General features: G+C 42.8%; 6 protein-coding genes across 15 annotated transcripts; 2 read left to right on the top strand and 4 right to left on the bottom strand.

Annotated features, from left to right (window-relative positions):
- Window positions 1-6,404: 6,404 nt before the first annotated feature.
- CHD6 (chromodomain helicase DNA binding protein 6) lies at window positions 6,405-167,367 on the bottom strand. 4 transcript variants are annotated; one of them, XM_066625300.1, is made up of 39 exons: window positions 167,291-167,367; window positions 119,398-119,523; window positions 115,841-115,896; window positions 91,096-91,613; window positions 77,259-77,406; window positions 75,485-75,634; window positions 74,317-74,382; window positions 72,627-72,685; window positions 72,031-72,148; window positions 69,160-69,246; window positions 67,304-67,438; window positions 59,953-60,074; window positions 59,016-59,259; window positions 56,401-56,577; window positions 55,610-55,753; window positions 54,664-54,919; window positions 53,972-54,182; window positions 52,138-52,333; window positions 51,525-51,689; window positions 48,569-48,748; window positions 47,106-47,216; window positions 42,677-42,879; window positions 42,052-42,251; window positions 39,208-39,367; window positions 38,423-38,512; window positions 34,132-34,235; window positions 31,821-31,950; window positions 31,212-31,272; window positions 29,317-29,371; window positions 25,951-26,170; window positions 24,733-24,941; window positions 21,595-23,202; window positions 21,092-21,240; window positions 19,649-19,855; window positions 16,683-17,129; window positions 14,491-14,673; window positions 14,287-14,406; window positions 13,032-13,136; window positions 6,405-11,822 (listed from the first exon to the last, which is right to left on the bottom strand). In XM_066625300.1, exons 3-39 carry the CDS (start codon window positions 115,871-115,873, stop codon window positions 10,926-10,928), a joined length of 8,268 nt encoding a protein of 2,755 aa, XP_066481397.1. In that variant the 5' UTR covers window positions 115,874-115,896; window positions 119,398-119,523; window positions 167,291-167,367; the 3' UTR covers window positions 6,405-10,925. The 4 variants fall into 4 exon arrangements, with proteins under 4 accessions (XP_066481397.1, XP_066481399.1, XP_066481398.1 ...); XM_066625302.1 differs by having other exon boundaries at window positions 13,038-13,136; XM_066625301.1 differs by lacking the exon at window positions 167,291-167,367 and adding an exon at window positions 133,694-133,791.
- Window positions 167,368-221,201: 53,834 nt separating this feature from the next.
- RALGAPB (Ral GTPase activating protein non-catalytic subunit beta) lies at window positions 221,202-304,529 on the bottom strand. 3 transcript variants are annotated; one of them, XR_010794294.1, is made up of 31 exons: window positions 304,419-304,529; window positions 286,879-287,088; window positions 282,789-282,994; window positions 281,420-281,583; window positions 278,754-278,940; window positions 278,001-278,132; window positions 275,988-276,166; window positions 270,488-270,633; window positions 270,158-270,374; window positions 262,340-262,541; window positions 260,462-260,629; window positions 258,848-258,962; window positions 258,387-258,534; window positions 255,621-255,685; window positions 255,053-255,185; window positions 249,493-249,626; window positions 248,422-248,604; window positions 245,937-246,088; window positions 245,316-245,503; window positions 244,526-244,632; window positions 242,576-242,728; window positions 241,792-242,001; window positions 240,305-240,463; window positions 238,688-238,853; window positions 231,258-231,380; window positions 230,410-230,546; window positions 229,780-229,888; window positions 229,510-229,588; window positions 228,349-228,497; window positions 226,617-227,075; window positions 221,202-224,024 (listed from the first exon to the last, which is right to left on the bottom strand). XR_010794294.1 is itself a non-coding variant. In XM_066623453.1 (30 exons), the coding sequence occupies exons 2-30, from the start codon at window positions 287,056-287,058 to the stop codon at window positions 226,882-226,884; spliced, it is 4,485 nt and encodes a 1,494-aa protein (XP_066479550.1). In that variant the 5' UTR covers window positions 287,059-287,088; window positions 304,419-304,529; the 3' UTR covers window positions 221,202-226,881. The 3 variants fall into 3 exon arrangements, 2 of the variants coding, with proteins under 2 accessions (XP_066479550.1, XP_066479551.1); XM_066623453.1 differs by having other exon boundaries at window positions 221,202-227,075; XM_066623454.1 differs by having other exon boundaries at window positions 221,202-227,075; window positions 249,493-249,614.
- Window positions 304,530-326,451: 21,922 nt separating this feature from the next.
- On the top strand, window positions 326,452-387,894 carry NDRG3 (NDRG family member 3). Of its 3 annotated transcripts, none has more exons than XM_066623408.1 (17): window positions 326,452-326,511; window positions 349,565-349,671; window positions 350,751-350,786; window positions 372,897-373,002; window positions 373,198-373,318; window positions 373,896-373,958; window positions 374,263-374,323; window positions 374,786-374,872; window positions 375,840-375,896; window positions 376,701-376,804; window positions 377,615-377,680; window positions 378,702-378,753; window positions 379,920-379,967; window positions 380,948-380,983; window positions 381,083-381,134; window positions 382,735-382,773; window positions 385,214-387,894. In XM_066623408.1, exons 2-17 carry the CDS (start codon window positions 349,615-349,617, stop codon window positions 385,390-385,392), a joined length of 1,164 nt encoding a protein of 387 aa, XP_066479505.1. In that variant the 5' UTR covers window positions 326,452-326,511; window positions 349,565-349,614; the 3' UTR covers window positions 385,393-387,894. The 3 variants fall into 3 exon arrangements, with proteins under 3 accessions (XP_066479505.1, XP_066479507.1, XP_066479506.1); XM_066623409.1 differs by having other exon boundaries at window positions 326,470-326,511; window positions 349,568-349,671; XM_066623410.1 differs by lacking the exon at window positions 382,735-382,773.
- Window positions 387,895-391,748: 3,854 nt separating this feature from the next.
- On the top strand, window positions 391,749-403,142 carry SLA2 (Src like adaptor 2). Its single transcript, XM_066625974.1, has 9 exons — window positions 391,749-391,858; window positions 392,040-392,087; window positions 395,099-395,242; window positions 396,925-397,021; window positions 397,374-397,460; window positions 397,605-397,708; window positions 398,572-398,721; window positions 401,730-401,862; window positions 402,698-403,142. Exons 3-9 carry the CDS (start codon window positions 395,164-395,166, stop codon window positions 402,843-402,845), a joined length of 798 nt encoding a protein of 265 aa, XP_066482071.1. The 5' UTR covers window positions 391,749-391,858; window positions 392,040-392,087; window positions 395,099-395,163; the 3' UTR covers window positions 402,846-403,142.
- A 3,167-nt stretch (window positions 403,143-406,309) lies between these two features.
- PHF20 (PHD finger protein 20) lies at window positions 406,310-468,166 on the bottom strand. 3 transcript variants are annotated; one of them, XM_066625323.1, is made up of 19 exons: window positions 468,057-468,127; window positions 455,022-455,094; window positions 446,924-447,034; window positions 438,808-438,979; window positions 437,492-437,576; window positions 429,422-429,501; window positions 428,192-428,576; window positions 427,649-427,756; window positions 426,570-426,743; window positions 425,642-425,812; window positions 424,624-424,896; window positions 422,494-422,589; window positions 422,013-422,177; window positions 419,393-419,568; window positions 414,914-415,049; window positions 413,174-413,369; window positions 410,505-410,904; window positions 409,272-409,455; window positions 406,310-408,147 (listed from the first exon to the last, which is right to left on the bottom strand). In XM_066625323.1, the coding sequence occupies exons 3-19, from the start codon at window positions 447,004-447,006 to the stop codon at window positions 408,005-408,007; spliced, it is 3,027 nt and encodes a 1,008-aa protein (XP_066481420.1). In that variant the 5' UTR covers window positions 447,007-447,034; window positions 455,022-455,094; window positions 468,057-468,127; the 3' UTR covers window positions 406,310-408,004. The 3 variants fall into 3 exon arrangements, with proteins under 3 accessions (XP_066481420.1, XP_066481422.1, XP_066481421.1); XM_066625325.1 differs by lacking the exon at window positions 455,022-455,094 and having other exon boundaries at window positions 468,057-468,166; XM_066625324.1 differs by lacking the exon at window positions 455,022-455,094 and having other exon boundaries at window positions 414,950-415,049; window positions 468,057-468,139.
- A 14,518-nt stretch (window positions 468,167-482,684) lies between these two features.
- On the bottom strand, window positions 482,685-569,997 carry LOC136649086 (rho GTPase-activating protein 39-like). Its single transcript, XM_066625500.1, has 10 exons — window positions 569,924-569,997; window positions 512,880-513,278; window positions 499,673-500,987; window positions 494,930-495,482; window positions 493,365-493,454; window positions 489,355-489,428; window positions 488,445-488,644; window positions 487,407-487,498; window positions 486,805-486,974; window positions 482,685-486,449 (listed from the first exon to the last, which is right to left on the bottom strand). Exons 1-10 carry the CDS (start codon window positions 569,935-569,937, stop codon window positions 486,255-486,257), a joined length of 3,102 nt encoding a protein of 1,033 aa, XP_066481597.1. The 5' UTR covers window positions 569,938-569,997; the 3' UTR covers window positions 482,685-486,254.
- Window positions 569,998-576,716: the final 6,719 nt, after the last annotated feature.

Raw genomic sequence — 576,716 nt, 5'->3', positions numbered from 1 at the left:
TGCATCTGGAGGGTGTTCTGAGGGCCGGAGAGGCTGAGTGAATGAGCCTACTCATTCATTTATGCATTCATCTAAGTTTCATCTCTAATTTATTTATTTAAATTTTATATTTAAAACTTTTTCTGGCCCTCAGCACTGTGCCAGATATTTGATGCAGCCCGCTGGCCAAAAAGTTTGGAGACCCCTGCTCTTCTCCATTGCCTGAAGCAATTTCCCAAATCTGCCACAGTGGTTTTACTGATTTCTGGTGGGTCCCTAGAGCCTCCGATGAAAACAGGGTAATGGAAAGATCAAATAACTAATTGCCTCAAGCCTTGAGGCTATTCAAAAATCTGATAGCTGCTAACTGCTCTGCAAACAGTTGAGCTCCTGCAGTTTGCAAGGAGCTGATAGGGAGATAAATATTTGAACCTCTTTTTTAATGTGTTTTTCCCACTTCCCTCAATGATAGGTAGTAGGGGCAGGTGAAGGCCGGGTCAAATAGTAACAGCCCAGTCCTGTGCTCCCAATGCCCAGAACTTCAGTGGCATCGAGAAAGGTTGCTGCTGTATCCTGCACACTACACAGGCAGTGCCAACAGCTCCTCGGAAGAAGAGGATTTTCATTCCTTTCTCCCAGGTAAGCCAAGGGGCTACTCAATTTTATGTTAACCCAAGAGTCAGCAAAGAATTTTGAGCCTCCATGTCAGGCCACCTCCCTCTCACCCCACTTCCTCCCTGCCCTTCCTCCCACCCTCCCTCCACTTACCTCTCCATCACCCAGCGGTCCACACAACCACCAAGCGCTCACTTGCCCAGCATCAGCCAGCAGTGGGCTCACACCAGTGCTAGGACCTGCAAATGTGCCTTCTGGCATGTTTGTGACAGTGCATGCTGGCAGTGAGCCAATGTGCAAAGTTTAGGATTGGGCCCCAAGTCCCTCAAGCCCTAAGGTTATTCATTAGGGCTGTTTCATTATGAGAAATAGATCTAGTTTTTTTTTTTTAAAAATAGATAAGTAAAATATTAACTTGTAAATAAATAAATAAATCTTATTTTCTTCTAAATCAACTTTTTTTTTCAATCTTGTAAAGCTATGTGGGTCCCAATAGAAAAAGTGAGTTCCCAAACTGCGGGGCGGGACCCAGTGGTGGGTCAATGGGGCTTACTCCCAGGAAACTGTGGATAGGATTGCAGCCTGAGAGCCCCATCCTATACCTGTCTACTCAGAAGTAAGCCCCACTGTAGCCAGTGGGGCTTACTCCCAGGAAAGCGTGCAGCCGAAAGCGTGCGGCAAACAAAGTGCAGGAGAGCAGCGCGTGGCCGACGTGTCCGGACTCGCTCAGCGGGCAGAGAAGGCGCAGGGGAGGCTCTGTCTGCGGGGGGGGGGGGAGCGCCCAGGCGATGGTTCCCCCCAGGCAGGCCCAGCCCCGCTCCTCCACCTCATGACGGGGTCTCCCACACGACGAACGGCTACCACAGCGCCTCAGCCCAGCAGCTGCCCGCCGCACCACCCACCGCCTGACAGGCAGGCAGGCAGCCGGCCGGCCGGCCGGCCGGGCCCCCACCTCCAAGCTGTAGGTCCCTCGCAGGGCGGTGAAGTCCCGAAGGGCCTCCGCGGCGCTGCCGGCGTCCAAGTTGAGCTCCTGACAGAGGCGGTCGAGGGCGTCCTCCTCCCCCGACATGACGGCTCCCACCCACGGCCCTCCGCACCGCACCCCTGCCCCGCCGGGCCCACAATCCCTTGCGCCGCCCAGCGCGCCAAAACTGCCTCAGACGCCTTGGGTGGGCCGGAGCCGCACCTCCGCCCCGCCCTAAGGGCGCCTCCCCGGCGGCAGAGCGGGGCTTTCCCCGCCTCCCTGAGGGGGCTCTGCACGCGCAGCCACCCGCTGGATCGGGCCCAGGGCCGGCCAGTCCAGCCTCCTTCAGCCCACAGTGCCCTCCAGCTGCCTCAGGGGACACACAAGGCTCAGAGACCTGCACCCTGGTGCCCTCCTTCGCACCTGGCGTGCTGGGGGAGCCCACCCCCAGCCAGTGGCAAGGGGTTCCACAGGGCCATCTGGACGCTGCCACTGGCACCTCTGCAGCCATGAGGGGGAAGAAGGGAAGCGCCCTTCTGCATCAGGCCCATCCAGTCCAGCCTCCTGCATCTCACAGTGGCCCACCAGGTGGCTCAGGGGGCAGACAAGCCACCAGAGACCTGCATCCTGGTGCCTCCCTTGCACCTGGCATTCTGAGGGGGCCCACTTCTAAAATCAGGATGCCATGTACCCATCATGGCTTGTAACCTGTGAGAGACTTTTCCTCCAGAAATCTGTTCAATCCCCATTTAAAGACATCCAGGCCAGATGCCATCACCGCATCCTGTGGCAAGGAGTTCCACAGACTTCCCAGTGAGATCCTCTGCACCCACTCAGACATAACAGGCACTTTTTCAAGTGGGTGCTCCTTTTTTTTTAGCAGGGGGAGAGTAACTGGCCCACCTCACCCCAGCACTGTCTGTTCTAGTGGCTGTCTGCTGGTATTCATTTGCATCTTTTTAGATTGTGAGCCCTTTTGGGACAGGGAGCCATTTAGTTATTTGATTTTTCTCTGTAAACCGCTTTGTGAACTTTTAGTTGAAAAGCAGTATATAAATACTGTTAATAATAATAATAAGAAGAACCTAAGCCCTGCTGGATCAGGCCAAAGGGGACCCATCTAGTCCAGCTTCCAACACCGCATAGTGGCCCACCAGATGCCTCTGGGGGAACTCAAGACAACAGGACACCTGCATCCTGGTGTCCTCTATTGCACCTAGCTTTCTGAGGGAGCCTACTTCTAGAACCAAAAAGCGCACATATGCATCACAGCTTGTAACCTGTGATAGACTTCCTCCAGAAATCTGTCCCATCCTCTTTTCAAGGCATCTAGGCCAGATACCATGGGCATATCCAGTGGCAAAGGGTTCCACTCATGAATTACATGCTGGCTAAAGAAATGTTTTCTTTTGTCTGTCTAATCCTCCCAAAACTGTTTTACTGGATGTCCCCTGGTTCTGGGATTGTGTGAGGGAAAAGAACATCCCCCTCTCCACTTTATCCATCCTCTGCATGTGCCTCCCCCCCAGTCGTCCCCACTGAATTCCTTTTTTGCAACTGGTTTTCAGACACCCAGGTTCAGACATGTAGAGACAGAACCCACCCCCAAACAGCTTCAACCAAGGGGAGCTGAGTTGTTAGCCTGCCATTCTGTACCTTGGGAGTGAAAGCCCCATCTATGCCTGTCTACTGAGAAGTAAGTCCCATTATAGTTAATTGATCTTACTCTCAGGAAAGTGTGAATAGGATTGCAGCCTCAGTCTCATTAAACTCCATTGTGGACTTACTTCTGAGTAGATGTACCAAAGATTGCATAATGGGTTGTGTAACTTCTGGAGGTAGTTACTTCTGGTGGTACTTTGAATAAGTGGACCATAAGAAGTGGTACGTCGAATGACAAACTTTGAGAAACACTGGCCTACACTTTTAACCATTGTATAGAAGAAGGAATTTTGGCAAGTGTAGCTCAACATGTAAAGGTTTTAAAAGCTGCAGCTGCCAAAATTCTCTCTTAAAGAATCTATGTCCTCCTTTGTGTCTGGCCACCCTTGTTGGGAAAATTTGGGTTATCCAAGAATAGATGGGCATGTGAGAAAGGTGGAATGACAAGAACTGCACTAAGGCAAGGTGAACAATAGATTGAATCTAATATACTGCACTGTTTATGTGCTTTTTTCTATGCTAAAGTTCTTAAATCTTTTCTAGGCAAAAAATTTTTCAATCTTTGATCTTCCAGATAGAATCTCGAAAGATGGTCTCAGCTACGCTAGCTACAAGCTATCATCTGTATTAACATAAGAACAGCCCCACTGGATCAGGCCATAGGCCCATCTAGTCCAGCTTCCTGTATCTCACAGTGGCCCACCAAATGCCCCAGGGAGCACACCAGAACAAGAGACCTCCATCCTGGTGCCCTCCCTTGCATCTGGCATCCTGACATTCTGATATTACCTTCCCTTCCGCAGCTGCCCAGGATGAAGCTGTAGAACAGGCAAGCAGACTCACAACAGAGTGGAGCAGCTCAAAAACGGAGGAGCCTTGGTAAAAGGCTGGATCAAAAGCTGGATCTCGGGCTCTTTCTTTCAAGATGTAAAGTATTTCAGCTCTTTCAGATGTAAGATCTGCCATTTGACCACCCCTTAGGCTGGCCATGAAGGCCTTTTATAGGCCTTGCAAGGCCTTCTTGCTGGACCTGAGAAACTTAGGACACAATCCTATCCAATTTATCAGTGCTGGTGCAGTTGTGCCAGTGTGGTGCATGCTGCATCCTGTGGTGGAGGGGCAGTCACTGGGGCCTTCTCAAGGTATGGAAACATTTGTTCCCATACTATAGGGCTGCATTGTGGCTACACTGAAGCTGGAAAATTGAATACGATTGGGTCCTTAGTCTTCAATCAGGTCTGGAACGGAATGACAGTTACTGTTATTACATGAACTCTTAAACTCTTTCCTAACACCCTGTTCTAATGCATTAAGATATCTGAGAGCTGTTAGAGCTATCCTTAACAAACCTCAGTCTCCAGTGACTTATTTACAAATCGCTTTGGGTGCTCAAATAACTTCAGTTGTATTATTGTGTTATTAAATATGAACAGGAGTATGTATAACTTTAACACTACCTTTGCATGACATTGTCAGAATTAAATAGCTGAAGTAAATGAGTGAATCCCAATTAAAATCCAGATGCCTTTTGCCAGAATTTGTGTTCCTTTTTATTTTCCCCATTAGGGCAAGACTTCAATTAAGAGAAAGAAGTCTCCTTCATTGCTCTTTATAGCTTCTCTAATTCTGTTCGTTAGCCATGCTGGCACTCTCCTGGACTTAGCTGAGTTCTTCCTCCTGTAACTTACAACTACATGGCAGGCAGAAATTCAAAGAAATCTAATTGCAAACTTAGGTGTGCTTACTCAGAAATAAGTCCTATCAAGTTCAAACTGTCATTAGTGTATTGTACTGCCATTAGTGCTGCAATCCTGTGCACATTTGCCTGGAAGAAAACATCTCTGAAAGCACTTTGGAACTGAACTTTGCCCCTGCTAATTGGGTAAGAGGCATTTTTTCAAGTGGGTGCTCCTTTTTTTAGCAGGGGGAGAATAACTGGCCCATCTCACCCCAGCAGTGTCTGTTCTAGTGGCTGTCTGCTGGTATTCTTTTGCATTTTTTTAGATTGTGAGCCCTTTTGGGACAGGGAGCCATTTAGTTATTTGATTTTTCTCTGTAAACCGCTTTGTGAACTTTTAGTTGAAAAGCAGTATATAAATACTGTTAATAATAATAATAATAATAATAATAATAATAATAATAATAAATATGGATATCCCATTTTGGACCATACAATTCAGTCCTCCATATCTGCAGATTTGACCCACCATGGGTCCCGACCAGGAAGGATATGACTGGAGAAGTTTATTTGCATCCAGGAGGTAGTCTAAGGCACAAGGAGGCCGTGCACAGAAGGCCTTAAACCAACTTCTGGTTTTTGTGAAAACCAGAAGTTGGTTTCTAAGGCCTTCTGAGGCCTTGGGATGTTGCATTAGGCCTCCTCACACCTCAGACCACCCCTGAACCTGGGTATCAGCCTGAATAGCAGATTTAATTATTGGTGGTTTTCAGAATCTGTGAGGGCTTTGAGAACAGAACCATGCAGATGCCAAGGTCCGCCTAGTCATATAATCAGAAAAAACTCACATACTTACCTGGCAGTAAGTGCCATTAAAAACACTCTGAGACTAACTTCTGAGTAAACATGCCTGCATTATTTTTCAGTAGAGTGTGCTGTGTTTTCCATGCCTCAGGATATCCTCCTGCCCTCTACAGTCTCCAATGTGAAGATGACATTCTGTCCTATTATTTGCAGTGAAGCACTGACCTGCTGGGGAAGTATTCAAAGTGTTGAATCACTGATTTCACAACAAATGTGTACCAAACGTTTGAAGGTACTGAAGCTTGACTAACTTACTATGGGCCAAATGTCAGGAAGATTGAAAAAGCCACTTCATCATTGCAAACAAAAGCATGTTCAGGTTTGAAAGTGCTACACTTTGCTCATTTATCTACATATTGGGGCCAAATTTGGGGAAATAGCAGATCCTGAAAATCTGTATCCTATTTAGGATGATTGGGTAAATGGTGTAGACTTATACAGTCAACTCAGGCTGCTCTCTATGTGGCAGGCAGCAGCCATATTGAGGGCAAGGAAGAAAGATCTAAACATAGTCAACCCTTCAAAAGGACATGTGGTATGTTATAAAGCCAGTAAAATTGTCCATAGAAAACAATGACACTAATGGCAAATTAGTTATAAAGTACTTTATGGATTTTCTTCAAAACAACAAAAGAATGCACTTCAACACGAACTTAAGAGACCAATTCTATCCAACTTTCCAGCACTGATGCAGCCATGTCAACAGATTGTATGCTGCATCATGAGGTGGGGGAGAGCATTCAGAGGCCTCCTCAAGGTAAGAGAACATTTATTCACTTATCTTGGGGTTGCACTGTGGCTGCATCGGTGGTGGAAACTTGGATAGGATTGGGCCCTTAGATTTTTGAGAATAATTTCAAGGACAAAAACCCAAAGGAAACAATTATCTTTAACAAAAAAAAAAAGTTGAATATTTTTGTTATTCAGGATTCAGATAAAATTTTAAATTGCTGTTTCTCCCTTATTTCTCAAATGGATTTGTTATGCTTTTGAAAATGGTGACAGAGACTTTCTGTTTGTCCATTTTGCCTTAACAACATAGGTATGCCAGTGCCTATCTAATCTTTCTGCTGATGTGACAAGATGACAATGATACAGTTCCTGACTTGCAAAACTAGTATTCAGAGACTTCAACCCTCTCCACACTGGGAAACTTCAGAATCTGCCTCCTCAGTCCCGAGTGTGGTCTCAAAGAGCAATGCTCTCTTACTTCCTAAGAAAGAATTACCACATAAAGGGAATCCAACATAGAAAAGGTTATCCATATTCACAATTATAAACAAGTTGATTGAAGAATTATTACTACAGTGATTTCTGGAAAACGAAAAGTTTTACAATATATTTTATCCTGAAACTGAATTTTCTGAAAGACTTTGGCTTAAGCCATTTCTGCCCAATGTTGCATATATGCAACAGGGACCAAATGTATATGGGCTGGGCAAAAATGGGTTAAGCAGAACTCTCTCTATAATATCATATTCATCTGCCATTCATTTTTAGACTGTGCTATATTTAACAGTTCCAGGATTTGAATTGTTATATCCTGGTTAATCTCCCTGTAGGGCTTTTCCACCTTCTTTTTTTCCTCCAAAATGACAACTTTCTCACAATCATTTATAGGCACCACTTCTGAGTTCCAATCACTGCCACTCAGAAATAGCAGCTGTGCAAAGGAGGGTCAGCTGCCTCCACAACTTTATACTGCACTCTTCTTCTCCAAACCGCCCCTCTTTTAAAGAGTCAGGCAGTGGTACATAACTGCTTTGGCCATCTCCACTTCTAGCACAATCAGGCCAGGTGGGATAGAGTCTGATGGTCACTATGCCAGCAAGGTCAATTTTCACCAGCTATACTGTGACACACTACTAGTGGTACTACTTTGATTTGAAAAACACTGTTCTGTTGCATGCTGTGATTAACTGAAAAGCTTGCAGTTTTCTCACTGATGTATAAATTTTTCTCATTCTTAAGAGAATAGTAGTAAATTTATTTAAGAAATATTATATAGGCATTTTTGGTCATTAGAAAATTTTTTCTTTGCTATCCAAACAGCACAACAGTGATTCCCAAGTGACAAAACTTAGACTGTTCTTGAGCAGTGGTTATCAGAAACCTAACTTAAGAATTTATTGGCACCCTTCAACATGACACAGTTTTTGAACAGCAATGTTCAGAATCGCAACAGATGACACCTCTACATATTTTACTCACATTAATGAAATGAGCTGTGCAGATTAAAGAATTATCTCTGGTACTGAAAGATCTGCATGAATTCCTAGAATTTTTTTTTTTTTAACAGCAAACTCTTGACAAGTGACTGTCCTCAAGGAGGGCGCATCTCTGTGTAGCTGGGGATCTTTCATCACACTGGTCCTAAACAATATGGAACATTGTACAATATTTGAAAGTATTGCCTAGTATAAGGGATGGCTTGTAACAGTGCTGTAGTGCAGCTACTTGAAACGCATGTAAGTACCCTGTGTAGACCTAGTCCTGATGCATGTTTTATACAACAAGGACTACTTAGATTAGATGAGCAGTATTATGACAGAAAAGTATGCTGGAGGTCAAGACAGTGTTCGTGCTGAGAAATAGGTATATCATCATGTTCTGTTTCAAATCAAGCAAAACAATCAGAGATAGATATTCCAGAAAAAGTATAACCATCTTTAGTGAGACTCTGCCAAAGGTTGATTTTTTTAAAAAGCATGACATAGGCACTAAATTAAAAAAAAATTAAAAATCTTACTTTTAAATCTACTTAACCATTTTTACAAGCACAGTTTATTTTAATAGCAATTTGATGAAGCATCTATGTTTGTGTGTGTGTTCATGAAATAAGTAGGAAAACTGGCATTATTTGTTCTTGAAGATGATTATGGTAAAAAGTAGCCATTTATACCTTTCACTGTAAATAAACCAGAATAGGTCCATCACTGCAAAAGGAACACACATTAAAAGTCAAAGAGAAGCCTACACACTCAGACACACACATTAAATAAGAAAGAACAAGGTATATAGAACATGCTGACAAACTAAAAAAAGTTCAGTCTCAACCCTGTTCCTTGATCATTGTTTACATTACAAATAGACTCTGGAGAGAAATTTGCATTCATTCACAGTAAGGCTTTCAAGATATATGAAGTTTTATAGCATTTGTATTTTAAGGATTTAGGGCAAGTACATGTTTTCTACTAAATAAAAAGTTAGTACTTAAAAGGTTCAAAAATATACCAAGTGATTTTTTTTTACATAAATAAATTATATTGATTTTGGATTTAACAGCTGAAAAGACCTCTCTGCTTCCACTGGAGGCAAAACTGAACAAAATGTTAGTTAAACAGAGATAGCAGCATTTCTAAGAAATCTGTCAATAGTGATACATTATCTGTGCTACAGCGTGCTATTAAATAGGTCCTATGTCATTCATTTTTTTTTGTAATATCATAACCAATTGTATAAATTGCTGAGACTGATTCCAACCCAGTAAACCAAGAATAAATTCACTGCACTTAATTTTAGTTCATGAGTAACAGACTTCTTTGAGATGCTAATTTTAACATGTACATACTTTTAATCCCAATTGTATAAAAGACAATGAAAAAGCATCATAAATAAATAATGCAAACTGAAATAGTTATGTCAAAACATTTGGACCATCTGATAAATTAGCAAAAACTGTAACAGAAAAAAGTAAAAAATACAGTAAATTATGACAAACCAAATGTGAAACAGTACTAGCGTACACTCCCAAGCCCCTCTAACGGTCTGCCATTTAAACATCGCACCAAGAAGTGTTTTTTTTCTTCAAGTCTCAAACCATGAGCTGTATATTAAAACAAGCCCAAGTGAAAGAAAAGTGACATAGGAGTGGGGGAAAAGAGGACTTAATTGCCTGTGGAGGGTGTTTCAACACACTGAACTTTGGAAACTTGTTCATGTTTTTAAAAAGAGTTTCATTAAAAACACAAAATGTGTCTCTGAGATGTTGGGAAATATCATTCAACAGTGCAAGGGATCAAGAGGAATGGAAAGAAGAAGCAAAAATGTTTTCTTCACAGTCTAATGCTTAGAAATGGAGAATAAACTCAAGCTCTGAAACTGTCAACAGTCCTTGTCAAAGGCCATCTAAAATGGAAAGCCCCACACTACAGTATTTTAAAATTCTGTTTTCAAAAATAACATTTCTCAGGGAAGGAGAATTATGAAAACTCCAATCCAATTTTCACAAAAGAAAATTAAAGCGAGTGGTCTGTTGTTCATGGGGAAAAAACATTTTTCAAGGTCTTTGTGAGAAATGAATAGCAAAATGAAAAAGCAACTGGTGGTCATTGATCTATCAAGTCCCTCCCCTACAGCTGCAAAAACAAAAATGAAAAAGCAAGATGTGCGTCAATTTCTCAGCAGAAGGCCAGAAATGGCCTTCTAAGAATGAGAGAAAGGGCAACTGAAATGCACCTTAACATAAAACAAGATTTGGTTTTAGAAATATAAAAGTTCAGGTAATCTTTTCACTTACAGCAGTTTGTTTTCCAAAACTTTGTAGTGTGAACAGGAGAAAATTATATATCTACCATTAATGCCTTTTTTTAAAAAAGAAATGAATATATGCATTTTCAATCATTAGTTATATAGTTCTGTCTATACTACTATTCTAGTAACCATGATAAAATAGGGAAATACTTTAAATCAAAAAATACACATTAGCACTTACTATAACTGTGCTTTTTACCTCAAAATACAAGATTCTTTTTAAATTCAGTGTCATTGTAAAAACATCTACCTTTTCCTGTGTTTGTGTTTCTAACAAGAGAGAAGCACGTTCTTTTTCTATTTTTTGTTTTTGAACAAGCAAGCAGTTTTGGGGATGACCAAATACTTATTTACTACTGTTTGGGGGAAGACAGAGGGGTAACGATGAAGAGCTGAACAAGAATTCTGTGCCTTCCATACTCATCACAGAACACCGCTTATCTCTCTGGCAGGACCCTGCAACTATGAACATGTCACCATAGTTTTCTAACCAGGAATTAGGTAGATAATATTAGGCATAGAAACACAGGTTTTTATGAAGGTGACGTGGGGACAGAGAGCAGTAACAAATATTTATGGGATGAGAAACTTACAAGCCACAATATTTTTTTTCAGAAAGAAACAAAAGTTCTAATTGGGATCTTTAATTTCCTTTAACTCCTCCACCTCCTCTGCTGGTACATCATGTTCATTCTCTGCTGAAACAGATGGTGTTTGTTCTGTACAGTTTTGATTGTTTGCAAGTTCCTTGCCAGCCAGTAAGAGAGTTTCTGGTTCTGGATTTGCTAATTCCCCTTTAGGTTTCTTTCTCTTCCGCTTCTGGCTTTCTAGGTTTGTTGCCTCTGAGTGTCTGGCTTGCTGAAGGCCTGGCAATGCCATGCCAATACCAGGTGAAAGAAACATTGAGGGATAGATAAGTCCAGATGACATTCCTGGAATAAGAAATGGGTTAAAAGCTACAGGACTACTTGTAGTTATTGCAGGTTCTGACTGATCAGAAAATGAACTGGGACCCGACTTGTCTTCAGAAAGAGTTTCTGTTTTTGCACTCTGGTCATTCTGTTTGTTTTCAGCATCCTTTTCTGCATGTGATGTACCACTTTTAGTTGTGCTTGCTAATGAAGTTGGAGCGGTTGAAGTACAAGTAGTTGTCATTGATGGATTGAGAAGTCCTCCAACACCAAACATTTGTGGTACAGCAGTCATGCCTGGCAGCATCATTGGTAACATGCTCAGAGTGCTTTTGACATCCTCACCAGCAGGCACTGCTGCAAATCCAGCAGGAAACCCAACCAGCCCAGTTAAAGGAATGCCTTGCATGTTTCTCATATTTTGAAGTCCTACTAAATCCATTCCAGCAATAAGTCCATTCATGAATAATGGTCCCATTCCAGAAGATGCATCTGCTACTATGCCAGGAGCTTTAAAAAGTTCACTTCTTGGCCTCCTTCCTCTCCGTCGAGGCCCAGCATCTCGGAGTACAGGCTCAGTGAGAATACGATTAAACTTGCTTTCTGGTAAAAAACCCTGAAAATAAACAGAAACAAAACAAAAATTCCAAACATTACTTGTGTAATTTTAGGTACTGTATATAAATATGAATATTTAAAAAAGAATGTAGACAACCCCATCAATAGGATATTATTAATGTAAACATACAAACAGCCCTCCCTACTCTCCCATCAGAATTTTGTATGAACACCTGTTCCTGGACTTCATAGATAAAATTACTGAAACAATTAAAATATGTCTTGCTTTGTGCCCTTTAACAGATTAATACTGGTACTGTTTATCCTATTTTAAGATTACATCTTATTATCCCTAGCTACTAAATGTATATAAAAAGATCTTACATTGGAAGTGCTAATAACTGTCAAGGGCCTCGGTCCTAAGGAAAAGGTTACAGCCTTAACCAGATGTTTGGTGACAAGCATTTCTGGCCACTGCAATGATTAAAAAATCTAAGTACAATGATTATATACCACAGCTCAAAGCACAAATTATTTGGAAAGAGTGAATCCTATGAAGAGGGGTGGCACCAAGTTTGACCAGGTCAGCCAGTAGCCAAGAGCACACCCTCATTAAAGAATTCACCCAGCCAAGCCAACTTCTGAACTGACAATACCAGGTGTTATTGGTAGTATTCAATGCTCCATCAAGGAGTGGGCTGGGATGCCACAGGAGGGAACAGTGGGGGGTTTTGTCCCAGGGCCCCAGCAACTTAGCACTGCCTATGAATTAAGAGGCTCTTTATTTCCCTTGAAACTGATAAATTAGTGATTACAAAGGCATCTGGACACATTTTGAATGACATTTGGTCTTGTTGTTAGCAATGTGGAATCTCAGTATAGAAACCAGCTTTGCCTATTTAATCATATTTATTCAATGTTCTAGTCTCTTTTAAAGCTTAATGCAGGCCACTATTTTGAGTACCTTACCTACTTCTTTTATAAATATCCCAAGATTCATAAAATTCATATCTACGTTTTCCAGAATTTATTTAAAGAATTTATTTAAATATTTTCTCATCCTTTATACCTTTATACCTTATTGACATACACATACAGTGTGCTCTCATGCAACCTCTATCTCTAGCTAAATGAAAACGTAGCAGTCCTATTGGTACATGTACTAAATGTTTTGCTAACCAACTCAGGACAAATTCATTGTAAAGGGAGAAGAAAATAAAGATGACATGATAGAGATTTCTCCAAAATGTACTGAACGTTAACTTACTGAAACCTTAACAATGTCAGACCAGTCTGCTGCAACAGCATACTCCACATTCGCATCCAGCCACCTTGGTAACTCCTTCAGTGCTGGTGCCATGGCTCCCCCTAACTATAAAACACAGTAAAAGGGATGGCTTCAGCTACAGAAAAAGTTATGCAAAAATATAAAAGCAATATATGATTTAACATCTACCCTAAACAAAGAGCAGGTACAACTGAGTCCTCTCATTCTGCAAATTATTGCTGCTCAAAATTTTATCTTCATACTAAAAGGACTAAAAACTCAAGTTTTAAAAAAGAGAAGAAGGGAATTTAGCAAATTAAAATACTTTTCAGGCTATTATTTAATTTTAAGATTAAATGATTAAACTTAATATTTACTGATTCAGTTAAGACTCCTTTTCTTTTTTTGAACTCTTTTGTTTTCATGTTTTCTGAAAACTTATTTATTCTTGCCTTGGAAACCTTAAAAATGCAAGAACCTGAGGTTGATCAAAAAGTAGCACTCCTAATCACCAGAGCTACAGGGGCAGGGCTGAGGTTTAAGAGCAGTTTTGACATTCTGGAGATAATCTAAAAGTACCTTTCTTGCTCTCAATTACATTAGCAGTATTTGTTTGCCTTCAGCATGTAAAATAATTATAAACTCACTCTATAGCCTACCCCTCCTCTTAAGGTAAGACAAGAGAAACTTTGTGCCTGAGAATAGGAGTCTTGTGATTGAGATACAGAATAAAGATGCTGGACATTTCTGGCTTTCCTAGTTTTCTTTAATGTCTTCTATGTTGCACCTACCTCATGGTGCTTTTCTTCAAGATATGTTCCAAGAATAGCTGGTGTAGTCTCATCCTGCTGGCATCCCCTTGTTGAATACTCACTTCCCTCACAATGTCTCTGGTGATGATTGTAAAAATGCTACATGGTCCATTGCCTTCTTCCCACCCAGCAGATTTACAGGGATGAAAGAATGCAGCTTGTCATGTGATATCAGACATCAGACATACTGCAGACTTTTTTGTTTGGAGTAAATCTGCTAGCAGAAAATGTGCCCAGATTTAGCCTCCTATTTTAATAGCAGGCTCTAGCTTTTCACTGCCAGCAGATCTACTTGGGAGTGCCGTACTTATGCCCAAGTAATTCCTGAGCTATTTTTTTCATGTGGGCAGTCCAAACATGCAAAAAGCACATTGCCTTACTTTGGGAAGGAAAGATAAACTTGAACAAGATTGCAGAAAAGTGCTGTAAATGCTTCTGCTTACCCGCCGTCCTGTACCCTTATGGACCACAGGCACTCGCTCCTCTCCTGTGAGAGAATTTATGTCCAATTTGCTAGGATCCTTACAGCGCTGCCTCCTTTGTTTAGGCTTCTCTGAAAAATTCTGAAAGTCATAATAGAGAGAATATAAGTGGGAATTGCTTCTGCGTGAACACACACAAGATTGGAATGCAAGATTTACACTTACTGTGCCAAAGCCAGGGATTTCAAGAGTGTAATCAGACTGCTGTCTCAGCCAGTCCAGAAGACTCTTGTTTGGAATAATCTTCTCTGCCTGGGCATTACTGACTGGAACTGTCTGGTGAGTTGAGGTAGTGAGGGCTGGTCCATCAGGGTTAGGATTAGTTGATACAGTCTGAGTTTGATCTTCCTGAATAATGTGATGGGAAAAGGGAAAGAAAATACTTCTATTGAGATGCAGAAACTGCATTCTATTTTCTGTCCAGCCATAGAAAAGATCCTTGCCAAATCCAGTCTTTTTATAAGGATGATCAACTTCTTTAACCTTGGGGACCAGATCATCCTTGGCAAAACTGCTTAGGGACCAGACATACAACATCAGTTACCATCATGCCACTGCTGGGTGAAGAAGTGGGTGTGCGATCGCTTTCCCGAGGGTGCTTGTTGAGTCAGAAATGGCCCCTCATATGATGGTTTACTGCAGATGGCATAATGCTTCTGACTTGATGGGTGCTCCATGTGAAGTGGAAAAAGCTGCCCCAAGGCCTCTGCATCATTGCAGAGGATCAAAAGAGTGCTTTCCATACTATGGGTACCACTCAAAGTGCTGCTTCTGACTTGCGACACTGCCCTGTGAAAAATGGAAGGATGCTACATATGCCTCTGTGCTACTATACAGTAGTATAAGGATGTCCACTTGTTTCATGCTAGGACGTATAAGTCTATTACAAAATTCCTCGGGCATCATAACCACCTTTTCTGCAGGAGAATAGTCTAAAGAATTTTGTTGTCCTCACCTTCAAGAGGATCAGGGCAGCTTAAATTTCCATGACCTGCATAAGAAAAGTCTTTCTGCATTCCTTCTGGTGGGGATAACTGATGTGACTGGAATATGGGTTGCACCTTAGAACACTTCCGGATGCAACTGGAAGGCAGTTCAACCAGAAAGAAGTTTCAAACACTTACTGGCTCAGTGAGATGTAGCTGTGCTGCTGTTCTAAATAATAAAATTGACCCTACTATTGATAGAAGTGAAGATATTGTGAAGATAGAAGTGATAGATATTGATAGAAGTGAAGATTTATCATGGTTGTGGTATTCGCAGCATAACCTTTTTTGTACTGCAGTTATTTGAATTCTTTTTTGTATTGAATTAAGCATTAAGTTCTCTTTCAATTTACACACACACGCATTTACTAAAACACATTTTCTATAAGCCTGCAAAGTTGTGAGACATGAAATTTTTGAAAGATTTCCACAATTTTAACCCCCATTTTAAGTCTAAGTTTGGGCAGGAGGTCTGGTCTAGAGGGTAGAGCCCTCTAGAGGGTCGAGCCTCCATTTGCCTGAAGATTAACATCCACAAGGTCGCCAGTTCGAGGCCACTGGCACCTTGCGACCTTGAAGCAGCTGGCAAGCTGCAGCTGAGCTGTTCCATCTGCTCGGAGCGTGGGAGGATGGAGGCCAGAATGTTAAACCAGATCGGAGTGTAACACCTTGAATGTGGTGGTTCTTGAAAGAGAGAACCTTCTTTCAATTTGTAAAAATCCCTGCGTGGATTTAATAAGCCTGCCTGTGTAAACTGCCTTGAATAAAGTCTTGAATAAAGACCAAGAAAGGCGGTATATAAATACTGTATATTATTATATTATTATTATTAAATGCTGGTGCAGATACCATATTTTGAATGGTTTCACATTTGTTTTTCCATCTGTGAATTAACATATGATGCAGTCAGAAGATTGCAATAGCCATTTCTATTACTAGAAAACAACAACATGGCATTTTTCTGACCACAGTAGCAGCTGCTATAATCTGTGGGTCTTCACATCAGATGGTAATTCACTGAAAACTCAATTTCACCATCTGAGAAACAAACAGGAAATCATTCAAAAAACAACATCTGCACTGGCAGACGTGGTAGTATTTACACAGTCAGAAAAAAGCAGTCTGACTACTTCACAGACAGGCTGTGATTGTTCTCTTCAAGGCATGATCCAGGAAAAGCTTGATAGTGAAATGATGGTGAAATGTTTTGTTTTGCTGTTTTATCCTTTTTCAAATTTTGTCACTTAGCCTGAGTCCTAGAGACGAGTAACTAAAATATCCATAAATAAATATTCAATTCGGACACTGCACCAGGTAACAGTTCTCCAAAGGAAGACCAGAGTGCAAATGGGGGTGAAGATTATTACTCACCAGCAGCCCTGTCTGGAGACTTCTTTCTTTCAATAATATGAGATCTATCCCTTCCACATTTTTTCTTCTGCCTCGCCTCCTCCTCATGGCAGCATCATCTCTTCGGAGACTCCCATTGACGATCTGTCCTGTGACAGGATGAATTAACCCTGCCTGAAGTATACCGGATAAGTCCATGCCAAGGGTGCCTTGCAAAGCATTCACTGTCCCTAACTTAGGTATGCTTGTGCCCAAAGAGAAAGGAGAGCTACTTGCTGAGGAGCCATCAGGAACTCTTGTGAGATCCACTGTTGTGTCCCGCCAGCCATTCAAAACAATTGAAGGATGGGGGTGGGCTGCAACAAGCTGTTCAAGGTTACGCTGCTTGGCATCTCTTTCCATCTCAAATTCATATGGTCGCCGCTGCTTGTGTTCATCTTTGACAAAGGTGGGAGCCAGGAAACCTTCCTGTGTTGTAATACCAAGATCAGAAATCAGCTCACAGCTATGACAATTGCAGCCAGTTATAACTGAGAACCAAACTAGATGTGATACTCCACATTTTTTTTCCCAAGAGCACAGACTGGTGCAGGACCACTCCCGCAAACTATACTGAGGTTGCGGTATAGAAGTTTTTAAATCCTTTAACCCAGAACCATTTTCCTAATCTGCATTCTAGCCCCCCTTCCTGCAACTCTTGACCCTCTAAGACAGTGGTTCTCAAACATTTCAGCACTGGGACGCACTTTTTAGAATGAAAATCTGTTGGGACCCTCTGGAAGTGATATCATTAATCTAGAAGTAATGTCATGGCTGGAAGTGACATCATCAAGCAGGAAAATTTTTAACACTGCCATATGAAAATCAAATCAATTCACGAAATAAGGAAGTAAGAAAAGTTTACAATAAGTTTTAAACTGTATTTAAAACAAAGAACCACCCTCCTAATGCCCCCAAGCAGTTGATGATCTGTTTAAAAAAATTCCTCCAACATCCCAAAGACTATACTCTTATCCACACTTACCCAGGAGTAAGACCCATTGACTATAATTGCTAAAAGCATATACATAGTAGCCTGTTAAAGTACAGATCTGTAATATTTCCCTATATGCAGTCACATACCATGATAGCATCAGTTTAATTATAATATATTAAAAGTTAAATACCCATTGAAATGAATGGGAACCCACTTGAAATTGATCCACGACCCACCTAGTGAGTCCCAAACCACTGTTGGAAAAATGCTGCTCTAAGGGAAAAATGCAGGCACTAAATTAATGGGGGGGGGGGGGGGGAAATCAGCCAGGGCCACCTTTAGGCCAATTTGGTCAAACTGGGCCCCAGTCCTAAGGGGGGGGGCCTGCACTAGCTTGCAAAGCACACGTGTTTCGCCCTGTTCCAGAGCCAACCTTGAGGTAATTTGGCCAAATCAGATCCCACACCTGAAAGTTTCACGCTGGGGCAGTGAGCAGAGTGCCTGTAGCCAACACCTCACTCTGTAGCTGATGCTCTGGCATGGAATCTTCCATGCTGAGGTGTCACAAGGCAAGCATAGCACACGGAGTCTTGCTGCTGGATGGTCCTCTTGCCTGCCCTCGGGTCGGACTGGCTTGAAATTCCTCCCCCAAGCTGTTGGCAATGATATTATCATGTCACCACCACCTACTTCCAGGTGCCATATTTTATATGGGTCACCATCAGCCCCTGACTCATTTTTGCCACTTGTTCTGATGAGTAGGTGGACCACGGGGAGAGGGGGTTGGGAGCCCCACAAAAATGTTTCACATTGGGCCCTGTAGCTCCTAAGTCTGGCCCTAAGATCAGCTTTTATCTTTGGAAAAAGTTGCAGAAAATTGAGATTACAATCATAGACATGTCTACTCAGAAGTAACTTCTACTGAACTCAGTGGGGCCTTCTCTCAAGTAAGTGTGTACAACACTGCAGTTTCAGTCAAGGATCTTCCAACATCACATCTAGTTATTTGATTTTTCTCTGTAAACCGCTTTGTGAACTTTTAGTTGAAAAGCGGTATATAAATACTGTTAATAATAATAATTAATAATCTAGTCTGACACTGAGGCTGCAATCCTAACCACACTTCCCTAAACCCCATTGAACAAAATAGGACTTCCTTCTGAGTAGACATGGTCTGGATTGCACCCTGAGTTTATTAATATTCTGCCATGGCTTCTATTTCCAGTACCCTATTATTATTATTATTATTATTATTATTATTATTAACAGTATTTATATACCACTTTTCAACTAAAAGTTCACAAAGCGGTTTACAGAGAAAAATCAAGTAACTAATGGCTCCCTGTCCCAAAAGGGCTCACAATCTAAAAAGATGCAAATGAATACCAGCAGACAGCCACTAGAACAGACAGTGCTGGGGACAACTTTGAACAGTTGAATCTTAAACACTGTAACCTCTGAACCAGCAACACTGCCCTTTTTCCTGCTAAAAGTTCTAAGAAGATCCACTTGGACAAAGCACTTACCTGACCCAAAGCAATGGTGTCTTTCAGGGCTAATACAAATGCTCCCAAAAGGGAGAAGGCACAGTGGACTCTATGCATTCATATATTAGAAACACATTTCTGGGGGCTTTGTTGAAAATATGTCTCCTACCGAATTAGCCAAAGTAATAAACTATTGAAACAGTCCTAAGATTTCTCTTCAGCAAAGGGCTTAGTATGGCTTCTGACAAAAAGCCAGAATTCACTGCAGCATATATCAGAAAAAGAGTGGTATATGGAGATATTTAAGGACAAATTAGCATATGCTAATTTGCAGGAGATGCATACCATACCATGCAGGAGATGGCTAATTATGAGCAGGAGGTTGAAATATTATACACATTTCTTTATTTAATTATTTCCCCATTATTTAATTTATATCCCATGCCTTTCTACAATACTTGCACTCAAGGCAGCATTAACATTGGACAAAGCATCTACACAAGCAGCTGTCCCCATCAGCTCACCTTTTGGATCTGTGCAGCTATCACTCCATTGCTGAAGTTGGTCTCTGAGGCTTCTGGCTCAGTGTAGCTGTTCCGATTGCTGGTATTGCTGGCTAACACTGGAGTAGGTGTTGTGTTTTGTATTTCAAATGGCTGGCTGGAAGAAGGCCACTTGCCCTTTAAGATGGCATGGCAAATGTTGTCTATGCGGTTAATAATTACTCGATCCTGCCAAAGAACCAGATACGCTTCACTGAGTTGCATAGGTTGGCAGCCTCTCACATTATAATCCCTAGGAGAACCACAGCTAGTAAACTAGTTTCACTTCAGGAATCTCTTTTGGAGGAAGACAATAGAGAGGTTGTATGAGTTTACCCCACCTGGAAGAATTTTTTTTATAGGGTCTTAAGCCTGTGCATATTAAGGTATAGACATAGGTCACCCCTGTAAAGAGGCTTCATATGATACCATGTCCAGCTCTCAACCAAGAAAATACTTGATGCTCCTATACAAATATATATAGTTAGCGCCCCTCACCCCGCTAACTCTACTACTTTATTTTTGAGGCCTCCTTTGAAAGCAAGTTTGCATACATACAAACAAAAGAGGAAGCAGAAAGAGAGACCTATGCACCCTGTTCTCCCATCACAACTGCACTTGCTCCTTTCTCCCGTCATAACTCAAAGCTGCTCAGTAGGGTTAATTCTCCACAGCAGTATTCAGTGATGGGTGGTAATAATCACAGTGGTGTTCTGCAGCCTAGGATGTTGAAAGAAATCAACTAGAGAGGATCAAGTCTCTTTCTAGAATAAGGGAAAGGGACTCTTTCTCAATAAGAGAAAAGAAAGCAACTAAAATGTCCTTGTCAATGCTGCTGAAATGCTGTTTGACTTCAGGGTCAGCAAAAGAGATCGGTTACCACAGGAGATGCTTTTTTCAGAGACATAGGGCACAATCCTAACCAGGTCTACTCAGAAGTAAGTCCTATTTTGTTCAATGGGGCTTACTCTCAGGAAAGTGTGTTTAGGATTGCAGCCATAGTCTAACAGCAACTATATAACTGAGAGCACATCTTTCAGAGGAGAAAAAACTTTGCATGTATAGTTGAACTAAAGCCCATCATATATTCAAATGCTATAAAGCACTAAGTGTTCAGGGCCTAAGAAAGCTATGGTGGTTAACACCAATGTCTGACAAAATATGAGAATATAACACACGAAGCATAAGAGGAGAGCACTCAACTCAGAGAAGTTTACCAGAGCTGCTTCTAAAACATCACCAGAAACAAGTCTTTCCCTCAGTGACAGAAACATATATTCACTTCACGCAATACATTTTCAAAGAAATTAAGAAACTTGCCAGGGTTTATATGTGTGTCTTTAAAAACAACATGATAAGTGTATCTCAGTCTCAGCAACATTGACCTAAAGCCCTTATTCATGCATACTTAAGCTACCAAGCCACCTTAGGCCACTCTGAGAAAGAGTAGAGTGTCTTCTCCTGCAAAAGCTGAGCTATGGTAGGTGCCCGGACATCTTGAAGTTCATCAATCTCTCCAGGCACAGCAAATGTGGAGCTCTTGCTCTCATCTTCCGAAAACTTCTCAAAACAATCTAGATAGAATAGTAAACAGCAGATTTTGCCATTAGTTAAGGATCCAAATTATTATTCTTTTCAGTCTCTTCTGGGGCACTGAATGACACTCCCCCCACCCCCAAACAAATAATATGACAGAGCTGTTAAATGTTCCTTGGTTAACCAACACTTAGTAATGCTTACCATGGGTTATCCCATTGTAGTGAACCACAAAAGCCATTGGTAGAGGTGTTTCTTTCTGGTGAGTAAGATTAGAGTCTTACTGAACACAACAGGCTGAGTAAAGTAAATAACACTGTTTTCAGACACCTCTAGGCATTAGGATATACAAGAATGCTCACCATCAGAAAAAAGTCCAAACAATACTCTACCTTGATTTTGACTGGTTTCTTCCCTCTTCTCGAGATCTTGACTCTCACACTCTTCTTCCTCTCTTTTTATTTCATTTCCACAAAGGGGCTGAACAGCAGGACTGTCCCTCTTCCCTTCAGTATCATCTCCCCAGGGATCCACATCCATGCAAACAGGATGCGACTTAAGAAGCTCCATCTGAATTGCTGAAGCCTGGCCATGTACAGAGTGGTGGTGGTGGTGGCAGACCTGGATCTCCTGCAAAGCTGGGATGTGCTCCTCAAGACTCTCGCATTCAGCCTGATCATCCTCCCCAGCCCCTGTCTCACTATCACATTTGGATGCTGCCTGTTCACTTGAGACAGATTCAACCAGTTCCTTATTTCTTTCCTCCATAAACTCATCCAGAGTACTGAGAATACAGGAACTATGTTTCTGCCCCTCTTGCACACTGGCCTTGGTTTCATCACCAGTTGGGACCTTTAAGCAGCCTCTCAAATCTTCCACTGTGTCAGCTGTTGTCTCCAAATGATCCTCCTCCTCCTCTTCTTCCTCCTCCTCCTCTTCTTCACTGTGGCTCTGACTCTGCACTGATTTCTCTTCCAAGCCCTTCTCATGCAACAAGCCCACAAACCTTTTCTCAGGATGGACATTTATATCAAAGTTATGAAGACTAGGGCCATACATTCCTATGCTTAGTACCCCTTCCATGCCATCTCTTTCAAATGGTACTGATCCTGGGCTATTATACTGATTGTCCACATGCTGAAGGGCATCACAGGGTTCTACAGTAAAGCTCTCTGAGGGCTTTGTCTCCTTGGCTGAAGTCTCCTGGGATGCATTCTGACCCTCCATTTGGTCACTGCCCAACTGCAATTGATCCAGGTAGGAGGGCTCTCTTGTGGTGTCAGCATCGCAGCTAGACAGGTCTTCATCCCCATCTATTTTGCCCTCTGCCATTTTGATAGTATTGCTGCTGACATCTGTGCAGCTGGGGCTATCACGAGCAAGAGAACTATGCTCACTGTTGCAGGCTTTCTCATCATACATCATGCACATCAGAGAATCAGGCAAAGAGCTCTCATCATAATTAATGGAAATCATGCCCCGGACTTTAGACATAAAGTTTTCACAGCTACCATCCTGAGAGATACTTTCTGTCCGTGAAAGACCATCACCTGTACTTGCTAGTTTCATGCAGTTCTCGGTTTCTGTCTCTGCAGATTCATGTTTTCTTTCCATTGGATTGTACAAAGGGGAGCAATACAGTTTAGAGTTTGCCTGATGATGACAACACACGTTTTCTGCACCAAGGACCCCCATCCTTTTGTGTTGAGCATAATTTCTGTAGGCATCCAGAAATGATAACTGGGGGTCATTCATGATGTAATAGTCTGTGCGATTCAGCCCATGTTTAGCCATACCAATCAGCAGATCTCTGTCATGCTTACCACACTCCCACCACACAGGAAGGTACAGGCTTGGACGGCAAAGTTTAAGCCGTTCGTGTAGCTGTGGACACCTCAACACTTGCTCACGAACTTTCCTTAGGAGCTCGATTCGGTACAGTGTCCTTGCAGCACGCTCCTCTGTGATTGGCTCTACATAGATACTAGGATCTGCTGGGCCTACAGATAGGGAAAAGGATAGAGAACAGATAAAATCACAGAGTGACACTGGAACAGAAAAACTTGTGAACTTTTTTAAACCCATACTGCCTATGGGTTTTTATTGAAATGTTGCTACCGTTTGATATGTTTTAAAGGTTTTAAAAGTATGTTTTTGATTTTAAATCTTTTTAAAATTTATTTTTTGAAAGTGTATGTTTTAAACTGATATCTTGTTAATTTTGTATTTTAGTTCAATTTTATTTACTGTAAGCTTCCTTGAGCTTTTGGACAGGCAGGGCACAAATGTTTTAAATAAATAAATAAAAATAGTTTGACTGCATGTAAATTACAAGTGTTAGGATACCCAAGTCATAGTTACTTGGCAGCTGGTCTTGCTCCTTGTTTAGTGTTATCTACAAGTGTCTTCAAAAAGAAGCTTAAGAAATGCCTCTGGAAATATAGAGTTTTTCCAGAGATGTCCTTGTGTTAGTAGACAGCTTTTAGTGTGCAGTGGTTTGACAATATCCCTGCCATCAATATAGATAAATGGAAAACCAGTGTAAATTGCAGATCCAAGAGCCTGTAGTTTGGCTATGCCACATTTAATAACATAAATATTATTTATTTAATAAAAATAAAAGGGCCTCAGTGATAACAAATCCCATTCAGTTGCAGAATTTTTGATTGGAGTTGAAACCCAGCAAACAGCCAGCAAGAGAGCAGAGTTGCTAGGTATGCACTTCTCCTTCTGTACCCTAATTAACCAACTGCTGACTTTGTCCCTCATGCTAGGGGTAATGTGTCAAGAGACTTAAAGTCTCCCCCCCCCCCAACATTTCCTTCTAAACTTGTGACTTTGATCAGTGCAGCATGTATGACAGTTAATAACCATTTTTAAATATAAATAATAGTCCCTTGGAACATGGCTATCTAAGGGCTCAATCCTATCCAAATTTCCAGCACCGATGCAGCCATGCCAACAGGGCATGCACTGCATCCTGCAGTGGGATAATAATAATAATACATGTGTATCTTCTTCTTACCTATGAACAGACAGTCTTAAACATGTACATTACCAACTGTTGGCTGGCTTTTTTGCCAGAAAGAAAAACAGCATCTAGACCAGAATACTGTTTTAATTTAAAATCCTTTACTGGCACAATACAAAAGATTAATGTGTTTCTTATAATTCATTAACTTGTGATATTACATTAATATTTTTAGGTTGTGTAAAAACATTAACACTTGAACATGCATAATCTGAACCAATTTGATGTCATCATACAAAGTGATGTTTTGTGATGGTATGAAGTGTTTGGCAATGGAACAGTCTGCCTCAGAAAGTGGTAATACTCTCACTGCAGGAGGTCATTAAGCAAAGGTTGGATAGCTATCTACTGGGAATGCAGACAGCCTGCATTTGTAGAGGGTAGGACTCAACTATCTCAATGTTCCAACTCCATGATTTTACGTGTGGAACTACACAAATAAATTAAGAGGTTATACCCATCATCTTAGAACTTAAAAGTTTACAGTCCTTCCACTCACCATCTTCTTTCCAGTGAGGCAAGCGACAGACATTCCTGCACATTGCAACAAAGCTGTAGAAATATTTTTCTAGACTCTCATCAGTTTTCTTCTCCAAACGAGAAATGGATCGGAATTGGGTCCAGTCAAAGATTTTCTTCTCTGGATCATAAACCACACCAAATGAAGAAACAGTACGGTAGAAATCTGCTTGTTCTCTTCTGGTCCATCTGCAGAATGCATGAGAAACACACCATATAACCAAGTTCATGAAATTTGCCATTCTTCCAATTTACAGTGTATCCACAATTTTGCATCAGTTCTGATGAGTCTACATGTTTTTGTCTATTTTAATATTCATATATAATCAATTTTAAAAAATCTAACAGTGCTGGAAGCAGTTTCATGCTGATGGTTACAAGGAACAGAGCACTCTCCTGTGAACTGAGACAGTTCCTCAAGACTTACTAATGTCTCTCTATCCTAACTTATCTGAACCTCATCCCCAGTAAGCCAGTGGTTGGTCTCTTCCCCAGAAATGAAGAAGAGCACTTGGTACTTCTTCATAGTGACAGTGTATAATGGAAATCATAGCTCATGGTTCAACCCCTCTCAAAGTAGTAAGAGAGCAGAATATAGTCTTTTCCCTGTGAAATAATGGTTACTATCTTAAAGTTCTTTGACTTTCTTTTGACTTTGCACACCCTACAATAGCAGTCTCCAAACTGCAAGCCCCTGCATCCAGAAATTACCAGTCCTTGCACAGCAGTGGGTGTCCATTCCACTCTGCGGCCCCCAGGTTTTGTTGCTAATCTTCTCAGAAACTTGTGCCAGCCAGTTACTTGTGCTGCCCATCGCCCTAGCAGTCTCTGTGCCCTGATTTCTGGGCAGAAGCAGCTACCCAGCCCAAATTTCTGAGAAGATCAGCAGTGAAACATGGGGGCTGCAGTGTGGAATGGAAAACCATTGCCATGCTATGCCTGGACCAGTAATTTCGGGGTGCTGGATTCGGCCCATGGGACACACTTTGAAGGCTACTGCTCTACAAGATAGGCTCCTTCTCAGTCTGTGAAAAGAGAATACTTCCTGACCAGCAGGACCATATTTTGTGTGTGTGCCTGTGTTATGCCTGAATCTTGAGTCAGAATGCATATGAATTTCATAATATATATAAAGGACCTAACAGTGACTCCCAAAGATGTTTAGGTATGCCATTCACAACCCGCTACTTTCCATTACCTTTTCTGCATTTCCTTGGTCACAGGATCTATCTCACTGGCTCTTCTTAGCATCTCCTCTTGCAGCCAATAGCCATGGTTACAAGGCCCCATGATTTCAGGCCTCAGTGGCAGTTCTTTACGGTTGCACCGTTGGTAAACAGTGACAAGACGCCGCAGTCTGGCTGTGAGGGCAGATGACACAGGCCAGCTGGATTTGTCTGAGTCGGAGCCATCCTGGGCTTCAAACATCAACAAGGTAATTAGTACTTAACACAACCCTGCAGAGTTCTTGCACAGACTTCTACTGATTCATTAAATACTTCATCCCAACTATAAATATATGAACAAAATATCCAGTCCATCACTCCTCCATACTGTGGATGGGACAGGCATCTAGCAACCGTAGTTGCTGTAGTTCTTGTAGTTCAGAATCCATTCACTTATAATAAATAATAATAATAATAATAATAAACTTTATTTGTATCCCGCCCTTCTCCCTGAAAGGGACCCAGGGCGGCTTACAACATGTAAAAACAATTTTAAAAAGCATGATTTAACACAGATAAAAACATATTAAAAACACATTAACAGAGGCCATAAAAACAGTAGTCAGAATAAAGTCAGAATAAAAAGAGCATAAAACAGCAAATCATAGAGGAATCCAGCCTGTCAAAAAGAAACTAAAAGATGTATAAAAGTGTTAAAAAGGCCATGGAATCAGAAGGCTTGTTTAAAGAGCAGGGTCTTCAGGCCTCGCCGAAAAAACTCAAGAGAGGGAGCCATTCTCAAGTCAAGGGGAAGGGAGTTCCACAACATTGGTGCCACTACTAAGGTTATTGTATTTGTTTTGTATTATTCTGCTTTGCTTCATTTTCCTTTCCAACTCTGGAATGTTGCCATTTTCCATTCATATGGTTTTATGGGAGTGATAGAAACAAGAGGTGAGCTCCACAAAAAGGGTAGAGCAAGGCTTTTTTCTGTGGAGGCTTCAGTGCTGCAGAACACTGAAGGAGGCTAAACAAAGTTGCTCTTAGGTTCTTAGGTAGTTAAGAAAGCTGTGCAAAGCCTTTGTATTACAATAGGCCTTCAGCAACTTATGTGAGATTTAATGACAGGTTTTATTATTGTATTTTACAGAAAGTTGTTTAAATATTTTTTTACAATGACACTGACAAGTTTTTACTTGTCTTACGCCATTTCTGAGTTGTTTGGAAGAAAAACACAATAAAAAACTTTTATAACAAAATGAATTGCTAAGGAATGCTGTCATTCAGAAGATTTGCACCTGAGATTACAGGTTGTGCCTTGTTATCCACTGCGGTTCTGTTCTGGAATCCCCAGAAGATTAAAAAAAATCAGTGAATACCAAATTAGTGGAAAAACAGCTTTAAAGACCCACATCCAGGTTTCTTGCCCCTCCAGAATGCATTGGTGTAGACCGGGGTAGGCAACCTTAAACACTCAAAGAGCTATTTGGACCCATTTTCCGGAGAAAAGAAAACCTCGGGAGCCACAAAACCCTTTTGACATCTAAAATGAAGATAACACTACATATATAGATTTTTTTTAACCTTTATGCTATGTATAAAAAAACTATAGTGTGTTGTATTTTTGAAGTCAGTCCCAGTAGAGGCAGTGGGGCTTCCTCCCAGGGAAGTGTGGAGAGGACTGCAGCCTCAGAGCCCCTCCTCTGCCAGTCTACTCAGAAGTCAGTCCCATTAGAGGCAGTGGGGCTTCCTCCCAGGAAAGTGTGGACAGGCCTGCAGCCTCAGAGCCTCAGGCAGAGGAAAAGAGACCACCCCCCCAAAAAAATAGCATCCATCCAAAAAAGGGGAAGACAGAGGTGGAGATCACCCGCTCAGCAGCACCACGACCACCACCACCAGCAGCAGCACAGAGGAGCCAGGCGACTGAGAGAGACCCACAGCAGAGGCGCTTCATCCCACCAGCTGCTGCCCAGGCGAGAGGCGCTGTCCATGCCTCCGGGGGTAGACCTGCCCCCAATCAGCCCAGCAGCGTCTCTCTCCCCGTGGCTTCTTCTCTCCCCTCCCAGGGCCTCCCCGCCCCAGATCAGCGGTGTGGGGTTGCCTTCCAGCGCCCCTTTCTCTGCAGGTGGAGCGGGCGCCTACAGAGACGATCGGGAAAGCGCAGGGTCCTTGCGCAGCCGACCCCTGCTGGGGAGAGGGCAATGGGATGGGAGGAAGTTTGCAGCAGTGGGCTCAATGAAGGGAGCGGGCGCCATTCATCGGGCTCAGGTCCTTCCCTGGAGAACGCAGGTCCCTTGCGGGGGAGGGGCAGTAGGGGGAGGTCCTCAGCACCCGGACTCCGGAGCCACAGCAGACAGCTGAAAGAGCCGTGGGTTGCCAACCCCTGGTATAGACGTTATACTGCATTCAGCCACTATATAGTATGAATAATGGAATCTAGTGGAATGAAATCATAATTATTTAACAGTACGAAGGTAGGAAATTGGATTTTGGTGCTTTTTTTCCTTGTTACAAGGTATTTAATGGTGGACCTCAGTATCAGTGGTAAATCAAATAAGTGGAAACCGAGGTCCCACCTGTGTTTATAAGTTACAAAGAACCTGTTGGAAAGATTTTCAGATTCTTTTCACTGACGCAATGCCAAACAGTCACAGACCTTTTAAAAGGGTTTGGAGGCTTTATTTCTACAATAGTAAGTGAATTACACAAGCCAATTGATTCAGTTTGGATACAAATGTTCACTCTAGTTTCCCATCCTGTTTCTCAAAGAACCACATCCAGAAAACCACATTAAATAAAGTGAGATAAACAAGTTACCCATGTGACACTATGTCATTTCCACCTCCTTATTGGGCCTATTATGACAGGTTTGGTACATGGTCCCGGCTCTAATTAGGCGGTCATAGTGCCCTGCATCCCAAAATATTCCTGGCCCACAACTTTAGTTATACAACAGTCATTCTCTTGGCTCCAATTTCAGTTATTTTTCTCAAACTAGAGAAGATAATTTAAACATTTCTCCCTATCAAACCTAAACACTAAAGTAAAGTTCTTATCATTGACATTTTAAGAATATATTCTGATATATATTTTCTAGAAAATAATGCTTTAGGAACACACACTATATTCCCAAGTTAGCATAAGCTGCTCATTCTAGCCAACAACTTTAATGCCACCATATTTCCTGGGGTTCCAGCATCTGGTTTGAAGATATGTGAGGCAGTACCCTGGCTGACATTAAGTAGTTCTGTGCTAGGCCGACACCTCAATGGGAGACTGTATGGAAACCCCAGGTGCATCTCTCTCAAGTTCCAGCATGGAAGAACAGCAGGACATAAATGCAATCAACACAAAAGCCATGCAAACATTGCCTAGAACTTCCAGATACTCAGCCTCACCTGCCACACTGTCATCTTTCTTTACAGTGACTTCACCAGAGCAATCAGAAGTCTCCTGTGGAAAAACACATCCACTTCAACAGAACTTATTTAACCACTGGGTTGTGGGACAAAAGCTAAAAAGAAAAGTGTATCATCAACCATGGCTGAATATGTTGGCTCATTTCTACAGATCCTTGAAGTATGTAGTAAGGCAATTATTCCAGAACAGTGGTTCTCAAACTTTTTATAGCTCAGGACCCACTTTTTAGAATGACAATCTGACCCGGACCCACTGAAAGTGATGTAATGGCCAGAAGTAACATCATCAAGCAAATTAAAATAAATAAATAAATGTAAATAATTAAAGTGCAACAAATAAGGGGAGATGATATGGGGAAGCCAACCCTGTTCCACCAAGTGAATTATCTCTGTAGCTTGCCTACAATAACCTCAAATCCCCCTCCCCAAAAGTCAGTAAGATTTTTAGTCCAAGCCAATGCCCAGTTCAAATTGAGTTCTTATATTTAAACCAGTTTAGTGTGATTTGGGATGAAAAGTTCTAAATCCAGTATGCTTTTTGGCTGGGCTGGATTGATATTCAAAGCTTCACTCCAGCATTAAAACCCCAGAGTAATAAGGAAATTCAGCTCCACCAGGGGAGAGAAGCGTTTGGACTATTAGGACCCAACTCGCTTTACAAGCGTAAAAAAGAAAAAAAAATCATCTTTCTAGCTCAAGTCTCTGTTTTTATCCTTTTTTGGGTGGGGGGGCTGCCTTCTGGAGCATTTGTTGAGCTACACTTTCATCAGATTGGGATCATTCTGGTAGCTTTGCATTCACCTTTGCCTGACCTTCAACATCAGCCAAGGCACATTTGCTTACTCATGAGTAAACACAACCACGAAGCTTAGTTTAGCTTTCCATAGGGCTCAAAACATTCGTCAGCTTGGAGGGAGGGACTTCCTTCTCTGGTGTTTTTTGGAGGCTGTGTTCATCATATCCAGATGCTCTGGTGGCTTTGAATTCTTCTCAACCTGCCCTTTGCAATGAACCAAGGCATGTTTGCCTAATCATGAGTAAACACACTATATGGCTCAGTTTCACTTTCCATAGGGTTCCATGCATTTGCCTTCCCAGCTATCAGCTAAAATCACTACCCACCAACAATCAGGATCCTCAGTTTGAGAACCCCATTCTAGAATATTGTTTACAGTTATGGGTGCTGTAGTTTAAGCAGGATATTGAGAACACGGAGCAAGGGGAGAGCAAATAGGATGGTGAGGAGGCTGAAGACCATGCCCTATGAGAATAGGATGAAGGAATCTGGCATGTTTGGAGAAGAAACAATTAGGAGGTAACATAATAACAATTTATAAATAACTGAAGGCGGAAGATGGAGCAATTTGTTCTTGATTGTGCCAAAGTGTAGAAGCCAGATAAATGGGTTTAAATTACAAGAGAGATTTCAATTAAATGCCAGGAAGAATTTCCTGATGGCACATACTGTTCAGCAGTGGTACAGTCCACCTCAGAAGGTGGTAGACTCTCCATTGTTGGAGGTCTTTAAGCAGAGGCTAAACAACAATCTATCAGTGATATTATCATTCAGACAGCCTGCACTGGCAGCATGTTGGACTTAATGATCTTGTAGGTCCTTTCCAACTCTATGATTCTAAGACTAGTCTACATTTCCTTCACCATTACAAGCAACACAGCACTAAATGAACTGCTATGAACCTACCTGAGAAACACTTTTTATGGTAAAGGTGATCCAAAGTCTAAATTTTGTAAGGTGTGAAACTGTGAAAGGTGATAGTTGTTGGTTATGTAGCTCCAAGCACACCACATAAACTGAGGCTGGAAAATGCATAGAATGAGCAGTCCACTTGCTGCCTCTGGCAAATCACACATACCTCCTGTTTCTGTAGCCCTTCCAGCTTGTCTGTACTGCTCTCTTCTTTATCTAGATTCCCTCTAAATAAAATAACAAAACAGGGATTGAGTCTGTAGAGATTTCTCAACATATGGCCAGAAATTAATTCCTTTACCAGACAAGCAGAGCTTGCTATACAACCCAAGCCATTAGGAAGATGATTCTCTATAACAGGGAATCTGACAGTCTAAGCCGTTTAATGCACAATCACCAATGGGTATACTGCTTTCTCCGTCTTCTGAGGACTCAAAGTTCTGTGAGAACCCAAAATATAACCTGGTTTTCAAACAACATGGATGTGACTTCCCTCGGATGTATGGGAAAGTATGTATGATACACACCTACTGTAAGCTACTGAAAGAACTTGCTCCAGGAGTTCTTTTGATGTATTTCATACAAGCCCAGCCTTCCTCATCTACCAGTTTGCAGCATCACCCAGAACAGCGAATGCATTTCTAATCACCAAGTCCCTCTGAGTTCTGCTTTCACACTGACATTGCCACCTAGATAGTCACTAATACTGTCCTTGAGGTGTGTCTTGTGCTTCTGACAAATAAGTCTGCAGATGAACTGGCTTACACAGGCTTACCTTTCTGGAGCATCCTGCACTCCATCAGCGACACTCTGCTCCACCGACAGCAGCATCTCATCCGGCATGCCTACCTTCTCAAGAAAGCATAGGGCTGGGTCAGCTCGCATAGCATTGTACCGTTCATAACCTGTCAAGACCCATGAGAAAAAATTGAGGATATTCCTCTGAGCACATTCAGACAACTCCTATTCCTTCAATGTCCTGTCGTAAACATAGGGGGGTTTGGGTGCTCAGGGTTCTTGGTTTTCGAACCTTAAAGCCCTCAAGGCCCCTTGCCCAGTAGTACTGTCACCACCCTGTACATTCCAGTGCCTCAGTTCAGGGACACTGAGACCCTCTAGGCTTAATTCTATCCCTTGCAGGCACTGAGCTTTTTCTCCAATTAGAGCTTCAGTCCCCACTAGACTGTGAGGTTACTAGACCTCAATGAGCACTTGGTAGCCTGCTGAACGGCTAGGCAGGATTCTGAACCTTTGTCCCCAACAGGCAATGAAACAACTTAGTAAAAGATATTTTAGTTTATTAAGTACATAAAGTTACACACTCTACAATAAGGCAGCAAATGCTAGAGGCATAAACATCTAGGAAACATATCAGCAATAAAATAATAAAGCTAGCTGGCTATCTCTATTAATACCTATCTCTAACCTGGGTCAGTTACTCTTGTAGATCTCTTAGCTCCAGGGCTACCTATGAGGCCAGGTGCCCATGATGGACAATGGAGCTCAAATGCGTGCAGGATGTTGCACCCAAAAACTCTGTCCAAGAAGGAACCCCTCACATCCCCTGGGCACTCATTATTATACTTCTGACGCTAATAGTACTGAGGTGACTTCGTACTTATTTAGACAGTCCAATCAGAACCCCTGAGGAACAGAACCTTCTTGAAGTTGGCCTAGTTGCTAACCCCTCATACTTCTTATCCCCCCCAACTGGAGATCCACAGCTGCACTCCATCACTCTTGATAAGGCGCCTCTCTGTCTGCTAAGGTGCTAAACATTCCAATGCGTTGTAATTCTTGTTATCTGTCCTTTCTGGCTAGCAAAGGAGGGACAACAAATCTTTTTGTTTATTTACTCACTTTCCTGCAGCTGGGAACTGCTAGCAACTTCTCAGTTACACTGTCTTAGTTTGGTTCAGGTTTCTACTGCCAACCTAGGCCTAACACGTACTTATTCGTGACATGTCCACATAAACAGTAGAAATAGCAGAAGGTATGATAGTCCTGCCTACATAACTAAGTGCTGTAGCTGAGTAAACTAACAATATTATTGCAGATGAACAGTGTGAGTGACCAATCAAGGAGAAATCTTGCTTGTTGAGCCCTCCTTTGGTTTTTTCTTGCATTGCAAGAAATCTTGCTAATAACATATTTAGCACTAGCACAGGCTTGCACCTGTATCTGCAAGGGTTCCATTCCAGCATCCCCCACGGTTACCTAAAACCACAGATGCCTACCCCACCATCCCCTGGAGCCAAGGGGATCAGAGCTTCACTTGTCTCTGGGGGGTCCTCTGAGTTCGGCAGGGAAAATAACTCAACTTCCGGTTTCATGGAGAAAATAGAAGTGATGTTTTAAATGCCTAAGAAGGCATTGGGAGGTCCAGGAAAGCCCCGGGGGATTCCTCCGGGCCTCCCAATGCCTTATTAGGCATTTTAAATGTCACTTCCAGTTTCTCCATGAAACCGGAAGTTGTGTTATTTTTCCTGCTGAGCTCAGAGAACCCTTTGAAGGTGAAGGGAGAGGAGCTTGCCTCTGGAGGAAGCAAGCATGGGGGGGCGTGTGCGTGAGGGTCTGGACCTAATCTGCGGATAACTGAATCTGCAGATACAGGATCCGTGGATATGGGGGCCCCCTCTGTAGTCCTCTCCTAATGCTTTGTAGAATGTACAAAGCATTTCATATGTATTATCTTGATGCTGTCTTTACAACAAATCTGTTACAATAATTATTATTATCCCACATAGCAGCTGGGGAGCATAAGCAATGAAGTGGCAGAGGTGAGAGTCGAACTGGGGAAGTCCTGATTCATAGTTCAGTCTTGTAACCACTATGCTTCCTCTTCCCATGTCATCCCAATACAGGTTACAGAATTCAGGTTTTCTTGGTGCAGAATTTAGATTTTTTTAAAGCGTACAGTCCTCCTTATCTTTTTCATAACTAGGAAGAGGAAAAGATCCACTAAGGAATAAAATACTGTGAAATGAAGTGTAATCTCCCAAATTCTGTCTAGTTCCCCACTTCAGGCAAAGCCTAACACAGCTGGAATGTCTATTGACACTCTACCCCATATGCAAGGAAAATACCATGTTTGAAAACTCCAATAAGGAGGGATTTATCTGCCTCTGCATTCCACCAATCCACAGGGATCTCCACATAATCAATGTCTGGCAGCAGGACATCCAGATCTCTAGAAGGTAGAGGGGAAAGACGTAGGTTACATTCTTCAGGCTTCTGTATAGGTTCAGGCATTCCTCTCATGCACAAAACTCAATATAGCATCTTTTTAGACATCCAGGGTGCACTTGTTGGCAGCTTTCTCCAAAATCAGCACTATCACCACAGAATTGTTGTGCTTACCTAAGCATTGCCACATGCTGTACTATGTGTAAAGGGAAGGCAGTCTATTCACAAAGCAAATCCTAAAAAAGTGGGGGGGGGGGAATGGCTCTCTAATCTCTATTCTGCCTTGGGATACACGCATATTGCTCATCACAGTGCTGCTCTGGCATCCTGAGAAACCTGAGGAAAATTATTTCCACTATATTTTAAAAAGCAATGTCAACTGCATTTCTACACAGTTCAGCAGAATGAGATTACAGCTCCAACACAACATTTGTGATCAAGAAAGCCAATTTGGATTTCAAAGCAGAGTTTTAGGTTACAAACTACAGTTTCAAAGATGAACTACTCAGACTGTAGCATAGGCTCCCATTTGATTTATTCATAGCAGAGGGCACAGGCCTCTGAAGTAGTAGGTGAAATGAAGCAGCACAAATCTAAGCATCTGTCAACATATGCATTTATCTGTATACAGTAGAGAGGGCCTTAGTGGCAGTTCTGCAAGGGGCAAAAGATTTAGCTCTTGGGTCAGGAGTCATATTTTTTCTACCACCCGGCACATTGCAGAATGACCTGTGAAATTTAGCGGAGATTCACTTGCCATAGCACTACAATCTAGTTCTGCAAGTTTTGTTTCAAGTGGCAAACTAGGCAAAGCTCTTCCAGTTTTTACTCCAAATAGGCAAAACTCTTCAGCTGCCTTGCACTATGAAGATTAATTTTTAATTTCTCCTCACTGACCTTCTATTTTCACCTAGTCAACTTGACACTAGCTAGGAATGTCCATCCCCTCCCCCCCGCTCTGTGAATCTTATGTGCTCCAGTGAAGGACTGAAGACAGTAGTTCCTGTAAATAATATTAACATATTTTGTCCTTTGCAAATGCTGTGGCTCTATGAGAACGTTCCAAAACCTGTACAGTGTTGGGGGTTTGAACTTAGGAGAGTCAACTAATGCTGATGGAGACACATACAATGTCAATCAACAACTGTTTAAAGAATAATGAACTTTTCAATAGCCCTTCCTAATGAACTGCCCTTTAATTTGGCTTGCAGCCTGGAACTCCTCTGTTCTATGTACCTGAATCTTAGGAACTGAAATTAAGTAGAAGCATCCCCACGAATCCACAGGTTCCATATCCGTGGTTTCACTTCTCTATAGTTCTCAAATTGCTCTCCATCACGCTCATGATTCACCCCTCTTAGTTTGCAAACATTTTGCAAATGGAAGCTTTTTCTTCCTTTTGCTTTGGACAGGAAGTAGACAGTGAAAACCTAGACTCATAGTTGGCAAAGCAATGGTTCCCAAACTTTTTAGCACTGGGACCCACTTTTAAAAATGACACTCTATTGGGACACACCTAGGTTTATGAGACTAAAAAAATTTTCACTTTACTAACCGTTCAAGTCTCTGCATTTTTACTATGGGAGGGGCTGCCTTCTGGAGCTTTTGTTGAGCTCCACGTTCATCAGAATGAGACCATCCTGGTGGCCTTGCATTCTATTTCACTTGGTTTTTTATAAGAGTCAAAGCACAATTACTTACTCAAGAGCAAATAAGCATATGTTGCTCTGTTTCGGCTTTCATAGGGCTCAATACATTTTCCTTATCAGCCTGTCAGTTTCGCGACCCACAGTTTGGGAACTACTGTGCTAGAGGAACGCTACAGGAGGCAATAGTGAGAACACTAACAGGAAGTCCTCTGCTGTTCACTTTCTGTTAGCATTCTCACTATCACCTCCAGTAGTGTTCCTCTACCAGTTATGAGTCTAGGTTCTCGCTATCTACTTCCTGTTTCAAAGTGAAAGAAAAAGTTCCCTTTTGCAGTTTATTCAAACAAAGGAGGTGAGTCATGAGCATGACTTGGAGGAGGGGATTTGAACAGGGTTTGAAAAGGGGATTCAAATAGGATTTGAAATGTACTATGTTCAGTACATTTGAAATGCAGGGACGTGTGGAGGGGTGTGACAGGTGAGGCAGAACCACCTCAGCATAGTCTATGGAAAAGTACCGCAGCTGCCCTACCTGTTTACACCTGAGGAGGCTCTCTTTACACCTGAGAAAGCTAGTGTAAGGAGAGCCTCCTCGGGTGTAAGCAGGCATGGTAGCTGCAGTGCTTTTCTATGGACTATGGTGGAGTGGTTCTGTCTCACCTGCCACACCCGCACTGCACATCCCTGTGGAAATGTCTTGTGACTGATTCCAAATACTGATGGTAATGCATATGTGTGAAAAGATTTTCTACTACAGAAAGTTAATTATTTATAACTTTAAATATTGCTTTTACAGTTGAAGCCTCTATATTTTGGCTTCTTCTAAGTATACAGTGGTACCTCGCATAACGAATGCCCCGCGCAGCGAAAAATCTGCAGAACGAAAGCATTGTGCGAAGTTTGGTAACTCGCAAAATGAATTTTTATGACTTATGCTTCGCATAACGAATTTTTGTTTTGGTTTGTCTTAAGGGGGGATCTTCATGTCACTTTATGATCCCATCCACCCTAGTAAGGGGCGGATCTTCATGTCACTTTATGATCCCATCCACCCTAGTAAGGGGCGGATCTTCATGTCACTGTATGATCCCATCCACCCTAGTAAGGGGAGGATCTTCATGTCAGTTTATGTAAGTAAATCCCATTGTGCTTGCTCCCAGGAAAGTGTGCACAGGATTACAGCCTTCAAACTCCCCACTCAGCATCCCCCCATCGCTCATTCACCCTCTCACTGCCCCATTTCTTTCATGTTTCCCCCCATGATCACGGCAAAAGCAAGCAATTGAGTGCAGCTGCTCTGTCCTCCCCAGCTTAGAGCACAATCCTGTGTGTGTCTCCTCAGAAGAAATTCCCATTGTGCTTACTCCCAGGAAAGTGTGCACAGGATTACAGCCTTCAAGCTCCCCACTCAGCATCCCCCCCCCCGTTTTTGAAATCCTCTGTACAGTATGTATGCCTTTAAAGAGCACTTAATAAACACTTTGTAAACCAAATTTGACTTTGTTCTGACTTTTCTTGCCCATAGGAACGCATTAATTAAATTTCAATGCATTCCTATGGGAAAACGCGCTTCGCAAAACGAAAAACTCGCATAACGAAAGGAGTCGCGGAACGGATTAATTTCATTATGTGAGGCACCACTGTACTTAGAAATAAATGTTTTGCACAGTGGAACGTAACAGAGGAACTGAAAAAGTGTTAATTCAATTGTTATTGTACTCATTTTATCACATCCAAGTATGTGGAGGATTCAGTTATGCTACTGAGGTTTGTTTATTATTCAGCTCCTGATAAAGATGTTGTAAAATCATTCAGTGATCTGTGAACTACCACTGAGTTTGGCCTATCTGAATTCTGTGGACTTTGACATCTATTTGTTACTTGACAGGAATCAAGTCACAAAATTTTATATGAAAACTTTAAAAAAACTTTCTAGTAGCTATCCCTTTGTACTAAGGGCCCAATCCTATTCAATTTTCCAACACCGATTCAGCTGAAATGCACTCCAAGGTAAGGGAACAAATTTTCCCTTACTTTGAGGAGGCCTCCATGACTGCCCCACTACTGGATACAGCGCAAGCACCATTGACATGACTGCTGCATCAGCACTGGAAAGTTGGACAGGATTTGGACCTAAGGTACAAAAATTCAAATGCTCTAATTTTGTGCCTTATTTCTATCATTGTTGCCAGGTTAGCTCTTCGGTTGGCTACTGAAGTATCACAATTCATGGACCTTCTTTCTAGTCATGTTGTGTTTATTGTCACTAGTCCAGCTGTGCTTATTGTCACTCTCATCTGCATATAATTTTAAAACCACAAATAATTTACAAAAAACAGAACCAATCTCTTCAAATGTAATTTACAACAGGGTATTAATTCCCAGAGTTGTACACCTCCCTGCTGAGCATAAAATACATGTGTATACACACAGGAGTGTGTGAATCCAAAACACCACCTGTGTGTGTGTCCTATACTGTGACTGTAACAAACAAGTGCAGGGGGTTTATAATGCAAAATTCCAGATGGCTGATATAACATACTTGGCAGGTGTTCCTTCAAAGGCTTTATCAGCTGCCTCCCCCAGTACTTCAGCTTTCAAGTAGTAGAGCATCCGCACCCGCAACAGTACCCTATCAAATGAAAAAACAGCAGATGAAATGGAACGCAAACTTGAGCTTCCACCACATTGCCTGATTCCAGATCCACAAAGAATCTGCAGCTCTACAGTATGTGCTGGTATGTTTTCTGGCAATGGAAACTGCTATAATTGCCTGAACAGCACTGCAGGAGTCAAACCCAACTAGACGAGAACCAGCTGACCACTACTAGACGATTATGCAAACCACTACTAGACGAGAACCCTCCAGAATGCATGTTGGTGAATGGGCAGCAGGGATTAAGTGACACCTCATTCTCTTAGCTCCTGTTCTACCACAAAATCCACCAGCATACATTATACAGCATTTAAAAGAACAGGTACACCAGTAAAACCAACCCACACCAACTCAATTAACTGGGCATTTCCCAATATATGTGCATAAAAAGATAATGCACATAAGATAAGAATGTATGTGAAGGAGCAGATGATGTTGCAAGCAACAAAACCACACAAAACATAAAGTAGAAATTCCACAGAAATCCCAGGCTTGCAAAAACTGGATAGTTAGAACAAAGGCATGCTCTCTTGCTCTCTCCATATTGACAACCCAGTATCATCAGCTGCATTACACTGTGGCATGCATTAGAGAGGACAACTGTATGAGCAACTGTTCATAGCACAATGGAATGCATTCTGGAGTTCCCTGGCCAGACCCCATTCACTCACTTGTTGCAATGTTGCTTTAAGTGCTTTTTGTAGCTGTCATCATGGAGGACAATCTCAGGATTGCAGGTGGTTAGCCAGTCTGCATTCTTGATTTCAGGAAGCAACATCTGGTTCTTAGTCTTCTTCCCCTTCCTCCCTCTTGGCACTGGGGCTGATAAGCCTGTAACAGACAAGGGGCAGCATATGAGCAGCACCTCAGGATCAAGAAAGGTCTGCATATTTGTACTTTAACCAAGGAAGCTCAATAAGCCAGTAGGGCATGGAGGTGACAAATCCTTCTTTTAATTGTCCATCCCATACAAAAAACAGATCAGAAAATAGTACAGTTATTCATCTCAGGTCCCATACCTATATTAGGCAGTTTGAGTGCAAGAAGGCAGCTAAAGTCAGGCTCCTGGGTACTTCTAAAGGCTCCCATCATGCAACACATCATAGCCTGTTTTGAAAGAGCCAATTAACTCCAACATAATCTGATAAAGATAGCTCTTTCTGAATTCTAAAACGTATATATTATTATGATTGTTGCTATTATACTGCTTTTCTGTGCATAAATACTCAAAGTGGCTAACGTCACAGCAATACAACACATAAAATAAACTTGCAAAACCAAACTACCAACAAGATTACAATATTAAAAAAACAAAATGTACAGGCAACGCAGTCTTTAAAAGCAGAAGAATCAAAAAATAAAAACTGTTGAAATAAACATGTTTTCTGCAAACACCTAACAACACAGAATGAGGAGCCTGGCATAGTTCAACAGGGAAGAGATTCCAGAGTCTTGAGACCACCACAAAAAGGTCTCATCTCTTATCACCTGACTTCTCATCAAACAGAAATAAGAGTACAAGCCCCAATGCTAATCTTAAACTCAAGGTAGTCCTTGAGGCAACCTGATCCTATGCTGTTTAGGGCTTTACAACCTGAAACCAGAACTTTAAGCTGAGCTTGGAAACAAAAAGGTAACTGATGGTGGCAATGTGAGCTGCACTGGGGTGCAGCTTGCTGGCAGTAAGAGGAAAATGCTTAGCCGGGCAATTAGGTAGTGGAATCCATGGCTCCACTATCAGCACAGCAATCAGGACACATGGCTTTGCTGGCCAACTGACTGTGCAGATGCACCAATCAGTCAGGCACCAGCCCAGCATCTGGTGATGTCTCCAGCAGTCACACATGCCCATCTATAAGACGGATGGGGGAAAGAGGTGCAGCTGACCCCAGGGAAGTAGGACTGGTCTTGGCCCTATAAAACCTATAAAAGATTTTATTAAGAGCAGACCGCAGGGGCAAGAGGGAGCGAAGGATGTGGAAGAATGGAAAACAAGAGAAAAGCCAGAAGGATCCAGGAAGAGGGAAGGAGAGAAAAGCCAGGAGGAGAGAAGAGTGAGAAATGAAAGGTGAGAGAATCCCTTCTGGGCCACAGAAGAAGGTAAGGGCACATGACACCCAAGTCCAGTCTAAGAAGACACAGGGGCCATGGTCCCAGAAGAGTAGGAAGGCCACAAGGAGCCCAGAAACGGACTGGTAGCAAGCCCCCAGATAGGGACTGAGGGTGTTGCTGTCAATAGCCCCTCCCAAGCTGCCAGCCCTTGGACAGGGACATGATAGGCTATATACGGATCCTGAGCCCCTTCCCTAGAGGGACTATGCAAAAGGAGACTTAAGGACATCCAGAGAGCATAAAGGCCAAACTGAAGCAAAAAGGGTGGAGATAAAAACCAAGGGGTAGGGTGAACCTCTCTCCTTTTTGTGTTGTCTTGCCACTGGGCTCAGTAAACAAAATTGCACCACTCTGGTTATGTCTGGTCTGATATGTCAGTGAGCTTCACAAGTCACTTGGAGATTGAGTTCCCTCTGTGGAAGGAGGTGGTGGAGATGTCAATCAGACACAAGACTAGAGCTATGTAATGTTGGCAACCTTCAGTCTCGAAAGACTATGGTATCGCACTCTGAAAGGTGGTTCTGGAACAGCGTCTAGTGTGGCTGAAAAGGCCAATTCGGGAGTGACAATCCCTTCCACACTGGGAGCAAGTGCAATCTGTCCCTGGTATGTCTCCCTGGCTATGGGCCTTCCTTCTTTGCCTCTTAGCCTCAGACTGTTGGCCAAGTGTCTCTTCAAACTGGGAAAGGCCATGCTGCACAGCCTGCTTCCAAGCGCTCAAGCGCTCCAAGCGCTCCAAGTCTGCCTATGGCCGCTCAGAGGCCAGGGTTTCCCACTTGTTGAGGTCCACTCCTAAGGCCTTCAGATCCCTCTTGCAGATGTCCTTGTATCGCAAGACTAGAGCTATATGCTGTGATCATCAGGCACCAGATAACTACTGTTTCAGAAATGCTTTTAAAGATACCCCCCACATAAAATGTATTGTAGTAACTTACCAAGGAAGTTACATTTTTGTTGCTATTGTATTGTGACTGCTGTATATTTTATTGTTGCTTTCAGCCCTTGTAAGCCACCCTGAACATTTCTTTGAAATGAAAAGGGTATACATTTGTAAAAATCAATTAATACATGAAATTAGGGTGTGGCTGACTGATGACAGCTCATTTTTTTTCTAGCAGAGACTATAACTACCAAATCAATCAAAGCTGGTGAAATACATTCTTAGCCATCGCCCCAGCAGGACCCCACTATTCTTACGAGTTGATGTGTGAGCTTCTCCACAGTGAGAAGCCTCAGTCTTTGTGCAACAGTTGGTTTATCAATACTATTTTTCCATGCTTTCTTGACAGTTGCATTTGTCGGACAGTAAAGCTACTTGACCCATGTTTGATTTAATGATTACTTTAACAGCGTGCACTACAGAAGCTGATTAAAAACAGAACAACAAAACAAGTCTGTGGTACCTGAATGGTTCTGCAGGGCCTGATTTTGTCCATCCTTTGTGGGAGTAATCAAATCCCAGATAAAACTCTTAATCTTCTCATCTCCCTTATAATGTTTGACACAGTAGACCAGGAGTGCCCGGCAAATCATTTCCATATCCTTCTCGTTGAGATGCCATTTAAACCGGCCATGAGTCAGGATGTCTTTCCAGCGCCCCCAGCTTGAAAAACAAAGATGTACAGTACACCCTTGTTTTAATGGACTTCAGTTTAACAGACTTTGGAAACAGATATTTTCTGCTTAATTATAAACCAGTCATATATATTTTACACATGCATTTCAATGCATTCAACATTAACAAACTTGCAATATTAACTGAACCCCTTCCCCCATTAGTCCATTACATTGAAGGCTCATTGCATCATAAATAGAAATAATGCTTTTTGAAATTTGTCTAGCACTTTCACAATCTACAGTTAACCAGGAGTTTAACCAATAATGGCTGACCAGCCACAGGAAAAGGAAAAGAAACTCACAAACAGGAAAACCAAGAAATGAAAATGAAAAGAGCACTTGCAGAAATAGCAGCCATCCCAAGGCAATACCAGGTTAAACTCCCAAGGTAAGCTTAGCAAAGAGATGCACCCAAATATAAGCAGGTTCTTCTCCACGCGGAAACACTCTGCCCGCAAGTAGCGACGTGTTTTTTCATTGAGACGCCTGGAACGCGTAGGTCGCTCATCAGAGTCACTATCTAGCTCAGAGAATTCCATCAGCTCATCTTCCTCAAAGGAATTGTAGTGTTTGGTCTGCTTTCGGACACGGGGTCTATCAATCACTAGGCTCTCCTGCAAGAGGAAAAAAACAGAGATAACTCCTTGTGTCTGTACCCTATCTGAGTACATTTTTAAGTCCTATGAACAACATCAAATGATTTTAGAATCATTTTAGAAGAAAATATTGGTGTATTTGGATGTATAGTATGTCCTACATGACTCCTTCAAGTAACTTTGGCTTTTCTCAATTACGTTAATTTGGGGAGAAAAGGAGTCTGGATGGATTTCTTCCTCTTGAGCTATGGCATGCTCCTCCATGGACTAGGAGACGGGAGGCCATTTCTTACATCAGGGATTTACCACCCACTCCAAATGAGTGCTCCCTTTTTCACAGGGTGGAACCAAACCTCAATGGCATTACACATGCTATGCATGTAAGTCCTAGAAAAACCCCTGCCGGAAACTCTGGAGACCCACAACCTGTCAATGCAATACTAAGCAAGCTGGACCAATCATCTGAATCAACATAAGGAAGCTTCACATGCTCATAAGTAACACCCTAATACTCATGCCTCTGGTGGCCCTACCTGGGAACAGCGGTCAACACACACACACACTGTCCCCTCCATATTAGAACAGAAGAGATTTTTCAGCACTGTTAGTTTGTTCTTCTATAGACAAGGATCAAATATGTGATCATTATTTAACATTCAGATTTTACCTATTGCTTACATGACATGTTACTTATTTTTCAGAATTACCTGTTTTTTGCTTCAAAAAGTTAATTTTACATAGGATTTTGATTTGATCTCAAGGTACGTTTTGTTCATATGTGAAAGCTGATTTATGAATTGTACATCATTTATATGTTGCATATACCTCCCAGCATAATGTCTTTTTCCAGTGGCTGCTCACTGGCATCTCTTGTGTCTTTTTTAGAGCACATGTGCTCTTTTAGAACAGGTAACCACCTATACATAAATAGCTTTGATAGCTCTTTTCTTGGAAAGCAGTATATAATAATATCCATCTGACTATCTGCATTGAGAGATTTTTAAAAAATTGATTAAAAGCATTCACATTTGATCTGACATCAGAATATGTAATGTATCTGTTTTCAAAAAAAAAATATTTAAAGAGGCAAGAGGGGAACACAATCTTAATGTGGCCCTGAGCAGGGATAAGTCACTTGTTCGGACTCCCAAGTGTCACAAATATGTCATAAAGCATGTCTGCAGCTACTCGGGAGCAGGATGGGCCTGCACGGATGCGTGCTGGCCCAGCACAGCTGAAGCCAGAACACTGAGTTTTTGCCAGCCCAGGCAGACCGGCACAGGGGCTGGGAGAGGGCAGAGGGAAGAAGGAACGGAGGTGGGGAGGGGGCGTTTCAGGGCAAGGAGAGGGTGGCCCAAGGGCCGATCAGGCCTGGGAGGGGAGTGGGGCTGGATGTGGTGGTACCGGTTGGATCCCAATCCCCATCCCAAGTGGCATTACCTGGGCAGATTTGCACCTGCAAAATCGCAGGTGCAGATTCGAGTAGTCTCATAGGGCCTATGGCGTTGCTCGGGGTAAGGGGACTAAAATCACCTTACTCTGAGTTGCACCCTGGGCTGCACCAAACCTGCGCTGGATACAGTGCAAGCCAGTCAGCTTGCCTGTTCCAGTGCAGGTTAGAACTGAGCCCCAAGAGTCAAGTTAAAATGGATTGTATGGACACTACCGGCAGTTAACATCCAGATAGGTCTTTATGATAGAAAAGGGGCTAAAAATTGTTCCTGAAAAGCAACAGACTGAAAATCAGACCTCCAAAACCATTGAGTAAATACTAATACACCTCTCTCTAGAATTTCTAATTTCACATCTGAAATGAGCATAAGTTGATAACTTGTTTTCAAAATAATTGGCTACACAAAAAATGGAGCCTGTGCCCCACTTTCCTGTTTTTCAGACTGATTTTCAATTCTCCCCATCCAATGTCTTATTTGTATATTTGAACCTCACTGTTACAGCAGGAAAGCAGAAGAAAAATTCTTTGTGATTCGTTGCCTAGCAATCTTCCCTGTGCTGCGACCTAACCCCCCCCCCCACATCTGCCAGGGCTGCTGCTGCCCTAGCTGGAGTTTCAGAAGGCAGGACCCCCCTAGGGTATATGCTGAGGCAGACACTACAGCTGACAGCTTCTTCCAGAGGAAGCTGAAACTGAGCGATCCAGCTGTTTGACTGAGCCAGCAGGCATGGTAGCTGAGCTCTAGAGTCCACATATGGTTGCTTTTTCTTCCAGGTAGATCAACAGTTCCCCTCCCCTCCTTCCCCCTCAAAATATGCTGTCATCATATTATTTGCTTTCAATGTTCCTAGCTAGAAATGCGGCAGCTGGAGCAGGCCAATGTCCAACTGCCAGTGGCTCTCATATTTCAGCCTTGGGGAGGGTCTTTTGCCTTTAAGGCCAGCAGCTGAATCATAAGCAAGAACAGAGGGAAAGAAAAGAGAGACAGCATCCTCTCAGGACAGTCTTGCCTGTGGCAGAATTTAGATTGGAAGGTTGGAAATAATTTCAGTTGACAGAATTCATACTAATATCAGAAGAGGACAATACATGGCTATTGGAATGCCAAAATGTAAAGGCTGAATCACAGTCTGCCTTTCTCACTAGCCCTGTACAAAGGGACTGGTTCCTTTCATCCTTGACTTCTATTAAAAAGGCAGCTGTTGTCTTTGGGTTAAAGACACAAAATGCTGACTACCAATGTTAAAAATACATGGCATTACTTTAGTCACGGTTAATTCATTTAAAACAAAACCTGAAAGCAGCACTATTTTCATCCCAAAGTGTTGAACGTCTGCTATAAATGTAACAACATTTAAAAGAAATATAATCTCACTTCAATAATGAGATTTCCCTCTGATGCCTGCTGTTTGCATTGGCCTGTGCTGATTTTTCACTTTGAAAAAGCAACGTTGAGGAAATCAGAAGTGTGTGTGTGTGATTTTTTTTTTAAAGAAAAAGACTTAATTATATGCTTGAGTCTCACATTCCCAGAATGTTGGCTGATTTGATTTCACAGCACAGAATATTTAAATTGCTAAGAGTGGGAGCAGAGGATAAATTGCATCTGATGCTCAATTTAGAGATTGGTTTCAAATGGAAACAAGTACTGAATGATCAGCTGTTATAAAAACCATGCTAGCTTCAATTTCAAAATGTTAATGATACTTCAATCCCTGTGTTTTGTTTTGAGATGTATCTTTTTAAAGCAGCAACATTTACTTGATTAAAAAATTCTTTTTTCCTGTAGATATTTAAGTAAGAATGTCCTATCCTACACTGACCAGGGGTGTGTATGAGCGTTTAGTAAAACTTGTCTTCCATATTGTATTGCAGAGAACTGCTATAGACCACAATCCTAGCAAATTTACTTGGATGTAGATTCAGTGGGGCTTACTTGTGAGAAAAAAAAGTTTATAATTGGGTACTACACATACATTCATCCCAGGTTAAACTGCTACATATGGCCAATATGAGAAAGCACATATGGCACATATTTGAGACAGGGGGAGTAGAAGCAAATGCAAATTCATCCATTTAAAATAAATAGGAAAGCTGAATCTGAAGCACCATGGACACTGTGGACAACCACAGGATAACTTGTAAAGATAGAGCGAAGTTGGCTTCAGTGAACAGTCTGGAAGCACCTGATGTAGCAGTACTGCTAAAGTTAAGCAGGGGTGGACTTGATCAATTTCTTAGATGGGAGCCCACTGAAATCCCCATATTAAAAATACAATAAATATTTTTGGAAAGTCAGAGTGACACTAGATACAATATGCAAAGAGAACAAGTTTAATTTTGGTGACTCCATCAAAACAGAATGCTGAAATGGCTTAAATATATAGGAAGAGTGACTCCTTCCTCAGTCAGATTCTAATCAAGCTCATAGTTCTGTCAACCCACTTCTGGGGTCAAGCTATGTTTAGGAGTCATATCTAAACATATGTCAGCAGTACTGGTTGCACTGCCCAGCCCTTAAGTCGAAGACTAAAGCAAGAATCTAAAGAATCAGAAAACCCTTTTAGGAAGTGAGTTCAAAAGAAGGACATCAAGACTCAATTTCTGAGAAGAGATTCCCCCATTTCATGTGAACTGCATCCAAGCACTACATTCCAGAATAGTCCAATAGGGGCCTAAAATCTGAATACAACCCTGAACACAAAAGTTAACAGAGTGTGCTGCAAACTTGTGTGAATGTGTGTGCCCACGTATGCATAGTGTTCCAGGCTATTAACATCATCATCATTACCTTCTCACTCTTTGCGTCTGTGTCCAGTTCTGCTATTTTTGCCCATTTCTGCCAGAAGTTGGGATCATCCAATGAAATGTCAGTTCTATTTCCAGAAGCAACAAAACTGGCCTAGGAGTGAAATGAAAGTTAGCAATCTGCACCTGACGCAACAGTGGAACAAAGCAGCTGCACATCATACACAGTGCTATAATAGCTCATCTAAACTAACAGAAACAATACAAGGGTCGTCACAGAATTTATTTGAATTAGACCACTGGTCTTTTGCTCTCAAGAACACACTATTGCAGTGGTTCTCACACATTTAGCACCGGGATCCATTTTTTTAGAACAAGAATCTGTCAGGACCCACCGGAAGTGATGTTATGACCAGAAGTGACATCATCAAGAAGGAAAATTTTTAACAATCCTAGGCTGCAATCTTATCCACACTTACCCAGGAGTAAGTCCCATTTACTATCATTGTTAAAAGAATATACATAGTAGCCTGTTAAACATACAGGTCTGTAACATTTCCCCAAATACACTCACATACCATGGCAGCATCAAGTCTAATATATTCAAAATAAAATACTGAAATGAATGGGGACCCACCTGAAATTGGCTTGCAAATTGGCTTGCGACCCACCTAGTGGGTCCCAACCCACAGTTTGAGAAACACTGCAGTATTGAGTCTGGGAGGTCCTAGAATAGCAATACCCAAAACAGGTCACAAAAGACACTGAGTGGAGCTCAAAGTGGGTTTTGTCGGGAATTATATGACAAACCATATATTTAGCCATTATGTTGGTTTGCTGGCCAATCTGGATTTTCGAATGCAAAGCACATTAAAATCATGAGCACTGGGAACTGGTGACATAAAAATTAGCAGAAAGAGACAAGAACCCCAAGTCCTGGTCCCCTGATACTCTGTTGGCATTAATTTTTACCATGGAGTATGAGACTAGCCAGTGCAGGCAAGTACTTTTCCGAGGGAGAGTTCTTGTACAAAGATCTCATTAGTAGAGAGACAGCAGGGAGCATGGCTTGAGCTGAGGAAGCTCCTGTGTAAAGCCTTGGCTAGACAGAAAATGAAATGACTGATTCATTTAGCTGTTCTGCTGTACCAGAACAAAGGATTGTTCTCCCCACTGTCCAACTGCAATTCTGATTCATAACATTATCCTTCTAAATCTACTGCGCAACTTAAGTGGCCATGACTGGAATCACAGGAAGAAGGTAGGATTCTAACTATTATAGAAATTTGAATTCAGGACACAATGGGAGTATGAAAGCAATAAAAATTTAAACCTTTGCAAAAAATAAATGCCTAGAGGGACAAGAAAACAACAGAGGATGGAAATGACTGGAGACACTCACTTTCTAATTCTATTCAAAGGCATGTTCGTCACTGATAAGCAAAAACAGAATTTGTCATGATGAGAGCCCAATTTCCTCCCAGCCAGAAGACAAAGCACACCAACCTTGGAGAAAGTGGAGCCTTTTCCTTCAGTCTGGATAGTGATTGTCTGGGTTCTGCGCTGCAAAATTTGGTCAATATCTTCTTCACAGAACTTGGAACCCTCATCTTCTTCATCCATCAGAGCCCCATAAGCTCCCTTTCTCAACAAGTCCTCAACTTCCATCTTGGAGAGCTGCTGCACCTGCCAGCAACAGAGAAAACAAGTTTGACTTTGTCAAAACTGGGAGACTGGGCAGCAAAATGGCAGATGCATTTCAATGTAAGTAAGTGTAAAGTCATGCACATTGGAGCAAAGAATCAAAACTTTACATATAGGCTAATGGGTTCTGAGCTGTCTGAGACAGATCAGGAGAGAGATCTTGGGGTGCTGGTGGACAGTTCGATGAAAGTGTCGACCCAATGTGCGGTGGCAGTGAAGAGGGCTAATTCCATGCTTGGGATCATTAGGAAAGGCATTGAGAATATATTGGCAACCTTCAGTCTCGAAAGACTATGGTATCGCGCTCTGAAAGGTGGTTCTGGCACAGCGTCTAGTGTGGCTGAAAAGGCCAATCCGGGAGTGACAATCCCTTCCACACCGGGAGCAAGTGCAGTCTGTCCCTGGTCTGTCTCCCTGGCTATGGGCCTTCCTTCTTTGCCTCTTAGCCTCAGACTGTTGGCAAAGTGTCTCTTCAAACTGGGAAAGGCCATGCTGCACAGCCTGCCTCCAAGCGGGCCGCTCAGAGGCCAGGGTTTCCCACTTGTTGAGGTCCATCCCTAAGGCCTTCAGATCCCTCTTGCAGATGTCCTTGTATCGCAGCTGTGGTCTACCTGTAGGGCGCTTTCCTTGCACGAGTTCTCCATAGAGGAGATCCTTTGGGATCCGGCCATCATCCATTCTCACGACATGACCAAGCCAACGCAGGCGTCTCTGTTTCAGCAGTGAATACATGCTAGGGATTCCAGCACGTTCCAGGACTGTGTTGTTTGGAACTTTGTCCTGCCAGGTGATGCCGAGGATGCGTCGGAGGCAGCGCATGTGGAAAGCGCTCAGTTTCCTCTCCTGTTGTGGGCGAAGAGTCCATGACTCGCTGCAGTACAGAAGTGTACTCAGGACGCAAGCTCTGTAGACCTGGATCTTGGTATGTTCCGTCAGCTTCTTGTTGGACCAGACTCTCTTTGTGAGTCTGGAAAACGTGGTAGCTGCTTTACCGATGCGCCTGTTTAGCTCGGCATCGAGAGAATGAGTGTCGGAGATCGTTGAGCCAAGGTACACAAAGTCATGGACAACCTCCAGTTCATGCTCAGAGATTGTAATGCAGGGAGGTGAGTCCACATCCTGAACCATGACCTGTGTTTTCTTCAGGCTGATTGTCAGTCCAAAATCTTGGCAGGCCTTGCTAAAACGATCCATGAGCTGCTGGAGATCTTTGGCAGAGTGGGTAGTGACAGCTGCATCGTCGGCAAAGAGGAAGTCACGCAGACATTTCAGCTGGACTTTGGATTTTGCTCTCAGTCTGGAGAGGTTGAAGAGCTTTCCGTCTGATCTGGTCCGGAGATAGATGCCTTCTGTTGCAGTTCCAAAGGCCTGCTTCAGCAGGACAGCGAAGAAAATCCCAAACAAGGTTGGTGCAAGAACACAGCCCTGCTTCACTCCGCTTCGGATGTCAAAAGGGTCTGATGTGGAGCCATCGAAGACAACAGTGCCCTTCATGTCCTTGTGGAAGGATCTGATGATGCTGAGGAGCCTGGGTGGACATCCAATCTTGGGGAGAATCTTGAAGAGGCCGTCTCTGCTGACCAGGTCGAAAGCCTTTGTGAGATCTATGAAGGCTATAAAGAGTGGCTGTCGTTGTTCCCTGCATTTCTCCTGCAGTTGTCTAAGGGAGAATACCATATCAGTGGTGGACCTGTTGGCTCGGAATCCACACTGCGATTCTGGATAGACGCTCTCTGCAAGTACCTGGAGCCTCTTTAGTACAACTCGGGCAAACAGCTTTCCTACAACGCTAAGGAGAGAGATGCAGCGGTAGTTGTTGCAGTCACCCCTGTCACCTTTGTTCTTGTACAGCGTGATGATGTTTGCATCCCTCATGTCTTGAGGTACTCCACCTCAATTGAGAATTGAGAATAAGACATTGAGGCATTGAGAATAAGACAGCTAATATTGTAATGCCATTGTACAAATTGATGGTAAGGCCACACCTGGAGTATTGCGTCCAGTTCTGGTCGCCGCATCTCAGAAAGGATACAGTGGAGATGGAAAAGGTGCAAAAGAGAGCAACCAAAATGATTACTGGGCTGGGGCACATTCCCTATGAGGAAAGGCTAAAATATTTGGGCCTCTTCAGTGCAGAAAAGAGGCGCCTGAGGGGAAACATGATTGAGACATACAAAATCATGCAGGGGATGGTCAGAATGGATAGAGAGATGCTCTTTTCCCTCTCACATAACACCAGAACCAGGGGACATCCATGAAAGTTGAGTGTTGGGAGTTAGGACAGACAGAAGAAAATATTTCTTTACCCAGCGTGTAATTAGTTTGTGGAACTTGCCATAGGATGTAGTGATGGCATCTTGCCTGGATGCCTTTAAGAGGGGATTGGACAAATTTCTGGAGGAAACGTTCATTACGGGTTACAAGTCATAGTAGTATGTGCAAGCTCTTGGTTTTAGAGGCAAGCTGCCTCTGATTGCCAGATGCAGGGGAGGGCACCAGGACGCAGGTTGTGTCTGTTGTCTTGTGTGCTCCCTCAGGCATTTGGTGGGCCACTGTGAGATACAGGAAGCTGGACTAGATGTGCCCTTGGCCTGATCCAGCAGGGCTCTTCTTATGTCCTTATGACTTTAGGACACACAGGAAAAAGAGAGTCACACTGGCATGTTCTAAAAGCAGGGTGCCAGGGAAATCTATGGAGAGGAAGAGGAATGAAAATTAGCACAGATCTCAATTTCCTGGCTCTTTAAGGCCCCCTTACCCCATTGTTGCTGCCCTTGCGGTTGATGTCTTGCAGCACCGCTTTGTCCAAGCCAAGCTTCAAGCTGGCCTTGTCAAACATCTCCCGCTCATAGGAATTCCTGGTGATGAGGCGATAGACCTTCACTGCTTTGCTTTGTCCTATCCGATGGCAGCGAGCCTGAGCCTGTAGGAGAAAAAAAAGAAATCACTTGAAATAGAACTGGTAAAAGGGCAAGGAGGAGGTCAAGCTTTCTCCAAGGAGAGCTCTCCCCATCACCACCGTAACCCTAAGCCTCTTAGGATTCTCTACATTAAGCCTGCTAATGAAGGCCTAACTGTTAAGGCACTTAAATGCTGGCACAAAAGGATTACATGGAAAAAAACCAAAATATTTAAAAGCACAGAAAACTAAAAATGCATGTACAACTGAAGAAGGTGTCAATAATCTACTTATGGTGCAGGGGGAGGAACTTGTTTGAGGTTCATGCTTCAAACATAGCTGCTTTCTATGCAGCTAGATCTTCATTTCACTGTTCATTAGCTTACCATGCAGTCTGTACTTCCACAGCCTGCATGAAGTCTCAGCTTTAGCTTGGACCTTCTGGTCCCATTCCACGGTTACTAGCAGTTACCTGCAGGTCATTTTGTGGATTCCAGTCTGAGTCAAAGATGATGCAGGTATCAGCAGCAGTAAGATTGATGCCCAGTCCTCCTGCCCGTGTACACAGCAGAAATACAAAGCGGTCGGAATCTGGCTTGCAGAAGCGGTCAATGGCAGCCTGGCGTAAATTTCCACGCACCCGTCCATCAATGCGCTCATAGGTGTACCTTAATAAACAGGAGAATATGAGTCACATTGGGAACAACAGAGAAAAAGCAGCAGCACTAGGGCTTCCTGCCTCCAATTATGGGGGAGCTAGCATAGTATACTCCTTGACCTTTGTTCAGAGTAAGAGTCATAAGGTGCCCTGGTTCAAATATCAGTCCAGCTATGAACTCACGGTGGCCTTAGGTATACTAACATCCCTCAGTCCTCTGTTTGTAATATGGAGATTAATTCTGGTCTACCTTACACAGCTGTCATAAGGAATATTGAAATAGCACATCCTCAAAGCATTTCACATGGGCTATTAAGTATTGTAGAATTGTATTTATTTACTTCATTTATACCCTGCTACCCTCCCCAAAGGGACCCAAGGCAGCTTACAACAATAATTAACTCAGTATTATCACTGTTATAGGCCAGAGACAGAAATAGGAGAAAGGAAAAGCCAATGCTCCTCTCTGAAGTCCTGGAGGAGGCCTGCAAAACTGGCTTCACTCAAGTAAGATTTGTACAGAACCTCATCTCCTTCCCAAAGCACCCTCCATTTTCTTTTGGAACACTGGGTGGTGCTGTAATGACAGAATGATATGATCTCACAGACTCTGAAAAATGGTCATGAGTTGAAGAGCACAGATTCCAAGAAAATTAGCATATTGACAAAAAAGTTGTGTTTTTTTAAAAAGTATGCCATTCTGTTTAGCCTGTAAACAGATGTGCCTAAATTGGATGACTTTGCTCTTTAAGTGGCATGGTACTTATTCTCCAAAGCCATAATCTGTCTGTCTCTCTGTCTCTCTCTCTAACTTCCAAAAAGCAGCCCTACAATTAGATCACCATTTTTAAAAGCTGGGAAATATGCTATAAGTTCATCATACCTTCAGGTAGAAATCCTGTGTAAGTTTGAAAAAGATAGCAAATTCTTAAGTTCCCAAATTAGATTTCAAGACAGCTACCAACCTAATGCCTAGGACTTCCCAGTCTCACCACCAGGCCTTACGTTACCTGTTAATACCACTTCTAGTAGCCTTTGTCTCATCTCAGTCACAGGTCAGAATGAAATTCTATCTAGATGGTAGCCACAGGAATGCTGCCTGGGATTGTACTGGGGAGGACTTTTTAAGGATAGTCTACATAGAGGGGAAGGTGTAGAATCAGAAGGAGTAATAAACTGCAACAGTGAAGGTTGCTGAAACCATCTATAATCACAGCGAGCAAGCAACTGTCTGAATCACAGAATAACCTGGGAATTACGATGATGTTTCTCAAGTCTCAGCAGGCACTGCTGCACAGTAGTGGATCTGGGTAGACTGTGACTCATGTGCAGAAAGCAGAATTGATGCAAGGCAACTGAGATACAAGAGCATCAAGGGTTTGGAATGTGTGCTTTGTTTCACACCACAGCTCTCTAAAGGATAAGGGGGAAAGGCAGGAAAGAGGGTGCACGTAAGGAAAGAACCTATGCGGAAAGAGAAAGATAAGAAGTGAATGAGAAAGAGAGAAGGGCAAAGGGCAAGAAGAAAAAGGTATATATGCATGCACAGGAATATGAGAGAACAGCCTAACAATGAAGCATGAGCTGGAAGAATAACATAGACCTAGGTGATGCACCCTGTGGGTGTGAGCTACTGGGTTATACTGACCGCCTCTGGATGAGATAATCCTCCAGGATATCAAGGCAGCGCACCATCTGGGAGAAGATCAGCACTTTGTGCCCACCCGCAATCAGCTTCGGCAACAGCTTATCAATCAGAACCAGCTTGCCTGCTGCCTGGATCATTGCCTGCAGTTGGAAGTCAGAAGCATCTGGGCTATGCGTTTTACGGAAATCCTCCAGGATTTTCTCCTCCGCCCCTGGAGGAGAAAAAACAAGAAAAAAATCATAAGTGGCTCAAACTGTATAAGCAACACTCAAAAGCAGTTCTGCTATACTGCAATTCCAGCAGACAGCTCAGGGTGATTCCTTATTGCCTCCTAAGACTCTTTATAAAGGAAATGCTAGCAGAGTACAGGGGACACAGACACACACACACAAACCCCCCACCTTCGAGTCATCAGTATCTGGTCCTGCTGGCACCTATAGCCACTGACTAACAGCAGTGTGTTAGGAGTGCAGTGCTGCCGAGTTGTACTGACATAATAAAGTCAAACACCCGTGGCATCAATATCCCAAGGAAACCCACTTCTTCTCAAAGGAAGAGGCAGTGGAAACCCTTCCACTGAGAAGAGCCCCCTTCACAACTGAAGGGCAAAGAGGATGTTAACATAGTGCAAATCACTTCTTTATCACAGAGCCGAGCATGCTGAAGTACCCAGTTTCAACTTTACCCCTTACCATTGATGAGGTAGGGGTGGTTGCAGCACTTGCGCAGCTCCATCATGGTGTTGATGAGATTGGGCATGTTGTGCTGATTAGCACCCTTGGACAGGAAAGTAAAATTCTTTTCCAGGATGGCCCGGTAGTATTTTTTCTGGATGTTGGTCAGCTCAACCTCGATGATAGTCTCCTGTTTGGGTGCCAAATTCTTCTCCACATCATCCTTCAGCCGTCGCAACATCATAGGTTTCAAGAGGGACTGGAGCTTCTTGACCTTCCAGGACAAGAAAAAGAAAGGTCAATATCATTGCCTGTAGTCTCAGCTCAGATGGTACAAGTCGCACAGAAAGGCTCACACAATATTCACATTGTGCATACTGGTGAAAGGAGAAACTGCCCAGAATGAAGATTTACAAATGTTATGTTGGGAAACAGTCATCTTACTGCCCTGATTGTTTCCATCTTTAGCCAGTCTCAGGCTGGTGCACATATATGGGCAACAAGTATGCAAAGAAGTCTGTAAGAAAAAAATTGTATGAATGCCTAGCGAGTGTGTATGCAAAATGTCTGTAGAGCTAAATGATATGTTCATCAGTCACACTTCTTACATAGGTGTGGGAGAGTAAAAAAATGCAAACAGCAACAAATATAAAACAGTTGAGAGTGATGCTCTGGAGACTTCTTGGGTACATGGAAAGCAGTTTCTTAACATGCGGCAATGACAGCTGCAGCAATGTGCACATGAAGGATGTGAAGTTCTAATCAAAGGGGATATTCTCTGTGCATGTGGGTCAGTTTCTGCTTCATCACGTTTTGTTTTGTTCACAAAATACCTACTATTTTGAAGATCTTGATCCAGGACACTACCGATGCTTATCTCTAAAGTCAACTTTTATTTGACTTTTATTTTTAAGCATTTTGTAGTATTGAGCAGAGCCTCAACCTTGAAAACCTTTCCGTATACCTGCTCCTCTGTCTTGAGATCCCCAAACTCCTCCAAAAAGGCTGTCTCAGATGGGAACTGTTGAGGCTCCAAAAAGTTCAGCAGACTGAAGAGTTCCTCCACTGAGTTCTGCAGGGGTGTCCCAGTCAACAGCACTTTGTGTTCCTGTTCACCATGGATGTAGAGGGGGGGGGGAGAGAGAGAGAAGACTACAGGTCACTCTGTTGCTCAAAGTATCTAGTGTCAGCTTCCGATAGGTTGTTCACCCATTTTTACACCCAGTACTTGGTTTGCCCAAACCACTGCCATCTGAGGGATGTACAAGCATACTCTGCCAAGCCAGATGGCTCTGAGGCATCTTCCTACAGGAAATATCTCAACATTTCAGGCAGCTTGCTGTAAATGGCACTCTGAAGCAACAAAATTGGATTGATGGTTTCATCAAGATTCTGTGGCTCTCCTAAGGGTTTCCTATTTGAAAAACAGTATAGACAAAAGCTATCCTGTCATTGCCTCTAGTATGCATGCAGGGGAAGCAGCACAAAGGTAGCAGGTCACTATAAGAACATCTTCCTTCTTTGGTGTCTCTGCAAACTGTGAAACAAAGAAGCACAGACTTTTATGGCACACCAGAAACATTACAGCATGTACTGCTCCAGCAGAATGGTGTCTGAGCCCAGCACCAAAAATGAATGTATACTCTCTCACACACACTCACACACACACAAATCAGCATCCTTCATATATTCCTGCTGTTGCAGTTTCAAACTCCCACAGGGCTCAAAAGAGCAACACAATCAGAAAATTCTCACCAGAGACATGAGCTTCAGTCCTTCAAGTAGTTTGCAGTTCCTGTTTTTGAGTCGATGGGCTTCATCTATGACCACACAACGCCACTGAATCTTCTTCAGCTCTGGGCAGTCAGCTAAAATCATCTCAAAGGTAGTGATGACTACATGGAATTTGAAGAGTCCTGGAATAGGACTGCCCTAAGGATACCAACACAAGAGGTGAGTATTTAGCCCCCCCCCCCCCCAGAGAGGGAGTTAGGGCAAATAAGTTAGGATTAGATTCTTAGGCCACAATCCTAACCCATTTTCCAACACTGACATAAGGGCAATGCAGCTCCAAGGTAAGGGAACAAACATTCCCTTACTTTGAGGAGGCCTCCGTGAATGCCACGCAACTGCAGAAAGAATGCAGCACATGTCCCACTGGCACAGCTATGCCAGTGCTGGAAAGTGGGTTAGGATTGCGCACTTAAGCTCTCACAAAGCACCTGGAGCCTGAAAGACAAAGAAAGCAAAAGAAAATCTGTGCAAATTTCTACTGCATCATAATACCTCTAAGTAAATCTGACTGAGTGCAATGTGATTTATTCCCACATAAGTGTGCACAGATTGCATCTATAAACACTCAAAAGACCTTAACAGTCCCAGTGTCTCTTGGTTACGAGCAGATTGGTTTCCCATCCCACCCCTGGGTCTAGGTTCCTGAAACCATGGGAATGGGGGGGTCCTCCTCCACCCGCTATGGGGACAATTCCTCCTCAAGGGGGTTGTGCTACACATGGTAAGTCATGCTACAACTGAACAGGCTGTAGACAAAGGTGAGTCTACAGGTGGAGTCTGGTAGGTTCCTCTATATCTCTCCCACTTTTGTCTATCTTTGTGGTCACAGTTTATGTAGAGACACTACACACACACAAAACACTGGGGTGGGGGTCTGTAGGGGTGCCTAACAGCCCAGTTCACTTCCTGCTTCATGCACAGGGTAGGATTCCCTAATGCTGATTCCACCCAACTGGGAGCCAGGGGGTGCCTATGTTTCCTGCCCTGGAGGAGATAAGACTGATTGCATCTCAGTGCTCTTGGAGGGCTACAGTCTGTTGTGGAACCACCAGGTCCTCCTCTCTTCTCTTTTCTGGCTAGGTCTTGAGGGTCCCTCTCCCTCTGAGGGCTGATGTCCTTGGTGCTTCCTTCTTGGTCTCCTCGATCTGACTTCTGCCCTCCCCCTCTCTCTCTCTTGTTCCATCTCTTCATTTTCCTCTGTCCTTCTCCCAGTGTTCATCTCCATTCCTCTAATATCCTCCTTTTTTCTCTCCTCTGCCCTCTCTCACCCTACTTGCTTCATTTGTCTCTCTCTTCCTGCTTACCATGTAACAGCTGATTCCAGTTGCCCAGTAGCTCTTTGTAGGCTAAAGTGCCAGCTGCTGGAGCCTCACTAGTCTCCACATTCGTAGTCTCAAGTTGGCAATGACCTCACCACTGAGCACCATAGCAGGCAGCTTTTATTGGGACTCTGCACTGTTCCTGTTTGCGCAGCTGGTGCACGAGTCACAGCTCACAGTTCCCCAAAGGTCCAAAGCACTTTCTTTGGAAAAGACCCATAAACCACTACGCCCCACTCAACTTGCAGCATCCTAGGCAGTTCTGGAGGCCACATGAAAGTTAAATGGACAATAGCAAGAATCCTAGTGGGGCTCTCTCATGAATATGTATGTTAGGCCTAGGTTAGCATGTGGAGCCTGAACCAAACTAAGTCAGTAACGGAGAAGTGGCTAGCAGTTCCCAGCCGCAAGAATGTGAGTAAATAAAAAAGAATTACAACTCCTTGGAATGTTTAACACCTTAGTAGACAGAGAGGCACCTGATCAAGCGGAATGGAATGCAGCTATGGATCTCCAGTTGGGAGGGGTAAGAACTAGGAGGGCTAGCAACCAGGCCAACTTTAAGAAGGTTCTGTCCTCAAAAGTTTCTGATTGGACAGTCTAAATAAGTATGAAGTCACCTCAGCACTATTAGCATAAGAAGTATAATAATGAGCGCCCCAAGGGGTGTGCGGGTTCCTTCTTGGACAGAGTTTTGGGTGCAACATCCTGCACGCTTGGAGCTCCATTGTCCACCATGGGCACCTGGCCTCATAGGTAGCCTGGAGCTAAAAGATCTACAAGAGAAGCTGACCCAGGTGAGCGATAGGGACTAATAGAGATAGCCAGCTAGCTTTAATATTTTATTGCTGATATGTTTCCTAGATGTTTATGCCTCTAGCATTTGCTGCCTTACTGTAACTTTATGTAACCTTATGTACTTAATAAGCTAAAATCTCTTTTACTGTTTCATTGCCTGTTGGGGACAAAAGGTTCAGAATCCTGCCTAGCCGTTCAGCAAGCTACCAAGTGCACATTGAGGTCTAGTAACTTGAGGACTGAAGTTCTAATTGGAGAAAGAGTTCAGTGCCTGCAAGGCATAGAATTAAGCCTAGAGGGTCTCAGTGTTCCTGGACTGAGGCACTGGCACATACAGGGTGGTGGCAGTACTACTGAGCAGAGGGGCCTTGAGGGCTTTAGGGTTCGAGAACCAAGAACTCTGAGCACCCCAAACCCCCTAAGTTTACGACAGGCTCAAAACCTGAGAGTGTCACAGACCTGTGCATCCCGGTACACCATCTCATACTGCTGAATCATCTGGCGGCTTATCTGGCTGCCATGGTACACAATGGCATTCATCTCTGTCCATGTGCGGAACTCCCGTTCCCAGTTTGTGATGGTGGAGAGTGGAGCGATAATAAGAAATGGACCCGGTAGACCCATTAGGTAAATCTCAGAGAGAAATGTAATGGACTGGATTGTCTTCCCCAGACCCATTTCATCAGCCAGAATGCAGTTCTTCCTACAGAAAGATCACACACGAGATTACAAATCCTAGGACATGCTCCATTGGCCAAGACCTACTGCATACTATTCCTGACTTTAACATTGACACAATAGGCTACCTAGTCATATCCCATTGCCCATATGACCTCCTCATCTACTTGCTCTGAAATAGGCCTCTCTATGCTAAGGGTCGGAAGAGGGCAAAAAAAATAAGCCCTCATTATTCAATGATTTTTTTTTTTGCTTTTCATCAGTCATCTGACTGAAGATGATGACTTACATGCAAAAGTATTACATTGTTTTTCAATAAGTGCAGATGATCCAAAGTATCCACTTGCCTAATTTGTGCCCTACCCAGAGACTAGTACAATTCACAAAATCTTCTGGAATCCAAGCATACAGTTGTCCATTTCTGCATCCCGCATCAGCAAGCACTGACAGTAAACAGCCATAGGTTTATGAAATGACAACAAGAGTGAACACACTGCTGGGTGAACCTCCCATGTGGCATGTTTCCAGGTTTCCCATTATTAACACAGATCATAGGCACAGGTATACCAACCACTCTGCTTGTGTCCACAAAGGCAAATCATACATCTTCCAAATCTAGCTAAACTCCCATGGTCTCCGGAATTGGTAACACTGCCAATAGCTCTTAGAGTTTCTTATTACATCCACTGTTGCTGCCCCTTTGTCATCTGCAACTCACCTGTTGTACCAATTAAAGAGCAGCCAATTCATTCCCTCTAACTGGTACTCCCGTAGTTCGTTGTTGTTCTTATAATCCCGAGACTTCACAAGTTTTTGCCAGGACTCAGAGGCAGGGCGCTCCTGGAGGGAAAAAAGAGAGAAATATAATGACTGGTACAAAGACTAAACTTCCCCTGATTTGGATGAATAAGGTATTTCCAAACGTGACTGGCAACCATTAACTAGCTGCTCAGTATGGCTTCTTCACATTCCATAGTTAGTTAGCGGGGTGTGTGGCTACAGCATAACTGCTGGGTATTCCCAGATTCACCAGACTGAAAAGGAACAGAAGATAACCAAACTCTCATACATGTAGTGTTCTGATGGCATGACACTTTCCTGCAGTCGCAAAAATGCAACACACTGAAGCACAAGGCCTGGCTGCTGCCACAAGCAGCCAGCTCCATATACTGGTGGTGTCCAGGTAACTGTTGCACACGTAAGTGTGTGCAAGGGCATGAGTGTGCCAGGGGTGAGCAGAAAAGGGTGGTGGTGAGGAGGAAGGCAGGACCTCTCTTGCTGAGGGAGAGTCAGCATGGCTTCTGTAAGGGTAAGTCTTGCCTCACGAACCTTATAGAATTCTTTGAAAAGGTCAACAGGCATGTGGATGCGGGAGAACCCGTGGACATTATATATCTGGACTTTCAGAAGGCGTTTGACACGGTCCCTCACCAAAGGCTACTGAAAAAAAAAAACTCCACAGTCAGGGAATTAGAGGACAGGTCCTCTCGTGGATTGAGAACTGGTTGGAGGCCAGGAAGCAGAGAGTGGGTGTCAATGGGCAATTTTCACAGTGGAGAGAGGTGAAAAGCGGTGTGCCCCAAGGATCTGTCCTGGGACCGGTGCTTTTCAACCTCTTCATAAATGACCTGGAGACAGGGTTGAGCAGTGAAGTGGCTAAGTTTGCAGACGACACCAAACTTTTCCGAGTGGTAAAGACCAGAAGTGATTGTGAGGAGCTCCAGAAGGATCTCTCCAGACTGGCAGAATGGGCAGCAAAATGGCAGATGTGCTTCAATGTCAGTAAGTGTAAAGTCATGCACATTGGGGCAAAAAATCAAAACTTTAGATATAGGCTGATGGGTTCTGAGCTGTCTGTGACAGATCAGGAGAGAGATCTTGGGGTGGTGGTGGACAGGTCGATGAAAGTGTCGACCCAATGTGCAGCGGCAGTGAAGAAGGCCAATTCTATGCTTGGGATCATTAGGAAGGGTATTGAGAACAAAATGGCTAGTATTATAATGCCGTTGTACAAATCTATGGTAAGGCCACACCTGGAGTATTGTGTCCAGTTCTGGTCGCCGCATCTCAAAAAAGACATAGTGGAAATGGAAAAGGTGCAAAAGAGAGCGACTAAAATGATTACGGGGCTGGGGCACCTTCCTTATGAGGAAAGGCTACGGCGTTTGGGCCTCTTCAGCCTAGAAAAGAGACGCTTGAGGGGGGACATGATTGAGACATACAAAATTATGCAGGGGATGGACAGAGTGGATAGGGAGATGCTCTTTACACTCTCACATAATACCAGAACCAGGGGACATCCACTAAAATTGAGTGTTGGGCGGGTTAGGACAGACAAAAGAAAATATTTCTTTACTCAGCGCGTGGTCGGTCTATGGAACTCCTTGCCACAGGATGTGGTGCTGGCATCTAGCCTAGACGCCTTTAAAAGGGGATTGGACGAGTTTCTGGAGGAAAAATCCATTATGGGGTACAAGCCATGATGAGTATGCGCAACCTCCTGATTTTAGGAATGGGTTAAGTCAGAATGCCAGATGCAAGGGAGGGCACCAGGATGAGGTCTCTTGTTATCTGGTGTGCTCCCTGGGGCATTTGGTGGGCCGCTGTGAGATACAGGAAGCTGGACTAGATGGGCCTATGGCCTGATCCAGTGGGGCTGTTCTTATGTTCTTATGACCAGGAAGGAGGCTGGTGCAGCAGTGTCTGCAGTATCCAAACCCCCATCCTAGACTCAGCCTTCACAGCTCTGTGCAGACTTGCACCAGTTATAAAGCTGGAGCGAGTCCACATAGACCCAGTGACCCAGCACAAGCTTACCCTTGGGCAAGGGAACAAAAGTTCCCTAACCCTGAGGAGGCGTCCAGTGGCCGAAAAGCTCCCATGAGATTCAGCAGGCACTGCATTGGCACTGCTGCATCATCACACAGGGAGTTAGTTAAGACTGTGATGTAAGGCTCCTCCAGGGCAGCCCACTGCCCATGACAATAAAGGTAATATACTCTGGTTCATCAAAGCAAGTGGAAAAGTAAGGTGGCACAGTAAACAGTAATGCAAGAGTCTTTGACCACAATATCAGACGTGACTTCAGTTCTGGCACTATGTCGTAAACTTGGGGGGTTTGGGGTGCTCTGAGTTCTTGGTTCTCGAACCCTAAAGCCCTTAAGGCCCCTCTGCTTAGTAGTACTGCCACCACCCTGTATGAGCCAGTGCCTCAGTCCAGGGACACTGAGACCCTCTAGGCTTAATTCTATCCCTTGAAGGCAGTGAGCTTTTTCTCCAATTAGAGCTTCAGTCCTCAAGTTACTAGACCTCAATGTGCACTTGGTAGCTTGCTGAACGGCTAGGCAGGATTCTAAACCATTGTCCCCAACAGACAATGAAACAACTTAGTAAAAGATATTTTAGTTTATTAAGTACGTACATAAGGTTACTTAAGGTTACAATAAGGCAGCAAATGCTAGAGGCATAAACATCTAGGAAACATATCAGAAATAAAATAATAAAGCTAGCTGGCTATCTCTATTAATACCTATCTCTAACCTGGGTCAGTTACTCTTGTAGATCTTTTAGCTCCAGGGCTACCTATGAGGCCAGGTGCCCATGATGGACAGTGGAGCTCACATGCGTGCAGGATGTTGCACCCAAAAACTCTGTCCAAGAAGGAAAGCAAGCACCCCCTGGGCACTCATTATTATACTTCTTATGCTAATAGTACTGAGGTGACTTCATACTTATTTAGACTGTCCAATCAGAAACTTTTGAGGACAGAACCTTCTTAAAGTTGGCCTGGTTGCTAGCCCTCCTAGTTCTTACCCCTCCCAACTACAGATCCATAGCTGCACTCCATCAGGCACCTCTCTGTCTACGGAGGTGCTAAACATTCCAATGGGTTGTAATTCTTGTTATCTGTCCTTTCTGGCCAGCAAAGGAGAGACAACAATCCTTTTGTTTATTTACTCACATTCTTGCAGCTAGGAACTGTTAGTAACTCCTCAGTTACACTGCCTTAGGGTGGTTCAGGCTTCTACTGCCAACCTAGGGCTAACATGTACATATTCATGACACATTAAAAAAAGGGAAATTAGAAACTGAAGGTGAATATTTTGAATGCTAGAAATACACTAGTAGTAGTAGTAGTAGTAGTAGTAGTAGTAGTAGTAGTAATAAAATTAATTAAGACAAGAGAGAGAATGGCAGCACAGAAGCTCCAAAGTGGTCCAGTCAAAGTAGCATTTCACCTGGACATTTAAAATAAAACATTGAAAACTGCAAGGTGTATTCATCCATATCTGTGAAAGTAATGAGATAAATCAGAAAACCAATCTACTGAACAGTCTTGCACTCAAAATGGCCAGAGGATCTCAAACAACAATTCTAGACAGGATCTTACAATCTAAAATTATAATCACAGCTGCCAAACATACCCTGAAATTTTCAATTTTTATTCTAGATGTCTACGTTAAATGCTAATTTCAATGGACTATATAACTATTTTAACTCTGAAAACAAAGCACACATTAGAGTACTGTTTTATTCCAAGTGTCCACAGTGAAACACTTGAAAAAGAAACAGGAGTAATTTTACTTAGAAGCACCAGTCTCAATATGTTGAAAGTATGCAGTTGGCCACTTAACTTATGCGAAGTCAGCACACCTGTACCTGAGGTAAATAAAGACTTCTAAAAATAACAACACTTGCTTCAACATTTGTAAGGTTTGCTCATTAGAAATGTTTCAGGATACAAAGGTCAGACAAGTTCTCCTCTGGCATATAGACCAATATGGAAAACGAAAGACAAAGTGGAATCTCCAGAGAGTACCATGAAATAGGTAAAAGTAAGAGGTCAGGTTATCAAGTTGAAACCCACTCAGTACTTCTATCGTGTTGTTCATGTTGCCTGGAGTATCTGCAAACTATTGGCACACTTGAGATATGAACAAACAGCACAAAAACTAGCCCTCTTCAACAGCCTTTTAATGCAAAGGTGAAACAAGACAATCATCTTGACAAATTTGTTAAGTGTGAAAGCAAACAGTTGTCAATTAATCTTATAGATTTGGGGATTACAGTGTGCCCTCTGCCCAATAAGAAAATAAGAACAGCCCCACTGGATCAGGCCATAGGCCCATCTAGTTCAGCTTCCTGTATCTCACAGCAGCCCACCAAATGCCCCAGGGAGCACACCAGATAACAAGAGACCTGCATCCTGGTGCCCTCCCTTGCATCTGGCATTCTGACATAGCCCATTTCTAAAATCAGGAGGTTGCACATACACGTCATGGCTTGTAACCCGTGGAGGATTTTTCTTCCAGAAACTTGTCCAATTCCGTTTTAAAGGCATCCAGGCCAGATGCTGTCACCACATCCTGCAACAAGGAGTTCCACAGACCAACTACACACTGAGTAAAGAAATGTTTTCTTTTGTCTGTCCTAACTCTCCCAACAATCAATTTTAGTGGATGTCCCCTGGTTCTGGTGTTATGTAAGAGTGTAAAGAGCATCTCTCGATCCACTTTATCCTTCCCGTGCATAATTTTGTATGTCTCAATCATGTCCCCCCTCAGGCGTCTCTTTTCCAGGCTGAAGAGGCCCAAACGCCGTAGCCTTTCCTCATAAGGAAGGTGATTCTGTCCAGTGATCATCTTTGTCACTCTCTTTTGCACCTTTTCCATTTCCACTATATCCTTTTTGAGATGTGGCGACCAGAACTGGACACAATACTCCAGGTGTGGCCTTACCATCAATTTGCACAACGGCATTATAATATTAGCCGTTTTGTTCTCAATACCTTTTCTAATCTAAGCATAGAATTGGCCTTCTTTACTGCTGCCGCACATTGGGTCGACAACTTTCATCGACCTGTCCACCACCACCCCAAGATCTCTCTCCTGATCTGTCACAGACAGCTCGGAACCCATCAGCCTACAACAATGATGCTGAAACGATGATAGCATCAAAACTATTATGGTTACTGAGGCTGATAGAAATGTGGTAACTGTGAGAGTATATAGACCTCCTTGACCAGCTGATCACTGTTGCACAATACTGTGTTCATGTACATATGCTTATTCCCAGTAAGAGAACCATGCAAACAGATATGTAAAACAGTAGAATGCTACAGGAAAGCCTTCAAGACACATGCCACAGCCTCTTCTTGCTTATAAAACTGGGTGCAATTCCAGTTCTGCACCCTAACACAAGGCAAAAATTCACACACACACCCCAAAATCTAGAAGAATTAAAGTTGGGCAAATGGAATAATGTTTTCAGATTCCTCCAAGAATGATAAAAGGCTGCAGGAGAGACTTTTCTCATAATGTACGTGAATGACTGAAAGTTTAGACATATAGAGGCACTACCTCTATATGAGAACAGACAAGCCTGTGGAAGTAAAATTTGACTTAGCAACTCTTTCTCCTATATTGCCACAGCTAGACAACACCCTTTCAGAGTCTGTCATAAGGTTCTGAAATGGAAAGGAAAGGTGTGAATCTGGTGGCCATGGCTTGGGACTGGAAACTAGAAGAAGGTAGCACACAAGCAGCCACAACACTCAAAGGCCCAACAATCAGAACACTCTCTGGCTACATACAATTGAATGAATGAATAAACCTTTATTAGGCATAGATACATGCAATTGTAATTCTGGATGTGAATGAAAAGCAGGTCAATCGAGAGGGGAAAAAAACCCTCCAAGTTTGGCAGAATCATAAAATCATGGGGTTCCCCTTAAAAACCTGATGGTAGTGGGACATCTGGGAAGATGAACCAACCTGCCCAAGTGAACTGAGATCAGGCAAATGAAAGAGTAAAATAAAAGAAGTTTATTAAAAGAATAAAAACACCAAAACAGATAGAAATATGCAAGAAAACAAGGGAATCAAGCAACAGGATATCCAGTGAAAGGGCTGGGAAAAGGGTTGGCGTGGAGATTAAAGGGCAAGCTGAAAATGAAGTATAAACCTAACGTATCTTTCTGGGCACATTTCCTCCCCTATGTACTCATTCCCATCTACCAGACTGGTTCTTATACCCCACAAAAGACCAGGGGGGTTAGGAGGACCCTCACCTAGGCAGCTGTTGCTAGGTGAGGGCAAAAGTGGAATGAGGATGCAGAAGGGTCTGCCAAAGAGACCTGCTAAATTTAACTGGAAGACTTGAGCACTGGCTTACTTTTTTTTCAGGAAGCATGCAAGTTGCAGCCTTGTCACCATGGATATTGATTGCCCTCTAATTATCTCTGCATTGCCCTCTTGCTCTCCTCTGGGCTTCTCCTGTGCTTGAACAGCCCTGACCCCTGAGTGACCACAAATAAGGTAAAGAGATGATTTACACTATCTATGGTAGTTACTTGGGGTCATCTGAGTTGACTTTCCTGCTCTGGGAGAATCTGGTGGGCTTTTTCGACTAAGAAGATGGCTCAAAAGTCAAGTTTTTTATTTACTGGTCAGTTGGGGACAAGGGCAAACAATGGCCCAGGAATGGGAGCTATTCTCAAATGACTCTGCAGCCCTTTCAGGATGCTGACCCACTCCAGAAGCCTCCTTGGGGAATAGGAACATCAAAAGAGGTAATATCTGTTTTATCAAATCAGGGGATATCAAGGATTTTCACCAAAGCAGGAATGAACTGCATGCCTACAGCACAGATCGTTCTGGATGACTCAAGCCACATCCTACAAAGATTAAAGAAAAAAAAGCACCTGGGGCAAAAATATTAAAATCAGTAGATCTCTTGCACAGTGAGAAAATGTAGAAAGAAAACTCACCCACTTTGTCTCCCTGCCAAAAAATTTTTATTGGTTCACTGATACAAATACATCCATACGTGATCCCAACCTGAGTTGTGGATTTCCATGAGAAAATAGTATTGCTTTGCCATGATAAAACACTGGAAAGTGTTTACATACGAACTGTTTCAAAGGGTAGGGAACAGGCTAAAAGGGGGAGTGTACATGGCCAGACAACATTATATGGAACACCAACAGGTTGGCCACTCTGTAAAAAACCATGTACTGTAATAGGTGCAGCTCTGTTCATGAAAACATGTCTGGAAACACTTATTCTTACCAAAGATTTGATCCCTGGTAGGATTTGCAGAGACTCAAACTCTTTGATCTTCCCCGGATCAACATCTTCCTCCAACTCCCAAGTGCTTTCCTCATAAGGCAACGAACACCACTTCACCAGGTAATGAGTCACCTCCTACAACCCAAGAGAAACAAAGGAGAGTCAGCAAAAATTCAGAAAACAAGTGAGAAAGATCAAATGACAACATTCCTTGAGGAATCCTATTGTACACAAGCCAAAGAACAGGGTAAACCTCGGCATCATCATTCAGCAAATGGACAAACACCAAAATGTGATACAAAGACAAGAGCACTCAGCATCCCTAAGTGGAAAGGAATGCTGTGTGTGGGCACAAGTGCATAGTAAGGCTAATCGGGTTTAGATGAAAGGTTGAATGATACAACTGTATTGTCATGAAAATTTTCCTGAGACAGAAATGGGGCATTGCTTAAAACACACATGTACCTTAGTTTGGGATGGGCAGAAGGTAGACAGTGATTCACTGGTGGGCGATAAGGTAACTGCTGATTGCTGAGATTCTTGCAAAGAATGTTAGACTAGACGGACTTCAATCAAATCCAGCAAATTCTTATTAAGAATTCTTAAATATTTAATAAAACTAAGTATTTCAGAATACTTAAAACCCAATTTGTTATAACTTTTAAGTATGAAGAGATTCTTAGCAGGCACTTTTAATTTAGGATTTAAAACACAGTGAGACCCTTTGGGAACTCTACAGAACTCCCTGCTAACATCTTTTGTTAAACAATTACCTTGTATTGCTTAACAGGCCAATTCGCCAGCCCATTCCAGTGCGGGTTAGGATTGGACCGCCTGTCAATCAAGGGGCAGGGGATGGGAAGGGGATAGAAAGACAGATAGGAGATATCTTTGGGCACATACTTCTTCCTATCTCTACTTCAACAAGGAGGAAAAGGCAGCAAAGTGATTTCTGTTGCAAAAACCAGGCATAATGTGGACCTTACACAAATACCATTATTTTTTGCAGCATTAGGCACAATCCTAACCAACTTTCCAGCACTGAGGTAAGGGCAATGCAACTCCAAGGCGAGGGAATAATCATTGCCTTACCTTGAGGAGGCCTTTATGACTGCCCCCCAACTGCAGGATGCAGCACATGCCCCACTGGCACAGATATGCCTGTGCTGGAAAGTTGGTTAGGATTGTACCCATAGTCATATAACAGATTGTACAGAAGTGCCACCTGCATCCCACAACACACTGCATACCTCCCTTTAGGGGAGGATGGAAGATGTTTGGGCATCAGCTCAAAAGATGCCCCTCTATGGAACCACCATTTATTTACACATTGGCGGCTAGAGGAAGAGAGAGATAAATGCATAATGTTCCCAATGAATGCAACAGGTATATAAAAGAATTCTAAAACTTTGCTGAGCCATGCTCATGTAAGAATGCCAAGAAAAACAAGTGAAGTCCTCAAGCTTCTTTTCTGTCCATCTAATCTGACTAATCTTGAGACCCAATTCCGAGTCACATAAACACATCAAGAACAATTTGTAAAGAACTCAGTTTCTTCATCTTTAGCAGGAGAAAAATTACACATGACCTGCAGGGAATCAATGCTGGGCTCAGGCAAGTTACGCAATTCATTTCACATTTCTGGCATGGGCTTGCTGAGTCAGCAGGACAGACCGCACAGACTTCTGCAATTACCATGCTGTAACACTCTTGGCAACTCACAGACAGATGGTGGGGAAAACCCCATATTACTGCACTTTGCTTACAAGCTCCCTCTGTTTCGCACTCTATGGTCATCCATGAAAACAGAGGAACTTGGGAACCATGAACTGCAAAACACGGCAAATAACATCTACCTCCCCAGTGTCAGAGTCCTTCGTGTGAGCCACCTCCAAGACTCTATCAACTTCCACATAGTCTGGGTTGAACAGATCTTCTTCAGGCTGCCGAAATAGGTAACAAAATAACAGAAATACATCAAGATAGGCCACAACTGGACAGGATAATGCAAGGCTAAGAACAGTAGCTTCTGGTGCAATTAACCCAAGACACTGTCAGAGGATATTGGCATATGAAAACAACATAGACTGGAAGAGGCAGGAGTTCATCCTCCTGCAGTAGCCAAAAGGAAAGCATTAGAGATTCAGGGGGCAACACTGCCTTTACATCAGAACCCTATTTTAAACTGAGCAAGGACTGAAGATCCATTCAATCTGGCAGAACCCACTAAGTTATTCCATACAAACGGAGACAAAGACCAAAGTTTCTTCAACAGCCTCTTCCCCAATGTTTCTGATGGAAACAACATGGGCTTTGGCAAAATTCTTATGTCACTCAGCTGCTATCTCTAATGAACCAAGACAGCAAACGGTTGAGGGGCATAAAGGGAGAATTCTGCCAAACCTCTCTTACCATTCATCTTGGGAAGTAAAAGAGCCCTTTGCTTGTGTCCTGGATAGGGATGTGAAAGGTGGGGGGAGGGGTGGCATTTCCCTAATTTTTTCCCAAAGAATTAAAAAAAACACATAAAAAATTTAAAAAAATTTCTTCCCCCCCCCCCCCAATTATTCTATCTTCCTTTGTTTTCTTGGGCCTTCTGGTCACTGAAATGTATAGAAATTCAGGTATAGAAACTCGGGTATAGAAACTAAAGGCTTTCAAATTAGGGGCTATGGTAGAGACTAAATGGAAAGCCCCCTAGACTAAATGGAAAGCAGAGCCAAATGGAGTTATCTAGCCATCATTCTGCCATCTTGGATTGGGGGAAAAATCACATTCAACCACTATCATCCCAATTCCACAATATGCCTAAACAATGATGCCTAAACATCACCATGTAAAATGTTAGCATACTACTAAAGCCAACTGGAGAATGGCATATTTTCTGGAACAGAGATCAGCAGCCAAGATGGTGTTCCAAAAGACATTCTGGTTATCTTGGTTTCTAGAGATCTGTTAACAGGCAAGACACTATCACACAAAGCTCGCATCCCTGCTCTGCCCTGACCCAAATGCAAGAACTTGGAATGTTTACCAAAGTGAACTACCACCATTCATCTCTATGTGCATGCAGGTTGCTAGCACATGGCCTCAGCACTGTGGTTGAAAATGGTTATTTTAGAGTCTAGATAGAAGGAAATGATGACACATTTACCACCTGAAACATTTCATGCTCGTGTAAAGAACCTGTTCAGAAAAAGGACTGTAAACTTCCAAGATTTATAGAAGTCAGAAGGTAATTTCAATTTCCTAGTGCCCTGATGCATGGAAAAAGCATGCAGGACAGAAAGCATGGAAAAGATAAATCTGATCGTAGAGAGATACAGTCATAGTATACTTTATGTTAAAGTGATACTGCTCTGCCTACAAATATTATACACGTGAATATATGGGTAAAAGTAAGAAGAGGTTTAATGGAAACCTGTTCACTCTTGGAATCCTCTCCATGACTGTTGGCCACGATGGTAAGGCCACGCCTGGAGTATTGTGTCCAGATCTGGTCGCTGCATCTCAAAAAAGACATAGTGGAAATGGAAAAGGTGCAAAAGAGAGCAACTAAGATGATTACTGGGCTGGGGCACCTTTCTTATGAGGAAAGGCTACGGCGTTTGGGTCTTTTCAGCCTAGAAAAGAGGCGTCTGAGGGGGGACATGATCGAGACATACAAAATTATGCAGGGGATGGACAGAGTGGATAGGGAGATGCTCTTTACACTCTCACATAACACCAGAACCAGAGGACATCTACTAAAATTCAGTGTTGGGAGAGTTAGAACAGACAAAAGAAAATATTTATTTACTCTGCATGTGGTTGGTCTGTGGAACTCCTTGCCACAGGATGTGGTGACGGCACAGATGCCAGATGCAAGGGAGGGCACCAGAATGAGGTCTCTTGTTATCTGGTATGCTCCCTGGGGCATTTGGTGGGCCGCTGTGGGATACAGGAAGTCCAGGGATACAGGAAGCTGGACCAGATCCAGACTAGATGGGCCTATGGCCTGATCCAGTGGGGCTGTTCTTATGTTCTACTTCAGAGGACTGCAGAGCCCTCTCTATGTGCATGCGGGTTAGAAATCTGAGTCCTGAAAAGTGTCCCCAGATAGTTACAAAGTGATGCACCACATATTCAAAGTGCTAAGCCGACTTTTAAAGTCCTATACAGTTAGGGACAAGAGTATTTAAGGGACAACCTCCTCCTGTATAACACTACCCAAAGTCTTAGGTTATCTGAGAGGGCCCTTCTGATGATGCTGCCACTAGCACAGGTGAGGAGGCGGCAGCCAGACATAGGGCCTTCTCGATAGTGGCTTCTTGCTTATGGAATTCCCTCCCTCTGGGATTCAGAAGGGGTGTTTCTTCTGCTTTCAACTCCCATTTCTTCTGCTTTAAAAAAAAAGCGCAGACGACGGGCAGAAGACGGGCTCATATTCTGCCCAGGGGTGTGACTGTATCGCTGCGAGAGGACATCCCGCACCTCCCCTTTGAGTTCCTGGTGCCTCCCTAAAGAGCAGCACCTCACAGTTTGAATAACACTGGTATTAAGGATATTCTGTTTTAATGTTTTAGCACTGTTTTAATCTTTTACCTTATATTGTTTTTTATTGTTGTAAGCCACCTTGGGTGCACCAATGTGTGGCAGAAAGGCAGGGTAGAAATTAATTAACTGATTAATTAATTAAATATTCTGAGGAAGGAAAATGTCAGGCAAGAGGCTAGTTCACTGCTCACCTCAGTGAAAATGTGCTTCATCTGGGCCTGCTTATTGCGGAAGCGTTTTATCTTCTGAGAAATACGTGGGTCTTTCTCCAGCTCCTCCATGGTGGCCCATTTACAGTGCAAATAAGAACTGCAAATTAACAGAGAATACAAATAAGAACACTAAGAGAACAGATCCTGCCTCTAAAACGATACAGCAAAGAAGACCCAGGACATCATCAAAACCAGAGTCTTGAAAGATACGAAACCTGAGGAAAGGAAGGGGACAGTACTGAGTGGCAGGTGGAGAATTTATAGAAAGTGGCCAGATTTTTTTTCTAACAGACATGACCCACAGAGATGGAAAGGGAAATTCAGACCAAACTACAAGCAGGAAAGGAGGTTGCATGTTTCAAGCATTCCATCCAAAGGGATGGCTGAGAGGAGCAAAGTCAGATCCTGGCGCAGAGGGCAGTGATGGCAGGGACTGAAGCGGTTGCAATAAACTAATAGTGGCTTCCTAAATAGGAAAATACACTTAAACTTGGGATAAATGGAATAATCAGTGTGTTCTGTGCAGCCAACACACAACAGCAACATGTTCATAATGAAAATCATGTTATACGTACAAATTGCGATATTTTACGTAGAACTCCTCCTGTTCATAAGTTGCTCCTCCAGGGTAGGTCTGGAACAACACCAAGTGCTCAGTAAGCATCATTTGCATAAAGAACAGGACAGGTGCTTGGCCAGGCCCATGCTGAATACTGACTAGCCAGAGTGCTCTCATCTGAACCAAGCTCTAATCTAACCTAGCAAAATATGAGAAACACATTGGAACAGACACATAAAGCTTCTTCCTTTATGGCAGGCTGCAGGGACAATGCTGGAACCCAGCTGATATAAAAAGCAAAGGTGGATGAAGTGAAGAAACCATAAGGGGAAGGCAACAAATGCTGTTCCCACACCCAGTTGGCAGCAGAACCTCAAGGCTTTCAATAATTCTGAACAAGAGAAGAAGCAATGTTAGCATACAGAATACACTAAACATCTTGCATGTGCAGCAGGAGGGGGACTTCATAGCGTAAAGGGACTCCCTACTACTGACCAGGCCACACAGCACAGTCAATGGAAAGAATCAATCACTATTAACCCCAGAAAATGCAGGCATGCAGAACAACCATTCTCACAACTTCTGTAAGAAATGGGCTATGGCAACATTCTGAAGATTGTCTTCAAACACACTTCGATATCACAGAGTGAGCAAATCAGCTCCAAATAACCCCATGACCCAAAAAGAACAAGAATCCTGCAAAACCCCACCAACTCCTAACCATGAAGAAATCGTGTAATTCCTTTGACAAATCTATGTCATTCCAAAGATCACTGCACCAACATTTAAAACTTCTGAGCTGAGCTCCACAAGTAGGCTGTTGGTTTCAAGATAATAAGTGATAAATGGTAGTCGGGGGGGGGGGCCTTTATCAATATAATAGTGGTGGTCTAATAATAATAAAAAATAATAGGGGAAGTCTAACTATTTTGAAAACTGGATATATTAAAAATTGCAGGTCTTGCAGAAAGAATCACCATGGTAACATCCACTGAACTATAGGAGTTCATACCATAGTTTCCTGAAATGCAGAATACAGTCATGCACCACTTAATGACAGAGATGCGGACCAGCACTCTGTTGACAAGTGGGGCTTGACATTATGCGAAGCCTCCAAAAGGCAAGGGGATCCATGCTCCCCTCGCCTCTGGAGGCTCAGAATGCCTGTTTCAGGGGCAAAGACACAACTTCCATTTTCCCGGGAAACCAGAAGTCACAGGTTTTCAGCTGAAATAGCCAGTCTGAGCTGTGCAGTGGAAGCACATGGATGCATGCTGCCTCTGTAAGGCTCAGAAAAGCCTCCAGAGGTGAGGAGAGCATAGCTCCCCTCGGCATTGCAGGCTATGGGGGAGTGAACCAGGATCAGCAGCGGCCATCAAATATGCGGGCTGTCACTGATTGGAACATCGCTAAGCAATGCACGACTACATATCCATGTAACCCCTGTGATGCACTTGTTCCTCTTCCATTTCAGACTGTATTATTAATAATAATTGCTCCAATAGGATACTGTTCACCCCCATGCACTCTTTTCTCCTCAGCTGCTTCTACCCCAACTACTAGTACCAAACATCTGTTCAGGGCCAATACCATGCTAGGTAGCACACAGGAACAACACAGCCTTTGTGCAGAGGATTTCATTTGATGCAGGCAAAGTCCCTCAAATGGGATTGGTTGCCACTTTCAAGACAGAGCAATCCACTCACCTCCTTCTGCACCATCCTGGAGGCAAGGATTCTCTCAATGATGTTGGCATCATCCTCAGGAGGTTCCTGTAGGATCCAAAATAGGAACAAAAGAAGTCTGCTATCCTTAACCAGCAGCTCAGAGTTATACATATTAAAGGAGCAAATTCAATGTTTCAAGTTTTCAAACCCAGTTCAAGGCCTTCCATGAAATTAATAGATTAGGACAACTTTAAAACAGTATTTCTCGAAGTTTGCTCCTACGAGCTCTAGGGCTTGAGATCCTTCCAGGAACTCCACAAGCACATTATAAGCGGCTGCCACCTGCCTGGTTTGCTCATCTCTCCCTCTTGCCTTTCCTGTTCATGGCCCTCATTCCCCTCCTGTTTTGGCACTTCACTGGTTTTCAGCACTGGGTTCAGCACTGCGCTACACTGCACATATGCTGGCAGTTCTGGAGTTCCCGAGACATAGCGTATGTGACAGCCTTACACTTTTAGAAGTGTAAGGGACTCCGGAGATCAAAAAGTTTGAGAACTGCTGCTCAAGTTTAATTCTGCCCTACCCTGGGGGAAGGGGGTGAAAGAATATGGGACTATCAATGTTCCATTTTAAATATTCATCCAAGATCACAGAAACAAAAACCATCTTAGGATCTTAGGCCCGCTTCATACCTTATGCAGCTGCAGTTTTGGTCCCTATGCATATGCAAGGAGCTATACCCTACACATGCTTCCTAAAGTATATGTCTGGATAGTGTGCAAGCACACAGAGTATACATCCACAGTTTTGCACTACAAAGCACAGAAGAGGGGTCAGTTAAGTGGCTGAGTGTAACCATTTCTTCTCTCAGACTCTCACTTAGAATCACCCACACAGAGCGGATTTTAAAATCACAGAAAGAGCTAACACTGCAATGCTATACAGTATCAGGTACACCCAAGGAAAACACTCCTCTGAGAACTATCAGTGGAGCACCTCACTTCCACATGAAAGTTGAGCTTGTAAAACCTCACTGATTGGGCCAGTACTCCAGTGCATATGCAACTCTTCTCACAAACCTACTGAACATTGTTCACACATGTCATATTGTTATTGCATTTCTATTCCAGATAGGTAAGTGACTTTTTTTTTTTTGCAATATAAATACAAAAAAGAAAACTCTTTTTCCCCAATGGTCCAGCCATACCTCTGCCTGCCAGGCCAAAGTAGATGCAGAGAGTGCAGAAGCCCGGCCAGCTCCCAATACAGCTATTGTTTCACCATCGTCATCCACCACTTTGAAATCCAGGTCTTCATTGTACTTTCTGCGCTTCACCTGGCGTCCAGAGCGGCGCTTCTGTGCATCAAACACAAGCCCAGATGTGGATACAGAAACGCATACAGGATTTCCTGACACAGATCCCGGATTGGTTCAGCTACTATAGGGTTCAGCACTTGGTCAATACTCTCCCACCCCTCGCAAGACTGGTCACAACTGGGGACAGAACAAAGCAACACTTTGAATGATACAGGCAAATTCCTAGCCAATTCTTTTCATAATTTTGAGCACTCCACACCCAAGAAAAATTGCCAGCTGAAGTTAAACCCTGTGGTCCTGGATGCTATCAGACAGAATCTTATGCTTCGTGCATAAGATCCCAACATCCTGAATAATGCAACATGAACACTAATATCAAACCAACGTGACTGAAGCTACGGTTGCTCAAGTCATAGGGCAGCATAGGAGGATGACCCCGGGGCTAAGTACACCCTTGAATAGTAAAGTATGCCTACTCCTCCCCATCCTAGTTCTTTCCTCCATATACCATCAAATCCTCATTATAAGCCTCATAATGATTCAACTCTGCATCTGCTTCTAGCATTCTTCACCAACCTCACAGAAAGTGCTGGGGTGGGATGAAGTGAAAGCAAATGTCCACCCTACTAACTGCCTGCCCACTCTCTTTGAATTAAAAATACAGAATGCAGAACACATTTTCTGTTTGGGAAGATGTCTACACTACACAACACAGCTCACCCTTCCAGCATCTATCTCGTCTCTTCTTTGTTCACCCTTTTTCTGGCAACCATTGTTCTCTTCACACTGCAAATACTCTCCAAGCATATTCCTTGTTCATTTCACAAAACTCTTTCAACCAGTTCACTCCTAATTCATGCCTTGACCTAGCAGTTTTAGAACCTGCTCCACAAACACATGCACTCAGTAAGAATAACACCCATCCCTCTGGCGTTATCTGCATCACCATTCACCTACCAACTGCACCAATGGAAAGAGGAGAAAAGTTGGGTGGGGTTGCTGCTCAAACGAAGGGCTATAGCCTGGGTCAGAGGGTGTGCTTTGCATGCAGGTAGTCCTAGGATCAATCCCTTTGGCATCTCCAGGTTCAGCTCCATTCTGAATCTTAGAGAGCCACAGCCACTCAATGTAGTCAACTCCATGAACTAATGGTGCATCTCAGTATACAGTCAGTACATACGTTCATACTATCTATGATTCTGAGAACTTGCCCAGAGAGTGATATTAGGTGGGGGGTGCTGGAAGAGGGATATGCATGCAGTATATAAACCCCCATAGCCCACATGTACTAGGGTTGCTTCATGACACTTGACCTCTTGTCCAACTACACCATGGAACAATAGCAAACTGAAGATCCGAACAGACCATGCAGGGCATATGAAAGGGGTCACACAGTGCAAAGAAAAAATAAGATTCTTGCATTTTGAATCCGATAGCTTCCTGCATGTCTGGTTTTGTGCACCAGCTGGCATCCAGATGCATCTTTTGGTATTCCCAATATATACAACTCATTATAAAAAAAAAAAAGGAAAAGCAGGAGCACTTATGGAACAGCAACTGGCTGTACAGCAGGAGAACCTACCCATCAACTCACACTAACAATCACTGTCATTCTTCAACAAAGAACATCCCATACCCATAAAGCTTGGAGATTCCAGCATACCTGACTGTCAGCCAATTCAGCAAACTCCTCAGGACTCTGCCCAGACAAAGAGAGGAGGCTTTGATCTAGCTCTAAGCTTTCCACTGAAGTGTCATTTTTCCTCTTCCCCTTTTTCTTCTTCTCAACAGGAGTTGGTCCTTGCTCGGTGCTGCAGGTACAAATTGGTAAGTAAAATATTGCCTTCAGACTATCACAGGAGTAGTCACAGCATGCAACTTTGTGATTGGTGTTTCTGCCCAAAATGCCATCCTAAAAATTCACTCTTTTAAAGTACCATGGCCAGGATTTGAAAGGAGCAAAGGAAGAGGAAGGCCTAAAGCTGGTGCTAGCAAATAGCAACGTAGACCAAGAGTCTTCTTGAAGGGCAAAGAAACTTCATATGAATTATTCTGAAACTTGGAACCACCAACTGAAGAATACATGTGAATGAGTTGATTCAACTGGGGTAAGAGAATAAGACACATGCCCCTCAGAATGACCCTTAGCCCAATGTGTTTTAACTATTTCCACACAATAAACAGCTACTTTCAAGCCCCAGGTTTAGGCCTGCCTTTGGACAGCTCTCTTCTTCCTACAGACCCTTCTGTTTCCAAAAAAGTAATCTAGGAAGGGGAGGGCAAAAATGCAATAAACAAACAAAAACATTTAGCATGCAACAGCTTCACTTGTGTAGTCTCCTTCCTTTCATTCAGCAAGGTAATGCTGAGTTATTGTGAACTCCCAACGTTAAAAGTCATCACTGTAAACACAAAACAATGCATGTAGTTCTAATACAACCATACCAAATACACTTGGAAACCACTTTTTTCCCTTCTTTAGGAAAAGAGCTACTGGAGAACTCAATTTTGTTTTTCCTTCACAAATACCAGTGACAGTTATTTATGCTTTAAAAACAAGAGTAGGAGCTCTATAGTAATGTGACTACAGAAGCTGGAACTTTTACAAAAGCACCAAGATATGAGATTTATCTTTTCCCAAAATAAGAAAGAGCAAATTTGAGTATAGAGGCCAAGATACAAAGTAGATGGCATGGCACATATTTGAGCTATGAGACAGAGAAGACATGATGAGGCTTTATAATGATACAAGCTTCTCCGTGCATCCAAAGGGCAGCCAGATCATGAAGCTCCATCTGCAGACTTCTGGACTACAGTTCCCGCTAGTTCTGCCTGAGCCCCAATTGTGTACAGTCCGCAGAGAGCACTGGGATGGTAAAGAAAATCACAGTGAGGCAGCCTGGATTTAACTTCTACCCAAAGTCAAATCTGGGTCAATATTCTAATCAGAGATGACCAGCTGGCAGCCTGAAGCACGTTTATTCCTTTCCCAGCAGTCTACATAAAATGCATAAAAAGAGGCTCCAGGTACTTGCAGAGAGCGTCTATCCAGAATCGCAGTGTGGATTCCGAGCCAACAGGTCCACCACTGATATGGTATTCTCCCTTAGACAACTGCAGGAGAAATGCAGGGAACAACGACAGCCACTCTTTATAGCCTTCATAGATCTCACAAAGGCTTTCGACCTGGTCAGCAGAGACGGCCTCTTCAAGATTCTCCCCAAGATTGGATGTCCACCCAGGCTCCTCAGCATCATCAGATCCTTCCACAAGGACATGAAGGGCACTGTTGTCTTCGATGGCTCCACATCAGACCCTTTTGACATCCAAAGCGGAGTGAAGCAGGGCTGTGTTCTTGCACCAACCTTGTTTGGGATTTTCTTCGCTGTCCTGCTGAAGCAGGCCTTTGGAACTGCAACAGAAGGCATCTATCTCCGGACCAGATCAGACGGAAAGCTCTTCAACCTCTCCAGACTGAGAGCAAAATCTAAAGTCCAGCTGAAATGTCTGCGTGACTTCCTCTTTGCCGACGATGCAGCTGTCACTACCCACTCTGCCAAAGATCTCCAGCAGCTCATGGATCGTTTTAGCAAGGCCTGCCAAGATTTTGGACTGACAATCAGCCTGAAGAAAACACAGGTCATGGTTCAGGATGTGGACTCACCTCCCTGCATTACAATCTCTGAGCATGAACTGGAGGTTGTCCATGACTTTGTGTACCTTGGCTCAACGATCTCCGACACTCATTCTCTCGATGCCGAGCTAAACAGGCGCATCGGTAAAGCAGCTACCACGTTTTCCAGACTCACAAAGAGAGTCTGGTCCAACAAGAAGCTGACGGAACATACCAAGATCCAGGTCTACAGAGCTTGCGTCCTGAGTACACTTCTGTACTGCAGCGAGTCATGGACTCTTCGCCCACAACAGGAGAGGAAACTGAGCGCTTTCCACATGCGCTGCCTCCGACGCATCCTCGGCATCACCTGGCAGGACAAAGTTCCAAACAACACAGTCCTGGAACGTGCTGGAATCCCTAGCATGTATTCACTGCTGAAACAGAGACGCCTGCGTTGGCTTGGTCATGTCGTGAGAATGGATGATGGCCGGATCCCAAAGGATCTCCTCTATGGAGAACTCGTGCAAGGAAAGCGCCCTACAGGTAGACCACAGCTGCGATACAAGGACATCTGCAAGAGGGACCTGAAGGCCTTAGGGATGGACCTCAACAAGTGGGAAACCCTGGCCTCTGAGCGGCCCGCTTGGAGGCAGGCTGTGCAGCATGGCCTTTCCCAGTTTGAAGAGACACTTTGCCAACAGTCTGAGGCTAAGAGGCAAAGAAGGAAGGCCCATAGCCAGGGAGACAGACCAGGGACAGACTGCACTTGCTCCCGGTGTGGAAGGGATTGTCACTCCCGGATTGGCCTTTTCAGCCACACTAGACGCTGTGCCAGAACCACCTTTCAGAGCGCGATACCATAGTCTTTCGAGACTGAAGGTTGCCAATACATACATAAAATGCTTATCTAGTTATGGTAAAAATTATGTCCACAGTTGCATTCATAGGGTACACTGTTTCCAACACTATGAAAAACAGAGGCATTCAAAATTTTAATACAGAATTTCCTTTTGGAGTTTTTTGTAATATGCCAACCAAAAGCTAAAATAAAAATGAATCAATTTATTAACTAAAAATAAAAGAAATGCAATACCATGCATATTTCATATACATGCTTTAATATTACTCTCTCATGCATAGGACCCCTGCCATTCTCATTCTGGAGGGAATCCTTTGGGAAGCACATCTGATCCTCAGTTTCCCACTAAAGAAGACTACTTCATTCATTCAAACATATGTGCTCCAAAGGTATATATATGGAGCCTGTTGGGGGGAAGGTCTGTGTTATAAAATATGCTTCCAACCCCTATCCCAAAGACTGTGGAAAAACAACACATTAGAACACAAGGTCATCCCTAATCTTATTCATGAAGCTTGCTAAGCATAGTGACCATACTCGAAATGGACTAATGACTCTTTGTCTTTCCAAGCACCTCAGACCAATCTGGAACCTGTCATTTCAAGGGCAAATTTTCTGCCTAAGTCTTTGATGCTATAGCTTGACAATAATTATTTCATATCCTTGATTCATGTTTGTCAAAAAACCTAGCACCACAATCCGTCTCACTTGATCTAGCTTACCTCCCAAGCAACCAAGGAGGAAAAAGAGCCTACAGAGGAAAAGAGCACAGACATTTCAATTCTACTGCAGAAAAAAAGAGGAAACAAAGATTCAATGCAAATGCAGCACTTAAAACCTACTTTGCTTTCATTATCCACAGCTAAGAATTAGATCTCAATATCTAAATCATGATTAAGAACTGGCTGCAAACCAGGATGTGAACCATGGTTTCAAGTAGATTTGCATTAGCCATGGTTAAGGGTGCAATCCTTACCAACTTTCCAGCACTGACATAGCTGTGCCAATGTAGCGTGTACTGCATCCTGCAATGGGAGGCAGTCAAGGGGTGCCTCCTCAAGGTAAGGGCATATTTGTTACCTTATCTTGAGCCTGCATTGCAGCTAGGTCAGTGCTGGAATATTGATTAGAATTGCGCCCATAGTGTTACACCTGCTCCAAGTTAACCACACTTTAGGTAGTTTCTCACCTCTCCAGCCTTTCTACTGATAAGAATATCTCATTGCTATCTCCCTACACGCACTTCCAGAAGCACAGCTTAACTCAGAAACCTAAACCATAGTTTTACTGAACTTTTGAGTTTGTAATTAGCGTGAAAGGTAACAAATAATGGTAACTACTAACAAAATACAGAGCAAGTGAAAATGATGTTTCTCATTGAACCCATGTTCAAAATGATGGAAACATACACACTTTAATTACAAGTGATCCCCCTCTTCAGGTTTCAATGGACAAAGAAAGAAAAAGTAAACAAGGAGAAGGAGAGGTTGGGAAAGGATGATGATATTACATGGCAGGTGGGTGGCCTAACACACTTGGGTGTTCTTGAAACAAAGTGAATCTGAGTTGAACAAGAGCTATGCAAATTGGATTACAAACAGTCTGTATGGTACTAACTGGAGAGATCACTCTCCCCCCCAGAGCAAGATAGAGAAAGATGATAGCTACACATTTTCAGCAAGCTGTAGCGAAAAATAACTCAAGCAAGAAACTACAAATAAACTCAATTGTGTAGTCTTCCTGTCACATTTCTAGAAGGATGGAAGTGTTCTAGTTGGGTTAGAATAGATAGTCTTTATCAAATGATCCATATAACTGGTTTTAATCCGCACATTCTACTCTTGGTTTATTTCATTTCCCCCCACTTTCCTTTAAAGAACTCATAGTGGGTGTTTCCCCCTCCCTCTCATTTAATTCCTGGGTACACTTTTTCTCAAACCAGTCCCTGAGTATTTCACTTATTGCACTGTTTTATTCAGAACATCAGATCCCGCACTGTGGAACTCACAGTCCAGTCCTAAAGGCAGCAGCGCTGCGGCAGCCACCGGAGGTCTCATCAGGGAAGGGGACTTTTGTCTCCTTTCCCTGGGGAAAGCCCCAAGCCCCTCAAATGAGGTTTCTTAAGTCTGCACCAGCTATTTTGCCAGTGCAGACTTGAGAGACTCCGTGTCAGGCTTTCTGGCCCAACACAGAATTCAGCATCCAGTGGAGCTTTACCACCCTCCGACTCTGGTTCCTCCCCATGTCCCACTCTCACTCCACCGTCCCTCACTGTGGAACACTCCCCCCTGCCTCACTGCTGCCCAGAAGGTAAGCCCTCATTTACCTAGCTCTTGGTGGCATATGGGCAACAGTGGGTCGGTGCTGACAATGCAGGCATGCCTTATGGCACGTTTGCAACATCCAGCGCTGGCCCAGCTCAGGATTTCGCCCTTACCTATATTACTGTGGCATGAAAAATAATCCGTATTGATACACACACACAAACACACACAGAGGCTAAAGTTTAAGTTAATAAGACTTGGAACCACTTCACACATTATAGGCACAGCAAATGCAAGTTTTCCACTGTGGGAGACTGGTGTGTATGTGATGCACTTGCTTTCAAATAACTGTTGAATGCATATATACATTTTCACGCATACATGTAAGAAACAACACACAACATAGACTCTCAAGAAATACAAGAAATTCACCCCAATACTATAATAATAACCTTCACTTGTAGCAATTTTGGGAGTTTCATATCAGCAAACTTCCATACGTTTAAGAACTGACAAGGGTCTGCACCAAGTGCCTCAACCATTAGAGGTTCATCTGTGGCAATAAGGAGCAAAGTACTCCCTGTCATAGTCCTCACCTGGGGCATCCCTTTCCTCCACTGTACTTCAACCCAACATCTTTCCAACCGGTTTCATGCATCCCCCAGAGCACTATCTCCTTGCTGAAGCTAAGCAGGTCTAGGTCTAGCCAATGCCTGGATGGGCGACCACGTGAGAAACCCACATACACCATTTTTGAGTTCCATCTTGCAAGAAATGTCAAAAATAAATTAAACAGAAAAATAAAATCTGACTGAATTTGCTTCTGTCTATAAAAGTCACTTTAAAAGAGTCCTTGTATTCTCCAGCAATAGACTATCACTGTACAGTCTTTAATCATTCACCGGGTCACCACTGGCAACCTTGAATTTACCTTGTCAGCAAGTGGGTGTCAAAGGGCATTTGTCTTTTTTTAAAGAACATTTTTCACTGTGCCTCTGCTGTAAGCACTAATAACTGTCCTGACAGCTGGCTCATTTCAGTTGCCATTTTCTTTAGAATATGCCAGAAGGTGGACCTATTATAGCAGGCAACCAAGACATTTTGCAAGCAGGTAGGTTTGGGAAACCTAAGACAAGGATAGACTACCTTCACTGCTGTTTGGAAGATGCCCATTACAAAGACATAGGCCCAAGTATATTATATTAACAATTCTAAACAACAGCCTTCTGCAAACCCTGGAACCTTGGTAGGTAATCAGGACCATGTCTCTCTCTCTCTCTCTCTCTCTCTCACTCACACACACACACACACACACACACACACACCCCACTCCCTGCAGTGTGCCTTTCCCACCTTCAGGCCCACTTGCTATCTTCACATTGGACATCATATTGTGTTTGGAGTGCTATGCTATAGGCCTAAACTGCACAACTTTTTGTGCAGATTTTGGGCTGAACCAATTTTTCAGATTTTTCAATGAACAGATTGTACAGCTTCAGCTCACAGTCACTGGGTTCTACATACACAGACCCCAATGTAAGTGTGATGCTCAAAGGGCAAATGTCAGGTAGTTCCAGGGATGGGGAGACTCAATGTGACTCTGATTCCCCCATGATGTGTTAGACTGAACAGCTGCAGAAGACTGTTGAAAATCAAAAGTTGCAATTCCATTTAAAAACAGTTAGGTTTGATTGACAGAACCAAGCTGAGTGTCTGTAATTATATTTCCTTTTCCTTTAATCTCTTCTTTATCTGAGATCAACCGGAGGCACATAAGCTTCAATGAGATTCACTTAGGAAGCTATATTCACAGGGGACATTTAAATAGTTTTCTAAATCCATGGAGTTGACTGAAAGCCCTGAAGTAAGAACATAAGAACATAAGAACATAAGAACAGCCCCACTGGATCAGGCCATAGGCCCATCTAGTCCAGCTTCCTGTATCTCACAGCGGCCCACCAAATGCCCCAGGGAGCACACCAGATAACAAGAGACCTCATCCTGGTGCCCTCCTTTGCATCTGGCATTCTGACATAACCCATTTCTAAAATCAGGAGGTTGCGCATACACATCATGGCTTGTACCCCGTAATGGATTTTTCCTCCAGAAACTCGTCCAATCCCCTTTTAAAGGCGTCTAGGCTAGACGCCAGCACCACATCCTGTGGCAAGGAGTTCCACAGACCGACCACACGCTGAGTAAAGAAATATTTTCTTTTGTCTGTCCTAACCCGCCCAACACTCAATTTTAGTGGATGTCCCCTGGTTCTGGTATTATGTGAGAGTGTAAAGAGCATCTCCCTATCCACTCTGTCCATCCCCTGCATAATTTTGTATGTCTCAATCATGTCCCCCCTCAAGCGTCTCTTTTCTAGGCTGAAGAGGCCCAAACGCCGTAGCCTTTCCTCATAAGGAAGGTGCCCCAGCCCCGTAATCATCTTAGTCGCTCTCTTTTGCACCTTTTCCATTTCCACTATGTCTTTTTTGAGATGCGGCGACCAGAACTGGACACAATACTCCAGGTGTGGCCTTACCATCGATTTGTACAACGGCATTATAATACTAACCGTTTTGTTCTCAATACCCTTCCTAATGATCCCAAGCATAGAATTGGCCTTCTTCACTGCCGCCGCACATTGTGTCGACACTTTCATCGACCTGTCCACCACCACCCCAAGATCTCTCTCCTGATCTGTCACAGACAGCTCAGAACCCATCAGCCTATATCTAAAGTTTTGATTTTTTGCCCCAATGTGCATGACTTTACACTTACTGACATTGAAGCGCATCTGCCATTTTGCTGCCCATTCTGCCAGTCTGGAGAGATCCTTCTGGAGCTCCTCACAATCACTTCTGGTCTTTACCACTCGGTAAAGTTTGGTGTCGTCTGCAAACTTAGCCACTTCACTGCTCAACCCTGTCTCCAGGTCATTTATGAAGAGGTTGAAAAGCACCGGTCCCAGGACAGATCCTTGGGGCACACCGCTTTTCACCTCTCTCCATTGTGAAAATTGCCCATTGACACCCACTCTCTGCTTCCTGGCCTCCAACCAGTTCTCAATCCACGAGAGGACCTGTCCTCTGATTCCCTGACTGTGGAGTTTTTTCAGTAGCCTTTGGTGAGGGACCGTGTCAAACGCCTTCTGAAAGTCCAGATATATAATGTCCACGGGTTCTCCCGCATCCACATGCCTGTTGACCTTTTCAAAGAATTCTATAAGGTTTGTGAGGCAAGACTTACCCTTACAGAAGCCATGCTGACTCTCCCTCAGCAAGGCCTGTTTGTCTATGTGTTTTGAGATCCTATCTTTGATGAGGCATTCCACCATCTTACCCGGTATGGATGTTAGGCTGACCGGCCTATAGTTTCCCGGGTCCCCCCTCTTTCCCTTTTTAAAAATAGGTGTGACATTTGCTATCCTCCAATCTTCTGGCACTGTGGCCGTTTTGAGGGACAAGTTGCATACCTTAGTCAAGAGATCTGCAACTTCATTCTTCAATTCCTTAATAACCCTTGGGTGTATGCCATCAGGGCCCGGTGACTTATTGATCTTTAATTTATCAATGAGGTCTGAAACATCTTCTCTTTTAACCTCTATCTGACTTAACTCCTCGGTCAGGAGGGGCCGTTCGGGCAGCGGTATCTGCCCGAGGTCTTCTGCCGTGAAGACAGATGCAAAGAACTCATTTAATTTCTCTGCCATCTCTAAGTCTCCTTTTATCTCCCCTTTCCCTCCCTCACTATCCAGAGGGCCAACCGCTTCTCTGGCGGGTTTCCTGCTTCTAACATATTTGAAGAAGCTTTTATTATTCCCCTTAATGTTGCTGGCCATGCGTTCCTCATAGTCTCGCTTGGCCTCCCCTATCACCTTCTTACATTTCTTTTGCCACAGTTTATGTTCCTTTTTATTCTCTTCATCAGGGCAAGACTTCCATTTACGGAAGGAAGCTTCCTTGCCCTTCACAGCCTCTCTAACTTGGCTGGTTAGCCATGCGGGCACTCTCCTGGATTTAGTGGAACCCTTCTTTCTTTGCGGTATACACCTCTGCTGGGCCTCTATTACTGTTGTTTTAAGCAGCCTCCATGCATTCTGGAGAGACTGGACTCTTTTTACCCTCCCTTTCAACCTCCTTCTAACCAGCCTCCTCATTTGAGGAGTACCTAAGCAAAGCAAGAGGAATGCACATATTGACAAGCCCAAGTCTCCTGCAAATGCAAGATTGGCATTTGTTCAGCCTCCACCAGCAGCAAACTAGATAGTGTCCAGCTACAGGCAGTCAAAGCCCAATTCACTACACTATTTCCCACATTCAAGTAAGCAGGCTTCCAATAAAGGTATTTTCCCACATAATCTAGAATACAGCTGCATTACGTGTTAAATTATGAAGGGGCTTACTGTGGAATCCTATGCATGTAAACTCAGAAGCAAGTACTACTGAGTGCAATGGGACATTTTCTATGTATGTTTATTCAATAGTAAATTCCACTTTGTTCCATGAAGTTAATTCTCAGATAAGTATGCAAAGGTGTAAGCTTTGGCAGGGCATCAAAGACAGCCAGCAGACAGAACTGCCCTGCCAACTGGCATGGTGAAAGTGTGCATGGCCCCACCAGACAACTGGGCAGCAGGTCACATGACCACACCAATCTACTAGATGACAGCACGCCTGGACTCACCCGGTGCTGATGCCAACCAGTGACAGTACCAGCTGCTGTCCAAGTAGGCTAACGAGCCACAGCTGGTGACAGGGGGGCTGGGACTGGCCCTGGCTCTATAAAGGGCTCTCCTGGCAAAGGGGAGGAGAAGCCAGGCTGGGAAGGCACGGAAAGGTAATAAAGACAGGAGAGTCAGAAAGGAATGAATGGCAAGACAAGAAATAAAGGGCAGAAGGGAATAACATAAGGACCAGCAGAGGATCAAGTTACTCAGGAGGAGACCAACCCAGGAGGAGACCAAGCCAGGGGGTTGTACTGCCAGGGCTCCAGAAGAGTGAGAGGAAGAGAAGGAAACAGGATACCAGGGACATGAAAGTAGCCTGTCTGTAGGCTGTCAGCCAGAGGTCACATATGAGTGGTTTCAGTCTGGCCATACTGTTGACTACACAGGGAAGAGCCCAAAGCAACCCCATCTAGGGAAATAGCACCCATCCTTTGGAAGGATCTGACAGACCTAGTTACCCAGCAGTTGGCTTGAGGGCTGAGGTACCCTGTGAGGCCCTATCTTGGATTGCACTATTGGGTGCCTTTGTTTGGTAGGAGGACCTCTACCAAAGGACATAGTACATACAAAACCAACCACCTAGGTCAAAGACAAGACTAGAGTTAACCTAGGGAAGAGAGCCAACCCTTCCCTTCTTTCTGGTGCCTATTGTTGAGCCCAAAAAACAAGTTCTAACACACTGCTTTGTGGCTGGACCATTATGTCAGTAAACTTTAGGAGCTCCCTGAGAACAGAGCTTCCTTATTGGGAGGAGGAGGTGGAGATGACAAAAGAATTGCAGGCTTAATGTACTTGCAGTGCATTCATCTGAAAAAGGCACCCAAAGGCTCCAGAAAATGTTATATTTGTTCAGTTTCACAGATCTAGTACATGCTGAGCTGGAAAGAAGAGACAAAGTACCAATTCAGGCAAAAGCAGCAGGAAAACATTCCAAGAAGCCAAAGATTTTTTTCTTCTTCGTATATCCAATGTGTTTCAAGTGAATAGCTCTTTAACAAACTATGAATTATCATCATTATTATGAATTATTAACATCATTATTTGTTTTAAATTGCACAATTGTAAGCTTCTTTGAGACAGAGAACCATCTTCTTATTCTTTTGCTATGCAAACTACTTTGAGAATTTTGTAGTTGTAAAGTGTTATAAATAAATAATATTTTGTTTTTATAAATGAAACTAAAGTAATGAGTTATCTTTGTCAGTTTCAAACCATAAAACCACTTGATCTTCTTGCCCCTATTTCATGGGAAATTGCTGTTAGCTGGGGGGTTGTACAAAAACGGACAGTGGTCAAATAACTTTCTAGGGCAGATGTAACCAACTTACATGCCTGCACTGAAACAGAAGCTCTGGCAATACACTGGTGCTAGTGCTTTTGCTTTAATAGTAAGTCCCCAGACATTGACTTCACAGTCTCAATTAACAACTGTTCTGTTCATGAATGTTGAAGCTAGCTGTGATTAGAAATAATTTAGAGGAGATTATGCCACTATTAGCAGTCACTTAGAGAATTTGCAGCAATTGCTCCATTTGCATGAATGTTTTACTCTGCTGCTTAGGAAGGAACTATTCTTATCTACATCCTTCTGACAAGATGTTGTAAAGGGGTCAATGAACCTATACAAGGTCTTTGAGGGTTGAGCCAACAAGAATGACCGATCTGTCAAGAGCCAAGTTGCCCATTGGTTTCTTGTCCTGGAAGCAGTACAGTGCATACTGGTCATATCCAGAATCATCCTTTACAAACTTTGGCTGAGTTGCCAACTGTAGTCCTGTCTGAAGATGACCTCCAGTTATCCATGCACTGGTTACATCCAAATTGCATTACTGTAATACACTCTAGGTGGACTGTCTTTGAAGACAGTTTGGAAACTTCAGATGGTCCAGAATGCAGAAGCCAGAAAACTCTCTGAGAGGAGCCAAAGAGAGCACATTATTTCAGGTCCTCTGGTTGTCAATACACTTTTGGGCCAATTAAAAGTACTAGTTTTGGTCTAAACAGCTCTAAATGGGGTCCAGTTATCAAAGACAGCCTACTCCAATATGAACCTGCTGTTCGTTAAGGTATCTGGAGGGCTTTTAGGTCCACCATTAACAGATATTTGGCAGGCCTCCAGGAGAGAAAATGCTTTCACAGGGTTGGCTTCCCATCTGCAGAATGCCGTCATAAAGATTGGCTCCCTCCATGACAAATCCCAGGTGAAACCATGTTGTTAGAGAAGACATTTTTGACTTGATTTTTTAAGGGTTACAAAATAAAAATTTGATAAATCAATACATAAAACTCCATTAGGTGCTTTCAGACACTTCTATTTCCATTGCAGGATGTGACAACTGGCACGGTTCCACACGGATTGCTTCTTTCCAACTCAGTGGTAATTTCTGTTTACATTCCGTGGTGAAATCTTCATGCAATTGTCTTATACAAGGGTCTCACACATTGGGATCCTGTCCACCTTGGAACAGCAAAAATCTAATTGCTGGCCCATGAAGAAATACATTGAACACTTTCTGAAGTAGGATGTGCATGGATCTTACTATGGACTGAATGTAAAAATCATGACCCACAAGTACAATCAGTACAGATTGCTCAGATAGGAGAAGATTCTTCATTTACTTATGTGATACAAAGAAACAACCAAAAATACTAGCCAGGACAAATACTGCTTGCTGGGAAGTGTAACCTTTGACCAGGATTTTTCAAGCAGACAAGTTTCAGCTATGCCATGTTCATACAACTCTGTAAAGTTACTCGTCAAATCAAATGGGAAAAGAGCTAGAAAGGAACATTATCTACACATATCATTCATTAAAAGACTTGCTCAAAGGAATCAGTTAAAGATACTAGTTTGGGCAGCAATAGAAAGAATTCTGGGGCATACATCACTATCTAATGGAGTACAGCAGCAGCAGATCACATACACAATCAAATGTTCACACATTTTAATGAGCTCTAATTCATATATACTTCATTGTAGAAATCCTGCAACACTTGAACATCTAAGGGAAGCGGTTGAAGAGATGTGTGAAACCATCCCAGCACACATATAGATGGAGGTCTGCAGATTCCTTAGTCAACAATGTGAGTGTGTTGACACCAATGGGGACCGTTTTGAGCACTTGGTCTAATTCAGTAATTCATATATTAATTAAACGGGTCATGCAACTGCTTCTGTGTACACCATGTGTATGTGAATTATAGCATAATACAATTTGACATTATAAAGCATGCGAACATTTCCTTGAGGATCGCATTAAGTCCTTGCAGGGGAGGGGGGAAGACAGGGAGGGATCCCCAGGATCATGTCGCTAAGGGGGCTGCAGGGACTGGCATTTACTCACCAGTTCCTGCAGCAACCTGTGGCGGTGTGGGGATTCCTGCGCAAGCATCTGCAGGGTTCCCCGCAGCTTAAAGAGTGAAAGTGCAGCGATCGCGCCCCACTTCTGGTTTTGCAGAGGTGGAGCATGATCGCTGCGCTTTCACTTTTTAAGCTGCGGGGAGCCCTGCAGACGCTCGCACAGGGATACCCGCACCCGATAGGCTGCTGCAGGGACCGGTGAGTAAATACCAGTCCCTGCAGTCCTCTTACCAACGCGATCCTGGGCACTAAGTCACTGCCTCCCCCCTGCTCCCGCCCCTTAAGGGGAAAGTGGCCAGAGCTCTCTGGCTGGAGTGTTGCGACACCCCAGTTTGAAAAGCCCTGCCCTATAGTTTTGGCAGTTTATGGGAAATAACCTTTATTTTAGACAGGCCATCTTTCCCAATACTAAAGCAGATAACTGGATTCTGTTCTTGACCCTACTGCTGGTACACAATAGAATTTGTACCAATTTATCCAAAAGTACACTACAGAAAGCTCCACTCAATGCCTCTCCAACAAAGGTTCTGCTCTGTGAAAAAAAAAAAAAATCTAGCCATAATAACCTGTTCCCAGTAAAGAACTCCAACGCCTGGGACAAAGTTAAGTAGCTTCACAAGAGAAGAAAAATGGCAGCCTGGCAAACAAGCAAACAGTCAGGCGCACTGAGCAATACCAACCTGGACTTCTTGGGCTTTGCTTTGGGGGGAGACTCAGAGTTGCTCTTCTTCTCTTTAGGCTCCTTTGGGATTTTGGGCTCCCGAGGCTTCCTGGGTTTCTTGGCCCCCTCCTGTTTGGGCTCCTTGGTCTTTTTGGGCTCCTTGGGCTTTTTGGGTTCTTTTGGTTCCTTAGGCTCTCTCTTCCTCTTTGGTTTTGCTTCTCGCTCAACACCCAGTTCCTGCAGCCCCAGTTCTTTTTTCTTCCGTTTCTTCTTCACCCCAGTGCCCCCACCCCCATCAACCTGAATCCCATTATGGGACATTACCATGTTCTGCAAAATTTCATCAGATACCTCGTCAGGTACCACATCCTGCTGGTCCTTCTGGGACAGACTCACATCGGTCAAATCAGAGATTGTCACCAGGTCATGCAAATCTTCCTGATCTGTGCTGCTGGCAAAGGGGGACTGTGGCTTGCATTCGAAGGTAATGGAGGCATCAGACATTGGGGAATGACTCAACACTTTCAAATTCGGAAGCTATAAAAAGAAAACATAAAGGGATATCATCACATATGCACATGTGCCTAGCTGTCGACAATTCCACCTTCACAATGTATTCTATAAAGGCAAAATGAGCATCAGCTTGCATGACTTTGAATGGCAGCTGGTGTACAATTATCATTTGGACAAAGGTACCCTCTTAACAACTCCACAATTGCCTGCAATGTTACCTGCAATGTTACTTTTTTAACTCTTAAGATTTTTGTTTGTGCCTGAAATAGTGTATCCCTCAAAATGTATGCATGAGAGTGCCAGTATCTGCAGCTGCTTCAAGATCTTGCATTCGGGAACTGATAAATGTGGCGGCTTCTAGATAGGTGTAAGCCAAGCAAAAGAGATTCTCACATATTAAATAGCACCTGCATTTTCCACCGCAGAAGTCACCTAGAACAAATGACATGCAAAGTAGCCTTCGGAAAGCTTTACACAGACTTGGAAGAATAAAGTTTATAATGAAAGATCAAGAGTCTCTCTCAAAACACACCTGCTGCTGAACTGTCAAATTCATACCCTTCAACCTGCTGCAATACTGGCCAGAGGGTATGACTGACAGAGTTGAAGTGGTTTCCCAGCGTTGCTACATGCAAGAGACATAAGTAGCAAGACTTGCAAGAAAATTTTGATACAGTCCACATCCTGGCAGGAGGGACAGTTGTTTGCATCATTGTTCTATCACCATTGCATTGCAACTGGTTAAGTCAATTTCCAAAAAGTCTGAGAGTTTAGTCACAGGGGCATTAGCCACACTCATTTTCCATTCACTGTTTACCATAGATACACGCCTATAAGGTGATAAATTTTTGCCAAAAAATCCAGCGCAGACCATTTCCTTGTCCTATCTGCAGGTCACTCAGGGGTTCAGGGCAGTTCAAGGGTGTTGTGGCAGCCAGGAGAAGCCCAGAGGAGTGGCAGACATGAGCTCACCCTATGGAATATCATGCTCCAGCTGGCCATGCTTTACCTCTTCCAACAGCTCCCTCCTGCAGTGAGATGTTTTGCTATTAGCCAGCACATGACTTGGCAGGCAGGCTGCCCCTGGATCTTAAAACTTACTATCTACAAAACTCAGTACAAGCTCATCTATAAACTCAGCAGATCAAAAAAATTACCCTTGCTTCCTCTCTCCTTCCTGCCTCCATGTTGCTCCATTACACAGAAGGGGGGAATGGCACACAGTACTGCAAAAGTACATTGTTAATGTCTTCAAAAACTGTGGCATCGTTCAGATTCTTTCCCCTCTTTCAGTCAGGCTGCAGACATGCTGCAGCTCTTCCTCACAAGCAGCTTTCCCTAAGATCCCCCCCCCCCACTTATCCAAGGGTCATGGAACAGTCCATGATTTTTTGTTGAACACCTGCCCTCGCCTTATCTTTGAGATAACCTCATAGTACTTCAATGGATAGAGGTGTGATTTTTCGGTGTTAAAGAATTAAAAACATAACACATAACAACACTTTCCGCACTTCTCGTTTTTGTCAAAAAATTAAATCTGTGAAAAAATAAAAATGGAAAAGTCACATCTCTATCAATGGGTCATATAAAAAATTTCTTAAGATTGTGGCTCATGCAATTGATGGTGACCTAATAACATTATTTCTTGACTCCCCCCCCCCAAAAAAAATCCACCCACCTCCATGATAACTATCAAAACAAGTGATTAGAGTTACTTTAATTACAATCAATTCTGATTAACACATAAGGAGATGCAAAACTAATTAAAACAGTTAAGGTACATCAGGAATATTTCTTTACTTGTATTTAGCTTTGATCAGTTTTCTAATTTGTTCTGCTTATATGCTGGGCAGCCCAATACTATTCTGCGCTGGAAGAGACAGGCCAGCTGGCCTGCACTGTATCCAGTGCAAGGTTGTGGCTGGCTGCAGCACAAACCAGGGAAAGGGGTATTGATTCCCCTTTGGGTAACACAGCAGTTAGCCAAATGTGGCTACTCAGATCTGCACCACCCAAACAGCCTATGCAGATCTGAGCAGTCCAGCTCTAGGTCGGGCCACCCAGGAGAGGGTTAAGATCCGGCCTAAGTGCTGGATCCTGACCCCCTCCTGGGCCCAGTCCACCCCTAGGCCCACCTGCCACCCACCCTTCCCCCACCCCGGAATGCCCCCAGACTGCCCTCCCCAGACCCCCATGCTGGCCCAGACAGGTTGGTCCATCTTACAGCACTTTTGCAACACCTCTGGGCTGGCACAAGGGACTTACACCAGCCCAAGCGAGCCTTTGGATTGAGCCCTAAATGGATTTATCTATTTTGACATACATCCCTAGAGACCATACTTCTACTTTGTTTACACAAGCATTGAAACATATAGATCTTGAACCAGAGGCCTTGGGGTGGGAGACTATTTGTTTATTAAAACAATATGCATCAATCAATAACTAAAACAAAAACAAAAGTGAGAATAACCAACTGAGAGCTAAAACCAATAACTGACAGCAATAAATGAAACTAGACATCAATGCAACTCAAACATCTGTCTGAACAAAAATTAAAGTCTGAAGGTAAAAACTTACAATTATGGTAAAAACTAACAATGAGGGAACTAAATGGGTCTCAAGAGGAGAGGTGAACAAAAATGTCCTGTCACATGCATTCTTCATACAAACTTCAGAGAGGGGGAACATGGAGTAAAGGATCATGCAGGCAGATTTACATAGGGAGAATCTCCCAAAAGAGAGTTAAACCACTTTCTTTCTCACTGTATCACACCCTTAGTTCAAAAGATAATCCTTTTCTCTTATCTATGGAGCTTCACCATCATCTGTCTCTGGCTCCTACTGACTCTGGCTACCAACAAATCATCCCATATCACATTCCTACTCATGCCTCAGTCTGTGGATATTGGATCTACCTGCTGTGACTTTTCCCTGCTTCTATAGTTCCTGTATCTTGGCTGGCTCCTTCCCTGTGGCTCCTCTGACGCTCTAGTACTTGTAGCTTCACATCACCTAAAAAAGAACCCGATTCATTTTTTATTATATTAATATATGTTAACAAAATTTCTCAGAGCCTTTGTGGATCATGCCTTAGAGTTTGTTCTCATAAGACAGCAACACAAATATCTCCTGCCACTTTCCACCACTTTTGTCCTCAAACCCATCACTGCAGACATTCCCAAATGAGGATAAATGTATTCTAAAGAGGCTCTTGCTGGGGGAATGGAAGAGGTAGGAAGACTATGTGGGCTCTGCTATCTCCATCCACAAACAACCATTTACTACACAGAGCTCACCACTTGTAAACATATCATATGCAGACCCATGTGATTCTGGTTGCACATTTGCAATCAGGAATTAACATAGGGATGTTAAAAAAAGAACATATATAGCAGGTGCTCTAGACCCACTTCATATGGTTATTTAAACTCTGCATTAACGTAAGTAACAGAAGTCAGAAGATAATTCTATAAGCATTCCAAGTTAGGCAAGGACAGCCTTAGGTTTTTCAGGAGCCTATAAAAAGTCACCATGGTCAAGAACTAGTGCCCATGCACACGAGTTAGGAAGAAATGAAAAGGAGAAAGAGTTGCAAAAGACACTTCTGGAATTATTCTCTTGAAGGGTTAAAATTGACAAACGAACTGGATATCCAAATGCATTTTAATAGGAAAGATTCAGAGGTGAAAAGTTAGGTGCCAATGTTTAATGAATCTTTCTGAAAAATCCATGCAAATTATCGATTTTAACAAAACATTTTTCAAATGCTGCATTCTTCCATGGGAATATCACCAAAAACATTTCCATGGAAGAAAACATTAAACAAAAGAAGCTTTGAATGCACTTCACTGCAGCAAGTTACACCTGCCAATTTCTGGAAAAAGAAAGGTGGCTCCTTGCATAGCTCTCCGCTAGGTTTGAATAGTGCTTCTCTGCTATGTAGTAAGATCCTCAGAATACATGCCATAGCATCTAGCCTCTCAGACAGGCAAAGAACACCAATACAGGTTCCAAATAAACAAAATAAACAGAGATACAACCCCAAATGATCAGACTAATGTCTGCCACAATGTCGCCCCATTCATACACATTACGTACTCTTAATGAAAAGAGAAATAATTTTGTTTCAAAAAGTCAGTGTCACAAAAACATAATCACAACATGAAAGCTTCCAGAAATCACATTGGTTCATTGGAAAAACATCCACAAGTCAAATTCTGCCATTAACCATGCTGATGATAACAATGAGATTAAGGGCCTGATCCTAAAGACGCTCAACGCCAGCACTGGGTGTTGCAAATGTGCCATAAGGCACTTCTGTGGCACCTAGAGAGGAGGGGCACAGGTACTGTGCCAGCACCAGTTGGCTCTGAGCTTCAGTGCCTTGTGGAGGGCCAGCCGGCACCCCAGCAGCACTGGCTGGTCGTATTTTCAGAGTAGGGGGAGAAACAGGGTGGGGGAGGGCAAGGTGAGGGGAGGAACCGGGATATTAGGGGTGGGACCAGTGGAGCTCTGCTTCGCCATATCCTGAAATTCGTGTTAGACCACGTGTTGGCAAAATAGGCAGCGCAGACTTGAAAAGCCCCATTGCGGGTCTAGAGGCTTTCACTGGGAGAAAGCAACAAAAGTCCCCTTCCCAAGGAGACTCCTGGTGGCTTCCTGGAACCCACTGAATAAAGCAGCTACTTTGGCGCTGCTGCTCCAGCAGGTGCTGGGAAGTTTAGGATTAGGCTGCCCCTCACTAACAGCCAAATCTAAACCAATTTCCCTTGTGCCAATGTAACAGCTCCAGTTCCACTATATCCCATGGGGGAATTTCAGATGCCGAAGGTCTCCTCAAGATAAGGGAACAATGGGCTTGCTTCCAAGTGAACATGCACTGGATTGTTCTGTAAGAGTGAAATCACCTTCCACTAGTTAAACTGGCACCTTATAAATTTTTTTTTAGTTTTGAGGGTATTTCCACATGATCTTAGGTATTGACATCACTTGTTAACCCATTTATTCCTATGAATCCAGACGAGGTCCTCTCACAGAGGTTGCCTTAATTATTTTTTGTAATGGTGATTTGTGTCCATTTTTAGAGCTTCTAGCCCCAATGCAGCACTGCACTTAAAAGTGTGATCTGACAAGTACCACTATATCCCTGGGCATGGAGGCATGTTATTTTTTTACATACTTGGTGACAATGGAACCCAGTTTCACTCCACTGCCTGCCTGCCCCTCTACCAGTGATATACCTAGCGCCACCAGTACTCAGGGCAGACTAATCCCACTGCCCTTTTCTTGGCTACTTCAAAGTCACAGACAGACCTGGTCTCCATCTTGAGATACCAGATGGGAGGCCAGGTCTACCCCTAATTTGAAGCAGCAGGTAGACCTGGCCTCTGCCTCAAGATCCCCCTGGGGGAGGCCAGATCTATCTGGTATTCAAATGCTGTATAGATCAGACCTCCACCTAGAGATTCCCCATAGAGGCAGCGAGGTCCACAAATGCTATCTAGACATTTGACAGGACAGACAGGCGAGCATGCACCCAGGGAAGATCACCCCCCTGCCCTTGGTACAATACTGCCTTCCACCAATACCTTCATCACCACTGCCACCCCACTCTCTAAAGGAACTTACACAGGAAGTATTATCAGCTTCACCTCTGTACAGTCTGCCCCCCCTTTGAGTTATTTTTGTTCTTGGCAGCAGAGATACACCTTCATGCCTTTTTAAAACAAAACAAAACTTTAGATCAGTGATAAGTAATGTGGAATTACTTTACTTCTTTTGCAATAGTGACTCTTCCTCCTCCCACCTCATTTCCTGGTTGTGAGGAATGAATACAAAAGATCACAACTACCGAAGCATATTTCACAATTTATCTAATGATTGATGACATGCAAGGTACTTCCAAACCTTTGCACACCTGGCTGGAGACTTCTAAAAACATGCAGAGGCTCTGCCAACACTTTAAAGGTGGTAGATTTCACTGAAACATTTTAATATACTTTCCCAGCCTCTCTTTCCTCTCTCACTCCTGCCCTGGGCTTAGAAAAGAAATTAACAATGGTGGCAGCATGAGAACAGGTCAGACAGGTGAAATAGTCCTTGATGCCATTGTTACTGCTGTAGTTCCTAAAGGATGGCGATTCCATCTTTAGAAGGATAGATGAGTGTTGGGGATGCAGAGAGATGAGAGACCATAAGATATGTAAGAATTCCCTCTTTCTTGTAGACACCCATTACCAATGGGGGGGGCAGAGGTTAAAGATGGGTTGACATTCTTTTGCAGGGCAATAATAAAAGCCCAGTCATGGCTTCCCTTCTTGGCAGCTGTGCAAAAGTTTCTTCAGGAGCCTCCTATATGCAGCACACATCCAAGTTCAGATGTGAGCAGCACACATACAAGTTCCTTTTTTATTTTTTATGAGGATAAAAAATGTTTAGAGGACACTTGGTTAGACAGCGTGGGGGGACCACTCTGGTTGAGGTAGCAAATGCTGGATAATAAATTGTATGCCATTTCAGTCAGAAACTAGTGCATGGGAAGGTAGAAAGGTGTAGCGTCAGCAGGTAAGAGCTGGTGTAGTGAAGCGGCTAAGAGTTGAATCTTATGCGTTCCCCCCACCACCGATGTAGCAACACCAAACTGACGAATGCTGCATCCATAGTGGGAGGGGACAGGCCAGGAGGCTTCAGCGGGGAAAGGAGTTTGTAAAATCCCCTTACACTCATGTAAGCCTCCCAATCCGCGATGGGTCTCCTCGAACCTGCACTGGAAAGTCCAAGAAGAGAAATGGGGCAGGGAGGCTGCTGCCGGAAGGGATAAGATTAATTGAGAGCCACCCGCAACAGATCCTCCTCCTCCCATGGCTTCCCAAACCCCATTATGCCTCCATTCCCGCCCGGTTTTGCCTACTCCCCGCCTTCATTCTGCTCTCCCAACTTCCCCCCCCCCATCCTACCTCCTCCAGCGAGTGGCAATTCCCTCTCTGGCAGGGGTGGAAAGGTGCAGGCCTTCCCACCAGCGCTCCCAAGAGCATGCTGACTCACATGCTGTCAGAGCACCTTGTGTGACAGGCACTGGCTGCTTTATGGCAGTCAGCGCCATCAGGCGGCATGGGGAGGACTGGGCTGTAAGAGATTAAGTGATTGAGCTGCAAATCAGGAGTTTCCCCAATTCAAATTTCACCTCTGCAATTAACTCTTAGGCAAAGCACTCGTTCTCTGTCTTAACTCCGCAGCTGCAAGAAGGGGAGGTAACATGTACTTAGCTAACAGGGTTGTTGTAAGGGTAACATCAAATTAACCATCTGAGTGTGCACTATGCACAAGCAGAAAGCATTAGTAAAGCAAAGTATTAGTAAAGACAAGAATTTTTAAAAATCAAGTGAATTTTTAAAAAATCAACTCCAGAAAAAGAGAAGAAAATACATGTGTGGTACTTTGAATGCCTGAAATATATCCTTTACATGGATACTAAACAGAATTACACATTACTATAATAGCAGAGAGAAAACTCTCTTTTTATTGTCTTTTGTGATAAATCACCGTGTTTGTGACACAAAGCTCTGTGATGTCCAGTGAATCACCAAAGTGTGCCCTTCTATATACACAAACGGTCATAAATATATCCAATGCCATATAAAACAAAAATCAAGTTTCTTGGCTGTCATCTAGTAATTACATTTTGTGCTGAGTTATGACAGATATCAGTTTCAGATATAAACTGTATTTTGCAGCCTGTTTATTATTACAGAGTGAGAAAAGTGGTCATCCCTGTTTGAACATTCAGATTTTATAAAGATATTGTCAAGCACTACCAATAAAGAAAAGATTTAGAAGTGACAAGTGTTCAAGCAAACGCAGATGAAAATGTTTAAAGATTTTCTCCCCAACAAGGTGCTCAATTTTACAATATATCATTTCAAGGAGATGAAATCTGGAGGAAAATAGAAATAAACATTATAACAAACAAAAATGATTGAAATATAAATGAATGAAGTAACATGAAAAACAAACAGTGAGGTGATTCAGATGCAAAAAGTTTTAAAACTTGCAGCACATGTTAACTGACAGTTATGCAGCAGTTATGCAGAAATATGGATTTGCATACAATTATTTCCCAATAATCAATGAAAATGCAAACTGTACTGTACTAGTACATCATTGTTTCCAATTCATAGCTGATAACATGGACATCAGCACTGCAAACACTGGTGATCAGGTAATATGTGTTGCTGATGTATTCACTCTTCTTTAGCATGCTAAAAAAAATTCAGGGGAATTACAAAAAATTACAACTGCTTCCATCTGAACGTTTCAGGAATATGCAGGGGCTACCAGTGGGCTTTCATACAGACAGAAACAGTGCACAAAACATGACCCTGTCTGCTGCTATTGCTTCTCCATTCTGCTTCTGCTGCTCCTTTGGTACCAGCTGCAATCATATCACAGCTCCCACAAGCTTCAGTACAAAGGTTACTATGTGCAAAGTAGCCTGTAGTAATGAGAACTACCGCAGGATTCAGTGACAAGATCCACTCTATTACAGCCATGCACGAAACAGCAGAAACACTCTCTTTTTTACTTGTGCTGTTTCTATAGTCTTAAAAATACTGGAACAAGTTGGTTGGTGCCCTGGTTCTAGATGTGGGAAACCTGTGGTGCTTCCAGACTAAGGGCCCAATCCTATCCAATTTTCCAGCACTGGTGCAGTCGCAATGTAGCCCCAAGGTAAAGGAACAAATATTCCCATACCTCAAAAAGGCCTCTGTGACTGCTGCCCCACCACAAGGTGCAGTGCATGCCCCACTGGCACAGCTGCACCAGCACTGGAAAACTGAATAGGATTAGGCCCTAAACCGGTGTTATTCAAACTGTGAGGCGCGACTCCCTGGGGAAGTGCCACAAACACACAAGGGAGGCACAGGTTGTCCTCTCGCAGCGACACAGTCACACCACCGTTCCTGGGCAGAGCCCCTCCGTCTTCTGCACTTTTTTTTAAAGCAGAAGAAACAGGGGGTTGCTTAGCTGCTCCCTCCGAGAGGGACTGCAAGAGTGGCTGCTGCTGCCCGCCCTCTTCTCCCTCCTCTCTGAGACTGCCGCCTTCTGTGTCCTCTTCAACTCCAACCCTCCAGCTGAGTATGCTCAGTTTGCAGTCCTTGCTCTTGCTGACCGTCAGAAAGAAACCCTCATTGATCCTTGTCTAGTTGGTTCCTAGTTCCCAGCCTGGGATCGCTTCTCATCAAAGTGAAATCTCTCTTCTCAACCCCCCCTCTTCCACTCCCCCCTTTCTATCTCCAAACCTTCCCGCTTTCCTCCCCCTCCCCAAATAAAACGCTTCCTATTTTACCAGTCACCAGAGCTCTTAAAGTTGTTTCCATCCAGTTGGCAAAGGGGGGGGGGGGGAGACAAGCACACACTTTACTTGGCCAAGAGAAGAAAAAGGGAACAGTTTTTAAAGTGATTTACTCATCTTGTTGTTTGACTGAAGAGGAGAGGCTGTATTTTTAAAGTGATGAATCTTGCTATTTGAAGGGAATACTTATCAGCAATTGATGAAGTGATTGCCAGCCCAATCCTATCCACTTTCTTGGGAGTAAGCCCCATTGACTCTAATGGGACTTACTTCTGAGTAGACATGCATAGGATTGAGCTGTGCATCTTCTTATTCATCTAGATCAGGGGTACCCAAACCTCAGCCCGGGGGCCACTTGTGGCCCTCGGAGGCTCCCAATTAGGCCCTCGGGGAGCCCCCCAGTCTCCAATGAGCCTCTGGCCCTCCAGAGACTTGCTGGAGCCCGTGCTGGCCCGACGCAACTGTTCTCAGCAAGACTGTTTGACCTCTCACCTGAGCTGTGGGATGCGGGCCCTCTCCACTACTTGCTGTTCCATGTCTGTGATGCGCAGTGGCAGTGAAGGAAAGACTGGCCTTGCTTTGTGCAAGGCTTTTTATAGGCCTTGAGCGATTGCAAGATCTTCATTCATTCACATAAGTTCCATCTCTAATATATTCATTTATGTAAATTTATTCAAATTTTAAATGGTAAATTAAATCTTTTTTTCCCCGGCCCCTGACACAGTGTCAGAGAGATGATGTAGCCCTCCTGCCAAAATGTTTGGACACCCCTGAGCTAGATGAACTACTTGGCTCTAGTTGGATGAACTAGTTGGTTCATCTAGCATAGAAGACAAATCAGCCTCCTAACCAAACCCTTATCAGCTCTGATATATTTTCATGGTTTATTTTTGTTTTCCCCAGCTGCTGGAAAAATTTAATTACATTAAATTAATAAAGGGTTCAATCCTATCCAAGGGGAATGGGAGAAATGACTAGTTGGATTGGGGTCCACAGGGCATGTGTGTGTGTGTAATGTTGGTCAGACTGGTTGTTCACAAACTTCATTTGATAAAACAATTCTATTGGTATGCTTACAAAGTTAAAAAAAAAAAAAAAAGAGTCCTACTGGACCAGACAAAATCTACCTATTCTAGCAACCTGTCTCCAACAGTGATCAGCAGCTGATCATTTATAAAGCATGTATATTGCTGTGTATTAACATTTTTAATATCTGCATTTAATTAATGATATGATTAATATAATTAATATTAATATAGTAAATATTTCTGGCCACTTCCTGCTTAATGATGTCACTTCCAGCCCTCAGGAACATGATGGGGAGTCAGGGCCAACAGCCACGGGGGTCAAGGGAGCCACGGGCCAGAAAAGTTTTGAGTACCACTGCCCTAAGCCTTTATGTGCAATCTCCTGGCATGCTACTCTTTGGAGTGGAAAATGAGCCCATCTCACATGAGCGAGCTCAAGAATGGGCTTGTCCAACCTTGGAACAGATGGGCACCAAAGCTGGAGAACCACAAACATTTATATTTTCTAGTACCAACTACAGGATCTAACTACATTAACATCTAAACTTCTCTTGAAACATACATCTACTCCATGTCTGTCTAAGGCATTCAAAATATTAATGTACACACAGCACCCTTTTCTTACCTCCCTGTTTTTTACTCTTAATCTTCTGGGGGACTTGATATCAGCTTCAAATATTCTGTCTGTCACTATTCTGCATCTCTGGAACCAACACACTAATAACTCACTGGATGCAGATGGCAGCCAAAAATTCAGCTCTTGAATTCAAAAACAACTTACTGCTGTGCCACTAAGGAGCTGGCATGCCCCCAGGGATAGACTAGGTCTTCCCAGCTTCTTCTTTTAAATTATGCATAACTAAGATATTTGGTTCTATTAAAGCAGTGACCCAGCACTTAAAGCTGGCTCTTAAATTCAAGAACAGAATTCATATACTGAACAGTAAAATCAAAACACACACTCCTTCCCACACACATGCGTTCCTGGTATAGACAAAAGAACGGGAAACTCAGTTGGCATCACAGTATGTGCAACACTGCTTTCTGAAAATTGTCCTGGTTCAGGCACTTGCATCCCAAAGAAAAGTGCTGGGAATTCAAGTATACCTACAGCACAATGGAGGAAGAAAAGCAGATCTGCTGCCCACCAGGAGCTGCTGTGAACACAGTAAGAGAGCTGCAGTTTAAAGGCAAACTGTCAAGGTTAGTAGGCCTCAAAAATGTGACCTACTTTTTTGCTGTTTGCATGTCTATTCAGAGTTCATGGTGCTCTTTAAGCACATTCAGAAAACACTTTAAAGAGGTCACTAACATTTAGTTAACCCACTGCCCATAATGGACTCCTCAGCTCCAAACCTGCAACACATCACCTATAAAAGCCTTTACAAAAGCAGTCTGTATGCAGTCCGTTTCTATCACTATGAAACACTAAAATAAACAACAAAGTCAGGTTTTTTCCATTCTAATACAGAGATTTATCTGATAGCGAAGCCAATATAAATGTAATGCTCCTGCTGTACATACTAAAGGAGAAGAAAGCACCTCAATTCTGCTATTTGTGTGATAAGTTATATGCTTTTTAAAGCAAAGAAATTAATTTCTGGGACCAGAATATAAGGAAGGTAATAGCCACATTAACAGCCAGTATTTTGCAGCAATTGCAGAGATAAACTGCTGTCCAGTTTAGAAAGCAGTTTCCCTCTTCAGCAATGACGCACAACAATTGCTGGGATTCTTACTTTTGCAGCAGTTCCAAAAAAAGCTGCCACAATCATGTGTAACCATTTATGTGGCTCACACACTACTTCTTCCATGCGAGTTTTGAGCAACAGAAATATCAAAGTCTACATACAAAAGATTCAGTAGCACCACGCATATGAACCAGTTGGATCACAGGGTCCCAACCTATGGTCTGTGAGACCCTGAAAAGTGGTCCACAAGATTTTAGGAGAAGTGGTCCATGAGATTTCAGGAAAAAATTGTCTTCTATCACTACTACCTGAAGTGTCTATTGCAGCTGTGGGGGGTCCGTTCTCTGCACTTTCTTGGTAGTCCATGGGGGGAGAGTGCTCATCTGGAAGATGCTTCCTCATGGACCACCAGAGAGAGTGGAGAATGGACTGCCCACAGCCGCAGATGGCAACAAAACCTTCTCTATAAAATGTCTAACAAATCTCTAATAAATCTCTATTTATTACAAACTGAATTGTATTTTTTGAGTACAGTGGGGTGGGGGGTTGCATGTGGTCCATGCCAATTCCAATTTTTGTCTCAGTGGTCCACCGACCCCTAAAAGTTGGGAAACACTGCATTAGATGGATGACCAGCTAAGTTCTTCTCGGTCCGCACTGGAAGAAGCCCACACATTTACTCTTAAGACACACAGGGCGCAACCCAAACCTTCACTGGAGCAGGCAATCCAGGAGGCTTGCATTGCATCCAACGCAAGTGCGTTGGCTGCAGCAGCTCAGCAAGGGGAACCTCTTCCCCTTACCCCTGGTAAGGGCTGCTTGCCCCAATGGGTCTCCTCAGACCTACACCAGCTCTGGAGGTGGCGCAAGTCCGAGGAGAGCGGAGCTGCTTGAAGCCACTCCGTTCTCCCCAGGGACAGGGTTTGGATCCAGCATAACTGCCGAGTTCCAGCCCCGCCCCCGGCTCCCCATGCACCCGCCCCCAGGGCTGCCCATTGCCAGCCCTCCCCTGCCCAGAAACGCCTCCCTCCCGCCTTCTCCACGCCTACCTTCATCGCTTGTGTTGGTGTGGGCACACTGGCAAAGTGGTGGCGAGGAAGCCGCCACAGAGGTTTCTGCTGACCTCTATGCGTCAGCGCATCTAGATGAGCCGACTCAGCTTCCTCTCATGGAGGTGCAAGCGTGGAGGCATGTTTGCGACCCTCCCGGGACACCTATGCCAGCCTAAGTGTTGGTTAGGATTGCACCCTATCAAGAGAACTATAGTCTGCCATCAGAGTCATCTTCCAATAACATAAAATTTACTATGTACAGAAGTAGAAGGTAGAACAATTATTTATCATAATTTAAGAAAATGCTTTTTGGTACAGTTCCTTTAAAATATGAAGGAAAGCTTTAACTGCACCATTTGGGATATGAAGATCTTCCCTGCTCTTATCCCTACATGTGCAAGTCTCCATTCTAATTTCAATGAATACTGTACATCTTACTCATGCATAGTTTCTTCACTCCACTATCACCACATTCTGTTTTAACTAGAGGGATGCAAAGAATCAGTTGCCTTTTTTGTCACTATACATTTACATGTCTTACATTCCTGTAGCTCAATTCTCTCTAACCTCTAGTGTGTGCACAACAGTTTAACCACATTTCACAAGTAACTTCAACAGCTCCTCGGGAATTACAGGCCTTTTGCTCCTCCATAAACCTGCTTTCCCAGTTCTACTAGTAATGACCACCTCACTGCCTTCCCTTTCAAATGTGCTTGCATGGCCTATTTCAGTTTTCAAAACTGTGCATGCAAACATTCCTGACTAAACTTTAGCATGTACAAGTGATCCAAAAACCAGCACTCATGACCAGGAGGGTAGGGCTTGGCTCACTTCTGATACATCTAGAGCCACTCCAAAGGCATCCTGCTCTCTTATTTCTGCGATTTTCAACCTTTTTCATCTCATGGCCACTGACAAGGCTAAAAGAAACACACCATCAGTTTTTTTTTGACAATTGACAAGACACACTGCATTGCCAGCAGGGGACTCACACCCACCAATATCCTACTAATAAATCACCCTCCCCCAAACTCCTGCAGAACATCAATGTGCACAGCATAGTGGTTGAATATTACTGCCTTATTTACTCTTCACCTGTGCTGTTGATGCCCTTCAAGGTATTGGGAGTATAGATGATCTTGGGTTGGACTTAAGACCCTTTTGAACCCAAGATTCTCTTACTGGTACAGGCACTACTATTTGAATTCTGATTTGTTTCCTTCTCTGAGGTGTCTGTTTTCTGTTTTGAGAGGTATGAATGATAACCTCTACTAACTAGGCAAAAGAGGCACTTTTGAAAGTGTTGGTTATCCTAAAGAGCAACTGTCTGCATTCACCCAGCAGAGAGTCTTTTTCCAGCAGCTGTTCACTGGTGCCTCCTCTGCATTTATTGTTTTTGGTGTGAACCCCTTTGCGACAGGGGACCATTTTTAAAAAATTTCTTTTGCTATGCAAACCACTTTATGAGCTCTTTTTGTTGAAAAGCAGTTTATAAATATTTTATAATAATAGCAACAGGAAAGAAAAAATTCTGCACCAAGAAAAGCTGAATTCTGACTTGTACAAATTATACAAACATGCATTTTGTGCATAATTTATTCTGCTTCTGTACAACTTGGAAGAGGGCAACAAAAGTATTATACAAGGCAGCCAATCTTCACACAAAATGATTTAAAAAAATAAAGCTGAAAATTTAAAGTCTCTGATGACTGTGCCCAGTGCCAGCTTCCATGCTTATGGGTACATAACTTCAGAATGCGCATATCCCTTATTATAAGATTCACAGATTACGAAGTCAGATACATGGAGAGGGAAAGAAAAGAAACACCAGACCTTCTTCAGAATTTGTCCCGTATGGCGTTGGGGTCCACTATTCTGGGGTCCACCGGCTTGGCCTGGGTGTAGGGGGTGATTTTTCATGTCACCATGCAACGTGTCAAGCTAGCACTGCTTCGGTCAGCCCTTTGGTCATTTGCCATTGACCTCCAACTGAATGCACTTTTGTGCCAGTTTATTGTCATAGGCACACAGAATGTGGCCGTACCATCAAAGCCAAGCTTCTCTCATCTTGTCAGCAATTGGAGCGACGCCATATCACTGCCGGATGTCGTCGTTGCGAACGTGGTCAAAGCAATTAATACCACTAATCTAGTGCAGCATCTTTGTCTCCGTGATACTAAGGCAACATTCAGTTTCTTTTGGCGCTGGTCAACATTCAGCTCTGTAGACTGCGACCGGACGAATGTCCATCCAATAGATCTTCAATTTAAGATGGTCACAGATCTTGTCTCTGAGGATACCATCATCATGTGCCACTTCATCCAGGCTGTGTTTACTCGCATGGTGGTCTCGTGACTCAGGCTGCCATCAGAAGTGACCAAGTGCTTAACTTCATGTGTTCATACCCTCCACAATATAGAAGGACACTTTTTCTGCAGTCCAATCCCAACCACATTTACACAGAGATCTATGAATTCTAATTGGATTTATTTCCAACTGAATGTACTCAGGATTGCAACTTTAGTAGGCTGGCTGCAGTGCGGGCTCACTTCCACTCAATTTAACTGCCAGAGACGAAATAACATCTCCCTGATTCAGGTGCATCATTCCAAAAAGAACAAATGGTTGGCAACCTTCAGTCTCGAAAGACTATGGTAGAAGCCTACAGCACCCAGTATTCCCAGGCGGTCTCCCATCCAAGTACTAACCAGGCCTGACCCTGCTTAGCTTCCAAGATCAGACAAGATCAGGCATCTGCACATATCCTTCTTTTCCTTCTCAGCTGGTGCCAACCTCAATAGTACCCAGCACCCTGCCAGTGATGCTACATAAATATTAAAATGGTAGAGCAGTAGTAGAGAAAAGTCAGAATTTACTTTTATTTGGGTAATTTTTATCCCACCTTTCTATGTAAGATATCAGGCAGTTTACAGAAAAATTTAAAACCACTTGCAACCCCATTTAAAATAGCAACAGAAATAGTAGCAAAACAAATGTAAAAATCTAACTATTCAGCAGCATCAATATCCTCAGAAACATTTAAAATTATTAAGCTGCTAAATGGCAATAAAAACCAGAACCTTTAAATGTCAGAGGAAACAAAAACTACTTTTTCATGGTGCAAGTAATTCAACAATACAAATAAGGGAGGGAGTCCCATAACCAGGGATAGGCACTCATGACTCGCAGATTGACTTGAGTTGAGGTTTCCAAGATTTGGAACTCGGGTCAGTCACGTCACTGACTTGTGACTCGGAGCTCTGCCTGGAAAAAAGCCATGACTCATATAGATTCAAGTCACAAAGACTTGTCATTTTGGGCCCACAACTCAACTTCATGAGTGTGGGTTCTTGCATACTATTTTTTTCACCACGGTGTCACCCCAAAAGACCTTGTGGGCAATCCAGAAGCCGGCATCCAAACCAGCGCAAGCAGCAGATTTGGTGGGAGGAGGGTAGCTTGGCTCCAGAAGGTAGGGGCTGCAGGAGGCTGGGAGGAGGAACCAAAAGAAGGCAGGAGCCGCCAGGACATGGGGTGGAACAGACTCTCTTGTCTGTCTCAAAAGGAACAGACAACAGATTGGCTAAACAGGTGGCCTGATTTTTTTCTCTCAATGAGGAAGGGGAGGAGGAGGAGTACAATGGACGGGGCAGGGCAGTCTTGCGATAGGAAAATGGCTGGATATTCCATGGAGGGGGTGCCGTAAACAAAAGGGGGTTTGGGGTGCTTAGGGTTCTTGGTTTTCAAACCCTGAATCCCTCAAGGCCCTTTGCTCAATAGTACTGCCACCACCCTGTATGTGCCAGTGCCTCGGTCCAGGAACACTGAGACCCTCAAGGCTTAATTCTATCCTAATCTTTCTCTAATTAAGCTTCAGTCCTCAAGTTACTAGACCTCAATGAGCACTTGGTAGCTTGCTGAACGGCTAGGCAGGATTCTGAACCATTGTCCCCAACAGACAATGAAACAGCTTAGTAAAAGATATTTTAGTTTATTAAGTAAGAACATAAGAACATAAGAACAGCCCCACTGGATCAGGCCATAGGCCCATCTAGTCCAGCTTCCTGTATCTCACAGCGGCCCACTAAATGCCCCAGGGAGCACACCAGATAACAAGAGACCTCATCCTGGTGCCCTCCCCTACATCTGGCATTCTGACTTAACCCATTCCTAAAATCAGGAGGTTGCGCATACACATCATGGCTTGTACCCCATAATGGATTTTTCCTCCAGAAACTTGTCCAATCCCCTTTTAAAGGCGTCTAGGCTAGACGCCAGCACCACATCCTGTGGCAAGGAGTTCCACAGACCGACCACACGCTGAGTAAAGAAATATTTTCTTTTGTCTGTCCTAACCCACCCAACACTCAATTTTAGTGGATGTCCCCTGGTTCTGGTATTATGTGAGAGTGTAAAGAGCATCTCCCTATCCACTCTGTCCATTCCCTGCATAATTTTGTATGTCTCAATCATGTTCCCCCTCAGGCGTCCTGAAGAGGCCCAAACGCCTTAACCTTTCCTCATAAGGAAGGTGCCCCAGCCCCGTAATCATCTTAGTCGCTCTCTTTTGCACCTTTTCCATTTCCACTATGTCTTTTTTGAGATGCGGCGACCAGAACTGGACACAATACTCCAGGTGTGGCCTTACCATCGATTTGTACAACGGCATTATAATACTAGCCGTTTTGTTCTCAATACTCTTCCTAATGATCCCAAGCATAGAATTGGCCTTCTTCACTGCCGCCGCACATTGGGTCGACACTTTCATCGACCTGTCCACCACCACCCCAAGATCTCTCTCCTGATCTATCACAGACAGCTCACAACCCATCAGCCTATATCTAAAGTTTTGATTTTTTGCCCCAATGTGCATGACTTTACACTTACTGACATTGAAGCGCATCTGCCATTATGCTGCCCATTCTGCCAGTCTGGAGAGATCCTTCTGGAGCTCCTCACAATCACTTCTGGTCTTTACCACTCAGAAAAGTTTGGTGTCGTCTGCAAACTTAGCCACTTCACTGCTCAACCCTGTCTCCAGGTCATTTATGAAGAGGCTGAAAAGCACCGGTCCCAGGACAGATCCTTGGGGCACACCGCTTTTCACCTCTCTCCATTGTGAAAATTGCCTACTGACACCCACTCTCTGCTTCCTGGCCTCCAACCAGTTCTCAATCCACGAGAGGACCTGTCCTCTAATTCCCTGATTGTGGAGTTTTTTCAGTAGCCTTTGGTGAGGGACCGTGTCAAACGCCTTCTGAAAGTCCAGATATATAATGTCCACGGGTTCTCCCGCATCCACATGCCTGTTGACCTTTTCAAAGAATTCTATAAGGTTCGTGAGGCAAGACATACCCTTACAGAAGCCATGCTGACTCTCCCTCAGCAAGGCCTGTTCGTCTATGTGTTTTGAGATCCTATCTTTGATGAGGCATTCCACCATCTTACCCGGTATGGATGTTAGGCTGACACACTCTACTCTACAATAAGGCAGCAAATGGTAGAGGCATAAACGTCTAGGAAACATATCAGTAATAAAATAATAAAGCTAGCTGGCTATCTCTATTAAATAATAATAATAATAATAATAATAATAATAATAATAATAATAATAATTATACAGGTATTTATATACCGCTTTTCTTGGTCCTCAGATTTCTCCTTGGACTTTATTCAAGGCGGTTTACATGGACAGGCTGTTCTAAATCCCCGTAGGGATTTTTACAATCAAAGAAATGTTCTATCTTTCAAGAACAACAACATTCAGGTGTTCTTTCTGATCTGGTTTCACATTCTGGCCTCCATCCTCCCACGCTCAGAGCAGATGGAATAACTTGGCTCAGCTTGTCAGCTGCTTCAAGGTCGCACGGTGCCGGTGGCCTCGAACTGGCGACCTGCAGATGTTATCTTCAGGCAAACGGAGGCTCTACCCTCTAGACCAGACCTCCTGCCCAGGTAATACTAGTATTACCAGGTAATACCCAGTATTACCAGGTAATACCCAGTATTAATACCTATCTCTCACCTGGGTCAGTTACTCTTGTAGATCTCTTAGCTTCAGGGCTACCTATGAGGCCAGGTGCCCATGATGGACAATGGAGCTCACACGCGGGCAGGAAGTTGCACCCAAAACTCTGTTCAAGAAGGGCCAACCCACACCCCCTGGGCACTCATTATTATACTTCTTATGCTAATAGTAATGAGGTGACTTCATACTTACTAGCCTGTCCAATCAGAACCCTTGAGGAACAGAACCTTCTCGAAGTTGGCCTGGTTGCTAACTCCTCATAGTTCTTTACCCCTCCCAACTGGAGATCCACAGCTGCACTCAATCACGCTTGATAAGGCGCCTCTCTGTCTGCTAAGGTGTTAAACATTCCAATGGGTTGTAATTCTTGTTATCTGTCCTTTCTGGCCAGCAAAGGAGAGACAACAATCCATTTGTTTACTTACTCACATTCCTGCAGCTAGGAACTGCTAGCAACTTCTCTGTTACACTGTCTTAGTTTGGTTCAGGCTTCACATGCTAACCTAGGCCTACCATGTACTTATTCATGACAGGGGGCTAAGGAGGTGGACAAAGCAGGGGGAGGTGTTTCCTTGCAATTTCTATCGCAAGAGTCTGGAACACCTTCCAGATTAATGGCTCACTTGAAGTGAAGGACTTTAACACACTGCTGAGGGCAGGTGGGATGGGAATAAAAGGACAGTGTTCAATGAGAACTCCAACACACAAACAGGCTAGCACCTCTATTTTTCCTGTGGAGCTGCACCTAACTTGCAACTTGACTCACTTTCTGAAAAAGAATTTATTCGAGTCAAAATGTCTTTAAAAAAGGCTCAGGAAAGTTGTGACAGCCACTCATTATGACTCATGAGCAAGTCAAGTCAACTAGGCAAATGTGACTCAACTCGTGACTCAGTACTGTGATTCCAGCACATCCGTGCCCATAACTGAGGTGCCACTACAGAAAAGTCCAGCTCTGTACTTACCTAACGGGGAAACACTTAGAGTGGGGCTTCTAATGACGGCACTTCTTTCTCTCTTTTCAAGCTCCCAAATTTCTGGATTTATAGAATGACAGCTGGGGAGAATTCAAAGGTCACCCGCAACTGAATATTTACAGTTTTATTCTAAATGAGCCAAAGCAAAACAGAGTGAACATTTGGAGCTTCATAATCCTGAGCCCTACCCACCGTGTTAGCCTGTTCAGCTTCTAAAATCCATATAAGGCTTCTGCACTAGCCCCAAATGTTGGAAAAATGTTCGGTCTCAGAGAAATAATCAGTTTTGCTATATTGTGTGCACTCCTCTCCCTCCCTCCCCCCAACTCCCACCCTCTGCTACACCCAGAGTTTTCAGGTTAGTCAACAACTATGGAAAAACTAGTGGGACAAGAATGGCCCTTTGCTTATCTGAAGGGAAAAGAAAAATAAATGCTTTCAAGGGGCTTTGATATTCTGAGGGTTGTATGGGGGCCAATCTCTAGCACAAAATGCTTGAAATCCATTCAGATGTTTCCCACACCAAATTGAGAAGATTCAGTGAAGCATCCCTTTCACAAAAGACAAATGAAAAAAAAGACAAGCTGGCTTCCCACCTAGACTTATTATGGAGGAAATATATTGGGTCGGAGGGCATTTTGGTTGCTGCAGGTTGTGAAAAAGAATCAGTCACTCTTCCCCTCTTTATAAGACAATCCTTAACACTTCTGATACTTGTGCTTTCTCCTTCCAGGGCACACACCTTCAGTTTGCAGAAGAGGTGATATATTTCACAGCCTATCAACAATACATGGACCAAACCACCTTACCAGAAATGATTAATAAAGAGAAGAGGGTGATGCAAAGGCAGTTCTAGTCAAAACTCCAAAGACATTTCACTTCTCTTCCCTTATGGATAAAATAAAAGCAGACTTCAAGGTAAAAGCATAAATCTTGCTCTCCCAGCTCCAAAAGGAGGAACAGGCCCTGAGCAATAACCTATAATCTTCAAGGTTGGAGGAACTCTCAGAACTAGGCAAACGTATGCAGTGGTGTTGCTGCACACATAAAAAAATACCGTGGCTTCTGATTCCCTAGTCTCTCAGGTGTACATATTTGGTGAGTATCACAAGCGTATCAAAAGCCACAGCAGACACTGCACAGACAAGGAGATGGGGTCATTTTTGAACTATCTTTAATTTTCTACTTTATAATCAATGTAGTTTAAATAAATTCACATATTACAAAAGCCACAATGTGGTGGCCTTTTTTGAAATATGAGAGAAATGTATAGTTTATTAAATTCTAAGCTAGGTTAGACTCTAATATATCAAAGAAACAAAAACTGAAGCTTTCGCCAAGTGTGAATTTATTTTAGAATGTTATATGCAAGAATACCCATAGTTAAGAACTAGAGTTTAGTAAAAATTCCCTTACTTCAAGAATGGTTTAGATCAGTGGTTCTCAAATCTTAAGAACATAAGAACAGCCCCACTGGATCAGGCAATAGGCCCATCTAGTCCAGCTTCCTGTATCTCACAGCAGCCCACCAAATGCCCCAGGGAGCACACCAGATAACAAGAGACCTCATCCTGGTGTCCTCCCTTGCATCTGGCATTCTGACATAGCCCACCTCCAAAATCAGGAGGTTGCGCACACACATCATGACTTGTACCCCGTAATGGATTTTTCCTCCAGAAACTTGTCCAATCCCCTTTTAAAGGCATCCAGGCCAGTCGCCATCACCTGTGGCAAGGAGTTCCACAGACCAACCACACACTGAGTAAAGAAATATTTTCTTTTGTCTGTCCTAACTCTCCCAACACACAATTTTAGTGGATGTCCCCTGGTTCTGGTGTTATGTGAGAGTGTAAAGAGCATCTCCCTATCCACTCTGTCCATCCCCTGCATAATTTTGTACGTCTCAATCATGTCCCCCCTGAGGCGCCTCTTTTCTAGGCTGAAGAGGCCCAAACGCCGTAGCCTTTCCTCATAAGGAAGGTGCCCCAGCCCCGCAATCATCTTAGTCGCTCTCTTTTGCACCTTTTCCATTTCCACTATGTCTTTTTTGAGATGCAGCGACCAGAACTGGACACAATACTCCAGGTGTGGCCTTACCATAGATTTGTACAACAGCATTATAATATTAGCCGTTTTGTTCTCAATACCCTTCCTAATGATCCCAAGCATAGAATTGGCCTTCTTCACTGCCGCCGCACATTGGGTCGACACTTTCATCGACCTGTCCACCACCACCCCAAGATCTCTCTCCTGATCTGTCACAGACAGCTCACAACCCATCAGCCTATATGTGAAGTTTTGATTTTTTGCCCCAATGTGCATGACTTTACACTTACTGACATTGAAGCGCATCTGCCATTTTGTTGCCCATTCTGCCAGTCTGGAGCGATCCTTCTGGAGCTCCTCACAATCATTTCTGGTCTTCACCACTCGGAAAAGTTTGGTGTTGTCTGCAAACTTTGCAACCTCACTGCTCAACCCTGTCTCCAGGTCATTTATGAAGAGGTTGAAAAGCACCGGTCCCAGGACAGATCCTTGGGGCACACCGCTTTTCACTTCTCTCCATTGTGAAAATTGCCCATTGACACCCACTCTCTGTTTCCTGGCCTTCAGCCAGTTCTCAATCCATGAGAGGACCTGTCCTCTAATTCCCTGGCTGTGGAGTTTTTTTCAGTAGCCTTTGGTGAGGGACCGTGTCAAACGCCTTCTGAAAGTCCAGATATATAATGTCCACGGGTTCTCCCGCATCCACATACCTGTTGTCCTTATCAAAGAATTCTATAAGGTTTGTGAGGCAAGACTTACCCTTACAGAAGCCACAACTTTTGCACAGGGACCCACTTTTTAGAATGAGAATCTGTTGAGACCCACCAGAAGTGATGTCATGAAAAGAAGTGACATCATCAAACATGAAAACTTTTAACAATCCTAGGCTGCAATCCTGCCCACACTTACCCAGGAGTAAGTTCCATGGACTCTCATTGTTAAAAGCATATATATATATATAAAGTACAGATCTATAACAATTCCCCAAATGCAGTCACATACCATGGTGGCATTAATATATTAAAAATAGAATATTGAAATGAACGGGGACCCAACTGAAATTGGTTCGTGAACCACGTAGTTGGTCCCGACCCATAGTTTGAGAAACACTGGTTTAGATAAATATTCATTATTCATAACTATAACAGTGATTATTTGCAGTAGATCCAGAAATCTACTGTGGTCATAGCCACTTTTGCTCAAGAGTGAAATTACATCATTTTTCTAGAGCAATAAAAAATTTAAACAGCATAATGTTAGAATACGTATACTCATTTTGCTATAACAAATGTAATAGAGGGTAATCAGTTGTTTTGACAGCCTATTAGCAAATATTTATACCATGAATACAATTAGAATATTTAACTTACGATAGATACTTCTTCCACTTATTAGAAGTGGTTCCACTCTCAGGATTCATGATGTATAAAATTAAATTACTGACCTAGAAACATATCTGATGTAATGGTCATGCTTAACATATATTTGTGTAGTAACAGTAATTTCTTGTACATATTTGCAATATTTTGTACATTTAAAAATCATATCAATGTATAACAGTTGTTGCTGGATTAATCAGGGATATTTTTAAAGTCAATTTTAAAGGTCTTTAATGAAGTAATAAAGGTTGCAGCTCTACCAATAACCCTTATAGCCCTCAGCCTCACCTACTGCACAGGACTGTTGTGAAGACAAAAGAAGGAGAGGAACTATGTACACCACCCTGAGCTTCTTGGAGGAAGGCAGTATAAAAAATGTGATAAACAATATTTTCTGGTCAAGAGAAAGCTTTATGCCACTCCCCATGAACCCTCTTCAATAACGGTTTATCTAGTGCTAACTCTACTCAGATTTAAACACCATGGGAAGTAATGGTGGGATTAGAGTTAACAAAACATTCATACAAGGAGGTTTAGCGAAAAAAACACTGTTCAAGTAACGACTATCAAGTTCACTACTGGGCAAAATAGAGCCCATTCTTCTCAAATCTAACTGAAGACAACAGAACTAGACTGCCTAACAGCACTTAGAGGAGCTGTGCCACACACTGACTTGCTAAAAAAGAGAAATTACCAACCTGTTTTTCTTTCTTCTGTATTTTCATTATCATCAATTTTGGGATTTATATCACTTCTGCAAAAACAGAAGAAAAAAGGCTTACAGTAAAAATGCAAAAGAAAGTGCATGTTTGGCTTGGGGAACATTAATGCAATGCCCTTCCTGAGAAGCTCTGTTCATACGAAAAGCATTTTAAAATTATCCCATAAGGAAGAGCCTCCCGAGTCTAATTAACAAAGTCCTGCATCACTTAAAAAACTGAGAGCCCAATCCTGAGTACTGCACACTGGCTTACCACCGGTGCACCCTTTCACAAACATGCCATAAGGTACCTTTGTGGGGCTTAGAGATGACCCAGCACCAGAGCTAGCCCAGCATGAACTCACGCTGGACTAGCACTGGTGGAAAGCCAGTGCTCTGCCGCTCGGCAGTCACCCAAATCACGGGGCGGCAGAGAGGTAGGTGGAGGCATCGGGGGTGAGGAGGAGGCATTCTGGGGCAGAGGAAGTGGGGGGGGAGGCATGCCGGTGGAGAGAGGGGCGGTCCAACACAGAACTGTTTGATTCTGTGATAGCTCCAGAGCTGCCGCAGAATTGAGTAGCCCCATTTTGGGGGCTACTTTACTTATCCGGGGGAAGGGGCCAAATGTCCCTTTTCCCCGAGGAGCTGGCGGTAGCTGCCTGGTTGTGCTCAGGATTCTTTTGAATAGACTCAGATAACCATTTAGATATTAGTCATTTGACTTGGTCTATAAACCGCTTTGTGAACTTTCTGTCTATAAATACTGTAAATAATAACATAAACATCAACCAGGAGTCATGTGTTAGCAGATTAAACATAAGCACATAGTACTTGGAACCACAAAGAGGTGATCATCTGTAGCTGACCATATAGCTATGCTACCATGAAGGTATATGGAGCAGAAAGGTGGGAAACTAATATTTTTATAACACATAACGAAAACCAAATCCCCTGCTTTTCATTTTCCCAGCTCTATGAACAACTGAGTCCACCCTCAACTGCTAAATCTATTGGTAAAGAAGCCAACAAAATATACAGTGAAACACAAATGAAAACAATCAAACTCCTCCCAACAACTTTAACTGGAAAACACCTTGCACACATGAGGCTGGATTATAGTTACTGTATTGTACTTATATATTGCCCTCCCTTTTAGAAAGCTTGAAGCAGCAAAGTGAACTCCCATCCATGTCCTACTATGCTTTGGTATTGCTACAGAATCAGGTGCCCCCCAAGAACCTTACCTCTAAGAAAAACTAACGACTACAGCTGAGCAGACAAACAATAGAAAGAAGGTATTTTGACATGCAGTTAAAGAGATGAGTGCTGGATAGGCTTGCATGTATTACTTATTAGACAAGACTTTCAATAAAGATAACGTTTTTAAAACAAGAGCTAAGAAGGCCGAATAAAAGATTTCCCAAGGATTTCCCATATCAATGAAGTTTTAGGAATTAATTCACAATTAGCTTTGTTGCTTGTCATCACCCTTCAAAATGTAACACTTTCAGGTATTGCAGATATAATTGTTTGATTCATATTTACTCAAGAGTACAATGCTGTACCTTTTAACAGCATTCTTGGCATAAAAGTATCCCTGTTCATACACACACCACCATTCTGACTACCCATGGGTTAAATATAAATAAACATCCATGTCAGCTAGCAATGCTAGGTAGTTACAGTAAGTACCACTAAACGGAAATGCACTAAAGCCCTCCAAGTGCAATTCCACTAGGCCCCTGTACACCTAGAGTCCTAGAGTGAGACTATCACCATCTTGTATTTTTTTCTCAGGTACAATTAGGCACTCCAAAATCTTTCAATACTTTCAAACTTGTCCAAACTTCTCCCAAAGGTACAAAGCAACAAAAACTGTAATAAAAACCTGTTGGCTCTAAACCAGCAGACTCCAAACTGGAGACCACTGAGTGCTGGGAAAGGTGTCCCCAGCACAACCAGTGCTTACCGTTCCACCAGGGAGCCATCTTTCCCAGCCACTGATCTCCCCCAAACTGTACCCTGGCCAGCTCTGAAATCCAGGCACAGTGGCTGCAGGGGTGACAGAACCTGGAAGCAGTGGACTGGAGTGCAGTTCAGGGGAGATCAGCAGTGGGGAAAGATGATTCCCCCACAGAATAGTAAGTACTGTTCACACAGGGGAGGAATTAGGCAGGCTGCTGGATTTGGCCTATGGGCTAGAGCAGGGGTCTTCAAACCCCGGCCCAGGGGCCAGATGCGGCCCGTGGAGAGCCTCTATCTGGCCCACGGTCAGCCTCTGATCCCCTGAGAGCCTCTGACCCAGTCTACCAAGCAACTGTGGGGTGGGGGAATGGGGGTCCATTTACGTGTGTGTTTTGTATCCTGGGCTGTGCTGGTGCTTCAAGAAATCCTGGACATTTGGGCCCATTCATAAGAACATAAGAACAGCCCCACTGGATCAGGCCATAGGCCCATCTAGTCCAGCTTCCTGTATCTCACAATGGCCCACCAAATGCCCCAGGGAGCACACCAGATAACAAGAGATCTGCATCATTCATTCATTCATTCATTCATTCATTCAAGTTCCATCTCTAATGTATTTATTTAAATTTTATATTTAGTTTTTTTCCAGCCCTCGACACTGTGCCAGATATTTGATGTGGCCCTTCTGCCAAAAGTTTAGAGACCCCTGGGCTAGAGTCTGGACAGTCCTGTTGTAGGCCAAGAGAGCATCAGGTTCAAAAGCCTCTACTAAAAGGCTGAAACTTCCATGGAGCAACTCCTTCTTCCCTTCTTGGGCTTGAGAGAAGTCTCCTGGAAAATTTCACACCTTACCTTACCATCCTATTCAGGCTTGCAAACAATATCACAAATCCTGAGAGCTTCCTGGTCTTAAGATAAACAGAACCAATTTGGGTTACAGAAGAGAATGCCACTGGAACCAGGCTTTCCATCACCAACTCCATGGAAAACTCAACCACAGCCCTGTGTTAATCAAGGCACAATTCTCAAGAATAATTAAGCACACCAAGTCACATCCTTCCCAAGGTGCAGAACAACAGGGATCAGTCATCTCCACCCAGGGGGGACAATAAAAAACCATCAAGAAGCATCTTTGAACAAAACAGGTCTGAGATTATCTCATCCCACAACAGACTTTAAGTTGAACACTATAAAAAGTCTGCCCACGACCCCCAATGCATGTATTTCTCCTTCCACCTAACATGTCTGACAGTTGCCCACTGGTGTGTCTAAGGTGTACGGCACTGCAATTTCACCTGGCAAACCAAGAATCTCTGTGCCAAAGACCCTGGATATGTAAGTAACTTCTTGGTCTCTTTTCCTGGCCCCCCTTTTTCCTTTCCATCCCATGTTTCCCCTCTGAATTAGGCAAGCTGCAGCTCAGCATCTGTTGTGCACCCATTCATCTTCCCCCACCCCCGCAAAAAAGCTCTCAGTTCCTTGCCTGACTGTGAGAGTTTAAAAGCAATAGCTGGTCTTTGGCTCGCTCTACTGGAAATCCTAGTGGCTTCTTCCTACCTTTCTATACCTACACGAAGAAAATGCACTAACCTTCTCCAGGAACAATACATTGCCTTCTATAAGGAGCAGAGGAACAAGGGAGCTTGTTAAATTGGAAGGGAGGAAGAAAAGGTGCACATTCTGGAGTCAAGGCTTCACCATTTTCATTTCAGTATCCTGGAAAGGAAAGAGGGCACACCAGAAAGAGAAACAGTCAGTACAGCCACACAATTAGAAATAAATATATATTTATTGAACAAATCACTTCAACATAGGGGAAGCACCTTAATACTCTTTTTTTTAGTTATACTGTCCTCTGAACAGCTTAAGTGGCCTCTGAGCTATGACATCTACAATGAAATATGCAATACAAAAATGTGGGCCGCTTCCCACTGTGTAAAACACTGTGCAAAAGGACAGAAATGCCCAACACAGCCAACGAATGACCTGGTTCCAGATTCTACACCCAGAAATACTAGAAATACTATGCGACGTTTTGCTTTGGACACTGAAAAGTGAAGTTAGATCTCCAAGCCACATCTTAAGCAGTCAACAGCACAGAAACAAAGAGGTGTTGACAAAGTACTCTGTATTGTATTTATAAGCCTTGCACAGACCAAGCAAACAGTCACCAACTGTCAGTTAACCACACCTAAGGTTCAACAGATACCGTAGCACAAGAAGAGGCAACTAGAAGGCCAGGTTCTCTGAGGTGAAATGAGATCACACTTAATATCCCAAGCAACCCCCATCTCACCCTGGGTTACAGAGCAATACATTTCATCCATAAGGTTTAGCCTTGGGATCAGGCTCTCTGACTCTGGGGCGTTATTACTGTCTTCTGAACTCCATACCTTAGAAGGGGAAAAACCAAACTACTTCACTTCATTCACTTCAATTTCTCTGGAGCAGAGACAAGATTATCTCAGCTTCCAGAAATAAATGCAATCATGCAGCCTCCCCATTTTGTAAAATTCAGTTTATACAAGGCTGCAGGGGCAATCCAGGCTCCACAGGATGGCATCTGCCCAGAACCTCTGTAGGACCCAGCAAAGTCAATTTAGTTTTATACAGAAGTCTTATCGCTTATTTGAAAATCTTAGATACTCCAATTTGTTGTTTCTATTGGGTAAAAGTAGGTATGGACTCAGTGGTACTGACTAGCAGTTCACGTATACCATTACCAATATTAAAATTACAAGAGCCCTGTCTTAGCCACTGAGTTTTAATACTGTAAAGCACGGTTGTTAATTCCTTCCCATTATCAAATAGTAGATGGAGCACCAAGATAAAATAGTTCCATTACAAATAAGATAAAATGCAAAGCCAGCCATTCATTTGTTGGTTACTGATTCCTGTGTGTGTGCGTGCCTGCTTAAATGAGTGTGCGTACCTACCATATTAAAAGTTCACAGAGGTTTAGAATACATGTAACAGCAACACAGCAAAGTCTCACAATATATAAAGCCAATATATAGCAATAGTGTATATGGCGCTAATTTGCAACAGGGGTGCCACAAAGCACAGAGGCTGTTGTCACACAGAGAAAAATTGATTAACAATGTATGAATAAGTTAAAGAGAGGTATCAAACATAAGGCCCATGGGCTGGATGCGGTGCATTAATGACATCATTTCCTGCTTAATGACATCACTTCCAGCCTGCAGCAGGCACCATAAATGCTATTCAGCCCACTACATTAAATGAGTTTTGACACCCCTGAGTTAAAGTACCTCATTAACTCAAAGTATCCACGCATAGAGGAAGTTATCCCATACCTCCACATGACTCAGTGCTCTGGTCTTGCCTTCTTCCAATTAGTTTCTTCTGGGTCATGGTAATTTTGCCACATCAATGCAAGCTAGATAGTGCTGAAATGCTTACCAAAGAGGCATGACCAGAACTGCAACACACGCAGCAAGACAAAGAAAGGGTTTCCTTGAAGGACACAGTTTTTACACTTACACACACTAAAAATAAATGTGTGTGTCTCCAGTGTCAGTTTGGGGTGGGGGGAAGGAATGTCGCAAACTTTTGGGAAACATGATTCTGTGGGGCAGGTGATTCCTTCAGGAAAACAGAGAGGAACTCAAAACAGCATCAAAAAATGTAGCCTAAAACCAGAGCCTTCATGCCATTTCCTCCCACAGGATAAGCCCAACTTTTCCCCATCTTTGCAATGCAACTGACTGACATGCACACTAGCACCTTACTAATCAAACATCAGTCCTGTTCCTCCCCACAATGCTCAGAAGAGCAAATTAGCCATTTAAAATTGTAAGTACTATTTGCAAGTTTATGCAAATAAAAGTTCAACAATTAAATAAAACCCTTCTTAAAACACACATACAAATATATCTTTTAGAATTTGAAAGACTGCATCAGGGAGCAATGTTCATAACACTGCAAGTACGAGCCAATCAGTATTGTGCACAGCCAATTACTGCTACAGACTCATAGAACCAGTTTACCCTGAGCTTAGGTCTGGACAGAAATTGCACATTTGCACAGACCATCATAAGTGCACTTTCATAGCAGCAGCATCACTCAAGTATCATTTTGTTTGTATATAGTGCGTATGGATGTAGCTACCACAATACCTTCTTTACAGAACAAGAGCTTAAATCCCTAATATATATTATTATTTTTCTCTATCTTATCAGTACAGGTACACTTTGATTATCCACAGGGGTTCTGTTCCATGGATGCCAAAACCCATGGATAATCAAATTTGCAAGTCTTGGCACTTCAGATGCTCCGAACGCATCCAGATTTGTGCTCTAGTTATTTCTGGATAACTGCCTGAGGGCCGGAAGGCCTAAAATTGTCACAGTTTTCTGCTAAAAGCCGGAAGTGACCATTTAGACCTTGTGTGCCCTTACAAACCTTCTGAGGGCCAGGGAGGCCATGCTGCTTAATGTTGTGTTCAGAGGGTCCAAGTCTGGCCATATTCACAGGTTCGGAAATCCACGGATAGGGAGGCACAGCCTCTACTCCCAGTTTAATTCTGTACATATCTCCTGATTTCCTATATGGGGGGCCCCGATATCCGCGGATTCATTTATCAGCAGATCGGGTCCAGGCCCCCAGCACGTACACCCCCATGTGCACCCCCTCCAGAGATGAGGGGAGATCTGCTCCCACTCTTCTCTGGAGGGGCCTCTGAGCTCAGCAGAGGCCATCCTGGCTTCCCCAGGGCTCCTAATGCCTTATAAAAAAAAAGTCACTTCTGGTTTCTCCATGAAACCAGAAATTGGATGTTTGTTTTTTTTAAAAACCTACAGAGCTCAGTCTGAGCTTGGCAGAAGCCCCTCCTCTGCTTCTCAAGTCTGTGTCAGCAAAATAGCTAGTGCAGACTTGAGTAGCCCCACTGCAGGGCCTGGGGCTTTCATCAGCGGAAGGAGACATGTTCTACGTCTGGGGCACATGCGGCATGTGTGGAGCACATGCGGCAATGATGCATGTCTGGGGCACCTCCCTTATGAGGAAAGGCTACAGCATTTGGGCCTCTTCAGTCTAGAAAAGAGGCGCCTGAGCGGGGACATGATTGAGACATACGAAATCATGCAGGGGATGGACAGAGTGGATAGAGAAGCGCAACAGTTTGTACACATACAACCGCCTCGCACAACACCAGAACCAGGGGACATCCACGAAAGTTGAGTGTTGGGAGAGTTAGGACAGACAGAAGAAAATATTTCTTTACCAGCATGTAATTAGTCTGTGGAACTCTTTGCTTCAAGTAGTAGTTATGGCATCTTGCCTAGATGCCTTTAAGAGGGAATTGGACAAATTTCTGGAGGAGAAGTTCATTATGGGTTACAAGTCATAGTAGGTATGTGCAAGCTCTTGGTTTTAGAGCCAAGCTGCCTCTGATTGCCAGATGCAGGGGAGGGCACAAGGACTAAGGTTGTGTCTGTTGTCTTGTGTGCTCCCTGGGGCATTTGGTGGGCCTCTGTGAGATATAGGAAGCTGGACTAGATGAGCCTTTGGCCTGATCCAGCAGGGCTCTTCTTATGAGACAGAAGTACATCAGTAGTCATTTTGGTACCACTGCAACCAGCAGCACCCAGGAGGATAGGATTGGGCTGCCCAGGGGCTTAGATATATGGAGATAAACCGAACCTAAGCTCAAAACCCTCTTGGTTGCCTTGAGCCACAACAATAACAGAACCTCTAAGTGCTCTCTTTGCCTTGTTTTTAAACCTGTTGTATTTTGCTTGTAAAAACCTTTTCAAATGTTGAAAAATAAAGTTTTGTGAAGTCAAACACATACCAATATATTCATTTTAAAGAGTAACACTGCAAGCAAAATAGTTTGAAATTATTCCACATGGAATGTATCTAACCTGTATTAAAACTTGTTCAAAATGTCTGAGGGCCAAATCCTACCCAACTTTCTAGCACTGATGCAACCATGCCAATGGAACATGTGCTACATCCTGTGGGGGGGGGGGGCAATCACAGAGGTCTCCTCAAGATAAGGGAGCATTTGTTCCCTTACTTTGGGGCTGCACTGCAGCTGCATCACCACTGGAAAATTGGATAGGACTGGACCCTGAATCAGTTACTGAATAACTGTTTAAATTTAGCATCTGAAATGGAACTAAATCAAGGAGTTAGAAAATAATGATGAACCTGAACCACGACTGATCCTCGTCTCTTCATCTATTAAACATTCACAGACTAGATGCTTGCTTTAATCTCAAATGAGGCAACCCAATTGTCAAAATGAGCTTATGATTTACTTAAGGAGAGAAGCAAATTCTCAACAGTACATCACATAAATGCTGTGACTATTTTATTTTATTACCATGATTAAAAGTGGGCAAATTTTATACTTCTCTCAAGGAGTTTTTGCTATTGTTAAATAAAACTATAAGTTTTCTTGCCAGCTAAGATGAAAAATCAGAAAGACAACATACAGCAATACAAAGCTATATTAATCACAGCTGGAAACAAACACTTCCTAACAAACAGAGCTATCACACTGGACAACTGAATCACCATTAAGATTGTTCTAGGTAGGCACCCTGAGAAGCATTTACCTGTTGCTCTGAGATCTATTTTCTTAAGCAAAACACATTCCTCCAACAAGGCTGAAGCAAAATCAAGCTCCAGTTATGCATTCTTTCCATCTATGTCCTATTGGGAATTTTCAGAAGTACATAACACATACAGGACAAAATTACTGAATCTACAAAATCCACTTCAATCTACTTCTACTGATAGAACAGACACTATCAATGCTGGCTGCGATCTACACAGTGATGGACAGAAATGCAAGGACCGCTGATGTTCCATTGTGCAGCTGCAGCTCAGTATTTATGGAAGGGTCAACAGCAGTTTCCCTTGAAAGTCTATAAGGTCTCTTATGTATTTCTCAGCCAGGAAGCAATGAAGAATTTTTCAGTCAAGCTCAAAGAGGCCAGCTCTGCACAAACTAAGCAAGCAAGAAGATGCACAAATAACTTCTGCATTCCAGCTAAAATTCCAATCATGCTACACCATTTGGTTTGTTTCTATGTGTGCATGAGTGCAGTATTGCATATTTGCATCACAGTGAACATCTCAGCATTTGCTCATCTGAGATTTGTATAAGAAAAGATGGAGATTTAGGTACAATGTATCTTTTTGTCTGTGGCACCTTCTGTCAGGGGAATGACATAGGAGCCCGAGAGTCCTGGGTTGGGATCCAGTTGAGTGAGTAACCATAGGCCCCAGAGTCCTCTTCAGGAACAAAAAGAAGGGAATATGTACACACAATATCAACCTCTAAGGCTGCAATCCTATCCACACTTTCCTGGAAGTAAGTCACCTTGAACACAATAGGACTTACTGCAAACACTCACCTATAAGTCAATCCCACAGATAAGTCGAGGGCAGGTTTTGAGCCAACAATCATGGAATTTTCTATGACCCTTGGATAAGTCGAGGGTTAAACTTAGAGGGGTGTCTGACTATAGTTTTGTCTGATTTTACCCCAGGCCAGATCCTGAAAAATAACCTACCACTAATTGTTATCTAAGAACTGTAGACTCTAATTTATTAAAAACATAGTAAAAGATCATAAGATACATTTTTATTCTTTTTAAATTCTGGTCTTCATCACCTTTTTGTTAACACTATCAGAGTAAGTGCACTGTAAGCAACATATCAGTAGAACAGTGGTTCCCAACCTGGTATTCATGTACTCCCAGGGACACTCAACAGGACCTTTAGGGGTACTTGAAAAAGAATGAAATAACTTCTTACTCAAGTCCCTCAGGGCTAGATTTGGGAAGAAAGGCTTGGCTCAAATATTATTCAAATTCATTCCTAAAATATGCAACTTAATGGTGATCCCTCGCTGGTTCCTTGCATATTTCGGCAAAATCGTACAAACTGCCTACTCTCCAGAGTGGAGACTACTGTGTGCCAGAAAGCCTTCCCCGGAGTGGACAGCACTTGCTGGGGAGCATCCACAAAGCCCCTCTGTGCCTTCCCAGTCTTTGCACCGGCCAGCCACTTCCAGCTTTTGACACCCCAGCAGGCCCGGGCAGACGCAGCTGGCTGAATGAAAACTGGGGGTGCACAGAGGGGCTTTACAGATGTTTCCCTGCAGTATAGTAAGTGTCATTCATGGGGGGGAGGGCTTAGGCAGGGTGCTGGATCTGGCCCATGGGGCTGGAGTCTGGAGAGTCCTGTGCTAAGACATGAGAGAAGTCAACAGTGTGTTTGAAGTGGAGGGGTAGGGCATACATACAGTTCTAAAAGTATCTGAAAATGTTTCAGGTGATTCCTTTCCGCTGTTTTTAATACAAAAGTTTGACATGAATTTGTATTGCAGTGTTATCTGGTATTGGATTTTAGCAACGTTTTATTCCTATTTTTGCTGACTGTCATGCTGCAATTACACAAAAGGCACAATAAAAACCCATGAAATAAATAAAGAAAAGCAAACCATTGTTCCCGACTTGCAGCAAGCTACTTCTGTAAAGCAAACCACTATTACTAACTGGGAGAAAACAAATTGTTTTATTGTGGAGTGAGCACTGAGAAGTAGTGAGGCTGGTTATTATTGGTTATTCTGCATAACCAAAGGCTGCAACCCTAAAACAGGAGGCCAATCCTATGCTAACCTGGCACAACATGGTGTAGCAATGTTGAAACAGCCACTGCTGTAAGCTGTGGGACCAGGGCAGTTGCAGGAGGACTCCATGGGATAAGAAAACATCAGTTCCCTTACCCCATGTAAAATTCCAGCGGCCCCAATCGATCTACTCAGATCTGTGCCAGGTCCTGAGCTGGCACAGAACCAAGAAGACCCATGTCAGGCTCCCATGGCTCAGGAGCGGTGACAGGATTTTGTGGCAGCCTCTGCCACTGTCCCCACCCTCCGCCCAGGCCTGCCTTCCCTCTGCCCGGTTTTGCCCCCTCTCCACCTTCCTTCTGTCTAGAGGGGAACTCACTAGCCAGTGTTCCTTTTCTGCATCCATCCAGCAGAGAGGCCCAGAGCCAACTGGTGTGGGCCTCTCCACCAGAGTTGGTGTCTTCTGGTGGCAGTAGCAAAGTGCCTTGTGGCACTTTTGCGACACCCACCGCCGACACTAGGGCTACAGTGCCAGGGGTGGGTGTCACAAAAGTGCCATAAGGCACTTTGCCGCTGCCACCGGGAGATACACAGCGCCAGTGGAGAAGCCCACACCAGTTGGCACAGGGTCTCTAGTGGACATCAGTGGGCACCATAGGACTAGACACTCAGTAGGGAACTAGTTCCTTTGGACTCAATGGGACTTACTTCTAAGTAAACACACTTAGATTCTGTGCTGTTAAAGTACCTGCTACTTGCCTCAAGACAAAGTCTTCAGTTCCTATGAGAAGATTCAGATACCTATTTCCTTGCCCACTGTCTCAATATACGGTGATTCTGAAAGTCATTTGTTAATGAACTGTGTGTAATTTAAACTTATCAAATGAGGTGCCTTCATTGTTTTGTTCTCATTACAAAAAGAAAAAGAAACAGGGATTTTTACATTGTCCACAATGCAGCATAGCTTCAAACACACGTGGCACAAGTGTGCCTCAGTGTCCAATTTGGGGAAGTCTCTTTCAAGTTCTACCAAGCCAGAATCTGAAAGAAAGGAGAAAGTAGAGGAGGAGGAGGATGAGACTGAACTCTTATTTGTATAGCACTATCAGTGTGCCCTTTTCAGAGTAGCATTAAAAAGACAGGCCACCCTACCCTGAAGAGTATACAATCTAACACTCAACACAGTGGAGGAAGACATAGGAATGGATAATTGGAGGAAGATTTTATTTTTTCCCCACTTCAATCACATGTACAGATTGATTCTCGGTATTCACAAAGATTCCATTCCCAGAACTCAAGTGGATGGCAAAAATCGCATTAAAGCAAATCCACTGTGACTGGTTGTAAACTTGCATCACAATTGTACTCTGTTTGGAAAACTGCTTTGCACATAAATAGGTTTGATACTCCAGAAACAGAAGGGTTTGAACAAGGGGAAAAGGTCATAGGAAACCCATAGGAAACCCTCCAGGAGGTGCCCTCCTTTAAGTAAAAAAAAAAGCCCCGAGCAGTAGCACAATCCTGGGGATCTCATCACTGCCTTCACATCTCCCTGGCCAAGTAAGTCTGGAGACTTACTCCAGAGGAATTAGAAAACCACTTGATTAAGCAGTCACACCCACTTTGGTTTCTCTCCAGGGAAAGTTAAAATTCAGAAACATGCACTAGCTAAATAGCATCTATGTCATCACTAGTCAACAAATACCTGGTCAATTAATCAAAGCATTTAGAACACTAGATTTGTTAGAACTGTAACAAAGTGAGAGGCCAAACCTAAATATACCAAAAATAACAACACTCAGTGAACTGAGTTCACTGAAGTAAGAGTAAGAGGTAGGCAATTGATATTTTCTGGGGATTTTTCTTCCTGAAGAAAACAACAGATTTCCCTCCCTCATTCAAAATTTCCAGATGTTTTCCATGTCTAGTCTACACTCATAGGCACTGTCCTCAAGGAAAGTTCTGCAGCTATAGTAACTCTGCCCCAAAGAACATCTGGCAGTAAGAGAAATTAAAAATAATCCTATGAGGAAGAAGAATTGCCACCAGGCAGTGAGGTGAAATTTGGAAGCCAGGAATTCTCAGACAGCGTAATCATCTGTAAAAGATATATTCTGTTGAACTTCATAAGGCAGAAGACGGCAGCCAAAAGAGAGAGAATGAACCCCTCAGGCGTACTCATGACTAGCCATCTGCAGTAGAGATGCACAAAGCTGACCAGTACACAACATACCAGTACAAATGCAACAGCCCAGAAGGGCAGGAGGACTCTTGGTTATGCCATTCTTTTGCAGTCTGAGAGGACATAGGTAATTCCTGTGATTTTGAACAGTGGTTCCCAAACTTTGGGTCAGGACCCACCAGTGAGAACATCAACCCTGCTGGATCAGGCCACAGGCCCATCTAGTCCAGCTTCCTGTATCTCACAGTGGCCCACCAAATGCCACAAGAGCACACAAGACAACAAGAGACCTGCATCCTGGTACCCTCCCTTGCATTAGGCATTCTGACATAGTCCATTTCTAAAAATGGGGTTGCCACCTGATTGTTGGTGGGTTGCAAAACTGACAAGCTAATAGCTAATAAGAAAAATGTATTGAGCCCTATGGAAAATGAATCTCACAAGTAGGCGAATGATCCTTTGCTCTTATTGAAGGCCAGGTGAAGGAAAATGCAAGGCTACCAGAATGGTCCCGATCTGATGTACATGGAGCTCAACAAACTGTCCAGAAAATGAATAGTATAGCAAAAAGGATTTTAAGAGGCTTTAGTGGCTGGTAAAGTGAATTTTTTTAGTCTACTGAAGCTAGGTGGATCTCTGTGGACCAAGTGTGGGCAAACCCCAGCCTGGGGTCTATTTGCAGCCTTCAGGGACCCCCAATCCAGCCTGCAGAGAGCTCCCAGACTCCAATGAGCCCATCAGACTGTTGGAGCCTGTGCTGGTCCACAACTACTTATGTCTCCATGTGTTTCTGGCTTGGTCTGGGTTGGTCCATATGTTTACACTGCGCAAGTGGTATGTGACAAACAGTTCATAGCTCTCCTGTGGTTCTACATGCCTGCATTACTGTTCTCATGTGTATTATAAATAAGCTCAGCAAAATTCATTCATATAATTTCCGTCTCTAATGTTTTCATTTATGTAAATTTATTCAACTTTTAAATATAAATTATTTTTCCCCTGGCCCCCCAATATAGTGTCAGAGAGATGATATGGCCCTCCTGCCAAAATGTCATTTTAAAAAGTGGGTCCTGATGCTAAAATGTTTGGGAACCACTGATTTAGAACAATCTCATATTATTTCCCAGGGCATGAGGAGTGAGGAAGTGTGACCCCTATCCTTCCCATGACAAGACCTTTGGCACTTGATTAGGAAAGAGGTCTGGAAGAACCACAATTCACTCTTCCCTTAAAAGGTTGTTTAAGATAACACATACATGAAATAACCTGCCAATCACACTGCCAGAGTACTGTATATCAGTGTTTCTCAAACAGTGGGTCAAGACCCACTAGGTGGGTTCACGAGCCAATTTCAAGTGGGTCCCCATTCATTTCAATATTTTATTTTTCATATATTAGACCTGATGCTACCAGGTCTAATATGACTGTATTTGGGGAAATGTTACAGACCTGTACTTTTAACAAGTTACTATATATATTCTTTTAACGATAGTAAATGGGAATTACTCCTGGATAAGCGTGGGTAGGATTGCAGCCTAGGATTGCAAAAAATGTTCCTGCTTGATGACATCACTTCCAGTCACGACATCACTTCCGGTGTGTCCTGACAGATTCTCCATCTAAAAAGTGGGCCCTGGTGCTTAATGTGTGAGAACCCCTGCTATATATGAATACTGGCTGCTAAGAAGCCAGTTTGAAAGGGCCGTTTTGCTTCTAGGCATCCCAGGGACATCTTCACAGTGGTTGGCCAATGCAGGAAATAGGATTCTGGGTTACATGAACCTTGGTCTGACCCAACAGGACTCTCCTTATGCCCTTAGGGGCCACCTGGAGCTAAGGACAGCAAGGATTTTCTGTCATTACTTATCTAAAATCTGTATTCTCAAGTACCACAGAAAACTAAACCCTTACAATGATGTACGTTAACTATAAATATCACAGGTGTAAATATCTTTAAAAGAGAGAAATGCTACCTTTGCACACACATTGAAAGATACTTTGCTTAGCCTTGCCTTCAAAGTGGAACATCCAGCAGCACAACTCTTTGGATACTTTTCTGTTTGACATAGAAGAGTTTTACTTTTTTTGACATTTGTGCATCTATTGACTGGCTGGAAAATGCAGAAGTCCTTGGCTTCTCAAACAGTACAAGTGCTTTTGTTATCATCTGGCTTTTTTCACTTATTGTCCAGATCCTTTTCAACAATTATTTTGCCATGGTTTTAGCTCCCATGTCCTAGGTGCCACTATGCCAAAAATCCAAATATCCACATCTCACTGTACATCTGCAATGTTTCCAATTAACACAACTGTTGGACTTGCAATGTTAGACACTTCCTTAAGGGGCCAGCTGATGAATGCCTGGTGACTTTTTTAGCTCTCTTGTCAGGGATTTAAAAAAATGCTCTGAAGGCTTAAACCAGAAGGATAAAAATATTAAAAAGTTATTTTTAATCTCTAGATTTTGAAAACCAATGTCTTCCTTTTGGGGCTCTGACTCATAATATTTGCAGTTGTTCTGCAATGGCCAAGGTAAACAGCCAGATGCTCAGCCTACCCTCTCACTCCTTTTACACATATACACACACACACCAGAAAATATTCGATCAGATCCAGCCCAAATAACATACAATTCAGTTTTACACAGAGCCTGACATTTGGTTCACTGTGCCTGGTATCATCTACTTTCACTTGCAGAAGATACCAGAATCTCAGCAGAAGTTTTTCCCAGCCCTGCTATCTGAAATCCTTTGTTGATACCTATACACACATCCCAGTGATGCCATGGATGGAATGAGACCTTCTGCATGCAAAGCATGCAAGTGTTATGACATTTCCCTAGTTAGCCAGATGTGTGAATGGTTTGTACAAATACAGTAATGTTTCCCACCAGTGGTGTAACTAGCCCTTCTAGTACCTGGGGCTGTGTCTGTCGATGCCCCTCCCCGAAATGTCTGATCTGGACGCAACTGTGGTGACACCAATTACTTTAGGGTCACAGGCAATCAGAGCGATTGAGCACCTTTCTGAGTGGTCAACTGTTTTTTTCATGGGAAATAAAAGCAAAAAAAAAGCAGTCAGCTGCTCAGAACAGCTTGCAACTGCTCCAAGAGCCCACGAGTGGGATGCAGGAGAAAGTACTGTATTGTGGAGATAAGTAGGCTTTTTGACACACCTCAAGGTGTGGAACCTGGGGCCCTGTACCCCCCTTAGCTTCACCACTGTTTCCCACACACTTCAGGTCATCTCCAAAACTTAGTGGGCTTAAACAGTCCTAAATGATGCTTGAAAAAGCAACAGAATATGTGTAAAGCAGTAAAAAAACACTGGAATAAAATAGCAATAGCAGCAATAGCTGCACAGACAGCCCTTGCCGTGGACATCCCACACAATATCCTGCTCTTTGCCTATTTCTGATTAGGTCACCTTAAAAACACTCACAAGAGCTTTAAAACCTACTTTTACAAGCTGCTAAATTGGTTGTGTCCATAAAACTGTTGACTTTGCTTTATGGCAGCAATCTTAATGCCAGTTCATGGGTTTGCAGACGCTTTGCCATCCAATCAACAGCTGGCACCATTCATTCTTGACTGCAAGAGATCATACTTATTTCCCATCAAGAGTCAAACTACCCTCTCAAATAAAGCACCAATGGGAGTCAGTATTCAACTGCACCCGTGACTTCTTTCTCAGAAACTCTTCCAAAAGTTAGGAAATACTAGCATTCAGTCAAAATCCAATCTCCCTAAGTGACCAGAAAAGTAAAAATATCACAGACAGCAGCTTTTGGGATGCAGCAAAGAATCCATCACTAACAGCCACCAAACCGGGAATGCTCAGAAGCTTTCAGAGGTTGTAAAACGTGACCTCTCCACTTCTGAAAGACACAAGTCACTGCAAGCAGATTGCACAAATTCTCCAGTATATGTACTGGCTTCTTTTTGTCTTTGGCACACAAATAAACGAGCTGACATTGACCTATAGCAGGGGTGTCCAAAGTTTTTGGCAGGAGGGCCACATCAGCTCTCTGACACTGTGTCGGGGGCCGGGGGAAAAAAGAATTAATTTACATATAAAATTTGAATAAATTTACATAAGTTTACATAAATGAATATATTAAAGATGAACTTATATGAATGAATGAAGGTCTTGCAATAGCTCAATGCCTATAAAAGGCCTTGTACAAAGCAAAGCTGGCCTTTCCTTTGCTGCCGCTGCTGCGTCACAAATATGAAAGAGCAAGCAGTGGAGGGAGCTCTCATCCCACAGCTCACACAAGAGGTCAAACAGTCGCCCTCACGCTGAGAGAAGTTGTGTCGGGCCAGTGCGGGCTTCAACAAATCTCCAGAGGGCCAGAGGCTCATTGGAGACTGGGGGCTCCCTGAGGGCCGCATTGAGAGACCTCGAGGGCCACAAGTGGCCCCCGGGCCGGGGTTTGGGCACCCCTGACCTATAGTCCTAACTGTTCAGGTCCTGCCTATCTGATACTGCCACCCCCTGCCCCCAATATGGTCTATCAGAATGGGATTTGTTCACACTCCACAGAGACTCTTACAAGTTTTCACTGGGTTCTTCTTCAAGTACAAATCTCTACGTCCAAGTTTATTTTCCCACTTGGCTAAAATCAACTTTATGATAATTAAATGAATGCAAAGCTAAACTTTACTGCTTTCATTTTGGTTTCGTTTTAGGTAATTTTTTTTTAATTTTGGACAGCCTCAAATTTTAGAACAGGATTTACAGCCCAATCCTAAACTGCCTGATGCCCAGAGGAGCAGCGGCACCAAAATGGCTACTGCTGCATCCTATGGGCATTGTGACAGCCACAGGATGTCTCCTCGGGGGTAGGGGACATTCATCCCCTTCCCCCGAGTAAGAGTGCAGGCCCCGCAATGGGTCTCCTCCTGTCTGCACCAGCTATCTTGCCAGCGCAGACTCGTGGAGCTCCGTGTTGGGTTTTTCAGCCCAACATGGAGCGCAGGATCTAGTGGAGACCTCCTCTGCTGGTCCCAACCCCCCTCCCAGTCCTGATCCTCCCCTCCCTCTGCTCTGTTCTGCCCACTTCCCACCTCCCCCACCCCAAAAGGTCTTACCTCCAGCCAGCACTACAGGAGCGGTGGTCAGCAATCCCTGCCACACTGGGGTTCTGCGCCAACTGGCACTGGCGTTAAATACTCCCAGGGTGCCATAAACGTGCTTTACAACACATTTAAAATACCCAGTGCCAACAGTACGCTTGTATCACCAATGATGAAGAGCTCAGGATTAGGCTCTAAGGAAGAAGAGAGTTGTGAACAGATGAACTATTTCCAGTGCAGGTTCCGTTCCATCCAGCCTTTTATTTTCATTCATTTCACATTTTCCTCCACTGCTATCATCTTATTTGTTCAATTCTATACACAAACCAAGTCACTAACAGCACAGTTCTACATATTTTTACTAAGAAGTAAATCCCACTGCATTTAATGGGGTTTACTCTCAGATAAGAGTGTACAGAATTGAAGTGTTAGTAAGCCAATGACACCCTCCACTAACATACTTTAGGTGGCATCCTGAGCCCCCATTTCCCCTTTACGTTGTCTCCAACAGGTCATCTACTTATACTGTACATTCCATATTGATGAACAAAAGTTACGGTTGCTTGCAGTACTTGGACTGACTGCAATGTTACAACATTATTCAATGAAATCCACATGCAATCACTTCCATGACAAATACGGGGTGGGACGGACACATCCAAGAATCCCATATCTGCTGAATCACTTATCCATGGACTGGGTCAGCAGCTCCCCCCCCCCCACAAGTCCCCCAGCAGCTTGGAGGTAAGGAGACCAGAGCTGATACTAACAAGGCAAAACAGGAGAACACGAATCCAAAAGTAAGTCAGCCCACTCATGCACAGACTCTAATGAAGTGCTTCAATATCTCACTTTTTTTACTTCTCACAATGGAAGTAACTTAATGGCTATTCAAAGATTACGAGTATAACACTAGATGTGCCCTTCATTGCCATGCCAACATCAATGCATACTAGAACTGCAGTCAGTCAGTTACATCACTTGTGTATTTTAATGTTGCAACCCTAATAGTGGGACAAAGTCATGCAGCAACCATTTAAATTCTGGTTTAGACCTTACAAGCCCAGGACCAGCCTTCCCAAACAAGAAAAGATGAAGAACTGTGGCTACATGTTCATAAGAACAACATGCAAAAAAAATTGTTATATGCAACTAAAATGCTTCCAATCAGACTATTTTTGGTTGGATAAAGCACACGACTCTGATCCTGTTTTATCTGAAATGGCTAACTGTTCATTCCAAGGTGCTTGTCCTTACCTTTTAAAGTCATAAATGTCTTGAGGACTGGGTGCTTGAAGGAGTATCTCCTCCTATATACTGCTCCGCATACTTTCCGCTCAACACCTGAGCTTTCCATGTTTCCTCACCAACTAAAATGCAACAGCCTTTTTGAATGACAAAGGGCACTATCCTAACCAGGTCTACTCAGAAGTAAGTCCTATTGTGTTTAATGGAGCTTACTCTCAGGAAAGTGTGGTTAGGATGGCAGCCAAAGTCTTTTTAGCTGTGACACCCAAGTTCTATAAATCTGCCTGGCCCCATAATGACTTATATTTCATTACTTGGCAATCTGAGTGTGTCTTTGCAGTGGTTGACTGTGGATTTTCAGTGTGTCTTCCCAGTTGCCCTTTTTTAATTGGTTCCTTATTTCAGATATTAAATTGTTGGTATTTTTGTTGCTGCTGGGTTCCCCCCCCCTTCTCACTGTTCTATTGTTTTAAGTCTTGTTATATTTATCACTAGCTGTTCCAATTGTGTTGCAAGAAGGCAGCCGATACATTTCTAAAAATTAGATAACATTTTAAAGTAACAAGTTACACATTTACATATGGTATTTAGGGCTTACAAGGTATTTTCAATGCAACCCTCAGTGTGAGAAAAACTGCCCCACATTATTCAAATTGCTTTCTATATGCAAAAGAGAAGGTTAGGACAGGCAAAGTACCAGTGCTTGCAGCTGTAGCTGTGACAGAAGAGATTTTGGAGGACAAGGGGGCTCTTAATTAAGATAAAGAACTAGAAGCATCACCACCTGTCCTGGTGCTTTCATCGAATGCCCTTCTCCAATTCCTCAAAGTTAGCAGAGATGCACAGAGCATCTCTTAACTGTGCAGAAAGCCAGCCTTATCAGCTTTTGTTCGTAGCTAGGGCTCCTCTATTGGACACATCTTGGCAAGGAAAGCAGCAAGGTATCTGTGGTGCAGGCCAGTGGGAACTCCAACAACAACATTCCTGTGGTCTGAAGGGGAGTGGGAGGCAGGGAGGGATTCTCTGTGAAAGATGCAGCCAGCCATGCCATGCAGTTCTACAGAGGAATGTCTCCTCCCCTTGCCTGGAATTTGCTAAAACGCTTGAAAGGAGAGAGGGACAGGTGTGTTTTGTGGTACTGACAGAGATAACTCAGCAGTTCCAAATAAGAAGAAAATAAACCTTCCCCCCCCCCCCCCCAGTCTTCTGCAGCAAGTTCTGTTTACGTCTGTGCTGCAGCTGCTGAGCTCTCATGCGAGGGGTGTGTGTGTTTGCTGTGGGAAGCCAAGCTGAAACTCTAGTACGGCAAAGCAGGAAAACAGCTCGGCTGTATTCTCACTTCACTGCCTCAGGAATAGAAGAGATACAAAGCCTAGCAGGCAGGCTCAGGATGCGATCCAGGGCTTCTAGGAAGTCAACCAGCCTTGTGTTCTCTGCAGTCCCTTCATCCACACCCTACCTCTCCTTCACGACTGGGAAACAAAGAGGGATATATGGCTATTTGTGCCAACTCAAAACAAAACAGCAGCTTAATGGCGGGGGTAGGAAAGAAGCATGCGCACAGAAATGCTAGTCCAGGGGAAATAAGACTGGAGCAGGCATCTGCATGTACACTGCATTTTAAAATTTAATTGTAATCCATCAATACTATAAATTTTGCCCAAAGAAAAGCCAAATGTTGCAAAATCGTAAAAATTATACAAATTTAACTGTTTAAGGCCCAACCAACAATCCTAACCAACATTCCAACACTGACATAGTGGTGCTGCTTTATACTCAGAAATCATGAGTGCTTTATCATTATCATCTGCAGTGAGCTCCAAAGCAGGGTCAGTGCAGCTAACTCCAACCAACACATCCACTGGACAAGCTCACGCAAGTCTAGCACTACATGGACCTAACTTCCAACCAACGCTGGTTCAGACCATCGGCAATTTGTTCACAGAGATATCCATTACAAAGGATCTGGTACTCTATGCATCCCTTTTATTTGTTTATGGCTCTTATTTATGACTTTCTGTTTACCCTTGTGAACGTATACCACAGTTAGCCTGTTCTCTAAGAGGGATTTTAGATGCTGGCTTTTGGTCAGAGAAGAGCCTTATGGGTGAACTGGGCATCTTGGGATATTTCCATATTGTGAGCTGGGCATATTGGTATCACTGACATAGTGGTGCTAATGGGACATGTGTTGCATCCTGCAGTTGGGTGGCACTCACAGAGCCCTCCTCAAAGGGAATGTTTGTTCCCTTACCTCAGAGCTGCATTGCCCTTATGTTGGTGCTGGAAAGTGGGTTAGGACTGCGCCCTAAGTTAGGTAAATAAAGCAAATTTGCTTTTAAAAAAAAAACTCATCTAGCCATTCATGAAAAGGGGCAAGAAGTTACACAGGGAACACTAAAGTTCCACCCCCTGATCATAGGAAATCATCTTCAGTTTTAGAATGCATGGCACGCACACTTTCAGGCCAATCTCTGCACCATATAGGGGCTGGAAAATTGCACATTCTACACTTTTTCTGTGCTGGTGTGCAATACACACAGTTCTGGGCTGGAGAAGAATTGGGTCTGCCTGTAACTTTGTTTTACTTATTAGAAGATTGATAAGCAACCAAGAAAAGAGAAATATAATTTTTTAAAACCACAATAAAAAAGGCAATTAAAAAAAACCAACACAAACCACCAGCACCAAACAGAACAACCAAAATAATGCAATGACAACTTTCCTGAATCATGCCAGCAGGCCTCAGACCCTGCAAAAGTGATAACTGAAGAAGATCAGGTGTGCTGGAGGTGGGAGCAAGACAAACACTTTGGAAGACAGTCATTAGGAGAAGAAAAAGAAGTACTGAAATAGGGAGGGTTTCATCTCTATGTGTATGTATTAAATGTCATTTCATTGCCTGCCCTAAGCTAAAGAAATAGGCTGCAAGTATCAATCAATAAAGCAAACAAACAAGCACTTGTATTTACAGGATTTGTCCTCTCCATTGTCAATACAGGAGACTTTTAACTTTTAAATATGGAACTTTTAACATTATCAGTCATGATACATCACCTTCCTTGCACTAGAAAAGAGAGCACCGCATGTTTAAATGTGCACCAGACTGAAGTAAACACTTAACCTCTCTACATGCATTTAGTCACAGGGCAGCCTGCATGGACAACCAATTGAAAACTGGATGGAGAGACTTTAGTCATGTGACCCACCAGTCACCTGTTAAGGCAGGGCTTCTTAAACTAGGGCATCATGAAGCCCCCGCCTGAGGACCCTGGACTCTGCCCCCTTAAGGGGCAGGAGCAGGGGGAAGCAGCTATGCAATCCCCAGGATCAAGTCACTCCACAGGGCTCCCCAGTCTTCAAAAAGTGAAAGCAGAGTGATCATGCTCCACTTCCAGTTTTGCTGAGGTGGGCGTGAACACTCCATTTTCACTTTGGGAAGGCTGGGGAGCCTTGCAGACAGTTGCGCAGGGCTCCCCACACCCCCAACAGGCTGCAGCAGGGACTCATAAGTGTATGCCAGTCCCTGCATCCCTTTTAGTGACATGATCCTGGGGATCGCATTGCAGCCTTCCCCCCCCCCGCCCCCATTGATATTTCAGAGGAATGACACAGCTCATTTCAGCATCAACAATACACTTTCTCAAAGAAAATCCATTCCCACATCTTCAGGAGCACCAAACACATAGTTCAACTCTTCATCAAGCCACATTTTCCTTAATTTATTGTTGGTTCCACCTGGGCTCAGACAGACAATCTTGCAATCTACTAGAGTCAATGCACAGCTTAACAAGCTGTAAATAGGACCCTGGTAAGCAGATGGACACTGAGAAGGAAAAGTTAACATGCGTTATAAGCAAGGTGTGGGTGGGGAAAAGAGCTTGCTCTGCCCAACTCAGCCAACAGAGGCAAGGCAAGGCAAGGCATCTAGAACAGCGTGACTAGTCCCTCCTAGTCAGAAGTTCTCTTGATCATCACTGTGTTTGCCTTCTCTCAATTTCTTTACTTGCATCTCAGACATACTGGAAACAAGTATAAAAACCTGCAGAACTAGGTAATATCTAAGAAAAGAAACTAGAACACAACCTCTATACATGACACAAAAAATTTCTACTCTGTTTCACTCAGAGGACTTATATACACATTTTACAAGTAGAGGAACACCACAGAACCCTTAGGACAGTGAACCTTTTGGGCTTGGCGTGCAAAAAAACTGGAAAATGCCTACCTCGATTCTGCTGCCATGTCACCCCCCCCAAACAAAAAGAGACAATTCTTTACTGAAACAATTCTTTACATATTCATTTATTTTTAAAAACTACAGTCCAGTCATGTGTGGTGCTATGTATTATATAAGGAAACATCAAATAATTACAAAAATGAAATATGAGTAAAACAAACTCAGTTGCTGGGTGTTGATGAATGTTGGCATGTCACCCAAAACATCATGGTGTGTCACCTTTGATATGCATGTTATAGGTTTACCATTACTGTCTTTGGAGATGCCAAAACTCTAACTTCTGGAGGTCAACAACACGCAGAACCACCAGGAATGTAAATGTGGGATAAATATAAAATTAACAAATCAGGTCCTTCACCATCAACCATATCAAAAGCTACCAAGAGATCTAAAGTCATCAGTAGGGCACTTTTACCATTACTGATTTAAAGGCAGATACTTGAGAACTGCATACCCTGCCTTTCCAATCAAAGAAAGCTCAAGATAGCTTACATAAAAACATAAAAGTAAAAGCAACATAATAAGTTACCATTTACTCAACATCAAAAATTAAATTAACTGAACAAGGTTGCATTCCCCCTGAAGGATCAAGTTCATGCTCTGGGAATGCTCCTGGTACTTATTAGTTGATTTAATTTTTGACGTTTTAGTTGGTTTAGGGACCAACTCTGTCCAACTTTCCAGCACTGATGCAGCTGTGCCAATGAGGTGTGTGCTGCATCCTGCAGTGGGGAGGCAGTCACAGGGCCCTCTTCAAGTAAAGGGAATGTTTGTTCCCTTGCCTCATGAGTCCATTGCAGTTGCATCAGTGCAGCAAAGTTTGATAGGATTGGGCCCTTAATTTTTAACGTTGAATATAACATAATGCTATTAGATTGTTTCTGATACAGAAAACCAGCTTTATTTCTATTTGAAACTGGCTGGTCTCTTAACCAGCAGCACCTCTGTCTTGTCCAGTATGCAAACCTACAAACACTTATCTGGCAGTAAATTCCATTGAACACAATGAGACATCAGCATGAAACAGTTAACGCCAAATCTTTGAACCATCTCTCCTAAAAGTTTCACACAGGTGCTAAAATTGTATATAGAATGGAACAGAACACAACCCCATGAAACTGCACATTGTGAACAAAAGCCACAATTGCAAAGAGACATCCCCCAGCACCATACCCCTGGAACATACCTCAAGGAAAGACTGAAGCCACCATAAAAATTATGCCTCCAAATCCACCCTGACCAGGCACCCCAGAAGGATACAATGGTTGATGGTATTAAATACCAATACCACTGAATATAACCAAAGTTTCAGATATCATCTCAATGCATGCCCAGTTCAATATCTAAGCCAACACAGAAGCAGAAAATGCATAACATAAAGGTGTGCATTAAGTAGTAGAAAACACACTATTGCAGTGTTTCTCGAACTGTGGGTCTGGACCCACTTTATGCTGCCATGGTATGTGATTGCATTTGGGGAAATGTTACAGACCTGTACTTTTAACAAGTTACTATGTATATTATTTTAACAACAATACTTAAATGGGACTTACTCCTGGGTAAGTGTGGACAGGATTGCAGCCTAGGATTGTTAACAATTTTCCTGCTTGATGAACTGGAAGCTGCAGTGCTTTTCATTTTAAAAAAAGGAATAAGTTGAACTCATGAGATGCATAATATTTTAGTAACAATTAGCAAGTAGTGTAGCACTATCTGTGTGTGTGTGTGTGTATAGACCTGTGCGTGTACATAGAATGCTAGAGTTTGGTTTGGTATATTAATTATTATTATTATTATTATTATTAATAAACAGTATTTATATACCACTTTTCAACAAAAAAAGTTCACAAACAGGTTTACAGAAAAAAAACAAATATGGGGGCCTCCATATTCGAGGATCCCGTATATCCTCGTAAGGATTCATGTATCCATTGATCAAGTCAACCCCCTAGCAGGCAATCCCACACAAACCCCTTCCTGAGAGGGGTTCCCTTCCTCCAGAGGGCCTCTGAGGTCAGCAAAGGCAAAGGACATCCATCCCACCTCACCCCAGCACTGTCTGTTCTAGTGGCTGCCTGCTGGTATTCATTTTGCATCTTTTTAGATTGTGAGCCCTTTTGGGACAGGGAGCCATTTAGTTATTTGATTTTTCTCTGTAAACCGCTTTGTGAACTTTTAGTTGAAAAGCGGTATATAAATACTGTTAATAATAATAATAATCCCCAGTCTCAGCTGAGCTCAGACCGAGCTCCAACTGAGCTCCCCTTGTTCCCCTTGCCTGTGGAGGGGAGGTGGAGAAACCAGAAGTGACATTCTTAATGCCTTAAAGGTCCCAGAGGCCCCTCCAGAGGTGAGGGAAGCAGAGTTTCCCTCACTTCTGGAAGGGGGTTAGCCCCCTGGGACCATGGGGACAGGCGGTCACCAATATTTACAGTTTCAGCTATCCTTGGGGGTTCTGTGGTTAAGGAAGCACACCTATAACTAAATGGCTCCCTGTCCTAAAAGGGTTCACACCAGCAAACAGCCAATCGAAAAAACCTTGTGCTGGGGCAAAAAGGGACAGTTACTCTCCCACCCACCCACTAAATAAGATCAGCACCACTTGAAAATGTGATTCTTGCCCAGTTAGCAGGGGATTACTGAGAAAGGTACATGTAAGCCAATTTCTTGTGATCCTTAATTCTTTACTGCATGTATTATAGACACATTCATTATCTGAGCTTCTTCCTTAGAAATATTAATTTCCATGGACCTATATATTATATAGTATACTGTATAATATAGATGCCATGATAGTCTTTCCTGCAAAAACAAAATTATAACTTTCATGTGTAGTTCACCACAATTACGTTTTCTGCACAAATACTCCCCACATCCCATGTTTTCAGAGAGGCAAAGGAAGTTGTCATAACTTGTAATTCTGAAGCCTTAACTTCTAGCAACACACAATTGACTCAGAGTGCAGAAAAAGAGATCCATTATCAGATACTACAAATATTTCCCACTGTAATTTAAATGAAAGTTTCAAGAACGCATGCTTTGTTTTGGAAGATACCAAACAGTATTTCATGTGCTGATTATAGTTTTCATTTCTAAAAGCCGATTTCGAATATGCAAACAATGAATATAATTACTTTTTAAAATTAAATATCCAAATTTTTTCATTGGGCAAAGAGAAGAACTTTCTTTTTTGCTTTCAGTATTTTTCTTCTCTCTCAAAAGAGTTTACATACCAAACAGGATGTCTGAGCAGCCCAATTTGCAAGGGAACTTTAAATACGTTGGAGTTTGGTGCACGGGTGATCAATGGCTTTGAAGAAGAAGAAAATAAAAGAGTCCAGCAGCTTGCTTTGTTGCAGTGGGAGAACGGTTACACTGAGCTTTATCACTAGGGAGCAAGCCAAAGAAGTCAGGAAGTACCAGCTCCACTCGTGCTTCCTAGGGATTGACAGGGGTAAAAAGAAAAAATGGACTAGATAAGTTCTGCCTTGAGCTAAGAACTGACAAGGAGCATGCTAACTCTTTGCATGCTAACTCCTCTGCAGAAGCACATGTGGCCTCTGGGACACCAAGTGTCTCAGGAACAAAGTGCCAGGTAAGGCACAGCGAGTTTAGCCTCAGTGCGAAGAGAGGGAGAAGGTAAGTGGACCTCTGAGTTTTTGGAGAAAGAGAGGGAGGACTCTGAGTTGTGAAGAGGAGAGGAGGAGGACAATGAGAAGGAGAAGGTAAGTGTACTCTTTCTAACTCTTTGTCTTTCTAACTCTTTGTCTTTCTAACTCTTGTCTTCTAACCTTAAATCAACATTGAAATTTAGCTTACCTTTAGCTTAGCTTTACCTAAGCTTTACCTAAGTTAGCACCTAATCTAACCAGAGGGAGGGAGTTTATGGGCCAGCAAGTTGGGGCACAGGAGCTAGGTGAGGGCAATAAAAACATATACGTGAGTGAGTACATAGGTTGACTCTGAGCAGGAGCAGAGTCCTACTCATGAGTAAGGGCCCAAGGTACAGGCACTTGGAAAAGTAAACAAAACATAGGAGGATAAAGTAGAAAGCAAGTTTTTCTACTTTTTTTAAATTAACCCTATACTTAACCCAAGTTAAACTTAATCCAAGTTAGAACATAATCTAAAGGTTCAGTAAATTGGGACACAAGATCTAGGTGAGAGCAATAAATAAATAAATAAATAATTTAAATAAAGGTGCACACTTAATAAAAGCAGGAGGTATAATTTAGATAGGAAGCTAGAGCCCAAACTAGACAAAGAAGAGGGTAATAGGAGGAGAAAGTACACTTGGTGTCTATTTTATAAACAGGTCAAAACAGGATTTAAACCTTTAGTGTGTAAATTCTGCCAAGCCCAAAAAACTCTTAAACCGGTGCAGTTTAAACTCAAATAAAAAGCAGCTTGAGATTAAAAAACAGTCCAGCCTAAGAGAACTGAATTAGGAGGGTAAGAACCTAGGAAGGGCCAGCCAGCCAGGGCAATTTAGTGTAGTCACTGTCCTTTAGGTCATAGTCATTGACCTTTAGGAGTTGATAAGAGCCCCATTAGGTAAATCCAAGCACCCCATTCAGGAGCCTGCAGAGTAGATTAAGCCCATCAGCAGCCTTTTGTCTTCCTGATCTTTTGTAATTTCACCTGGGAAGAGATCAGCCCCCTTTCAATCAGCAAGGAGAGAGAGAGGAGGAGCCAGCTAGGAGTATAAAGATAGGACCTGCCACCTCATGAGACTCTCTGCAGAAGTGCACATGGCCTCTGGGAACCCAGTACCTTGGGAACAAAGTGCCAGGTAAGGCACCGTGAGTTTAGCCTCAGTGCGAGTTCAGCAGCAGGGCGAGGAGGCCAGGGCCCCAGACACTGTCCTACTCTTTCCTTGAGAAGAGGGCAGCAAACCAGTGAAGGGTTTTTAAGTACCCCTAAACAAAAAAACTATGCAGTCAGACAGCCAGCAGCAGGGTGGGGGCTATCCAGTGTTTTGCATCAAGTGCCACATGTATATGCCCCTGGGGCATAAGTCACGGGTATGTCCTCAGTGCAAGGAGCTCCAGGGACTCAGGGAACGCGTGCGCTCCCTTGAAGCCTTGGTGGCCAACCTGGAGAAGCAGAGGCAGGCAGAGAAGGACCGTGGGGAGACTTCCGGGGATGATCAGGCTTCGTTCCAACCTTAGGCATGCAGCTCCTCAGCTGCCCGGGTGGGAAGTTTCAGGTGGGAAGTCTCAGGGCTGCAGAGGAGGGAAACAATCCCCTGGGGGAGGACCACTTCTCCAGGGGACAGGCCCATATCCGAACGCACTCAGGATACCCCTCAGCGGGAGGGGGGTCAGGGGCTTCTTCCAGTGGGGGATTCGATTATTAGAAACAGAGAGGGGGGTTTGCGACGGATGTGAGGACCGCATGGCGACTTGCCTGCCTGGTGCGAAGGTTGCGGACATCACTTCTCATCTAGACAGGCTGGTATACAGTGCTGGGGAGGAGGTAGCGGTTGTGGTGCATGTCGGCACCAACGATGTGGGCAAGTGTAGCCGGGAGGTCCTGGAGGCCAAATTTAGGCTATTAGGTAGGAAGTTGAAAGCCAGGACCTCAAAGGTAGCGTTCTCTGAAGTGCTACCTGTTCCACGCGCAGGGCCAGCTAGGCAGGCGGAGATCAGGGGTCTCAATGCGTGGATGAGATGGTGGTGTAGGGAGGAGGGGTTTAGATTTGTAAGGTACTGGGGAACGTTTTGGGACTAGCGGATCCTGTACAAGAGGGACGGGCTTCATTTGAACCAGAATGGAACCAGACTGCTGGCGCATAACATTAAAAGGCGGCAGAGCAGCTTTTAAACTGATCCCTGGGGGAAAGCCGACAGGAGCCGAGGGGCATCCGGTTTGGGGCTCCTCATCCCTATGGGATGAGGATGGAGAGGTTAGAGAACAACAAGGTAAAGGCAAAGTAGAAGAAATTGGGAATGGTAGCATGATAGGATGTGACAGACGGTTTGGCACAGTGAGAAGATGCGGGGACAAAGGAGCTAATAAGCAGCCCATCCTGGGGCATTGTCACCGAGGCCCACCCCGGGTGGCCAGGAGTTCCCTGGGAGCAGAGGTCTCCCCTCTGGAGGCGAAGCCTACTCGGGAGTAAGCCCCAAGTGTCAGCAGGACTGGGGGCCCATGCAGGGCACCTACATGGGAGTAGGGACAGGGAACAACTGGGAGCAGGAAGACACGTGGCCAGGAAGGGTGAGGCTAGGCCAACCTGAGGTAAGCCTCATAAGGGAGCTGGAGGAGGAGGAGAGAGGTCACTCATCTTCAGAGGGGTGGAAGGCCAGAGGGAAGCCAGAGGGAAAGGGTAACCCCGGCCAAGGGGAAAGGAGAGAGGCCTCCATAGGGAGGGGGCTGCGGTCAGCTCTAGAGAGAGGAGGCTGGGGCAGAGACCTCCCTGAACCAGGGTCGGCCCAGACCCAGAGGGCGTACCCTGGAGAGACGTGGTTGTCGAGATGGGCGTTCGGCGCCATCTACAACCCAGGGGGACTAACTGACAAGGGAGCCAGCACCAAGGTACCGTGGGTCCTCCCAAGGCCAGCCAGCCTGACCCCGGCCAGCTGGGGCAGTGCCCTCCAGAACCCGGGTGCAGGGCTGAGGGACTCAGGCTGGGAGGCCTGGACTACAATCTCCAAAGAGCCGGAAGGACTGGGGCCTGAGCTGCTCCGACGACGATGACACAAGTCAGCCTAGACTGAGGTGGGCCGTGAAGTAATGAGCCACATGAATGTAAAGAGGTTGACTCAATTAAACCGTCTGTGTAAAGCTACCCTACCTGCTTCCTGTCCATTAATTCACCGCTGACCACTGCGCCTCGACCAGGTAAGCCCCTCGCGCTCGGTACCGACCCCAGGGCAGCAGCCTCCTCCCACCATGGACGTTACAGGCATTCTGTATACAAATGCTTTTATGTAAATGCCCGAAGTCTCCAAGCAAAGATGGGAGAACTGGAATGTCTGGTGACTAGGGAAAACATTGACATAGTGGCCATAACAGAAACCTGATGGAATGCGGAAAATCAGTGGGATACCGCAATCCCGCGCTATAAACTCTACAGGAGGCTCAGGCAGGGGCGTGTTGGAGGTGGGGTGGCCGTTTATGTTAAGGAAGGGATAGAATCCAGCAAAGTAGAGATTGAAGGTGGGTCCGACTCCACCGTAGAATCTCTGTGGGTTAAATTACCAGGCCTCAGGAGCAATGTAATCCTGGGGGCATACTATCGTCCTCCAGACCAGAAACCGGAAGGGGACCTTGAAATGAGGAAACAGATCAGGGAGGTGACAAGGAGGGACAGGGTTGTAATCATGGGGGACTTCAATTATCCTCATATTGACTGGATCAATTTGTGTTCTGGCCACAAAAAGGAGACCGGATTCCTTGACATGCTAAATGACTGTGCCTTAGAGCAGCTAGTCATGGAGCCCACCAGAGGACAGGTGACTCTGGATTTAATATCGTGCGGTACTCAGGACTTGGTTAGAAATGTCAATATTACGGAGCCGTTGGGGAACAGTGATCATGTTGTGATCCGTTTCAACATGCATGTCGGGGGAAGAATACTGGGCAAATCTCTAACAAAAACCCTTGACTTCCAACGAGCGGACTTCCCTCAAATGAGGAGGCTGGTTAGAAGACGTTGAAAGGGAAAGTAAAAAGAGTCCAATCTCTCCAGAGTGCATGGAGGCTGCTTAAAACAAGAGTTATAGAGGCCCAGCGGAAGTGTATACCGCAAAGGAAGAAGGGCTCCACTAAGTCCAGGAGGCTGCCCGCATGGCTAACCAGCCAAGTTAGAGAGGCCGTAAGGGGCAAGGACACTTCCTTCCATAAATGGAAGTCTTGCCCTAATGAGGAGAATAAAAAGGAACATAAATTGTGGCAAAAGAAATGTAAGAAGGTGATACGGGAGGCCAAGAGAGACTATGAGGAACACATGGCCAGCAACATTAAGAGGAATAATAAAAGCTTCTTCAAATACGAGTACGTTAGAAGCAGGAAACCTGCCAGAGAAGCAGTTGGTCCTCTGGGTGGTGAGGGAGGGAAAGGGGAGATAAAAGGAGACTTAGAGATGGCAGAGAAATTAAATGAGTTCTTTGCATCTGTCTTCACGACAGAAGACCTCGGGCAGATACCGCTGCCCAAACGGCCCCTTCTGACCAAGGAATTAAGTTGAATAGAGGTTCAAAGAGAAGATGTATCAGACCTCATTGATAAATTAAAGATCAATAAGTCACCAGGCCCTGATGGCAACCACCCAAGAGTTATTAAGGAATTGAAGAATGAAGTTGCTGATCTCTTGACTAAAATATGCAACTTGTCCCTAAAAACGGCCACGGTGCCAGAGGACTGGAGGATAGCAAATGTCATACCAATCTTTAAAAAGGGAAAGTGGGGGGACCCGGGAAACTATAGGCCGGTCAGCCTAACATCTATACTGGGGAAGATGGTGGAATGCCTCATCAAAGATAGAATCTCAAAACACAGAGATGAACAGGCCTTGCTGAGGGAAAATCAGCATGGCTTCTGTAAGGGTAAGTCTTGCCTCACAAACCTTTTAGAATTCTTGAACCCGTGGACATTATATATCTGGACTGACAGAAGGTATTCGACATGGTCCCTCACCAAAGGCTACTGAAAAAACTCCACAGTCAGGGAATTAGAGGTCAGGTCCTCTCCTGGACTGAGACCTCATTGAAGACCAGGAAACAGAGAGTGGGTGTCAATGGGAAATTTTCACAATGGAGAGAGGTGAAAAGCGGTGTGCCCCAAGGATCTGTCCTGGGACCGGTGCTTTTCAACCTCTTCATAAATGACCTGGAGACAGGGCTGAGAAGTGAAGTGGCTAAGTTTGCAGACGACACCAAACTTTTCCGAGTGGTGAAGACCAGAAGTGATTGTGAGGAGCTCCAGAAGGATCTCTCCAAACTGCCAGAATGGGCAACAAAATGGCAGATGCGTTTAAATGTAAGTAAGTGTAAAATCATGCACATTGGGGCAAAAAAATCAAAACTTCACATATAGACTAATGGGTTGTGAGCTGTCTGTGACAGATCAGGAGAGAGATCTTGGGATAGTGGTGGACAGGTCGACGAAAGTGACGACCCAATGTGCAGCGGCAGTAAAGAAGGCCAATTCTATGCTTGGGATCATTAGAAAAGGTATTGAGAACAAAACGGCTAATATTATAATGCCGTTGTACAAATCGATGTTAAGGCCACACTTGGAGTATTGTGTCCAGTTCTGGTCGCCACATCTCAAAAAAGACATAGTGGAAATGGGAAAGCTGCAAAAGAGAGCGACTAAGATTATTACTGGGCTGGGGCCCGTATGAGGAAAGGCTATGGCGTTTGGGCCTCTTCAGCCTAGAAAAGAGATGCCTGTGGGAGGACATGATTGAGACATACAAAATGATGCATGGGAAGGATAAAGTGGATACAGAGATGCTCTTTACACTCACATAACACCAGAACCAGGGGACATCCACTAAAATTGAGTGTTAGGAGGATTAGGACAGACAAAAGAAATTATTTCTTTACTCAGCGTGTCGTCAGTCTGTGGAACTCCTTGCCGCAGGATGTGGTGACGGCATCTGGCCTGGAAGCCTTTAAAAGGGGATTGGACAAGTTTCTGGAGGAAAAATCCATTATGGGTTACAAGCCATGATGTGTATGTGCAACCTCCTGATTTTAGAAATGGGCTATGTCAGAATGCCAATGCAAGGGAAGACACCAGGATGCAGGTCTCTTGTTATCTGGTGTGTTCCCTGGGGCATTTGGTGGGCCACTGTGAGATACAGGAAGCTGGACTAGATGGGCCTATGGCCTGATTCGGTGGGGCTGTTCTTCTGTTCTTATGTTTGCAGAAGCAAATGAAAATCCTCAGGGCAAAAGAAGCAAGCTACACAGTGACTTCGTAGCCTGCAGTTACAATCAGATAGAAGTGCTAGAATACAAGCTTTTGTTATACCTGTGCTTTATTTGTTGGTCACACTTGATCTTGATATCATCTACCACCCATCTGCTTGGTTAGTTTAATTTTATTCAGTTAAGCTTGTTTAACTTCATTTACTTGTCTTTATGACTTTGAGGGAGTTGCAAACTCAAGGCCTAACCTGACTGGGACCTCAACATACAATACACTTTCTGTCCCATTTCATAGGATACTTCAACTTGAATACCTATACAACTGGAATGATGGCCTATTGCATCCTTCCCCTAGAAACAAGAAGTTTCTTCCCATAAGGCCTAATAAACCATTTCAGAAGCATGGAAAAATATCTTAAGGATTACTTATGAGCTATAATTCCCCAATCCACTCTGTGAAGAAGATGATAAACCAGAAACCAGTAAATGTCCCCTAAACACCCAAGAATGAGGATGAGATTATGCCGGACAACATTTATATATAAAATGTATTAAATAGCCTATGTGGCACTTGAGCTAAGATAACAAAACATGGCTCTGATTTTCTCCCATACTCAAGAGGGAGCCCATCAAACCAAAGGGCACTGCTTAACCCAATGATTTTCAGCATTTTTCATCTCACAGCACACTGATAAGGTGCTAACACTGCCAAGGCTACCATCTGTTTTTTTGACAATTGACAAGGCACATTGTGCTGCTGGTGGGAGGGTACTAATATCCTCAGTGGCCCTACTAATAAATGACACCCCCCCCCCAAACGACCACTCCCAGCACACCAATGTGCCACAGAACACTGGTTTAAAATTGTTGGCTTAACAGATATTTCCAGCCCAGGATTTTCCCAGGGATGTTCAACTTCATTCAATATTCCTTCCTCAACACCTTCTGCAGTGGGGAGCAGTCAAGTATGAAGCAATTTTCCTCTTAACTGAATTTAGCCTTTACACCAGCTAGGAAAGAGCCATGCTCCAAACACCGGTTCATGGGCCCGAGGCGGCCTCGTCCTGTGTGGATCGCCATTCCCAGAAGAGGAAAACACATGCTGCAACCCAACAACCAAGTACAGTGGTGCCTTGCATAACGAAATTAATCCTTTCCACGAGTCCTTTCGTTATGCGAGTTTTTCGTTTTGCGAAGCGCGTTTTCCCATAGGAATGCATTGAAATTTAATTAATGCATTCCTATGGGCAAGAAAAGTCAGAACAAAGTCAAATTTGGTTTACAAAGTGTTTATTAAGTGCTCTTTAAAGGCATGCATACTGTACAGAGGATTTCAAAAATGGGGGGATGCTGAGTGGGGAGCTTGAAGGCTGTAATCCTGCACACACTTTCCTGGGAGTAAGCACAATGGGACTTACTTCTGAGGAGACACGCACAGGATTGTGCTCTAAGCTGGGGAGGACAGAGCAGCTGCACTCAATTGCTTGCTTTTGCCGTGATCAGGGGGGGAACGTGAAGGAAATGGGGCAGTGAGAGGGTGAATGAGCGATGGGGGGATGCTGAGTGGGGAGTTTGAAGGCTGTAATCCTGTGCACACTTTCCTGGGAGTAAGCACAATGGGATTTACTTACATAGACATGAAGATCCTCCCCTTACTAGGGTGAACAGGATCATAAAGTGACATGATGATCCGCCCCTTACTAGGGTGAACGGGATCATAAAGTGACATGACGATCCGCCCCTTACTAGGGTGGACGGGATCATAAAGTGACATGACGATCCGCCCCTTACTAGGGTGAACAGGATCATAAAGCGACATGACAATCCGCCCCTTACTAGGGTGGATGGGATCATAAAGTGACATGAAGATCCGCCCCTTGCTAGGGTGGATGGGATCATAAAGTGGCATGAAGATCCGCCCCTTGCTAGGGTGAACGGGATCATAAAAGGACATGAAGATCCCCCCCTTAAGACAAACCAAAACAAAACAAAAATTCGTTATGCGAAGCATAAGTCATAAAAATTCGTTGTGCGAGTTACCAAACTTCGCACAACTCTTTCGTTCTGCGGGTTTTTCGCTGCGCAGGGCATTCGTTATGCGAGGTACCACTGTACTGAGAAAGGAGGTTTGACTGGGGGGAAAAACATTTTATTATGTATAGTATACTGGGAAAGTGTTCCAGTAAGTCTCAAACCAAGAAACTGCAGCACTTCTAGGTGGTCAATAGGCTATAATGATCATTTCCTTTCCCAGCAACTGCTGCCCCCACTTTTCGCTTTGAAGTAGCAGCAGTTCCTCTAAGAAAAGCTACCTATGCTGAAAGTATAGACCATCAACTTTTCCAGAAAATGTTGCATGTTTAAAGTCTGAATTATAACACTTGGGGAAAACAATATTCTGTAATCCTCCCCATGAGTCGCATAAGCCACATCACCGCCTCTCTCCAAAAAGCGGACAGAGCCTTAATGATTTGAAATTTCCACAGTGCATCTCTGCACTACAACGAGGGATGGTGATTTTTTTCCTAGAGGTCCTCTAAGGTATGACTGCCTCAGAGTCTCAACCAACATCAGACTGACCAAACCTGCAAGGAAAAGCAGCAGGAGCAACCCCATGAGGTACAACTCTCTTCATAGTTCCAGCAGGCTGCACATTATTTCCAAGCAGGACTGCAGGATCCATTCTGATGTAAATGGATCACACAACACTGAATACTTTACGCAGTGCGAGACAGTTGAATTTGATGCAATCCATGAAAGTGTGAAAAATCAAGCATGTGATTCAGCTTTTGCTTTAAAGCCACAACCCTTCAATATGTGACAACCTGATCTATATTTATGAAGATTGACCTTGAAATCTAGTTAGAGATGTTTTCCTCTACCTCCCAAGTACCATATAAAGAAGAAACAAAACAACCTGCATTAGTCCATAGTCATTAAAGTTTGATGAGGGCTCATTGACTCAGCACATTTTTAAACATTAGGCAAGTGATGTAACACATTACAGCAGTGGTTCTCAAACTTTTAGCACTGGGATCCACTTTTTGGAATGAAAATCTGTCGGGACCCACCAGAAGTGATGTCATGATCAGAAGTGAAAAGCAGGAAAATTATTAACAATCCTAGGCTGCAATCTTACCCACACTTACCCAGGAGTAAGTTCCATTGACTATCATTGTTAAAAGCATATACATAGCAGCCTGTTAATAGCATAGATCTGTAACATTTCCCTAAATGCAGTCACATCAACTCTAATATATTAAAAATAAAATACTGAAATGAATGGAGTCCTGAACTGAAATTGGGTCCTGACCCACAGTTTGAGAAACACTGCATTACAGTATGTTTCAGATTTTACATTGATTGGCATAGTTTTAATTTTCAACAGATTTCTTTTGTTTAAAAATGTATTCAACATTAAAGAAAATTAGAGATTCAATTCATGCGTACAGTATATGTTGTCTAATCTGAAAGAAAAGGAGAAAGACATCTCTGGAGAAATTCCAAGATTTATCTTGGATTAATCCACCCCCATCTCCACCCCAAAAACCCTTGAATTCATAAGCACACAAGCATCACCGGATTATATCCAAAGAAGAACCTGACAGCCAAAACTACAGAGGTGGATGTTGAATTTTATCTGAAAACAACTGTCTTATCATCCTATTCAAGGACTTAAATCTGTGTTGCAAGTTATAAAGAACAGCCAATCCAAATTCATACAGACAGCAGGCACTGGAAACAAGTTCCTGATGTGAAAATAACTGCTAGAATTATAGGCATAGTAAACTATATAGTGCACAATGATAGACTTAACATGCAGTGGATACAGTAGTATGGAATGATAGATGTAAACATGTATAGCAGAGTTACATGAACATTTCTTCAGTTAACAGTAAGACAGTAGTAGAAATGAACTTACATTGTTCTGAGTGAACTACGTTCAAAGTATTCTATTCTGGAACAACTGTTACAGGTCCAGCACTAACTTAACACTGGCTCCAAACAAACCATGCTTAGCAAATCAGAAGCCATTCTCAGGAATCCATACACGCAGTGTTTCTTAAAACTGTTGGTCGGGACCTACTAGGTGGGTCCAGAGCCAGTTTCAGGTGGGTCCCCATTCATTTCAATATTTTATTTTTAATATATTAGACTTGATGCTACCATGGTATGTGACTGCATTTGGGGAAATGTTACACATATGTACTTTTAACAGGCTACTATGTATAGGTGTACGCCACTTAACAATGGGGATATGTTCACCGATCCCTGTTATGTGATTAGGTCATTAAGTGAACATTCAGTCCATTCTATTGCCTTTGCTGTGTAAACAGAAACTCCCTGCCAGACACTAGCTGGCTGCACAGGCTACTAGAGATAGATTGCCTTTTCTTTGCATTAAAAGCTTCTCTGTTGTGTAAACAGACACTCTGCTGCAGCCTATGGGAGATGTGACTGCCTCATTAAGAGCATCTTTATTGTGCATATATGTGGTCCATCGTTAAGCTGCACACACCTGTATATGCTTTTAATAGTGATAGTAAATGGGACTTACTCCTGGGTAAGTGTGGTTAGGATTGTGGCCTAGGACTGAAAATTTTCCCGTTTGATGATGTTACTTGTTGCTGTGACATCACTTCTGGTGGGGCCTGACAGATTCTCATTCTAAAAAGTGGGTCCTGGTGCTAAATGTTTGAGAGCCACTGCTCTATACAACCCTGTTTCTCTTTAGAACAAAACCTCCAACACCACCCTTAGTTGAAGTTAAACAGTCAAAAATACCAATGTAACCATGGTTAATAAGACTAATAAATGGCTATCTTGAATGGCTTTTAATTCCTTTTATATTTATAATCCCAATGTGTTCTATCAATTTTGAATCTTTAGGAAACATTTAAACATTAGGAAACATTTAAATTAAGCATTATGATATTTCTACATATTTCTACATTCTATCAAACACTTTTTTGTAAATTCATCTGAAGATTCATTGTCGGAAAGATATTGCTATGGTTTCCCTCTGTCACTGATCTCTCCACCTTCATCCTATGCACATGTTGCATTTTCTCTCTAATTTCATTTTTGCAAGTTCTAGTGTGAGAGAACTGCCAGATGTTCATGATGTTTTGGAGATTATCAGTTATTGAATTAAGCTTTCATTTTACACATTAAAATGCAATAGTGAAAGTGGCTGCAGAAATGAATGAAAATTAACCACATACATGAGTGCTCCTGTGCAACTCCCAATCATTTTAACAAGACTTGTACTGGAGATATTCCAGGTTGATTATTTCAGTTCTTGATATATCAGTACTTTGTAATAAAATCACAAAGATTCTCCAGATTTGTATCCAATTACCTTAATAACATGTTTCATTAACTCAGCTTTTAACTATTGTTCAACAACATATTCCCTACATTAGTAACAGAACTCTTCAAACTCCAACAGGACCTTCTACACATGACACAATAAATTTACTATTACTATTATTATTATTTAGGGCCATTAAGAAATGTCTCTTGAGTCTTGAAGTTTTTGTTGCAAAAAGGATTTTCCCCTGTGCCACACTGGCCAATAATTCTACAGAATTTCCACCTTCCTCTGTATTGTAAAGAAAGCCTCATATTTTATCTGAAAAGTTTCAAATAATCACATGAATCCTTTCAGAATGCAGGCTCAGGATCATACTTTCAATATATCTCATATACAACCAAAACTCCCTGTACAAAGAAATCTAGCACATCAGGGAGACAACTAGGCTAACCTTATCATAACATGCTAGCTTTCTATGCACATAAAGTTCTTCAGAGAGGAATATTCAATCATGGAATCTCCTCTTTGCATTCTTAAACATTAAAACCCCGGGAGTGCCATATATTGTGAAAATGCAGACCAGTACTTCCTTGCTTCCACCTCCTTTAGCTATTTTTTAAAATTCTGTTTCTGCAGCCACCTCCGCACTTTGTTTAACCCTGCTGTCCGTTTCTGGGCATGGGGTCTAGTATAGTTTCACTATACTAGTGCACATGCTTTGCATGCAGAAGGTCTTGTTCAAACCTGACATCTCCAGTCAGTAGGGCTGGAAAAGGCCTTGGAGAATCATTGCCAGTTGAAGTTCATATCTATTCCAGTAGTTTTATCTGACTCAGTATAAGGCCATTTCATATATCCATATTTTAGATCAAAGGTTCTCCAATGCCGAAACTTTAAGCCTCCCCAAGGCCAAAATAAAACTGTCAGTACTAACTCTTGCCATCCCAAAAGAAAATGGAATGAACAGAGCCTTGTGATCACACAACCTGCCTTAGAAGATTCCAAAGGCAAAACTGCACAGAAAAAAAGAGCCTTCCTGCCCTTCAGGTGTAGCCCTGATTACAAAAATTAGAAATTCCAGATTTAGAAACAATGACATATTCAGGCTTCTCTTAATCTACCTTTAGCTAAGGTCTAAACTGCCCATCAAAATTTTCTTCATCACCAAGGGCTAAAAACTCTATTCAAAAAGTAACTGGCTTTCTCAGATCTCATATACAGTGGACCCTCAGGATCCATGGGGGATCCATTCCAGGACTCACCCACCCTCATGGATACCGAATCTCGCTTATTATGAAATCTGCGAAGAGGGGTTAGTTACATTCCTGGGGGCCGCACCTCCCTCTCTGGAAGTCATGCACAGCTTCCCAGCTTCCTAGGAAGGCCTCCTGAATACAACCTGAGAACCTGCAGCTAGAGGGCCTTACAGCATCTCCCAGACACGACCAGAAGTCACCAGCAAGAAACAGGAGTGCCTTTCAGTTGTGTCCAGGAGGTGTTCTGAGACCCTCCAGCCACAGGCTCAGCATCCACATGTACTCAAATCCACATATGCCAAGCCCACGGATAAGACTGGCCCACTGTATAAATGGAACAGTGTCTGCAAGTCAGTCCATGTTTTCCAATCATAGGTCTACAGCTCCTACACAAAAAAATGCACTTTCATTGCATCAAAACTACACATACACATTACATACCAAAAGCACTGTAAGTCTAATGAGAGGGTTCTCATGTTCTTCTGGGATGATATTCAATCAGGGCTGTGAATTTAGACTGTATCATTGCTGACCCACCCCTTTCATAGGTTATCATTTTTTGGTCAGAGTGTTTCCATGCAGCTGTTAATATTTCAGATGAAAAATACTGGAGTGGAGTGCTGAAGCCATCTGCCTAAGGGAAAAAAGTTTTCTTCTGGGTTCAGCACAAATGGAACTATCCTCCACTAAAACTCCAAGAATGTATGCTGAAGGTCACAACAACAAACATATGGCCCAACTATATATACTCCTGTTGCTGAGGCCACACAGTAGTTGGCATCCTTCAGTCTCGGAAGACTATGGTGTCACGCTCTGAATGGTGGTTCTGGAACAGAGTGTCCTCTCCAGTGCGTGAAGCCTGGGTAAAGTAGGTATGGAGGATAGGCTGTTACCCATGCAGCAAATCCCCCCTCTCCACGTCGCTGAAATTGTCCAATGGAAAGGCAGAGGCCAATACGGTTGGTTCCAGCGGCGTCGCAGGAGTTGCCAGAACATGACTGTGTTCAGCCATGAACTGCCTCAGGGACTCCGGCTCCGGATTTTGCCTCGAGGTTGACTCCTGAAGCCTTTTCCATAACTGGATGTAGCCACAAGGCAGTGGAGGTTTGGGATCAGAGTTTTCCTTCTCTCAGATGAGCTGCCTTCCCAGGCTGACGAGTCCCATCTACCCGGTGGCTGTTTAGTCGCCTCTTACAACAAGTACAGCCAAACTGAGGGCCTATTCTTATCCCCAGCCCCCAGGGGAATGAGGCCACACAAACACTGGCTAATGTAGGTAGAGCATCCTGGGCCTAATGACACAACCTTGCCAAAGAACTGAACCTCTGAAAATTTAGACTCCATTTGGTTGGGATTCATCAGCTCTTCAACCTCTCTAGACTGAGAGCAAAGTCCAAAGTCCAGCTGAAATGTCTGTGTGACTTCCTCTTTGCCGACGATGCAGCTGTCACTACCCACTCTGCCAAACATCTCCAGCAGCTCATGGATCGTTTTAGCAAGGCCTGCCAAGATTTTGGACTAACGATCAGCCTTAAGAAAACACAGGTCATGTAGACTAACCTCCCTGCATCATAATCTCTGTGCATGAACTGGAGGTTGTCCATGACTTTGTGTACCTTGGCTCAACGATCTCCAACACTCTTTCTTTCAATACCGAGATAAACAAACGCATCAGTAAAGCAGCTACCACGTTTTCCAGACTCACAAAGAGAGTCTGGTCCAACAAGAAGCTGACAGAACATACCAAGATCCAGGTCTACGGAGCTTGCGTCCTGAGTACACTTCTGTACTGCAGCGAGTCATGGACTCTTCGCTCACAACAGGAGAGGAAACTGAATGCTTTCCACATGCGCTGCCTCCGACACATCCTCAGCATCACCTGGCAGGACAAAGTTCCAAACAACACAGTCCTGGAACGAGCTGGAATCCCTAGCATGTATGCACTGCTGAAACAGAGACGCCTGCATTGGCTCGGTCATGTCGTGAGAAAGGATGATGGCCGGATCCCAAAGGATCTCCTCTATGGAGAACTTGTGCAAGGAAAGCGCCCTACAGGTTGACCACAGCTGCGATACAAGGACATCTGCAAGAGGGATCTGAAGGCCTTAGGAGTGGACCTCAACAGGTGGGAAACCCTGGCCTCTGAGCGGCCTGCTTGGAGGCAGGCTGTGCAGCATGGCCTTTCCCAGTTTGAAGAGACACTTGGCCAACAGGCTGAGGCTAAGAGGCAAAGAAAGAAAGCCCACAGCCAGGGAGACAGACCAGGGACACACTACACTTGCTCCCAGTGTGGAAGGGATTGTCACTCCCGAATCGGCCTTTTCAGCCACACTAGACGCTGTTCCAGAACCACCATTCAGAGCGCGATACCATAGTCTTTCGAGACTGAAGGTTGCCAACAGTGAGTGATGGGGGGGGGTAAGTTTCCAACTATTGGTTTTGGGGTTCTGGTTTAAATTCAACTAAGTGGCCTGAAGTTCCCTTACCTTAAGGAAGCCTCCATGCCTGCCCACCTCCACTGTAGGGAAAAGTGGACGCCCCACTGGCATGGCTGCATTGGCGCTGGAAAGACTGGGCCCACAGTATCACACCACAAACCATAGATGAGGGCATTAAAAAAAAATCAGAAATAGCTTATTTCCTCCTAACTTTTCTGAATATTTAACAGTCATCTCTCTACATACTTGTTCTTAACTATAGGAACCCTAAAATCTAAGGCTCAAACTACACATTATGGAAGAAGATCAAAAGTCTAGATCTGCCCCAATCACATACAAAGTGAGGTTTGCAAAGGTCTGATTTTTAGAGCAGTAGAGGCACATGAGTGAGGGAAGCTGAACCCTACGTGCACTTACACCTGCAAAGCCACTTTGTCTCCCCAACCCTACCATCCTTTTGCTTTTTTTCCCAGTCAAGCTCATTTCCACTATTACGGCTTAGCTGAGAAGAAAAAGGAGAAATACTGCAGGAAGAGAAGTTGTGAAGGGAAGAAGGCTCAACACCCCCTCAAACACATCTTTTGTTTAAGAAGCAGAATCCCACCCTCTGGTTATTGGAAAAGACAAATGGGTCTGCCAACATCGTATCTAGACTGGCCCTTGACAGCCTGTATAAAGGGAATCCTCTCAGTGAGGTCTAATTATTTGTAATGTGTTTGGCTGGAGTGGACCCAGCCATGAAGTCAGGTGAACCAGTTTCCTCAGACTATAGACTGGAAGTGGAAGCAAGCTGGCAGGGGGTGCCTGTACCACATACACATTTTCCACTTCTCCAAGCAACTCCAACCAGCTGCTCACACATTTTACAAGAAGCAGTGGCAGAACTGTAGGTGCCACATGAGAACAGGAGGGCTTACCTCCTCACAAACAGCCTGCCACTTCTTCTAAATTGACTGATGGAGAAAATCCTGGAGCACATAAGGAGGAAGAAGAATCAGACTAGTTTAAACACAGCAAGATGAGTGCATGATAGTGAAAGTGCATGCTGGTGGGAGGTAGGAGTGGTTGGCAGAATTTGAGGGTAGATTCAGACTGTGGGCTGTCTTGAAATACCCTGATTCATACAAAACACATATGCCTCACAATAAACATTGCCCCTGATTCTACAAGCTTTGCAGTTGTCCTTGAAAAGAAGTTTACATTCTCAAGCAGCCTCCCTAATAAAGCAAGATAGGTCTAAGAAAAACATTTTGGTTTGCATTATCCATTTATACTTTGTTATGACTTCTCTAAAGATACAAAGGGAAAGTCAGAAATGTTATAAGCACGGTTTGGAAAAAATGAATCAGAAAATTGTTCAAACTGAAGTAAGAAATTCAGGTTTTTGTTTCTTATTAAAGTATTTAATTGCATGATGGTAGAAGGAAGAAAACACTCCTTTACACTCCTTAGAGTGTAAATTTGCCAACATACTAGAACAAAATCCACAAGAGAGCTATTAAAACCTACATCAAACAAAGGAGAACAGAGGCAATTGGTTAATAAATGGCTCACACCAGAATCAGACCAGTTTAAACTTGATTAATCACAGTTGTATCCCTAAAGAGCTTGCAGGGTTCTCTCATTGTGCATGGGGGTTCTCTCATTGTATCCTTACAGCAATCCTCTGAGGTAGGTGCAGGGAAGAGATGCGACAAATGAAAATCGTTGTTAAAGTAGCTTTCAGAAAGCAACTATTTGTGATTTTATTTGAGTGCATTAGAAACCTAGCATAATTCTATGCATATTTACACAGAAGGCTTATTTATTTCAATGGGACAACTAGTAGATACACACAGGATTGTGACCACAGCACATGAAGAATCAACAAAAGTTTCCATGTTTGATTACAGACAGCAGACATCTTTGGTTCTGACTTTGAAAAGAACTTTTTTTTTCTTTGAAACATCAGCAAATTCATTTGTGTATGAGAACTGAGATTTAATCCTATTACTAACTGTTTCTTTGAAGTGCAAACAAGTGAGAGCCCAATCCTGGGCTCAGTGCCACGGCTTCGTGCCGCTGTGCACTGTTGCAAACGTGCTATAAGGCGCATTTGCGAGCCTCACTGCCGGGCTACCACCCGTGCTAGCCCAGCGCCAGCCGGTACTGGGCTAGCACCAGGCTAGCACAGGGCGGTCGCCCAGTCTCTGCTGCTTGGCGGTCTCATGGACCGTGAGCCACGGCACAGTAAGCAGGGGTGGGGAGGGGGGGAGGCATTACAGGGAGGGGGGAGCCCAGCAGGGGGCGGAGAGAGGGTGGGGGAGGCGTAGCAGGGAGGGGGGCGGGCGGGAGGTGTGCCAGGGGAGGGAGGGAGGCAGGTCCATGGAGCTCCACTCCATCGGTAACCTGGGGCGCACAGGATCTGGCAGCAGCCATTCTCAGAGCCGCCAAGGCTGGGCACCCCGGGTGGCTCAGGATTGGGCTGCCCATGAGCTATCATACTACTAGAAATTGGGTCCCTTTTCTTACTGTATCTAATAAAAGTATTTGTATAGTCCCCACTAAACAACTTAGAAGCACACACAGTAAACATGCAATACTGAACTACAGAATATATCGTATATAGCAACATTTCTAAAACTGTAGATCAGGACTCACTAGCTGGGTCACAAGCCAATTTCAGGTGAGTCCACATTCATTTCAATGTGTATTTTATTTTTAATATATTAGGGTCGATGTTACCATAGTATGTGACTGCATTTGGAGAAACTTTACACATCTTAACTTTTAACAGTCTACTATGTATCGGCTTTTAATAATAACAGTCAATAGGGCTTATCCCTGGGTAAGTGTGGATAGAATTGCAACCAGTGGGATGTTTGGGGAATTTTCTTTAAACAGATCAGCAACTGCTTGGGGAGAGTTAAGAGGGTTCTTCTTTAAATACATACACTGATGGTCCATCCTCATTGGCAATCTTTCCAATGTGGCCCACACTTGCCCACACTTGCTCCATGTTTCCTGGTCTAGTGCAACTGCTGTCCAGTATGGCAGTCCCTTGAAAAAGATATGACCTGAAAAAGATATCTGACCAGCGAGTAGCCAGTCGGCCAAGGGTTCTTCTTTATTTTAAATAAATTTTTAAAATTTATATTTATTGTATATAAATCATCCTCCGATGCATCCTCCGATGCATCCTCGGCATCACCTGGCAGGACAAAGTTCCAAACAACACAGTCCTGGAACGAGCTGGAATCCCTAGCATGTATGCACTGCTGAAACAGAGACACCTGCGTTGGCTCGGTCATGTCGTGAGAATGGATGATGGCCGGATCCCAAACGATCTCCTCTATGGAGAACTCATGTAAGGAAAGTGCCCTACAGGTTGACCACAGCTGCGATACAAGGACATCTGCAAGAGGGATCTGAAGGCCTTAGGAGTGGACCTCAACAGGTGGGAAACCCTGGCCTCTGAGCGGCCCGCTCAGAGGCAGGCTGTGCAGCATGGCCTTTCCCAGTTTGAAGAGACACTTTGCCAACAGTCTGAGGCTAAGAGGCAAAGAAGGAAGGCCCATAGCCAGGGAGACAGACCAGGGACAGACTGCACTTGCTCCCGGTGTGGAAGGGATTGTCACTCCCGAATCGGCCTTTTCAGCCACACTAGACGCTGTTCCAGAACCACCATTCAGAGCGCGATGCCACAGTCTTTCGAGACTGAAGGTTGCCAACATGATATTTATTGTAATTTAATTACTTACTTAACTAGTTAATTTGATTTGATTTAGTCATATGGTATGGGTGTGTAAAAAAATTTTCTGCTTAATGATCTCACTTCCGGCCATGACATCACTTTCAGGTTAATGACATCACTTCTGGTGGGTTCCAACAGACTGTCACTCTAAAAAGTGGGTCCTGGTACTAAAAAGTTTGAGAACAACTGGTATATAGCTTTGTATCCAAGAAAGCCATTGTGGGCCCTGTTTTGTATTACCCTTGTATTACCCTTTAAGGGCCACTTTACACAATCAGCAAAATTAAGAGGCAAAAGTTTTTCAAGACTGTATCACTTCAGACTGCCAGCAGGAAAGAGGGCATTTTTAAAATCTCCCCCACAAAGAAAACTTTCTACACAAATTAAAACTAGCTTATCAGCCTACATGCCATTTTAAGGTTTGCAGATAATTTTTTTGAGAGGAAAATCCAAACATGAAGTGTCCCCACCAGCAGCCTGAAATAGTAGCAACCATTAAAAATGTACCTCTCAATTTTGCAAACTGACCCTAAGCAGGCAGTGCTTCAGACACTACCGTAAGCTTTCAGCTGACTCCAGGGAAATCTGCAAAAGCTCAGCCCTATTCCTAGACACACCTATTTGTACAAAAAAGAAAATCTACCAGCTCCAAACCTTCTGTAACACTATTTCAATAGTTGTGACTTTTTTATTTGACTATTGTTTCCATAGTTAAGTTTTACATATGCTGAAAAGCAGCTCTTGTAGAAGTTCACATTTGTAATGAAACCAGCAATTGATTAATTAAGCTGGAATGCACCAAAGACCAAATTTCCAAAGCTAAATGTAAGTTCTGCTAATCAACAACTGGCATGAAGTGCTTTCTGGGGAAAATGTTCAAGTATTGAGAAGTTAGAGTTAAACAAATTAAAATGAGTTTTGTAGCAAAATCCCACTCCAAGAATTTGCATTTTTCTGTCACCAACCATCACAGTAGCTCATTATTTTAAACACATCTAAGAAACAACATCCCATAGAGATTAGCTGATTTACAAGAGGTCCCACCAGGGACTATACAGACTGGATCTCACCAGGGAGGGCAAGAAACAGGTTGCTAAATTCCTATTTTGTCTCAAAAGGCACAAGCTCAGCTTCCTCTGATATCAGCATATGCTTATGAACCATGCCACCCAACAACAATGCTCAGTAAGAAGTTATAATAACTGATGCAGTTCAATTTTGTGGCCTTAGCCTAGTCAAAATGACAATAGGATAATAAAAGGATACAGGCAATGCCCAGTGACAAATTATGTCTGCAATTCTATGCATGCTTGTCTAGGATTAAGCCCCACTGGACACAAACATGTTCAGGATAGCAACGCACATCAGTCATTGAAATAAATGATCATCATTTCCAAATGAATTAGTCCAAGAGTATAAATTGCAAGAAAATAACACATCTTATCATTAAAGGAAGGAAATCTTTTGCAAAAACTATTGCAGATAACCTAAAACCTGTTACAGAATTGACATGATAATCCTGAACATTTAATTCAACGTATCGATGTGGAACACGAGAACAACATATTTGCAATGCTACCAAATCATCAGAGTTTATAAGATTACACTAGAGCAGGGGTCTCCAAACCCCGGCCTGGGGGCCAAATACGGCCCGCAACGAGCCTCTATCTGGCCCATGGCCAGCCTCTTGTCCCCTGAAAGCCTCTGGTCCACTCGACTGAACATGACCAGAGCTGACTGCATCTGGAGGGTATTCTGAGGGCCAGAGAGGCTGAGCGAACAAGCCCACTCATTCATTTATTCATTCATCTAGTCCCATCTCTAATTTATTTATTTAAATTTTATATTTAAATTTTTTCCGGCCCTCAGCACTGTGCCAGATATTTCATGCAGCTCTCTGGCCAAAAAGTTTGGAGACCCCTGCACTAGAGGAATAAGTGTTCTCCTTCCAAAGCACCTTTTTTGTCTCAACAAAAACCTCACTGAAGCAGTAAATCATTGTTTGGTCTAACCCACTTCAGACTATAGCTGGGGAGAGTTCATATGCTTGAATATTTCACCATACAAAAAAATTATCCCTTCACTCAGAAAACCAGACATCAGGGAGAAGGGTTCTATCCAAGTCCAGACACAGGTTTACTACCACAATGAGAACAAGGCCTAAGGATAGTAATCAAACTATAGGTCAGGAAAAATCTTCATTATAGGCTGGCAAATATTATTTTAGTACATATGGTGATGGAGGGTCCTAGCAACAGAAGGCAACTGGCCTTGTCCAACATGTTATCTACAGTATCTTATGTGCTAAATATCACTACAGAATTAACACAAAAAAAATATCAAATGCCTCAAACTTTATTTAAAGTTTAGAACAATTGTTAGAAAAGTAAATCAATACAAAGGAAACACTCAGTACAGAATAAAAATGGCCTCACTATCCAGCAACGACATGCAATTTATTTTCCTCCTCTCGTTACATACATTTGTGAGCAGGCAGTTTTCCTTCCGATTCCTTATAATGTTTAGACCAAGAAGTTTATTGATCAATACTAAGAAATCCATTCCGATTACCAGTAACAGTCACTGGTACAAGACGTAAAGAATTCCCCAAAGAAGTCATCAAAATGATGAAGATTAAGGGGTGTATAATGCAACTACGGGTTCACAGGCAGACAGCAGCAACAGAGTGAATGAGATGTGACTCTAATGTGACTTGCCATGCCTGTTCTATTGTGACAACCACTGCAAAGTCACAAAAGATCTGTGTCTGCTCTGCACACAGCAAGAGAGGTGGAACAGATCAGCCGGCAGTGAGGACAGTTGTCCACAGCTGCTTACACAGAGCAGAAAGCCTTGTCCATTAATTGCTTTCATTAGCAGCTTTTATTTATGTTTTCTAATTAATTCAGGGTTAGAAGATGCCCTTGCTTGCCCTAGGTCAAGAAGCCCTGGGAGATGATATTCTAGATATTAAACAATGAGTTGTTTTTCTAACTGCAACACAAGACTATGGCATGAATTGACATTTTGCTGAAACGGGGGGGGGGGGGGCATACAAAAACATCACCAGAATCATAGCTGTTTTAGCATCATTTTAACACAACTGATGTCAGAATGGAACCACAGTAAGTTTTGGTCTTTTCAAAATTTCTAGTATCTTCCTGTGTTACAGAGCACTACTAGCAACCTGGATCTGTCATCATTCGTTGACATACACAGGTACTAGTTCAAATTCCACAAAGAATCTCAAAAGGTTTTTGAGAGACCACTGAACTATGGTTTCTGCTCAGATGTATACATCATAGTGCTACATCCACACTTTGCAAGTTAGTAGTCCACAGGGTCAGCGTGTTCAGTACACCGTTCAAGTTTCATTTGATGCCGTTCAGACTAACATGTCATGCTGCATGTCATTTTAGTAAATGGACTGAGGAATACTCAAAGAATATGTCTCATAATCACAAGATACAGTATTGCACTGTGGGGGTTACCCAGTCACATAAGATGGGAGCTCAGCTTTTTTTTTCCACTCTGGGAAGTCTCAGGAGCGTCACAGTGCCCCCACTTGATAGACTGACTTTTTAAAATCGACAAAAATATTTACAAGCCCAACACAAAATATCACTAGCTCCAGGCGTCGTAATTTTCCAAAGACAGTCATCCTGTTGGCGAGCAGCACACAAAACAATGAAAGGAGGAGGAGTGGAGAGATGGAATTGGGTTTCCAACTCTCTGTATGGATGCTAATTTCTCTCTCTCTCTCTCTCACTCTCTCTCTCTCTAGCAGCCCCCAAATTGCACCAAACTTGGTCATGGTTGCAGGAATGCACACATGACTCATGGACGTAGTTGTGTGGCTGGATCTGCTAAAAAGAGGCAGGTGGGCTGAACTGATTTGCTTCTTGGTGGCTTTTTTTTTCTTCCTTGGGGGTAGAGGTGGGAGGAAGCACACTGCAGTGCATGGGACTACTAGAGGGACCCAGAGGAGTCTTGGATTGGGGTTGGTTGGAAGGGGGGAATCCTGCTCATCATCACCACCCATGCAAAACAGTGGGCAGGCATGGAGAACTTCTGGGGGGGATGAGAGGGTCAGGAGCAGAAGCTGCCACCATCACATCCATTGCACAGAGGAGGAGGAGCTGCAGCTGGGCTTCCCCCCCTCCAGAGCCTTGGGGGGGGGGAAGCTTTTCGAAGCCAGAGCAGGGGATCTGAGGGGCATCCCTGCTTTGCTCCACATGGGCATCTTCCTTTTCCTCCTTGTGCTGGGGGGGGGGAAGTTTTGGCTCCCCTGCCTCTGGTCCCTTTCCTGGGTTTCCTACTCCGCCACCCCAGGCAAGAGACCTGTGGGCAAGACCCAGGGGGCCACCCCAGGCAAGACCCACCTGCTTGGCTCCACATGGGCATCCTCCCCACCTTCACCTCCTCCTTGTGCTTGAAGGGGGGGAGCTCTGCACAGCCAGGCCAAGGGGCTGAGGGGCATCCCTGCTTGGCTCAACCATCCTCTCCACTTTTACCTCCTTCTCCTCCTCCTGCTTGAAAGGAGGGAGCTTTGCACAGCCAGGGCAGGGGACCTGAGGGGCATCCCTGCTTGACTCCACATGGGCATCCAACCCACCTTCACCTCCTCGTGCTTGAAGGGGGGGAGCTTTGCACAGCCAGGCCAAGGGGCTAAGGGGCATCCCTGCTTGGCTCAACCACCCTCCCCACTTTCACCTCCTCATCCTCCTCCTGCTTGAAGGGAGGGAGCTTTGCACATCCAGGGCACGGACCTGAGGGGCATCCCTGCTTGGCTTCACATGGGCATCCTCCTCATCCCCTGCTCCTTGTGCTTTGGAGGGGGGAGCTTTGTCTCCCCTGCCTCTGGTCCCTCTGCTGGGTTTTCTACTCTGCCAACCCAGGGCAGAGTACCCATGCCCCCAAGGTACCTGAGAGGCATCCTCCCCACCTTCACCTCCTCCTCCTCATGCTTGAAGGGGGGAGCTTTGCACAGCCAAGGCAGGGGAGCTGAGGGGCATCCTCCTCATCCCCTGCTCCTCCTCATCCCCTGCTCCTTGTGCTTGAGGTGGGGGAGCTTCGCCTCCCTTCTTCTGGACTGCCACTCCAGGCAGGGGACCTGAGGGGCTGGACTCCACATGGGCATCCTCCCCCCTCCTCCTCCTCTCAACTCTGCGCAAGGGCATCATCACCACCTGCACCACCCCCTCCCAGGTCTGCTCCCAAGGACAGACCCTGCCTCCCCCTCCCCCTCAGCAGCCATGACAGTGTCTGAGGGGGGGCTCAGCCCTTGGTGGGCGAGCCCCCTCCCCGCTCAGCCTGGGCCGCCTGCCTGGCAGGCCAGCCACCGGCTCCTTGGCCACGGTGCCTTCCCTGCCCTGCCCCAGGAGCGCGGAGCCCATTCATAGGCTGCCCCCCCCGGTCGGCCGGCCAGCCACAGCCCCCCCCCGCCCGCGCCCCCCCCCCCGGAGCGCCCCTGGAAAAGTTCAGAGCGCAACTTACCTAAAATGGCTCCTGCAGCAGCCAAAATACAAACAGCTATTATTTGGTGAAGTTTAGACCCAGACACCCTGCGAGCGCACCCTAGCCTGGCCCGGGCCCGCCCCCGTGCCGCAGCCACTGGCCGCCCGCAGCCCCCCGGCGCCTGCCATTGGAGGGGACGCCCGTCAGCCACGCGCGCGGCCCCGCACCAAGCTTGGCTGCAGCGCAGCTCATTGCAAGCTCCATTGTGCTCCTGCTTTGCATCGATGTGATCGCTGCCGGGATTGGCTGGGGCAGGGACTGCGCCCCCCCCGCCCCGCGCTCCCCAGCGCTGCCCTGCGCCTCCCGGCTCTGCAGCAGCCGCTGCCCCCCTCCTGACTCCCCCGCCCTGCCGCCCGCTGCGAAGGCCGTGCAACTTTCCAGGGGGTTTGCAAGGGCGAGGGGGGTTTGCTCCCCATTGCATCCTCCAATCAAGGGGGCTTTTACTTGCTTCCACCAGCATTAAAAGGGGGGGGGTGTGCTGGCTCTTTGCATTCCACGTCTTTGCAAGCTTTTCATTTCCCGGATGTGAGATTTCCTGCATATCAGCCACAGGGTCTGGAGGTGCAGTGAGCAGCCTCTGCATGCGTGTCCGCAAAGCAGCAGAGATGGCATCTTCCTGGGAGGGGGGGTCAAGTTTCCTTGCTGGATGAGGTCCAGGGTGGCAGCTCCCAGCACCTCTTCCCCCCTCCCCATCTCTGTTCACTCATGGCTGCAATGAGAGTTTGCAACACACACACTAAACCAGCGTGACCAGCTGTCCTCTTTCCCCAGGACGTGTCCTCCTTTTTGGCCTCCTGTGCTGGAAAAGAACTTCAGTGTCCTCCTTTTCCCACTGAGCAGGCTGCTTGGAATGAATAAATTATATGTAATATAGGGTGCAATCCTAATCCCTTAAGGGCCCAACCCTATCCAACTTTCCAGCACCGGTGCAGCCACAATGCAGCCCCAAGGTAAGGGAACAAAATACCTTGAGGAGGCCTCTGTCACTGCACGTCCAACACAGGAAGCAGTGCATACCCCATTGGCACAGCAGCACCAGCACTGGAAAATTGGATAGGATTGGGTCCTGAGTCAGTGCTTTCCAGCACTAACCTAAGGACAATGCAGCTCCGAGGGAAGGGAACAAACATTCCCTTACTTTGAGGAGGCCTCCGGGAGTGACACCCAACTGCAGGATGCAGCACACGTCCCATTGGCACCGCTAAACCAGTGCTGGAAAGCACTGACATAAGGGGTTAGGATTACGCCCATAGTCTTAAATGTAATAATAAGTAACATGGTGTTTAAATCAACCACATGAAATCAATACATGAGTGTTTTTAGCTTTTATTTTGTCATGTCCTACATTTCTCCTGGATGTCCTACATTTTGGGGTGGCTTGTCCTCTTTTGAAGTTATGACATCTGGTCATCCTGTACTAGATCCCTCTATTTTGCTCTGCTGATTTTAATATTTTAATCGGTGCTGTGCAAAGGTGTGCAATTAAAACACTGCTTGAATAGCATTCCTATGGAATATTCCTGTGTTTCTCAAACTGTGGGTCAGGACCCACTATGTGGTTCGTGAGCCAATTTAAGGTGGGCCGCCATTCATTTCAATATTTTATTTTTAGTATGTTAGACTTGATGCTACCAAGGTATGTGACTGCATCTGGGGAAATGTTAGAGATCTGTTCTTTTAACAGGGTATTGCAGCCATTTTCAACCACTGTGCCATGGCACACTGATGTGCCACAAGTGGTCCACAGGTGTGCCGCAGGAATTTGGGGGAAGATCATTTATTAATAGGGCCAATGGGAGATGTGAGCCCCCCACTGGCAGCATGGTGTGCCTTGTCAATGGTCCAAAAACTGATAGTGTGCTTTGACCATTTTAGTGCCTTGTCAGTGTGCTGTGAGATGTAAAAGGTTGAAAATCACTGGGCTATTATGTGTATGATAGTAAATGGGACTTACTCCAGGGTAGGATTGCAGCCTAGGATTGTTAAAAATTTTCCTGCTTAATGATGTCACTTGCAGTCATAATATCACTTCCAGTGGGTCCTCACAGATTCTCAATCTAAAAGTGGGTCCCAGTGCTAAAAGTGTGAGAACCACTGGAATATTCATTTAATGCCTGGGTAAGAAACATTGACAGGAGACTTTTTTTTCCCACCTCATGCCAGTTATGTTGGGTTGTATTTTTGTTTTGGTGCGCAGACTGTGTTTGGTGTTGCTCTTTGAAAAATACAACCAGAGTGCTAGAGTGAAAATGGCATAGAATCTATGCCATTGATCCACACCAAACATCTGTATGTAGCAAAGCAGCCATGGGATAACTTCACCACATGCCTGGTTCACACAGGTCAACCTGCATGGAACACGTGGGCCACTCCACCTAGATTAGTGTGCTGTGCCATGCTAAATGTGGGTGAACTTACCACCGAGGGGATCTGGTGAAGCAATCACACCACTGTTTCACCATGTGCCAAACCAGAGGGGGGATATTGCTCAGGGGTAGAATGCCAGATCATGAACTTTACAAGCAGGAAGTTCCAGGTTTAGTCCTTGACATTTTCAGTTAAAAAGAAAATTAGATAGCAGGACTGGGGAAATCTTGAGACCTTGGAGCAGAGCCAGCCCCAAACCTCCCAATGCCTGAGACAATGGTCACATGTTGCCCTCCCATCTGGCAATGTGCCTACCTCTGTGCCTCCCAGTCCACAGATTGGAAAGAGAACAGAGTGGAAGCATTTATCTCTAGCCCACCACTCTCCTGCTCTCCTCCACACTTCCTCTTCTGATGCATCCCCCACTTTCTTTTCTAATCCAAAGAATGAGGGAGGGAGGAGGAGAGGGAATAGTGGAGATGAATGGACAGATGGAGGTGGGCTCTTCCCACCAATCTGCTGCCTGATGTGACCTCTGTACTCATGGATGAGTCAGCCCTGCCTTGGACAACTACTGCCAGTTGGAGCTCAGCTAGATAGACTAACAATTTGACTAACAGCCCAACCCTGACTGACTTTCCAGCTCCAATGCAGCCACAGTGCAGCCCCAAGGTAAGGGGACAAACCAGGATGCAGCGCACATCCCGTTGGCACAGCTGCATTGGCACTGGCTAGTTAGGATTGGGCTGTCAGCTCCATATATATTCAGAAGCAGGGCCAGCCCTCCCACGGAAATGCTCATACCAAACAGCAAACTGATGATGGGTGCCATGCACCCAGCATCTGTCCATCAGCTCCTCCAGCTTCCACCAACAAAGCCACTCAGCGTTCCAGTCCAATCTGAGAAGAGGATATGGATAACCTGCTGCAGTCACCTCTCCATCTCCTCACTCTCTCCATGCTAGAAAACAGCTGAGTGGGCTGGGGGATGGAGAGACAGAACCCCATCCCCTGCCCCTGCTCTTCCTTTCCCTTATACTGCACTGAGTGCAGCCTCATTGCCCCATGTCAGTCCTTTCTCAATGTACAGGAAGAGCATGGGAGCTGAGCTTCCTGTTCATTTGAAACAAGAGCAGCACAATGGAAGGAGGCTGTACCAAGAGTGGTGAAAACTGAAGGAGAGGGTAGGTTTAGCTCCCTCCCCTCTCCTTAGCCATTCATGGGGAGGGTGCAGGAGAAAGAGGGAGAGAGTGGGGGGGGGGGGAATTCTGGCCAGTGCCCAAGCACCAGTCAGTCCTGTTCAGAATGTCTGCATGTAGATTCACTTCCTCCCAGGTTCAATTTCCAGCATTTTAGAGGATCTCTGGTGGCAGAGTTGGGAAAGACCACTAGCTATCTGGAAAATCACTGGCAGTTACAGCAGACAATACAATAATGGATTAGGTATACAAATTGTATGACTCACCATGGCTGCATTACTTACATGGGAGTAAGCTGCATTGAACAGAGTGGGTCTTACTTGTGAGTAAACATGTTTAGGCTTGTGCTATATGAATACGGCTTTCCATACAAACTCTGGGACAGCACAGCAGGGTCAGCTCAGTTATTGAAATCATTGCATCACATAATCTGGGAATTATGTTAGATGATCCTCTGCAACCCAAGAGATCCTGCAAAGCACCACTCAGAATACAGTGCAAGCTACTTTAGTGGCATCCCTAAAATATTAACACCCAGTCACCTGGTCAAGCTGGCTTTGCTATTCATATCAACTTAACCCAAATGCTTGGCATACCAATTTGATCCACAGCCATATGTTCCAATTATGGATGGGTGAAAATAGAAAGCAAATGTGCAATTTTTCTAGAGTTACCATTCAAAATTCCCTGGCTGCCTTGAATTCACACAGTGCAGATTCCTTCTCCTGATCCTGATGCAAGTTTTAATAAGGGATTGACAAAAGAGACCGTTGTCTACTAAACCCTGCAAAAAGCCACATAAAATTGTAGCTTTGTGTTAGAACGTTAGCGTTCCTGTTTACATCATCAGCATTGCCTTTTTTTAGCTATTTCCATGAGCTGTGGTAAGACACTGCTGGTACTTTGTTGCAATTATTGCTGTTTTTTCTTTACAATGGTTGTCATCAAGTAGGCACATTATACCACTAATGTTTATCATATCCTGTCCTGTGCTTCCATTGGCTCCCTGTAGTTCTTCAAAATCCATCTTCAAATAATCAGGAGGCAGGAGGTCTGGTCTAGAGGGTAGGGCCTCCATTTGCCTGAAGATTAACATCCACAAGGTCGCCAGTTCGAGGCCACCGGCACCGTGCGACCTTGAAGCAGCTGGCAAGCTGCAGCTGAGCTGTTCCATCTGCTCGGAGCGTGGGAGGATGGAGGCCAGAATGTTAAACCAGATCGGAGTGTAACACCTTGAATGTGGTGGTTCTTGAAAGAGAGAACCTTCTTTCAATTTGTAAAAATCCCTGCGTGGATTTAATAAGCCTGCCTGTGTAAACCGCCTTGAATAAAGTCTTGAATAAAGACCAAGAAAGGCGGTATATAAATACTGTATATTATTATTATTATTATTATTATTATTAATCACATTGTCATTTCCTTTCCCTTCTTCCAGCTCCTGTTCCAGATGGAATTCCTCTTCAAACCATCTTCTTCCTCATCCAATCTTTCTGTCTTAAGACATTGTGCTCAAATTTCTGAAATAATTGATAGCTTATATTTCAACATTCCTCCTTCTGCAAATTCATCTCATACCAAACACCTAATTCCCTTCAGTTGCAATCAGATGCATCCATTTTATAAAATGGATTTTCCTATCCACAATTTTTTAAAGAAGACCACATCTTGCATTTTTTTATCAGCTGCTTCCAGTGGCCACATTCCATGGACAGCATGCCAGTCACATTTGGTTTGCAGAAGGAGAATTTAACAGTATTTTTCTTTTCTAATAACTTGAGAGCAGATTAAAAGCACAACCATGTGAAAATGAAAGTACAGTTTAGGAAGTCAGTTTTGCAAAAGGCATCATATATATTTTATTTTTAAGCAATGACATGCAGATTTTAAAAAAAAGTTGTTCATGCATTCAGCTTTAGAAAAAGAAAATAATTCAAAATACAATGCCAGGTTATGATTCTCAGAGTGGTATCTTGCCTAAGGAGTAATAAAGTCTTCCTTGAGTTTTCTCATTGTAATATTTAAATATTTAGTGGGCAAGGAGGCAATGTGGGCTTTGCTACATAAGTTGGGCATAGGGCAGCCAGATCCCAGGGTTTTGGCCTGAGACAGGTTTTTGAAGGGCCATCAGAAGATCCCTGGGTGAGTGGTGCCATGTCTGCCAACTCCTCTCCTCTGTTCAAAATAATACAGACTGCAATCCTGAACTTACCTTGTGCTGGCACAGCCCTGCTGCGTCAGCTCCCAAATGTTGCAAACATGCCATAAAGCAAGTTTATGGTGAGCGCTGCACGGGCACAAAGACATACACCAGCCTGCTCCTCCTAGACCCCTTCTCTGCACTGATCTGAGAGGGTACGTTTGTGCCAGCTGGGGCAGGCCAGCACAAGGAGTGGAAGAGAATGGCGGGAGGGCAGAATGCAGGTGGGGAGGGGGTTGGGAGAGGAAGGGGGTTCAGGAGGTGAATCAAGCAAGTTCACTGGCACAGATCCGAGTAGCCCCATAGACACAGGGTAAGGGGAAAAAAATATCCCCTTACCCCGTGTTGTCCTCCAGCTGTCTTCTAACCTGCGCTGGATACCTGCCTCTTCCAGCACAGGTTAGGATTGGACTGACACTCTCGATACACCATTTCACCTCCTTGAATTACCAGTAGTTAGGCAGGAAAAAAGGCTGCAGATGGTTATTCTGGCAATTCTGGTAGATTGTTATTCATCACTGCAATATCACTAGGTCCACCTCCTGAATTGCAGGTTTGTTTCAGGGCCTGGAGTAGGAGTGCTGCAAGTCATTTTCTTTTTTGTCTGCTTTGAGTTGTTATACTTCATAGACTTAGGGAGATTTAATATGACAAAATTTAAGAACTCCTGATTCAGGGATAATCCTACATTGAGTTGTCACTGACTAAACTAGTAATGTTTAAACTTTCTGCTTTCAGTTAATTCTTTCCTCATTGACTTAGCTGAGGAAGCCCTACGTGCCTGCCACAGAGCTCCAGCACATTGCTTCACATCATCAACAGTTCCTGTTTTCCAGAGAGAGTCTTTGTATTATTTGTTGCCTATCCCTGATAAGACACTGTCCCTATTTCGCATTTAGGAGAGATATTTGGCAACAGAAATGCATTTTCAAATGTTAGTCTGCACATGAGTGTACAAGAGTTCTGCAAGTTTCAGGACTTTTCCTAGGGGCCCTTTCATCCCAGGTATGAAATATCTGGCTGGAGATTGGATTCATTTTGGCAAGCAAGTATGTGCAAACACATCATCACAAAATGACATTGCATTGCACAGTGTTGGCACCAAGCTTCTGGGAGGCCCCAAGTCAAAGCCCTGTACTGGGCTCCTCAGGGCACTACTGCCCCCAATGATACATTGAACACTATTGCTGTTGCTAGGACTGAGGATTCAGGGGTCAACCTGTTAAGTGATCCCTTTGATGAATGTGGGCAACCTCAATGGGGACAACCAGAGATAATCAACAACACCACAAACTTGCACTTTTGTTATCAAAGCACGAAAATAGATTCCTGACAACAATAAAGGCCCCCCCCCCAAAAAAACAGGTAGCAATCTTCAGTTTTATAAATAGCTAAACCAGTGGTGGAGAATAAAATAAATCTTCTCAAATCTGACAGTGCATTGACCTAATTTCACCATGGGACAATTTTCTTTACTAGTGTGCCATAAGAATTTTAAAATATGGCTTTACGATGGAAGCTGATCTGCCATTCCCAGTCTTAGCTGGATCAATGGTGCTGTTGCTGTTCAGACAGTAAAAGCACCTGTAACTTATGACAAAAAAAGTATTTTTATATTAACAGCATAATGGAAGTGCAGTATCTGAGCTTTTGAAGTGGCCTTTCCAGCTTTCCAGAATCCAAGACCTCCTGGCACCTGACGCAGCATGTCAGATGTTCTCTTCCCTTACCTTACCACCAATCCTTCAACTGGGAATTGGGAGTGGTATGGAGCAGAGGAGAGGGCTAGAGTGTCCAAGTCACCACTGTACAACTGAATGCAGTGTAGTATAGTGACAGCCCAATCCTGAGCTGCCCGGGGCGTCCAGGCTCTGCGGCACCAAGAAGGGCTGCCACCGGATCCTGCGCTTCCTGAGCTACTGCAGGAGGTGCCTCAGGAGAAGGGGGCTTTTGTCCCCTTCCCCCAAGTAAGGTAAGCAGCCCCGCAATGGGGCTATTCATTTTAAAGGTAAAGGCACTCGTGCAGGGCCCACACCCCTACACAAGTGCCTTGGATCCTACAGAGCGGAGCTCCATGGACCCACCTCCCATCCCTCCCCCCGGCATGCCTCCAGTCCGCCCCCTTCCCCGCGTCACACCTCCTCCCCACCTTCTCTCTGCCCCCGCCAACCTCCCCCCTCCCCGGAATGCCTCCTCCCTGCCCCACCTACTGTTCTGCAGCTCGGCGGTCCAGGAGACCACCAAGCCGTGGAAGCTGGGCAACCGCTCTGCACTAGCCCAGCACCAGCAGGCACTGGGCTAGCACCAACAGGAGCCTGGCGGTGAGGCTGGTACAGAGCCATGCCGCCGAGCACAGGATTGGGCCCTAAGCCTACTATTATCAAGGACAGTAATGAAAATATATCACATGGCACATTATTCTGGGGTGTGTATATGGGGTGTGTGCTGCATCCTGTGGTGGAGGGGCAGTTGTGGAGGCCTTCTCAAGATAAGGAAACATTTGTTCCCTTACCATGGGGCTGCATTGCGGCTGCATCTGCTCTACAAATTTGGATAGGATTGGGCCCTTAGCCTCTAAGTGGCTTGGGGCTCAATTCTATCCATTTTTCAGCACTGGTGCAGCAATGCCAACAGGGCATGCGCTACATCCTGCAGTAAGGGGGCAGTCATGGAGGCCTCTTCCAGGTAATGGAATATTTGTTCCCTTTCCTTGGGGCTGCATTGTGGCTGCACAGGAACTGGTAAGTTGGATAGAATTGAGCCTCTACATATCTTAGAGACCAATTTCTTCATTTGTTCCATCTCAAATTCATTCTTGAAGGCTTCTTCACAAACCATTGAATTGTCTTCTCCTGGAGATTTCTTTAAGTCTCAGTAATTTTCAAAAGCACTTTATGGCTGCAGTCCTATACTTATTTACTATGGAGTAAGTCCCATTGAATCAAGAGGCATTACTTCTGAGTAATCTGTAAACTTTCCATTGAAAAGCGGTATTTAAATACTGTTAATCAATCATCATCATCATCATGCCCAAGATTTGACTGTAAGGCTATTATGTATTTAAATATGTGCTTAAGTATTGCATTTTGTTTTTATTGTGTGATGCCTTTTTTTCCCAAGAGATGGTGCCTGCAGAAGTCCTGCAAGATGAAGATAAACCTGAAATTTAAAATAACCTGATTGACAAATGCACCAGGATGATCCTGGTCACTTAAATAAATTTAATTCTCACACTACAATCAACAGGACCGCTTATCTTAATCAGGGTTTATGAAAACCAGATTTTTTAAAAAGCTCCTATACCTTTAATGTGTAGTTGTGTAAAAGAGGGATTTTTGGCTGGTACACTTTGTCATACAAGTGAGAGAAATTGCACAACTTTTTTGCACACTGATCTTATGCACACTTTTGGTAGGATAAACCTCACTGAACACAGTGGTACTACTGAGTAAACACACATAGGATTGCACTGCATGAGTTTCAGATAAATGCTAGAAAGGATGTGAGGAATTAGGGAGCTAACCCCAGACCTGCTTGAATTGCTCCATATGCAAGTAATCATAGACATTTGTGTCAAATGGCATGATGCAGACTACCACTGGGAGATGAAACCCCAATATCTGCCCTTTTAAATCGAGTTGATACAATGAAAGAAATATGAGGAAGTGACAATCCATGTTAAGAGCAGACAAAATTGGTGATTATCACTTGAAGAAAAACAAAACAAAGATTCCAGCAAAGGATATTTCAACGTGGGACGAAGCCATCAATTGAGACTTGTTTCTGTGGACATGGCAAAGGCTACAAATTTTCTAATAACTTGGACCCCTTCCTTAATGATACAGGAGATTGAGGGCCAGCAAAAGGGATCAGTCATGTGTTGCAGATGGTTTGCACTTGTTAACTTCAAAAAAGAGATCAATCACCACATTCTTGATATGGCTTGTTATTGAAGCATTCTGTTTTGAGATAGTTTTGTTACTCTTTAGTATCGAATCACCTTTGCTGCCCTCCTTTCAAAAAAAAAAAAAATTTGCACTGAACAAGTATCACCAAAATTAATGTGATGGGTCTAAAATGCAAATTAATTCTTTTTTTCCCAGCCCCCTACACAGAAAGATGATGTGGCCCTCTTGCCAAAAACTTTGGGCACCCCTGGTCTAGAAGATGCATATGTCCAATGAACTGCATCTTATGAAGACCTTACTATGTTTGGAGGATGTATGCTTTATTTGATAATGAAGTCAAACACTTTCAATGCATTGTGTGAAATATGCTTCAGGTGCAGTCACAGACCAGAATGAAAAAAGCTACTTAGTGCAACCAGCAGCTTGGGTAGACCCAGTGGGATTTTTCTGTATGTTACTTTTTGTGTTTGAATAGCAGACTCCAGTCCCCTTGAATACACAGTACAAAACAGCAGCACCCACAGCAGATCTCCTCTGAAAAGCAAAGTACTGCTACCTCCTCACTGGAAAAGCCCAACATGTAAGCTTGAACATGCAGACTATGAACACTTCCAGATTGGCTGGTTAGTCTGCGATCGTTATGCTTCGGTCAGTCTTCATAGAGAGTTCATACAATGTTTTGATATAGCCATTGCCAACTTGCATTCCCCTGTGCTTAAACAGTCCCTTTTAGGAATGGGAAGAAAAAATGGGGGGGGGGGGAGCAACAATGGGACAATGACCAAAAAGTGAAGATTCTTAGTGTTACTGCTCCATATTTTTTTGAAAGAGAGAGGTACATGCCCATATGCCCAGAAACAGGAGGGGTTGAAGGGAGAAGATCAGTCAGTCTACTCTGCCCCCAAAATAAACTATACAGTGGAAAAAAATATGTAGGTAGGCACATATGGCATTGTTAGTGGAAGAGCTACAAGTGGCTAGTGTTACCAGGAGCACATCTGGGAGTGTCCTTTTTTTGTTACTAATCCACCTCAGCCTAAGACTATTTAGGCCCTTGAGTCGATCATACAGCCCCAACTATTCACACAGGCTTCTGCTGCAGAATTGAAACTGTTCCCCTGCTTCTCTCACATGGCCTTCGCATCCTGAAGCCTACTGGGCTTGCCACCTTACAAGGCAGTAGACGAGAAATGTCACAGCAAATTGTGATTTGCCTTGAAACACAGGCAGGAGAGAGGGCTGTGGTTTGCAGGGAGAAATAGCTCCAAGCCTTCTTGCACATGCAAAAACTAGTTTTGTGATTATAAGAACATAAGAACAGCCCCACTGGATCAGGCCATAGGCCCATCTAGTCCAGCTTCCTGTATCTCACAGCGGCCCACCAAATGCCCCAGGGAGCACACCAGATAACAAGAGACCTCATCCTGGTGCTCTCCCCTACATCTGGCATTCTGACTTAACCCATTCCTAAAATCAGGAGGTTGCGCATACACATCATGGCTTGTACCCCATAATGGATTTTTCCTCCAGAAACTCGTCCAATCCCCTTTTAAAGGCGTCTAGGCTAGACGCCAGCACCACATCCTGTGGCAAGGAGTTCCACAGACCGACCACGCGCTGAGTAAAGAAATATTTTCTTTTGTCTGTCCTAACCCACCCAACACTCAATTTTAGTGGATGTCCCCTGGTTCTGGTATTATGTGAGAGTGTAAAGAGCATCTCCCTATCCACTCTGTCCATCCCCTGCATAATTTTGTATGTCTTAATCATGTCCCCCCTCAAGCGTCTCTTTTCTAGGCTGAAGAGGCCCAAACGCCGTAGCCTTTCCTCATAAGGAAGGTGCCCCAGCCCCGTAATCATCTTAGTCGCTCTCTTTTGCACCTTTTCCATTTCCACTATGTCTTTTTTGAGATGCGGCGACCAGAACTGGACACAATACTCCAGGTGTGGCCTTACCATCGATTTGTACAACGGCATTATAATACTAACTGTTTTGTTCTCAATACCCTTCCTAATGATCCCAAGCATAGAATTGGCCTTCTTCACTGCCACCGCACATTGGGTCGACACTTTCATCGACCTGTCCACCACCACCCCAAGATCTCTCTCCTGATCTGTCACAGACAGCTCACAACCCATCAGCCTATATCTAAAGTTTTGATTTTTTGCCCCAATGTGCATGACTTTACACTTACTGACATTGAAGCGCATCTGCCATTTTGCTGCCCATTCTGCCAGTCTGGAGAGATCCTTCTGGAGCTCCTCACAATCACTTCTGGTCTTTACCACTCGGAAAAGTTTGGTGTCGTCTGCAAACTTAGCCACTTCACTGCTCAACCCTGTCTCCAGGTCATTTATGAAGAGGTTGAAAAGCACCGGTCCCAGGACAGATCCTTGGGGCACACCGCTTTTCACCTCTCTCCATTGTGAAAATTGCCCATTGACACCCACTCTCTGCTTCCTGGCCTCCAACCAGTTCTCAATCCACGAGAGGACCTGTCCTCTAATTCCCTGACTGTGGAGTTTTTTCAGTAGCCTTTGGTGAGGGACCGTGTCAAACGCCTTCTGAAAGTCCAGATATATAATGTCCACGGGTTCTCCCGCATCCACATGCCTGTTGACCTTTTCAAAGAATTCTATAAGGTTTGTGAGGCAAGACTTACCCTTACAGAAGCCATGCTGACTCTCCCTCAGCAAGGCCTGTTCGTCTATGTGTTTTGAGATCCTATCTTTGATGAGGCATTCCACCATCTTACCCGGTATGGATGTTAGGCTGACCGGCCTATAGTTTCCCGGGTCCCCCCTCTTTCCCTTTTTAAAAATAGGCGTGACATTTGCTATCCTCCAATCTTCTGGCACCGTGGCCGTTTTGAGGGACAAGTTGCATACCTTAGTCAAGAGATCTGCAACTTCATTCTTCAATTCCTTAATAACCCTTGGGTGGATGCCATCAGGGCCCGGTGACTTATTGATCTTTAATTTATCAATGAGGTCTGAAACATCTTCTCTTTTAACCTCTATCTGACTTAACTCCTCGGTTAGGAGGGGCCGTTTGGGCAGCGGTATCTGCCCGAGGTCTTCTGCCGTGAAGACAGATGCAAAGAACTCATTTAATTTCTCTGCCATCTCTAAGTCTCCTTTTATCTCCCCTTTCCCTCCCTCACCATCCAGAGGGCCAACCGCTTCTCTGGCGGGTTTCCTGCTTCTAACATATTTGAAGAAGCTTTTATTATTCCCCTTAATGTTGCTGGCCATGCGTTCCTCATAGTCTCGCTTGGCCTCCCCTATCACCTTCTTACATTTCTTTTGCCACAGTTTATGTTCCTTTTTATTCTCTTCATTAGGGCAAGACTTCCATTTACGGAAGGAAGCTTCCTTGCCCTTCACAGCCTCTCTAACTTGGCTGGTTAGCCATGCGGGCACTCTCCTGGATTTAGTGGAACCCTTCTTTCTTTGCGGTATACACCTCTGCTGTGCCTCTATTACTGTTGTTTTAAGCAGCCTCCATGCACTCTGGAGAGACTGGACTCTTTTTACCCTCCCTTTCAACCTCCTTCTAACCAGCCTCCTCATTTGAGGGAAGTCCGCCCGTCGGAAGTCAAGGGTTTTTGTTAGAGATTTGCCTGGTATTCTTCCCCCAACGTGCACGTCAAAACGGATCGCAGCATGATCACTGTTCCCCAATGGCTCAGTAACGTTTACATCTCTAACCAGGTCCTGCGTACCGCACAAAATTAAATCCAGAGTCACCTGTCCTCTGGTGGGCTCCGTGACTAGCTGATCTAAGCCACAGTCATTTAGCACGTCAAGAAATCCAGTTTCCTTATCGTGACCAGAACACAAATTGACCCAGTCAATATGAGGATAATTGAAGTCCCCCATGATTACAACCCTGTCTTTCCCTGTCACCTCCCTGATCTGTTTCCTCATTTCAAGGTCCCCATCAGATTTCTGGTCTGGAGGACGATAGCACGCCCCCAGTATTACATTCTGTTCTGATTGAATCCTCTGTGTAGAAATCTCACAGCTTAAAGGGCTTGTACTGGTAGAACAAGGTTGTGTTCAAAGCCCACATCTTCTAGGATGCAGCCTGTTCTCAGTATCTACAAGTGCAGAGAACCCATAATATCACTTTGGAATGTATCTTTTTTCCCAGTCAGAAATACTTCATAGCCAGACATATTCTTTTTCAATGGGATGTTAGGTTCTGCAGAAAATGTTGACCATTCTGCTCCTCCTGGATTATTTAGAATGAAATTCTGTGGACGAAAAGTTTACTTTTATCTCTAGACAGCTCCTAGTACACTTTAGGTGTTTTTACAGACATTACATGGTGATGATAATGAATACTGTACTCCAAGCATCTGGACAGATTAACTTCAACTGCTATAAATGGTAAAAATATTAACATATTCTGATTGATCTTTCTGTTCTCTTGCATATGCCTCCGGTTTAATGCTTTCTGGGGTGAATATTGGTTATTTAAACATCTGAGACTTGATATAAGTGCATTAGACAATTTCAGGATTTACAATCATGAAGCCTAAAAACTTGAAAAGCATAAGACTTAGTCCCATTATTGATAAATAGCATTGTTGAGAAGAATTGTAATCCAGTGTGGGTAGTTTTCACACATGTGCCTCAAAATCAAACCCAACAAACCAGTCACTTATCAAGACTTACACCACTGTTCATAAAATTTCACAGTGCTATACACATAAAAATATAAATAGAACAATAAAGCAAAAACAACAATCAGAAAAATCATAGCAATATATCAAAAAAGTGAGTGGCGTAGAACTAATATCAGCAGTTCTGGTTTCAGAAAACTTTTGGGGACTTTTTGCCTCCCTAAAGGACAGCTGAGAAAGGGGCATATGAACTTCCCTAGAAAGAGTGTACCAGAGAGATTTGGGGCTGCCACAGAGAAGGCCTTGCTCTGTGACTAGTTAGCCTCTCTTCATAAAATCTGGAGATAAATAGGGCCAAAGATTATCTCCAGTGCAAAGGGTAGGAAAGGGAAGGACTCATAAGAGAGATCTTTCCAGAGATCATTGAGACCAAAGCTAGTTAAGGCCTTTAAATAGCAAGTGCAGCATTTTGACTGGGGTCCAGAGGCAAAAAGCAGACAACTAGGAAAGTTATGTTAGAGACTGGACAATCCAAAAGTGTCACAAACTTCAGCTATCTGTGCCACTTGTTACCATCTTGCTGTGGGGTTGACCATGCGCAATTTGGAGCCTCAGGTAAGGTGCACAAAATTACTGACCGAACACACATTAACTGTACAATTATATACTTGTTTTTTAAGTCTCACTGTGTTCAATGGGACTCCAGCTTACTCTCAGGTAAGCATGCATAGAATTTTAAGGTTAAGTCATGTTTGGAATTTAACATGCATTAAGAATGAAACATGCATCACCAGATGCCATCCTGGAAAAAAAAAAAAGCAGGCACATAGGTCCATTAGAGGAAAGAGCTCAGCCACCTTAGGGCCCAATCCTACCCAACTTTCCAGCACCGGTGCAGCCACAATGCAGCCCCAAGGTAAGAGAACAAATGTTCTCATACCTTGAGTAGGCCTCTGTGATTGCCACCCCCACCACTGGATGCAGTGCACACCCCATCGTCACAGCTGCACTGGCACTGGAAAATTGGTTAGAATTGGGCCCACAACTATTTATTTCAAGAATTATTTAATTAAATTATTTTTATTTAAATATATTTTATTTCATCTCAACCTTTTCACAAAGACTCAGGGCAGCTTCCATAGATTAAACCATACAGAAATTACAAATAACACTGTAAAATTCTCCTCATACAACTAAAGTAAAACAGTAATACAATATGGAAAGAGAAAATCAACCTAACCACAGAGTGATAAAAATATAACACATTGGTAGAGGCCTGACAAAAGAGCCAGGTCTTCAGCTAGTAGTGAAAGAACTGCCAATAGGGCACCAACTACACTTCCAAAGGAAGGGATTCCATATCATAGGGGTCACCGTTAAGAAGGCCCTCATTATTCACTGGTTTTCCAACAACAGTTGAATTTGCAAGACAACCTTTCTAAAATTTTATAGGTCAAGCAGATATAGGAGAAGGTGGTCCTTCAGATATCCTGGATCCAAGCCATTTAGGATTTAAAAGCAATAGCCAGTAGTGTAGTTGGGCTTTAGAATGAGACACTGCAGTAGATATTTTCTGGGAGGAGTGGAACACTGGATATAGTTAGTCATTCTTGGTGTTGACAAAATCCTCCCTCCCACCCAGATCCCCAGAAGAACATCAGCTAATATAGCATTCATCGTTCGGCAACAGACTACTGGGAAATAACAAATGCAATGCGCGTTTAGGCAAATGCTCTAGGGATTTGAGGTATCAAATTAATATTCAGTGTGCACATTTATTAAGTCAGTACAGATGTCTCAGCCTCTCTTCACAATATGCATCTCAGTCTGATTTTTATGGCCTTGTCTATGTAACTTGTGCTGCATGCCATGCAGTCAAGAGTTGCAGCATCACAAGGAGGCTGTATTTGCCAATACACCTTGTCTCCCTAGAAAGGTGGGGTTCTCAGGCTTTGTTGTGAAGGAGTTAACCAAATACCCATCAAGTCTGCCAAACAGACAGATGTTCAGCTTACCACTATGGACAGTGTCACAGGGGAGTGAAGCTGGGCAATGCCCACCAAGAAAATTGCCTTCCCACCTGTGTAGGTAGGCAATATACAAAACCTATTTCCTAATCTGTGCAGTTTTGTTTTGTTTTTATATGTATTTGATGTATAGGTTGTTTTGGTATGTGTGTCACTTTTACAATACAATACAGGCCACTTTTACAATGGGGCCTTGTTATCTGCAGGGGATCCATTCTCAGACCCCTACTCCCACGCAGATAATGAAAACAGCAGATAATGAAATCTGCTGTTTTTGCCCCTTTAAGCCCTCTGGAGGTGATCGAGCACAGCTCCAGTCGCTTCCATAGAGCTTTCTGAAGCCCGCAGAGGTCGCATGTGTCTACCCGCAGCCTCTGCAGGCTTCAGAATGGCACAGCTCCAGTCACCTCCAGAGGGTTCAGGTTGGGCCAAGTTGGCTCAACAGGGGTCTGGGGGACCTGCATTGAGCCAGATTGGTGGATACACCCTCCTGTGCATTTATTATTACAAGAATGATCTGAAAAGTTCATTCAAGTTCATACAAGGCAGTATGAACTTGAAAGTATGAACTGAAAAGTTCATACAAGGCAGCTTTTGCCCTGTGAAAATTACTTTGCCCTATACCTTTTTTTTTTTTTTTTTTTTTTTTGCTGCCCCTAGTGTCCACTACATTCATACTTGGTCTAGCTTGGTCTAACTATGAGTCAGAACGGAGGGAGATGCCAATCGGGGCATTTGTGGGGCACATGATACACAACTATATTGTAGGTCTATGTCTGGTCAATAACTGAACAGGAAACCACTTAGCAACCTGGGAATCTCATGGATGCTGTCTTGAGTTCTAGGATGGAATAAAGGTCAGAGGAAGAAACTGGCTGGGTCTTCCCAGCAGTGACAGCCTTTTAATCTTGGATGCCACAAAAGCTGAAGCCAGCCTGCATTTGGTCTTGACCAAAGACTGATTGACTTTTATATTGCTTTGGAACAAAAAAGTAACATACAGAGCAAAGCAATGGTTCCCCAACCCAAAAGGACTTACAATCTAAAAAGAAACACTAGAAAAACTTCAGCAAGTGCCACTGGAGATTTGCTAGGGCATGGTGATCCAACATGAAGCCCACCAGCTTTATGCAGCCCACAAGGCCCCTTTTTGCAGCCCCTGAAAGCCCACCCATAGCCCCCAACTCCTCCCACCTCAGTGGCTTTTCAGTCTCCCTGCCACATTGTTCCAGCTTCTCCTTTGGAGAATGAGAAGCCGCAACAGTGTGGCAGGAAATTGAAAAGCCCTGCTGTACTTTCACCCACCTCCAACTCTGCCACATGTGTCCTGAGCCTGCCAAATTATGACTTAGGCAGCTCAGAACGCAGAAGCAAGTGGGTGCGATATCATCATGTCACTGCCAATTACTTCCAGGTCAGCACAACCAGGGGTCATGCAAGAGTCATGTGGCCCCCCAGCTGCTCAAAGGTTGACCACTCTGTGCTAGGCTGAGATAAATATGGACAGTTACTATCACCCATCTCATAAAAATATACCTCTTTGCCTAGGTAACCCACCAAGGGTTCAGTCCCATCCAGGACCAATGCAGCCATGCCAATGGGGTATGCGCTGCATCCTGCAGTGAAGGGGGGCAGTCATGAAGGACTCTTCCAGGTAAAAGAATGTTTGTTCCCTTACCTCATGGCTTCATTGTGACTGCATCAGCGCTGAAAAGTTGGATAGGATTGGGGCCAAAATAACTTACATAGAGCAAATTCCTGAACATATTTATTAAGAAGTTCTAGTGTATTCAATAGGGATTACTCATATAAATATAAGCAAAGGATTATGCTCTTAGGCTGCAAAGTTAAGAAAACCATTAGGAAATCAGTTCCACTAAAATTAAGAGGACTGACTTCTGAGTAAGTATGGTAAAGAGCAGGCGATAAAAGTGCTTTTTCAATCTTAAATTTCATCTGAAATTCCAGCATAAAACTCACTCAGTATAAAACTAAATTTAGGATTTATGAATGATTCCATTCAGTGACAGTAATAGAACAACCAGAGAGAGCCATGATCACTGCCTGTCATATTTTGGTGGCTTCTAGGATTAGACTATTAGACTTGGATATAGACTACTATACACATGGGCTGACTTTGAAGACACTTGGGAAACTTCAGCTGATACAGAATGTGATCATTTGCCTGCTATTCATATATTCTACCAGTGGTTCTTAAATTTTTAGAATGAGAATCTGTCAGTACCGGCCGGAAGTGATGTCACGACCAGAAGTGAATTATTGAGCAGGAAAATGTTTTACTATCCTAAACCGCAATCTTACCCAAACTTACCCAGAAGTAAGTCCCATTTACTACCATTGTTAAAAGAATATACAGAGTAGCCTGTTAAAAATACAGATGTGTAACATTTCCGCAAATGTGGTCACATACCCATCAAGTCTAATAGATTAAAAATAAAATATTGAAATGAATGGGGGACCCACTTGAAATCGGCTTGTGACCCAACTAGTTGTCCCAACCCACAGTTTTAGAAACACTGTTCTAACCTATTCTGCAGTATCTATTTCGAATGCTGCTTCATCTCCAGTCTCAATTTGAACTATAGATTCTCCTTTGAAGCTCTAAACAACTTGGATCTCAGTTAGCTCAAGGAATGTCTTCTCCTAATACGAGTCCCCTTGAAACCTTCTGATGAGACTAGGCTCCCAATTCCATTTTATGAGGAGGTAGATTAGCCCTCACCACGAACAAGACCTTCTCTATACCAATCCACTTCCTTCATTTGCAATTTGAAGAAGAGTGGATCAGTACAGGGATAGGCACAGTTAATATCTGGCTGGCTGGAATTGGATGCTGCTGAATTAAAGCCTGTGTGGATAGCTTCACAAGTGACAAATTTCTACATGGGTATCACTACAGTTTGGAAAACTGAACATACAGCATCTTTTTTGATACATGGATTTATAAGCAATTTGCTACATACAGAGCATCTTAAGAAAATGTGCACACACTTTATAGTGTCAAATTTATTATACTATAATTCACACATATACTATTAATCACACATATACAGCATATGGTATATGCAGAAGCAGTTGCTTTGACCCAGTTAGTTAATTAATGAGTTACTGAATTAGCCCAAGTGCTCAAAATGCTCCCAGTCGATGTCTATACATCACTGACATAGGGTGCAATCCTAACCAACTTTCCAGCACTGGCATAGCTGTGCCAGTGGGGCATGTGCTGCATCCTGCAGTTGGGGGGCAGTCACAGAGGCCTCCTCAAGGTAAGGCAATGTTCATTCTCTTACCTTGGAGTTGCATTGCCCTTATATCAGTGCTGGAAAGTTGGTTAGTATTGCGACCATAGTTGACTAAGGGATCTGCAGACATCTATCAACGTGTATGGTGGGATGGTTCTGCACATCTCTTCAATTACTTCCTTTAAAGATGTTCAGGTGTTGCAGGTTTTCTACACTGATATATGAATTAGAGCTCATTAAAGTATGTGTACATTTTTTGAGACCCTCTTTATATATACATTGCAGAGACCCACCACTAACTGGGCCTTCTTGCTGCAAGTATATGTGGCAAAATATAAATGTGTATTGTCAGATGTGATGGGGCATACATGTTATTTTAGGAGATGTATTCTGTGTAAAGCAGCCCAGTCTTCCATGCCCTAAGTGTGCAGTGTTTTGGGTGTGTGGGGGGCAGGGATATTGCTACTGCCATTCGTTCTTTGGAAAAAAAAAAAATTAATTCCATTGACAATCATTTAAATGTAATCCTCTTAACATTCATGACAATCAGACTCATTTCAACTGTTAGCTCTTTTTTGATTAGGATTCTAGTTCTTATAACTGAAATACAAAACCACATGTGAGTTGCCCTGTTTCCTGGGAAGCCAATGGCAGCTGCACCCCAATCTTCCCTGCCAGAGAAAGAGGAATTTGATGGAAAGGAGGAGGGGCAAGGAAAAATAAACTCTTTATTCTCTACTGATCTTTTGATGTTCCTTTGTTAGAAACAGGCAGGCACTTTTATAGACTAAGAATCAATTCTGCAATTACAGCTACAAAGGACAAAACCAAAGTCATAAGGGTAACAATTACCACCTGTTTGTTGCTGAGCTTGGAGCTAATACAAAGGAAATGAACGTGTTAACCTTCTACCTGGTCTTGCCTTCCAGTTAGGAGGAAAGAACTTTAGGTGCAAGAGAGCAGCATAATTAGTTCTCTTACCTATGGTGAGACTGAAGATTATACAGAAACACAAGAATCCATTAGGCACCATACTGAGGCTGAGGCCTAAGAAACAAAGATTCTTGGATAGAAACAAAGGCAATGGAGAAGGAATGCAATGAGCAAGAATACGTGTGTGATATGTTTATGAAAGAGACCACATTAACAAAAAAGCCAGGGAAATGGAGAACATGACACAGGGTTTTCAATGTCATGTCTTATCTGTGCAATGACTCATTTGCTACTGAATTATGTTGTACTTTGGAGAAAAACATATGCTGACCTGGCACCAAGTTTTCAAACATTAAAAAGGGCTTTGCAGTGGCTTCCTTCGGAGATGCCTTTTCTCCACCTTCTGCTTGCTTTATTTATGCCTACTAATTGCTGAGAACTTCCTTGCCTGCCTCCAAAAACAAGCAGGCATCAGGTTAGCCCGAAGGCTTCCTCCTCTTGTTGCTGCCGGAACCGGAGCACTGATCCTTTCCAGGAACTGAAGTCAGGAGCTCTTTTGCAGCCTATTGATGGCATGTGCTTGGATTGCTTAAGCACTGACACATAGATACAGCTCTATTAAGTGCCTTGACTGACAGCTCCAGCTATGAGCTCCTTATTGCTTGTTGCTCATGTTTCCTGTCCTGCTTCCAAATCTTTCTTCCAAAGAGGTCATCTGGTGAAGAATAATTTTCAGATAACAAGAACTAAACACTATTAACCATTTACTAGAAGAAAAAAGAACCATTTACTGCTAGAAAAAAGGCAGTTGAAACTAGCTAGATGGCAGTAAATATATTAATTTTGTTTCCCTAGCTTCAGTTGGAGGATTTGCTTCATCATTCCTTTATACTGTATTGCAGTAGTAAATGCATTTGCTAGGACCCACTGAACACAGTACAATTCTTTCAAGCAAAGATGTATGCGATCTTTCAAGCAATTAATAAATTTCAAGCAAAGATATATGGGATTGCACTGTAAAATGCTGCAATATGTTTGCATCAATGCAAGGCTCTGGGTGGTTTTTTCATTTGGGACCTACACTTGCAGGGCATTGTGGATTCTGTAGATATGTTGCAGATTCACTGTTGCCCTGCACATGCCTGATCTTGTCTGATCTTGGAAGCTAAGCAGGGTCAGGCCTGGTTAGTACTTGGATGGGAGACTGCCCCTGGGAATACTGGGTGCTGTAGGCTTATACCATACTCTTTCGAGACTGAAGGTTGCCAGCCAGTCTTGGTATTATAAGCACTTCTTGTTCCTATCTGTTTCAGTCTAGTTTCATGTGGAACACTTAAAATACAGATAGTTTGGCTCTCCAAAATAGGAACTTTTATTTACAATGATGAAAATCTTTTGGTGCAAAAGCATCAATATTATTACTTATATAGCATCCAACAGTGCACATGGCACTTTACATAGAGAGAAGAGAGAGCTCCATACTTGAAGGGTTTGTAATCTAGATCAGTGGTCACCAAACTTGCGACCACTGTGTAGCAAAAATGCAGTCCCTATTTGGTCTGCATCTTAGCATTCCGCCAGGTCACTACATGTATTATTTCTACTTGATCAAGGGGCAGGGACACTCTGGAAAGTGACATCTGTTGTCCAGTGTTCCAGAAGTCTGCGCGACAGGAAGTCTGAGCAGATGCTACTGCCTAGACCAGGGGTGTCCAAAGTTTTTGGCAGGAGGGCCACTTCATCTCTCAGACACTGTGTTGGGGGAGGGGGGAGAATTAATTTACATTTAAAATTTGAATAAATTTACATAAGTTTACATAAATGAATATATTAAAGATGAACTTATATGAATGAATGAAGGTCTTGCAATAGCTCAAGGCCTATAAAAGGCCTTGCACAAAGCAAGTCTGGCCTTTCCTTTGCTGCCGCTACTGCATCACAGATGTGAAACAACAAGCAGTGGAGGGAGCCCTCATTCCACAGTTCACATGAGAGGTCAAACAGTTGCCCTCATGCTGACAGCAGTTGCGTTGGGCCAGTGTGGGCTCCAACAAATCTCTGGAGGGCCAGAGACTCATTGGAGACTGGGGGTTCCCTGAGGGCCGCATTGAGAGGCCTCAAGGGCCACAGGTGGCCCCCGGGCTGGGGTTTGGGCACTCCTGGCCTAGACCTAGAGTATCCCTGTCCCCTGATTAAGTAGAAATACATGAGGCAGCCCAGCAGAATGGTAAGGTCTGCTCACTGGGTGGATGGGTTTGTCCAGACCCTGAATCCTGCCTCCGGGCTGGGGTTTGGGCAGCCCTGATCTAGATGTTGACACAAGGGAGACAACAGGGAGAGGGGGGGAAATATCACATGCACATCAGTACTTTAGTGCAAAAACTACTGAACATTAAAATATTACTAGTACATAGATGACTTAGTACATCCAATGACACAAGTATTAAATAATGTGAAAATTTATCATGCTTACTTCACATAGGCATGAACTATGTGGATCTCTTAAAAAAGGATGTTTAGTTAAAATTCCCTTTCTCACCCCTGAATTTCAACATTGTTTTATCTGCCACAGTTGTTGCTATTGCATTTGAATTTTCAATCTTGATGCCCAGGATTGGCAGAAAAGAAAGAACACTCCTCAGAAAGGGTTAGGGTGTTATATGCTCATGAGCACAAATCCTAGATCATTTGTACATCCCATGCATGCTAATATGGAACCAATGTGCTTCTTTTGTTACAGATGCAACCATGTATACTTCTGTACCATACTAGAAAGGTGACAATACTGAATTGCTCCATGCCACATCTCTTCCTCAGCAAAGAAGTTCAGTCTGTTCCACAACCTTTGCTCTAAGTTCCTCTCATGTTGGGTCTTCAGAAACCAATAATGCAATAACATAACATTATGCATTTCACAGAAACTTTCAGAGCTTGCGATGTAGCACATTGTCTACGTACACTGTGAAGTATGAGGCTGACTTTTACGTTGGATATACATAAGCCACATAGAGATATAAATGTTAACTATGGTGCAATATTATTATACACATACACTAGGATTAGAATCTGGAAGAAAGGCACCATCTAGATGTCACACAGAACAAAACTTTTGGGAGAAGGGGCTATTTTTGTCCCAAATACTGGCTCAGAGGGTATTCTTTCCATTGTTGGACTCCTTGCTGTTATAAAGCAAGAGGCTCTGGTAGACAAAGGGTCAAGACGGATAAATGGATACCCAAATAGACTCTTGTCAATTCCTGCACCCTGAAAACAGTAACATTAAATAATGATTTTACTGTGATTCTGTGATGCAGCGTATTTTTCTTCACTATCCTACTATTTTAGATATAGACCTCAAGTCTGTGGTGCCCTGAGTTTGCTGCACTTTGCACATTCAAGCAAAACTTCCTAAATATTCTGCTAACATATTCTCCTGTGTGCATCGGTAAGGCTAATTGGCTGTAAAGATGACTCTAGTCAGCAGTTAAGAACGTGTTTTGACTTGCTAGAAAACTGCTGTGAATATTCCAGTTTTCCAGAAAATCTGGTCATTAAATGCAGGTTCTGGTGACAGCAGTGATACCGTGATCCCTGGCAATGACACGTGGCTCAACTGCAAGGTTGATTACCTGTGAAGATCTGGGACACTTATACCAGTCACAAGGTGTTGCTTGTGACGCAGACATGACCCAACTGCTGCAGGAATACGCACCTGGCAACACAACTGATTGAAGATGCCGAATTTGAACGAGAGAAGCAGGTGCTGGAGCAAGAAGACCTGCTGCTTGGCCATTTGCATCTAATTGGCTGCCTGGATGCTGTATCAACCTGGTGATGGGCCTGATGGGATAAACTACGATCCTGGCGTAGAGCAGCAGGTGCTGAAGCAAAGCCTTTCTTGCTAGCCATCTGGATTATAAATTGGTTGCTGAATATAGTGTTCCCTGAAATTTTAGGTTTAAAGAAAAATTATTTAGAAGCTTACAGGCTTTCAGAAGGTCTGTGGGGAATTGGTTAATTTCCATATTTGAGTTTAAAGATTTTTCATGGCTTTTTTTGTTGTAGTTACTAATAGGAAAAACAAAGATGGGGAGAATTAAAGCATATGTCAAGAGATATTTCTGGATCATTAAGAATATGCATTTTTAAAATGTATTTATATAGGTTATAGAAAAACATATTTATTGTGGATATGAAAATACTTATGGTGTGTTGCTTCAATGGAGTTTTCACCGGCAAGGTGGCTAAACAACCATTCTAATTATGTGTGTAACATTTGATTACATATAATTATGCATATGTGTTTATATACTGAGTTTGGGCACAGTGCCGAAAAAAATTAGGCTAAGGAATGAAGTCAGGAAAAGAACATGGGTTTAGGTCAAGCTAGAGGGAGAATTACAGAAAGTAAAAGAATGAAAAGAAAGAATCAAGTATGAGAGTAAAAAACTGATGTTATGTTAGACAATCAGGTAAAAACTCCCGCCCCTCCCCCAAAAAGCAGGATGTTGTATAGGATAATGGATTGGATCCAAAGGAGTGTGGATGAAAGGACAGTGGATACCACTAGCGCTGTTCCAGAAACGCTTCTGCAGGTGCTTTTGCCAGTTCACAATATGATATACAGGTCCAACCTTGTTATACACAGATTTTTTATACACGGACTTGACTCAACACGAGTGGCCACTGCAAATGAGAGGGAATGTGCTGATCCCTAAATACCTAGTAATAATAATTTAAAAATCCCTGGAGAAGGGGAAAAATGCATCCCTTTAACATCACAGTTTAAAAAACTGCTTTTCTTACTACTGTAGAGAGAAAGCAATGCAAGTGATCATTACATTCTTCAGCTGAGCCAGGCAAAGGCAGGAGGTCCTTTGCATTACTAATTGCTGACTACCTCTCTACAATGGCAAGAAAAGCTGTTTTTAAACCACAGTTGTAAAGGGATGCAGTTTTCAATTTTTTAACAATTGCTTTTATTTAACACATTTTATGGTATCAGCAGGGAGTCCTAGAATCAAACCCCTGTGAATGTCGAGACGCAACCTTATTAGGAGCAATGGAGGGACAACAAACCTTGAAGTGGGTCTTTAAATCTATTTTTCCACTGATTTTTTATCCACGGATTTCTTTTATCCACTAGAGCCTCTGGAACAGAATCCCAGCGGATAACAAGGGATGACCTGTAATAGGTAAGTTCTGTGGTGCTATTTGTACTTTTGCTTTTGCAAAATCTAACACATGTACTTCCAATTTTCTTGTGCAATGCTCTCTAGTGGGAGGAATAAAAAGTCCTTCCATGAGTGGAAGGCAGCTTCTCTATGCAGAAGGGCACTTTAGATCTGGCCCATAGACTGTCTCTTGTCAGGAGAATGTCAGTGCCTGGTGTTTTTAAACCCCAGACTTGATGTTTTAAATCTAGATTAAAAACTGCTATTTGCCCAGGTGTGTGACTTTGTTATTTAAAAATTACTGTCTTTATAAATCACTTTGAACCTTGGAAAGGTGGCACAAAAATACGGTGAATGCATATTTCGCAATAGTTTCTCTATTTTTAACATTCCTTTGGCTTGCAGCATTCATATTGTTTGCAGGGGAGGGTTTGTTGCACTGTGTTAAGCATTGCCTGCCTTCAATTTTCTAAGGCAGTGGTTCTCAGAATTTTTCGACAGGTGGCTCCCTTGATTTACTAGGTCATTGACTGCGGCTCCCCATTAGGGCTACAATCCTAGACATTGTATAGGGTGGTGTGTTTTTTGTGGGGATTCTGTTGCTCCTGTGGCTGGTTTCCAGGGAGCCGCGCCTCACAGTTTGGGAACCACTGCTCTAAGGCTAAAATCCTATAAACGTTTACATGCAAGCAAATATCATTGAGGCTTACTTCTGAGTGGTCCAATGGAAAGGCAGAAGCCAATACGGTTGTGGAAATACGGTAATGGAAAGGCAATACGGTTATGAAAAGGCAATACGGTTGTGGAAATACGGTAATGGAAAGGCAGAAGCCAATACGGTTGGTCACCTGGCAGGACAAAGTTCCTAACAACACAGTTCTGAAACGTGCTGGAATCACTAGCATGTATGCACTTCTGAAACAGAGACGCCTGCGTTGGCTCGGTCATGTCGTGAGAATGGATGATGGCCGGATCCCAAACGATCTCCTCTATGGAGAACTCGTGCAAGGAAAGCGCCCTACAGGTAGACCACAGCTGCGATACAAGGATATCTGCAAGAGGGATCTGAAGGCCTTAGGGATGGACCTCAACAAGTGGGAAACCCTGGCCTCTGAGCGGCCCGCTTGGAGGCAGGCTGTGCAGCATGGCCTTTCCCAGTTTGAAGAGACACTTTGCCAACAGTCTGAGGCAAAGAGACAAAGAAGGAAGGCCCATAGCCAGGGAGACAGACCAGGGACAGACTGCACTTGCTCCCGGTGTGAAAGGGATTGTCACTCCCGGATTGGCCTTTTCAGCCACACTAGATGCTGTTCCAGAACCACCTTTCAGAGCGCGATACCATAGTCTTTCGAGACTGAAGGTTGCCAATACAATACGAACTTCTGAGTAGACATGCATATGATTGCACTGTAAAGGTAGTTTCCATCCATAACTACCATCAAATGTTTAAATATCTTACAAAAGGATAATTTAAATTCTCTCAGTAAATCCAAATTCAAACACATGACTCCAATTAGAACCTTCAGCCACCTGTGTTGGCCTCATCACCAGGTACACAAGTATCTTCATTACTTTCTGGAACGGATGGAGACCAAAGATGGGTTTTTCCTTCCAGAACTGAAGGCAGTTTGAAAGCAGGATTGTGGCTTGCAGTGTGTATACTCATTTCACTTTTACCTCTAGTTCAACAAGTTTTTATTTTTGTTTATTTATATAAAAATTATATTCTGTCTTTCCTTTCAAACCAGAAGCCCAATGCAGCATTCTATATTGAGCGTGCTCTGACTGAAAATACCTTGTCTCATATACCCACCCGCTGAACTTCAGATGGCAGCAGGCGCTCTGATGTTGATCTGAGTGTGCAGGGGGTCATCTGTCAGGCAGTCGTTCCTTCTATTGTTTCAGAAAACCCTTTTGACTAGCAGAGAGACTGAGACAAAAGGAATATGCACATATACACACTATTTTAAGTGAAACCTCTTTCAAATCAATTTCCACTGTCTTAAAAACTATTTCCGATACCAAGCTCTAGTTGTGCCTTTAGTGGTTTATCCTACTGTCATCTGAGAAGTGTTAGATTCTGTCATGTGCTTCCTTAAAATGGGAGAACAGTGTAATGGAATAGCTGAGGCATCATTCAGGCAGGGTTTGGCTCTCTTTCCAGAACCCCCTTTGCATTTTCTAAAACAGATTCCCTTAAAACAATCGTCACAAAAACTATGGTGCTATCTACTGGCAGTGCTCAATACTGCATAATACAATGAGATACTGTATTCTATTAATGGGTACACGTCCCTGTCACATCCCTTAGTTTCATGTATATATATATATATATATATATATATATATATATATATATATATATATAAAAGAAACTATCTCTAACTTAGGGAAGCAGTAACTTATAACAGTAACTGTTATAACTTATAACAGTAACTGTTTTTTTAGCAGGGGGAGAGTAACTGGCTCACCTCACCCCAGCACTGTCTGTTCTAGTGGCTGTCTGCTGGTATTCATTTGCATCTTTTTAGATTGTGAGCCCTTTTGGGACAGGGAGCCATTTAGTTATTTGATTTTTCTCTGTAAACCGCTTTGTGAACTTTTAGTTGAAAAGCGGTATATAAATACTGTTAATATAAATACTGTTAATATAACTGGTGAGTATTATCAACTGGCAGCTTTCAGCTTTGCAAAGATAAACACTCTTCAAGATCATTTCACAGAAAGCTGAGAAGCAACTCTTCTTTCACATTTTTCTCAACACATTGTAGCTGCCAATGGAACTGCTGGCTTCCTTTGAAACATAAGACAGCATGGACGACAGCTGTGCTTTCTGAAAACGTGCTATGTTTATTATCCAAATAGTCCTGCCACGTAATTATAGCGGAAGAGGACTATTTAAAATTAGTGAGCCTGTCCTATTATAGAATTAAGGCTCCAGTGGATGTTTGCATATATGTTTTAAGGAGATGGAAATTATCCAATTAATTTTTAAAATAACTGAAAAAATGTGTGGGTCTTGGAAAAGACCCATAGCCTTCCAAATACTGACATCTCCCATTATTACTGTCAAAATAACAGGAATGGGGCAGACTCAGCGATGGAGGATCTCCCAGAATTTGTACTACCTGGTAACACTGCATCATGCACTGTCACCAACAGTCCCCCACCCCCAAATAGGGCTCCTCTGGCGCAAAGCTCACAGTCTTTTTCAGTTATCCGCATTCAAGAGAGACGTGCTGCATTCTGTTGCTCTCCTTCTTCAAGCTATTTATAGAAACGGTCGTCACTATTGTAGACAAGGCGATTCATTCAAGGTCCAGCTATCTCAGCATGTCTGCCTGCCAGCATGTGCTACACTATGTTCATTTCTTGTAGTCCTTTTCTATACAAGGGCTCCCTGATAAAACCAAGAATCACTCTTGCCAAGTCTGTATCTTACGCACGCAGCTTGCATGTTGAACACCTTAATATTTCTGCCCATTGTCTGACATCTGCCTTCCACCACCTTCCCAAAGGAAGAAGAGCAGCCGCCGCTGTTTGAGATGTAGCATCTTGATACTCGGTGGCAGCTCACAGGAAATGACACTTGATAGATAACAATACATGCACCTGGACTTATCTGCAGGTCATCCCTCGTTATCCTCCAGGGTTCCATTCTAGAACCTCTAGTGGATAAAAAATAAGTGGAAAAATAGATTTAAAGACCCACATCCAGTTTCCTTGTCCCTCCATTGCTGTCAATGGAATAAGGTCATGCCTCGACATCTGCAGGGGTTTGATTCTGGGACACCCTGCTGATACAAAAAAATGTGTTAAATAAAAGCAGTTTTAAAAAATTTAAAAGTGCATCCCTTTACAATTGTGGTTTAAAAACAGCTTTTCTTAATGTTGTAGCGAGACAGCCAGCAATTAGAAATGCAAAGGACCCCCTGCCTTTGCCTGACTCAGCTGAAGAATGGAATGATCACTTGCATGACTGTCTCTCTGCAAAAGTAAGAAAACCAGTTTTATTAAACTGTGATTTTAAAGAGATGCATTTTTTCCCTTCTCTAGGGGGGAAGCACATTCCTTCTCATTTGCAGTGGCCATTTGTGTTGAGTCAAATCCTTGTCTAAAAAATCTGTATATAACAAGGTTGGACCTGTATAAGCAAAGTTTGGGATTCCAGATAGCTGCAGAATTCCATGTGCAATGGGTCAAAACCTTCAGCAGTTCCTTCTAAGAAGTTTTACCTAGAAATACAGTACCATGAATGCTCATTACTTTTTAATACTTTAGTCAAAAGCTTTATGCCTCACCCACTTTGCTGATAAGGAAGAAAAGGCACAAATAAGCATCTTATGATGCCCAAGGAGAGTTTAAAGGATTCAGAGCCAAATCAACTTGAATCTTGTCAATGAAATGGGAATAATACTGACTGGCCTCACAAAACTGTGGCAAAGATGACTTATACATGAAGTACCCTTCATTTAGTGCCCTGTTGCTAAAGTCATTCATGTTGCTTGTCATACTACCCATGTCACTCCTCTCCTTAGATCTCTGCACTTGTTTCCTATGTTCCCAGATGCTTTCAAAGGCCTCCATGACCTTGTCCCTCTGCACCTCTCAGCTCTCATCTATCACTTCTCCTATTGGTGACCTTCTTCCTTCAAGCTCCACCACCCCCAACCATCCAAGGGACTTCTGCTCCCTCCAGTGATTCTGTTTTTTCTTTCCTGCTACCCCCTTATACTTGGAACTAGCTCACTGGAATACACATGTGAGCAAGGAAACATCCCATATTTCTTCCTCCCTCCCTCCCTTGTGTTAATATCTAGATTGGTTATATGCACACCATGCTGAGTTGCTATTTGGGGTTATCTGTATTAACCTATTCTCATTACACCTAAACACAGTTTCCTAAACACCTTCCTTCCTCCCCATCAATAGTTTTCATAGGTCTCCTAATATATCAGGAACTGTGTTTGGTGGTCTCTTGTGTTTGGTCATTGAAACCAAATTGAATCTGTCACTACCACAACCTGAATAGTAAAAGCCTAGCAAATTGAACAGCCAACTCTTGTACCAACTTCAGGTTATCCATGGACCAACACCACCTAGAAACTTCAGGGATGTGCCCACAAGCAGGGCAGGAAGGACACAACCATCCCTTATTTACTCCTGGCAACTGGTTTCCAGAGATACCCCGGCTCTGAAACAAGTCACGTTAAGCTATTGTGGCTACTAGCCATTGATAGAGCTATCCTCTGTGACTCTACTTAATCCTATCTACAAATAATGTCTGGGTATCTGGTATATGCAGATGCAAGATGTGACATCCACACGTTGAAGGATTCCATCTGAAAAGAAGGATTCTACCAGCTGCCCGTAGAATAATTATTGTAAAAACTATTTTTATTCTACTATGGAGCTTTGCAAGCCACCTTGAGCATTTGCTTTAGCATTGGAAAGGTGGGATATAAATATCGCAAACAAACAAATACATTCACATCTCCTACACCATTCACAGTGTTTTATAAACCACTGTTCATGTGTCATGGTTCATGGCCTTTGTCATCTGATTTCCCAATTAAACTCAAATGGTTGGGCCTTACCCTGTAGGGAAGGTGCTCTAAGAGTTGATCATTTTGGTACTCCTTTTCTGTACCTATGCTTTCTGAGATGGAGTAACTTTAATTGTATACAATATTCCTAATGTAGCTGCACCACTTGTGTAGACCTGCGTCATAGGGCATTATATTTCAGGCTGTCTTTTTCCTTCATAATCCCCCACATGGAATTATTTGCAATGTTGCTGAATGCCAAGCTGTCATCTCTGAGCTATCCAATCACAACTCAAAGATCCCTTTCGTAGACAGTTCAGATCACATAGGTGAATTCCCAACCCCCCTCATTCCAGTTGTTGCTACAGAGGCATCACATAATACTCTTAAAAACATAAGGAAAGGCTCATCTAGTTCCATAGTCGTGCATCTTTGAGTGGCTCACCAGCTGCCTCTGAGAAGAAGGGAACAGCATACCTCTCTCCTACCATTGCTGTCCTGCAACTGGTATTCAGAAGCCTGCTGCTGCCGAATGGGGAGGTACGGCACTGCCATCATGATGAGTATACATTGATAGACCTGTCCATGAATATGCCCAATTTACATAAGAACATAAGAAGAGCCCTGCTGGATCAGGCCAAAGACCCATCTAGTCCGGCTTCCTGTATCTCATAGCAGCCCACCAAATCCCTCAGGGAGCACACAAGACAGCAAGACAGAACCTGCATCCTAGTATCCTCCCCTGCATCTGGCATCTATTTCTAAAATCAGGAGCTTGCACATACCTATCATGACTTGTAACCCATGATGGACTTTTCCTCCATAAATTTGTCCAATCCCCTCTTAAAGGCATCTAGGCGAGATGTCATCACCGCTTCCTGTGGCAAGGAGTTCCATAGACTAATTACACACTGGGTACAGAAATATTTTCTTTTGTCTGTCCTAACTCTCCCAACACTTAATTTTAGTGGATGTCCCCTGGTTCTGGTGTTACGTGAGAGGAAAAAGAGCATCTCTCTATCCATTCTATCCATCTCCTGCATAATTTTGTATGTCTCAATCATATTCCCTCTCAGGCACCTCTTTTCTAGACTGAAGAGCCCCAAACGCAGTAGCCTTTCCTTGTAAGGGAGGTGCCCCAGCCCAGTAATCATTTTGGTTGCTCTCTTCTGTATTTTTTTCCATTTCCACTATAATTTCCTTTTAAAATTTCCATTCTAATTTCCTTTTAAAGTCATCCAAGTTATGGGTATAACAACATCTTGTGGCAATGAATTATACAGTCTAGTTATACAGTAATATTTCTTTACACAGCATGTAATTAATCTGTGGAACTCCTTGCCACAGGATGTGGTGATAGTGTCAGGTGTAGATGCTTTTAAAAGGTGATTGGACAGATTTCTGGAAGAAAAGTTCATCAGAGGATACACGCCGTGATGGGCGTATGCAACCACCTGGTTTTAGAAGTATGCAACCTCAGAATGCCAAGTACAAGGGAGTGGCAACAGGACGCATCTGGTTGGCCACAGTGAGATGCAGGAAGCTGGACTAGATAGGCCTTTGGCCTAATCCAAAGGCTGTTCTTATGCTGCATGAAGTACTACCTCCTTCTGAAATTTCCAAATCCTCCACCAATCATTTCATCCCTTACAGCATTAAAATGAATTGGGGTCCTGGGAACAGAATCCTTAGTCATGCTTCTTAGCCCACATTCATTTTTCTGCATATGGTATTTTTAGGACCACCCTTCCCATGTTTCAATCAAAATGTACCCCACAAAGGGACGTTCAACGTTCCAGTGGCGTCTCCCTAAGGCAGTCTTCCACCATCAGGGAAAACAGTGTTAATATGAACAAGCCCTGAGTAACTGAATTGCTATTATTTATCCAGAGTAATTGAACTGCTACTTAATTATATGAAATTGAATTACTGAGCAAGAGCAATTTTAGACTGGCTATTAAATATGAATTGCAGACACAGATAAAACTATTCTTCAGAGCAAACTAAACAGCTAATATCAAGCAAGTTAGCTGCATTGTTAAGAGGCATATAGAAATCCAATGATCCCCATGTGTTCTGCTGATGGAAGGCAGAGTTAAATGAATGAGATTTGTATAGACAGAATGCCCTAAGACAAACGCTTGATATAACAAAACCATCACATAGACTCTAATGTTGAGCCTTGCTGTTCAAATTTTCCTATACAAATAAAGGTCTCAGATTATAGTGTACCTCATAATAGTTATGCCTCTGATGAAGCAGCCTCTAGTTCATTAATGTTTATGTCACAATAAATCTGTTCCGTGTCATGATGGTGTTTGACTTGCGTGTATATGAAGCCTTATTACGTTTTTATCCTGGCCTCCTTTCAAGGAGCTCTGGGCAGCTTACAACCCAATCCTATTCAGCACTGGCACAGTGGCCACACGCCCCATACCATATTCAGTGCTTAGGACTGCACTGTGAATCACTTACCCATTAAATGAATTCATGTTTAACGTCATAAGGGCATGTGAAGAACTCCATTTGTAATTTTTCTTTTTGTAATGAGTAAAGGACAAGCAATTCATCTCCAAATCCTGTTTCCCTCTTCCCTCCAAATCCTGTTTCCCTAAATTATAGCATCCCTATTTATTTGTATGTTCCTGGGATACAGCTGGAAGATGCTCAAGGTGGAATTTGACAGCTATTAAAGAACATGAGAAGTTGCCTTCTACAGAGCCAGACCATCTAACTCTGTATTGTCTGTAGTGATTGGTGGAGCTCTCCACAATCTCAGATGGAGAACTTTCCCAGCCCAACATGGAATATTCTGATGCTATCACCACTGAGCTGCCTGGAGAACAAACTCCTCCTGGAGTTACCATGATCTGCCCCAGAATGTGAAAGCACAGCTCATTCTGGAAAGGAACTGGAAAACCTTGGACCCATTTAGCCTTTAAGTTTAGCAGTACAATAGTTTGATTAAGAGTCTTTTGAAATAGTTGCATCTCAAATTACCACTGGAAGCAAGGTATTCCGGTGCTCAAAAGCAGGTTTCAGGTAGTCCTGTATTTTCCAGAATTAACATTTTGAGAGCTTATGAATGAGTCCAGTGCTCTGCAAATGTTAAAAATGTTAATTAATGAGAACAATTTAAAAAAAAATTGTCCTCATCTCCTCTGCAAAGAGTTGGCAAAACAGGACATATATCAAGAAGCAGAGCAGACGCAAAGTCAACAATAGCTTCAAGCCCTACAACTATGAAATCCAAACAAGCCAAAAACACAGTGAATCTGCCACCAGTTCATATAAAATCAGTTATCATATCTGCAGGGAAACATTAATCATTACAAGCTAAAGAGGGATTTGGGTTTTTTCCTCTTCATGCATATCCCTCTGCCTGTCTGCAAGATGCAGCTCTTTGAAAGAGACAACTAATAATGGCATCTCTTTTAAAACCTACAGCTTACAAGCTCAGTAAAGCATTGATTCAGCCTGGCAACATCTCCCTCAGGAAAAGCAAGACCACACACACACACACACACACACACACACACACACACACAGTGGCAATGCAGCAGCAAGAGAAGCAAGCCATCTTGGAAAAGTTCCACCTCCTTGCAGAGCTAAACAATAGCACCTTATGGGGATACGGGTTTTGAGATGTGGCAAAACTCCTTTACGCAAAATACTTCCAGGCAGGAAATAAAGCACAATCACATTGATTTGTACAACTGGACGTATATGGGCAATGTGCACATGCCTTAGATATATACAGGGACAAAAGTGTTACTAAGTATGTACTGACACTAGTATGGGGCGAGGGGTGAATGCTTGAAGGGCACGTTACTCAGACTATAATTCATGTGCCCATTGACCAGAGCTGGTACGAAGGCCACCTCAGACCCAGAAGCATCTTGTAAAAGGCAAACATTTCCTGTGACTTGAAAAATTGCTCCAACTCACCCCTCTTTGGCTACAATAAAATTCCACAGAAACCATACCTTACCTGAATGTCCTATTGCAGCCTGCAGATCGATGGCACTGTTAATTCTATGGACTCCATTTACTGACTTCTTCCAAATTCTGTCAAAATCATACCTCCCATAGTCTTCTAAAACGAAGGGACAGCACAAAAGGTGAAGGGGCTATTCACCTCCCCCCTCCAATAATTCAAGCACCAGAGACCTTGGTGCTGAAACAGTTGCTTACTTCTTTTTAAGGTCTTCAATAGTTCAAGATGACCAGCCAGATAAGTTGGCTGGTAATTAATTATTAACATTGAATTGCTGAAAACTAGAATAAATACTGTATATGGATTTTGTGGCCATATCATCAGGGACCTTTGCCAGCATTCCAAAATGTCTGCTGTAGGTTTGACAGACTGTCATTCATACAAGTATAATTTATTCTGGTATCTTCCTAATGCCTACTAAAATGACATAAAAACACATCCCCCTCTGAGATTCTTCGCAAATGCAACCACAACCAACAGACCAAAGACAGAGCAACAGTTACTGTATTAATTTTTGTCATTGTCCATGTAATAATTATCCTCATCTTTTATGTTATATTATATCCAGCGTTGGATATATATTTTCAGTTTTGCACAACAAGCTTAATTTGGATTAATCATTTATTAAGACATAAATAAGATTTTTTTACAGCCAATGTTTTGTTTATTAATTGAGGAAGGAATTTGCAATGTTAACAAGAACATTAGCTAATAACAAACATATTTAAAACAATCATAATATTTCTTTATTTGCATAGAAAAATGACATAATAAAGGATAATTAGCAGCATGTGCACCAGCTCTACTGCTCAGTTCCCCCAGTTTGGATAATTAATTATCAGAATGAAATGCATCATTATGGCTAATTTTAGAAAATCCAGCAGCTGCAAGGTCATAGTGGTAACAATTTCAATGTGTAATTGGGGGGAAAAACATGAAAGCAAGTCATCTTATCTTTTATTAGATAATAATAATAATGAATCTGGCACACACGTGTATGGAGCACTTTAAAAAGCGAGATAATTAACTGCATAATTTAGCAATGTTAGTAAATAAACCTCAGCCAGGGAAGTGAACAGTTGCTTCTCCAGATGATGAACAAAGGCAAGCATTGTGTCATGCTAGTTAAGCATTAATCTATAAGAATGTAGGACTACTCATTGCTGTGGTGTGTTGTGGGCTGGCCGCACACCTGGAGAAGTGGTGTCTGGATTCAACTTCCCTGCTGCCAATATAAATTCCTTCTGCAGCTTTGGACATAGTTCCCAAATATCCTTAATCTCAGTAACCTTACTAGAAAATGAAGCACATGTCTGTTTACTCTCAGACTGTACACACAGTAAATGGCATGTACTTGGTAGGTCTAATGCAAGACTGATATACAACTTCCATGATTTACTGATTTCTGTTGTGGACTCCTTGCTGTGATCTTATTTCATATGTACAGATAACGGTGCTGTAAATTATCCTGCATCAAGATCCTAGAGCTCAGTGGCATGCAAACAATACAAAAAGGGGCCACCACTCTCTGTTAAGAGAGAGAGAGAGAGAGAGAGACCGAGCACCCAGGTTCTGGATATATATGAATTCATTCCAAAAATAATTAAAAAGACTTGGTGAAAGAAACCAAGCCCAGCATTCTGTTTCTGACAGCAAGCAGCCAGGCACCTCTGGAAGGGCAATGGTCACCACCTGTTTGTTCCAAGCATCAAATATTCAGGGATATATTGGGTCTGAACCAGAAGGTTTCATTTGGCTATTATGGCTAACAGCTGTTGACAGAGCTATCCTCTATGAATCTGTCAAAGAGATGCATTTCAAGCAAATAAGGTGGGGAACTCTCTCAAACAGGTTCACCCAGTCTCTCGCCCAACAAGCTATTGTAGAAGTAGGTCACCAACCACATCCAGACTTTAACAAGCCATCCAAAATAGATAGCAATGTCAACAAAGGAACTAGATTAATTTTTTGGTCAGTAGCCTTAAAAAGGTACAAAAACTAAAACTCCTGCCAAAAACAATTACCTCAGGGCAGACCCACCATGGATGCATAAACTATCATATTCTTTGGCAACAATTCCTCCAGCGTGAGGGGTTCAGTGATGCTATTATATGGTGGAACGCCAAAAGATGTTAAGATACTCAAGGTACCAATCTTTGTCAGCATTGTTTTTTGAAATATATAATTGTTTTAATTGATATGTCTCATAGTACCATTTTATATTAGGTATTCCAAGTTCACCTCTCCTAGAGGACCAACACATGATTTTATTACGTACTCTTGACCATTTTTCTTTGATGAATGAACATGTTTTGCCATTTAATTAAACATTTCCATGAAAGAGTTATTGGTCTGGTCTGAAAACAGAAAAGCCAATTTAAGTAGTATGACCATTTTAGCTGCTGTTATCCTCCCTAGCCAAGTTAACTTGGCAGTATAACCAGGCATTTTTGATATCACAAACTGGAAACCTCGACATTTGTATAAAGAGCCACTCTAAAGTAACACAACAAATGGGCCTATGAAGATTTTAATTAAGAAATTATCATGGCAGATGCTTGCTTGCTTGCCATTCACAAGTATGGTTTTCCAAGTGACCACTGTTTACACTGATGAAAGAAAGTCATTGTTTTTGTATCTGAGTCAATCAAGTGCATCACCTTTATCTGTTTTTATTCCATTCCTCCCTCCAAACCTTGTTATGAAATAATGATTGCTGTTTAAACTCTCATTAGCTTTGATGAAGTGAAATTAAGGAGGGACTGGTATAGAGCACTCTAAGAGTGCAATCCTGAGCACCTCTGAGCAATCTAAGAGAGCAATCTGAGCACTTGAGGGGAGTGGGAGGCAGGGCCAGGATCTGGCAATTATGCTGGATCTTAGCCCTGTTGCCAGGCAGCCCGAAGCAGCTCCGCGCTGTTCGGATTTGCGCCATCTCTTTGGGTGGCACAGTTTCAAGTAGACCATCGAGGCTGCTGCGGCTCTCCCCTAGGTAAGGGGAAAAGTTTCTCCTTGTCTTGGGCTGAGCCTCAGACAGCCCCAAACTTGTGCTGGATTCAGCATAGGCCCACCAGCCTGCCTGTTCCAGCACAAGTTGGGATTGGGTTGTAAATTGCTTCCTGACCCTGTTTCAAGCTGAGGTGACCCTCTGCATGAGGATGCAAACAGGTGGATGTAATTTCTAATACAAATACCCAGAAGACAACATAGAAGTAGTGAAAGAGGGAGACTTATCTAGTAGACATCAGAACCTTTAACTCCATCAGCAATGTATCTGGGGCAATATCTACTAGCAGGGATGGGAACTTGAGTCAGGTGACTTGAGTCAGAATCACAAAAACATATGTTTTTTGCTGATTTGTGTACACACGAGTCACATGTGTCAATGATTCAGGCACTGAGTTCCATCAGAAGTAACCATGCATCAGACTAGAGTTTGTCGTTGTGTCTGGGTATGCTTCCTTTCTTTTTTCCATGGCGTGAAAGACCTCACGGGACCATCATTCAGACAGGGCGACCAGCAGGGAAGTTCCAGCCAGGAGGCAGGGAAGGGTTAATGCATCGAGCAGGAGGCTGAGGGAGGGAGGTTGGAGCAGGCTCTCTTGTCCATCTTTCATGCTTGCCACTTCTGTCCCTGCTCTCTTGCAGTTCATCCCACTCCCTCCTGCCTTGCCAAGCTCAGTTGCCTCTCAGTCCCTGTTGCTCCCTGCCCTGATGTGCCTGGCAATCCTTCAGAAGTTGTGAACGGGGGTGGGGGAGGTGTTTTATGGCTGGGGTTCCTCAGGAACCCATCGGCATTTTCTGCACTTTGTTTACAGATGGGATGCAGACATCATGGGAGTGTTAACACACACACACCAGGAGCTGTTTTTTCCCCATGGAGCCATACCTGACACATGTATCAAAAAGATTCCTGACTTGAGTTAAATAGAATCCCGAAAACACTCTGGACGAGTCCCCACAGCTGCCCATTAAGACTCGTGCATGAGTTGAGTCGGGGCATTTGGGAACTCGGGACTCAATTTTCACATACGTGTCTACTAGTCAGTAATTTCCCCCACCCCAGCAATATTCGAATAACATTACTAATGTCCATGACATTCTCAGCATGATTTTTCTTTGGGTCTCTTTTCATATAATAGTCAGTTTACAAATAAATTATCTCCATATAGGGGAAAAAGGCCACATATACCAGTGGTGTATGTGATACCGGTAGTCACATTTGTGTTGCCACAAAAACACAAGTTGGGGAGTGTCACCAAATGCCATGAAACATTCACCCAGTTACACTCAATGCACATGCTTGTGCAAGAAAAATTTCATTATGACACCTGTCCCATCAGGCAAACAGAAACTCTTACACCTCCACAACACTGTTAAATCTGAAGGATCATTGGAAACTGCTCTGTACCAAGACATCATATATATAGGTCTGTCCGTTGACACTGACTGGCTGTGCATTTTTGGAACAGGAATCTCTCTGTCTTACTGGGAGACACCAGGGATTGAACCTAAGAAATTCTGCATGGAAATTATATGCTTTACCAATAAGCTAGGGCTCCTTCCTCTTGCTCTTAGAAGTGTGTGTTTCTGGTAAGTAAGATAGGATTACAGCCTAACTCTTACAGAACACAATGGGTTTACTTCTCAGTAAAATAAATAACACTATTTTCAAACACCTCTATTGATTTGTCAGTATGCAAGGGGTTCAGCAAATCCATTCCTCATAATTGTAGCTAAATCTAAAAGAAAAAAAATCCACCACAGTTCATGGAAGCATTGCCAAAGTATGTACTTTTTCCCTCCTGACACACAGCTCTGCCATTCGTGTGCCAATTAATGGCCTCATAATCTTGGTAGCACGAATGGATCTTGATTTCTAATGAGTGGATTACTGATTAATATGACAGTTGTGTTCTACTCGCTGATGTGCCTTAACTTCCAAACTGGAAAAAAAAAGATTCTGTGGAACAAAGTTCTTCCACAGTTATTGATCTGAAGTGTATTGTAGTTACAGAATCACCGTTGTCTGGAATATCCTGTTAACCTATCTCTAAGTCATTCATGCTTAAAGCCACTCCGTCCCCTTCCTGTAAAATTCATCAAGCATGTCATTCCTGTCATGTGTTTCTAACTCACATTCCTGCCTGGTTGGATACCTTCACAATTTGCCACCAAATTCACTATCCCCATGCATTTTGAATAAGTTGTCTCTCAGCAAAACACAAGCTCAGTCCTGCCAAACAGTATAAGCCACACTATAGATATGCTGCTGCAGGGACTTCAAGGTACACTAAAGCCACAGCAAAGTTTCGTTGTTTTCTCTGCTGTGCAAAGCGCAAGCGCTTTCTGATTACAGAGATTCCTGGAGAATCCTACTTTTTCAATTTTGCTTCAAGTCCTTCAGGAAATATTACTCAATCAGTACATATACTGTACCATATACAGTACAGCTCTACTTTGAAGAGCACGTAAGAGAAAGGATTTCCTATTAAAGTGTTTTCAGAAAGCCAGGATGGAAACACAAACAAAAACAAGCAAGCAGAGAAGTTCAGAGATCTTTTATCTGATTATTGTTGCTAAGCGACAACTTTCTTGGTCTCCATGTGTTCCTGTCACGTGGTTTCTGTTGCCAAGGAAATGACTCCCTTGATATCCATGTGCTCAGCATGTGTATTCTGCTTTGCCGCTGGCTCTTGGAGAAAAGAAGGAAGCGATGCAGCATGCAATGAACTACAGAAAGAGCAGGGAAGAGCCATTTTCTTGGAATCCAGGTTTTTTTTTGTACAGATCCTACATACAAAAAGAATTTCATCGGCCATTGATTAATCCTGGCTTGTGAATATCCTTGGAAGGAAATCTATACTGAATTATGCATGCATTGCACAAAAGGCTTTTAACACTCTGAGGACTGGTGGTGTGGCAGCCCCTGGCACACATGTGCGAGCTCTCTCTCCCTCTTGGTCTGAGAACGCAGTGGGCAAACAGCCATTAATAGATGTGAATGCTTTCTCTGAAACGTTGTGCTCAAAATATCAGAAAGGCATCGGTCTCTTCACATCTGTCTCAACACTTTTAGAGAGCTTACTTGCTCTAGTTATTGGTCAATCTGGTAAACAAAACTAAAAAACCAAGACTTCCCACATCATGTACAAGCAATTCCATTCCATGCATGGTTAACACCAAAACTCACTACCGCAGAGACAGACAATTAAATGTACATGAAAAGCTCAGATGCACAAAAAACAATTGTATAATAAAACATAACACACATTGCAAAGACAAAAAAATATTTTTGCACAAGACTGTGTGTTTATGTATAATGTTGGGTCGTTCCCATGTAATAGCAAACCACAATTTGGTGTTACATTAATATGCCTCAACTTCACCAGCACTGTAACATACAAGGGTTAAAACAGCAACATGATTTATTCAGTTCTTTGTTCATAAGGGCCTGAACTTGGCATCCAGGGAACTGTATGCACAAAAAATGAGCATACTCAGTCTCAACTACCTTGAACAACGGGCTACTATGTGACACCCACAGAAACATAAATTATAGTCCTCCCCCTTTGGTTACACACAAATAGATGGGAAAAGAGGGGGGAGAAAAACAAGAAAACCCACACCTTGGATATTCTGTAGTAATTACATTAAGAGCCCAAGCCAACCCCAGCCACCAGTCTCTTGTGTGAAGTGCCATAAGGCACCATGGCAGCAAGAATAACAATAGCGCCAGCAGGGAGGCCAGTGCTGGTGGGCTTTGGGCCTCTGTGGAGAAACCCCGGGAGGTACCAGTGGTATGTTCCCTACTGAGCAGCGGGGAAGTGTTCCAGGGTGGGGGAAAGGCAGGAAAGGGGTGAAACTGGCTAGGCAGAGAGGTGGGCAGTTCAGGCTCAGGAGGGAAGGGTGGGGATGGCAGCAGAGGCTGCCGCTGCATCATATTCACATCCCATGCATGAAAACCCTACATGGGTCAACTTGAATCTGCACCAGCGATTCTGCTGGTCCAGATTCAAGTAGACCCATAGCAGCTGCTGGGGCTCAACATGGGGTAAAGGAACAAGTGCTTCCTTATCTTGAGGAGCACTCTAGCTACCTTTCTGGCCCTGCAGGATACAGCAGTGGCTATTTTGGTGCTGCTGGGCAGCACCATGGGCAGTTTGGATAGAATTCAGCTGTCCATCTGTTTAGAAATACAGGCGTGCCCTGGTAGCCACAGGGGTTCCATTCCAGAACCCCCCACTGTTAACTGTAACCACAGATACCAGGGAATTCAGCCCCCACCCTCTGAAGGTGAAAGAAGCTTTGCTCCCCTCACCTCTGGAGGGTCCTCTGAGCCCAGCAGAGGCCATGGATGTTTGTCCATGGCGTCTGAATGGCTCTGACTACTGGGCTCCGACTTTTTAATGCCCTGTAAGACATTAGGAGGCCCCGGGGAAGCCCCAGTCCTCCCAATGCCATATAAGGCATTAAAAAGTCACTTCCAGTTCCATGAAGAAACTGGAAAGAGCTTTTTTTTTTAACTGTTGGGCTCAGAAGACCTTCCAGAGGCAAGGGGAGCAGAGCTCCCTTTGGCTCTGGAGGGGGAGCATGCAGGGAATCCCGCACACCTGATACGCAGATACAGGGCTGCCCCGTACCTATAAAGAAATCCCTCTTTTGCCTTGGACTGATGCCTCCTGAATTTGGGGGTTCTTTTGAAAGTGTCCAATGGCCGCAGTTGTTATCTGTATGTTTTGATTCCAAGGATGCCTCAGCAGGTTGTATATCTAAGTTGTTGGTATCACAAGATATAGGAGTTGTGGTCCCATCCCCACCCCGCTCATTCTCACTGCTGCATTTGCGGACTGCAATGGTTTCACTCTCGGCATTCTTCCTCTTCTGAATCTGCTACACGCAGCAACTCCTTATAGAGCAAAAACATGTGACCATGACAATGAATCTGTCTTCCCATCTTGTGACTCAGTCACTCATCAAACGTGGTAAGACAGCCAGCAAGCTAGCAGACAGCTAGCAAGAACTATTTCCGAAAGTGAGGATGTATACTAAGACAGACATCCACACCCAGAGTCCTTGATGCTGTTTGAATTATTGAAGCATTTTCATGCTGACTGTTTCTCCCACCCTTTAAGCAGCTTCATGAGAGTGTAAGGAGTCCAGGTGTATTGGCAACTTCCAACCAATGAGCAATTATGTTGGTGACTTTCCTGTGGTGTTTGTGATGTGTTGCAAAATTGGAAAAGGAATCTGGCCAAATTAGATTCAAAATTGCCATCTTTTTATGTTCCTCTTTCAAAATCTGCAGTTATTTCTACAACTAGGCCATTTGGAGCTGGGTGGTGAGGTGCAATTCTTACACATTTGATTTTTATTTCATTAATTTGTTGAAAACAGTATATGTGAATTGAAGCCCATTATCACACATCACTCCCTCTGGCAATCCAAAGTGCAGTGGAGTTTATCAGCAGTAGCGCAAGGTATGGAGGACATTATGTGAACTTCAAACCATTTAGAATGTACATTTGTCTTTACTAAGAACATTTTCCCCATAAATGAACCAGCAAAGTCTATGTGGGGTTTCTGTGTCAGTACAAAAGATACTTTAGGAGAGACACAAAGGTGCACACTTCACACTCTCACATCATAGTCTATTCCAGGCCACCACATGTAACTTCATGCCAGTTCTTTCATCCATACAATGCCTGGAGGAGCTTCATGAAACCACTTTAGTACTGTGGCATTTCTCAATCAATTTGATAGCACCCATCTGCCAAAAGGTAGTTGTAACTCCAGTTTGGTCTTTCTGCTATGTGATTAGCTACAGATTTGCAGTCATTAGTGCAATTTTTTCTCCTTATAAAGATCTTGTTGCCCTTCACTGACATAACTGCCTTCTATCCAACACCAAGTATCATTGATTGTGTGCACTGAGGCACTCCTGGTAAGCTATGTGTACCTAATTCAGAGATGTTCATAAAAGAAGTGGTAATGCAATGCAAGTGGTTTACTGCAATGCGCTCTACGTGGGGCTGCCTTTGAAGACGGTCCGGAAATTACAACTAGTACAGAACGTGGCTACTCGTGTGGTTGCTGGGGCATGTCGGTTTGACTCTGTCGAGCCGTTGCTTTGGCAGCTACACTGGCTGCCGGTTCTGTTCCAGGCCCAATTCAAGGTGCTAATTTTGACTTTTAAAACCCTTTACGGCTCGGGCCCGGGGTATTTGAGGGTCTGCCTCCTTCCCTACAATCCTGCCCGTACTCTTAGATCATCTGGGGGGGGCCTTTTGACTGTGCCGCCACCAAGAGATGTGAGAGGGGCGGCGGCCAGGAAGAGGGCCTTCTTGGGGGTGGCCCCCGAACTTTGGAATACCCTCCCCTTAGAATTGAGAACTGCTCCTTTGTTGCTAATATTTCGGCGTGGACTGAAGACCTTTTTATTTCAAAAAGCTTTTAACTGTTGACAGGCTAGCTGGCTTTCTTTCTCCTTTCTATCACCCACCCTGCACATGGCCGATCTCGTCTGTTCTTGGAAGCTAAGCAGGGTCAGGCCTGGTTAGTACTTGGATGGGAGACCGCCTGGGAATACCGGGTGCTGTAGGCTCATACCAGTCTTTCGAGACTGAAGGTTGCCAACCATTATATTAGAATCCACGGGGTTTGTTTTAGATTTTTAATTATTTGAAAATTGTTTTAATTATTGTTTTTAATTGTTAATTTTGTATTTTGAATGGTTGTAGGCCGCCTTGTGTTCCCATGGGGCAAAAAGGCGGGATAGAAATCAATAAAACAAACAAACAAACAAACAAACAAACAAACTAATAATAATAATAATAATAATAATAATAATAATAATAATAATAATAATAATGAGAGAGAGAGAGAAAGAAACAAAGTATCCCTCCATTGCCAAAATTCTCCTGCCCAGACCATTCATGTCACGTTTAGGGTGTCTGCTTGAATTGACCTATATCTTGTTTTGCTCTCTGCATTTCCTAAGCCATCTTGGTCATGGTACCCTTCTTCCATATGCCCTGTTGCAGCAGTACCACGCTACGCTCCCCCAAGATCTCGAGAGAATCGTGAGAAATCTTGGTCAGCCAAAATGGTTGTCCCTGGGACAGCCAGGAGGAAGTGGGCACTGGGGACATTCCATGGCACCCCTGTGAGTGCATAGGGGTGTCATAGTTTGGAAACCACTGCTAACACAGTTTGGCAAAAATTGGCTAGTGTTTTTTTTTTTGTTTTTGTTTTGATCCAGCTTGATCCTATCTGGCCTAGAGTTTTGTATAGCTTAGCAGTGGTTTCCAAAGTCTTCCTAAAATAAATAATTTTCACAAAATGTTGAAAAGTTGAACAAAAAAGAGGTCCACTGAACCTCCTAGTTTAAGGAACACCACAGTCTACACATCACAGCCTGGAAAGCTTACCAGTGTACTCAGCAGCCATACTTCCAATTGTAATGAGATATGAAGCAGGGACTTCCCAGAAAACCTAAGACCTCCTCTCCTACGGTAGAGAAGGATTATGTGGAATTAGGAAGCTCTTTAAAGATCCTAGCACCTAACTAGTTAGGTTTTTAAATATAAACCAGCTCTTTAAATTGGGTGCAGAAATAAATTGCAAGCTAACAAAGATTGAAAAATATCTGTTACATGCGTAGAAAAATGGGTCCTTTTCAAATTCTAGCTGTAGCATTTTTTACCAGCTTAGATTTCTGAACACTTTCCCCAGAGATATACAGAATGCTACTATCGCCAGTATGGGGACAGAATAAGGCAGTGCAAAAGCACTGTGGGCCGCAGCTGCTTCCTGGCCATCCAAGAGCACTTCTAAGCTGAATCAGAACTTTTATAGGAAGTGCAATCCCAACCAAAACAGGTTGTACATCTAACCACAGATCAGCAATTGTTAATACATGCCAGTGCCACTCTTGTGCGGTGACCCATTACCACAACGGGCTAATAGTGCTGATACGAGCTCTTTGCCTACCTTCAAGCCTTCCAATGAATGGGCAATGGATACGCTGGTGAGTAGGAGGTTCATTCTAAGCACGGTTCCACAGTGTCACACAGCAACAGAATTCCATTGGGACAAGTTGTATTTATGGACATGGTTAGATGCAGATTTACAAGAACAATCAACGTCAACCTTTGGTAATTCAAGTGTTTGTATCCAAAATTTTATTCTGAAAACTGTAGCTCTGCTCTTGACAACATGCAGAGAATTTCAAATGCAGAACGACTGCGTTTTGGCATTAAGATTAATGTCAGTCTATGCATCAATAGACATAAGCAAAGGAAAGACCGTGGGAGTAGACGGCAAGGAAGCACATTCCACCTCTTGATTTGCCAAGGCAAACCACAGGCTTACAAGTGCGCTACAAAGATCTGCTCGTAATGCCTTTGTATATCCAAATTAAAAAAAAACAAAACAGCTCAACAGAAGTCCTCTATTTCCACTCTTCTTTCTGTATGGTTCACTATGAATTATTTTCATTTCCAATAGCCTGCACTTAATTGTATCTCTCTCTTTATGAGTAGACTGCAGCTATTTAAACACATTGTTGGAATTAGGCAGAAAGCATTAGATAAACAGTAGCTGATAATCACCAACAGCTGAAGGACTGCAGAGCTGTGCAGAACATCTGCAGCATGATGAGATGCAAGTCAGACTGGATCCATTCGCTGAGGTTCCTAAGAGAGTCATAGAAGCCAAATCAAAACTCCTGGCTCCAAAGAAAGCTTACCTAGAAACAAGCACCACACACGGAAAGAACATCCTTCCTCAAGTCTAGACAGGCGCATCTGTGAACAATTTAAATGCAGCAGTGAAGGGGACCATTTAGAGAACATTAAATTCCTGAGAATGTACTAAGGTGGATCAAGCAAGCCTAGTGAGATATCTAGCTCTCTGCAGATGTTTTGCTTGTACACAATTTGCTCATCTTCTGCACATATTAATGTAGCATATCCGGAGGAGAACCTGGATTTGGGGAGAAAAATGTAGTATAAATAATTCAGACCTGCTAATTTTCCAAATCTGAGCAGTACAGCACCCCTCATTTTGAGGGAGATCTCTCAACATCACTTCTAAGGACTTTTTTCCCATCTCTCCATTACTGGTGAAATACTTGGAATGGTCGACAGCAGCAAAACAATTCAAGACAAATTAAGAACACAGACAAAAGAAGGAGAGAAAAATCAGCCAAGCCAATTAAGGCCCTCTACTCCTGCATTTAATGAGCTTCTAGCTGTCATGACCATGATTTGATATTAGCACGTGCATATAAATCTGGGCTGGAGTTGAGCAGGATTCAACTTGCTCTTCTTACTAAATATTGGGATGCTAGAGAGGAGGGCAAATGCCCCACTTGACTTTTCCCTATAGATGTGAATGGTTGCCATTGCCTCCTGGTGGAAATTTTAAGCATTTTATTATTATTATTATTATTATTAACTTTATTTCTACCCCGCCTTTCTCCCCGGAGGGACTCAAGGCGGCTTACAACAAGGTTAAATTAAAAAACATAATTTAAAAACAGATAAAAGCATATTAACAGCATATCATAAAAACATTAGTCAGATAAAAAGTAGTCAGGTAAAAAGAGCATAGAGCAGCATATCATAAAAGAATCAGGCCTGTAACCAGGTATTTAAAAAGATATTAAAAGATGTTGAAAAAGGCTGGGAACTCAGAAGGCTTGTCTAAACAGAAGGGTCTTCAGGCCGCACCGAAAAGTTTCAAGAGAGGGAGCCGTTCTTAAGTCAAGGGGAAGGGAATTCCATAGCATTGGTGCCACTACTGAGAAGGCCCTATTTTTTGCCACCGCCCCATGTACCTCCCTAGGCGGCGGCACTTATAAAAAGGCCTTCTCTGATGACCTAAGAGGATGAGCCGGATTGTACGGGAGTAGGCGATCTCTAAAATACCCTGACCCAGAGCAGTATAGGGCTTTAAACCAGCACCTTGAATTGGGCCCGGAAACTAAAGGGCAGCCAACGAAGCCGCTGGAGAAGCAGACTGACAGTGTCAAACCACCTAACTCCAGTAACCACACGGGCAGCCGCATTCTGCACTAGTTGCAGTTTCCGAACTGTCTTCAAGGGCAGCCCCACATAGAGCGCGTTACAATATTATAACCTCGATGTCACCGTGGCCAGGTCTGTACGATCCAAGTACGGCCACAGCTGGTGCACCAGCTGAAGCTGAGCAAAGGCCCCCCTAGCCACGCCACCTGGGAATCCAGGAGCAGCTGTGAGTTCAGGTGGACCTCCAAGCTGCGGACCTGCTCCTTTAGGGGGAGTGCAACCCCATTCAGCTCAAGCCGATAGTCCAGCACCTACATCAAGGTGTATCGAACCAGGACAGCCTCTGTCTTATCCGGATTTAATTTCAGCTTGTTAGCCCCCATCCAGATCCTCACTGCCTCCAGACAAAGCTCCAGGCCCTCAACCGCCACCCTGGAGTCTGGAGGAAAGGAGAGATAGAGCTGGGTGTCATCGGCATATTGATGGCACCCCACTCCAAACCCCCGGATGACCTCTCTCAGCGATTTCATGTAGATGTTAAATAGCATGGGGGACAGAATTGAGCCCTATGGCACCCCACACCTCAAGGGCCAGGGTGTCGAACAGGCATCCCTCAGCACCACCATCTGGGACTGATCCTCCAAGCAGGAGCGGAACCACCACAAAACAGTGCCTCCAACTCGGCCAATCGGCCCAGAAGGATACCATAGTCGATGGTATCGAAAGCCGCTGAGAGGTCCAGCAGGACCAACAGGGACATACTCCCCTTGTCCAGTCCCTGGCGTAGGTCATCCACCAAGGCGACCAAGGCAGTTTCCGTCCCAAAGCCTGGCCTGAAACCAGATTGAAAAGGATTTTACCCAGGGACACTTGCTATTAGAAAAAAACCCACCCTCCACCTGATACTGATTGCCCAACCTCCCTTAACAGGATAACACACAACAATACTGTGACTTTTGCAACACAGGCCCTGTTTTCACAGACCCTGCCCAAAACAAACATTTTGCTAATACAGAATCTGACCTGAAACTTGAAAAATAGGAGCCTCTATTTAAGGCTTAGAAAATACCAGAATGCTGAAAGGTCACTGATGGAGGAGTTCTCTTTCCAAGAGAAAAACGCATTAGCTGTGGCTTCTTTGGTCTATAAATACTTATACAACCAAGGAAGGTGAAAACTGGCAACACGTCTAAGAGGAAAGACAAGAGACTTAATTGAGGAAGGTGAATACACCTGGTTTATGTGGAAGTTTCTGAAATTGCAGTTGTGCTTTAAGATCCGATACCACTTCTCAAGATTTGCATGATGCGATAGACTATAAATAAACCAACTGACATTTCTGAGAGCAATTAGCTTGAAAACTATGAAAGTAAAAAAAAGATGTCTGTACATTTGAGCTTGTTTTGTAAGTCAACTTTGCATTAGCTGTGAAAATTTAACGAACAGGCATCATAATGAACGTCTTTTCTCATAGATTTGATTGTGCCATTTCCATTTTGAGATATTTTCAAAGTCTGTGCTGCCATGAACTGTGACCAGAACAAATTCTTCACCAACTTTTGTTCTGAATGCTTCTAGCTGCAGCATTTTGAATACGACCAGCACCATTCAATCAGAGAAGTCTCACAAAATCCATGTCAAGCATGTTGACTGTTGCTAATTCAGACAGTCTAGCACAGCAGTTTCCCAACTACATCACGAGGGCCACATCTGGTCCCCCTGCAAGATTTTATCCAGCCCCCAGAAATTGAAAATATTTTTATTGCTATTTTTTTGCTAATGTTTGATATTTTTACTCATTATATATCATTTCTCGGTTTTAAGTATGGCATTGTTTCTTTGTATATTGTGACATTTCTCTTTTGTTCTGAATCATATCATACTGATTATGGAAAAGATCCAAGAAACTTATTCATTTATTCGAATTTCATTCATTAACTCATAAAACTTATTTCTTTTGGCATGCAAAAATGGCATGCAAAAATGCGTAAAATATATGATGTGAACCTGTGAATATTATATAACTGGATTTTTAGTTTACATTGTCCATCACCAAAGGCTGCTGAGAAAACTCCACAGTCAAGAAATAAGACGGCAGGTTCTCTCATGGATTAGGAACTCCTTGAGGAACAGGAAATAGAGAGTATGAGTCAATGGGTAATATTCTCAATGGAGAGAGGCGAAAAGCAGTGTGCTCCAAGGATTTGTCCTGGGACTGGTGTTTTTCAACTTGTTCACAAATGACCTGGTGACAGGGAGAAGCAGCAAGGTGGTTTGTGGATGATACTAAACTTTTCCAGGTGGTGAGGAACAGAAGGGATTGTGAAGAGATCCAGAAAGATCTCTCCAAACTGTGAGAATGGACAGCAAAATGGCAGATGCATTTCAATATAAATAATGAACACTGGGGCAAAAAATTAAAACTTAATATAGAAGCTAATGGGTTCTGTACCGTCTGTAACAGAGAGAAATCTTGGGGTGCTGGTGGACAGCTCAATGAAACTGTTGACCCAATGTGCGGCAGCAGTGAAGATAGCCAATTCCATGCTTGAGATAATTAAAAAAGGGATTGAGAATAAAATGGCCAATATTATAATCCATTGTACAAATCAGGGGTGTCCAAACTTTTTGGCAGGAGGGCCACATCATCTCTCTGACACTCTATCAGGGGCCAGGAAAAAAAGAATTAATTTACATTTCAAATTCGAATAAATTTACATAAATGAATATATAAGAGATGGAACATATGAATGAATGAAGGTCTGGCACAAAGCAAGGCTAGCCTTTCACAAACAGATGTGAAACAGCAAGCAAGCGGAGGGAGCCCTCATTCCACAGCTCATGTGAGAAGTCGAACAGTTGGCTGTCACGCAGAGAGCAGCTGTGCTGGGCCAGTGTGGGTTCCAGCAAGTCTCCGGAGGGCCAGAGGCTCATTGGAGACTGGAGGCTCCCTGCCGGCCGGCTTGGGAGTCCTCGAGGGTCGCAAGTGGCCCCAGGGCCGGGGTTTGGGCACCCCTGGTACAAATCAATGGTCAGGCCACACCTGGAATACTGCGTCCAGTTCTGGTCACATCACAAAAAGGATATAGTGGAAATGGAAAAGGTGCAGAAGAAAGTGACCAAAATGATCACTGGGCTGGGGCACCTCCCTTAGGAGGAAAGGCTACAGCGTTTGGGGCTCTTTAGGAAAAAAGGCACCTGAGGGGGGGACTGTCGTAAACTTAGGGGGATTTGGGGTGCTCAGGGTTCTTGGTTCTCGAACCCTAAAGCCTTCAAGGCCCCTCTGCTTAGTAGTACTGCCACCACCCTGTATGTGCCAGTGCCTCAGTCCAGGGACACTGAGACCCTCTAGGCTTAACTCTATCCCTTGCAGGCACTTTCTCCAATTAGAGCTTCAGCCCTCAAGTGACTAGACCTCAATGAGCACTTGGTAGCTTGCTGAATGGCTAGGCAGGACTCTAAACCCTTGTCCCCAACAGACAATGAAACAGCTTAGTAAAAGATCTTTTAGTTTATTAAGTACCTGAGGTTACATAAAGTTACAGTAAGGCAGCAAATGCTAGAGGCTTAAACATCTAGGAAACATATCAGCAATAAAATAATAAAGCTAGCTGGCTATCTCTGTTAGTCCCTATCTCTCATCTGAGTCAGCTTCTCTTGTAGATCTTTTAGCTCCAGGCTACCTATGAGGCCAAGTGCCCATGGTGGACAATGGAGCTCCAAGTGTGCAGGATGTTGCACCCAAAACTCTGTCGAAGAAGGAACCCGCACACCGCTTGGGGCACTCATTATTATACTTCTTATGCTAATAGTGCTGAGGTGACTTCATACTTATTTAGACTGTCCAATCAGAAACTTTTGAGGACAGAACCTTCTTAAAGTTGGCCTGGTTGCTAGCCCCTCGTAGTTCTTTACTCCTCCCAACTGGAGATCCATAGCTGCATTCCATCATGCTTGATCAGGCGCCTCTCCGTCTACTTAGGTGTTAAACATTCCAATGGGTTGTAATTCTTGTTATCTGTCCTTTCTGGCCAGCAAAGGAGAGACAACAATCTTTTTGCTTATTTACTCACATTCTTGCAGCTAGGAACTGCTAGCAACTTCTCTGTTACTGACTTAGTTTGGTTCAGGCTTCACTGCCAACCTAGGCCTAACATGTACATATTCATGACAAGGACATGATTGTGACATAAAAAATTATGCAGGGGATGGATAGAGTGGATACAGAGATGCTCTCTTCCTTTTCCCACAACATCAGAACCAGGGGACACCCACTAAAATTGAGTGTTGAAAGAGTAAGAACAGGCAAAAGAAAGTATTTCTTTTCCCAGAGTTTGATTTATCTGTGGAACACCTTGCCACAAGATGTGGTGAGAGTGCCTGGCCTCGATGCCTTTAAAGGGAATTGGACAGATTTCTGGAGAAAAAGTCTACCATGGGCTACAAAACATGATGGTTATGTGCAACTTCCTGGTTTTAGAAATAGGCTATCTCAGAATGCCAGGTGTAAGGGAGTGGCACCAGGATGCAGGTCTCTTGTTGACTGAGAGCCCAATCCTGTGGGGCACGTTCGAACTTAAGGCACATTCACGGGGCTCACTGCCGGGCTCCCGCCTGAGCTAGTCCAGTGCCAGCCAGTGCTGGGCTAGTGGCGGGTGGTTGCACAGCTCCCGTGGCTTGGCGGTCTCCTGTACCGCCGGGCTGTGGAACAGGAGGCAGGGGTGGGAGGAGGCGCTCTGGAGAGGGGGGAGACCAGCAGGGGGCAGAGAAAGGGTGGGTGGGCGGTGTGCCGGGGCAGGTGGGAGGAGGATCCTCTGCAGGATCCAGGGCGCTTGTGGAGGACTGCGCGCCCTGCACGTGCACCTTTTCCTAAAGTGAGTACCCCCATTGTGGGGCTGCTTACTTTACTCGGGGAAATGTCTCCTTCTCCCGAGGCACCTCCTGCAGTAGTGCGGGAGGTGTTGGATTTGGCAGCAGCCCTCTTCGGTGCCGCCAAGCCTGGGTACCCCAGGCAGCTCAGGATTGGGCTGTAAGTGTGCTCCCTGAGACATCTGGTGGGCACTGTGAGATACAGGAAGCTGGGCTTGATGGGTCTTTGGCCTGATGCAGTGGAGCTCTTCTTATGGAGTGAGGCCCAACTGGGAGAAATTGGTCCAATTGGCTCAAAGCTGGCCCTGCCAAGGAAGGTCACTTGGCACCCACTGAACATGAGATTTTATTCTTCCTAGCTTTTTAGTTTATTATGAACTGTTTTAATTTTATTGGTTTCATGTTCTTTTTGTAAGCCACCTGGAAACACCAAAGGGTGGTATATTAAAATAAAATATTGACTGACCTTACCGTCAGTCAGATTACCGTCAGATTGTTGTAAGAACATCGAGAATGTCTGTAGTTCATTGAAGTGATTACATACAGTACAGCTTCTGTTGTGTCAAAATGAGGATCGGGATTTAAATTCGCACAACAGAAATCTCTTGTCTGGGAGGGGAGGTACTATTGATGCTGGCAGGAATAACATCTGCAAACATCTGTATTATCTCCCCTAGTTACCTATATATGAAGAAAGGATACTCTTGCACATAGGAGACAATGAGCTCACAAACCAAAGACAACCAACTTAATTCATAAGAATATCTTTAAAATTTATTGACTAATTGTGTTACATTCAATATCTGATGTGTTTCTTCTGGACAAAGAGTTGGCATAAATACAAACAAGCCTTTGTGCCTTCCCTAAATGAGATAAAGTACTAGAGACAAGGGAACATAGCTTCACATCTTTGTATTTACAGTCTGCCTTTACAATTTAGTGCTAGGAATATTTACAGAAAATACAGTAAGAACAAAAAGATAATGTTTTGGCAACATACAGAATTTTTATACACAATTGTACATGATTTTAAGCACATGGTATCTAGCCATCTCCTTCCAAACCACTCCTACAATAACCCAGTTATCCTTCAAAGATGAGTTCTTACTGGTGTGTAACCATCAATGAGTCATAGCTATATTTTTGTTCACTATTCGTATTGTAGTCCTATAATCCTGCTGGGCTAAATATTCTGAATGCCACATGACAATTGTATACCTCCCTGCTGGGAAGTGACTATAGATAATGGACAGCCCAATCCTCAAGGCACTCCTATTTGCTCATGGACCACTTAAATAAATAGGGCTTCTGTTGAGGATTGGAAGCAAGCCATTTCCTACAATAGCTTTGTAGCGGCTTTTTCAAAATAGTTAATTTTTTCCAGACATGATTCTCTAAGGCTTCCTTCTCATTTGATTTTTTGCTTTACAGAAAAAATATCCTTGAAGGACTTGTTTCAGAAAGGTGCTTTAAATTTCTTTAAAGGAAACTTTTAATCAAGGTACTAAAACTGACAGTTTTCATATCAAAGTGCTATGAAGATGACAATATTTTACTACCTCAATTGATATTAGCATGGTGCTCTGTTAAGGACTGTGAGCATAAACACCTTTATGATAGAAACAAACTATGTGTAGCCCTAATACTGAATCTCTTCAAGAGACCAGAGCAAAAATAGTACGTAGTAATTAAGATAAATCAAATGAAAATAGTAATAGCAAACAAGCAGCATAAAAAAGAACCAAGTTTGTTCTACAACCTTCTGTTCTTTTAATTGTCCTGTGGGATGTTATTCAAAGAACTGAAAAATTTAATATATATATCCTCTCCTTACGTGTCATCAAGACCTTTTCTGACCTAATAAGAATTAAGTTTGCAAATACAACATTTTTTTTTAGAATGGTCCAGATGGAACATTTTATTGCAGTAAGTCAACAACTCTGCACAGGTCACAGGAATGTATCAGTGCATTTTGAAGCCTTCTTTATACACACTCACTCAGACACACATCCCCCAACACACATCCACCCAACACCTGTACAGAACAGCTGCATCATATACAAAATCTAGGACAACACAGTGAAACTGAGCCCTTACACCTTTGCTTTAATTGGTCAGTGCTGTTTGGAGGCATCACTGCTGTACCTCCTCCTTCTTAGCATTTTTATCAGCAGATTCAAAGTAGCTGTGCATGCAAATGTTAGGCCTCCACACCAGACCACTTGTGTGCTGTTAAGTACCTACTGGAAATCAGAAGGACTTACAAACATGCAAGTGGATTCAGGATAGCATGCCTACTTGAGAACTTTTTGAAATATAGACCAAATTAAGGCTGCTTCAAGCAAATTATAAAGTCCTGTCAAGTTCTAGGGATAAATACACACATGCATAAATTAGAAAGGAACTCCTGTGGGGGAGGGGGAGAAGAACCCTTTTCGAGCACAGATGACTCTTGTAGTTTCATGGCAGTCTAACCAACTGAAGTTTCTCTTGCTCAGGAGAGGACTTTTAAGTCTGAGAGCATATAATGGAAAGAAATTCCTTTCATAGTTGAACTTGATCAAACTTAGTCATGCCTCTCCCAAGTCAAAAATCACTGTAGGTTTAAGATGAAAAAGAACTACCTGTGTAACTCAAAAAAAGTGACTTGGGCAACTCAGTAATCATACAGACCAAAGGTTTTGCTTACGTACATACAAGATTCAAACAATGGCAGCAATGTTTGGCCATTAGTTCTTTTTATATGTAAATACCCAACTGCTCAACCATGTTTATTACACAGATTTAGTAGTACATATGCAATGGTCATGCCATTTAACCCATGGACTAAATGTGACAGGTCATCAAATAATCAGAACAGCACCTAGAAGAGAGAGCAGGTACATTTAGTCTCATGCACTTGCAACTGTTCAGTTCTGAGTGCAAGGTGCCATATAAGTGTCAGAATATCCTCAATCCTCACCAACACCATTTGCTATTCCAATCCAGCATGTTAATTAAACAGGATCACAAAATGTGCCAGACTTTGGAGCAGTTTTAGTGCCTTTATTTGCCAAACTGTGATATATTTGAGCTTACACCTCCATCTGAGCAACACCAGCATGCTAATTCATTCAGTGTAAGGAGAACAGTCTACTGCTCTACCTTATTTAAAAGCCTGAGGCCATTTGGGATGCTTTTCAGGGGTCACTTTTCCCTTCAAAAAATAAATTTATATGAGTAAATGTTTCACCATTAGCAGAATGCTGTGCAGTGAATGACTTTACTACAGCAGCAATGAAGCCAGTATCATGGCCAAGACTAGCTTTTAAAAGAAGCCACATACATTTGCTCACTGGAAATCCATGTCAAGTTACCCAAATTTCCCATGTTCTTTGTTAACCTTTCTGCACAATTTGCTCTATGACCCAACCACTCCTGCTGCTCGGAATCATTCAAAGCATATACTGAAAAAAGCAGCTGCTGTTGACCAGTTTCAAAATGGGTTTTCCTTGGACCTGAATGGTTCAGAACTTACCTTTGTACTTTTTACTGACAGATTATCTCCTGCCTTCAAAATGTCTTTGTGTATCTACAGTTTCAGAAAAAAAGGGTCTCACTAAGCAGAAACCTTCAGTTGCATGTGTTTTACAGCTACCACATAAATCCATGCCATGCACACTGGAAGCATTGGATATTGAAAAGGAAAAAAGGCACAGAAGTGTCAGTCAACTGTTTTGCAAGAGACTTCCCAAAATCCTTATCAAGAGCAACAGAGTTAACATCCACATTTTATGCCACAAGCCTATGGGCATGACACTGAATGCACCATATTCATTCCTTTATGGACATGGAAAAAGTCCAGTGACTTCTGTTCACTAACACTGGGAAAGAACTTCACTTGCTGCAAAAGTCTACCGGCCTTTTGCCTATCAAGTAAAGTAGTGCTGTCAGTTTTCCATTAACAAAGATGAACAAATAAAAGCAAATATATTGCATCATCAATTATAATCCACTGCAAATGTATTAATTCTGCAAACCAAAGTGTAGATGTAGATACCATGGAACATCTAAATACTGAGAATCAACTGTCTTCAGAAATTTCTCAGCTGTTTTTTCAATAGCAGTATAAGACTTGTAAGGATATTGGCACCTGAATGCTAAATATGTTACTATAAAGTGAATCCAAATGATTCTGATGGTGTTTACTGCCAAGTAAATGTACTTAACATTTGAACCCTGAACATCAGCAATCAGCAGAGCTTATTCCCAAAATAAGACACATTTAGACTGTGCATTTGTCATTTTTGAAAATGCAACTGAGCTCTTGAACATCCCACATACCACTTGAGCTCATTTCCAAAGTATAGCTTTATGAATTCTCTTATGGAAGTGATGGTCTCCATTCATAAAAGGTGTAGGTTGATTTTTAAAAGCTTTTATCAGTTTCACAAAAAATTATAATTAATGTTCCACTCCAGATCTGAGCCTAAACATTGAGAAAGCCTGAGACTGAGCATTCTACTTTAAACTCATACTCAGATTGGATTCATTTTGCTAAGGCTGGAACCACAGTATTTCGTATCAGAGATACATGGCTATTGCCAAAAATAGCAACCCTGGATCTCTTCCTCTCTAATGGTTTCAAAATTCAGCAGCCAGGGAAGTGGAGAGGGCCCATGAAAACTTGCAGCAATGTTATTTTCTTAAGTGGGGGGTGAGAAGGGGGGGAGGAAGCAGAAACAGGTGTTGCTGTTTTCGGCAACAGCTACATGCAAGAGAACTACAGTGGGCCCTTGGTTTCCGCATCTTCGGATGCTGAGCCTGTCCCTCAGAGGGCCTCCAGAACACAACCAGAAGGTATTCTGAGGGATAGAGAGGCCCATGGCCCACTCCACCAGAAGAAGAGGACATGAACTGGAAGTTACTTCTGGTTCAGCCCTGGAGGCCTTCTGAGGAGGTGGGGAGGCTGTGCAGTGGCTGTGTACCTGGCACAGCTTCCAGACAGCCCAGCATGGCCCTAATTAATTGTGGTGGCACAACCCTGCCCCCCCCCAACTGCAGTATCTGCAGATTTCTATATTTGTGCAGGGAGAGGTACTGGAATAGATGCTCCACAGATTCTGAGGGTTCATTTTACTGGTTACATCTGAAGTTAGTCATGACTAAGTCCCACTGAAATTAATGGGATGCAAGTTAGTCAAGATGAATTTTTCTCATGTTATTCCTGGATTGCTTATTCTGTATTTCTTTGGATATGACCCTAGATGTTGGGTTCCACCTGATACACTGCAAAATAGGAATTTCTAGCTATTGTAACAATTCTTAACTATATTACTGGGCACATACTTTGATTATTTCAAGTACAAATTTTATGACCTGGTTTTTAACTTAAAAGCTACTCCGTTCAAATGACATTAAACATCCACAGTCCACAAAAGTCTTGTATTTGGAGGAATTTTTTCCCATCCAATTACAAATAATGGTGAACATGTGGAACCTAAAAGGAATTCTTCTGTTCCCTTCTGTAAAGAGTATCTGCAGTTCAGTGATTTTTCATTTAGGTTTTGTAGCAGAGCTATTTGTAGCTAGTTTTTTATCCTTAAATACAGAGATGGACATATTCCAGTTGCATCCTTTTCCACGACAAGAGTTACTTTTCTCTGTAAAAAAATGGAAAAGGAGCAAGATAAATGAAGCTCCTAGAACCTTTAAAATACACATGGAATTAAGCATTGGTCATGAATGCAGCTGGGGGAGGAACCACTACAGATATATGCATCTATACACCTCAGCTGATGGAAGACCAAAGATTGACCAAGAAAACTATTATTTTCTTTGCTACTCTCCCCTTTCATCCTGGACCGGCCAGCAACAGGTAGAGGACAAACAATCAGCCATCTTGTGCGATGGACTGAGGGTGCATGCATCTTGGATGTGGAGAAGAAAAAAGAGCCAACTGGAGCTCTCTGGAATCAGGCTACAAAACATTTGGTACAGGTCTGCTTGTAAATGGGCAAAGCAAGTAGAATATGGCAGCAGCACAGATGCTGTGCTACAATTTTATGACGCCTAAACAATTCTCCCTTGACCCTAACCTGCTAAAGAAGCCAAGTATGAAACTTCAGATGTTAGTTCAATGTCAGTTCAGAATCTGAAATTTTATGTGAAAGGGAGAACTTACAGTGCTACACATCCATTATTTTGCCTATTAGTTAATAAGGTTGGAGATGAAAAATGTTCTGGTTTGTCCCTCTGCAGCAGCTGTTGATGAGAGGCTGTATTCGGATTTGCAGGGCCAATACTGAGTCCTTATTTCTTCCTTGCAGGTGAAGCAGTAGTCATGCTCAGGTTGTGGTTTCTTGATACAGGAGTTCCAAGATGGGGAAGGTTTTCTTCATTGCTATAGACACCAAGCTCTGATCAAATTGTTCAAGGAGGATATTGGTCTAAGGATTGCAGTTTTTGAGCCCAACCTCCTGGAAAAGAGAGGTATAAAACTCCGGCTCCAGCTGTTTGTTCCTGTATTTATTGACAATGTCAGCTATTTTTTGTTTTCGGCGGACATGTGGGGGATTGTACGAGTCACTTTCCAGTCGTTTTCGTCGGCAAATATTTATTACAGTCTGTCTCACTAAGAAGCCTTAAAAGAAAAAAATAGTTAAAAAAGGTCAATATTGCGTACACCTCCCTTCTTTACCCCAAAACGTTATTTTTAAGAATGCTCAAGGTCGAGAGAAAGTGTTCCTAGCATCATCAAGCGCATGACAACTTGGGAGAGTCTGAAACCATCTCACAATTAACTAACTTCAGGTAAACCAGCAATTTTCAACCTGTGTGCCATGGCACATTGGTGTGCTGCAAATGGTCCATAAGTGTGCAATGAGAATTTGGGGGAAGGTCATTTGTCAGTAGAGCCATTGCAGGATGCGAGCCCCCCACCGGCAGAGCACTGTGCCTTATTAATTGTCAAAAAAAACTAATGGTATGCCTTCACAATTTTGGCACCTTCTCAGTGTGCTGTGAGATGGAAAAGGTTGAAAATATATGAGGTAAGTCAATCATGTGTCATCCTAATACTTTAGGCACTGTACTAGGGGATACCTTCTTCCTGAACTTGGGGCAGGGGAGGGCTCAGAGTACCATTCCCACAAGTGTAGAAGATGACATGCAAAAGCCTCAACTCTCCTTCTGAGTGTCATGGAACTATAGAGGGGAGCAGGTGACCATCCCTACCCATTTGCGCTATACTTCTTCAGAGCTCCAAATGCCCTCGGAACACAGCACAAAAGTGAAAAGCCCCAGTTTTCCCAGAGCTTCCCGTTTTTGCATTGTACTTCATGAAGACATGATATTTGGCCCTTCCCCAGCTCCCAACCTGGAGTTAATGGATTCTCCCTGATTTCATGCTGAGTTTTGGAGGTACATCATAAAGTCAGGGGCAAGACCAAAGATTCTAGCAACCACACAACTTGGTTGGCTACCAAGGCCAGCCAAAGTTTCTGAACCACCTGTCAAGTGATGGTAATATGAAAATTATTTGACTATCTGAATACTTGTCATTCATCTCATTCCCACTACTAATCATTCCTCTAGACATGGAAACAATTGCTTTACAGTTCCAAACAAAGGCCCCCTTGGATGTGTTCTTCATTGGAAAGCTGCCTGAGACTTTTGCACAAAAAGAAACATGCAGTTATTTTCTTTACAGATAGAGTCAAGGCATCATAGCAGACTGAGGATGATACTGGAACTGTACTCTTATCCCTAGGGTGAGTGCCAGCAATTTTGCACCCTAGGCAAGGCTAACTACTTGCACCCCCCAAAAATCTTTTCCACAAGATTTTATTATTCCATAGCACTGCATTTATCTTAAAATATAAGTTGTCAGGTTGCTAATAGTTTGTGAGACCTACCTAAAGCTCTCCTGCTAACAATCATCCCATCCACCAGTGGGATGACCATGTTGAATTTTCCAGTAGCTCCTTGCACTTTTACCCTAAACAAACCAGTGTTTAGGGGATGGATGAAAATCACAGGAACTTCTTTTTCTGGAGTAGTGGATCTTAAACACATAAAAGTGAACATTTAGGATTAAAGATAGGGAAATTGCTTTGAAAATCTTCAGTTTTTAAAATTTAATGAAATCGTATTCAATGTGTAGTTGAGTTTTATTTGAATGAAGATTACAGTCTTATCATTCCAATGGAAGGGGATAAAACTTTGATGTTGTCATGACAATTTTGCCAGTCACATCAAAAAGGCAGTGTGTGGAACTTGATGAACATAGAAGTGGGAAACTTGAACATGACCAGCAGAGAACCAAGAATTTAATAAATGACAGCTAATATTATAATGCCGTTGTACAAATCGATGGTAAGGCCACACCTGGAGTATTGCGTCCAGTATTGCGCCACATCTCAAAAAGGACATAATGAAATGGAAAAGGTGCAAAAGAGAGCGACTAAGATGATTACTGGGCTGGGGCACCTTCCTTATGAGGAAAGGCTAAGGCGTTTGGGCCTCTTCAGCCTAGAAAAGAGACGCCTAGAAGTGCTTCCCAGAGGACTTCTAAGGGAGCCATACATAATCTCCCCACTGTTTAAAACACCACTGGATGCGACTGCAAGGTACTTCTGGTTGCATAAAGAGGACCTCTGTGAGTCCTCCCGATGTGGGTTCAGAAGCTGCATTGGGCGAGATCCATGGGTTCCAGGCCATGAGGAGGACCCACTATAATGTATCTTGGATGAGGAGGACCCACTATAATGTATCTTGGGAAAAGAATATAACCATTGTGGTAGGTTTCCTGGGCTTGCACCATGAGTAAAACGAAGCCTCCAATACCGCAAAGAGGTGGAGACACTGAGCATCTACTCACATACCCTTGGCTCATGGATCTCTGCTACAGCAGCTTCCACAATCTATGAAGGAGCAACACAAACCTCACATGCTTGCATTGCTTGCTAAAGGCAGGCGACTTCAAGAATGAAGAAAACAGCAGAAAATAATGTAAGAACTTAGTCATAGGAGTTGTATGCCAGAAGAGACAGAAAAGTAGAGCAACTCAGTCATACCTCAATGAAGTGCTACTATTTGTTGTAGTTTCTACTCCAGTGCTGGTCTCTGAAACCAAGTCAGAGAGAGGGAAATTCTCTGCAAGATAAGGACATTCAAAACAAGCTAAGTAGTCAGATCCTTTTCAGGTACTAAGAAATGGTGTGCAGAATACATAAAACTAGAAAACATTGTGACTGGTATTTGAATCTAAATTAACTAGAATTTCATACAAAATCATGTCTTCTCTCACACGATCAGTCTATAATAAAAATCTAAGAGGCACATACCTATATCATCGTAACGTTCAACCCAGACAACATACACCTTGGTTTCAGGTCCCATGGGAGGAATAGCCCGACCTTGTGGCAATTTCTTTGATCTGGAAGTTGGACTGAGCTGATGTAGAGGAAAGAGACATTTGCTGAACAACTGAGGCACAGATATGCATTGTCAGTTTGCTCATCCCAAAGGTTTCAGAGCAAGTAACAGCTTACAGTACAAACAACCTATGATGATATTGATTAAAGTTTTTTCTCATGGCATGGGTGAAGAGAGACTTCAAGTCTTGGACCTCTGATTTTAAAATTCTTTTTCTTTCTCATGTACAATGGAGTAGATGTACCTGGGAAATCACCCCACAAACAGCAAGATACTGCACTCGAGTGTTCCAAGTTACTTCTCCAACTGCATGCACATGAGTAACAGGAATGCATTTAGCATGGTAAAAACTAACCACATGCAGAGGTCCTTATTTACTACAGTGTAATTAGCAAGAAGCTTGCTCCTACAAGTTATTCCAAATTCTGAATTAAATGTGCTTTGCAACCACAAGCAGGTCTGTCATGAAATTCATAGTTTTGTAAGAATTTATACCAAGTTATCCCCTTCCAGCCTTTCATAGGTCAACTGTACCTTACCCTCTGCAAAGAACTGAGATTGTCTGTATGATTGGGGAAGAGTTCAAGTGTCAGTGCTGGCTGCTTCTGCATTCCAGGTAGGAGGTCCATATTGGAGTCACTTTCCTGGTCTGAGACATTGCTTTCCAGTGAATCAGCTGAGAGACAAAGAAGGAGAATTTTCTCATAGCCAAGAAGTACATGAGCTGCAGTCAGAATCTGACAGATGACTTATTGACCCAAAGCAGTTTCTCATAATTAGGTCAGTGCCCTTCCGAAACAGTGTTTCAGGAAGACTTCTGTTAATTCTTCCACCTCTATAGCTAACATATTTCTCACACCAGGAATTAATCAAAACTTAAAGTCACATAGTACTTTACTGTAGAGTAAGTATCCTTTCCATTTTCCAAAATCCACACCAAATGTATCTACCCAACCTCACCTGGTACTCTCACAGGCAATTTGAGAACAAACATTAAGGAGAGAATATGTGCATTACTAACAGTTCATCACAGTCTGAACAAGGCCTAAGAGTTTGACATCTGCCTAGTTTCCCCCCCCCCCAACATAGCGTCACATTATGGTAGAAACAGATACACCTTAAAAGTGTACCATGTAGCCAGTTTGTATAGTTCAGCAACATGCAAGATGGATTCATGCTTTTTGTCATATACAGACTACAAAAGCATGGAGCAGAAAGTTAAAGCCACTTGTGGCTTCTCATAGTGCAGAGATTCAGTCACTTCATGTGCTGCAAGGTAGAAGTGGCGACACTTGCTGGCACTGCAGTCCACAAAGCTGTTTCAACAACCATGCTGAAATAGGTTTGAATCAGTTAAAGAAACTACATGCATGTACAGCACACTTACTTAAGGACTCCACAGGTGAGGGAACGACAAAAGCTATTTCCGTAAGCGCATCTGCGTAATATAGCGCTTTCTTTTGCCCGTTGAAGATACTTGCCCCACAATCTTCTGAAGAGACTATATCATCTAAGAATGAAGCAAACAAAAATGAAACAAAAATGGACTTTCAGAAGGCGTTTGACACGGTCCCTCACCAAAGGCTACTGAAAAAACTCCACAGTCAGGGAATTAGAGGACAGGTCCTCTCCTGGATTGAGAACTGGTTGGAGGCCAGGAAGCAGAGAGTGGGTGTCAATGGGCAATTTTCACAATGGAGAGAGGTGAAAAGCGGTGTGCCCCAAGGATCTGTCCTGGGACCGGTGCTTTTCAACCTCTTCATAAATGACCTGGAGACAGGGTTGAGCAGTGAAGTGGCTAAGTTTGCAGATGACACCAAACTTTTCCGAGTGGTAAAGACCAGAAGTGATTGTGAGGAGCTCCAGCAGGATCTCTCCAGACTGGCAGAATGGGCAGCAAAATGGCAGATGCGCTTCAATGTCAGTAAGTGTAAAGTCATGCACATTGGGGCAAAAAATCAGAACTTTAGATATAGGCTGATGGGTTCTGAGCTGTCTGTGACAGATCAGGAGAGAGATCTTGGGGTGGTGGTGGACAGGTCGATGAAAGTGTCGACCCAATGTGCGGCAGCAGTGAAGAAGGCCAATTCTATGCTTGGGATCATTAGGAAGGGTATTGAGAACAAAACGGTTAGTATTATAATGCCATTGTACAAATCTATGGTAAGGCCACACCTGGAGTATTGTGTCCAGTTCTGGTCGCCGCATCTCAAAAAAGACATAGTGGAAATGGAAAAGGTGCAAAAGAGAGCGACTAAGATGATTACGGGGCTGGGGCACCTTCCTTATGAGGAAAGGCTACGGCGTTTGGGCCTCTTCAGCCTAGAAAAGAGACGCTTGAGGGGGGACATGATTGAGACATACAAAATTATGCAGGGGATGGACAGAGTGGATAGGGAGATGCTCTTTACACTCTCACATAATACCAGAACCAGGGGACATCCACTAAAATTGAGTGTTGGGCGGGTTAGGACAGACAAAAGAAAATATTTCTTTACTCAGCGCGTGGTCGGTCTGTGGAACTCCTTGCCACAGGATGTGGTGCTGGCGTCTAGCCTAGACGCCTTTAAAAGGGGATTGGACGAGTTTCTGGAGGAAAAATCCATTATGGGGTACAAGCCATGATGTGTATGCGCAACCTCCTGATTTTAGGAATGGGTTAAGTCAGAATGCCAGATGTAGGGGAGAGCACCAGGATGAGGTCTCTTGTTATCTGGTGTGCTCCCTGGGGCATTTGGTGGGCCGCTGTGAGATACAGGAAGCTGGACTAGATGGGCCCATGGCCTTATCCAGTGGGGCTGTTCTTATGTTCTTATGTTCTTATGAAATAAGAGGGAAGAGACTTTGTGTGCTTCTTTATGTCTATCGATGATGAAGAAGAGCTACCCAAACTTTTTCAATTCTCCTCCTACTTCAAATCTTATTCTCTCTTCTGTCTTCCATCCACAACTCACTATGAATAATATTGTACCACAAATGAGTATAAGTAGAGATCCTTGCATGCAGTCATGTTGTTTCATCAAAGGACCAAACAACTGGGATACTAATCCCAACTCTGGCCTAACAAAAATAACAGTGCAGTATCAGTCTGATTGCCTTCTCTCTAAACCATCAGTTTTCAACCGCTGTGCAGAGGCAGCCTAAGGTGTGCGGAGGGGTCAAAGGAGGCAGGCAGCAGCCATGGGCGGGAGAAGTGGCTGCTTTGACCCTCATGCAGCAGCAGCAGCAGCGAAAAAGCAGCTGCTTTGCATCTCCTGCTGTGAGCAAGAGGAAGGCTGCAAACCAATCCTCCTTTACCTAGGAGTAAGCCCCATAGACTATTATGGGCTTACTTCTGAGTAGACATGCCTAGGACTGGATATCAAGTCCCTTGTCTTCCCTGCCTGCTGATTGGGCAAACAGAAAAGCCTGGAAGATGTCTGGGCGGAGTGAGAAGGAGGAAGCCAGTTAGGCAAGCAGGTAGGAAGCTATTGAGTCTGCTGAGGCCACCAGCCTAAGAATGGGCTAGCTGAGGGTCCAAGGAAAATTCCCTTTTCCTTGCCACAGTTGCCTGCAGCTCCCCAAAGCAACCCTCCCTGCCTTGCCTTTGACTTTCAGAGGAAGGGTGCTGGGCTGCAATCCTATCCACACTTTCCTGGGAGTAAGCCCCATTGACTATAATGGGACTTAGAAGTAAGTAGACATGCCTGAGCTGGGCTGGGCTCTCAAGTTCCTCTCCTAGCCCCACTTTCCTGGGAGTAGGCCCCTTGACTATAATGGGACTTACTCCTGAGTAGACATGCCTGGGTTGGGCTCTCAAGTTCCTCTCCTAGTCCCACTTTCCTGGGAGTAAACCCCATCGACTATATGGGACTTACTTCTGAGTAGACAGGCCTAGGATTGGGCAAAGTGTCTACTAATCATACTTTTTTCTGAAATACAGGAGCAGGCAATGGGCGAATGATAGTAGGAGAGGTGCTAACTGCAATTATGAGATGAGGGGGGAATGTCCCTGTGGGAGGGGGTGGGTGGGGGAAAGCAAAGTGCTAATTGCTTGCTCACGTATTTGAGAAAAGAGAGTGCAACCAAAAGCCCAATCCTAGGCATGTCTACTCAGACGTAAGTTCCACAGGCACATTTCCCCCCCCCCCCAACCTTTGGCTGCAATCCTAACCACACTTTCCTTAGAGTAAGCCCCATTGAACAAAATATGACTTACTTCTGAGTAGACCTGGTTCGGATTGTGCCCTTTGTCATGTAATGATTTAATTATATTAATTAAAAATTAATTGTAATATAGTAATTTAATGTAAATAAAAAACTGGGAGTGTGCCTTGACAGTGTGCCGTGAGCTGAAAAAGATTGAAAATGGCTGCTCTAAACTAAGGATGGCTAACCTTTCAACTTTAGGGCTCCTGGGTCTTTAACAATAGTGCAGAAGAGGGAATTTCAGCAGGTGCAGTGTGTCATCTGTGACACACAAAGGGTTAATATGCCTAGAAGAACTTCACGTGGTCCTGGACTCCCTTGCCTTTGGCAAGGCACCTGGAAAAGACAGCATCCCTGCTGAAGTCCTAAAGTGCTGCAAAGAGATCATCATCACTGAGCTGCATGAAATCCTTTGTCTCTGCTGGAGAGAAGGTGGAGTACCTCAAGACATGAGGGATGCAAACATCATCACGCTGTACAAGAACAAAGGCGACAGGGGTGACTGCAACAACTACCGTGGCATCTCTCTCCTTAGCGTGGTAGGAAAGTTGTTTGCCCGAGTTGCACTAAAGAGGCTCCAGGTACTTGCAGAGAGTGTTTATCCAGAATCACAGTGTGGATTCCGAGCCAACAGGTCCACCACTGATATGGTATTCTCCCTTAGACAACTGCAGGAGAAATGCAGGGAACAACGACAGCCACTCTTTATAGCCTTCATAGATCTCACGAAGGCTTTCGACCTGGTCAGCAGGGGTGGCCTCTTCAAGATTCTCCCCAAGATTGGATGTCCACCCAGGCTCCTCAGCATCATCAGATCCTTCCACAAGGACATGAAGGGCACTGTTGTCTTTGATGGCTCCACATCACACCCCTTTGACATCCGAAGCGGCGTGAAGCAGGGCTGTGTTCTTGCACCAACCTTGTTTGGGATCTTCTTCGCTGTCCTGCTGAAGCAGGCCTTTGGAACTACAACAGATGGCATCTATCTCTGGACCAGATCAGATGGAAAGCTCTTCAACCTCTCCAGACTGAGAGCAAAGTCCAAAGTCCAGCTGAAATGTCTGCGTGACTTCCTCTTTGCCGATGATGCAGCTATCACTACCCACTCTGCCAAACATCTCCAGCAGCTCATGGATCGTTTTAGCAAGGCCTGCCAAGATTTTGGACTGACAATCAGCCTGAAGAAAACACAGGTCATGGTTCAGGATGTGGACTTACCTCCCTGCATTACAATCTCTGCGCATGAACTGGAGGTTGTCCATGACTTTGTGTACCTTGGCTCAACGATCTCCGACACTCCTTCTCTCGATACCGAGCTAAACAAACGCATCGGTAAAGCAGCTACCACGTTTTCCAGACTCACAAAGAGAGTCTGGTCCAACAAGAAGCTGACGGAACATACCAAGATCCAGGTCTACAGAGCTTGCGTCCTGAGTACACTTCTGTACTGCAGCGAGTCATGGACTCTTCACTCACAACAGGAGAGGAAACTGAATGCTTTCCACATGCGCTGCCTCCAACGTATTCTCGGCATCACCTGGCAGGACAAAGTTCCAAACAACACAGTCCTGGAACGTGCTGGAATCCCTAGCATGTATGCACTACTGAAACAGAGACGCCTGCGTTGGCTTGGTCATGTTGTGAGAATGGATGATGGCCAGATCCCAAAGGATCTCCTCTATGGAGAACTCGTGCAAGGAAAGCACCCTACAGGTAGACCACAGCTGCGATACAAGGACATCTGCAAGAGGGATCTGAAGGCCTTAGGAGTGGACCTCAACAAGTGGGAAACCCTGGCCTCTGAGTGGCCCGCTTGGAGGCAGGCTGTGCAACATGGCCTTTCCCAGTTTGAAGAGACACTTGGCCAACAGTCTGAGGCTAAGAGGCAAAGAAGGAAGGCCCATAGCCAGGGAGACAGGCCAGGGACAGACTGCACTTGCTCCCAGTGTGGAAGGGATTGTCACTCCCGAATCGGCCTTTTCAGCCACACTAGACGCTGTTCCAGAACCACCTTTCAGAGCGCGATACCATAATCTTTCGAGACTGAAGGTTGCCAACTAACTAATATGTCTTTAAATGCTGATTAAAGAATTCAGCCAGGCTCTTCAGAGCCCTTGAGAGCAGGAGGATAAGAAATATAGAAAGGAGAAACAATACATAGGTGTGATTTAAAACTAGCAGATGCTGCTTTGTACCCGAGATGAAATTGGATTGGTTAACGTTATAGGGTGTAACCGACTCAGCAAAATTAGGTATAACTGATTGGTTCTGATCTTTTAGGGGCGAGGAGGTTTTGCTATAAAAAGAGGTCAATATGGACATTCAGGGTAGACCCAAGTCTGTGGACCTTCAATCAACTTGGCAACTGCTGTGAAGCACTCTGCTCAAATGGACATCTGCCAGCACTTGTAACTGGATGATTTGTTCGTTTTAATCTTCAAAGTGGAACAGATAGAGCTAGGTTATGTTTTCTTTATGCTATCTTGTATGCTGACTCCTTGGAAACACCCAAGAAGAACTCTCCTGCTTTTCAGCAATGGAAGTGGTGCTTCCCTGTTGGAGGTTTCCTCTATTTTGTCTTTTCTTCTAATTTGAATTAGTCTGCATGTGTATTTGATGGAGACATTTGCTCAAATAACTTACATTGGCAAAGTTTTCACACCTGCATGCTCAATATTAGAGGGGTGCAGTTGGGGAGGAGGTATGCCTGTTTTGCATTTGCCTTGAGGGTGTGTGGACGATTGAGGGGCCTGCTGGATTGGGTTGTTAAGACAAGCAACTGGCTGTCTGCCCTACTGTGCATGTTATGCTGGAGTTATGCATGTTATTAAGACAGGAACTTAGCTGTCTGCCATGTTGAGTATATTAAGCTGTAGAGGCAGTAAAAAAAATCCCACATCCACAAGGTGGCAGCAACCCCAACTTCACATAGAGGAAGGTACACATGGCTTCAGGATTTTATGCCTCCCTGGGAAGCTTCTCACACACACACACCTGAGCATTCCATGGCCTCCAAAATGGGACTATCCCACAGTTTAAGAACGATTGCTATAAAGGATCTTAAAACACAAGGTCTTGACCACAATAATGAAGTCTATATGTAACATTTTGGGAATAGGTTTAGCTGAGAATTTCAGTGTGACACACTGAGTACCTGATATGCAAAATGAATCACTCCTGCAGGCCATCTCCCATTCAAAACAGCAATCAGTAATTCTGATTAGAATTAACATCTGGTGAGATGTTTTATTTAAGAATTAAAAATACAATCCAGATACTGCCAATGTCGCTCAAGCATTTGTTATTAAACAACCTTTATAAGTTTGTGGCATACAAACGGTTTAAAGTGTTGATTGACTCTGCAATATAGCCTCCTCCTCCCTCTCTCCTTTTTCTAGGTTGTATCCTAAGCTTGCTTACTTAGTCATGACTAAGGCCCGGGGATAACTAAGCCAACCTAGTGTTGACCAAGGCTGCAATCCTAGACAGGCTGGAAGTGAATCCCACTGCACTCAGTGGGACTTACTCCTGAGTAGATATGGTCAAGTTCGTGCTGTGAGAAAATTAAGTACACTTGCCAAGAATATGCAATGTGCTGACCTGTTTCTCCAACCCCTGTCATATCACCGTGACTACTGCTTGAACATCTGCTGAAGTCAACAAGTTTGCTTCCAGTAAAGGAGAGTTACTGAACAAGTGTGAGATATCTATGCTTTGGAAAAACCCCTTGTAGGCAGTATAACCCCTTGAAGAATAGTAGAGGACTAGAATGATCCAAATGTAATTTGACTTTACATGGCTTGCCTTTATAAATATTTGTTTTCATGTGCTTTGTTATAGTTCTTACCCCCCCCCCACATCTGTTTAAAGGAGAGTTCTATACATAGTATTTATTGGAGATACTCTACAGAGAACATGTATCCATGAATTGATAGAGGATATTCCCACTTCAAGAGGGGATTGAACTAGATGGTCTTGAGGCCCCCTTCCAACTCTGTGCATTGCACAACTGACATTTTGACCCATCTTCTCTTTATGCAACTAACCTGCCTTCAAAAACTTATCCTATCACTTCTTTCAGCAAAGTTCCTTTTAGCAGGCACTGGCCAGTTGCACGGCTAATTATTTGAAACAGTTCAGCAATATCAACTGAAGTTCCTGGTTAATGTTTGCTCCTATTTTCCCTAAAGTTAGCATGGCATTGCAGGCAGCTTCCCAAGGATGACCAAGACTTAAGACTGCCTCAACCCATAATACTTTGCTATTTCTTTATCCACAATTATTGCAATTACTTTTGCTTTCCCAAATTCCATATTAATGGTTCTTAACCAATTCCCTATATCACTAATGCTTTTCTATTACATTCCATAGCTTCTCAATGTTTTACTTCCAATAACTAGAAATATGCATGAAAAATCAATCCATATGCCAAATTATATAAAGATGCTTCTATGCTTGAAGGCCTTCTTTTACAAAAAAAAAAGCGTCTTGCATCAGCATTAAGTACAAAGTGAACATAAAAAATATTTGAAAGAAAAGAATGTTGTAGTAAATACTCTTAACAACAAAGGCATCTGGATGGTACAAAATATTAAAAAGCAGATTGAGTTTGCCAAAATCACCTCTTACCCTGTTCAGATCCTTCTTCATCACAGAAGCTGTTAATGGACCAACTAGTTGAAACATGTCCCGTCCACCCAGGGTGTTTTCCGACATCAACTGACCAGCCAAGAGAGAGTAAGAACTCTAAGAAGTGTGGCTGAACAGTTCTGGAAGACTCAACATTCTTCAAGATCTAGAAGAAGTTATCAGTATTGCAATAAGAATATGTGTATATATGTATGTATATGCATTTTTGACGTACTCCTCTATGGAGAACTCATGCAGGGAAAGCGCCCTACAGGTAGACCACAGTTGCGATACAAGGACATCTGCAAGAGGGATCTGAAGGCCTTAGGAATGGACCGCAACAGGTGGGAAACCCTGGCCTCTGAGCAGCCCGCTTGGAGGCAGGCTGTGCAGCATGGCCTCTTCCAGTTTGAAGAGACACTTGGTCAACAGACTGAGGCAAAGAGGTAAGGCCCATAGCCAGGGAGACAGACCAGGGACAGACTGCACTTGCTCCCAGTGTGGAAGGGATTGTCACTCCCAAATCGGCCTTTTCAGCCACACTAGACGCTGTTCCAGAACCACCATTCAGAGCGCAATACCACAGTCTTCCAAGACTGAAGGTTGCCAACTATACTATGCTATTTTGAAAATCAAAACCAATTTTGAAATGGGGAGACAGATGCAACACAAGCAAGTGCTGTGTTTTTAGCATAACAAATACAGGGGCTATATTGTACACATTGCCTACATCAACAAGGAATATCACACAGACATGTGTATTCCATATTTCAGTTCAAGTACAGAGGGGAAAAGACATGCTATTTGATCTTTAAATCCCTGAAATACTTTGTTTTTGCACATTTGCTTAAGAATATTCCTAGGCTATAATGGAGATGAAGCAATACTTGAAATTTGCATGGGTACAATCTGGTGAAGTCTCAGATGCCAGAAGAGCTCCAGCATAACATTTTCAGTGGTCAGAAGCCAGGCCCTACATGCTCACGTAACTCACTGCCCTGTTGCATGACTAGCAGAAACAGTAACTGAAGCAAATTCTGCAAAATTAAAGATATATACAAATAAGATGGATTTGCATTAAACCAATACAGATTGCTAAATCCAGCTATGACACAGAATGTGCATTCTTAGTTCAGAATTTTGATTTTTGTGATTTTCAAGTGCAGAGTACACACAGTTTGGCACATTCCTAGAGAGCTGACAGTGACCCTTGACTGCAAACCTTAGTGAAAATACCAAAAGAAAATAATAAAGTTATGTTAAAGAGAGGACCAAATGTATTTTCTGTGATGATTGGGGGGGGGGAGAATCTTTTTTTTATTTGTAAAATACTGTAAAATGCTTCACAGGATTGAGGGTGATGCAAAAATAACAAATCTTACTGATTGCACTAAACATTGCTAGGAAACTGTACATGACATTTTATAATGCAGTGAGGCCCAGATCTCAGGGGTTATCAAGAAGATGCATTATATCAGGTTATGCTTTCACAATACTGTTGTAATCTGAATTGTACAGGATTATGCACTTCTGTTTTTTTTCCTGTTACCTTACCACACACAGTCTCACCAACTGACAACATTGTTTAAAAACACAGCAAACCAACATGTTGCTTACTTCTTGGCTTGTTTTTTGGCCTGCCTTCATGTAGAAAACGAACACAGTGTCAAAAGGACGACAGGGCAGCAGATCCAGGTAGCCGATGTCTTCAAAAAACCCAGGTAGAGAAGAATCAAGTGCAATCAGGTGAGGAGGTAGCCTGCTGTTAGCAGGTTCCTAACAAACCAAACAATGCAGCAACTTAGATTGTATACTTTTAAACAATTTTTGTGATTATCTGAACTGTGATGAACCATTTCAATTTGCTAATACAGGCGATCCTGTATCTGCAGTTTCACTTATCTGTGGATAAGGTCTGCAGGGTGTCCCCTGTGTGTGCACCCTCTGGAGGTAAGCTCTGCTCCCCTCATCTCTGGAGAGTCTGCCCACGTTGTCTGCTGGGCTCAGAATGACGATTATAAGCCAAAAACGTCCTTTCCAGTTTTCAGTCAAAAACCTGATTCAAGGTTTCGGCTGATTCAAACCTATTTCAGCACTCCAGAAGGTGGGGGGGCATTCCCTCAGGTCCACAGTTTCACTTAACTGTAGGGGGTTCTGGAATGGAATCCCAGTGGATATGGGGGCACACCTGTATATACTGATTTTGCCAAATAAGATTCAGGTTTTAATAGTGTCTAACACAGCTTTGCTTTGTAATCCCAGAGCATGGCCTGAAAGCACATGATGCAGCAAATTTGACAAAGCTAAGCAGCTCTGGTCAGTGCCTGAATGGCAAACCATCTCGGAATCCTCCCTGGCCTTCAGAACATCCTCCAGAGGCAAGAAGGGCACAGCTCTTGTCATCTCCAGAGGATTAGAGGGGTGGAGGTCCGTGGATTCCATTACTGGTGCATTTCGGTATCTGAGGTGGGTCCTGGAATAGTTACCCCTTGGATACCGAGGGCCCACTGTATCCCACTGACAATCTAGGGGGCATTATGGAAAACACATATGCTCAACAGACCTATAAAGAATGAAGCTTATGGATACAATCCAAGTAATAGAGATTTCTTCTCCATAGACAACATAATGCTATCACACAAAAATATCATTTTTAAAGCTTGAGCTCCAGCCTCCAGGTTTTAGAGTCTCTCTCTGAAAGCCAGATGCAAGGCAGTGGCAACAGGATACACGTATCTTGTTGTCTTGGGTGCTCCCACAGGCATCTGGTGGGCCACTGTGAGATAAAGGAATTGGACTAGATGGGCACTTGGCCTGATTCAGCAGGGCTCTTCTTATGTTCAAATAGTTGTCCCCCTATATCCCTAATTTTCAAACCCATAAGAAATCCAATCTTCTACTGGCAAAGGTGAATGGTGTCACAATGGTCAACTCATTCCAGAAAAAAAATGTTTGCAGTTCTGTGACCGTTTTATCATTCTGCTCTACTTTTTACAGCTCTGCCTAATGTACACTGCAAAGTACTGGACCAGAACAGTAGTAGCACTGACCAATACTGGCAGTGTTTGAAGCAAACTACACACTATCAGATGGTTTCCAGTCACCTTCAATGCTTCTAGGGACAGAAATCCAAAGTGAGAGAGGAAGAGGCGTGCGGTCTGGAACTCCTGTGCAGGAGGCGGTGGTTTACACTCTGTGACTGGATCAGGGAAGTTCTTCTTTCGCCACTCTTCTTCCATCTGCTGATCTATAGACTTCTCGTAAAGAACTTGCTGATCCATACCATTTCTCAGCTTCTCATGCCGCTCTTCCAGCTGAAATGTATTTAAACAACCACATTTCAGAAAGTGAAAATTGCTGAGTGCAGTAACAGCCTTGGAAGAACAACAGCACCTCCTCCGCTAAGCCAAAAGAGCACTGAAGCAGAGCACCTGGAAAGCTGCTGCAGCAATTTCACACCAGCCTTCTGTCGAATAAAATCTGACTAGGTTAAGGGATAAACACACCTGCACTGTGACACTCGGACCTAAAGGACAGCTGCAACAAATGTTAACACAACCAACACTGACTGACTTTTCACCTTCATAGGATATGGAAAGGATCAGAATATAATATTTCATTGCAATCTGCCAGCAACTTCCTGAAAAACACATGCTTCAGTATCACTTGACTCAGTTTCTAAACAGAGAGTGCAATGGAAAGTATTCCACATTCAAGTGGACAGGGGCTGCTGCAGTGCACACTGACTTTCCTTTTCATCAGGAATATGTGTGTAAACGGAAGCAAAGCTATGAACATTACTGAAAGTGATCACATTACCCTGCAAGAATTGACAGACTTTGTTGCACAAGACAATAAAGGAAATTAAAAGAAGTATAATCCTCTTACTTCCTCAGTAACTATTTCGTGTAAGTCTGGAATGCTTAGGTCAGCTTTCACAAAAGGAATCTTGTCCACTTCCTCAGGAAATGGTCGGTGTTTCACGCTATATTTGAGCCCTACATCATTTTTAGGAGCAGGTCGAGGTTCAGGGGCAAACAACTGTAACAAAGAAGAAAGCAATCATAGTTAAATGTGTCAGATATCATTATTCAAATAGCAATAATTTATTGCTGACACAGATACCAACAGGGTGTGTTTTTTTTAAAAATTAAGTATTTTATCTTCTATTTTAGTGGTTTCTAAACTTTTTAGCACCAGGACTCACTTTTTAAAATGACACTATTGCAGTGTTTCCCAAACTGTGGGTCAAGATTGACTAGTGGGTCACAAGCTGATTTTTGGTGGATTGTGAAAAATTGCTATATTAAAAAATCTTTTTTGCAAGCACCCTTGCCTAAGTTTGCAGAAGAAAATAACAGTGGGTAAGCGAGATGGAGAGACCACTCTTGGGGCTGGAATGCAAACTCTTGGTATGTGGTAATCTTCATACCCCCAAATTAAAATGTCACATTTTCTCTACTACTTGGTGGGCCACAGATCACTTGCAATCCCAGTTTCAGCCCTTTGTCTGGCCTGGAAGAGCTTAACTGTACATCTTGCTGTCCAGTTCAGCCTTCTGGGTGCCCTGGAATGACTGTTAAGGTTTGGGAGAAGAGTCCTTGAACTCCATTTCTAGGGAGAGTGTAACAAATGTCTGCCTGCACATAGGTCTCTAGCAGCCTTGGGAGCACAGGACCCTGATTATTATTAATTAATAAAAATTATTCTTTTCTATATCTTTTTTCCTTAGTAAATCTCAGTGGGTCGCAATAGATTGAGTTTTAAAAGTGGGTCCCAGTGCTAAAATGTTTGGGAAGCACTGTCTATCGGGCTTCATGACTTTTAACAGTTTCACCTTAATAGCTAGTCAAGCCTGTTTTTATCCTTTTAACTATGGTGGTGGTGGTGGGGAAGAATGACCACCTTCTGGAGCATTTGTTGAGCTCCACATTTGGTGGTTTTGTGTTCCCCTTCGCATGGCCTTTTGATAGGAGCCAAGGCATGTTTGCCTACTCATGAGTAAATGTGCATGTTTGGCTCAGTTTTGCTTTCCATAGTGCTCAATACATTTTCCTTGTCGGTTTTAACAAGGAAATGTCAGCAGTCCCTTCTTGAGTGTTTGTTGGGGCCTGCATTCATCAGATTGGGACCATCCTTGTGAGCATGCTCTGCCAATGCAAACAGTGAACAGGATTTTGCCAATGAGTCTAAGCAGAACTTCAGATATGGATTTAACTCACAAGAGTGCAACTCCCATCTCCTAAATGGTATGGAAGTGGCTCAAGAGATTCTTTGGCAGCTATACTGCTCAACAACACTCTCCTTTTAAGACATATTATACCAAAACAGCAGCATCAGCACAGCAAACATATTGGTGAAAAGTGGTATAGAAACATTAACAATAATATTACATATTATGAAACCTTTGGGGACAAGGGGCACTACCATTCCATGAATTAGATAGGAAGATTATTAATACTAAAAACTTTCTCAGTTTCCTGAAGCTTGCCACATGACTTGGATGCACACCAAGCCTTGTGAGAGGCTCTGAGAAGCTAGAAGAAGGTAGCAAGAAAGACCAATTAAGCCTGAGTGCTCCAGACATACACATATTAAAAACTGCCAGTCTTCAACAGTGGACCGTTTGAGTAACACTGCTCTACTGAACAGCTTGGAGCTATGGGAGGCAAGGGACATACAACACAGAATGGAGACATCATCAACAAGTTTCTACTAAAACTAGTAATTCATGACATGAAGGATACTAAGATTTCCTACTTCTGTGGATATCTCATAGCTGTTTGGAGGTGGATTTCCAATGTAGCATATAGTTTCACTACAAGTTTCAATAAAGACCTTTTGATTTGCTTTGGCTCCTTTCGGCAAAAGGCAAAGTTGCTGAGCCCATGCATGCCTTCCAGACATCCCACGGATCAGAATTGTGACTGCAGGGAAAAAGTCATCTGAAAAAAAAAACAAAAAGCACGAACAGAAGTCTATTATATTAACAGTGATGAAACAAACAGGAAACTAATTTTTCAGAATGATCTATCTTACCAAAAGGTTTACAAGCTCAATTAACCAGTCTAACATTTTAAAGATGGGCTCGATCATGCCTGGTGGTGTGTAGGGCACTCATGAAACTGTGCAGAAGACCATTCTGAGCCTTCCCCCTCCGCCACCTTAAGTTTTCAAGGAAGGTGGGGCTGGAAAGGCCTTTTTAATTTACCTGGTGGCCTACCCCGGCTTTCTCCAATACAGAAAGACCTCAAATTGCTATCACTTTACTATGGTCTAAGTTGCTCACAACTAAGAAAATCCTATGCCTTGAGCTACAACAGAATCAACCAGAGTAACAGAAACCAAGACCTAAATACAATTTAATACAGGTGCACGCCCCTTAGCGACCCAACAGCTTGTGCTGGGATCGCATATGTGACAACCACGTGTCGCAACAACCAAGTGAAACTGGAAGTCGCACAAGAGGCGTGATTTCCCTCAGTCTGAGTCTTGCAGAGGTAGCGCTCAGACGTGTGCTGCCTCTGGACGGAACTGGAGTGCACATTATGTGATGCAGCATACAAATCCACAGCCATCTGTGGGTTGACAGTGATATACCTGCTTGAGAAAAGGACATGTTACTCACTTTGCTCATTTCCTAGGGGCTGCTCCAACATTGCAAGAATGACGCTGTTGTCCAGGACAAAGTAGCGGAAACTGTATTTGTTTATGGAAGGTAGGCGAGAGCATTTAATTAAGGTGATCTCATTTACCAAGCTGCAAGGGGAAGCAGGGCCACTGGGTGAAGGAAAAGCTCCAAGTATTTGCATGATGCTGCACACCAAGAGAAAAGTTTGGTCAAAATATAGTCTCTAGTAAAATCCACTTTTATAATGCTGGAAATAACAGTTGTATTTAAGGCATCTTGTTTGATAAGCTGCTATTCGTGCACACGTGATCATAGCTAAAAGAATCAATACTCAAATGCAGATATTAATGTTCAAATGGAAAGTCTTTAACACAAAAATTGGAGAATGCCTTTGAAACACGAACTCCTTTCTGTAAACCCCAGACATGAAATTAAAAGTTCTCTCTAAAGAAATTTTCCTAATGCTTTTGAAGCCTAAGCAGCATTTGGTATCCTTAGCAACTCAGCTAGGAAAAATTTAGCCCCTCATGAATGAAGAGTTGGTTATCAAGAATCAAATGTTTTCTGAGTACCTCCACATTGCCAGACAAGTGAATTATTTTTAGGAACCTTCCATACCATGTGAGGGTCGCTTCAGCTGCATCCTTCACCCTCATAGAAGCAGGATTTAACTCTTTATCTCCTTTGTACTTGACCTCTTGTTCACTGTTCCTGGATTTACTTCCTGAGATGCCCAATTCCACAATCTCCAGCACTTCTTTTAAACAGTCCTTGTCAAGAAAGAACCAGAACCACTCCTCAGCTATTTGGTAAATCCATTGCACCATAAACAAATCTACCAGCACTTCTTATCAGAGACACTGAAAGTACTTTGGTAGTTCTGAAAGAATAGTACTGCATTAAATCTTTTAGGACATGCTCCACTCAAACTGCAAAAGGGAGGAGATATTAATAGTATTTATATACCGCTTTTCAATGAAAGTTCACAAAGCAGTTTACAGAGAAAATCAAATAACTAATGGTTTCCTGTCCCCAAAGGGCTCACAATCTAAAAAAATGCAAAAGATCACCAGAGGACAGCCACTAGGAAAAGACACTGCTATGGTGAGGAGGGCCAGTTACTCTCCCTCTGCTAAATAAAAGGGAAGCACCCACTTGAAAAAGTGCCTCTTATCCAGTTAGCAGGGTTATAAATACAGACTGGATAGCATATCAGGGGTCTCAAAAAATACAGACCAGTGGTTATACTTCAGATTTTAGCAGTGTTGGGAACTTGAGTCAGTTGACTTGGACTCAAATCGCAGAAACGCATGATTTTGGGTGACTCAGTGACTCATGAGTTGCAAGCATGGAAGACTCTGAAAAAGACTCGAGTCAGTGCACCCCTGACTTGGCACTCATCCCCACACATGCTGACTCAAGTCTGTCTGTGTCTGGGGGTGCTTGCTTACTGTTTTCGCCACATGGAAAACCTTGTGGGGCATGGGGCCATAATTGTGACCGGCAAGCAGCAGGGAGTTCAGGTGGGAGGCAGGAAAGGGTTAGTGAATCGGGCCTGAGGGGGGAGGCGGAAGTTAGTTCTTTTTCTCCATCTCTGATAGGAAAGAACCAATGATCATTGGACCAACTATGGGTATTCAGATAATTTTATTGGCTGAGGGAGATCAGGAGAAGGAGCCCAAGGAGTTTCTTGCCTTACAATTGGCTGCAAAAGCCCAGGGAGGCAGGAGGAAAATCTTTTGCCTGGTGCTGCTTTTCCAGCCTTATGGCTTGGCTCTGTTGTTATTTGGGGGAGGAAGCCCCACTGAATGACCAGCTAAAGTGGGACTACTTCTGAGTACTGCTGCAAGGATTGGGTTGCCCTGGTAAGCCTCCCAGCTGCTATTTGTGACCCTCCTTCTCCCTCTCACCGCTTCTGTCCCAGCTTTCACTCAGTCCCTCCAACCCTGTTTACAGATAGGCGGGGACAGCAGGGAAGCGTTTAAAGAGACTCTGACCGACATATTGAGTCTGGCAGCAGCCCCATTTTTTTCCACGGCAGGTTTTTTAAAGGAGGGGACTTGAGTCCATGAGTCACTAAAGGGTATCTTGGAGACTCAGAAAGTGCCCCAGTCAGGACTCTTTTTTGAGTTGAGTCAAGGGAGCAGTGACTCAGAGACTTGACTCGAGTCAAGCCCCGCAGGGTTTTCCTAACACTGGATTTCAGACCCATATTAGCTTCTTGGAACCCCTACCAACTTCTACACAAATTTTTGAAAGACCTTAAGACATAGGAAACTATGTCCTTAGAGATAAGTAATTGACTCACCATTAGCTGCTGCTATATGTCACACTAAGCCACTGGTGAGCTTTTGATTGCTCCCTTTTAGGGAATTGGAATGTATGTGCTTGGGGTTTCTAGAATACAATGGTATAACTTAGTATAAGGCAGCTTCATATGTATATGACACAAAGCACATATACATATGCATTACACATTTTAGTTATTGTTTAACTCAGCGATTCGCATACTTACTGTGGTCACAGGGTCCTTCTCTTGTGGTGGCCTCCTGGGAGACACCATCTTGGATCATCCAAAATCTCATGTAATCCAAGATGGCGGCACCTGGGAAAGCCAGGAAGATAAAAGCCGCCATCTTGGTACACACAATATCTTGTGCAATCCAAGATGGCCGCATCTAGGAAGAAAAGGCTGCTGGGGAACATCCTGCAGTGCCCATGTGAGCTTGCTGCAGTGCAAATTTTGGGAACCAATGAAACTGTTTAAGAATAGTTAGCTTCCCACAGATAAAGCAACCATATCTTCTTTTCCCCCCTCAACTTTACTGCCTGGGATAGAACAAATGGTTTGCTATTCAACTCAGCCAGAATTGATATTTTGCAAGTAGTAAATCATTATGGTCATGGCTCTCAAGGCAACTACTCGGTGGTTATGTCCCTCACCTTTATATCCCTGCTTTACAGCTTCTAGTTAATTCTGCAAACAAACATGGAAACACATTACCACTGAATAAAAGAGGTTGTGATTTCAAATGCTAAAAACTGTGTAGAAAAAGTATTTCATCTCTCTATAAATAATTAGGAAAGGTGCTATTTCACTCACCTTTTCATCAAGTATGTCTGGATGTTCAGTGAGCCAGACACAGAGACACTGAAATGCTGCTACTATCATGGAGTGAAGATCTCTGGAGTGGAGAGGGGCTGGACGACTGCATTGGAACACAATGTAACAGCACACACTGCTAATTGCTCTCTTCCTTTCAGGAGCATCAGCACCAACTTTCACCTGGAGTAAGCAGCACAGACAGATGTTCAGAAGGAGACCTCTTCAGGAAGTCACCCAAAATATCTGTTTTGTTGTTCCAAAGTACAAGTCTTTTATAAAATATAAAGCACGGCATTCTGGTCTAGAAGGTAGGGCCTCTGTTGCCCGAAGGTAACATCGGAAGGTCGCCAGTTCAAGGCCACTGGCAGCTCCGGGAATGGCGAGACCTTGAAGCAGCTGACAAGCCAAGCTGAGTTATTCCACCTGCTCTTTGGTGTGAGCAAAGAACCGTCTTGGCTGCCTTTCAAGTGAGAGATGAAGGAGCTGCTTGTCAGCCTGCGTGGAAGGCAACTGGAGGCCAGAAGTGATACCAGACCAGAAAGTTCCATCTGAAATGTTGTGTGGTTCTTGCAAGACAGAACCTTTCTGTGATTGTAAAAATCCCCTTGGGTATTTAGAAACAGCCTGCCTATGTAAACTGCTTTGAATAAAGTCAGAGGAGTAATCCGTGACCAGAAAGGCGGTATATAAATACCCAGTTGTTGTTATTGTTGTTATTATTATTATTAAAAGCACTAAAAGAAGCCCAATGGTGATACATAATGAAACAAGCAAGACAGGAATTGTGGATCTGGGTAGTCTTCTATCTGCTTTGCCATTTATTTTTTAAGACACAATGCTATCTTTTACCTATTTACATTTATATCAGTATATATAACATGGAAGAAGTGGCTCCTCAACATTAAACATGTGATTTTGCTAGCTCTGTTAGATGTTCCCCAACAAGATGTTCCCCAACAACATTTCCCCATGAAATCAGACAGGAACCTCTAGCTAGGAATGACAGAAAACCTGAACCCAAATCCCACAGCCTAACAATGTCCAGGAGCGAGGCTAACCGATACTGACCTTTGCCAAACCAGAAAGAAGCTCTAATGCTGCTAGTGAAATGCTCATTTCCTGTCTCCACTGAGCGTTCAGTCTCTGCGTTACCAAATGAATGCTGCGAATCAGGAGTCCGGCTGCTGTATCTGTATGAAGAGCTAGGATATAAACCCCAATACCACACACCACAGAGAGGGAAAACAACTAGGCATTAGTAACAACCAGCAAAGCAATCCATCAGGCAGAAGCTAAAGCAGCCACAGTACACACAGAAAACAGAAAATTTGAGAAGCAAAACATTCAACAATTCACACAGATCAAAATAACTGATTTACAATCTGAATGTTAACTGAAGATGCTACATGCCAATCTAAGAAGATTTTGCATAAACTCTGGGGAAGTTTGACTAATTCCTACATGTACTTTTAAAATATTTTAGATTTAAATGCAGAATATTAGTGTGAATTTAACTTTACAGTTGTTTCCACTGAAACTCTTGGGAAAGATGGTTTTCCATCTTGACAGTTCAGGTAGAACAATGAGTTTCATTAAACAGCTCCACTCCAAAACTGTTATGCACAACAAAAGCATAACATCTAGTTAAGAATAGCAAACCTTTTTAATTAGAAAAACCTGTACTTGGTTATAGATATCCAAGTCACCAGATTACGTGAGCACAAAAGTTCTCCACGCTTCAGGCTGACTTTTTAAAATCACTTAAAATGACACCCGTGTTCTCCAAAAAATAGTTTTTCCTGTAAATCCAACAAGTTTTGCCAGGTAAGTAGCTGCAAGACACAGTAGTCTAACGGGTAGACACAGAAGTAGCCTGATCCACTAGAAGGAAACATGCATGAAAGGAATAGGTTGTGCTGGTGCTTTCCCAGGCAGACACCTGTTACACATTTCTGGTGAGACAGTTTTTCATCTCTTCAGAAGGACAGGTGGTGCTCATGAATCAGTATTTCAGCCCAAGTACACATGCATGTAGCCCCTGTCCCCCATTTGCACAGCCACATGTCTTCTAACTGGATCTCTAGACCAACTGGATCTCTAGACGAGTTCTAGCCGAGGTGCTTTAATTTAGAATTACTTTTTTCAACCTATTAATAATTAATTCAACCTATTAATATTAAGCTATTTTCTAAATATTATTCCTCATACTTATAAAAGATCATCATCATAAAAAAAAAGACTTGAACCCTAACTTGCCTGCATCCCTCTCAGCCAACCCACCCAAAATCTTCTAACAATGAAGCCTGGATTTACATATACACTGAACAACATTCTGTTTTACTTCTCTGCACTGCATGCTTGTTAAACAGGAAATATTTCAAAAATCTGTTCTCTTATTTGAACACAGTTATTCTCAAATATAAAATAAAAAAGGAAGAAAGTGAATTTAAAAATAAAAGCTTTTAGGTAATTCATTTATAGATTCTGAAACAAAAATAAACATTAAAATATATAGTATATTTTCTTAGCCACTTAAGATGTTCTAATTAGTCTAACCTGCATCGAGATACTATATTATTGTCACTACTACTAATAGTCAACGTATCTAGTCCCCAGGAAGACAGAATTGATTTGAAAAATGGCTTGAACCTTAATTTGCCTGCAGTTCCCTTCCCCTGTATCCCTCTCAGGCAACCCACCCAAAATGCTCTTGAGGATTGAGGAACTCTCATGAACAGAGCTCTCCAGACTCTGGTCCACAGGCCAGATCTGGTGCCCTGCTTAAGCCTTTCCCCGCATAAACAGCACTTACCGTTCTGTAGGGGAGTTTCCTCAAAGCCACTCCATGCACCCCCTGCTTCATGCCGGCCAGTCGCTCCTGGGTTCCGATGCCCCAGAAGGCTTTGTGCTTGGATTTTTGGCCAAACATGGCTGGCCAGCGAAAAGACTGGGGTGCACGAGGGGGGGGGTTTGCGGAGGTTCCCAGAGGAATGGTTAGTGCAGTCCACGCTGGGGTGCAGCAGTCTCCACTTGGAGACCTCTGCTCTAGAACAGGATGGCATAAGACATGGGGGAATAAAACAGAAATGGGGTGTGTGCAATACGAAAGCCAGCTTTTCTCTAGAGAAGTGCCTCTAGTCACCCAATAGCATGTTAAATTGGATCCTAAAGCTTCTTTTAATACAAATTAATTTTTTCAAATTAGTTATATTATTGCTTTAAAAAATTGCCTCATTTAAAATGAAATTTGACTAATACAATTATATTCTACACTTATTGCTTAAGTAACATCATGATCCTCTTCACACACACACACTGAATTAAAGTCTGGTTTTCTCCATAAAAGAGCCATGGGGAAAATCTAAGTTCAGGCTAAACATATGGTACAATAAGTCATCTATTTGATTTATTATAGCAGAAAGTTATGAATATCTATGACTATCAGCATGCTCATTTATTTTACATGTCATAAATGCAATTCTGCCAACCCTTGCTTACAGAAAATTATGGGTACTTAGTCTTTAAGTGATTGTGCAGTCTTTTCACAATTGCTACCCAAGGCAAATATGAATTTGATAGCATGTATGACCAGACGTTTTGGATTATGCTCCTCAACAGAATGGTTAACACGTTTTGATATAGTAATTACTGTTTATTCTGCCCACAACAGCCCTGAAGTAGTGGGACAAGAAATCCTTTGAGTACATAAACTCACACACAAATCAATTTTAAACTATACTGGTTTAAGATACAATAACATAGGAACCAATTCACTAAACTTATTGCCCTGAGGCTGTGGAATGAGCTCCCAGCTGAGGTATGTAAATGTACCTCCACTGTTAAAAGATGGTGGGGGAGGGGGAAGAGAGGTGAAAGGCTCCTTGATGCAAACAAGCCTGCAAGAACTTTGAGTATTCTTCTGATTTCTTAGCACAATATTTCAATGCTAATTTCAGTTGCTGTTTCATTACTGTTTTTGAAAGGGTTTTATAGTTTGTTCATGCATTTGATATTTTAATACATTTCTGTTTTATATTGCTGTGAGCCATCTTGAACAAGGTAAACAGTTGTTTCAAGCAAGATGAGGACACATGTGTTGGCATCCTTCAGTCTCGGAAGACTATGGTATCGCGCTCTGAATAGTGGTTCTGGAACAGTGTCCTCTCCAGTGCACGAAGCCTGGGTAAAGTAGATATGGAGGATAGACTGTTACCCATGCAGCAAATCCCCCCTCTCCACGTTGCTGCAATGGTCCAATGGGAAGGCAGAAGCCAATATGGTTGGTTCCAGTGGCGTTGCAGGAGTTGCCAGAACGTGACTGTGTTCAGCCATGAACTGCCTCAGGGACTCCGGCTCTGGATTTTGCCTCGAGGTTGACTCCTGAAGCCTTTTCCATAACTGGATGTAGCCACAAGGCAGTGGAGGTTTGGGATCAGAGTTTTCCTTCTCTCAGATGAGCTGCATTCCCAGGCTAACGAGTCCTATCTACCCAGTGGCTGTTTAGTCGCCACTTACGACAAGTACAGCCAAGTGGGCCTATTCTTATCCCCAGCCCCCAGGGGAATGAGGTTTGCTTGAAATCTGTGACTTTACAGCCCACACACTGCATTCTCCCACAAATGTGGGATATGGAAACGGCTTCAGTGTCTAAAAAGCCTGTCTCATTTGAACTACCTGTGATAGACTAACCCTGCGGTTTTCAAACTCTCTGGGAGTTTGAAACCCGCAGTAAGTCTTTGCAGGGGCGGGTGGGGAGGCAGCAGGGGCAGGGGGAAGGCAGCAACGTGATCCCTAGGATCGCATTGCTCAGAGGGCTGCAGGAACTGGGATGCACCCTCCAGTCCCTGCAGCAGCCGTCCCTGTGCGCGGAGAGCCCTGCGTGAGGGCCTGCAGGGCACCCCAGGTGAGGGAAAGTGAGAGTGGGGCGATCACACTCCACTTCCGCTTTTGCGGAGGCAGAGCAGATCACCCCACTCTCCCTTTCCTTGACCTGGGGAGCCCTGCAGAAGGTTGCGCAGGGCTCCCCGCACCCCCAGGAGGCTGCAGGAGGCTTGGAAAGTGCACCCAAGCCCCTGCAGCCCCCCTGAGCAGTGCGATCCTGTGGATCGCGCTGCTGCCTTCCCCCTGTCTCCTGGCTGCCTCCACACCTGGCAGAGGCCAGGAACCACAGGCTGGGGCGTCGCGACGCCCTAGTTTGAATACCACTGGACTAACCTATCAAGTGTTTACTCTAAAAGTTGTCTATTCCATTAATAAATTCATACTCTGCTTTTCAACAAAAAGTACTTCACAAAGCAGTTTATATAACAAAATAAATCAGTAAATGGTTCCCTGTCCGCAGGGAGCTCACAGTATAAACATAAATCAGAAGACACCCCAGCAACAATCACTGGAAAGTTTCTGTGCTGGGATGAGGAGGGAAAATTGCTTCCTCTCCCCTGATAAATATTAGAGCACATTGCTTTAAAAAGGTGCTTTGTTGCCCAGTTAGCAGGGGTTAAGAACAATGACTGAGGTGAGCTGTTTAAATATAAAAGTAGTTGGAACAAACTGCTGCCCCTAGACAATCCAACATCCACAGAGGAAGTTCAAGCCATTTCTGCCCAACGTTGCATATATACAACAGGAATCAAACGTGCACACCTGTGGGCCAGGCAAAAATGGGTTAAATCTATGCTACCCGTGTGCAGGAAAGAGGGTTGCCTATCTGTTTCTTTTTAAACTAGTAAATGCAGTTGCTACAGGCAAGCATGCAAAACTGCTGTAAATGAAACAGTTATGATTTGCTATGCTATTTCCTGAAGTTAAATTTTAAAAAAATTCAAGTTATCAATGCAGGACAATACTCTTTAAATACATTTGCAGCATACACAATACATACACCTTTAGATACAGTTGGTTAATATTAACATTGCTGACAGAACATACATACATTTTGGAGAACCCTGGATTTCTCCAAATAGTGCTAGAACATGGCACAGATTAACACCAATTATTCTTTGTTAAAAGCAATCACAAAATATACACAAAATGCGTGAAAATGAAGATAAGGAATTGGGACACAACTCACTACATTAAATCACATCTTTCTCCCCATCACAGTGGGGACTGAGTGCACCAGTGCTGAAGCAGCAGAAAAGAGGTAGCCATGGAGATGGCACTGCCCTAGGGGAAGCAAACCAGATGCTCTATGTACCTGGCAGCATCCTGAAGGCTCTTATTGTCTGAGCTAAAAAGTGGCAGGGCGAAGAAGCTGCATCAGTGAGTTGCTCTGGAAGGGGGAAAAAGGTTGCAACCTGCCCATAAACACCTCACAACCCTGCCAAATACTGAATGGCCCATCCTTCATTGAAGGATATTTATGGGTTTAATGTGCCTCTGAACACATGTTCATATACACCTCATCCACCCAGATCCCTGTTGTAAATAGGCCCCCCTCCCCTACCTCAACATAATGGCCATCATTTTGCCAGTTCTTGCTATTCCTTGTTTTTGCATATCAAGGAATAAAAGTTTCCCCAAATCTTACCGCTCGTAATATGTTTAACAGTATTTGTCCAAAATCATTTTTTAAAAATTGGATTCTCAAGACTATGAGGATAAGTATTTATGAAGGCCAATTCCTTACCATAATCCCTGAGGAGAGCTTGTGCTGGTCTCTCGCTGTCAGGTGTGGTGGGCTCTGTACTTCCTCCACTTGCCGTGCTTATGCCACTGTTAGTGCGACTGTGGCTTTTCAAGATATTATTTTCACCACCGTTCTGTTATGACAGAAATAGACTTCTATGAAGGGCTAAAGACTATGCAGATTATCCTTCCATAAGCAAGGGATACTTCCTTTGCAGGACTGGCATTAAGTCAACTGGACCCCGTGCTAGGGTAATCTACTCTAGTCTTGTATGCAATTTTATATTAAAATGTACTTAGATTCATTTGGTCCATTAACTCACATGCACTTTTTAAGTGCACATTTTGATTGCTTTCCATTCTACCATAAAGATACAGTCTATGATAAATTTTATTTCTCCAAGATTCTACAGACTGACTGTGAACCTGGGGCCCACAAAAACTGTTTTCAGTTGGGCCCCACATCTCCTAAGGCTGGACCTGATCCTTTGTACTCTTAACAATGATACTATTATAACCCAATAAGGCATTTGGCATGCTTTGTCACAATATAAGGATAGGAGTCATACCGTTTCTCTCTGGCAATCAATGGCTTCTAGAAGTGCTGAATCTTGCACAATGTTTAACATTGCACCTGCATAATTAAAAAAATAAAAATGCAAAGGTTTATTTGAAATGTGCACGATAGAATTCATGAAGCAATTATACCGCACCCCAAACAATCCTACTCCAATGCATCTAGTGGCAATTACTAATGATCTTCCTACTCTCCTCCAGATTCATGGATGAAATTACTAACATTTTTTTTAAAATCAGGAATCTTGCAGATTTGTATTCAGTAGTACAGTACACACCTACATGCCTACCTTAATTTTTGTGAAAATCTATCAACTGCACACCCACCCAATACTTCCAATTTCTGGAAGACTAAAATTTCCTGCCAGGTTCGTATTTTGTAGAGTTGAAGAGCATCACCCCAGTGGGAAGCCTGGTGAAAATCTGCTAAAGAAACAATATCTTTAAGTTTTGGAGTTTCAAATTTTTCCCTTTTATATTTCATGTTTCAATGTCTTGGTTTTTCCTAGAAGACAGTTACACTGAACATCAATTCATCAATAGTTCGCGTTTTCACTAAATACTCCATACCTCACTCATTTTCAACAGTCCCATTTCAACAGACCCTACTTCCCAATGAACGGGTTTTCAGAAGCACAGTCCAAGAACTAAAATTAAGACTCAACTATAAAACAGAGAATAAGTTTAAAACCACTTCAGCAGATAACAAGAGGTGCCTTACATTTATGTAAGGATGGCGTCCATCTTAGCCCAATACACAACATTAAATCCACACTCAAATTGCATTAAAAAAACCCAACTGCTACAAAAACACAGAAGGCAAATGCCAAAAGATCAGGCATTTTAGCTGCTGTGTTGTAGGAGCTTTGTAAAAGAAACAGAAAGGATTCCAATGAGATACAGTAAGCATAAGCCTATATGCTTTGGTAAAAGGTTTGGCATGGTAGCACTTTTCCACAAACTGTTGGTACAAACACTAGGTTGCCCATTACAAAACAAATACTAATAACTGAAGCCCCAAGAGTTTTCCATTGGAAAGTCTAAGAAGCAGCCTCTGGCAACCTCAACCACTTTAAATCCCCAAGCATAATGCAAGGCCAAATTTCCACTGCAAACAAGTTTTCCAGCAAGCAACTTTTGTATTTCACCCATTAGGGTTTGCTTCGCACTAAGGGTTTGGGGATTTAATGTGGCTATGCTTGCACACTCTAGCCACTTAGGCTTGCTTTGTGTAAACTGTAAGGGATTAGAGTTACTAACAAAGAAATTCAGACGAACACCCTGCTTGTCCAAATCTAAGAACATGGCTGGATCTCACTTGACTTTCCTTGTGCAATACTCTTCCACTATGGTGGAATTAGCACTTCCCTGAATGCAAGTTCTGCTAGGAGACAGAGACCACTGGATCCAAACCAGTGATGTTAGTTATATGAGTATTATGCACCTAAAACAAAAGGCAACTTTCAATACCTGTCTGAAACAGAACTGAAAAAACTGAGGCAAAGAACTATCAAGAAAGCTAGACTGAAAACATAAATAATGTTCTAAACATCAAGACAGTTAACAGTTGTGAGCAAAATTACTGGTCTAAGAAAAGTCTTAGAAAAACATTATGCGAAGTATGAAAGGGAAACAGGTGGGCCTTCTAAAAAGGACGCTCAGCTATGCTTTTATTGTATTGAAACATTTTTCCTGCCACCATATCAACACTGCCTCTCAAAGCTACCTGCAATAACCCAAATGGCTCCCTAAACTCAGAACTGTGGTGGTTGCAAAAGTTTGTTTTCCAAAACTGCCAAAACCAACTCTGAAAAATGCAAAATCCCCTTTGTATCCATATCTTTTGATGGTTTCCTCCCCTTCACATTGCAAAGACCTTTAATACAGAGAACAGGAGCAATCTTTACAAAAGAGTTTCTACTTAATTATTCCTGGGAGAACCATGTCAATTAAAAGAGATTTCACCAGTTTGAATTGCTTCTGACACAGACACCTACTGACTTGCTGCTCTGAGCTTTACAAGACACATATCTTGCAAATATAGTAGTTATATGTCAGGGAACTTTGTATGGAGAACTCTTCATATGGTCAACAGGCTACCACATTGCATATCCAGGCTGCTCCTCTTACATGCTGGTTAATTCCTTTGCTTGTTTCCCACCTTGTGGTGCCCTTCAACTGAATGCTAGTGGCTTTGGCTTAGAGCAGTGGTCTCCAAACCCCGGCCCGGGGGCCAGATGCAGCCCGCGGAGATTATCTATCTAGCCCGTGGCCAGCTTCTAATCCCCCGAGAGCCTCTGGCCCAGCTGACCAAACACAAACAGAGTTGTGCTTTTGGGGTGGGGGAATGGGGGTCCATTTAAGTGTGTGCTTTATTTCTTGGGCTATGTTTGTGCTTGGAGAAGTCCTGGACATTTGAGCCCATTCATTTATTCATTCTTCTAAGTTCCATCTCTAATGCATTTATTTAAATTTTATATTTAATTTTTCCCGGCCCTCGCCACTGTGCCAGGTATTTGATACAGCCCTTTGGTCGAAAAGTTTAGAGACCCCTGGCTTAGAAGAGGCACATGTCTATAAAATAAATCCCTACTGGGCTGTTTCCAACTGCTTACCATCCTTTACAGCCATTACAACCCAAACCTATCAGAGTTCAGTTATTGTGCCTGACACATTCCTGAGGACTGTAAACCATAGACTACCAAGGAAATAAAACACATTTTCAAAGTGCATCTGAGATAACAAATTTAAAAAGAAACCTAGTATCATCTGGGTGTTGTTGGGGTCCGTTTCTGTCTGCAGTGCTCCTATTAGTATATTGACAAGCCTCAGCTTCAGTGAGAGGAAAGTTACTGGTTTATCATAGTATGAACTATCATCATTGCTGAATTTTCCTTCCAGTACAACCTGAAAGACAATCCATGACAGAAATATGAATTAGCAACTGCAGCAGATGCTCTGGGTTGTACTTTTGGAGCCCTTCTATAAGTTGAATACGGGATATTCTTTAATTCATTTAGGTATTCAATACCCTACCTCCACAAGAACCAAAAAGTACAGAAATTGTGCTAAATGAAGTCATTAGGTAGCTTGCAAAATTGTTCTTCATAAAACTCCAGCAAGATTAAAACAGAAAATCAAAGTGCAATAAAATTTTCCTCACTCCACATAAAACAAGCCAGACTGATGTTCAACATGCATATCAATTCAAATTAATTACCTCTGATTTTATTGTTCCAAAATGATGGGGAAGAGGCAACAAGGAGAGCAAGATATTGATAGAGGCTCTTCTTAGCTCTGTGGGATTCACATAAGTTTTAAATTTTGAAAGTTCCCTGAAAATTAGAAATCAAATTTAAAATATTGGAATCAACTCAGTGGAGTACCAATCCTATTCCAAAAGGATAAATAGCTGCTGTGCAAGACGTCACTTATGATTAGCTACTGTACAAGTCAGGAGTCTCTAAGGCGCTGGTAGCATTGGCTTTGTATTAGAGTCCAGTGTGTTAGCTACAATACAAGGATCTGTAGGCAGAAAGCACCTACATTGTTGCTCAATTGTAATGGGAAATGACAATATTTGTCGTTGTGAAGTCTAAAGCCAAGAAGAAATGCCTTCAGCTTTAACATCATTAAAATTCCAACTTAAGAGTCAACTTAAGAGTCAGGATACACATCATAGCCTTGCAATGTTACATGAGTTGGCTGTGTGAGACTTGGAAACACTTGAATAGCTTATAACTAACATGATTCACAGGACTACCATGTCCATTGTTTTAAAAAATGAAGGTTACAGCAGGCAGACAAGATGGGGCGGTCCTTGAAGTAGGTAGCAAGAAAGATATTGCAGGTTTTTAAACTCATGATTTCTTTAGGCTACGTATACAGGCGGTTTATAATTTCACAAATGGACAACATTTTTTGCAAGTTATTCTATTTCATACATATGCAACTTCATCATGTTTTTTAGCTGTACTTTCCATTCAGCAGGTAACTAATTTACTATAATCACTGCTGCTAGATCTGGTGATGACCACTGATTTATATGGATTTAAAAGAGCAGACAGACCATCAACCTATCAATAGCCACTGTGGCAAAACTGAGTTGCTATGTTCAGAATAGCACGCCACTCAATACCGGTTGCTGGGGAACAACAGCAGAAGAGTGCTAATGCCTTTATGCCCTGTTTGTGAGTTTCCAGAAAGCATCTGGCTGGCCACTTTAGGAAACAGGATGCTGGACTAAACAGACATCTTGCCTGATCAAACAGGGCTCAATGTTCTTAATTATATTAGTTATATCTACAACTCTTTGCCAAGACGCTGTTCCAGAACCACCATTCAGAGCGCGATACCATAGTCTTTCGAGACTGAAGGTTGCCAACATGTATCTACAACTACAGTACATAAGTTATACACAGTTCTCCCTTTCACTGCATTTTTCAAGTGTTTACTGTGTCTCCGTAGCAAAGCACTGCTCTATTAGTAAGCTCCAATAATAGGGTGCCTAAAATAGTTCAGCCACCGTTTGCTCCCTTTTAGTACATTCAATGACATAACGTTAAAGAAATGTACACGACAGCTATATCTCTGACAGTATTTATGTAACACTAATTGCATGACATCCAGAAGCTAAAAAGAATGCATCAACAACCATTCCCTTTTATACTTTTCTAATGTGCTCCTCTGCAAAATATTATTGATTTTATAGTCTTAAGGATGTAGAAAGTAAGCTCAATGAATGTGTGACCGTTGAAATAGGTTTATATATTACATATATACACATATACGTATATACACATACACACATACATATATATATATTTGTTTTTACCTGTCAGGCAAAATAGTTTCAAGGGCTGAAATGAAGTAAGGAACTAAGACATCAATGCCTTTCAGGTCACAGCAGAACAGTGCTGGGGAGTTCAGGATAACACTGGCCAGAACCGGGTGGCAAATGGAATCTGCTATCTGCAAACCCTGAATTAAAAGCATGTAAAATCTGGCAGAGAAAGAAAGACTTAGTTAGTTTTCAGTAAGAAACGATTTGCAAGCCAATGCTAAATGGAACACAAACTAGAGGAAAAATTAACTATTTACATTTGGATATCACAAGTGCCTGTATCTGTCACTTTGTCTGCTTAAGCAAGATGCTACAGACTGATCAGCACGAGCACTGTCAACTCCACAAAAAAGTTTTTTGTACTGTACAAAACATTAGTCGTGCCCAGGGGAAGCATGGACATCTCCTTAAGCATTAAAATTTTAAATCTTGAAAAAAAGAAAAAGTGATATATTTAAGACAGAAAACAGGCATAGCATGGTCGTGGTTGAGGGGGTAATACACAAACCATCTTAAACTACCTTTGTCTCACTCAAGCTGAAATATAAGTACAGGTACACCAGATGAGATGCAGGTACACCAACTGAAATGGTTTGTGGATTAGGAATAGAGCAAACAAAAAATAACTGAAAATACAATGCTCATTTTTACATGAAAGAAATATAAGTGAAAAACTTGAAAAGTTGGATGGAGTCTGGTTAGAACATATAATTGTCAACCCGTTTAATCTGGAGAAGTTTGTTACCTTTCTGAGAACATGTTACTAGCAATGAAGAGCTTCAACCGAAAATGGTATTCTTGTGTCAAGTTCTCCCCACACCTTTATTATGCAGCAATATTTACTCATGTTATCATATCACCACATTTGCCCACTCAAAGCAATCAATGATGTGGAACAGGGAAAAATTGTACACTTTGAAAGAAGTGAGAAGACAGATCTCTAGACAACATTGCTACATTTTACTGGAGAACAGGCGATCTCAATAAAAAGATGCCATTTTCAGTGACATCCATATCCCTAAAACATACCATTCTGTACCAATATTTTCACATTTGTTGAATCAAGAATGTCAAATGCATTGACAATTTCAGTCAAAATTCTCTCCAACAAGTGACAGTACAACCATCATGGAATGAAAAGTGTCACAAGCTTCTGTATTCAAGTTCATTATTCCACAGCTGTTAGCTGCCTCACTCACCAAGTCACAACTGTATTCACCTCCACAAGCAGATGCTTAAGGCTGCAATCCTATGCTCATTCCTATCTGGAGTGAATCCCACTGAATGGGACATACTTCTATGTAGACATGCATAGGACTGCATGATAAGACACCTGTAACAAACAATTCCTCCTGCTCTGGACCAGAACAGAAAAGTGCCAGACTCTGTTGCACGCAGCCAAGGTGCCTAGGGTGTCTCCACTTAGTGCAGCCAAAACTCACTCACCATCTGCACTTGAGAGCACCAGCCTACTCACCATGGTGAGGGTTACGACCAAAATTGTGGACGCCTGTTCAAGTTAATGTAGCTTTAAGGTAAGTAATATGTAAGGAGACATATAGGTCCATTTTCTTCTATTGTCTAATGCAGCCATTTAAACATAATGCTTGAGTGTTGCTATTAGCCCCATTTTATTGTACAACACCCTCCCCCCAAATACTAAGCATTTTTTAATGCTCTCCCACATTGTGGGAAAGCCCATGAAACAATATGCTACACTTTCTTCACCTGGTAAACAGTAAAGCAAACTCTTGCATCCAGCCCCCTTGACTGCTTATGCACCATCTAAATAGCAGTGATGAATGCTTCTTACGCGAACAGTAGGCAGAAGATTCTGACAAGAGCCCAAGTTAAAAACTAAGTCAGTACCGGGATAAGTAGGCTGGCAATATATCCTCTCCAGTCTTCTTGCTACAAAATATCCTACAAAGTGTTCCACATGCTTCTGCTCTGCCTGATTCATAGTTGTCAGAATATTCGCCTGCATCAAACATTGGATTGGAAGTCATAGCATCTGCAGACATTTGTGATCCTTTCCGACGAAACTCCACACTAGCTTGCGTTGCTATAGCTAGAACAAAAATGAAAATGAAAGAGTTCCATTACATTTGTCAGTATACTCAATAGGCTCATGGGATCCTGGACACAAAGATCAAGTTACTTTAGCCATCAAAAAAGCTGCTAGTTCATTACATTTGAATTGCTGCCTCTGTTTATAAAGCATGTAGAGAATATTTGTCTACCTCTATAAGAAATGTCCCTTTAGGCTTAACACACAAGTATATCAGAATTCTATGCTGCATGATGCATATTGCCCAAGCACATAAGCCTCAGCTCCATTCACATTCTCAGCCATTTGCACCAACAAGAGGTCCTTCCCTGCACATTCTTAACATCTTTATCACTCATTTCTCTAACCTACTCTGTAAGTTCTTTATGATTTGAAAACTGGTTCAGTCCTGTAAATTACACATGGTTCTCCTATCCCTTCACCATTTGCCACCATGGGAAGCTTCTTTAGCACTGACACTGAAATTAACAATGTTCGGGTTGATAGGCCCCGGTCAAACAAAGCTGTTCTTCAGCACTGCCTGAGCTACTTAGAAGTACAGGTGGTGAGCTTAAGCAACAAACAAATGCTCAATTATAATGAAAAAGTATGTTTAGAAAAAATAGCATATGCTGGGTTGGCTTCCAGACTTTCCCCTCCCACACTGCTTCAGAAAACCTAAATGGATCATTGCAAATAAGCAGATGGGCATGAAACCAGAAACTGATGGGCACACTCCCAAGCCCTCCACATGCATATTAGGGACTCCTGTTTCTATCCACAGCCCTTTGTGTTCCATTAGAAGCTGCTCCACAGGTCTATCATTTTCTGGAGTGATTTTTTTGCAGCTGGCACAATGGATGGCAATGGGAAGGCCAGTCTTCAGAAGACCAGAGAAAAAGTAGAAGCTCTGGAGTGTGTGTGGTCTTCCTGCATTTCTTTGGTGCTCTGGACTAAGGGCAGGAGTGAATCAAATGTTGGTTAGCTCAATTACAAGGATTTAATTTAATGCTCAGCAGGAAGCTACGTAAAGTTGGCTGCTCTTACTCTCTCTGTCTCCATTTTCTATCACAGCAGCCAATTTATAATCCTATGTTGTCATTAATAGCCTTTACAAGAAATGTGACCATTTCAATCCTTCCAACTGCTTGCAAGAAAAGCAGAAGTGAACAACAAGAATGCCATTTCTTTGAAGCTTTGCCTGATTTCCAAAGACAAGAACAGTTACGTTTTGAAATTTTTGAATGGTTTATGCCTACTTCATAACTCAGATTTTTTAAAAAGTCTGATTGCACTAAACCTAAGGTTAACTAATTTAGCTCACATCTATAGAATTTACAGATTGATATTTTACAAAAATGTTTACTCAGAAGTAAGTCCCACTGAATTCAGTTAGACTTGCGTCCAAGTAAATGTGCCTAGAATTGCAGCCTCAGCTTGCTGCAGTCTTACAAACAGAAGCTCTTCTCATGTTTTGAATGTCTGTTACAATTTGATGGATCAACAATTTAGAAGAAGCAGGACATGGTAGTATTTCAATAAGTTTAAAAAGAACACATTGGATTTTTCTAGCACAGGCAACTAAACCCAAATCTTTATGCGTCTTCCCATGAGCCGTTTTTGTCCTGAATAAGCTATCCAGCAAATTAGGAAAATAAAACTACATGCAAAATGCATACAAATCAAAACACTAGGTCTGTAAAAAAATAAGCTTTGAGAAAAAAAACACGGTTAGTGCAAAGTCCTTAAATTCATGACATGAGCACAGACTAGAGTACAGAAAATGATGGGATTGATTCAGGCAGATTAATTTGCTTTTGCCAACAATCTTCCCCATTTAAAAAGCCACACAGTTACTTGTCTTTCCCATGTAAGAACAAAAGCTACAAGGGATGATGATGATGATGCAAATTAAAAAATGGGATCATGGAAAAAAGAAAAAAAACATGACTGCAATTAAAGAGAAGCTACTAGTTCCTACTTACAAGATTTATAAGAAAGAAGAATTTGGATAAAAGATGCTGCAAGATAATAGAAATAAAATGGAAACAAATCAAAGGACAGCAGTAGTTATAAAATACTTTAAAGATGGTGAAACTGTAATACAAGTTAAGTAGCTTTTCAGTTTCTGAAAAACAGATTAAAAGCTTATGATATAGCAGGCTTGTTAAAACACACAGGAAACTGGCATTAGGGTCCAAAATTATAGAATTTTGAAAGTATCATGCAGAACAATGAACAAAAGTTACAAAAATTTACTGCCATAGGGTTAGGTTTGTATATTAAAATACTTTTAGGGCATGAGGCTGAAATGCTATCCTTCTCTAACTCAGGCAGTATTTTGCTTTTGCTTCATGTACCAATAGCTAAAAATCGACACTGGAAGGAAATTAATGGGGAAGGAAGTTTCCCAGTAGAGTTATCCTACCACTGTATTTGTTCCACAATAGTATATTTGCAATTGCCACAAAGGAAAGTAAAAGGACTTTCAAGATGGTTCAACCTGTTCCCTCTTAAAAGAAGTATAATGTAGGAACAAACACAGTTGCTTAAAAATTTATCATTAGAAAAAGTAAAAGATGGAAGAATACAAGTGATCTGGGAACCTAACAGCTGCCAAAGGGGAGTTAAGACAGAGAGAGGCTACCTTTTAACTAAAAAGGTAGTTCAACAATTTGTTTAGCATTGAGAACCATAATTATGTAGTCAAATTTCTCAGCAACCATGAAAGGCAAGAATTTGTGTGGGAGTATGGAGGGATTTGTTTTAAAATAAAGTTAAGTTCAATTCATAAATTACCCAAGTCATGTGGTTGCTACAGAAAGTCCCAACTTTGAAAGAGTCAAATTATAAGGAAAGGTAACTGTATAAAATAGCCCCGTCATAGGCCAGGGAAATTTTAACTAGGGTACTACAGACAGCGCTCTGGTAAAAATGGCCCTAAACCTATAGGAAAAGTGTTTCACAGCGCCTCCCACAAATTTGGTTCTGGCATGATTTGCGCTCTCCACAGCAACCACACTGCCTAGAAAATACATGAACTGGACTCTAGTCTCTCCAAATTGTAATGGATTGTAACAGTAGTAACAATTGTGATTATAATAATTGTAATTGTAACAGAGGGTTCTTTGCACCCTTCAAAAAAAAAAAAAAGTGCCTACCAATGTATGACCAAGACTGAGGCAGAGAATTCATCTTCCCTTCTCCTTCAAGGGTTCTGTAATCTGTGGCAGTTATCAATAGGCATGCCTGGTGTATTTTCCATATTCTAATACAGAGGGTTTTTTTAACACACTAGTGTAAAAATGTTGATGGTTAAGGCAATTGCCTGCTTTGATTTGGAGATAGCTCTATGTGCATTTGAATATAAACATTTGCAAGACATAAACATCAAAGCAAAACCTGCCCTCAGTGAATGTTGATGAGGCAGGAATTTTCAGTCACCTATGGCTAAACTATACATTCTGTTCAATGATTATTAAGAAATATGCTTCAGATGGGCAACTTCTGCTCCTTAACAAAAACAAGCAATCCAGCTTCAGGGGAGGCAGATCCAGATCAGAACTACAGCATATTCAGAGTCTCTTTCCAATGCATTCTATTCCTACTGATGTGCACTCTCTCGCTATCTCTCATACACCACTATTTGCTGCAAAATGAGTCTTCAGGAACAAACAGCTGCTGGGAGAGATGTTTTGGAGCAGCAGCAGAAGTGTTTAACCCTCACCTACCAGTAGGGGTGGTGGATCTTTTTCAAAGAAGACAAATTGCAATACTTAAATGCAATTTAAGTACTTAACACAATGTTTAGTCTAGTCCCTAGGTGATCTACTTTATTCTGCCACAAGTGACACTAAAGTCACAAGGTTCAAAAGACAAAGCAGTCTTGACACAAAAAGGGACAACTACACTAAGGAAAAAGTGTTTCTTTTAAAAAAAAAGTCTGTGCAAGAAGTTACACAGATAACATTGCCAAGTAATGAAATATTAGAACATGTTCTTATGCAGGGACTATCCAAGTTTTCTATTAAAACTGTGCAGAAATAGAATGCAACTTCCCTTACTAAAACATAAGGTTATTACAAAAGGAATGTTATAATTAACTCATTTTTGTCCGGCCCACAGGTGTACACATTTGGTCCCAGTTACACATATGCAATGTTGGGCAGAAATGGCTTAAAGAATAGAATATTCAAATGTCCAACAAAATCTAACCAAGTAGAAACATGAAACAACAGGAGTCACCAAGCACTCCAAAAGGACAGAGAAGGAATCTTATTAGCAATGTAGACTATAATGCAGACCATCTTTGAGGCAGGAGGTCTGGTCTAGAGGGTAGAGCCTCCATTTGCCTGCAGATAACATCCACAGGTCGCACTGTGCGACCTTGAAGCAGCTGACAAGCTGAGCTGAGTTATTCCATCTGCTCTGAGCGTGGGAGGATGGAGGCCAGAATGTTGCGACCAGATCAGAAAGAAACATCTGAATGTTGTGGTTTCTTGAAAGATAGAACCTTCTTTCAAATTGTAAAAATTCCTATGGGGATTTAATTAGCCTGCCTATGTAAACTGCCTTGAATAAAGTCCGAGGAGAAATCTGAGGACCAAGAAAGGCGGTATAGAAATACCTGTATTATTATTATTATTATCATCATCTTTGCTGCCAATTGGCTTGTCTGTAAAACTTAGGTTAAGTACACCCTACAGGAAACTTTTGCTTTTCCTTTGCTATAACTGTTTGCCTGAAGTATTACAGAAACATCTAGGGCAGTGGTTCTCAAACTGGAGGGTCGCGAGCCACCAGTTCATGTAAAGAGCCCTGCTCCGTTACAGGGCTTGGGAAGGGCAGGAACACAATTCCCAGGATTGTGTCGCTAAGGGGGGTGCTTTTACTTTCATGTAGTTAGGGTTGCTGAAGGCCCCAGAAGTTGTGGGGAGCCCCAGGCAGCCCTCCCCGAGGCTTTTAGAATATTCAGAAAAGCAAGCACAAAGCACTTCCTGTTTGCGAACTCAACTGAGAAGTACTTTGCACTCGCTTTTCTGAAGATTGTAAAAGCTTCAGGGAGCCCTTGCAGAGGGCTGCGCGGGGCTCCCTGTACCTCCTGGTGTCTCCAGAAACCCTAACTACATGAAAGTGAAAGCACCCCCTTCACTACACGATCCTGGGGATTGCATCGCTACCCTCACCTCTTCCCCGTAAAGACTTACTTAGGGAGCAAATTTCCCTTAAAATTTAAGAACCACTGATCCAGGGGATGGGAAGGGATCATTTACACTTGCTATGTGACTGACTGTACTTGTACCAATGTGATGATGTAAAGTAACCTACATCAGGATAGTGGAGATTCACAGTAATATTAATGGACCCTTAAGTATCAAAAGTTCCGTTTTAGAGGTGAAAAGAATTAATTGTAGAAGCTACTTAAATATTCTAGCTTGTTCCCAAACTCCTCCAAAGGAGTTAGAAATGTTGTGAGCTGTTGCAGGGGCGGGGTAGGAGAGGGGGTGGCCTCAATAGTACCACAGGGAACTAGAGCATTTTATTGTACCTGGGGGGTCCTGAATACTCCTTGAGGGTCCTGGACGCTTGCAGCCCCCTCTGCAAAGCTTCCCTGAGCTCCGATTCGCTACTGGAGCTCAGGGCAGCTACGTGGAGCCTTACAGAGGGGGTTGCAAACCTCCAGGATGCTCAAGGAGCCTTCAGGTTCCCCCAGACAATAAAATGCACCTGGGTCCCTGCTGTGCTGCAAGCGCTGAGGCACTGTTGGGAATCATTCCTGGAACACTCCCCTTAAGGGGGAATGGCCCATTTCCGGTTCCCGTTGTGGGTTGCGACCCACCAGTTTGACAACCACTGTTCTACCTACAACAGTTTAGAGCTTTGAATTTTTGTGGGGGGAGGAGAGAAACCCCAGATTTTTGAAAAAGAGAAAAAAACACAAGCTACTGAAACATAGTTCATAGTGCTGACATAATTTTTAGTCATATGGTCTTCTTTTAAAAAAATGAATCTAAATCTCAAGTTGCATGTAGTTACTGCTGTGTCCACCTTAAACAGAAAAGCAATTGCTGAACCAAATCAATGAAGCAATGAAATATGTCCAATGCATATAAACAGCAGCATGGATCATACTGGTTTTGCAAAATGGATCCCTAAAAAGTTACATTTAAGATTATCAATAAAACTACAGTGTTAGGGAAGTAGACTTAAGCTGAACTAATCTAATGTTGGTTTTTACACTATAATTTTAGACTTTTACCACAATGCTGCTTTGAACATTTATTCATCTTATTTGGTGAGTCTTCAGACATAGAGAAGCCTGTGACTGTTTCAGACATTTTCTCTTTCAACAATTTCTAATCCACAATGCTACAATTTGGTTTCTACCAAAACTATATGGTTAACACAGACCACTCCAAAACAGTGTAATATGTGGTTGTGCACTGGTTACCAAAAGGCAACTGGGGGCCCAATCCTAACCCCTTATGTCAGTACTTTCCAGCACTGGCATAGTGGTGCCAATGGGACGTGTGCTGCATCCTGCAATTGGGTATCACTCATGGAGGCCTCCTCAAAGTAAGGAAATGTTTGTTCTCTTATGTCAGAGCTGCATTGCCCTTATGTCAGTGCTGGAAAGCACTGACGTAAGGGGTTAGGATTGCGCCCTTAGTTATTTTGCTGCAAGCTTTGTGTATCCATACAATCTCATTTTCCTTTGAGTGTATATATGCTATTTACTAGGGTAGACAAGTGTTTTCTACATATGTAGGAACATGACTGACTGCAGCATGCTAATGAAGTTAAATAAACCAGCCAGACCTGCCACTGTTCAAGCCCTACTCTACAACTGGTCCTCACTATAATAATCCTTTAATTCAGATAAAATTTCTTGGCACACCAGCCAGAAAAATCAATTTTGGGATAATATGATTCTGATGACAAGTTTTACCAATTCCTGCAAACAGAACATAACCCACTTGCTGTATGACTTCATTTATCTCAGATTGATAACATAATTTAGTTAGTTTTTGCTCCGAGTATGGAAACCAGGAAAAACAATGAGAAAACAAAAAAACAAACAAACAAAAATTGGTGTAGCAGTTAGGAAGACTGAAAGCTACAGGTTTACAGAACCCTTGAAGTTAAAATATTTTACTAACCAACTAAAAGCCACATGTTTCTTCTGGGCCTTTATTAAAGCCCACATCAACATTTCTCAGTCAAGCAAAAAACAACAATGCAGGCACGCTCCATTAGGATACTTGCCTGCCACTGTACTAATTTACAGGCTGAAGTATTTAATAGTAAATTGATCTCAAAAAGTGACACTTTTAAAGACATAAGATGGCAATTCCTTCAGCTCCATACCATTTTTCAGGTCAACATACTGGAAAAAGTTACTTTTAGTTTCTGAGATTACATTTGATCCAACGACAATAAATGTGTTAACAAAATATGTCCCCTTATGTTAATGGACAAAAGCCAAATTCTTTGTTAGAGATTCTAACATATTGCACATCAATTAATCATGCAACTCTGTAAAGTTTTCTTTAGGTTAGCCAGACATGTTAATCTTGCAGGTAGGAAATGTTAGCAAACAAAGAAGAAAATGTATCGATTTGATAATCAATATTTACCAGTCATACTGCTGTCTCTATTTATTCCATTGTGAAGTTTACAGTGAACAAATGCTGCATCAAATAACCATGATCCAAAAAGGTTTAAGATACTGTTAACCTTTGGCCTGTGAGGGGCAGGGAGTGGTCGAGGCTCAGAACTGGTTTGGTTTGGGCTCGACAGTGGAGAAGTGGAGGATGGTTGGTGTTGTACTTTGGAAGCATGAGCAGCACTAGCCTGTGTGAATAAAAGAAAACCAGACCATTAGAAAGTCATTTACTCAGTTATATCAGACAGTATCAATCACTACCAAACAAATCCATCATTGGTATGCTAAGCATAAGACTTACTGTGCTGTTTTTCATTGTCTTATTCACAGTTACAGCTCTATGCCTTCGGTTGTGAGGTGGGGTTGTGTTGACAGCAGTAGTCTGGGGCATGCTTAACCTATTTACTGGTGTGGGTGGAGCACTATCTGCTCGAGGCCGTGAGATACCTGACGGATATAAATAGGGAACATCAGCATCAAGTCCTTCTAACATCCCAAGACAATGTTGGCCCAGTTCAGATGTTATGACAACCATGCTTTGTCAGTGAGAGAACAAGATGCAACAAGACTCACACAATACTTTCTCCATTGCATTTTGGACACAGAGGTCAGGAGAAGGAGGAAAGGATGAGACAACTTTCCGTTGTAATTTGCAACAAACCACAGTTGGCAGTTTCATCTGAGTATAGCAAACAATAGCTTGTTCTCAAACAAGGACCTGAAACCACAGTCTGATCCTGGTTAGAGAACAAACTATACAGTCTGAACTACACATGCGTCACTTTGGAAGGAACTAGCTACAAACTAGAAGCTATTCATCTCCTTCCCTTTTGTGCAAAGGCTAGGGGGAGGAGAGGAGAGGTCATAGTGTACAAGCAGCTCACCACAGCTTGTTCTTGTAATAAACCATGGTCTGTAATTATATCTGAATTGGACCACTGTATCATTCAGTGTTCATATTTAAAACAGATTCCGCCCACACCAGCACCAGTGTTAAAAATATCTTGCTTCAGAATGAGTTAGGGTTAGAAAAAAATCATCTGAAGAAACTACATACAAGATTGCTGCTTACCTCAAAAAGTGAGCTACACATTTGAACCTAAAAAATGGGAAGAATAAAAGAACCAATAGGAAGCAGACAAGCAAGGGTGGTTTTAGAACCATTTTATTGTTAGCCAGACATGTTACAGTTCACTTTGTTCAACAGAAACGGGCAGTACAGGTATAACCTAATTATCCACAGATATTTTACCTGCAGTTTTATCTCAACTTGATGAGAAGGCCCTTTAAATTAAAGGAAAAAAGTTGTTTAACAATAGCCTCCTTAAAGCCAGAGAGGGCAGCCATTTGACAATCCATCAATCACACTCTCTCCAGACACTTAGAACACTTCACTCCAAGACAAGCAACTCCTCCCTTCCTCCTGAGCATGTGAAAGAAAGATAATCACTTTTGCATTCTTTCCCAGTGCTGCACTCTGGGTGAAGCGGGGGGGGGGGGGGAAGCCTTTCTAAGCACCTGGAGAGAGACTGATTGATTGATTATCTGCCTAATGACTCTGTCTTACATCGCAAAGGTTAGCAAGGCTGTTTTTAAATCACCTAGCAAAGGAACATTGCTTTTTAAATGGATTTGCTTTAATGCAATTTTTGCCATCCATGTGAGTTCTGGGAACACAGTTCAGAAGACTCAACCTGTAATTGAAATTCTAAAATAAAAGAATGTCCCACTAGATTTAAGTAGCATTCAATCTTGCTAAGGAATTAACATACAATTGTATACCTAGACAGACTTACTCCTGGGTGACAAGCAATCAATCTGAAGCTGGGCCATACTTATAATTGTTCTCCTTGGTTTGTTAGTAGTAGACTATCACACATCTTGGTGAACACTGGAAGATTTTTCCAGTGAGAAATTTTAATTTATTTTATTTATTTTAATGTCTGGACTGGAGTATCTCAGGCTCTCTATGGAACCTTTAATTTTTAAAAACCACAACTTGTGGTTTTGGGTGCGGGGGAATGCTATTTCACCATACCACCCACCTCCAGGATTTTAGAGTTGTTCTCTTTTTCTGCTCATGTTGCCATGGCTTTGGACGTAACATGCAAGGTTTCTCTTAGCCTCCATTACACATGTTGCCATCTGTCCTGTCTTCCAAGCAGATTTTATAGACCTGAAGGCACCCTATGACATTTTTGGAGATCCCTTCTGGGGAAATCAGTTTTGTTGGAAAAGACCCAAACTTATCAAGAGTGTACAAAAAATTATTCTGGTGGGCAGGAGGTCTGGTCTAGAGGGTAGAGCCTCCATTTGCCTGAAGATTAACATCCACAAGGTCGCCAGTTCGAGGCCACCGGCACCGTGCGACCTTGAAGCAGCTGGCAAGCTGCAGCTGAGCTGTTCCATCTGCTCAGAGCATGGGAGGATGGAGGCCAGAATGTTAAACCAGATCAGAGTGTAACACCTTGAATGTAGTGGTTCTTGAAAGAAAGAACCTTCTTTCAATTTGTAAAAATCCCTGCGTGGATTTAATAGCCTGCCTATGTAAACCGCCTTGAATAAAGTCTTGAATAAAGACCAAGAAAGGCGGTATATAAATACTGTATATTATTATATTATATTAAAAGATGAACATGAAAAGATTCCAGCCTTCAACTCATTAGTGTAGAGCTTGGAAACAGGGGGTCTGGAGGTGTGTTGTCCTGAGAAGGGCAAACCATCACCCACACCAGCACACAAATCACAAAGATGCACAACAGATGTGCCCTGGGTGGTTGTGGGGCTTGTTTTTCCCCATGCACAAGGAAAAATGTATGAAATTTGTGTGTGGGATGTACAGTTTTAGTGACACATTCCCCATTTAGAAGAATCTGTACTTGTTGCATCCCCCAGAACTTGGTGAGGAATGAGTGAGAGAAGCACTTGACTTGCCTCTACTGAGTGAGAATAAACTGCACTGTGGCTATTGATTGAGCTTGCAGGGGATACCCTAGAATTTCTTTCCCAGGTTCTGAAGAGGAAAACTGCTGAGAAACACTCAGTGAGTCCGGTCCTGTCCCCCGTCCCCCAAATAAACTCTGATTACTGAAATTCTGGTGGGGGGGGTCTTCCTGCTTGGAACCAGGGAGGGGAGTTCATTTTTTTCACTTCCTCGCTTGAACAGAATTGCCAAAAGGATAGGGAAAAACCTCCCCTGTGAAAGTCAGGATGGGGAATCATAGTATATGCCCAGACCAAGCTGCCTGCCCTGAGAAGAATAAAGCCTTAGGAGGAAACTCCCCCCTCCCTTTTGGCAGGCAAGTGATGCTGGGATTTCTGCAGACTCAGGAAGTCTGCCAAGGATGACTGACAGCACAGGAGGACAAATTGGAACAGTTCATGCCATGAAGAAAGCCCTGGATTGCAGGGAACATGTGTTGAAAACCCCATAGATATGAGTCATGGATATATTTTCCCATGGAATAGCTGTATGTTTGGTCTGGGCATTCGTAATATCTGACTTGAAGAACACAAGTTGCCAAGAACACATTATATTCTCAACAGTTCCTTCATTTATGAGTAAAAGTCTTTATCCATGATAATGAAAGAAGTAATTTACAGGTATGATTGGCAATATTCTTTTACCTTCATTGGTACAATAATCAGCACAATTGAAAATGAACTGTGCAAGTATATTCACAAACAAAGTAGCAGTATTCTGTTAGAAGGAAAAATGCATCCAAGAATTCACAGTCCTGCATTTTTTTAATGACCATGTTAAACATGAATTCTGTTGTTTATAACACTCTCACAGACTGGAACAAATTTTACATTACATTCTTCAAAATAGGAGCATGGTATCCAGTTTGTTTTAAGAATCCACCTCGTTCGTAGTCCACTTTCATTAAACGTGGAATGTGAAGGTAACTAGTTGAGCATAAAAGATCATTAACTGGAAGACCACAGTCAATCTATTTAATGCTAAAGAACATGGTAGATAAACTGTAATTGATGGACATATTGTATTTTTTCTACCTCCTTTTGTCTCCTTCCTCTGGTTACTCTCAGAGATCCAAGTACAATCTCTTCAAAAGTATTTACGAGTGATTAATACCATCATATTTGAGATGATTTCTAGAGTCTCACACACCTAACATTATGACAGCTAAAACAAGATTTAATGCCTTAACAAGAGATGGACTGACCGCATGTATAGATGCGAAATGCTAGTTCTCAGAATTCTGTCACTTGTTTCAGTGACAATTTAAATTGCACAGCTCTATTACTGCTCAGAGGGTGCACATCATTTGTCATAGCCAAACCATTAAAATTATGCCACAACAAATACAACTTAAAAATATTCTAAGAGACTGCAACATGTGCACATTTGTTACAGTGAAAGAAACTTACAACATGGTTGCAAATGTACTAAAAATCAGGGTGGTTGTTTTTATTAACCTCTTCAAATAATACAGTATCTTTAACAATACATAATGTGCAGAAATGAAACAATGCCCAATTTTTTCTACAAGAAAGTAATATCTATGCTAACTGTATCTCTTAAAAAATTAAATAGCTTTATAAACTTAGAATTTTAATTTTAAATGGGAATATAACATTTTATAAGTTAAAATCATGACAGAATACTGCAGCTTTCTAAAAGTTGGTACCAGCCCCCACAACTGTTAAAATCATCACCCAACTGCCCAGATTCTTGCCACCCAGGAGAGTGTTACACGTTTTTAATACCATGTCTGGGTAATCTTTCACACCCAATGGTTGTAAAGACTGCAACTCCTAGAGAAGAAAAAGATTATATTGCCACCATATTATGCACCACAATGGAAATATTACCAAAGAGCTGTTCTTTAGGAAAATGAACTGTGTAACATTAATGCAAACATTTAAAATTACATAAAAGTAGACAAGAGATATTGCATTGCTGTAATGGCCCCGCCTATCAAATACTGACGTGGTTCCCTCCTCCTAAGGAGGGCTTTGGGAATCACTGCTCTAAAAGATACAGGTTATTTAAGGATGCCCTACCATGCTTGAAATTATTGACTACACCAGTGGTTCCCAACTGGTGGTCTGCGAGACTCTGAGAAGTGGTCCATGAAGCCTCCAGAGGGGGAAAAAAAAAGATAACCTTTGATCACTTCCAGTGTCTCACTGAGCAAGCGCTCCCCAATGGACCGCCAGAGAGGGCAGAGAATGAACTGCCCACAGCCGGCACTTCCAGTGTCTCACCAAGCACTTCCAAAAAACAACTAAATTTAATTATATTTTTTGCATGAAGAGGGGTGGAGGTTGCATGTGGTCCACTACAATTCCAATTTTTGCTTCAGTGGTCTGCGGGTTCCTAAGGGTTGGGAACCACTGGACTACACAACCGAACAAAAGTTAATTGTTGTATGAACATCTCAGACATTATCTCCCCATCACTTGCTCACTAGGGACTATCCCCAGAGAGATAGCAGAAATGGATGAGCTCACATGCTGCTTTCCCTACTCCTCTGCTCAATGCAAGAGGAATGGAATGAGGAAAAATGTTTTAAAGTATGATCTCCTTTGATCTCAAAACAATAAACCCTTTTTACAGGGATAGAAGCAGACCCCTTTAGCAAACACAACAGGCACATGTATTTTCTCCTGCAAATGAAATGCATTTCAGCTAATGACAAAGTGAGTACTGATGCACACAAGCAGCTTAGCAAACAAACATCCAAAATGCTAGAGCCACTAATATGAAAAAGTTAAATCTATTCAACTGTTTATAAAATGTAAGCAATATCCTAACAGTTAAAATGGAGTGTTACCTAGAAATGCATCCACTAAGCAACTGATCCCACGCATAGCACGAAAGAATATCTGAGGCAGATGTTTAAGGCAGGGATACTGATTCAATTCCTGAGTCATTCCACTCACATTCAGAAACTGTTCCTGAAATTTGGGAGTAGAGCTTATAATCGCTGGATTACTCAAATCGACAGGATTACTATAAAAACAAAAAGTGACATTGTTTAATCATAATGCACTTAACGGATGTAAGAACTGTAATATACTGTGTGTCTAACAGAAAAGCTTGTTCATTTACACTAAACGGGTTCTTAGAGGCCTTACCTTAAACAGCCAACTTCTTCAAAAGATTAAACCCACCCATTAAGACAGACAGAGAAATCTTAGCATGAAGCTGTCACTGTAGAAACTCTAGAGCTGCAATTTCAGATTTCTATTCATTAGTGAATTAACTTCTCTAAAGTTGTTTTAACTTGTACTCGTACAAAAAAGTTGCTTAAAAGTCAACAATCTCCTTTTATAAAAACTGTGGTCAGCTGATGTCTGACAAACATGACAAAATGCTTCCAATTCAGAAGTACTATCAACTGCAATCACCTTGGGACAGATGGAGTTGAGAAGTCTAAAATAACACAGTACTGAAAGAGCATGCACTAGTAGAAGCAGGGAGCAAATGAAGTACATATAGGAATGAAAAGCATTACTAAATTGTTCAAGTGTGCACAGTTGCTAAGAATCAGCTGTTAATTTTTTTTAAAAAGAGTATGAATAACTACAGAGGGCCTATTGTACCCATGGATTCGGGACCTGGGATTTCATTATTCACGGGTTCCCAGACCCATGGGTCGGACCCACATAAATCCTCTGGAGGCAAGGGAAGCTGTGATGAGGGTTGGAGAAGCCACACATGGCCTCCCTGGCCTTCAGAATGCTTTCTAAGGCCACTAGGCTTTCAAAGGCCTTAAAATGTCACTTTCAGTTTTTCTGTGGAACTGGAAATGACCTTCTAAGACAGGGATGTCAAACATAAGGCCCGGGGGCTGGATGCAGCCCCCGGAAGCTTTTTATCTGGCCCTCAGGCTTTCAGCTACTGAACAGTGCTGAGGTGTTACTGCTGAAACAGCAGCCCACATGAAAATTGGGCTTCCCCATATCTTGAAATATGATCAAGATTTGTGTATTTTCTCTTCTGTCATTTGCAGTTAATGCAGTTAATGAGAACAAAGTGCTGATTTCTGGCTATCAGCTGCTTAATGTCACTTTCTGGTTAATGACATCACTTCCGGCCCTTAGCAGGTGCCCTGAATGTTAACTTCGGTCCTCTGTATGAAACAAATTTGAAGTCCCTGTTCTAAGGCCTCCTGGAGGCCTCAGAAGGCATTCAGAGGGCTGGGGAGGTCGCACACAGCCTCCCTGGCCCTCAGAGCATCCTCCAAAAGTGAGAGGAGCACAGATCCCTTCACCTCCAGAAGATAATAATAAATAATAATAATAATAATAATAATAATAATAATAATAATAATAATAATAAAACTTTATTTTTATCCCGCCCTTCTCCCTAACAGGACCCAGGGCGGCTACAGGCACCCTGAAACCTGAGGATTTCATTATTCACAGGTGTCCTTAGCCATGGGGTTCCTGGAATGGAACCCCCACTTATAATGCAGGAGACCCTGTAAAACCAATTCCTATAAGGTAGACACTGGAATAAGAGTCAAAGTAACAAAAGATGCTGTTGAGGGCAATAACTACTTTATAATATACTCTGGGTTGAGATCAAAAGAAAATGCTTCAACTGTTTGATTTGTTTCCAGAAAGAATACATCTCAAACACATGCAGCTACCCAACTACTCTGTCAACTCAATTCTTGCCACCACCATCTGTATATCATAATCCAAATTCAAGTCTGCTAGGATATTACAGAGCCCTTCCCTAGAAAGGAAAACATCTTGGACCAAAACCCAGTGGCCTCCTTTGCAAGAGTTGAACACATTCACTGGTTACATCGCACATTTGTTCTCACGTACAATACCTCAGCATATGTAAAAAGCGAAACCAAGTCTGGGCAACACACTCATTATCCATTTCAGGAGGAATCAGACTGGCATCTTCATCAGGAATTTTAAAGGGTGGAAACGAAGGTCCATACGTAAAGCGCAGCAATCTATTGAACAAGTCAGACTGTCACTGGATTTGTCATTTGCATGCTTTCTCTCTGCCCACTTATAAATGATTCATTCATATTTTATTGGAAGCATTTACGCAATAAAACATTTACAAACATCACACAATCACCCGTTGCAAGATAATCATCTCATTTATCCTTTATTAGCTCCTCTCCTCAAACTTCAGGATGTAAGATCAACTAGAGCTGCCAGAATAAAATGCCCATATTGCTGAGGAGCAGAACTTTTGGAACAAGGAATTGTCTGTTTACATAGAAACACAAGCAAAGAAACATTTGTTCAAGTAGTATGCTTCAGCCACTAGAGGCTTTCCCCCCAAATTGGACTAAAAGCTAATATGTTAAACAAGAACCAGGGCAGTTCACAGAAATAAAGCATATTTCCTGGAACATTAAAATAACCAAGCATACAAAAATATATTCTGGATTTTCAAAGGGTCTTGTAATGTAACACGATCTCAAGAGGCTTGTTCTGGAGCCCAGAACATGTTTCAGTTTTATTTAGCATTAAATGGCTCTGGTATACAAAGTATTTCATATTATGCCAATATACCTTATAGTGCTAAAGTGATCTATAGAAGAATATGAAATTTCACTTACCTAGCAGTAAGGGCACAGATTACTTTACTCCACTGTTCTACCACTGCAGAATGGTGACGCCAGTTTGCTACCATCTCTTTGGCAGTTTTCCAGTAAGGCGGTGTGGGGAAGCACCGGGAACAAGCTAGTAACCAGACTTCAAACAGCACACCAATCAGCTTCTCAGCAAGATTCTCAGCAATACCACCTGTGACAGAAACGAAGTAGAATCTGATTCACTAAGCAACTTTTTATTATCATTGCTGGATGATACCTAAACTTCTTTTACCGTGCATGTTCAGCTCTAAATCTGCAGTTGTTGGTTACTGAGTACCAACTCATTTCTAGCTTTAACATCATTGTTTTGTAGCAGTTGTGTTCATAACCCTGGGTAGGGTTCACATCCATATCTTAATCACAAAAAGTACATTTTCTAACCAACAGAGAGAGAGAGAAGGAATGTTTGGAAATGTGTAGAAGCAATCTAGGGTTAAAATTTGCTGAGTCAAATAGGGGAAACAGAGCTCCTAATGGCCAAGAGTTGAGTGTAAAACAGACAAGATCTGTGATCAGATCAGGTGATGAATTTTGTGTTTTACTTTTAAAAGTAGCAATGGAAGAGCTCCCACTTTGAATGAGGCATTAGTGCTGGCATGTGCATATTAAACTTTTCCATTCCATGCCCACCCTAATCTAAGATCCCCAAGCAGGCCCTAGTTTCACAGAGGAAGAGATACAGGTATCATATTCCCTCCCATAGTGCAACTTCTCCAACCTAAATCTAAGCCCTAAATAGTTGCTTTAAGGTTAAAAAGTGGGGAGACCCAACAACATATCTTCTGTGTCACATCTATTCTGATCCTGGGGTTTGAGAGCTTGCATACCTCTCCAAACAGTTATTAGTCCCTGCTTGACTGATCATTTATACCAGATTTCAGTTCTCTAGACTTTGCAAACCAAAAAAAAAAAAATTTGAAAATCTTACTCCTGCAAGTAGAATTATGAAATACAAACCAATGCCTATTTTATCCTCAAAATTTAGCCTTCATAGTGCATAGTTAAAAACAAAGAACAAGTGTTATCTTCAGGAATTTCAGTTTCCCCAGCTAAGAACTCCAATTATGCATGCCAAAAACTTAACACAATAAATGTGCAAGTCAAGTACTAATACTGTTTAGTTTACTCCATTCTGGTTTCTATGGGGTTCAGATCCAGTTGAAAAACAACAGGCAACAAGAGGTGCGTGTAATCCTCAAGAGCAGCTAGTATGTATGGACAGCTGAAAAGATAGCTGGGGCTCAAAAAGAAGTCATACACAATGAAGATGTCACCATTTCTGTCCTTCTGAAGCACACTAGCCACTCACTTTAGTTTCTCCTGCTTGCATAACACATACAGAACAAGTTTCTCTGTAAAGCCCCTAGGGCTCAGAAACATGCAGCTGTTTGAAATGCAGCTGTCCAGAATTCTGAATATGTAAAGCAATTTGTTGTGGCCATGCAAGTTTTTATATAATCTTATTACCCAACAAGCAAGCAAATTCAAATAAAGACTGAACTCACATTTCCTGCAATAGCTGTTTGGATATCAGATTCTTTTATATTGTTGCTTTTAAAACAAATTGCTACTCAAATCTGATGCATTCCATCAGTCAGCTGTCATCTTAGTCTGATCTGAGAACTAATCCTATTTCTTTGATAAACAGCCAAGAAACATTAATTGTCTCAAAAGGTCAGGGACCAAATCCAGTTACTTCATTTAGACTTCTCTCTGCGTGCTTTTACCTTTCCCACACTTTTCCTGTAAGGTCAGCTGTAGTGACTGGATTCTTTATTCCAGTCTGGTCATCTTCACATTACATGCACAAGAAAGCCAACACAATTGAGGTGAACCTAGTTTTGCCTAGTCAAAAGAACCTGAACTTAACTGCTTATCTCCATACTTCCATTTGTATTGAATTCTGGGGGCACAGATAACAAGTAGCCTAGCAGCAGTTTCAGACTTTGGAGTGTATGGGTTGTCTATTATGGCAAACACTACACCAAGACCATTCAAATTGAGCAGATGTAACACAAGAACACAAAGTAACATGGGAAGGTGGTTCTTATGACAAAGCAGCCAGCAAAACTCACAGAGATTCCAGAAGATAGGAGAGAATGTGTCTCTTCTTAACTTTCTACAAAACTTTATGATGGCATAAAGACTTTTATGTAATGCTGGCTTTGGTGCTATAATGCACCACTACAGAAAGCAACCAAATTCACATTTTTGATATGCTGTGAACATTCCTTTGGACAAATTGTAACTGCTGCCACATCTCTTAAACCAGCAGGATAGTTTATCATCTCAAGCCAAATTTAAGGCACGTGTGATTAGAAAATATACAGAGACCACTGCCCAAGGTGTCTGTGATGGGGAAGAAAAAGATACCATGGCATCTGCAGGCAGCTTGGAGATCTGTAACCTGGAAATGTAAGTTAGTGAAGCAATTAAAGCATAATATTTGCAGAAATCCAAATTAAGACAAATCAACAGGACAAAAACTGGAGATTCACTGCCTTAGTGCCACTCACCACACAAATATAGTCTCTTAACATTTTAAACAGCAGCAGCAGCAAAGAGGACACTTTTGTGATCATGATTGCCAAAGTCAGACGTTACAAATAATCAACAGGATGAATACAAACCTTGCACTGTTGGAGCTGCCAGGAGAGTATCGTTAATCTGTAGCAGAAATAATAATAAAACCTCCCATGTTTCTCGAGCCATGGTGGTTGACTCATGAGCCAATTTCTGGACAGCTTTCAAAACTTGCAAACACAATTTGATCTGACTAGAACCTTGATCCTGTCTGTAACAGAGGAATACACTACTTAAGTAGCTATAAAAACACACTCCAAAAATATTGTTAAAGATCAGTTTAAAAGAAATTGATGCATTCTTGTCATTGACATCTGCACTTAAAACACTGAATGGTGTGTTTTTTTAAGTAAAGCTGGAACTCAAAGTGAAACCATCTAAAACAGAATTAAGCAAAGCAATTTAGTTATTAAAACAAAAAAAAATACAGGCAGGTCACAGATTCACCCCCCCCGATTCACCCCCCCCACATCCATTATATTACCTTATTTTTGTGTAGACACATTGAAAGTGCAGCTGTTTATTGCTTTAAACTTGCTTAAACAAAGCAATGTGACATGCAGGCAACCAGCCTGCATGCTAGAGGGTGACTAACAGGAAGTTGGACAGTTCCTCCTTCCTGTTAGTGTCTCTGAAGTGTGCAGGTTAGATGCCTGCACTTTGTGTTGCTTTATTTAAGCAAGTTTAAAGTAATAAACACCAGCACTTTCAGTGCAACTACACACAAAAAAGGTAATAAAATGGGCGTGCAAGGGACACTATTTATATAGTGTTCCCCTGTATCAGTGGGGGCCGTGAATGGAACCCCCACAGAAGTTGAGGACCACCTATATTTTCAACATATCCAAATTCAATAATAGGCAGAGCAGGACTGTAAAACTTATCAACCCATCTCCCCTAGAGGTATCAATAAACTTCCTATTTTAACATCCCTATAGTTTTAACAAAAATGGATTATCTACAAAATGCTCTCAGTGCTTGATGGGTTCCAAGCTAAACAGGCTTGAGAAGAAGAGGGTCTTACCATGATGTATTGCACCAGCACCAAGATCCAATTAAACTAAGCCTTAATTGGAAAGGTTATGTGCCAGAATCAAGCAGAGGAGTATGGGTTTGTATAAATTATGTCAAAATAAACATTTTAGCTCCAGTATTTTCCCTACTTAGAATACATCCTACAAATAATTTTCTCCTATCTCCCAATGAACGTGGACAACATTTTCTTAAATAAACATTTATTTAAATTTCCTATTTTGAAAAATAGGTTTTAAAAAGCAGATACTTGTTTATTTGGAAATATTTTTAATTCTATTAGATGATTTCTATCAGTGTTGACTACTAATTTGTCCAAAATGCCATGTTAATAGCCTACTGCATGCACAAAATTGAAATTGTTCTCTATTAATTACTGCTCACCTTGGTACAAAGAGATTTTGTAGATGTTTGAGAATGCTCTGAACATAAAGATTTGGTTCCTTACTGATAGGTAGAGGAATAGAATCCTTATCGGGAAATACCAGAGCCATAATCCAGTCTGTATAAACATCAACACAGTACTTTACAGTGTCACCATCTAAAGGGAGAGTGAGTCCATAACAAATCACCTCCATGGTCCATTTTACCTAGAAGAGAGAAGGGAAGGGTTATAATGACTTTGTTTTATTAACATGCTCCTCATCCAAAAGCTTCCTTGAAAGGAAAACCAGCTGCAAAAGAGTACTATAAATACAAGCAACAACAAAGGTAAAGATGATCCAGGAGGAAAAAAAGTTGAAAACATCTTCCTGAATCAATACACAAAACCTCCAAGTATGGCAGACTGTAATGCAAGAGAAGGTGCAGGGCAGCACAATCCTATCATCCCTGGCACTGGCAGGTGCAGCAGCACCAAAACGGCTAGTGCTGCAACCAGCAGGGCCAGGTAAGCCACTGAAGGACTCCTCAGGGGAAGATGACTTTCATCCCCTTCCCCCAAGGTCCCACACTGGAATGCCTACTGCCTGTGCTGAAAAGCTGCACTGCTGCAAAGCAGTGATATCCCTGACTGCTCTTTGAGGGTGTCCTCCTGGCACTAAGGCCTAGCACTAGTGCTCCCTCCTCAACGAGTGCTGGAAATGTGCATTACAGCATGGGCAGGAGGTCTGGCCTAGAGGGTAGAGCCTCCGTTTGCCTGAAGATAATATCCGAAGGTCGCCAGTTCAAGGCCACCGGCACAGTGAACAGCAAGTCCTTGAAGTAGCTGACAAGCCTAGCCGAGTTATGCTGAGTTATTCCACCTGCACTTTGGCCGCTGTCAGCCTGTGTGGGAGGAAAATGGAGGCCAGAATGTGATACCAGCTCATAAAAAGATCCATCTGAAATGTTGTGGTTCTTGAAAGACAGAACCTTCTTCAATTGTAAAAATCCCTATTGGGATTTAGTATAGCCTGCCTGTGTAAACCGCCTTGAATTAAAGTCTGAGGAGAAATCTGACGACCAAGAAAGGCAGTATATAAATACCTGTATTATTGTTATTTAAGACACCCAGAGCCAGTGGCACATGCGTACTGGGGATAACAGGATTGGGCCCTAAGTCATGTTCCTAATTCCTGAGAAACCTCCACCTACAAAAAAGAAGGTAGAAGAACTGCCAAAGGATACAAAGATACACACTGTGTGCAGAGTGGGTGGCGTGCACATAGGGCTTCTGATTCAATGAGTATACAAGTATTTCCAGCATGGAAACAACATCAGCAAGTCCTCTGTTGAGTGTTCAGAACTATTCCTTTATCACAGACAAGAGTTCTGCTTTCTTATTATCCACTATTGAGAAAGTTTTTGGAATGAACTTCAGCCCTATACAAAGAAACTTCTTCTCTGTTTATTAATATAATCAGCTTGAAAAGCAGACTCATAGCTACTTGTTCTAGTACTGCACATTTTGCCACACACATCCATTGTTATGTGGCCTAAAATATATATGCTCCCCTCCTTCAACCATTTACCTTATAGTTTAAATGGAGACCATAAGTTCTTTAGGGTTGCCTTTTGCTTGTGACTCTGTGTAAAGCTCCATGTTCATAGATGGTTCAGTATAAATAATAGTTTCATCAAGCTTTCATTCACAAAAAGTAATACACTCTAGAGCGGTGGTTCCCAAATTGTGGGTCGCAACCTGATTTTTGGTGATTAAAAGGTGATGGAAAGATCAGATAACTAATTGTCTCAAGCCTTGAGACTACAGCTGCTAACTAACCTGCAAGGACCTGAGCTCCTGCAGTTTGCAAGCATGTATAAATCTAGGGAGATAAATGTTTGAAGATCTTTTTTCTAGTTATTATTCCTTATAAATAAATATTTCTTTCTAGATCTTTTTTAAGCCTGGTAAGCCTAGGTGGGGCTTGTCATTTTAAAAAGTGGGTCCAAGTGCTAAAAAACCACTGCTTTTAGAGAGAACCACTCTAAAGCAGAGAACCACTGCTCTAGAGCAGGGGTGCCCAAACCCCGGACCTGGAGCCACTTGCGGCCCTTGAGGACTCCCAATCCGGCCCGCGGGGAGCCCCCAGTCTCCAATGAGCCTCTGGCCCTCTGGAGACTTGCTGGCCTGACGCAATTGCTGTCAGCGTGACAGCCAACTGTTCAACCTCTTATGTGAGCTGCAGGTCTAGGGCTCCCTCCACTGCTTGCTGTTTCATGTCTGTGATGCAACACCAGCAGCAAAGGAAAGGCTGTCCTTGCTTTGTGCAAGGCCTTTTATAGGCCTTGAGTTATTGGAAGACCTTCATTCATTTATATAAGTTTCATCTCTAATATATTCATTTATGCAAAGTTGAAATGTAAATTAATTCCTTTTTTCCCAGCCCCCGACACAGTGTCAGAGAGATGATGTGGCCCTCCTGCCAAAAAGTTTAGACACCCCTGTTCTAGAGAATCAGCTAATCATGCCTGCTTAAATTCATTATACATCTAGTGAAAAATGCTATTCTTCCTCCAATTCAGAATGTCAAAATGAACCTGCAACCATACCAAAACTCTGGTTCAAAAAGCTCTCTCAGGGAGCCAGAACTGAATTCAAACCTAAAATCTCTTATGGTCTTTGAAGCTGAACCAAACCCTTAAATACACACACACACAGGCAACCTGTTCAATAAACAGCCACTTAACTTGCAATGGTATGATTTGTGTTTTATTCCCTGGTTTTTATCTAGTTGTATTTTGTTTTAAAAAAATTATATTTCAAGGTACTACTTAACTACTTAACTTGAAAATAAATAAACTACTAAATAAACTACTAAATACTAATAAATAAACTACTTAACTTGAAAAAAATATTTATCATTGCATTAATTTCAGTTACATTGCAAGGAAAGCTTAATATTATTTTAAGTGAAAAATATTGTAATCCAGTGGTTCTCAACTGGTGGGTCCGGGAGCCACTAGTGGGTCATGACCCAATTTTGGGGGGTTCACAAAATTGACAGGGTAGATTAGACTATGTGCATCAAAGGTTAAACAAGCTTCTATGGGGGGGGGGACACCGCTGCCCAATCACCATTATAGCCACATCCTTTGGCATTTATGAATCAGGCAGCAGCCTCTAGGGCCTCTAAAAAGTTTGGGAACCACTGTTGTAATCTATTCGAAGTTTTTGAACAGGATACTGAACTACTTTTAAAAGTCCATGTCTGAACTGGAATGTTAGAAATATACTAATGAATGGGAAATCAACCCCAATTTTTAATTATTCTAGTGCCTGCACCACATTCATTACTTGTAAAATTGCATGGAGAACCTACTGGAACCTACTGGATTATTCTTTGGATTAGTGTTAAGCAGCAACTCCTCCCCTTTTCCCATTTTACAAATTTGAAAGGGATTTGCAGTGTATTTGCAATAAAAAAAGGTTGAAGTGCGGTTAAAGAAACAAGTTGATAGGTAAAAAGGCCCCAAACACTACCACTTAATATATGGTTTTACTTTAAAGTCTATGAGAGAATAATGGCAATAACTATAGGGTGGGGAGGTCTGTTCCAAACACAATTATTATGGGCTATATTCTATGACAAATCAATCACAGCATCCTGCAAGTCAATTATGATACAAGCAAAGGCCCCAAAGATGGCTCCAAGACTAACAAAAATACACTTTTTGGAAGCTAAACAAAAAGGCCTCTGCTATAAATTCTTCTCCCTGACCTTTAGCAGTCAAGAAAATACTCCCACATTGGTTCTGCATAACTGATCTTGGAAGGACATGTATATGAAACAGCAACATAGCAACTGATGCTTACAATAATATTTTGCTATTATGACAAATTTAAATCAAGTGAACAAAATACAACTTTTAGGTATTATGATAACACACCATTTCCTTTTGCTATGAACTGTGAACGCTTTTCTGTGGAACAGTATATACATCCATATGCTTAAGAATATTCAAATTTATTTAGCATAAGTTACAGTAATGAACTCACTGATAGTCACATATGAACCTAGTAGAACTAAAAAGTCCATAGATGAACACTCACTTCTTTGTCTGTTTTCAGTAGACTCCCAGCTGCTGATACAGCATTCAAGGCTTGACCGAGAGGACGCACAACAGCATTTGCCACCTCTCTTCCCACATTGTCAGGATAGCTGTGAAGTACACTGGTGTGACCCTTATCATTTTGAATTACAAGATGTAGGGATCTCCACTCTGAGTACATAGTGCCTCTATACTGCAGAGTAGACTGCACCTGTAAAAAAAGGGGTGGGTAGAAAAACAAGGTTAAAATCCACTTTACATGGGCTTTGGATAAATGTGGTTCCCCCAAAATGAAAGTCAAGGATATTGTAAGCACTCTGGTCCAAGCAGCATCACATGCAGAATACTACGAAGCAGTGATTTTCAACCACTGTGCTGCAAATGGACTGCAGGTGTGCCTCAGTTTGGGGTCCTATGTGGCTGAAATCCACCTGTCATTGCCGGCCACCAGCACCCCATTTAATACATTACTAGTGTAATGTATTACTAGTGCATGAAACTTCTTCTTAACAAAAGCTTATATACTGTTTCTATTCTATGCGAGACATTCTGTGACTTCTTAGAACAGGGGTGCCCAAACCACAGCCCTGGGGCCACTTGTGGCCCTCAAGGCCTCTCAATGTGGCCCTCAGGGAGCCCCCAGTCTCCAATGAGTCTCTGGCCCTCTGGAGGTTTGTTGGAGCACACACTGGCCCGAGGCAACTGCTCTCAGCATGAGGGCGACTGTTTGACCTCTTGTGTGAGCTGTGGGATGAGGGCTCCCTCAACTGCTTGTTGTTTCACATCTGTGATGCAGTAGCGGCAGCAAAGGAAAGGCCAGCCTTGCTTTGTGCAAGGCTTTTTATAGGCCTTGAGCTATTGTAAAACCTTCATTCATTCATATAAGTTCAGCTTTAATATATTCATTTATGTAAACATGCAAATTTATTTGAATTTTAAATGTAAATTAATTCCTTTTTTTCCCCTGGCCCCTGACACAGTGTCAGAGAGATAATGCGGCCTTCCTGCCAAAAACTTTGGACACCCCTGTCTTAGAAAAAGGACATGCGCAAGTTTTGACCTTTGCAACTTCTTTGCCTTATTGTGATTTCCAAGCCTGAGTGAAACTCCAGGTGCCTCAACAGCACCAAGTTTCCTGTTCAAGCAGGGAGAGGTTGGGCTATTTAATATACACCAACCCAAGTCTGGAAATGAATGAGTGGCAGCCAAGCAGACCAATCAAAAACTCAAAAAAAAAGCATGGCTGTGGCTTTTTGGAAGCAGTTACACTGGGAGAGAGGAAGAGATTTTTAAGTGAAGGTTGTCAAAAAATAAAAAGGATTATCCTTTTGTTTGCTAAGTGGCTAAGCTCTTCAGTCCAAGATCACAGTCAAAACAATTTTTTTAAACTATATCAAAAATATAGAGCAGTTATCTCCTTTCAGGAGAAAACAAACATTATGGGGAGCCAGAATTAAAAAAAAAGAGAACAAAGTTCAAATGTTTGAAGTGACAAAGAGTTGCAGACTGGACAAAAATCTTGTCTACAGGTGGGTTCTGTTCCCACCCCACCCATGGATACCAGGATCCACAATTAAAGGGTTTTTAAAACCCAAGGAGTCCCAAAATGGCGTTTCCTACCTTTGGAGGCCAAACCACACTGATTCGCAGCCTCTAGAAGCCTTCTTAGTGCTGAAAGATCCACTTCCAGGTCTGGTGGAGGTTCCTTGCTCCTCTCAGCATTGCCAATGAATGCAATGCATGGAATCATAAAAACTGGAAGTGCCCTTCCAATGCTTCCAGGGCCTTTCCAAGGTTCACAGAGGTTGTGCGCACCCTCTACAAGCCACAAAACGGCTCTGGAAACGACCAGAACAAGGTTCTGGTTGCATCTGGAGGCCCTATGAACTGCAACCTATGGATTTAATTATCAGTGGATTTAGGTATCTGCAACCGGTCTGGAAACTGATGCCCCACAGATACCAATGTCTAACTTGTATTAACTGTGGGGAAAGGGCAAGCAAGTTATCGGGAATCAGTGAAGAACTAGTGATTGGATTAAAACACTCCCTTTTTTTATTCCAACAATCAATAGCAAGAGTATAACCGATAAGGTGATGTTTGCTAGCAACTGGGACAATATTAGGAGTTTGGGATTTAATCTGGGCACTTCATGGGATGATAAGTAGTAGAGGCAAAGCCAAAATGGGACAGGATTTTGTGATAATTTTTGTATCAGTTCTGGTTTCTTAAGCCAACCAAAGTTAAGCACATCACTGTGTGAAATCTGTACTGGCCCACAGATTCTGGAGCTAACGTCTAACTCAGCAGTTTTCAACCTTTTGCATCTCTTGGCATACTGACAAGGCACTAAAATTGTCAGGGCACACCATCAGGTTTTTGACAATTGACAAGGCTGCCAGCAGGGGGCTCACATCCCCATTGGCCCTACTAATAAATGACCCTCCCAGTGGCACACCTGCGGACCACTCACATTACACCAGTGTGCCATAGCACAGTGTTTGAAAATGGCTAGCACTTATAATGATCCCTGCCAAGATTTTAATAAATGACACCAAACACATTATGAAAGTTTTCCAATTTCAACCAGGAAGTCACTGAATGCAGTAAGATGGCGGCTAGGGTGGGGGAAATCACAGAAGTATAGGTACAAAACTTTTTTATAAGTTTTTTGAACAACAACACCAGCTTGAATGTCACAGTCACATAGGAAAACATCCTGACATTTAATGTGCAAACTTTGCAACCCTAGGTTTGTATTACTTAGTCCAGAGATCTCCAAACTTTTTGGTTCAAGGGCTGCCTCATCTTGACACAGTGTCAAGGGCCTAAAAATACATAAAGTACATTAGGGATGGAAGGGGGGGAAAGGATTTTGAAAAGGAAAAATTTTGGGAAAATGAATGTTTGAAAGAAGGAATATGGTTGAAAATCAATATTCTTGAAAAAAACATTTCTCTCTCCCCCCATCCCCCCACACACAGGAGAACTCTTTCCAAGAAAATCCCCATAGGTCCAGAGCTTTATGGGGTGATCTCTGGGGAAGCAGTGGACATGTCTGTTTGTGCAAGGCTCTGTGTACTTCAGCAGGTTGCTGTGGGCCAGAACAGACAACCTTCCCCACCATGTGCCACAGGCTGGATCAAATCCTATGGAGGACAGGATGTTGCCCCCAGGCCAGGGTTTGGAGACCCCTGGTTTACTCAAACCATAGTTTGCCATTTAGGACATACCTATAAATTATGATTTGATCAATCCATGTGCAAATGCCTTCTCCTTAACAGAAGATCTGCATTCAAGCCTCACTTTTCTCTCTGCTACTAACCTAAACAAAAGTAGCCCATTCACCTATATATGCATCTTGTGTGTTTATTGGGGAGTACACAGGCAAGATCTATATTGCAAACTCAGTCAGAAAAAAATTCTTCCAAAAGAAGACTATTTACATACATCTCTTTCTCCCGATAAATAAGGCATGGTACCTGAAGAAGAAATTTAAAATGCTGACTTAACAAAACTCTTCTAACAAAATAAGCCACAAATACAATGGGTTCATCCTTCCCATAATCAAAGAAACCACTGAAACCATAATGAAAGAAACCACTAAATTTCACGCCTTTAGAAGGAAATCCTCCACTCCCACACACTTCCTAAAAAGTCTAATTTTATTTCCTTGAGGAGAGAGAAAGGCATGCAGCCAGAACAATCATAAAACTGTCAGTTCTTTGACACACATAATACACACTAGCATGGCAGATATACCAACTAGTACAGATTAAGCACAGATTACCTCCTTTTGAGAAAGAGAAAGCATTCCCAAGCTACTGCCGCTAATTATACAGGCATCTCCCCATATCCATGGAGGACAGGTTGCTGCTGCTACTGTGGATATCCAAAACCACTGATAGCAGCAAACCCTACTCAAATTCTCCCATCACTCTCATGACACATTTAACTTCGTTTGCAAACACTTAGCAAAAGGCAGTTTTTTCTTCCTTCTGCTTTGGAACAAGAAGCAAACAGAGAACCAAGACTCACAGTTGGTAGAGCAGTGTTTTTTAAACTGTGGGTTGCAAGACAATTTCAGGTGGGTCCCCATTCATTTCAAAGTGTATTTTATTTTTAATAGACTAGATGCTACCATGATGTGTGATTGCATTTGTGCACATGTTACAGATCTCTACTTTTAACAGGTTACTACATATACAGGTACAGCCTATTTATCCATGGATTTTTTATCTGTGGATTTGTCTCAATGAAAATGGGGTGGAGAACTGAAAGTCACACACACCTTTGCCTCCTTTGCCCTGAGCCGGCATCTTGCTCCTTTTCTAGGCAGCCCAAGACACTGCAAAAAGGCTCTGCAGCCAGAACATGCGCAGCAAGGTGGAGCATGTGCGCGTGCACTCGCGCTCTCTCTCTCTCTCTCTCTCTCTCTCTCTCTCTCTCACACACACACACACACACACACACACACACACACACACACGGGCAGCTGCAGTAGCAACAGAGGGGATTGCTTTAAAAAACACTTTAAAAAGTGTTTAATGAATCCCCCCCCCAATGGTGCAGGCTCTCCAGCCTACAGAAACAAAACAACCCAGCAAGGCTACAATCCTCTCTACACTTTCCTAGGAGTAAGTCCCATTGACCAGAATGGGACTTACTTCTGAGTAGAAACGCATAGGACTGGACTCTCAAAAGGTTAGCATCCCACCTGTGAAAGAAGCAGGACAGCTGGTAATGGGGAGGGCTGAGAATGGAGGGGGAGGCAGGAGGGGGAGGAGAGGGGATTGCTTTAAAAATCCCAGGGAGTGTTTGCCAAATTCCCCCCCCCCAGATGGTGCAGGCTCTCTGTGCTCCAGCCGCCACAAACAAAACGATCCACACTTTCCAGGGAGTAAGCCCCATTGACTACAATGGGTTACTTCTGAGTAGGCAGGCATAGGACTGGACTCTTAAAAGGTCAGCATCCCACCTGTGAAAGAAGTGGGAGGGCTGAGTATGGAAGGGAGGGGATTGATAACAGCTGCCTTAGTTTCCTTCCATCCAGAAGTGTCAGGCTGCAGCATGTTTTCGTAACTCTATTGAATTTAGCACAATGAATTTTTTTGTTAAGCATGATCAGTCACGGAACAGAACTAACGCTGATAAATAGGCTCCACCTGTATGCTTTTAACAATAATATGTATGCTTTTAACAATAATAGTCAATGGGGCTTACTCCCAGGTAAGTGTGGATAGGGTTGCAGCCTATCCACATTTTGGGAAATGTTTTAAAAGCAGACCAGCAACTGCTTAAGAGCATTAGGGGGCTCTTTATTTAAAATAATTTTTAAGGTCATATTTATTGTAAACTTTTAATTTACTTAATTTAATTTGTTTTTGTCATATTGGGAATATTAAAAATTTTCCTGCTTGGTGATGTCACTTCCAGGTTAATGACATAACTACCTATGAAACCCAATTGATTGTCCTTCTAAAAAGTGGGTCCTGGTGCTAAAACATTTGGCAACCACTGTGCTAGAACTCTTCTGCTCACTTCATTTCTTTCTTCACACTTTAACACAGGAGTTCTCAAACATTTCAGAATCAGGACCCACCTAAAAAAAGGTTCATTTTTCCAGCTGCTTACACCTCTGTGGCTATAATGGTGATTGGGCAGCAGTGCTCCCTCCAAGTAGCAGATTGTTTCAGCTATGTGCATCAAGGTTTAAACTACCCCGTCAGTTTCTCGAACCAACAAAAATTGGGTCATGACCCATTGACAACAGTTTAAGAACCACTGCTTTAACATTTACACAACTCAGTTTATCTTCAATGGTTTCCTCTGTTCTCTCATATTAAGTTTCAACTTACTTCATGATCTTTATGTCTTCATTCAAACTGCCACAAAACCTTTGCTAGGCTTTGTCACTAACTACTGCTAACAGAGCAGAAGCAACTTTTGAAGCAGTGTTCCTCTTACATTTAGAAGAGTAACTGTCTTCATCTCACTGCAGCATTTTATCTAGTAGCTGTTGGCAAGTGTGTATTTTTATTATTTTTAGATTGTGTCCCATTTGGACATTCATTTGTCCCATTCATGCTATATAAACCACTTTGTGAACTTTTTTGTTGGAAAGCAGTATATCAATATTTATAATTCCTTCTGCAGTCTCTCTGTTCAACAATGCACTGGCTCCCTGAGTTATAGACAACTGTGCTGGTGCTTTCATGAAGGCACAGTTTGTTATTCAGTGAGGCTTTTACACACACATGATAGTGCTGGGCCAGCAAGAACTAGAGGTTTTGACCTATGTACAGAGGGGACCAAAGGTCCAATCCTATCCAACTGTCTAATGCTGGTGCAGCTGTGCCAACAGGTTATGCGCTGCATCCTGTAGTGGTGGCGGCCAGTCACAGAGGCATCCTCAAGGTAAGGTAATGCTTGTTCCTGTACTTCTGGGCTGCATTTTGACTGTCTTGGTGCAGGAAAGTTGAATAGGATTGGACCTCCCTAATGTACTAATCTTCTTAAAAGTATTCCTTTGTGCCATTTCTCATCTGTATGCACTCTCTCATGGCATTCGACTTGTGGAACTTTCCCATTAGATACTGAGCAGGCCTTTTCATGTTCTCTTTTAAGAAGTTCAATCCAATCCAATTACCTTTATTGGCATACATTCATAATACATGTGGCAACAGCCAACTACAAGAAAAAGCTCACAGGATAGGATAAAAATAGAATAAAAAAATAAAATTTGGCACATTATCTGTAGTAGGCTTAACAAGTAGACTGAATATACTTGGAGGATACTGAGACTAAGAATTTAGAAACAATCTCCATTATATCAATTGGACAATCATTAAGGAAGAATTTCAAGTTCCGTAACTCAGAAAAATAATCTCTATTAAGTATCAACCATGCCAAACAGAAGGAATGGGAATTAACATGACGGAGACTGTAAAACAAAATATGTTGTGCAGTTTCAATTTGACCTTGATTGCAGGGGCAGATACGTTCTGCATAAGGGATCTTGCTATACCTCCCCTCTGTGACTATGAATGGCAGCAAATTAAACCTTGCTAGAGAAATAGCACACCACTCTGTTGGGATGGTCAAAAAGGAAAGATATGGCACCATAGGACCATGATATAATGGAATGGAAAGAAGTTACTATAAAGTTAAAGCTTCCTGTTAATGTTTGCTTAGTCTTCTCTAGAATTCAGGCTGACTCCCTGCTTGTCTTCCTATAAGCTTACATGCTTATGTTTGGTAAAAGGAAGACACATTTTTCCTTGGTACACCTCAAAGGATACACTATGGGTGCAGAGGGGGCATAGAGATAGAGTTCCCCCCTTATCCATGGTTTCCTATATCCACGGAGGGGGCAGGAATGCATTCCCTGCAGATACTGGGGGATGCCTGTATTCACAGTTAATGCTGATGATACTGGGATCTCCAGATGAGTAACTCTTCACTGAATTTGCAAAGCTTTCAGAAGATATTGAAACCTTCAATTCAGAATTGAAGACCGTCTTCCCTTCTGTTGGTGCAATGCCATTTCTTGTCAACTGCTGCCACTCTGGTATCCTTTCAGATCATGCATGCACCCCTGCATTTTAGCAAATCTGCATACTTCATTCTTTCATTCTCTGTACAGAGAAGATCAGTCAGCCAGTTGTCTCTCCACTTTTAGGGCATAAATAAGAACTCCAGAGCTATTTGCCTTCTAGCTGCTATTGAATTGTGATTTGAATGTTCATGATCTGTCTGCTGTGAATAGCTACTGTAATTTTTAATACTTTTTAATTGTTTGTCATCCACCTCAAGAGCCTGTTAACTGAAAGGCTGACTATAAGTATTAACTGAACTCCCCTGCATCCCTCTAGGACCTTAGTAATAACCTTAACATAGCTTCTTGCACAAGACTGCTGTCCTTACACATCATGTATCCAGGATTACTTCTCATTTTACTAGAATAAACTATTATGGAAATATACTGGTTCAGAGCCCGATCCTGTAGTCCATGGCGTGGCTCTGCGCCACGGACCACAGTCGCAAATGTGCTGCAAGGCACGCTTGCAGGGTTTACCGCTGGGCTCCCGCTAGAGCTGGCTGTCATTGATATGTACATGTAAGGCCTTGGTTAGCATGTGAAGCCTGAACCAAACTAAGTCAGTAACGGAGAAGTGACTAGCAGTTCATAGCTGCAAGAATGTGAGTAAACAAACAAAAAGATTGTTGTCTCTCCTTTGCTGGCCAGAAAGGACAGATAACAAGAATTACAACCCATTGGAATGTTAGCACCTCTGCAGACAGAAAGGCGCTTTATCAAGCTGATGAAGTGCAGCTGTGGATCTCCAGTTGGGAGGGGTAAAAACTAGGAGGGCTAACAACCAAGCCAACTTCAGGAAGGTTCTGTCCTCAAAAGTTTCTGATTGGACAGTCTAAATAAGTATGACGTCACCTCAGTACTATTAGCATGAGAAGTATACTAATGAGTGCCCCAAGGGGTGTGTGCGTGGGAGGCACAGGATTCTGTGGGAGACCGCCATGGAGCTGCCGGGTCCGGGAGCTCCGGGCAGCTCAGGATTGGGCTATAAGATGATAGCCATTTCAAGATTATGCCATGGGATTATGCCAGTTATCACAAGGGTGTAGTTTAGTCAGGCAAAGAAGATGAAAGAAAGGAGTTCACAACATATTATTTGGTACCTAGCAGTCTTACATAAGAGGCAGCATTTACTATTGTGGATTGGTGCAGAATAAGTGTCTCTCAACTGCAGTGAAGAAAGGGGAAGATGGCAATGGAACTGGGCACTCCCTCCCACCTCTGGAAGGAATCCTACCCCACTCACTCCTATACATACACTAAAGTACTGTTAAGTATTATATGTGCATTGCCATTAGCTGTGAGCATTAGCAAAGGCTAATTCTGTTTTGAAACTCATTTTTCAAGCAAATTTCAAACCGTGGTAAAAAGAAAACTATAGGTAGGACACTTGGTGATGTAGCACAGTGAATTTGTGCTGATTTGTGAATTAGGACTTAACCAGTTCAAGTCTTGTGTGCTTCATGTCCCTCTGTGACCTTCGACAAGTCACAACTATATTTTTCAGCCCAGCTCCTCATTTGCAATAGGGCGATAATAATTATTCACCTTTCAGAGATTCTTAAAGACAACATCTAGAACAGGGTGCCCAAATCCCGGCCCTGGGGCCACTTGCGGCCCTCAAGGCCTCTCAATGTGGCCCTCAGGGAGCCCCCAGTCTCCAATGAGCCTCTGGCCCTCCAGAGATTTGTCGGAGCACACACTGGCCCGACGCAACAGCTCTCAGCGTGAGGGCAACTGTTTGACCTCTCGTGTGAGCTGTGGGTTGAGGGCTCCCTCCACTGCTTGTTGTTTCATGTCTGTGATGCACCAGCGGCAGCAAAGGAAAGGCCAGCCTTGCTTTGTGCAAGGCCTTTTATAGGCCTTGAACTATTGCAAGACCTTCATTCAATCATATAAGTTCATCTTTAATATATTCATTTATGTAAATCTATGTAAATTTATTCAAATTTTAAATGTAAATTAATTCTTTTTTCCCCGGCCCACAACACAGCATCAGAGAAATGATGTGGCCCTCCTGCCAAAAACTTTGGACACCCCTGATCTAGAATAATACATATGAAGTGCTCTTGATAAGCAGAAAGCATTATACAAATACAAAGTATAAAGAACATTTATACATCACTTTCCAATAAAAAGCGCTCAAAGTAGCTCACATAGCAAAGAAGTAATAATGTAGTATAGATGCTCTTAAAGTTAAGACAAGATGGGGATGGGAAGAGAGTTCAAAGTAGAGAGGGGATGTATTGGAGTGTACATTCTCAAGACTAGCCCAAAGCAAAAAAAAGTTTCACAAATGTTGCTTTATGAAGGTACTGTATTACAAGGAGCTACAACAATTTCCTAAAAATAAAAGTAACACAAATCTACTGAACTTTGGAGGCAGGAAGCACCTTATCTTGGCAACAGCACACACAGAAAAAGACTAAAGGCATCTGTAAAAGCTAACACCAAATTTCACACCCACTTATTGCCTGCATGTTCAAAAGGAAGTTTCACTGATTTCAAAAAGGAAATTATTCCCAAATATCCCTGCAGCTTTGAGATGCAGAACTGCTGAATGCACATTTTAATCAGTAAAGCTGTACTTGCTTTCCAACTGCTGTTTTTAATTTACTTTATATTATACAGTTGCCTTATCCTGCTTCACTTTTTAATTTGTTAAACACCTTCTCTGTTAATTTTTTTAAACTAAGAAAAGAGCGATAAAAGCCATTATTACAAATACATTATAGTACTCTACTAGATCTCACTCACAGCAGCTGAAGTAGTACTTAAGTTGACTATACCACTTCAGATTCCAGTCGGGGGCTCTGAACGACCCTCCGCTCCTCCACAGACACATAAAAATTCCCCTTCACACAGAAGGCTCCCTGACGTGCTAGTTGGGGGGAGGGACTGCATGGGTGGACTAATCCTTTGCAGATGTACTCAGAAATAATGCCCACTACAAACATCCCCCCAGGTAAGAAGCACAGAATTGCAGCCCAAAGAATTCCAACTCGAGTAAGAAGCTTCCAAGAGACACACTCAATTCAGGCTTGATACACTAATGTATGGTGGTGGCTAACCATAGCTTGTAACACAAATCTTAGTTTGAGATGTCAAACAGGCAAACCATGGTTTAGAACAGAGGTGCCCAAACCCCAGCTCTGGGGCCACTTGTGACCCTCAAGGCCTCTCAATGCGGCCGTCAGGGAGCCCCCAGTCTCCAGTGAGACTCTGGCCCTCCAGAAATTTATTGGAGCCTGCACTAGCCCGATGCAACTGCTCTCAGTGTGAGGGCAACTGTTTGACCTCTTGCGTGAGCTGTGGATTGAGGGCTTCCTCCACTGCTTGCTGTTTCGCATCTCTGATGCAGTAGCAGCAGCAAAGGAAAGGCCAGCCTTCCTTTGTGCAAGGCCTTTTATAGGCCTTGAGCTATTTCAAGACCTTCATTCATTCACATAAGTTCATCTTTAATATATTCATTTATGTAAACTTATGTAAATTTCTTCAAATTTTAAATGTAAATTAATTATTTTTTGCCCTGGTCCCCAACACAGTGTCAGAGAGATGATGTGGCCCCCTTGCCAAAAACTTTGGACACCCCTGGTTTAGAGCAGTGTTTCTAAAACTGTGGGTTGGGACCCACTAGGTGGGTCACGAGCCAATTTCAGGTGGATCCCCATTCATTTCAATATTTTATTTTTCATGTATTAGACTTGATGCTGCCCTGGTATGTGACTGCATTTGAAGAAATGTTATAGACCTGTACTTTTAACAAGCTACTATGTATATTCTTTTAATAATGATAGTCAATGGGACTTACTCCTGGGTAAGTGTGGGTAGGATTGCAGTCTAAGATTGTTAAAAATTTTCCTACTTGATGATGTAACTTCCGGTCATGACATCACTTCCAGTGGGTCCTGATCAGATTCTTATTCTAAAAAGTGGGTCCCAGTGCTAAACGTGTGAGAACCACTGATTTAGAGCAGTGCTTCCCAAATGTTTCAGCATTGGAACCCACTTTTTACTGGAACCCACTTTTTACTGGAACCTGTCTAGCTTTATGAAACTAAAAAAACCACAACAATGTCATCTTGCTCAAGTCTCGTTTTAATCCATTTCACAATGATGTGTGAAACTGCCTTCTGGAGTGTTTGTTGAGCTCCACATTCATCGGATTGGGACCATTCAGTTGATGTTGTGTTCCTCTGGGTCTGCCTTTCAAAGTGGACAGAGGTATGGTACCCTACTCATGAGTAAAAGCACATATGTGGTTCAGATTCACTTTCCATAGAGGCTGACTATTGGCAAGTTATGAAACTGACAAGCTGATAGCTGACAAGGAAAACGTATTGAGCCCTATGGAAAGCAAAATTGAGATACACTTCCATGTTTACGGGTAGGTGTAGTAGGACCATGCCTCTGTTCATGCTGAAGGGCAGGCCCAGAGGAACGCATGGTAACAATCCAATTAACGAAGGCCCCAATACTCAAGAAGAAGTCTTGAGTACCCTCCCTCCAAGCTGACAAGGAATGTAATAAGCCCTATGAAAAGCGAAACTGAGCTACATACGTGCATTTACTCATGAGTAGGTGAATATGCCTCTTATCGAAGGCCAGGCAAAGAAGAATACAACACCAGAATGGTACTGACATGATGAACTTGGAGCACAACAAATGCTTCAGAATACCACCCCCCAACATAGTAAAAAGGATAAAACAGAGGCTTGAGTGGCTGGTAAAGTGAAACCTCTTCTTAAGTCTTGTAAAACTAAGTGGGTCCCAACAGAGTGTCATTTAAAAAGTGGGCCCCAGTGCTAAATAGTTTGAGAACCACTGGATTATAGCAAGCAAAGGTTCATTAGGTTCATTCAAGTCTATATAAAGAAAACACTCATAAAGGAAGTAAAATCACTATCTAGGTAAATATTTATTTGCTGAGGAAGATCTGAAAAGGGAAAAAACTGAGCAAGTACAGATGAATTCTCAGGGGAAAAAATGAAATGGTGGTGCCTTACAAATGTTTGGAGAGAAAAGCTTTCCCATCACGATAATGGAAGATAAGAGAACTCAATTCAAATGTTCTAGAAAGGTAAAAACAGACAATGCCAAATTTGTTCAGATGCACAAACTACTACCTGAAATACCACTGATCTAAGACCCCTTTCAAAGCACTGACATTCCTGGACCAGCCTCACATCCATCTTGTCGGTATTCAGCTTCAGCCCATTTTAACTTCATCCAGTTGTAGAAGCCATGGTCACCTGGATGAAGTTAAAATGGGCTGAAGCAAACAGCCACTTATCAACCAAATGCCAGATGAAACAGGTATGATTTGAGCCCTCACTGAAAAGCCATGAGGGAAGGAGTAGTTCTTAATTCCCCTGCAAGGGAATTCCACTACAGAGAAGGCTCCCCCCCCCAGTCACCACCCCTCTAACATGGGATAGAGGTGGCACTTGGAGGAGAGCCCCTCCAGAAGATCTAAGAGGGTGGGTTGGAATGCATGGAAGAAGACAGCCCCTCAGATAGCCTGGATCTAAATCATGAAGGGTCTTAAAGGTAAATATCTGCATCCTTAATTGGGACTGGAAACAAATGGGTAGCCAGTGTAGTTGCTGAAGCAGTGGTCTAACAGCATCAAACCTTTTAGTCCCTGCGACCTCTTGGAGCACTGCATTCTGCACTAATTCTGCACTGCCAAACTGTCCTCAAGGGTAGCCCCACATACAACAGATTACAGTAGTTCAGTTTTGAAGTCACTAAGGCATAGACCACTGTGGCCATTTCTGATCAGCTCAAGTACAGTCGCAGTTGGCATACCAGCCAAAGCTGGGCAAATGCACTCCTAGCTACCAGTGCCACCTGGTTCTCCAGAGAGAGTTGCGAGTCCAGGAGCACTTCCAGACTGTGCAATTGTTCTTGCAGGGGGAGCACAACCCCGTTCAGAGTGGGTAGATGACTCGGTACCTGAATCGAGGATTTCCTGAGCAGGAGGACTTCTGTCTTCTCTGGATTCAATCTCAACCTGTTAGCTTTCATCCAGACCCCAAATGCCTCCAGGCAGCTCCCCACATCTATACCACATCTTATCTTAGCTTCCCTAAAAATGTAAGATTGAAAGTCTGCTTGATGTTAGCCAGGTCATCCCTATCCAGAGTTGCTTCCTTTAACAGTAAGCAGATCACTGCCTCACTCAATACAAGAGGGACCCAACCCTCTGCCAGCGAGGCACTAAAGATCCACAACACTCAGCCCTACTGACTTTGAGTAGTCAGATGGATAAGAGTCCAGGCCATACATGACAGCCTTCAGAGACCTTAGCAATGTGTCCATATTGTAAACAAAAAACAAGCTGAACAGATCCATCCAACTGTTTCCAACACACTGTTACAGACTGTAATAACAGTAGCAACTAAATCAGACTTTAAACACTAAAAAACAACTTTAACAAAGAATTCCACAGAACTGCTATAGAAAGCTGCAGATACTCCACCTCCCAATCAATCCTTACAACAGCTAATGTATTAAATGAGTATAGAACCTCTTCGCAGCCACAGTGGTGTCAAAGAACAATGATGCCAACAATAGCTTTCACAGAAACAATATAAGTCAATAACATTTTATATAAAGGTTACTTTTTTCAAAACACTGAACCTGAAAGGATGTTTAACTACATGCCGCCAGATAATTGTTCTAGGTTTGTCACATTTGGTACTATTATGTTCATGAAGAACAGTTTTCAGATGATACATGACCAGCTGTGAAAACACTATATAGCAGCAAATACAACAGCTAGCTAATCACCGTACACAAACTTGTACTATACAATATGTACTATACATATTATGACCTGGGGGTAGTGTACATGCACATGCAGGAACTCACATCACAGCACAGATGGAGACATCTCCCTCATCTATTATAAGCTTGTCAAACGCATTAGATTTTGCTGCATTTTGCCCCATGGTCTGTCTTGCACTCTCTAGCATTTCCATATGACAATAATGTTATGTTACAGTTTACATAAGTTACAGCTGTAGCAAACTATGGTATATAAGAGTTCTACAGTTTGACATCCAAAAATATATTATATACCTACTGGGTCTGTTGGGTGGTGCATGCAATCCATACTCAGAATTTCTCTCTTCTACATTACTCTTTTTACTACTGTAAATGACAGCTTTTACATAGAGGCACGTCCACAAGCAATTTACTTCCTTTTAGTATATGGATTAATCATCTTGGAATTACAACCACTTAAGGCCTAATCCTATCCAACTTTCCAGAGCTAATACAGCCATAATGTAGCCCCACGGTAAGGGAACAAATGTTCCTTTACCTTGAGGCCTTCGTGATAGCCCACCACCACCACAGGTGGTGCCCCATTAAAATGGCTTGCCTCGAGCTGGAACAGGAGAGAAATATTTCAACCACTCTTCATAAAAGCTTTAAAAGAGTTTTAGAACATACAAAAATAATTACTCTAAAGCCATTTTAAATATGCATTCTCAAAAATCATAATCTTTCGTAGACTTTTTCCAGCAGGGCTACCAACAGCAGAAAGCAGCGTGTATTTGCATGACCAGAGTCTAAAATATGCCATGTTCAAAGAGCAGTTCTTCTTAACAACAGCAATTCCATGGAAACAGCTTTAAAAAAAAAAAGTCAGCCCAGAAAAGCAGGTAGTAGAGAAGAAGTGGCCGTTTGCCCTCAGGCGCAATGCAAACAAAATCCTGACAGCTAAGTGGCCAGCCCACCTATCCACTCCTTCAAAGGAGTCAGGATTTTAGGTTAGGCTTTCAGCGCAATGGGCCGAAAAAGGCAGCAAATTCAGACTCAATTACATGGTACAGCTGCCTCTGAACTGTTACATGAGATTATTGAGCAACTATCTGATATAACAATTTAGCATTTATGGAGCTCTTTTAAATTTCCAAAGTATAAGTATCCTAACAACAGTAATCTTTACAACAATCCTACAAGGTAAATTATTTCACCTATATTGGGGGCTATGGGCACTGAGAGGACAGCATTTAAATAATTCATACCAGAAGAGAGATCAAGCCTGGAGACTTCTAGGCTGGTAACTCACTCCAGCTCTCTCTCAGCCACTACACTATCCCCTGTGACATTTGGTGCCTGTATTTTTCAATCAGGCAAGATGCCAGTGTGCCTGCCTGTAAACATGAGAGAAGAGTGTCTTGCTGCTTGAGTTATAATCCCACCATACCTTTCTGAGTTTTGAGAACTGAACCCAGAGATGTTCACCAGGTCAATTTTTGGTCTACAGCAGCGATTTTCAACCAACGGGCCATGGCACATTGGTGTGCCGCTGGAGTTTGGGGGGGAGGGTTATTTATTAGTAGGGCCATTGCGGGGGATGTGAGCTTCTCACTGGCAGGGCAGTGTACCTCATCAATGGTGATAAAAACTGATGGGGTGCCCTGAAACCTTTAGTGCCTTGTCAGTGTGTCTTATGATGAAAAAGGATGAGAATAAATCACTGGTCTACAGTTTGCTGCAGGTGAGGGTGACAACCATGAACTCTGGATGGCAACCTTGATGGTACCTGGAACATCAAGGTGCACCTATAACAAGAGGGGTGGGAACATTGGAGAGGGAGAAGAGGAGAGTGAGACTACAATCCTACCCACACTTTCCTGGGAGTAAGCCCCACTGACTATAATGGAACTAACTTCTGAGTAGATACACATAGATTGGGCTTTGAGGCTACAATCCTACCCACACTTTCCTGGGAGTAAGTCCCATTGACTTGAATGGGACTTCTAAGTAGACATGCATAGGATTGGGCTTTGATGCTGCATTCCTATCCACACTTTCCTTGGAGTAAGCCCATCTGACTATAATGGGGCTTACTTCTGAGTAGGCATGCATTGGATTGGGCTCTCACGCTTCAGTTCTACCCATGCTTTCCTGGGAGTAAGCCCCATTGACTATAGTGGGATTTATTTCTGAGTAGTCATTAGAAAAGGTATTGAGAACAAAATGGCTAATATTATAATGCCTTTGCACAAATCGATGGTAAGGGCACACCTGGAGTATTGTGACCAGTTCTGGTCGACACATCTCGAAAAGGACATAGTGGAAATGGAAAAGGTGCAAAAGAGAGTGACTAAGATGATTACTGGGCTGGGCACCTTCCTTATGAGGAAAGGCTACAGTGTTTGGGCCTCTTCAGCCTAGAAAAAAGATGCCTGAGGGGAGACATGATTGAAACATACAAAATTATGCAGGGGAAGGATAAAGTGGATTGAGAGATGCTCTTTACACTCTCACATAATACCAGAAGGGAGGGCACCAGGATGCAGGTCTCTTGTTGTCTGGTGTGCTCCCTGGGGCATTTGGTGGGCGCTGTGAGATACAGGAAGGTGGACTAGATGGGCCTATGGCCTGATCCAGTGGGGCTGTTCTTATGCATGGGATTGGGCTCTGAAGTTGCAGTCCTAGCCACCCTTTTCTTGGGAGTAAGCCCCACTGACTACAATGGGACTTACTTCAGAGTAGACATGCACAGGAGTGGACTCTGAGGCTGCAGTCGTACCCACCCTTCCCTGAGAGTAAGCCCCACTGACTGTAATGGGGCTTACTTCTGAGTAGACCTGCCCAGGACTGGGCTCTGGGCAGACACGGTCTGGGCTTGTGGAGACAACCGCTGCCTGCCTGCACGGGGAGCGCAGGAGGACCGGGCTTCTCTTCCCTCAGGGAGCACTTTCTCCCAGCAGCAGCCACCGCCCCTGCTGAGCGCCGGGTGGGAAGGGACCGGCTACCGGCCCGGCACGCACGCACGGTGCGGGCGGCCCGGGAGGGACGGCGGGCCTCTGGCCCGAGGCCTCCAGTCCAGAGGAAAGCGGGCCAGAAAGGTCAGGGCGGGTGACGGGCGCCGGCGGCCCGCCTGAGGAGAGCGCGTCGTGGGCAGAACCTGGCGCTCTTACCTACACCGAGGAGACCGGCTCGCATGTCTGGGGTAGACCGTCAGCTCCGCCCTCAAACTCTCCGCTCCATGGTGCCCGCAGTGGGTGAGGGGAGACAAATCGGACGCTCCGCTCCGGTATCTCCGGGCACTTCCGGCCGCGCCACAAAAGTCACTCTGCAGCGCCACCTCCATGCCGCGCAGCGCGCATGCGCAGTAGCACACTCCCTACCGCGCGAAATAAGTTCCTGCCTCCCTATTACGGTCGTTCTCAACCGGAAGTGCGCATGCGTGTGACATTTCCCTTCTAGCCATGGGGGAGAGAGTGTTCCAGGGCGTTAGCGCTGCACGCATGCGCATTGCGTTCTATTCGCCCCTCCCTTTTTTTAAAGGGACCGCGTATCTTTGGACTCCCTACTACTGTACTGCCCCTTTGCCAATGCATCCCAACGTCTTTGTGGTCAGCAGGGCTGCAATCCTATCCACACTTTCCTGGGAGTAAACCCCATTGACTATAGTGAGACTTACTTCTGAGTAGACGTGCATAGGATTGTGTGCCCTAACAGCCCAAGCCTATGCTTGTCTACTCAAAAGTAAGTCCCATTATAGTCAATGGGGCTTATTCCCAGGTCAGTGTGGATAGGATTGCAACCTAAGGTGACCAACTGGATGCTGAACAGATGGATCTTTCTTAGGGTGTGCAGAGAGTGAAAAATGAATTTTCAGCACATGAAGTCAGGATTTTTACTTGTACATTGTAACTTTCTTTTCCTGTTTCTCCAACTTTATTAACTTTGTTCATTAAAGCACATCACATAATTAATGCAATAATAATTAAGGACCAGTATTGTTTGTTTATTTAATTTTTTAAAAATATTTTTATCCCACCTTTCCTCTGTTAATGGAGCAGACGGAAACATTTATAAGAAAAAAAATGCTGTCCTAATGGGATGTAGGCACCTTCCCATTTCCATCCCTGTTGATAGGCTTTGGTGGATTTTGTATGTTTCCACAAAGAGGTGGGAGTGGAACTGTGGACAATGTGTACTGAATCCCTAGGGGGGCCTATAAATAGTTAGGGAGGGTTTGCAATTGTTCTGTATGCCTTATGTTGTGGAGGCTTGGGCTCCACCCTATTTCAGACTCTTACTGCTACACAATATTCCTATTGTGTGTAGGAATGTTTAATTCACTTTTCCTAAACATTTAAATATGTACTTCATCACACGCTTCTGTACTGTATGCATATTTATTGTCATATAAGTATTATTTGCTTACCACAAATGACTCATATTCTTAAAATAATTAAGTCTGCAATCCTAACCACACTTAGTTAGTTAGTTAACCTTTATTGGCATTATAAATATTACAGCAAACAACTGACAACAAAGTGGAACAATACAACCGTTATCCACTAGACTAGTTCAGGAAAACTAAATAGAGAAAAAAGAAATAGGGTCTAGAAAGAAAAGGAGCCAGAAGGGACAACCTTATCCTTTCAGTAAAACAGGTGTTAGATGGAGAAAGGTGACTACAAAAATTTTAAAGAAGATTTTATAGGACTAAAGTCCGGCGTTTTTTGTAATATATAGGCCAGGAAACTAAACCACACTTTCCCGAGAGTAAACCCACATTGCACAAAATAGGACTTACTTCTGAGTAGACCTGGTTAGGATTGTGCCGTTGATGGAAGGTGGCAGGCAGGATGACCAGGGTGACATAGCATTTGAGTAAAAGCAAAAGCCACACTGCAACAGTATAGAAAAACACAGAACAGAAGAGGCTGTTTGACTTCATTTAAAGGAAAAATTGTATTCTCACAGAGCTGCTTACGTGTAAACACCTGGGAATGCAAATACATAAAATTGCTTGGTAGTGAGCAGATAGGCCCCAACTTGGCAATCTTAGCAAGGACAGTCTGCCTGTGTTCGTTTATAGTTTCAGATTGTTATTCTTCCATGCTTTCAAAGGCAAAGACACATATAGGTAAAATAGTCTTTGCCCTAAAGTGTAGCCAACATATATGGGGACATAGCAGTCATTAGAGGTAAGTCTTAAGCAACCTTTGTTGCTTGATTTTAGAAAAGTCTTAAGAACAGACAAAAGCTTTAACATTGCAGGAAGGCTTCACAGGTGTTTCTATGTTGACATTAGCATAGGAGAAAGGCATGTAGAGAGATAACGTACATTGTACATCTCTCTAATGAGATGAGATGAGAAGTATGAGATGAGATGAGATGAGAAGTAATTATGCAGGGGATGGACAGAGTGGATAGGGAGATGCTCTTTACACTCTCACATAATACCAGAACCAGGGGACATCCACTAAAATTGAGTGTTGGGCGGGTTAGGACAGACAAAAGAAAATATTTCTTTACTCAGCGTGTGGTCGGTCTGTGGAACTCCTTGCCACAGGATGTGGTGCTGGCGTCTAGCCTAGACGCCTTTAAAAGGGGATTGGACGAGTTTCTGGAGGAAAAATCCATTATGGGGTACAAGCCATGATGTGTATGCGCAACCTCCTGATTTTAGAAATGGGTTATGTCAGAATGCCAGATGTAGGGGAGGGCACCAGGATGAGGTCTCTTGTTATCTGGTGTGCCCCCTGGGGCATTTGGTGGGCCGCTGTGAGATACAGGAAGCTGGACTAGATGGGCCTATGGCCTGATCCAGTGGGGCTGTTCTTATGTTCTTATGTTCTTAAGTACATTGTGTCATCTCTCTAATGAGGATGGTATGGAGACCTGTCAAGGAAGTCCCTAATTGGATTGATGGATGCGAGTAAGGGTCAGTACTGGGTCAGTACTGGATAAAATGATATTATTTTATCATTTTATCCCCTGCTGGTTCTTGAAAACTTTGTAATTCAATATGTTTAATTGTTTAATTTCACCTTTTTTGGAAACTCACCTATGAGGTGTCTCTAAGGTTATCTCTAGCCTATTAAGAGATAAGAGATAAGCCTATTAGCCCCATCTATGAATTCAAATCTTCAGCAAATGAAAAGTCTAGAATTGAGGACAAAGGGCTGTGAGAGGTATAAAGGTTAAGGGCCAGCATTCAGAGGGGGCTCCATGCTTTGTGACATGAGTCCCATGGCCAATTGTATACAATTCAAATAAAAGTCTGTGAACCTTCACCCTTGAGTACTGAGTTGTTCTGAGTTGCTTTCTTCAGCCTTGCAACACCCTAGGTTGGCTTATGAATCATGACTGTGAATTCTTTTTATTTGATTTTAATTTATATTTAATAATTACTGGGTGGATTTTTGTTTTGTTTTTGTTAACTTGTCCTCTGATTTCTCTGCCAATATTGCATGTGCTGCAATCACAGATTCAAGAAGAGGCTTGCTGCTTCCAGGGCTTCGGATACATGTGTAACCAACATTTGTCAATAATGTAAATGCATCTACACCACAATTAGGATAATTAGAATTATTATAGAATTATTAGATTCTTAGAATTAGATTAGATTATTAGAATTATTATATAATTATAGAATAAATTACTGAAGCCATATCTGAAAAGCAAATAAGCTCTCCAGAATCTGGTACAAAAATGAAGGGGTGGTTCTGCCGATGGGGTCTGAGCTGGTGCTCCATGTGCACCCAAGAGCCTATACCTTTTGTTTGGCCAAACTTGGAAGCAGTGAGGGTCTGTTGCTGCCACTGCTTCCTACCACTGCCTGGCAAACCAGGGCCATTTTCTCCCCTGTGCCATTTTACATTTTCCAGATGTCCTGCTCCAACACTGTATTGGGGCAGGGGCATCCAAGAATTGTTAAATACCACCAGGGAAGAAAGTAGACAATCTGCCACTGCTGCTGCCTACTCTGGACTCCTGGTTGGCTTACCAGAAGGCAATGTGAAGCTACAGCAGCAGATGTCCTTTCCCAAGCAGTATTTTGCAAACACTGCTACTGTTGCTATATGCCATATGATATCACCTGCTAAGCTGCCAATGCAGGTCCAATAGGTAGGTAATGGGGAGCAGGTGGCAGCTGTGGCAACAAGCCCTTCCTGGCACACCACCTGTAACTATAGCAGCTGCAGTGAAGGAAGATTGTCATCTACTCACTGCCTTATTGCCAGGCATCAGTGGGAGCAGCTGGCACACATACAAGCATCTCAAAGCATAGGGAAGTGCACCACTAAGGAACCCTCACGGGGCTTTTGCCCCTGGGCCCCCCAAATCCAAAACGGACAATGCAAGAGCAAGAAAATATCTCACCGAAAACACCAAAATATCTAAAGTCTGTCCTGTTAGACACTGGGCGCAATCCTAACCAATATTCCAGCACTGACCTAGCTGCAATGCAGGCCCAAGGTAAGGTAACAAACATGCCCTTACCTTGAGGAGGCACCCCTTGACTGCTTCCCACTGCAGAATGCAGTGCACACTACATTGGCACAGCTATGTCAGTGCTGGAATGTTGGTTAGGATTGCGCCCACTGTGAGGTACATATTTCCATGCCCCATTCAAGAAATTATTGCACTCAGCTAAGGGAGTCACACATACATCATATTCAGCCCACAATTAAGGTTTCCTGTTCAAATGGAGCATAAGAAGGCCCATTACCCATAAGGTTGCTGCAATCTGGTGATTCATGGGCGTATTTTCTCCTTTCCCCTTGCACACACTTCAGTGCTTGACCTAGGGAAAATATGGGCATATCCAATGCCACCCTGCCTGTGCTACTGAGGGCACAATCCTAACCAACTTTCCAGCACTGGCATAGCTGTGCCAGTGGGGCATGTGCTGCATCCTCCAGTTGGGGGGCAGTCATTGAGGCCTCCTCAGGGTAAGGCAATGTTTGTTCCCTTACCTCAGAGTCGCATTCCCCATATGTCAGTGCTGGAAAGTTGGTTAGAACTGTGGCCTGAGTTGGGGGGATTAGGGTTGTCAACACTGACAGAAACTATTGTTGTTTGTTTTCTTTCCAACATGATGTACTGTAATGCCATTTAGCCAAGGAAGCCCTGTCAGTCTCCAGAATTGTTCTTGGGAAGATTGGCATTGATTCCTGAAGACTCCAGACCAATCCTGAAGGGCTGGCAATTCTAGAGGAAACACAACATTCTGGCCCACTAGAATGCAGGAGTCTTGTTCCTCCCTGGCCACACCAGCAGTACACCTCTACAATTGGCTGTGCAGTTGGGATGGGGGGGGGAGAGATTATAAAAATAACCAGAGATATATAATAATAAAATATGTCTCTAATATATCTGTCAGAGTTTGCAAACATGTCTGCTCAGTAAGCATATAGGACACATATTATGTAAAAAAAAATATATTCTGACACAAGAGTCAGATCTGTAGAACAGAGAAATACCTGTGAAAGGTTTGTTGCTGGTGGAGCTGTTAGACATGTGAAAAAAGCAAGCAAATGAAAGAGAAAGGAGGCTCATGGGGGAAGAAGACCTGGGAAAGTGAGCAAATCAAAATGAGTGGCAGGAGACGGGCCCAATCCTATTTGAATTTCTAGTGCCCATGCAGCTGTGCCAATGGGACGTGCACTGCATCCTGTGGTGGGCAGAAGGTCTTGGAGGACTCCTCAAGGTATGGGAACATTTGTTCCCTTACTTCAGGGCTGCATAGTGATTGCACCGGTGCTGGAAAGTTGGATAGAATTGGGCCCAGAGTAAGCTATTTCACCTGGCAGGGAGAGATTTCAGTGGGGGAAGCAAGATTCACAGCAAATTTCTATGCTTGGATGTAGTCAAGATTAAACTAAAAAAAATGCAGCATATGTTAAGAGCATGTTGTTTTAATTCCATTTATACCTTATTATATTTACAGCGACATAATCAACACAGGTCTGATGTCAGAGCCATGTTAGGGTGCAATCCTAACCCCTTATGTCAGTACTTTCCAGCACTGGCATAGCAGTGCCAATGGGACATGTGCTGCATCCTGCAGTTGGGTGTCACTCACAGAGGCCTCCTCAAAGTAAGGGAATGTTTGTTCCCTAATATCAGAGCTGCATTGCCCTTATGTCAGTGCTCGAAAGCACTGACATAAGGACTTAGGATTGCGCCCTTAGTCTTTTGCAGCCAAACTGAGAAAGATTCTTTTAGCCTTTAAAGTCTATTACATTTATTTCAGCACAAGCTTACTTACATTAGAGTCAATAGGTCAGTTTACTATTGTATCAAACAAAGGAATGTACCCTATGTCTTTGCCATACACACAGTTTGTAACTTTAATTGCTTGTAACAATAGTCATGCTATGTTTAGAATAACTGAACTGGCCAGGGAGAATGCTTCTGAAGAATTGACATTGACACCTAACACCTAAGCACAGTGGGGAGAGGGGCAAGTGACTTCTTCCTGTATGGCACCCACTTCCCATACACATTCCCAACAAATGGTGGACATCTAGTTAGAGAAATGTAGTTCAAAAGGCTAATACGTTATTGGTGTTTATGCTGCATGTACATAGTACTTAGCTTCCAAGAAAGGAAATTCTGGAGTTCAAGAATGCTGAGAAGCTTTTCGTCTCTGCTGCTTAGAAGAGGAGAGTGTAAATAACAGTCTGCTTAAAGTGTGATCCACTGAGACCAAATTTGTTGTTCCACCCTCATGTTTGGTGAATCCTATCTGCAAGGCCAGTCCAAGACCAAATCCTGCTCCATGTTACATGGTGATGTGTCAGTCACTTCTCCTCCCACTTCCTGAATTGAAAAAAGGAGAAGAGTTCTCTCCTCCACACTCCCTTGTATGCTCCATTCTCTCTTCCTTTTCCAGTCCAGGGAGTGGAAAAGGCATGTGGGCAGACAGCAGTGATACTCTCATTAATCTGCTGTCCAAGGTGATTGCCTCAGTTGGCCTCATGGATGAGACAGTACTGCATTCCTAAGAGGTTTCTGTAGTTTAGGTTAGGACTAAAGTGTTGGGACTGAGTTAGTTATTCACGACATTAGTTACTCAGTAAAAGGTACCGTACCTTGCTTATCCTGATTGAGCTGTGGCCTACAGCTGAGCCTCAACAGTCTTGATCTGAGGGACTTCCTCAGCTGCCCTGCCATCCTCTCCCACTGTCACACTCAGGGGGGCCTCATTATGAGTTTCATGGGCCCTAGGCACATTTGACCTTGTGAGCCCTCATCACCATAATAATATCAATATCAATCAATTAACAATTATTTTTGATAGAACTTTAACATTTTTTTTTCTGTTCTAGGCAAAATTTAATAGATTTCCTTGAACCTTAAATGTTTCATTTTGTTCTTATATGAGAAAGAAATCAAAACATTTTCTTCTACTCTAAAACTTAATTTTTCTTCTGATTTTAACAGAAATTAAAACATTTTCATGAGCCCCTAAAAGAATAATGGGCCCTAGGCACTTACTGTACCTAATGGGTAAATTGGTCCTGGCCAATCTATAGATGATCTTGGACTGCATTCTGTTGAGTCCTTGATAGGTTTCCCTCTATATTTTAGAACAGAAACATAGCTGAAAACAGAGTGTCAGTCACTAGGTGGTGCTAGGAACCAGAATTTTGATCCTTGCTGATCTTTCTGGGTGGTTTTTTTTCTCTTCTTAATCTGCATTTTAGTTGAAAGTGATCCACACAAAGAAGGATTAAATGGTAAAAATGCTTGAATTGTGACTTGACTGCAAAGTGCTATTTATGCTACACTGGTCCCACAAAACTAGAATGACTGTTTAAAATAGTATTTTGTACACTATACACTATTTATACACCATTGCTGTACCCTTCCCCAAGTAGTAGTGAATTTCAGTCTTTTACAGAATGATTTTTCTTGTCAGGGCAGAGTATTAGAGATGCATTAAGTCCCATTGACTATCATTGTTAAAAGAATATACATAGTAGCGTATTAGAAGTACAGATCTGTAATATCTCCCCAAATGCAGTCACATACCATGGTAGCATCAAGTCTAATATATTAAAAATAAAATATTGAAATGAATGGAGACCCACCTGAAATTGGCTTGTGACTTGGGTCCCGACTGGGTCCCTAGTGGGTCCTGACTCACAGTTTTAGAAACACTGCATTAGACGATGCTACCACGGTATGCGACTGCATTTGGGGAAATGTTACAGATCTGTACTTTTAACAGGCTACTCTGTATATGCTTTTAACAATGATAGTAAATGGGACTTAGTCCTGGGTAAGTGTAGGTAGGATTGCAGCCTAGGGGTACAATCTTAACCCCTTATGTCAGTGCTTTCCAGCACTGGCATAGCAGTGCCAATGGGACATGTGCTGCATCCTTCAGTTGGGTGTCACTCTTGGAGGCCTCCTCAAAGTAAAGGAATGTTTGTTCCCTTCCCTCAAAGCTACATTGCCCTTATGTCAGTGCTGGAAAGCACTGACATTAGGGGTTAGGATTGCACCCTAGGATTGTTAAAAATTTTCCTGCTTGATGATGTCACTTCTGGTCATGACATCACTTCCAGTGAGTCCTGACAGATTCTCATTCTAAAAGTTTGAGATCCACTGCTTTAAAGAAACATCTTTCACATTTAGATATAGAAAAGCATAGAGATAATAATCTGTTCATTTGATATAACACAATAGCATTCCCATTACATCAAGAAGCAGTTAAGTAGTTATTTATTATTATTATTATTATTATCATTATTATTATTATTATTATTATTATTATTATTATTATTATTAACAGCATTTGTAAACTGCTTTTCAAGGGAAAGTTCACAAAGCAGTTTACAGAGAAAATCAGACAAACAACTAATGATCAGTTGCAGTGTATAGGACCAGCTGCAGAAGTTTTGATCAGGCAGATTAATCAGGTAGAGGTGATGGCCACTAGATTGGATAACTTTAAAAGGTGATTAGACATGGTCTATCAATGGCTACTACTCCAGGAGGCTATGTGCTGCCTCTGGGTTCCACAGAAATATGCCTCTGATTACCAGTTGCAGAGCAATGGTGGGAGAGAAATAGACCTTTGCTGCTTGTAGGCTTCCCAGAGAGATCTCGTGGGCCATTGTGGGAATCAGGATGCTGGACCAGATGGGCCTTTGACCTGATTTTCTTATGTATGAAGATATCAAAGGGATAGTTGTCAGATGCGTGAAATGTTATCTTCAGTTTATATTCTTTATGTACATCAGAAGAAGGTCTAGAAGGAATGAGTGTTATTACAAAATGAGGCCAGAAGGCCCAAGTCACACAAGAAATGGGTGTGTCATGTTATTACACAAATAAAACAAAAGGGAATGATCTAACCAGAGTAGGTATGATCCCTCCCAACTGAAAAATAATTGGCAAAGTAAGAGGATTAGTTTGCAAAAAACACCTATAGTGGATAATTATTTTCTGTAATGAGCTAGTTACCCACTCCCAATCTGCACTGAGTCCAAATGTGAGAGTATCAAATTTGCAAATGAATTCTGGAATTTCATGCTGGAGTCTTCCTTTGAGACTTTTGTTAAAGTATGGCAACTTTAAATGCTGTTACAGAATGTCAAAGGAGATTTAAATGCTCCTCTACTGGTTTCTGGGTGTTATCATTTTCAATGCTTGGTTTTCAGTGCTTGTGTTCAATTATTCTCCTGTATAGACATTATCTAGTATGGCCCATAGGATGACGAAGTCACACTCACTCCAGTGAGGTCTTTTATCCTTTGACCTGATCTTTTTAATTCATAAGCAGCATAGTAACATGATACTTGCACTGTATAGTAATATCTCTTGCATTGCTGGACCTTAGGACCTCATTTTCTAAAAATATTCCTCTCGTCACGTTCTGTCTATTTCTGTATATCCACTAACTGAATGCATCTGATAAAATAAGCTCTGCTCCATAAAAACGTTTGCCAAAGGTGACCGCAGGTGGGGAGAGTCCAAGCCACAGGACATTGGAATTTGGAGCTCCGGTAACTGTACTTTGTTTTAATTTTCCCTGCCAATTTGGAGAGTTTTTTTGTCTTATTTTTGCTTGCTCGTCAACTAAGGAACTTCTTCCCAGCATGATTTTGCTCTTATAGACTTCAAGTGCTCGAGTTTGATATGCCTTGTCCCTGAGTTTGTCTTCAGTCAGTCTGTCGTTATCTGACCACCATATCCTTGTGCAGAGCTCAATTGTTTGTAAAACTACGGCTAATCAATCTTCCCAAATGAGGCGTAAAAGAGCTTTGTCTCCGTCTAGTCCTGACCTTGAGCCATCATTACCTTCTCTGAAACAAACTAAATTAGAGAAGTTTATGCTATCCTGCAACTGTAATTCCAAATAACTCTCTCTGAGTCAACCGCCTCTGCAAGAGTTTTTCCAGCCTGTGTCTCCCCTTTTGAAAGAACAACTTTTGCTGGAAACTCAGCAGTCATCTCAGTTGGAGGGGAGTGCACAAATGATTGATGGAGATCCTTGTGAATTATCTATGAAGCTTAAGGAATATTCTCAATTGACGGCCCAGACGGTATCTTCTATATTTTCTCAGATCTCTCATCTATTGAGCCTTTTAAAGGAGCAACACCAAATGATTTCTAAGCTATCAAATTTTTTTGTTAAAAATTTTTCTCAATCTGCATTGGAGATGAGACATTCTACTTTAGCCTCAACATCTCACTCTAAGTTTGCCTCTGCAACTTCAATGGAACATTCAAGCCAACATGTTTATCAAGCTTCTGCAGCTGTGCTATCTTTTGATCAACTGGCACCTAGGAGACACCCAGCCTGGTCTACAATCCAGTTGGCCAGAAGACATCTAGCCTCCTTGCTGAATGTTCCTGTTTCTAAAGTGGATTTACGGAATTCAGTCCATCTACCTTCTGTTCATCGCCCTCTTCGTCTCCTCCTGGAATTTCGTTCCTCATATATTCCGAGACTCCTATTTGCCACCACCAGATCTTTCCAGGAAGTAGGTATATCTGTCCATCGTTATTTTCGTGATACCTCCATAACCAAACTGGTTCCATCTAAAATTTCTCTTCAAGGAGGAAATATGGACGTTCCTGCGTCAGCACAGTCTCCCTGTTCGGCAAAGAATGGTTCCTCTTTTGGATTGCTCTTTGTCTGCTTCCAAATTATTTCCCCTTCCTTGCCCTCTGGAGGCTGCTAAACCAGAAATTGCATTTTCCAAAAAAAATCTGTTGTCAAATTCTTCTGTAGGACCGGATGATCCTTGTTTTAGTCAGCCTTCTCCAATGCCTATTATGTCGAATTTAGAAATCTCTACTGATGCTCTGATTCCAAATGATGTTCTATCTCTTCCAGTTGTTCCCTCTAACCCGAATCCGATGCCCCTTTCACATACATCCCTTTTTCCTACTTGTATTATTAAGAAAAGTTCTTTATCTGACTCTTTTCGTTTAATTGATGCTTCCTCTCAATATCCCCCGCCTTTAAATTTTGATTTTATTGGTTCTAGTACGTTAAAAAACAATGTGATTAACAAATTTACATCTGGCCCTCCTTTAGATACTCAGACCACCCCTCCTAACTCAATTATAACTCAGCTAGAGGTTTCACACGATCCTCAAGCTTCCCCTAAAAGTCATTCTGCTTTCCCCTCTCCCCGTTGACTAACTGATTGTTGTTCTCCTTCCTTGCATAACGTTATGACTATTACTATAATTTCATGGAACATTTCGGGGTGGTCCAGAAAAGCTTCAGATAAAGATTTCATCAATTATCTGAAAACTTTTGATGTAATTTTATTTCAGGAGACATGGTCTTTGTCTTCCCTGACCATTCCTGGTTATACTCCCTACCATTTACCGGCTTTCAAAAACAATATTTTGGGACGTCCACGTGTTGGACTTTGTTGTCTTGTAAAGTTATCATCACCTTTTTCCTTTTCTCATATACCAATTCAATCCTTGTATTGTCAAATTTTTCTTTTACAGATAAATTCTCTTAAGATTTTGCTGTTTAATGTGTATATCCCCCCTGCTGCTATTACTCCCTCCAGTCTATGGGAATCTCTTGAAAAATTTATAGAAGAAAATTTAAAAGCTTTTCCTTCTGCTTTGCTGATAATAATAGGGGACCTTAATACTAGAATTGGCCCCAGTAATTCTGCCCTAGTCCAACATATGAACTGGGTTATGGATGACCAAATCCCTCCTTGGCTCCATCTTCCAAGGGTTTCCAAAGATTTATCCTTTAATAGTTATGCTGCTTCCTTTGTCGTTTTATGTGCCTCTGCTAATGTAGTTATATTAAATGGCTCTAGAGGTAATGATTCCCCAGGAGAATTTACTCATTTTTCAGTGAGAGGCCCGAGTGTTATTGATTATGCCCTTGTTTCCCCTGATCTCTTACCTTTCCTCTCTGATTTCTCAGTGGGCCATCGTTCTGAGGGAGATCATCTTCCACTTTTATTAACATTTTCTTTTCCCCATGATGTGCCCCACTCTTCTTCACTTCCTTCTAACCCCAGTCGATCTTATAAATGGTCCTTTACTTCACAACAAGCTTTTTCCCAGTGGACTAGTCACCCGGAGATTATTGTTCTTATCCGTAACCTTCTTTCTTTTTCTTCTCCATCCTCAGCTATAAGTGATTACGATTCTTTAATTGATTCTCTAGTTAATTTTCTTAGCTCCTCTAGTTCCTCACAACCATCCAGGGTTCCTTTTAACCATAATTCTTGGTTCGATGCTGATTGTTGTCAATTAAAGAAACAAATACGCTCTCTTTTTTTTCATTCGTTCTCATCCAATTCCATCTTTTTTAAGAGACTATTTTTATTTACGCAAAACATGCTATGATTTATTTGATGAGAAAAGACATCAGTATGCTCTGCGTAAGTGGGATAAATTACATTCTGCAATTATTTCCCATAATCAAAAGGCCTTTTGGACTTTAGTTTCCAGGTCAACCTGTTCAATCTCAAATTTGCTTCCATCTATCTCTGCAGTTACCTGGGTTGACTTTTTTTCAAAAAAAATTTCATCCTTGTCCCCAATTCAACCTCCCAGCAATACTTCACAGGATCTTTTGGAATGGCCTCCAGTTTCCCCTAATGAAATATATGAGTTAATTCTTTCTTTAAAACCCGGTAAATCTCCTGGGCCCGATAACATTTTGAATGAGACTTTGTCTAATAATCCCAATTGGTGGGCAGAACCACTTGCATCTTTTTTTACCTTGGTTAATTCCACAGGTCGTTTTCCTGATGCCTGGTTGACATCTACTCTCATTCCAGTCTATAAAAAAGGTGACCCTTCATCACCTTCAAATTATCGCCCAATAATTTTATTATCAAACATTGGAAAATTGTATTCAAAGTATCTTTTAACAAAACTCTCTTCCTGGGCAATTTCTAAAAACCTCCCCAGAAAGGAACAGATTGGTTTTCGGGCAGGAGCTTATACCCTTGACCATATTTTTACGTTGACTTATTTAGCAGAGAAGTATTTTATTTATAATAAAGCTAACCTTTTTGCTGCATTTGTTGATCTCCAAGGTGCTTTTGATTCTGTGAATAGAGACCTTTTATGGTCCAAACTACTTAAATGGGGAATAGACTTGCGCTTATTATTCCTGCTACGTCAATTACACTCTCAGAATTTTTGTCAGGTTCGGATTCCAAATTCTAATATTCTCACTGACAGATTTCCTATTCACAATGGTGTCCGCCAGGGTTGTATCCTTGCTCCCTTATTATTCAATTTATTTCTATCTGATTTATCTTCTTTTCTTTCTTCTTCTACTCATTCTACTCCGGTTCTAAACGGGGTCCCTGTCTTTACTCTCTTATATGCAGATGATGCAGTACTATTATCTCTAACTAAATCTGGACTTCACTGCATCTTGGCTAAATTTCAGGAGTATTGTACACTAAATGACCTAACAATCAATTCAAACAAAACTCAAATTATGGTGTTTTCCTGCTCTTGGTCCCCCATAACATGGATGATAGGTCCAAATATATATAAGCAAGTCCAGTCTTATAAATATTTGGGTCTTATATTTCATTATAAACTTTCTTGGACTCTTCATAAGAAAGCTATCACTTCATCTCTTTCTCCCCAACTTAAAGCAATTTTAAAATTTTTTTATAATGAAGGTAACCAGTATGTTCCTGCTGCTATCCAGATCTTTCACTTCAAAATTCTTTCTCATTTGTTTTATGGTGCCCCAATTTGGATTAAAGTAATTAATAAGGATATTGATCAGATCGCAGCATCTTTTTTTCGTAGAATTCTAGGGATTCCAAATTTAATTCGTGTTTCCACAATTATCCTAGAATTAGGTATCCATCTTCCAACAACTACTGCCTGGTTACTTACTTTTAAATATTGGCTTAAACTGTTTTTAAATTCTCATTCCGGTTCCTTATTATATGATTTGTTAAGAGATTCTTATTTTTCTTCTTGGTTTCGGCTGGTAGAAAATAAACTTGCTTCTCTCGACCTCTCATTAGAATCCCTGGCAGATATGAGTCTTCCAAGAGCATATTCATTCATAAAAGACAAGCTCTTAGCATTTGAATTTAATTATCTAAGTAATAGTCTCAATTCTGTTTGTTCCCCTCTTTCCCTTGGTTTGGCCCCATCCTTTAATCATGCATCTAATTATTTTTATAAATTAACCAATCCGTTACATAGACGAGCCTTTATGTTAGGTTGCCTCAACATTTTCCCGTCGGCAGTTCATTCTGGCCATTTTTTTAACATTCCTCGGGAGAAAAGGCTCTGTCTCTTTTGTCATGAGACTCCTGATTTTTTGTTTCATATACTCTTTCTTTGCCCAGCACACTTTGATATTCGGAATCATTACCTTGGTTCTTGGATCCCTTCTGACCTTATCCCCTCTGATATTATTCTCTCCAAGTTTATGAGTGATGTTTGTGATTCCTTAACTGCAGCTGTTGCTGGTTACTTATCCGAGATCCTTAAAGTAACGCTGTTAGAATTTAAATAATTCTAGTATCTTGTTTAAATTGTTGAGTGTTATGCAAATTGTCTGTCAATTGTAAAGTACAATTGTTAATCATTTGATATGCCAATAAAGGTTTCAGAAAGTAAAGTAAAAGTAAAGTAAACGTTTGCCAAATAAACATGCTAGTCTTTAATGGATGATAGTCCCCTGGATGATTTTGAGCCCAATCCTATGCAAGTCTACTCTCAGAAGTAAGTCCCATTAGAGTCTGTGGGGCTTACTTCCAGGAAAGTGTGATAGAATTGGGCTGTTTGTTGCATTTGCTGCAACAAATTAATACAGCTACCCCTCTGGAATTTGATTAAAATTTGTGTTTAAGCCATTTCTGCCCAGTGTTGCTTTTTGCAACAGGGATCAAATCTGTACACCTGTGGGCTGGGCAAAAATGGGTTAAATCAAAAGTTACACATATGTAGTTACCAACTAGGTGAATCAGTAAACAATTGCAGCTTACCTATTTTGCAGTGTTTATGGGGTAGACATGGTACAAACAGGCCCAGAGGTGATATGGTACTGAGGTCATTGTGCATTTTATGTTCCTTTGGTGACAACAGCTGTAATTCTTTCTCTTCTTACTGGTTTGCTTTTGCAGCTGGTCATGGTCCATGGGATTCTCTAATAGGCTTAGATCCCCACAGGAGCTCTGTTAGCAGTAATAGGCACTTCTGTACCACTGGTGACTCTGAATGAGGAGACTGCATCACTCCAAGAGTCAGTGTGACTTCCAGTCTATTCATGAAAAACACAATCACTTTTGAACTGAATCTGGGGGAGGGCTTTGAATGAGCATTTAAAGCTTATTTTCTCTCTGAAAAGTGATTCCCCCAACATAGAAAAGTATAACATGCAAAAGAGATATCACAACTGTTTTTAGTAATATGTCTTCATATCAAGCCTACAGATAATAATCCTATTGGTGGTGCTTCCCATCACACAGAAAGACAATCCCAAAAGACATGCAGTCATACAGCCCAATCGTAACTAACTTTCCTGTGAAAATGCAGCCACATCAAAGGGGCATGCACTGCATCCTGCAGTGGGTGGGCAGTCATGGAGATCTTTTTAAGGTAAGGGAATATTTATTTCCTTATCTCAGGGATGCACTGAGGCTGCATCAGCACTGGAAAGTTGGTTAGGATTGAGCTGATAGTCAGTTATGCCTTTTTTCACCAAGCCAGTACAGAACCAAATAGGATATGTCAGGTACCAAATGTTTCAGGAAATGAAAACTGAAATAGCAAGGAGGGAAGTATCACAGTTCTAAACCCAGGTGCTGGAAGACCGAGGGTCCAATCCTATCCAATTTTCCAGTGCTGGTGCAGCCATGCCTATAGGGCATGCGCTGCATCCTTTGGTGAGGAGGCAATCACAGAGACCTCCTGAAGGTATGGGAACATTTGTTCCCTTACCTTGGGCCTGCATTGCAGCTGCACTGGTGCTGGAAAGTTGGATAGGATTGTGCCCTGAGAACACAGTCTTACCCTGCAGATCTGCCAGTGCTGCAGTCCCTGAGCTGGCTGAGGGTGTCATAAATGTGCTATAAAGCATGTTGTGATACCTAAGACTCAGATCCAGAGGATTGGCTACCAAAGGTAAGAGAAGTGCTGGGTAAAGGTGGAATGGAGGTGGGGCGGGGCGTTTCTGGGCTGGGAGAGGGTGGAGCAGGACAGACCAAGCCTGGGAGGGGGCGGGATCAGTGGAGCAGGTCCCCACCATATCCCATCCTCCCTCCTGGGTCTGAACACCCTACATGAGGCTGCTTGGGCTTATGCCAGTTTAGGGCCAAATCCTATCCAATTTTCCAGTGCTGGTGCTGCTGTGCCAATGGGGCATGTGCTGCATCCTGTGTTGGGGAGGCAATCACAGAGGCCTCCTCAAGGTAAGCGAACATTTGTTTCCTTACCTTGAGACTGCACTGGTGCTGGAAAGTTGGATAGGATTGGACCCTTAATAGCCAGCTTACTCGCAGATCCAAGTAATCCCACTGGGCAGGCTGGGGTGTTACTTTGGGTAAGGGGAAAAATATCCCATTACCCCAAGGAGACCTCTAACCTGCTCCTAAACTGCACTGTATAGAGCAGAGGCCATATGGCCCTGCTGTGGCAACACAGTTTAAGATTGGGCTGTCAGTGCAGGATTCCCAGGAGAAAGCCATAAGAACATAAGAACATAAGAACAGCCCCACTGGATCAGGCCATAGGCCCATCTAGTCCAGCTTCCTGTATCTCACAGCGGCCCACCAAATGCCCCAGGGAGCACACCAGATAACAAGAGACCTCGTCCTGGTGCTCTCCCCTACATCTGGCATTCTGACTTAACCCATTCCTAAAATCAGTCCTAAAAGCCAGTCCTCAGGCTGCCTTATTAACAAACATTGAAAAGCAGCAGGGGCAAGCCCACCTGATTCCTTGTTCTATTTACACCAAACTGTACCACTCACTAGAGCTAGAGTTGATAGGAGCCTGTTTATACAATCTCAGTTTTGTTAAGTTTAATTTGTCAGTTCTAGTCCACAGCCCTCACAATATGACTCTCTCTTTCATTTAAAATGAAAGAAAGAAGAAATGAATGCTTTAAAAAATGTTTTATCTGTTTTAAAAGTAATTAACTTCCTTCTTTCCTCCTTTTTTTACTTATACGTACAGTTAACAAACTAGGTTAATGCAGCAGTGCTTTGTACTGCAGCCAGATCCAGGAAGTCTTGTTTTCAGAGAGGCTGGTATTGATCATTGCAAATGTTCATGGCTCTTCTAATTTCATCACCACAAGTCTTTGTTTTATTGGTTGTGCAGGCAGAAAATAAAACTGACCATAGAGCCTGCACAGAAGAACAAACCAAATGCATCATTCTTATTTCTTGAGAATTTATTTTTCAAAGATGATACATACACACAAACATACATCATGGGAAGTCCAATTTACGATCTCTAAAAATTTGTCATATACTGTACTTTGTTGTCACATTGCAGAGTTTCAAAAAGCCCTCAACTCTTTTTTACTTTAGCTGTCACCATTGTGAGCAAGTAGGCTGGCACACATATGAGTAATCTGTACGTTTTGGCAGTAAGGATACGTTGGCGACCTTCAGTCCTGAAAGACTATGGTATCGTGCTCTGAATGGTGGTTCTGGAACAGCGTCTAGTGTGGCTGAAAAGGCCAATTCGGGAGTGACAATCCCTTCCACACTGGGAGCAAGTACAGTCTGTCCCTGGTCTGTCTCCCTGGCTATGGGCCTTCCTTCTTTGCCTCTTTGCCTCAGACTGTTGGCCAAGTGGGAAAGGCCATGCTGCACAGCCTGCCTCCAAGCGGGCTGGAAACTGAACGCTTTCCACATGCGCTGCCTCCGACGCATTCTCGGCATCACCTGACAGGACAAAGTTCCAAACAACACAGTCCTGGAACGTGCTGGAATCCCTAGCATGTATGCACTGCTGAAACAGAGGCACCTGCGTTGGCTCGGTCATGTTGTGAGAATGGATGATGGCCGGATCCCAAAGGATCTCCTCTATGGAGAATTCGTGCAAGGAAAGCGCCCTACAGGTAGACCACAGCTACGATACAAGGACATCTGCAAGAGGGATCTGAAGGCCTTAGGAGTGGACCTCAACAAGTGGCAGTAAGGAAAGTATATGAAAAACCTGTAGAATAAATCTGAACGTATGTGTTTGAAAGGAATTATGGCATCTCTCTCTTAAGAACCTTTCTTAATGTTATTTAAAAGTACAATTATATTCCTAGAGATAGCTTAAATATGTTTTACATATGACAATATGCAGCATTCTACATTCTTAACAGAAGTAGCATCGTTCATGGTTTCACTAATTAATTAACTGTTCAATAAGTCTGTCAAAACCATGACTGGCTCCAAGTGTAATGTAATCACTCAGCCAACACATTTATCTCCTAGGGCAATCCCTGTCCTTGTTTTTGCTGTTCCCATGAGTTTAGGTGCCCATCAATTTTTATAGCAGAACATGAGGTTTAGCAGTTTAGATCTGTGCTGCTGGGCAGGCTAGCTTTTTGTTTGCCTGTTATTTCATTCAAATCTAGATGGGGTTCTCCTATTTCATACTTGCTTGATCTACAAATGCAATTGTAGATCCACAGTGCAATGGGACTTCCACTAGGATGTGTCATTCTGTACATGGTTTTAAATTTAGACATCTTTAATAGTAATCACTCTGAAGTCAAATAAGCTTGTGCAGCTGTTGCAGCTCAGCTTGTGACAGCAATAGGTCAGTGACTTTCTAATCCTGTCTAAACAATTCTGGTCTTTTTTGTAGGTCAGGCAGTAATTGAGGCTTCCTCAACATGCTATTACAGATCAGTAACATGAAGAATGTTTTAGCCGCCCAAAGTAGCTGTACAACTTGAATAAACCATATGCAGTTTTTTGTTTTTTTTGTTTGCCAAATCATGGCTAGAACTACAACCCACCACAAGCACACAAGCAATCTATATTGCACTGGGTTGAATCTGAAAGAATGAGAGTATAACAGTTGTCATGTAAAGTCAGAGCAATAATCCATCTAGCTAGCATTTTGTTTTCAGAAAACAGCTGGCTACACATCACACAAAGTAGAACATGATGGTGATATCTACATCTTTTCTTACCACTGTTGGTAACATAGGGGCTAAATTGTCAATTAGGACTTCTCCTGTTCTAACCATAAACTGCCATAAATTCATTCATAAACTCATCCTGTCCAACTTTCCAGCACCAATGCAGCTATGTCAACGGAACAGGAAATGTTTGTTCCCTTACCCTGGGATTGTATTGCGGTTGCATCAGCACTGGAAAGTTGGTTAGGATTGGGCTGTAAGGTGGCTTTAGGCAAGCTACTCTCCTCAGCCTAATCTGCAATATGGGAGGGAGGAATAATACTATTTACCTTATCAAATTTTGAAAGGACAACATCATGATAATACGTTATACTTTGCACGTTCAGAAAGCGACATGTAAATGCTATTGCATATCATCATCATATTGTATATCATAATAAATGCATTTCATATAATATTTTGTATAATACATGTCACTGTGTGTTATTGGACATGCACCTCCGCTAACAAATGGGTCCTTGTGGCAGTTAAGTTCCATAGGTTACTTCTATTTTGTGTGCTCACATTCTTTCTTATATTTGCTTTTACTTTTATTACATGCCAGCTTCAGAATCCTACCCACTTTATAATATTCTGGGGAAAAATAATTTCTCGCACCAAAACACTTTATTCACAAGAATCACAGAGTCCTTTCCTAACAATCTAAGGGCGCAATCCTAACCAACTTTCCAGAGTCAAGGTAAGGGCAATGCAACTCCAAGGTAAGGGAACAAACATTGCCTTACCTTGAAGAGTCCTCCATGACTGCTCCCTGCTGGATACAGCATGTACCCCACTGGCACAGCTATGCCAGTACTGGAAAGTTGGTTAGGATTGCACCCTAAGTAAAATAAAAACACTTTCTTTCCCCACTGCATAAGAATCCCCTACACAACCCATGTTTTTCATTACATACTTCCTGATCAGTTGTTTACCAATTTGATATTCAATTCTGTTTCAGTTGTGAAAAATGCCACCAGCCCACATAGTCCCAATAAAAATCTTAAAATCAAACAAATATCAGTGTTCTCAGTGCTCATTTTGAATCACGGCTCAGATTCGAACTATGTTTTAAAATTGATAGCACAAACTCTCTACAAGTCTGGTCAGAAGTAGTTTCCACTGACTTAGGCTGCAATCCTATCCATACTTATGTAGGAGTAAGTTCCATTGACTATACTGGGACTTACTTCCGAGTAGGCATGCATAGATTTGAGCTGTTTGACCACTGTGCATGACTACTCAGAAACAAGTCCCATTATAGTCCATGGCAATTATTCCCAGGTAAATTTAGACAGGCTTACAGCCTATGTATGTATCCTGTATACAGAACTGCAGCCTTGAACATCTCTGCTCTAGATTTAGTTACGCTGCGATTGTAATCAAGAAGAGGGTCTGGATTGTTCAACATGTGTCAAGGATTTGGTACTTGTCTTGAAACACTGCAAATGTGTCTAGCCACTTGACAAACAGAGTCTCAGTGGGTTGACTTCCTACCTTCAGAGTGTGAATCTCAATGAGCAACCTGAGGGTCATTCGGTGGACTCCCACTTGGCAGCCCTGAACTGTTTTCAGCGCCATCTCTTTTGAATGGCATCCTTCCTGCGTGCTTTCCTTGTCGTCATCATCAGAATCTTTATTGGCATATATACTGTATGCAAACAGTTATAAATACAAGTTACGACAATGAAACATTTAATAAGCCCCAGTACACTATGTCTTGATCTACTACACTACTAGTTTCAGAAAGGCAGTTACCTTTTCCACTAACCTAGGGTCAGTAAGTGACAAAATATATCTCAGTATCTCACTCCAGATGTACTGTACGTTCTTTTCCACAAACACCAGATCTAAAAGCTTCATATGGGCATCTGAATAAAATGGGCAGTATAGAATCATGAGGGCAAAGCGACCCCACTCATGTGCTCACATGAACAGCACCCATCGCTGTCAAGGAATCCTTGAACCTCCCATATGTCACTGCAGAATGTACAACTTTACATATGGCAAGCGAGAGGGCCCTTTGTTTCTGTGGACACTCCAATTAGGGATGTAGGGTGGGTGGGGAGGAAGGGGAGGCTGAGGCTCCCCACCGGAGTCCTTCATAAAGTGCTGGGTGAGGCAGAGCCTTCCCCCCAGAGTCCTTCAAAAAGCACCGCCACTATGTGAGGAGCCTGTGCGTGGATTGTGGGTGCTTGAGTGCCTCACACGGCGGCGGCAGAGCTTTTCAGACTCCTGTGGGGAGGCTCTGCCTCCCCAGCTACCGCACTTCCCTGATTCCAACAAACAGTGACATGCAGTTCGCTGCCCTTCCTGCATCACTCCCACCACCCCATTCCCAAGAGCCTGCGCTTCGGGTGTTACAAAGTTCCCCCCTGGACGAGCAAGCTCGCTCCCAGCAGCCCACACGAAGCGCTCTCCCCACTACTCGACGCCCGGCCCTGCGCCTTCGCAACCCAGCCGGTCTTGGGTCGTCCCGACACCAGGGATGCTCTGCGGTTGCGCGAGACCTGCTAGGGCTCGCATGAAGTCGCAGTGCGCAGCCGTAGAGGCTTCCTCGCCCATGCTGGCGTTGCTGCTGCCGCTGCTGGAGGAGGCGGAGGCTCACTTGAGCAGCGGCCGCTCCGGAGGTAGGCTTTGCGCGGGCTGCCTTCGGGCTTGCGCCGGGCGCTTCCTTGCCCTGGTCCTGCCGCCGCTTTGCTTGTGTTGCAGCGGGGCTGGTGCTGGGTGGTTTGCTGTCCCTTGCCCGGAGGTCTAAGGAGAAGTGTCTGTTTTGGTCCCCGTGGCGGCTCTGGGGGGATCCTGCCCTGTGCTGCTGCCTGTTCTTTGCTGCCCTTCACCGGAGAGGCGCGGGGACCGGCCTGGCCCCCTTTCGTCCTTCCCTTCTCCTCCCTCTCCTCCTCCTGGTTTGGTCCGCTTTCGGGCTCCTGCTTGGGATGCTGCAGCTCTCGGGGATGCTGCGAATCCGCCTAGCCAGGCAGTACCTGGCTCAAGCAGAGAGCCAATCCTGTGCATGTCTACTCATAAGTAAGTTCCATTACAGTCAATGGGGCTTACTCCCAGGTTAGTGTGGATAGGACTGTAGCCTCAGAGTCGAATCCTAGTCATTTCTGCTCAGAAGTAAGTCTACTACCCATTGTAGTCAGTGGGGCTTACTCCCAGGAAAGTGTGGATAGGATTGTAGCCTTAGCTACCCCTGAGGACAAGGGGGAAAACAACAATGCAAGGGGAGGGAGGAATGACACCCAGCAGGACTGTGATCGCTGACCAGTTTAGTCAAGAGTAAACAGCTCTCTGTGTAGGTAAAAAGAGGCTGGGGACAAAGGGGAGTATTTCAGGCTGCAGTCTTCCATGGACATGCATAAATACGTAGATTCTCTTCAAGTGTTTGGAGACTTACATCCATGTAAACATCTAAGATCAGGCTGCAGCACTTGCTGGAACAAGTAGTTTCCTGCCTTTGTGAACCACCTTGAATAAAGGCAAGGGAGCAATCCAATAACCAGAAAGGTGGTATATACATACTAGTTGTTATCATTATGATTATCAGCAAAGCATGACCTTTGAGCTGGTGCTTCTCCCTCTCACTCTTCTTGGATGTGCAGTTTCTCTGGGGGAAAAAGACAAAGGTGGCCAAAGCTGTTTGTAAATAAGAATCATTCTTTCATTTGTAGTGTGGGCAATTCTGTGAGAGTTAATGAACAACTGTGTTACTCTCTTGAGAGTCAATTGTAGCTTTTAAAGCAGTGTTTCTCACACTGAGGGTCGGGGCCTACTAGGTGGGTTGCGAGCCAATTTCAGATGAGTCACCACTCATTTCAATATTTTATATTTGGTATATTAGACTTGATGCTACCATGGTATGTGACTGCATTTGGGGAAATGTTCCTGGTTCTGGTATTATGTGAGAGTGTAAAGAGCATCTACCTATCCACTCTGTCCATCCCCTGCATAATTTTGTATGTCTCAATCATGTCCCCCCTCAGGCGTCTCTTTTCTAGGCTGAAGAGGCCCAAACACCGTAGCCTTTCCTCATAAGGAAGGTGCCCCAGCCCCGTAATCATCTTAGTCGCTCTCTTTTGCACCTTTTCCATTTCCACTATGTCTTTTTTGAGATGCGGTGACCAGAACTGGACACAATACTCCAAGTGTGGCCTTACCATCGATTCGTACAACGGCATTATAATACCAGCCGTTTTGTTCTCAATACCCTTCCTAATGATCCCAAGCATAGAATTGGCCTTCTTCACTGCCGCCGCACATTGGGTCGACACTTTCATCAACCTGTCTACCACCACCCCAAGATCTCTCTCCTGATCTGTCACAGACAGCTCAGAACCCATCAGCCTATATCTAAAGTTTTGATTTTTTGCCCCAATGTGCATGACTTTACACTTACTGACATTGAAGCGCATCTGCCATTTTGCTGCCCATTCTGCCAGTCTGGAGAGATCCTTCTGGAGCTCCTCACAATCACTTCTGGTCTTCACCCCTCGGAAAAGTTTGGTGTCATCTGCAAACTTAGCCACTTCACTGCTCAACCCTGTCTCCAGGTTATTTATGAAGAGGTTGAAAAGCACCGGTCCCAGGACAGATCCTTGGGGCACACCACTTTTCACCTCTCTCCATTGTGAAAATTGCCCATTGACACCCACTCTCTGCTTCCTGGCCTCCAACCAGTTCTCAATCCATGAGAGGACCTGTAATTCCCTGACTGTGGAGTTTTTTCAGTAGCCTTTGGTGAGGGACCGTGTCAAACGCCTTCTGAAAGTCCAGATATATAATGTCCACGGGTTCTTCCGCATCTACATGCGTATTGACCTTGTCAAAGAATTCTATAAGGTTCGTGAGGCAAGACTTACCCTTACAGAAGCCATGCTGACTCTCCCTCAGCAAGGCCTGTTCATCTATGTGTTTTGAGATCCTATCTTTGATGAGGCATTCCACCATCTTACCCGGTATGGATGTTAGGATGACCGGCCTATAGTTTCCCGGGTCCCCCCTCTTTCCCTTTTTAAAAATAGGCGTGACATTTGCTATCCTCCAATCTTCTGGCACCATGGCCGTTTTGAGGGACAAGTTGCATACCTTAGTCAAGAGATCTGCAACTTCATTCTTCAATTCCTGAATAACTCTTGGGTGGATGCCATCAGGGCCCGGTGACTTATTGATCTTTAATTTATCAATGAGGTCTGAAACATCTTCTCTTTTAACCTCTGTCTGACTTAACTCCTCAGTCAGGAGGGGCAGTTCGGGCAGCGGTATCTGCCCGAGGTCTTCTGCCGTGAAGACAGATGCAAAGAACTCATTTAATTTCTCTGCCATCTCTAAGTCTCCTTTTATCTCCCCTTTCCCTCCCTCACCATCCAGAGGGCCAACCGCTTCTCTGGCGGGTTTCCTGCTTCTAACATATTTGAAGAAGCTTTTATTATTCCCCTTAATGTTGCTGGCCATGCGTTCCTCATAGTCTTGCTTGGCCTCCCATATCACCTTCTTACATTTCTTTTGGCACAGTTTATGTTCCTTTTTATTCTCCTCATTAGGGCAAGACTTCCATTTACGGAAGGAAGCTTCCTTGCCCTTCACAGCCTCTCTAACTTGGCTGGTTAGCCATGCGGGCACTCTCCTGGATTTAGTGGAACCCTTCTTTCTTTGCGGTATACACCTCTGCTGGGCCTCTATTACTGTTGTTTTAAGCAGCCTCCATGCACTCTGGAGAGATTGGACTCTTTTTACCCTCCCTTTCAACCTCCTTCTAACCAGCCTCCTCACTTGGGGGAAGTCTGCCCGTTGGAAGTCAAGGGTTTTTGTTAGAGATTTGCCTGGTATTCTTCCCCCAACGTGCATGTCAAAACAGCATGATCACTGTTCCCCAATGGCTCAGTAACATTTACATCTCTAACCAGGTCCTGCATACCACACAAAATTAAATCCAGAGTCACCTGTCCTCTGGTGGGCTCCGTGACTAGCTGCTCTAAGCCACAGTCATTTAGCACGTCAAGAAATCCGGTTTCCTTATCGTGACCAGAACACAAATTGACCCAGTCAATATGAGGATAATTGAAGTCCCCCATGATTACAACCCTGTCCCTCCTTGTCACCTCCCTGATCTGTTTCCTCATTTCAAGGTCCCCATCAGATTTCTGGTCTGGAGGACGATAGCACGCCCCCAGTATTACATCGCTGCACAAGCCTGGTAATTTAACCCACAGAGATTCTACAGTGGAGTTGGACCCACCTTCATTCTCTACTTTGCTGGATTCTATCCCTTCCTAAACATAAAGGGCCACCCCACCTCCAACACGCCCCTGCCTGTCCCTCCTGTAGAGTTTATAGCCCGGGATTGCGGTATCCCACTGATTCTCCGCATTCCACCAGGTTTCCATTATGCCCACTATGTCAATGTTTTCCCTTGTCACCAGACATTCCAGTTCTCCCACCTTTGCTCGTAGACTTCGGGCATTCGCATAAAAGCATTTGTACACGGAATGCCCTAGGATGGGCTGCTTATTCGCTCCTTTGTCCCTGCATCCTCTCAGTGTGCCAAACCGTCTATCACATCCCATCACGCTACCTTTCCCAATTTCATCTCCTACTCTGCCTTTGTCTTGCTGTTCTCTAACCTCCCCATCCTCATCCCATAGGGTACATATATATTTATGTACTTAAGCTCACTCATCACGTATATTTATTAAAATGGTTCTAATACTTTGTGAGAACTCTATGGTTGCACAGGATGCTGCTTGTGGAGTGAATCGGGTGAATTGATGGGGGAGAAACTTCTGAGGCTGTAAACTGAATCAATGATTGTGCCCTATATCTGCAATCCTAACCACTTGGTTTCCAACTGTTGATAATAAAGAAAGGATAACTTTACTGTTTATTATTTATAAATTCCCATCTCTGTAAGGAGCTTGTGATCTGGTTAGCAGTGAGATCTTTGGGTCTTGTTCTGATGACTTGCTTAGAATTTACATCTAGTGCCATCTGGCTGCAGTTCAAGCATAATTTTGATGGGAAATTAAACCATCATTCATGTATATAATCATGCTTCCATAGATATGTTGGGTTCTGCAGAAATTAATGATCTCTTTCTTTCTGCCACTTGCTGAGGGTAGAGAAACTCATCACCATTGCACTGAGTACTTAAAGCCCTGTTCCATAATCCCCTTATACTTGACTCTTTTAAAATAGGCTCAAAGATGTTTACAGATTTATAGCCCTAGATTTCTTGAACTATGATGCTGCTGTTCAGAAGTTGTGCTTGAGGGCTGATTCAATATAAATGACTTCGCAGACAGAGGAACATTTTCTTTATTGTTTGTAGAATCACTTTGGAGACTTTTTAAAGTTCAGTCCCCCAATTTATGACCTTGAGTGCAGTAAAATCATATGAGCAGTTTTCCATTAACTTTGTTCTAAGAGTCTTTCTTTCCTCATACTTGCCTCCTTCCTTTTTTTCATATAGGCAATCCTTACTTCCTTAAAGGTTGTATTTGTGTGGAGTTCCCCCCCCCCCGATGTTTTGCTGGCTTAAATGCTTGATGAATTTCATATAGAGCTCAGCTATTGTTAACTAATTGACCATATTTGTCACTCCTTCTAGGGGCACAATCCTGTGCTTCCCTGGTACCCAGGGCTACAGTGGCACAGAAATGGCTACTGCTGTATCCTATGGGGCCAGGGAAGCAGTTGGAGTTCTTATCTGGCTAAGGTAACAAATGTTTCCTTACCCTGTGTCAAGCTACCCTGCTCAATAGCTATTAGCTTCCCCCTGCCCCAGAAAGCCTCACTGGCTGTTGGTGGGAAACTTACTGCTTGGCACTCCAGCAATGCATCATTCCAGCTCATTCCAGCTCTGAAGCCCAGCACCAAATGTTGCGGCCCAGCATCCTTACAGCCAGCGGTAAGTCTGGAGTGCATGGAGGTAGCCCAGTCCAATCAGGCTGTGAGTGTGTGCTGCTGAACAGGTGTGGCAGTGGACACTGACCTAGGAATACTTAAGTGCTCTTGCATCTCCTTCCTGATATGCTTGCCTGATTACAATCAATATAAGGCTAGAATATTGAATCTGCTCTGTATCCTGGGTTTCTCTTCTTCCTGGAATAGAGTTTTGCAACTGTTGGTAGCTCTCCTGTTTTTTCTGGAATATCTGGCAGGTGGTTTGCTTAACCTTCCGATAATCAAGTTCACGTTTATTAGGTTGATCAGCACATAAGCCATACACCTATTTATCTAAAATCTTAAAACCAGAGTTTAAAACCACATAGAAACAGAATTTGGCTATATCCAGAACACACTCTTTGCAAAGACTACTTAACAGTAATTTCAGTCTTAAAGAGTCCGAAAACAGAAAATTTATGTATCCATTTCTTTAAGAATCTATCTCTCCCTGCTGTATATTTTTGTGCATCGGAAAAAGATATGCACCGGGGTGTCTAATGCAGTTAAGGGACAATCATAATAATGCTGCTCTGGAGGAATCCTTTGAAAACGACCCTTCATTTGTGCCGTTGGTAAAGCATTGCATCGTGCAATCATATAAGTATGCCTCAACTTGGGAACCGTCAATAAACGGGTAAAGAAAATTTAGTGGGAAATTTAATTCCGAAATAAGAAAGGGAGCATTTATGCTTAGCCTCCCTTAGAAGGCAGTCCCAATCTTGAATTAATAGTTTTTCAACAAGCAGTGAATGGCTTCTTCCACTGAATTTTTCTAGTGACTGTAGGCCCAGCTCACATATTCATATTAATGTTGTTATTCCATTTTACCCAGCAGTGTTCTTGTGCTAGTAGTTTTGTTTCTTAAGCTCTTGTACCTTTGCTGCACAAAGAATATCTTTGGCAGCTTCAGCGGTTTTGGGTGTCCATTTCTGCCTTAAAGGCAGCATCTGAGTTTCTGTTTAACCAATATTGGAGTGTAACACATCTTCAGCTTGCACCTTAATGGAAATAGGAAGATGATCACTTATTGCATGGTCATTCACTGTGAAGTTCAGTACTTTAGGATAATTTACATCATCGATCAACATATAATCAATGACGCTAGCGCCTTGTGGTGAGATGAAGGTATATTCACCACGTGGATCAACTAAAGTATTCCCATTTATAATGGTTAGTGAAAGTTTAGAAGTCATATTTACCGATCTAGCTTCTCCTGCCTTATTAATAATTTTATCCTTAGAAATGGCATCCTTCTGTGGCATTATAATAGAAACATTTTTCCAGAAATTAGATAACAATAATAACTGATTTTCCAGAAATTAGACAATAAGACGATGATAATTGATTGTCACTTGCACCAATTCTAGCATTAAAATCTCCCCCAATTAGCAGGCTTCAGCCTTTGGCAAGCAACAACATCATAAAATTATCTCCCTTCCTGGATGAAACAGTAAAACCAAGTAGTGCTAATTGTACAAAGCATGTAGAGCAGAGGAGCGTACACAGAATATTGCAAAGTCACCAGATTTTAATTTGTCTTCCTAGAAGGGATGCTCACCTTTGGAGAAGTAAGGACAAAATTCTTAGCTCTCTTGCAGAGCTTTAAAATTGCAGAATAGCCTCAACAGAACTTACCTGCTCAGGAGGACTATAAAAGGCTGTTTCTAGACTTTAGGTCCAGAACTGTGCCATCTCAGATTTTTTGATTTATATGGCAATTCAGAAGAAAGGATATCTTTCCACAGCGTGTATTTAAAGAGTTGGGTCCTAGAAAATTAATGAATGCTAAACGACCATATCGTAGGCACTTTTGGAACCCAGATTTGACAAACACGTGCAATTCAGTAAGCCATAAGAAAATAGGAACCCAGAATATTGAGAAGGTAGATGAACCAAATCCTGGGGAAGTGGAGCTGATAGATCTGGAAGTCAAATTGGGGAAACATTTTGAGCAGAACAGGCAGAATTGCTGTAGTCTGGAAAATGCTATACTGGAGCCTGAAATGACAAGTGATATGATGGACATTTCTATAGGATGGTGCTCACCCTTAAAAAAGCAATGTAATTCCAATTTGGAAAACATGGTTACAGTCTCAAAATCAGGTACAGAAAATGCAAACAAGGAGGAAATGTTGGGAAAGGCCATCTTGTCCTCCCCATTTAAAAGTGGGGCTACAGATCCACAGTTAAATTGGCCAGGGATGCTGTTGGCATTGGACCCACATTTTGAGAGTGTATCAGAGTGTATCAGCTGTTCTTGTTCCAGATGTGCCGTCTTCAATATGCAGCTTACAGAGCAGCACTGTGGATGGAGGGGGCAGAAGGCCTGAGGTGGTAGAAAATTTTGCAGATTGAGGATCCTCTAATACAAGGGTGTCCAAACTTTTTGGCAGGAGGGCCACATGATCTCACACTGTGCTAGAGGGCCGGGGAAAAAGAATTAATTTACGTTTCAACTTTGAATGTATTTACATAAATGAATATATTAGAGGTGGAAGTTATATGAATGAATGAAGGTCTTGCAGTAGCTCAAGGCCTATAAAAGGCCTTGCACAAAGCAAGACTGGCCTTTCCATCGCTGCCGCTGCTGCATCACAGATGTGAAACAACAAGCAGTGGAGGGAGCCCTCGTTCCACAGCTCATACGAGAGGTGAAACAGTTGGCCTTCATGCTGAGGGCAGTTGCATCGGGCTGGTGCGGGCTCCAGCAAGTCTCCAGAGGGCCAGAGGCTCATTGGAGACTGGGGGCTCACTGGGGGCCAGATTGGGAGTTCTCAAGGGCCTCAAGTGGCCCCAGGGCTGGGTTTGGGCACCCCTGCTCTAGTAGAAACTCTCTTGACTGCAGAATTCTCAAATCCAAATTTGGTGGAGTTAAAGGGAAGGACACATGTAGAGCCAGAGGATACAATAGAATTGACATCAACACAGACTCCCCAGCTTTGTATATTGAATCTTGCAGAAGGCCCTTGTAATTCTGAAAGCAGCCAGTCCTGTTTAGGGCTGGGTGAGACTCTGGGAGTAAGTAACAATGTGGATAATGTGAACAGCAGCACTGGTGACATTGCTGAGCCTGTAGAGAGTAACATAGTGTTAAATAGCAATGCCCTTTCCTCAGACCCTTGCCCAGGAGAAGTTCACAGAGCCGGGCTTTTTCTATTTATTGACTTGGATACAAATCAGGATCTATAAGAATCGAAATAAGTTATTCCTACTTCTATTCCTAAGGAAACTACTGTAAATGTTCCCAATCAGTTAACTAATAAGGTTGATTTTATAGTTTAAAAGAGTCTAGGAAGTGTAGGACTGTTTCCCCGAGAGTACTTAAAATTCTTGGTTGAAATATAAATGGTTGGAATAAAGCTATGACGGATCCTGAGACTATCCCCTTTGTAGCTGATTTTGACTGTATTATAATACAAGAATACTGGCTTTGTACTCCTTGGGTTCTAGAAGGATATAATTCCTTCTGTTTGTCAGCTGAAAATTGCAAAGGACGTGGGGGGGAGGGGATTGTTTGTGTCTAACAGATTAGGGAAGTCATCTCTCCTCCCCCATTGCCCGTTTAAACTAGCTATGGCAGTCGAGATAGTTATCAACTCAATAAAAAGTTTGATGGTGGAGTTTGATGGTGAATATCTCCCTCCTACAACTTGTAGTCTAGACCTGGAAAGATAATGGACAGTTTTGGAAGAATATTTATTGAGTTTGCAAGGCAACTATCCCCAAGTTATCTTGCTTCCGCTAATCAAGTATTTCAGGCATGATATAATATACATGTTATGCCGATATTCTCTTGGTATAACACAGGTAGCTGTGAAATAAGGAATATCCGCTTTTAAAATCTTATATAAAATGAAGTCATCTCAAAATCTGGCCCCTTGAATGGCCAGATGCATCATGGTAGTTCTCACAACTACTGAAATTGTGGTGGATTGCTTCCTTCTCACTAGCGGGGTATTTAGGAGTTTTCTGAGGGATCTTGGGTTCCATGTGGGACATTCTTGCTTTCTCTTTCTGTTCTGGACTCCCTGATTCTTTGAGGTGTGTGCCTCTCTGGCAAGTGTCTTGCATCACATCGCTGACAGCAAGCATAGTAATTACCTGTACATATGCTGTAGTGGGGAAGAGAAACTTCTAGAGAGTGTTTCTCAACCAGTGCTACTTGAGATGGTGTCTGGTGGTAATCACTGGACCTCTGGACTCCTGCCACCTGGCAGGGAGAGAAAGGACACAACAAACATCAGTGGGAGGCTTGGCTCAGCGGGCAGAGCTCCAAAGCATGCTTTTAAGTGCTTGAAAAAGCCCTCCTATCCACCCTGAGTCTTTTACTGATGTTTGTCATGTTGCATCTGGCCTTCTAACCCTCCATCACCTAACCTGGTGATGATAACATCACCGTCACTTCCAATGGTACTTTGAATAGGTGGACCATGTGAAGTTGTATCGTAGAGGACAAATGTTGAGAAACACTGTTCTAGAACAGTAAGAGCCACTTCCTCAAGCAAACAGTGTGCTAAAAAAGGAAACCAAGCAGAAGACAGTGTCAGCCCAATCCTATCCATTACCCCCCCCCCCCCAAATTCAGGGTGCCAAAATGGTGACCGCTGCACCTTATGGGGGGGTAGTCCAAGTGGTCCTATCCTAGCTAAAGTGTGGACCCGTACCTCAGAATCAGCTCCAAGAAGAGGGATAGGATATCACCTGAGCTGCCAGTCCTGCCCCCTTGCTGCCACCACATCACTAGATCAAATTTGAAAGGTATGGAAATACAGGAAGAGTGGAATGTCACTCTATAGAAGAATGGTTGTTCAGTTATCTGACCTTTGGTAATCAATCAGAGCATGCAGGGATTTCAGAGTAGAAAGAAATGGGGGAGGGGGAGAATGCAGGACTGAAATTGCTGATTTCTCCCTTTTAGTCTGCCAATCCTTGCAATGACTTTGCCATTTAGTCCAAGGAAATTCCTTCAGTTGTTTCAGCCTGCTGAAATGGGAAAGGCTAAATACCCAAAATAAACAAATAAGTGGAAAAGTGAGGCAAAGACTCTTGGATTTACCCTGGATGCTTTCTCTCCTTTTCTTTGTTGGAGCTGTTAGCTCAATAGCAGTTTAACATTTTAGAAGAAAGTAGCCATAATGCGACTTGCTGGGATTGTTTAGTTTTTAGTTAGATATGCAGAGGTGGTTGTACAGCAGACTGAAAAGCTATTGTTAAGCCAGCACTTGGTGTGTCTTACAGCCTGAACCTATTCATCTTGGTGTGCAATTAAGACCTGCTGTGTTCAAGAGTTTGCTTTTAGTTTGGTGTGTTACAAGATTACAGCTTTAGAATATTTGTTTTTGTTGCATTTGTAACCTGTCAGTCCTCCAGGGAGCTCAGAGTTCTCTCCTCCTCCCCTTGTCTTGTCTTCACAGAAGAATCTTATGAGGTAGGTGAGAACTCTCGGCTTCTCAGAGAGTGACTTGCTTGGGGTCATCCTGTGAGCTTCAGCAAATGGGAATTTGAGCCCAAGTCTCCCTGAGTGAAATAGCACCCTAGTCACTATACCTCCATGGCTATCAAAATATGCTAAATTAATTAACATTTCCATTCAGGAGGAGTATGGTGAACTTTCTCCTCCTTTTTGAATAGAGCCTTCAGGGCTGTTCAGCCAAATAAAAATTTGACCAATTGGTTATTAGCTGGAGTTATTGGCAGGAAGTCTGGCTCAGTTGGTATAGCTGCCGTCTTGTGTGCCTGAAGATCTGAGACTGCCAGTTCGAAACAACCGGAAGTACCCGAGAACTGACGACATGCTGATATACTGATGAGCTGATCCTAGGTGGCGCAGAGGAGTTGCTGTCAAGTGGAGCATGGGAGGCGAAGGGCCAGAGAGAGGCCAGACCAGGAAGGAATCCATTTGGAAGGAGGAGTTCTATGAACTATTCAATTGTAAAAATCCCTACGGGGGTTTACAACAGCCTGCCTATGTAAACCGCCTTGGATTAAAGTCTGAGGAGAAATCTGATGACCAAAGAAAGGCGGTGTATAAATAAAATAAATTAGACACTTTAAGCTAAAACCTTCGGGTTTATGGTAGTATTAACAAATGAGAGACAGTCCCTGAAACTTAGTTCTGTGTCTTCCCAAATTACGGATTTTTTTCACTATGCATAGTGGCACAATTCTAGCATAATCAGATTTGTATATTGTCGTGTAGGCTGCTGGAGGAGAAAACAAAGCAATCTGCACCATCTGTAGGGCTTACAGCAGTGGTTCTCGAACTTTTCCGGCTCGTGCCTCCCCTGATCCTTGTAGCCGTTGGCCACAGCTCCCCATTACAACACCTCACCTCAGTTACCCCCAAAATGGGGATGAAGGTGTTATAATTATACACTAGAAACAAGGCTGCCAGCACTCTGAGGCTGCAATCCTAACCACACTTACCTGAGAGTAAGCCCCATTGAACAAAATAGGACATACTTCTAAGTAGACCTGGTTAGGCTTGTGCCCTGAGTTTGTTAGCAGCACTCCTGGAGGGTTTTGGAAAGGGAGGGGGGAAGTGATAAATTTGCTGGGGGAGGGGAAGACTGTTTTGTGTGTATCTGCTAATTGCAAACGGATGCAAACTGAGACCTAGAGAATGCTTGGCTGGAATCCTAACCCCACTTTCCTGGGAGTAAGTCCCATTGAACACAATAGGACTTACTTCTGAGTAGACCTAGCTAGGATTGTGCCTTTTATCTTACAATAGCAGCCAACAGAGTACCCCCCTCCCCAAGAAGGAGGCAGGAGGAAAAGGGAATGGCTAAAAAGGAATGGGGATTTTTATTTTCAATCAATTTTTGGAGACAAAGCCATCAAGAGTGGCTTTTTTTTCTTTTTTGAAGGGGGAGGATAAAGAGAAAGGTGAGGATCCTGGGTTAAGCTGACACAGACCCCAAGCCTATGTAAGTCTACTCAGAAGGAAGCCACATTTCCTTACTCCCAGGAAAGTGTGGAAAGGATTGCAGCCACAGACAGCAAGATTACAACTTACCCCAAAGTAGTCGGGGGCTGCTCACATACATACACACACACACACACACACACCCAACATGCAGATGCCACCCCTGTTCCCCACAGGCAAGACGGAGGGATGCAGGCTGGGGCATTTAGACACCACCCCACTAGGAGCAGGCTGGCTCCTTCTTTCCCAAGCAGAGGAAAGCGCTGCACTGCCTGTACTTACTTCGAAGCCTGCCAGGAGTGTGCCCTGTGCTGATGAGATGCAACCAGGGCTTTTTTTGTAATGGAATGCACCGGAACGGTGTTCCGGCACCTTTTTTCCCCCTCCTCTCTGCCCCCACCTTTTTTCCCCCCTGCCTGCACCACCCCGCCCCCTTTTTTCCCCTCCTCCTTGCCCCCACCTTTTTTCCCCTGCCTGCACCACCCCGCTCTGCACTGCTGGCTAGGGAGGGATTCGAACCTCCAACCTTGTGCTCCACAGCCCAGCACTCTCTCCATTGGGCTATAGGAAAGCCTATTGTCAAAGTGTTCAGAACTAATATATAAGGTCTTCAGCCCAGCTGGTGGCTATCATTGCCTCAAATATTAGTTCCAAACACTTGAGCCTAAGAGCTCTGGTGGCTCAGTGGTTAAACTGTAGGTCTCTAGGGGTTCAAATCCCACTGAGGAATAATTTTTTTTTTTAAGGTGGGAAGGTGCTCCATGGCTGCAAAATATAAAGGTTGGTTGCTAGTTGCCAAAAGGGGGGCCAGTTGAGGATGCAAAATTCCTCAAAGTTCAGTCCCAGGCAGGTTCTTTTTTGACCTTTTTTTTTTTTTTTAAGTTCCAGTTAGGACTTAACCCACAGTTAAGCTCCTGGAGTGAGCCCCCTACTGGAGGCTGTGGGTTAAGTCCTACCTGGGACTTAAAAAAAAAAAAGTTCAAAAAAGAGCCTGCCTGGGACTGAACTTTGAGGAGTTTTGCAGCCTCAGCTGGCCCCCCTTTTGGCAACTAGCAACCAACCTTTATATTTTGCAGCCATGGAGCACCTTCCCACCTAAAAAAGAAAAAAATTTATTCCTCAGTGGGATTTGAACCCCTAGCCTCTGGCTCCACAGACCTACAGTTTAACCACTGAGCCACCAGAGCTCTTAGGCTCAAAGTGTTTGGAACTAACACTTGAGGCACTGATGGCCACCAGCTGGGCTCAAGACCTTATATATTTGTTCTGAACACTTTAACTACTGTATAGGCTTTCCTATAGCCCAATGGAGAGAGTTTCCTATAGTCCAATGGAGCACCTCCCCATCTAAAAAAAATGGGGTGTTTCACTCCAGCTGTGGCAGGAGTGCTTTTGCTATCAGGGAGCTCACACAGGATGGACGTGCGCGCATGTATAAAAAATGGTTTATAAATAAATAAATAAATAAAAAGTTGTGAGTTCCTGCACCTATTTTTTTTTTACAAAAAGAGCACTGGATGCAACACTCTGCACTCTTCTCTCTTCCAGCCTTGACCAATCGCAGGATGCCCAGGGCGAGGGGCACACTGGGAAATTTAGTCCTTGGGGCGAGGTTGCACATGGGGAGAGCTCCATGATGAGATGCAGCACCCCTGCCTGCCCAGCCAGCCTTCTCTCCCACCTCCCCCCACCATGTTTCACATACCCTCCCAGCCTCACGCTGCCCCACCCACCTCATTCACAGCTGCAGAAAAGCAGCAAGTCAGCAGGTAGCATGTGCAGCTGAGCAGAGCAGCCTCTCTCCTGGAGATGCCTGGTGATGCCCCTGGAGGCTAGCCACGCAGTGTAGGCCCTAAATGCATGACAAAAATCTGATTTCACTATGAATTCTGGTTGCAATTATCCCCTAGAGTATCTTTTCCAAACCCTCATGGGCAAGGTGTTTCAGTGATCAAGCTTGAATAAACTGCATCTGAGAAGTAGGTCCCAATTTCTAAGAACCTGTGCCACAAAAAGCAGTTGGTCTTTAATAGCACAATCCTATACAGGTGTGCGTCATACAATTTGGTCATTAAGTTAACATTCAGTCCAATCTATTGTCTCTGTTGTGCAAACAGACACTCCCTACCAGACACTAGCTGGCTGCACAGGCTACTGGAAATAGATTGCCTCTTCTTTGCATCTCTGTTGTGTAAACAGACACTCTGCTGCAGGCTATGGGAGATGCAATTGCCTCATTAAGAGCATCTTTATTATGCTTTGACCACTGTGATATATGTGGTCCATCATTAAGCAAACAATTGTTAAGCTGCACACGCCTATATATCTGTGGTTCTCAAGACTGTGGGTCCAATTTTTGTTGGTTCACGACACTGACTGGGCAGATTAGGCTATATGCATCAAGGGCTAAACAAGTGTGCTTCTTGGCAGGGGAGCATTGCTTCCCAATCACGGTTATAGCCATGCCCCTTGGCATTTATAAATCAGGTAGCAGCCCTTAGAGCCTCTAAAAAGTTTGGGAACCACTGCTATACATGTTTACTCAGAAGCTCATTTTGGTCAGTGGAGCTTGTCCCCTAGTAAGTGCGTTCAGTATTGCAGCCTAAAGTATGAAAGGATTCCTTCTGGAAGTGTTCATTTCTTTGCTTCTGAAATATTTCTTAGACTAGGAATTAAAATAGCATTCTAATGGCATTTTGGGTTTTTATACCATAAAATATAAATGTAACTCATTTTTTGTAATAAAAATTGTGTTTGCAGAGGAGAAAGAACAGTCTTACACTGTTGATAGGAAAAACCTGTCAAAAACCGTGGAATGAATCCCAGATTAAAAAGAAACAACAATTGCATGTGATCATTAACCTAAATAAAGCCTGAGTTTACATAACTAAAACCTTTTATTGAAGATGGGTCTGCCAGTGTTGATTATCTACACTGGCCTCAGGCTTTGGGCTCTTGGACTGTTTGCTTGTAAACTGGGAGTGAAAGATCCTCAAACTGTAGGGCTCTTGTGGTATTGTATATCTCTTTAAAGCAGGGGCCTAAATAAAGGAATTTTGGTTATCAAGTGGACTTGATTGCCTGATGGGTTCATATTCAGTGCTTGTGACTATCCCCAAGCTGCAGGTGTCTGTGAACTATATGTTTATGATGGCTGTTTCAGCTCTTATACCTGACAGAGATGCTATCTGGCAACCATGGCCAGGCAAAGAAGGGCATCTGTGCTGTTCCTCATCCCACCTCACAAGCCCAGCTTCCAGATTTCTTTAGCACTGAAGCCTGTTTCTATAAGAACAATCTGGGAAGCCAGCTTCTCTCTATGACTCTGCTCCTCTCCACTCATGTTTGCCCTGAATGGCCTATCCAAGGGCAAGATGCAAAAGCTCTTAGCTCTGGTCAGAAAGAAAGGGGCAAGTCACTTAGAAAAATAGCAGTAGTTAGAAAAGATGCAGAAAAGGAAATGGGCAAGAGTTGAGTTAGTAAAAACAGACATTTAAAATTGAACAAAAACAGGTCTGTTACAGTACTTGGATTTCAGGATTAGAGGCAAACAACTTCTAAGGCAGCTACCTGGACATAAGCTTTACCTGGAGAGCTTATTCTTCATTGCAATTCCCCATTTGGGTGGCTGGCCAATGGGCAGATGTGAGCAAAGCTCCACAAGGTGCTGACTTTCTACCTGGCCTGTTGTTTCTCCTGGTCGAGGACCATGCTCTCTGACATGCCCAGTACACATTTTCAGGTAAGCCTACCTAGAGGATGTATTGAGCCAATGGGGTCAAGATCAATATTCCATTGGTCCACTTTTCTAGCTGTGCAGCAGTTCTTCAGCATCTCCGAATGCACAGCAAACACCATTGCCAGACTTGCAGAAACACTGAGCTCCAAGCTGCACATAGCTTTGCTTTGGTGGATTTTGAGCTGTGCACCTGCACAGTGTAAAGGGAACAGTGGTCGTGATGATGTAGCTTCCCTGTCTGCCTAAGACGGGCTAACTTCATATTTAACATACACAGGGCTTTCTCTTCAGGTGAAAGGGGCACTGTTCACCAGCACCGCATGACTACTAAACCCATCATTATTTTGAATGCCTGTAGCTTGCAGAATCTTTTCTTACCACAGCTGGTTAGAATTGGCTGATGAGAGCAGGCCTCACAACGTGTGAGAAACTGGGATTCATCTGGAGAACAAGCTGAAGGAATATGTTGTTAAATTTAAGTGGTGGCAAAGTTATGTTTATGTTCGGATCCTCTTTTTGGTGAAAGCCTTGCTTTTTGTTGAAACTTTAGCTCTTATTAGATTGACATTTAAGTATCTCTACAGTCTGTCATGACAGTTCAAATCTTATAAATTAACCTTAATAGTATGAGCTGAAGGAGTTAGCAAGTTGAGGTGTTGATGTTTCTGTAGATCACTGACAGTTCTCTGAAAGGTGTAAAAATGGAACTGTGTGCGTACATCTCTGCACATAAAATGGGAGCAGTTCACAGGAACATTCTGTTAAATGAATTTCATAGGACATAATGAATTAAACCATATTCTTATTGCATTTGCCATCCACCGTTAGCCTTGTCCTACCTAAAATTTGGATTATTTTTTTAAAGCCACAAAGAGAATTTCAGAATCTACCTTCAACAAATCAGATGATCTTGAGTTCAAAACTGCAGCCAGGAATTTCAATCCTCTGTTATGTCTGACTTGTAAGAGGACCTGAATTGGAAATGCCTGAGACTTGAGTACAGAATTTATACATTAACTGGAAATAAGGGTTCAAAGTACCAAAACCACCCTCTTTCCAACCTCGACACACACCCCTCCTCGCTCCGGTTTCCACACCATTCATCCCCCTCTCCTGTCTCTGTCTTTTCACCATTTTGTTCATTAAAACCATAATTGGATATGGTACTCAAAACAGCCCACAACCAATTTACATCTCACATTCTGTGGGAGTGTCACCTCAGTGGGTCCCCCTTTGTTCACAGTAGCTACTGCAAACTGGTTGTTATGGAAGTTTACCTTCATTTCTGGAATGCTGAAGTCTGGCGAAGAGGTGCATCAAATGAGCATTTCTAGATTTCCTCTCATCTTGGTTATATTTGCATCATTACAATATTTGTTGCCAAGCCACACGCTAGACATTGAAATCTTTTTCTCACAGTTTGCTATAGCTTTTACCATGGCTTCTTGTAACTATTCTACTATGGATACATTTCCTGATGTAATAATCCTTTCTGTAAGAAAGACAGTCCTTCTTTTGTAGTTGTCACATAGCACATACAATGGCTCATTGTGAACTTTACTCCAACCATCAAGATCGTTGTCTTATATGGGTCATAGTCCTAAGTTAGAGGCAAGCTCCTGTATTGCACTGTTATTTTCAAAAAAGTAGGCACTGCGACTGGAATAAACAATAACCTCAGAATCACACACGGTGTTCTTATTTTGTGTTAGAAAAATGTGAAATACTGTACTGTTCTTTTGCTGTACGGCATGTTGGCATGTTCTTGGAAGAAGCCCACATTCATAGTACACCTGTTCTCAGAAACATTACTAGATGCCAACCATAAATTGGGGAAACTTAAATTATCTCTAAATTCTGATTATATGCCGCTTGTATGAAATACAGGTGTGCGCCACTTAATGACAGGGATACGTTCCCTGATCCCCGCTGTTATGCGATTAGTTTGTAAAGCGAACATTCAGCCCAATTGAAAGCCTTTTTTGTGTACACAGACACTCCCTGCCAGATACTAGCTGGCTGCATAGGCTACTGGAGATAATCTCCTTGCATTAAGAGCCTCTCTGTTGTGTAAACAGACACTCTGCTGCAGGCTATGGGAGACATGGTTACCTCATTAAGAGCATCTTTACTGTGCTTTGACCACCGTCATATATGCGGTCCATCATTAAGTGAACAGTTGTTAAGCAGTGCACGCCTGTGCATTTTACAGTAAAGCATCTCTTCTGAAATGATGTAATTTGAATGAATCAGTGTGAACAAATGTTATGAATTTGGGGACAGTTGTTTAAAAAAGAAAAGAAAACATAACAACAAATACTTCCACTAAGGAAGATACAGATTGATCAAAGCCCAGCAAAGGTAAGTGTGGGGAGAACTGGCAAACATCCCTCAGCCATAATATACAAGAAACACTTTTACCATTATGCATAAGCCTGGGGAATAGCTAACACCCTGGGAGATCTAAACAGAATTTGAAATGATTTTGATAGGGTCTGTCACTGCACCTATATCAACAAGATAAAATTCAGAAGATAAATATTGGTACAAAGAGTTGGAAGCACAGGTACAGAATAAAGGGAGACCTGACTTGGCTGCAGAATACGAGATTCCTCGTATGGTAAAGGAATCTGGAATGGTCCACAAACTGAATGTGTGATGCAGCTGGTGGGGGTGGGGACGAATCAGTGCTGGGCTGCATTAACAGAGAGACGGGCAGCCCAATCCTGAGCTGCCCGGAGCTGCGGGACCCGGCGGCTCCACAAAGGGCTCCTGCTGGATCCCGAGCCTCCCGCACTACTGCGGGAGGCTCCTTGGGAGAAGGGGATGTTCTCCCCCTTCCCCCGAGTAAGGGAAGCAGTCCCGCAATGGGACTACTCACTTTAGCAGCGACTGTTTGGTCGCCACTAAAGTGAAGGCGCTCATGTAGGGCAAGCAGCCCTCCACGAGCGCCTGGGATCCTGCGGAGCTCGGCTCCACTGACCCGCCTCTCCCTTGCCCCTGGGAACGCCTCCGGGAATGCCTCCCCCTCCCCAGAACACCTTCCCCATGCCCCCAGGAACGCTCCCATTCCCTGTTCCGCAGTCTGGCGGTCGCAGGAGCCGCTGAGCTGCGGAACGTGGGCACCCGCCAGGTGGTGGCTCAGCACCGGCCTGCAATGAGCCACCTGTGGCGGGAGCCTGGCGGTAAGCCCCGTAAACGTGCCTTACAGCACGTTTACCACTGTAGTCCGTGCCGCGGAGGCGCAGCGCAGACCACAGGATTGGGCTCTCAGTCCAGATCATGAGAAATAATAACTCCATTCTGTGTTTGTTGGTCTTTACTTGGATTACTCTTTCCAGTTTTGGCCTCTCATTTTGTGGAAGATATTAATAAGTTGGAATTGATTCAGAGCAGGGCAACAAAAACAGCAAGGAGTCTGGGAACTCGAGCCTATGAGGAATAGTTAAAAGAGCTTGATATGTTTAGCTTGGGGAAGAGGCTAAGGGGGGTATAGTAGCCATCTTCAAGTATCTGAAGGGCTGTCATGTGGAAGAATGGGGAGACTTGCTCTCTATGGCTGCTGAGGTCAGGGATAGAACTACAAGGAAGTAGAATTTAGGCTCAACAGGAGGAAGAATTTCCTAACTGTAAGAGGTGTTCAGCACTGAAACTGTTTCAATTTATTTCTATCCCACCTTTCTTCCAGAGGGGTTCCAAAAGGGGACCCAAATCCAAATAATGGATTTTCCCTTATTAGTGGTTTGCAAGCGAAGGCTGGATGGCTACTTATCAGGGATGATGTAGCAGTTGCTTGCCTGCACTGAGCAGAGGGTTAGGCTCCTTTCTTACTCCAATTTTTGATAAATGCTTTATTTTGCTTTCGGAAAATGAAAATTTGTTAATGGGTATTTAAAAAGTGTGCTTTCTTATGCACTAGCACCTCTCTCTCTCTCTGATCTTGTCCATTATTAAGAGGAGCAAATCAAGTAATATTGTAAAATAGTTTTGATTTAAAATGCATCTAAAATTTTAATTAACAAAATTGTTTTTGTTAACAAAAAAATATCAACAGCCCCGTTGCTAGGGCTCACATTAGCCTTCCCTGTAACATGTTCACATGTAGGAAAGACTCAGAACGACTGCCTTGTTCTGGTTGAATGACGGTGGCCCTGTCCCTAAATGTGCTATCTGTTCAGATAACAGCAGTATTCTGTGCAGTAGGCATGCCATTGCACCACTTGTTGGAAGAACTGTTAGCATTGCTGTTCTTTACCATTAGCAAAATGCCTTAGAGCTAGAAACTTAAAGCTACGTAGGAGCTTAGCCAAGTCAGCATCCTGTGATATGCTACTAATTTCTTGGTCTAGCAGGGACAGTAAGCATAGCTTCTGCGTTTTGGGCTAATGAAAGCATTAACCATTATACAGTATGTCCTTCTAGAGATGATAACGGAAGCTTGAATGGATATATTAAGGGCTATTAGACTAGATAGGCCAGATATCTAGATAAGAGGTTTGTGTAGGAGAGCTTGTTGGCTGGCCTTATGCCAGTCTTTCTTTGTGTATCTGGGAAGAGTGCACACAGTTGCCTTGGAAACATCAACTGGCTATATTTTACCAGCTATGCAGAACAAGGCTTGTATCCCTCTGGACACTGGTTCTCCTGCACTATATGTATAACCAGCTGTACTGGATTGTAATAACCCTGTGGAGGTGCATGTTAAAATTGTAAAGACACATTTATAATCTGCCCTTCCTCCAAGGAGATCAGGGCAATATACATGGTGTTCCCCCCTTGATTTTAGGCTAAGAAATATAGGGCGCAATCCTAACCAACTTTCCAGCACTGACATAGGTGTGCCAGTGTGGTGTGCACTGCATCCTGCAGTGGGGAGGTAGTCAAGGGGGCCGCCTCAAGCTAAGGGCATGTTTGTTACCTTACCTTGGGGCTGCATTGCAGCTAAGTCAGTGCTGGAAAGTTGGTTAGGATTGCGCCCCTAGTAAATTGCCATGCTGAGTCAGACCGTTGGTCCATCTAGACTACATTTTCTGTATACATAGAGCGGCAGTGACGCTCCACGTATTGGCACATCAAACTTGCACTAGATTTGATGATGCATTTGTGTCTCCTCATTAGTATGACATTTCATCACAGCTAAAATTCAGTAGGAATTGGAGGCTTTGTGACTTGTTATTGTAGACCCCTAACACGTAATGCTAATAAGACTGAGTTTGTTCAAACAATATTCCTCTGGTAGTGTTTGGAGTGCCTGTAAGGTTTAGACACCAATAATGTAATAAGAATGTAAACGTTTAACAATATTAGTGCAAAGATTGAATAGAGTCGTTAACTGGAAAGACACATGTACACTACCCCCAATGTGTGTGCCTTGCCTCAGCCCAATAATTTGGGGATTCTTAGTATGTTATATAGGGGCACACAAAGATGGTCCTCCATCGATGCTGATAAAGATTTTGACTGAATGGAACTTGTACCATAATGGTTTGTTGAAACACACAGGATTGGGTTCTAGATACCGTAGGTGGAATGGGGCTTTACTGCCTTCACTTTGTTGTTGCAGATTTGGTTACAGTCTGGTCCACTTCAGCTAAGGTTTATCTCTGCACCATGCATAGACACATCAAATGCGTGGTACTGATGTTTTGTAACTGAATTCAAAAGCAAGTTCACCCTGTCTCTCATACTTTGCTGGATGGACTGTTAACCATAGGGTTCCTCTTTACGCACATGGCTTCAGTGTTGTATAAGTGTTTTGGTATAATGTTGTATAAGAAATATGGGAGGCAGCTGGTTATCAAGGCGAGCTAACCCCACTGAAGGTATCATTAAATGTATCAGTGGATGATGAACCTCGTTTATGCAAGGAACTGGTTGCGTAGAGGCCAACTGTCATGTGCAGTGCTAGGCAATCTGTGGAAACAAGATATTTCTCCACCCACAATCCAGCAGGAATATTGGTATGGAATATCAGTTTGGGGGAGAAAGATGCTCCATTTCCAAAGCTGGCAAGTTACAGCCAAATCTGCGGCAAGACAGTATCGGTGGCCATCGTGTGCTAAGTGACATGTGAGAATTGATGCCTGGTAGAGCAGCGTTTCTCCAGCTGTGAGATGGGACTCACTAGATGAATTGCAAGCCAGTTTCAGGTGGGTTGCGTAACGCCTGGCTCAGCTGCAATTGAAAACAGAGTTGAAATTACAGGGTGCTGTATATCCTGCGTACAGGGTACAGAGCTGTTGGGCAGGGTGGGATCCCAGTGGGAAGGAGACATGGTGCTCTACCCTGAATAGGTGGGAAGATGGAATTGGAAAAGGGGAGGGCTGTGTAGTTGGAGATATCAAGTCTGCTTTCTGCTTTGAATGGAATGCTGAATTCCAAGTGATGCAAAAATAACAGCATGAGTGTGCTGTGTAATGGGACCTTTGATTGATCATGGCTTAGGTTTGAAGCCTAAATTGATGTTACTTCCATACATGACATCACTTCCAGGTTAATAACGTCACTTCTAGTGAACCCCAACATATTGTCATTCTAAAAAGTGGGTCTCGGTGCTAAAAAGTTTGAGAACCACTGTAGAGGGTAGACATCTATAGCTCACTTTACCATTTTGAGTTACTATGAGAAGGGTGATGAAATTATCATCTGCAGTTCTTCTTGATTAACCTTCCTCCCCCACTTCCTTTGTTTATAGAACATGACATGGCATTTTTGTTTTGCTTTTATTGTGTTTAAATGTTGGAATAAAATATTTAAAAGGGCGAGCTGCTGCATGTGGTCATGGTCAGCATATCAGAATCTAGAGAGAGTGGCCTGTAGAGAGAGTGGCCTGTGGAACAACTTGCTGGGGGGGGGGGGGAGGTGGTTTGTGGAAGAGATTCCTTGCTGTTTGTGATTCAACCAGCCATAAACAATGCCTTGCTCAGTGCTGCATTCTGAAGGGAGGAGGAGCTACCACTTCAGGGGGTTTGGGCTCATCCTGTGGGTATCTTTGAATTCCATGTCAATACTCTTGATCAATTCTGGAATCTCTGCCAGGGTATTAATCCTTTCCTTTTTCTTTCTCTTTCAGTAGGAGTGATTCTGCCATTTCTCAGCTAACTTTGGTGTTCTTGGAAAACAATGGATGAACTGCAAGATGTCCAGTTGACAGAGATCAAACCCCTCCTGAATGATAAGGTACCTGCTTTGTCTGTTCTGAGTACAAGCAAAACTCTGAGCCACTGGTCATTCTGTGCTGACTGTTTCACAATTCTACATTGTTAGCACTGAGAGGCAGTGTCAGCATTCTGAGGCTCTATGTTTATATCTTTAACAAGTTTAAAACTTACTCTTCCCTTGCCTCCATCATCATTGTTTTCCATCCTTTCTTTTGCCTGTCTCTTGTGGCAAATTTTGGAATGCAAGCTCTTTAGGGCAAGGACTTCTCTTTGGCAAACAGGCAAAGAAGATAAATGTGCATGTTGGGCTTTCATTTTCGATGGGAGCTGGGAAACATATGCATTAGAGTTTTGAAAGTTTTGAGTTACATCTCTGTTTTGGAGACCTGCAAGCAATTTCTCTGTAACTTGGTGGTATGGTAGTACCTCTAGGTAATGAAGTATCTCTAGGCAATGATGTCATACATCAGGGCTCTCCAAATCCTGGCCCGTGGTCTGAATCCAGGGTTTGGAAAAAGCTTTTCCCCTGCCCATGAGCAGCGATAACCTTTCTGCATCCCTGTGCCCTGATCAGTTTGAAAGAAATACAGCACCTCAGCAGAATGGTAAACACCACTTGGGACAGGGAGGGCTTTTTTGGAACACAGCAGTTTCCAGTTTGAAGACTGCTGTCCTACATTATCACCAGACTGCCGGGTCACCAAGCTCCAAACTGCATGGAACTTGGTTTTGAGCTGCGGTGCTTAGCAAGAGCACTGCCTTTGTGTACATATATAAGTGCATTTATGAAGGTCCTGAAATGAATGTACTAGTCCCCTTTTTATTCCTGGCAGTTCGCACAATACATTTTGATCTGCTGGTTACTGGCACTAGATATAAGCTCTGTGGACTGAAAGTGGACCTTTGTTGTAATGATTCCTCTTGTGCCCTTTGTTTTGATTTAGTACAGAGAGCTCAGTGTAGACCTTCGTTTTATTGCAGACTGAAGCAGAATTTTCAGATATTTCAGAATTTTAGTTGCAATGTAACGTTCAATGCTGGTATCTTAGGCTGTTAGGAATCTGGGCTGATCGTTGGGTCTTATTCTTGTTTTGACAGAATTCAGCCCAAAACTTCCAGGACTTCAACTGTCAAGTAAGTACATGGAATCAGAATGAATACACATTCTCCAGCTTTTTGGTGGAAACAGTGGATCTATCTTGATCTGTTAGGCCCAAATCAAAAGTGCAGTGCATCACAACTGTGAGTGAATGTCAACCTCTGTGAGATTTGCAACCACACATTCAGTTCAATCCAGGGAGTTATTCATGGAAAAAGTCAAGCTGGTTTCTCCTCTGGCCTTGTCAAGTCATCTTTTGTCTTATTTCCTCTGAGAACTCAAAACTCATGGATATTGGACAGCCATGTGAGTTTCCAATATACATTCAAAACCCATGTGTTGATTCCAAACTCTTGGCTTAAGAAATTGAAAGTGGGGGGATCCTCACTAATAAGGAAATGCACTACATCTATGGGAAATTTTTTCATGTGGGCTTTGCGCATATGTTCTGGGCCAGGGGTATCAAACATAAAGCCCATGGCACAAATGTGGGCCCCTGAAGCAATTTATCTGCCCCCCGTTGTAATTGTGCTCTTTTATCTTGAAAATATGAACAAGATTTGCACATTTTCTCTTCTGTCATTTGCAGCTAATGAATTCCTTTGTGAGAATACAGTGCACATATGTGGCCATTCCCTGCTTAATAATGTCACTTCTGGCCCACAGAAGGCAGCATGAATCCTAACTTTGGCCCCCTGTATGAAATGAGTTTGTCATCCCTTTTCTGGGTCTTAGACCAGAGCAGAGGGGTGGAAAAATGTGAATATTGAACTTGTTTCTCATCTGAGTGTTGAACAGTGTGCCTCTTTCCTACCTAACTCCAGCTTCGAAGCACCAGATTCTTCATCTGAGTGCTTTATATGAACTTCTTCATTATATTAGCTACACAGCCACACCAGCTTTAGCCTTATGAACATTTATTTGTAAGATGCAAATCTTCCCTGAGGCTCCATATCTCAAACCAGAGAAGTATGATAAGTTTGTACAGGTGGAACCTATTTATCTATGGATTTTTTATCTTTGGATTTGTCTCAATGTGAATCAGGTGAGGGAACTGAAAGTCGCACACACCTTTGCCTCCTTTGCCCTGTGCTGTCACTCCATTTCAAGGCAGCCCAAAACACTGCAGAAAGGCTCTGCCTCGCACAGGCAGGGAAATAGCCCTGGAGTCCTGGAAGAGGTTCCCCTTGCGAAGAAACAGGAAGACTCCTGGAGCCCCTGAGCCAGCAAAGAGGCTGAAGAGGGGAAGGGGAGGGAACTTCTGTAGTCAGAACATGTGCAGCAAGGTGGAGCGCTCTCTCTCTCTCACACTCGCTCACACTCGCTCACACACACACACACACACACACACACACACACACAGAGGTGTGCTTTAAAAAACAGAGGGGATTGCTTTAAAAAAAAAACCCGGGGAGTGTTTGCCAAATTCCCCCCCCTTTCAGGCTGAGATGGTGCAGGCTCTTTATGCTCCAGCCTACACAAACAAAACAACCCAGCAAGCAAGTCTTCCAGCAAGCCAAAACATGAGATTTAGGCTACAATCCAATCCACACTTTCCTGGGAGTAAGCCCCATTGACTAGAATGGGACTTACTTCTGAGTAGGCAGGCATAGGACTGGGCTCTCAGGCTACAATCCACACTTTCCTGGGAGTAAGCCCCATTGACTACAATGGGGCTTACTTCTGAGTAGAAATGCATTGGACTGGACTCTTAAAAGCTCAGCATCCCACCTGTGAAAGAAACAGGGACAGCTGGCAATGGGGAGGGCTGAGTATGTAGCGGGGGAGGCGATTGAGAACTGTTGCCTTAGTTTCCTTCTAGCCCCAAGTGTCAGGCTGCAGTGTATTTGCTTAACTGTATGTAATTTAGCACATTGTTTTTTCTTAATCACCCGGGTCACCTAACAGAACTCATTCACATAAATAAACTCCACCTGTAATGTTCAGATTGTAAGGTGCTATTTTAATTGTTGGAAAAATCCAATTTATTGTTAGAAGTAGCTTTTCGTTTCTTTCTTTTAAAAAAAAAAAAAATCTGTGACCTGATATGTTGATGTGTCTTGGCTTGGCCACGTGGTCTTGAAGTGAAAAATGCAGTTCTGTCTGGTCAAGAGTTTGCCTTCCCAACTGCCTTTCCATACATGATCAATATGATTTTAATTTAACAGGCATCTTACTGTGGCTATCAGTGCAGGCATAACTCAAAACCCTTAACATCTGAATCACCACATGTAAAAGAACTTTCAATTGAAAGGGAATAAATACATGACCATTTATTCCATTCACTTAACAATGGGCTGCATATATGACAGTGGCCAAAGCACAATAAAGATGGTCTTAATGAGGCAATCATGTCTCAGCAGAAGGGTGTCTGTTTACACAACAGAGAGGCTCTTAATGCCTTAAAGAGGCAATCTATCTCCAATAGCCTGTGCAGCCAGCTAGTGTCTTGCAGGGAGTGTCTGTTTTCACAACAAAGGCAATAGATTGAATGTTCACTTATTGACCTAACTGCATAACAACAGGATCGGAAAACGTTTCCCTGTCATTAAGAGGTGCGCACCTGTAGTGTAGGAATCTAATAAACCAAACTTCATGCAGACAGAAATCTCATTAAACTTCTGCTTTTACGTATAAGTGGAACTGATTAGGGCTTGTTGCTGCCTTTTTGTATTTGGTTTTTTATTTTGTCTGAGTTTGCAGCCTCTTTATTATCCTTCATTTGCTGCCCCATTATGCTGTTAAGTAGTGCAGATTTCCACAATGCAACCATTGCCAGACAAATCAGTTTAAAGGTTGACTTTGGCGGGTGATCCACACAAGCAGGCTTCAGATAATAATAATAATAATTAATTAATAATACAGGTATTTATATACCGCCTTTCTTGGTCTTTATTCAAGACTTTATTCAAGGTGGTTTACATAGGCAGGCTATTTAAATCCCCGTAGGGATTTTTACAATTGAAAGAAGGTTCTGTCTTTCAAGAACCACAACATTCAGATGTTTCTTTCTGATCTGGTTTCACATTCTGGCCTCCATCCTCCCACGCATCTTGTAGGTGACATTCCAGCATAACCCAATATGAGCAGCATTTGGGGATGGGGTGGGGGAGAAGGAAAAATACACTAGATATAATAAGACTAACTGTGCCATGAAGGTGTTTGTTTCCCCTAAGATAGGATTATAGCCCTAGTCTTATTGAACACAATGGGCTTGCTTCTGCATAAAATAAATGAGTAAAATAAATAACACTGTTTTCAGACATAGCTAGCATTGCCAGTGCAAAACAAAACCAGGGCGGGTGATGTGAAGTGAGCACAGACCAGGTGATGCTAGCCACTTTTTCATAATACTTTTTAGGAGATGAGCAGTGATCCTGTGTCCATAGCAACCAGTGAACAACGGGATGTTCCTTGCAGTAGCTTTGTTAATTTTAGCTCCTTAACATCCAGTTAGACAGAAGCCTTTGTGCTGGCTGATAAAGCTTCTTTATCTTGTTGAAACCCCTTGTAAGATGCGTATGACAACATCTTGAATGTCTGCTTCAGTCCTACCTATTTGTGTAACTTGAACAGTGTTTGTGAGTTACAGGCTTCATAGGAAGGGTGCTGTGGACAAGAGTGAACCTTAACATTTCCTTTTGCTCTTAGCTATTTCAGACTAGAGTGCTTTTTGTCAGCCAAAGAATTGTGCTGTAAGAGCTAACTGAGTTACTGAGGAAATGGCTGCACATGCTTGAGTACACTGTGTTATTGGGCCAAAATGAACACTGGGCTGTATTTTTATGCCACTACCCTGATCAAGATGATCTCCTCCTGATTTCAGAGTCACTGAGGGTATTTTATTTTAAATTTGTAAGAAAGCAGCATGCAACAAGAACATTAAAACCACAATAGATATTGTAATGGAAGATCAGAAGATCATCAGGTGGATGATGTGGTGTTGACAGCGATTCCCTGTTTTGACAGCTGTTTGACAGCTCTGGGAAGGGCAGGGCTGGCTCCACAGCTGTAATCAATCAAGGCCAATGGAGACCTGGATGGACACCTGAGCTTCATTTGACCTTGATGAGACTTTGAATGGATGTGGACTCATGAACTGAAGAGATGGCTCAGCTGAGCCTAATTTGGACTTAACAAGGGGCTAACAAGGTAGCTCACAGCTGAGCTGCATTTTGGATGATGAGACATCCAAAGGATAAAAGGCAGCTTCAGAAAGACCAAAGGCTACCCTGTCCCAGGACCAAGAGCGGGACGCTGACCCAGCCGGAAGCTGGACCCTGACCCAGGACCAAGAGCGGGACGCTGACCCAGCCGGAAGCTGGACCCTGACCCAGGACCAAGAGCGGGACGCTGACCCAGCCGGAAGCTGGACCGTGACCCAGGACCAAGAGCGGGACGCTGACCCAGCCGGAAGCTGGACCCTGACCCAGGACCAGAAGCAGGACGCTGACCCAGCCGGAAGCTGGACCCTGACCCAGGACCAGAAGCAGGACGCTGACCCAGCCAGAAGCTGGACACTGACCAAGAGGGCTACCTGACCCAGACCTACAGGAAGAGAGGACAGCCAGGACCCTGCTGGAGGAGACACACTGCTGGACAGGAAGAACTCTACTGCAGAAGACTGGACTGTGTTTTGGAGACTGGATTGGACTTGGACTGGAGAATTCAGACCTTTACTCACTAAGTTAAGTGGAGTTTTGGGGAAGGAAAGCCTCTGGATAAGAGGACTTGCAGGGAGTGTCTGTGTTTGTAGCAATAAATTCTCGTTAATTGCTCAAACAGATAAGGAGTTCTGTATTCATTTCTTTGCACACCGCAGCTGTTGCCCTTAGAGGCAATTAGCCAAAAAGCGGGCATTAGAAGGGAGTTGAGATATTTGGACGGGACAAATTGGCGTAGTCGGCAGGAGTCGAGAATTTGGCAGAACAGATATATGTAGGCAAATACTCTGAAAGGGAACTTTAAAGCAGCAGTGATTAAGACAGTAAAAAAAACTGATGGAGCCAAAAGCTTTTTTGAATAAGTCTCTTAGCTTGGTCCCCTTTGTTGAATCTCTCTTGGAAAGGAATTCTATAGGTAAGGATACCAAGATATAATACAGATGCTCTTGTCTACCCCAGTTTGAATGAACTGGCACTTGCTTTAAAGGGTATACATGCATGCTAAAGCTTTAGACAAACATACAGAGGGTCTCTGCAGTTAATCTGTGAAAAAGGGAAGGAAAACACTACAATGTAATTTTTCAGTATATTTTTGCCAACAGTATATATCCCACTTTTCCCACCCAAAGGGAATGTCAATAAAGATTAAAACATAATCAAAAGCAAAATTTAGGGGGAAAAGTCAAAGTAAAAAAATAAAACACAACCATGACAAATAGCTTGCTATTGTCCTAGTACTAGGAAAACTTATTACTAAGCCCTAGTACAGAATTTCTTAATAGCAAGAAGCAAACAGTTGCCTGCCCAAAGTAAAATAAAAAGACCATGTCTTAACTACTCACTGAAAATAATGAAGAATAGGGACATTATGGGCCTTTAAAGTGAGGTAGTGCCACCACCAAAAATGTCCTCCTAGGAGAGGCCGAGTGTGCCCTTGGTCTTAAAGGCACCTTGAGCAACTAGAACAGGGGTGTCCAAATTTTTTGGCAAGAGGCCCACATCCTCTCTGACACTGTGTTGGGGGCCAGGAAAAAAAGAATTAATTTACATTTAAAAATTGAATAAATTTACATAAATGAATATATTAGAGATGGAATTTGTATGAATGAATGAAGGTCTTGCAATAGCTCCAGGCTTATAAAAGGCCTTGCATAAAGCAAGATGTACCTTTCCTTCACTGCCGCTGCTGCATCACAGATGTGAAACAACAAGCAGTGGAGGGAGCCCTTCACCCGCAGTTCACTTGAGAGGTTAAACAGTCGCCCTCATGCTGAGAGCAGTTGCGTCGGGCCAGCACAGGCTTCAGCAAGTCTCCAGAGGGTCAGAGGCTCATTGGAGAGTGGGGGCCCCCTGCGGACCAGATTGGGGGTCTACAAGGGCCACAAATGGCGCCTGGGCGAGGGTTTGAGCACCCCTGAACTACAGCAACTTTAGTTGATAATCTGGGCTTAAGAGGAGGTATATACATTAGAGGACAGTTTTTTACCCGATTCCTAAACAATTCAGGACTTTAAAGGCAATACCTAGCACCTTGAACTGAGCCCAGAAACAAATAGATGATACAGATCATGCAGTGTTGGGCATTGCCAGCCATTATGCAGCATTCTGTATCGACCAAAGCTTCCAGATGCCCCTCCAGGTTCAAGTGCATTGAAATGATCAAATCTTGAGGTAAACAGTTCTTGGATTACTGGGCAATTTGTACTTGGAAACATTTTTTCCTTTGTTGAACATGTATACTTTGCTGCCACTGTTGCGTATAGAGCACAGGGAACTCTGCCTCTACTGAAGGCTTGCTTTGGAAATGGTATATCAAACCATATAAAGCATGGGTCCAAACTTTTCAGCTTCAAATACCTGCCATGGTACTGAGGGCTGGAAAAAAAAAATTAAAACATAAAATTTAAATACATTAGAGATGGAACTTAGATGAATGAATGGGCTCACATTTCCAGGATTTCTCCAAGCACAATAGAAGTAAAGCACACACATAAATGGCTTCCCATTCCCTCACCCCACAAGCAGCTTACATAAATGTACTGGAGTAAATATCTCAGATCCAGCACATCACAGGAAACACCTGAAGTGTGTTCTGAGGGCCAGGGAGGCCTCCCTGACCCTCAGAAAGCCACTCCGACCCTCACAACATCCTGCAGATGTGACCAGAGCACAGCTCCAGTCGTATTTGATTTGAATAGGCCAGAGGCTAGTCATGGGCCAAATAGAGGCTTGCTGGAGTTTGGAGATCCTGGTCTAAAGGCGCATAATGCCATGATCTTGCTGGAATTCAGCTGGCCTGGTCAGTTTGTGAGTGGGAGGCCACCTGGGAACTCTCTGCTCCAGATACATGCAGCCGTATTTCCGTTCCTGTATCAAACAAGAAACATAGCTAGCATGGTGATTTGTGTGTGAATTTTGGGGATGTCTTAAACCAGCTCTCAGACCTAAGTGCAGATCCCTTTTATGCTTCCGCCTTAAACATTTTATTCCACACTACACTTGAGATCTTAGGGTGTAGAGCAACTTGTCCTGCTTCCTGAGCAGATGGTAGATTAAATGTTCTCCAGGGCCTGTCTACAGATGGTGCCTGTGACCTACACAGCTAAAAGAGCCATGGGTATGTTTGTATTATTGTGCCTGCATTTAAAGAGTTGAATGCTACATTCTGCCTTCTAACTCCTTATATTGTGGTTACTGCCTGTTGTGTAATTAAATCTGACCCCATCTGTGAGGCATATTGTCATGTTCCTCCCTTCCTATACTTGTTAAGTGAGAAGGTTTCCAGTATTAAATGAAAGCTGAGATAAGACGCTTGGAATAAATTTCATTATGTGAAATCTCATGAGCACTGAATCTGGAGTGGCTGAAGACATGTGTTTTAGATTCTAAAACTGCTGGGAAAAGCCTAGGTATCTAGAGATTTAGTACTAAGGTCTAGGATTATTTTCAGTTTCTGCAGTGCTGATACTTAGAAATGTGATTTCTCCTGAAAATGTGTAATACTGTCTGCCTTTAAAAAATCATAACCTTGTAGTAGTGATGCCAAGAAGAAGGGTGTATTAAAATAAAAGCTGAATTGAACAATAGCTTGATTAGGAGTCACAAGTACCTACATGGATCAGCTGATTAATATTGGGTGTGATTTGCATAAGTGTGTTAGGCCATAATCCTAACCAACCTTCCAGCACTGGTATAGCTGTGCCAGTGGGGCATGTGCTACACCCTGAAGTTTGGGGGCAGTCATGGAGGCCTTCTCAGAGTAGGGCAATGTTTGTTCCCTTACCTCGGAGTTGCATTGCCCTTATGTCAGTGCTGGAAAGTTGGTTAGGATTGCGGCCTTAGAGTTCTATTAGTTTGGGGCTTGAAATATTTAAAAGAGTGCTAAATTTTGACTTTTATTTCCTTGACTACATGTATTTTGTTGGATTGTTCTGAATTTGGGACTGAGGACTCTCCATATCAGCCATTTTCAACCTTTTTCTGTTCACGGCACACTGTCAGGACACTAAAATTGTCAAGGCACACTCCCAGTTTTTTACTTACATTAAATTACTACATTACAACTTTTAATTAATGTAATTAATACAATTAAATCATTACATGACAAATGGCACAGTCCTAACCAGGTCTACTCAGAAGTAAGTCCTATTTTGTTCAATGGGGCTTACTCTCAGGAAAGTGTGGTTAGGATTGTAGCCAAAGACTTGGGGGGGGGGATGTGCCTGTGGGACTTACTTCTGAGTAGACATGCCTAGGATTGGGCTTTTGGTTGCACTCTTTTTCTCAAATACATGAGCAGGCAATTGGCACTTCTCTCTCCTCCCCTCCCCCACCCCACCCCCTCCCACAGGCACATTCCCCCCTCTCATAATTGGAGTTAGCACCTCTACTACTGTCCCTCCCCTCACTAGTCTGCACCTTCCAAAGGTCCAGAATCACTTGCCTCACATTCTCACCCCCAATTGCCTGATCCTGTATTTCAGAAAAAAGTATGACCAAAAGCCCAATCCTAGTCATGTCTACTCAGAAGCAAGTTCCATTATAGTCCATTATAGTCCATTATAGTCAAGTATAAACAACAACTATAAGTTGTTTCCTTACTCCCAGGAAAGTGGGGCTAGGAGAGGAACTTGAGAGCCCAGCCTAGCTCAGGTGTGTCTGCTCAGAAGTAAGTCCCATTATAGTCAGTGGGGCTTACTCCCAGGAAAGTGTGGATAGCATTGTGGCCCAACACTCCTCCTCTGAAAGGCAAAGGCAAGGCAGGAGGGTCGCTTTGGGCAGCTGCAGGCAACTGTGGCAAGGAAAGGGGGCTTTTGTGGCTGCTGGCCTCAGCAGACTCCCTGGCTTCCTACCTACTTGCCTGCCCCCGGCTCCTTCATTCTCACTCACTCTGCCCAGACCTCCTCCAGATTCCGAAGTAAGCCCCATAATAGTCAACGGGGCTTACTTCCAGGTAAATGAGGATCGGGTTGCAGCCTTCCTCTTGCTCAGCAGCAGGAGATGCAAAGCAGCCGCAGCTGCTCCTTTTTTGCTGCTGCCGCGTGAGGCCCATTGAGGCTGCTGCCAACATCCTCTGGCCCTGCGGCACACCTGAGGCTGCCTTGTGGCACACTAGTGTGCCGTGGCACAGCGGTTGAAAACCACTGCTCCATATGCTAACAGAAAATGTCAAGTGTATTTAAACATGTTATCGACTCACAACTCTGTAGGCTTTCAATTGAAATAATTATAGTCTACTGATGGATATCATCATAACTTCAGAGTATTACTTCTGAATAGGAAGATAGAATTACAGAGAGTGAAGGACCAGATTTCCTTGATCTAATGTGTGTATAAGATCTAATCTTATAACTGATTATGTACACAAGATACCACTGAAATTGATATAACCATGCACCTTTGTGCAGATAATTAACTTCTCGTGTGATTTCTACTTAGACAAATCATCTCCATCTGACTCTGTAACTCAGTTGTTTGTGGATGAGTGGAGAAACCAAGGCAAAAGGGTACAGAGATGGTGGTTATGGCCAGCTAAAACAGTCTAATCCGAAACTGACTGAATTGAAATTCTGTGGACCTATTCTCCTTGTCTCGCCAGAAGTAAATTTTTACAAGGGGGTTATATAACCCCAGGCAGGCAAGAATTTGTGCAAGCTTTGTTGACAATATAATAGCTATGCCATGTATAGAAATTGATTACAGTAGGAAAACTTGCCAGTATAAATTGATGTTAGTAAATGGAAAAAGCCCTGATTTTTGGAGGTTTTTGGATATTCCTCTAAAGTTTGGGGAGTGGGAGTTATTTCAATAAAACATATTGGCTGCTGTTTCCAGAAATGGAAGAACATCTTCACTATCTCTCCAAGTTCTTTGCTTCTGCTCACATTTTTATTATAACACATCATAGTTGTTTGGGAGCCATAGGAAAGACCTCATCTTTGTGAAGGTGAACCCTTGTCGTACTCTCTTCCCCTCTCCAGTGTAATTCTGCTCTCCCAGAGCTGGGCGAGGAAGGAATCTTGAAACTTGGAAACTTAAAGGCATTTGTAGCTGAAAGATGAGCACCCAGCAATTGTCTTCATATCACAGTTTCTACTTATGGAGAGAACTGCGTCAGCATAGCTAATCTTTCCTCCTTTAAAAAACACTTGGGCTTCCATGCAAGGGAGATGGGAAGAAGATTGAAACTAGGACTCTTCTGGGCCTAAGGGATGATGGTGGGAGTGGCTGGGAGTGGGGGGACTTACAAAAATGTAATCGGTATGATGCTAGATACATAGTTGGGACTCTGTGCATCACCAGACTTTGATGCCAATGTTTGCTATCCATCCTGCAATCTGTATTCATTCATTGTTTCTCTGCTCTTAAATGCCACTCTGAAATACGGAAAAGCAAGGATGCTATACTTATAATGCTTGTTTTGTGAGTGATGACGGCAAACTTTCTTGCTCTCCTTATTGATTTAAAGTAGTCCCAGTGCTCTTACTCTCTACTAGGTTTCTCTCATTCCAAGATTGTCTGCTTGTATGCCCAATGGGATTCCTCTGTCCAACTTGCTGGTTGGAAAGAAACCCATCAGAAACATTAGTTACTGATGGGTAACCAAAAACAGCATATCGCTGGGGCTTTGGAAGCTGGATCCTGTCCCATTCTGCCTGTGCTGCAGATATGAAAGGATAACATGTAGTAAGCAGCCACAGCTTGATTTCCCCCCTTCCTTTATGGGCTTTAATTTCCCCTTTCTTGTTAGGATTTTAACCATTGGGCTGTTTTAACAGTTATGGCATTTTCTTGTCAAATATCCGGAACAATTCTTACGTTTTCTCTACTGAGAGGAGAATTTTGATAAAAGAGACCTGCAGGACAGACATAGATGTGTGCTAGTAAGACAGAAAAGTTCAGAAAACATTGTGCCTATTCTTAGAGGCTCTTGGATGCAAGACTGATCATCTCTGGGCATGGTGGCTTACCTCTGCCGTGTTCATTGTGCTTGAGTTCTAACCCTCTCTACCCTTTTTAAGAAGTTTTATGGGATATAAAGGGAGCCAGTCTGGACCATCATCTTAGTGCTGGGGGGGGGGAAGTAATTCTCATGGCTCCTCCTCTCATCTTTTGCTTTTTGGGCCTTAAGGCAGAAGATTGTCTCCGAGCAGTACCTGTGTGTAGCTTGTTCTGGCAGTGTCCTCTAACTGCACCTTTTCTCCAGAGGCCACGTGACGGTGCTTGGAAGGTACCTGACTTGAGCAGCTTGCTCATGGATAGCATCTATTTCCACAGCCTCTGCCTTAGCAGGCAGGTAGTGGGTAAACTGTACATATGCTTTCCATGGCTATGGGCGGTGCCTATGCAGCCCACACCTTCTCTTTTTTCCAGCTCTGCTAAATGGCTAGAAGGATGTGTAATAGGAATAGCTGCGGGAATTGTCTGTACAACAGATTCCTCTGTAATATTGGTGCAGTGACTAATGACAAATTAGGAGCTTGGCTCATTAGCTTGAGAACAGTGTAATTTCAGGCTTTCATTAGGCTTTGTTGAGACTGTTTACAGTACTTCTAGGAGTAGATTGATGGCATCACTCTCCATTTTTCTCATTCTTTACATTAGTAATGTGCAGGTAAGACTTTAGTTGATGGAAATATGAGCAGTTTTTAAAAACTTGGCAGACTACTCAAGTCTGCAAGCAAAACACAAAAAGGATACTGGAAAGGTTGGGTGAAACCTAGTTGAATCTTTTATTTTTAGGACCCCTAGTGCAGTGATTTTCAACACTTTCATCTCACAGCAAGACACTAACATTGTCAAGGCACACCACCAGTTTTTTGACAATTGATGAGGTGCATCATGCTTCTGGTCAGGGGCCTCTCATCCTGCAGTGGCCCTGCTAATCAATGACCCTCCCCCAAGCTCCCATGACACACCTGCAAACTATTTGCTGCACACTGGTTGAAAATTGCTGCCCTAACAGATAAACAGAGTATAACCAAATGCATCTAGGCTAGAGAGGGAGTGGAACAGTTGTGCACTATAATTGTGTATAGTGCAGGCTAAAGGAGCAGAAATTCACTCTGAGAATATATATAACCCATATTCTACTTTCAGCAACGTTAGGGAATAAGAACATAAGAACAGCCCCACTGGATCAGGCCATAGGCCCATCTAGTCCAGCTTCCTGTATCTCACAGCGGCCCACCAAATGCCCAGGGAGCACACCAGATAACAAGAGACCTCATCCTGGTGCTCTCCCCTACATCTGGCATTCTGACTTAACCCATTCCTAAAATCAGGAGGTTGCGCATACACATCATGGCTTGTACCCCATAATGGATTTTTCCTCCAGAAACTCGTCCAATCCCCTTTTAAAGGCGTCTAGGCTAGACGCCAGCACCACATCCTGTGGCAAGGAGTTCCACAGACCGACCACGCGCTGAGTAAAGAAATATTTTCTTTTGTCTGTCCTAACCCGCCCAACACTCAATTTTAGTGGATGTCCCCTGGTTCTGGTATTATGTGAGAGTGTAAAGAGTATCTCCCTATCCACTCTGTCCATCCCCTGCATAATTTTGTATGTCTCAATCATGTCCCCCCTCAAGCGTCTCTTTTCTAGGCTGAAGAGGCCCAAACGCCGTAGCCTTTCCTCATAAGGAAGGTGCCCCAGCCCCGTAATCATCTTAGTCGCTCTCTTTTGCACCTTTTCCATTTCCACTATGTCTTTTTTGAGATGCGGCGACCAGAACTGGACACAATACTCCAGGTGTGGCCTTACCATCGATTTGTACAACGGCATTATAATACTAACTGTTTTGTTCTCAATACCCTTCCTAATGATCCCAAGCATAGAATTGGCCTTCTTCACTGCCACCGCACATTGGGTCGACACTTTCATCGACCTGTCCACCACCACCCCAAGATCTCTCTCCTGATCTGTCACAGACAGCTCAGAACCCATCAGCCTATATCTAAAGTTTTGATTTTTTGCCCCAATGTGCATGACTTTACACTTACTGACATTGAAGCGCATCTGCCATTTTGCTGCCCATTCTGCCAGTCTGGAGAGATCCTTCTGGAGCTCCTCACAATCACTTCTGGTCTTTACCACTCGGAAAAGTTTGGTGTCGTCTGCAAACTTAGCCACTTCACTGCTCAACCCTGTCTCCAGGTCATTTATGAAGAGGTTGAAAAGCACCGGTCCCAGGACAGATCCTTGGGGCACACCACTTTTCACCTCTCTCCATTGTGAAAATTGCCCATTGACACCCACTCTCTGCTTCCTGGCCTCCAACCAGTTCTCAATCCACGAGAGGACCTGTCCTCTAATTCCCTGACTGTGGAGTTTTTTCAGTAGCCTTTGGTGAGGGACCGTGTCAAACGCCTTCTGAAAGTCCAGATATATAATGTCCACGGGTTCTCCCGCATCCACATGCCTGTTGACCTTTTCAAAGAATTCTATAAGGTTTGTGAGGCAAGACTTACCCTTACAGAAGCCATGCTGACTCTCCCTCAGCAAGGCCTGTTTGTCTATGTGTTTTGAGATCCTATCTTTGATGAGGCATTTGATGGTGAATGCTCACCATCCAGATGGTATAGCTCCCAAACATGTTCTGCTGTACTGCAGTGGAAGGCTGGGTATGAGTATATCACTTACGAATTCCTCCCTGTGAAATCTTTTTGCCACAAGTTCACATTCTCTGGTTTCTAGTTGGTAACTGGTCTTCTTGTTCCTTGGATGAAAAGGAGAATTCATGACCCTGTAGAGAATTTATGCCTCAGTGTGCTAGATTAACACTTGCAGGTGATAACATCATTTCATACCTTAATGACACTTTCTGTCAGCTAGTAACTAAGGTCTGAAACCCTTTGTACACTAATTTGCAAGTGAATGATAATGAACAAGGTGAGATTTGCTTCTGAATAAACCTGCCTTGGATTGACTACATAAGTACAAACCAGTGAACTCCTGGTTCACATGTAACTTCAGGTATGAGCCAAGATCCCCAGGTGAACCTTTTTGTATCTTCCTCAGTGTCTCATCTGCCTTATCGAAGTGATAGCTATTTACTTAACTCCTACCAAGTTGTAAAGATTGCTGAGGCAATATTTGTGAAGTGATTTGGATGCCCCCAGACATTATAACTGCTAGGCATTAATAGCTGGTACTGACCACTACCTTCAAACCAGTAAATAGATAGTGCATCCCTGTGTTCTAGAAGGTTCAGGCTGATCCCTTATAGCTGCTGGGGTTTACCAGCATTTTAGATTGTGAGCCCTTTTGGGACAGGGAGCCATTAGTAATTTGATTTTTTTTTCTGTAAACCGCTTTGGGAACTTTTTTGTTGAAAAGCTGTATATAAATACTGTTGTTGTGGTGGTTATTACTACTGCTACTACTACTACTACCACCACCACCACCCTGGGGCAATGGGACAAATTTTCCCTTACACCAGGGAGACCTCCAGCAGCCAAAACTTCCCCACAGAATGTGGAGGCCACACTAGTGCCACTGCATCACCACATCGGGGTTTAGTCAGCATTGGGCTGCCTATCATGATGAGTGACTTGCTTTGAATTCAACCCACTGAATTGCAAGATTGAAAGATACTTAAACTTTGCTTCTGATTTCTTCCTTTGTCAACATGCTTTAGGAGCCCAATCTTCCCCATTTTGGAAACTGTCACCTTTTCAAATTAAACAGATCCAACTTTGATCTCCCAGTGTTGATGAAAGGATTAGAAATCTTTCTCTCTTCTAGCTGCCCTAGTTCCAGTTCATTTTTAGTAGCAAGTTAGTCTGAGCATAAAGTGCAAAGTGTTACATTTCAAAACTGCAGTATTTCAGTCTGCCAAAGATGCAGAGGTAATGAACACATACTTGTTTGATGGGCATCTTGTCATCTGCAATAATCTGGGGAAGGGAAGCTCCATAAAACCATTTTACACAATTTTGATCATTCTCATAACCTGATTTTAATTTTTTACTGTAATATGTATCATAGGGATGAGTTAGGTTCATCCCATTTTCCTTCAATGCTCAGTGTTGACCATCTAAAATAGGTGTGCTCAGGCTTAAACTGTACAGAGAAGCAGGAATATTTGCTGACTGGCCTTTATGATATGCTGGTATCTGAGAACTTGTTACTGGCTTGCACATTTTTTATCTCCAGAAAGGACTTGGATTTCACAAAGCATCACTCTAATTTACACTTTGATCTATTTATACAGAATGCCATAGAAACCATTGCCTGCTTGCCTAGACGTGTTGTTTTTCTGTTTAATATTTCTTCTGCGTGTATGGATATGAATAATTTAGCTAGGTGTGCCAATTTTAAGTCTGGGACATGACTCTTCAGAACACAACTTTATGATTTGGGAAGGAGTAGATACCTGCATGATGACATTAATGGGAACTTCACATTCTTATCACCTGAGAGCATAAGGAAAAACTGTGGAATCCTAAAACAATGTACTTGCAAAACACATATGATACAGTCTCTGCTTGGGGCTCTTTCCATTTCCGAGTAGACTTAAGCATCACAGCTGCCTCATGAATATAATATAGTTTATATTTATAAAATATAAATATTTCTGTGGCTCTCATTCAAGAGCCATAATATTTAGGAAACCACTGATCATGTGGAGCAGCATGTGGCATAGACAGTAGCCATGCAGTGGTGTCAGTTCATGTCATGAGCAATCATCCTTTATTTCAATAAGGAGCTGCAGCTTTGCAGAAAAATTTCCAGTGCCCTTCATAATGTTTGAATGGAACCTCAAGTGGACAAGGAAGAATGATGAAATGAGAAGAGTAGCAAGATTGGTACTGGGTTAATGAATAGTAGAAGGCATGAAGAGGTTGTTGGAATTGAGCTATGATAGTCAAAAGAAAGATTTAGTACAATCTACTGAATGGCTACCATAGAGTAGAAGTAAAGTTTCCTTGGTTTACTGAATGCACTGCCAAATTGAGTGTACTGATCAGTGGATTGTAAAATTTAGCATTTTACATATTTGCCTGTACACCCCACAATAATCAAACAAGATAATAAGCTTTTGAGAGAAAAGAACCACTTCATTCACAGACAGCTACAGAATGATGAGAAAAGCTGCACTAGGAGAAGATCATATAAATCTTCATTTCTTCAAGTACCGGTAGCTGATTGAAAGCAAGACAGCAGTTGATGTCTGTTCCCCAGAATGGGCATGCAAACCCTGCCTCCACGCTTTGTCCTGTTGCTGGGTAGCCTGTGCTTCTCAACGCTAGCACAGTAGGGTTGCGGCAGCTGCGCTGCACTAGACCCCCAAGCCAGACTTTGAAGTGACCCCTGAAACCAAAATCATGAGGCTCCTAATACTCAGTTTTCCATTGCCATTGTTGACCTTGGGGTGCACATCAACTACTTGCACCTGTCTCCCTGGCCCACACTCTACCTGCAAAAACACAGAGTGACAAGAGGTAAAAGTAACCACTAATCCCCACACAGTCTGAGGTTGACAAAAATTCTGACCACTGAGGCCAGTCAAGGGAATAGCCAAAAATTCCTACATGACTCCGGAGGCAACCAGCTAATCTCAGACTGTAAAAAATATAAGGGTGGACAAGGGTTGCTAGCTGGAACCAATCTGTCCTGCAAACTGTGAGATACAAGCCTGTGTGCCAGTGGGGCTCTGCCCCCTACCAGACAGGGAATCGTGTGCCTGCTCAATCCCAAATTTCTCTGGAATGGTGAGATTGGGCATAGATGACCAGCATGCAATTAGGTGACACACAGATTAGAGTTCCCACTTGTTTAATCATGTTTGGTACTGTTGCATTATAAACATCTCCTTGCTAATGAGGAACCAAAGCTGTAATATGTTGATCTAATACTAAATCCAAAATGTTTCTTTTTAAAGTAGGCACAACCTACAGAGAGTTTGTATACCTAAGACCCTTTGGAACCAAGTGAGCCTGGCTTGTCCCCAGTGTTTGCAACTAAAATTGCTTTGCTCTGGTAGTGTTTTTGAAAACTTTGAAATTTTGTCTGTAGCGATCAAATGCTGTGCCAAAGCAGAGTCTTTTAAATACTTTTGTAAAGCAGGATAAACAAGCAGTTATTCTACAGGGTGTTTTTTGGCTGATGCGATTGGGTGTTAAAAGGACTCCTGGAATATTACCTTCCTTCTGCTTGTTGCCAGCCTGACAGCATCTGCAGTAGCTAAAACTGCTATGTCTTAAGATCACTGGCTGTGTCCTGGCAAGTTGCTCTGTGTTGGCATGGATCTTTGGATCACACCAAACTTATTATTCTATCCTGTGTGTTGGGAAACCCCTGGGGGCTGGGGGCTAAGAATAGGCCCTCAGTTTGGCTGTACTTGTCGTAAGAGGCGACTAAACAGCCACCGGGTATATGGGACTCGTCAGCCTAGGAAGGCAGCTCATCTAAGAGAAGGAAAACTCTGATCCCAAACCTCCACTGCCGTGTGGCTACATCCAGTTACAGAAAAGGCTTCAGGAGTCAACTTCGAGGCAAAATCCGGAGCCGGAGTCCCTGAGGCAGTTCATGGCTGAACACAGTCATGTTCTGGCAACTCCTGCAACGCCGCTGGAACCAACCGTATTGGCTTCTGCCTTTCCATTGGACCATTTCAGCGACATGGAGAGGGAGGATTTGCTGCATGGAAAACAGTCTATCTTCCATATCTACTTTACCCAGGCTTCGCGCACTGGAGAGGACATTGTTCCAGAACCACCATTCAGACTGTGATACCATAGTCTTCTGAGAGTGAAGGATGCCAACAGTACGTAGTTGGGAAACCCACCCCGGCCATCTCTGGTTTCCATTTCATTCGAAGCAGTCTATGTTCAAGTTCTGCTCTGCAGTAGTGTGAATTTGGAGTTAGTGTTTAAAAAACAGAAGCTAGAGTTCTACAGTAGATGTCATGCAACCACCATCCTTCTATTTTGTTTTCTAGAGCCTTGCTTGTCCTCTATAGCAGCTTCTCTCCTCGTAAACTCATTCCAGTTCTTTAAGGACATACTTACTTTACAATGACCAGCTGAAATGTTTGCACATAGACCATAGGTTATATCTGTGTATCCTTTATTTCAAGAGACTGTCCTTGCAAGATGACTTACCAACATTTGAAATTGCAGTAAGCCAACACAAAACTTGCTGTACAAAGGGAAGGAATGTTGAACTGAATACTTGCATTTATAGGCTAAAATACACTTTAGGCTTCCTGTCATGGTTTCTAAAACTAAACCGCCTGTTTCTTTTTATAATAAATTGCCTCTAAAGCATGGTGCATTATTTCTGAATCACTCTCGTATTTATTTTTTTAATAATTTTTTTATTAACACACACAGACATACAAACATATAACATACATTTAGGAGTGCTAAATACCATATACCATTACTAATTAATCATACTATATCTCCTAATCTACTTACTCATCTATTTCTACCTCTTATTGATTTATCCATTTATTTATATAATATACAATAATTTTCCCTAATGCCCTATACTATATTTTCTAAATATTCACTTTCTACCAAGCATAAACTAACTTCAATTGCTCATTAATATTAAAACAAAAAAATCTAATTACCAAAATTATCACCTGTTATATCAACGCCAATCTAATTTTCCAGTCTAATTACATTTTTTTCTTTGACATAATAACCACATATAAAACAATTCTTCCACACGTTTACATTTCCAGCTATATTTTTTTAATACATTCAAATTCTATTTATCAATTTCATACGTTTTTTTTTTCTTCAAATAAATTTGGGCCATTGTTATTAGCTGAATGAATCCTCCAATTTTCTTTAACCCTCAAATTACCCCTCGGTTCTTTTTCTTTCTTACTTTCCATTTTTTCTCCTGTAATATCTTTAATAATTTATCTCTATAACAGAGTCAGATAGATCTACACTTTCTTATATAGGGTGTGTTCATTCTTCCAGTTATGTTAAATTTCCAGCTTAAACTTTACACTTCACGCTTTCCCCCCCTCCATATGGCATCTCAGCACAGAGCTAGCAGCTTGATTGCAGATCACTGCACCTCCCCCAATACTGTCACAAATGGTTAGATTTCTCTGAGAAGAAAGCCTCCCCCCCCCCCGTCGGGCTTTCAGTTTCTCAGATACCTGTACCGATGAAGATCTTGTCTCTCCTAACAAAGATCTTTAGGTCCTCTTCAGACCTGCAGTATTTGGGGGAAAACAAACTGTCTCCCAGGACCACCTGGGGACATGTCTGTTTGTCCACTGTTGGCTCCTCCTCCTCCCACTCTTGTATTTCTCACACACCTCAAAGTTACCCTGTTTGTTTACTTTGGAAGGCTGTATTGCGGGTCTCTGTGTCTACACTTAGGATCAATAATGTTGGTCTGTTTTTTAATACATTTTGTTAAACTTTTTGCTTCTTTTTAATTAAGTCTCTTTGCCTTCAATATAGCTCCAGTCATTTTAACTTGCATTCCACATAACCTTCTGCAGATACTGTGTAACCTCTTCCTCCATTTTTTCCCTTCATTATGATGCCAGCTTGTTCACAGCTCCAGATGTGAAAGAAACATAGTCTTATACAGCAGATGTGCTAGCCTCGCACCGATTGTCATCAGCAGGCTGATCCTGAAAAAACAATCAGACTTCACACCATGTTCACCGAATGAATCTTTAGAGCAGGGCTGCGATCTCCACCCAGAGAGAGAAACATTGCAGGCTAAAATGGAGATTGGTGCCACCTGCTGTCTTAAATCCAGTTCAGATCAAGGTTACCCACACCGTCTTTGGCTGAAATGTTTTCCAAGCGACGTCAGTAAAACGTCAGTTTGTTCAGACAGTATAGCTTAACTTGTGCATTGCTCCATTTCAGTACTGACCAATTTTGAATGCTTTTAAGGATGCTGACCTAAAGTAGTACATTCCCTAATGGTACCTATTTTGACCCTGCCATAGTAAATGTTGTCTTGATTCCATTAAACTTTAAAGAGGTATCTGTAGAGCTAAAGTACATTTGTTGGTTTAACTACTTAAATATGTGGGGTGTGTGCGTGTGTGTTGCTATGGGATCAAGATGATAATTTTTCCTTCCTGCCTTATTTACCCTCTCCAGAATTGTTCTGAGAGAACACCTACAGTTGCTGTGTTGTATAGCTGCACTGCCCAGCTGCCGGCGGTGAAATGGTCAAACTCCAGACAGACATGCTGCAGCAATCATACAGCAAACTGTGCTGGAGGATTACCTGTAGCAGCTTTTTCTCCACATTTCTAGCTCTCTTCCTGCCCAGCCCCTAGGTTCCCATGTGTGACTGACAGAGCCTGTATTTGGGCTGGGGGTGGGGTCAGGGATATAATATCTGTATACTTCATCAGCACTGTCCTAAGATGAATTTTCCAATGAAAGAACCTGCTTAAAGGGAAACTGTAGCACCAAATAGCTTAACTCTTAAACACTGTGTGGACTATAATTTGCAGTGCAAGTCATATGAATTGGTGGAACATCCAATGTATATGTGACCCACAGTGTGTTGATAATTATGTAACTTGGTTGTATATCGACTAGCGCTGAAAGTACAGAGTTGCAAATATGGCAGGAGGGTGTGTGTGTGTGTGTGCGCACACCTGTGATCTGCATGCACCTGTGTGTGATTCTAATGAGGAAGAGGTTGTTTTTTTTATAGTTGCATGTGGGCAGTAGCATTTTTTTCCTCTTTTCCCCTCTCCCAAGTTTCCACAAAACACTAGCCCTTCAAAATCTGGGTGTGAACTGCACAAGTAGCAAACTGCTTGTGTTGTGATTATCAGAAAGTATATTGTATGTTTATTTGCCACAGGTTGTCTCCGACTTGCAAGTACAGATAGCTTTTTGTATGCTGTTTTCTCCTTGACTTATTTTATATACAATTGGTCTTTAGAAAGAATAACCCAAGGTTTTAATCAAATGAAATGCCACTTTAAAATCTACTATCTTAGAGGTTTGCAGTGTGGGTCTCCATAGCAACGTCTAAGGGCAAGGAGGATTGGAAAGAAACATTTTTGTAACATTCAGTCTTCTCTTTGAACCCCTTCCATTGGTAGTTACCTTCTATAACTTAAAAGTCTGTTCCAGTGCTTCTGTCTCTAATAAGATGAGCCATAATGAATTTCCCTAGTTCTGTTCTTCCTACTGCTCATTTGCTGTATAGCTGTTCTCTGAAGCAAACATACATTAAAGAGAAGGAAGGTTCACGAAATGTGTGAGAGACTGACCAAGTGACTGCTGGAGAGGAATCGTATGCTGTGGGTTAGGCTCCAACCTTAAAATGTCTTAATGAGAATCCATAAAGACTAGCGAGAGATACTTCCATATAAATATATTTTAGACCAAATAGCCCCAGTTATATACTAGAAACATGTATAGTAACAGGCATTCTCAATTATGTTCTACACGAGTTAAGTTTCTGTAACTCACTGGTGTTTCTTAATGTGGCATGCCCCCTCTCAAAGTACAGTAACACACCTCATCCTATAAAAGTACGTCTAGAATTGATCTCCAGCTTATCTATTATAACAGCTACTGCATATTTCTTTATTTCCACTCTCTTGGCATTTCAAGGGACCTGCAAGTTGGAAGTAGGGCTATGGACAAACTTGAATAACTGCTAGTGTTCTTCCATTTTAAAGGGAAAACTGCCATTGTTTGTTCTCCCTGTAAGTGCAACCTGAGATCTATTACAGATGGAGGGAATTTGTGCATGGTTTGTATGCCAAGGGGTGGGGAGAGAAATGGTTTCACATTGTGTAAAGCTGGCTGCAAGGGATTGTGGGCAGCACCTGACTTGGCTGTCTAGGACCTTCTAATGCTTAAGGTAGCATACATCTTCCGCCCCCTCCTTACCATGTGTAATGTGTCAACCTCTCTTCTTCCTGCTGATGAGGGTTCACTGCTTCATTGTTTAGGTGGTCTTCCCAGGAATTGTTCCTTTACTTACTAGCTGCATTTTTCTTTCTCCAGGAGCATGACATTGAGACTGCTTATGGAGTTGTTCATGTTACTATGCGAGGCACCCCAAAGGGAAACAGGCCCGTCATTCTCACATACCATGATATTGGTCTCAACCGTAAGTCCTTTTATTTTTAGCCACTTAAGAGTATGCATTTCCTTATTCTTACTAATGACTTCAGCAACAAGTTCTCGTCTCTTAGTTTGCCACGTTAAACCACAATTGATCCCTCTCTGCTATGAGGAGGAAAAGTCAGGTTGTGGGAAGTTTAGGTCCTTCCCTGTTCAGTCATATCCAGAGTTTCTCTTGCAGATAAATCATGTTTCAATGCTTTCTTCAACTTCGAAGACATGCAGGAGATAACCCAGCACTTTGCTGTGTGCCATGTTGATGCACCAGGACAACAAGAAGGGGCTCCCCCTTTCCCATCTGGGTAAGTGCAGTGGCAACTCTCAGATCTTGGGAGAGCTCTTTTGTCACCTGTGGGTGGCATATGGATTTTTGGTAGAACACACCTGCCTATCTCATCCCTTGTTCTCCCTTATACAGAAGGTTTTTCTACTTGGTTTCCTCATGATAGTGATAAGCCAATGCAGTCCTAACAAAAACATTTTGAAATGCAAAAACAAAGAGCCACACTTCCCATGGCTATATGTGAATGCCTGCAGTGGTCATGATGTAGACTCTCTCACTTGCTCCCAAACAATGAGTTGTGGGAACCTAGGGAGTGTAAAGAAGCACAATGTCTCTGGTGAAGGTGTAGAGTAGTAAGTTGATGATGCTTACTACTAGTAAGTTTGGCCTTTTAGCTATGTGCTTCAGTCAGTACAAGTTTCTCTTCCTGCTGGCAAATTGCAGGTTGTATCTTTGTGAAACTGCTATGGTTTCCTCCCAGAATTATATGTGTTTTGACTACATGGTCTTTGAATAAAACTTTCAGGTTTTGAATTAATTTATGTGCTGTATTGAAGGCCTCTGTTCTTAACTTGTACCACCATTTTATATTTCAGATACCAGTACCCCACTATTGATGAACTAGCTGAAATGCTCCCTGCTGTTCTTACGCACCTAAGGTGAGTACACAGAAAGTCCCAGACCTTCCTAGTTAGATTCTTTGGCTACTTGGGGTAGCAATTAGTTAATGCTCAACCAGAAGTAAAGGAGACAGTTATGCTGAAATTGCGGAAGGATGGATGATGGTACAGTTTCTTTGGGACCACACGTAAAATCTTTACGTGCCCATTTATTCTTTACTACTGTTTCTAGCAGAGCTTAACAATGATACTCTTGATTTACTGGGAGAGGGTTACAAAGTGTCTAATCTAGATGGTGCTGGGCATTATTGAGGTTTTCCACTTTGAACTTGCTCTCTTTCAGCCTGAAAAGCGTAATTGGTATTGGAGTTGGAGCGGGTGCTTACATCCTTAGCAAGTTTGCAGTAAGTGGCTCTTACTGAACAAATTCACTCTTTCAGCTACCCGTGCTGGGCTCCCATTTGTAAATCACATGTAGCAAGGTGAAGTACTATAGTGAGAGATGCTGGCAAGAATAAATGACTTGAATCCCAGATGTACCAAATCCTTCTAGAGGAAGGAATTTCATAAAGAATTGATGAAAGATTAGGCAGGTAATTCAGGATGATGGATAACTCCCTGTAGGCTGTTAACTCCCATTCATTATCGAGAGAGGTTTGCTTTGTAATGACAAAACTAGTTCATTGCCAGTTAAGATTGCTAGAAAAGAGAATATAAGCTATATGAGAGAGTCCATCAGCGTATATCTAAACCTTGTGCTACCTGTGATCCCTTTATAGTGGTTGTAGTCTAGATTTGTTAGTTCATTCTAATTCTTATTTTAAAGTATAAATATTTAGGAATATAAAAGCTCCTTTAATTTTTAGCTGAATCATGCTGACTTGGTAGAAGGCTTGGTGCTTATTAATATTGACCCATGTGCAAAAGGCTGGATTGACTGGGCAGCATCCAAGGTAAGGCATGACTCTTCCATAATAATAATGCTTACTACCTTATAAGATTACTAAGAGAGTATGTAAAATGCTTGGAACATTGTGTAATTTTATTACAACATTGTGACCTCCTTTTTTTGATTGCAAAGCCCACAGGGGGATGTGCTTATCAGTCTTGCATACTGAATTGTATCTTGATTACTTATTTTATAGTAGTATTAGAGATTCTCAGCCATAAAGCTAACATTGAGCTGTAAGGTACACCAATACATAAAGGATAGGATGTATATTGGCATAACTTCTAAAATAGCCTAGCAACACATTCTACAGCTGGGGGGAAGTGCTGATAAATGAGAAAAAACAATAGTTTCATGTGGACTGAGGCAAAAGAGTAGTCTTTGATATTTATGGGAAATTGATGCTTCATGCATATGTGGAGCTTGGGGAAAAAAGGGGTTGGACTTATTTCCCAGACTTATAAACAAGATAATAAAGACTGGCATGTTGAGATTTAGTCATCTCTCCTATAAAATATGGTGAAATTGAATTCTCTGAAGTAATTGCTATCTCAAGCCTTTTATATGTGCATACTCTTACAGTTTAATTTTTTTTTTTTTAGAAAGGCACTAACATTTTTTAATGAACTGTTAAGAGACTGACTTCACATCCTTTGTGCTTGTCTCTTACTAGGACACTGCTAAAATAAATGTAAACTTTATGTAAAATGTAAAATGAAGAACTTGCTTAGCTTCAGGAGCTTGTTGTATCTGCCGCTAACAACTTCATCTACAACTGCAAATGTAGGGTTTTAATTATTGTTTCATGTGAGTGAGGGAAGTGTTCCAGAGGTCAGACCCCATCAGGGATTGAACTCATTGCTTGGCTCAAAAACCATTCTTGTGTAACTTAACCTGCCCTGTGTTAGTACAATGACTGTGTTGCACCAATAACTCAGTGGCTGTGCTGATGTTTTGGGTTTTTTCCTCAGTTTTCTGGATGGACTACTAACATTGTGGACATTGTCTTGGCTCACCATTTTGGTCATGTAAGTGCCTTAAATATATTGAACTGTTCTTGATTTTGCCCTCAGTAATTAAAAAAAAAAAAGACATTGTCATGTTTTCAGTTTGAGGTTGTTGGATGGGTATAGGGGTGCATTTAGAAGTGTGTTGACATTCCTCTTCCAGTTACATGATCTGTAACTTTTCAATATTGCTGAACATCTGACAGTGGGATATTCTTTGTGCATAAGGGTTGTCTTCCTTTCACATTAACGCATGTCAAACATTGTACAGGGATTGTGCAGCCATGTGCTTTTGCCACTGAACCCATCTCCTGGGTTACTGGCCTTAAGCTCCTTTTCACAAGGAAAGGAGAAAAGGGCTGGATGGGGTGGGGAGTGCTCAGTTCCTTCATACAAATCAAAAACAACCAGCAAGAGTTACAAAATACCCCCCCACTTTATTAGCAATAATAAATCCCTCCACATTTCAAATTCACAGACAGGCAGTTTACAAGAATATATGAGAAGCATATTTTCACCTGCAAGTCCCAAGCTAAAAAAGTATCATTCATGAAGCTAACATGAAGATCCTTCCTCCTTCTTTCCCTTCTCTTTTATGCTCCAATCAGCTGACCGCATTCCTCTCTTCAACAATCACAACCTTACATCAGGTGGGGCAGAATAACTACAGCCTCAGCAAACCCAGTCAGAATCTTAAAGGGACCAGCACATTACATGTACTCTGCATGAAGTGCTCTTCCGCCTTGCTGCCTATGGTGTCCTTCTATCATATTTTTAAAAAAATAGCATGGTGACAAAGCAACTGATCAGAATATTGTTTCCCAGGATGAATTGCAAGCTAATCTGGAGCTGATCCAGACATACCGACTGCATATTGGACAGGACATCAATCAGGACAACCTGCAGCTCTTTGTCACCTCTTATAATGGGTAGGTGACTTGCTTGTTGGCTGGTATAGAACCTGTGTGCTTTTTCTCCCTTTGCTTTTTTGTAGGTATAAATAGTGCTACAGCAGATGCCAGGATATGTGGGAAGAATCCAGTATGCCTAATACCTGCCACAGCATGCCAGTTAAGTTGTGCTTTCAAGGAACGTGCTTGTGTGCGTCAAGGACATGGTTTTCCTAAGTCCCCTTCTTCAGTGTAGGATCCAGAACTCCTGCCATAAGATCCTGTAATATTAGTTGAGATGTGTTGGGCAGAGAACCTCTCTTTTCTGGTTGCTTCATTATTGTGCTCCTTTCTAGTGTATGAAAAAGCAGGTGCAATTGAGCGCTTGGGTTTAAGAAAGGGATGTTGGTAGGAAGTGCACATTAAGCTAGAGAAGTGCAAGGGCCACAGCAGACTTACTAGGTGAGTTCATCTACTGAACCAAGAAACTGAGCTGTGAATTGGATCTTCCTTAGTTTAAGTCTTGTCTCTGCCATGCAGAGATAAGACTTAAACTAAGGAAGTTCCAAGTCACAGCTCAGTTTCTTAGCTGTTACAGTACACCAGCTCAACTCCAGAAACACTGATGTCTAATGCATGGGTAGCAAGCACACTGTACCGCAAATCACCTTGATAAGCACTAAATGTGTAATCTTTGGCTTTGCTCTTGTAAGTGTTAAAATGTGCAGTAGCATCCAAATTTGCAAGTGTGATGTGCATACAGTAGGTACTCCCAGTGACTCCACAAGGACTTTTGCGCTGGCAATGTCCTTTCCGGTGTTTGATAACAGCTTTGTTTTTTACTTCTAGACGTAGAGATCTGGACATTGAGAGACCAGTCTTGGGTATCAATGAAGATACAGCAAAAACTCTCAAGTAAGTTGCTGTTGGTAACTGGGAGACCTGATCTGAAATGATGTGGAGTTTCTTTTACATTTAGCCATGTTACCATAACCTTCCATGCAGTTTTCTTTTCTTTTGAGGTCATCGGGAGGATTTACCAGTTGATGACAGGAATGGGGGCAGATGGGAGGGAAATAATCATAAGGGTCAAACAAACACTGCATCAGTGTGTACAGGAGCACCTTATGAAGAGGACTTGCTGTGTTGTTTTTATCCCCTTTCCCAGCCTTCAGACTTTTGATATATTTATCAGCAATCAAACCCTGTTTGCACCCTCCTTCCCCTCTCTTGCGCCCATAAAAAATTATGCATCAGGTTAGCCTCCCTGTTTTCCTTTTAAGCAACACTTGCAGGCTTATCCAAAGTAATATTTACTCAGTACCTTCTAAAAATCACACTCTTTGAAATACATAGTTTGAAAAACAGTTTCCAAGGAGGTGGGTTTGTTGCATTACAAGCCCCTGTCCAATCAGCAAAGTGATCAGCTGCTTCCTACTCTAAAGCACTCAGAGCTCAGTCCTGGAGAGAATGTTATGCTCATCTGGATTCTTCTGCAGTAAGGATTCTTCCACAGTGGCTCTGTGGAAGCTCTTGAGCTCTGTTGCTCAAAATATGGGCAACTGAACATTAATAGTGGAAAGTATCGTAGTACAGAACACCAGCATAATAAAACAAGAGGACCTTGTGAACACAACAGTAGTGTGTGCATTGTGGCATACCAGCAGGCAAATCTGGAAGGTTGAAAACATGGCACAGAATAAATGTTGAAAAGAATGGGGATTGTGCAACAGAAGCGCATGATGGAGTGTGCCCTTGACACCCTGGTTTATAGTTGCTTTATTGAATGCTGCATGTAGGCAGTCTTGGTGCTTAAAATCATGGAACTCTTACAAGTGTTGGACTAAAACCGGCCAGGATCTATGAGAACAGAATCGAGGAGAGGGTGAGTTGCTGTGTGCGTGGAGTAAAACTATGTACTGTGGCTCTTGTCCAGGTGCCCTGTCTTATTAGTGGTTGGGGACAGCTCACCTGCAGTAGAAGCTGTGGTAAGTGTGCCTAGTCATCTTGCTTTGTAGTCCATTCCCCTCCTTCATTTTATCTTTTGCTACATCGCTTGCAAGGCCCTGGTGGACACTGCAAGTTCAGACAACCAGCTGAAGCAGTGTTTCTCAAATGCTTCTGTTAACATTCTATACACAATAGATTACCTTTAGTAGCTGCTTGACACAACTGGGCATAACTCTTTTACCCTACTCCATCTTAGAATGCATCTGGGGTGGGAGTTGAACTCAGAATACTTACCTTAGTGTCTGAGCTAGATAGATCCCAGCAATGATGTAAGGCAAAGGATGGTGACTGATCTGCACAACGCTTCCAGTGTTACAAGGCAACATGTGTTGAATAACTTTTCAGTTCAGTCCATTCCTTCTTTGCTCTCGGATGCAAGTGAGCAAAAATAGCATCAGCATATGACGTGGTGAACTGGCTTTATTGATTCTTGCCAGTTGCTGTTTTCAAGTCAAATGAGTTTTTCCCCCCACTTCAACCTTTCTGGGTGCTATAATAATTATGAAGTTTGCATTTCCACCTTTGATTGCCATTATGCATGTTGAGTATTTCCACAATGTGTGCTGTCTTGCTGTGAATTTTCCAGACCATTTTCTCAATGTTTCGGTTTATCACCTTGAAGTCCTACTATTACTTCAAGGAGAACAGGGCAGAATAAGAACTATCGCTTATTCTTGCATCAACCCTGTGAGGTAGGCTAGGCTGAGTGAGTGATCTACACAGTTAATCTTCTCGGCTGAGTGGGGATTTGAGCATTGGGCTCTCCAGTACAACACTCTGGATTTGCCCTGGCTTTTGATGTCCTAACAGATTGCAGTCCCTCTTTGGGTCTACATGTTAATGTATCCTTCACATGAAAGCAAATTAAAATCTAATAGTGGGTCACATCAACAATTCCATTTAACTCAAGTACTGGGAAGAACTCTCAGTCCTGTCAGCAGAGTATCACAGTAGCAGCTTTGTTCTTAAAGTGAATGATACTTGCATCTGCATTTTAATTCAACAAATGCTCTGTTTCTGTAACTTGCTGAAACTGATGTGCGTTCCTATTACATCTTTAGTGAGGACTCTGAATCATGCCCTGTGGCTTCAGTTAGGTTGGGGGTGCACAGTAATGAAATAAAATGTGCTCTTTGCCTTGTAGGTTGAATGCAATTCACGGCTGGATCCAATGAACACAACACTCTTGAAGGTATGATGAGCAGTTGTGTTGTGAGTTGTCATTTTAGAGCTGTGTCTGTGTGGCTTCAGCAGAGATCTCTTGGAATATATCAGTTTGTCATCTTTCAGTATTTAAGAAAGGAATTTGGAGATTGGAGTAGGATACCTGCATTTGTACTCATAATCTCGAACAGTGTGGCCTTAGAACTGTACTAACTAGCACCCAAGAATGGGTATTATTGGTAGTCTTCTTTCATCTCAGAGTCCCAAGTCCAAAAGTAGAGACTAATCCAATTTAGTAGATCTATTTAGCCTTGGTAGTCTTCACCAATAGTCATGACTTACTTGACTCCCACTTCTTATATACAAGGCATTTCATTTCCCCAAGAAAGCTATGCATTCTGAGAAATAAAGGTCATGCTTCTTTATAGAGCTGTAGTTTGTGTATCACCACTTGCTTGAACAAGCCTTGAAATTCTCCTTCCAATCTCAGTATGACAATTGTTCAACAGGAAAACTTCCCAAAGAGATTAGATAAGGAATAAGTTGAATTTGAGTTTCAGTAAGCTCAGAACTATCTATTTCCACAGGCCTCAATTGAAGAAATGAGTTTTTATCACACTATGGAGTTAAATGGCTTAGGATTGCTAGGAAGCTGTTAATTGCTCACTGTGAATTATTACTAGGCTTATCTTGAATACCTTTAAGCTTATAAACTGACTAGGCCTTTTGGTATTGACTTTGGGGTTTTCAAAAAAATGTGGTGGCATTTTTTCCCCTTCTCTGTACTTGTTTGAATCTGCACACATGCTCATTCACACACACTCTGAGATTTTAACTTCAAGCCTCTGATGGACTGTACTTCTGGTAGCTTATGGCAAAATAAATTTGTTAGACTTTAAGATGTCACAGTGCTTTGTTTCTGCTGAGTCAGTTTTAACTTTGTAGCTGAAAATGTTCTCAACTAAATGTCGTTTACATGGATTTCAATATTCTCTCTTTCTCTTGTAGATGGCAGACTGTGGAGGGCTGCCACAGGTTGTTCAAGTGAGTGCCGAATGAGTCTAGCACACATTAGAGTCAGATTTGACTTGACTGTAATGCTTGACGGTGTATGTGTCTCCTTTTGTTTTCTTCCTCCCTCAGCCTGGGAAACTGACTGAAGCTTTCAAGTACTTTGTGCAAGGAATGGGCTACAGTAAGTAAAGAGAATACCCTATTATTTTGAGAAGCTTTAGCTGAAGGGTTAGCCATCATGGATCTCCCACTAAACTGTTGATGTAGCAGAATTTTTCAGTTAAGAGTCCTAGTCTTCTGTGCCCTTGACCTGTTTCGCTCCTACATCATGCTATGTGTATGAACCTGAACAAGGCTTTGTCTAACCATGGAAGTGCATTGTGTGATATTACTTGGGCTTTGTCCATTTCTGCAATGTAGTCAAGCACATTATCATGCTAGGTGTTGTCAGGTCAGCAGGGGAAGATAGCCCTTGCTTTCCCAATAGCAGAGTGGCTCGGGAGTATAGGAAGACAGCACAAGAAGCAGGCGATCCCAAACAGAGCCAAAGAAGCAGACACAGGCTTGTTTGTTGCAGGAGCATGTATTGGTAAAGGAGCAGGCAGAAGAGTAGTCATTCAAATGGTCCAGAAGTCAAGGATACAGCAGGTCACAGTCACAAGAAGGCAGTCCAAAATCAGTATACAAACCAGCAGCACGGCACGCAGAAACTCCACCACAACAACCCACACCCAGAAGTCTGTGCTTGCCCCATATATACTGGGGCCAGCCAATCAGAATAGGGCAACCTCATAATCACGAGACAGTCTTGTGACCCACTCTGATTGGTTGTCCAGTGGTGCACTGCACCATTTCTCCATAGCCTACTTGACTCAATACTCATCTCTCCCCAGGTCACGTGACTCCCACCTGCAGCAGGCACAGTTGATTGTATCAGCTGTGCTGCCTTGCTGGTTGCTTCACACCAGGCCCAGATATCAGGACCTCCTGCCACATCCTGGCTAATAACAATCTCAAGCCTGGGATGCCAAAAACCTGACAGGTGTAACCTATAATTAGAGAGTTGACCAGTCTGATTATGTGCTTCATTCTGGCTTTTTCATTCCTTGTCCTCTGCTGTGTGGATTTAAAATGCTTCAGCTTCCCCAATTTCTCAGTGGTGGCATTAAATTTGTCAACCATTGTTCCAGAGAATAACCCTTCTTTATGCTTCAGCCATAACTGAGGTCTTGGCAGTTTAAAGTTCATGACAAATGTTGTTGATCTGCTGGTGTCCTGCTTTGATCAAAAATATGCAAATTGGAGATTCTTATTTCAAGCACTGCAGTATTAGGTGATTAAATGTATTGACCTCAATAACCGACTGGCCTTCGGCTCCCTTCTGAAAATTCATTGATAGTGCCATAATTAACCTAGTTACATGCAGAATGCAAGCCTGACTTTTACTACAGTTAACATTTATTGGCAAGTGCTGTGCAGAACGGCTCCTTGAGGGCGACTCTTCTGCCGAAGCACATGCTCCCGTCACCACTTTATAAACAAAGAGAATATTCTGACATGGAAGCTAATTATAGGGTTGGGAAAACCATTTCACATGTTGAAGGCCAAAGAGAATATACTTTAGCACGCTTCTTGTAGAAGTAGCAGATGACCCTCACCCAAAGAGGAATTGCGAACCAGAAGGATGATAAACTCATGCTTTTTGCTCAGGAAGCTTATTTTCCAGACGTCATGACTGGACTAACTATGTTTCCCGTTCCCTTTCTTCTCTTTGCTTCTAGTCCCTTATGTGCAGCTCAGCCACCTGAGCTCTGAGTCAGGTACCTACAAGTGTGCATCTGGCTTGGCTGACTTACATTTTTCTTTTCTTTTTCTCTTAATTACCCTGCTTCTAGCATGGCCTGGTGACCCTCTGTGTTCTAGGGCTTCCCATTGTACACCTTGTATGCTACAGTTTGGTTTTTCCATTTACATTTGGTTGCCTGTTGCATGATTTGCAGCTAATCCAGGAGTGAAGTATATGATTTCTGACTTTCTTAACTCATTTTTGCCCAACCCACAGGTGTACACATTTGGTCCCTGTTGTGTATATACAGTGTTGGGCAGAAATGGCTTAAGGGGGTTGCTCACACAGTTTTTATTTGTATATCACTGTTGAACAGAGGTTCTCAAAGTGGTTTATGTAGCAGAAGGATGACTACAAATGTGTTTGAATAAAGTGCCAGTTATGCCTGTCTTGGTCCAGGCCAGGGCTGTCAAACTCATTTCATGCAGTGGCCCAAATTGATTCATGGCAGCTGCTGAGAGCCAGAAGTGACATCATTAAGCAGGTGATGGCCATAAAGAAGCACTTCGTTCTTGGTTAGAAATTCATTCGTTGCAAATGTCTAGGCAGTTGGGCAAAGAGCAGTCCGTCCCTGAAAACATACACCGCCATCTCTGACCAGATATGGGGGCAGCAGCAATGAAGCTGGTTCTTGTGCCGCTGAGGGCTGCCCTTTCCAATGGCACCCCCTGATCCAGAAGTAATTGTGGTAACGCGATGATATCACTGCAGTTACTTCCGGTTGCACACCGACCACCCTTTGGAAAAAAAAGCAGAAGAAGCAGGTGGACGCTCGGAGCGTCACTCGGCTGCCCCGAGAGTGGCTCTGAGAGGGAGGCATGTTCTCCTGCTCCTCCCTCACAGCCACTCTCGGAGCAACTGAGTGTCACTCTGAGTGGCTACCTGCTTCTTCCACTCTGGGGGAAAAAAGTGGACAGTCATGTAGGCCGCTTGCAGTTGACGGCTGCCTGGGGCACAACAGAGTGCCGCCCAGAGCACAGTACTTCCACCCCACAGCTATGCAACTTGTGGGCAGAGCAGTTGACAGTGTCTGGCTCAGGAGATCTGGGCTGCTTCTGCTGCACAGTTCTGCTCAGAACAGGGAGGGAGTGGACAAGATCACACTGTGAGGCACTGCTGGCAGTCTCTCCTTAGCGCTTTACAAGTGCTTCATTTGAGAGTGTAGCAGTATGTTATAAGAAAAATACAGGGTTCCAGACTTTACACTACAGGGCAGTGTGAGGGTGGGAGGCACTGGCTGGCAGGGAGGGGTACAAATGAAAAAGCCTAAGGGGTAAAATGGATGGGGGGGGATGCATTTGTAGGGGAGAATATCAGAAACAGGAGGAGGGATTACTGGGGTGTCAAACTTGTTTCATTCAGCAGCTCAAATACCATTCTTGATGCCTGCTAGTAGCCAGAAATGATGCCATTAAACACGTCATGACCAGAAATACAGGTCCAGCCTATTTATACGTGGATTTGACTCTACAGGAATGGCCACTGCAAATGAGAAGGAATGTGCTGATCCCTGGAGAAGGGGAAAAATGCATCCCTTTAAAATCAGTTTTAAAAATCAGTCCTTTAACAATAGCCTCCTTAATGAGAGAATGAGAAGGCAGCTGGCTGACAATCCATCAATCCTTCTCTCTCCAGGCGACCCCTCCCTTCCCCCTGAGCACATAAAAGAAAGGTTATCACTTTGCATTGGTGAAGGGAGGGGCTGAGCTTGGAGGAGGACTGATTGATGGATTGTCTTCTTAATGATTCTTATCTTGCATCACAAAGGTCAGCAAGGCTGTTTTTAAATCACTGGAGCAAATAAACTTTGCTATAGTGCTTTTTTATAGTGCTATATGCTATAGTGTTTTTTAAATTGAATTGCTATAGCATCATAAAAAATGCTATAGTGCATTTTTTGCCATCCAGAGTGTTTGGAGGAACCCAAGCGAATAATGAGGCTCAATCTGTAAAGTCTTTTTCTCATTTGGGCACTCATTAACTGCAAGTGACAGAAGAGGAAAATATGCAAATCTTGATCGTACTTTTGCGATATGAGAGAGCCTGACTATCATGCGGGCTGCCCTTTCAGCACAGCTCAGCAGCCAAGAGCAGCTGATGGTGGTGCTAGGAGAGCCGAAAGGACAGAGGGCTTCCTTGCCTGTGGGCCTTATGTTTGACACCCCTGGATTAAGTATTCCTGCCTGTCAGTTTGCTCATACAAATAACCCCCACTGTCATGTTACCTTGGCCAACTTGGGTCCGGAAAATCCCATGTGACTGATAGAGACTCGAAGGAGGCAATGTACAGGATAAGCTAAAACTTATTCATTTTCCTGCAGCACATCCTTTCTTACACTTCATTCTTCTTTCTTCTGCAAATCCAGGGCATTTACAGTAGTTTTAACCCTTTCATTGCTAATCTTCCTTTGCAGTGCCATCAGCTAGTATGACCAGGCTGATCCGCTCCCGGACCCACTCTTCTTCAAGCGTAGGTTCTGGAGAGAGCCCCCAGGCACGATCTCAGGCCAGCAATCCAGGAGAGGCAGCTACTGGAATGCCTGGAACAGCTGACATTCATGACACTCCTCAGACTATGGAAGTATCCTGCTAAGGAAATACTCCTCTTGTGTATCCAGAAAACCCCTTTCTTGCCCTTCTGAACCTGCCCAGAATCCAGTGTTCCCTCAGACAAGTGGCATTAACAGTCTTTTTTTTTTTCTAACTTGTGCCTACCCATCTAACTTAGCAACCACCTTCTCACCTGTCTGGCACTACTTTGTCTGTCCATTTATGTGTGAAACATTGGCTGCTTACAGACCTGTCTGGAAGCAGGTGGGCAGAGATTTACTGCAGGGTTTGCTCTGCTGTTTCCCTGCCTTTGCTCTTCTATTGACATGTACAATCTCTGGGTTGAAAGCTATCTTTTCTCCTCTCCCCCATCTCCCACAACAAATGCTTTAGGCAGACTGTCTGTTTTTCTTGTTCCACTCAAGCACCTGCATGTTTGCTTTAAGCATTTGTCTGTGCTTTTAAGAAAAAGTTTTTTTTATACTCTGAAAATTGCTCTGAAGGGGAGATGTAGGTGGTGGTTTTGTGACTGGTTCAAGGCCTTACCAGTCAGTGTTGTGAACACCTCTGCTCTAAAAGGGGATATAGCTTTATGACTACACAAGAGCTGGCCAATTGGTACCATGCAAATTCAGCTTCTGTTCAAATTAGAAAAACTGGCTCCTCCCAAGCTAAATCTTGGAAAGAGGGTACATGTCATGGGATGAGTATGCTTCCGTAGTAGGCTCAATGCTGAAATTATGAGTGTCTGTATGCATCCAGTGACTGCTAATATTCCATTGGTGCTAGAGGAGAGCACTACTGTTTATGCAGGTGCTATCCTTTTCACTCGCTTCCTGTGCTGTCAAACCATTTGAGAGCAGTGGGTCCCCCTGTTATTATTAAGTAACAATTTCTGTGGCTTCTGCACTTAGAATTGCTTTCTAGTTGTGCTTCTCCTGAAGGCTCTTGGCTACAGTTTTTTATGTCTTTGAGGTGGGGGTAAAGGGAGAACTCATGTCTTAAAACTTCAGGGGTGGATCTTGTCCTATTCTATTGAACTCTGAGTGGATCCCAGCATAGTTGGTTGACTTGCAAGAGAGTTTAGGTCATATGAATCTGAACCCATAAAGCCTTTCTTGTTTGTAGACCTGCAAAAAGATCTGCCACCGGGGCTGCTGGGCCACAGATTAAAGGAAAGGCTTGTAATGAGCCTCATTACGTATTTTCTCTAAGATGCACTATTCAACCAGAGGATAAGGGATTTACACACTCTGCAGTAGCCAGAGCTGCATACACTGACTTTTGAAATGGGCTGGATGATATATAGTAGGGTGGTTCATACCACCCTGGAGAAAACTAGTGCTTTTCCACGCTGAGAAACTTTAGACCTAGTTTCAGGCATTCATGCAACCATCTGTTTGCCAACTGTTTCATTTACACAAGTTAATATGACAGATTAAGCATAGATATTAAAATTAGATAATTACAATCTAAAATGTAATTAAGGCCAAAGATTCAGAATATGGCTTCCAAATCCAACAACAGAAACTGAGGCAGCAATGGAAAATTTCCAGATGGAAATAGCCACATGGTGCTCTGTAAGAAGACACCAGTATCTGTAGCAGAGATACTAAGGCTGCAGTCCTAAACACACTTAACTGGAGAATAAATCTCATGGAATTTAAAAGTACTTCTGAATAAACATGCTTGGGACTGCTCTGCATGCCTAATGAATAAAACATTCAGAAAAATTTGTTGTATACTTGCTCAGCTAGCTGGACACTGTTTGATTATAATGCAAACTATGCAAGAAGGTTTATGTCTATAGATTTTTTTCTCTCCTTGCTTTCCTGGTTTGAAAACAGGCATTTACAACTACCCTATCCTCAGGTACTGAGGATCTAGAAGAGATTAATGAGAGTAGTTATCAAGGCCTTCATGAAATCTAATTATGATAAGTGTTATGATCTGGTCAGCTGCCACTTCAGGTCACCTGCAGGAGTAGAGGTCAGAGTATATAGCCTTTCCCCAAACAGATACATTTGGGCAAAAATGTGAGAGAAATGTAAACTGGATCTGTGATTTGTTCTGCTTCCATCTCAAGAAATCTTGAGCTTGTTTAAATACTGGCTAAGGGAATACATTGATGTACTGTAATAGCCTGCTCTGAGGCCTGTCTTTTTATATTTTTCATAGGTTGATATTTAGCTCAATTAACAAATAAGGTGTTCCTTGTAGAAGTGGAAAAACTCCTTTCCCTCCCCGTCTCGGAGCTAGGGAACTCCAAAACCATATTGTTCTCTTGAATGGATGTTGTTTTTTTGCTTCTGGCTGGGTCACAGAAGACAGGAAGAGTGTGATCTGGCAAGAGGTGAAAGAGTCACTGATGGAAGAGGGATATGCAGCTGACTTGTTCATGAAGTCATGGCAGAATGTGTCGCTTTTCACTGTTGCACATAATGGCTCATGGGGACCAAACTCCTTGGAGGAAATCTGTTTCAGGCAGGAGTTGGGATGGGGAGATTCTGCTGAGAAGAAACTTGTACCAATAAAATTAAATAAAACTATAATCACGTCTCGTTATTTGTGTGTTTGTGTGGGGGGCTTTTGATGAGTTTTTGAAGTGCACATTTATTTTCAGTTACAAATCTAACCATTTAAATGGTACAGCCCTAATGGAAATGGGCATCTTCAATCTATAATTGACATTTGAAGGCCATGAGGGAGGGACTGGCACACCATAGAATAACTGAAATGGGCATAAGTTTTATAGGCACAGCATATCAGTCTAAACTTAAAGCTTGTGCAAAAGATGAATCTGTGTTAAATAATAGCCAGTTCTGTTGAACTGTTGCATTTGCGCCACGTTAAAGGCTCCAGATGTTAGATGAATGAATAACTCACGTGACTGAACTTTGGAAGGTGAACCTCCCAGAAATGAATTTTCAGTGTTTCCGCATCCCTGGCCGGAAGCCACCTTCAGATAAGGAAGCAATGCATGACAGATTACGGGAGAAGAAGTTAAGAGTTTCTTTCCTGTGTTTCTTGTGAAACTGCGTCTGTCACTTTATCTGGCACACTTCCCATCTCCTTGTTCTTCCATGCAACATGTGGTGCTATTGATAAATGGAGCAAGAGGCATGCCTGCTTTTCTATAGTCACCAGTGCTTAACAGAAAAACTAGGTGTATAGGGGGAGGTGGGGTAAGAACTGAAATTACTGAGATGGGGGGAATAGGAGCAGGAGTAAGGAGGAGGAGGAATGGAACAGTCTACCACCACTATCCCATGAAATTTGCACACTTTTCCAACTACCCTTATGAGTTAAGTGGATGCACAATATGTAACTATGTCCGATGGGGGGAATGGAAGAAGGCTGAGATGGGGGGGAAGACTCCTGAGGTATGTGACTGAATGGGAACATCAAACCAAACACTGCATTCTCAGGAATAAAGTAAACTGAAATGACTTTGGGGAAAATATTGAAGATCTACACCATCTATAGATATATTAAAGAATTTGGTGATGTATCTTCTGACACCTAAAGCAGACGTAAGCACATGAGGATTCTGAGGTTTTTCAGACTTGCCAACACAAAGTTCCAGGTATGTATGCATGCAGTTTTCTTGGTTTTTACATTCTTTACAGTATTTTGGTGTACTCACCACCTTTTGTGTGCCACCTACTGAGAAGGAGCTTCAGGTTCAGTAGCTTGTGAGTTTTCCTTTGCATAGATAACATGTGAGTAATTATCAGAAATATTCCTTTTGATCTCCACAGTATGTTTAAAAAAAACAAAACATGCAGGGCCTCTGACTTCTCGATGTGGGAATTGTGAGTGAATGGGAACATCAGACCAGCCAAAGTGTCTGAGGAAAATGTTGAAGATCTACACCAGTCATGCTACTATTTTCCATGAAACTGTTGACTTGTGCGTATTCCCTGAAGACTAGGAGAACAACTTGGAAATAGTTGAATGAGACACTTGCGCCAGCACGTTTGTCCTGGGACTTGATGGTAGATAACTTCATTCCTGGTTAATTAGTATATGGGTAAATAACCCCATTTTCTACTACTGCATCAGAAACTCCACCCTTTTTTCCACCTAGTGCTGTTTCTGCTGGTAAGGGGTTTACTTGACTTTGAGGTTTAGACTAATGCATTCAGTCATAACCCATATGGTGAAGCACAGCTGGAGATGGCAATTATGATACGGGTCTATTTTAAGTAGCTGAGAAAGATATGATCTTGTGAGCTGCAGGCAGCAACTTAATACAGTGGCCTCCAGTGGCATTAAGGTTTCTTCTTTAATTTAGCAACTGCAGGTACACCACACTTGCTAGAACCAAAGTAGATTTGATGGTAGCAGCAGATATTTATGTGTGTTAAAACTGCTGCAATCATCTAGAACAGTGGTTCTCACATGTTTAGCACCAGGACCCACTTTTTAGAATGAGAATCTGTTGGGACCCACCAGGTGATGTCATGACTGGAAGTGACATCATCAAGCAGGAAAATTTTTAACAACCCTAGGCTGCAATTCTACCCACACTTACGCAAGAGTAAGTCCTATTGACTATCAGTGTTAAAAACATATACATAGTAGCCTGTTAAAAGTACAGATCTGTAATGTGTTCCCAAATGTAGTCACATACAATGGTAGCATCAAGTCTATATTAAAAATAAAATATTGAAATGAATGGGGACCCACCTGAAATTGGCTCACGACCCACTCAGTGGGTCCTGACCCATAGTTTGAGAAACACTGATCTAGATATCAAGGTGTAGTGGTCTGTCACTTTAATCCAGGGTGACCAGATGTCATAACTGCAAAAGAGGTCAAGAGACCCCAAAATGTAGGACATCCAAGAAAAATGTAGGAGATGACAAAACAAAAGCTAAAGACACACATTGATTTCATGTTAAACACTAGATTACTTTTAAACTTAAAACTATATTACATACAACTTATTAATCACAAGAAAGCTATGCACTGCCTGCAGGGGCCTGCTTGCTGGGAAAAGGAGGACACTGAAGCTCTTTTCCAGGACATGAAGATAAAAAAGAAGACATGTCCTGGAAAAAGAGGTCGTCTGGTCACCCTGCTTTCACCTCATCTGGGCTCTAATACTGGGAGTGAACTACTCTGAGAGACAAGTGTGAATATCTTTTGCTTTGTAAACTGGATAGGTGGAGAAGTACACTCTGCTCTGAGGGCAGCTGTGAGTTTATACACAAGGATTGACTGCAGTGATATTGAATTGCTCCTTTTTAGAGAGGGGAAAACGCCGATCCTTGTGCATGGTCACCTTGTCATGTGTGACCTGCCTGGAAGAGCTGGGCATTTAAACATGGGAAGCCTTTTAGTAGAGTAGGAGGTGGATTGGTCTTGTGTTGCTATATGTAGAGAGTCCTGGATATATGCCCTGGATATATAGAATCATAGAGTTGGAAGGTACCTAATTGGTCATCTAGTCCAACCCCCTGCCTTAGGCAGAAACTCCATTTTTGTGAAACACACGGCTTATCGATTAACAGAGTGCAACCTCCAGAGAAGTTATTTGGTTGTAGCTAAAACTAGTACAAGTGCAACCTGTTCATCTTTCAGATGTAGATCTGTGATGTAGAATTCAGTGTGGCAATGTGACCAGAGTGCCCAGGGCAACAGGTTTTGGTTATTTCTAAAACTTCTATCTTGCTATCTGTTTCAGAGCTGCTTGCAGCTGCTGATAACCCAATAGAAAGATAAAATTAATTGGCGCACATTTTTCCAGTGAGAAATTGGAACCTTTTCAAGAAAGGTGCTCCAAAACCAGAGTTCACCTGCGTGCGTGCGTGCGTGCGTGTGTGTGTGTGTGTGTGTGTGTGTGCGCGCACTAGGGCTCTGCTTCTGCTACTCATTGAGGCCCACAGTTTCTATAGGAGCAGCAAGAGAGCACCCAACCCAAGATGAAAGTGTAAAGAAAGTAGTTCTACTACTATCTGAAACTTACATTTCTGACCATGCATATAAGAGGGGCATGACTGTAGCTGCAGGCACTTGTAAGTACATGCAGTTAAAGGTCACTGATCTGTTTAGAATTTTAGTGTCCCTTTTGGGGGGGGAAAGGGAGCCATCGCACTTAGTTGCGTATCAGTCTATTGTGCAATGACAAGATTCTGGTTTGGTTAATCGTGATGTGAGAAGACCAGAGCTTTTTAAACAGGATGTTTTTGAGCAGGCATCTGTTTTCTGCAGAGCAAGAAAGAGAGCCATTGCACCACCAACCAGCTTTCCACTTACGTCAAAGGAAATTGAGCAGTTTGTGGGTTCTTGGGAGTTCTTCTCAACAACTTGTACTCAAGCAACAAAAGTGGTACATACGGTCAGGATATTGGACCAAGCTGTACTCTGAGAGAAAGGGAGCAAAAAGATTCTGCTGTTCTCAGTTTTAAGATTTGCGCTTTGCATCCTGCATAGGAACAACCCTTGCAGCGAGGAACTGAAGCTGCTCAGGAGAACTGAATGCCTAGAGAAGATCTGCTCAGGTGCGTTTCATACGTTGGACATCCTTCCTTCCTTCATTGAATAGTGCTGGAATTGTTCTAGTGCATCTTTGTCATCAGAAGTGATTCATCTCCTTGTCCGGAATCCATTACAGCCTAGGGTTTTAGAATCCCATTTTACAAAAGAGTTTCTTATGGTTTGTTGTATCCCATCTTCTTTCAGTTTCTGAAGAGACTGTATGGCTGTTGACTTTGGTGCTTTAGCAGACAGGTGAGTGATACCTACTCTTGCTTTACTAAATGCACAGACAATGACCCTGGAGCTGTAGTTCATCCAAATGCTTTTTAAAGTTGAAGTAGAACCGCACAATAGCCCCCAAATGCATAGACTGTTGCCAAATATGCTGACTTACTGGTGCAACAAAGTCCATGGTGGCTATTCTGTACACAGGCCATTGATGCTGTACTCAAGAGTGCCATGACTACTTCATTTAACTCTGAATGCAGTAGATACTTGAGAATCTAGAAAGGATGTAATCTCTGGAAAGGGATTGAGAGGGAACATAAGAGGTCACAGATGGGCAAATTGATGGTGGCAGTAGAAGGCTTGTCAGGGGGTAATCAGGCCAGCCTGAGTCAATGTTGTTCTAAAGTAAGTCCCAAGGCATCAGTTAAGCAAGTTGGAAAGTACCGGTTGAAGAGAGAACAGAGAGTGCAGTAGGGATTAGGAGGAGAGGGATGGCAGAGGCACATGTCTAGGTTATGTAGAGAACAGCAGCCATGAGGCTCAATGTACTAGGAAATGACCCTAGAGCTGTGTTCGTTCTCTCTCTCTCTCTCTGGATAAAGATGAATAAGCCTAATTAGGAGCCAGTCGTTAGTCCCAGGGTCCAACAACAGAGTCAGGGTGTCTTAGAGTTCGCCTACTCCCATACAATCTGGCTCATCCTCTTAGGTAATCAGAGAAGGCCTTTTTACAAGTGCCGCCGCCTAGGGAGGTACGTGGGCGGCGGCAAGAAATAGGGCCTTCTCAGTAGTGGCACCAACGCTGTGGAATTCCCTTCGCCTTGACTTAAGAATGTCTCCCTCTCTTGAGACTTTTTGGCGAGGCCTGAAGACCTTTCTGTTTAAACAAGCCTTCTTTCAGCCTTTTTAACATCTTTTCAGCATCTTTTAATATTTTTAAATACTTGGTCACAAGCCTGATTCTTTTATGATTTGCTGCTCTATGCTCTTTCTACCTGACTACTTTTTATCTGACTACTGTTTTTATGATACGTGTTAATATGCTTTTATCTGTTTTTAAATTATGTTTTTAAGCTGTTTTAACCTGTTGTAAGCCGCCTTGATTCCCTTTGGGGAGAAAGGGGGGGTAAAAATGAAGTTATTATTTTATTATTATTATCAATATGTATGCATGCTATCCATGGAATACATTAAAATGGCATGTAAAATGGCAAATAGAGCATCTTTGAGCATGTGCATTTTTCTCACTAGCTCCCCAAAATTTGGTTAAACTTGCATCGTCCAGACTATAGGGCATGAATTTCAGGAAAAAAATTGAGCTGCATGCTCAAAAGCACTGTTAATCAGTGCATAATGGAAAACATCTTACTCAGATGCTGGTGTTGGGTTGACCAGGTGGGCACTGGTTGAGGACACATCTGACTGGGGCAAGCTCTGAACCTTTGGTACTAGTGACAATGGTAGTGTCCAGTGTGCCATCAGTGGTCCAGGGACCCAGCAACCTGATCATACTATGACACTCATGCTCATGTCCATTTCCCAGCTCTATAACTCGCATGATTGCAAGAATAATGTACAATATATTCACAGTACATTAAACATCTTCCTAAATAGGACACCTGCAAGACCAAGTTCTGCACATTGAAAGGAGTCTGAGATGCGCTTATTGAGTCTACTAGAGCCAAAGATTAAGCTTTTAGCATGTCAGATCTGATTATATTTTGTCCTGCATAATTGCTCAGCCATTCAACTCCTCTGTAGGTCAAACAAAACTCCTAGATACTCTAAAGAAGTGTTGCTGATGCCCTGCTTGACAACTGGCCTTTGTGCTCCCATCCATGCCAAGCTTTTCTCTCTCTTTGTGTGCTCATGTCCAGGGCTGACCACTTCCTGCTTCAGTTACCAACATTTCTTGCAGTCTCTACCCAATAGCCAATAACTTCTCGCAGAGCCTATCCTCAAAGTAACAGAACAAGGAATCTTGTGGCACCTTAAATATTAACACATTGATTTCATCTTAAGTTTTCATGGACTATAGCTCACATCACCAGATGCATGAAGTGAAAATCTCATGCACACACCCATGCACAGCTATGTGCTACCAGCATAGGACAAACAGGTTGAAAAGTATGCACAAAAGAATAAATGAATAAATTTGACATGGGAAATGGAAAACATCCAGAAACCCAGTTGGGCAAAATTTCAGTCTCCAAAATATTCTGCTGCAGGCTTCAAAGTGATGGTTCTCCAACAGAAATATTTCAAAGGGAGATTAGATGGCACAAATGCTGGACTAGAATTTAAAATGGGATTTTGGCACTATTGCAGGAGGGAGTCTGAATTGTGACTTGGGCTTCTTATCACATTATGAGATTGATTGACTTAGCCATGCTATGAAGTTATTATCTCTAACTGAATTGTCACTGTGCTTATCTTAAATAATTTTTAAGCTTGTTATCAATCAGCCTTATTTCCTTTCCTCTTGCAGATTCATTCTGCTGTTTTTTCTTTTTCTCTTTTCTTCTATAGCTGTGGTTGGGTATCCATACATGGGCTTGCCTGCCCAAGGTTTTTGAAGTGGACCAGAGTCCATGAAAGCTTATGCTGACATAAATATTATTCTTTATGGTGTCACAGGCACCTTGTCGTGTTTTGGTGCTACAGAAGAACATGACTTCGGGTACTTGTAACTTCAGAGTGAGCTGATGGCTCACAGCTTGTGGCTTCTCCATCAACACTTGTCTCTCACATTACCTAGGTTAACTAGGAACCTGGCAAAAAGTATCTCGGAGCAAATGGCCAGAGATTGTCTGGTGGAGGTGCTAATGTGCAGTGTTTCTTTGATCATGGGACAAGTAAAGGGGTGAGGGAAGACAACAGAACTGAGTCCTAGAACTACATTTGACTTGAGAATGTGAAAGACTTTGCACCATGTAACAAATTTGACAGGGGAGAGGTTGGATGAAAGCTCAAGCAGAATACTGGATAGCAGCTTTGAAGCTCATGTTGATTTTTGTGTGTGCTGCTTTTTGAAAGGTTTCTCTCAGGGTTACACCAGGATATTGCTGTTGCCTGAATTCACCAGTTGGCAGTGGACTGTGATGGGAAGTTTGCCCAGCAGGAGGAAGCCGATTCCTACACAGACAAGCTCCCAGGACTTGGCTTGTTCCTGGCAACCAGGTGGGGATTATAACATGCTGCCAAACAATCTTGCTTCTGAATCTTGGAAAGTTAGGTTAGCTCTGGGCCAACCTAGTGAAGGGGCAGTCTGAAAAACCTGCTGCAAGCAGCAGGTTGTGGGGGAGACATGAACTAATGCCCCATACCACGCATCTGCTGACACCCACTGAGCTGCTTCAGTTGACTCTTCGATCCTCTTCCCACTTGCTGAGAGCAAGTGGAGGAGGGTTTGGGGTAGCAGCAGCCTGGTGCAGGAGAAAAAAGGAAAGTAAGGACCTTGCACACTTTGCCCAGCCTTCTTCATGAATTCACCAGGGTGGCCAAAGAGGGAGAGGCAAGATGATCTGATCTGCCCCTCTCTCCATTCCTTCCTTTGCACTGTCCTGTCTCTGCACCATCCTGCTTATTTGAAACAGGATTAGTGGTGCATGTTAGAGCTCCTAGCCAGCCCTCCCTGTAAGCTGTGCAGCTTTAATGGCAGCCTTGTGCAGCTTTCCTCTCAGCAGAGCTCGGCAATGATGATGTCATCACAGAGCACTCCTGTTTAGCATCTCTTGTGTTGTAATGATTTGGTTTTCTGTGAGCTGCTCTGGGAGTCTTGTTAACTGACGAACTGGTTACAAAGACTTTTAAATAAAGACCTCTCAGAGGAAAGTTTAGCTAGAACATGTCTAGTTTTTTATGTACAGGGAGTGTTTTGCTTTGCACAGAAGAGCATTTAGTCTCAAAATACCTCCTTCCCCCACCCTTCACAGTATTAAATGTTACAGGTTAGATGCAGCCTTGTGCAGCTCCATTGGCTGTTGTGAAGAACGGGGCTGCAGTGTTGCATGTTTCTGTGCACTGATAGGAATGGAGGATTCTCCTTTGTACTGAGTAGGTTGTCCTTGGAGCAGGGAATGTAGGAACATAGACCTCTCTGCTTCCTATTGGCAGACAGGATGGATCTATTTCTGCTGGGTGGATGCTGGCGAGATTGATTGGAATGGGAGGCCAGGTCTACTCAGCTGGTAGACCTGGGCTCCAAGGCCAGGCAGAAGCTCAGGTCTACCCACCCAGCAAACCTTGGCCATGGAGGCCATCAAGTTCAACCCAGAGCTTAGATCTACCCACTTGGTTGACCTGGGCTCTGGAGTTGGTCATGCTCATGAGCCCCTGCCAAACACTGGATAAGCCCCTGTGGCTAATGTACCTCATCAGGTAGTCGTAGATCTGAAAAGCTGCTCTGATCTTCTTGAAGAGACGTGGGATGCTTAAGTATGACAAATAGAACCTTTGACTGTATTCTAGAGAAGGAGTTGGGCTAGAACATGGGGAGGGGAGCGACCTGCTGTGGGTGTTGCTCTCTGTGCCTCAGAAAGCAATTGTCACTTTTTCCTCCCCACTTCCTGCTGAAAAGTACCAACTGCTATAATGCAAATATCTTCAGAATAAGGTACATGAAGATTTACTTCTTCCATATGCACAGAATGTGGAGATTGGGATTGTTCAATAAACTGGGAACAGACATGACACTGGATAACTGTTGATCCTATGCAGAACAGATCCTATGGGAACAATTCAACAGTGCCTTAAGTTATTTCAGTTTCTTTGATCTACTGGGAAATTTGTGGTGGCTTTAAATGTTCCAGCTATGGAAAGTTCTCAAGACACAGATACACATTTTTTTTTTAAATTTGTAGGTGTGAACAGCTCTGTGGCTGTTGCAGTCTGTGACTTCCCTTCTGGCCATACGGAGCCAATAGTGAAGATGGGGGAGCAGCTGAATTTGCTGTCTGAGTGAGTACTTGCAGAAACAAAAATGGGAGGGGGCATAGCTCAATGTAAGAGCAACCTGCTTTGCACACAGAAGGTCCTAGGTTCAATCCCTGGCATTTCCAGATAGGGCAGATAACAATTTCTGTCTGAAGAGTTGCTCCCAGTCTGTGTTGACAATATTGACATGGGTGGATCAGTGGTCTGATACAGTTCAAAGCAACTTCTACTTACTAGCCCTCCACACCCACTTGGAGACCTCTACTGAGAGAGGGGGGACAAGGAAGCCTTTGGAAAGCCAGTCTGACTTCAAGATAAACTCAAGGGTACTGCTGTTCCTGCAAGGCATTTTAATGGTTACACTTTGTTCCTACAGAGATGGTGAATGGTGGAAAGTTGTGGCAGTAGCAACTGGAAAAGACTGCTATGTTCCCAGCAATCACATAGTCAAAATCTCTCACAGGTAGAAATTACTGCTTCTCTGTTTGTTGCAATATAGACTAGTTGGATTGTTTTGGGTGGCCATGTGTGAGCACACAAATTCCTCTCCCCACTGGTTTTGCATGAGGAAGGCTTGATGGGCAGTAATCTGACTGCTCTCTTTCAGGTGGCTCTATGAGGGCATCAGTCGTGAAAAAGCTGAGGAGCTGTTGCTGCTACCATTAAACCATCAAGGGTCCTTTCTGATAAGAGAGAGCCAGATGAGGAAAGGTATGAGGAAGGCTTACTCTTGGAAATCGAATTGTACTTATGTGTGTTTTTACATTCTGCATTTTCAAGTATTGCAAAAGCTTGAGTAAAATCTCTTTAATTCTTACTGCTGCCCCATAAGGGCAACTATAACTAATTATCTTTAGAGAAAAGGACATGCTCTCCTCATGTGTTGGTAATGGTTGAACCAACCCTGGAACTGCTTCATAGTATTGCAGTTTATTCTACTTGGCAGATGGTATCTCATCATTCTGGTTTTCTAGGATGGACCATGGCTTTCCACCAAGACATGACTACTTTTGTGTGTTCTGTCAAGCTTGTCCTGTGACGTAGTTGTTCTCCCTGGCTCTTTTCTACAAGAAGTTCTCTTGTATAGTGCAGGAGATTGACGATGGCTCTCAGGATTTTTGGACAGTGGCTTCAAACGCCAGTATTTGTGACCTTCTGTCACAAGTCCTGCAAGCAAAAAAAAAATCTGGAGCTGCAATTCTTCTGTAGCTTAAACTTGGACATGGATTCCCTCTGAACACCCCTCAGTATTGCTGTGCTGACTAAAAATATTGATAAATGACCTGCAACAGCCTGTGCAACTTAAAGTTTTGGGAGGAGAGAACCAACAGCCCCCCATTCTTTTCTCTGCAGCTGTCAATTTACTAATATCTAGCTGGCCTCCTGACCCACCTTCACTTGCAGTAGGAAATCAGTTCAAGATTTAAGGATATTGATCAGACAATGGTAGAAAGTTGCCCTGCTTTCCAATATACTTTATTGAACAAAGTATGGTGTCCTGTAGGACTGAGACAACTGCATACACTGTAGGCATTCAGGCACAGCCTGTCACCGTTTTGTTCTTTCACAAGCAGGTTGTTACTCCTTATCCGTCAGACACACCAATCTTGCTTCTTGGGATTGTGTGAAGCACTATCGCATTAACCGCCTGGAAAATGGCTGGCTTTACATCTCCCCCAGTCTCACCTTTTCCAGTCTGCAGGAGCTGGTGGATCATTATTCAGGTAACTTTTTTTCCCGTTTCTGGTTTTTAAATAGGTCAAAGTTTCTCATTATATTCCTTTGAGACTGCTTAAAATGAGAATAGCCTAAAGCCCAGTAGGTAGGTAGCTATACCGTACTATGCTAAGGAAACTTTGACTTCCATGAGAGGCATTCTGATGTATATAAACTATGCAGAGCTGTTTGTTTCTGGTAAGACAGCATTACAGCCTAGTGTTACTGAATACAATGGGTTCATTTCTGAGTAAGGTAAACAACAGTTTTTCAAACAGCTATACAGCAAAGAGTAGAGAACTAGCCTGTAGTAGGTGCCTCTGAAAACTGCTGATATTTTGTTCACAAGTGTTGAAGGGAAGAAAATGAAAGTGCAGGTGTATTGCTGCCATTGACCTGAAAAAATCCAATGTGTACAAAGATATAAGAACAGCCCCACTGGATCAGGTCATAGGCCCATTTAGTCCAGCTTCCTGTATCTCACAGCGGCCAACCAAATGCCCCAGGGAGCACACCAGATAACAAGAGACCTCATCCTGGTGCCCTCCCTTGCATCTGGCATTCTGACATAGCCCATTTCCATAATCAGGAGGTTGGACATGCACATCATGGCTTGTAACCTGTAATGGATTTTTCCTCCAGAAACTTGTCCAATATCCTTTTAAAGGCGTCCAGGCCAGACGCCATCACCACATCCTGTGGCAAGGAGTTCCATAGACCAACCACACGCTGAGTAAAGAAATATTTTATTTTGTCTGTTCTAACTCTCCCAACACCTAATTTTAGCAGATGTCCTCTGGTTCTGGTGTTATGTGAGAGTGCAAAGAGCATCTCTCTATCCACTCTCCATTCCCTGCATAATTTTGTATGTCTCAATCATGTCCCCCCTCAAGTGTCTCTTTTCTAGGCTGAAGAGGCCCAAACGCCGTAGCCTTTCCTCGTAAGGAAGGTGCCCCAGCCCAGTAATCATCTTAGTCGCTCTCTTTTGCACCTTTTCCATTTCCACTATGTCTTTTTTGAGATGCGGCGACCAGAACTGGACACAAAACTCCAGGTGTGGCCTTACCATAGATTTGTACAACGGCATTATAATACTAGCCGTTTTGTTCTCAATACACTTCCTAATGATCCCAAGCATAGAATTGGCCTTCTTCACTGCCGCTGCACATTGGGTCGACACTTTCATCGACCTGTCCACCACCACCCCAAGATCTCTCTCCTGATCTGTCATAGACAGCTCAGAACCCATCAGCCTATATCTCAAGTTTTGATTTTTTGCCCCAATGTGCATGACTTTACACTTACTGACATTGAAGCGCATCTGCCATTTTGCTGCCCATTCTGCCAGTCTAGAGAGATCCTTCTGGAGCTCCTCACAATCACTTCTGGTCTTTACCACTTGGAAAAGTTTGGTGTCGTCTGCAAACTTAGCCACTTCACTGCTCAACCCTGTCTCCAGGTCATTTATGAAGAGTTTGAAAAGCACCAGTCCCAGGACAGATCCTTGGGGCACACCACTTTTCACCTCTCTCCATTGTGAAAATTGCCCATTGACACCCACTCTCTGTTTCCTGGCCTCCAACCAGTTCTCAATCCACGAGAGGACCTGTCCTCTAATTCCCTGACTGTGGAGTTTTTTCAGTAGCCTTTGGTGAGGGACCGTGTCAAATGCCTTCTGAAAGTCCAGATATATAATGTCCACAGGTTCTCCCGCATCCACATGCCTGTTGACCTTTTCAAAGAATTCTATAAGGTTCGTGAGGCAAGACTTACCCTTACAGAAGCCATGCTGACTCTCCCTCAGCAAGGCCTGTTCGTCTATGTGTTTTGATATCCTATCTTTGATGAGGCATTCCACCATCTTACCCGGTATAGATGTTAGGCTGACCGGCCTATAGTTTCCCAGGCCCCAACTCTTTCCCTTTTTAAAGATAGGCGTGACATTTGCTATCCTCCAATCTTCTGGCACCATGGCCGTTTTGAGGGACAAGTTGCATATCTTAGTCAAGAGATCAGCAACTTCATTTTTCAATTCCTTAATAACTCTTGGGTGGATGCCATCAGGGCCCAGTGACTTATTGATCTTTATCAATTAGATCTGAAACATCTTCTCTTTTAACCGCTGACTTAATTCCTTAGTCAGGAGGGGCAGTTCGGGCAGCGGTATCTGCCTGAGGTCTTCTGCCGTGAAGACAGATGCAAAGAACTCATTTAATTTCTCTGCCATCTCTAAGTCCCATTTCCCTCCCTCACCATCCAGAGGGACAACTGCTTCTCTGGCGGGTTTCCTGCTTCTAATATATTTGAAGAAGCTTTTATTATTCCCCTTAATGTTTCTGGCCATGTGTTCCTCATAGTCTCGCTTGGCCTTCCGTATCACCTTCTTACATTTCTTTTGCCACAGTTTATGTTCCTTTTTAGTCTCCTTGTTGGAGCAAGACTTCCATTTACAGAAGGAAGCTTCCTTGCCCTTTACAGCCTCTCTAACCAAGGCCCTACACATGTGGGTGTCAAAGGCAACTGTAAATGAATACCCAGTTCTGTTGGAACTTTGGGTAAGGAGTTGGAGTCACCTTGCATCTTATTAGCCACAACTCCTGTCATTTTTCTACACAGTAGGGATAAAATGGGCATGTTTTTGACTGTAGAAAGGGGAAGAACTTTATAGGCCCATAGAAAGGATTGGCAACCTAACTCAGGTAGGTCTCTGGTCTTCACTAGCATGTGAGATGAAATCTACTATTTAGGAAACATAGGGATGATAACATTGGCAATGGTATCATTTACCTTGTCCTACTGGAGTCTGGGTTTTGTTTCTTGGCTAGGCTAGTACTGCGATCAAATGTTGGCTAATTGACTGGGACAGATATACCCAGCAAGAACCAATAATATTGCTTGAGTAACAAGGGAAAAACAGCTTAACTTCTTAGTTGACCCTGCAGCTTTTTCCAGTCCAATGAACTTGGTGGTGGCCAAGGCACAAAAACACCAGTGGGGTTACTCTCTTTATCCCTAGAAATTGGGAGTGGCTTATGTTGCTGCTTGAAGGAGCCATGTTTCATCCAAGGATCTACTTCTGGCTTGCATCGTCATCTTTCTAAACCAGTGATAGTGAAGAAACCAGCCCTCAACTGGCAAGAGATCAACAGGTACATTATATGTATATCCCACCTTCTTTCCATGGTGAAAATCAAGGCAGTTGATTACAGGTTTCTCAGGCAGTAAAGGACCTAAGCTTATTAGGAAACTTAATTGCTGGCACTTAATGACAGTGATCACAGAGTGTCTTAGTTCCACAAAAAGTTCAGTACTTCTATAGCAGGGGTGTCCAAACTTTTTGGCAGGACATCTTTTTGACATCATCTCTCTGACACTGTGTTGAGGGCCGGGGGGAGGAGGAATTAATTTACATTTAGAGTTTGAATAAATTTACATAAATGAATATATTAGAGATGGAATTTATATGAATGAATGAAGGACTTGTAATAGCTTAAGGCCTATAAAAGGCCTTGCACAAAGCAAGGTCAGCCTTTCCTTTGCTGCCACTGCTGCATCACAGATGTGAAACAGCAAGCAGTGGAGGGAGCCCTCGTTCCACAGCTCATGCAAGAGGTCAGACAGTCGCCCTCACGCTAAGAGCAGTTGCGTCAGGCCAGTGTGGGCTCCAGCAAATCTCTGGAGGGCCAGAGGCTCATTGGAGACTGGGGGTTCCCTGAGGGCCGCATTGGGAGTCCTCAAGGGCCACAAGTGGCCCCAGGGCCGGGGTTTGGGCACCCCTGGTTTATAGGAAAAGACAAAAAGTGCTTCTAAAGTGGCCAGTGTTGAGGATAGCAAGGCACAGATATGAAAAGGGCTGTCTACCTGCTTAATTGTAATAACCAGTAAATTGTTCTCAATGGGGAAATGGCAAAGTCACCTAAGTGGAAGATATTTGTTCTGCTACTTTTACACCATTTCTAATCAGTATACATTTCTTCTGTTTAGCTCAGACCTGTTGGCAAAAGATGTACCACATGACTCTCCCATCAGTCTGGGTCTACGGGAAGCTATCAGTTCTTACCTGTTAGTGACTGAAGACCTGACCTCAGAGGATATATTTTCCAAGAAGGGGAGGAGATGTGAAGACACTTAAGACTACTGTGTTGGAAAGAGTTTCTGTAACAAGGAACTTGAAAGGACTACAAAAGACTTTATTTATATCAAGTTCCTGCTACTGAATGTCACTGAAACTGAGAGGCTCCAACCATTCATCCCTAATCTGAGTTACACTAGACTTGATTATTTGCTATATATTTTGGTTATGTATTTATGTATGTAATTCACAGAGGTTTTCTACTAACTGAATGTCTTTTTCCAAAGTCACAATAAACATGAGTCTTTGCAAGGTAGCATTACCTTTCAATCTCTCAGGTCCTCAGCACTAGAATGATACAGGTTTCTTTAGTATATAGTTTACAGGGAAATCCACTGACAAACATAAATCTGTATTCTAACCTGTGTAACTGATGGCCTTATTCTGCTGTTTCTATTCCTGATAGGATGAATGTTCTTTAAAAACCTCAAGGGAAACAATAGAATCTTAACACCAATTTATACAACTAAGCACTTTGAATTGATTCTACCTAGCAGTAGTTAGGTACTAACTTACATGTAGTCTTGTTCACTGTAGAATAGGCCTATTAACTGATTTCACATTAAACAGTTTTAATAAATGGCTACTAGCCCAACTGTACAGTAGAACCTGATTTTAGTAAGCTATTGTGCTAGGTTTATTAATCTGCATGATGCTTGACCTGTGCCAGGCAATATCTAATACATTTCCTTATGTTACTCATTCCTAATCTATACTTCCAAGGAGCTGAGGCACAGGAGGTTATTCTATTGTATCATTAAACCCTTCTTGGCAGGAAAATTGCTCTCTCATTTTCATAACATGGGGCGCTTTTGAAGTTTAGTAGCTAAATTGCTAATCTCATCCAGCACTAGCCCTTCCATCATAAGTGAATAGAGCATGTAAAAACAAACAAAAAAGCATCTACAAGTGAAACACATATTATCTATCCCTGCCTATAGCTTGAGGACACACACACCACTATACATTAAAGCAGTGGTTGCCAAACTCATGACTGCTGTGTAATGAAAATGCAGTCCCCGTTCAGACCACAGTTTACTGTTCACAGCATGTCTGTCTCCTTGTTCAGGGGACAGGGACACTCTGGGCAGTCACAACTGTTGCTTGATGTCCCAGAAGGCTGCACAACTCCGTGAAACGGTAAGGTCTGTTCACAGGGTAGACAGGCTAGTACAAACCCCAGATCCAGCCCCTGTGTTGGGGTTTGGAAGGCCCTGCTTTGAAACCTTAGGGAAGGTCACTTAACTGCTCTTCAGCACTGAAATCAATTTAAGCTAACAGGATCAGACAGACTGGACCTCAGAAAGGAGCTTGTACATGTGATCTTACAGCTACTGTCTAATCTTTGAGAATGGGTAAGGTCTCAGAGGACTGCAGGCAAGCAAACATCTTAATCTTTAAAAAAAAAGGAAGATTTGAACCCAACATCAATACCTGAAAGATTATTAAAATTTATATACCACTTTTTAACAAAAAAAAGTTCACAAAGCAGTTTTACAGACAAAATCAAACTACTAAATGGCTTCTGGGGCAGATTAAGGAGAACATCTGTGAGCACTTAGAAATGAATGGGGTGATTTTTAGAAGCCAGTGTGGGTTTGACAAGAAATGCCAGATGAACCTCCTCTCCCTTTTTGATATTAGGATAGTACATCACAGGAATACCACAGACATAGTATATCTAAATTTCAGCAAAGCGTTTGACCAAGTCTGTTATGAAATCATTCTGCAGAAAATAGGAAAATGGGGCTACATGCCACTACTGATTACTGGTTGGTTCACAGCTAGTTGAACTACCATTCCCAACAAGCGCTAATAAATAGCTCTATATCAGTCTAGAGCAGGGGTGACCAAACCCCGGCCTGGGGGCCATTTGCTGCCCTTGGGGACCCCCAATTCAGCCCACAAAGAGCTCCCAGTCTCCAATGAGCCTCTGGCCCATCAGACACTTGCTGGAGCCCACACTGACCTGATGCGACTGATGTCAGCAAGAGGGCTGACTGTCTCACTTTTTGCACAAGCTGTGGGCCAAGAGTTTTCTCCACTGCTTGCTGTTTCATGTCTGTGAAGTATCAGCAAAGGAACGGCTGGTCTTGCTTTGCGCAAGGCCTTGAGATATCGCAAGACCTTCATTCGTTCATCTAAGCTCAATCTCTAATATATTCGTGTATGTAAATTTAGTCAAATTTAAAATGTAAATTCTTTTTTTCCCCCCAGTCTGTCAGAGAGGCAGTGACACTCCTGCCAAAATTGTGAGCAATACCAGAACCAATGGACTGAAACTATAGACCAGGGCTCTCCAAAACCTGGCCCGGGGGTCAGATGCGACCTGTGGCCAGCCTCTATCCGGCTCACAGCCAGCCTCTGATCCCCCGAGAGCCTCTGGCCCAGTTGACCAAACATAACTGGAGTTGTGCTTCTGGGATAAATCATCTAAGTTCCATCTCTAATGCATTTATTTAAATTTTAATTTTTTTTCCCAGCCCTCGACACTGTAACTGCTATTTGATGCGTCCCTTCAGCCAAAAAGTTTAGAGATCCCTGCTATAGACAAACAGATTTGGGCTACACGTGAGGAAGAATTTTCTAACTGCAAGACCCGTCTGGCACTGGGGCGGTCTACCTCATTCAACAACAGACTGTTCCTTACTGGAGATTTTCAAGCAGAGACTGGATGGCCAACTGACAGGAATGCGGTAGTAGTTGCCTTCAATGAGTAAGTAGATGGACTAGACAACATCAAAATTTCACTCCACTTCCAAAATTCTATGAAATTAATATCACTGAAATATTCAGTTTTAAGTTTCATTAAAGCAGAGAGGATAAACTACGAACCATTAATACTGACTTGGGTATAGAGCATCCTAACTTTGTAGGCAAAAAATTACCATGTTTACAATTTAAACAAGTGTACTAATATTTTTAAAATACTGGATTAAATAGGATTAAAAAGCATTCAGGTTCCTCAATAATTGCTTCTAAGGAAACTGTACATATATAAGCACCTTCTGTTAACTATGTGCAGCTCAAGATAAATATGTTTCTAATATGCAAGGTACAATGTGTACGTGTTTTGTCAAGCCTTCATATCTGCATCCTATTGAGTGACAAAACAGTGGCAGTGTTAAAAATGGAAAGAATGGATTGAATAAATGGACTGGGGACTTCCTTTTGTGAACAGCAGGAAAGTTGCACTCTTGGAGAAGTCCATTCACAGAAGGTGGTCCCTGCAAAGGATTAGGATCCAACCCAATTATTATGGAACAGGACTCATTTTCTTTTGACATGGAAAAAATCCACTTACTTGACAATTAAAAATGCACAACACCCTTGCTCAGCATCTGTAATTTAGTTAAACATCAGAAAATCTTTAGTCATCCATAAATCACTTATTTATGGTGTTTCCTGCATAACTGAAGAAATGCAAAAATTCCCACAATTTAAGCACTTTGTTACTCTTAGGGGTCATAACCATCACATAGCTTTATTCCAATTATTACAGCAAAATAAGTATCTGCTGTACAGATGTTAAATTCATACCAGTAAGTGCCATAAATTGGAGACAGATTATTCCCTGAAATTAGTCTTGGCACAAAAGCCTTTGTTCAACTCAAATAATGTAATTTTTTTTAAAGAGATCAGCTGGTCAAAATGTTAACTGTAGTCATTGTTACTCCTATGACAACAATGGCTAACTGAAATTACATAATCAATTCTGCAGCATATAAACATTATTTATATCCATAATTATAAATTTGTACACTTAACGGGCCTTCAAGTCACAAATGTGCTTTACTTTTAAACTTTGGTGGTATAAAAAACAGAACTCCGATATCAAGATAATAAAAATCCAACTTATTCAGAACACCCTGAATAGCCCATTCCTGTCCATCTCAAAATAATCTTTTGTCCCAGGTGCTGTCTTAAGAAAAAAATCAGTTATGGAAATATGATCTGCAGGCAAAAGGGTTCTAAACGTGTCCAATACTTACAATACACCAATGTTTCTAAAAGGTACTGTATAATGGAGCTTCAACTTAAGCAGCATTTTCACTTTGATCTCACAAATAATACAAATAAGGAAATTAAAAATAAGAGTACAAAAAAGGGATTCTGAAAACATAAACATAATGCCCCATTGCCTTTGGGGATAGTACCTCATGCATAGATCCTGAGGCTTCATTTACACACATATAAAATAAACTGATTCCCAAAACCACACAATTACAAGTCTCTACAATGAGAAAGTTTATAATATTGAAAAAGACTACATTTCAAACTATAACCGGAATGGCAATTAACAATCGGGTAGAAAACTACACCGTGTTCATCACAGGCCATGGCTACATCTGAATTTGCAGTACATCTTTTATCTCACAGAGCTTCTGCACTCTGCCGTGAGCATGAGGGTGTCTCATTAACACTAGGTCATGGGAGGCACAGCATGGCCAGACTTAGAAATTCAAGAATGCACAGAAGTACAACATAAATGGGTTTCTCAGTACCATAGAAGTCATGCTAAAATGACATGATAAATATGGAAAACAGTCATTTACTAGGAAAAGAAGTGCAACCAAATTGTGACCCTCTACTACATCTATTTTAAAATAGTAGACAAGTTTCAGGTCATCATCTGCAAACCTCTGTAACAGTTTACAATAAAATTAGACATTCATACTTGCTAGGCTTGAAAATAATTCTATTGATTAAATACCATGGTTATGCATAAACCAGCAGGATTAAATATGACTCAATCTGGTGCACTAAGTCACTTAAATAAACTATGCAGAATGTAATTTACAACGTTGGTCAACTAATCATTTTTGGCTCTTAGAACTTTGTTCTCCAGTGGCACTATTTTGTCAGTGTATGTATATGACGGACTTTAATGTTTAATTAGACAACTTGATACAAGGAGTGAGTCTGTTGCTAGCCTCTGAAAACAAGAACAAATCCCTTTCCATAATGTTAAAAATGCCTAGCAAAAGCCAAACGAACAAAAAGAGAAGGGCAATCTCATCACTTTTCTTAAGAGTAACACTTGTCTTTAAACAATTCCCTGAAGTCAGTTCTGCGCCACATGCAACAAGCATGCTATTCCACTTAAACAGAGAGTGCTCATCATGTGATATGCTCCAGCCATCACGTTGAACCCAGTATCATGTTGAACAGCAAAGCGCTATTTGTTGCACTTTGCCCAAGTCTGTGAGGAGTTGTTTTATACAATGTTTGAGTTGTGGGAGTCTAGCTAGTGGTTCTGGTGGTTCCAGCTCTCCAGTATAATCCAACCAGCTCTCCAAAACTGTAAAAAAGAAAGACAATATTTACAATTCAGTAACTGTTGACTAAACTAAGTGGAATATACTTAGCATATATGCCTTATTCTTTACAGCTCTTTATCTTTTTCAGATACCTAAAAAAACATATTTGTAAGAATTATACACCATATGACCTTACTAATAAACCTGTAACTAAGGAGTGCCATAGCAGCATAAATGAATACACTGTGGCAAACTCACAGAGGTGCTGTGGGATGTTTCTACCAGCCTTTCCTTCCTGACTCTCCCAGGCACCACCATCTTAGATTGTGTGAGAGCTTATGAGAATCACATGAAACCTTGCATGATCCAAGAAAGCAGTGTCCAGGAGAGCAGAGAAGAAGAGCCTACAATGAAAGAAGAGTGTCGTTACCATGGTAAACAAGGTAACAGCTGAACTAAGTTACTGTTAACTTCTTCCTTTCTGGAGTAGGTGTTATTCACCTCAACAGACAACTCTAACTTTCTAGGTTTGAAATCTCCTACTCCATACTCCACATAAAGCTATTATCCTAAATTCCTGCTTAGGGCTAAATTCTCCAGCAAATCCCTCCCTGGAAACCTTAGTCTCAATTAACCTGCACATCAACTCTCATTCTTTTCAATTCCAATTTTGCTGTTAATAGGTGAGAGAGGCAGCTGAAGAGGGTTCTCTAGACATACAGAGTCCTGGACTAGTTTCATTTTACTGCATGTATTGCATTCATTTACAATTAACACAATTGGTGATCTAACTTGGGATCTGAGGAACTTCTAGTATCAGAGTTTGGCCCAAATCCTAACCAACTTTCCAGCATTGGCATAGCTGTGTCAGTGGAACATGTGGTGCATCCTGCAGTTGGGTGGCACTCACGGATGCCTCTGAGGGAATGTTTGTTCTCTTATCTCCCAGCTGCATTGCCCTTATGTCAGTGCTGGAAAGTGGGTTAGGATTGAGCCCTTTGTACAATAAATGCAGCCTCATACATACATTGTAACTGGCATGCTTCATAAACTATATTGCTCTAAGTCAATCTTGGTTATCAGACCATGAATTGAACAACATGCACTGCATTTTTAAATGAGACCTAAGCTGCTAAGAATTAAAGGAGAAAAATAAGCGATTTACCATCCAGTTCCTTTTCAATTAAATCCATCCTATGAGAAACTTCGTCTTGCAGAGACTCAACATGGGCTAAAAGGTTAAGCTGCCACTGCAGCTGAGAATTCACAGCTCCTTCCTTGTCTTTCTCTAAAAGCTTCACTTCAATAGCTTCTTCCGATGTGCCTTTCTTAGATATACTTTCTCTCACCTGCCGAAACATGCAAATTAATACAAGTTTCAGACACACGGAAATCATCAATTTGAAGGAAAGATTAGATACTGTACAGTAACTTAGGGTGCAATCCTTACCCCTTATGTCAGTGCTTTCCAGCAGTGACACAAGGGAAATGCAGCTCTGAGGTAAGGGAACAAACATTCCCTTACTTTGAGGAGGCCTCCATGAGCGACACCCAACTGCAGGATGCAGCACATGTCCCATTGGCACCGCTATGCCAGTGCTGGAAAGCAATGACATAAGGGGTTAGGATTGCGACTTTAGTTATATGCAATTTTTAGGACCCCAAGTTGTATCTCAAGATTTTCTGTTCACACACTGGGAGAGAGATGGTTTTTACCAATTGCCCCTACTTTCCCCACCCAAAAAAACAGATCCCCCAACCAAGCTGATTGGTGGGGCTGAGAAGGGAATTGGAAAGAGAAAGAAGAGATCAGCAAAAAAAATTACATCTTCCTCTTGAACAAAAATGGAAGTTCCTGGGCTACAATCCACTCTAGCCACATTTTCTACTTTTGGGGTATTAATACTAGGAAATAGCCATTGTTAACGAGTATACATGCACAGACATTTCAATGCGATTATGAAATCTCCAATTCTAACCCATTTTTGCCCGGCCCTCAGTCGAATACATTTCTTTCCTGTTGCATATATGCAACACTGGACAGAAATGGCTTAAGTTGCTGCTGAGGGTCCTGTGATTCTCAATAATGGCTGGTGGGGAGAGGAAGTCAAGTTGAGAAGGAGGTGGAGAAAATATATATCTTATCTGCAATTGCAAAATTTTGTCTTTTATCTTACTTGCCATAACTGATTCATAAGGATTTCTTTACTCTGCAGTTTGCAACCACTTCAAATTCCCAAGCTATATGTGATCACTTCACATACTGTTTTAAGTCCAAAGATGAGTCTGCACCAAAGCAATCTCTGTCTGTAGCAATCACCTCTCTATTTGTACTGAAAGCAGATTTTCCTCCTCCGCCCAATTGCTGAAAAGCCAAGATGATTCTAGTGCAATGTACCTTAGCATAGTTACGTTTTGAGTCATTTTCCAACTTGCATATTTCTCTATCCAGCTCCCATCCTAATCTTTCCACTATAGTGTCATCTCCATTCTCTCTTATCCTGTTGACACCATCATCTATGTCTGAATTTCTGGTTTCTACAACAAGTCTTTGTTCTATAGCAGGATAGTAGGCTCGAGGTTTTTGGTAACAATGTTCACTAGTGATATAAGATTCCTCTACAGAAGGAATGGCTGAAGGTTTCTCAATGGTTCCATTAAAAGTTCTGTAACTTGTAGTCTCCTCTTTGCAGCAGTTTTCTTCAATGTGAATGAGACGTGTCGTATGAGATTTTTCATCTACTTCAAGATGCTTCCAAGGTTGACACCAGAGCTTCAAGTCAGGGTGATCTTTGCTTCTAATGAAAACAAACACAAGTACGAGTCAAAACATGCTCAAAAACAAACTTATATTTCAACTGACCTAACTCTTGGGTTGCCTTTCTTCAAAATAATAAATATAAAACTAATAAGTGTGAAATGTTTGCATTCTGAGTATCATATTTTGAGGAATTCATGATAATATTCCGCAAATACTTGGCATGTGGGTATTTTAAATAATGTTTTGAATTAACTTCATAGCGCTGGTACATGTTGTTTAACTTAAGTGATAGAAGAAGAGAAATACATTAACTAAATTAAAAATAGATTACGCTACAGAAAGAATATTTATACTGCTATCTATATAATAAAATAAAGTGAAAATTTTATTAGAATTAGCCACAAAATAAAGGCCAAGGGAACCTGAACAGGTTATGCCTACAAAAGGAAAATGAATCCTAAAAATCATACATTAATTGATGAAGCCTCAGTTTAAAGCTCCCATGAAGCAAAATGTTTTAATCAAGTTTCTCAAATACAAAAACAAAAACTTATCAGAAAAAAAACTTGGAATACCAAATCATCTCAGCAGAAAACAGTTCTTGCCAGTGGTTGTGAAAGGAGAAGCATCTGTACAAACCAGAGTGCTCCAATTATTACCAATCTATGTGCAATGAGGAGGAAAAGTTCCCATAAGCCTCAAATACCCACCCACAGAGCAGGCTGTCCCACTGCATCTCTGCAAAGGTTTCTGCTCTAGGCATGCCTCCTTCTAGTTACAAGGCACAATCAGTGCAGTGACTTTAGCATCAGATGATCTTTATGATTACCAAGTGTTTATTGACTGCTCCTGAATCTTTTACAGAAGGATGACCTGCAGAAATGTAGCAGGTGATGCTTTCCTGGTATCAAGACTAAAATGGTGGAGTGTCACTTAGCACATTTCTGCATAACAGCAGAGTCAGTAAGAAGCTGATAACCCCAGCTTTCCCCTTCTTTTTCTTTCTCTGAATGCAGAAGACCTCTGTGCTTCAGGATATGACATATTACCAAGCTGTTTGAGAACTTCAGCTACCAGAGATAAAATCTCATGATTTGAGAAATTTACACCTGTCAAATTCAACACTCCTGGCTGAGAAAATATATGCAACAAAAGCAATACTATTATTTTGCATCAGATTTGCATTATTTTGCATCAGTGTTTGAAGTGCTTCACAATTATCTCATTTACAGCCCAATCCTAACCCACGCTGGAACGGGGAGGTTGATTGACCTGCCCTATGTCCAACATGGGGTTGAGGCCGAATGTAGCTCAGCCTGGGACAAGGGGAATTCTTTTCCCTTACCCCAGGTAATGCTGCAGCAGCCCCAATGGGGCTACTCAGATCAGTGCCACCTAAAGAGGTGGAACAGATTAAAGCAGCCTGGGACCGGGGTTAGGATGCGACACAAGTGCTGGATCCTGGCCCCACCCCCTGCTCACCCATGGCCTGCCCACTGCCCACTTCCCCCCACCCCGAAACACCCCCGTCCCACCCTCCCCATGCCCCTCCAGACCCCCACACCGGCCTGACTCAGCTGCTGTGGACTCAGCTTCCCGCTGGCCCAATGGGGCTTGAACCAGCCTCACTCCTCCAAAGTCATCACAAAAGTGCCTTACAGTACTTTTGTGACACTCTTTGGCCAGTGCAAGGGATTTGCGACAGCCAAGGGCACCTTCTGGATTATGCCCTTATTCTCACAACCACTCTGCATACTTGGATCAGTTGACAGGCAGGGACTTGAACTGAGAGTCACAGCAAAACTGAGATATGAGATATAAAGAGCCAGGGTGGTGTAGTGGTTTGGGAGGTGGACTCAGACCTGGAAGATCCAGGTTTGAATCTCCCCTCAGCCACGAAACTTCCTGGGTGACCCCGGGCTAGTCATTTTCTCTCAGCCTCACCTACCTCACAGGGTTGTTGGGAGAACAAAAAGGAGGGGAGCAGCTGTGTGCACCGCCCTGAGCTCTTTGGAGGAAGGGCGGTATAAAAATGTGAAAAATAAAATAAATAAATATGAAGTTGCATTTTCCGCATCCAGAACTCGTTACATCTGCCTACTGCACCATGGTGATCTTAAGACAGAGGCTCTATTATTTGTATTTGCACACAAGAAGTAGTCTTTAATGGTTTCAATCATGTATATACAGAAACATATAATGGTCTGTATTACAACAGATGAAACACTTGGCAATTCTAACTAGACTTGAATCTTCAAAACCTATCATCAGTATAATTCAAGTAAAACTTTCAAAACATTGCTTACTGTAAAATGCTCATCTTCAGTTGAAGTCCATGCAGTACTTCTATTACTTTCTGCACATCACCAAGAAGTCGGTGTGTTGCTACTATTTTCTTAGCATTCTGGTGGGAATAATTTTCTCCCAAGAACGCTAAGCCATGCATGTGACCACTGCATAACCACTCCTTCTCATACCAGTACTTCAAGCTGGATCGCTTACCTAAAACAACAGTAATGAGATAAATGACAAATAAAAGTAAAGATATTAAAATGACTGCTAGCAAAATTCTCCCCTCTTGTATTTAATCATGAAAGTTTTAAGTACATGGTAGCTTCTTTAATAAGGAATACTACAAAAAGCAACTCTATTGTGAGATTGCCAAAGGCAGAAAAACTTATTAGCTAGAAAAGCAAGTCTACCCAATTCACAAACAAGAATGTCATTCAATAATACTCCAATATATTATCTTCTTATAAGCATTGGGAGAGAGAACTAGCGAGCAGCAGATGGGGAAATGCTTTTACGTAAGAAATATATAACCACAGAGTATTAAACCACAGGCCTCATGATGTTGAGTTCCATTGCAAGTCTGTAGAAGGTTTTGGAGGGGCTGTGGAAGATGCCAGAAGACACTAAAGATGTACAGGCGTGCGCCACTTAATGACAGGGATATATTCTCCTATCCCTATTGTTATGTGATTAGGTCATTAAGTGAACATCTGCCATCTCGTGCCTTTGTTGTGTAAACAAGACACTCCCTGCCAGACACTGGCTGGCTGCACAGGCTACTGGAGATAATTACCTCTTTTTTGCATTAAGAGCCTCTCTGTTGTGTAAACAGACACACTGCTGCAAGCTATGGGAGATGTGATTGCCTCATTAAGAGCATCTTTATTGTGCTTTGACCACCATCACATATGCAGACCGTTTGTTAAGCAAATGGTTGCTAAGTGGTACACGCCTGTAATTTCATACATGCTTGCCTGAGAAAAAGTATCACAACATAGCAGGACAAACATACACAGAACTGGACTGCACAACATTCTCTACTGTGGTCAACTACGTTTCAGATAATATGCCTGAACACACACACACACACACACCCTTTGAATAGGAATTTTATTCCAAAAATGAACTAAAACAAGAAGGTTATACTACAGGTTAGCTACGATGAAGGCTGCTCTTTCGCCCAATGGTAAGCCAAAGCAGTTGCTGGAAAAAGCAAAAGGGCATAGTAATTTCCTTGTCCTCTCCAGCATAGTGTTTTTGTGATGGTTTACAACAGTTGCAGCAGCTTCTTCCTTACTGAGACAAAAGCTAGAGTAGAAACTCCAGGTACCATTACTGGCAGTAGGAATTGTAGATTGCTACAGGCATAAGAATGGTTCATTACACACACTCCCTCATTAGAAAGGTAACATGCAAATGATCCTCCAATCTCTTATGCTAGTGAGGTAGGGAGAGTTGAGAAGTTATTTCAGAAGCTGAGAAAGGAAACAAGAAAAAAAAGACTGAAATTTGGTCAATTTCGCATTTTATTAGCACTTGGGCATCTGCTGAATTAACTATTACCAGTAATTCCTATATTAGTTTTAGAAATTCAATGATGTTTAATTGTGCAAACACTATGGATTAAATGGTTTAAAGAGACTCATTTTAATACATCATTTCAGGTGCACATTCATTTAAAATGGTTATAAAATATTAAAAAGTTCAATAGGCTCTTTAAAAAGAAATATAAAAATAATAAAATTACTACATACTATTAGAAGACTCTGCAACCTTATTAATCTTTGTACCTGGAGGATCTTGACAGATATAGCAGGTATATTTCTCAGGTACATTATCTTCTAATAAACCCATACAGACTCCATGCTGCCAGCAGAGACATTCTTCACACTGTTGTAAGTCAAACAAATGAATCCAGAATTAAAATCAACAAGTTCAGCAGAGGCACATATCACAGAGAATAGCTTTCAGAATACAGGTGTGTGCCACTTAAGGACAGGAATATGTTCCCTTATCCATGTTGTTATGCAATTAGGTCATTAAGTGAACATCCAGTCCAATCTAGTGCCTTTGTTGTATAAACAGACACTCCCTGCCAGACACTCGCTGGCTGCACAGGCTACTGGAGATCGATTGCCTCTTCTTTGCATTAAGAGCCTCTCTGTTGTGTAAACAGACACTCTGCTGCAGGCTTTGGGAGACGCAATTGCCTCATTAAGAGCATCTTTATTGTGCTTTGACCACTGACATATATGTGGTCTGTCGTTAAGAGAATGGTTGTTAAGCGGCGCACACATGTATTTTAGAGGTCTATAAATATACATAGATAGATTTATCTATGTAAATCTATAGATAAAAAATTCTATAGATAAAATCATTAAGCATATATTTGCAGAAACCATTCTAATTCTTGTTTCTAATTCTAATAAGCCTTGTTGAAGAATTAGAATGGTTCCTGCAAATGTAAGCCCTGCCTTACTAACCTAGAGTTCTTTCAAAGTGTCAACAGGCATGTAAATAGCAGCAATCTAGTTGACACTGTATACCTGAACTTTCAAAAAAGCTTTTTGACAAAGACTTTCACCAATGTCTCTTGAACTTAGTCTTCAGAATAAGAGGACAGGCAGAATAGGAAGCAGAAACCAGGCATAAATGAACAATTTTAACTTGTTCATAAATGATCTCAGACTGGGTAAACAGCAACATGCCTAAGTTTGCAGATGACACCAAATTATTCAGGGTGGTAAAAATCAAAGTATATTGTGAAGTACTCCAAAAGACCTCTTCACCTGGGGCAAACAAATGGCAAATCTGATTCAATGTCAATATGCGTAAAGTGATGCATACTGGGGCAAAATATCTCAACTTCACAGACACACCAATGGTGGTCTGAGCTGTCATGATGAACCAGGAAAATGATCCTGGGGTCATGGGCAGACAGTACAAGAGACATATAACACCACTTGTAAGTGTGAGGATGTTGAAGAACATGGCATTATACACTATGGTACTGAGGAACAAGTAAAAGAAATTAGAAGAAATCTATCAATTATTCTTATTCTTATTATACTTTATTTTTACCACACCTTTCTCCCCCAAGGGACTCAAGGTGGCTTACAAAACATGGTTAAAACAAGTTAAAAACACAATTTAAACATAATTTAAATCTTCTGACTGTGTTCTGCTCACTTTACACTGGAATGCCACCTGAAAATGAACTGTACAAGGATATAAACTAGTTTATATCCAATGTTATATAAAACTATATGACACGATTACCAAAGCACACATCAATGGCATCATTATCTATTTTTGGAAAGTATGCATTTTCAACTAACAATCTTAAAGGAAACGAGAACACAGTGACAGAGAGAGAAGGTACAAATACAAAGAAGACAGGTCATTAGTACCCTGTACCATATATCCCATTGGCAAAGAATGCTATGTAACATTTAAGCTTCATAGCTTCACTATCACTTAGGATTAGTCAGGGCTGATCAAGGAGTCTCTCGAGTTCTATCCCTTTCCAAAGCCCTAAGGGGGAAAGAGCACTCTTCTACTATCAAGAAAGCTCTTACAGCTTTTCAGTGGTTGTCCCGAACGCATCCCAAATTTTCCCACCCATTTCCAATGGACGAAATCAACGCAGCTATCAGCAGTCTGAAGTGCGGCAAAGCCCCTAGCTTTGACAGCATCCATCCTGAGTTTTTAATACATTCTGGGAGATACCCAAGGAAGTGGCTTGGCAAATTCTTCTCTGACATACTTTCTAGTGGACAGCTTCCACCAGATTTTTAAAAAGCTAAAGAAATATCACTTCTGAAGCCTGGTAAGACAGAGTAGACAGTTACCGCCTAATTGCTCTTCTGAGTTCATGTTACAAACCTTTGGAGAAACTAATCATAAACAGAATTGGTCCTATAATAAATGAACACCTGCCTGTAGAACAAGTGGACTTTTGACAAAATCGTAGCTGTGTTGACCAGGTGTTGAGCTTGACAAGCTATATTGAGGCTGGTTTTCAACAAGGTTTGAAAACTGCAGTTGTACTTATTGACCTAATTGCGGCATATGATGCCGTGTGGAAGGAGGGACTGCTATTTAAATTGTGTCACATCATCCCCTGTAAAAAACTGTATCCATTAATCAACAACATGCTAAGTGACAGATCTTGCCAGATCATAATGGGGGACAATGCAAGTAAGGTAAGAAGGCTCCCACAAGGCTCCGTAATGGCACCCACACTATTTAACCTGTACATCTCAGATTTGCCAGTAACAAGAGGATGTAAATTTGGGTATGCCGACGACCTGGCTCTAGGAGTGCAGGGAAAAAAATATTGAAGTGTTGGATGGCCTCCTCTCAGAAGACCTTAAGATCCTGGGAAAATATTTTGCTGACTAGAGGTTAATACCCAGTACTAGCAAAACATGCTCCTACCTTAACAATAAATTAGCTAATGCAGCCCCAAAGGTCTACCTAAACAACAACCTACTCCCTTACAATCCCCATCCTAAATAACTTGAAGTAACTTTGGACCAGACTCTCTTATAAGTCACACCTCAAGAATACGGACGCAAAAATCAATACCATGAACAACATACTCCAGAAATTAATAGGAACAAGATAGGGAGCTACAGCCACTACTCTCAGAACATCAGTATTAGGATTGATCTACTCCATAGCAAAATACTGCGTTCCAGTGTGGCTTAACAGCTGCCATACTAGCAAGACTGATGCCAGATTAAATGAAACCATGAGGATCATGTGGCTGTATAAGACCCACTCCTATCTGTTGGTTCCCCTTTTTGACTCACATAGCACCATCAGCCCTGTAGAGACAAGAGGCTTTACTGAAAGAATATAGAAAAATCACCAACAACCCACTATTACCAGTGCATGCTGATCTTCCTCACCTATCAACTGATAGGCTTAAATCCAGGAAGCCTTCTCTGGCACTTGCACAACATCTGCACAATAATTTCAACATCAATGCCTAATGGAAAGTTACATGGGGAGTCGAACGTCCAGAAACAGGTAGATATACAGACAATCCTACACTTAAGGTACCAGGTTTCGACTTACCTCGCCAGCACTGGAAAACTTTGAACAGGATCTGTACCCTACATGGTGTTTACCAGGACTCAATGTTTAAATGGGGGCTAGTATCTACCCCAAAGTGTGATCGCGGGTTTTCCTGCCAAACCATATACCACATTTTGTCTGGCTGCAAACTGAGGGCGTATACTGGCCCATGGTCTGACTTTTTCAATGAAGGCAACTCCGTCCTTGAATGGTTGGGCGAACTGGACATTGGTATTTGATCTAGTTTAATTGTTATATAAGTCCATGTATTATATGCCATACGCTAAATAAAATAAAGTCAGGGGTGGCTCAGCCACGAAGCCAGTAGAACCTACTGCTTCAATCAGAAGGTTAGGGGAAGCAGCAATCTGGAAGGGGTGCCCCACCACCTCCTACAGAAAGCACACTGCCTGCCTAGCTGCCCCTTTCATTGGAGAGGTTCTGCTCCTAACATTCTCTCTGCTGACCATTTCACAATTAGCAATGGAGGAGCCACAGGCTCACTGGGAAGAGGAATCTGATGAAGACAGCGAGGAATGCGATATGGAATGGCACAAGTGGAGACAAACAACAGAATTTAAAGGGCTGGGCAGTAGATCACCTTGTACTACCCCTGGGATCGGTACTGTGTACAGGGGAACCCCCGTATCTGTGGTTCAGTTATCCACAGATTGGGTCCATGGCCCCATCTCCGAGCTCCCCCCTCCAGAGGTGTCTGCCGGCGACCTCTGCTGGACTCAGAATGACAACTACACAGGAAAAAAACTACTTCCGTTTTTTTCAGTGTAATCAACATTCGAAGCCCAAAAGAGGCCATGGGTGCACAAGTGCGGCCTCTGCTGGGCTTGAAAGACCATCTATTGGTCAGGCGGGCGGAAGGCTGTGCGCGTTCCCTGGTTTCACTTAATTGCAGGGGTTCCAGAACTGAACCTCTGCAGATACTGGGTCACACCTGTATTATCTCCTATAAGATATAACATGATTACCAAAGCACTCATCAATTGCATCCTCCTACTAAGTACAGTTTGGATATCCTGAAGAAAACTGCAAAGCAATCAGGGTAATCAGCTCCTATTATTTGCATTTCAAACAATAATTTTGGGGTTTCCATTTATTTCATTGCACACCCACAATCTAACACCACCTACCTGAATCATAAAATCATTTTCTTCCTCCACTTCACAAATGCACCGAACAATTTCAAAATCATTGTCATCATCTTCAAGATCCTCATCGGGATTCGTTGTTACATCAATGTCCTGACTACAGTCATCGTCACTCCAAAGCAAACTATCTGTAGATGACTCACTCAAGGAATCGTCCTCTGTGAGTAAAAAGAGAAATTGGAATAAAATCTGTCAGAGTAATTACATAAAGTAGCCAAAGGATGTGGCCATTCTAAATCATTGCCAGCTGAGTAGTCATAGTCAATATTTTTACATATTCCAATTTATGCTTAAAATAATATTTCTCTGCCAAGCTCAGAGGCTCTGTAAGTATTACAAACAAAGCATTAGACATAAGGTGCACTGCAGCCAAAAATAAATTCGACTGATCTTAGTGAGGGAGTTGGGCATAACAGTCATAGCCACTTTGTTCAACTTTCTTAGCCAAGGAGGAGAATAAAAATAAAGTAACCTCAAGCCTATATAGTGTATACTACACAGAACTTTCTGAGCTGATCTGATGGCTTCAGCTTTGTTTCCCCCCCCTTTACAGGAGCTTCATATAGGCTTGAGCTTCATATAGCTTGAGCTTCATATAGGCCTGAAGCACCTTTAATGCCTTATAAGGCATTAGTCATTTCCAGTTTTTGTAAAAAAAAAACAAACGGAAATCGCTTTTTTCAGGGTAATTTTCATTCCAAGACTGGCAGAGTTCATGGGCTGATGTGCGTGGCCTCTGTCAGGCTCAAAGATCCTCCGGAGGCAAGGGGAGCGGAGCTTAGACTATTAGACTGAGTAGTCTTAATAGTCTAGATCGGTGTTTCTCAAACTGTGGGTCAGGACCCACTAGGTGGGTCATGAGCCAATTTCAGGTGGGTCACCATTCATTTCAATATTCTATTTTAATATATTAGACTTAATGCCACCAACATATATGATTGCATTAGGAGAAATGTCACAGATCTGTACTTTTAACAAGCTACTATGAAGATTCTTTTAACAGTTACAGTAAATGGGACTTACTCCTAGGTCAGGGTGGGTAGAATTACAGTCTCTGATTGTTAAAAAATTTCCTGCTTGATGATGTCACTTCCAGTCATGACATTACTTCTGGTGGGTCCTGACAGATTCTCACTCTAAAAAGTGGGTCCTGGTGCTAAAGGAGTGAGAACCACTGGTCTAGATTTAGTAGTCTAGAGGTTGCAAATATCTAACCACCCTGTATTCCTTATGTTGACTACAGAGTAAAAGACTAAAATTAAGGTAGCACTACAGATATTTAAAGATCTAACTGGTATTAGCTTGGGTGCCATATTCAAAACTGGCTCCTGGAAATTCATTCCAGAGACTATAAGTTTGCTGATTGTGCCAGTGTATCATAAGCTGGACAGTGATAAGTCTTTTGCTATGCAATGAAGTTCTTGGAGTAAAGTTGGTTGCCTCCAGATATTCAACTGGCTACCTCTCCTCTTACCCTTAAAGAACACCTGGAACACACCTTTATTCTCCCATGTGGTTGTAAAATATTAAATTTTGTTCTTGTTAATTCATGCCCCCCTTTCCCCATCCTGTTTCTCCCCCCCTTTAAAAATGGTTTTTAAATGGACAAATTATTACATGTTTTTGATTATTCTAAACTGTCACAGAAACTTAGAATGGACAAGTTAAAACTTACTTTAACAACCAATACATTTTAACACTTTCAGAGAAAAAAGAACTGGAAGACAGGAAAGGTTAAAAAAATGAATCAGGTTTAAGCAAACCTACTACAATAGAATGGAAGGTCTGAATGCGCATTTCAGTGCCTGCAGTGCAAACATATCATATTTTATACCACTAAACTGATACACTTAACAATACAATGACAAATGGGCAAGTCTGGTCTAGAGGGTACAGACGCTGTTAGCCCAAAGATAACATCTGAAGGTCACCAGTTTGAGGCCACCGGAAGCTCTGTGAGAATTTAAAAGTGACTGACAAGATGAGCTGAGTTTTTCCACCTGCTGTTCGGTGTGAGTGAAGAAGATAGAATCTCTCTGTCATTGTAAAACCCCTTTGAAGGTTTAGAGAAAGCCTGCCTATGTGAACCACCTTGAATAAAGTCAAAGGAGTAATCCAATGACCAGAAAAGTGGTATATAAATACTAGTTATTATTACTACTACTACTACAATGGGCCCTCAGTATCAGTGAGGGATCCATTCCAGGATCCCCAATGGATACTGAATTCCACACATAATGAAACCTGCAGGAGTAGGTGTGTGGGCACGTGGCTCTAGAATTCCTTACCTGGGAGCTGCACCTGGCCCTCTGGAGTCACATGTTGCCTCCCCACGTCTCAGAACAGCTCCCAGACACGACTAGAAGCCACTTCTGGTCACATTTGGGAGATCTCCGAGGCCCTCCAGCTGCAGACTCAGCACCCGTGCATATTCAGAGCTAGATGCCAATCCCATGGATAAGGAGGGCCCACTGTACACCCAATCTTAGGTAGCAAGCCCTTGCAATAATCTACAATTCCTTTTTTAGCATTTCTAATTTCTTAAATTAAAACACTAAAAACACTAATACTAAACATAAAGTAGACACTAAATCAATCTCACCATTGATTTTTGATTTGTATTTACGGTGCCCAGAATCAGAGCCATGCTGTTGTGTCCTCAAATGTGCACAAGATCGGTTTGCTGAACTGTGTCTCGTTGAGATGACAGATATTGAAGGAGAAAGATCTTGGGAAAATTCAACGTTTTCTTCACTCCCTGAATGTTCTGTAAGCATTAGGGCTGTGTTAATACTAGGAAATAAAAGCAACATAAAATAGATATACACAAGACCCCCACAATTAAGTGAACAAGAATAAGTCTACACTATTCTTTCATAGCTATGCCTCCACCAAACACAGTACGCCATTTCAGTAATACTGACTCCAGAGCTAGAAAGAAAATTATATATATTCCTGCCTAGGTTGTCGTCTCCAGCATAATATTATGCATTACCTGCATTTTCTCCTCAGAAATAGGAAGTGGTGAGGGAAGGAAAAAAGAAAAGCAATACAATAAGCTATTTCCCATATTAAAATATTACCTGATTTTGATTTCTTTTTCTTCTTCTTTTTCTTTGACTTTGATCTTACAACATCTCTGGGTTTCTTCTCTTTGCTTTTCTCCTTTTCTTTAGTAGCTAAAAATAAATAATCTAGATATCAAGCATACTACTAGCGAATTCATATGGCTGTGTGCTTAACAATTTGGAAGTGCAATGGGGCTACCAAAAAACCAAAAGTATCAGCTTTGTACCATACCCAGGGAATTCTTTCAGTATAACACAGCAGTATATAAATTCTAATTTAAAAAAACAAAAACAAAAAACCACCGCCACAAATAGCGCTATGAACTTCAAGGACCAATTTGATTTTCCAAGTTGTACAGATGTGCCCTGGTAGCCATGGGGGATAGGTACCTCTCCCCCCACCAGTCAGTATCAGAAACTACAGACATAGGGGACGCCTGTCACCACAGCCCCCACAGGTCACTATAAGCTTATAAGCTGGCTAAGTTCACACATCTGATCACAGCTTTGGAAAAGTTCCAGGAGTTGTATTAGAATTTCCTGCCTCGGAAGGAGAGAGCAAGAAAATGAGAAGCGTGAAACACAATTTCTCAACATCCCATAAATCTAGAAGGCTGGCTGGGAAAAGGTGGTCTCATCTGAAAAAGCAGGGTCAACTGCTTAAGCTGACTTGCCCCTTCTTTAAAGACATACCCTTTCCAAAGCTGTGATCATACCCAAAGCCCCTTCATTCAGGATGGAGAAGAAAAAACGTCTTCAGTCAGCACAAGTGCACAGGACAGAATGATTTCTCTTGCACTGCCCCAACTACAAATAACTTATTTTTACTCTATATCGTAGTTTGTTGGCTTTTCATTTTAATAAAACTCTAGTTTTGAAAAGAACTCTGCCTGGTTAAAGACAAGAGCTAATTGCCTCCACATTCTGAAAGACTGCTTGGGGTCAATACTATGAGTGTTCTGGGAATATGAATGAGTAGAGGAACAGGGTTAGCTAGAACAGCTGGTGCTCCCTTCTCTCTTCTGGCAACGTGCTAGAACGTAGAAAGTCACTTGAAAATCACTTTTTCACAGTGAGAAGAGTAAGCAGCTTTAATAATCATATAATTCTTATATAAAAGTTTATACAGAGATATTCTATTCAAATTGCATAATAACATATTTATGCATATTCATATTCTCAAACCTTTTTTAATTATCCCACGCATAGAACTGTCCTTCACAGTTACACACTGGGTCGACACTTTCATTGAGCTATCCACCACCACCCCAAGATCTCTCTCCTGATCAGTTACAACTTAGAACCCATATCAAGTTTTGATTTCTTGCCCCAATGTGCATCACTCTATACTTGCATTGAAGAGCATCTGCTATTCGGCTGCTCATTCCCCCAGTTTAGAGTGATCCTTCTGGAGCTCTTCACAATCTCTTCTAGATTTCACCACCCAGAAACGTTTAGTGTAATCCACAGACTTAGTCACGAACTTAGCTTATCCCCAACTCCATGTCAGCTATGAACAAGTTGAAAAGCACCAGTCTCAAGACCAATCCTTGGGGTACCCCACTTTTCACCTCACATCATGAAAATGGCCCACTGACACCCACTCTCTATTTTTTGGTCTTCAAACCAGTTCCTAATCCATAAGAGGACCTGCCCTCTTATTCCCTGACTGTGGAGCTTTCTCAAGAGCCTTTGTTGAGGGACAGTGTTAAACACCTTCTGAAAATGCAGATATATAATATCATGCGTTCACCCACATCCACATGCCTATTGACCTTTTCAAATAATTCTGAAAGAATCATGAGGAAAGACTTTACAGAAGTGATGCTGATTCTCCCGCAGAAAAGCTTGCTCTTCCATATGTTAAGATTTTATCTTTGATGAGGCATTCCACCATAATACCTGGTGCTTGCATTTCAGATGACTTATGCCAATGTTTACCAATTTTTGTCCATTTCCGATACTCCTCCCTAAAGTCTGTTTTTCTCTCCTTAAAATTAAGCTAGGTTGTACAAATGCATCTATTTAAATTTTAATAAATGCATTGTACTGTGTACCAGAAATAACTATGGGGATGATTATTTATTGTGATGATGATGATTTAATACAGTTATTAGGAAAAAACCTTACTAGCAAAATACTTACATAAGCAACCTGATGTGATCCGTCTTCTACTAGAATTTTCTTGATTAGCCTTCTCAGAAGCTAAGGAACCTCTTGTTTGAATATTTCTTGTTGCTGGACTTTGCTGTGGTTCTGATGACTTCTCAATCCCATGAAAATACTTCATATGATAATGCAGAAGTTTGGCTTTCCGAAAAGATTTTGAACAGTCTAAGAACTTGCATCTAAACTTGGGTTCATGGTCAATTGCAGCTTTTGAAGCAGTATCATCAGTTTTCTTAGAAGCATTGGGTACTTTAAAAACAAAACAGAATTTATGGTGGTTTTAAAACAAAACAGGTATGGCCTCGTTCAAACACTTAAATTCTATGGTTAATGGACAGTGGTTGTGTTGCCCTTGACCTGTTTGACATTCATGCATTGGACCACCCTGCCTAAGCATTTACAAATTTAGACCCTATTCAGGTGAAATGTACCTCATAAAATGAGAAATTTGATCTTATCTGTGAATTCCCCTTCCCAATGTTTCCAGGGTGGCTCAGCCTTCCCTTGTGGGAAGGTAATACTCAATGCCAGTACGTTTCAATGTCTGGATGATAGGGAGGGGCAGGTGTGCAGGCATTATCCCAGTCCTCCACCATATATACATTTTGAATATGCACGTAAAGTTTTAGACTTACGGAACACTAAAATTTAGTTTTTTAAAACCAGTTTTTTTTAAACCCCAATTTCTATTTACTCAGAAGCAATACCCACTGAGATTAATGGAGCTTAATCCTAACTGCTAAAACTTGCTTTGTTGGGTTGGAATTACCTACTCTAGGTATCTCTCAAGAGAGAACACAGGTGACTGCCATCCCTTGTTAGTCTCTAACATCAGGTAATCAGAGGCAATATGAACATTCCATTTAGTTAGATTGTCAAAGCAAACCTGAATAAAAACACAACTCTTTTTTGTGAACCACAGAGAATGTGAATAATGTGGCAATTTTTATGAAATTAAAACAAAAAGGGGCCCCATGAAAAATATTCTGGAAACCTGTAACAGCTGCCTCTGATGTTTCTTGCACTTCTGTTGCAGAGGAAGTTTCAATTAGGTTTTCTTCCTTTAATCTGCTGTCATCTACTGAAGTCTGAGATACTTCTTCTGAAGATGGAGGCAACTCTTCAGTAATATTTTGGTCAGACTCAACACATGCTTCTAAAAGACCTAAAAAACAAAGGGTTGTATGTGGAAGGTAATAACAATCTTCAGGTCACAAAAAGGCTGAAATAGACAATAAACTATTCTGCTCACCTAATCTTGAAAGAAAGAAAAAGATCTACTAGACACCAGGGTTCCTATAAACCAGGGGTGCCCAAACCCCGGCCCTGGGGCCACTTGTGGCCCTTGAGGACTCCCAATGCGGCCCTCAGGGAACCCCCAGTCTCCAATGAGCCTCTGGCCCTCCAGAGATTTGCTGGAGCCCACACTGGCCTGACGCAACTGCTCTTAGCGTGAGGGCGACTGTCTGACCTCTTGCATGAGCTGTGGAACGAGGGCTCCCTCCACTGCTTGCTGTTTCACATCTGTGATGCAGTAGTGGCAGCAAAGGAAAGGCCAGCCTTGCTTTGTGCAAGGCCTTTTATAGACCTTGAGCTATTACAAGACCTTCATTCATTCATATAAATTCATCTTTAATATATTCATTTATGTAAACATATGTAAATTTATTCAAATTTTAAATGTATATTAATTCTTTTTTCCCCTGGCCCCCGAACACAGTGCCAGAGAGATGATGGGGCCCTCCTGCCAAAAACTTTGGACACCCCTGCTATAAACAGTCCATACAGTTGCCCTGTCAAATCTATTTAAATCCTTTTTAAAAAGTATTGTCATTCTCTGATTATATATCATTCTCCTTTAGCGACCGAATTAGATAATGAAAGTGCAATCATAGGAACCACTTATAATATAAACCATTTACCTTCACTGACTTCTTTTGGGTTGGATTCAGGCTCTTTTAAAGGTTCAATTTCATCTAGTAGTGGCGTGGCAATGTCAGTATCTAAAGTCTCATGACTATTACTGGTAGAATGTCTTGATCGTCTCTTTATGGAATCTTTTTCATTGTCTGGGGAATTTTTAAGCTTCTCTTGTGCTAAAAATAATTAAATGCATATTTAAGTATTTATGGAAAAAACAGTGCCCTGCCTCATTCAAAGATACTCAAAGCAGCTAACGATTCAAACTACAATTACCATAAAATATACAATAAATCAGCATGAGATACAATAAGCTTCAAAACAGAAATCAATTAAAATTTAAACATAACCAGGAAAGTCCTGAGAAAACAATGGTCTTTAGGGCACACTGAAAGTAAGTCGAAAAACCCGATGAGTACAATTATCACATTAATTTCAACAGGACAATGTTCTATGTTGTTGCAAAATCATTCCAAGTTCACCCCATAATCACCTTAAACGCCTAATACCAGAAAAAAAAAGTTGTATAGCATGATGAAATAGAATAAACAATTAATAAAACATTATACAGCATCAGTAGTGTTAAAGTTGATGATGAAAATGTTTCAGATGTTCTAGTATCACATAGTGAGGTTTCGCACCGCAAGCTTTAGTTGTAAACTATGAGGCTCTAACTCTTACTTCCACCTGTTTTTCAACTTTTCCCATGAGCCTTTTCATCTTCTGCTCTTAGATGTCAGGGTAATTTGTAGAAAAAGAGCAAAAACATACACTGTAGGAAGGAGTGTATAATGCATGTTGGTGGAAAGCATGGGGAAACCTCTTTCTGAGTCGCAGTCTATCCACCAAGGGTCCTGAAGAGCACTTCCCCTGAAGCCCGCAGGAGCACACCTGAGAAAGGGGACCCTTCTTGACCTCTCTCCTACCAGGGGGAGAAATCCAGAATTCAATCCGACTCCTTCCTGGCCATGCAAGGCATATCTACAACTAAAATCCAAAGATACTGTACATACCACTAGAAAATTTTCGATTCCACTTACTTAAATAATTTTACATATTTCAGCAGGGAAAAAATACTCACACATGTTTTTCTGGAGCCGGGGGCGCTTTGAAGGAATCTCTCCTCCTTTGGGTATTTTCCGCCTTCTTAATTCTAAAGTTATTGGTTGCAGAGTTTGAGAGCCTTGCTCTAGATATATAAACAGAGCAAGGAGAAAATTTTTTAAATATACCAAGAGAAAGGGCCACACACACTTTTCAACAACCTCAATTTTGTACTGTTTTATAAAACGTTCATGGAGATTGGGAACAGAACTCAAGTTTTCAAAATTTCTTTTTGGCAACAAAGTATATCATGCTGCTATATGTGTATATATTACAAAGAATTGTGATAATATTCTATTATCATTACTAACGTAAGTTCCTTAAAAGCTTTACAAGGAGTCTTATATCCTTATTAACACAAGTTCATTTCTGGTATTTGTGGTTCTAACAAACATAAATCAGAACAAGTTAATTGCTCACTTGAAGAAAGTTAGCATAATAGTAATAAATATCTGTGTTAAGAATCATAGGAGATGCAGAGAGTACAGTCTTTCTCTAACACTGGAAGAGAAGCACTGACCTACTGGTGGTACCACAGGTGGTCTACCACGGCGTCTTTTTGTTTCTTTGAGGTTTTCTGGTGGTGTCTTCACATTGTCATTTTCAGGTTTCTTTTCAATTTGGGTATCTATTGAGAATTCTCGATCATTCTCAGATATATTTTCTTTGTCTTCTTTCCCATCCTTGGGTAGAGTCTTTTCGGATACTTTGCCCTTTTCTGAAGTGACAATTAGCTTTCCTTCTTTATCAGGTTTAGACCTCCGTTCAATCTTCAATGCCTTTTCATCCTTGTCTTTCTTATTATTCTCAGGTGCTTTTCTCTGTTCTTTAAATTTTTCCCATCTTTCAGGGGATGAAGGGATTTCATTACCTCTCTCCTTAGGTCTTGGACTACCCACAGCAGCCTAAGAACAAAGTGAAAAAAAATGTGTCTTTTATTTTTCACTGCAAGTTAACCTAGCTACAAAACTTGAAAAAAAAAAATAAATCCAAACCTAAAAGCAAAACAGGAAACACACGATTCAATATCCAGAAACCTATGACTCTGTAGCATTAGATACTATTGTTTGCTTTGTTTCTGTACTCACATAATTGCATATACAGGGGGACCCCGTATCTACAGTTAACCATGGATCGGGTCCACAGGGCTTGCTAGGTTGCGCCCCCCCAGCCCAAAAACATCACTTCTGGTATTTGTGGAAAACTAGAAGTGCAGTTTTTCAGCATTCTGATGGCCTTAGAAGGATGTGGGTAGCCTCTCTGGCCCCTAAAAGGCATCCTAAGGCCTTGAAAATGGGCCCAAAAACAGGCCCAAAAACAAGCAAACAAAATAGCAACGGGGAAGGGTTGCAGGCATTTGCACCTGACTTCCCCCCAGGTATGCCAGTGATCACAGGTACAATACATCAACATCCAATACTCACAGAAGTCTATTTAAGGGATCACTGATTAAAATATCTTTTTTAATCACTATGCATTTTTAATTACAATACTATGAAGAGAAAAAGTGAGACAGATGTCATACACCATCTGAAAATACTGATATTCCCATTCTGCACATTAAATTTGTAGTTGACAGAAAAAAGTTTATTACAAGCAATGCTCATACAAAGTCTGAGCTGAGATCAGATAAAAATACACCATCTTACATTCTGTGTCTTCCAATAAAATACAAGCAGAAGTAATCTGTAATTTATATTCTGCCACCATGCTCAGTACAACAAATTAGTTTTCAACTAAAGATTCCTACCTGATCTTTGGAAAATGCTTTGACATGTATATTCTTGACGGTCTGAACTACACCATCATAGAATTTCACAGTGTAAGTGCCTAAATTGCAAAAGGAAAAAAGTCACCAAGAATGACAAAAGAAATTATAGGAAGAGAAAATTACTCACAGTAAGAACGAGAAAAACCTCATATGGTGAGGATAAAAGCCAATTAACAATCAAGTTGCTGATACTACAAAACAAATCATCATTATAAGCTGACTCAAAAACACCACCAGCATTTTTCCAACTCCTTTACATATGGAAATGGTGTTATTATCCTTGGTCGTATATTTCACTACATCTTGAAAGATCTGCAATAAAAACACTCTCTTTTCATCACTCATCCTTTACAAGTTCCTATATCTTCTCATTTGCAGACTTCAGAAGTTATTCAGATTTTCTATAACCTAGTTCCACACAGATTTAGGAGTGCATAAGCTCGTATATTTCAAAAAAGTTCAAGCACATTTAACTCTGTAAGGGTGCCATCCTGGGTCGCCCCTGGATTAGCACAAGTTTCTTGTGCCGGCCCAGGAGGGTTGTAAATGTGCCGTAAAGCATGTTTGCACTTCCTCAGGAGGAAGCCATGCCAGCACCCAGAGGTGCGCTGGAGCACGGAGGCTACGTCCAGCCTCTGTGGCAGCTTCCCCCTGGTAAGGTGCATTGGCCGAGCTTGGCCAACACAGGGGTATGGGAAGGGCAGGGAGGAGGCAGAAGGCAGAAGGGCAGGGAGGAGGCAGTAAGGGGAAGAGTTTCCCCTTACCTCCGGCTTAGCCACTTTGGCACCTTACTGTGCTCTGGACACAGTGCAGACCTCCTAGCCTTCCTGTTCCAGGGCAAGATAGGATTGCTCTGTAAGTCACACAACATATCTGTGAATAACTAAGATAATAAAGGAGATATTAAGCCCAGGAAGCACTCAGGATCTGTGGTGCTGACACATGCAGTATCCTCATCCCCTTCCTAGGCCTGCTTCACCTGCACAGATCAACTCAGAGTTGCACCAGTGGTGTCACTGGAGCAGGATGAAGTTGACGCACTGTGGCTTACTCTTGGGCAAGGGGTCACTGCATCACAGGATGCAGTGAGGTCGGCTCTGGAACCTCTGCATGGGAATTTATATAGCAAGTCACTTTATTTCCAGTCATCATTAAAGATGATTAGTGAACTTAAAATATTCACTTCAATGAAGCTCAAAACAAACACTCATACAAGTTCTCAATAACAAGGATTAGATTCAGACTGTTCAATGAACAAATACAGTATATCAAAGATTTAAAAACCTCTATTCCAGAACATTGTAGGAGGAGAAACAGGGAAGAATAAAGGGAAAGAGGCAGGCCTTTCTCACTAGGTAACTCTTTACCAAAAAAGAAAACAATTCACATTCTGCAAGAAAAATCTTTATAAATTCATAAACTTTGTAAATTCAGGGTCCAATCCTATACTCGGCAGCAGCACTGTCACAAACGTGCCACAAGGCACATTTGCCAGCCTCACCACTAGGCTCCCACCAGTGCCAGCTAGCGCTGGGCTAGCGCGGGGCGATTGGCCAGCTTCTGCGGCTCAGTGGTCTCCCGGACCACTGAGCTGCGGAATGGTAGGTGGGGCGAGGAGGAGACGTTCCGGGGAGGGGGAGAGAGGGCAGGGAGGAGGCGTGACAGGGAGGTGTGACGCAGGGGGGGGCGGACTGGAGACGTGCCTGGGGGAGGGATGGGAGGTGGATCCGCAGAGCTCTGCTCCGCAGGATCCAAGGCGCTCGTGTAGGACTGCGCACCCGACACGAGCGCCTTTTCGGCGGTAAAGTGAGTAGCCCCACTGTGGGGCTGCTTACCTTACTCAGGGGAAGGGGATGAAAGTTCCCTGCTCGGGAGGCGCAGGATCCAGCCACAGCCCTTCTTGGTGCCGCCGGGCCAGGCACTCCAGGCAGCTCAGGATTGGGCTGCCCATCACTTCACATAGGATTATTCAAAAATTACACATGGACATATTAGTTCATTCGAAGAGGCAATAACAAAGGACAACTAAAATGTCACAATATAGGTATAACCTAATTATCCACGGGTTCTTTTACCTGAGGTTTTTATTTCAACACAATGAGAAGGGTAAATTAAAGGAAAATAGTCATTTAACAATAGCCTTGTTAATGCGAGAGAGGTCAGCTGGCTGACAATCCATCAATCGTTACCTTAAAGGTAGTGTTCTCGGAAGTGCTACCTGTTCTAAGCGCAGGGCCAGCTAGGCAGGTGGAGATCAGGGGTCTCAATGTGTGGATGAGACAGTGGTGTAGGGAGGAGGGGTTTAGATTTGTTAGGTACTGGGGCACGTTTTGGGACAAGAGGGACGGGCTTAACTTGAACCAGAATGGAACCAGACTGCTGGCACATGACATTAAAAAGGTGGCAGAGCAGCTTTTAAACTAATCCCTGGGGGAAAGCCAACAGGAGCTGAGGGGCATCCGGTTCAGGACTCCTCATCCCTATGGGACGAGGACGGGGAGGTTAGAGAACAACAAGGTAAAGGCAAGTAGGAGAAGAAATTGGGAATGGTAGCATGATGGGATGTGATACAGTTTGGCACAGTGAGAGGATGCGGGGACAAAGGAGCTAATAAGCAGCCCATCCTGGGGCATTCCATGTACAAATGCTTTTATGCAAATGCCCGAAGTCTCCGAGCAAAGATGGGAGAACTGGAATGTCTGGTGACTAGGGAAAACATTGACATAGTGGGCATAACAGAAACCTGGTGGAATGCGGAAAATCAGTAGGACATCGCAATCCCGGGCTATAAACTCTATAGGAGGGGTGTGTTGAAGGTGGGGTGGCCATTTACGTTAAGGAAGGGATAGAATCCAGCAAAGTAGAGATTGAAGGCGGGTCCGACTCCACCATAGAATCTCTGAGGGTTAAATTACCAGGCCTGAGGAGCGATGTAATACTGGGGGCGTACTATCGTCCTCCAGACCAGAAACCGGAAGGGGACCTTAAAATGAAGATACAGAACAGGGAGGTGACAAGGAGGGACAGGGTTGTAATCAAGGGGGACTTGAATTATCCTCATATAGACTGGGTCAATTTGTGTTCTGGTCACGAAAAGGAGACCGGATTCCTTGACATGCTAAATGACTGTGCCTTAGAGCAGCTAGTCATGGAACCCACCAGAGCACAGGTGACTCTGGATTTAACATTATGCAGTACTCAGGACCCGGTTAGAGATGTAAATGTTACTGAGCCGTTGGGGAACAGTGATCATTCTGCGATCCGTTTCGACACGCATGTCGGGGGAAGAATACCGGGCAAATCTCTCACAAAAACCCTTGACTTCCGATGAGCAGACTTTGAGGCCCAGCGGAAGTGTATACACAAAGGAAGAAGGGCTCCACTAAGTCCAGGAGGATGCCCGCACGGCTAACAAGCCAAGTTAGAGAGGCTATGAAGGGCAAGGAAGCTTCCTTGTGTAAATGGAAGTCTTGCCCTAATAAGGAGAATAAAAAGGAACATAAACCGTAGCAAAAGAAATGTAAGAGGGTGATATGGGAGGCCAAGCGAGACTATGAGGAACGCAGCAACATTAAGCCAGCAATATTAAGGGGAATAATAAAAGCTTCTTCAAATACGTTAGAAGCAGGAAACCCGCCAGAGAAGCGGTTGGCCCTCTGGATGGTGAGGGAGGAAAAGGGGAGATAAAAGGAGACTTAGAGATGGCGGAGAAATTAAATGAGTTCTTTGCATCTGTCTTCACGGCAGAAGACCTCAGGCAGATACCGTTGCCCGAACGGCCCCTCCTGACCAAGGAATTAAGTCAGATAGAGGATGAAAGAGATGTTTCAGACCTCACTGATAAATCAAAGATCAATAAGTCACCGGGCTCGGATGGCATCCACCCAAGAGTTATTAAGGAATTAAAGAATGAATTTGCTGATCTCTTGACTAAGACATGCAACTTGTCCCTCAAAAAGGTCACGGTGCCAGAAGATTGGAGGATAGCAAAAGTCATACCAATCTTTAAAAAGGGAAAGGGGGGGACCCAGGAAACTATAGGCTGGTCAGCCTAACATCTATACCGGGTAAGATGGTGGAATGCCTCATCAAAGCTAGAATCTCAAAACACATAGACGAACAGGCCTTGCTGAGGGAAAATCAGCATGGCTTCTGTAAGGGTAAGTCTTGCCTCACAAACCTTTTAGAATTCTTTGAAAAGGTCAACAGGCATGTGGATGCGGGAGAACCCGTGAACGGGTTATATCTGGACTTCCAGAAGGGGTTCGACATGGTTCCTCACCAAAGGCTACTGAAAAAACTCCACAGTCAGGGAATTAGAGGGCAGGTCCTCTCCTGGATTGAGAACTGGTTGAAGACCAGGAAACAGAGAGTGGGTGTCAATGGGCAATTTTCACAATGGAGAGGTGAAAAGTGGTGTGCCCCAAGGATCTGTCCTGGGACCGGTGATTTTCAACCTCTTCATAAATGACCTGGAGACAGGGGAGAGCAGTGAGGTGGCAAAGTTTGCAGATGACACCAAACTTTTCTGAATGGTGAAGACCAGAAGTGATTGTGAGGAGCTCCAGAAGGATCTGTCCAAACTGGCAGAATGGGCAGCAAAGATGCGTTTCAATGTAAGTAAGTGTAAAGTCATGCACATTGGAGCAAAAAATCAAAACTTCACATATCGGCTAATGGGTTCCGAGCTGTCTGTGACAGATCAGGAGAGAGATCTTGGGGTGGTGGTGAACAGGTCGATGAAAGTGTTGACCCAATGTGTGGCAGCAGTAAAGAAGGCCAATTCTATGCTTGGGATCATTAGAAAAGGTTTTGAGAACAAAACGGCTAATTTTATAATACCATTGTACAAATCGATGGTAAGGCCACACCTGGAGTATTGTGTTCAGTTCTGGTCGCCGCATCTCAAAAAGGACATAGTGGAAATGGAAAAGGTGCAAAAGAGAGCAACTAAGATGATTACTGGGCTGTGGCACCTTCCTTATGAGGAAAGGCTACGGCATTTGGGCCTCTTCAGCCTAGAAAAGAGATGCCTGAGGGGGGACATGATTGAAACATACAAAATTATGCATGGGAAGGATAAAGTGGATAGAGAGATGCTCTTTACACTCTCACATAACACCAGAACCAGGGGACATCCACTAAAATTGAGTGTTGGGAGGGTTAGGACAGACAAAAGAAAATATTTCTTTACTCAGTGTGTGCTTGGTCTGTGGAACTCCTTGCCGCAGGATGTGGTGACGGCATCTGGCCTAGATGCCTTTAAAAGGTGATTGAACAAGTTTCTGGAGGAAAAATCCATTATGGGTTACAAGCCATGATGTGTATGTGCAACCTCCTGATTTTAGAAATGGGCTATGTCAGAAAGCCAGTGCAAGGGAGGGCACCAGTATGCAGGTCTCTTGTTATCTGGTGTGCTCCCCGGGGCATTTGGTGGGCCGCTGTGAGATACAGGAAGCTGGACTAGATGGGCCTATGGCCTGATCCAGTGGGGCTGTTCTTATGTTCTTATGACTAGATGGGTCTATGGGCTGATCCAGCAGGGCTGTTCTTATGTTCTAATCGTTCTCTCTCCAGGTACTTAGAACAGCTTCACTCCAAGGTAAGCGATCCCTCCGTTCCCCCTGAGCACATGAAATCATTTTGCTCTGGGTGAAGGGAGGGGTCGCTAGCTCAGAGTGAAGCCTTTCTAAGCACTTGGATAGAGACCATTTGATGGATTGTCTGCCTAATGATTCTGTCTTATATCACAAAGGTCAGGAAGGTTGTTTTTAAATCGCCGAGTAAAAGAACATATTTATTAAATGGATTTGCTTTAGTGTGATTTTTGCCATCCGTGCGAGTTCTGGGAATGGAACCCTTGTGAATAATGAGTCTCAACCTATATAAGAAGCCTATTTGTTTATGTAGTTGAAACAATGTCAAACCCAGAAAAACAACAGGTACCATATAGCCATGGTGTCACCCTACATATAGGTTTCTGAAGAACCCAATAAAACTTTAACAGAAGTACATGGTCATAAGAACAGAAATTAATTCACAAAAATTTTTCTGATCTCCTTTCACATATTTGTTATTCAAATCAATTCAAATCTTCAGCAAACACTTAAGTGATTGTTATAAACATAAGAAGATCTCAGCTGAATCAGGTCAAAGACCCATCTAGTCCAGTTTCCTTTATCTAACAGTGGGCCACCAGATGCTTCGGGGAGTATGTAAGACAATAAGAGATCTGCATCCTGGTGCCATTCCCTTGCATCTGGTATTACAAGGTAGACTGCTTCTAAAAAACATCAAGAATAGTATAGAGTATACACATTTTCAATTAAACACTTCCTACAGGGCTTCTGAAAGCAGGGTGCTAAGAGAATAGATAAAGGATGCTTCACTACAAACTACTAAGACAGGGGTGCCCAATACGTCGACTGCAATCGACCGGCAGATCCCAAGGCAAAATTAGTTGATCGCGGAACCCTGTCTGTAGGCACTGACACAGACACAGACGCAGACACAGACACACACACGGCTGGCAAGCCGAAGTCACCCAGCCAGGCTCCCCCCCCCGAACTCTGCCCCCTCGCAGGAGCCCCCGAGCCTGTGAGGCGAGGCTGCTCAAGGCGCGCGAGGATCGCACTGGCCGCAGGGCAGAGGATCAGGGCCGAGGCTGGACGGGCAGCACCGGGCGCCTGGCAGGCTCCCTCCTCTGCCCCATGCCGAGGGTGTGTGCCCTGCGCTCCTCCCCCTCCTCGCACACTCCCGACGGGAGGCGGCGGGCCAGGCGCGTCACGCAGGAGCGGGCGGTGCCCAGCCGCGGGAGCCACTTCGCTGCAGCTTGCCAGGCGTCCGCTCTGTCCCCCGCGCCATGATTGCCTCCCACTTGCTGGCTACTTCTTCCACGAGTTCAACCAGGATGTCGTGCAGCAGGTGAGTGGCCGGGAGGCTCCGCGTCCTCCAGCCGGCGGGACTGCAGCATCTTCCACAGGGGGAGCAGGCTGAGGCTGCCATCCTGGCCACACTTTCTTGAGAGTAAGCCCCATTGACTAGAATGGGACTTACTTCTGAGTAGACATGCCTAGGAGTGGGCTCTAAGGCTACAATCGTATCCACACTTTCCTGGGAGTAAGCCCCATTGACTAGAATGGGACTTACTTCTGAGTAGACATGCCTAGGAGTGGGCTCTAAGGCTACAATCCACACTTTCCTGGGAGTAAGCCCCATTGACTATGATGGGACTTACTTCTGAGCAGAGCATGGTATTGGGCTCTGGGACCGCCATCCTATCCACACTTTCCTGGGAGAAGCACCATTGACTATAACCATTTCCACATCTGACACCTCCTCTGCCCGTTTCCTCTCTCAAATCCCAGCTTTTCTTCTTCCTGGGATTCATCCAGCAACTCCTCCAGCGTAGCAGAGAAGAGCCACTGACTGCTGCCTAAGCTTTTGCTTGTGGCCAAAGCCCTCTTCAGAACAAGGGCTGGGGTTAAATGAGGACGTGCCAGCCAGGGCCATCTGGGTTTATCAGGAGAAAGCATCCCCTTGCAGGCGGAAGGAGTTTGTCCTATTTGTGAGGACACCTGGATAAAGGCATTTATCCTGGGAATCTGGATAAATTGATGTTGATGTTTTCAGTTCTCTGTCTGGGGAGGTGAGAGCAAAGGGTGGGCCTCCCTCTCCCTGCTGGTCTTGGGGCGCAGCCACAAAGAGTTTGGGGGTGGGTGGGGAGTGGGGAGCTCCCCCCCCCGCAGTGCAGCAAGGCTGGGCATGTGCCTCTTGGGGGGACCTGTGGCTGCCCCCAGTATGTGGGGTGGGGAGAGAGGAGAGGCCTCCTGTGTGCTTCCTGAAGCATCTGGTGGGCCACTGTGGGGCACAGGAAGCTGGACTTGGTGGCCCTCCTCTGACCTGGTCCAGCAGGGGCTCCATACATCAACGGGGGTGTCTGTCAGACGCTTCCTTCCCCCCGGTAGATCTCGGGGCCTTGCTGGGTTTCAAAGTAGCTCGCGAGCCAAAAAAGTGTGAGCACCCCTGTACTAAGAAATAATGCCTTACCATCCTTGTTTACAGAAGTGACTTTTGCTGGATAAAAGCGACAATCAGACCAACAAGCCAACACCTGTTCATTTATATGAAATCCCTAGAACAAAAACACAAAAAATGGAAACAGATATAATTCTAAATTATAGATAAAATTATAGCATGCAGAAATGTTCAGCAAGTCTTGGCACAAATTACTTGCTAGTCTATTACAATAATTCTAGCCTATTACAATAATTATATTAAATCTAAATCAGCGTTTCTCAAACTGTGGATTGGGACTCACTAGGCGGGTCGCAAGCCAATTTCAGGTGGGTCCCCATTCATTTCAGTATTTTATATTTAATATATTAGACTTGATGGTATGGTATGTAACTGCATTTGGGAAAGCTAATATGTATACTAACAAGCTAATATGTATACTCTTTTAACAATGATAGTCAATGGGACTTAGTCCTGGTTAAGTGTGGGTAGGATTGCAGCCTAGGACTGTTAAAAATTTTCCTGTTTGATGATGTCACTTCCAGTGGGTCCTGACAGATTCTCACTCTAAAAAGTGGGTCCCAATCCTAAATCTGTGAGAACCACTGGTCTAAATCATAACTAAACTCTCTAAATGAGACCAGTCAGGGATCATCAGAAATAGCAAGATTATTGAACATCTGCAACCAGGTCCCAGTTTAGGGTTGAGAAGGGTGTGTTCACTGTACTGTTGGACCCTGGTACTCATGAGAGATCTATTCCCAGGCCCCCTGTAGATACTGAAATCCACAGATAAGCAAGTTCACAGGTCGGTTCAGTATTACTTCTAGATACAACCAGAGATGTTCTGAGGCCCTGAGAGGCTGCACACGGCCACTGCAATCTCAGAAAGGCCTCCAGAGGTGCAGGAAAGACACGTCTGGTTTTCACAGAAACATCCAGAGGAGTTTCTGAGGCTTGCAAGTTGCACATGACCCCTGTGAGCCTCAGAACACTCCTGGACACAAGTAGAACACACCTCCAGTCACATCCGGGAGGTCAGGTCTGGCCCTCCACCGCGAGTTTGGAACCTGTGGTAGAGGGCCAGACCTGAGCTTCCGGACATGACTAGAGGTGTGTTCTGCTTGTGTTAAATCTGCAGGTCTCGAATCTCTGGATAAGGAAGACAGACCTGTAATTAAAACTGGAAAAATTCAGTAAAAGGTGATAAGAAATAGAGGCTGAAAAAACAAAGCTCATAGCAAACAACTACATGCACAAGATCACAAGTAACAGTATTAATGTCAAACTCTTAAACATTTGTATTTTAAAGTGTCATGATTGGTGACTAGATTGGTATTTTTACTTACAGAAGATCCTTCCTCCTCATGCAATCCTTCCTTTCTTAACTGTATTTTCTCTAGAGGACGTAAATAAGGACTGTCCCAACAAAACCATTCATCATAGCGATGATTCCAGCGTTTAAAATGGATGAGTACTTTTCCCTCTTCATAATCAATTTCTTCAATGTGAGCTGGATACCTATACAAAGCAAGTTAATTTAAAATATTCTTGTCAAGCAAAAGAATATATCTCAAAACAATAAATGCATTCTTTTCAAAGCCCTACATAGTGAGCCTGCAATTTAACCGAATAATGGGGGGAAGGGGTATCTGTTTATGCCAAAAGTCTATTAAATCCAAATACTCACTTCCCCATTAGTCCATTAATCCCCTATCTTTAAAGAGCTCTATCGGTACTGCTCTCTTCTGCACCCCACCAGGATGATCTAGGAATATCCTGGTGGAAGAAGAGAAGAACACCAATGGAACTCTCCAAGGTAGGTAATGGATGGGAGAGGGCTAGAATGGCAGATTTACCTACTTTGAAAGGCTGGTGCTGCCACTCCATTTTGCCTTCAAGCAGGGCTCTCTAGAAACAGAAATGCTTTTCCATTCCTGAGGCTACTCTAGGAATGGAGAACTCCATTCCTGAGGAATTCTCAATTCCTAGAAAGTTCAAAAGTCTCCATCCCTAGCATGCCCTGCTCAAGGGCAAAATGGAGAAAAACAGTTCTAGCATCTGCCCTGCAAGGTGGGTTAGCCTGAAAAAACATGGTTTTACAAAAATTGTTATTTCTGAAGTTTGTTGAATTGTGGTCTTTACAACAAGGGCTTTCTGCATTTCGGAAATGATGCTTTCTTGTGCTATTAACAGTACAAAGTGATATACAAATGACTACATGCACTATTTTTGCTTTACCCAAGCTTTAGTCCGTTCTGCAACCATTCCAAGAAAATGATGATTTTTTCCTATTTAAATCACACCTGACATGGCAAGAATTTGAAGTCATTTAAAATTACCAATACTGAAGTATAATTTACATGTTGTGCTTGCACCTTGCGTATGCTAACTTTCCTGTAATGTTTTTACCCTTGCTTTGCTAAGCAGGGCTGATCATTTTAAGCATAACTGCTCAACACTTTGCTAATGCTTTCAGTTTAATTTGAGACAAGGAGTGGCAAAACACGTATACCATCAAGACTCAAAAGACACCTAAGAGTAGCTGATGATTTGTGGGTTCCTGGCAATGATTCTAAAAGGTTCTTCTGCAGAGACTAGTGAGCAAAGGGTGGTGGGAAGGTTAACATCACACAGTCACTACCACTCTGGGGATGTTGGCATAAACTAAATGAAGGAAGAGGGCCACATTAAGAGAGGCAGAAAAGTGGTGTGAGCAAGGTAAAACTTTGATACTCAAGATCAGAAACGTCTTCTAGGACTACCAACCCTGGTTTATCTTTTGCACTCTTCTACTTTCTTGAACATTGTTCATTAACAACTCTTTGCCCTAGGAAACACTATGAATCATTTAAAAGGAGAGAGGTGAACGATGGATAGCCAGCTCAAGTTACGATGGACAAAGGAAGGCAGGACAGAACTCAACGGGATACTCACTCCTCAGCTTCCAAAACCAATGCTGCTGTTGTCAGTAATCAAAATGTGTTAGGACCACCTCCCAACAAGTACATCTCCATAACAAGTTAACCCAGCCATTTTCAACCACTGTGCACGAGTGATCCACACGTGTGCCACAGGAATTTGAGGGAAGGTCATTTATTAATAGGGCCAATGGGAGATGTGAGCAGCCGCTGCCAGCATGGTGTGCCTTGTCAATTGTCAAAAACCTGGTGGTATGCCTTGACAATTTTAGTGCCTTGTCAGTGTGCCGTGAGAAGAAAAAGGTTGAAAATCACTGAGTTAACTTATTGTTTTCCATAAATTAGGGCACCAGTGACAAGAAAGAGCACAATCCTACATCACACTGACTAGAGAAACTTTCAGCAGTGAAATACTCATGTTACTTGAATGCAGAAATTCAGAAGGAATCCTTCAGACATATCTGCTTGTTCACAGAGAATAATCAGTTCTTCTTTATTCATCCTGAACCAGTCAGTAGAAAAGTACATAAGAACATAAGAACAGCCCCACTAGATCAGGCCATAGGCCCATCTAGTCCTGTATCTCACAGCGGCACACCAAATGCCCCTGGGAGCACACCAAATGCCCCTGGGAGATAACAAGAGACCTCATCCTGGTGCCCTCCCTTGCATCTGGCATTCTGACATAGCCCATTTCTAAAATCAGGAGGTTGCACGTACACATCATGGCTTGTAACCCATAATGGATTTTTCCTCCAGAAATTTGTCCAATCCCCTTTTAAAGGCATCCAGGCCAGATGCCATCACCACATCCTGCGGCAAGGAGTTCCACAGACCGACCACACACTGAGTAAAGAAATATTTTCTTTTGTCTGTCCTAACCCTTCCAAAGGTATTTTTTTCAGAAAACTATTTAGATCAGATTCATCTTCAGTCAGAGAAAACTTCCATAATTTCCTACTGATGTCGGATGAGACAAGCAAAACTACCTCTGCTCAAACATAGGGGTGGCAATTCACCACCACAGAATGAAAAATTGTTAAGGACTAACTATGTGGGAATTGGATGGGAGGGACCAAGTGAAAGCAGGATGATAATTCCTCAGCCTAAAGTGTAGAACGTCACTCAGTGGTCACAAAACCACAATATGTTCAAACATCTAATTACTTAGAACCTCCATTTTGCTTAAAGGCAAAGAACAAAAAAGCACATAGATTCAGTCCATCATGCTCTTGTGTATAAGGCTTCAGATGTAGCACATATATAGTAAAGTTTGATGAGATCCCAAGTTTCAGACATATTGTATTTCTATCTCTGCTTTGATAATGGCCAAGTGCTTATATTCTTATTCTGGAAAAGAAAAAAATGTATAGCGAATATGACAGATTAAAACTGAATTTTGCAAATATTTAAAATGCTAAACCACATTTCTCAACCAAACCCAAATCTTCTAATACCTATTTTTATAACCAAAAAAAGGTTGTTATCTCCAGTTAGAACTACCAACTCCAGTTAGAACTGCCTACGCTGTTCTGGTTCACCACTAGGTACCCACTCCACTGTTGCAATGCTATCTCAAGAGGATGCCTGCCTCAACTGTTTAAATCTGAACCTATCAGCAAAGATAGCCCCACAATTCTACTTTTAACCACGGAATCCTGACAGATCTCAGTTCTGCCAGTTCTAACCATGAAATCCATGAAGTTCTAACCATGAAATCAGTTCCAACCATGAAATCCTGCCAGATGTCCAATTCTGGTCACCACATCTCAAAAAGGACAGAGTGGAAATGGAAAAGGTATGAAAGAGTGACTAAAATGATTACTGGGCTGGGGTACCTTCCTTATGAGGAAAGGTTACAGCTTTTGGGCCTCTCCAATCTAGAAAAGAGGCGCATTAGGGGGGACATGACTGAGACATACAAAATTATGGATGGGATGGACAGAGTGGATAGAGAGATGTTTTTTAGACTCTCACACAACACCAGAACCAGGGGACATCCACTAAAATTGAGTGTTGGGAGAGTTAGGACAGACAAAAGAAAATATTTCTTTACTCAGCGAGTGATTAGTCTGTGGAACTTCTTGCGCCACAGCATGTGGTGATGGCATCTGGCCTAGATGCCTTTAAAAGGGGATTGGACAAGTTTCTGGAGGAAAAATCCATTACAGGTATGTGCAACCTCCTGATTTTAGAAATGGGCTATGTCAAAATTCCAGATGCAAAGGAGGGCACCAGGATGAGGTTTCTTGTTATCTGGTGTGATCCCTGGGGCATTTGGTGGGCCACTGTGAGATACAGGAAGCTGGACTAGATGGGCCTATGGCCTAATCCAGTGGATCTCTTCTTATGTTATGTTCTTATGTTCTCACATTATGTTACTATACAGCCGTGAGCGCTTGAAACAAACCATATTTAAAACTATTCCTTATAAAGATTTAAAACTATTCCTCCTTATTAAAACTTATTCCTTATAAAGATTTAAAACTATTCCTTATAATTATATTCCTTATAATGAACCGTTCTCTCCTAGCATACTAGTAAATGCTACTGAGCTAAATAATCAATTTCATGCTTCTAATGTATTTGCATATTAATAGCTAGTTTAAATCTCTCAAAAATCAGATATCAAATTTCTAATCCAACCTATCATTTTGGTTCAAGCTAAATAATAATCTAAAAATCAAAACAATGTATGTTAAATACCTTAGCCTCTACAGCACAATTTTAGAGCACTTAAGAGAATATCTTAAGCCTTTTTTCATTTGCATTGCTTACATTTAATTCTGCAACTCATTAAAAGTTTTCTAGACCCCAGAACATAAAGCTTTTTCTAATCCTCTCCAACCAAATTTTCAATATATTTGAACTGAGTGGGCCTAGAACCCCCCCCCCCCACACACACACACAAAACTTCATCAATGTTATGACAGCTCCTCATATCTTAGACAATATTTTTGCTTTTGGACCATTATCTGTACTGCTTCCATGGTCTCCTATTGCAAAATTCCAACCACATATTCATCAGTTACAACTTTGGTTTTTGTTCATTTTATTTTGCTTACAACAGGGGTGCTCACACTTTTTTTGGCTTGAGAGCTACTTTGAAACCCAGCAAGGCCCGGAGATCTACCAGAGTTTTTTTACAATGTTCGCGCCATCATAACATATAGCATTTATGTGTACAATGTATGTTGGTGTACCTTGAGCCCCACTGAGTATAACAGGACTTACTCCTGAGTAGACATGCCTAGGATTAGGCTGTGAGGCTGCAATCCTAGCCACACTTACCTGGGAGTAAGCCCCATTGAGTACAATGGGCCTTACTCCCGGCGTTTCCTCCCAGAGGCACCTGAAGGTGGGGGTCGGCACTCCACGATCTACTCATTTTGCCTCGCGATCTACCAGTAGATCGCGATCCACCTATTGAGCACCCCTGGCTTACAAGTATATAAAACTGTCTGTAAGGACCAAAAACAAAGGGTTGTACCTTAACCCTACCTGCAAACACCCTGCAAAACTCTACTCCTGAGGGCCAGGAGAGCCCTCTGGAGCAAGATGGGATATGACAAAAGGGATACTGAGGGACACATTGGCAGAAATCATACCTTAATAAATGGGAGTGCTTCTGCAATACTTGCACAAATATAGGATACAACCACAAGGAAAAATCCAAGGTGCTATTTCACTCATGCAAAGCCTTTCAACTTCCCTTCTTTGAACAGCAGCCCACTGTGCCCCAAGAAATTTGCCCCTAGGCTTAGAAAAGCATAGATATTACAAATGTTTATTTTTGAAACCTAAACTTACAGTTTTGTCTGTTCAAAATTCAAAATATCCTTATAAAGCTTGCTTCAAATCTGGGAACTCTATTCTGTGTTTGCTTGCAAATCAGATAATCTAAATGCTAACAAGCAGCCAAGATGGTATGTGACCAGAACTGGAAATAACTCGAACGTCTTTCATGGACAAATACAGTCCTTGCTGTACTGTTAAGAAAGGTGTGCTGTGACAATGACAAGAGCATGTCAAAAATAAGGATTTCCAGTACTACTAAGGGAAATAATACAGTAATGCAGTACTGTAGTTGTCTGCCTAGAAACCTGTCAATCCCCTTGCAGCTCAGTAATTTTTCACTTGCCTATCACGTCCAATGAAGTGTTTCTTCAACACATTCCTGTCAGAAAACTACAACTAATCAGAATATTTGGTTGTTATATCCAATTGTTCAGACATTTTAAATGAGAAATTGAAAGGAAAACAGTTGATATGCTATAAGACTAAAAAAGATGAGAAGCTCCAATCCACTCAACATGCATACAATGAGTTCCTAGGCAAGCAGGCCTCCTCATCAACTTATATATTGGATGAGGACCTGTTAAGTACACAGAAGTTCGATATGCACCTCAGAGCTCCCTAATGCATTAGGAACCCCGGCCCCATCTGACAATCAATGATATAGGTTCAAAGTTGCAATACATTAGCCCTTGAGGAAGAAAGCTACACAATTTTAAAAATGTCTCAAAGTCACATTGAATGGCTAGAATATATTAGTTACAGATCTGTTAGGTCTCACTAAACTGGTAAGTAGAAGCTTTTTTCATTATTCTTGTCAGAAACGATAAATTAACAAGAGGCAATAATGCATTCCTTCAAAATATTTTCTTACAAATTCCCAACTACTACCACATTCTGCTAACCCATCTAAACCTGCTTAGCCTCAGGCAGACAGTACATTGTCTGGAATGCAGTTGTACAGATAAAACATCTGCTATAACCTTGATCTGCCAGTATCTAACCAAACAGGCTCTCATATTACAGCAAGTTTCTATATTAACTCAAGAGAGGCAGACACACACGTTCAAATGAAACATGTAGCTGATTTTTGCATACTGCAGCTTCAAGGTTCAGCAGTCTTTCAAAAAATATTTCCTCACTTTCCTATATAGGGCTTTCTTCAAGATGACAAGTCAAATTCTCCAATATTCCCTGTTCATATTATTTAACTGTGCAGTGGGGCAGTCAGAGTCGCCTATGTTGGTAGGGTAAGAGGGCAACTCCATTTAAAACAAAACCAAACCCCAAACACACCTCACTTAACCACGTGAACATGAAATAACGGAATATTCTTCCACAGTATAAGCTTGCTTCTGCTTCTTCTTGCCTTTCTTGTATCCATTTTAGACTGTAAGTCTGCTGCGACAGAGACCTGGCTTCTCATTATTTGCCATAAACATGAAAGATATTATACAACTATAACACCACCACCTCAAGAGTTCTCCTTTTGGTTTTGCCAAGACATTCTCCAACAGGCAATACCAATGTGGTTAAGTGCTAAACCACACTCTAAATTTTTTTTTCTTCAGCTTAAAAAAGTATGCCATCGGTTCACTTCTAATGAAAGCCTCTTCCATTTCTGAGATCCGGAATCTTTTTATTTTAATAATTTGATACAAATGTGTCATTTCAAAGCAAAGAAACACAAACCGATTGATGAGTATAAGCTCTGCATCTTTAAAAAAAAATCAAGCTGTATCATAACCTTATCATTGAATTTCTATGCAATCATTGACTAAAATGCATTTTTCCTTATCGCCCTTCCCAACTCCTCTACATATTGCACCTCAGAAATTCACTAAAATAAAATTAAATGCCTCTGGCTAAACAAAAATATTATAATAGTGCTCTGCAGAGAACAATCAAAATTGCAAAAGCATAAATTATGATTGTTTCACTTTGACAGTTACAGACATTGGGAGCAAAATCATTAAAGCATTATGGGAGCAAAATCAGTAAATAATATATGAACACCTGAGATTAGACCCAATTTTATGTCAGGGAGTAAAACTGAACTCAAACTTTTCTACAAAGCTGGAAATGAACCTAGATCATTATCTATATATGTTTGATGAAAAGAACCAGTTAAAGAAAAGTGTAGGTTACTGGTTCAGAGTAATGATTTGACTGAAAAACTGATGTGCTAATACATTTGACGGTTTTAAACAGAACGAATAATGAATTCACATAATGTCTTGGAGAGCTTTGGTATACTTTGGTTTCATCCATACTGTTGCCTGATCAATATAGAAACCTGTCACTTTAAACATACAATCCACTAACAAGTGAACAGTTTATGGTAATAGTGGGAGAAGATAATAGAATTTCTGAGCACTACAGAGACTCTCTCCCATGCTATGATCCTCAGTCAGTTTCCATAACAACAATGAATGGTTAAATTGGGGACCAAGCCAGTTATTTAAGACTTTTCTATTCAGTATTTATACCACCTACTATTAAAATTAGAATACAATTTCACTTTGATAGTAATTACCTTATCACATATGCAAATCAACTTCATAATTTAAGTTTTCCCAAATGAACTGGAACTCAACCACATGGCTCAGGTGTGCCAGACTAGTTACTGAAACAATACTGAACAACTTCAGTCACCACTGAATCAGATTCAAACTGGGATAGTGGCTTGACTCTGTATCACAAAGTGTCACCATCACAAAAATATATTCAAGTTTTGTGAAATAAATACCAGTTTTTTAATCTGTCTCGGGCTTCCAACTGGGCTCCCACTTCAAAGCTGATACCTCTTCTGTTTGGTGGATGTTTTCTCATTTTGTTATAAGCCGCTGCTTTTGTTCCCCTGAAAAAATGCAATTAAATATCAATCACTAGAAGCTAAGTCATCTTTATACTTGCTAATCTGCCTAATTAATTAAAAAAATTACAGTCCAATGTTTCAATTGAAAAATGTTTCTTTGCCATATTCAGTATGTATGCTTAGAAGAGTACCCTAACAGTGATTCTCAAACTTTTTGGCACCGGGACCCACTTTTTAGAATGACAGTCTGTCGGGACCCACTGAAAGTGATGTCATGAATCTGGAAGTGGCATCATCAATTTAGGCTTCAAACCTAAGCCACAATCAGCCAAGGCTCCATTACTCAGCATGTTCATGCTGCTATTTCACATAGTTCCATTACACAGAGAGCTCATGCTGCTATTTCTGTTCCACCAGAAGCCCACCCTGCCCAGCAGCTCTGCACCCTGTATTTTCAGCTATGATTTTCAAGCTGAGCTTGGTGCTACACAACCCACCTGAATTTGGTTCACGACACACTAAGTGGTCCCAGCCCACAGTTTGAGAAACATTGCTTTAACATATGATTTCTTTGAATATTTCAAGTCTTTAAAAAAATGGGCTTTGGTATCTTGTGCAATCTTATACTTACCTTATGTTGACAGAACGGCTGCTCTGCTGGTGTGTGCGGTTGCAAGCATGCTGTGAAGCATGTTGTGACACCGCAGAAGATAGTAGTCCCAGAAGGAAGGCCTGCTTTGTCCCACAAATACCAGTGCATGCTTTGGCACACAATGGAGCAGCTAAGCTCTGTGCTGGGCAGTGGAGGGATGGGTGAAGGACATAATGGTGTGGGCAAAAGTTGGGCAGGGGGCGGGGTGGGCAGATTGGGACCAGGAGGGGGTGGGATCAGTGGTGCTGGCATGCACTATATCCTATCCCCCTTCCTGGGCAAGATCTGCCAACATGGATCCACTCAGATTTGTGTCAGCAATTTAGCAGGTGCAGGTTGTGTAGGTCCCATTGCTGTGGCTTTCCCTGGTGCCAGGGGACAAATGTCTCCATGCCTCAAGGAGACCTCCAGCCGGCAAAATTCTCCCAGACAAGGGATGCAGCCATGCATCTGCTCCAAAGTCCTAAGAGTCTTGCTTGCTTGTTGGAGACTTGTTAAAACTCCGGATTGCATGCATGGCCACACTGCAGCCACACAGTGCTCCCGACAAGTATCCATAGCAGACTGCTGTCCCAGTCCACATAGGTCAGTCATTTCTCACAGCTTAACCACAATGTTTCTGTGAGGATAAAACGGGGCTGAGGAATGACATTTCTGACACCTGGAGTTTCTTGAAGGAAAAGGACTCAAATTTGAACATAATTCCTTGGTGGGAGGGATGGAACACCGAGGACAAATTTGAACAAAGGGAAGGGAGAATGTGCTCTTTAGAATTGTGCCTTTTTCTAATATGGCAACTGTCTCCTACACAGAGTCAGCCATTTGGAAGGAAGTGGTATTCAAGAGCTATCTTGAGTAGTTCTGGCCCTATTCAAGGCTCTTTTTTGTGAGATACAGGAAGTTGGACTAAATGGGCTCCAGCAGAGCTCATGTTCTTAAGCTATGTTCCGCAATGACTGACTGAAAATTGCCACACAATTGCTAGTAGCTTCAGCAGCAAGTGGCTGAACATTTTGATAATTCTCTCAGAAGAATTATCAAAACTTTCAGAAAATTCCTGCTGTGAAGGATCAAAACAATTAGAAAAATTGGACCTCCCTGAACTGAGAAGACTGATGTGAAGAGGTTTTGTCATGCAAGTCCTTAGTCTGCAGGCCCTCCCTCTTGCCCTTTCAGCCTTAGAGAAGCAAGAATGAAAAGCCAACTTGAAACTAGAGACTCAGACATGGGAGAGAAGCAATGGGATTGAACAACCAGAAGAAAACCAAGAATAGTTAGTCAATGACTTAGCCTAGGCCACACAGAAATCTTTAATTTAACAGCATTAAGCCTTTAAAAGGTTTTTTTCTTCCCTTTTCTCTTGAAGGAAATAAGCCCCATTTGTCCCATAGAGGAACCACCATTAGTCTGAACCAGAACTGTAGAGTTAAAAAATACTAATGAACAGAAGCAAAATTTTTAAGAGTTTGATGAATGTTAATTGTCTTTGCTATTGTATTTGTGCTTTCATTTTTGGGAAGGGAGGTTGCTTCTTGTTACCTGCTAAAAATGAAATGTTTCACTGTTGCAGTTTCATTACAATTAATCATTCAGTGATCTATGAACTATCTGCATGCTGTTACGGGACTCATTCCACTAAACATTAGCAAAAACTAAATTATCTAGATATTTTTATCAGTAGTAAGCTGACATATGAAATAATTTGCTGCATGGACAGCATTCACATGATAGTTTAATGTTTCAGGGCCCAATCCTACCCAACTTCCAGTGCCGATACAGCCACAACGCAGCCTTGTGGTATGGGAACACTTGAGGAGGCCTCCGTGACTGCCCCCCCCCAATGTGGGATGCAGCTCATGCCCTGTTACCATTACTGCAGTGTTGGAAAGTTAGATAGGATTGGACCCTCAGTAATTAAAATAGGGCTCTAGCACCAACTTTGTCAAAATGTTGAGTTTCAATTTTTCTTTTATCAGAAATATTTTTTACCTGTACAAGATTTTTTAACTTCAATTTCAAAGTTGTTTTTAACTTCAGTTCTTGGTTTTATGCATATAGCTCAACACATGTGAAGATGAAGTAACCTAAATTTAGTGTTCTGAACTAAACTGCAATTTCCTACCAAAATGTGGGAGTTTACAGATATATGAGCTAATAAGTACCTAAAAGCAATGAACATTCAGTATATTAGAAAAATCTATTTATAATAAGACAGTAACATTGCAAACATCTGGTATAGCAGTCTTTCAGCTTTGGGCAGAAACTTGCAATAGTAAATACTATTTACTATTTCTATTAAATATAAATAGTAAATACCACAAAAGCGATACCATTTTTCCAACAGAAGTTGCTGTTTTGAAACAATACAGTTTCAACACTAACTTATTAGCCATTCTGATGGAGTACAAGGTTGTATACTAATTAGCCTACTACACTTTAAGAATGAACAAACACCTTTACACTTTAAGAATGAACAGACAGCTTCCCCTCCCACACCACTCCCCCCAAAAACCGCAAAATAATGGTAACATCTCCCATCTCAGTGATTCCTACCTTTTAGCATTAGAAACCACTTTTTAAAATGACACTCTGTCAGGACTCATCTAGGTTCAAAGGACTCTAAAGAAGATCTAGAAAGAACTTTACTTATTTATTTACCTATTTACAGACCTGAGCTCTTTGCAAATGAAGTTAGCAGCGATCTGATTTTTAATAGCCTCAGGGAGGCTCTGCTTGACCTATATGACCCATAAAAAAATCGGTTTGGGAACCACTGTCCTATCTTAAATGCAACGCAATGAGGGTCCTGCTTTCCCTTCTCAAGACTCATAGTTCATATTCAGGTTTATCTGAGGAACTTTAGGGTACTTACAGGGCAAAAAGGGGGCCAAAATAGGGACCCCCTAAAAACTATGGGAAAAACAAAAATGTCACTCAAAAGAATTTTTTTTAAAACCCCTACCACAAAGTTAAAACTTTGTAAAACAAAGTTAAAATGGTAAAACAAAAAAACTTTTTAAAAACTCTTCTCAATGCATATTAACTCTTTAAATTCAATTTTTAGCTTATCTTTTAACTCAACTGTAAGTTCATCAATTATTTTAGCCATATTTGATGGAGTGCTGCCAATGGCACTAAAAGTGGGTATTGATTTGCCCCCTTCTAAAAAAGCCCTCTCTGGATCCCACTGTGTTAGGCAATTATTGGCCACTCTCAAACCTCCCATTTCTGGGCAAAGTGGATGAGCAGGCTGTGGCATCTCAGCTCCAGAGGGTTCTGGATGAAACATATTATTTGGATCCCTTTCAATCTGTCTTCAGGTTAAGCTTCAGAACAGAAACAGCCTTGGTCACCTTGCTGGATAAACTACACTGAAAGCTGGACAGAGAGAGTGCATCCTTGCTGGCTGTTTTTTTTTAATTTTTCAGTTGCTTTTGACATCATTAATCATGGTGTCCTTCTGGGACAGCAGGATTCTATACTGTCCTCCATGTTATTTAATATCTACATGAAACAACTGGGAGAGGTCATCTGAGAATTTGGAGTTGGGTACCTGGTGTAAAAAAAAAGTGGAAGCCCTCAGCTTCAAGTCAAAAGTTCAGAAACACTTCATCGTGTCCAGGAAATTCTTCCAGGAGAAATGTAATATCGGGCCCGAATTGCTGCAACTTGCCTAAAAAATTACAGGTGGAGCTTCTTTATCCGTGGGGGTTCCATTCCCAGACTGCCCCCCATAGATACCAAAAACTGCAGATACCAAAATAAGTGGTTTTAGGAGCCCACCTTTGCTCCAAATGTGACCAGAGCCTTGCTCCAGTTGTGTCTGGTGCCGTTTTAAGCCTTGGAGAGGGCATATGCGGCTCAGAATGGCAACCAGAGTGGTTTTTATGACTTTCAGTTTTTGCAGAAACTGGAAGATGCCAAAAACGTTCCAGGTGCCATTCTGAGCTTGGGAAAGGCTGCCTGAAGTGGCCTGTGAACCTCAGAAAACCTCCCAGACATGACCGGACCAAGGACCGGAACCTTGTTCCGGTCATGTCTAGGAGGTCTGCAGGGGGGCAATCTGGGGTTTGGCATTTGCAGTGGGGCAAATTCATGGATGAAGAGGCCCACCTGCTTTCTGAAAATCATAAAAATTTACATAAACTATTCAAAAGAATTTTCATATACACATTTTTAGGGACTTTAGGGACCTAGGATTTTAAAAAACAAACTTTTGCAGTCTTTTTGGGACTTTATGAACCCTGCCTTCTTCACAGACCTAAACAGATTTAAGGGATTGTGGTCAAAAAGGTAGAACAAGTTACTGAAGTCCATGACTTCCTTAGTGATCTTGGGCCAGTCTCTCTCTCTCTCTCTCTCTCTCTCTCTCTCTCTCTCTCTCTCTCTCTCTCTGTCTCAGCCTAACCTATATATTTATTGTATTTGTTCTTATTTTATGCAAGAAAAAGAAGTTTAGTTGATACAAAAGGAAGCATTATGACATAAACTTGCTAAAGGAATTACATGTCTCTATCACAACTCTACATTTGAAACTGGTGGAAATCTGGCCTTGGTCAGATCCTTAATTGTATTTCGTTTGTGAAGTTATCATTTCATCATACACAAAGAGGTACAGACGCTTGAAAAAAAAAACGTAATTCTAGAATTTTGTGCAATCACGGCCAGTCTGCTACAAGTGCAACAAGACAACTACTTCAAAGTATCTTTAGACATCCCGCCCTCCTTTTCCCACCAGTGCTCCCAACACATCCTCCCAAACTCCTCCTGCTTGGAGAATAAAATGTGGAAGAATAGAGTGGCAAGCTACAACAAAGATGCTCTAGCTGACCACTTTACTCTTCCAGCCTTCCATGCCCTCTGTCTGTCTGAAAAGGAAAGATCACAAGAAGAGAGTGACAAGGGGAAGCGGAGACTATGGAGTTGGGCCCCTTGCTTCAAGTGCTGGATAGGGCTGGGCCACGGCTGTATACATTTCAGCTTGTTGATAGTTCATACGACTTACAACTTGCCATTCTTCTCTACCAGCTATCTATCAACTGAACAACCACACATCCAACAACCAAAACCATACCTATATAATTTGTTCAAGCGTTGAAGCCAGTTGCACATATTACTCCACAGAAAGAGCTGAAATAGGGCACCCATCATGCCAGTCTATGCTAGTGACTTTCAACCACTGTGCTGCAGCACACTGGTGTGTCGTGAATGGTCAGCAGGTATGCCGAGGGAGTTTGGAGGTCATTTACTATTAGGCCATTGGGGGCTGTGAGCCATTGCTTGCAGTGCAGTGTGCCTTATCAATTTTAGCATCTTGTTAATGTACCATGAGATTTAAAAGGCTGAAAATCACTCGTCTATGCACTCAGTTCCTTCTTCTGTCTTTAAATAATAAACTTTTTAAAAAGTGCTCAGAGCTAAGCATACCAACTCAGATGGTAGTACCCAGTCCCAGTTAATGCCTACAATGGTGTCCTACCATTTTTCTCAGGCAGGAAAACAAGGCTATTTTGCAGCTAGAAAAGACACACATTTCCACACCTGTCTGCTAAAAGGCATGGAAAGAGTCAAGAACAGTTGTCATCTGAATGTTGCATCTTAGATAGTCAATGCAGATCCAACAGAGCAATCTTGTCATCTCCACGCCTCTGAGGAGAAAGCTGCTGTCTCAATGAAGGAATGAGGCAGCAGTCCAACAGTTCAGTTCTATGCATGTCACAAATGCACAGATGAGAAGCTGGGATGAGGCAGGGAAACGAGCAAAGTTCACAGAGAGAAGAAAAAAGTGACTTTTATGTATATATGCACATGCCTCTACCCATCCTCCTCTCTCTCTTTGGATCAGGGTAGGTTACAATTAAATTTATGATTATGCCAATAAACTGAAATGTCTGCCTATATTTCTAGGTCAATAACGAATGAGTTATTAGGACGAACATGTTAGCAGCAGTGATATCAGAAAAAGCCAAGGTAGGTTAAGCCATTTCTGTCCAACGCTGCATATGTGCAACAGAGATCAAATGTGTATACCTGTGGGTTGCACAGAAATGGGTTAAAATAGTTTCAATAAATGCAGCTTCCTTCCATCAATTTCTCCCACAGCCTTGGACGAAGTGGTCCTGTCCAAAGAGTGGCACCAGGACAGTCCAATTATCACATAAGCCAGATGAAGTTTGCAGGCTTTATATTTGTCATCTCTGTGCTAGACCAAATTCATGGTCCTTTCACCCACACATAGGTGTTGTTGATCAAACTCCCACGAAGCAGAAGATATTCCCTGCAATTGATGAGGGTTAAAGCTCCAAGGGGAGTGTGTGACTGCTTTTCATAACCTATGGGAACGCAGCTTTGCTTGTGGGATTAGGTACTTGGAGTAACCTGAGCCACTTGAATTCCCTGTTCCTGGAAATCAAGTGGGTTTCACAGTCCAAGGAGCTGATTCAAAGTCAAGTCCTTGCCAACTGGTCATCTGGGGAAGGAAGTGAACATCATAAACACAGCTACTGCATCTGAATGACTCAGCAACCAGGTTCCTGAGTCATCACAGGAGACTCTATGGGACTAAGAAGGGAAAGATGAAAAAAAAAGAATAACAAAAGAAATGGATCGCATGGAGAAAATATATTAACTGTTTCTTTTCTTATTTTTTTAATTACAAAGAGATAAAAACAATATTCTGTCAACAGCTCACAGGCCATCCCTTGATAATATCTTTCTCTTTAAAAATGGAATAAATGAACAATATATCCATAAGACAGCACCACTTAGTTCACAATCTTTTTGATCAACAAGCAGATGCCTCATTATAGTAACTAGTTAAGCACCACCTTAATTTCAAGTGCCACCACCAGCCTTGCATTTCCTAAATACATTACAGCTGACATCCTCAAACTCCAATCGCACAGAACACTTATTTAATCTTCAAGCACAATTAGTTTCTTTTAATTGTTATGTGAGGCTTGAACTAGAAACTTGCATCACTGCAGTCAGGAGGCTTATTTGGGGCACACAGCTGTGCTATGGCTTATCCCCCAAGAACTAGATCTAGCTAACAACAAATGCTTCCATACAAGCTCAATTTCTTGCCCAAGCAACAGATTATTCTGACCAACTATTATTATCTTCCATTATTCACTTCTGTCATTGTTTTCTGTACTTTATGCCTGACCACCTGGTAACTAGCCCAGGTTTGCCTCTGGAGTCTGCTTCCACTCTTTATTTCAAGAACTTGAATTGATTATCTGATAAGAATCCTACTTCCATACAACTGCACACTGCATTTACCCTACTGGATCCAGCCTATGAAAAAATCAAACAATAAAACTATCTCTCACTTCCATTAACATAAAATGTATCAGCAAAAATATTTGCCTCTACCTGAATGCCAGTCCATGAGAGGCGGGGCAACATCTGCCACATCAGTTCCTGACAGGCATCCATGGACCCTCAACTGCCAGGAAGAATAAGAAAATTGTTTCACTGATAATTTACAGACCAAAAGAAGCAAAAACTGTTACTTATTAATTGTTCCTACCATTCAATTCTTTTATCATGGAGCAATTATCATGCAGACATACTACTGGCTTCTTGTAAACTTTGGTTACAGCTTTGACAATGTACACTTCAGCCTTCTTCCGTTTCTTAATGTATGCACTAATACTTGCCATGGATAATGCTAACAATGCTCTAGAATCAGGACTGTAACCACAGCAAATTTTAGTTAAGAGGGAACCATGTAACTAGTTAGTATTATTAACCATTGTTTAATACATACCAACTGGTTGATATTAAGCATTATTATTAATGCTTAGCAGATATATCAAAGTGGATATTTTCAGCTTGGCTGTGATTTTGCCCTTTATGAGTGAGAATGCAAGCCATTCAACAACGTTTCCGTGATCCTACCATTTTTTCTGATATTTCTTATACTTCATATAATTATTGGCCTGTATTTAGTAGTACAGTCAGACCTTGTTATCAACTCTGGATCTGCTCCAGGATCCCCCATGGATGCCAAAAACTGTGGATAGTGAAACCTATGGTAAAAAAAACTGGTCCCTTTAAAAGTATTTAAACAAGCTATAAAGCAGCAGGGAAAAAGCTTCCTTTACCTTTGCCCAGCAAGCTGGAGGGCTGCAAGGCAGTCTATGGCACTCCTGGAAGACATTTCCAGGTCATACCAACTACTCTGGCCTTGGCCCTGCATCACCCCAGAATGCACCGTGGAAGTATTTTCCTCATTGCCTCATCAATCAAACCTGAAAAAGGGAGCTCAGGAAGAACTATTTTTTTGTTCTAATGATCTTTATTTGTGTGTGGTGCCAGCCTTGATTATTTTAACATTGTTAGAAATAAGCAGTATTCCTTAAGCTTCAATGTTTCTGAGAAAGGTCTTTCTAGTTATAAACCTTAACCTGTGGGTTTAGCACGTGGGTAACAGCTTTAGTGGCACATAGTACTTTGCTTCTATTCTGGAGTTTTGAAGGCAAATAAGAAAATCACTGAAATATTTGACATTTATAAAATGTTATTTAAATTTATATAATGTTGTTTAAAAGTAATTTAGAGCCTTCTAAAAGAATTTAGCATATATATGCGTATGCCATTTGTTTAAAAAAAGAAGTTCACAATGTGGTTTACATAGCTTAAAAACACAAATAAATGATTCCCTGCTCCCAAAGGGCTCACAATTTGGGAAAGACACTGCTGGTATGAAGATGGAAAATTGCTTTTCTCCTAATATATAAGATGGCACCACTTTAAAAGATGCCTCTTTGCCCTGTTAGCAGAGGTATACCTGCATATTCTGAGTACATAAAACACCTAGCCTCAACAGCTTAAGGTCATAGCACATATAGGTTATTACAGGTGGTGCCTCGGTATCCACTGGGGATCCATTACCAGACCTCCCACAGATATCGAAATCTGCGGATAATCAAATTGCGGATTGTGGCACCTATCCTCAGATCGCAATTATTTTCAGCCTTCCAATTTTCGTGCCTTTCAGAAGGCACATGCACGGCCTTCCTGTCCTCAGAAGGGCCTCTGAACACGACCGGATAATAACAGGTAGGGCAGATATGCGGGTTTGGGACCCGCAGTGAGGTAAAACTGCAGGTCCCAAATCCGTAGATAAAGATGCTCCACCTGTACTGTACTATTTTTAAGAATATCTGAGTATCACTTTTCAAACAAAAAAGTTCACAAAGTAGTTTACATAGCTAAAATGAATGAATGATCAGTTCCCTGATTCATAATGGCTCATGATCTGAAAAAGACAAAGAAATACCGGCAGTCAGTGGAAAAGATGATATGCTGGGGTGGACAGGGACAGCTGCTTTCTTCCTACTAAAAATAAGAGAGTGCTCACTTTAAAAGGCCCAGTTAGCAGGATCTTTTAAAATGACTGAACTACCTTTACCCAGTTAGCAGGGGTTTGCTCTCTGTTTAGTGCATTTTTGTAACGAATACGCATATCAGTTATTTCTTAACCAATACATCTCCAATAAGGAAGGACAACAGTTCTACTATTCCCCAAGACATTCCAACAATATTCTTCAAATCTGAAGAGCTAAAAAGAATGATACTGATCAGAATTTAGAAAAATGTTAATGTTCGCGAAAAGTTATCTGTTCCATGGAAAGGAAGTCCTATGTCAGCACACCAATCTAATGCTCTGCCGTTACCTTAGTTACATATATATTTACTACATCAAATTACATTTTGTTCTGTAGTAGAGCACAATTTTTTTTGTGATGGCAGCAGATAAACTAAGGCTTTGACATATGTTAAATCCTTAGTTTACCTATTATAGCCATCACAGAAAATTGTGTTTTGCTATAGAACACAACTTTGTGTGATACAGTTGACATAGCACAGAGTATACCATGTAGATTACATTTCTTATTGTTGCTCATCCTTACAAAGCCTTGTCAAGTAGGTTATTAACAACTTATTTATAAATATGGAAGTGGGTCTAATAGTGACTCAGGATGAAGAACCAAGATTTACCCAAGGACACTTAGTCAGTACACTGCACAACTAAGGCCGCAATCCTAACAAATTTTCCAACACTGAAATAAGGGCAATGCAACTTCAAGGTAAGGGAACAAACATTGCCCTACTTTGAGGAGGCCTCCATGACTGCCCCTCAAGTGCAGAACGCAGCACATGCCCCACTGGCATAGCTATGCCAGTGCTGGAAAGTTGGTTAGGATTGCACCTTAAGACAGTCAGAAAATCTGCATACTTCTCACTACTTCTGGAACTTTATTGTGAATCTTGCTTTTGTAGTTATGAGGCTATCATCAATCACATTGGGTCATTAGATTGGGTTATTAGATACAAATGGAGACAGAGTGCCTACACCTTTAACCAGCAATTCCCAAACTCTCCAGGGGTTTAGGAGCTGCAGTAGGTTTTTGTGAGGAAGGGTGGATCTTCATGAACAAGCAAGTATGTGTTTTGCTTTAATGCAGAGTGGGCAAACCCAGTCCATGGGCCATTTGTGGCCCTTGGAGACCCCCAATCCGGCCCACAGGGAACCCCTAGCCTCCAGTGAGCCTCTGATCCATCAGAGACAGTGGGAGCCCATGCTGGCCTACGACTGCTGGTTGTGAACTGTGGACCGAGAGAGAGCAAGGCCTTTTTCAGTCTTCATGTGTTTTCTGCTTTTCCCTGGGCATTATTTTAACCCCTCCTCAACTGCCTCTAAACAACTTATGACTCCGTGTGTTTCTGGCTTGGTTGATATGTTTTCACTGTGCAAGAGAGTGTGTGGCAAACAGTCCATAGTTCTCATGTGGTTCTACACACCTGTATTATGGTTCTCATGAGTGCTATAAATAAGCTATAAATAAAGTGTTATAAATAAAGTAAAATTCATTCATTCATGTAAGTTCCTTCTCTAATGTACACTTATGTACATTTATACAAATTTGAAATGTAAATTAATTCTTTTTTTCCTGGCCCCAGACACAGTCAGACAGACAATATGGCTCTCTAGCCAAAATGTTTGCCCACCCCTGCTTTAACAGACTCTATAAGAGGAAAGCCACAAGCAGGCAGACAGCCTGCACACAAGGGATACACAGCCTGAATGTTGACAGGACACAGTCCTGTTAGAAACCCTCCCCCAATCACATTCATTTCAAGAGGTAAGGAGAAACAGTTATGACAGGTCATGATACTCTTTATCTGGTCATGAAGAGACCTGGGTGATATCAGTCACCTCTCCCAGCTTAAAGAGCCAAGAAAGATAGTTATCATCACACAACAGCATTAGTTCTAGAACACTGCATTACTACCATGGCTGCTCATGTTCCAGTTTACAAGTGCAATCCAATCTGCAGATCAGAGCGATAAATTGCTAGGGGGAGACTTGCAAAGGGGACTGCAGGACTCTTAGACCCTCCCCAAGGCTTGATGATCCCCCCAGGCAGGGAGACAAGCCTCTGGTCACCTACAGCACTGCAATTGCTGCAGTGCTGCCAGGGCACCTGTTCCTGGGTCACTCCCCTTAAGGGGAAATGACCCATTTTTTGTTCCTATGGTAGGTCACAACCTATGGTAGGTACCAGTGCTTTATGCCATTATTTATCAAATACAGGAATTCGTCAATCAACAAACAATCATATGAAAATACAAATAATCATGACAGGGCAGAGATTAAGGAAAACAGCTTTTAAAGTTTACTAATTCTACTGAATGGCTACTTCAGGGGCCACAGGTGAGTATTTGCAGACGGGATCTTGGGGCAGGGAGTTGTCCCAAAGGTGCTGCAGCATTCATGGTGTCGCGGGGACCCAGGGGTTTTCTCCTTACCAGGGGGGTCCTAATGGCCTTGGGGAGGGTCTGGAAGGCCTACAGCCCTCTCTATGTGCCTGTCTGATACAAAATATTGCTCTGTTTGGGGATCGGAGTGCACTTCTGGTTTTTGTGTGAAAAGGCCCACACGAAAAAGCCCCGTGAAAAGGGCCTCCCAGACCTTCCCCAAGTCCAGCGGAACCCTCAGGTAAGGGGAAAAACCCCTGGGTCACAACAATTGCTGTGGTGCCATTGGGATACACACCCCCACCCCTGCAAATACTCACCTGTAGTCTCAAAGTGTGAGTAGGATGTTCCTGGAACATTCTGTCCCAAGACAGAATGGCATAGCCAAGGGAGTAGAACTGACCTTTTTTTTTTGTACTATACAAACATTTATATGGATCAACACTTTTTTTAAAGAGTAGTATTAATCCAGGATACTATTCAACCCCCTAGTTTGGAAAATTATTCTTTCACTAGGTAATGTATGCAAGCAATCTTTAACTTTTATGTTGAGACCTACTTTAAATCTCATCTTGCAACATGGGACCCATTTTTAATTCACCTCATGTCTTTCATTTTCTATGATGACTGAACAGGACAGAGTTCATGTACGTTAAGATTCCTTTACAGTCAAAGGAATTTTGTCAGGAGCACCACTTATGCACATGCTAGTAAAGTTGTACTACCATGTTCCAATTTACACACAATTTACTATGAAAGGAGAGATGTCCGCCTGGTAACACAATATGTCTTCAATAAAATAAAATGTCAGCCACCATAACACCAGTTATGGTGCCACCATTGTGACTCATCTGAGATTAGGGCATATGAATATTGATCCTTAAAGGTCAACAATCTATGATATTCTACCCTTCACAATACTACTATATTGCATCATGGGAGCGAAGCTTAAAGTTAAGGAATTAACATTTCCAGTTGAATTTTCCCTTCTCATCTTCATCTCTGAACACTATGCAATGTTTTTCAGTCAGGGTGTTACTTACAAAGCAGAATTTATCCAAATCATAATAACCCAAGAGAATGCTCTGAAAGTACATAACACATTTCTACTGCTGGTGCAAATATGGCCCTGAAAGCTTTAAGAATGAAAAACTACCTGGAAAGTGCACATGAGCCACTGAACTTTTTGGAGGAACAGGGGTTTAGATTTAAATGCTGTAACAGTAGTAGCGAGAAGAGTACGTTTTTTACATCATACATTTTCTCCATGACATCTAAAACAACCTCTAAAAATCAAACATACCAAGGACCAACAATTGCTACTGAAAAGAAATCACCGTATAAAGCAGGACATGCGGTCAGGGGAGGAAGAACCTCATCTTCAAGTAACTTCCCTCTCTCCAAGTAACAAAAACTAACTTGCCTTGCTGGCACTTGCTGAGCTCACTCCTTTCAGTTGGTCATTAGCAAGCAAGCATGTGCACACATACACACACAGACGTGTGTGACCAACTACCACAGTTCTGTCCAGTTTTTCTTTTAGCACCCTTCAGGTGGGAGGGAGTTCGTGGCCAGGTCTAATGCTGGATTGCATGATGGTATTGCCCATTTACAAAAATGTGGACACTCATGACTCTGAAGTTTGGTGGTAATGGGCCCAATCCTATCCAATTTTCCACTGCCAGTGCTGTTGTGCCAATGGGGTATGCACTGCTTCCTGAGAAGGGGAGGCAGTCACAGAGGCCTCCTCAAGGTATGGGAACATTTGTTCCCTTACCTCGGGGCTGCATTGCAGCTGCACCAGTACTGGAAAGTTAGATAGGATTGGGTCCAATGTCATCAAGCTCCGAGCACTGTGTCTCTCCAGCCTTGGACCTCAGAACACGACTGGTATAAAGCCTCAGTGCAAGCTAAGAAAGATGTCATCCTAAATTAGCATAGTTTTTAAATCAGGTACATTACTACTATCTCTGAAAAAAGTAATTTTCCCCCATTTGAGTTGTTCCAGTTCAACACTTTATTTTAAACTGCTCTATCAATACATACCACATTGCAGTGAGCCAACTAGTTAAATTTCAGTTACATACTTTTATTGTTATTTCATAGAGTTACATAGATAGTACAATTCTGACAGAAATGCTAATATATGCAGATTAATATTCAATCCACCTGTCCTTGTATATTTTGATTTTTGTGGAAGATTAATACATTGATAACTGGAATATTTAAGACAGAAAAAAGATTCAAATTCTTCAACCATACAGTATTATTTGTGCTATCATCTTCTGAATATACTTCTTGTAAATGCATAGCTGAAGTCATCAATATTTCTGGAGTTCTTGTATTTTTCCTTGCTGTGTTTTGCAAAACCTTTCCTCATATAGTCAGTTTGCCTTCTCACCCATGTTTTCTTTGTCATTTCAGCAGCTAAGGGCCACTGCTTACATTATGTTCTCTTCTTTGGTACAAATAATCAAATACAAAATTCATCCACTTCACATTAGATATAAAGGGTTACAAACAAGTACAAACTGTAAGCCAATGGGACTTTCCTGATCTTCTAAACAAGTTCAGGAGATTGCTCGTATTATGTCTGCACTGCGGGCCTATTTCTATCCAACTTTCCAGCACCAATGCAGCCACAATGCAACTCCAAGGTAAGGGAACAAACACTCCCTTACCTTGAGGCGGCCTCCATGATTGCCCCTCCACTACAGAATGCAGTGCACAACCCATCGGCACGACTGCACTGGAACTGGAAAGTCAGACAGGATTGGAAAGTCAGACAAGTCTTATTAACATGATCAACTCTTCACAATATTTATGGCAACTTAAATCTATGAGAATTTTGGTTAACTAGAAGTGCTAATTAAGGATAAAATTCTTATGTCCCAGGCAAGCAGATTCAGTTGGTTGTATCCTAAGGTGGTCTTTTACTCATGAAAGAAATCCTATTTGTGCAAGGGTTACATTGTTCACTGATCTTTTCTTCTGTCTGCAGATCCCTGCACCCTCAAATATTTGGTTAATGAAAATAATCCCCACTGCACAAACAGGACTTATTCTGCAAGCAAAAACTACCTTAAGATACAAGCCCAGTGTACCTGGAATTTGCAGTGGATCACAGCATAAAAAGAACAGACTATTAAGATTGTGAGAAATTGTTTGCAATAGTTTTAGTGTTTCTTGAAGGAGTGCTTCCAGGTTAGTGGACTCCTGCTCCATCCTGTTCCCATCCTCTAACATCTGAGAGTTTGGGTGAGACCCATATGCAGATGACACCCATCTCTATATTTCCATTCCATCCCAAATTAGGGAAGCTGTGGATGTTCCAAATTGTTTGGAACTCGTGATGGGCTAGATGTGGGCAAAGATTAAATCCATACAAAAGTCCTGACAATTAGATGACAATGTGTCAGCCTGCTCTGAGTGAGGTTGCCATCCCTTTGAAGGACCAAGTTCACAGTATGGGGGTGCTACTAGATGCTCAGATAGTAGTGTTCGCCTGGGGAGCCTTTGTCAAGTTTTTGTTCATGTGCCAGTTGTATCTGTTTCTGAAGAAATCAGGTCTGACAATAGCCAATGATTTAATTACATCCAGATTGCTGTATAATATGCTCTACATGGGCTGCACTTCAAATGGTTAGCATTCTAGTAGCATTTCAAGTACTGGGATGATGCTACCCCCCCCCCGTTACATTAGTTACACTGGCTGTTGATCCATTCCTGTGCACAGTTCAATGCAATGGTTGTTACCTTTAAAGTCTGCAACAGCTTAGGATCACCTCTTCCTGGCCCCTGGGCCCATTTGATACATCCATCTTCGAGATAGGATTGTAGGTGATCAGTGGAAGTGGCACTCAGTTAAAAAGCTTACTGCTCATGAAATCAGGCAAGCTCCACCTATCCTGGTATTATATTGCCTGCGGAAACAGTTTTTTCTCAGCAAGTTTTGAATCTGTCCAGAAGCTAAACTCTGTTTGCCTTTTGCTTCTGCTGTTTATCTTACTTTGTTTTTGTGGTATTTTAAATGACATTGCATATGATTTTATTGTTCTCAACTAGATAGCTGGAATTGTTAATCATTTTGAACATCTTATAACTGGAATGGAAAAGTGGACTCTTAATATTTAGAATAAATTTCCAGATTAAAGGAGCAAGAGAAAATACTGCCTTTATAGGCCACAAGATTCTAATAAAAATGACCACTGATTCAAGCTATATTTGTATCTTCAACATTAAAACTTCAGAAAACTGAAAACCAGAAACTTGCATACTAGCAGAAGTGCTAGTTACCCTGCCTCCCTTCGTTTGCAAACCAAAATTCCTCAGGCTATGTAGTCAGTGACATAAAGGACTGAATGTGAGCATGTAAATGAAAGTGTACTGCAAACGGATTACTTTCATTTTTTCTAAACAACTCACAAAACAAAGAGTTTGAGCCAATTTGCATAATTTCCTTAAGTTTGCAACTGTCTAAAAGCCAGTTTTGTTGTACGTATTGTACGTACGTAATATTGTACGTATGTAATATTGTACGTAAAAGAATTTTACGTACAATATTAGGCTATAGCAGCAATTTTCAGCCTTTTTTATCTCATGGCTAACTGACAAATTGACACCTCACACCAACAGTTTTTCTGACAAATGACAAGGCCAGCAAAGGGGGTGGCGGCTCACATCTACCTAGTAATAAATGACTCTCCCCCAAACTCCCACAGCACACCTGCAGATCATCTGCAGCACACCAATCCGTGAAATAGATTGGGAAAGAAAAACAAATTGTTTAGATACTATAATGTGTTTTATTCCGCGGCCTAAAGAACAACATGATAAATTATGTTTTAAAAGCAAATATTTGGCTACATAAACCAGTTTGTGAACTTTTTTGATGAAAAACAGATCAAAAATACTCTTGATATTAAAAGCCCGCAAATATTATCCACTCTAGGTCATTTCCGATAGGCAGGGAAAAGGTAAATAAAAGTAATGCCTGTAGCACACAGAACAAATGGTCAGTGAACCCACATCCATCAGGTCTCAAAAACACAATGCTTACAACTGACAGCAAGAATACTGACCTATTCAGACAATATTACAAGCCTTAAGGGTAAGCAATTAACAAAACAAACGTTATATAACTGGTACATCCATTATATTTGTCAAGTAAGTAATACGCTTTTTCATGTCTCAAGAATTCATCACAACCAGAGTTATCTTTTTTCAACCTAAGAGGAGGAAGAACAATTTTCAGGCACACTACTACATCAGGATGACAACTATCACAGTCACTTAAATGTTGTGCTTCCAAAAGCCATGAAACTCTAACTGAAGCAAGGGCATTGGATGAAATAAACTCCACACACCTATCTGATTTCATAAAAGTTGTAAACTGTGTTACTTAAAATTAAAGAGCAGTGGTGCCTAAATCAACAATGAAGTATGCAATCCTATCCACACTTTCCACAGAGTAAGTCCCACTGACTATAATGGGACTTCTTAACAGACACAAATAGGGTTCCGAGATGCAATCTTATCCACACTTTCCTGGGAGCAAGCCCCACTGAGTATAATGGCACAATTCTGTGTAGACACAGATAGGATTGGGCCCCAAGATCCACGCTTTCCTGGGAGCAAGCCCCACTGAGCACAATAAGAACACAAGAACAGCTCCACTGGATCAGGCCATAGGCCCATCTAGTCCAGCTTCCTGTATCTCACAGCGGCCCACCAAATGCCCCAGGGGGCACACCAGATAACAAGAGACCTGCATCCTGGTACCCTCCCTTGCACTGGGTTTCTGACATAGCCCATTTCTAAAATCAGGAGGTTGCACATACACATCATGGCTTGTAATCCATAATGGAATTTTCCTCCACGAACTTGTTCAATCACCTTTTAAAGGCATCCAGGCCAGATGCCGTCACCACATCCTGCGGCAAGGAGTTCCACAGACTGAGCACACACTGAGTAAAGAAATATTTTCTTTTGTCTGTCCTAACCCTCCCAACACTCAATTTTAGTGGATGTCCCCTGGTTCTGGTGTTATGTGAGAGTGTAAAGACCATCTCTCTATCCACTTTATCCTTCCCATGCATAATTTTGTGTCTCAATCATGTCCCCCCTGAGGCGTCTCTTCTCTAGGCTGAAAAGGCCCAAACACCGTAGCCTTTCCTCATAAGGAAGGTGCCCCAGCCCAGTAATCATTTTAGTCACTCTCTTTTGCACCTTTTCCATTTCCACTATGTCCTTTTTGAGATGTGGCGACCAGAACTGGACACAATACTCCAGGTGTGGCCTTGCCATCGATTTGTACAACGGCATTATATTAGTCATTTTGTTCTCAAAACCTTTTCTAATGATCCCAAGCATAGAATTGGCCTTCTTTACTGCTGCCGCACATTGGGTCGACACTGTCATCGACCTGTCTACCGCCACCCCAAGATCTGATCTGTCACAGACAGCTCAGAACCCATCAGCCTATATGTGAAGTTTTGATTCTTTGCTCCAATGTGCATGACTTTACACTTACTTACATTGAAATGCATCTGCCATTTTGCTGCCCATTCTGCCAGTTTGGAGAGATCCTTCTGGAGCTCCTCACAATCACTTCTAGTCTTCACCACTTGGAAAAGTTTGGTGTCGTCTGCAAACTCTGCCACCTCACTGCTTGCCCCTGTCTCCAGGTCATTTATGAAGAGGTTGAAAAGCACCAGTCACAGGACAGATCCTTGGGGCACACCGCTTTTCACCTCTCTCCAATGTGAAAATTGCCCATTGACACCCACTCTCTGTTTCCTGGTCTTCAACCAGGTCTCAATCCAGGAGAGGAACTGCTCTCTAATTCTCTGACTGTGGAGTTTTTTCAGTAGCCTTTGGTGAGGAACCGTGTCAAACCCCTTCTCAAAGTCCAGATATATAATGTCTACAGGTTCTCCTGCATCCACATGCCTGTTGACTTTTTCAAAGAATTCTAAAAGGTTTGTGAGGCAAGACAGAAGCCAGAAGACAGTGAGCCTTACAGAAGCCAACTAATTCTCCCTCAGCAAGACCTGTTCTTTTGTGTTTTGAGATTCTAGCTTTGATGAGGTATTCCACCATCTTACCTGATATAGATGTTAGGCTGACTGCCCTATAGTTTCCTGGGTCCCCCCTCTTTCCCTTTTTAAAGATAGGCTTGACATTTGTTATCCTCCAATCTTCTGGCACCGTGGCCGTTTTGAGGGACAAGTTGCATATCTTAGTCAAGAGATCTGCAACTTCATTTTTCAATTCCTTAACAACTCTTCAGTGGATGCCATCAGGGCCCGGTGACTTATTGATCTTTAATTTATCAATGAGGTCTAAAACATCTTCTCTTCTAACCTCTATCTGATTTAATTCCTTGGTCAGGAGGGGCCGTTCGGGCAGCGGTATCTGCCCGAGGTCTTCTGCCGTGAAGACAAATGCAAAGAACTCATTTAATTTCTCTGCCATCTCCAAGTCTCCTTTTATCTCCCCTTTCCGTCCCTCACCATCCAGAGGGCCAACCGCTTCTCTGGCAGGTTTCCTGCTTCTAACATATTTGAAGAAGCTTTTATTATTCCCCTTAATGTTGCTGGCCATGCGTTCCTCATAGTCTCGCTTGGCCTCCAGTATCACCTTCTTACATTTCTTTTGCCACAGTTTATGTTCCTTTTTATTCTCCTCATTAGGGCAAGACTTCCATTTACGGAAGGAAGCTTCCTTGCCCTTCATAGCCTCTCTAACTTGGCTCGTTATCCATGCGGGCACCCTCCTGGATTTAGTGGAACCCTTCTTTCTTTGCGGTATACACCTCTGCTGGGCCTCTATTACTGTTGTTTTAAGCAGCCTCCATGCACTCTGGAGAGATTGGACTCTTTTTACCTTCCCTTTCAACCTCCTCCTAACCAACCTCCTCATTTGAGGAAAGTCCGCTCGTAGGAAGTCAAGGGATTTTGTGGGAGATCTGCCCGGTATTCTTCCCCCCATGTGCATGTCGAAACGGATCTTACATCTTACAATGGGACTTACATCTGAGTAGACATGCTGAGGAGTGTGCCCCAAGAGCCCAATCCTATACACGTCTACTCAGAAGTAAGGCCCCTTACGATCCATGGGGCTCACTCCCAGGAGGTGCGCACAGGACTGCGGCCTCAAAGAGGTGCCGGTGAAGACGGGGCTGACGCGGGGCCGGCGAGTGCAAGATCAAGGTCACGGTGCTGACGTCCTAGCAGCCCAGCAGCATCGCTCTCCCGCACGAGAAGCGGCCTGCCTCCGAGGGCCGATCAGCGTCACCCACACCGGCCCCGCCAGCGCGGGGGGAGGCGGGCGGGAAGCGAGACGGCGCGGAGACGCCGCTTCCAGAAGGCCACCGAGGAGCCTCCCCTGCCCGCCACGCGCGGCCGCCACACGCTTGGCCGGCGACAGGGCCGGAGTCTCCCTGGGCGCCACCCTCAGCCGCACAACGGGCTGCGCTGAGGAGGGAGGCGGGCGGGCGCGCCCAGGCCCGGGACTCCACGCAGCCCGCCGTCCCCGCCCCTCTCCGCCTTTGTGAGGCCGCGGCGGGAACCCTCGCGCTCCCTGCCGGCGCCTCTTCCGCCCCTCGGGGCCGCGCCGCCAGAGGCGCCGGGGTCTTACCGGACGCTCCGTTCGGGAACAGACGGCCAGCCAGGAGCCGGTTCTTCACGCGGGGCGGTCCGGTCCCGGAGCCCGGCGCGGCGCCTCCGACTGAGCAGCGCCACAAAATGGCCGCCACGGCTGCGGTGCCGCTACCCGCCCGTCGCCGCGAGGGGGGTCCTCAGGGGAGGGGCGAGGCCGAGGGGGCGTGGCCTCGTAAGCCCGCGCGGGGGGAGTCGCCCGCGTGTCCTCAACCTCGCCGGTCCCGCGCCCGAAGCCTCCTTCAGGAGCGGCTCAGGAAAGGGCGCTTCGGAGGCAGCCTGGGAGGCCACCGCCCCGCCTCGGCGCAGGAAGCCGCCCGCTTTCCTGGGAGTAAGCCCCGTTGACTCTCATGGGACTTCCTTCTGAGTAGACACGCACAGGGTTGGGCTCCGAGGCTGCAGTCCTCTCCACACTTACCTGGGAGTAAGTCCCATTGACTCTCATGGGACTTCCTTCTGAGTAGACATGCACAGGGTTGGGCTCTGAGGCTGCAATCCTGTCCACTTTCCTGGGAGTAAGCCCCATTGACTATAATGAGACTTACTATAATGAGCCCATAGGGTTGGGCCACATGTGGCTCACAAGCCTTAGTTGGGCCACCCCTGTATTATAGGAATGAACAGGCAGAAATTATGCTCCATTCTTGAAGGGATTGGACAAATGTTAGACTGCAGGGGTGTCAAACTCGTTTCATACAGAGGGCCAAAGAGTTGCCTGCTCATAGCTGCCTCCCTCATACAGAGGGCCATTCATGTTGCCTGCTGAGGGCCGGAAGTGATGTCATTAAACATCTCATACATAACCAAAAATAAGTACTTTTTCTCACTTAGGAACTCATTAGCTGCAAATGACAGAAGAGAAAATAGGCAAATCTTGATCATATTTCAAGATATGGGACAGCCCTGTTTTCATGTGAGCTGCCCTTTCAGCAGTAACATCTCAGCACTGGACAGGCAGATGAGAGCCTGAGGGCCAGATAAAAAGGCCGCATCCGGCCCCAGGGCCTTATGACACCCCTGTGCTAGAGCACATGCTGTGCACACAGAAGGGTCCCAGAGTGACAACTTCAAACAGTGATTTTCAACCAGTGTGCCAGTGAATGGTCTGTAGGTGTGCAATGGGAGTTTGGGGAGGGTCATTAATTAATTGGGCCATTGAGGGATGCGAGGCTCCTACTGGCAATGTGGTGTGCCTTGTCAATTGCCAAAAAATGGATGGTGTGCCTTGACAATTTTAGTGCCTTGTTAGTGTGCCATGAGGTGAAAAAGGTTGAAAATGACTGCCTTGGAGCCCAATCCTGAGTTTGGCATGCTAGCTCACCACCGGTATGCACTGTTGCAAACCTGCTGTAAGGCGCTACCTCTGGTGCTCCGCCAGTACTAGCCCAGCACTGGCCATTGCTGTGCTGGAGCACCGCCACTTGGTGGTCATACAGACCACTGAGCAGTGGAGAGGTAGGCGGAGGCATTCCGGAAAGGGGGGAAGCGGCAGGAGGGTGGGGAAGAGGTGTTCCAGTGAGAAGGAACGAGGCAGGAGGGAGGCGGGACTGGTGGAACGAAGCTCCACTGGATCCAGAGCCTCCGTATCGGACTCACAGCTCAATATGGAGGCTCTTGATTCTACACCAACCTTCGGGTCAACTTAAAATTGAGTAACCCCATTGCAGGGTTACTCACTTTTCATGGGGGAAGGGGATGAAAATTTGCCACCTGGAGCACGGTGGATGTGGCAGCAGTCATTTTCGGCGCTGTTGCAGCCCTACATGCTAGGCAGCTCAGGATTGGGCTGTCAGTTCACTTCGAAGGGCAGGTGAGAGGAACACAGTGCCACCAGAATGGTCCCAATCTGATGAACCTGAGCTCAACATGAGTGTCATATTAAAAAGTGGGTCCTGATGCTAAAAAGTTTGGAAATCACTGGACTAATTAGTTTATTTCAGTTTATGTGTGCATGAATTATATCAGATGCATGAAGTGGAATCAGTGAAGAGAATCAAAAACATGTTGATACCCTCTCACACATGCTCATGTGCTCGCACACACAAGTGCATATATGCATGCGCGCGCGCGCACACACACACACACACAAAGACTGGGTCCAGGAGAAATATATAAATAAATAAATGGATTGTAAACATGGCTTCCAGCTTGGGAAAGAGGAAAAATATTATTTCTGTCTCAGATCATGGAGGTTCAGAATACTGGAGATGTTAACAAGGAAATAAGACAGGCCTGGTTCTTTTCTTTGATCTGATTGAAGGTGTTACCAAAAGGGCTGTTTTGTTTAGGGGAATTATTATACTGCCCTTATTGGAACCTTAGGATTGCAGGCTGGATAACAAGACGGCATAATGCGGAGAAATTCCCTTTTGCTTAAAGAGGAGACTGAGAGAAAGATAACTTTTAATAAAAGGTTATAGTTTTATTACAAAAGCACAAAGGTAAACATAAAGCACATGGAGAAATGATAAGTGTGTTTCTTGGTCCTAATACTTGAATCCAATGTACCTAGCTTTTATGGTGGTTGCGTGTGAAGAGTATTTGGTGCATCCAAGGAAATTAGAAAAAGGAAAGGCCGTAGGGAAGGATTTTAGGGGCTCCTGATCTGCCAAACCCAGCTGCTAACTAAAGATGGGGAGAAAAAGGGGGGGGAAGAAGGGAAAGCGTTTTAGCAGCAAGATAGTTACCTGTCCTATAGAGTTGGATGGGGGGGGGAGTCCTGTGTGGAGGACCCTCTGACACAACACAGATGTGTTGGTCCTTGGAAAGAGAGCCAGAGCACCCATGTGGGAGGAAGCCCTCTCTTAAAAAGGGTTTTCAGACAGAGCTGAGCTGGATTGTAGCTTGCTTACTACCACCCAGCAGGGTGTTTGGAGTGTGTAAAACATTGAAAGGCTCAGGATGTCCCTTATCAGCAAAATTCAATGGGGTCTAATGGCTGGCTTCCTAGATGGGGGGATTTAAACAATACAATGAATCAGCAGCACACAAGGCAGTTCAGGTTTGCATACAGTACTTAAGCAGTGATTGGGTTAAAACAATACAATGAATACAGTAATGTAGGAGACACTTAAACAATGATTTAAGATGCCAGACTTCCTCCCATAATGTGTGACCATGGGGGGGTGGTTGTTGTGTAACCATGAGCTTGTGACTTGTGACCAGAGTTTTGGAAATGTGTGCTGGGAGAAGTTTAGCCTGCATGATGTTTTAGTAACATAACCAGATATAGAGAGAAAATTACAACTAAAAGGAAAAAGGGGATTTTCATGTAACAAAGGATAGAAAAAATGATAGGCAGCAAAAGAACATTTCACTTACTCAACTTCCCACTAATCATCTTCTAGTATCTAGTTCATGACTATTGTAGCAAGTGCTTGGAGGCTGGCCAGCTTCTCTGCTGAATGAGGGCCCAATCCTATCCAATTTTCCAGTGTTGGTGCAGCCATGCCAATGGGGCATATGCTGCATCCTTTGGTGGGGAGGCAATCATAGAGGCCTCCTCAAGGTATGGGAACATTTGTTCCCTTATCTAGGACCTACACTGCAGCTGCACCAGTGCTGGAATGTTGGATAGGATTGGGCCCTGAGTGGGGTTGCAGAAAAGACTGGAACTCTGTATCTTTCTCAGACCCATTCTATCTGACAGTTATTCTAGTTCTAGAGTAGCTTGCACATGACACTTCTGCATCCCCAGTCACTACCGCAATTTAGAATTCCCACTTGATTCACAAGTATTAATTGAAAATCCACACTCTCACCATCATTGTGACTAAGGACCCAATTCTATCCAACTTTCTAGCACCAATGCAGCCACAATTCAGCTCCAAGATAAAGGAACAAACCTTCCCTTATCTTGAGGAGGCCTCCATGACTGCTGCTCCATCACAAGATGTTGCACACGCCCCATTGGCACAGTTGTGTCAGCACTGGAAAGTTGGATAGGATTGGGCACTAAAATGGCTATTAAAGGAATCAGGTAGTTAAAGAGTAATAATATGCTTATTTATTTATTTATTTCCTGTTTTATTGCCCAAGTAGGCATTCAAAGCGGCTTTGTTAGCTGCTATAACGAATTGTAAAGATAACAATTAGAGTAATTAGAAATTCTATTCAGAAATTATATATTATATTAAATTATATTTCCATATAGAATATAGAAATTACAATTATTGGTTATATTTAGAACTACATGATTACACTGTTATGTACCACCTCTTTCAGGTTCAAATCCAGAAGACCCCAGGATGAGACAGGCCATGTGAGAAATTAGTTTAATTTTTGCAGCAAGGGTTTGTGGGAATGGTTGAGCCTGTGTGATCACCTCAAGGACCTGCCTGACTCAGATGAACCTGTTGCCAAAGAGCCCTCAAGACAAACTGTACTTGCCATTTCAGCAATCACAAGCCATTTTTGCCTTGGACCTTTCCAGTGAGTTGTAAATAATAAATAGTTATTACAATAATAATAATTTTCATTTGTAGATTTTTTTGAGTGTGCAGAGTACTTCTCATGCAATATTTCATGCAGGTCTTTCAACAACCCTGTAAGGCAACTTTATAATTGCAGCTGGGGAGCTGAGGCTGAAAGGGAGTCACTTGTCACACAGCCCAGTCCTATTGTTTCCCCCCACCCGATGCAGCCAGGCATGTGCTGTATCCAGCTGGGTGGGGGGTGGGGAATCGGTAGGCTTAGGGGGGGAAAGGGGAATTATTTCCCTTTACCATCTGTAAGCCCATCAACCACCAACAGGTCTCCTCTGAGCTGTGCCAGCGCATTAGGTGGTGCAAGTCCAAAGAGAAAGAAGGGGCAAGTAACCTCAAAAGGAGGGGATAGGATCCAGCATGTGCCATTTCCGCCAGATGTACCCCCTCTTTCCCCCTTCTCACTCTCTTTCCTCTCCCCTCTCTGCCTTGTTTGACTCCTCCAGCCCCACCTCCATTGCTAACTTACTACAGCATTAACAGCTCCAGATCCTGCCACTGTGTTTGATGCCTCTGCACCCTCTCCAAGGGTGGAGCAGAAGTGTGCAACTCCATGCACTTCTGTAAGGCCATTTGCAGTGACTGCAAAGAATACCCCACAAACTAATGCCACTAATTCTAGTGGCAGGGAGGGGGGATAGGATTGAGCTGTCAGGCTGCATTTCCATACATGCTTACCTGGGATTAGGTCCCATTGAAGTCAGTGGGACTGTCTTCTGAGTAGGCATGCATAGGATTGGGCTGTAAAGCTACCTCATAAGAATCCACAGCAGAGAAAAAATACAAACTGAGGAAGTCCTGATTTGTACCAGAGTGCAATCTTTACCTAGACTTCAGTGGGTGCAAGTCCCTTGTGCTGGCCTGGGAATGTTGCAAACATGCCATAAAGCATGTTCTTACCCCCTTATGAGCAGGCTGGGCCAGTACAAAGATGTGCATTGGCTTCCCTATGCTGGATCCAGGCCAGGAGAGCGTGAATTTGTACCAGCCAAGGCAGGCAAACTCAAGGGATGGGAGAGAGTGGTGGGAGGGTGTTCTGGGTTTTGGGGTGGGGGTGAACTGGGAAGTGGGCCAGGCCTGGGAGGGGGGTGGGATCAGTTGCAACAGCACAGATCGAATCCAAACTCCCTCTCCCAGCCCGATTGGCCTTACACAGGCCACTTGGATTTGCATCAGCTAATTCATTGGCACAGATCTGAGTAGCTCCATAGGTATGACTGGCCACCCCCTTACTCTGTGTCATGGGCCAGGTCAGACCAGTCAGCCTCCCTGTGCAAGCAGTGCCATTAGGATTGGGCTATCTGTCTCTTAACCCCCTGCTCTCACAAAGTGTAGCAGAAGTCTCCTGTATGCCACTGTTTTCACATTTTCAGTATACAGAAACTAATTCATTGTAAGCAATCTTGAAAATATACCTTTGGATGTAATTAGATTCTGTTTGAGGCATTTGAGAATCTAGCTGGCCAGTGCAAACATAGTTTTGCATTACAAGTGTGGATTATGATCAGCATGTGGTAGTAGCAGACTTTTAGAAGGAAGTTCCATGGCTCCAATTTTTATCCATATCTAAAAATTCAGATAGGATATGCCCAAGGCATCAGTGGAACAAACTTATTGGATAACAGTTTACAATTAAATCTGCAGGGAAGGATGGAGGTAAGATTGTCACCAGGTACGTTTTGGACTAAAATGTTTGGTTAAGAACATAAGAACATAAGAACAGCCCCACTGGATCAGGCCATAGGCCCATCTAGTCCAGCTTCCTGTATCTCACAGCGGCCCACCAAATGCCCCAGGGAGCACACCAGATAACAAGAGACCTCATCCTAGTGCCCTCCCTTGCATCTGGCATTCTGACATAACCCATTTCTAAAATCAGGAGGTTCCGCATACACATCATGGCTTGTACCCCATAATGGATTTTTCCTCCAGAAACTTGTCCAATCCCCTTTTAAAGGCGTCCAGGCTAGACGCCATTATCACATCCTGTGGCAAGGAGTTCCACAGACCAACTACACGCCAAGTAAAGAAATATTTTCTTTTGTCTGTTCTAACTCTCCCAACACTCAATTTTAGTGGATGTCCCCTGGTTCTGGTGTTATGTGAGAGTGTAAAGAGCGTCTCCCTATCCACCCTGTCCATCCCCTGCATAATTTTGTATGTCTCAATCATGTCCCCCCTCAGGCGTCTCTTTTCTAGGCTGAAGAGGCCCAAATGCTGTAGCCTTTCCTCATAAGGAAGGTGCCCCAGCCCCGTAATCATCTTAGTCGCTCTCTTTTGCACCTTTTCCATTTCCACTATGTCTTTTTTGAGATGCGGTGACCAGAACTGGACACAATACTCCAGGTGTGGCCTTACCATAGATTTGTACAACGGCATTATAATATTAGCCATTTTGTTTTCAATACCCTTCCTAATTATCCCAAGCATAGAATTGGCCTTCTTCACTGCCGCCGCACATTGGGTCGACAATTTCATCGACCTGTCCACCACCACCCCAAGATCTCTCTCCCGATCTGTCACAGACAGCTCAGAACCCATCAGCCTATATCTAAAGTTTTGATTTTTTGCCCCAATGTGCATGACTTTACACTTACTGACATTGAAGCGCATCTGCCATTTTGCTGCCCATTCTGCCAGTCTGGAGAGATCCTTCTGGAGCTCCTCACAATCACTTCTGGTCTTCACCACTCAGAAAAGTTTGGTGTCGTCCGCAAACTTTGCAACCTCACTGCTCACCCCTGTCTCCAGGTCATTTATGAAGAGGTTGAAGAGCAGGACAGATCCTTGGGGCACACCGCTTTTCACCTCTCTCCATTGTGAAAATTGCCCATTGACACCCACTCTCTGCTTCCTGGCCTCCAACCAGTTCTCAATCCATGAGAGGACCTGTCCTCTAAGACAGGTTCTCTAATTAAGGTTCCAAGAGCATTTGAACGTATCTTTTCAGATTATCTGATCCAGCATCAAAGTTCCAGTATATTGTGCAATTAACCTGACAGGAAGTTGTAAAACAACTTGTGAAGTCAAAGATACAATTTGGCTTGTTAACTAGAGAGTGATAAATGTATCTGTGCTTGATTCCCTTTTAGTCGCTTGAAATTTTGTTTGTTTTTATATCCTAGCTTTCATTGGATTTTTTCCCCCATTTACAAAAGGGGCATGGTCTAGAATAGTCTCCAGGGGATCTGGGATAAAGCAGCTCCCCTTATGGATTCCTTTCCATATTGCTTCATCTTTTATCTTTTAAGAAAAAAAGGAAGCACTTTACAGTCTTTAAGGCGAGCAAGTCTATTCATAATTCTCCATATATCTAGGGATATCCTGTTTTTTTGACCCTTCAGTGCAAGTTCTCTCTCAGGTACTGTCCTTGAAGAAGTCTTTTCCTCTACATCCCTCTCTTTCAGCTGATTCTCTATTTTATATCCACTTCTATCCTTAGGCAGCACAGGATCTGACCCAGTCTGTGCATGGTAGACCCTCTGTTGGCTGCTCTCTTTTCCACAACCAACCTGGGATCATTGTTTCTGCAATTTTTCTTAAATGTCTTTTGATTACATCTCAGTATCCTTCCGTTCTCCATGTTCACATGATATGTGAATTCCCTTGTTATATTATAGTGCCCATTTGCCACATTTGGTCCCAATGTTGCGTATAAGCAACAGGGACCAAATGTTTAGAGCTGTGGACCAGGCAAAAATGGGTTAAAGGTTTAAAACAAGGTTTAAAATAATACTTTATTTAATATCAGCTTATGCAAAAGACTTCTATTCAGTCCTCTAGGTCTGCTGTAACTACTCTGTGATTAGGATGTGACACAGAATACAAAAGACCCTCCCTTTACAATGGGTTCACTTTACAATGGACTCTCCATAATAAAACAAGGTTCACTATACAATATTTTATTCACTTTACAATGAACTCATTGCTGCCAACAGGACCTCATGGGTGATGATGGATAAGCCAATCCGTGATGTGAATGCAAGTGTTTTGCAGATCTCAGCAACAGCAGTAACATCATGGTTGTGTGTCTTGAGAGAAGGCTACAGCCTTTTAACTTGTGGTTTATAATTACAATATTGTGTAAACTGATATCCATGGCCCCTAAAGAGTGCTGGAGGCACTCTTTAAAATCACTTTTAAATCAACTTTTTAGAGAAATAGCTTGATTCTGTGGCAGAAGCTTCAACTTCCGAGGTCTTGGAAAGAATTATCAATTGGAATTGTTAATGAATTAGGTTCACATTATTACAATATTTTCATAATACAATGATATCTCTGGAATGGATTACCACTGCAAAATAGGGGGTCAACTGTAGTCTCCAGGGAATCTGGTATAAACCAACTCCTTCTATAGATTCTTTTCCATATTGCTACAGGTGGGTTCTCTGTTGCTGATAATTGCAGTATGCTTCACACAGAGTCCATACTAACATAAAAACAAATCCTTTATGAGGTTGTCCATAGTCTCAAAGATGAATAGGTCAACAAACGCAATGCCTCTGTGTATCTGAGACAGCAAACAGGTTCAGTAATCTGATTGATGATGCCATCTCCAAAAAATATTACTAGACTCCTCCAGGCCAACTTCCATTTTGCTGGGCAGAGAAGCAAGCTAGTGTCAAACCTTCCCCAAGAGTATTTATGATTCTTTTAGAGATGGGGAGGCTATTGCTTTATTTAAAATCTGACTTCTTATCTGTAGTTAGTCTGATTTCTAATTTTCTTGTTTCTCCCATATTTTTATTACAAAGAAGAAATCAGGGTCTTCATCTTCCAGCTACCTTCATCTACCAGCTTTGAAGGACATCTTTATATCTCGCTGTCTGCAGAAGTCATACAGTACTGTTAGAGATTCTTTGCATCCAGCTCATAATTTTTTTGAATTGTTGCCTTCAGGTAGACGATTCAGAACTATTGGAGCACACACCACACAATTCTTGAACAGTTTGTATCCTACAGCTATAATTACATTAAATACGGAACTTAAAATTACCACCAAAGAGGTGACTTACTGCCCAATCCTATACATGTCTACTCAGAAGTAAATCTCATTAGAATCAATGGGGCTTACTCCCAGGAAAATGTGGAGAGGATTGATAGCTGTTAGCATGCTCTTGGGCAATTTGGTTTTGTTTAATATTGTTTTTTTATTGTATGATGCATGTTGTATTGAATGTGTGGGTAAGTGAGTGTGTGGGGTGTGACTGATGTGAGTGATTGTTGTATATGGTTTCTTTTTGTCCGTATTTCGATGGTGCATTGAATTTTGTTGTGCATTAAGTACAATGACAAGAATCTAATCAGGGTATGATGAGTCCTCTTCATTTCCAGTTTTTGATATTCAGGCTTCAGGAAAGCCAATCAAACTCCTCTTTACTCCACACTTCTCCGAAAGCATCCACAAGATCACTAGATATTGTCTGAGTTGGGGGGGGGGGATACTTTGTTGTGAAACAAAACCGACACAACCTCTTTAGACACTGCTCTCTGATCTGCATTTAAAGTTTCTTACACTAACCATAGGGTGGCAGTGTTTCCTTGAACACAACCTTTGTTCCAACCCAAACATCAACACTGTTATTAACTGAAGAGGTGGAGGAGCTTGGAGGTCAGATGGGATTTTGAATGAAAGCCTGTATTGCTTGCTTTGAGTTGTGTCCGTGTCTAGACTCTCCAGAAGGAGCAAGGCTTGCCCTTTGCCTGGTACCTGACATGGTTGTGGTTATTCATACTTCAATTAATAAATAGGCAGAGGCACTCTTGCCTTGCCTTTCCTAATTTTCTCCCGGAATTTATAAGAGACCCTGCAGAAACACCATTCAGAACATTTGTGTGAAGAAAAGCAGCTGACAGGGAATTCCAGGAGAAAATTACTGGCAGAAGAAGGGTTAAGCTTCCTTTCTTTCAGCCTGTTCTTTAGTACCATGTGCTCCCTCCAAAGGATGTTCTGCATTGTAGAAGGGCATGTAACAACTTCTTTACTAATGGATGCAGTGAATGTTTTATTTACTCTTTGTTTGCTACAGGGATTATTTTCTGTGAGAGCAGTTGAAAAACAGGCGCGCATCAAAGCAAGCCCCATATTTTGAGAACCAGCTGGTCAATGTTGCTTTCTGTTGCTGTCCAACATGCCCTCATAGCCGTGACCCCACCCCTGTGATTTCTGCCATTATGTATTTATTCTTATTTTATCAATGCACTTCTTACATTTTTTATACTGCCTTTTCTCCAAGGGGCTCATGTTGGTGTTTATGATTCTTTCACTCCTTTTGTCTTCACAACAACCCTGTCAGGTAGATTAGTCTGAGAGATTGTGACTGGCCCAAGATCACTAAGGAGGCTTCATGGCTGAGTGGGGATTTGAACCTGGAATGTCCAACTCCACAACTGTCTTGGCTCAGTTTCATCCTAGCTCTCCTTGATGGATGCTGTCTGTTCTCAGTAAGGGTGGACTCACTGGGGTGCCCTACAGAACTGAATTCTCCTTTGGTTGCTAATTTAAGGAGAACAAGGGCAACTATAATGTCTGCATAGGAATATGGTTCTTTGAAGCAGGATTTTTGTTTTTTAAGTTGCTGGTACTGTCCAGGGTCAGCCCATTCATGAAGCAGATGATGTGGCTGATGAATGGTGAGTGGAGTGGCAGACTCTGGGTCCACCCCAGAGCCTGGGCATTCCAGGTCTGCCACCACTTTTCTCCAGCCTGCTTTGCATGGAGTTGCACCGATCTGCTTCTGTACTCACTCACCTCTCTTGCATGGTCTATTTAAATAAAATGGGGAGTACAGCACACTCTAGAAGCTCCCAGAATGATTTGCACTTCCAGTTTTGTAGAAAAGGATTGTGCAGGAAGGAACAAGGTCGTGGCTGTGTTCTTCTGCTTGGGGTACACATGGTAGTGGTCTCAGGGGGTCAGAGCTTGCACCAAGGTGGGAATTTGCTAAATGAGCAGAAAATAAAGATTAGCAATTCCCTTTTGTTCCTTTTTAATTTTTTTTTTTAAATTTTTATTATTGGTTTTTCTTCTCATTCAACTCAAAATGGCATTTTCCAGTCCAGACACTGATGACAGAACCAGTGCTGTGTAGCATTAGACAATCCTTTGAATTAATAGACAATCCTTTGAATTAAAGTTTTTTCTGGGAGAGACACATGCCTATAACATAATAGTTTTGTATCCCTCTTGACTGTAAGAAGGGGAAAGATGGAGCCTCTGGACTAAACGATGTGTTCCTTCTCCTGAAATCTGTCCCAAATACTGTGCCTTCAGTTTTCTGCACATTGACAAAGCCATTTGAGAAGTAGACCTTGACATGTAGTTTGTGAAGCAACATTACAGTGTTTGGAGCTCTTCAGTCTAGAAAAAGGTGTCTGAGGGAGAACATAATTGAGAAAGTACAACATTATGCAGGTGATGGATAGAGTGGATAGAGAGATGTCCTTTTCCCTCTCACACAACACCAGAACCAGGTGACATCCACTCAAATTGAGTGTTGGGTGAGTTAAGACAGACAAACTTAAAAATATCTTTACCCAGCATGTAATTAGTCTGTGGAACTCCTTGGCACAGGATGTGGTGATGGCATCTGGCCTAGATGCCTTTAAAAGGAGACTGGACAAATTTCTGGAGGAAAAGTCAATCACAGGTTACTAACCATGATGTGTATGTGCAACTTCCTGATTTTAGAAGCAGGCTACCTCAGAATGCCAAATGTAAGGGAGGGCACCAGGATGCAGATCTCTTCTTGTCTTGTGTGCTCCCTGAGGCATATGGTGGGTCACTGTGAGATATAGGAAGCTGGACTAGATGGACCTATGGCCTGATCCAGGGGGGCTCTTATGTTCTTATTACACCCAAGTACTTAATTTTCTTGATATGAGAAGTTAAATGGATGAATGTACTAGCTTTGCAAACAAAAGGCTTAGATCCCCCCTTGTTAAAAAAAGTTAGACACATAAAATGTTATTATAAACACTTATAACAAATGCTTTAAAATTTTTTGGTAATTTAATATGAAAATATCAGGAAATTGGTCTCTATACTTTGTTGACAATGCTCCAAAATATCTTTGCCCTACTATTCTTCTGAAAGACTGAGTGCCAGAGGAAGTCATTTGGCCAGTAGGATTGTTGGAATGGGTGTGTGTGTGAGCACCAAGCTACAGGCTGGGTGAGACTACTGAGAAGCCATCAGTCTCTGAAGTATGTCCGTGAGAGATTGTAATGATTCACCTTGGCCATCAAAACCTCCAAAATCATTTGAACTTCTGATCCAGCCTAACAAATATAGAATCACAGAGCCAACCTGATCTGTAGCCTTCCAAAAGCACATCTTAACAAGGCTGTTTTTAATTTGCCATTTAAATTCACAAAATGATCTCAAAATGATCTCAAGTCCCATAACCCCAGCATGTTTCCCATAACCCCCCCCCCCCAGTGCCATGGATACCCCCAGTTAAGAATTCCTGCTTTAAGGCTTTAAAGGTGATAACCAGCACCTTAATTTGGGCCTGAAAGCAAATAGGGAGCCAATGCTGAGCATATCATATTGGTGTAATATGGTTAAAAAGACCAAGCTCTCATCAGCAGCCTTGACACTCTTCAAGGGCAGCCCCACATTGTGAATGTTACACTAATCTACTCTTGAAGTGATCAAGGTATATTTAATTGTAGCAAGGTCAGCTGCTAGTCACAGTTGACACACCAGACAAAACTTGGTTATCACTTTTCTGTTCAGGAGCAAAGCTGGGTCTAGAAGCACACCGAATTCCTTCAAGTAAGGTAGAACCCCATCCAGAACAGGCTCACCATTTCTATCCATATCAGCTTTCAGTCCTTCTATCTGATCTTGTTTCTCAAACTGTGGGTTGCAAACCAATTTCAGCTGGGTCCTCATTCTGGAAAGTTAGTTAGGATTGTGCCCTTACTTACATAATTTTATTTGATTTTGGGTGCAATCCAGAGGTGCCCTTGGGCTGGTGCAAGTCGGCCTGCAGAGGCTGACTTCAACCTCCATGCCAATGGAGGCAGCAAGCCTTGTGTCGGCCCAGCTGGGCCGACACAAGGCTCTGGGGTGGGTGGGGAGGAGGCAGGAAGGAGGGGAGCAGGAGGCAGGGCTGGGATCCAGCAGTTATGCTGGATCCCAACCCCGTTCCTGGGAAGTTCGGAGCGGCTTGAAGCTGCTCCGCTCTCCTTGGACTTGTGCCACTTCAGGAGACCCATAGGAGACCCACAGGTACCAGCATGCCTTACCTGGAGGTAAGGGGGAAAGTATTCCCTGACCTCTGGCTAAGCCACTTTGGGCCCCTATCCCACGCTGGATACAGCACAAGCCTCTTGGCTTACCTCTTCCAGCGCAGGGTAGGATTGCGCCCTTAGTCACATATATAGGGTGTTAAAACGTTTCTGGCCTGATGATGCCACTTCCAGCCATTACATCACTTCCAGGCTAATAACATCATTTCCGGTGGGTCCCAACAGATATTCATTCTAAAAAGTGGGTCCCAGTGCTAAGTTTGAGGACCACTGTTCTATCAGTTCTTCTGTCTAATCTGAATTAAGTTTGTTAGTTCACATCCAATCCACTTATTTCAGACATTGATTCATAATTTCCACAGCCTCCCTGGTCCCAGAGCATGACACAATACTTGCAATTACATGCCTCGGCACTAGGATTAGGAGGCAATGTGGAAGACAGATAGCTCCTGAACCAATGAGACTGGAAAATACAAAGACTAGCATTCATACAAACCTATATATGAACAGATCACTTCATATATCATGTTGCTTTGACTGTGCCTGTCAAGTAGAAAGGTGAGTACTGTACTCTGTTAGGTACTCAGTTAAGCAGACCACGATTAAGCAGACCACTGCAAAAATGGTAAAGAAGACTGAATTGAAATTGGATCTCATGGTGTAGTATTCAGATGGCTGATTTGCCACAAGCATGCTTGCATCTAGGCTGTCAGCCTAGATTATTCAGGAAAAATGAGGCCTTCTACATGCCCAAAGGTAGTGTAAATCAACAGTGAGTCATGGCTGAGGCCAGAAAGCACAAGGCACAGCTAGTCTAAAACTACACATAAAGACACAAATTTTCAAAAAGACTCAGAAGACAATAATTGACCACAAGATGCTTAATTCTTTAATAATAATAAGGAACAGGAAGTTTTGCTGATTCACATTTACAAACATGTTGGCAAAAACAAAATAATATCCAGTGTAAATTTCAGCCTATTTTACAGCCCTTGGGAGGGGAAGAAGCATGAATATAAAACAGTCTGTGTTATACCTAAGTGCTGGGGGAATTTTAATCATTACCCACCATGGAGTTGGCTGCAGTGTTTGAACCTGGGAATGGTGTCCACCCAGAGGACATCTTGAAAAAAGACTCCAGTCTTCATAAAGACTTTATTATATATACACTGGGTCCCCGAGTTATGGACGTCTGAGTTACGGACAGCTGCTTTGTTGCTTTCGCACAGGAACAGTCTGTCCACTGCAAGAGCCAGTTGTTTCAGTCTCTGTATGTTCTGACTTCCAGACAGATCTCCAAGACAGAACCAGTGTCTATGTTGGGGACTTAGTATATATTTTTAGGGGAGGAAGGGCATAGGAAACCATGAATATTGCTTAGCAAAAAAATATTTGTGCAACCTTAAGGTAAGCTAAGTAAGGTAACCTAAGTAAGGTAGGTAACCTTACTGCTTAGACACAGAACAAATCTTCATAAGTCCATGACCTGTTGCTTGGATGTGAGCTCCATGTGAAACAGAGAACATTTATTTTACTCGAACTCTGTAACAGCAGCCCACTCAAGGTACTCCTAGAAAGTCTGAGAAATCAAAAATATAAGATCTCTGATCCAATGTTTTAATACTCAAGGCTATACATGTTTACTCAGAAGTAAGTCCCACTATGTTCAGTTCAATAGGCTTGCTTCCAAATAAATATATATAGGATTGCAGTCCTAATCATCTGGCACAACGAGCAAGGTCCATTTCAGGTTTTATATAAAGAGCACTGGCCAAATTCTGGCAGAGGAGCCTGTTTGAATAGCACCCAGCTCCTCAAACTGATCCATGACACAAAATGCAGGAGTTCACAAGAGAGAGAACAGAGCATTCTATACACATCACAATGAATGCCTGAATTAAAGGCTCAGCTCCAGCTCAAACTATGTTATTGGTAACTGCGTGGGCACCACCCACCCACCTCTCCCTGGTAACATTAAGTTGAAAAAAACCATGTGGCATGATATTGCATTAGCATTTCCCCCACTTCCCATAAGTGGCAGCTAATGAAGTGGAATGGGGGTGGAGAAATACTAATACAAATGAATTATGTCACACTTTTTCTCTCCAAATCACATGTAAGTGGAGAGATGTGCATCTCCATTTAATGTGTAGTTTGGGTTTCAAAGGATGGCCTTGCTTGGGAACTGTAAAATAGTATTTCAAAATGAACAGGACCAGATGCCTTGATCATTTAATTAAAAGTAAGTTAAAAGTTAGTTGGGAAAAGGCACACTATAAGTAAAGAGTGACAGAGACTTTGGCACTGTCATATAGACCAACTTAAAAGATCTGACTTTACAGTAGAACTGGCTCAAACAAGGAAAACAGTAGCAAATTTTGATTCCATATAATGAGATGCAATAGTCTCCTTGTGTCACAGTATTTCATTCCTCTACCCATTACAATCACATCAATCACCATCTTAGAAGTATTCATTCCTCTCTAAGACTTATAACATTCTTACCGGCACAGGAAGTGCCCAAAGCACTAACTGTAAGAATGAAAACGCTTCATTCCAGCCAGTTTTTTCCCTGCACATTCCATCAGCTCAAGCCTGCTGTTCAGTTCAGAGGTTTGCTGAAGAAGCTGCACCCACTTCCAAAATGACACAGAAGAACATAGAATACTTCAGTTTTTTTTATGTCTAGTAATGTGAAATAGAAAGGATAAACAGTTTCCTCTCATTTAATCAGCATGACTGGAGTTAATGGTGGAAAATGATCAGGGAACTGAAGCCTTATTGGGAAACCTCAGCTTTTTAGGGAAAGGAGAAATGGAGACCAGAGTTATGCAATGCTATCCGTGAAAGAATACATGTTGCACAGCATCCTTTTCCCCATCTAGAGACGATCACCTTTGTCTTTCAGACCACAAGTACTGTCTGAGGGCCAAATTAAATGCCATGCAGAAGATCCATGATCTAACCTCCTGACATCTTTTGGGATTAAAAGGCGCAGCAGTGTGTGTGATTTTGCCTTGGATTGTGGTGCTGGTGGAGGTGCTATTAGCTTCGGGGGGGGGGGGACGGGACAAGACATAGAATAAAGGTACTTATTTTTCCCTATCTCCATGGCTATCAGCTTCAGAAGTCAAAGAAACAACACAGGGGGTGCCCTGGACCCAGACCAAATCGCCTTCCACCACGTATTTTAGCCAAAGAATAAGATGTCAGGAAATGTGTTCATGGATCTGCTGTGTTGCTTCTAGTTTGGTCATGAGTAAGCCTGAGAGGTAACTATAACATAAAAGACAATATTGAGGTCAGTGAGAGCCTTCAGACTACTCATGTTTGCTTCTAACACAGCTTCACAGCAACCTGATATCTGATTTCAGCCTGTATTAGAATGAGGAGTAAAGCAGCAGGAGACAAGATGACTGCTGTTTACCATAAAGGGAACATTCCACTCTGGGGAAACCCTAACTACTAGCTATTTACCTATTGTCACTTAGCTATTACACAGTGGGGCACAAGGATCTCTGCAGTTTGAGCGATCTAGCTCAAACACAATGTTGCACACTGGGGCTAAAAGCATATTGAGATTTACAACAGAACAGTACCATGTGACAGGAGAACGAAAGGACAAGCAGTTTCACTTCCAAAATGCTTTACTTTCTGCAAACTCGCATCTCATGGATGTTTTTACTATAGGACAATGTTGCTGTTGATCCAGGCCTCCAAGGGAGCTTCTCACATGATCTTATTAATCTGAACTGAGTAGTAAAAGTTCAATCTAGGCTGCAAGTCACAGTTCAGCTAGTGCTACAAAGCTGAGCCTTTGGTGAGACAGGTGTCCTTTAAGGTAGAAATAGCAGGTGGAAGCTGTTGGAGGAGGATACAGTCAGCAATGTGAATAGGAGAACTGGCTGGGCAGGTTTGCTGTATGGCAGGATAAGTGTGATAGCCTGAAACAGCAATCCTTTTCATTCTGGGAGGGAAGTATGACTGGTGAAGGGCCTAATCTTCAGGTGGTGGAAGCAAAAAATGCCAGTATCTATGTGTATATCATTCTAAACAATTATCCCATTTTTAATGCATAGTGTATTCCCAGTATAATCCATATCAGTCAACATTTGTGCACTGCTTAAGCAGAGACAGTCTACCTCTGACATACCAACTTCCCAGGTTGGTTTGTTGGTATGTTCCAGGCTCTTGGGAGTACCCTCAGAACATGGTCTGTGATTGGGCTCCCTGATTCTCAAAACTCTTTCTGGTATGATAATTAACTTCCACCATAATGGGACTTCCTTGGAGTAATCAACACTGGTTAAGAAACAGCTGTTAAGGCAACAGGCACAATTCTAGGAGTCTGGAAAGGGAAAGATCCAATGTTCAGAGAAAGTAATATTAGCAAGAGTTCCTTGCTCCCTTCACACTGTCTTCTTTGAAGTGACATTTCAAACCACTCCTTTGATAAAGCTGGTGTCCAAGTGCACAATTAGCATGCGCAAGAAGGACATCTCTTTACGGGTATTTTCAAAGATAACTCTGGGATCATCAGATTGGCATCGCAGACAGTTTGGGGCCATCACCATAGCCAAGTTGTTCACATCCATCTTGGTTTTGCCCACATTGGCTGGCTGAGCGAAAATCTGTGAAATAAAGACAAAGTACAAACCAAATAACGTTACAGAATATAAGACAATCAAATTTTGTCTCTACCGTCTTTGAGAGACTGAACTATTCCACTGCAGCTGGCAGGCTGTGAATTTTAAGAAATAACATCAAACAGGATACAATGGAATTGTTATGGTCTGTCCCCAGACCTATAATGAAAACTAGTTCTGACAGATGTGAGAAGAAATACAGATTGAAAGTTCAGGATTTTTGAAATGTGAATTGGCACCATATGGAGTGGAATGGGAGGCTCTGCAGTGGAACTAACATGTCAGTTCTTTGTGCTGCTTCAGGCTGATTCCCACTCCCAGAAATTTTGTGTCCACATACCTGTAAGAAGTGGATGAGGTAACACAAGACCAATTTGTTGAGCTCTGGCAAGAGTTCTACCACTGACACAGCAGCATCAGGATTCTCATAGTTGCTAATACATTCTTTGTAGAATTGCTGTGGGATGACAGGCTCCTCCAGCTCCCGGTACCACAACTTCAGCAGAGAAGCTACAAAGACAGGCAGAAAAAGAGTGAGGCACTTTCAACCACAAAGGTATACCAGATAGTCTCTCTGTATTGGAGAATCTATACACTGTTTCATAGAATAGAATCTTACTTATTGTTGTTAACTGTTCCAAAATGAATTTTTTAACACCTCCTCAATAACTAAAAAAATTGACACTGTTCTCTCTCAGAAGATAGTATAAGCTAGTTCTCTGAGTCCAGACCTTTGGAACTCACAGGGCAGCCTCTAATTTCAGAACCAGGTTCTAAATCATTAACTATAAGGAAAGAGACAGAAAATACAAGGGAGATCTATATACATTCAGCTGAAACTGAATCTTCAGCTGAATCTCAGCTGAAGCTGAGTCTTCCCTCTCCCCATCATTGCTACTCACAAGTCCAGTCTGAACACAGCTATGCAAATTCCTCTCATACCTGGTATATTGGGATCACTAAGGTTGTTTGGAATCTTCCACTGATCCACTTGCAGTTTCAGTGCATTGACTTCATCAATATCTCCAGGAATTCTGAAAGCAGATGTAGGAAAGCCTGCAATGAAGTCTGGTTGTATAAAGGAAGCAATTTGCACAGCCCCAGAACCAGGAACAAAGCTATAGACATTAGCTGGAGCACCTTAGAAGGAGATCAACCTTTGTTTGATCAGAATGAAATATTTAAGGAAAAATTAATTTTCAAATGGTTTCTGCTGAATCAAAAAGCTTAAAGGACAAGTGTCAAAATAAAACATTTCCCTAACATGAATTAAACATTGTCCTTTTTCTACAGTACTCATACTATTCCAAGATTTGATTCACACAACCACAATGCAGCAAGGGCGAGAGGGTGTGCTAAAATAGTAGATGTTCTCCAGCAATGTACCGGGCAGCACAAACAAGCTATGAAAAAGATCTTATAAAAGTTATAAAAGTTAGTTGATGATCTTATAGGTCCGTCTGATTGGATGTAACCATTTTCAGAAGTAATGTTTGCAGAAAGGGGGAACAGTGATAGTTACGTAGGTGTGCAACAGGATAAATGACCCTTTTTAAAGGCACTGTATCAAGATGAGAAAATGCTTGTTAAGCCAAGGTAACACTGCTGGGGATGGAAACTCACTGGAATGACACAATTGGCTCATTATCTTTTCATGACTGAAGTGGAGATAGTGGCTATTTCCCCACTTTCAAGACCTATGTCTGATCTCTGGGTTGCAGTACAGGTCCCAGCTGTTGAACCTTCAGTATCAATCTGTACTGGAGCAAGTTCATAAGCACTGTTTAGCAGCACTTGACAAGATGTATGAGTTCCCATAGGCTTCAAAAGTCTTCCTTTGTTGGCTCAAATGCTACTTCATTGAAACTATTTCTATAAATGAGGTTTGTAATCTCAAGTGTGTTCAACTTTAGGTTACAACTACAGTGCTGATAGAGCTGATAATGAATCATTTAAGGCGCTACAGTACGCCAAGCTCACCTGAATATTCCTTCTGTTTGTTCTCCCCCTAGTTCCAGGACTTGCTGAGACAGCTGTGTCTGTACCCAAGGTAGCTTGTTACCTGGATACATGTCCTGCTGCCGTAACATGATTTCCTCCAGAGAGCTGCCAAATAGCGAAGGTGTCACTATGGCATTCTTGGCATGTGTTATCTCCTCAATTGTAGGTTTCCGGAGGCCCTAAAAGCAAACCAAGAAACAGTAAACTTGGAACAAAGTATTAGGATGAGTAGATGTAGCATATGAGCCACCAAGCATATGAAATGCTTCCAGGTAGCCTCTCAGAGGGCAAAGTATTCTGTATCTGTTCTGAGGAGGGATAAGAGAGCGCTCTAAGGAAGAAAAGGGGAGGGACCAAGAGAAAAATATTTGAGAATGTTGTGAAGAAGAAGGAATACTCAACATCTACAGAAATGAAGCATTTGGGAAACCTATTTCTAGGTTTAATAATTTTTACATTGCATTTCTCTGACTAGCACTTCTAGTAATTAGCTAGAATCCCCATAAAAACAAATGTGACACACATCAGAATCGGGGGGGGGGGCATGTGTGTTGGCTGGCCACCTGAAAGAGCCTGCACTTCTGACTCAACCCTCTCAACTCAACCCTTGGTTCAACCTTCATGAAAACAGATATACTGATGGGTAGATATTTTAGGCAGATAGTATTTTGAGAACTGACATTCTCAGGAGAAGAAATTGAAGAAAGCAAATTACAGCTTAGCAAGCATAAGCTCTGAAGCAGATCTCAAGAGTTTTCTGTTGTACCCTAGACTTGTGCATTTGTGAGATTCTTATCACTATCAAAGTATTAGTAATGTCAGTAAAGAGCGCTAAGGTGAAAGAGATGGGAGGAGGATTCACTTTAACCTCACATGACAACTTCCTCACCTTTTTGCCTCCAGTGACTGCAACCTTCTGCAGCTTCCGGTAACAATATCTGGCATAAGTGCTGATAGGCAGACCTAGTAGATAAAAATGAATACACTGGGCAGTCAAAATGGCATGGGACAGCTTTAAGGAGGAGAAAATGGCCCCCAGATCTCACATTTCTGTATATCCTTCCTAATTAAGCTTATTCCCATCAGCAAATGATAAATGAATGCTATAGACTTTGCTATTGTTTTACTGTGCAATAAATGTGCACTGGATTTTGGCAAATCCAGACATCTTCCCCCAAGATAGCACTCATGTTTTGGAATTATTTTGCTTTCCCAGCATTCAAAATAGCTTTCTTTCAAGCTACTGCATCTAGTGCAGTTTTAAGTGCTATGAGAAATATATTGGTGATAAATGGCACATATTCTTTCAACTTTTTGTTAACTTTTACTTCTGAAGAAAAACTTACTTCTGAAGAAAAAAACCACATCAATCTTCTACATTATGTAAAGCCATTCAAAAAAGTTCACCCTAAGCTATATGTTTTTCCTTTCTAGTGTTGGAGCACAGACCTAACCTGGTTAACACAAGAACTGGTGAACAGATACTTTTCCATACTCCTCCACATATGGTGGGAAAATATTGCAGCCCTAGAATTGGCTTCAGGCTAGCTCTACAAAGGTCCTCAGAGTGAGCTGCTATATGCTATTGCTGTAGGCAATGGTGTTGAACAGGTCTCAATATGTCTACAAGGATATTCATATAAACCTTGTAAACCTAAGTGCTTAGGAATACCTTTAAAGGTAAAGGTTCCCCCTGGCATTAAGCCTAGTCGTGTCTGACTCTAGGGGTGGTGCTCATGTCTGTTTCTAAGCTGAAGAGCTGGCATTTGTCCATAGAGTTTCCATGGTCATGTGGCCAGCATGACTAGATATCTAAGTGTACAGAATGCAGTTACCTTCCCACCAAGGTGAAACCTATTTATTGACTTGCATTTTTACATGCTTTCGAACTGCTAGGTTGGCAAGAGCTGGGACAAGCAACAGAAATTCACTCTGTCATTCGGATTTGAACTACCAACCTTGCGGTCAACAGACTCATTGGCTCAGTGGTTTAACCTGCCACGCCACCGCATCCCTTATAAAGCTGTAATAAACCTTGTAAGTAAAGTGCAATTCCAACACCTAGCAAGAGAGGAATTTACTTATAAGCATAATTTCATATAGTACAAATACTATTGCTTCACAGTCCAGCATAAATAATGACAGCTGAAAATGGAAACCTTTTAATTTCTTGTGATACGCTGCTAACTGGGCAAAGAGGAACTTTCTCAAGTGGTGCTTCTCTTAGCAGAGGAAGAACAACTGCCCCTCTTCACCCCAGCACAGTGTCTTTTCTAGTGGCTGTTGCTTCTGCATCTCTTTTAGAATGTGAGCCCTTTAGGCACAGGGAGCTATTTAGTTCTTTTATTTTCTCTGTAAATCACTTTGTGAGCTGTCTCATTTTTCTTAATAATTATAAAATTATGGCCTCTGAGTAGAGCAACCTCCACTGCACATGTAACCTCCCTTACTGCTATTTACAATCGCTTATACTAGTTTTCCAGTGCTGCAGGACTGAATGAACACTACTGCTAAGCACTTAGGTTTATTTGTTTCCTGATAAGCCTGGGGGCCACGTGACTAAGGACGCAATCCTGACCTGGAGATAGGCAGGTGCAAGTCCCTTGCGCTGGCCCACTGTAGTCGTGAAAGTGCCGTAAAGCACTTTTGAGCTGACTTAAGTGGGGTTAGGCCGGCGCACTGACTTGCACCAGCCTCCCAGCAGCAGTGTGGGCCCCGGAGAAAGGGTGAGTGGCATCGGCTAAGCTCAGCTGGTGCAGGGGTCTGGGGAGGGTGGGCAGGAGGCAGGGGTGAGGCGTTTCAGGGCAGGAGGAGGGCGGATGTTGGGCATTCCGGGGATGGGTAGGCAGGGAGTGGAAGGTGGGGCCAGAATTCAGCAGTTATGCCAGATCCTAACCCCATTCCCGGGTGGCCCAGGGCAGTATGGGCTGCTTGGATTTGTGCCATCTCTTGAGGGCTCATCTCATTGGGGGTGCTGTGGCTTTACCCGGAGTATGGGGAAGTGATTCCCCTTGCCCCAGACCGAGCTGTTTTCAGCCCCAATCCTACCCTGGATACAGCACAGTTGGTGCTGAATCCAGTGCCAGCTGGACGCTGCCTGGAGCTAGATAAGAGCTCCAGGTGGTGGTTTAGGGCCTTAGGAGTAGAGGGGAGGCATTCTGGGGTGGGGGAGAAATCGGAACAGGAGGGGGCCTGCCAGATCCTGAAGGCCTAACACAGAGGCTTGCAAGTCTGTGCTGGCAAAATAGCAGGCGCAGACTTGAGAAGCCCCATTGTGGGGCTTGGGGCTTTACCTGGGGGAAGGAGACAAAAGTGCCCTTCCCCCAAGGAGACCTCCAGCGGCGCTGCTGGATGCAGCAGTAGCTGTTTTTGCACTACTGCACCTGGCGGAGCCGCCAGCTTTAGGACTGGGCTGCCCTTCAGTTAATTGTATCAGTTGTTTCTTACGTCACCTACTGAGGAGCCATGTTCCATCCACACCAAAAGATCACTGGAAAGGAGGTTTCAGTTCTTTTTCTTTTCCTGATTTATTTATATTGTTGAGAATTGTGCTGACACAGTGCTTTACGGATGGTATTGAAGAAGCATCAATAAAATTACAGCAGAGGTAGGCAGCTCTAGATTCAATGGAACTTCCTGCTGTGCTTCCTTGTGCTCCCAGGATCAGAGCCATTAGTAGCTTGCCTCTCACAGCAAGTTTTGAGTTATCATTAAGGAGAAGCATGTTACCAATTATTTAGTTCAAAAGTCTCCAAAGTGGAGACTGCTGCATGCCGGTAAAGCCATCCCCAGCATGGATGGAGTTTACCTTTCTGTCTGGAGGCCTCTCTTTGGCACTGCAAATCACCCCCTGACCTTCATGCCAGATAGCTGTGCATGCCCGGAAATCCGGCCTTGAAGCCAGCTGGGGTGAAAAACCCTGAAAGCAGCTGGCAAGTGCAAAGGTTGGGGGCAATCTGTGCCTTGAACAGGAGGCTCCCCCACGGAACGGTAAGTGCCATTCATGCAGGCGAGGGATTAGGCAGGGCACTGGATTCAGCCCGTGGGCCAGAGCCTGGAGAGCCCTGATTTAGTTCATTATTATTTTTACCACAATGGAGAATGCCATTGGGATGTTCACCTAAGGCATAAAGAGCTTTGTGGGTTGACTAAAAATGTTAAAAATCTTTACGAGCTAGAACCGGATGAGCAGAAATACTGCAATATTATGTTTACGGCCTGGACAATGAATTCCAGCAAGCAGATGGAAAAATATTCCATGTATAGAGAGGCCCTCTGAAGTTGAGTTTTTTTTAATGGGTATCAGCAATCACGGAGTTGCTTCAGAACTGCCAGATGACAAGGCAAGGAAAAAATAAGCTGACCTAGCATAAACACGGAGGAGAAATATGGCCAAACATTTCACCAGCAATTGGGAGTCAATGATTAACTGACTCCATCTGGTTAGTGCGTTCCAGGCTAGTCTACACAAGTGAAGTTGAAATCTTACTCATGTTTCTTTGGAGATATGTTCCACTGAAATTTGTGGGACTTGTTATTATTAACAGTATTTATATACCGCTTTTCAACTAAAAGTTCACAAAGCAGTTTACAGAGAAAAATCAAATAACTAAATGGCTCCTTGTTTCCTAAACTAAATGGCTTACTTGTTTCCAAGTAAATATGGTTAAGACAGAGCAGTAATTAAAGACTTAAAGCTATGTTGTTGTTGTGCACAAATTTTTTTCCATCAAGCATGTTGAATCGCCCTCTATTTGAATTCCTGATACTTGTATAAGTTCTGGATTTGATATTTCTCCACTTATAACTATACCTGAAAGAAATGGCACACACACATATCCAACTGAGTCTCCTCCTTATAAGCCCGTCAGAGTCCAATCCTTTTTTTTTTTTTTTTACCTTCATCCTCTGAGTTTTGTTTCCTCTTTTTCCTGGATTTTGAATTCTTTTTGTTTTTCAGATCCAGAAGCTCCTTAATGCGCTGGGTAACTGAAAATCCAAAGCATTGTTGATTGAGTGATGGCAAAAACATCAAATGCTCACTGCCATCTTCCACCTTTACAGAGTGCACCAAGGCAGAAGAGGAGACTGTGTTTACTGAATTCACACATCACAAAATCAGCTCTGTGTGTCCTCCAGCTGCGATTATTTTAGTATGATCTCATGACCTGTCAAGAGATCCCTTATGTCAGCAAACATCAAGATCAGTAACATGGTCTAAGCCAGTGTTTTGCAACGTTTGTCCTCCACTGTACTACTTCACATGGTCCACCTATTTGAAGTACCATTAGAAGTACCGTTGGAGGCCAGATGCAATGCAATGCAACAAACACCAGAAAAGAGGCTCAAGGTGGACAGGAGAGCTTTCATGAGTGTGGAAAAGCATGCTTTGGAGCTCTGACCACTGAGCTGAGCCTCTTACTGCTGTTTGTTGCTTCACATTCCTGGTCTTGCTGCCAGGTGGCAGGTGTCCAAGGGTCCAGCAAGTACCACCAGACACCACCTCAAGTACCACTGGTTGTACCTGTACCACTGGTTGAGAAACACTGGGCTAAGCTGTTATATTATTGATACCTCATATCAATTATAGAATTTCAAACATTTTTTTTTCTCAAATTACGAATTTGACTAAAGTTCAGTTGGAATTTTTGCCATTTTTGCCAGCTTTGAGACCTATTCAGATTATAGCTTTAGTTGGACTTTATGAAAGCAGATGCTGGGGATGTAAGAGAGGAAGAAAAGCTTACCCACTAAACTAACTAATAGAGCCTCCTAGTTAATTATTTTCCTTCGGTAACTTTTGGAAAACCCAACTACTTGGAAAGAAGCACTGGCACTGAGAACTGTCTCCACATATTCCACAGCATATAACTTAGTATACAGAAGAACTTCTTGGAACTTTTGAACAGAGTTCTCAGCTCTGTATATCCTGACAGAGCAGTATGAAAATGAATCTGGCCAGTTTCTCTAGGTGAGCTTGTTAGCTTTGATCTAAAAAGATGAAACACTATGAGGATTTCTCTCTTTAGCTGATCTCAGAGTTAAAATGGGCAGATTAATGTTTTGCCCCTTTCCCATGGTACTGCAAAACATTCTCTGAAGCTGCAGCTTACAAAGGCACTTGTCCCACCAATTAAGGCAAGGAGCCCTCCTATCAGAGCAAAGGGTGGTTGCCAGTTCCCAGGCTAAGGTTCCAGAACTTTTCAAAGTCCCTCTGTCCAGGCACAGATCTCACTGGTGTAACTGCACAGAGACCACACAGGAGGACACAAAGATATATTAAATTTTCTGTCTATGTTGTCCTGCAGGTAGGTGTTAGTCATAAAACTTATTTTGTTTGTCTAAACCAGAAACAGCCTAGCTCTGCTGAACAGAATCTTTGCTTAATCTGTTGTTTTTTTCTGTTGTAACGTGATGCATTTTATCTTGTTGAATAAGTGAGCTCATAAAAGTGAGGCACTTACTGTTTTCATCATTGACCTGGCTGAGGTGACGATAGATGTACCCTTCCAAGTAAGACTGAAACTTGGGTGATGGGGAGAAAAAGGCCAGACTGATGGCCATGAGTTCCCAGCCCCATGCCAGACTTCGGTAGCACATATTGTCTGTTGTTTGTCTGATTAATTGAATATATAGTTCATCCCGTAAACCTTGAATGCTCCAGCACTTGGTGACGGTGATCAAAGCCACATGATCTCGGTCCATCCGGGCTTGCCGGTCACCCATGTAGATTTGTACCAGTTTAAATATTTCACAAGCTTCCTTTTTGATGGTGTGGTTGCTGGTTATGAGCATTGGCTTTTTGATAGAGCCACCATTCCAAGACAGCATATTGGCAATGGAGAGTCTTCGACGAAAAATGCCCTGAGTGTGCATATTTAGGTTTTTGGAAGCCCAGTCTACCATGCTGCTTTGAGAGATGGGCTTCCTTATGGTATGGAAGGGAAACTGATAGCCCAAGTTGGTGCCAGGCTGGTCATTATTCGCTTGCTGGGAATTTGTTTCTATCGTTCCAGACTGCAACAGAGAACAGAAAGGAAATAAATGAAATGAAATGAAAAAAGCACCTCAACTGCCAATTTTTCCTTGAACAGAACAGCTAACAAATCACTCCTCCAATGACAGGGAAAGCCTTTATCCAAGATCTATACTGCCAGCCTGGAAAACACAACCTTCAACTCCTGTTTTGTTAATCTAAAACTAATCAAGCTCAATTGCCACTATTTTCACTTCTTCTCTTACTCTCTCTGGAATTCAGTGAAAATCTGTCCCTTATATTCTTTTCAAATAGTACAGCAAGAGCTCCAGTTCTCCTTTCTATAGTGCCTTCCTTACATACTGTCTTGAACTGTATTCAATCATTTTATTTTCTCTGTCTTTCTTCCAGGGTGGTACAATGGCCTGTGTACCGCATCAGAATGTGTGTGAGCGTTTGTGGACAAGAATATTTTGCTTTCTCTTAGTTTTGAGCTTTTAACATGTTCATCTATGATACTGCAAAGATAAAGGTTAAAATATCTTAGGTTTGGTTTTTTTAAGCGGCATTTGAAACAATGTCATGACACAGCTCTTTTAAAAATCATCCAATAAATGTCCTATCAAGGTAGCAGCCTCAATGCCAGGCCCCCTCTGCCAACTGCTGAGGCTGTAAGTGGTAGATATGGGGAGGAAGGAGCAGCTTAACCTTTGAAGAGAGCAAGGAGGCTGCAAGTGGAGATCCCTCACTATCTTCTAGAATAGGAGTCTCCAAATTTTTCAGCACAAGGGTCTCATTTTATATCTGGCACAATGTTAAGGGCCAGAAAATAAATACATTTAAATAAATAACTAAAGATGGAAGGGGAGGAATGGATTTTGAAAAGGAAAATTAATTTTGGGAGAATTAATTTTTGAAAGGATGAACATGGTTTAAAAAAATCAGTATTTTGAGGGGAAAAAATTTTGGCTGGCAAATTATTTGAAGGGATTGGGGAGAGAATATGCTGGGGGAATAGTTGGGGAATAATTGAGTAATAAGTTGGGAGACATCTGAGAAATAAATTAATTTGTAAAGAGAAATGCTTTCATTAAGTGTTGGATAGATGGGACTGATTGGCTAGCAGGGTATTGAATTATCTCCTCTCAGGTTCCCAAAGGGTGTGTTATAATTTGAGGAGCAGAGAATCAGGCCTCTCTCTTTCTACCCCCCCCCCCCAAAAACAAAACAAAACCCAGGAGAGCTCTCTTTCCAAGGGAATCCCACAAGGTGCAGAACCTTTTGGGGCAATTATTATTATTATTATTATTATACAGGTATTTATATAATGCCTTTCTTGGTTGTTAGATTTCTCCTCAGATTTTAATCCAAGGTGGTTTACATAGGCAGGCTGTTCTAAACCCCCATAGGGATTTTTATAATTGAATAGTTCTAGTCTTTCATAGAACTCCTCGTTCCAGCTGGATTCCTTCCTGGTCTGGCCTCTCTCTGGCCCTTCGCCTCCCACACTCCACTTGACGGCAACTCCTCTCTGCCACCTAGGATCAGCTCATCAGTATATCAGCAGGTCGTCAGTTCTCGGGTACTTCCGGTTGTTTCGAACTAGCAGCCTCAGACCTTCAGGCATACAAGGCGGCAGCTCTACCAACTGAGCCAGACCTCCTGCCCTGGGACCTCCTGCCCTGCCCTGCAATCTTCCTGGGACGATATTTAGCGAAGTCTCTTCAGTGGAAGCATCTCCCTGTGTACCTGGCAGGTCGCAGTGGGCCAGGACAGCTAAGCTTACGTGCCATGGGCCAGATCCAATCCTCTGGAAGGCTGGATGTGGTTCCCTGGGCAGGGTTTGGAGAGCCCTAGAAGTCAAATCTAGTGAAAAAACTTGAAGAAAGCGAACAGCTAGTTTTGTGTATCAGAGAAAACCTGCCAGGAGGGTTAAAACCCATAGATTCAAATTCAAGTCAAAATCAGTGTGATCCACAGTTTCTGATTTTTCAACTGAAAGAACAAAAGCAGTGAATATATGAACTCCAATCCCAGATTTATGAAGAAAATACTGCCCTCCTCCCAAATCCCAAGACTATCACAGCTGAACGTTGTCATAATTGTTAGCTGCCAGAGAGGGTGGCATGACAAATACAGTATGACGCAGCCATTATATTATGCATTAGGAATGTTGTAGCTTTTTAAATACATATGCCTGCCATACTCCACTACAAAGCATATGTGCCTGCACTTGCCTTGAAGGTTCAGCTTCAAGGTTTGGAAGTGTTCACTGATCCAGCTTTGTCACCAGAGGATCCACACCAGAGGCCCAAGTGGCTTTTTACCAACTTTGCTGGCGCAACAAATGAAACTCCTTCTAAACAGGGACAGTGTTGTCACGGTTATCCATGTTTTAATTACCTCTAGATCAGACTACTATAATGCCTTATATAGCTATGGGATAGTTTACTGGGACTGAGCTTTGGGAGCATAACTTGCTTGTCCTTAATACCTATACTGGCTAACAGCCTGTTTGTAGGCATACTTCAAAATATGGCTGTGGACCTGGTAAGGCCACACCTGGAGTACAGTGTCTAGTTCTGGTCACCACATCTCAAAAAGGATATAGTGGAGATGGAAAAGGTGCAAAAGAGTGCGACTAAGATGATTACGGGGCTGGGGCACCTTCCTTATGAGGAAAGGCTACAGTGTTTGGGCCTCTTCAGCCTAGAAAAGAGGCCCCTGAGGGGGCACATGATTGAGACATACAAAATAATGCAGGGGATGGACAGAGTGGATAGAGAGATGCTCTTCTCCCTCTCACATAACACCAGAACCAGGGGACATCCACAAAAGTTGAGTGTTGGGAGAGTTAGGACAGACAAAGAAAATATTTCTTTACCCAGAATGTAATTAGTTTGTGGAACTCTTTGCCAGAGGACGTAGTGATGGCATCTTGCCTGGATGCCTTTAAGAGGGAATTGGACAAATTTATGGAGGAAAAGTTCATTACGGGTTACAAGTCATAGTAGCGCACGCTCTTGGTTTTAGAGGCAGGCTGCCAGATGCAGGGGAGGGCACCAGGACGCAGGTTGTGTCTGTTGCCTTGTGTGCTCCCTGGGGCATTTGGTGGGCACTGTGAGATACAGGAAGCTGGACTAGATGGGCCTTTGGCCTGATCAAGCAGGGCTCTTCTTATGTTCTTATGACCTTTAAAACTGTTTATCCCTTGGGACCAGGATATTTGAAAGATCAATGACTTCTACATCAGGCCACAGGCTCTCCTTTGGGTGCCCCAGTAGATTAAGTGTGATAGGTAGCAACCAGACAGGGTCTTCGTGGTTCCACCTCTCTGCAAATGGTCTCCAAAGAGAGCCTCATCTGGCACCTATGCTATATTCTTTTCAGTGCCATGTAAAATTATTTTTATTTTTGCAAGCTTTTAAAAAATGGAGTCTCAAATTTGAGTTGGTTTTATGCTGCCTCATCTTATGTGCTTTAATATTATCCACTTTAATCTATATATAATCCCTAAGTTGTTATAAAAATAAGAGGTGAGGCAAACATCTCTTTTCCTTCTACAAAAAGGGCAAGGTTTCAACTACACGAATGAATTTTATTTGCCTTTATGTTAGTCAAATATGCACACTCAAGTTCTTAGTACAACCATTCAACAGAGGGATTGGGGAAGAAGGACAAAAACTGCAAAACAGCTGCCAGTACATTCTCGGTGTTATCCATTATCAGAAAAAAGAGCTAGAATTTGCAAAAGCCTAGCTGGTAAGCATCATTTGGGAGTGGCAGGAGCCAGTGCTGGTCCAGTAGAAGATGATAAGCATAAAGGGCTAAAGAGAAAAAAAACTTTGGAGCTCTGGAACTTCAAAATTGAACAGTATGTTTCAATGATAATTGTAACCCACCAATCTCTGCCTAGCTCACATCAGAGGTACAAAGAGAGGTGGCTCCCCTAAGAATCAAGAAAACTCCTGTAGTTTGCTCGGGAGTGTTACAGTTTTATACAGCTGTTTCATACAGTTTGATACCTTCTAAAGAAATTTTAAAAGGGGCTACAGTGACCTATTGATTGGTGGCATCCTCTACTGCAACTCGTACCACCTCCAGCACAAGAAATCTCTGTTTCACCACACTCTGTGACAGCAGCTCAGCCAATTGCTGGCAAAGGCTTCAATACCACCACAAAAAAGTTTCATTGAACTGCCTTATAAATAATTTTTTAACTGATAAATACCTGGGATGAGATTTGCATTGTGTTAGATGAAGAAAGATTTATCTGGCTGGCCACACTCTTTTCTAAAGAATCTATTTTTTCATAGGTTCTCTTCTGCCTCACGGTGTCTTGCTGTATTGCTGGATCGTTTGAGAGGCTTCCTCTACTGTCCATTCTGGGTCTATATAACGACCTATTACTAGCAGTCACATCATCTCTTGAACTCCTGCTGTTGCATTTTTTCAAGCGGTCCGATTGAAACTTAATTTTGTTACCCTCTGGTAAACTTGCATTTTCCAGCATTTCTGTATCAAGGCTACCTTTACTCCCTCTGCAGGCTGCAGATCTGTTCACTACAGCACGCATCTCTGCAATCAGCTTGTCATTCAGAGCACTGAGTTCACTGCTGCTACCCACAGAGCCAGGCCTTCCCTGACCAGGCGCTTGTCGTCTTCCTTTTCTCTTTCTTAGGCTTGGAGAAGGTCCTGTGGAGTAGCCAGAGTCTTGCTGACTTACAACTGTGGGATATTCTTGAGTCTGAAGGCTATTCTGCCGACTGTGGTGGGCCTCCATGTTTTTGAGAACATTAGCTTCCAAGATCTTCCAAGACTGCTTGAAGCTGTCCCTGGAACTGAGCTGTCCTAGCTGCGGTTTCACATTGCCATCAACAATCGCACCTGTACACTGAGGGGTTTTGGATGACTGATCAATGTTGACCATATGTTTAATATACTCTCTTCCAAGAGGACTGTATTCTGTTGCAGAAGTATTTCTCACATGCTTTTTTCCAGGTTGGTGTTGCTGCATACTTGGATGCTGTAATAATTTAATTGACTGGGGTTTCTTATTTAAGCTATTGCTTGGTGACATTTGTGGAGTTGTCCCATTGACATTTATATTCCCAGTGTCCATATCAACAGGGGGCTCATCATAAATTGGTGAGTCAATTGATGGTTCATCATATATTGGTGCTGGAGAAGCGTACTTGGGAGATGAAGGTTGTGATGTTGGTGGCTGATTCCCTGAAGGAGGCTGGAAAGTGAGCCCATTAGTCAACACTAAGCAAAACCCTCCATTCTCTGTCTTCTTAATTTGCATTGACTGCTTTGTTTCTAATGGATGTGCTGGTTTTGGAGCTATTGGGTTTGGGGTTACAGACTGAGGCTGTGCATATACAACTGGTTTGGAAAGCAGGGATTTCTGGCTGCTAGCTTCTGCACTGCTCTGCATCTGAAGTGAACTGCTTGAGGAAGAATTAACTTGTCTTAGACTGTTAACTTTGACCAGCATAGCTGCTTTAGTCCCTGGTAAAGGTTGCCATCTGGTAGGGGTGTCCCTGTTGATAAAGAAACACACAATTTAGGAAAACAAAACAAAAATGCAATGCTACCTTACCTGTAAAATGCAGCCACAACTTAGACCCCAAAACTCAAATGAATCTGCAGGATCTTTATAATTCACAGGTAATATAAATTTTTTCTTATCTACATACAAAACTTACTGTAGGACAAGCAGTTCCTATATTATATATTGGGTTAGTATCATTGTGAAATCATGCCCGCGGTGTCTATCAGAGCTATTACAGTTAACAACTGGACAATAATCAATCACATCGCAACAGCCAAATGCTGATCTCAGGGCTTCTGGCCCTGTCCTTTTGACAAATCCTCCACAGGCACCAGACGTTGATTTCTTAACAATGAATAGTTTCCACAATCTTAATTCTTACTTATGAATAAACAAAGAAGACCAGATTTTTCCATCTGCAGATTTCTGTTGTGCATTAACTAGAAAACCAACTTAGCTCCCATTCTGCAAAGAAAAAATACAGTTTTGCTTATAAGCAACAGTGAATCCAGAAGTTCTGGTACCTGCTTTTCCCCCATGCGCTGCATATTTTGCTAAATCATAGCAACAGTTATTTATTTTCTACTCTGAAAATAACAAGTGAAAAAGGTGAGCCTTTCAGCTTTGCAAAAAGTGAATCACAAGAGAAAATTAAATTAGGTAGGAATAAATTTTTCAGATATAAGTTCTACACATTGAATGGTCAAGTCTACTCAGTTTTTTTTAATCCTTTGTGTGTGTTCTCTAAGCATAAGTGGTAATGTTAGTCAGTGTTGTCAAGTGTGCTGCATCCAGACCAATAACTGCCATTATATACTTCAAGAAATAAGGAACTGGAGTGTGCATCCTAAAATAAGCTGTGGGTTATTCTAAATAATATATTCACAGCATGAGACACCTAAGTATCATGTCCAGCTGAAGGCTTTGCTTTTGTCAAGTGTTGCCTCCAGGGTCAATCACTGTAAATATTCTTTTAAATGAATTAGATAGCGCCCTCCCATGTTTTGATCAGCAGTGATGAAATCTACCCAGTTTGTTTTTCATATACATCCTCTTAAGTGCAAGTGGTTGCCCTTAGTCAGTGTAGTGTCCAGCTGAGTATGATGCCCTGCTCAGCTGAAAAAGGGTTATCACCAGTCAGCTGCAGCTGATATCATTGGCCATAGCCTGTCCTTGGCTGTCAGCTGAAACATGGGGGTGTAGGGCAGATACCAGCCCTTAACAGCATCTCCTAGCAGGGGGAAGAAATGGGAAAGAGGAGAGAAGCAGAGGATTGAACAGAGAGAAGGAAGAAAAGATGTAGAGAGGAGAAGAAGCGAAGAGAGCAAGAGCTGGAGGACCTAGAAGGGAAGGAAGAGGAGTGGAGACAAGAGTGAGGAGACAGGTTGACAGTAGCACAAAAAGACTCCCTCGACTCCTTGCGAACAGATACCACAGGAGCTAGGGAAGCCATATCAGCCATAAACCTTGCCAGCCAAGGTACCCCTCTGGTACCCCTGGAGACCATATCCAGGAACGATTCCCAGGAGGAGAGCCTCCACCTAACTTCGTGGCACAAAAGCAGCCAACTCAAAAGGACGGGGTGAACTAGCCCTGTGATGAGGCACACATAGGGCTCCCCGCCCACTTTTTGTTGATCATGGTTTACAATAGTAAACTCTGAGCCTCTAAACTGTGTTTGCCTTAGTATTTTGTCCACAATGCCCATGGCCTTCCAGATATCCTTGGATGCTGAGCTGTACCTCTGGGAGAAGGACGGATTTTTCTTGGCCGAAGGGTTCATTCCAGGGACTGAATCAAGTGCTCAGAGTGTGAACACTTCAGTATTCTAACACAGGGACAATCCTAACCCCTTATGTCAGTACTTTCCAGCGCTGGCATAGTGGTGCCAATGGGACATGTGCTGCATCTTGCAGTTGGGTGTCACTCATGGAGGCCTCCTCAAAGTAAGGGAATGTTTGTTCCCTTACCTTAGAGCTGCATTGCCCTTAGGTCAGTGCTGGAAACCACTGACATAAGGGGTTAGGATTGCGCCCACAGTCTTTTATCTAGCTTTTTTGCCCAATGGCTAGCAGAAAAACTGAAAATGAATACTGCATGTGAAATTTTTAAAATGTTTAAAATTTAAAATTTTAATATTAAAATTTTTAGCACTTTAAAATTTTAAAACACTTTAAACAAATTTAAAACTTCTAAATGTTTAAAAGTTTTAAATTTAAAAAATTTTTAAAACTCAGGTCACAGAATTTGGACAATCCCAGGTTTATCTTTAAGGCCATAGAACAGTGTCACTACCATGGGCAACATGTGGGTTGACATTTCTACAAGTTTAAGAAGAAGGGGAGAAACAACAACACTGAAAAAAGAGCAACTGCTCACCTAGCATTCAAATGTTATCTTGCCTCATTCTCACAACTTTAATATGTCACAAAATAGATGGCAGAACTTCTTATCCTTGGCCAGATAGTAGCCAATGTGTACAGCACGTGAAAGAACACGAAGAAAAACTCTTTGTGATATATAATAGAACTGGTAAACTATATGAGACAATAGCAAGGGGGAAGGAAAACTGCTGGAGAGGATCTGTCTGTACCATGTAGGGTTTTTGAGATTGTATTTAGAGTGGCACAATTGCTATTCCTCCCAGCACACCATAAAACTTCACCTTCCACATTAGTGAAATTAATCTAGCTTTAATCTAGGGCCTAGGCCCATAGGGAACTTCACACTCCCCCTTCTAACACCAATGAATTCCAATAAATCATGACATGCTAGTCATGCAATCTGCCACTGGTCTGCCATTGGCTACGAGCCATAAGAAACTGCACTTGCCTGCCATCACACCTAGAGAACTGCATTACACTTCCAAGGTCCAGAAATACATTGCAGTGATGTGGCAGATAGGCTGGCAACTATTTCAGTCTTCTGAGTATATATATATTTTTGTTTGCACGCACTTGCAATCACAGACACACACAAACACAGTTGGAAAGCAGAAAAGCACTATGTGGTTGCATCCTCTCTCTCTTTCTGAACATTAAATCCAGAAGATAGAAAACACCAAGACTAGTGTTTTCATTTCAGGGAAGCAGCTGTGACAGCAAGCAGAAAAGGGGCAATTACAAACACTAAATACTGATTTTCAAAGCTGAAAAGGCACCAACAAATCCAGCAGTCACTCTTAAGTGACTTTTTCCTTTTTCCTACTTATTTCTACTAAATGGTTATTGGCACAAGAGCCAATATGACCAAGGAATGTTGCACATTTTTCAAGTCTTGCCTACATGCAGCTTTATTCTGGATTCAGCTACTCATAGCAGGAGACACAATTAATCCATATTCATGCTTCCAATCCTGTTACCAATTATGTATGCCTTTTCTGTGTTAGTTCAGGTTTTACAGTTGTATTATTTTTAATTCACATATACCTCAATTTTAAATTAAAACTATCTGAAATAAAAGTCATCACAGGTTAACCAGAACATATTAATAACTAATACTAATTGACCCAGAAACATTCTCTGCCCAACCAAGAGTGAAAGAAGGTGCATTTAAACTCATGTCAAGGCTGCTCAGTGATTCCAACTGCTGAGTATTTTGAGATTTTTAATGAAGTAGTTACATAGTTTAGCTAACCAGAAGCAAATGTTCTCCAGCTGAAGTGCCAGGGAGAGGATAGGAATTGTGAGTCGCCAAAACAAATGGCCAGGAAACACTGGGATTTGCACCCCCAGTTCTGTTCTTCAGAAGAATTAGTAGCAACCATGGGACAGAAAGTTTCATTTGATCACTCCCAAGAAGTATTTTTAGTTTGTCTTCACAAGAGGAAACAGTATTTCACAACAAGGAAATACAAGGAAACACACGGTTACATCCTGAGTACAATGGGATATGAAAGAGTGCAGGAGAGGCAAAATATTCTTAATGAAAACTGGAATTTGCAATATGACTATTCTATGCAAGCTCGGGAAAAGGTCTCACAAGAGCCTTTGTTTCCAAAACAATCAAAATTCTCATGATTCAAAGGTGTTATTACTCCAAAGTGTAATTACCAGTAGGGTAACTTTGGTTCAAAAGAAATTTGGAGAAAAACAAGTTAAGGTTGTTGTAGCATATTTCACTCTTTCACTCTCTTGGATCATCCTTACCCCATTACCTTCCCAAAGACCCAAAATTCTGTCATCTAAAAATTGAGGGAACTGAGTTCATTACTCAAATGAAAGCTTCAAATGAAATCAAGTTTTGTTTTTGAATCCCTTGTCCCCTGAAGCCTCAACCAACACGATATTGCCCAGTGAAAACTGTTATGAAGATAAAAGAGAAAGAAAAATAAATATGCAAAGTTCAACCATGCCTCTGGAATATTTAAGTGCACAGGAGTTGAGATGAAGCCCTAAAAAATGGATGCAGCAAGTGCAAAGCTTGCTATTTCACCGTCCTATTTTAAGGATCACGTTCTCTCTCCCCTGTGAAAGTTGCTCTTCGAAATCCTCTTCCACCTGCCATGCTGCTGAAACTGGAGAACTCTCCATGTAACCAAGTGATAGGTTAGAACAGATGCACCCCAATATCACCAGGGGAAGGCAGGGCTGCCAACTTTTGCAATTTTGCAAGAACTTGCCAGCTTTCATTTTGAAAAATAGCTGCATAGGTGCCAACCCTACACATGTGTCAAAGCTGCAAGACGGGTTAGTGCCACACATGGTTTTCAGACAGGTGTTCCATTAGTTTGGACAACTGTCTTTGTTCATAATCAGACAGTAGTTTAAAAGTGTCATAGGCAGCTGTTCAACTGGGATTAGTTGAACATTGCATGTTATGGCTTTACAACAGTTTGTCTGTACTTCTGTCTCAGCTCTACCTTATCAAAATTCTGCGTCATGACTTTTGTTTGTTTTTCTTAAAGTCACAGATTCAGTTATTCTCAGGATCAATGGTATGGTTCACTAAACCAGCAGGGATTACGGAAGTGCACTCCAACCTGCAGATCAGAGTGATAAATTGCTTGGGGGAGACCTGCAGAGGGTGCTATGGGCCTCCTGGACCCTCTTCAAGGTTTGCTGACCCCCCCCCCCTTGTAGGGAGACAAGCCTCTGGGTGCTTTCAGCACCGCTACTGCTGTGGCGCCCTGGACACCCATTCCTGGGTCACTCCCCTTAAGGGGAAATGGCTCGTTTTTAGTTCCTATGGTGGGTCGCAACCCACCTCTTTGAGTACCAGCGCAGTATGTAAACTTCTAGTTTGCAAAGCATTGTTTGTCATGCTGAAGTTAATGAATTTAGATTTGTGAGTTTGTGACTGTTCAGCAGTGGTGGGGATTACAATTTACACCTCATTTTTATTTTTGCAAAAGAATTCTTCTCTATTTCTGCCTAGTCCCAGAAATTAATTGTGTAATCTTAAAACTCTGGGTCATGGTCTAATTTTCTCTGTGAATACTTCACCCATTTTAACACTGGAAGAGAAAAGCAGACAAGTTTAAGTTGGGGTTATCACATTCATGTCAAAATACCTACTTTCACCATTTGTTATTACCATTTTGACTATCCAGCCTAAGGAAGAATTCAGTATGACCCAAAAGCTCACATATTGCATTTTAACCCACAGTTGGCCCTTATAAAATCTATTATCCAATAGTTGTGGTCTCTGAACGTGGTAATGTGGTTATGCCTACAAAACACTATTTTCAATTGTTGCTGTTGCACATTTTACTTGTTGAAGTTATCTGCCCATGTAAATTCTACGAAGAAATCAGTACTTTTTTTCCCCTCCAAAATTATCTGACATATTAGCATTTTAGCTGTTAGCCTAGCAACAGCAGTATTTTTCATTTGGGAGGGTTGGCATTTGATACATTGTTTAGGTCAGAGATACAAAAAAGTATGTTTTCATCATTCAATTTAGCAATCTAAAGACAACTGAACATTGCTGCTTTGTTGGTTAATTCACATGACAGTCAGCCAATAGCTGAGATAAATTTAAAAAATGGTTACAAGTGGATTTACTAGAATTCTTACAGCACATGAGTACAAAATGTCCAACAAGTGAGTGCCAAAGAAAGAGCGAGCAAGAGAGAACATTTTAAGAAAAGAGAGAAGTATGGTAGATTCTTTTTGTGAATTAGGTGACTAGCCCTAGGAGCAAAGGTTACCACTTGGCTGCAACTACACAGTGCTTTCATTTCCTGTGAACAACCAACAAAAAAAGGTGACTGTACAGCAGTTTCTTTTAAAACAACTATTTCAAACACATTATGTGGAACTGGAAACAAGCCCTTTGATTTCAAGAGAGCTTGCTCTGGAGAGCAGTCTATGAATTATTTGCCAACAGAGTCAGAGCCAACTATTAGGGCTATTCAACTTTTATCTTGCCTTGGCAGTATGATTCTTTACATGAGAGGAATTATTTCTATTATAAATTGTTCTGTTTCTCTGTTGGGAGTCAAATGTGAGCACATAGTGGGCACAAAGACAGGCCCAGCATGTGGACAGGAGGAGGTTCTTGCAAGGGAATGTAGATGAAACTTGGTTAAAATAAATCATGTTTTATCCCATTAAACAAAACAAAACAAAAAACCTGTGCTGCCAGCAAACATGTAGGCAAAAGTACAGGAGCAACTATGATTGAAGATAGGCTGAAGGGAGGCAAGAAACAAGTCCTCCAAACAAATAAGTCACCTCCATCCTTTCAGCCAGGGTTTTGTTTGGGGGGGGACGGACCTGGGAGGGTAGTACAGCTCCTCCAGAGACAGCTGCTATGTATGGTAGTGGGCAGATCACCACAAAGACATTCCTGCAGCAAGGGAAAAGCTTATCCAGTTGCTGCAGTCTTTTGCTCTCTCCTCCACTCCATGCCCTCATTTGAAGGGCAGGGCTCAGGCAGCACCTTACTGCTAGTACACTGCTGCAACAACTATCATCACTTTCAGTGAGGCTGGGCCAGGCAGAAAAGAGTTGTGCAATCCCCATGGCTGCAGTGGGGCCTCCCTCAATCTCTCTCTCTCCCCCCTCCCCACATACACATAACACACACACTTGTAGGGGTCACCAACCTTTTTTTTTCTGGAAAGCCTCCTATAAGCTCTAACTGTGCATGACAGATAAAAGATCAGCAAGTGAATATTTTCCTATCACTGCATCTCTCTGCCAGAAAGGCAGAAATTCAATATGAACATGAGCCTATAATATGACTAAACCATGGTCAAACTAGTGTTTGAAAAGCGCTGCTTTAAGCTGTCAGGGAGACTGTCCCCTCACAAGTTAAAGAACAGGGGAGAGAAACGATGTTGTGTCAGAGATGATGTTGCTGCTAATTAGCAACTTATACGGAGCCCCTATGGTATGACTGCTGTAGGAGTCCTGCTATCCAGCTGCAGTTCTAAGGTGCTGGTAAGAAAGGGACATAGAAGAGACAGAGTTAAAAAAAGAAAGGAAGGAAGGAAGGTGGTAGGTGAAGGAACAAAAGATAGGTAATGGATTTCTTTTCCTACCTTTGCACCTCAACCCCCTCTCACAGTTCAATTTTCCAGTATAAGGTTTTTTAAACTATGAAGGGAATTGCACCCTCATAGCTTATTATTAATTATTATTAACAGTATTTATATACCGCTTTTCAACAAAAAGTTCACAAAGCGGTTTACAGAGAAAAATCAAATAACTAATGGCTCCCTGTCCCAATAGGGCTCACAATCTAAAAAGATGCAAAAGAACACCAGCAGGTAGCCACTAGAAAAGACACTGCTGGGGTGAGGAGGGCCAGTTACTCTTCCCCTGCTAAAAAAAGAGGAGCACCCACTTGAAAAAGTGCCTCTTACTCAGTTAGCAGAGGTTATCCAGACCACAGTGAAGGGAACTGACTGCAGGGGACACATGTCCTTTAATATGCTTTTTCAAGCCTAGTTTACCACCATCTCAAACAAAAGCTACAACCTTACATAGGGGAGCATCCAGTACATCTTATTGGGAGGCCCAACTTCCTCCCATCACCACAAGTTGTAATACCCACATATGCACACCATAACATTGATTTCACAGGTCCCCACTTCCTGGCTCCAGCAGAGAAGTGGCTAAGGTGGTATGTGTCCCCAGAGCCAGAACTATAGGAGATGCGATTCTGCCAGGGCCTTCCGAGGGACTGCAGAGGGTACCCCACCTTCATGGAATGGCAGAGAGAAAGTGAAAAGCAGAAAATCTCCTTTTGTCACTTTTCACCATCACCCTTGACATTTTTTAAAAATGAGTTTTCACTTGTTGGAACCATTATTAAAGTACACAGTGACTAGCAAGAGGTGTGAACACTCTAATTAGTTAGCCCAAGTTAGCCCTGTGGCTATATTTCACTCTGAATTAGCAAGTAGTTATTTGAAAATGCTTTAACTGCTAACACAGGTGTTCTAGCATCATATATGCAGACACGCCTTCAAAATGATCAGCTTTGCTGGGAAGAACTGAAAGCAGCAAACACAGTCCAAGGTGCTTCAGCAGTTCTCGGATGAGAAGCTAGGATTGCCACCAATCCTAGGCTAGGGTTGCTGAGGTTGGGCTCCTCAGCATCCAACAACATGATAAATTAATACATACTGAATGTATTAGTATGTAAAAGGGCCTCTCTCTGGCACAGTGGTTTGTTGATAGAAAAAGCTTCAACTTGCTAATCTGTAACAGTTAAACCTATAGGAGGCTTTCCAGAAAAAAAGTTGGGAAACCTATAAGTTTCTTTGCATGAGTCAAGGAGAAGTGGCTCCCAAGTGAAAGGGAGCCCACTCAAAAAAAAAAAGTGATAATTCTCTTTCTACAGACTATGTGGTTGTGATTCTCTGGATTATACCAAGTAAAACCTAGACTGAAAGACTTTTTTGATTACAGGTGGAGCCCGTGGAAGGTGGAGTTCCGTTCACAGACCCCCCCCCCCCCGCAGATACCAAAAACCACAGATAACCAAATTTGTGGTTTTTGGAGCTCACCTAAGTTCTGAGGGTGACTGGAGCATTGCTCCAGTTGCCTCTGGAGCTGTTCTGAGGCCCGTAGAGGCTGCACATGGCCTTTATGGGCCTCAGAATGGCACCAGAAGTGCCCCTCTAGGTCCTCCATAGACCTTTCTGAGACCCGTAAAGGCCATGTGTGGCCTATACAGACCTCAGAAAAGGCCCCAAAAGCATCGGATGGCTACTTCCAGAAGGGCAATATGGTGGTCCTAGAAGGGCACTTCCAGTTTTTGGCCAAAAACTGGTAGCACCACTTTACTTGGCAAATATTTACAATTAATGGAAGTCAGATATGTGATCTTGGAATATTCAAATTAATGCTGAAGTGGCATATTCCAGACCTCTCTGCTACTGGCTACTGAAGGCCAAGGTATACACTGGAAATGTGAGTGCCCAGCTGTAAATGAGCCTACATGTGTCCCTCTGGTAACAAGAGTGGAGCTGGACTGTGATGCTCCAGAACTGGAGCAAAATAGATGCTAATCTGATTAGAAGTTACCAAAGAATGTATTGGGAATGTTTTGAGGTGTGTGATTTTCATGAGAACAAAATGCCTCATCACATGTATTATGACTGCCCTACAGCCCAAAACTGAGCTATTAATCAACACTCTTGTCTCTCCACTGCCTCCTTGTCTATACTTTTCTAGAGAAATTCATTTATTACAGCCAAATGATGCGATTCCTCTCCCTTGGAAAGTGTTCTTGGAAACAGTACATAAATAACCAGATTTCATCTGGTTGGCATAAAAGACTGCCCTTCAACAAGCCTTCGAGTCACATATTTTTTCATCATTCTAAACCTGTACAGCTGCAAGAGTAGCCTGCTTATCAGGAAGTATGCAGCTTATTAGTGCTGATGCTCCTGATAGGAAATTTACATTCATTCTGCTGTATCTACAAACAGACCACTCAGCCATGCTGTGCCAATCATCTGTTCATCTGTTCATCAACTATCTATCCTGGTTCATCCAAGAACTGATTGCCTGGACTAAGTCCAGTAGGTAAGTCAAAAGAAAAGGGGGAAAAAACCAAAACTTTTTATCTACGACTGAATTTCATCAGGAAAAATTACAGATATGGGAACTGGTTGCAGTCATATCTCTGTAGTATGAGTTCCCAGAGATACCTTGAAGAAGAAATCCAGATTTACCGCTGTAACAAATGAGCTTCCCTTTCTCCCTTCTTCTCTCCCCAACCATTTCTCATAAGGAGAGCTTCAGCATAAGGTTCCATAAAAAGCAGCTTCTTTGAGACACTCTGAAATCAGAGCCATTGCAGAAAGACTGCATGGTTAAGCAGACAGGTTATTTTGTGGATTCACTTTTGTGAACAGTCAGTGAATTGAATTAGAGCCAACTTCAACAAAGTAACTACCAATATTTCATTTCTCTCATGCAGAATGTTGAAATGCAATTGAAACATCTTTCCAAGTGCCCTAAGGCTTCAATATCCCCAAAGCTAAGGAAACAAAATAATAGAGTTGGAAGGAAAATTGGAGGTCATCTAGTCCATCCCCCCTCCTGCTCAATGGAAGAGATTACAGCATCCCTGACAGGTGGCTGTCCAGCCACTGCTTGAAAACCCCCAACGAGAGAGAGCCCACAACTGCACAAGGCAGGCTGTTCTGGGGTCAGACAGCTCTTACAGTTAGGAAATTCTGATGTCTAGCCTAAATCTACTTCCTTGTAGTTTTAACCCATTGGTTTTAGTCTTGCCCTCAGGAACCAAAGAAAGTAAACCTTTCCCTTCTTCTATGTAACAGCCCTTCAGATACTTGAAGACAGCTGTCATATCTCTCCTTAGTCTTCTCTTTTCCAGGTTAAATGTATCAAGCACTTTTAACTGTTCATCATAGGACCTGAATTTCCAGATAGCCATCATAGCTGCCCTTCTCAGAATCCATTCCAGCTTAACAATGTTCTTAAAATGTGGTGTTCAAAACTGGTCTTGGTATTCCCAGTGATGACTGACTAATATAGTATAGCATGGAACTATGACTTCTCATGATCCAGAGAAGTACACTTCTGCCAATATGCTTCTGTCAATGCAGCCTATCAATGCATTCATTTTTTTGCAGCCACATTTCAGTGCTGGTTCATGTTCAGTTTCTGGTCTACTAAAATACCTTGTTTTTTTCATTCATGCTGTTGCCATGCAGGGTTTCCTGTGCTTGTGACTCTGATTTTTTGTTCCTACATGCAAGACTTTACATTTGTCTCCACTGAACTTCATCTAATTGATTCAATGATAAAGTCTGTCAAGATAATTTTGAATCCTGATTTGGTGGTCTTCCCGTGAGTTAGTTATCTCCCCCAGTTTGGTGTCATCTGCAAATCTGATAAGCAACCCCTATATCCACTCATCCAGGTCATTTATAAAAATGTTAAACAGCACAGGGCCCAAGACAGAGCTCTGCAGCACTCCACTGGATTCCTCATTTCAGGTTGATGTGGAGCTATTTAACACCACTCGTTCAGGAATGGTGGTTCAATCAGCACTCACCTAATAGTAATACCATCTAGCCCCTATTTTACCATTTGAAATCTGTGTACATTATGTCCATAGCATTCTCCTGGTCTACAAAACTAGTCATTCTATCAAAGGTGGAGATGAGATTATTCTGACATGACTTGTTCTTAACAAAGGGAAGAAAACCAAATAGCTTTTAAGTTTCATTAAGTGTTCACAGAAATCTTGCAAAGCTGAAAGAGAAGGAAAAAACAAACACAAAAACCCACCACCACCAAAAAAAATCCTTTTATAATAGCCTCTATATTTTACCCCGTTCTTCACATGCCGCAGAAGAACCTGGCCAGTCCCTAGGAGCCATGGCAACCTGACACCTGGGATTTGTGGAGCTGTGCCCTAATTAGTTATTGGAGAGGGAGAGATTTACCTTCCAGACTCTGGCCTCTTCTCCAGGCTGTTGTCCTCTTTACCCTTTTCCATCTCCTGTAAAAGGGCCATTTGGATGGGAGTGTTTTGTCCATCACTACTTGTACTGCCCCTGTGCTGGGATGTCCTAAAGTCAGACTGGGAATTGCGTTTCATGGCTTGAAGCTGGGCCAGTGGCACAATGTCACAATCCTGTGGCCTATGCCACACTGTCTGTTGTGTGATGGCATTGTAATAGTAGAAACGGTTGTTGTTTTGGTCAAAGAGCTCCCACCACTGGTTTTCATCAGACTGCCGAACTCTCAGGTTGGGTGGTGGCTCCCAGCCACACTCTCCGGTGGTCAAGTTGACATACATTCGTTCCCGGGAACGAGGTTCAATTATCTCCACCCAATCTGAGCTGAAATAACAGAAAAAGCACAGTTTGTTAGAGCTGAAAATGCAAGATAATCTTTTGAAACAAATCTGATACAAATGGCTGAATATGGAATCTGTGAGTTCCTTTACATAACATATTATTTCATTATAGAAGACCTAAACCTAAGCCTACTAATTAATATATATAAGTACACAAAATGTAATAGATGAAACTACATGTCTGGCAAGCAGTTTTCACAAACTGACTCCGAGTAAGGCTTGGAAAATTCATACCATGCCAACTGCATGAGGAAGCACTTCATATAAATGCTCATTGAGTGGAGTTTCGGCTACATGGTTTATATTTCAAGGAAATACCATGCTACAATCTGAGTATAGGAATTGAAACATTAACTCAGTTGTCTAGTTGCAAAACAGTGAAAACAATCACACTATAATAGAAACAATCTTTATAGAAATTTTAAATATATATTGAAATAACTAACCTAGCTAATAAAACAGGAAAAATAACTAAAAATTGAAATATAAAATATAAATTAAAGCACTCTAACTCAAACTTAACTGGCTCCCCCAAAAGGGGGGATGCCCCCCTCCCTCTCTCTCTTTAAATATATATCAAATATATATTGCCTTTATGAAGAGGCAGACAGCAAGCACTTCAAGTACTGAAAGAAGAATAGGAACAAAACACTAACTGGGAAACAAAGTAGAAAAAAACGGGGGAGGAGGAAGAAGGTTTGTAATATGGGATACTTCCTAAGGAATCCATACCTTTTATGAGGTATACAAAATACTATTTTAAAGTAGCAATAGCAATTTACATAAATCTCTGCAACAGCCAGGAAATTGAAATACTTTCCTGTGTGATATTAAAAGTTTCACAACAAAAACTATTGTTGTCCTTGATCAGAACAGGAGAGTCTCCATATGGGTTATATCTGGTTTACAGTAAGTTTCCAATAGAGAACTAATGCAAGCTGGGCTGTAGTTAGGCTTTAGATATCTGCAGACCAATGAGAGCAGCCACTTGGATGAGAAATCATGCAGAAAACTGGGAACTTCTCAGGTGTCACTTGTAGATTTCTAGTCAGATAAAACCAGGGAGCCAAACAAGAAACTGGATGTTGGAGGGCATACTTAGGGCTCCCCAGGTTCAGTGATTGATGGCATTTTAGTCTCTATCATAACTGACAATGTCATCTGTATGCACTTTTTTGCAAACAGAACTGGCAATTTCCCACAATAACTTGAATGTAACATAAGTCATTTTGTTAAAACTCAGCAGATACCCCACCTGCACAATATGGTCTCGCTGCCAACTCCTCAATGACTCACTACCAAACTTAAACAGCTGTGTTCAAGATAACATCCGCTCAGGTCTCTGAGTGCAAGAAGAACTAACAGCACTGTTGAATGTCCATGAGATACACTATTACCAAATACTTAAATTACACACCAATGTTTCTGGGGAGTTCTGCCCACCTTGTCTTGCTTTCTTCCCGACTCCTTACTAACAATGCTGGAGTGCTCTGGAAAGAGTTGAATGGAAGATTATGTACAGTATGCCTCTAGCACAGCCTGAGAAAACCAAGCAGGGAGTAAATATTTGGTGACCATCATCCATCCTTGTTCTAGGCTTGCTGGAAATCAGAACTGGACATCTTGGCAATTACATGGTCCCCACTCCACACGTGATAAGATAACAGTAATGCAAGAGTGCATTTCCAGGGGAGGATCAGTGGGAAGGGGGGACAGGTGCTTAATCCTGCCCATGCTCAGTTATTTTCTTCTGCAAATGATCCCTACCAAGGCTGTTTGCCTCCCTTTCAGGACAACATTTGGTTTTGGGGTCCAATAACCAACGAGTGGTTCTCAAACTTTGTATGACCATGACCCACCTTGTCCTCTGTGCTGAGTCGCAATCCGATGCCTGCTGTCATGCTGCAGAACATTATTGGGAGCCACTGGAGGTCATTTCCGGGTTGTACCAGGCCTGCAGCCCACTCTATTGGCCTCCGCAGGCCCCAGAATGTCTTGCAGAAGCAAACTGGAAGACACTTCCAGTTGCTTCTTCAAAGCATTCTCGGGCCCGTGGAGGCCAACGGAGCAGGCTGCAGGCCTTGCATTACCCAGAAGCAGTATCCAGTGGCCCCCAGTAATGCTTGTGGTGCGACAGCAAGCACTGGGTTGCAACCCACTGCACATCGGTTCACAACACACCAATAGGTCACAACCCACAGTTTGAGAAATGCTACTTTAAACACAACCAAGGAGAAGGAGAATTTGCAGGGAAGAATTGGCAAATGTGAAAACCTCCCCCTATCTACCAGTACCCCACCTCCAATTCTCCCATACAAATGTCTACCCCAACCTTTGCACTAGCTTCAGGAATTAAACATAGGACTGGGAACACCGCATTTCCTTTACAATGTCTAGTTGTGTTCTCAGCGTGAAAGACCATCATCTGTATCCCATTTCCTTTACTCAGGCAGAATCAACAGTTGCACTTTGCATTGCAATGTCTTTGCATGTCCCTTCCAGACTTGGGAGCTCTAGATCCTGGATAATCCACACATGGTGATCTGTTTTTCCCATCCTTAAAGAGCTTCTAAGACAGAAGCTCTTTAAGGTTAAGTGGGAGAAATTACAAATCACCAGGTGAATGACTAACTGACGCATGGATCAGACTGTATTTTAAGAAGTGCAGACAAATCAAATGGGAAAGAGCAAAATGCATTTACTACACCAGGGCCCAAAAGATACATGACGCGCAGTAGTGGACCAAAACAAATCATTGTAAAATCTACACAGAGTTGCCTCTTGCACAGAAAGCATTCACCATGCCTCTTGCATTCAGAAAGCATTATCTGGGCCAAGTCTGACTGTGGTAAACAGAAACCAAGGCCAGTTAGCAATGTCCTTTAAACCCACAGCCAAAAGACAGAGGGCACAGGCAGTATAATGTCAATAAAAATATTCTGAAAAAGATTTGATTACCTGATACAGACCCTTTGGCTTTAAAGTTTATGTTCCTATACAACACGTAAAAGATATAAAAAAGAAGAATCAAAAAAGAAAAAAAGAAAAAAATGAATAAAAAATCATAAATATTAAAAATAAAGATTTTATTTTTAATATTTATTTTTGATTCTTTTTTATTTCTTTTCTTTTTTATTCTTCTTTTTTATTCTTTTTTGCTTGTTTGTGCTTATTTGAGAAACCAAACACAAAAAACTACATCAACACCATATTTGGTGCAAGCCATAAATGAAGTTTGATTGATATAAGAAACCTTGAGAATGGATAATTTTACAACGAGAAAGTGAAAGCCTTTGGCAAAGCACAATGATTCACACAAGGCAGACTTTAATCTAAAGGATCTCAGACATATTTAAAGAAGCACAGCTGATTAAAGTTATATTAAATATACAATGGGCTCTCCACCCCTCTCTCCAGGGCCATGTGCCTGTATGAACAAGAAACTAACTAACTAAATGTTCAGGCTGAATCACAATCATACCAGGTAATCACAATCATCAAGAAAATACATGGTACAAGAACCTTGCTGGCTCTGATGTTTGCCTATTAATAAACCGAGCCTCTGAGTATAGTTCCTGTATTTTAAACTCCAAATTTCTTAGCCATATTTTTGGAATGTCACATTGTTTTGAAGATACCAAAACTGTCCACAAAAACAGACGCCCTAACCTAGGACCGGATATCTTACACCTAAAACATTCCTAAGTGATGTCTGTCCAATCTTTTCTTGTAAATCTGCGTATTCCACAGCCTCTGCAATCAGTTTATTTTCATATATGAACTGCTTTTCATATTACCCAACATAAATCCTACAATGTAATTTGCCACTTTCCTGTTTGTCTGTGGTAAGCCTGGAATGGCACTGTGCACATACTCCTCTCTCTGGAGAGTCCCATGCATTAAAAATACTGCAGGATTTATGTTGATCTTGTAGAGTTGTAGCCCTAGAAGTGAAAATCAGAGCTACTGCACAGTGACATTGCCAATGCTGAGGACAGGAGTAGCAACACACTAAGGGTCCAATTCTATGGACCCGTTATGCAGGGGTAATGTGTATTCACTGGCATAGCATGCATTGCATGACACCGCAATGCGTGACGTGACACCGCCAGAGCATGGCCTGACTGCTGCCACAAGCATGTGGGTCTGCGCAAACATAGACTATGGATGCCTGCCAGTACAGGTAAGGCCACAGGGGTCAGAAGGGAGGTAGGGAGGGGATGGAACACAAAGGGAGGGTTTGTGGAACACATTGGTGACAGGGATAGGGAATAGGCTTTTGGTGCATGACACACTATTATTTGGACATCCAGAACTTCTAGAAAATGTATCCTGAGAACCCACACTGTCCGATCTCTGGACAATGCTGATACTACCTGAATGCAAAATCAATGTAGCATGATTGTTTATGGCATACCATTGTACTACAGCTTTGTTGTTATAAAGTGTTTCAGTAGCTTGCTTACCCAACCATCCTGGTCCCAACACAAAACATTAGGTAATATAGATTGCTGCACCCAACGTTCCTGTTTGTGTCAAGATGAATTGGGCATACGTGTTGCTCCAGCTTGGGTGACACTTGGGGGAGCATCCCCCAAGTCTGCACACCATGTGGTGTCAGTGCCTCGCCTTGCCCCAGAGGAACCTGACCCTGAGAAAGAGGCAGTATCCAAAAGGCTTTCGATCTCCTCAGCCTTGCACAATTCATATGTTTCTTTAGGATCAGCATATTGGTTGGTTGGCAACCTTCAGTCTCGAAAGACTATGCTATTGTGCTCTGAAAGGTGTTTCTGGAACAGCATCTAGTGTGGCTGAAAAGGCCAATTCGGGAGTGACAATCCCTTCCACACTGGGAGCAAGTGCAGTCTGTCCCTGGTCTGTCTCCCTGGCTATGGGCCTTCCTTCTTTGCCTCTTTGCCTCAGACTGTTGGCCAAGTGTCTCTTCAAACTGGGAAAGGCTATGCTGCACAGCCTGCCTCCAAGCGGGCCGCTCAGCGGCCAGGGTTTCCCACTTGTTGAGGTCCACTCCTAAGGCCTTCAGATCCCTTTTGCAGATGTCCTTGTATCACAGCTGTGGTCTACCTGTAGGGCGCTTTCCTTACACGAGTTCTCCATAGAGGAGATCCTTTGGGATCCGGCCATCATCCATTCTCACATGACCGAGCTGACGCAGGCGTCTCTGGATCAGCATATTATCACAAGGTATTTTCATATGCATGCTGGATAATATATCACCTCTCAAAATCAAAGTTGACCACATTTTTTATGCAGCAAATACAGCTGTCTTTGGAATGAAGAGGATGTTACGAATTTTCCTAATTTCAGTACCATACAATAAAATACGGCAGCAAAATCTCCATGCTGGAATGAATGTGGCTCAAGAATGGAAAGAATGTGGCTCATACCGAGCAGCAGAGTCACTCTGTACAACGTGCTATTTATCCAATAAATAGGTTGAACTTCATTGGTTCTGTTACATCATCTAGTGCTAAGTTTCCTAACATGGTAGATCAGGGATGCCCAAACCCTGGCCCAGGGGCCATTTGTGGCCCTTGGGGACCCCCAATCTGGCCCATGGGAAGCGCCCAGTCTCCAATGAGCCACTGGCCCTTTGGAGACTTGCTAGTGCCTGTGATGGCCTGACGCAACTGCTCTCAGTGTGACGGCAACTGTTTGACCTCTTGCATGAGCTGCGGGCCGAGGGCTCCCCTCCACTGTTTGCTGTTTCATGTTTGTGAAGCAGCAGCAGCAGCAAAGGAAAGGGTGGCCTTGCTTTATGCAGGGCCTTTTATAGGCCTTGAACTATTGCAAGATCTTCATTCATTCATGTACCATCTCTAATATATTCATTTAAGTAAATTTATTCAAATTTTAAATGGAAATTAATTCTTTTTTTTCCTGGCCCCAAACAAAGTGGAATGAGAGATGATGAGGCCCTTCTGCCAAAAAGTTTGGACATCCCTGTGCTAAGATGAAAGACTGACAACCCAATCCTAACCAATCATTCCAGAGCTGATGCAACAGAGATAACATGGCTTTTGCTGCATTCTTCAGTAGGGGGGGGGAGTCAGTTAAGGAGGCCTCCTCAAAATAAGGGAACATATGCTCCCTTACTTTAGGGCTGCATTGTCTCTGGAAAGTTGGTTAGAATTAGGTTGTCAGTTAAATACAGCAAGATATAATAAAGAAGAACGGGCTGATATCTCATGACATGAAAGAAAAAAAAAGCTCCAGTCGCTTAACTGTAGTCAAATAAATTTAAATCAAACTTAACAAAAAGTGTCAGAAAGTGCAAAGAACACTGGTAAATTACGAAGGGCGTAATCCTAGCTCTTGTTTAGGCTGGCACAATTCCCTTGCACTGGACCAGAAGGGTCACAGATGTACCATTAAGCATGTTTGTGCCTGGAGTCGGCTCGGCCAGCACAGGGATGCACGCTGACCAGCGGAGGCTGCATCCAGCCTCTGTACCAACTTCAGGGAGGTAGGGTCTGGAGAGGGCAGGGAGCAGGCAGGGAGGAAGTGGGAGAGAGGCGTTCCCGGGTGGGGGGAGGGCGGGCAGAGGGCGGTCCCAGGACAGGTGGGGAGCAGGAGGCGGGGCTGGGACCTGACTGTAATGCCGGATTCCAACTCTGTTCCCTGAGCAGCGCAGAGCAGCTTCAAGCTACTCCATTCTCCTCGGACTTATGCCACCTCTGAGGTTGTGCCAGTCCGAGGAGACCCATTGGGACTGTGGTGGCTTACCCAGGGGTAAGGGGAAGAGTTTCCCCTTCTGGTCCCAATCTTGCACTGGATACAGCGCAGGCCTCCTGGCCTGCCTGTTCCAGCGCAAGATAGGATTGTGCTGTAAAAATAATAAGGGTTATCATGCTTTATAAATACTCTCCAAGAGTATTACTTTCCCTTTAACAAGGGCATAAACCCCTCAACCCCTCTTTTCAGTTTTAGCAAGTCACCAAATTCAGGTCTGCAGCTGAGACACACATTGGGGCAAAAAATCAAAACTTCACATATAGGCTGATGGGTTCTGAGCTGTCTGTGACAGATCAGGAGAGAGATCTTGGGGTGGTGGTGGACAGGTCGATGAAAGTGTCGACTCAATGTGCGGCAGCAGTAAAGAAGGCCAATTCTATGCTTGGGATAATTAGGAAAGGTATTGAGAACAAAACGGCTAATATTATAATGCCGTTGTACAAATCGATGGTAAGGCCACACCTGGAGTATTGTGTCCAGTTCTGGTCGCCGCATCTCAAAAAAGACATAGTGGAAATGGAAAAGGTGCAAAAGAGAGCAACTAAGATGATTACGGGGCTGGGGCACCTTCCTTATGAGGAAAGGCTACGGCGTTTGGGTCTCTTCAGCCTAGAAAAGAGGCACCTGAGGGGGGACATGATTGAGACATATAAAATTATGCAGGCGATGGACAGAGTAGATAGGGAGATGCTCCTTACACTCTCACATAGCACCAGAACCAGGGGAAATCTGCTAAAAATGAGTGTTGGGAGAGTTAGAACAGACAAAAGAAAATATTTCTTTACTCAGCATGTGGTTTGTCTGTGGAACTCCTTGTCACAGGATGTGGTGATGGTGTCTGGCCTGGACGCCTTTAAAAGGGGATTGGACAAGATTCTGGAGGAAAAATCCATTACGGGTTACAAGCCATGATGTGCATGTACAACCTCCTGATTATAGAAATGGGCTATGTCAGAATGCCAGATGCAAGGGAGGGCACCAGAATGAGGTCTCTTGTTATCTGGTGTGCTCCCTGGGGCATTTGGTGGGCCGCTGTGTGATACAGGAAGCTGGACTAGATGGGCCTATTGCCTGATCCAGTGGGGCTGTTCTTATGTTCTTATGACACAATTCTGAAAATGCCAGCTTCTCAGCCCATCAGGCCAACCTGGCAGCATGCGAAATAAGGCTAATAGACTACATGTGGGAGAGAAAGTATATGGGTCCCAGGGCACCTGCTGCAGCCACCTTGGTGAACAGGTTTAGGTCTGGGCAGATCTTGGAAAGGTTAGTGCTTAGGAGCCTTCTCTGATGACCTAAGAGGACGAGCCAGATTGTACGTGAGTAGGCGATCTCTAAGATACCCTTGCCCAGAGCAGTATAGAGCTTTAAAGGTCAAAACCAGCACCTTGAATTGGGCCCGGAAACGAATGGGCAGCCAATGTAGCCGCTGGAGAAGGAGACTGACAGAGTCAAACCACCTAACTCCAGTAACTACTTGGGCCGCCACATTCTGCACTAGTTGCAGTTTCCGATCCGTCTTCAAGGGCAGCCCCACTCAGAGCACGTTACAATAATCTAACTTCGATGTCACCGTGGCATGGATCACCGCGGCCAGGTCTGCACAATCCAAGTACAGCCGCAGTTGGTGCACCAGCCGTGCATTAGCCAAAGCTGAGCGAAGGCCCCCCAGCCACAGCCACCACCTGGGAATCCAGGAGCAGCTGCAAGTCCAGGTGGACCCCCAAGCTGCAGACCTGCTCCTTCAGGGGGAGTGCAACCCCATTCAGCGCAAGCCGATAGTCCAGCACCTGCATCGAGGATTTCCGAACCATGAGAGCCTCTGTCTTATCTGGATTTAATTTCAGCTTGTTAGCCCCCATTCAGATCCTCACTGTCTCCAGACAGCGCTCCAGGCCCTCAACCGCCACCCTGGAGTCTGGAGGAAAGGAGAGAGAGAGTTGGGTGTCATCGGCATATTGATGGCACCCCACTCCAAATCCCAAGATGACCTCTCCCAGTGGTTTCATGTAGATGTTAAATAGCATGGGGGACAGAATTGAACCCTGTGGCACCCCACACCTCAAGGGCGAGGGTGTCAAACAGGCATCCCCCAGGAGCACCATCTGGGACCGATCCTCCAAGTAGGAGCGGAACCACCGCAAAACAGTGCCTCCAACTCCCAACTCGGCCAATCGACCCAGAAGGATACCATGGTCGATGGTATTGAAAGCCGCTGCGAGGTCCAGCAGGACCAACAGAGATGCACTCCCCCGTCCAGTCCCCGGCATAGGTCATCCACCAAGGCGACCAAGGCAGTTTCTGTCCCAAAGCCCAGTCTGAAACCAGATTGAAAAGGATCCAGATAATCCGCTTCATCCAAGACCCTCTGGAGTTGAGACGCCACCACCTGCTCAATTACCTTGCCCAGAAATGGGATGTTGGAGACTGGCTGGTAGATGTCTAATACAGTGGAATCCAGGGAGGGCCTCTTCAGGAGGAGGTGAACCACTGCCCATTTCCGCCAAGCACATGGTAATGTCCCCTCCATCAAGGAAGAGTTGACCACCCTCCCTGTCCACTCAGCCAGTCCATCCCGGGCAGCTCTTATCAGCCAAGCTGGGCAAGGGTCAAGCAGGCAGGCAGATGACCTCACACTCCAAAGGAGTCTGTCCACATCCTCAGGCTGTACAAGTTGAAAAGAATCCCACAACACCGGCAAGCAGTTGCCAAGGGGACATCATCAGACACTGTCAATGTGGCATCCAATTTGTGACGAATACGATCGATTTTATCTGCAAAATGTTGTGCATCACAGCGGCTGACCGTGTGTTCCTCCTGGTCTACTGGAGGGGCCTGATGGAGGAGGCTCCGTACCACACGGAACAGCTCTGCCGGACAGTTCTCAGCAGATGCAATGGTAGCAGAGAAGAAGGATCTCTTCGCTGCTACCACTGCCACGGAATAGGCTCTGTAATGAGCTCTACTCCGTGTCCGATCGGATTCATCACAAGTTTTCTGCCACTGTCATCAGAGAAGGCCTTTTTACAAGTGCCGCCGCCTAGGGAGGTACATGGGGCGGGGGCGGCAAGAAATAGGGCCTTCTCAGTAGTGGCACCAACGCTATGGAATTCCCTTCCCCTTGACTTAAGAACTGTTCCCTCTCTTGAAACTTTTCGGCGAGGCCTGAAGACCCTACTGTTTAGACAAGCCTTCTGAGTTCCCGGCCTTTTTAAACATCTTTTCAACATCTTTTAACATCTTTTTAAATACCTGGTTACAGGCCTGATTCTTTTATGATTTGCTGCTCTATGCTCTTTTTACTTGACTACTTTTTTATCTGACTACTGTTTTATGATATGTTGTTAATATGCTTTTATCTGTTTTTAAATTATGTTTTTTAATTTGTTTTAACCTTGTTGTAAGCTGCCTTGAGTCCCTCCGGGGAGAAAGGCGGGGTAGAAATAATAATAATAATAATAATAATAATAATAATAATAATAATAATAATAATAGGAGCTTTGAGTTTCACCATGGAAGAAAGTTGAGATCTAAATGTAAATAAAATAAATAAATAAGTAAATAAATGCATGGAAGCTGGCTGTGGGTACTGCACAGCAAACAGCACTATAGTCACATATGTACTTCTTTAAAGTTGTGGTATACAGAGCAGGTGGTTGGATGCATACCAGTGTTCAAGGCAACTGTGGAAAATTACACACATAATCTAGGATCCAAAGAATTCTGCAACTAATAATTCCAAGGAGACTTTAGAATTCACCTTCTCAAATAGCAGCCTTGCTCTCCCAGTGCCTGGAAAACAGCTTTAGATAAAGAGGACAATGTCAGAAGTAGTTTGTAAAAGTGTACAGAGCCCACTGGTACAAAGAAATGATCCGTATAGGATCCTTAGTTTCTCTTTGCTTAATGTGTTGCCACTGTAATATCTCTACCCTGGAGAAGGGTTCCAGCCATGCAAGCTGAATACGGAAACAGGTTCTCTGCTTTCTTACTACATTCTTTACCAGAATCACTGAGGCTTAAAAATATCAGGCCTGACAAAGCAATTTAGTACAGAAGGTGTACTGCTGCTTACCCCTACCAAAATTCTGGTAGTGATCTTAAACATGAAGAAAGAAATCAAGGAGGCAGTTGAAGGAGAAAGCATAGTAATGGGTGACTCATATTGACTCAGTAAGTCTATATTTAGGTTATGACCAAGAGTCAACATTTCTGGATACAAATATGACTGTGCTGTGGAACACAGATGGCCCCAGAACTGATTAAAGTGGTGTGCATGTGACCTCAAACGCAACCTAGAGTAGTGCCAAGGACCTGGTACTAAAGGTAAGTGTTCCCAGACAAATGGAAAATCCAGGTAGGACATCAGTATCTGTGGGGGTTCAATTCCGGAGCCCCCCACAGAAACCGAAATCTGCGGATACCAGGGTCCACATTTAAAGGGCTTTAAAAAAAAAAAAAAGCACCAAAATTATGTTTCTTACCTTCACACGGCAAAACAGCACCATTTCCCAGGCTGTAGAGCTATTTTTAGCACCTAAAGACACACTTCTGGGTCGCACGGAGGTTTCTTGCTCCTCCCAGGTTTGTTCCAGAATGCATCTCATCCTCTTTTCCACCCTCCTGCCACTTTTCCTTTGCCCCTCTGCCGCCTGATGCAACACTTACCTGCACCAGCGGTTGTCAGGTAGGATGCAGGGCATGCAGGATGACACAGGCCTTCCTGCTGGTGTTGCTTACTCGCAGTGTTGAAAAACGCTTTATGGTGCTTTTACGACACCAGGGCCCACATTGCCATGTGTGGCAACGCTGGTACCCACAGAGCATAGGATTGGACTGAAAGTCAGAAATCATAATGGCAAAAGGAAAATAAAAGTCTGCTGGTCACTGTTCTGCTGGTTTTCTACGAGGAAGAGTCATGAAGAACCAGGGGGCGCAGAAGGGCACAGCAGCAATTTGCCTCTATTTCTATGCAATATTTAAGTGTCAGAAAATAGCAATCTTCCCATCTTAGACTATTTCTTGTGAGATGCTAAACAGTAACAAAAGCTCCATAAGACTTTGTGCCACATCTACTTAGCTAGCCAACATTACCAAAATTTCAGGGAAGGGGGCGCAGGAAAAAGCAGCATATTGAGATGCAACAAAGTACTATCCCGGAACCAAGTTCAGTCACCAAATCAGTTCTTTGCCACATACCCTTGTTTGCATTGCAATAAGACTGAAAACGTCAAGCTTGAATTATAGTTTTGAGCATGAATTATACAGAACACTAGCATTTTAAGGGTGGGTTTAGAATCCACAATTAGAACTTTCTCCTGAGGTTTGGAATTATCTATATGGTATTTACAGCACACCTACATAACCAGCTTACTTGGGCTGGAAAGGTCAACTGGGCACAGCTAGAATCTTTATGGATGTAGAACGCCAACAGAAATGCCAAAAATTCAGATATCCTCCTATCCAAATAATCTCATACCCATACAGACTCATAATATAATGGAAACCATGATCACACAACTATGCCATAATTAGTGTGCTTATGTAAGAAAGCTGTTTGCCCGAGTTACACTGAAGAGGCTCCAGGTACTTGCAGAAAGCCTCTATCCAGTATCGCAATGCCGATTCCGAGTCAATAGGTCCACCACCAATATGGTATTCTCCCTTAGACAGCTGCAGGAGAAATGCAGAGAACAATGACAGCCACTCTTTATAACCTTCATAGAACTCATGAAGGCTTTCAACCTGGTCAGCAGGGACAGCCTCTTCAAGATTCTCCCCAAGATCGGATGTCCACCCAGGCTCCTCAGCATCATCAGGTCTTTCCACAAGGACATGAAGGGCACTGTAGTCTTTGATGGCTCCATAGCAGACCCCTTTGACATCCGAAGCGGAGTGAAGCAGGGCTGTGTTCTCGTGCCAATCTTGTTTGGGATTTTCTTTGCTGTCCTGCTGAAGCATGCCTTTGGAACTGCAACAGAAGGCATCTATCTCCGGACCAGATCAGATGGAAAGCTCTTCAACTTCTCCAGACTGAGAGCAAAGTCCAAAGTCCAGCTGAAATGTCTGCATGACTTCCTCTTTGCAGCTGTTACCGCCCACTCTGCCAAAGATCTCCAGCAGTTCATGAACTGCTTTAGCAAGGCCTGCCAAGACTTTGGACTGACAATCAGCCTGAAGAAAACACAGGTCATGCTTCAGGATGTGGACTCACCTCCCGGCACTGCAATCTCTGTGCACGAGCTGGAGGTTGTCCATGACTTTGTGTACCTTGGCTCAACGATCTCCAACACTCTTTCTCTGGATACAGAGCTAAACAAACGCATCGGTAAAGCAGCTACCACATTTTCCAGTCTCACAAAGAGAGTCTGGTCCAACAAGAAGCTGAAGGAACATACCAAGATCTAGGTCTACAGAGTTTGCGTCTTGAGTACACTTCTGTACTGCAGCAAGTCATGGACTCTTCGCTCACAACAGAAGAAGCTGAACACTTTTCACACGCGCTGCCTCCAACGCATCCTCGGCATCACCTGGCAGGACAAAGTTCCAAACAACACAGTCCTGGAACAAGCTGGAATCCCCAGCGTACATACACTGTTGAAACAGAGACGCCTGCATTGGCTTGGTCATGTCATGAGAATGGGTGATGGTTGGATCCCAAAGGATCTCCTCTATGGAGAACTTGTGCAGGGAAAGCGCCCTATGGGTAGATCACAGCTGCGCTACAAGGATATCTGCAAGAGGGATCTGAAAGCCTTAGGAATGAACCTCAACAGATGGGAAACCTTAGCCTCTGACCGTCCGGCTTGGAGGCAGGCTGTGCAGCATGGCCTTTCCCAGTTTGAAGAGACACTTTGCCAACAGACTGAGGCAAAGAGGCAAAGAAGGAAGGCCCATAGCCAGGGAGTCAGATCAGGGACACACTACACTTGCTCCCAGTGTGGAAGAGATTGTTACTCCCGAATCGGCCTTTTCAGCCACACTAGACGCTATGTCAGAACTACCTTCAGAGCACGATACCATAGTCTTTCGAGACTGAACGTTGCCAACAACAATGATATCCATGATATTGTGAGCATGTATGGGTATGAGATTGTTTGGGCAGGATGATGTCTAAATATTTTTGCATTTCTGTTAGAGTTCTACAACTACATCCACAGTTACTATGGGATGGCTGGGGAAGGGAGACACTTGGGTACACAAGCCATCAGGGAAAACTATGCAGCTCTGCCTGCTTTTCTCCATATGCCACTCCAATAATGTTGTCTTCTGCTCTATTTGTGGGGGGATGGACTGTGTGAATGTCTTGCCTGCTGCAAAAATTGTGTGAGCCAGACACTGAAAATCTCATACATCTTGTAAAGAACTGGTATTGCTTAAAAATTATATTGCAATGATGGAAACTTTAAAAAAATTCATCATAGAGAATGGTGGTAGTTCACTTCTGCTTTCCTGGGGAAACACCTTGTCTTTCCATGCCATAAGAATAATAGTTGTTAAGGTATTCCATTTGGCTCATCTATCAAATGTTTCAGAAACTAAAGCTTTGGACAGATCTTAATGGAAAAGAGAAATTGGCTCAGGAAAAGAGAAACAGTCAAGCGTACAAGCAATTTTAAGAAATGAAATGAATATATATGGTTCTCAAAATGAAGAACATTTTTAAAAATTTGAAGGGAAATAAAGGTAGAATGGCTCCATGGCTTGGCAGGACGGCCAGACAGTAGAGAACAGCAGCCCAAAGTTTGCTGGGAAACAAATGCTCTGAGGGCCCAATCCTAAACACTCTCAGCACCAGCACTGGGTGCCTCAAATGTGTCCTAAGGCAAATCTTGGTACCCTTAGGCTAGTCTTGGGTCAGCGCCAGTCATGAGCCTCAGCGCCACAGCAGCACCAGCCGATGGTAAGTAGTTTGGGGTGGGGGAAGGTGGGGAGTAGCAGAACAGGGTGGAGTGATACAGGGCAGAACTGGGGGTAGGGGGTGGGATCCTGAACTTCATGTTGGGCTGGAAGGCTTCAGCAGTGCTGCTGGATGCAATGGTAGCCATTTTAGTGCTGCTGCATCTGGCAGAGCTGTCGGTTTTATGACTGGGCTGTGAATCTCCCCACGCAGTAAGTAAATAAGATGCAGCTATGCTCCTACTCAGAATAGCACTGGAGGGAGTGGGATCAAGCACTTGGGTTTATAATGTGCTTTTAAGGTTTATATAAAAGAAGATTCTGAGTTTCAGATAAATTTTTTTAAAACCCCCTTGAAAAACAGGGAATTGTTCAACAGACCTCTAGCATCATTCAGTACAAGTGAGGAAGGCTTATACCTGCCCAAGTTACTGTCAATGCGGCTTCAATCCATTTACTTGGGAGTAAGTCCCATTGAAGCTCAGTTTCACATAAGCATGCATAGGATTGTTTTGACTGAGAAAAGAAGACTTGTTTCTGTTCTATTTCAACATTCACAAAATCTAGGGGGAGGACCAGACAAAGACATATGTGCCTTAAATAGCAACTGCTTGGGTTTTCAGAAGGAACACTAAAAATGTTGTTTTCAGTGAATTTGGATATAATTAGATGGCAAGGTGTAGAAAGGACAAAGGGATTTTAAAAGTTTATTTTAAAAAATGAAAAATGGCAAACGTAATCGTTAGATGATAAAACAATTTGAGACGCAGCATAGTACTGATGATGACTTTGGCCAAGAGCAGAGTTAGCAAGAATTTGGCTCTAAAAACACAGTCTGTCAGTTGAAGCATTGTTATTTCCTGGGAAATAGGGAGGATGGAGTATTTGTAGCTAGGGGGTAAGCTATAGAAAGCAACTTCAAAAACGATCCCAATGGCATTCATCCATAAGTTTGTTTGCATTGCTGCTAACTATAGCCTGCTTTTCTCTCCAAGCTATATTAACCTTTGACTGCAAAGGCAGTTTAAACACAAGGGTTTAGTTTGTGGGCAATGTTCCCTTCTGTGTTACCAGGCTAAAAACAATGAGACAATAACAGTCATAACAAACTATGTTTTATTTTATGTGTCTACTTCAATTATATTTATCATGCAATGCTTCATAACTTCCAGGTCTGATTACTGTAACATGCTCTACATGCAGTGGTCTTGATAACCATATGGAAGCTTTGGATAGTCTGAAACTCAGTGATAAAAGACATGATTCTGTATGCAAAAAGTTCCAAGTTCAATACCTGACATTTTTAGGAAGGACTGGGAAAGGGACCAAGTCTGAAACCCTGAAGAGTCAAGAGTGTACATACAGACTTATACCAGTGGTCTGACTCATTATGAAATAGGTAGGTGTGTGTACATTCTGGGTGTGCACACACACAGATGCACACTACTGAATTAGGGTTCTCTTTACCACTGTGAAAAGCAAGATACAAAGCTTCATTATGAACCTATACATTTTATAAAGATAAAAGTCCAAGGATCAGATGCACTAACTACAAGTTTAGTCTTTGCATACAGATATAAAACTGCTCTAATCTGGCAACATAAAGCTTGGTACAAAGCAACCAAAAGCATATATTATTACGGTGGTATAAACATAGACTAAAATGCTAGGAACCAAAAGGCAAAATATTGTATATAAGCAAGTCCTAATATTTGCAACTATATATACTAGTGTCTTGAGCCGTCTTATCAAATTAAAATATAGAATATTAAAGAAATTAGGTGAGACCAGTTCTTTGACCTCTGCTTTGGATTTTATGAGGTAAACTGCCAAATCACATTCTCATCTAGTCACTTAATAACAGGCTTGTCTATTAAACACAGGCTTTGGTTATTGATTAATTCAGCCCTTGTACAAAACTTTAGGTACTTGAAACAGCAAATACTCATTTGCACTGTCTCTCCTCTGTATTCTGTATTGTTTTATGAATCTCAGGCATTTCCTCTGCACTCAAAAATATAAAAATTCTTTCCACCAAGCTGAAGCCTGTGAAAATAAACTACAGCTCTGAACTATTTGCTACTGTGGAACTTCCTGAACAAGACAAAAAGACTCGGGCATTTGCCCAGAGTATGCTGACTTTTTATGATCCAACAAGGATGAGAACTTTGGGATATGGTAAGATGCAGCACAGATTTAGATGCTTCACTGGCCATATTTTGCTCTTGTGAGAGTCTACCTGGCATCTTCATCTACACAACCTTTATGCGAGCTATGTATCGTAAATATATTTACAGCTTCCAATTTCAGGAAAATTGTCTTGGTCAAGTTTCACAAGCACCTGGGTCAAAAGTTACATTGTCCACATTGTACAAGTACATAATTATTTTGGTTGCCCTCTTCTGCACCTTTTCTCTTTTCTCAATATCCTTCCTGAGAAGTGGCAATCAGAACTGGATGCAGTATTCTAAATGTCGTTGCACTATAGATTTATATAGGGGCAATCTTATTCTGGACTCCTTTCCTAATGATTCCTAGCATGGAATTCGCCTTCTTTGCTGATGCCACACCTTGGGTGCTTCTCTTTTATTTCCTTGTTATTGAATAGTCCAACCACCTCCCTGGCAGGTTTCCTATTTTCAATAATTTAAAGTGTTTGTTGTTTACTTTGAAGTTTTTGGGTACATGAGCCTCATATTCATTTTTTCACATCCATACTGTCAGCTTACATTTCTGTTGCCAGAGTTTATGTTCTTTTGTTTTCCTCATTTGGGCAAGATCCATTTTCTAAAGGGAGGCTTCCTGCCTTTTCTAACTTCCTTGACTCCACTCAGGAACCACACTTACTGCCTCCCAGACCTGATAGCATTCTTCCTACTTACTGGCACATATTAAAACATAACAAGCATTGCTGGACCAGGCCAAGGGCCCATCTAGTCCAGTATCCTATGTCTCAGTGACTCTTCAGATGCCTCTGGGATCACACAGACAAGATACTGTATCCTGTTGCTACTTTCTTGCATCTGGCATTCAGAGATGGGATACCTCTAAAATTGGGTTTTGCATACAGGCTTTATGACGTAATCTATGATGTACTTTTTCCTCTAAAAATCAGCCTGTTCCCCTTTAAAAGTCATCTAGACCAGGTGCTACCATAACATCATTTGGCAAGGAGTTCCACAGATTAAGTATGTAATAGGTAAAGAAATATTTTCTTTTATCTGTTCTGACCAATCAATTTTAGTGGATGGTCCTGGTTTTGGTAATGTGTAAGAGGGAAACGAGCTTCCTGTTATCCATTCTGTCCATCCCATACATGTCCATCCCATACATGTCAATCATCTCCCATCTCAGATGCCTTCTCTCTAGGTTGAAGAGTCCCAAACACTACAGACTTCTCTAAGTGGTATCAGAAAAAATAGCGACAGCATTATGCCTTAACTAGGATACGTAAGTATTTCTCATTAATGACTGCCACATCAGAAGAGCACTAAGATGTGCTAGATGCAGAATGCAAAGTGCTAGATGCAAAGGTACAGACAATCAGTTCAGACACAGCCTTAAAAGAGAAAAATTGCAGGCTTGGTCACATCAGTCACCCTTTTTCAGTTGAGGAGACAGTCATTTTACTAGATTTCACATTTTCCAACTTGCCTGTTTACACACAACTGGTAGTAGTTTAATCATTAACGACTTTGGTAAAAGTAAAGTAAAAATACTGACTGCAGTACCTTATTTTGCCTTCCTGTGTAGTGGGGTTGTCTCCTTCTTTAAAAATGTCTTCAAGGTGCATGTGTCAATTACTTTAAACATTATTTTGAAACACAGAAATAAAAGGTGAGCTTGCCATTTTCAGTTCTCCTGCCAAGCCACACAGTAGATTTAGCTTACAGTTGCAAGCGTCTTTCCTTCAGAGCAAACAGGACTGTTTAAAAAGACTCAGCAGCTTCTTAACAAACTATAGGCTAGGAACTGCCAGCCTCTCCCTTAATCATCATACAGGGCAAGGTTTCAGCAATAATGTTGTAGTCCTCAATACTGATTATAGATGTATTGTTGCAGTTGCATTCTGTAGAACCAAGTGATCAGAATAAGTACACATTCTGCCATGCCATTTCAAAATACTAAACCCTAGCCAAGGAGAAGCACAACTCATATCAGTCATTCTTAAATACCATGTCCAGGAAGATAGGACTGGAGTGTTCAGGTGGTCTGCTCTCTGAGATCATGATGAAAATGATCAGAAAAGACTAGTGCATCAAAGGTTTCTTTGACATTTCCATTAGAACAGTGCGTGGTCTGGTAGTGGCATTATGGCTAGGAATGCAGCCAAGGGCTCATGCGTTAAAGTCCTTTGTTCTACACATGGAGAAAATCAGCTGGATCCCATATCTTTAGAAACAACACAGAATGGTCACCAATTCATGCCTTGTTTTCATGGTTCCAGAGTCATCTATCTGGCTGCTCAGGAAACAGAATGTAGGACTAGATGGATCATGTATGTGGGCATTTTGCAGTTATGGGCAACTGTTATGTTCTTACTGGAAAGATAAACACACCTGCAGCTCCATTATTCTGCGTTTTCACTGGTCACACTTCAGTAGCGCACAAAATGTGCAAACCAGCAATGCTTTCCCATTCGTTTCACATCATGCATTTATTCTTTTAGTTGGAGTATACAGTGTAGTACTATCAGAGTGCAGAAGGAATGGAGTTTTATTTCAAAAGTCTGTCAGATGACCTTCGGCACAGCAGTAGTAACATTAAAATAAATGTGGTGATCTAAAAACAAGAATACTGTAACTGTAACTCCATAATTCAATGACATTTCAGAACTCTTGAAATATATCAGCAAATTAGTGGCGTGGAGAAGAAGAGCATACCTATATCTATATTTGCTTTTATGAAGGAGGAAAAATGCAAACATTCACAGATAGCTTAGCATCCAATGAGGAGCTCCTAAATTATACATCTGGTCCTTTCAGTCAGTTCATGCCTTAAGGAAAATGGTTATAATGAAAAGCGAAACTGAAACACTTAAAACCCACAAATCTAGATGTTGCTATTTTGAAGACATACATCCCAATCCTAAAGCCAGCAGCTCCACTGGGTGCAGCAGTGCCAAAAAGGCTACCGCTGCATTCAGCAGCACTGCCAAGGCTGCCGGAATTCTCCTTGGGGGAAGGAGACTTTAGTCCCCTTCCCCTGGAGAAAGCCCCAGGTCCCACAATGGGCCTCTCAAGTGTGCCCTGGTTAATTTTGCTGGCGCAGACTTGAGAACCTCCATGTTGTGCTTTTCAGCCTGACACAGAGAATAGGATCTGCCAGAGCTGCAGTGAGGGCCTTGGGGGGAGGGGAGGTGTACTGGGGGGGAGAGCAGAGGAAGGGTCCCTCCCCCACCCTGCTCTCCCCTTGCTCCTGTACACCTCCCCCCCCCCCCGCTCCCAAGGCCTTCACTGCCGCCTGGAGCTCTAACCTAGCTATGGGTGAGTGGCATCTGGCCAGCACTGGCTCAGCGCTGACTGGTGTTGGCTCCCTGCAGGGTGTCGCATATATGCCTTATCATATGTTTGCGACATCCAGTGCCGACGCTGGCCCTGTTTAGGACTGGGGCATAATCTCACAAGCACTGTTGAAAAATATGCCTAAAAGAAAGTAAATGAAGGCTGCTTCAGAAGGCAGCAGGAGAGCTGATAATGCAGTCAAGAAGGCACAAGTCTTCCCACTGGCATTGCGTTACTGAGCGCACTGCTGAAAAGTGCTTTACAGTGTTTTTGCAGCAGTTACTGCTGGGGGAATGATCATTCTGCCAGCGCTAAAGCCCAATAGGATTGGGTTATTAAGGTCACAGTCCTAACCAACTTTCTAGCACTGATATAAAGGCAATCCAACTCTGAGGTAAGGGAACAAACATTGCCTTAACTTGAGGAGGCCTCCGTGATTGCTCCCCAACTGCAGGAAGCAGCACATGCCCCACTGGCACAGTTATGCCAGTGCTGGAAAGTTGGTTAGGATTGCACCCTAAGCTACATAACTCTTCAGGGCAAACTCCTCTCAAAAAACAGGCTGAATATGCTACTGAACAAAAGCAAAAACATTTCTTTCCTTCAGCTGCACATAAAAGCCAATGTGGCAGAGTGTCTAGTTTTTGGACCTGAACTGGAGAGTCCTGAGTTTGAATACTTGTTCAAGCCATGAATGGACCCTGGATGCCCCAGATAAATGTTTTTCTCTGTCTAGCCCACTTCACATGATCACTGTGAGGATGGGGGGGGGGGGAATAACCATGCATGCTACTCTGGAGAAAAGAAGGATATTATTGTAAGGAATTCATGAATGTTCCCTAGTCACTATGATATCTTTATGCTGGAGACCAGTAGGTATATGAATGCTGTGACAGCAATTAAGAAAGACCTCCAAGCAAATCAAGTATTCTGCTCTGTTTAAACACTTCCTAGTGACCATGCAACCTTGCAATGCCTGGAAGCAAACAAATTATATTACTACTATAATGATGTTCACTGTCTGGATTTTCTGCCAAATTCAGGGAAAGCTATAATTTTAAACTTTAAATGTAAACATGCACATATGCGCAAACACACTGTCAGGAAAATTATAGAGAAACCTTGGTAAATATAACCATAGTCAGTTTCATAAAATGTCTTTTGCCTTTAAGTACTATGCAAACACGCTAGTGTCTGCTTAGTAAGGCATACACCTTCCTGCACTGCAAAAATACAGAACAAAAGTATTAACTGCTTAGAAATGACCTGCAATTTTCCATGGCTGATCCCTCTACACACCGTAGAATAAAACAACAATCTGATTTGAAAACAGAAGTTCTTGGTAAGAAATGCACAGAGAAGAGCTCAGTGTCAGTGACCATCTGAATCTGGGACAAAAACAAAACAATACTTGTGGTTATGCATTCACTTCACATGTGGAAAAAGGATGTAAAGGAGAACTATGGTTCTGAGTCCATAAGGTAAACCAATATCAAATATTATTCCTATTTAACTGTATAGTTTTGAAGAACCAATGAAGGACAGCCCTTCCAACATCTGCAGGCTGCTTTAAGGATAGCTGATCAATGTGAACCATGGGGTAGACCATCTGTGATTTTCATACTGCACCCCAAAGAAGAACATGGTTTCATGCCAACTGGAAACACAAAAGCCTCAAGGTTCACTGTCCCAGACTGAAAGAAATTGCACTCAGAAAGACACAATATCTTTCTCCCGTAGTGCACAATACTGTCAAGAAACAAGAAGTCAGTGTATCCTTTCAGGGGAATCAGGCATGCTTTGTATACGCAGTTTAAGCATTTGTAGATACCACTGAAAAGATATACCGATGTCTCCCCTTCTAAAGTTCATTGAACAGATACATTCCTGCACTGCAATCTTCTTTGTGGGGGAGGAGTTTTGTGTGCAGTTAAGGCACACTCAGTAGCTAACATTTACTCTTGCCCCTGTTTGGCTTCCGCAGATCAAGATTCTTGAGTGGAAAGAGCTTGAAAGACTCTTGAAAAAGACTGAGTGGTAAAAAGACGACCAAAAAAAGGGAAAAAAATGAAGTCAAATTCAGCAACAACCAATCCTCACTTTAATTGCATGTTATATGCACCAGCTTTAGCAGCCCCAGGGTATGTCTGTAGGCTGATGGGTTTTAAAAAAAAAAAACCTAGGAAGTGTTCCAGAGTTGAATTTTTGAAATGCTGTACACCCACTGACATCCATAACGGAAAGCCCATAACGTGGCCCTTCTCTACAAAACACTAAAAAGTAAGCACAGAAAATATACAACACATTTTACAATACCTCAAAGAGACATTATTCCAAAATAATTTTTAAAAGATTGGGTCACAAGCAAAACTTTGCCTGAGGTTATTATTTCACCACACTGTATTTTGGGAAATGGCAATTCACATTTTGGCTCTAAAACCAAACCAAAAATTGAAGCAATGATACTGCTAGTTGTGTGAACATTTTGATTTTGTTACCAATCAAATTTTTATTTTTGTAATTATTGTCCCAAGTCAATGGAGGTTTATTACAATTGATAGAATATCACCAAATACAATTACGCTCAGTGAGTTGTGATACCTAATATAAAATATAATATGCAAATAATAAGTCAGCTGATGTCTGAAGACAGACTGAGGCACAAATGAAACAAGCAGAAAACCACATGGCAATTATTGTTTTCCATTTCATAACGAATGTCAGGAAGCAATACTCTTGTGGGTTTCCTTATCCAGTTGGTTTTGTGCCAAGGAATAGCCAAGCATCTCTGTGCCACTTCAAGACATGATGGGTATATGCAACTTCCTGGTTTTAGAAGTAGGCTGTCGCTGAATGCCAGATGTAAGGGAGAGTCAAAAGGATACAGGTGCTCCCTGTGGAATATGGTGGGCCACTGTGAGATACAGGAAACCACTGTGAGATACTGATGCAGCAGGACTCTTCTGATGTTCATCTGTTGCCCTTCTAATCCACAACTTTGGATTTTTCAGTGTGAGTTTTTAAACTCATGCCATGTAGTGGCAATACCCAAGGGATCTTGACACCTGTGAGCCTGGTAGGTGGAACAAAGTCCTAGACCATTTTCCTGGGGAGCCCATCTTTACCACAGTTCCTCCTCTTGTTTCCAGCATTAAAGGGCAGCTATCCCCCTCTCGCTTGTGGCGAGTAGGAGAGAAAGGCACAAAAGTGCTGTGTGTTTGAACTACTGTATATAGTCTGAGAACCTGCAGATTACATGGGCTCATAATGGAAGGGAGCAATAATCCTGTGGATATTTGAGGGGCTATGTGACTCCCCCCCTTCAGTGTGCACATCTGCTAATTAGTGTTTTCTCTTGAGTATGTGTGTAAATGGCTGTTACTGGTGAGGGCCACATTAACCACACCAGTGAAGACTGTTATTGCATTCTTTATTAAAACACTGCTAATCAAGTTTTCAAAAATAACAGCCTTGCTTACCCCTCTCCCCCAAAGCCCCTTGTCTTTGTTTGCACCACCAGCTACCCCAGCCCTTGAGACCTGAAGTAGTGGCAGAGCATGTCCCTTATCTGTATTGCACTCTGGGGGAGGGGCAGCAGACACCATCATTCCTCTTCGCTGCTAACAGTTCCTGCTCCAGCAGAACTTCATTTGGGAGAGACAGAAATTGCACAGGATGCTGCATGTCACCACCATCATGAGGGCTAGCCACTCATCACAGTCCATTCTTTTAAGCAGAATTCTCCACCATCCCTTCAATTGTCTGAAAGCTCTCTCCACCAACATACTGCACCAGATTAGGATGTAGATAAAGTGCTCATGCTCCGGGGCAGGGCAGGAGCAGTAGGGCTCGTCAGAGAACAGCGAGTAGGTGGCTTCCCCATGGTCAGGAGTGGGATGGCAATCCCACTGATGTCCTCTTGCACACTGAGTGCCCAAGGGCCCTGTTCTTCTGAACAAAGGGACTATCCACAGAACTTTCATCATGGTATATGTTGACCACAAAATGTGTCATGTGCAAAAATGTTGTGGTACATGTTGACCACAAAATGTGTACATGTGCAAAAATGTATAAGAATGTTGCCCTAGAATCCACTGCCACATGCAACACTATGCAGTGGTAACTCTCCAGGTAATCGATGGCCCCCTCATTTGGACATAGAATTGGGATGTGGAATCTGTCCAGGGTGCCAACAACACAATTGATGAAGCCACCCCATGATGTCTGTGATGGCCTCATAAACATCTGCAAAAATGGAGGATGTTGTGGACATCCTGACTGTGTGTAGAGCTGACATTGTTGTGCAGTTCAGACACAAGTCTGAAAATGGTCATGGCTGCTTTTTTCTCAGAGATGACTGGTACCCACATAGGATGGATTCCCAGATCAGTAACACCTTGGCCTTGCACACAAGGTCGATGAAGATGGACTGGGAGATGCCGTAGTACCCTGCCACTGGTCACTGTCTGGGACTCGAGTTAACCCATTTTTGCCCAACCCACAGATGTACACATTTGGTCCCTGTTGCATATATGCAACATTGGGCAGAAGTGGTTTAAAGAAGTATATTCCTTGTAAGGTGTCAATGCCAGTGCAGATCATGACACACCATCACTGAACTTCGAGGTTGTTGAGCACTATGCTATGCAGACCTCAGCTAAGTGGCTGTGCAGCTTAGTAGATATACTGCTCATGAAATGATCTGTGTAGTGACAGACCTAGCAGGGGCAAGAGGTAAAAATACTCCGGGAGTCAACCCTCTGGGGATGCCACCACCAGCTTCGCCACCCCCCCCCCAGCCCATTTCTCATTCTTTTTTTAAAGCGAAAAAAGTCGGCAGCTTAACTGGCTTCTTTCGTGTTTTGTTTTGAAAAGCCGTCCTCCTGAAGAAGGAGGGGCGGGCCAGAACTGCTGCTAGAGAGGCTGCAAGGTGCTGCCTCTCCTGTAACAATTCAGAGCTGGACTGGGCCGCCCGCCCCTCTTTTATAGGATAAGAGGGAAGGGGTGCCTTTGAGCGTCAGCACGCCGGGAGTTGCAACTCCTGGGGTGCAGGCGCACTAGGGCTCCTGTTTCCTCTCCTCCTATAAAGGAGGAGGGGCAACCTGGTAACAGCATGCCGGAAGCCACACCATTCTGAGGGCTGCCCCTCTCCCCTCCAAGGTGAGAAGAGGATGACAGCACTCAGTTCAGCGGGGAACCATGCCGAGAGAGGCTGCATTCCTGCAGCCACTCTCAGCGCAGTTTCCAGACGTGTCTGAGGACTGCCCCCTTTCTTCCCCTTTAAGAGCAGCTCAGAAGCGGTGCGTGCCTCCTTCAATTTCGAAGGAGAAATCGGAGGAGTGTGTTGCTTCTCAGGGCCTGACAGAACCTTCCATACCACTTAAACGCTGTGTAAAGCACTCCCACAGAGTGCTTTGGGGCCACTGGAAGCGGTGTTCGCTTGTCATAGGTGTTGCTTCCAGTGGCCCCAAAGCACTCTGATGGAGCCCTTTGCGCTGTTTAGACGTGGCGCGAAATGCTCCTTCAAAGCCAGAGAAGTGGCACGCATCTCCTCTGAAATTGGAGGAGGCATGCGCTGCTTCCCGCTGCCCTGAGGGCTGCCCACCCGGCGGAGCCTGGACAGCCCCCTTCGTTCCCCCTTTTCTTTCGAAGGGGGAATGGAGGAGGCAGCCACGTGGAAGTAACTGCTGTGACGATGATGTCACCGCAATTACTTCCAGGTCAGGGGCAGAGGAGCAGCAAAGGCGACCCTGGGTGCAGGAAAGCCCAGGTCTGCCTCATCTAAACTACCTTCAAATGCAGGGCAAGGAGGGCCTGTGAATCTATCACTGATACGTTGCTAGATTGCAAACTGGAGGCAGGACAACTGATGCGGCATGCAAATTCAGCAGCTAGGTGAATGCTGCTAGAAGAAAGAGAGGGGAGGGGATCAGAAAAACTGGAGCAGAAAAGGATTGTTTAGAACATTGTTGATGTTTAAGCTGGATCTGAAGCAAATCATTCTGCCAGGCTCAGCAGTGAATTAAAGGGGAGCAGGTCAGACTGACTACAGCAGAGAGAGCTCCGTCAGAATTCTTTTCTCAAAAAACTGGATTGTGGCCAAGGGCTTGATGTCCTCCTGTTGTCACCCTCCCATGAACTCCTGCAGGATGAACAGGTGCTAAATACCATCTCACTACGCACACCAAACAATATTCTTATTTTGAGGACACAGATGCGCCCAGAATTCTTGAGCAACATTCAGGAGATTCTGATCAAGGTCTCTGTTAAATGAATCCTAATAATTTGTGTCTACATCATCTGAATCCGCTCTTTAAAGGAGATACCCTCGCATCAGTCCTACTGGTCAGTGTTTCCTTTCAAGTGTTATAATGGAGAGAAGACTGTGTTGATGGCGGTCTGATTTTTTGGAATCACAGTACAGCGTATTAGAAAAACTATTCAGAAAAGCCACATACGTAACCTCAGGGATTGCTTGGATGATTTGGCATCAGTCCCTGTCACTCAGCCTGTAGTCTGCATTGTGAATGAGATTGTAAGAGACACAACTGAGTTTTATAAATAGGTTTTCTGTGTTGGACAAGCTGCTTGTGTAATTAGTTAAACCATCCAAGTCGATGCACAGCTGCAAACTATTTTGACCACCACAGATAGTATTACAAGTGGAGGGTGCACTCTGTACAATAACAAGGAAGACGTACACAGGGGCCCATTGCCATCTCTGTCAAGAACAGAAGGTTTGAAGATAAGGAAGTAAATACAAAGAACAGGGCTTCTCAAACTAGGGTGCTGCAATACCACAGCCAGAGGGCCCTGGCCTCTGCTCCCTTAAGGGGTGAGGGCAGGGGCAGGGGAAGGCAGCAACATGATCCCCAGGATTGTGTCACTAAGGGGGCACAGGGACAAGCATTTACTTACCAGACCTGCAGCAGCCTCCCAGGAGTGCGGGGAGCCCTGCGCAACCATCCGCAGGGCTCCCCAAAGCTTAAAAGGTGAAAGTGGAGTGATTGCACTCCACTTCTGGTTTTGCAGAGACAGAGCACAATCGCTCCGCTTTCACTTCCTAAGCTTCGGGGAGCCCTGTGGATGGTTGCACAGGGCTCCCTGCACCCCCAGGAGGCTGCCGCAGGGACTGGTAAATAAATGCCAGTCCCTGCAGCTCCCTTAGTGATGCGATTCTGGGGATTGCGTCGTTGCATCCCCCCGCCAGGACTTACTGCAGCTCAAACTCCCCCAGAGAGTTTGAGAACCGCTTGACATAAAGACTCACCAACAGCAAATAAAATGCTGCATCTGACACTAAAGAATCTCATTCACTACATGAAAATTGGGTAGAGGTTTAAAGAGTTCAAGTTTAAAGGGAGGTTAAAAGGGGGGAGTTAAACTGAGACGTCTCAGTACTGCCATTGCAAGACAAGGCTGAAGCAACGGTGCACGCTGAAAAAAATGATTTAATTCCAAACTTCCATATTAATAAATGCAGTGCAACACAGAATATGATTCACCTTTACGATCAATGAGACCTTTCATGAATATGGGCTGTGCTGCATAGGGCACTGCAGAATTGCTACATTATGGTTTGGATTATGGTTTGGATATGCTCCTCCCGTCCCCTCACACAAAAGGGATTAGAAGTTTATGATTTGCAGCAAACCAGGCTACCATTTTGTCTTAATCTAACCAACTATGAGTTGTGCAAAGAGACCACAAATATTAATGTTTGAAAAAGAATAATGTGGGTAAGTACAGCAAGTGCCACATACAGTCACATTTACATGCAATCCTATGCACTGTACTTAGTGGGGCTTACTTACAAGTGTGCCTAGGGCTGCAAACCCAAGCAAACATCTTGCAAAAGTGATCCAAGACAACAGATGTTAATTGGATTAAGTTGGCATTGCCTGTTTCATGAAGAATCCTATTTTACTGGAGAACTGTCTAACACCAAAGTCAGCAAGAGTCACTCCAGGTTTCTGCCTTCTTTTACCCAGAGCAGGTGGATTAAAATCAGTAGTCTTCAACCTCTCCAGATCTAAGATTCACTATCTAACCTGTAACACAGAACTCATTTGTAATGCTTTATTCCTATTTTTAATTAATGTATTTAAATACATTACCCTTACATTACTCTTTTACCCTCCTTTTGTTTCTCCTTCCCTTTTCTTTGCTGGTGTAAGCCATTGTGTATCTAAGGAATGTGACAGCTAGGGCAAGTCACTTAAAGCCAAGGTAGACCTTGCCTCAAGATTCTCCAGTGGAAGCAGGGCTACCAGCTGCTTGTAGCCAAGGGTAGATACAACCTCTTCCTCAGGATCCCCAGGGAAGGCCAAGTCTATCAGCTGCTCAGAGGCACATTTAACACTACAGGTGTATTTGACACAAGGGATGGACCACCACCACCAACCCCATCCCCGGCATACGACTGGGTGCAGCTGCAAGCTGTCTTGGGTCAGCTAGTGACCAAGGTGGGTCCCAATTAATAGATTAAAAAAACATAAGCACACATAAGCGAATGCAAGAAATACTACAAGGCATACCTATCTTTTTCTTCTAACTTCACTTTCCAAAACATTATCAAAATGGATCAGAAAGAGTCAACTATACTCTGTGGTTCTCTGCAGGACTGAAAAGTTTGTTCCTTTACTACCCAACAATGCTGTTGTCTAAACTAAAATGAGCAGGAAGAGGATTATCTTTACATTCCTGAAGGGATTTCTTCTATATGGAGCTGGACATGCTGCTTTTGCATCCTTCATTCCATGCTAAAAGCCAGTGCAAAATAGTGTGTTCCTGTCTGCTGATCTGGAAATTGTGCTGAAGTTACAGTGCTCCTGTTGAACATAAAGCTTTTTCTTTACTTGATAATAATTCTTAAGTCTCATCCAGTCATAGTATCTCACATGCTTTAGACACTGAATGGCAACCATGCAATTTGCCATTGCCTGAGGCAACCACCTTGCTCTGCAAGGACTACTAGGTAGATATTTTTAGTAGAAGAGCTCTCATATTGTCTGAATGCAATAGAATGTTTTCTACACAACATGCATTTTGGACCTGTGGAAGATTTAGCTTCAGCTTGAAGGGTAAGAATTTTAGGCAAGTCAGTTGCAAGAATCTGACTGTGAAGTTACACGCTTTAAGTACCAGAACAAACCAAAATGTCGTAACTAAGGCAATGACATTCTCGAGCATATGGCAGTGGTGAAATAATGGCCGTCTTGTCTTTTTTAGGTTCAAAAGTTGCCAGTCTTTTATGAGTCAAAACACAGAGCTCCTTGAAAACCTACAAAATACTTGCAGAGCTGGGAGGGATTTGGCTATTATTCAGGTAGCAAAGTTCACAACAGACTGGTCATTAAACATATCAAACAAAGATAACTTTGTTTTCATTACAAAACTTCTAATGCAGTTTCATTCCTTAGCAATTCTCTCAGATTGCAGCTGTCCCTGTCCACATTTGTTTCTTTAAAAAATTATTTTTTAAAAACAAAGTGAGCACTCTAGAGCACATTAGCTGTCCAAGCTTGTTAAGTGTGACTCAAGTAAATCTCGACAACTCTGGGATAATGCAGGGATGTGGCAATGAGCCAAGAACCAAGGAGAAAACTACTTAGTTCACAAGAGGGGCCAAATTTCATGTTTTCTTTGGCCATCTAGATTGGTAGATCGATTTGACGCACATTCTGATTTTTTAACTGGAAGGAGAGAGGAAACCATCATTTTGAAGGCACTAACTGTAGAAGGAAAGCCAAGAAATGTTAACCAAGTGAAAAATTAAAGAGCAGTTCACAAAACTGCAACAAGTGACATGATATTGTAAGTTTATTTGATAAGCCTTGCAGCTGAAAAGGCATAAGGCAAAATATTTCCAATGTATTAGCTTCTTCAGCATTTGCCACAAACCAACCAGTCTTGACACTGTTGGTCTTTGTGTATGCTAGGGAAACAGAAACATAAATAAAACTGCAATTTTAAAGGCTGGAGTAAGATTTGTTGGAGTGTGATTCCACATTCATTTCTTGCTATTTTTAATGTGCAAAATCTTAATTTTAAAATAAGGGTACCTTTGAAATCGTTTTTCTTTTTCTTTTTTTGGAGGGGGATGAGGCAAGACCACGTATCACAGAGAACAATAATTCTTTAATCCATGCTGGGCAAGCTGTGTCAAAAGCCCTACAAAGCTTGGATTCCCCAGAAAAGGCTCTTTAGAATTGCTAAATAGAACCATCTTGGCAATGTGAGATCAATGTGCTAAAACTTATAATGGAGGAGCTTCTCTCTCCACTGAGGTGCACTGCTTTCACAACTGGAAATACACTATGAGAGTGAGTGACAGCAAACAGGGTACTGCATGACAAGCACAGTGTGATGAATAAAATTGTATGATTCCTGAATGGTGTTTTCCTGAATCAGCCATGCTGATTCAGCACACCCAACATCAATGAAGAGCTATTCAGTGACTGTGCCAAACCATGCTGCGCTGATCCCTTTTAGTACAAATGGCAGACCAGGAAATTAGTAAGACACAACAGCACAGGGGGCACACCCCAAACAAGTTTCCCTCCAGGCTGCCCCTTGCATAACTGGGTATGTCTACATTCTGTTGTGTCTTCCAGTCCTTCTGGCTTTCAGTTTAATCATGCAAGTACCTGTGGTTTGGTCAAAGCCTAAGCTTCACACACATTGTTCCACTGGACAATACAGGAGATCCATGAATAGATGTGTGATGTTTTGATGATAACAAATAAAAACACATAACACCGCTTTCTGTACTACACAGGAAAGCCTGGCAATAGCAGAGCAGATGAAGTTAAGGCTATAGGGCTGGATGGAATCCTAAAACTGCATCCTGCTCCCCAATCTGGACCCTCTTGCTACACCTGCTTTGGAATGGTTGCAACTCTTGTCTCTCTTAGTTTTCTTCTTGCAATGCTTGGCATCCCTGGTGGTTCCTGCAGGAGACCGAACAGATAGCCTCGAACCTCCTTAGATACTAATTGTTGAACCCAGTTAAAAATTCCATATTAGGCTGCTCACAAGAGAAAAATGCAAGACTCAAAAGCACTTAGTCTCTTCAAATTACTAGATGGCAGGATGGTGGATAAAGGAGGCACCTCTAATGTCTTCATCAATATCATTGGTTTCAGGAGGGAGGGATCACTGTGAGGCCATAATTCACTTCTTTTTTGGGGAGAGACATGGCCTCAACAACACTTGACTCTGAGGCCCCCTAAGGTCATGAATTTGTTCTTAGTGCTAGATCTTAGTTCATCATTCTTTCACACAAAAATCCATTCCTGTTTTTCTCCACAAGCTTTCTATGTTCCAGAAGCCTAATTTAGAAAAGTCATATCTTTATGCTATTGTTAACAAGTGGGAGTCACAAATGTATATAAATGTGGTCTCTGTCTTATTCACAGTGATGAATTTCAATGTCCATGGTGCAGAATTTCATAGGGGTATGAACCAATGGAGTAGGTATTCATAGTCAGTCAGAATAAAAGGGTGAGATTGCAGGAAACTGCAGTTCATGTTAATCTTTATGAAAATGTCCTATTTTAAATAACAGATGGAAGAGCAGGAACCTTCACTGAGGCAACCAATCAGGACCCCTCTAAATAAACTAGATCAGCATTGAGCAGGAATGGCTTAATCTCAGTGTAGAGGGCAAGACAAATGACCTGAGATCTCTACAAACTCTTTTATTCTATAAATAATTTATATACAACTAGATTCTATGACATTGCATGCAGTTTGTCAAACAATATTGAGAACAAGGAGAAAACAAAAACAAAAACTTTGCACCAGGGGTTCAAACAAAATATTTCTATATATAGTAACAAGATGAAAAAACCCATAGGCACACCTGATTCAAGAGAAAATCCTCCCAACATAGCTACTAACATAGTCTAATTTTCATATTTGTAAGCAATTATGTTTCTTTCAGTATATCCACAGACCAGTTGTAACCAGTTTGCCTAAGGCCCACAAAAGTTGTCTGACAAGCATCTGCACAATTTATTTAATTATGAACTTATAAATGCCAAGGACAACATTGACACAGATAGTGAACATTACATGTAGACAAGGTACAACTCCTGCTAATAGGACAAAGAGACACCTTTTAAAGTGGTGTTCTCTTATATGTAGCAGAGGGAGAGCAACTGTCCCTTTTCACTCTAGCATGGTGTCCTTTCCAGAGGCTGTTGCTGGAGCCTCTTCTGCATCTTTTTCAGTCTGTGAGCCCTTTAAGGACAGGGAACCATTTACAGTGGGCCCTCAGTGTCTGCAGGGGATCCATTCCAGGACCCTCTGCAATTTCTGTGGATACTGGGTTCTGTGGAAAGCCCTCAAATGACCTTCCAGATCTGACTTAAAGTGCCTTCCGGTCACATCTGGGAGTCCCTTGAGGCCCTTCAGACACCTGTGGTAAGTCAAATCTACAGGTGCCGAACCCAGAGATGGCAAGGCTAACAGTATTTATTGTTTAGTTATGTAAACCACTCTGTGAACTACTTTTTTCTTGAAAAGCAGTATGTATTCTTAATAATACAGGTATAGGAGTTTAAAATGTGGTATTTTAATTAGAAACATGATATATCACTCTAGCAGTTGGATTCCTGCAAGGAGCCAGGCAGCTCAATCTTATCCTGAGCTCAAACACGCAGGCAGACTGCCCTGTGCTGTATCCAGCGCAGGGTTGGGGTTGGCTGCAGTGCAACCCAGGGCAAGGAGAATCACCTCCCCTTACCCCGTGTTGTGCGGCAATGGCCCAAATGGGGCTACTCAGATCTGCGCCACCTACAGAGGTGGCGCAAATCTGAGCAGCCCAATGCTAGGCTGAGCTGTCCAGGAGGGGGTTTAGGATAAAGCCTAAGTTCCAGATCTTGACACTACCCTCCTCCTGGGCTGGGCCCACCCACAGAGTTAGGCTTAAATCAGAATCTGAAATCAAGGTTAATGAATATCTGAAGTAATAGCAATATTCCATTATATATATTTTTTTAAAACCCTCTTTGCTAACTAAGGGCCCAATGCTATCCAATTTTCAAGTGCTGGTGCTGCTGTGCCAATGTGGCATGCACTGTATTCTGTGGTAAGGAGGCATTTACAGAGGCCTCCTCAAGGTATGGGAACACTTGTTCCCTTACTTCAGGGCTGCACTGCAGTTGCACTGGTGCTGGAAAGTTGGATAGGATTGGGTCCTTACTGTACTATAATAACTACACATAACTTTTATAAAGGCAGCATAGTTCTTCCAGATTATAAGGTGTCAAAACCCAAATACAACAGTGTAGTACTCAAGAACCAGTGTGCAGTGGTCATAACTTATGACTCATAAGAAGAAAAGTCTGCTGGATTGGGCTGAAAGTCCAACTTATCCAGCATTTTGTTTCTCACAGTGCCCCTGGGAGGCTCATAAACAAGAGAAAAAGGCACACCTCTCCTGCCATTGCCTCCCTGCACTGAGGCATACTGCCACTGAAGCTAGAGATAGCATAAAGACACTGTGACTAGTACACAGCCACCATTAAAATAAAAGCTTTACTTTCTCCCTTGACTATCATATAACATTATTAAACTGGGACTTCCCACTAAACATACACATGTGCCAGAAGATTGGAGGATAGCAAATGTCACGCCTATTTTTAAAAAGGGAAAGAGGGGGGACCCGGGAAACTATAGGCCGGTCAGCCTAACATCCATACCGGGTAAGATGGTGGAATGCCTCATCAAAGATAGGATCTCAAAACATATAGACGAACAGGCCTTGCTGAGGGAGAGTCAGCATGGCTTCTGTAAGGGTAAGTCTTGCCTCACAAACCTTATAGAATTCTTTGAAAAGGTCAACAGGCATGTGGATGCGGGAGAACCCGTGGACATTATATATCTGGACTTTCAGAAGGCGTTTGACACGGTCCCTCACCAAAGGCTACTGAAAAAACTCCACAGTCAGGGAATTAGAGGACAGGTCCTCTCGTGGATTGAGAACTGGTTGGAGGCCAGGAAGCAGAGAGTGGGTGTCAATGGGCAATTTTCACAATGGAGAGAGGTGAAAAGCGGTGTGCCCCAAGGATCTGTCCTGGGACCGGTGCTTTTCAACCTCTTCATAAATGACCTGGAGACAGGGTTGAGCAGTGAAGTGGCTAAGTTTGCAGACGACACCAAACTTTTCAGAGTGGTGAAGACCAGAAGTGATTGTGAGGAGCTCCAGAAGGATCTCTCCAGACTGGCAGAATGGGCAGCAAAATGGCAGATGCGCTTCAATGTCAGTAAGTGTAAAGTCATGCACATTGGGGCAAAAAATCAAAACTTTAGATATAGGCTGATGGGTTCTGAGCTGTCTGTGACAGATCAGGAGAGAGATCTTGGGGTGGTGGTGGACAGGTCGATGAAAGTGTCGACCCAATGTGCGGCGGCAGTGAAGAAGGCCAATTCTATGCTTGGGATCATTAGAAAAGTTTTTGAGAACAAAACGGCTAGTATTATAATGCCGTTGTACAAATCTATGGTAAGGCCACACCTGGAGTATTGTGTCCAGTTCTGGTCGCCGCATCTCAAAAAAGACATAGTGGAAATGGAAAAGGTGCAAAAGAGAGCAACTAAGATGATTACGGGGCTGGGGCACCTTCCTTATGAGGAAAGGCTACAGCGTTTGGGCCTCTTCAGCCTAGAAAAGAGACGCTTGAGGGGGGACATGATTGAGACATACAAAATTATGCAGGGAATGGACAGAGTGGATAGGGAGATGCTCTTTACACTCTCACATAATACCAGAACCAGGGAACATCCACTAAAATTGAGTGTTGGGCGGGTTAGGACAGACAGAAGAAAATATTTCTTTACTCAGCGTGTGGTCGGTCTGTGGAACTCCTTGCCACAGGATGTGGTGCTGGCGTCTAGCCTAGACGCCTTTAAAAAGGGATTGGACAAGTTTCTGGAGGAAAAATCCATTATGGGGTACAAGCCATGATGTGTATGCGGAACCTCCTGATTTTAGAAATGGGTTATGTCAGAATGCCAGATGCAGGGGAGGGCACCAGGATGAGGTCTCTTGTTATGTGGTGTGCTCCCAGGGGCATTTGGTGGGCCGCTGTGAGATACAGGAAGCTGGACTAGATGGGCCTGTGGCCTGATCCAGTGGGGCTGTTCTTATGTTCTTACATTTAAACAAGACCATAAAATTCAGTGTCCTTTTAAATTAAAGCTTATGCTTAAACATAAACGGGCTGAGCTATGTGACATACAGCAAATCTATGAAATGGAATTCCTACATATACACTCCCAGACACCCACTGTTCATTACAATTACACATATTTTATCATTGGGAAATGAAGGTTGAATTGCTTACCCCACACAATTCTCTCCCCACCCATTGCCTTTATACGACAAAAATAATTTTATATTATGCAGTGTAAGGGGATATACCCAAGATCATTTATAACCCTATGCGTGTCTACGCAAATGTCATACTAAATTCAATGGCACTCCGAGGTAAGTGTGAAATTGTAGCCTTTAACACTGATGGATCCCATCTTTTAATACCCTTTCTTCTCACTGCTTTAGCCACAACTGGGATAGTCAAAGTGGCAAAAGTATAGATCATGTTCCCCATGCATTTAAAAACCTATTAAGAAAGTGCACAAAATTGTAGGTAACCACACTGGTCTATCAGAAAAAGAAAAACCCACAGTCTGGCAATACCTTTATTAGGACAGCCAAAATGACACAAACTAATGAGCGAGCAAGCTAATGAGTAGCAAGTTCTTCATAATGTCTCACCAAGCTGGATAGTAAAGCAAACAAAAAGGGGGAAGGGGGGAAAGCTAGAAATGGTGAAGGAGGTCTAAAGTCTAAAATAAAAGAAACAATATAGGGAACATTATGTACTGCACTATGGACCAAAGCATCTCTCTCACACTTTGAAATTCAAACGTGGCAAACATGCTTAAAAAGATGCTCATAACTACAGTGGCATTGGGTAAGGTCAGTGCTATCCTAAAGTAGGTTTTCTAATTCCTTACCTTCAGATTAATTTGATCTTGATGCTGTATTATCTTGATAGGAAATGTCTATTTTTCAGGGTATACAAGATCTTAAAATTATATCAAAACACTTGCCAAAAGCTATAATCTTAAATAAATCTTAAACCAGCCTCTGCAAGTTCTTAATATGCTTTTAACATTTTTTTTTACATTTTAATTTTGCTAGGTTCATATTCACATTCTTTTCTCTGAATTAGCAAAACCAAGGCCTTGCCTGCCATTGTGAAATCCCTGGCAAGTTGTAAAAACAATTCTATTCTAGATCCACGCACCAGGGTACCAACTGCCAAGTGCTTCAGGTATCTTGATGTACAATCAGACCACTATTTTGCTAAACAAACATTAACTACTATTGTTCCATTGTTGTGGGGTGGAGTGCTGCATACAACACTTCACCACAGCCATTTCCTAGCTGAGATGAAGCAGTTTTGCTATTATAGCTTTGTCTCCCCCATGCAGAGATTAAAAGCAGTTGCTAAGTTTTATTACAGTCTGATACGCATGACCAAATAGGTCTTTGTTGGCAGGTTTGTCCCCACCCTTATTAACAAGATTAGGTCCCCTAGCAAAGACCACTGCTCCTAATTACATCACCATCTAACCCTGTCAAACTAATAGCCTAAGGCAGCCCTTTCTTTTGGAGTGCTAATTAGTACAAAGAAGCACTGTTGTTGTTTTTTTTGTTTTTCTTTTACAAATTCCATTTTCTGTTTTACCAACAGACTTTTTAAGATTCTCCAAGCATGGTGCAACACACTGGTCATATTACTCTGCAAGTTTAGCAATATACTGAACACCACTTTCATTTCAAAAAGGCAACATGCTTTAAAATCCTACTGTTTTCATGCTTTCAGGGCAACATGCTTTCAATTCCTACTGTTTGGATACAGCCTGAATTTCTCACCTAGGAGCATATGGTGAAATTAGTCTTGAGTTGTTCCAGGAAGGTGGCTTTACATAAGATTCCAGAGAGTACCCCTTGGCTGGAATATCTATCTGCTTGTTTTTATGTTATATTGTTTCATTCATTGCTGGTATGAGAAAGAGAGAATGCCTGTAGCAAATAAAGAGCCTCAATGTTCTTAAAAACTAAATAAAAAACCATTTCTGTCAATAAAACATCCAGGGATTCTCAAATGCATTCAAGTAATTTATATTTATAACTCACTTTTTAGCCAAACAAGGCTCTCAAATCAGCTCAAAGCATCTTCAGAAAAACAACAACATACAGATAAAAGACATGAAAAGCTAACAGTAAATACAGTGAATGCAAAAAATCTTGTCTCAGAAAGCAAAGGTATCTGGTTAAGATCTGACTTGAAGACCTTTCAGTGAATTGTGAACTTTCTGCACACCACTACTTGAGCAAAGCAGATATGGTATTGCAAGATTTGTTTGTTCTACATCAGTGACAATGATATACTGCAACAGTGAACAAGATTTACCAAATCCCTCAGATGACATAACCCAGTCCAGCATATGTCCCAGGGTGTCCCAAACCTCCTTCAGAGGCCAAGGACTCAGGCTTACCTCATCACTGATGTCTACCTCCTTAAGATTACTTGCAACAATTTCTTCTGTTTCCCACTTGTCAATGGCTATTAAAAAGAAGCAATAAGAGCACTTTGGACCTGTAATGTCTTCGGAAGACATCCCCCACCTCATTCATTCTCCAAGATTTCCTCTAGGATACAGTATGTCCCCATACCTCCACAGCCTATAAAAGTACTTCATGCACTTGCTGGTCTTAATCTGTGCTAGTGTTTAGCAGTATATTGCTCCACTGTTATAACAGCTGCACTGGCTACCACTTGTTTCTAGGCATGATTCAAAGCACTGACTAGCTATTAACTCTAAGGGCTCAATCCTATTGGACCCACGCCACCCAGAGCTGGCACACAAAGTCACAAATATGCCATAAGACAGATCTGCAACACTTATTGCTTGGACAGCGCCAGGCAGAGGATGGGTGACTGTCACCCAGAGCTCCAAGCAAGCGCTGGGCAGCAGACTGGTAAGTTGGGGCAGGGAGAGGCGTTCCGAGCAGGGGGGAGGGCAAGGGAAAAGCGGGAAAGGGGGAGGAGGTGTGGCAGGAGGGGGCAGGACCAGTGCAACTCTGCTCCTCCAGATCCAAAGCCCTGTGTTGGGCTTCCTGGCCTGACATGGGGCTACTTTACTCTGAAACTGGTTAAATAGCCAGCGCAGAGTCAAGTAGCCCCACTGCAGGGCCTCCTCCCTTACCTGGGGAAAGGGGACAAATGTCCCTCCTGAGGAGCCACTGGCAGCTGCCCAATGGCCATAGGATGCTGTAGCAGTCGTTTTGGCACTGCTGCAGCCCTGGCCACCGGGCAGCTCAGGATTGGGCTGTAAAGCCCTAAATAGCTTTTAGGACCACAGTAACTAAAAACATAACTTACCATCTTACAGATCTGCCTACCCATGTTTACTAACAGCCCAATCCTGAGCTACTGGGGCACCCAGCCTCAGTGGCACCGAGAGCGGCTGCCGCCGGATCCTGCACACCCCGGGCTACCGCAGACGGCACCTCGGGAGAACAAGACTTTCATCCCCTTCTCCGGGGCAAGGGAAGCAGCCCTGCCATGGGGCTACTCACTTTACCGCTTCCCCCCTGCTGGCCAACCCCTCCCCAAAACGCCTCCTCCCTGCCCTGCTTACTGTGGTCCATGAGACCAACGAGCCACAGAGGCTGGCGCCTGCCTCACAGTAGCCCGGCACTGGGCTAGCACGGGCAGTAGCCTGGTGGTGAGGCTTGCGAAGGCTTGGCAATGAGGTACGAAGCCGCGGCACTGAGCCCAGGATTGGGCTCTAAGTTCATCACACCACCTTCTGAGGAACCATGCAAAAGATCTTTCTTTGTGGTGAAACTGAATGTGGAAATCTCCAACTCAGGAATTTCATCTACGTAGCTTCCTCTTTGCCAGCATTCCACTGTCATTTGAAAATGTTGCTTTTTGAACAGGTTTTTGAGCTATTCATTGCTCAGTAATTATTTTTGCTTCCTTATCGTTTCTTGTGTTTTTAATTGCTGCTTTTTGGTTAATTTATTTTTATTACTGAAACGGTGATCGTTTATTTCTTTTATGAGATAAAAGGAGTGTGGTGTCATGTGCAGCTCTTTGAACCACAGTCATTACCCTATTCAAAGCCAGTATGTTAGCAGCAGTAAATACAAGTGGGACTTCGGTATCCGTGGGGGCTCCGTTACAAAAACCCCAGCGGATACCAAAATCTCTGGATATTGGGGTCCATATTTAAAGGGCATTAAAAAGAAAAAAAAAAGCACCAAAATCAAGTCTCTTACCTTTGTGTGGCCAAAACTATGCTGTTTCGCACCCTCTATAGCTATTTTTAGCACTGAAAGACTGACTTCCAGGTTGTGTGGAGGTTCCTTGTTTCTCCCCGGTTCACCCCAGAATACATTGCAATACATTCTGGGGCAATACTGGGAGGAGAAAGCAACCCCACATGACCTGTGAATGGATCTTTCAGCTCTAAAAATAGTTTTAGAGGAAGCGCAGTTTGGCCATGTGAAGGTAGGAAACATGATTTTGGTGCGCTTTTTTTTTTTTTAAAAGCCCTTTAAAAATGTGAACCCAAGTATCTGCTGGCATCTGTGGCGAGTCAAATCCGCAGATACTATGGGTCCACTATACTATAATGCTGCAGAGTGTTCACATCTGAAAAATGGAAATAACAGCTGACTCACAGACCAATCCTGAATGTCTAGAGTGCAGGGCTGCCGTGGTGCCAAAAAAGCTTCCGCGGTATCCTGTGCGCCCTAGGTAGCCGCCACTGACTCCTTGGGAGAAGGGGTAACCACCGGGCAGCGGAACATGGGCCCAGTACAGGAACTGGCCCAGTGCAGGCTTGTGCTGGGCTAGCTCCAGTGCTGGGCCCGTGGTAAGGGCTTGCAAACGTGCCTTACACCACATTTGCGACAGTGCACGCTGGCAGTGAGTCGGCATGCAGGGCTCAGGATCGGGCCCTTACAGTACATCATTTTCTACTATCATTTGTATCTGCAGTGATCTGCTGTGGTGCATCTGCCTTATACCACATACTTGGAGCTTCCAGTTCCTCAGGGGTCTGATGAGTGAGAATCAGTTCCAGGAATAAATGGCCAAGGCTGGGAAAGGAGATGATACACCAGACTGCTACTGTACCCAATCTCATCAAACCCCCAGATTTTCCCCACATGGACTAAATTGCTCTATTAATAAGAGCGACACTTTAAATGAGTTATAGTAGCCCTTGATTCCAGCAAAAGCATAAGCCTAATCTCCATGGGTGCAAGGAATTAATTTGATAGGTCCTCTGATGATACAAATATCTACTGATTTCAGTGAGAATCTTGTATAAATTGTCTCAAAGATGAAGTGCTGAATGCACATGTTTCTCTCCTAACAGTCCAACATGGGCTAAAAAACAAACCATGGCCTTATCTCTTTCAGCTCCATTGATTAAAATAAACCAACAAAAGGTTTTGGTGATTCAAGTTTGCAGAACTGCTAAAAATGCACAGCTAAAAATAGGGTGTAAACCAGCACACAGTTAATGTGCTTTAAGTCATCTTTGAGTCAATGACCCTTAAGTATACTTAACTGTGCTCTAGGCTGTGCCACAGAAGACAGATAAGACCTGAGGAAAGAATTTCCTATTAGCATCCCACAGCACACACCACATTTCCCTGCTCTAAGGTTGCAATCTATACACATTTCCCTGGCAGTAAGATTCATTAAGCATAATGAGACTAACATCAGAGCAAATGTGCATAGCCTTGTGCTGCAAGAATCATATTGCTCTGTTTCGATACTACTCTTTTTTCTCCACTGTTTCTCACAAAAAAGCCTTATTTTAAAGTAGCCTTTTGCATTCTGTAAAAGAAGAAAACAATTATGCAATGTACAAACTGTAATGCAAAGAAAATATGCAACTTTATACACATTTGCCCAGCCTATCCCAACTGCAGAATTTGGGTTCTGTGACTGCATTATATAGTGGATTCTGGGGTCCCTGGCTTTCAGCAGCATGAAAGATTTTGTTGTTTAGAAAATGGAAATTCTGACTTCATACTCTTTTTATGAGAAAGTTATGATGGGAAACAGAACTTGAGAGAAAGTCAGCTTCCTTTCAACACTGTATCCCAATCACCTGCTTTTTAAGAAAACAAGTCACTCTGAAATAGCTCTTTCAGGAATTTTTCTTGATTGCAGTGTGAAGCCCCAGGTGGCCCTACTTTCTGAACTATGATTCTGAATCCAGGTTGAAGTAAGTCTGGAAGAGGTAGAGTCTTACTGGAAAGTTTCTAAAAGGAACTTTTTGAAACCTCTAGTGTTGAAAAGGTTCTAATGAGTACGCCAAATACCAAGAAAATGAGACTAACATTTCATCTCATCTCATTAAACACAACAGCAGCAGCCCTGCCCCAGTCAGGTATAAAGTGGGAGGTGGGATTCAATTTAAATAAGCTAAGGAGGTACACTGGTGAGGGATGCTGAATAGTCTCCACTTCTGCTATTCTTTCACATTCTTCTAAGTCAGAATTTATCAAATGGTGGGTTGGGACCCACTAGGTGGGTTGCAAGTCAATTTCAGGTGGGTCCCCATCCATTTCAATATTTTATTTATAATATGTTAGATGAGATGCTACGATGGTATATTACTACATTTGGGGAAATGTTACAGACCTGTATTTTTAACCAGCTACCTGTATGCATATTCTTTTAACAGTGATAGTAAATGGGACTTACTCCTGGGTAAGTGTGGGTAGGATTGCAGCCTAGGATTGTTAAAAAATTTTCCTGCTTGATGATGTCACTTCTGGTCATGACATCACTTCTGGTGGGTCCTGACATTCTCATACTAAAAAGCAGGTCCTGGTGTTCAGTGGCGTAGTGAACGATCCTGCTGCCCAGTGCAGAGCTCAAGATGTAGCCCACTGCCTTACGAGCATGTCTACTTGGCTTCTGGCCAATGTACCTGGTGGTGCTGCAGCAGCCCAAGGCAACTCGAGGGCGGGCGGAGTTGCCCTGATGTTGCCCCCCAGCCCCTGATGTTGCCCCTCTCAGTAGCTGTAGCCCGGTGCATTTGCTACCCCCTGCACTTATATAGCTACGCTACTGCCAGTGCTGAATGTGTGAGAACCACTGTTCTAAGCACATTTTTTCCACCAAGTTTCTGAAACCAAATCAGCCTGGTTAAGAGAGGTGTCTGGATGGAGGGTCAGTAGAGAGGTAAGCAGCAGGCAGCTGAAGGATTTAACAGACCTCACCCACACACTCATTTTGCACTTTAAATCAGGCCTCACCCTATTTTATATGCAGCTGATGCAGGCAAACATGTAAAGACATGAATCTGCCCCCATTGTCTGAGCCTGTGTCCCTCTCTCTGATCAATTTCTATTAGTTGTTTGAGTGCTCAAAGCAACAATCTTCCTTTTGCAACACAGCGAACTATGCAAAAAAGAGTAGACGTTTGTATAGTACACTGTTAACTTTGCTGTGTTTTTTAGTTGTATCTTATGTGCTATATTCCTGATGTAGCAAGCTGTAGAAAACATTTGGAACATGCCCACTATATGAATTTTTTTTGGTAGTAAGGTTGATAACAGAACAAGCCAGACAACAGGCAATATCTTTTATTAGGTCATCTAAATGCAGTACTTCTAAACTTGTCTGAATTGTTCCAGGTGCAGGTTTTTATCAAATATCAGGTTTACAGATTCAACATATGTGACAACTATATAGGCCAGAGTTTTCCAAACTGTGGATCACGAACCAATTTCAGGTGGGTACCCAATCATTTTAATGTGTATTTTATTTTAAATGTTAATATACAGTTGTGCACAAGCTCTTGGTTTTAGAGGCAGGCTGCCTCTGATTGCCAGATGCAGTGGAAGGTACCAGGACGCATGTTGTGTCTGTTGTATTGTGTGCTCCCTGAAGCATTTGTTGGACCACTGGGAGATACAGGAAGCTGGACTAGATGGGCCTTTGGCCTGATCCAGTGGGGCTCTTCTTATGTACCACTTCATAACAGGGATCGGGACCATGATCTCTGTTGTCTAGTGGTGCTTGATGCAATCCGGTCCCTCCGCAGGGAAGGGGATGCTCTGCTCTGCTCCCCTCCCCTTCGGAAGGTCGTCTGAGCTTCCCAGTGGGATTGTGTGCCTGCTTGCTGCCTCTGCAAGGCTCAGACTAAGGGAAATTGCGTCTCTAGCACAACTTCCTGTTTCATGGAGGAAACCAGAAATTGTGTGAGAGTCCCGATTTCCCTCAGTCTGAGCCTTGCAGAGGCAGCGTGTGGATGTGTGTTGCCACTGGGAGGCTCAGACAACCTTCCGGAGGGGAGCAGAGCATCCCCTTCCCTGCGGAGGGACTGGATTGTGTCAAGCACCACTTGATGACATAGACTGCAGTTCCGATCCCTGTCATTATGTTATTAAGTGCCGCACAACTGTTTACTGAAAATAAAATACACATTAAAATGATTGAGGACCAACCTGAAACTGGAGGGTGGGGTGTGTGCCCCCGACAACCACGTGACAACACGTGGTCGCCAGTTATGCAATCCTGTCGCAAGTCAGAACATTGCAAAGTGGCGCACACCTGTATTAGACTTGATGGTATGGTATGTGACTGCATTTGGGGAAATGCAACAGAACTGTATTTTTAACAGGCTATTATGTATATGCTTTTAATAATGATAGTCAATGGGGCTTACTCCCAGATAAGTGCATAGGACTGCAGTCTTTGGGATGTTTGAGAAATTTTTTTTTAAACAGATCAAACAGGGTTCCTCTTTATTTTAAATAATTTTTAAACATACTGTAAACTTTTAATTTTATTTGATTTTGTCATATAGGGGGTGTTAAAATTTTCCTGCTTGATGATGTTGCTTCCAGTCATGACATCACTTCCAGTGGGTCCTGACAGATTGTCATTCTGCTAAAAAGTCTGAGAACCACTGAGGGCTACATGATGACTGTGTCCCATTCTGATAAGTGATTCCAACATTGGGACCAGCAGTTTCAATTGGGACTAGCAGACCAAAGAGACTCACTGTGATGCAAAATGTCTGCCATGGCTAGTATTTATTCTAAACAGCATTTTCTGACACTTCTAGTTTAGCACAATAGAGCTAAATCAACTATGGCAGGGGTGTCAAACATAAGGCCTGTGGGCCGGATGCAGCCTCTGGAACCTCTTTATCTATTATAAAGAGCTCTATTATAATTGAACTCTCCCAGATCTACCCTTTCGGCAATGCTACTTCTGCCGAGGCTCTGGGAGAGAGAGATGGAAAGAGGCCTCAGAAGGCAAGGAATGCTTCATCTACAAGGGGCAGATGAAGAGGGGTTAGAGAAGGATACTACCAAGTTCAAGTATCATGCAGGCTATCCTTTCAGCAGCAGCACGTCTGCCACGGTGTGTCACTTCTCAGATCACCTCTCAGCTGCTGAGCTGCAAAATGACACTGTGGCAGAAGCAGCACTGTGAAAAGGGCAGCCCACCTGATAACTGGGCTCTGAAAATATTTGCACATTTTCTCTTCTGTCATTTGCAGCTAATGAGTTTCTATGTGAGAACAAAGAGCTTATTTCTAGCCATCATCAGCTTAATGGCATCCCTGTGTAATGATGTCACTTCAGGCCCTCAGCAGGCACCATGAATTCTATTTGGCCCACTGTATGAAATAAGTTGGACAACCCTGAACTACGGAATGAAGTGCCTGGAAACAGTCTTTTACACATGCATTGACTATCCTGTCTGTAAAGACTCAAATCCTTGCATTCTTTAAAAAAGCAAGCCATGCAACCTTATTGGCCTAATAAAATCTATCCTTTCATTTCCCCTGCCTCAGCAAGAACACAAGCAATTTTAAAGTAAGCATGGAAGTTAAGATAACTGTTTTCCTTTTTTCACTAGTACTAGTCAACAAAGTATCTTCAAAACAACTCTTAAAACTTAGTCAAAAATCTAAGAAAGCCCCTCACAGATCAGCCATTCCCAAATTCCCAAATTCCTGATCTTGGCTCCTTCTTTCAGGGCACCCTGTCACAGCAGTGCCCTGATACAGCAGGACGAGATAGCCACCAGCACTCCTCCCAAGATCACATAAGATCTTGCACAATCTTGGCCTGGCCAAGGTTACAGTGCCTGTGTGAGCTGTGTAGAACTGCCTCTGTCAGTTTGGGAATCACTGACTTAGCTGATGAAACAATGAGTTCTTTCCAACCTGTCTTATGGTTGACATGGGGTTTCTAACCAGCATTACTGTGTGTGTGAATAGAAGGGGAAAGGGTTTCTTTATAAACACTACAAGGAAGAGCTGAACCAATTCAAAAGGGAACGACAAAGGGTCTAAATAGGAGAAGGTCCTTTCGATCTTCCACTTTGACTGATAAAATCCACCTGATTTGCCTCGTTTTATATAATGAGCAATCATGCCTAGCAATATTTAAGTAGGTAGGTTTGTCCAGTGACTTGTTTTTAATAGCTGACTCCTAAAAACAGTATGTGAAGTCTATTTTTCTTGGCTAAAAAGCAGTTTTCAATATTAGCTTTATTCCTGCCAAAAAAGACAATCAACACACTACAACATTTTCCACAAGAGGACTTAATGATGGCTAAAAATTAACTCATTATAAACCTCCTAGTAGAGAACTCTAATAGACTGTCCACAGAAACTTTTCAAGAAAGCAGATGAAACCAGATCCTCATGTTTACCCTACTTTTAATTTATATTATAAATGATGACATTACTGGCTGTATGAGCTCAGAGTACCTAGAGGGATTTACATGTAGAATACATGTTACAACAAGACGGTGTTCCAGTAAGGCTATGGAGACTTAGACTAAATAAAACTAAAGGATAATTTGTACTTGAGAAACTTAGGCATTCTTCTGACAGTTAATTGGGAGCCAGGAAAAAGATGACGTGGAGGATAACTAAGGGCCTCACAGAAGAGGAAGAAGCAACCAAGAAACAAGATTTAAAAAATGAATCCATATGGTTATTTTAACAAGCTTGTAATAAATAGTACGCATTATTTAATAAACAGGAAATTATCTCCAAGGCAGGTTTTTTTTTCTATGAGCTTTAGGATTCACTGCCACATTGTTATGAGTTACTTAACAGAAAATAAAGAGGGATTTCAAACTGGTATAAGCTACAGAGCCAAATGGTTTACACCAGTGGTTTCTAAACTGGTGGGTCATGACCCACAAGCCTGGAAAGCACTTGTCCCAGGTCCCTTAAGGGGCAGGAAGGGAATGACAGGATCCCCAGGATTGCACTGGTGCTGGGGACAGAAGGGTTTTTTCACTTACCCCTGCCAGCCTCCCAGGGGTGAGGGGAGCCCAGCAGATGACTCTGCAGGGCTCCTCAAGCCTTAGAAAAGTTAAAAATATTGATAGGAAATTACTTCCGGTTTTTGAGCATGAAATGGAAAGTGGTTTCCAAACGCTATTTTTAACTTTTCTAAGGCTTTGGGAGCCCTGCAGAGGCACCTGTGGGGCTCCCCATACACCCTTGGAGGCCAGTGCAGGTGGAGGTCAGTGAAAACCCCCTCCTCCGTCCTCAGCAGGAACCACCGGTTTACACACAATGGGACATGGCCTGCTTTAAGAAACAACAGAAAGATACTAGCACCTTCCATTTGGGTAGCAGGAGGAGATATGGTTTATCTTGAACTAACAGTAAATTACATAATTACAAGATATGGTTTATCTTGAACTAACAGTAAATCAAAATCCAGGTCTTCTCATTTGTTGAATCTATGAGACAAGTAATTTAGGTTTCTTTGAAGTCTAAAGAAAGAACTATTGCATTTGGCAGATACAAGAACATTACCTATCTGTATTTTATATTATAAGCAGCAGATATTCTCTATCCTTTCCTTCAAAAAAGTTTTATATTGGTATAACACCATAGATTAGGAGGTTTAAATTTCTAATAAAAAAGTCATAGGCTTCTGAATTCAATTCAGGAAGAGTAATCCTATGCATGTTTACTTGGGCATAAGAACCACTGTGCTCAGCGTATCTTATTCCCAAGTAAACACATCTAGCACTGTAACCTAGCACTGTAACCTACATTTTCCCAACTCTGCCGAAGTGGTCTAGGCCACAACTGGCTAGTAACTCTGAGCAGAAGCAGCAATGGCAGCCATGACTTCAGAAGGCCTAATGCAGTATTTGAGACCCAGGAGGAAACTACAGGAATTGTTATCTTTAGAAATGGAGCATGTTAATTTACAGCAAGCAAAAGAAGAGTAAAGGGCCATCAAGGAGACTCAAAGATACCTGTTGTATGGAACAACATATAACAGGAGCTTATACTGAATTTATAGATAAACATGGGGTATAGCAATATGTTTACATGTATCTTTGTAGTTCATTAATTTATACCTCATCATTAACACACTAACGTGGAAGTTCCATTCATATATGAAGGGAAAGCTGCTATTCCAAGGTTCATGAACACTGCATAGAACCACTGGACCCATGAATATATATAAGACTTCAAATGTACTCCCACACACAGTTGTTTCTGGATTTTGCAATCAAAGCAAAAATGTCAGCATTGTGACCAACAATCTGCAGAGGATGAATTGGAGGTTATTATACCCTGGAGCTGAAATAGATATTTAGGGCAAACGACTTTGTTCAACAGATCAAAATGGGAAGGGGGGTAGCAAAGGTCAAATGCACTGAGAACTGTCTGATTTTCAAACTGCAAATAGGCTTTATATATTTTAGCAGTACATATACATGTGTTTCTTTTAAATCATTTACCTAAGAAGGCAATCAGACCACATCCTAGTAGCAAGGGAGACTATTGCCTAATATCTTTACCACAACTCAATTAACAAGGTTGAAGAGTCTGAAAGATTAAAATTCAAACTGCAAAGTCATCAGGAAGCATCTTGACTGCTCTGCTATTTAAAACACCAACTTTAAATTAGAACACCTTTATGCCTTGACAAACTTGCCCATACATTATCCAGTCATAAATTGGAAAGCATGGGAGACAACCTCAAAATATTCAATACATTGAGGGCTTGCACCCCTTCTCCTGCACTAGTTCCAGTTAGACCAACTCCCATGTATCTGTTTCATTTTCTTTGTGCTGTAGTTTTCATCTCCTAGCAATTGTTTGTGATCCACTTTTCATGACAGCTTTTTCTGGAAAACCCAAAACTTATAATCTTGGATAGATGACACCAAATGGCACCTTGCAGAATAAGATCCCAATTTATAGCTGGATAATGCCTGTGCAAGTTTGTCAAGGCATAAAGATGTTCTAATTTGGAGTTGGTGTGTAGTAGCAGGGCAGTCAAGATGCCTCCTGATGACTTGGCAGTCTGGATTCTTTTATGCTTATTCCATTTTTACCCCACCTCCTACAGATGCCCTTGAAGCAGCTTTTATACTTTCATCAATGCAATTTTAAAACACTAAACTCAAATGTAAAAACAGAAAATCATAAAAACATAAGAACTTAATAGGATTTCACAGTTGAATTCCTTCTCCATTAGCAGAAAAGTTCTCCTGGACAGTTTACTAACTCCCTTATCAGTGCTGATGGACAGCCCGATCCTAGGCTGCTCTATTGCCAAGTGCTGCAGCCCCAGCTAGCAATGGGTGTCGCAAACATGCAATGCCTGCAGAGGGACCTGTGCCACCCCAGCTGCAGGCTCAGCTAGCGATGGGTGTCGCAAACATACAATGCCAGCAGGGCGGCCTGTGCCACCCCATCGATGCCACTGCCTGCCACCGCCAACAAGCAGGTAAGCATTGGGCGACACAGGGTGGTGGGAAGTGTTTCTGGACAGGGAAGGGCAGAATGGGAGGAGGGACCGGTGGAGGCCTCCTCCGCTGAAAACTATCCCCCATGTTGGGCTTGAAAACCTGACATGATGAGGGTTCTCATATCTGCACCAGTGATTTAGCTGGTGTAGACTCAAGAAGCCTCACTGAGCAGGCTGGGCTTTTACTCAGGGTAAGGAGATTAAAGTCCCTTACCCAAGTAGACCTCCAGCCTGCTCAGATCCAGCACAGGATCTGGCAGTGGCCATTTGGAGCCACTGTTGCTGTGCTGGATAGAATTGGACCCTCAGATAGGACAGAAGTTCCCAAATTGTGTGCCGGGGATCCTCTAGGAGCCATGGCAACCAGCCATGGAATCCTTGCAAAAAACTCATTACCCTATACAATGTACAGGATTGTAGCCCTAATGGGGAGCTATGGCCAGTAGTTCAGTAGCCTCCAGTCAAAAAAGTTTGGGAACCGCTGGGATAGGGAGTTTTGTAACTCCTTCCCTCCATCTCATGTCAATGTCATCTTCCACAAGGACATTCTTAAATCTATCAAAATGAATACATACATCTCCTTACAGTCAAAATTCTTTACTAAATTTGTAAACACATAGTAAAGTTAAAGGCAAACCCCTTCGATATTTATGCCATTTCAATACCACTTCTCCATTACAATATTCAAAACTGTGCACAACAGGACATGAAATCAATTTTAAACAATAATAACAAACACAGCAAACACAATAAAAGCCCCTGCTGATATCCAAGTTCATATAAATATAAGGAATTGCAGTCCTATCTTGTGCATATATTCTCAGAAGAAAGTTTAACTGTGTAAAATGGGATTTTTTAATAAGCATGTTTAGAATTGCAGCCCAAGAGAACAAGAGCCAGACTAGACCCTACAACCCTTCCAACCACTTTAAGATTTTTAAATTGTACTGTTTGAGGGATTTTTATGACAATATGTTCTTTCTATTTCTGCTTATTCTGAAGGGGTAGTTTTAAATAAAAGTACTTTGCAGATGAGAAAACTAGTTACAAGCCGTCAAAAATCTGAACATGTAAGTTGTTTCTCTGGGTTCTTCATTCTATAATACTGATTTTCCTGTTGCGATCAAGTTGTTCAGAAAGATTTACAATACAGTCCATTTGTTCTCTTTGTTGGACAAGAGGCTTTAATCCTCCAATTTGCTGATCTGCACAGGTGGGCAGGCTGTTGGCTCCACATGGCTGTATAGAGACCAGATTAAAGAATGGGCAATGTTTTTAACAACATGTAAAGACTACTGACAGAGAGATTAGGATTTAGGAAAACAGCATGCTTGAGGGCAGACTCATGCAATAATTCTGAGACATCATACAGCTGTCTTATCTGCTTGGCTATGCATTCAAAAAAGAACAGAAGAACTGCTTGATCTTTTATTAATTTTTAAGCATTCTACTGTTTTAGTTGGGCACATGCAGGACCTGCACTTCAATCTCAATGAACTGAAAGTTTGTCTGTGTGTCAAACTGACTCTCCATGTAACATTTTGGCACGCTATACTGTACAAAGAACTCTGGATCCAACATTCTGCAGGTTAAAATTGATCTTTTAAATATCAGGAATGATAAAACTATGGATTATAAAACCATAAACCGAGATTTAATAAAACAGATGTATAAAATGATCAACCCAGAATGATCTAGAATTGTTCTTTGGTTTGTATACTTACAGAGTACACTAACAGGTTTCCAATTAGACAATCTCATTCTAAATACAGAATCATAAAAACTATCCAAACGGAAACTTGGCGGACGTAACCACAATCTAGTAATCACTGCTGCCACCCATTATCACTTTTAAATTATTTTGATCCAAAGAACAGGAATCAATGTCCTGTAAAACCCTGATTCAGCAGAAAATAAAATAGATTTTACATATACAGGTGGTTGTTGACTTTTTGAATCGTGGTTGGAGGAGAGAGGGGAAAGAACAGTACACACACATCCTTTAGACCAGAATGATATAGGAAGGCATTTTAAAGCTGTTAGACTTCATTTGTTCAGAAACAATACAGTACTCAATTTTTTGAGATCTAAGCACTCATTTTGCTTTTTTTGCAATGGGGCAGAGCAAAAAGCTGAAATGACAATACAAATAAAAGTGTAATGTTATGAGGTGTTTCACACATTTTATGGTGTTTTGTATGTTTTGCCGTCTGCCTTCAAAATGTTTCACTAAGGAACACAGTTTGCTGTTGCAAATTTGGAAGTTCCCATGAGGCAGCAGTAACAAGACTTAACTTCTAAAACAACTGGGTCATAGCTATTTTCACACTAAAACAAGGCAAAAGAATCTTGTTTGAAATCACTCTTCAGTCTTTCAGAGATGGCTATCATCAGATATGAGTTCCCCATTAAATTACAATACACTAAGTTACTGCAAAACTGAGAAGAATAAAGCACTGTTGTATCTAATTTGAAGTGTACCTTTTAAAACCTATACCAGTAATGGAAAGAAACTGAAAAACGAGAGGTCAATAAAGATCATTCCTCTGTGAACACTGAAATAAGCCTGGTGAAATTCTGTTTCTTTAGGGTGGTCTATGCTCACCTTAATTGTAAAAATCATACTGGCCTATTAATGCATGCAGATGCACAACTATAATAACCACACCGCAAAAGCCATTGTTGCAGCATTTAATACAACCTTGCCAAGAAGAACAGGATTTTCCTTACCTTCCTGGTACAAATAAACTGAGTTTCAAGGTGATCCAGGAGAACTCTATCCAGGGCTTGATTACAACTTTTAAACAGACAGGTTACAACATATTTAAACAAGATAGCAGTTTCATATTATATGTATACAAAGCATTTCATTATTTACTTGTACTAAAGTACAGAAAGGCCACCTACACATTCTTGTTTAACTAATCTTGGCTAAAGTTTCTTACATAGAATTTTGTGACATAACCTGATGGGCAAGTTTAAGAATCTAAATAAATGTATTGTTTTGAACACCATACATTCCAATTACTTAGTCTCTTGGTTTTCCATATTTATTACACTTCTTTCAGAGGCTTAGGTCATAAACCACAATTCTGCTGATCTGCTTGGTGGTGTGAGACATAATTTGGAGTGCACTTTTCTGAAAGATTAAGTACATAGTTTGGTGAACTGTTGGGTTCAGAGACTGAACCTGAATGTTCAGGTGCTTGCTGCGCTCAGGAGTGCCTTTGCACAGCTTTAGTTAATTCACTAGCTGTGCCCTCACTTTGAAAGGTCAAACCTAACTCTAGTGACCTATGCTATGGACTCTCAGACTGGACACTGCAGTGCCCCCTACATGGAGCTGTCTTTAAAGACTGTCTGGAAATTTAAACTAGTGCAAAATATTGCTGCCCAGGGGTTGTACAGGGTGTATTGCCCGTATTACCCCAATATATAAACTGCAATGGCTTGCTTCTGGGATTAATCCAAAGGAGTGGCTTTGGCCTTTAAAGCCCTTAATGGTCTGGGACTGGGTTACCTTAAGAAAAAATTCTCTCCATATGGATCTTGTAAGGCTCCAAGATCGGTTTCTAGGCCCTGGTCTTGGGCCTGGCTCTAGGAGAAGTCAATTTGACAAGTGCCAACCATGTGGTCTTCTCAGAAGCAGAACTCTGGAATGTCCTCTCCACTGAAATCCAACTGTCTTCCTCCTTGTCCATTTTTTAAATGGATGAAACTTTTTTTATTCCGCAAAGCCTTTTAATTTTGTAGTGAAATTACATCTTTATTTTATCATTTTCTACATGCTGTTTTTGTGTAGTTTAGTGCAGTTTTATTGTTTGCAAATGTATTATAAAGTGTTTTATTTCTATGTTTTATACCAGGGGTGCCCAAATCCCGGCCCAGGGGCCACTTGCGGCCCTTGGGGGCTCCCAATCAGGCCCTCAGGGAGCCCCCAGTCTCCAATGAGCCTCTGGTCCTCCAGAGACTTACTGGAACCTGTGCTGGCCTGATGCAACTGTTCTCAGCAAGAGGACGACTGTTTGACCTCTCACCTGAGCTGTAGGACAAGGGCTCCCTCCACTACTTGCTGTTTCACGTCTGTGATGCAGCAGTGGCAGCGAAGGAAAAGGTGGCCTTGCTTTGTGTAAGGCTTTTTATAGGCCTTGAGCTACTGCAAGACCTTCATTCATTCATATAAGTTCCATCTCTAATATATTCATTTATGTAAATTTATTCAAGTTTTAAATGGTAAATTAATTCTTTTTTTCCCCGGCCCCCAACACAGTGTCAGAGAGATGATGTGGCCCTCCTGCCAAAATGTTTGGACATCCCTGTTTTATACTTGGGGATAAATCACAATGGGGTACAACTTAAAGGAAAGTCAGGATATGAATAAATTAAAATGAATTAAAAAATACAACAGTTTTTTCAAATAGGACCTACAACTAGTATTCCAATACTTTAAAACAGATATAACCCTCCAAAATGTTATTGATTTCATTGTTTTTATTATGTTGTTCACCACTTTTAAGGGCGGGATAAAAATATCTTAAGTTTTTAAAAAAATCTAAATATGCCAAGCGATAAGATTTGTAACAGCATAGGAACACACACACATACAACCCCCCTCCCATGGAATTAATTATTCATTACACTTATGAAGGAACTCCAACTCCAGAAGATCACTGCAATTCCTTCTGAAGTTACAGAACATGACATAAACATGGAACATAACTCTCACATAAGATGTGAGCCAACTGTATATAGAAATGGGCTCCAAAACAGACAAAAGGAAACAAGCTGAAAAGCAACACATACACAGGGAACATATAAAGTTGCCTTATACTGTATCAGACCACTGGTCTATCTAGCTCAGTATTGTTTCCACTGACTGGCAGCAGCTCTCCAAGATTTCAAAAAGAAATTTATTTCTACCTTACGTGGACATGCCAAGGATTGAACTTGGGACCTTCTACATACAAGGGAGATGCTCTTCCACTGAACTGCAGCCCCTCTGTATAAGGTTCCTTCAAACAACTGCAGCAAAAGCTCTCTATCATGAACAGATCAACATGTTTAGATCAAGGTTGCAATCCAGTGCACTATACCTGCACTGAAGAGTTCATAGACACTGAACTCAGTGTGACCTACTTTCAAGTAAACACCCATTAGAAAGAGCTGCACTTCTGCACTAGTACCACAGAGCACATCAACTAAGCTGCAAGCTGAAAAACTGCACAATTCCATGAATCCACAGGGCTTTTGAGCTTGAATTACTCAAACAGCATCCCCCACCCAAGGCACATTGCAAACCACTTTTGAAACTGAGGAAATGTTTAAAAACAGCTTGCAAAATATTGTGGAGTCTGCTTTTCAAAGAAATATGCTAAAAATCCTACTGGTAATGCCCCAAGCCTTTGAGTGCAGTAGAGTGATTCTTTAGATTCCACTTCTAAACTGTAGAATAAGTTGTTTGCTCATTTAAAAAAAAAAAGTTGTGCTGTGACAATGAAAGTCACCAGAAAGGCATAAAAGTTATTTAGGTTCTCCATAATTTATACAAAATAAGGAGGTAGACCAAAATGTATCCAGATATACAAAGTTAGACACAAAATAATTATATTCTGTGTAAAACTCAAAAACATACATATGCTTACAAAATTAGATGCCCATCCTATAAAAAGGACCAAGTTAACTTTTTGCATTCTTTGTTCTCAGACACTACAGACAAAAACTAGAAACACCACAGAAAAGAGGCACAAAAGGTCAGTGGCTGACCAGTTCAATCAAATAGCCACCTGACTAGAGCAACTAGACCTTCATAACTCAAGGAACTTGTGCAGTCAATGACCCTTGCAGGACTAAAAAGTTCAGCAGGAACCTATATCCTAGTTGATGTGTAGAATAGCTTTTTCTCTTTGCATACTCAGTCCTTATAAAAGAAATATTGTTGATAGCTTAGTGAACTACTGTGCTGAAAAGCAGTATATAAATATTCTTCATAACAACAATGGCATTCATATTATTTTTCCCAAACATTTTGAACCCAGTTGCACTTTATTTTATTTTATTATTATTATTATCAGTATTTATATACCGCTTTTCAACAAAAAGTTCACAATTTTACATACAATTTTAAAAATTAACAATGTTCATCAAAACAGACACGGAAAACAATAATTCTTTTTTCCATTACGCAGCTGGGAAATGGAGTTTCAAAGGAAATATGGGGCCTGTTGGGACCATGACATCCCACTGCATAAGATAACCATGGCATCATTATGTCATATAGTAATTCCTTTCCTGCACATACTTAGCAAGTATGCCATTTCTAAAAGCACATAGACAAGACCATACTGCAAGATCAGTTGTTCTTTAACCACCAAGTCATAATCAAGGCAGTTAATTAGTGGTTCAAAGGTGATTTCCCCTCCCCCATCCCTTTTAATGCTTGGTTCTGGGAGAAGCATATATTCTAATCCCTGGCCAGCAACTACCAAGTATGGATGGCAGCAGGAGATGGGGGGGGGGGTCAATACTGGCAGAATGCAAGGGTGCATGATCCCAAACATGAGGCATGAGTGTGCCACACATTATTCAGCAGTACCTACCACACTGCCACTGCAATCCTTGGCATGCCTACTCAGAAGTAAGTCCCATCAGTTCAGTGGGGCATGCCTACTCAGAAGTAAACACCACTCTGTTCACTGGGAAATGCCTACTCAGAAGTAAGCCTCACTCTATTCAGTGGGACTTACTCTCCCAGGAAAGTGTACAGTATAGGACTGCACCCTGAAGCAATCACAGACACAGCACAGGGGTTAGTTAATTAATCACTCAGACCAGAGGCAGTCAGAGGGTATCCTTCACCTCCAAGCATAAGGTATAAACAAGCCTCGGATCACCTTCCTCTAAGGCTGCAATCCTATGCCCACTTTCCTGGGAGTAAGTCCAACTTAACACAATGGGACTTACTTCTGAGTAGGCATGCATAGGATTGGTTGTAAAGCTGCATTCCTAATCACACTTTCCTGGGAGTAAGCTCCATTGATTATAATGGAACTTACTTCTGAGTAGGCACGCATAGGATTGTGTTATAAGGCTGAAGCCTATCCACACTTTCCTGGGAGTAAGCCCCACTGACTATAAAGCGACTTACTGTTGAGTAGACACGCATAGGCTTGGGCTGCAAAGGCCGCCAAGCCAATCTGTGGGGAGAGCGAAACTTCCCTTCCACCTCGTCCCTTCCCCACAACTCCCCGTTTTCCCCTCCGCCCGTCTTTTGTCCGCCTCCCAACTTCAGGCGGTTCCCTCCCCGGCCTCGAGTGAGCTCGGAGCCGACGAACGGCGCCTCCTGGCCGGCCCTTCTCCTCCCTCAGACCCCCTCGCGGACCGCCCGAAAGTTTGCCCCGGACTTTGCAGTCCTCCCTCCTCGGCTCCTCAGCCGCCAGCCCGCCGGGAAAGGAGCGCGGAATGGCGGCTGAGGAGCCCGACAGTGGCGGCCCGGCCCTGCGCCCCACCCGCTCAACAGGTAGGGCGGGAGGCGGCCGGGCAGCGCCCCGCCGCGCTCCCGAGTTCCCGGCGGGCTCCGGCGACGCCGCTCACCTGCTTTCCGCCATGTCCCCGCTCGGGCCGCGCCGCCCAGGCTCCCTCCGTGCGCCTCTCCGGCTGCGCTCAGCCAGGCTGCTCAGGATGTGAAACCTGATCCCGCCCGCCGTCCCTCCCGGCTCGCGCGGAGAGAGCCAGGCAGGACCCCGCTCGCCAGTCCCTCTGCTGGCTGGGCAGGGCCGCTCGCCTCGGCGGCTCGGCTCTGCAGGAGCCTCCCCACTGGGTCCTTTGAAAACTGCCAGGTGAGGAGGCAGGGCAGGCAGAGCCTCCCCACCAGAGTCCCTCAGAAAGTGCTGGGTGGACCGGCAGGGGAGTCCTTCAAAAAGTGTTGCTGCCGTGTGAGGCACCCAAGCACCCGTGGGTGCCTCACACAGCGGCAACACTTTTCGAAGGACTCCGGTGGGCAGGCTCTGCCTCCCCTGCCGCCCCAATGGCACTTTTCAAAGGACTTGGTGGGGAGGCTCTGCCTCCCCTGCCTCCACACCCACTGCACTTCCCTGATTTTGAGTGTGGGGTACTAAAGAAGGCCAATCTTCTATATACATTCCTCTCCCCAGTACAGGAAAGGTTCCAGTCTCTTGTGCCATTTGGGAAAGAACACGCATCCTCATGCCATCCAAGGCTGGCTCCTCAGCTCCTGCACGCTCCACTCTCGGAGCAGAGCCGGCTTTGTCCAGCCACCACACATCCCTGCACAAAATTGCCTCATGCAGAATAGTTACCGCTTAAACCACAATTTTTTAAAATTAAAAGAGTGGTAGAAAGGGTTAATTTGTTTCCCATTTTTGTACCCTTTCAGTACATATTATATGTGTGGGTTTAGAATTTGGCAGGGATGGGCCAAGACTCGGATGACTCGGACATACTCAAGTCGCGTTTTCGTGACTCTTATGGACTTGAGTCACACGTGTCCAAAACTTGGGCACTGACTCAAGGATTTTAACCCAAAGATTTAAAGATTCCAAAACCCACAGATTGCCCATATCTCTGGTTCCAGCTAACGCCTATCGCCGCTTTCTTGGGGGCTGCCCCCCCTTCTGGAGGCTATCCCCAGCCTCTGCAGAGCTCAGACCAAGCTCTGAGAGTAAAACAAATGACTTTTGGTTTCTCAGAGAAACTAGAAGTGATGTTTTTAATACCTTATAAGGCATTGGGACGCCTAGGGAAGCTCTGGCCTGTGCTGAGCCTCTGTTGAGCAGAGCTTTCTTTACTTCCGAAGGGGGTGCATGCGGGGGGGGGGGTGCATTGGGGGTCCCTGGACTCAATCCACAGATAAGTGAATTCATGGATACAGGATCTGTGGATATGGGTCACCCCTGTATACTTTAGTCAAGACTTACTTTTGTGTGTGCTTGCTGCTCTTGTTTTGTATGTGTGCTTGCTAGCTTTTTTTCACAGCATCTCAACTTGCTTCTCAACAAGACTCAGACTTGGCTAAAAAATGACTCAAAAAATGACTCTAGACAAGTTGCAACAGCCTCCATTATGACTGTCGGGCAACTTGAGTCAAGGAGGGGGACGGAGACTCCAAACTCAACTTGAGTCTCAAGGAAGTGGCTCTGGCACATCCCTGAAATTCAGCTCCATGATGTGTGAAAGGGCATCTGATAATAGTATTTTTAAAAACAGTGGGTAACCTTTGGCCCACAAGCAACATTCAGCCCATCAGGGTTCTAAGTGTGGCCTGTGGAACATTTTGTTTGAAGTTGCACACATGCAGGCAACTGGTTTCCCCCATGGTATTTGCAAGGTCCTAGTGCACATGCATGGTTTCAGCACTGCAGGCCACTGAGATAGGAGGGCCACACATGTGACCTACTAACTATCCTGTGTTGCTCACTGTTCGAAACTGATCTGAAATTAAAGGGTATAATTTTATTTTTGCATCTTTATCCAAGGTTAATCAAGAATAAGTTCATATGGTTCTTCTATTATCATCATAGTCACTAACAGAAATCAGACACTGACTGGGTTCAGACCCGGCCTTATCTGGGCATCTGCTGCCAGGGTCATTTTGACACAAGCCTCAATTGAGCCATCCCAGACCACACTGATGACACTCACGGAAGGAGGAACATCCTCCCTCACCTGCTGCTGCCTTCACACCCCCTGTGGCGCCTTGCCCAGCATCTCATGGCCTTCATGTTGCATAGCAGATGATATTGCAGGCACCACACTTCACCGGGGTGCCAGCACTGGTTCCCTTACCATGGGGGCAGTAAGCCTTGCCACCCCAAGCAGAAGTGGGGCCAGGGAGGCCAGATTCGTGGGAATTCTGGATGTTGAGAGTCACCTGCCCAGGGTCACAGAGTCCCTGTGCTGCTGCTCCATGGATGGCAAATTGGTGCAGGAGGTTCCACCAACCAAGCCAAGCTCTGTGCAGCTGCTTTGAAAATTCAGCAACCTGGAAGTTCAGTTCCTTTGCTGGAAAGGTTGCCAACCCTTTCTATAGGATGGGGCATTAAAATAAGCATTTATTGACAATTCTGGGTACAACGAAGCCATACCTTCATTTTGTTAATAGATGAATGACTGAGTAAGAAGCTTCCAAAGTACAGATTAATTCCCCAGTAAATTCTCAGGTAAAGCGTTATTTGGAATAGGGTTGTCACAGCTGGCCATGGCTCTGGTGTGTGAAATAAGGAGTGCCCATTCTAGGCCATGGCTTTCAGGGTTTAAGGGGCATCATAACCCTAGCTGGCACTCTGCTGTACAGCAATAATGTGTAACTGAATTGCTAACATGATGTGATAGTTCAGTGTGGAAGCCCCAGAGAGAACTCTACTGAGGCTCACTCATTCAAAACAGATGAAACTACAGTAATTCGGACAGCATCCTCTTCTCATTAATAAGGCCTAATGTTCTGGAACATGTCACTCAATAGCCAACTCTCTTCTTTAGGAAACTGTGCCAAGTGTGGCCTTGTTTCAAATACAATACAATTGCAGCCCCTGGTGGTGACTCTTCCCCATGAAGGGGGAAGTCTCACCTGGTTTTTCTAGTGTGTTTTGAACATAAATACAGACTTATGTTAACTTATGTCATCATAGTCTATTGAACATTTTGATAAATCTCTGAAACCTTAAAATGAATGTTTCTCATTGAAGGAGATTAATTAGGAGAGTGTTTCAGGGACAGAACAATATTCAGTAATGCGCTTTACCAAAGTATGCTGTTTACTACTTCTCCTTATATCCTGTGCTCAGACATACAATACTTGTTTACAAAAATAGTTAGGCACCAGTAATGCACGTGTCACTATAGCAATATCAGACTTCACTGAGATTTAACTTCTAATAGTATATGAAGTTGACTGTGAGGGAGGGTGGAACAGGGCAGGGATGAAGAAGGATGGATTGCGTCTAGGAAGGGGACAGTTTGGCAACAGCAGTGACTGCCAAATTCTAGCCCCCTTCCCAGACCTGATTCTACAACAAATTTGCTAGTGCAAATCTGAGTAGACCCCTCCATGCTGTGGAGGCTTACTCACAGGTAAGAGAACAAATGTTCCTTTACTAGAGGAGGCCTCTACAACTCCTCCCCACCAAGATGTAGCAGTAGTCATTTTGGCATTGCTTCATCAGTGGGGGGTAGGGATTGGGCTGTAAATGTCCAATTTCATGCTAGTTGATACATACAGAGTTCATGGCAGAGTGTGGCAAGAGTGGATATTTGCCAGGTGGCAAGACTAGCAAAGGCTGCACTAGCAACCCCTGCCAGTATTGGGTTTGTCCTTTTAATTTGCATCCAAGTCAAGGGGCATGTGATGGAAATCTCAGGTTGCATCTGCATTTGTCCTAGGATAAGGAGTCCCACTTGAGCGTGCCTCAGATGCCTGAAGATGTTACTAGCCTTAATCCAATAGAGAGGGCTGGCATGTCCATTAAGCCCCTAGAAGCCCCATGGATCAGCAGCAATTACAAAGGGTCCAAGGGGGTGGCGAATTCCAGGTTCCTTTCATCGGAGTCAGCTGCTGCCACCACTTCCCTACAACCTGCCAGTCAATCCAAGAATGATATGTTTTGTGCTCACTCAAGTGCAAGCAGAAAATTCTCCTACTTACCATGGTGTTCAAGTGCTACCTTGAAACCTGGAAGTGCAGACTTTCACTTTCATTTACAGCGATAGCGCATAGGTTTGCAAACCAATATTAGTGCAGCGGTCCTAACCACACTTATTAGCAAACTACGCTTTGCTCTCACTGTGACTTACATCTGAGTAAACATGCACAGGATGGTGCTGCATGTCTGTTTTATAAAAGGTATGCGCATAACCAGCCTGCAGCTCTGTGCAGACTTTTAGACTCCGAGTGCTTTGTTGCTTTTAAAAAACTGATTTGTGTAGAAACACTGCTGAGATTCTCAGAATGTTTGTCTTTGGGTGTCATATGTAGACTTTGCTCTTTTTTGGCACACTTTGCACGTTGGTAAATTATTTATCAAGGTTGAAAGTAGCCCAGTTGTGAAATCCTTTGCAACCCTTGTGCACTGTCTTCTGTTTACAGTTCATTGCACAGGAGCACATTTTGTAAACCCTTATCTGCCAGGAATTTGTAATTTTTTTCAGAACTGTTTCTGTTCTGCCTGAAAGGTGAATTTGTTTTTCAATACCTTTGGATTTGAGATGAGAGGCAAATTAAGATATTAATATAATAAAATATTAAATGTGCTTGTTAGAGCTGAAAAACGATGGTTTACTGTGAAGAGAAAAGGGTGTTATGTAGACCTGGCTGCTAAAAATAATTCCACATTCTCTCAGACTGCACTTCAGAAGACCATAGAGGAAAAAGAGTTTATTAGAATAGTTTTATACAGGAGAATTACTAAATCCAAACTAAAGGGATTACAACAGCCCCATCTGACCCACCAGGTTTTGCCTCTTGATTCCTCAGGCCCCTTTTCTAGATAATTTGTGTATTCACCAAACACATTATTAAACCAAACTACTTAAAGCAGCTTTTCATCAGACAGATCCTGATTGCACCTTTTTTGCAAGGCAAAAAAAATTGAACACACATCATATTTTAAAACATTTTATTGTTTACCTTTATTGATATTATATCATGATCAGAAAAATGTTTTTAATCTTAAAAAAACTGAAGGCAGCTGTATTGAGAATATAAACAAAACTAAAGCAGCTATATTGAGAATTACATCTTTCAATGTGGATTTATTGCATTGTATAGGCAATTATTTAAGTTTGGTTTCATAACAAGTTAGTAAACACTTTCCATAGTTTAGTGAAACCTGATTTTCTTCATTTCCGTATTTAATAATGGAGCCCACATTACTGAATAAGTATTGAACAAATGTTTTTGTCTTCTTCCATAACTTGCAATGTTAGGATATCTCATGATTATTTCCCTTGCTTTTTAAAGACTCTTCCACTAACCTTTCCTTTATAACATCATCACTCTCTCTTCTGTGTCTCTCTTCCTTCTATTTTTTTTTGGTCTTATTTAATTTATACATTGTTAACTTTTTGTGCTTTCAGAGCAAAAATAGATGCGGTGTGGGTGATTTGTGATAGGATCGCCTGACTTTTTCTGTCTTTAAGACAACGTCTTCAATGGAACTTAATCCTTAGAAGGGCAATCTACCTGCAGAGTGTGGGGCCTGGGATCCAGAGCCCTCCCTTGGGAAGGGCAACTGGGGTGGCTACCTTGGGGCCTGTACTTTCATGTCCAATATATGACAATATGAGAGGGATTCCACACTGGTTGAGTTGCCCCAGGCCCACCCCCTGCCTTCTGGGATAGCTCTGCTGGAACCTATGCTGTGCACATTCAAGAGGCAAACTGAGGTGGTTGCCCCAGATAGAAGACTGGCAGGGGGCCTATACTTCTTGTCCTCCTTTCTCACTCCTTAGATTGTATTGGAAAAGGAATTGGGAAACACATCAGAAGAAGAAATCTGAGGGAGTGGAGACGTCCTCTTCTTCCAATCTAGTGAGTGGGAGGACCAGGGGTTGGCACATCACTAGGCACACGGGAAACATTTGGCATGCCACCTCAGGTGCCAGGAGGTCTTGTGCCAGCCCTGCTTTGCAACAGAGGGAAGAAGAAAACCAGTTTTCAGTTTTGAATATGAGACACAGAGTGCTAGGAATTTCTAGATGGTTCGCTGAAACTGTGGATTTAGCCTTTTGTGTGGGAGTGCTGCACAAGTTGTTCTCTCAGAATCTATTGTGAGGTTTGTGACTGCACTATCTGCTGAAGTAATATTCCCATTCACTCTTCCCGTATATTTGTTAATAAAGCAATATAACAAAGACACAGTAACACTCCACTACTCTCTCATCCAAAGGAAACCATACCTTTTAGTTTTACCCCTGGAACTTCTTACTCCTTGAGAAAGTGAATTAACAGTGTGTTAATAAAGTATATGAAGTGCTGTACTCTACAAAAGCACATAATTAATGGAGATCTAATATATAATTTCCACTATAATTTCCACTGCAATCGAGAGGCTCATAATTATTTCTAGACCAAATGCCTTAACAATAAGATGCAAATATCCCAACAAAACATATAATAACCACAGTGGAAAATTTATATGCATCATTTTTTTCAGTAAAACCAACCTTCTAAATATTTTAATATTGACATTAATTGCCTCAAAATATGTAAAACATCAACTTTAGGAATCCACACCTCCAACAAATGCCATTTTCAAATAATAAATAAATACAGTAAATGTTAAGAAATGCATTTTAACTATGCACTGAATGAGGACATTATTAGAAAGCCAAGGGTAACATGCTGCTTGCTTAAATGAGTCAACTTGGGAAG

The sequence above is a fragment of the Tiliqua scincoides genome, chromosome 4 (genome assembly GCF_035046505.1).
Source record: "Tiliqua scincoides isolate rTilSci1 chromosome 4, rTilSci1.hap2, whole genome shotgun sequence".
Classification (NCBI taxonomy): Eukaryota; Metazoa; Chordata; class Lepidosauria; order Squamata; family Scincidae; genus Tiliqua; species Tiliqua scincoides.
Note: the sequence above shows the minus strand (reverse complement) of the source record. Positions and strands in the feature narration are given on the sequence as shown.

What these genes read in the sequence shown, in the direction of transcription:
- RALGAPB (XM_066623453.1), bottom strand. Translation starts at nt 287,058, where the DNA reads ATGTACTCAGAGTGGAGATCCCTACATCTTGTAATTCAAAATGATAAG. An exon ending in AGACAATGAAAAACAGCACA is followed by an intron (nt 270,375 to 270,487) that starts GTAAGTCTTATG and finishes TTATTCACACAG; the next exon opens with GCTAGTGCTGCTCATGCTTC. An exon ending in AGCTCTCCTCAGGGATTATG is followed by an intron (nt 249,627 to 255,052) that starts GTAAGGAATTGG and finishes TTTATATCCTAG; the next exon opens with CTCTTCATACAGATACAGCA.
- NDRG3 (XM_066623408.1), top strand. Translation starts at nt 349,615, where the DNA reads ATGGATGAACTGCAAGATGTCCAGTTGACAGAGATCAAACCCCTCCTG. An exon ending in CACCTGCAGTAGAAGCTGTG is followed by an intron (nt 378,754 to 379,919) that starts GTAAGTGTGCCT and finishes TTTGCCTTGTAG; the next exon opens with GTTGAATGCAATTCACGGCT. An exon ending in TGAACACAACACTCTTGAAG is followed by an intron (nt 379,968 to 380,947) that starts GTATGATGAGCA and finishes TTTCTCTTGTAG; the next exon opens with ATGGCAGACTGTGGAGGGCT.
- SLA2 (XM_066625974.1), top strand. Translation starts at nt 395,164, where the DNA reads ATGGGAAGTTTGCCCAGCAGGAGGAAGCCGATTCCTACACAGACAAGC. An exon ending in AGAGAGCCAGATGAGGAAAG is followed by an intron (nt 397,709 to 398,571) that starts GTATGAGGAAGG and finishes TTTCACAAGCAG; the next exon opens with GTTGTTACTCCTTATCCGTC. An exon ending in GCTGGTGGATCATTATTCAG is followed by an intron (nt 398,722 to 401,729) that starts GTAACTTTTTTT and finishes CTTTATCCCTAG; the next exon opens with AAATTGGGAGTGGCTTATGT.
- CHD6 (XM_066625300.1), bottom strand. Translation starts at nt 115,873, where the DNA reads ATGATAATGAAAATACAGAAGAAAGAAAAACAG. An exon ending in TACGTAAAATATCGCAATTT is followed by an intron (nt 72,149 to 72,626) that starts GTACGTATAACA and finishes GTTAATTTGCAG; the next exon opens with TTCTTATTTGCACTGTAAAT. An exon ending in CTTTCTCAGAGTGGCCTAAG is followed by an intron (nt 19,856 to 21,091) that starts GTGGCTTGGTAG and finishes GTTCTTTGGCAG; the next exon opens with GATCGAGTAATTATTAACCG.
- PHF20 (XM_066625325.1), bottom strand. Translation starts at nt 447,006, where the DNA reads ATGAGAAAACATCCACCAAACAGAAGAGGTATCAGCTTTGAAGTGGGA. An exon ending in CCGGCTCCAGAAAAACATGT is followed by an intron (nt 426,744 to 427,648) that starts GTGAGTATTTTT and finishes AATTATTTTTAG; the next exon opens with CACAAGAGAAGCTTAAAAAT. An exon ending in CCCAAAAGAAGTCAGTGAAG is followed by an intron (nt 425,813 to 426,569) that starts GTAAATGGTTTA and finishes TTTGTTTTTTAG; the next exon opens with GTCTTTTAGAAGCATGTGTT.
- LOC136649086 (XM_066625500.1), bottom strand. An exon ending in AAGAGGCCAGAGTCTGGAAG is followed by an intron (nt 500,988 to 512,879) that starts GTAAATCTCTCC and finishes CTTTATCAACAG; the next exon opens with GGACACCCCTACCAGATGGC. An exon ending in ACCTCATCCACTTCTTACAG is followed by an intron (nt 486,450 to 486,804) that starts GTATGTGGACAC and finishes TTTATTTCACAG; the next exon opens with ATTTTCGCTCAGCCAGCCAA.